The sequence below is a fragment of the Lathamus discolor genome, chromosome 4 (genome assembly GCF_037157495.1).
Source record: "Lathamus discolor isolate bLatDis1 chromosome 4, bLatDis1.hap1, whole genome shotgun sequence".
NCBI classification, from domain to species: domain Eukaryota; kingdom Metazoa; phylum Chordata; class Aves; order Psittaciformes; family Psittacidae; genus Lathamus; species Lathamus discolor.
Window position 1 is genome coordinate 64,501,324 of NC_088887.1, and position 576,716 is coordinate 65,078,039.

Below are 576,716 nucleotides of genomic sequence, written 5' to 3' on the forward strand. Positions count from 1 at the left end.
TGTAAAAGTAGTTAAGACAAAACCAAATGGAACCATCCTTTCCCTTGTTGCTGAGAGAGGACACTTTACATGTTGTATAACATTTTCTTCACAGTCTTTCAAAAACTCAGGCAGGTTTTGGAGCACACAAGAGGATGGATCCAAGTACAACCCTTTCTCCAAAGTCCAAAAAGCCAAGAAAAGAGGGAGATAAGAAAGAGTTAAACTGAAGGGCCAGGAGCAAATGGAGCACAGGGCACTTGAGATACACTGTTGTAGGGGCTTGTATTAAAAGTACTCCTAAGAGGACTCTTCCTGCATTACGAATATCTACTGGAGTTTTGCTATTGATTTAATAAAAGGATTGGATGCTATGATAGTCAGTAACTCAAGCTCCTTTGAGCTAGACTTTGGATATAAATTTTAAACCAGGGATCAGTGGATATATACTGTTTTACACTATATTTCAAGCTGGATTTGTAGCTCCATTCTCTGCAGCATCTTTGTTTGCATGTATTGTTTTGCATTGTAACTTTTTACTTTTGCATATATGTTGTCCTATGCATTGAAATTTCTGTACTTACTGATACAAAATTACTTGCTTTATCAAAGTCTTTCCATAGAGTTTCATTTAGTTTTATTCTTTGATGCATATTCTCTAAACACTATGTATGTCAAATGGTTGGTTTCTTTTTATTGCTGTATTCATTCTAAAACTTTGTCACATTTTGTGAGGTTTTATTATTTGGAGAGGAGAGAGAACTATGGGTGTTAAAGAGCATTAATCTATGATGCTTTTAGATTTGCTATTTGTCGTTCTAAACTTTTACAGTACTATACTTCAGTGTTCTTGCCTATCTCATCAAGTTTCAGAATTTCTCTGCTGAAATCATCCTGCAATCACAAGTGTCAGACAGCTTACTATCCTTACCTTTAGGAGAGGTCTTAGGGTATGTAGGTATTAAATATAAGTTGTGCATACTTACACACATGCTGATGTTCTGTCCAAAATCAAGAAGACAATATGAGCTGACCTTGTATTTTCTCTATCTATCTTTTCAAAACAGTCCAACTATATCAGTGTATCTGTCTTTGGTGTCAAACTGTCAGAGGCAATAACTGAAAAGTCACAGTACAGGTTCCTTAGTCTCAGAAAAAAGGGCACAATTTTGCATATGCTAATAATTAGCGAAGTTTTTAATTAGGAAACCTTAGCATAACCCAGATTTTTATTTAAAGATTTAATTTTGGTGAAAGGAAAATTTGTCTTTTTCTTTTTGCTACTACCCACAACAATCTGAGAGAAGTATGAGTCTCTGAATATTGTTAATTGCATTACAAGGAAAACTGAGTTATTCAGTTCTCCAAGCTTTCTTCCTGCAGTGAACATGCTTCAACACTTTGGAAACTGAACAAACTATTCTCATGCAGTTATTTCTTGCTAGTGTTATTGGCATTGTAGTGCCAATGTGAAAGGAAGAGAAATCTTCCTCTATTCTTTTGATAGCCAATCTCTGGTGCACAGGAAGAATACAAGAGCTATGAAGAAACATGAATACGAGTGGAGGGAGGAGAGAAAGGAAAGAAAGGAAGAGAGGAAGACAGGGGACAATACTTATGTTGGAGGGAACAAAGAAGAGAAGGGGAAAATGACAGGCTGATGGATGGGAGCATTTACATAAAAGGAGAAAAAGTGATGAGAGCTATCAAGAAGAACAAGATGAGGGAAAAATTGCAGAGGGAGAGAGGAAACTGGGAATGACCATAGGTCAATATAATTTCAAAGGATGATTGGTATTTTTTTTTTCTTTCAAGATCTGAAATTAAAATCTGCAAGCTTCTTGGGTCCATATGTATGTCCACGACTGGACACCACATGCATGCCTGTGATGGGAACAGGGGACACAGTACAAGACCAGAATTAACATGTCAAAGCCAGAACTCATGGTATGCCTACAAAGAAGGTTGCCTCTGCAACTTCCATCCTCAGACACTGGACGTGTACCTGCACCAGTCAATCCATATTGAACAGGCAGCTCTTATAGGAGTCCTTTTTTTCTTCCTAATGCAATGTGCAAGTATGAACATTATTAATGACATAATAGAAAGCCCTGCTACACATGTATTAACCTTCTTATGGATGTTGCCAAGATACTATGGATGTCTCTTGTAAAACACTTAGTATTCCAGAGCTTTACAAATAATATTGATTGTATCTTTAACTTCTTTCTAAAATGGGTGATGTTAACTTGATCAATATAAAAGAGACGGAGACAGAGGAGAAATGATGATCTAATATGCCCAATAATTTCAGATGTTTGATTTCAAATGCCACAGGACTGATTTTTCAGGCTATATCACAACTGATGCATTCTGGAGGAGCTTGCAGTGACTTCAGAGACAGCCAGCACAAGAGATTATTGGTCTGTCAAGCATGTATTGTGTATCTCTTGGGAAGTAGGATAACAAGGCAGGGAACCCTTGAGACAAGGTTGTGCCAGTGGCAGAGTTTCCAGGGCAGCGTTTGGCTGCCTGGAGTGTGAAAATTCTCCTTCTCCTCCTTCATCCCTTTACTTCTACCTTTGACAGCTCCGATGATGATGAGTTTCCCTTATTTAGATATTACAGGTGGAGGAGGCAAAGTCTAGTGAAAAGCACAGTACATTAACATGTAATTAAGCAGGCCACTGTAGTTCACATTTGCAAAGTAATTTGAGTAGCTCTTTAAATTCAATTCCAGATGCGTAATTCTGCCTTATCTTGTATCTTATCTTGTAAAGTTAGTTTCCAGCCCTCTCATACTCATCTGGTGACTTGGTTTGCACATGAAAATAAACCAGTAGAAGACCCAAATTATCCAAAACCACTTTACTCCTGATTACCTCAACAAGAGTCAAAATCTTTCCTTTCCAAAGAGGTAATTGGAAACCTGAAAGACACCCAGGAATCCAGATATTTCACACTTGATGAGCAGAGGAGCACTTATCCGGTGTTTTTAAGGAGCACAAATAAATGCATTTCTTATATCACTAGAATTTACAGAATCTGAACAAAAAAAGCCAAGAAGTAGCAGGCATTGAGAATGCCTGAATGATGCAACATCCTTCCTGGCAGCTCCACTGTTAATGGATCAGGCTGCATCCCTCAGAAGTTATCCCAAACCTGATCTGCCACAGCAAGCCCTGCCACCTAGTAAGAGCAGTAGTGACCAGCATATTAAAGCATGTAATTCACTGTCAGACTTACAGGGAGGCACATGAGGGAGTTCTTTACTTAACAGTTGTCCTTTTCAAATAACTAAAGGATACTCAGGCCATTTAGCTACCTAAAAAGTGCATATATATTTCAAGCATGAGCTGAGACTGTAAAAGCCTTGCTTTTGGCATAAACCAGTAGGCTCTCAGCTTGGAGTTTGTTTTTCTTTGCTGTATGAAAATGTTGAATAAAACACTGGAGTAATCTGAGTTGCAGGAACCACTTAGAAGGGCTAACAGGAGAGGTGTTTTAAGCTTTTGTTATTTTAATCATTGTAGATTTTTTTAATATAAAACACATGATCATCACATGACTTCAATTTAATAAAAAAGAATAAACAGGGAATGAATGGTTTTGACCTTATATTTTAAAATGAGGTTTCAAAATTGGTGGCTATTTAATCCATTGGTTCAAACTCAAACTCTAACAAATTTCTAGGTCTAGTATAATACTCCATTCTATTCATTGCCCAACTGGTGCCCATGGTCTTTCACCAGGGTTTAAATTCACACCCCTTACAATCAGTTGCTCTTTTATTACTCTAAATATATGCAACACATCTTTAATCTAGGAAGTTTGTGTTTAGAGGAAGTGTTCAAGATGCTTTTCCAAATATGTGCTTGTAGCACATTTTTCAAAGATACTGCAATGAATTTCCATTTTATTTATGACTTCTTCTTTGGCAGATTACTTGCCTTCATGAATGTAGATGGTTTGCAGATTTGATTAATATTTTAATAGAGTATTGTATCACCTGCAGTGTGTGACTGTGATATATTACTAACCTTCAAAATACATAATAAATTCAAACTGTCATCTGGTTAAAAAGACCAGATCCAGCCTTGCTATTATACTTCCCTATGAGTGCAGATGATTTAAGTTTAGCAGGTAGTCAGGAGGCATGGGTGACGCCTGTTTGAACCATTGACTACCCACTGACAGGCTATTCTCCAAATACCCTTACTGTTTCAGTTTTAAAGATGAACTGTAAAGCCATGTGCTTGCTCAGAGGTAGGATCCCAGTTCTGTCTGTCCTAAAGCAGATCATTACCACTCTCAGAGCAGAACCCACCTTCCCTGCCTTGCACTTAATTCCTACAGCATCTCAGCTGAGCTCCCAAAAGGAATGCAAAGCTTTTTCCAAGATTATTTAGAAATTCTAATTCCTGGAAAAATATCCTCAGGATAGAAGGTGTATATAGGTGTGTGAGAGGCATGTGTGCTTATTTCTCTTTCCAGCAAAGCTAACGCAGTATTCAAAGTATTCCCTTGGTACACAGGGCCTGAATCAAATAGGGATTACACCAAGACCTCTTCCAAGCATTTTCACTGCTTGCTGGCTGAAGGCTTTCATCTTCTTTTTGTCTTTAAAGCTAAGGGTGGAGACAGAAAAAACTAGATTGAGGTATTGGCAGCAGCTAAAGATTTTGTTTTAAACCGATGCATCTTTCTATGCTTTCTCTGCCCCATGGTCTTAATTGCTCTAGGCAAGACTCCTCAGTAACATTAGCGAGTGTGTAAATAGTATCTGTGAAGTCAATGAGCTATTGTTCCAGCAACTACTATTCAATGACAGCAGAAAACATCTCTGCTGGCAGCCTGCACAGATGTCTTAAGATCTTGTGCCTGAACAGAAAGATACGGGAGCCCATCTGGCCTTCTGTGTCTTGACTTTGAAGACACTTTCACAAAATGTTAAACTTGGCAAGACAGAATGAGGGTCATGAGGTCATACCTGGTGCATGGTAACATAGTCTGGACTGGTAGATCTCCCTTCTGCCACTCGCCAGCATCCATGCTGGCTGATTTACCTTCATACTGACTTCTGACTATGTAAATACTGGCTAACCTCTTCCAAGGGTCATCCTGGGACATTTTATTTGTACAGCTTCTGCAGGGTGTGAAATGCCTCTCTTGTTTTTATATTCTTCAAAGGCAGAAAGCAGTTGTCTTCTTTTAATGACCTGAAATTCCTCAACTGCAATGCACCCCTTTCTCACTTTCCACCCACTCCTTTTACGATGTCCCTGTGATCTTCACCTTCCTGCAGCAATATTAGCCACATGTTTTACTCTATTAACCGCAAAGACCAACAGGTCAAATTAATTGTTTGATGGTCAAATATAATGCAGGTCTACTCCAGAAGTTCACAGGGTATCTGGACATTATTTGTGGTACATGATGGACAAAGAAAAATTGAGTTGCTTTCTTAATGGCTCTACCTATACTTACATATTCACTTGAGGCTTAAGCTTGTACTTAAGCCCCAGTAGCCCTGTTATTTTAGTGCTTTGTATACTGGTCCATGTAATGACTTACATCTGGAGCAAGGCAACTGCTCACCAGTCAGCCAAGTGCTCAGAGAGACAAGGAGGTAGACAAGGACATCAACAAATTGTATGGATACAAGAGACGTGCTGCAGAGACACCTCACCTTACACACCTACAGCAGCAGCACACCCTGGTCTGCAAAAACACAAACTCGCCTGTAAAATTATGAATAATTGAAGACTCGGTAAACTTTCTGTTTCCTCCCTCTTGCTAATACCACCTTTGCTTCTATAATGCATCCAGATGATCTTAATTTGTAATTTAGGGGAGACTTAATGACTGTAATTGTTAAGAAAAGTTAATTTAAATGCTTAGGAGAGACAGTGACCCAACATGCTCCATGAACTGCTAAGGTTGGGCACAGAAGAATGTAATCTTAATGTACTGGATTTCTTTCCTTCAGGCAAATAGGGCCAAATGTTCAAAGCTGTTTCTCAAACTACATATACAACATCTGAGGAGCCTTCTGCCTACGTGTAAGAAACCTTATTTGCATGCACAAAGACATAATTTAATTTAAACATATCCATACATTATTTTCACACTAAGAGAGCATACAAAATGATACCCAGATAAGCACTGCAGGAAAATTTCTGTGCTTCTTTTACAAGGATAAAAATACTATTGTACCCTCATTTTTCTGGGATAGTCCTTCAGAATACCCTATGAAATAAGAACTCTGGATTCTACCTCTGAAGCTTGTGATCTGCTGGCTTGATGGAGCCTAGGCTTTCCCTGTAGCAGTGCTGTTAGGCTTAGTTAATGAATAGCATATTTTGAGATTCCTAATGGAAAGCCATTCTTGGAATAGTAGGAATATTACTGCTCTTTTAAATACAGTTACAAATCAGCCCCAGACTGTTCATCTTCTAAAAACCTTAGTCTTTGCTCTTGGGCTTTTGTATCTTCCTGCACATTTTTCTACCCTATGGCATTAGACTAAAGTAGGCATTTCCATCCCCTCCAGGGCACCACACTTCAAATCCTGTTCTCTAAGTAGGTAATAAGACTGGAAGACCACACTCCAGTCTGTGGAGTCTGCTCAGTTTCCACAACCTTGTCAGTGCTCGGGAAGCCTAGAAAAAGGATGATTTAAATTCAGAGTGGGCAAAGGATGGGCATGCAAAGCAGTTTAGGAGAAAACCCTGGTGAAGAAACATTGGTGACTGAGGAGGGGGAAGGAAACTGGGACCGGGAGCTGGGTAACAAGAACGGGAATGGAAGGTGGGAAGAAAGATGGGCACTGGATGAGATATTAGTGGAGAGGGTGTAGGGGAAAGACATCAGATGCAGGTACTCACTGCAGTGAGAGGTGGTGGGGGACTGAAGAGGTGTATGAGTTCGGGAAGCAGTACAGAGGGCTCTGCAGAGTAGTGAGGTGAAATTAGTCATGACCACAGGCAGTGCCAGAAGAGGGAGAACTGAGGTGGCACTGGGAACTGTAATGCTGGCCCAGCATCACTGAAAAGTTCACAGGAGAATGGGTTTTGCTGTGTAGGTTTTATCCACATGTTATAGAGGCAAAAGTGGTGTTCAGAGACATAAAACACCCCCAGAAATCCTAGCTTATAGAGCAAACATTTTGAACTGCCCTTAACATCTCTACTTGATCAGAGTCATACTGTAGTACAAGAAGCTGAAATGTAAACAATCTGGGTATAAGTAGCAAGGATTAATTAGTCATTTTCTCAGAAATGCCTCATCCAAGCAGCACCAGCTGTACCCCTGTTAAACCCACAAAGAAACCTACACTTCATTACCAAAGCTGTGTTTTTTCCATAAGGCTCCCTCAATACCCCCCAGAAGCTCTAAATATCCTCCCCTCACCTCACACCACCAATGCAGCAGGCTCAGCTGCTCTGAGGAAGTTCATGAACCAACAGAGGATTGCCCAAGAAAATGCATTTGCTGAAAGCAAGGCTGATATTGATCTCAGAGCTACCAAAGACCTGGGTTAGGCTGTGTCGCTGTGAAGGTACTCCTAACCCCCAGGGCTGTGCCAGGCAATCAAAAGGGGATGGCAAACCCTACAGTCTAGCAGTATATCAGCTTCTGCATGGTAAGATTCTGACATGCAGGCACAGCCACCTGGCACAGGGACAAGACTTCTCCTGCCTAGGAAATGGCTGACACCTGATGCTTCAGACATGGTCTAAAGAATTATTATGGCATAACATTTCCAAATGCAATGTATTTTCCTCAGTTTTCAGTGCATGATAATGTCTGACATCAGCTGGCCTCTTACCTTCAAATAGGCAGAAAGGACAGCTAGCATAATCGATGGAAACATGCTCACCAGCGGGTCTGTCTTTGCAGAAAACGCACGTTCCTTGTCAATCTCATCATCTCTTGGCCACTATTCCCACCATGTTTTTCAGCATGATGTTACCATAGTCAGCAATTCTTATTTTATTCCCTTATCACACAAAAAGTATAGACTGATAAATTGACAGTCCTGGCTTAAATCCCTGACCCACACAGTCCGATAATTAAAATTGTCTTGGGACCTATCCCAGTAACTAAACCCCCTGGTTCCTTCAGCAGGCACTGGATCAAACTCTTCAGCTAAATAATCCCTCAGGAAAAAAAATCACTCATCAAAACTTAATGACATCTAGAGCAATTTTAGGTCCCACCATGACCCCCTGCCTTCAACTGCCACTTCATAAGGGAGCAAACTTCTATCACAAATCTTGTGTCTTAACTGCCAGGCCCATTCGGATGCCCCAGATATCTAGGGCATGTCAGATGGCAGTATGCACCCGTGGTTAGACAAAGTAAACCCACCACTCTCTCTTTTTTAACTTGTGAACTTCATGTGAATTTAAATATACATAAATCCTGTACGTTTACAATTCCATGGTGAATGCTGCAGGCAAAATCTGCCCCACACATGCAATATTAAGTCACTGTGGCCCATCTGTATTTGTAGAGAAGATGAAAACATCAGTCAGTGTGGACAGGATTTGTATCTAAAGAAATAGAGATATTTCACTGGTAAGTGGTTAAAAGTCAAGTTTCTGTGAAATACCTGCAAATTTGCAGTACTTTAAATTGGTCTTTCCTCTCATTACATGACATTAACTTCCGTTGTAAATGTGCAGGTCTGTAGGTAGATATGTTGCCCTTTTTTGCTTGGTGCTATTTATTTATTCACTCTCCAGAGTCTAATTATAGCTTTGCTATTATATAATGTGTTTGAACTCTTTCCCTGTAGACATAACCTGCAAGATCTGGGGCCATAAAATTTAATCATCTTTGATAATTATGTAATGCCCGCCTGAAAATTAAGTTAGAGCAGCTGCAAAACATGCAAAATAATGAGACTTATCTATATTATTTTCCTGATGAAATCTTGTGCAGACCTTACAATACACTTTATTGACCTTCTCCAGGGTACTATAATAATACATCCTATGTCAGATTTACATCACTGTAATTGAATTTTAGAGAATTTCTGCGATGACTTAAAAATTTAATCTGCTCCCTGGTGCCTTTTCTTTCAATACAATCTAAATCCTTTTTTCATTTCCCCTTTCAATTTTGAAGGTGGGGAGTCCAGGGAGAAGTGTTATCAGTCTTCTTTGGCCTAGAGCCTTTGCTTATGCTAACATTTGCCTCCAGAGACTAAATATGCTTTGTGCAGGATGGGCTCAGGAAGCTTTCTACATATGGCAGGCAAGAGACTGGCACCACTGCAGCCTTCATTTCAGCATTGAAGCCCTAGCACTGCTTATAATATCCAGTTACCTGTCACCAGTTGGACTCCACTGGGCCTTATGTACCTCATTCCAGTGAGGAGACACTGATTGTCATCCTCCCTGAGGATAAGTGGGGTGGTCTTACAAGATTGATCCAGCTTTCCACAGTGGTGGCAACTGGCTCCTGGTATGGCTTAGAGCAGGTACATCTCTATATATTAACTTTAGACATACCTACCGCAATTGGAACATACCAGAAGTTTTGGTCCGGCCTGTAACACACCTTTAGTTTTGGCTTCTATCCAAAGACATGTCTCTATTGACTTTGAAAAAGGTAGTAGTGATGTTGGAACAGTGGCAGTCTGCAAATGGTTGTTGTTGCAGCTCCCTCTCTCTTCATCCCAGGGTACTTATTGATAACTTATTTTGTTAATGAGTACAGACACCAAAAAAATCAAGAGGAAGTAATGATACACTTTTGAGAAAGCCTGCTTCAATAATCCAATTGACCAGAGCTACTGTACTGCAAAAGATGCAGCCAAACCACCTTCTTTCTCCAAGCTAATAACGGCTTTCAATAGCAGCGAGTGAGAGTTCACATTAAGTACACGGTGTTTCCCCTGCTAGGACATCAAGTTAAATAGCTTTCTCTGGACAGTGCTGGGAAATCCCATCTTTCTTTGTGTCTCCAGCTATGCTGGATTTCTCCTTACAACTGTATTTCAGACAAAAAGTCTAAGTGTATTTATAAAATGTGTTTTCCTTATAGGAAGTTGTCTCAGTAGGATATGGAGCAAATGCGTGTTACTGATTACCAGTTTCCTATGCAGCGAAACCTTTTGTAGGCACAAGCTCTTCCTCCTTCCCCGTGTGAAATCTTCCTCAAGGAACAGTGCCACCACCAGGGATGTGGCATTTCCCAGTAGAGCACATGCTATGTGCTTTCAAGATCCGTTAAAATCAATTTTCTTCTGCTATCAAATACCAGACCAAATAACAGACCCATACAGAGCACATGGAGCAAGTTTTCTTAAAGTGGTAGGATGCTGGGCCTTGACTTGCACTGCTGTGGCCTTGTGCAATCATTCCACAGAGTCTATTTTGTACCTGCCCATGTCAAATCAATGTTCGAAGGCCCCATGAATTTCCCTACATGCCCAGGAGCCATTTGGCTGAAAGCAAGTCTGCCCCTTATCTCTCCCCTCTCATGAGCAGTGACAGAACTGTGTAAGCTAGTTAAAATAATTCACAGCTATGCTTAGGTGAAGTAGAGAGTCTTCCTCTTGCTGCCTCCGAGACTTTTCCTTTCTTCTCAAACTTCTGTCAAGACAAATAATAATACTAAAATCTGTCACTTTATGTAAATTTTCTACATGAGACAAAAACACAATGACAATGTTAGGGTGAAAAAGGATTTCTCAGTTAAAAAAAATACTATCCTTGCATTCTTTTGGGCACTTCTGATCTTCTCTAGGTTATTATTCAGCAGCCCTCCTCTTCTCTTTTTTGCTATTAAAATGCAAAACATAGATGCATTTGTCACCTCTGTGTTTGAAGGAAAAGATCCTATAACCTTCTGAGAACACAAGCTATTTTTGTAGTTAAGCAAAGCACAGTTACGTCTAGGCCAGAGTGGGAAGCAGCAGCTAGCAAAGAAAACCAGAAAGGGCATGGCAATTTTATAGCAAATGCAAAAAACACAGGCCAAAAATGCACATGGTATGGCATTATAATTATAAACAATTTTTAAGGAAACGTTGTTTTCACTTCATTCTCATCCTGAAGTTTGTGATATCTGTAAGTATGCTGCAGATGCAGCTGTTGTAACTCCAACTGTATATGCTATGCCTACCTGTATGGCTTAAGTAAATGTTCACTTCATTTGATTGAATCAGGCACTTGGAGTTTCTACTGGTTTTCCACACTGTGGAAAGCACATTTTCGCATGTTCCAGAAATGATGTAAATTCTTCAATCTATAAATACTTCAGCAAGTCTTACACTGAAATTTGCCCACAGAAGAAGTGGTTTTGCCTCTGGTGCTAAAACTGATAAAGAATATAAAATAAATAAATCACTGATGAAGGCTGCATAATCAATCTTCAAACTAGAAATCAAATTAAATAACTATTTGTAAACCAGTTCATTTTACTGTCATATCACAAGTAAAGCAGTAATTATAGCTCTATAATCTATTTTGATTTTCTCAACCTTTTAACCAAGACATATGAAGTTAGATACAGGGCTTCAGTAGTCTAGCTTTTGGTTTTGGCTGGTTTGGGTTTAATTCATCATTTCATACTTTACAGAGGCTAAGGATTCTGGAAGTATAAAATATGGTTTTTTCCACTTCAAATATGCATTTTGTTAAGATGTAGATCTGAAAATGTAGTGGGTTTAGAAATTAAAAGTGAGAGAATAATGTGTTCATGTGGCATAAGGTTTGTATTAAGAAATAGGGCTCAATGCTGGGGATGTGTCATGCATTATGTTACGTTAACCAGCGACAAATTCTGTGGTATATATGCACTGGATCACCTCTAGTAGCTCTCTGTCCTTACACATTATGCACAGCACTGCAGAATGGGCAGAGATGTGGGACAGGAGTGAGGGCAGGCTTTCTGGTTCAATCAGCTGTCCAAAATCCTGATCTAGATGGTGTTGGAGTTAGGAACTGCTCCAGGGAAGAACAGTGAAACCACTCTCAAATCCAGTGTCCTAGCTGATGGGAAAGCTTAATCTTAGTCCAGCTCTCAAACTCATAATTGAGGCCATCATTCTTATTAACAAAATGAAATAAAGAGAAGAGATATGCTGGAAGAAGGCAGCAGTTACATCTTGCAATAATGAGGTGTAAACCAGCTTGGTGGCCCATCAGAACATTTTCTATGGCCCCAGAGAGGAAATATCTGCTTTTGCAAAGTTCACCAGCAGCACACATGATGCACGATGTTTCTGGACCATGCTGAAGTGCAGGATTTGGGCCCATAAATACTATAGGCTTGGTACTTGCTTGTGATCTCATTATCGCTTTCGAGTAGGAAATAGGAAATGGGTTAATTGTTTGGTTTTGTTTTTTTTTTTTTTTGTTTTTTTTTTTTTAATTTTAGTAGAGCTGTGGAAACACACAAATCATATTCTTTAACAGCATCTAAGTTGGTTTTGTGATGCTTGGATAAAATACTGCTTAATGACCTATTTCTGTAAATCGTCGATAGCTTGACTCTAGTAGATTCTGCATAGGATGAAAGAAAAAAATCTCAAGGATTAAGCTCTAAAAGTACATTTTCTCCAAGTTAACATTTTTTGCTTTAATAAATAGCTGTATTACCTAGATTACTGCCTTTCAGCTCCTGCCTATGTAAACCAGTCATAATAATGATTTTGCCTTTCATAATGATTTTCTCCTGAGCATGGTGTTATTAAAAGGCAGATGAAATCCATTACAAGTCTCATTATATTTCCTGTAATGCTAGCATTATATATCAGATATGGAGAGATAGATAGTGGTATAATTTCCTAAGGGCAGCCTTAGTAAGGATTTGCTGGACCTGGGCCTCTCTCCAGAGAGCTTCTGTGCCTGCGAGGCAGTAGCCATACACTAGCACTGCCACTCAGAAGCCAGTTCCTTCTGTGATTAGATTTTTTTTGAACCTTGCAATTTCTGCTCTTACAATATTAATTGGAAAGACATTCATTACAGATAATAAGGTGCAATTAGTTCCCTTCAATAAATCTTCATTGTCTCCCATAAATCTAGTAGATCCGAATCTTCTGAAGCCACTGTTTTTTTAAAAAGAGGCTAATGTGTTTATTAATTTGCTCATTCACTTGTGAATGATAGAATAAGAAGCTAGATGTCCAAATTCTGCATTCTTCAGATGAGGATGTGATTCTTCTCTGCCTGATGAACTTTAAGATTTTTAGAATATCAAGTATGTTAAAAAAGGAGACTGGCAAACTTTTGAACAGGGAAGTGCAGGAATTCCCAGATTTTCATAAAAGGCATAACTTTCATAAGATTTTGTTTTGAACTTTATCCATAACTTTCAATAATTAAGCTTTTTTATTATCTCATCCAACCATAGAAAGATGTCTTGTTCAATTAAATAAATTCCTTGTATGGATGCTAATTTAAACTCCCTTATGAAATGAAATATCCAGCTATGGAAAAAAGGTGGGCCATAGTTTGAATAGTAAAAAAAAAAACGTATTAATGTTGCTAATTCTAGTTCAGGGGATAAGAAAGAATGGATTACTGAAAGAAATAACTTTACAGGAAAGAAGAATTACTATAATTTAAATTGTGAAATATTCTTAATGTCACTAATTCTCCCTCAATTGCTTTTTGTGCAGGTTATCATTAGGATGCCTTCAATCAGTTGTGGTGATAAATGCATGCTGTTTTAATGAGTGGATAAAGCAAGGTTTCTAGTACTGGATGAAACAACAACACTGAAACCTGTATGTAGGTATTACTTTCTAGTTTGGGGACCAAATGGTGTCCTTTATCTTAGATGTTAAGTCCTTGAACATCTGTCAGTCTGAAGTCTCCTGACAAACACAGGTCTCATGCAAACTCTGTGGTGCTTTTCATCAGCAGCATCCTCTGTGTCTGCATTTCCAGACACTGTGCAATCCCACTGTATTTTTATACGTAAGGAATAATCTGAGCACCAATTCCTACCTAACAGGAGATGGAAGAGTCAATTATTTTCTATTGTTTGTATCACAGCAAGTGTGACAGGAATTTATTACTTTTTTTTTTTTTCCCTAAAAGCCAGGGTGGAGAGGGCACTGCAGTTTCCAGGCTCCAGTCCACAATGGGTGGGTGGGTGTTACCTCAGTCTAAAGCGTGTTCCCTTTGTGAGGCTGTGGTCTCAGTAAGTGACAGACATTAAGCACATCTCTGAAAGATGTGTGGCCTCTCTCTAAAAATAAAAGTAAGGAGACCTGCACAAGTTCGTTTCCCTGAAGTCCGGCATCTGAAGGCATCCTCTGGGTCTGAAGGGAGAGGGGCTTCTCAAGGCTCAGCTCCTATGAGCAGTGACAGCTTTCTTGAACTACTCTGAGCTCTCAGGGTTGCTCTTCATCAAAGAGCTCCACGTCCCTCCCAGCCACTTCTCACAGCAAGAGCTGCAAAAAGAAAAGGGGAATTATTGGAGACAGAAGATGTCTGTGATAAGCCAACACCTGCAAGAGGAGCTGATGCTATTCTGCTGCTGATTGCACCACCCTTTCACCTAATATTATTTCCTTCTGGGTGTCCACTGATCACCTGTAAGGCACGAAGAGGAATTCCTTTCTATCTTCTAAATGCACCATTTGTGACCAGCTGTTTCCTACATACATGTTTCTCTGAGGGGACAGGAGAGAGGGCACAGGCAGGTACTCTTGGTGGTGTAATGCTCTCAGGTAAGCCATTAGCAGGTCCATCTACATCAGCCTTTTAATGCATTCCAAGAATGTCATTCTCAAGTAGTGTTCCTGGTATCCCCACTCACTGCAGTGTGGACTGCATCACGGCAGAGCTGCAGGGTGTGTGAATGAGGTTTGGGTTCCTCGAAGGAGATTAAACCAGATGTATCTCAGCTGCACAGCTAACATGCCCCCATGTGGTCCTGGGCATCAGGCTAGCAGTTATACCCCCAAAATTGTGTCATGTCAATGAAAGGTCGTCAGCACCAATGGTTTTGCTCTACAAATCCATGTTTATTAAGTTTGTTACTTGCTAAGGCAAACATAGTGTGTCCAGTTTAGAACACTTCCAGTTAATGAAGTTTGTGATCTGGGGTCAGAAAAGTGTTATCCTGCTGGATGTTTTGGCAGCGAGGCATGGAGCATACTCCTTACTCACAATACAGGCCATGATCTACCTTTAAGCATCCATCAGATAACCTGTGACTGCAGGAACCGGAAATGTGCTCAATTTCTCATAATTTTAACTCTGCTGCGTTAAAGGTATCGTGATTGGTCCTTTCCTACAGGTCTCAAGCTTGCAGCAGGACATTTGTGTGTGCAAGTCATGGGAAATGGCTCTTTGATGGAAGCTTCTGCTGTAGTCAGTGGCAACTGGATTGAGTGATCCAGCAGATCCCCTCCAGCCCTGTGCTCCTCCACCTGTGTGAATGTCAGAGAGGAGTGGAAGGAAAAACCTTTGGTGCCAGGGACATAGATCAAGAACCGATATTGATGCAGGGGGTTGGGCTCCCACTTAATTCAGTCCCCTTTTTCACAAGCTTACTCATATGGTCTTCAGTTACCTTAGAAAGCAGATACTTCTGGCCTAAACACTGCTTTGCTGGCATTGTAAGGAATCTGGTCTTCAGGCACAGGCTGTGTCCATCTCTCATGTGTTCTGGACGTTGACAAGCTTGGAGCTTTGCAATTTCCAGAGTAATTTCTGCGGATTTTGTCTGAGAGTCTGTAACAAAAGTCACTCTGACTCAGTGCTGCTGGGTTGCTACCCAAGCGAAAATGCCTGTCTTCAGCCTCAACAGCGTCGTATGATCAGAAGGAGACTTTATTTTTCACCAGAAAAGATACTTCTAGAATTTAACTGCCCTGACTCAAAATGATGCCCAAAGCAAGTAGCATTTGCTGGTGTTTTGAAATGGCTTTTCCCCCACACTTTTCAAATGTTGGTAAGAAAGTCCTGGTTCCATCACCTGTAATTGCTTCATTTCTGTCTTCCTTTCATAAAAGCCTTATTTCCCCATCAAAGCACAGTTGTATCTTTACACAATAGAACAAAACACATTGATGTTTAACACATTAAGTGACAACATAATGCAGCTAGAAACTTTCTAAGACCTTCTGTAGTTATCTGACTTTGCAGTAAATGCACTAATTCACAAAAATGTATTTTTTCTGTTCCTTTGAAGGATAAAAATTACAGTGCATTACAGATGTTTCTCAAACCGTTTCCAACTATGAAGGACCCAGACAGTTATGGGATGTCCTCATGAGCCACGGCAGTACCCGGCCATGCTCTGAGCATCCCCAGAAGTGCCTGGCTGGCTCAGCAGCCACCCAGTTTGCCCTGTGTGCAGCCCTGCTCAGAGACTGCTGGCTGAGAACAGTGCTGATAACACACCAGTGTTTTTAATTGTTGCTAAGTAGTGCTTACTCTGATCAAGGACTTTTCAGTCTCTCATGCTCTGCCAGTGAGAAGAGGCACGAGAAGCTGGGAGGAAGCAGAGACAGGACACCAGACCCAGAGTAGCCAAAAGGGTGTTCCATACCACAGCACGTCATGCCCAGTATAGAAACTAGGGGGAGTCACCTGGAAGGTCCAGATCACTGCTCGGGTCAGGCTGGGTGTTGACTGGTGGGTGGTGAGCAATAGTATGGTTCATTGCTTGGGTTTTTGTTGGGGGGGGGGGTGTGTGAGTTACTCCTTTCACTTTCTCGTTCTCTCTTCTTTTTATCTTTTTACTTTGTTTCAGCTATTAAGCTGTTCTTATCTCAACCTATGGGTTTTAACTTTTTTCTCCAATTCTCCTCCCCATCCCCCTGGGGGAAGGGGAGTGAGCAAGTGTCTGTGTGGTACCAAGTTGCCTGCTGGGCACGCACAACACAGTCTGACTAGGAACCAGCTCTTCTTATCTAGAGCAGACCATCCCCTCCATTACCTTGTGTGACAAACAGGTCTCTGTTAAAGGTACTACATTTAAATGTAATACAATGGCAGAACATTGTCTTCTTTCCATTTGTTGGTTTGTTTTTGTTTGTTTTTTTTTTCCTAATAAAGCAAAACCCACCCTTGTTTCCACAGTATTTCTCTAGGAAACATTCCTTTGTAAAACCCCTATCTGTTTTGCTTGTATTCTCCTCAGAACTGTGGATATTATACATTTTCCAAATTCCACCGCTTCATTATTTAGCCGGGTATTAACACAGAAACCACAGAAAATAAGAGCAGACTAGGCCTTGTCAGGTGACCTAGTTCATCACTCTGCCAGGCAGGATGACCCGCACTTACGTCATTCCTGGCGGATGTTTGTCTAACCTGCTCTTAAAGGAAACTTTCAGCTTTCTGGGGAACTTGGCCCTCACCATATGGGAGTTTGCTGATAGGGATATAACCCTGCATGCATATAGGCCTGTGTTGTGCTGACAAATGCAATTTCCCCTTCATAGGAGTGACCAGACCCTGAAATCCAGGTGTACATAGGACACCTAAGTCACAGCTCTGTTGCCTGCTGGTTTTTTCACTGATGGTTGTTGCATCCTGTGTTTTCCTGGGTTATGGTGCATCTCAGCCTGTCCATCCCCATCTTTTCAAGGAGGCTTACTAGTGAATAATTGCTTTTGACAAAGTCATAACACTAACCATGCCTCTGACTGTTTTATTTTGGCTATGGAAAGAGATCCCACCTGGGCTGTGCTGTGCTCTTCTCCTCCCTGACAGATGCTCCTCTCCTTTTGTCTGCCATTTTAAACTCTTGGCAAATTTTGCTTTAAGCAGTCAAATAATAAAGCTGCTTCAGCCTCTCCCTGTGATGGAAGTTTTTTCTTATGCAAGGTTTTAAAAAAACCTCACTTCTCTTTTTGAACAGGGTGGTTTATCCTAAAACCTTACTGATCTTCCTTTCAGCAAGCAACAAGACAGCAAAAGCCTCCTACTTGTTTTCTGAGGCACAATGCAGCTGATTTTGATTTAAAAAAATACCAGGGTGAATATATGATGGGTTTTTTCAGACGTTCTATTGCATAATCTTTACGTGCTACTTCGTTTGATATTATGAAAATGCAGGAATAAGCACTGAAAATGTGCTTTTCTCTCAGCCACTCATGTGGCATAGGTCTGCAGTGCTAACGAGGTGGAGGGGCTGATGTGCACGAAACCACCTTGCAAATGGTTTCTACAGATCAGCCCATGGGTTGGTGCTTATAGAGCAGATGCTATTACGGGACAGCTATGGTGAGTTATTTTTGGAGCAAATGCTTATGGTAGGTGACGGCTGTAGTACCTGAGGCAGGTGAGGCCATGCAGGTAGTCTGAAAGGTTAAGGGTGTATTAGGAGGGAAATAGAGAAATACCTGACAGTGGGTGTAAATGTGCGTGTGTCTGTGTGTGTGTTGTGGGGGAAGTCTGTCCCAGAGCCAGCAGCTGCTTCTGCCAGTACCAGGCAGAGTACCAGCTGCTTACAGGGATACACAAGCGTGCTGAATGATGGACCACCTCCTCCATAGCTGGGCATTTATTCAAGCTGCTGAGAGCATATTGTGAAATATGCCCCTTTTTCATTGCTGTGGGAACTAGTTGCATAGGTATCCATAGCATCTTTGGCAGGAGTATACCGCCAAAGGAGTATTAGACAGCGTTGCCCAAGTGTTGATTTAGCCAAAGCAGATTGAACTGCTGCTGGCCTTAATTCCTTAGTTCTCTTTGATTTTTCTTGGCATATGAGTGCCTCTAATACCTTTTCTTTGCTACACTTTTGCCACACAAAATAGCTTAATCTCCCCCTGCTGCCTTTCTGCCCCTCCTCCCCCATCTGTGGAAGCAGAGATCAATGATTCCTTCAGATTTAAAGCTGCCAGCCATCTGAAATTAAACTAGGTAGTAGAAAGACCTGGACTGAACCCCACTCATCATGGCCCACCCTGGAGGTGCTAGACCTCGTTCTTCCTTTGCCAGGAAGTCCAGCTGTTTAGGCCTTTTCTCCTAAGATAGGTGGAAGTTGCTTTGCCAGAGTCCATCAAAAAGGACTGACAGCACAGTGTATTTCAGACGCTTCTGAGGTATTGATGGGAGCAGCAGCCCATGCTGTTATTCAACATTTGTCTGCAACTGAGACTTCATGTTCAGGTGTCTTCTTTGGGAAAAATGCCTTTCTCTTGTGCCCAGTCAACCCTTCAGAGATGTATACTGATTTCTGTGTGAGCATAAACAAGACTGGAAGAGCCGCATGCTCAAATTGTCTCTTTTTTATCCATACCTCTAAAGGTTTGTGCCAGAGCTCCTGAGATCTTGTTTAGCCAATGCCTACACCATCCAGACTCTGCAGTGGTGAAGAATGTGATTGCCCCTTTGCATCTTCCCACATATGCCTGGAGAACATCAGCATCTTTATATATATGTATATATATACACCTGGGCAGTGCAACTTAAAGAGTCACAGCCTTTGATGGGAAACTCTCTTTCTCTCCTCTGTTAGACAGCTGAGGGGACACCTTTATATTCCAAGCTTCGCATTTTAGCATATTATTAACATTTGTTAGCATATTGAAGTCGAAGTAAAAGCAGGAAGCAGCAAAGCCTTATCTCTTTTCCCAGCTCATATTGTCAGAAATATTTATAGTAGTTTGGCCCAGAGTGTTAATATTACAGGGCTTAGCTGATCCATTTGCATAAACAGGCAGCATGAAGTGATTAAATCAGTCTCAGCCCCGCTGTCACAGAGGCCACATTACATTGCCATTCGTACTTTTTTGTTGTGTGGCTTCCTAAAAAAAGCATGTGATGGTGTTGCTCCCGATTATCAGCCTAACTTTTGACCAAACTGTATAATTTTCTAGTAATATTTATTAAACGCTATTACTTGCATACCTATTGTAAACTAGAGTTTGGTAACAAAAAGCGCTATTATGTTCTGCATTAGCTCAGCAGAGGTGAGTTCCCAGCCAAACTTTTTGAGGAAACAGTTTATGATATGGTTTTGCTGGAAGAAAGAAGTTCATCTCTCAAATTTATTGTCTTCTTGCTCCAGCATTTCCTCAGTGTGCAGATTTTTACAACACACAGTAGCACTGGCAAAAGGCAGATGTGGTCTGGAAAGGCAACTTTGTAGAGTCTGTAATTTTATTGATTATGTTCAGTTTTAAATTATGGAGTGGAAAACCTAATGTGCAATACCCTGGACTATATAATTTATGCTCTGCAAAAGAGGTATAAATGCTGCTCTGCTGGGCCACATTAACATTTTTTGCACTAGGGTGAATTATTACAGAAGGGGTAAGACAGTATGAACTGGCCTTCCGGTTATAAGCTGTTATAATTTGGCTTCTCAGGTGGGAAATAAAGAAGGGAAAATTAACATAGTAGAAAGAAACACTTTTTTTGTTTGTTTCTGTAGATGGAAAGCTGGGTACATAGTGAGCATTTCTGCAAATGAAAGAAAATGTGTTTTAATTGTATTCAAGAGCTTTTTGTGTTTCTTTCTGTAAATTATCTAGCAAATAAGTGCTCTGATTGTAATGCTCATGAGGAAGGGAGATCCCAGAGAAGCATATGGAGAGTGAATGCTGATTTGTGAAGGCTTACTAACACAGGAAATGCAGTACAAATGATCACTCTTCTCTATCCAGACAGCATGAATCTCAGAATCACAGAATGGTTTGGGCTGGAAAGGATCTTAAAGATAAGCTAGTTCCAATCCTTTGCCATGGTCAGAGACACCTTCCACTAGACCAGGTTGCTCAAAGCCCTGTCCAACCCGGCCTTGAACATTTCCAGGGATGCCTTCATGTAAACATCGCAGGAAAGAAAATCACCTTGAATGCTGGTACTGAGTACTTGATTAAATTTTCTCCAGGAAATATTTGTGTTAAGCAGAAACTGAATTTTTAAGGTTTTGCTGTTAGTGCCTTTGTGAGCGTAAAGCGCTGACATACACTAAACCCCAGCCTTTCAAATGTATCCTGGATTGTTTTATGGTAAAATATTTGACTATTTCAACATGGGGGGTCACTTGCACCTTAACAGTAATATCTAAATACGTATAAAAACTAATGTAAACTTGTAAAAATAGGCACAGAGCATATAAACAGCAGTGGAAATCTTAATCACCCATTTTGCTGAATCTCAGGATCTTGCACTTGTGTTTCCTATAGAAGCAAAAGCTAAAGATACAAAATCTGAAGTACTTCCTAATGCAATTTCTCTGTACAGAGAGGGATGTGCACCTTTCTTATTTACTGCAGACAGAGATGATTTGGAGCTGCCACCACAAAGCACTTCCTCTTCTCACAGCTCTCCATGAGGCAAGAAGCGGAGGCTGCTCCAAGACTTCACTTCAGGATTATCTTTGGCTCCTTGCCCTCTGCAAAATGTTTAGGCAGCATTTCACTACAGCTGAGGGTGATTTCCTATTCAGGGCTTAAGTGCAAATTAGGGGGTTAGCTATTGATCCACAGGGACTTGCATTGCACTGGTCTCTACTAGGAAAAAAACCCGCCGTCTTTCATGTTACTGGGATTGTTCAAGTCAGCTGAATTAACTATTTCCGCAAGAGAAACTGTATCTTTTCACCATGCGATTCATTTCCTCTGCTATTTTGACAAAGCTTGTTGACTTTTATAACCTCATTTACAAAAGCAGGCAGCAACCACAGCTTTCAGTTAACCTCAGCAAGAGCTACTAAGTGTTCAGCTAGTCTAAAAAGAAATCAGACAATTAAAGCACAGTATGAGGACACTTTATGTTCTTGCCACTGAATTTTGCAAGCAAAGAGAGGTGTCAAGCTGGTTTATCATATTAGGTTGAATTATCATATTCATTATTTCTGAGTAGGTTATTTGCTTCTTTGCTTTAAGGAGCCAATCAGCCTATTAAATTTTGTATGCATCCAGAGAAGCTGATAGAAAATTACTCATTTACTTATTGCACTTATTTCACTATTTCGCTATCAGGACTGCATTTAGAAAAAGTATTTCTTCGGGAAACTTGGCAAACTATCAAGAGGAATTTTTTCTTTCTTTCTTCCCTTCTTTCCTCTCCTCCTAGTTCCACCTGGTGTTCCTATGTGGTATTGTTTTCCCTAGCTACCTTTAACGCTAAAAAATTCTTAAGTTATATATACAGCGCTAAACAGTTATGGGCCCCCTCTTAAGCCAGTTTTCTCTGACTATTGCAGACTTATTTTTTCAGCTCACACTGCTAGAAAACATGAGTTAGTCTGTAGAAGTGCCTAATGCAGGGAACATGATGTGTAAGATCTGCATGAAGAGGATGGAGGCACAAGGTTCCGCAGCAAGGTGAATCATGGCATGAACTAGAAACGTTGCAGCACTTCTAGAACTGGGTATGTCCAACCTGATGGAAGACAGGACGGAATTTATGCTATTTTTCTTTAATTTCACATACTTCATTAAATAATAAGATAGAACTTCTTTATATAATGAATTTTGTCATTTCCACCTCTCTAATATTTGCCTATTGAAAGCACAGTGTTCATGTGCTGAAACTGCTATTACCAGGCACTTACTTACAGTGTACAAGTGCTACAGTTTTTCTAGAGATGAGTAATCTCTGAATTTTAAAGATAAATATATACAGGAGAAGGATGAAAAGCATAAGAAGAAGCTGAATACCATGTGTTTCCTATTCCTCTTTGCAGGCAGTGTGGAAGTAATTATTCCAAATGATGGAGAGGAAGAGCTATAGCTGCAGTGAGTGAAATTTTGGAAGCTCCTCTGTAGGGCATATTTCTCTATGTGCCTTTGGAGACCCGGCTGGCTCCTTCTCTTCCTTGACGTGACATTAAAGAAACCACAAAACTGCTTTTGGTCAGATCAGGTCAGCCAATGCAGGGTGGGAGAACAAAATATTAAGCCATGCCTACTATATTTCCAGGAAATAAGTGCTGTACAAATCCTTTAGCTCCAGATCGGAGGCTGGCTGGTGCTCATTCTAGAAATCAAGTCCTCGCAAGATGCCCAAATGCTGTCTATGAATGAAACATCAAAAGATATCTTCCTATGTAACAGAATATACTATAATCTTGGAGAATGTGCCCTTATTAGAGCAGAACTAACCTCTTTATTTATTGTTCATGAATACATTATAGTGTATATTCTGCAGCAGGTGATCTAGTATGGGAAAAACAAAAACTGTGTATGTCTAATTACAAGAGGCATTGTGAAGATCTTGTAGCAATGTGCTTCCTTAGCTCTGGCAAAATACTGCATTACAGATTAAAACAACACAAACACATTACACTTTGTATAGTGTTTCACTTTTATTGGATGTATGTTGCTAAGAAACAAAATTGAAATGTCTCTTTTGAACCTGAAGCCTCTTGGGAACGTGGTATTGCATATGTAGTAAATGTTTTTCACTTTAGGAAGGATTTAATGGCAGGCCAGGAGAAGCAGGGAGGGTTCATTAGTATTGCATGTTTTCCAATCTACTGCAAATGAACCCAACTATTATGGTAGTAAAAACTATGTAAGGAGTTCCAGCTTCTTCTGGAATGAAGTGTTGACAGCTGCTTGTTTGAATATTAATAAAGTCTATTGAGTTATTCCCTGCCTGTATTGTCTGTAGCTTTAAACTGTGAAGACTTCTCTGCGTATTGCATCTTTATGTTTCTAAGTACATGCCTGTCTGCAGAGATAGTACCCATTTTGTTCCTAGAGATGGTACGCCTCATTATGGAGAAAATTACAACCTTGTGCTCCATTAAACATTTATTTTGGCAGCATTGTTGGTTGCTGTTTTCCCTCTTCGATCTAAAGAAGTAAATGCTGATTGAAAGAACACGTGTTCTCTCTTACATATGGTAATTAATCCTTATTTTTCCAAACTTACTTTTGCAAATAAAAGTCAAAGTTATTCCTGAACCACATGCAAGAAAAGAAAAGCTAATTCTCCTTTTTTAAAAAAGTCAAAAAAGTCAAAAGCATGATACAGAAATGAAGAATTTTAGAGTGCACAGTGTTTTTTCATGTTTTAGCTGCAGATGGCTTGTAACTTGATCATGCACTGACTGATCATGCACTGACTAACTCATAGTGCAGCAGCAGTTTCTGCTGAAAAAGTTGGAGGAAAACACTGATAACATGATGGTTCAGGCCCTGCTGGGGAGGGGAGACCTGGAGTTTTCCCCTGCAGAGGTGAGAACCAACCACCCAGGCACCACCACTGCCCCAGGGACACAAATGCAACTGCTGTGCTTGTACAGCACTGGGCTGATGTGGTCAAGATGGACCTCCAGAAAAAAACAGGGCTCCAGGCAGATCAGTTTCCTTGGCTGGCTGCTGTAATTGAGTAAACCTGACTAGAACTGGGAATATTAACCATCCCCAGCTGAACACAGTCCGGTCCCTATGTGGGCACACAAATCAAGAAATTCAGATGTCAAGTGTAAGTTTACTGGTGACTGGGCCTTTAAGAACAACTGCAACACAAGAAGGCTCAACAGCTAATTTTGAACTCTTAAAAACTCACAATTAGAAACGTATAGATTAACCAAAGGGATCTCTTCTTGTTCCCTGTAACAGATTTCTCGAGAACAACAGGATAGGTGTTGGTGGTAAGACAGTGATTAAACAGTTTGTCCTCTCACAGTAGTGACAAGTAAATCCTAACAGACAAGTAACTGATGCCACTTGATGCTGCAAAGATACTTTATCATTCCCCTCCTTAGCTTGGCAGGGGAGAGAAAATATAACAAAGGGCTCATAGGTCAAGATAAGGATAGGGAGGAATCACTCACCAGTTACCATCACAGGCAAAAATAGACTCCACTCGGGAAAATTAGTTTAATTTATGACCAATCAAATCTGAGTAAGATAATGAGAAGATAAAATAAAATCTTCAAACACCTCTCCCACTCCTCCCTCCTTCCCAGGCACAACTGCACTCCCAAATTCTCTACCTCCTCCCCCCAGCAGCACAAGGGTAGTGGGGTTTGTGGTCAGTTCATCACACGTTGTCTCTGCTGCTCCTTCCTCCTCAGGGGTAGGACTCCTCACGCTCCTCCCCTGCTCCAGTGTGGGGTCCCTTCCATGGGAGACAGTCCTCCATGAACTGCTCCAACATGAGTCCTTCCCACAAGCTGCAATTCTCCATGCACTGCTCCAGAGCGGTCTCTTCCATGGGCTGCAGCCCTTCAAGAACAGACTGCTTCAGCGTGGGTCTCTTCCATGGGTGCAGCCCTTCAGCAACAGACTCACAGCTGTTGGTCACAGCTTCTGCCAGCAGACGTGCTCCACCATGGGACTCCGTGGGCTGCAGGTGGGTATCCACCCCACTGTGGACCTCCATGTGCTGCAGGGGCACAGCCTGCGTCACCATGGTCTGCAGGCGAATCTCTGCTCCAGCACCTGGAGCACCTCCTGACCTCCCTCTGCACTGACATTGGTGTCTGCAGGGCTGTTGCTCTCACATTCTCACTTCTCTCTCTGGCTGCAGTTGCTCCTCCACTGGAACTTTTTTGTCTTCTTAAACATGTTATTCCCAAAAGTGATACCACTGTTGCTGATGGGCTCAGCCTTGGCCAGCAGAAAGTCCAGCTTGGAGCCAGCTGGAATTAGCTCCACTGGACATAGGGGAAGATTCTCACAGAAGCTACCCTGTAGCCATCCCCCCCTACCAAAACCTGGCCACACAAACTGAGTACAGAGACTTTGTCAGATATCCCCAACAATTATGGTAATTTTACATGTGAATTAGTGGGAAGAAATCAGCCACAAGACGATGTGTTTGCCTAACGGATAGAGCTTTAGCATCTAAATTTTTGTGAATTTTAGAACATTTAAAAATTTCAGAGTCCAATTGAATGGATTTCCTATGACTTTCTTATGTGGGGGATCTCAGATACTCTCTCCAGACCTTGATATAAGGGTAGGCTGCCACATATACATTCCCAGGACAGGTAACAGCCAATGTACTTTGGGGGCAGTGCTCCTGCTGGAGCTTCCATAAGGATTTTCAGCCACTGATTATGTAAAATCTGTCTTTTGACAGGAGAGGTTATCCTCCCCATATGTAAGAAAAGCCTTTCTGCAGAGCTATTGCTAGGCTTTACAACAGAGGGGGAGACAGATAGATAGATGATAGATAAATAATAGATAGATAGATAGATAGATAGATAGATAGATAGATAGATAGATAGATAGATAGATCTCAATCAAAAATCTCATCTCCAGCCAAAGGAGCAGACAGAAGATCCCATCATCAAACTTGTCCATGGTCTGAAATCACTTTGGTATTTTTTGCTAGCTATACCAGATAGTTTATGTCCAATAAAAGGAAAAAAAAAAGACAGAGCTGACAAGTTCCCCTACTTCCCTCTGCTTAGTATTAATATCATTCACTTCAGAAGTCCAAGAATGCCTGAATTCTTTGAATCTAAATGTAAATAAATCAAGTAATGTAAGCATAACTGTGTGATCATTTAAACATATAGAGAAAAAGCAACAGTAAAAATGGACTGCTGTGCATTCCACTGCAAGTTTAATTACACTGACATTCTAAAATAATAATGCCTCCCATTCTTATAACGTTTTCTAGGTTTGGAAAGGATCATACAAATAAGAGCTACTCATTGTTATTTAGTAGGCAAGTGTTCCCTAGCTGTGCAAACTGAACAGTTATTGCACTGTAGACCTTTACAAGCAGAGCAAGCATACAAGCATAGATTGAGAATAATTTCGATATAATCATACCTCATTTAATAGAAGACTGCAAAACAGCCATTTTCAAGAGCAGCATGCAAATATACGAAAACAAAGCTGAAGGTGCAACATCCACATGTTTTCCCCAGAAAAATGCCTTTGAAACCAACACAGATATAGCCATGGAGAGCAAAAACCGTCAGTCTCTCCTGTTCTGAATTGAATAGCAAGAAGGATCATGCAGAGAAGAAAAACAGGAAAGGAGAGCAGGCTTTTTTTTTTTGTTTGTTTTGTTTTGTTTTTAATTGAGACACTAAGCAACACCTAGTAAGTTATTATAACTTAAGGACAGTTACACATGAAGTCTTGGAATGCTTCAATATCACTTTACTCTTTGGCAGCAGTATTCTGCTTTTTGGAGTCTCTTCTTGTCTCCAGGTACTCGTCAAAGTTAATGCATCAAGAAGGATTTGTTTCAGCCACCATGAGACTGAAGCCACTTCCACAGCCTGAAACACAAGTTGCTTATCAGCCAGCTCCTCAAACACACCCACCAAAGGATGCGCAACAAAATGTGCAGCTCCATCCCTGTGTGTAAAACAGCACCTCTGCTTAAGAACCGTGTTAATCACATTACTTAATTAATTCCCAAGTAATCACTTCACGCTTATAATCTGCATCTAGATGTTTTGGCAGCTGAGGAAGGGAAATATAAAATCCACATTTCTTTAAAGTAAACCTAAACCTGTTCCGGTTTACTTTTACATCTCTTTCCATTCCTTTCTATGTGTTTTATCTCAGGCTTCTGAGCGTTTAATCTTTTTTTTTTCTGTTTCTAAAATTAATAATCTGAGTATTTAATTTCTGAATATTTAATGTAGTATTTCCCATGGTCTCTCCAGCAAGAAGAGAAAGTATGTATGATGACTTTCTTTTTCCTTCAATTTCCTTCAGGCCTGGCCTAAGTCTCATTTAGGCCCAGGCACAGGGAAGCACACAAACACACACTGAACTCTTAAGTGTGAAAATGCTTCTTCTGACATCAAAGGCTCTTCAAACACTCAGGAGGTGTTTTTACTAGTTGGAGCCCAACTGGCAAATCTCTCCCTCCTTTTTATAGAAGTGGGCTTTTTCTTGTCTCCAGTCCCTTGTGTAGTTTGTGTATAAATCCTCCCCTCTTTTAATCCTTGCCACCCTTCCTTTTCCCTCACCTCTTCTCCTTCTCTTGTGCCCTTTTCCCTGTCCTCCTCTGGTTTCCCATTTCCTCCCTCCTCCTCGGTGTCTCTCAGCTACATCCCCCCTCAAGGGTGGTTTGAGAGCTCCCTCACCTCCTCTCCCTCTGGTTTAGCTTCTGTTTCTTTGCAATGACAACCAGCTCATGTTCAAGAGGGTGTTTACAAATAGTCTACACCAGACTCTCATTGTAAGTACCAGTGATTTCTTCTATTGAATAATAAATGTTTTGCACATCCATACCTTTTTAAAACTGACCTGATACCAAGAGACCCTCTCATCGTCTTTGGATGCTGGTTCTCCAGAGTGTTATTCCTGCTTTGGGAATATGTAAACCAGCAACTCTGGGTGACCCAGTGGCAGGTTGGTTTGGCTGCAAGCCCTGGAGAAACCAGAAGGAAGGAGGGAGGAAAAGCACCCTTCTAATCACTAGAGATACACTGGTGTGTAACAGAACACTTTGGGCTCTTCTGTTTTGACAGCAATATTTAAGTTTTCACCTCTGAAGGAAGGAATCTGAGGTGCTGGAATGATTATGTATTTCCTTACAGATTTTCCAGTATTCCCCTCTCCTTGCTGAAGCGATGCCTTTTATCCTTAAAGGCTCTCCATTACTCTTTTTTCTTAAATTAACAGTTGCAGTCCAGAGAAAGCCCAAGTCCTTGATACTGTATTTCACATTTCTCCTGGCATCAGTATTATTTATAGTTTAAAACTGTTGAGTTTGGTATTTCTTTCTGCAAGGACATAGGTTAGATTACTGGACATTACTCAGCAACAAATACTGATCTCAGCTCTGCATCAGGAGCTTTTCTTTAGCTTTGCACTTACCCCTTCTCTTCTACAGTAACACAACAGCAGCAAGATTCATGGCTTTTTGCACACGGAAATTTAGTCAATTTAAATATACGATGTCTAGATTACCTTTAGCACAACAGGGTCATCTTGCTCTATAGCATCAGAAGTTAACTATAGAGGCCTAATGCTGACAGGAAGATTTTGTACAGCCTTCCTGAGACAGCTCTCAGAAGAAGTCAATTTTGAAAGTGTCACTTGAGAGAGGAATAGGAGAGCTTCTGCAAGCCCTTGGATTGCATTCCTGAAAGCTAAAAGTGCTCTGTTACATCTCAGGCGCAGGTATGGAAGAAAGCTTGGACCATAAATGAAAATTCTCTTTGGCAAGGTGGCGACATATTTCAGTTGTAGTTTCTGGCTTAAGCAGAGCCCTCAATCATGCAAACAGTCAAAAGAGCTAAAAAACCAAAAAGATTTTTCGAAAGAAACATTTGTCTGAAGCATGGGGCTTTGTCTGCAGCTTCTCTGAGAAGTTCCATCCATCTTCCACAGGTACAAGTGGCTGCACCCTATCTTTTTGTATCTCCTGTGCTTACTAGCCACCACGGATGTGTAAGTCCAAAATGCCAGGGTCTCGCCCCTTCCAGCAGGGCCTGAGAAAGAGTTCACCCGGGACGCGGGTACCGGGCGCAGACCGAAAGCACGGGGGCAGGCGCGGGCTGAGCACAGGACAGCCGCTAGGAAGAAGAGGCTCGACCTCCCTTCTGATTTTCACCTTCCCAGCACCGCATGTGTTGGGCACGATACAGTAACGACTAAAGCACCATTAACCGGGGACGCGCTGACGCGCCCGTGAGGATGCACCGGGAGCTCCGTGCTGCGCCCTACCGAGCCCGCCAGGGGGAGCCGCACCGCCAGCGATGGCAGGGCAGGACGCCGGCTCTGCCCCGGCCCAGCTCCCGGCCCGGGACACCGGCGCTGTTCCCCCGAGGGGGAGATTGTGCCCAAGGACACGTTCCAGGCTGGCGGCCGCCGCGACCGCGCGACCACTGCAGAGCCCGACTCGGTCAGGGCTGCGGGGGCTCCCCCCGGTTCCCTCCCGGGTGTCCTCAGCTTCCCCGAGGGGTTCTCCTCCGCTTGTCCCGGCAGCCTGCGCCTGGAGCAGGAGGAGGAGGTGGCAGCCGCGGCGGAGGCAGGCGGGCGGAGATCCCTGCTGAGTCGGGTTACAGGGAGCCATGGAGAGGCGGTGGGGCGGGCGGGGACCGCCTGCGGGGCGGCCGCCGTGCCGCGGGCGCCCCCCCCCCCCCCCCCCCCGGGGCTCCCCGCCCCGCGCGGAGGCGCGGCGGGCAGCTCGCCGGGCCGAGCCGGGCCCCGCCGCAGCCGCTGAGCCTCGCCGCGCCGGGCGGCGGGAGGAGGCGCGGGCGGGCAGGTGCCCTCCTCCCGCACCGCGCCGCTGGCATCGCCGCTGCGCCGCACGGCGGTGGGCAGCGCCGCCCAGGCGGCCCCCGAGGTCACCGCGGTCCGCCGCCGGGGGCAGCCCCGCCGCCGCCTCCTCGCTCACCCCCGCCGCGCCGATGGCCCCCGCCGCGCCGCTGCCGGCCCCCCCCCGCCGCCGGCGGCCGTGGCGGCCCTAGGGGCGTCGGGGCCCTGCGCTGCCCCGCGGAGGGGAGGCGGAGGCGGCGGCGGCGGCGGCGGGGCGGGGGCGGAGGCGGAGGCGAGGGGGCGGCGGAGCGGCGGCGGAGCGGCGGCGGAGCGGGAGCCGGCGGCGGCGATGGACGAGTCGTCGCTGCTGGACCTGCTGGAGTGCTCCGTGTGCCTGGAGCGGCTGGACACCACGGCCAAGGTGCTGCCGTGCCAGCACACCTTCTGCCGCCGCTGCCTGGAGAGCATCGTCAGCTCCCGCCACGAGCTGCGCTGCCCCGAGTGCCGCATCCTGGTGGGCTGCGGCGTGGACGAGCTGCCCGCCAACATCCTCCTCGTCCGCCTCCTGGACGGCATCCGACAGCGGCCCCGCGCCGCCGGGGGCGCCAGCGGCAGCCCCAGCGCAGCGGCCCCCTCGTACCCCCAGCCCGCCGCCGCCGCCGCCGCCCCCAGCGCCGTCGCCGCCGCCGCCGCCTCGGCCGCCGCCAGCCTGCGGGAGCTGGCGGCCGCCAGCCGCAGCGCCCTGCTGGGAAAGGTGGGTGCCGGGACCGGGGGGAGCGGTCGGGCGTGTGTGCGGTCCCCGTTCGCCGGCGGGACGTCCAGCGGGCAGTGCCCCGCGGGGCAGTGCGGTGTGGGCAGTTCCCCGCAGCTGCGGTCGGTAGCTGCGGTTGTGTCCCCCCGTGATGTAAAGATGGGAGGCTCGGGGAGGCTCGGCCAGGGCTGTCCTCAAAGTACTCGGGGTGGCGGGAGGGGCCGGGGGCGCCCCGGGACCCTCCGCGGGGACTCGCACTGGCTGGCTGGTAGCGACCGCACCGACGGGTCCCGGGGCAGCGCGGGGTGAACGGAGCTGGACGTGGCTCCCTGAGTTAAGAACTGCAAAGTGCCTCGAAAGCGCTTTCATTCGGCGTGTCGGCCTCTGCCAGGTGCCTGTCAGGTGCAGGCAGGAGCTGGCTCTCGCCTCCGTGCTGCCTGCGGGGACACTCGGCCGGTCCGGCACCGGCGCTTTCATCTCCCCTCTTATTAATCGCCCCGAGTTCTCCTCTCCCGGGCTCTGCGTGTGTGGTTGCAGCCACAGAGAGTCCTTCTGCCAGCCAGAACTGAGTGGGACTTGAAGCTGAAGTTTCCCCTCCCAAGGGAGCGTAATTTCATTTTTATGTATAAGGTGTGTGATTTATTGAACGCGAGTACTGCAGCATCTGCATTTATTTATTTTAAAACTGCAATCGAGTGCCCGATCTTGCTCCCTTTAAAATCCATAGCAAGGTTTTCATTGACTCAAAGGGGACGAGATCAATTCCTTACAGTGTTTGGAATTATTGTCTAATTTGATATGATACAATTTACTATAGGACCTCTTTAGGAGACTGGAATGGAAGATTGTGAACTTCATATTTGTAATGTCATATATATGATGGATATATTTAATTTGTCTTTGATCTGTCATGAAATCTGCTTGAGCTGTAGTTTCGTGTACAGGCTTTTGATGTTGAAAGGTCAGTGCAGGGATTGCTTGTGAAGTTGTATCCTTATATAAATGTTTCAATTAATTAATTTCCAGGTTTGGTTTTTTTTTTTTTCTGAGAAAAACAGACAGACCTGTACTGGCGTTTTGAAGTTTTGCCTACAGGAAATGATGGCAAATGCCATACATTGTTCCGTAACATTCAGTTTTGGAATCTGAAGTGAAATATGCTCGGCAGTATTTCTGGAGGAGTAGATCCTTTGTTACTGAGCTGTAGTCCTCAATGATCTTCGGGTATTTAATAACAATTTGTTTTGTAATTTAAAGAAGGAAACAGGCAGTGAGATTCTGCCCTCTTCTTCTTTACTTGTTTGTCCTTCAACTAAACTTAGTGTTGCGGCTTTGTTGTAGCAGACAACTCCTGTCATCTTGAGTTTCAGCATTACAAAAATAGAAGTTTGCATTCATTAGGTAGTTTAAAATACAGTATCCTCACAGTCTGGTTTGGCGTCCACATAGTCTTCTGTCACAGGAGGTAGGGTCTGCGTGGAAGGCTTACTACGCCTGCAGGATTTGTGTTGTAGAGGCAGGGTCTTGCCCCCTGACCAAGCTTTTGTGACCATCCAGCAGAAGACAATCTCTGGTTTGCATATCTTTAAATCGTAGTCAAGTTAGGATGTTGCAGGGAGGTGTGCATGTAAGGAAATGCTTGATGGAGAAAGTTACTTGAGAGTAATTTTAGGTGTTTATGCAAATTTTTAGAGAAGTTGAATGTTCATGATTTCACCTTAAATTGGCAGGCTTTTAAGAAGTCACTTCCCTAGCCATTATTGCAGATTATCATATGGTAAATAAAAACACATCACGTTCTATCATTATCTGGCTTTGATTGATTAGCGCTTCGGTGAGCATCTTCAACTCTTTTGTCTGTTTCTGTGTGTGGCGTTACCCATCTGAATTTTATAGGAAGCAAAGTTGCACATGACCTGAGAATCACATTTTGACTTTTATGGTTAACAGCTGCAGGTTTTAACCCTTGCTGGGGCTCATGGGTGATTCTGGGGCAGTGGGTTTGCTAGGGCAGAGTGAGTCTGTAAAACTGTTTGTTTGGCCTTTTGACCAATGACACAATATTTTCCTGGAAATCGATGCAATGTTCTTGATCCTTACAAGGTTCATTACAGTGAAAGAAAGTCTGAACTAATCTGCTTTTGTAAAAGCATCAGGGGAGAATAATCCTCCTTGGAGCTGCTGATACAGCTGATTGCTGAGCTATCCTGGAGACAAGTACAGAACCTCTCTCTGTACTAAACAATAGATGGGGTACAAACCAGCCTAGAATTAGGCTTTTTGAGGCTGATACTGAGGAGCAGAATTGAGTCCCTTTTAGTCTTATGTTGGTCTTTGACAGCTTAGCTCCCTTAAAAGTGATTCTTTATGAGATATATATATTTTAATTTCAGAAATTGCCGTAGATTTGCTGCCTGGGGCTTAAATGCAAATTACATTGTTTTACTAATTAATACCTTTCATTTTAGGTAGTGCGGTATATAAAATGGGGCATACCATCATGGGCTTTTTGGGTGGGAAGGAAACTGCTAATTATGAAATGTAATGGCAGAGAGCCAAGGTCACTTCCATCAGACTTCAGACTTGCCCAGATTCTCAGACCGATATGTTAGAATCACACCAGGGATCTGTTTCTATGAGAATTTTAATTAACCTTCGAAGACGGAGCAGGGCCAGCTTTTGTGTTGCTGTTACACCTGTGTTTTGCTTCTACACCTTATACTTTAGGGAAGTCTTCTTCGTATAGACAGTATTTTGTAAAATCAACAAATGCTGTTTATGACTTTGGCAACACTCTCGGGGTTTTTTATTTCCCTATCTGGTCTTTGGTCCTTCTTTTCCCATAGCTTATGGCAGATTCGGTCTATCCAGGGTGCTGAAGCCCAGTGTGAGAAGGGCTGGGCTGAGGATGAGCTGACACTGCAGCTGGTCCTAAAGTTGTCTGCAGAAATGCTTCCAAAGTACTTTGGTGTTTTAAGTTATCTGGTATGCACCTTCAGTATGAAAGATCTCAAAGTGGTGTTTATCTACTAATACCTGCTTGGAAAATATTTGGGATTCTATGGGTACAGAGTGGTATGTGACTTTTAGTAAGCCAGTTCGTCTCCCAGTGCCTCTATTTCACCCTGTAAAAAAACAAAGCCAATAGTCTTGTTTCTAAATGGTGTAACATATCTTGTGATGTTCGCATTAAAGACGCTATGTATATGCAGAGTATGGTATTAGACATTATAAAAGGGTCTGACTGCTGAAAGAGTACACTGGAAGAAGGGGGGAGAGGAAATCTAGAAACTGCTGGAGCGTCCCCCTCCCAGGGGATAAAGCAGAAGGCTAAGAGTGGTTTATAATGGTAGGCGCATTACCCACAAGGTTATAATTTATTGGCTCCTCTGTTTCCATTACCACTGTCAAACCGCTTGGGGAATTTAGGTTCTGTCAAAGTAAATGGCTCCCTTAGATTGTTGAGGCATTATGGTAAATCTGCCTTCTTTACTGAGTGTGGGGTTTGGGGGTTTTTTGTATTTTTTTTTTTTTTTTTAAGAATTATTGCAGTTTCTCACTGAGAATTTTGGGTTTTTTTCAGTAATTCTCAAGATCTAATAGCCAGTTAAATGCATTCAAGTCTTTAGTAATTTCATCCCAAACCAGGCATATCCCACGCCAGGTGTGGGGCTTCTTGCTTGCTTGCTTGCAATACAAACTGAGAACAACATTTGCATGAAAAAGAAGCAACCTAGAAAAACAAAACATGTCTCTGGTTTTTCCCAGAACAACGAACATGGCCAAAGTGACAGACAGGCATGTGGCACATTACCAGGATGGGGTATAGGTAATGGTAGACAGTAAGATGTGCGCACAAGGAAAATGATATGTCAGCATCCTTGAGTGAAGTGACGGATAGGCTGCGCTCCCCTGTATTGCACTAGATGCTTCTCCGATGTATCAGCTTTGCAGGGCTATTTTGCTGTTTCGGGTGCAAGGCTGCCATTTGCTAGCCCAAGGGAAAGGTTACTACCCTTGGCTTCACATGAGATTGCAAAGCAGAGGGAGCAGCGCTAATTTGTTATCTAGGCTTTTCAGTTGCTCTGTTTGTAGAAATTCCCCAAAAGAGACATTGAGTCATTACTTTTTGTGAGTCTTGCCTCATCCTACACTGGTTACAGTAGGTTAAACATGAAGCAGACCTTGCAGTGATTTTCCGCTGCTGCATTTCCTTTTTGAATACATTGCTTATCAGGTGAAGATGCCACCCTGGGTTCTGCAGGAAGAAGCAGATGAAATCTGGCATTTACAAACATTTATATCCCTCACAAGAAGCAGTGGGTTGTATGGGGGCATGCTCTGTCTTGAGCAGAGGAGACTCTTCATCTTGACTTTTTAATGATCAGGTTTGCACAGATAGGAGTGCCTTTCTTGTCAGCAGCACATGGTATGCATAGGCCCATGGACTTACCTAACTTTTGTTTTTTCTCTCTGACTTAGTTGCTTCTGATACTGCAGTTTGGCTGGCCAGTGCCTGAACTTTGGTGTAAAGCCATCCAAATAGGACTGATGCTCCTCATGTTAAAGTCTCTGATCTTGACGATTTTTTTTTTTGTCTGGCAGATGGCTAAAAATGTGTTTCAGTGCAGGAGATTAACAATCACACCAAAGGGGACTGTGAAAAATGTAGCCAGGAGTATCTAAAATCACAGCAATTACAGCTGTCCTCACAGAATTGAGTGAGCATAGGAGAGGCGATTGCTGAGGGGCTGAGTCAGGGAAATTCATCATTCGATGCTTTTCAGAAAACCTGCCATTTGCACATTTCATGTTCATTGCATTTTCCATAAGTGGAGTAGTTTTGCCCATATTTGGATGATGCTGTTAACTTTTACTTGAAGAAAGAAAAAAAAACATGATGGGCCCGATGTGACCAAAAGGTGCCAGTGCTGACATTGAACTTTTCCTTCTGGATTGGGATGGCCAGCTCAGTCACACCTGGAAGGGTTGTGGGGCTATGGGGAGGACTTTGTGCTGTTAGCCCTAGATCTTTCCTGTTAGTTTGTGTCAGTGTTACATGCCTCTGTTGGGACTCCTCTTGCTGACAAATGTGAATGCTAAGTTTAATCCCTGCACGTCATCCCTCTGAATGATTCATGACAAACGCTGGTAACGCTTAGCATATGACAGTGTTCTGTAGCTGGTTACTCAGAGAGATGGATAGACTTGCTCGGCTCAGCCCTAAGAACCTGTGCACGTTTTAATTCTGGGGGTTTTTACCCACCTCCCCTAAACCTCTGCTGTTTGCTGCTCGGGGAGACAGTGCTACTGTGGTTTTAAGGCACAGAAGGAAGAGAGAGTGTGGTTCTATGCCGAGTGTGGCCATTGACCTCTGGTGAGCTGCATGAACTTTCTGAGCTGTATGTCTCCCCGCTGAAAACCTGCCCCAGTAGCACTCACCCACCCTCATGTGCTTCGTGATCTTCAGAGGGAAGATGCCTTACAAACACAGAGTTATTATTAGGGAGGCTGGGATCTGGGGAGATAAAAAGCACTGGTGGTATACACTGGAGCTAGGACAGTTTATTTTCTGCTGTTGAATAGGGTTTGGCAGAGATGCTGCACTTGATTTGCAGGGATCATCGATGCAGGGATGCAGCAATGAGTGCTGTGTATGGGCTGTAACAGTACACTGTATTCCTTGTTTCTAATCTTATCAGTTCATGTTCAGGCAGACTCCTGGGGCTGGCTGGTTGCCCAACAGGTCAGACTGTTGTTAATGCTGTGTGCCTGTGCTTGCAGGTCAGGGGGAGGCTACGTGTGCTCTTTCTAGACAAAGCTTTGTCCATGTGGTCAATATGCTGCCACATAAAATGCTGCATCAATATTTTATTTATGCCATGGAGGATTTTATGCTCTGGGAAGTTTTTTTCTTGTAGTCTAGAGTTATTTTTTGTTTGCCGTCTCATAATTTTAGGTTAATAATCCTGTTACACTTCCAACTTGCAAAGTCTGTATGGGTATTCCACTGTCGTATTTAGAATGTCCCCTCTAATTTTACTACTCTGTTCAACATTTCATGCTGTTTCTTTTAAGAAGCACTGCTTAGAGTTCAGATAAAAACCATAATTCTCTCTTGCACTTCAGTAACCCACCTGTAATATCTGTAACTATGGGATGCCACTTTCTTCTCAAGTCGTAAGTCGCTCCTCTTTAGAAGCCTTTCCTTAAGCTTCAGAAGGCCACTTGTAACTAATATTTCACTTTGATTAATGTCTTTAAGAATTGCAACATTGTAATTGCTGACCTCTGCTGCGCTGGATTCATTCAGATTTCAGGGAGTACGGATCAAAACTGTTCAGGGCGCATGTGGTTTCAGCTTTCCGGCACTCACTCATCACATATCAAGCTGAATCTTTTTCAATGCAGTCTTGTTAAAATCTGGTATTTTACAACAGGCTTTCCCAGTCTGGGGTAAACTGTCATGGGAAGAACCCAACATTAGTTCTAATAGGACATGAGAGCCTGGACAAAGATAAACTATGGGATTTGAGAAAGCTGCGTGACCTTGGCATTGCCCCAGCTCTCACAACAGCTGTGCTTCTACAGCTGGGGAGGGAGCAACAGGGAGACGCAGTGCCAGCTGAAAGCTACCTGTTTATCCCTAGCCTTGCACCAACCCAAGCTGCTCCTGATTACAGAAGCCTCTTGCTTGGAACAGACCAGTACTTCGGCTGGGAAGTTGCTGTCCTGACCATTATGCAAAAAAAAAAAAAAAAAAAAAAAAAAAAAGAAAATAAAAGCCCCAGCCCCAAACCAAAAAATAAGGGTGAAAAAAGTGAGAAAAATTTCTTTCTAGTGCATCATGCAGATGGGCCTGGGGACAGGTTCTCCCCATTTACCAGGCCCAGATCCTCTTTCTCCTGCCAGTTCAGATTCCTCCTACAGCTTGAGCCGTGCCTTTTCCTGACAGTTCGGGGTGGTGGTGGGGTTGCTGATATGCTGGTTTTACTTGCTTGGCTCTGTTACCGTCTTCCTCAGCAGTAATGCTAAACTCGTTACCTCCGCTTTGCGGGAAGTTTTGCTTATGTTGCTGGAGCGTTGCTGAAAACCTTTAAAATTGTTTGAATAGCTTAACAAAAAACCAAACCCGCAGCGTGTGCCCAACAATTTAATGTGATTGTCTTTGCATGTAATTTGAGCTTCTTTATTTGGTTAGCAAGAACAAACATTAATTTAACGATGCATGTACATGTGATGTCTCTCAGTTCAGAAGGGAAGGACAGATGGAGGGAATATTACTTTTCGTATTAAAAAGACATTCTATTTTCAAAAGTAGAGAGAAAAATATGAAACATCTGGAAATAAGAGCGCTTTCTGCACAGTCTTTTAAGCGTAACTTCTTCCCTTGTCTGCACAGAACTTGCTGTGTGCTAGCCACTGTTAGCTGGAGTCACCTGTGGGCTCAGGCAATGATGCCTGCCCAAAGGAGCTGATGGGGCCTCCTTTGCCCCTCTTCTGAAGGTCATCAGGAGGACCTGGAGCCTGGCATCAGGTTTGGTCCATCACATCTGCAGGCCAGTTATCAAGGGGTTAAATAGCAAAACCTGCGGTCGGGTTTGTCTCACAACTCGTTTCTGGCACTTTCAAAGCGTGGGTTGGCCCCTGCTGAAGTTTGGCTTCTTGTCCTGTTGGAAGCAGTTGGGATTTTTGGTGTGAGCAGTCTGTTTGTGTGTGGTTGAACTGAGGGCAGGGGTTTCTGAGGGACGCACATCCTTACGAACGCTGTAAAAAGCTGTTTCTGCAGCAGGTCTGTGTCTTGTCCCATTTTAGAAACTGGAAGGCTTTGCTGTCCGGTTTACACATAGGTGCCAGAAGGGGGAAGGCTGTGGGATTCACTAATTAATAAAAGAGAGAGATGAGACTGTTTTCTTTCGCCATGGTGATCACATAACTTAGCCTGACTCAGGGATGCTGAGGAATTTTTGTCTGCTCTCAAAGGCAATGCAACAAAGGTACAAAGCCCTTTCCTGCTCTGCAGCATTGAGGCATGTTTTGTTTTGAAGATACCTCAAGGATTTGTGATAGTGAGAAGTTTGTCCCTTGTGTTGGCTGTCATCTGGAATATAATTTATCAGACAAGTGAAACTAATGCTCTATATGGTTAAAGAGTGCCTTTTGCGCACAAAAATGGTATTTATGGGAAGAGGTTGCTTCTTAGTCAGTACTTAGAGTGTCTTTCTGCTGCTGCAGCAACAGGCATGAGTCTGATTATTCAGGCAAGTTGACATTAACTTTTTTTCCAGGTTTTTTAAGAGTCTGATCCAAACCAATGCGAGCTGGCCATTGCTAATTTTAGAACGGTCTGCTGGCATGAGATAACAAATCCCAGTTTTAGTTTAAAGAGAAAATATTTCAACAGAAGGCTGGCAAGATTGTTATCTAAATGCTAATGATCAGTTCTCCTACAGTCACGATTATTTTCAGAGGGAGGACTAGAATAGACACATCATCTGAATAATATTTGATTTTAATATGTATTACTGTCTAATTAAGCTGTTAAAGTCTTTCCCCTTCTGGACAAAAGTTCATTAATTGCTGCAGTTGATATATCATTAGAGGGGTTTAGGTGCAAAATGGGTAGAGGGAAAGAGAGATCTAAAATGTTGATTGTGCAGGTCTGGATGTACTTTGGGTAAAGATACTGCGGTATCTTTACCAAATGAAGGGGACCCTGCTATGTTTGGTGTGCTGCCTCCTGATTGCCTTCTGAGTGACAGCCAAGAAGTCAGCCAAATACAAGCACTATGGTATTTACTTTACTAAACGATCCTTTCAGTAAATATTATTGAACATGTTTATTTGCGGATTAATTTCAGGTTAATTTCAATCAAAAGCTCCTCTGTGAGTTGCTATAAAAAGACATGACTTTATGAATTTACTTTTTGATTTCTAATTTAATTTTGAAACAGCTTTTAGCAGGCTGCTTTTTTCTTGGCTGCCTTCTTACATGTTTTGCAAGGCATTTATTGCAGCTTGTATCAGGTTTGCTGTATTGTCATCTCTATAAGTAAATCAATATGTTTTCCTTTCCAGTAAGAGTAATACTTTTATGATTTTTTAATTATTTTAAAGCAGTAAAGTAGAAGGATTTTGATTGATTGTGTTTAGATTGACTTCCATTAACATTTATTTATCTGTAAATAAGACGCACACACAAATACACGTATGTATGTTTGTGTGTAATATATATATATGTATGTATCTTCAAGGCTAGGTTGCATGGGGTTTTGAACAACCTGGTCTAGTGGAAGGCATGCTTGCCCATGGCAGAGGGTTGGAACTACGTGATCTTTAAGGTCCCTTCCAACCCAAGCTGTTCCATGGTTCTGTGATCTCCCATATCATATAGTTTTTGTCAGAAAAGCCTGCTTCAAGCATTGTTTTTGAGCCCATATCCAATTCAGTAAATTTTGCAGTATTGTCACCGTGGGTTAGGCATGGGTGTATATTGTATCATGGTGCAGTGGCTGGTCCTGCGACATCTCTGCCCATGGTGACCCTCTGGGACAGGGCATGCCTGTTCGAGGGATGATAGGTGTGCACATATGCAGCCTTCTCTTGCATCCCAAAAATACAGATCTGCTTGTCAGATGAGGGAGGAGGGATGTTCAGCAGGGGGTTGGCTGGAGGGGACACGTAGGAATAGGTACCAGCCTGCTGCAAGGTGCCTGTCCCTTGAGGATGTTGCAGCCCATCATAACAGACTCTTCCGTTCCTCATGGCCAAGCCTCCTTGTAATTCTGTGCTAAAATGTCAAGAGATAAGAGACAGAAATAGCACAGGCTTTCCTGGCAGAAGCGTGAGCTGCAGCACGTTGAGTGGGCAGGATTCATCAGTGCTGGGGCTGCTGCTGCTCACCAGTTCTACGGGGGGAGGGCACAGTGCCGTGGAAGAGGCAGGCGTGGACAGCTTCGTCTTCAGTCCAGAGCATCTTGCGTTTCAGCCAAGAGTTTTTGTGTGAAGAGTCTCGTTCTTTTGCATACTTCCTTTCTGAAACAAGCCATAAAAGAGCCCTTAGAGAATACAGTCATACATGCACATCATAAAATACAGTAAAGTAATAGTTGACAGCCATGAGGTGAATATTTTTTTTTGCTTATTCTCTTCTGCTGTGTAGGTAATTGTGGTATTAGATCATAGTGGAAAGCATATGAGTATTTATGTTTCACAGTCGTGCAGCAATGTAAAATCTGAACCAATCATACTTTTTTAATAATGAAAAATTGGTAAATTATATTCTGAAAGGAAAGGGTGGTAGTTTCGATCTATATTGCAGAAAGGAAACTTTATTTTTTCCTAGCTTGAGTTCTTCTGATAAACACAGGACTTCCTTTTATATGCAGTCAGTCTTGCATGTATCTGAGTATGTATTTATATCATTGCTGTTAAAAGTAATTTAGTACATTCTAAAGAAGGGGCTGTGTAGTCTTCAGCATCTATAATAATACTATTCATCCAGGCAGAGGTCATTTTGTGCTTATTAGCAAACAAAAACTCAACAGCCAGAGTTGAATGGCCATCTCCCACTCATCCCAGGTCTCAAAAACAAGCAAGCAAATAGCTAAGGGGAAGATTGGTGTCTTCCTCCCTTTGTCTTGCCAGCAACACACTGAAAGAGGTGCAGAGGTGTAGAGAGCCACAGGGTTTTTGTATTCCAGTTTCTCTGCTTTTAAAGTTTGTTTCATATGAATTTTATGCTGTCAAAATCTCTGTTGCTAAGAATTTGTTTTGCCTATTCTATCCTTCATAAAATAAAATCATCAAACTTGCTGCCTTCTGCAGTGTGTAGAGCTGAGGTGAGCCCTGCCTGCTCTCAAACAAGAGTGGGAAATGGGTTTGGCGCATCAATTCGCTGCGCTTCTCTGGGAGACTCAGGGGAGTTTGTCATGTCCTTTAATGCATCCCTCCTCCCAGATGTTTTGCCCACCTTTAAAAAGTTACTAAAAGTGAGAACCTCTGAGGCAAACTGTTTTGTTATTAGTGATAACACAAGATCCAGGAAAGGATCTGTGTCATTTCTGCAGCACTTTGTCGCTGGATGAAGGCATTCAGCAGGCAGGAGCAGGCAGGAACAGGCAGGAACAGCCCATCTAGGGGGTAGGCTATGGCTCTCCTGTCCTTCTTCCTTCTCCATATGCATCTTTGCTCTTCAGTGGGCCAGGGCGTCTGCCAGTGTCAGGAGTGGAGGCACAGGCACTTGCGGCTATTGAATCATTAGCCTCCTACGTTAACACATCCTTTCTAACCTATGTTGCAGAACCTGGCTTTCAGGCATCATCACTCTTCTGTGTGGTGGGTGCAGAGAAGGGTGAGGGAGATGACCTCCTTCCACATGGATGATGAAATGCTTCCCAAGTCACTGGTGATGCTAGTGGTCAGGGACACTGGGAGAGGGGTGTGCTCAGAGGTAGCTAAGAATGGGATGACGGTACTGTGCTTAATCATACTGAAAGGCAGCACAGGGCTGTGCAGAAGATGGGAGAGGATTATTTTGGATGTTTGGTTTCCTGTGGGAGTAGGGCTTGTGCGATAGCTTAATCTTAAAAATATGAGAGGAGTGTTTAGGGAGAATTTGCCCTGACAGCGTTGTAGGTTGGGAGTGCAGTCAGTAATAAGACTAAAGAAGATATGGAGAGCACACTGAACTCTCTTTTTTGGGTCTCTGTTCCACCCTCTCACAGCTTGGGAACTTCTGCTACACCATGGATGTGGCCAACTGTTGCTGACGAGCACCACCGTGGTGCTGCAGATGAAGTGGGGCTTGTGCTGTGGTGTATTTGTTGTCAAATTAAAACACTTTAAACTAACTCTGCTTTGACCACTCTTAATGTACGCCACCTCCTGTTTGCTAAGCAGCAGCAGTGTCCTGTGGCAGCTGTGTCCTGCCCATGAACACAGGAGGAGGATTCAGAGTGCACCAAGGTGACAATAAAAGGGGCACAGTCTGGGGCAGCAGAGGGTATGTTCCCAGTGGATGATGTTTTTCAACTCTTTCTAGTTCTTAATTTTTCATCAAATGAGATTTAAAAATTCTGGGAGTTATTCCAATTTCTCCAGCCTCTTTAATGTGTTTTGGATTTTTGTTATTCTAGTTAGACTTTATACAAAATAGAAGTTTAAATTCCCTCAGCAATACGAATCATGTAGTGCTTATAGTTTCTGCACTAGGATGCTGCCCTGTCAGAGGGGCCCTTTCCTGTTTGATCACTTGAGAATGAATTCCTCTGGTTATGAAAATTGTGATGAAAGTGGGGCTTTTTTAGGATCTTAGATGTAGAAGAAGCATTTTCATTTAATCCTCTCCATAGCTATCAGAGGGAAACTTTTTATTGGTTCAGGATAAGGGTGAAATGAATCAATTCACATTTAAAAAGAGAGATCATGAGAAACTGGATAGAGTTGTGGTTCCTCAGCTGCTCTGATGCTTTTGATGAACATGTGCTTCTTTGATGAGTCAACTCATGACTTAGAGGTTTTGGATAGTGATGCTGACTCCCTGACTCAGAGTTTCCTTTCCAGTGCTGGTGAAATAAATTGGAGCCAAACACAGAGCAAAGACTGTGGTGAACCTCAAGCTGTCTCATTAGTGTGTAAACCCAGAGCGATGGGCAACGGGCAGATAAAGACCAGAGTGAATGTCAGGCATAATGGTAAAGGTTACTTTTTGGTTTTTTATTGTGTCTCATCCCACCCTGAGAGGGTTTCTTTGGCAGATGAAGTGCTTTAAAAGGTGACTTGATAGCAGCATTTGATTTTTTGAAGTCATGTAGCCCCAAGAAAGTAATTGTATGGGAAGATCCTGACCATCATAGTGTTCAGTATCCTACCTGTTCAGTAGCTTTGTCTGAATGAACTTCAAACAAACACAGTTTTGGGTTTTGTAGCTTTTATTTTTTTCCCCAGTAATTAATGAAGGAAAGAAAGTGAGTAATGTGCTACTTGGCAGATCTGCTCTTTAGGACTGTGACTCAGTTTTGGTGGGAGGTGTGAGAAATCACTAGTGTAGTAAGTAGCAGTATCGTAGCACCTCAGCAGAACTGTTTTTGAGAGTGTTGCTAGAAGGGAATTGTCTCCTTCCTAGGAAGAACTCGAGAAACATCATTCAAATAGCTTTGCTTCATTGACCTGGTGCAAATATTGTTCAGTATAATGGTTTGCGCTGATGGAGTTGCTATATTACTTCACTTTAGGTCTGTCAGGTATGACTATTTTCTTCTCTGCATGCCATGAATAGATTTACCTTTCCCCTCTTTCTTCATGTATTTGCTTTCTTTTCACACACAAGAAGCAAAGAGAAACAATTTTGCCAGTAACAAAAGGTCTTGCACAGAAGCTGCGTCCTGGCCACTGTGTTTCCTGATGGGCTCAAGCCATGGAGGGTTTTTGCTGATTCTCCTTTGGAGTGTGGGGGATGCATTATGTTTTAATCAGGCTTGATGTGAGGTGACAGCTCAGAAACCCTCATGGCTCACTCTGGTCCCATGCTGCCCTGTACCCTTTGCTGCTCACAGCACCTGGGCAGCAGTAGTTCAGCCAGCCCCATTGCCATAGCCCCTGTGACTACTTGACATTTTCTCTCTGCCCCATCACCATCACCCTTTGGCTCCAGAAGCTGAGTGCCTGTGGTACAGAGCTATTTCTGAGCAACCCCAGGTGCTCCCTACCCATTTTTAACTATTGGAGCAGAGGTGAACCGAATAAATGGTCAATGTCCAAATGGAGATGGGTTACATGTGGTGTTCCTCAGGGGTCTGTGTTGGGGCTGGTACTGTTCAGTATTTTTATTAATGGTATAGACAGTGGGACTGAGTGCACCCTCAGCAAATTTGCGGAAGACACCTCAAACTGTGTGTTGTCGTTGATATGCTGGAGGGAAGGGATGCCATCCAGAGGGACCGTGACCACTTTGAGGAGTGAGCTCATGCAAACCTCATGAAGTTCAACTAGGCCGAGTGCAAGGTCCTACTGTGGGGGAACCACCACTATCAGTGCAAACTGGGTTAAAAATGGGCTGAGAGCAGCCTTGTGGAGAAGAACTTGGGGGTACTGGTGGATGAAAATTTGGACATGAATCAGCAATGTGTTCTTGCAGCCCAGAAAGCCAACTGTATCTTCGGCTGCATCAAATGCCCAAGCAGGTCAAGGGAGGTGGTTCTGTGCTCTATGAGACCCCACCTGGAGTACTGTGTCCAGCTCTGGAGTCCCCTGTGCAAGACAAATGTTGACTTGTTAGGCCAGGACCAGAGGAGGGCCACGAAGATACTCCGAGGGCTGGAGCACCTCTCCTATGCAGACATGCTGAGAGAGTTTTGGTTTTTCATCCTGGAGAAAACAAGGCTCTGAGGAGACCTCATGACAGCCTTTTAGTACTTAAATGGCGCTTATATGAAAGATATATACAGATTTTTTTATTTTATCTTTTTACGAGGGCTTATCGTGATAGAACAATGAGTAACTGTTTTAAACTGAAAGAGGGTAGATTTAGATTAGATGTAAGGAAGAAAATCTTCACTGTGAGGGTAGTGAGGCACTGGCACAGGTTGCCCAGAGAAGCTGTGGCTGCCCCATTCCTGGCAGTGTTCAAGGCCAGGCCGGATGGGGCTTGGAGCAACCTGGTCTAGTGGAAGGTGCCCCTGCCCGAGGCGTGTGGGTTGGAATGAGATGATCTTTAACATGCCTTCCAACCCAAACCATTCTGTGATTCTGTCTCTATGACCAGAGAATGGGCACAGAAAATAGGACATCATACATAGCTACAGACAGTGACAAATAAATATTGTTAAATGAATGTTTATATGTTTTGGGAGGTTACAGTAATGCAGATCTCTACTGTTGATTCCTCAATCATCTTGACGCAGTGAAGACACTATAGGGAAAATTGCATTTTTGTCCTGAAGGGTTTCTTTGGGTATAATGTTTCCAAATTGAAAACAGAATTGAACAAATACAGAGGCATTCCCTTCTCTTTATTCCATCACAACTTTGCTGGAGGAATTATTTTGATTTGCAGAAAGGTTTATAGTGGATAAATTGTTTGACATCCACAGCAAGTATAGTCTCATTTTTAATGGGTCGATTACATTTCGCTATAGGGATAGTCTGTTTCTGAACAACGGTAGATTTCTGACCTTATGTTACAGTTTCCAGTTCTTTAATAAACAGGGGTCTCTTTAGTTAATGTTTCTTAACTCCACAGATTGCTTTTTAGAAAATAATAAGTATCAGTGCTGCCTTTGTAGATGAGAAGTTAAAGCACGTCCAAAGTGACCGTTTACCAGCATGGCAGAGCCAAGGAGCAATCGCACGCCTCCAGACTTGAGCACTGTGCTCGAGTTGTGGCACTTGATGTGCCCAGGCTCTTGTCATCTTCCTCATGTTTGGAAGGAGCACAACAGACATTTCACACCCCATTTTCTTCTGGTTTAAGAGCTTTGTTGAGTTTCACCTCCTTCACTGTGTGCTACAGCTCCATTTGGCCTATATCCAAGTTTAGTTACTTCAGTTACTGAAATTGTTTTCCTGTTCTATTTCCTAGTATTAAATTGCTGCAAAATTAACTGGAAAGCTACTATTATGTACCCTGTTTTTTTCTTTTGTCTTCACATTCTGGGTCTTTTTTGTTTGTATGTGTTTATTTTTCCTTTGTTTATTTTTTCTTTTATTGCATCTATGAAGCTTTTATTCTCAATTTTCTTGTCATTTGATGTATGAGAGAAGCCAGATAAAATATTTCACATTTCTGTTTCAAGTTAAAAACCAGTTTTTATGTTGAACAATAATTGTATTACAGGGAAGCCTGATGTGCCCTTAGTGCCATTACAATGTGTTGAATAAAAGGTAATTTAATGGAAACCGCGGAGTATTTGAAAGTTCACTGCATGAAAATTGGATTTTTGCCTTTTATTATTTACATTGCACCTTATTCATATTTAAGGCCACAGGGATTATCATCCTCCTTAATGGCTTGATTTAATAAAGACTTTACATTTCACAGTATAGGATCTATCATGGACTTCAGCCTGTTATCAGGGTTTCAATTAACTAGCTTTAGCTTCAGTTGCCCTATAAATCCTATAAATATATCTAAATAATTAATCTGCTTTCACTGGATGGTGGTGGCTACTTCTAAATACAGCTGCTATATACTTAGCTGCTAAATGGTAAAACTGTATTTATAACTTGGTTTTATTATTATTATTATTTAAAGATTAAATATGCCTATTAAGTTGACTGGCTAGACCAGGACCAGTCTTCAAAGGTAAAACCTCATAGAGGAACTGTAGTTATGGCAGATGACCATTGCAGCTGGGATGTAAGTGCACCTTGAATTTTGGAAGGAGATGTTGGAGACAGGTGGATCAACATACCCCTAATTGGGCTGAAGGGCTTTGCATCCTTTGACTGTGTATTGTGAACCAAGGGCTGGATGTAGCTGATTCCAGGGTGGAGGAGTAGTGATAAATATAGGAGACTCAATAAAGTCCTGTTGCCCTTATTTTTGTTTTTTCCCTTCACGTATGCACCCATGGTAACTGTGGTCAAGGGTGGGTTTTTTTTGAATGACATTTAAATCTCCTTGTTAAGTGCACAAAACAAATAATGATGTTAACATGTTTTGCTGCACCTTTTGAAGTATTGAGAGAGACTGAAATGTGATTTTAAGTGAGCCTGATAAACTGAAAGGTGTGCCTCAAAAATACAGAGATAGTAAATTCTCTCCCCTGCATGCCAAAATATCAATACCCTGAAATGAGGAATCAGCCCTGTGCCAGGCTCTGGGGTCAAATGATGGGTGTTGGTTCAGTGGGAATTACATAGTGTGAACACACAGCCTGCCCAGGCACCCACTAAAAATACCATCACTGTCCCAAAACAGAGCAAAGATGAGTATTAAGTGACCTGCAGACAGCAATGCAGGCAGCAGCGCAGTCATGCCTGCCCCGTGGCGGTGCATCTGGAGGTGCTCAGCAATTCACCCAAGAGCAGCAGGAAGGCATGCAACTTGGCAGCTGCAGAAAGGCACTGTTGATCAGAGAGTCCAAGTCTTTTCCAAGTTATTCCTGCTGGCTCATGTCCTGAGGAGGGAAGATTTGAGACCTTGAGGGACCCACAAAGACCAAGACACCAATCAAATTTAAAATGCTTAAGTTGCAATACTTTGAGCTTTACAAATATTTTTCACCCATCAGTGCATGATTAACTGAGTGTATGAACTCAAATAGAAATGTAACATTTATTAAAGATAGTTCACTTAGCTATTTTGGCATTTGATATGTAAAGATTATGCATTTTCCCAGGAGTTATGTTAATAATTTCAGTATAATTTTAATTTTAAAAGGGGCTTTTCTTTTCTAAAGGGAGGGTTATCTGTGCAGGTGTGCAAGGAAAACTTCAATTAAAATTTCTGTTCTCCATTGTTTCAGGAGTTTAAGATGCACTTTCTCCCCTGTAAGACAAAAAGACTGCTTAAATTTACAGGACTCAAAGGGTTAATGTGTGAAAATGAACACATTTAAGGTTGTATTACTGACAGCTCCATTGTGCTGGCAAAGGAAAAAGACGAAGCACAGCCTCAATTTACTTCTCTTGCTAAATAGCACTTTGTTCTGTATTGTTAGAAGAAATCATTCCAGACCTGGAGAAGATGGAAAACACGGAAATCATGATACTGCCACTGCTGCCCTTAATATTATCTTTTATTTTTTTAACCGTTTCTCACCTGGCCCTCATGAAAGGCTTGAGAAAGAAATCATGTTGTTTTCCTTAGGAAGGTCTGAGGACTTGGAACAGGATCCCCCTTTCTGGTACCTACTACCTACTGCAGCAGATGAGATACGTAGGAGTTCTCCTTATGTACGTCCAATATGGGAAACTGATGCTCTTAGATACATCTGCCGTGGTAAAATAGGACATGTTTTGTGCACAAAATGTTAACCATTTGATTTATCCATGGTATAGGAGATTGTTGTCATTGTTAGAGAACTAAGAATAAACGGGGGGTAGGGGGAAGAAAGCAAGATAAAAGTTTGTGTCAGAGCTTCATCTCTTTCCTGTAGGGTCCTACAAGTTTCCCTGAACACTTGTCCCCATGTATTTGAATGGACAAAAGAGAAACCCTTAAAAAGAAAATAGTCAGTTTCTTTACTCTAGAAATGTAACTTTGGTGTAAATCAATACTTGTCCAGATTGTAAACTCCACCCATGGAGTATGCAATCCTTCACAGAGCCCACAAGAAGGGACGCCAAGGTACTTTCTTGAAACCTGTGGTTAGGACGTTCACTTGTGCCTGCACCGCCCTCTCCTGTTGAAACCCACTCAGGAAAGTCAGGAGGGAATAAATCCCTATGCTGCTGCAGCTCTCTCAGGTTTCCTTTGGTGGGGTTGTCACCTCCCCCTCTGAAAGGCTTAGGATTTGCCACCCAGAAGTCCAGTAGCCCTTAAATATCATGCACCTCAGCAGTAGAGGTCCAAAGGAGCCACATAATTGGAAACTGCTCATCTGCTAACCACCATCTGGCAAAGCAGCTCCCGTAACAAGAAGGAAAGCTAATGAAGAAGAATATAAGTGTTTTGCTTCAAGAGTTGTATTTTCCTTTGAAGATTGATAGCAATTGGCCATCCTATTAAGAAGGGAACATTGCTCTCACTTCAGCTCAGTGCCTCAGAAGGAAACCTTTGTTTTGTTATTTTATTTCATTATAAAACATTGCTGTTTTAACTTTAACCAGTGGTACTGATAGGAAATTGTTTGTCTGCTAAGACAAACAAATTCATCTGTAGCTAATATGAACGGTCTATTGCTCCTTCTGCACAAGGCACGCAGATCTCTCTTTTGGCTGTCTGTGATCAATCTGGGTTTTTTTAGTATTTGCCAGTGGAAAGGCCCTGTCTCATTTCTTTCTTCTGAATCATATTTGGATTGTTTTGTTTCCTACTGAAGTGATTAAAGCCAAGCTGGGCATACACAGACTGTAACTTCTACACATACCTTTGCGAAGCTGAAGTGTGTATTATTAAAATTTCTAAAATCCTCTTCTACTATAAAATTGTTTAATGCAGTAAAGCATTCTAAATGAGTTAAGAATAAATGATAGGGTTGCCTACATTCAATACTTCTTACCAGGTGCTTTTGTATGAAGGATGAGTAGAGGGAGGTGACATGTCCTGGGTTTTCAGCCCAGCCAGGTTGTGTGCTAGGGAACCAGCACTCCTGGGAGCATTGAGGAACATAGACGCTCGGTAGGATGGAAGAAGCCAAAAGGGGCTTTAACAGGGACATGGAAAGAAGTACTGAGAAAGCTCTGGAAAAACAGCTGAACTGCCCCCTGGGCTGCATAGGAGGACCTGGGTCAGAACATGAAGCGTGTGACCCCTTACATTGCTGGTAGGTCACAGAATCACTGACTGGTTGAGGTTGGCAGGGACCTCTGGAGGTCATCTGGTCCAACCGCCTGCTCCAGCAGGGCCACTGGTTCCCCAGGAACGTGAACAGAGATACTGAACAACATATGACAGAGGCCATGCTAGGCCATGGCAGTGAAGACAGTGGCTTCAGAAGTAAGCGGCCCTTAAAATTGTAAACCCATTGCTCTTGCATTGTTAGGAGTTGCACCCCTCTTTGTTAAGCTTTACAGGATGTTTTTGGCTAGTTCTTGATAGGATGTGCTTTTTAATGTTCTTATCTGTGCTATCAGCAACTGGAAGCACAGCTGGAAAGTGCAACCGTTGCTTTAGCCGCTTAGCTATGAGAGTCTTTCTTTTCCTTCAGAATTTGGAAATTGTTACCTGTCCTGAAAATTTATAGCTTGTCTTTGCTTTGGGGCTACTGTGAGTTAATCTGGAGTATTTATAGCTATTATAGTTGTTTGACAAACAGGTTCAGCCAAATAAGAGACATCAGCAGAGCAGATTAACAGCAGGGAGCCCTTTGTTTAACTTGGCAAGGCTTATCACAGGCCATCAAAGAAAGCAGTTACTTTGTCAGTAGTGTTGAATGGATGAATATGGTAAACAAAGAGGTCACAAAGTCTTACAGCCTAGTTTCACTCAGAAGCAGAAGTAAGAAGGGCTTGCCAAACAGCTTTAGGACTCAAATATAGGTGTTTTATGTATTCAAAGCATATGGGGTTCATAACTATTGTTCCCTTCATTAATGGAGAGTTTTCTCAAAATGCGGGAAGGAAACAGGTCTTGAAGGAGCCCAGAAGTGACACACAGCCCATCTGTTTTGCTGAACTGTTTTGCTAAATTAAATCCATTGCTTCCCATGCAGACTTGGTAATAGGATGTTGAAAACAGAGTATTTCAGATGCAATTTTGAAAGCACTTCCCAGCGGTCTATTACAGATGCAGGTATTCTGATGATAATTTCCTGTTCCCAAGTGAGGTACTCACTTAAGGCCCCAATTCAGCAGAGGCTTTAAATGCATACTTGTGTTAATCTCTATTACAGCAGTTTTGCCTGTGGTTAGCTACAGCAGCGTGTTCTCAATTAACATGTGTCTGGTGTGTCCTCTGCAGGAATGAAGGGCTGACTTGAGGTTAGAGGTAATTTTCTCTGAGTAGCTACTGAACTCTGTTTGGGTAGTACCTGTCTGTACCTATTTAGCATGAGGCAATGAGGGCTGCAGTGGCTTGCATCCTCCTATCAGAAATTGTTGAAGAACATGGCTGAAGTCTCCCACTTGGCTGATTCACAAGGGAGGAGCTGAAGGAGTTGGGAAAATGCTTTTTGTCAGCTATTGAATCATAGAATCATAGAATGGTTCAGGTTGGAAGGGACCTTAAAGCTTGTGTTGTTCCAACCCCCCTGCTATGGACAGGGACACCTTCCACTAGTCCAGGTTGCTCAAAGCCCCATCCAGCCTAGCCTTGAACACTGACAGGGATGGGGCAGCCACAGCTTCTCTGGACAACCTGTGCCAGTGCCTCACCATCTTCATAGTGAAGAATTTCTTCCTAATGTCTAACCTAAATCTCCTCTCTTTCAGTTTAAAGCCATTCCCCCTTGTCCTGTCACTAAATGCTCTTGTAAAATGCCCCTTCCAGATTTCTTGTTGTCCCCCTTTAGGTACTGGAAGACTGTGAAAATGTCTCCCTTGAGCCTTCTTTTATCTAGGCTCTCAGTCTCTTGTTGCAGGGAAGCTGAGCATTAAAAACATTACAGGTGTCTTTAGGTATATATGGCCTACTGCCTGAAGTAGTCATAAGAAATGGAGATATGAAGTGAAACTTCTGATTGGAAGGTATAAAGGTTATCGTTAAATATCAACAAGGTGATTTCCCCTACCAGTTTCTCCATCTAGCAAAGTGACTGGATTGCTGAGCCTGCAGAAAAAAAAATGTCAAAGCTGTTCTTTCAGCCATGCATCTTCTTTGCCTTGCTAAACCATCCTGCAATAGTGATTGCTGGAGGTATGTCTTCAAGTCCTAAGTGCTTCAGGTGTGAAAAAATCCTGGCTCCTGATGAGCAGCCGGCGAGTGGAGACAGTGATATATAGGACAATGTAAGTGTTACAGAATTCAGAAGCAAGTATACTCTTCAGTTTGAGTTTTGATGAGTCCTGTGAGCCTTGCAGGACTGGTGAGTCTTGTAAAGCATATGGTTAGCAAATTGTGTGAATTCCAGTCTGAAACAAATGTAAAAATAGAGGAACTGGGTTTAGCACTGTGTTTTTTATTGTCTGCGCTTACGTTAAGGTTGTGTTAGACACAGGAACACTAAAGTTTTACAGCTGGCCAGAGGTGGAGGATGATGAACAGGATTGTTCTGGATGCTCAGGAGAAAGGCAAGATGCAGATGATAGGACTTAAAGGGTCTGCTGTTTTAATAACATAACTAAGATGCAGTCTGGTAGTATCCCCACCATGGGCAGGCACACTTCATTTCTGCACACTTGAGCCTGTCACCGGCTCGGTGTGTGTCCTGGTCCCAGCCACTTGCTATCACGCAGGGACGGTGAAAAGGAAGGAAGGTGATGTTCTCTTGGTGAACCAACCATGTGCAGCATCATCCTAGTGCCCCCATTTCTGGGGAGTGCCTTTTATTGAATTTCATTTCTCGTGTGCAAGCCCAAAACTACTTCTTCACAGCACAAGCCCACACCAGCTGTTCAGACACGCCAACGTTTGCCTGAGCCACTGCTGCCCTGTTTGCAGGTTGCTAATGTGTCTCTCCCTGAGACTGCCTACACTGTACGCGACCCTGTGGTGCTTCCTCCTCTCTGCCCAATTACGGTGTTCACTGCAGCTGCCCTCATTCGCAGACACATTTAGCACACATTAAGCATGCATGCCTTTTGGCCTTCTTGTATGGTATTTTGAGCCAAGTCATGGTCATTTTCAGGAAAAGGTCCCAAACTTAAGCCTTGCTAGAACCAGATGACTTATTCAGAAATTTCCTTGCAGGATGCCCAGTGTGTAGTAATCCAGTGTGTAGAGGCTGCTGCAATCTTGCCAGTGAGTGCCTTCATGCATGTGACACATTGGATGGTCTCACCCCTGCTCCTTCCTCAGGGGTGGCAGGGCCCTGGTCACTTCTGTGCCTCCTGCTAATTCACATGACTCTCGCTCTTAAAAGTTAGGTAAGGCAGTAGAGCCCTCTTGGCCTATGTTTCCCAATGCTATATACATAGATGGGACCATGTGGTCATTGCCTTTAGCCCACTCTTATGGGAGACAACTGCAAAAAGAGGTCATTCTGGAAAGATCCATGAGCCGTCTGCCTCCCATGGTCTGATTCAGTAGAAGCTACAAGTCACTTTGTTTTTAGAAATGTAAGACCAAAACTCAAAGATAACAGAAAGAGCAGGAAGGGCCTTGCTGGTGTTTATAGACCAGCAAAATGTAAAAGAATGCTGCTGGCTTATCCCAAATATCATTCCTCTGCCTGCTCTGTGTGTCTGTAAATATATATGTGAACATATAGGGCTCATACAGTTAAAGTTTTGGAAAATGTAGGAACTCTCTGCCTTATCGTGAAAGTTCAGCCTGAAGTCTGGCTGTTTTATTAGTATGGATACCTGCAGATGCAGGAGGAGGGGGGCTGACTTTGTTTTCAGGTAACGGGACTGCTCTACTGCTGATGGTACTACGCGGTTTGACAAGGGGTAAGGGGGGTTTGAGTTTGTGACAATAACACTACTTTGTAGAGCAGTTGGGATGAGTTGTGGCACCAGAAAATATTTTGATCCTTTTATGTGCTGTTTCAGTGGTGTGTGTATCATTTATGTTGGTAAGTAAATCTCTCTTAGGAAAAGCAAGCTTTAAAAGGAAAAGAAAGTCTCTGTTCATAGCCCCAGACCTAACAGCACTTTGGTTTTTATTATTATTTATATGCAGGAACCATTCTCTAAGAGATCCCGGTCTCTGTCTCTCTCTCACATCTGGCAATGCATTGCTGTCAGGAGTCTGTAGGATATGTGTATATTAAAAAATTAAGTGATGTGTATTGGGCTCTAAGATAAAAACATCACGTTTTACATTTTAGAGGTGTCAACCGAGGGCAAAGCACTAAAAAGAAGGAAGGAAACAAAAATTACAGCAGAGCCGAATAATTTTTATGCCCGATTGTTTCATAGTAGAATGTAGTACAGTGAGTGTGTGTAACTTACCTCTTGTTGACTGCCTTTGCAGAACTGTATCTGAATCATTTCCTGTTAGTGAATAAAATCAAGAGGTTTTCAGGGTTGTTTAGTCTGGGCAACTGGGAGTTGGTGTAGCTAATGTGTTCCAGGAGGTTAACCACTGTGAACTCTCTTGTCTGAGCCATTTCCCCTTTTCGGGGTGGTTTTCTGCCCGTATAGTCGCCTTTCAGGTAGCAAGTTATCAGCTGTCTCGCACGTAATGTGAAAGAGATCAATCTGTGGCAATGTGAAATCTCAAAAACATGTATTGCCTGTCCCTGCTGCAGCTGGGGAGGGGGTAAGGGAGACTGACTTTTCCACAGCAATGATATTTTTTCTCCCAGAATAAAGACATCCATATTTTACGTGCAGTAGTTTTTGAAAACCTCATTTTGTATTCACATAAGATCATGTTAACAGGCAGGGTATTTATCTGTAATGCACATCTTTAACTAGGGGAAAGGTGTTTCCTCTGAGGCATTTTAATGGAAATTTTTATTTACAGACAGAATCCAAAAACAATTAGGAATTTTAGGTGAAGCTGACAACGGGGAGTAATCAGTGCAGACTGCTTCTGACCTGTGTGGTGCTATTGCAGTGGAAAACTGGGCGCAGGCAGTGTGGCTTTGCGCTACAGAGCCATCTGGAACAGGCAATTACACGGTTTGCAATTAGCTCCTGGTGTCAAGATCTTCGGGTCAGAGGGTTTCTTCAACATAGCGGTTTCTGTGGCACCAGTCACTAATCACGCACGGGATGCCTGCAGGCGATTGCTGCTGGCAGTGCTTTCTTCAGCATTTAACCTGGGTGGTTTTGAACAGCAGTTCTTCTTGTACTTTTTTATTAGCTACATTTGTGAGCTTTTCATTGATTCTCCCACACCCCCTCCAGTTCTTTTTTTTTTTTCCCCTTTAACAGTGGCTGATGTATTTGTAATTAATTATTTAGTGGGCATAGTAGGACATAAAAGGGAATATTTTACAACCGATTATATTTTTCTCCTTTGTGTGGCTTTTCTCCCTGCTCTTTTGTGATCTCCCCACAGCTGATCTCATGGATGATGAAAGTAACCACTAATGGGCTTCCACTTGTCTGCAGTTATAGGTGTGCTGCATTTCAGCCCCTGCACAGAGGATAAATTCTCAAGTTCCTTAATGGAAATGTGGAGAGTATTTTTCACATGGAACAGAAGCCTGCTAATGGATAGCAAAAGCCAATTCCATTCTCGGGTTTCAAATTAATTTGTATAAGAGCTCTGGGTTTAATTCAGTTCAGAATGTGCTCTTAATTCAGTAATAGAGGAAGAATGGTGAATATGGTGAATAGTGGAAATCTGATGGCCATTATATTTTTTCGAAAATAAAGGTGTTCTTATTTGTCATACTGTTCACATTAACAGGATGGCTATGAAATGTGGAACTCATTGTAAATGATACCGTATGAACCATTCTGTACACATTTCTGTGGCTTAACACGGTAATCACACTTGAGGCGCATTTTCAAAATGCCACATAAAAAAAAAGCAATATATTTTGTGGAAGGGAGTTTCCATTAGGTTTGCAGTAGACCCCAAATCTGTAGAATTAAGTGAAGGTCGAAGTGTCTTAACAGATCCTTTTATATGTATGTTTAACTAATACTTGACCAGATCGTACTAGCCTGGGGGTCCAAAAGAAGCACTGACTGAATGATTTTATTTCTAAATATTCATACCTTGACAATGGCAGTTTTTAAAACAAAAGTGGAGGCCTTCAGCTTCAGACAGGGGATTCAACGTGGGAAGGGAGCAGGCTGTCCAAAGGGAAGGGAGGAGTGAGAAGAGACCTGGGGGAGCAAGGACTCCAAAGTCACCCGGTGCAGCTGCCTTCTGTTGTTTCTCTTCTCCAGCTTCTGCTTAGGCTGGGAAAAAGAAAATATCAACAGCCTTTCTTCACCTTTGAGAAGCCCTGAATGTTCTATGGTTCCATACAATATGTTCTGTTTTCTCTGGAAGATCTTTGGTCAGAAGTAAGAGAGATGCATCCTCACTCAAAATTGTGTTGTCTTCCGTGCTGTTTCTGAAAGTTGCCATTTGTGGCCTCATTTGGATTCTCTCAAGAAAAACAAATAAGGAGTATTTCAGTTATGTGAAGTGTATTTCTGAGAAAAGGTTAAAAGTGGCCCATTTGAATGACTGAGAAATATACCTAATGATGGTTCTCCAGAGCTATGACAGTGTATCTTCTGCTGGCTGTACCGCTGGCTCTGCTCGCCTGCTTCACAGTGTTTACAGCATACATATGCGCATTATCACTGCCATTTTTTCATGTAATTTAGACCATGAACTCGTGAAAGCCAGGATCCTGATTTTATCTGCAAGGTCCCCTGTTAATAGGCTATTCTGTAGAAAAGCATTGCTAGCAACAATGATGAGGTGTAATGCAGTCTGAAGCTATGCCATTTCCTAGCTGTTCCAGGTCACCCAGTCAGCTTCTCCTTGTCTCAGGTTCTCTGGCTGTGAAGTTAATGTTACTTTACTTTCTCCTCAAGAGGAGATTCTCTGAAGATTCCTTCATGTGTGCAGCTTTCAGCATAGCACTTTTCCATGGTCTTGCTGCTTGTGGATTGGTCTACTGAGAAGTGAAGTACAGGGAAAACTGTAAAAAATAGATGTGTATAAGGTTCAAAGTGAGCTTCCCTGCAGTAGTCTCTCCCTCTGACTCTAGGCAAATTTGCCTTTCAGAAATAGGCTCAAAGAGCAGGGAAATGGCAGACATGGTTTTTCTTTTTATTTATGCAACTGCTGCTTTCCAGAACTCTGTCATAGGATGCAGTGAAGACTTCAGATCTTCACCTCTGTTGCCATGTGTGTTGTCCACAGGCTGTGCTGGATTCCCTGGGGGTAGTTACAGATTCTGGTGTGAAGTTAGACATGTCACTGAAAATACACAGATGAGTACAGTCTCAAGGGAGAAGGCCTGCTTGCTCTGTTTGCAGTGCACTTCAGCAGCCGGAGTTTTGTAGCAAATTGATGATACTTTTGGGTAACGCTAATGGAATTGTCATCATATGAATGCAACACATGGCTGCAGGTGTGCCTGAGGTTAAAGGGATAAGGTGTTTTACAAGCATATATCAACAACATTACATCAGTAGATAGAAAACATGATTTTTCAAATGCTAATTCTTAAGTTTGTAAGGTAAGATTTTATTCTTCCAGCCATGGCATATTGTTTAGTTCCTACAGCCTTAAAAAAGATGAGAGAAGTGGAACTGCACTGAATACTGCCAAGTCTTACGCTTGTTTTTGCACCTTGTTCTCTAGCCCTCTTTTGTTACTCTGATACTTTAACACAGTTTCTGGTAACTTTGGGTCTGGGAATTGGTGGAGCTTGAATTAGAGCTTGAAAGGTGTTTTTTTGCTATCTACTGTAAATGCTCACCACTGCAGTTATGTGTTCACCGTGACATATAAATGACAGAGATGGAGATGGGAAATGATTAAACCCTTATCACATATCAGTATTTATTGCTACTGAAAAGCAAAAGTCAGGGCAGTTTTCTATTGTTAAATTTACCAAAATAGTTGGCACTGTGACAGGTAACTCTTGGGGCATTACCTTCAGCATTTCCCCTGAGTAACACAAACACATCCACCCTGTTTGTGGGTTTTAGTACCTGATTTTCCTGATTTAGTAATGGGAGCAGTGCTTTTAGGGGTATGCTGAATTTATCTTACTGGAGCTAAATCCTCTTGTCACCGAGGGAAAACACACAGTGTTACTAACGCTCAGGGAACCTGGTGTGCTGAAATTAGCTGTACAGGGGAGCTCAGTGCTCAGCATGTTACCAGGCTGTGGTCAGAAACAACAGGCTTCTGTGTATGATTGCCACAAACAGCTGTGTTGTTGGGTGCTGGTGTGCAGCAGTGTTTGGTGGTGCGATCTGGCCGCAGCGCATCTCTGCTCAGCTCCATCATTCCCGTGACCTCTCTCCGTGGGATTGGGCATGCTACAATGAGAGACACTCAGGAAAGAGGCTTCGTATCTCTGGGACCTGGCTTCTGGTTCCTTAGCACTGATGCCTGTTCCTTCCTGCCCAAGCAGTGACTGTGACTTGAGCCATGTACTGGAAACCACTCCTTTCAATTACTTTGCAGCGTTAAACACCTTGGTTTCTGTTTGCTGTCCTGCCAGATCTGGAAGCACCACAGCATGGTTTTGTTCTGTGTCATGGCCTTAGTTAATCCTGAGGTTCAGGTTCAACAAAAAAGCATATATAAGATGTCATTCATTTTAACAGACATTTTAAGCATGGAGGAGGTGTATCAGCAAAGAGATGTGTGACCATTCTTTTTACTGATCAAGGTTAATGAAGCCACGATTTTAATTCCAGGTCAAAGGTGCACAAGGGTTTTTTCATGTTGTCAGTGGAGATTTGTAGCAACTGTGCCACATATGTGAAAGTAACTCTCTGCTATTGGCAGGTTGCATTGTATTTGGTTGGCTATCTGGTCCACTGCTGCTGTGGACCTCGAGCTTTGAAAAGGTTTAATTTAGTGTGCATTGAGGTACCTTCCATTTCCAATGTATTTTTGAAACTTGAAGGAATAAGATATTAGATTCTTAATGAAATGTACATTCAAACTGCTTCAGCAATTACAGACTGGGAATGGAGTGGGTGAGGGATGGCCATGTTAGCAGGAGCAAACAAGGACAAGGTGTTATCTTGGTCCTGGAAACTTGCACTGGTGACTTATAGGGCAGATTGGCCAGGCTTTTGTGCACTGCAGACTGTAGAAATTTACTGAAAAGTTACTCATTACCTTGCAATGTTACATGACAGCTAAAAATCCTTTGAGTAGGTTAGATGGAATTGTGCTGTGGTCTTGCAGGATGCAAGAAGTATGGAAGAATAAAGTAAAGCAAATGAAATTTGTTAAAAATTTTGTGTGTTTAATGTAGAAGGCATTTTTGGTGCAAGGTAGTGTTGTAGCGTTCATCTTTTCAGAGGAAAAGATTATGGTGATCCATTCCTATAGAGAGGATAATGCTGATGTCAACAACATATACATCTGCAAGCACATGTATACTGTGATGCACATTAAATAAGTGAAAGGAATAGTGTGAATACTTCTATTCAGAAGTAGATGCTTTTTTCTTCATCTGTTTTGTTTTCTCTGTAAGCCCCAGTTGGGCTTAGTGTCATAATGTGGTTATCAGTATCACTGTGCTGCCAGCACTAGAAATTAGCCTTGTGGTGTGCTTTAAATAGGACTTAATTCAAGTTTGAGGCAAGCTGTTTGTCTGTGTTTGCTTATGGTGAGAATGTTAAGGATGTTGCATGTTTTTGTTTTCAAATAAATCAAAGCAAATGAAAGAAAGAATCAAGTAAACAATTTATATATCTTTGTTTTCAGAAATCATATTGCAAAGACTACTGTGATTTTTGAATAATGCCAAGTAGGAAGCAAAGTTACAAGCAACTGTAGTTAAACTTATTTTTCTTTTCCAGCTAGAGTAGACTTTATAACAGGAATACCTATGAAATTTATGATACATTCAAGGCTCATTGAAAACTTTTTCTTCAGGTAGAATTAAATGAATCGCAGGAGCAGAGTTTAAATGCACCTCAACTGTCCACCAGCTCCTGTAGGTGAGATGTTACAAGTAATGAGAACAGTTCTTCCAAACAGCTTGGTCTTCTTTAGACTATTGAAAAAGTCTTAGCTTTTCCTACATAGTCTTTATTTCGTGATATCCCCTACTTTGGTGTGCATTTCTTCTCTTCGCCACCCTTGACTTGCATGCCTGGGTTTTCTTTCCCCAGCACACAACGTGCCAGTGCATTCACACTGTTTAGTAGAGATTTCCACTGACAGCCTCCCAGCTGTGCTATGCCAAAGCAGCCTTGACCAGACAGTTTACTTACTGGAAAGACATGGGGAACAGCATGAGGTCTGCAGTTGTGTCTACACTGCTGGGTGTGAGCCCCTGTGGAAGGGGACTTGATGCCAGCCTTGTCTCTCATCCCTGTTCCCACTCAATGGGAAGGCACAAGTGGGAGCATGGTGGGTGGTATAGGAATAGTATGGGGCTCCATGCCTGGCCCATCTGCCTTCCTGTGTCTCGTCTATCTTGAACTGGTGCCACAAGACTGAGTTTTAGCAGACTAAACAGTACGGGATCCTCCTCAGAAGGGCTCTCATCTTTCTTGAGGCAAAGACAGATGGGGTTTGTGATTATCCTGAACACAAGCTAAATTGTATTCAAACTGTCAATGCAGAGAAATGTAAATCTGCAGCTCAGGTAAGTTGAGATATTGTCATTGAGACTAATCAAACAGCACAGCTCAGTGCTACATTAAACAAAACTGTCTTGAGATATTCACCAAATCCACTGGTGTGGAAGCATGTGTTAAAAGAGATGTGCCTCAGAGGCTTGCATGCTGCAAAGGAGAGGCACACGGTCAGCAGCTTATGAGAAATAAAATTGCCAGCTTTACTGCTGCTGTCCTAACTTTCTTATCGGGATGGTAATTTGCTGCGCTCGCACATTGGCATCTGGTGTGAACAGCGACACTGTCAGTGGGAATGAACGGGAGGAAAACTGAGGACCCATGATGTAAGGCACAAGCAGCACAGAAATCCTATCATAAACTACTGCTGTCCTGGAAATAACTGTGTAAAGGCACTGTTATGGCAGTGCATTATATTATTTTGTCAGTGGAAGTTCACAGTATGCGATCATTTGTAGACGTTGGGTCAAGTCCCTGCTCCTATAGCAAGGGCTTGGAAACACTTCCCCTATGTACATCTTCTTGTACTGTTCTGTATGACAGTTACAGAGAGCTAAAATCACACTGCCACAGAACTCTTAAGAGAAGCATCCTCTAGAGGTGTATTTTGAGGTTCAGTAACCAGGGCTTCCCATCAGCTTAAGCTGCAGTGATTTGATATTGCAGTTTTTGTAAGATTTCCTCAGATTTAGTGGAGCATTTCTTGCAAAAAGGACCACAGGAGGTGATCCTGTGGTGGCCACTTAAGGTACTGTCCACATTGAGATCCTTCCCTCCACCTTTAATGCTGCTGGTGTCTCCGCAGGTTTGCCTTGTGATTGACAAAGACCCTGGGAGAGGGTGCCTACAAAAACAACTTCCAAAGGAGTTTGGCTGAGGCTTTCTCCAGGGCTGTGGGGCTGTAAGGCTGGGCCTTCAAGAGTTACTTCTGTGCTGGTGACAGTCAAGAGAAGTCTTTGAGTGCTGGGGACTTGCCACACTGGGACCACACCTCTGTTACTGGTAGTACTGGTCTTCAGCTTTTACATACGCCAACCCTGAGGGGGAAAAGAAAAGAGGAAGCAGCTGTCTTGTCTTCAACTGGAGAGCTATTACAGAGGTGCTGTTGTAATAACAAGCCTGGCATTATGTAGCAAAACAGGAATCACACTTCTCTTTTGCCCCTTACACGTTTCTCAGCCCCTACTGTCTGTTCCTGTGCAGGCTGTCACGCTGTGTGAGCTGTGTCAAGAGATCACCTTTAGGCTCACCACATTAGAGCTCATCTTGAGTCCTTTGCTATGTTATAAATTTCATTTCTATGGGGATCAACTTATTTTTATTTTTTTTCTCCCCTTCTCTGGCATTTTAGAGCGATTTGACAGGAATATTTGTGAGATAAATGTTCCCCCTGCAGATAAGGATAAATGTAGGTGTTTGTAGAAATAACTGAGAGTGAACACTGTAAAACAGTAGGGAAGCAGTAAGGACAGATGTGTTTGGTTTTCCTCAGGGAATTGAAAATAAACTTGATTTGTCTTCTTTAAATCCTTATACTCAGTTGACAAAAAATGTGGCAAGTGATGTTTACTCGTGTAATAGAAGTACCTTAAAAAACAGTTTACATCAGCTAAGGAAATTTGGCAGGTCAGAGATTCATTTGTGTATGTATGTATGTATGTAACTTGGTTTATGGGAGGGTTGATGCTTCACTGTACTCTCCCTGATAGTAACATAATCTGTTTTATTTTCATAGATGAATCCAAAATATATATTTGGCATTCTGTGTGTTCTGCAAAGGACATTTCTCTCTTAATTTAGGTCAGAGATTTTCAAAGGCAAATACAGCAGCTAGGCATCTAATTTTCACTCATATTAATGGAATTTGACTGATTTCTTCTTTCTTGCTTTTTGACATCTTTCATTTCACAGTTTTTATTTCAATTGCACCTATCTAGTAGGAAGACGTAGGCAAAACAGTCTCATGCCTGCCAGCTTTAATGCTTATTGTAGTCCTGGTAGATGGTTGCTTTATCCATTGATTACTGCTGTGGTTCTTTTTTGTTACCTTCCACATTTCTGGCTGCCCAGCTAATAGGGTGAGCAGTATCGAGGACTGGACGTCTCAAACTCCAACAGCCTAGAGCAAACAGCTGCTGGGCACTGGCTGCTGGTCTGATGGGCTCTGGTCACATCATGCTCACTGCATCTTCAGGGTGAGTGGCTCCTGACCTGCAAGGTTAAATCTGACATGTGCAGTGCATGGCAGAACTGCTGCACACATGTGAAGCAGGTATACAGAATCCCAAATACATGGCTGTGGTTTTGAATTTAGGGTAGAACTTAGACCACCTATCACTTAAATCTTCTTTCTAGGATAGATATTTCTTGTAGACATTCATATCTAAAATAGCTACAAAAGCCTATGCTGTACTTAAATGTTTCTTAACCACCCTTTTCCTGCAGAGCTACTATTTTACTCACTATGTTTTTCTCCTTTTTTGGCTATTTTAGTTTAAAAAATAAGTACTGAAAGTGTCCAGATTTTGTTTAGCCATCTTGTCTCTCAGTAGTCTGCTGTGGTGATCTGTGTTATGCCTAGCTTGAGGGAGCATTCATTTGGATGTACAGCTTTGTCAGTTGTGGAGCACATCCTGGGCAGGATGCAAGTGCCTAGCCCCAGGGCCAAGGCAGATGTCTCAATCGCTTTTCAAACCCTTGGACTGAAATTAGTTCATTATTGCCAATGCCCTATTTAGACTGGTTAGAAACAAGCAGTAAAAGAGTAAACTGCTTGAAACTTCATCACAATGAGGGTAAGTGAATTTTTTACAAACATTGGTGTTAGTAATGCATTGTTTAATAGTAATTTTGATGCAGAAGTAGACATTGTATGGCTATAGCTGATATAAGTATTTTTCAGGTCAGGTGGCCAAATCACATGTCCTTTGGCTCATTATGCTGCTGTGGTTTAAGACTGCCCAACTTACATTTGCTGAGAACTACGGTATGGCAATGACCTTGACTGAATTGCTATTTGCAAACCTGGCTTTATTAAATAACAAGGCATGTGCTTCCTTTATACTTTGTGAGTTTCCCCAGTGATGTGTCGTTGTTATTAGCCTGCTATTAATATGTTAGCATATGGGAAAACACAGCGTATTCTCAGTGAGAACCAAAGCTTCCTGTCTTCCTGTCTAGTGAGATACTGTATCCATGTATTTATGGTGCAGTTTTTCAGTAGTTACTCTGTAACAGGCACCTAAAAATCCCTCAGACCAAGTTGTAAATTAGTTCACTGCGAATACTTCTGTGATGCCTTTAAAAGTAATACCAAGATAAACCAAGAAGTCGACAGGAACTGCTGTTTGCCCTTACATTTAGAAAAAAAGGAGAATAGAGGTATTTAAAGGCTGATAAAAATTACATTAAGTATATACAGATACTTCCTGCAGTTGACATTGATTCCTGCTGAGTGTAAGGAGCAGAGTGCAGAGGAGCTGCATGGTTGCATCTTGCTTCCAATGGCCAAGCCCTCTCACTGCAGACCAGCTCTGCCCTGGTGGTTTCTGACACACTGAGCACCACTCACCAGCTCACAAAGGATCTGAGAGAAATTGCTGTTCCTTCCTACTGAAACAAGCTGGGTATATGTTAGCCTTTCTGTGATGGCAGTAGCCTGGCTCGCTTTGCTCTCCTCTTCCATATGGGGGATCAGGATGACTCTGCCCCTGGTGCTGGACCTCCTGTCATCCCCACATCCTTCCCAGCATCTCCACAATGAGTCCGTCCCAGGAAGGCCAGCACTTGCTTCAACTTACATCCACAAAGTGGCAATAATCAACCTGGAGCTGGGTGCTGAGCATGGGCTGCCCTGCCTGCTGCCCTGCCTTGCCTGCCTGCTGCCCTGCCTGCAGCCCCAGGTATGCCTGGGCAGCTCTCCTGGTGTGGTCAAACTTCAAGAAACCTTTTCTGTAAACATAACACAGGGTGCTGCTGGATTCCTTTTCTTGCAGGTGAGATGGAAATGATACAAAATAGCTGTGTTGCATCATATTGCTGTATTCCTGCTTCAAATTCAATGTAAAATAAAGGGCTTACAATGTGGAGGGCTATGACTGCTTATGGAAATCTAGCTAACAAAGTGGTAAGCTGCATTTGCTTACAGTTTTGTTTAGTATACAAATACTCAAAAGTTCAATTTTCTGTGTCCTTAGTCTGAAACCAAGTAATAGGCTAAATCTTATTTGAACAGAAGATGTTGTCTCCAGTTTATTTGTCCATTAAAGTTTACTGATAAATTGATCTTTCTGTAATGGTTTTTATGTAAGGAGTACTCTATAAATCACTATTTTAATAGGACCAAATACAATATTGATGCTAACTTTTTACTCGCAAAACAATGGAACACAATTATCATGATTTATTAATAAACCAAAATAAACCCGGATCTTGTGTACTATCCAAGATATTGCCTATCTTTTGTTTAATCAGATGTAGTAAATATGATTTCATCATAGTTTTATAATAAGGTTTTGGTTTGTATTTCTGAAGTAGCCTTCCCCTTTGGTATATTTAATCAAACCAGCCAATTTAAGGATCAGCTCCTATGCTGCATGTTTTATTTTGCTTTTTGTGCCCAACTATAGAAAATAGCATCACTTTCCTAAGATATATTTGAACAAGAAGTAGCAAGGTGGCTGTGCTTACAGCAGGCTGTGCTGGGCAAGTGAGGGACCCCTTTGCCCATAAGCTTGGCAGGTCCCACCCTCAGTGCTGAATTGGAGGTAAGGATTTCACCCCAGCTGTAAATAAAAAGGAGCAGGACTATTTAAAGGGGTGATGGAGACCCTGGAAGTCCCCATAGCTCTTTTTGACCTGAGGGGTTTCAGTATCACCTTGTTTAATCATGTTTCTTACACACATTTGAACCTTACATATAGAATGTACGTAGTAGCTGAGCCCTAATAAAGGACCACATTCAGTCAATGGGTTTCATTTCTGTCATTTCAATGCTTGTTCTTTAATTTCCAGCTCCACTGTTCAGCTTTACAAATGCTCTGTAGTTATCGCCTTGCTCCCTGAAAGCATCAGAAATTTTCTCATGATTCTTTGTGTTACCCAAAATGTCCCAAAAAGGTCTGTCATCTCTCAGGAACAGGTGTGAGTGTGAAAATCTCATCCACCTGGCTATGTGTGAGCACTTTAATGATAATATTAAGCGGCGCTCCTTTTTTCTGAAATAGCTTCTTTACGTTCCCATTAAAAAAGCTGGTAATAGCTTTTTAAGAAAGCCTGCATAACCAGAGAAAAAAATGTTTCACAATTTCCACCATAACACAATAGCAGTTGAATAAAGCTATTTTCAGCCCTTTATGGGAATTACTTAGGATTTCTGTTTTGTTAAGTGTGATTCAAAAATCCCATTTGCCTTGACTGCATAGCCACCAGTGTTGTACTTTCATCAGCCTAGGCTGGTGTCTTGTGAAGTACATGAATGATGAAGAATGGGGTTTATGCCCACAGCCACAAACAAACATGCACAGAAATAAAAGACTGAAATTTCAGGCACTATTGCTTCTGCATCAAACTGTGTAGCATCCACCATTAACTGAAATTGCTGTTTTTTTCTGAAATTACACTTCTTGGAACACCTTTTCTGAGGCTGTGTAGCTCTCAGCCTCACATTTACAGGTATACCACATCTGTGGAGGGAGGGAGATAAGAACTTACTTACATAGTTAAACCTAAAAGAAGCTGTTACATGCTGGAAGAAGAGATCTGAGGGAAGATGCTGGAAGGGGAATGGGATCCTAAATTTTCCGCCACTCTCATAAATGGATTAAAAAGGTAGTGCTCAGAAGTCATGAAAGCAGATGGCAGAATGTCCAAAGAAAGTAACCAGAGCAGTCAGTGGTGTCTGTAGCTGGTGGCCCTTCCAGTTCCTACCAGCAGCTGTCTCAAATGGACGGTGGTACTGTCAGGGGCACTAACAATGAAAGAGGCTGGCAATACTGCAGGCTGACATAGCCCCCTACCCAGATCCCCTCCACCACACTGTCATCTCAGGTAGCTGAGGGGGTTGCAGGTTTAAGTTGTAGGCTGCTAAAATGCCTAGGAGAAATGAAAAAAAAAAAAAAAGCATAGGTTATCCAGCAGATGTATGCCTGTAGCAAGAGTGCAAATGCATTTCTGTCACTGGAAATTCCTTACAAGTATTTTGTAAAGATATTATTATCATATTATTATTAATATAAATTATATTAGTAATAGAAACATTATTCTTAAATATGTTATTATATATTATTATTCTATTACTGAAGATTTCTCTTTTTTCAAATCACTGGAGAAAGAAGGTAACATTTACCAGCTATGCACAGCTTCTGTTTTAAAGAGCAAAAACACCCCCAAAACTAAATGAAATGTGGGGTCAGGATAGCAAAACTTACTATTTTTATTAAAAAGTTTAGTTTTGACTAAAAAAAAAACCAAAACCAAACAAAAAACCCAGCCTGAAACTATTTGCCAAATTTGACACAAACTCTTGCTGAACGTTTAGCCTACCTGTATGCTTTAGTAGTTTAAAAAACCATTTCGGATTTGTTGCTTTTCATTTTAGATGGAAAGCTTCCTAAAGGGAAAAGTATTTTTTCCTTTGTTGAGGTGCTGTTCCATTCCTCTTGAAAAACAAATTTACCCTACCTCTCATATCCTCAAGATGTCCACCTTGAGTGCTGCTTACATTACTCTCACACTCTTTTGTTTAGTACCTCAAGATGCTACAGTGCCAGCACTGATTATTGCTGGGTTTTGTTTGAAGGTGTGCTCTTTGGAGGATGTAGTCACCATCAGTGTAACCAAACCACATTAGTGCATAAGGTTAATGCACCATAGGTGAGCCCCTGTTATTCTTCATAGCCTGCTTAAAGACCATCTGGTTGCAAGACAGTGCAATCGATGTTTAAAGAGCCTCACTGAGGCAGGCTTTGTTTTTTACATGTTGTACACAAATGTCTTTGTTTTCAAGTTTCAATGCGATGCAGACATTTTGTTATTGTTTTTAAACAATATAATTTAACTGTAATAGTTGTGGACGGGGAGAGGAAATTTGGGCCTTTGATATTTGGGTGCGTTGTGGTTTAACCCCAGCTGACAGCTAAGCCCAGCACAGCCACTTTCTCTCTCTCACCTGATGGAAGGAAAGAATCAGAAGAGCAAAACTGAGAAAATTCATGGGTTGAGATAGAGACAGCTTGATAGGTAGAGCAAAAGTCATTCACGTGAGCAAAGCAAAACAAGGAATTCATTCACCACTTCCCACTGGCAGCAGGTTCAGCCATCTCCAGGACAGCAGGGCTCCACCACACTTAACAGTAACTTGGGAAGACAAACGCCATCACTCCAAACATCCCCCCTTTCCTTCTTCTTCCCCCAGCTATAGACGCTGAGCATGACACCCTATGGTCTGGAATATCCCTCCGGTCAGTTGGGGTCAGCTGTCCCGGCTGTGTCCCCTCCCAACCTCTTGTGCACCCCCAGCCTGCTCACTGGTGGGGTGAGAAGCCCTGACACCGTGCAAGCACTGCTCAGCAATAACTGAAACATCCCTGTGTGACCGACACTGTTTCCAGCACAAATCCAAAACATAGCCCCATACTAGCTACTGTGAAGAAAATTGACTGTCCCAGCTGAAACCAGCATGGGGTGGTTACAGCTTTTAGTGCCATGAGGTAAAACAAATAGTTTGTTTTCTTCAGGCGCTCTGGAAGTGAGTTTGAAGATTTGGATACTGGGGGAGGGTATCTCCTTGCTTTTTTACCTCTGTTTTCAGAGCAAAGTTATTTAATATTTCATTAGTGTTGGACTTTTCATTTCCAAACTCAGCAGCTCTTTAACAGTTTGGCTATCCTGCGAGAACTACCTTTCTGATTTACAGCTGTTTTTTCAGTGGCATTAATACATCAACAGGGCCTAAGAAAGCTATCTGGCAAGGACGAGACGCTATCTTGTTACCTGCTACTCTCGTATTACAAACAGTTTATGATCTGTTGTAGGTCCCTTGAAAACGGAAAGCTTTTGAGAAATGTTGAGATGGCTGTTCCTTTATCTTGTGCCCCTCACACAAATCACCCTCCATAAGATAAAACTGGAGTCTGAGGAATCATAATTTAATCGTTTCTCAAGCTGGCAATCTGCTTCAGCACGTCCTTCATATGGCTCTTACAGGAGCCTACAGACCTTCTCTGAATGACACATTAAAAAACAATAGAGCCAGCAACAGAGCCTCTGGAGCTGCTGCAACTCTGAGGTCAATTAATTGTCACTTAGGATGATATATCTGAGCTTGCCATTAGTTTCTCAGCCTGCAAGGGGCTCAGGCAGGCATGCTTGCCTTGTACATGGCTTAAAGACCATCATGTCCTTGATTTTGAAGCAAAGCTGGAGGGCAGTGTCATGCCATCAGCTTTATAAGCAGAGTTTTTCACTGATTTCAAAGACCTTCATGCTTTTATCCTGGTAGTGAAAGTCCTGTGCATGGAGCTGTTTGAGCAAGCAACAGTTTAGACAGGCAATGGGCTGCTAGCTGTAAACCCAGGATTCCACTGAAGGCTGGGAATTTACTGGCTTTTTTCCTTAGCAAGTGTTTAGAAATTCAGAAGGCAAATGTCTAGCCAAGTCTGACCAACGTAGGTTGTTCTTGGGGATTTCATGATACCGGTGAATGCCTGAAGACGGCTCTTCTTGCATACACAGGGTCATACCTAAATAAACTGAGGGTTTCTTCCCCAAGAAAAAAGAATCCACGTTTATTAGTTCTATAGAGCAAATGGGTGAACCTGCGCTGTTCCATAGCTTCTTTTCCTAGTTTGCTCTGAGTCCTGTCCTGAGATAGCGGCTGCTGCGTATGTACTGTTGTTCATCTGGCAAACCGCCTTTCTGAGTGACCCATCTGGCCCCTCTGAGAAAAGAGATAAGCATGATCTGGGGACCATGAACCCCCAAGGCTGTTGCTACTGGCAGCTGTACTCATGGGGTCTGGCTCCATCCTGCCTGCACTGTGCCATCACTTCTCCTCCCTGTGGCTGCCTGAGCCTGCCCTCTGCCTGGCTCCAGGATGAGCCTCCCTGTGTTTTCTGGTAGAATGCAGTGGGGGGAAAACAGACATTACTGTGATTTTGGAGCCTCCTGTACAGGACTTGGATCTGCGAAGATGGAGTACAGCATCCAGGCAGGAGTGTCTCCCAAAGGCTTATCCATTTTACTGCTAACTGTAGAAGGGGCCCCAAAGAAGAATTAGTTTTGCTTGTCTGTTTAATTTCTGGGTGATGCTGGTCCATTGATGTCTGAGTAACAGTTCTGGCATAGTTTCAGCAGCAACTTTGAGCTTTTCTTCAGAGGGTGTATTTCATTACATCAGCTTTTTAACTGCTGTTTTTTCAATAGTTCTAATATCTTTATATATATATATATATATGTATATAAAATCTCAGAGCTAGAACCCTAAGTTTTATGGAATACAGAAAAATGGAGAAGTATTTAATAGCCATCTGCCTCTTGGAAGTAAATCAGTTATTTTTAGCAGTGTTTTGGAGTAGATGTTGAATATGTAATACAGAAGAAGATTGCAATGGTGATTCACTGAAGTATGACTTACAATAGACATTGTAGAGGAATGTACTGCTCGTTGCCCGTGGCTTTGCGGTGGTGACTGCTGCAGCCTGTGGCAGCCCATGGAGGCTGTCCGGGACCAGCAGGAGCAGATCAGCCATCCCTCGGGGTTGGTTTCCCCTCCTTGCTGCCTCCCCAGAGGCCAGCAGCTCAGCCAGCTCTCCCTGCCACAGAAATATTTCCAGGCTTTGCTTCAAAATGAACACTAACAGTTTGCCCTAGCGCTCTTGTCTCCTTTCTATGCTATGCTCTAGGAACGCGCTTGGTTTCTGGGCAGATGAGGTAGCGGGTGGAGAGGGAAGGAGGAAAGTGTGTTTGCAGCAACTGTTGCTGGTATGGGCTTCAGAGGCAGGTTAGCCTGGGGAGAGCCAGAAAGCAAGAGTATTTGTCTTCTGCTTCACTAGCCAGTGAGTGAGCGGCTCTTGGTGGAGTTCTGCCAGATGCATCTAGCTTTTTCTGCCCCCAGAGGTGCTGGGGCTGATCAGTTACGCTCCTCAAGAAGGAAGGGAAAAACTGGCTTCAAGGAAACAGCCACTAGTCCCTTGTCACCACCTTGTGACACCAGGCAGGAGGTCGTACCTGCGTCCCACAGCCAACACCAGAGAACAGTCTCTGGCTGTGAGATTTGTCCAGGTTGCACAATGGGACTAGCAGCAGATGGTAATGCTGTCAATATTGATGCAAAAGGATTTTTTGAGACATTTGGCAAGAGCTAAGTGCCATTCCAGAAGAGTCTATCAAAATGAAAGATGAGAACCCTTTTGTGTAAAATAAATAAATAAAAAATGTGGTAAACCAGAGCACTTGGAGCTCTTTGTATTATTTTGCAATGTAACACGTATCAAATATTTATCAGATTATTTTCTAAATTCAAGTGGAAGTTGTGAATCCTTCTAATCATCCTGAAAGTGCATGTTTGACAAATAAACACTTCATCCAAAAACTTCACTTGACCATACTGTTAGCACTGTAGTCTGTTTGCAGTGCTAACAAAATCATCCCATTCACTAATCCTGTCACTTGCCTGCTGCCATTTCGCAGTGTGGCAGCTCAGTTTGAGAGGGGAGCGTAAGTGCAGATAATTCAAGTTAAGTCTGCGGCAAAGACACAGCAGCACAAAGCCAAATCCAGGTTAGAGCTGGGCAAAAATTTTACTGTCCCGCTGGCTTGTTATTCTCCAGAAATACAGTTTCAGGGCATGTGAATCTGCTTGCTTAATCATTTTGGCTAAATATGAAACAAAAGTCATAATTTTGCACCGTTTGAAATGTTTCCTTTTGACATTTTCGAAACAAAACCAAGTTAACTTCTTATTTTGAAAATGTCATTCCAAATTTCATTCAATATGAGAAAGAACAGAAGATGTTGTAAACTGAAGCAAAGCTTTTCATTAAACCTCCAAATAAATTACTATAGCTGGAAGACACCCTTCCTTGTTCCCTGGTTGGGTTAGCCTCTTGAAGAGCATGTTGCTCTTCACTGTAGCTATGGTCACTGGGGGGCATCTCATGGCAGTGCGTCGCTGGTGAGGTTGTGCTGCTGCTACAACAACTGCTCCTTACTGGGGTGAACATGTGGGGCAGGGATAGCCTGTGGGCTGCTGGGAAGGATCAAAGAAAACCTAAGCCACTGACTGGACCAGAGCCTGTGTTTTCACCTAGCACATTTAAGCAGAGGGGGCTTCCACTTTCTCCAGGAAACATTCAGTGTTAAGAATGCCTAGAAAACCAGGACAGACCTCTGTAAGTGAGGATGTGGCTCAGATGCTCAAGAGGAGATGGTTTGAAGGGGTTCCACCACAAAAGGTGCCCACAAGAAAAGCCCTGACTTAGAAGTGCCCTCCACTTCCCAGAGCCAGGTTTGGCAGCTGGGAGCTGTAACTGGCGATGTCATCCAGCTTCCTGTGGCTTTTCTTCCTTATGGTATTGTAACCCTGCTGCTGCTGTAGCATTTGAGGTAAGAAACAAACCAGCCCAGCTGTCAGCCACCCAAGTCCTTGGGCACTACTGCCTTTTCCAGGGAGTGGGATCTCTCTGGATGTGATTGTGTCCATTAATGACATTTTTAGAAGCCCATCGTCTTTTACTAATGTTGTTCTTTCTGCAGATGCTTCTCCACACTTTTTGTCACTCAGAAATTTGAGGTGCAAGCAGACATGAGATGGGCAAGCTTTCCTCATGCCACGCCACAGCACGATTCTTGTGGTGTTTGCCCAAACACTATAGTAATTCAAGGAAACGCATGGAAACCGAACTGCATGCAAAGTTTCTCCAGCTGCAGAAACTGCTGCTAGCCACTGACCAGTCTCCCTTTGCTCTCAAGCTGCAAAGCAGGTGCAAGTCCTGTTGCAACTACCCCTGCTGTCCTTTGTGTTGGAAGTAAGGGAATTTTCTAGGGAGCTTAAAAATTTTCCCCCAGTCTGTCTGTTAGGAATAATGGGAATGCCGTGACATTCCCATGGTAACAGCTTTCCCTTGCAAGAAGGAAGTAATATTTTGATGATAACTGCTATACAAGATGGAAACAAAACTGATCCAAATTCTGTGATATTGAAATAAACTTACTAAATTATAGATAAGTCTTCTCTGGGATACATTGCATAGTTATCTCTCCTCCACATATTGTGTCCTTTTATAGATTTTTATAAAAGAAATGAAAAAAAATGGCGTAAGTGGCACAAACAGGAAAAAGAATAATAAATATAACAGTCGATAAAACAGGAAAAGGAATAATAAAACAGTCGATAATTTCCCAACTACAGAAGGACAAGATTTAAGGATTCTGGAAAAGACACCAGAGGTTGATGCAAAGAAATTAAGAGCTGCCCAGCCTTGCTGTAATCCCTAGCTATTGTAAATCTCTTGCAGTTTGAGAAAATAGATGACAGAGTTTCTTCAAAGATAAGAAAAGCTTATCTGAAAACAAGAAACCTAGACAAATCCTGGGCATTGTAGGTGTTTCATTCTTCTGGTACCAATTGAAAAAAAATAACTGATAAAAAAGTGAAAGGAGTCTTATTCTCTGTAGAAATAATGCAGAACTCTTTTCTTACATAATTTGAATAAAAATCATGCAGAGGCTCGTGGAAATATTTGAGAAAGTAATACAGCTGAGGTTATTAATGGTTCCTCACCGTCTTGGCACAAACTTCCTTATTCTTGACTCCATCACTAGGCATATCAAGGATGAGGGGTTCATTAAGAACAGCCAACATGGTTTTATGAGGGGGAAGTCATGTATGACCAACCTTATAGCCTTCTATGAGGAAGTGACTAGGTGGAGGGATGATGGTAGAGCGGTAGATGTAGTTTTTCTTGATTTCAGTAAGGCATTTGATACTGTCTCCCACAGCATCCTCATAGATAAGCTAAGGAAGTGTGGGCTTGACGATCAAGTAGTGAGGTGGATCGAGAACTGGTTGAAAGGAAGAAGGCAGAGAGTTGTGGTCAATGGCGCAGAATCTAGCTGGAGGTCTGTGACTAGTGGAGTTCCTCAGGGGTCGGTGCTGGGACCGGTGCTGTTTAATATTTTCATCAATGACCTGGATGAGGGAACTGAGTGCACCCTCAGCAAGTTCGCTGATGACACAAAACTGGGAGGAGTGGCTGACACACCAGAGGACTGTGCTGCCATTCAGCGAGACCTGGACAGGCTGGAGAGTTGGGCAGGGAGAAACTTGATGAAATTTAACAAGGGCAAGTGTAGAGTCTTGCATCTGGGGAAGAACAACCCCATGTACCAGTACAGGTTGGGGGTTGACCTGCTGGAAAGTAGCGAAGGGGAAAGGGACCTGGGGGTCCTGGTGGATAGGAGGATGACCATGAGCCAGCAATGTGCTCTTGTGGCCAAGAAGGCAAATGGCATCTTAGGGTGCATTAGAAAGGGAGTGGTTAGTAGGTCAAGAGAGGTTCTCCTCCCCCTCTACTCAGCCTTGGTGAGGCCGCATCTGGAATATTGCGTCCAGTTCTGGGCCCCTCTGTTCAAGAAGGACAGGGAATTGCTTGAAGGAGTCCAGCGCAGAGCCACAAAGATGATTAAGGGAGTGGAACATCTCCCTTATGAGGAGAGGCTGAGGGAGCTGGGTCTCTTTAGCTTGGAGAAGAGGAGACTGAAGGGTGACCTCATCAATGTTTACAAATATGTAAAGGGTAGGTGTCAGGATGATGGAGCTAGGCTTTTTTCAGTGATATCCAGTGATAGGACAAGGGGCAATGGGTGTAAACTGGAGCATAGGAAGTTCCACGTTAACATCAGGAAGAACTTCTTTACTGTAAGAGTGACAGAGCACTGGAACAGGTTGCCCAGGGGGGTTGTGGAGTCTCCTACACTGGAGATATTCAAGGCCCGCCTGGACAAGTTCCTGTGTGATGTACTGTAGGTTACCCTGCTCTTGCAGGGGAGTTGGACTAGATGATCTTTTTAGGTCCCTTCCAACCCTTGGGATTCTGTGATTCTGTGATTCTTATTCAGGACTACTGAGCTAGTTTACCAGCCTTAATTCTTCCCTCACAGTTGTGGACATAAGATTATCCACTTTGCAGCTGGACGGACTGAAGACTGACATTGAATTACATTGTGACAGCTCTGGGAGTGTGTAAAGTCGGGCTCACAAAGTTGTGTTGTATTTTGATACAAGTGCCAAAGGGGCTCTGACCATAATATATAAAAAAGGAAGAGATACAGATGTTTTCATCATCAAAATCTTTGCAAGTAAGGAAGTATAAATAACAGAATAGTTATTCGGGGTTGTTTCACCAATGACACCAAGCTGTGTGGTGCGGTCGACACGCTGGAGGGAAGGGATGCCATCCAGAGGGACCTTGGCAGGCTTGAGAGATGGGCCACTGCAAACCTCATGAAGTTCCATGAGGCCAAGTGCAAGGTCCTGCACATATGTCAAGGCAATCCTGGGACTGAGATCTCCAAGGAAAACCTTCTAGCAGCCTTTCAATACCTAAAGAGGGACTACAAGAAATCTGGAGAAAGACTTTTTTACAAGTCCAGAGTCGCTGTGGGACTCCTGATAAGCAGTAAAGAGCAGCACTTACCTAGAAGTATGAAAAAGCATGCTAGGAGTTATTAGCTGGAAAATGCATCTTGAAATACTCAATGTCTGTCTCACTGGCAGATTACATGGAGTCTTTTATCTCCTGGACCCACTGGACTAACATAAAAGAAAACTGGAAACTAAGCCTTAGCCCTGAGGCCAAGTGGCATGGATTGGTTTGTACTCACACTGCTTGTGGTGACCTCTGTCCAGAACAAATTAGGTGCATCCACCCCACGATGTGCTTACCCCTGAATCTCCTCTGGGACCCATATGGTGCTCCAATAGCCCTGAGGGCTTTTATCAGTTTTTCTCTTCAGTTTTTTTCACCATCTGTTGATGGGGTGGTTTTATTTCATGAAGCTGAAAATGTTACACAAGCTGGGGCATGGCATGAAGCTGTAAGACCCAAACTGAGCATACAAAACCCATTGGGATAATGTTAAAAAGTTGTGCAGGATGGAGGCAGCCATACCTGTTGTCTTATCCATACTTTAGGGAGTGCTCTGGGGAATGAGTTATCCCCAGGAGGGTGCTGAGGCACTGGCTCAGAGAGAGCTGGCTGGAGCAAACCAAGCCAGAACCAGACGGAGCAAGAATTAAGTGCTGGAGATGATCAAGGCTCTCCTGTTTGACCACAGTCTAGGTGTAACCAGAAAGAGGGGGAATAGATAGTAATTGAACATATGCAAGAAGGAAAGATGTCTTCAGCAGTTAATTTGCTTTTGTATTCACAGAAGAGGCAAAGAAACGTTCCTCATCTGTGGAGTTTGGGGTCACTCAGTGTTGGGCTGGAAGAGTCTGATATGAACAGGGAGTGATACCCTCCCACCACAGCACCTTGCCAGCCCCTGCCTCGAGCCTCAGAGCGGAGCCCCACCTAGTTTTGTAGGGGAAGAGTGGGGCTGCCATCAGCCAAGGGCTTATTACAGCTGCCAGCTTGAAACCTGTGAAAACACATGTGGGCACGTGCACCTTGGACAGACAGCAAGTAGGTGCAAGAGGGGGCCTTGGAGGTGCGGATGGGAGGCACGGGTCAGCCCATACCACCAGCACGTGCCTCTGCCTCACCCTCTGCCTGCACTTATATGTACTTTGAGAAAGGAATGGCTAGAAAGCTGTTGTGTGCCTGACAGGAATTATCCTGGTGGGCTGCTTCCAGGCAGCATGGAAAACGCCCCTAGGTGGGCAAGTGCTGAGGCCTGCACACAGGCATCTTGCCTTGCTGCCCTCCTGATTGTCACGGGACCTAAGTTAGTCTTCAAGGATAAAGAAGTGCAAGATGTTAGAAATAACATTCCTGATGGAATGCCAGTTACTTGCACATTTCCATGCAGCTCTCAAATTTGCACTTGCTCTGGGTACAATGCAATGCGAAGGTACAATATCCAATAATGTCCATTCTTGTTATTCACATAGAGTGCTGTGAACTTCATGGTAGAGCCAGCAGGAGAGCAAAAAAGCAGAAGAAAAGCAAAAATTTCTTTTATTTTTAAAATAAAAGGAGAATAATGTTGATTTATAGGGATTAATAAATGATGATAAATGTTCTTAAAGCAGATTTCTAGTGGGCAGATGGTAAGAGGCAGTTTTTGTCACTCAGAATGATAGTGGTTAATTGAACACAACAGGAAATAACAGATGCATTCATCAGTTAATTTGCTTTTCTATTCAAAGACAAGAAAAATGATAGTGACTTTAAGTAGGAGTTGTGTCCCTGGTACAATAGGAAAGGACTTACTCTGGAGGCAGCAAGAAGAGGTACTGAAGACATCTCTAAGAGGTGACAAAAAGCAATAACTGGCTACATCTGCTGAAGTTTTCCATTTTTGTTGTTCTGTCATGGAGAGTCAAATCTCTGTTTATGCAAGAGGGTGAAATGTGTTTGTTAATTACGTTTGAGTAAGATAACAAACTGTGATCTCAAAGCCATCTGTAAATGTAAGACCAGGTGGCTGAGCAGCAGAATGAAGATTGCAAATAGAAGATCATAAGAATTTGGGGTGTGAGAACCACTTGTACATCTGGTCTGTTTATGAAAAGATGCAGTAAATGGTTTCTATATTTGTAGGCTTTACCTTGCACACAGTATTCCTGGAGATACCCTTCTGGTCTTTGGCCAGTCTTTTTACTGAGAAAAGAAGACTTTGCAGGCTGTGCCGTGTGTGAATTCTCCCTGAAATGAGCTCTCTTTAGTATAGCCAGCTATGTAATTACCCTGATGTGACCTCTCATGCTTCACCAAAGGTGCCACTTGAGCCCCCTGTGTTTAACATACCTGTCACTCCCTCAGCTGTGGAGGCTGTTAGTGTCACATATGCAGAAGTGCTGCAGGAGATGAGACCTTCACACAATCAGCTGTGAGGCTCACGAGGAAGGATGCTTCATACGTTTCTGGTTTCTTCCTCTGACCTAGATTTTAGGCTCTACCACCCCCTCCCCCTTTGGTTTTGATTTGTTTTAGTTATTCCTGGAAATGTGCTGTGATGATCTGCGTTATGGAGGAATGCTTGTCCTTCCAAATCTGAAGCCAGAACTCATTTTCTGCATTGTGCGTGTCTCTACCCTTCTTTCTGCTTAAAGGCACCAAAACAAACTAATTAACATGAGAATTCGCACACTGTTATTTTTCATAATGCAGAACGAATTTTTTCTGTACCAAATTGTATGGAATGGGAAGAGGTACTTAAGTTAAAAATATTTTGGTTTTCAGAAATGTTTGCTTGCATTTCATATATATATATATACATACATATATATGTGGATATTAAGTGCAGATTCACTGAAAAATCCAAATATCTTCTCTCCAGATATTCCTAGTGGGCAGAAGCCATTTACATACACTTGCAGAACATGCATGTAATTGATATGTAAGTGTTTAAGGCATGAATATGTAAAGTATCAGAATGCACCCAAAATAAATGTGTACATGTTCCGTTTGTGAATACAATGTGCACATCTGTTAAAGAGCTTACCTTCATTAACTGGAGTATGTTACTGCAAACCTTTCCTCAGGGTGATTACTTTCACTGGTAAACAGGTAAAACAATGTAAAATTGGGTTGCAGGTTACTTAGAGCAGATTAAGGTAGAATTTGGTGTCATTTAATGTAACTTCTTGGTTCTGTGAACCAAAAAATGTTCCTCTACAGCATTTCAACACATGCTTTGGAAAATATATCTGCCTACATGAATGCTGAGAGGCAATGATGTCCAGACATAACTTGCAAGAATCTTGCTCTGTGTGTTGCAGGCAACTGCAGAGCTTCTATTATTGCAGCCCCCCTCTGAAATGAGGAGCATTTAAGACTGTATATATATTCATGGTTGATGTTAAATAAACTGTGCTGGAAAGCAGCTTTTAGAGCCATCTCTGGAGATTGGTAGGGAGGAGCTGTAGCTCTGTTGGCAACTTCAGGTTGTTTCTAGTACAGCATTCACTGTACTCTTAACCACAGTAGGAGCTGGTACCACAGGATCATGTACATAGGTTTGCCCTGTGTCAAAAGCAACCAAAAAATTGGAGTTAATTACATCACCACATGAAAGGGTTACAGGAAAAGCATGAAGGTCTCTGATGGAGTAAAACCTGCATTGAGGGGATTTGATTTCAGCCTCATTTTGGAAAGTTTAGGCTTTCCAACATTTGTCATAGTTTCTTGGAATTATATAAGGTATTTTTCCCTTCTGAAATATCTGAATTAATTGATCAACCCGAATTTCAGTTTAATTAAGCTTTTGCCTGGGACTTGTTCTTTGATGTGTGTAAATATATTCCGTATAACAGCAGCTTTTTTTTTCATGCTGATTTTGAAGTCCTTTAAAAGTGAGATGGGGATGCTTCTAATTGAAGCACTGGTTTCTGTATCTCCAAAGTACGGTGCTTCCTAATTATTTAGTACTTCTCTCCAGAGAACTATCAAAGTGACACTGAAATTTCAGAATACAGGCTTTATAAAAAAATGTTGGAAAGCTATTTGCAAGATTTGTTAAGCAATTAGAGCCCTTCAGGGTGATTCCTGAATTGGCCGTTACAGTATATGAAGCACACAATGAAGTTAAATTGTCATTATTAAAAATTAGCAAGTGAAAATGAGTCAGAAGCATCTATGTAGTGTTTCATTGCTGCAGACTCAGAGTCTGAAATGCCTGTCACATCTGCAGCTCATTGTGACCTGAAATGGGAGAGCACCTGGTACATCTGTGAGAACAATGCCTAGTGACTGCTGGGGCAAGTGAACATCGCTTGTGCAGGGTGCCAGTAAGTCTTTGTCCTTGATGTCACGTCCCACATTGGCTCCTGACAGCTGGCACGAGAGGTCAGCATCGCCTTTGTAGCACTTTGTCTTCATCTGCGCTGAAAGCAGTGAGAAGCCTCATTCATTTGGAGGAGGGCATTTTCACGGGTGGCCGGTTGTGTCCCCCGCATGCTGCCTGTGGGACAAGGGTCTTGTTTCTGTGCTCGAGGCCAGGGGCTCCATGGCTGTCTGTGGCAGGGGCACATGCACATGGCCACATAACACCTAGCTTTGGAAGAGGTGAGTGCAGCAGGTGGTCGAGACCCCTTTTCCTGGGGCTTCCTCCCGGTGTCACTGACGTGATGGAGGTGGGAACTTCCACCAATATGGGTATTGCTCTTCATCACATGTGGATGGTGGGGTTTGGGGGGATTCGAGGACCAGAACTCTGTGGAAAGTTCACAAGAACAGAAGGAGGTACGTCTTTCTCATGCAAGCATATATGCTCCTCTCCTCCTGCTTCCAACCCTGGAACATACAAAAATTAGGAAGATCTTGGATTTAGCACCCAGAAAGACCACATTTTCCCCAGCCTTGCTTTCAGGAGTAGAAGAATCATTTTAACAAGCATCTCTAACAAAAACAAAGCAAACCACTCTGTTGGGGTAAGCCAAACACCCAGCACGAGGCACTGAAGCCCAACCAGTTAAAGTCTAGCAAAGCCGTAAGCAACTGAAAGCGGGTGGGAGGCAGCACCCGGCGCCTCTCTTGTGCCAGCTCCTGCAGCCGAGGCGGTGCTTGCAAGACATGTAGCCCTGCTGTGAATGTTTCTGCTTGCCTGGGACACAAAACCCAGACCTCATCTCTCATGTGCCACATTTGAAAGGGCTGTCTACAGGATGTAGGTGTTTGCTTCAACCTGTTGCTCGTCAGAGTAGTTTAGGACCCTGCAGTACGGGTGGATTCAAACTGAGCTCACCTCTGTTCATCCACGTGCATATAAACAGGAAAACAGGGGCCAAGCAGAACAGAAAGACTAACAACCTGGCTTGAGGAGTTCGCCTGGGCATGTTGAGAGGGGTGGAGGTGCAGGGAAGGAGGTGGCTGATGTTTTGCAGGGATGGTGTTGGGCAGAAAGCAAGCGGCCCTGTTTACAGCCACTCACTTCTAGCAAGCACAATGCATGCAGTTACTGAAGTAAGAGATGTCAGTGAACAAATGCATTTGGCAAACTACTTGTGCTTAATCTATGCCGATTTGTGAAGTCTCCAGCGGTTTTCTTTGTCCCTTGGGGAAAAAGGGGGGGGGGGGGGGTGTAGAGAAAAAGTGTCCGGTTGCCATGGCGACAGAGCAAGGCTGAGGAGAGACCAGACTTGTCATATTTTCATCTTTGATGCTCTCTGTAAAATGATGTAAGTAATTACACATGTAGTGATTTGCCATGCGATAGAGCAGCTTCTTTTCAGGTTGCTGCATGTCACACAACATTATGCTGAGTCCCTTTTAGAAAGGGACACAAGCATATTGACGTTTTGGTAGGAATATTGCTGGAGAAATTGCAGCAGTGGGAAGGAAAGAGGGCGTGACAGCAGCCCAGCTCTCCTTTCAGAAACAGAATAAGAATCAATTAACAAGTTGCCAGTGGAAACCTGGCTATAATTATAGCTCTATTATGCTGGCCGTGTTGCTTTCCCATGGAAAATACAATTTTTAATTAACTTGTGGATTTGGCACCGACACCTATGCACTCCCCCTCAGGAACGAAGTTGGTGTTTCCCTGCTTGGGACTGGCTCAATATAACAAGCAAAGGTGCTGGTAGCACCTGCAGACCTGCTGCCCTGAGCAGGATGCTGTGGCCTGGCTCTTCCCAGGCCAGAAGGGGATCAGGTGAAGCTCTTCTCCATGCATTGTATTTTACAGATAAGAATGCAAAACTAAGCACGTTTTCCTTATTGGAGGTGTTATGCTTCCTGAAGGGTACCTGAACCGGCAGATCAGCTGCAGGGGTGGAGGGATGGATGGGTGGGAGAGCCTGTGTTTCTGGTGGAGGTGTGGGGTGGAGGTAGTTCTCTTGAGGTGTCTAGAGGCTGTGTCCTCCATGCAGTCCACCAGACTTTTGTTATATCCTTCAGGAGCTGGGAAGAGGTGAAGTACAAGGTCCAGTCAATGTCCTGAACATGATGGGAAAGAGCTGATTCTGCATCATCAGGGGCAGGGACGGAGGTATGCTCTGCCACCTAGACCTTGCCAAGATGCCCACGTGTTAAGCCCGTTTGTGTTTTTTCTTCTTCCACCTCTTTGCCTGCCACTTTTCTCAAAGGCAATCCTGAATTACTTGAGGGAAATAGGAGTATTTCAGATGTGGCAAGCGTACTGCTTTTAGAATGCAAATGTGCTATAGATACATACACCAGGCTCTGTGTTGCTTTTCTTCTGGCATCATTGCCTTGAGAGTAGTTCAGTTTTTGAGTGTAATGCGAAACTACAGGGGTTTCCCTGCATAAATGCATTTCACTGAGTGTCTTGTTTCTAATGGTGACCTGTGTAGGATGCTCTGGGAAAAAGTCTAAAATGGAGGATGTTTTTAAAGCAGTCTTTCCCAGTGGTATATTCTGGGAGTTTCCCGATCTGGGTGTCATGCATAGTTTGATGTTCAATAGTGGATTTCTCTGTGAGAAACTTTTTAACTTCTCTTTCTGAGCCCACATATATTTTTTGGCCTCTACCACATCCTATAGCAGTCGGATTCACAACTATAATTATGTTTTCTGTGAAATGATAATCCTCTGATTTATTTCAGGGCTGTCGATTGCTAATTTTTCACTAAATGGACCATAGTTTTTGTGAAATAAGAAACTCTGAATACTCAGGAGATAATCAGCTTTTTGCAGTGCATGATTTTACCTACCTCCTTAGTTCTCTTTCTTTATGCTGCCCAGGCTGAGTCTGTTAGTTGTCTTCTCACGTGGAAGGCTCTCCAAGTCCCAGCCTGTCCTCCTTCTCAGCCCTTTTCTTGTTCCACTGTGTCCTGTCATTATTTGGCAGCTCAATAAGCTGAGTTGCTACATAGAAATTAATGGAACTATGCAATTATTTTCAATCATGCAACCCTTAGATTGCATTTAAATCATGTCAGAGGAAGCAGGTTTATCCATGTCAATGCAGTTTGAAACAGTGAGTTAGGAGTTAACAGAAGGATGATAAATGATACTCTAAAAATAGTTGCTGAAACATTTCGTCAATTTTCTTTGTGTGGCCAGTACACTACAATAATGTGACAATCGCAGCAAGCCAATGGGTATAAAAAGACGATGGGTGACTTAGTATGTGATGAATGTTTCTCCACCTGGAGTGCATTGTTTGCTTCATTTAAGATGTTCTCACCATGTGTCTTTGAGTTGTTGGTGGTACTGTATCATCTCTCTGTGGAAGAGATTATACCATTATTAAACAATAACACGAAAGCTGGGCTGTGACCACACAGACAGCTAGGAGGGGATCCCTATATAGTTCAGGTTTTGTGGGTTTTTTTCCCTTTTGTAATAATAATCAGAAAGAAAATAAAATGTCAATCTGCACAATGGTTGTTCTAGGCAGGCAAAAGTTGTACCATGGTTATGGGATTCCCTGAAACACCCACAAGCCCTGAGCCCTGAATGAGCAGTGAGGGTAGTCTGAAGATGCAAATGGCCTCATACACAGGCCTACCCAACCTCCTGGTGCTGGATCGGGTGGGCAGCCAGACCAGCCCGGGAATAAAATACAGTAGGATGAAACAATGCAAATTTGTTTTCCCTTCTTCAGAACATACCTGGAAGAAGTCTTTGCCAGGTGAACCTCAGCTGCACCAGGCCGCAGCGTTTGATTCCAGCAAAGCTTTGAGATTTGCTGTTTACAGACTGGGTGTGCTCTTGGTGGCTTGTTGATTGACCAGGGAAGGAGCAGAGCATGGAATACTTTTGCTGGGACTCCATGTGTGATCACAGGAGATCGCTGAGAGTGTGAAGTGACAATTTCAGGTGTTACTTCTTCTGATTTCATATTAATAGTTGGAGCTGCCCTGAGGGATGCCCCACTTACCTGGGAAGGTAGTCTTGGAATGAAAAAGTGTTGAGTTCTTTATTTTTCATCTTAATATCTGGAAACAGCAAGGAAAACTCACACTTTACAAGCAGCCAACAGCCTATGGACTGCATTTCATAGAATCATAGAATCATAGAATAGTTAGGGTTGGAAAGGACCTCAAGATCATCTAGTTCCAACCCCCCTGCCATGGGCAGGGACACCTCACACTAAACTATTCCACACAAGGCTTCATCCAACCTGGCCTTGAACACTGCCAGGGATGGAGCTTTCACAGCCTCTCTGGGCAACCGATTCCAGTGTCTCACCACCCTAACAGGAAAGAATTTCCTCCTTATATCCAATCTAAACTTCCCCTGTTTAAGTTTTAACCCGTTACCCCTTGTCCTGTCACTACAGTCCCTGATGAAGAGTCCCTCCCCAGCATCCCTATAGGCCCCCTTCAGATACTGGAAGGCTGCTATTAGGTCCCCACACAGCCTTCTCTTCTCCAGGCTGAACAGCCCCAACTTCCTCAGCCTGTCTTCATACGGGAGGTGCTCCAGTCCCCTGATCATCCTCGTGGCCCTCCTCTGGACTTGTTCCAGCAGTTCCATGTCCTTTTTATGTTGAGGACACCAGAACTGCACACAATACTCCAGGTGAGGTCTCACAAGAGCAGAGCAGAGGGGCAGGATCACCTCTTTCTACCTGCTGGTCACACTCCTTTTGATGCAGCCCAGGATACGGTTGGCTTTCTGGGCTGCGAGCGCACACTGAAGCCAGCTCATGTTCATTTTCTCATCGACCAGCACCCCCAAGTCCTTCTCTGCAGGGCTGCTCTGAATCTCTTCTCTGCCCAACCTGTAGCTGTGCCTGGGATTGCTCTGACCCAGGTGTAGGACCTTGCACTTGTCATGGTTGAACCACCTGGCATGCTGTATTTGTGATGCTTTTAGCTGTGCTGATTTTTGCTGTCACAGAAAGCAGAGGTGCTGGCAGAGCCTGGAGGTGATTTGCAAGCAGCAGGGTTCAGATGCCTGGCCTCAGCAGCTCCCCAGGTTTTTCTGAGCCTGGCAAAACTCATGAAAGTGATAGCAGCGTGCTGCTGAAGCTCTGTTTCCTTAAGACATGCCACAGCCCTGATGCTGTTTTGATGGGAACAGAGGATTGTGGTGGATGTAGTGGCTGTGTGGCCAGGAGCAATTGGTTGGTTTTTCATTCACAGCATGAACAGAGATGAAAAACAAAACCCAGAACTGTTCCTGGTTCTGTTCACCCCGTTGGGGTTAATGCAGTGAAACAGAACAAAATAGAGAGCTTTTTCAGCAACTGTTTTCCACCTGATGGAAACACTTCAGTTATTTTAAGTCAAGGAAATCCTGTGTTTCCTCAGCAGCTGTTGCAGTAAAGATGACTGGTCATTTTGCATATACATTTATATTGCTGGAGGCTCTTTTAAATTTCATTACTGAACAGCCCTTTACAAATAACAGATCTTCACCTGGTTAAGTGGCTGGACATTTGACATAATGTTTCCTGAAATCTCACATGAAAAGATATTTGTGTGGGATGGGCATGACTCTTATTACATGGGTAGGAAATTTACTGAAACACCATAAATAGTGAATAGAAATGGCAGCATATGGGCGGTAAGAGAGGTGACTGGGATTACAACAACGTTTGATGTTAGGCACATTTTGGTGGAAGACACAGAGGCAATCTGAAAGTAGACCACACATCGCTACTCTGACAGAAGGTACTGAATGGGGTGATCACAAACACACCAGTAATGCTAAATTGTTTTGCCAGAATACAGAAAAGTGGGATAGGGCCTGGAAAATGGGGGCAATTCATATAAGGGGAATAATATGAAGGAAAAGAAGGAGAAGTGAAGGAAGACAGGAGAAAAGAGGGTGAGAGCTTGGAGAATTTTATAGATAACCTTGTGATTTTGCACTTATAAGTTGCAAAATCTTCTCTCTGGAGGGTGTATGTATATGGCACCAGACTTCTCATTGTCGCACGGGGTTGAAAGGGGCATTTGGCATGAGAGGCACAACACTTGCATCAAACATCAGTGAAGAAACTGGTAGTCTGTTCTGGCTTTAAGGTGTTTTCTGTATTTGCTCTTTAAATTCTGCTGGTTACAAAAAGAAGGGAGGAGTGGACCCTGTCTTTTGGGCAGCATCTCTTTTAAACCGGAATGGTGCTGGCAGAGTTTGTGTACATTTTTGACATTAAATGAGGCCATTAATTTTGAGCTTCTAGTTGGGACCTTTTGTTAAAGTTGAAGCACTCAGTGCTCCAGACCTTGCAGCCACTGGGCTGTACAGTTATGAACAAAGCCTGTGCTTTGCTCTGACCTTCTTCTGAACTTTTGACTCCAGATAACTGAATTTCAGGGCACAACTTGTGCTTGTTATTATGTTTACTGTGGGCCATATGATACCTTTTTGGCTGGCGGTGATTTTCTAAGTTTAAGAGTGTTGTTATTATTCTGCTTTATGTATCTTACTTGAGTGGTTTCTACCCTCCTAATTGACCCTTTTCTGGGGGTTTTGGAGACTGAGCAGGTAGCCTGCCACCTTTGTAATTCCATTTAAGAACAAAAGAGAATCTACTAGTAAAATACATACTAATTATTCAAATAGCTTTATGATTCATCCTGGCTGTCCTCATACGACAGACCTACTTTTCCATGGTTTGGTTTTGTTATTTTTTGACAGTCAACTATAAAAAGTCTCATTTTCTTGTGGTTCCTTGCATGAGGTTTCTGGCTCTTGGTCTGCAATTGACAGTATCAGGCATTACAGTGATGAGGAGTAGGAAAGCTACTTTATTTCAGTGTGTCAGCTTTTTAACTATTCACTGCCTGTTTAGTATTTTAATGAACCTCAATGATAGGATAAATGCCTGTTGGATCATGATACAAGGTGCATGAACTCTGTGTGCAGTAAGGTATGGTATAATTATTTTTCAGTCCTGTTATGAGATGAGTTTTGTACCTTCAATTAGGATACAGAAGAAGCTGTATTACCTTTGTTAACAGCTGGGATTAGAGATTTTGTGGCTGATGTGTTCTCTGGGAAGTCACAGCAACAATCTACCATGGAGAAGAGGGTGGTGAAAAAGGGTATTTCAGGAAACAGGAGAGATGAATCCCAGGAGAGAGGGCAGCTAGTCACTAAAGCTGTGTTTAGCTCACTTTGAATTGTTTTCCCAGTGTTTTCCAGTCTTTAAGGAGAAGGCTGGGTAATATGTCTACCTGGACACATGGATGTATACAAATACCCTGTATTGAAATATGTCAGCCTAATTCTGTTCTTGTGATTCAGTATTTTTAAGGGAAGGGCTAGTGATCTCACTCTGCCTGTCTCCCAACTTTTCTCTCTCGTTTGAAATAACACTTCTCAAATAATACTAATGTCAAAATTGGGACATTCTGTTGCTCACGCATGCATAGTACTGTCAGCTGAACAACATGAAATGCTCTTGTATAACTCTAGCTTTAGATAAATGTATAGGAGTCCCTGGAAAACACTGTACTGTAACAGTGGAGTGCTGTAAAGGGCCATGAAAGTTCTTCAGGACTGTACAAACTGGAGTAGGGACATTGCGTTAAACTGAGGAAAGAGCTGTCTGCAGAGTATGTTATCAGAAAAATATTTGTTCCCAAATATCTAGCCCTCAGACATGGAGATCTGGTATTTTGCTGTGCAGAGAGGTACTTTATATGCAACTTTCTCAAAAATCTGGCTCAGTGTCAAAATAACTTCCTGCTCTTTTGTAGTAGGAGATCAAACAGGTGTAGCACAAGTCTGTGACAACCTCTCAGAGGCTTTTCCCTAAGAAAGGTTTTGCTCCCCAGCGGTTAATAGTTATACTGGGGCAACCTTGGAGGTTCTCATAGCCTTTTCTCTGCTCAAGCAATGCTGGCAGACGGGAGCCCTGTGACCTCTAGTGTAGTTCTGGTTCTAAACAACAACTGGGTGTGCTGCAGAAAGCAGGTTTTTAATATTTCATGTAAGCAGTCAGCTGCTGAAAAACATGCTTCTATTTTCTGTATCCCAAAATAAAAGAGAAGTTGATTTTCTGTCCTCGTTTTTGTTTTCCTTTCCACAGTTGTGGATTTGTGTTTTGTCCACAGGCCAGGTCTGTGTGGTTCTTGGCAGGCTGCTCGGACATTTTTCTACCGAGCTTTTATCAGAGCATCTTAGTCTGAGTTATACATGAAATAATGCAGAAAGGCTCAATAAAGAGAAACCTGTACTGCAGCCTTGCAGTCTTTAATTAGTGTTATGTGCGGGTGCGGGTGAGTGATAGAAGATAGGCAAGCCGCTGATGGAGCATGTTTCATTTTGATGCTGTATTGCTTTTTTGCTCTGTAGTGACATTAATAAATTGATGCAGGCAAGAATTTTAGCTTTCATTACTGCCTGAAACACCTTTACTTTTTGGCTTGCCCCAATTCATTTATGAGGCATCATCATGCTCACGTTAGAAAGAGACTAAGCTGTATGTTGATGCTGAGAATTATTGGATTATTCAATTGCTGTTAATGGTGCTCAAGGAATATAAAATATTCAAGAAATATTCAAGGAAAAATCCCCAGATAACTTAGCTACATAAAGGTTTAGGGATTAATACTGTCCAAACAGAAGGCCAAGGGGTTGAGGGGAAGGGGCAGCCACATGAGTGTACAGCATTGTGGCTGGTGTTACTGGAAGTGATTAACACTCTCCTGGCCCCTCTTGTAAACTGACAGCATGGTTTAACAAAGGAAGGGAAAGTGGTCCATGAAGCTTTCCAGGCTGCAGTCCCCCCAGCTTACAGTGGGTGCTGACTGGTGCAGGGTGGCGGTCCCAGGCAGCCAGGCCTGGGGACCAGGAAAAGTCTCTTACCTGCTATCTTTGTCACCTGCCACCTCTGGGAAGCAGAAGACAAATGGCACATGGCTGAGCCTGATACCTTCGGTGTGCCTCTCTCTAGAAAATTAACCTTTTGTTTTTTCAGCTGAAGTACTTCAGGCAGGAGCTAGTCATGTTCTCCATGCCAAACTGAGCTCTAGGTTACCTGAAGCACAGTATCAAAATTATTTAAATTACCAGTCCTGCATTGGCTACAAGCATGGCATTAGGCTGTTTTGTTCATGTGAAAGTTAGAGTCACTGATTTGAAACACAGTGTTACTAGGGTTAAAGCTCTGCTCATGCTTCAAACTTTGGCCATCTTTCTCCCAGAAAACTGTTTGTTTTATTTTAACCATAGCTGCTTCCTGGTAATAAACATCCTGATTTGGTGAAGAATTTTACATAACAGAGAATTACTTGGATGGTGAAAATTTACCTTCTGTTGTCTGCTAGACCGCACAGAAGTCAATCTACAACTACAGCAAACGAAAGCAAGAATTCATTAATTTTAACGATAATGTTGCTGTTTTACTCCAAGCTTAAGTGAATATAAATGTAACTTATTGGAGAGTCTCTGGTAAAAACCATCTGTGCAGGTTTTTCTAATCACATCTGTCCTTAAGCTAGCTGTGCATTTTAAGAGGAAGAAGAAACAGCAGCAGCCGCCGACCTTCAGCTGACTCCCAGCAGCATTTTCCCTTGCAGCATCAGCAGCAAGGAGCAGCCAGTAGCTCTGCTGTGTTTGTTTGGGATGGTGGTAACACGTCAGACCTTTTTCTTTTCACACTAATATGGCTTGCCATGTTTTGTTATCAATGGGCGGTTTAGCAGGAGGGTTAGGTTTCGGTGCTTTAAGTAGAGAAATTGTGAGATGAGCTAATTCTCTGTAAGGCTAGTTATCCCTCTGCTGTTGTTTGCAGTACTGTGGTTAATAGGGCAACAGTACTCCAAGAAGCTGAGAGAACAAAACAAAACCCCTATTGTCTCTGTAGTGATGAAGATAATTAAAAAAGAACAGGGTTGAAAGGCTCCAGATGATGTAAATCATTATCTCCAGGCTTTTCTTACACCTCAGACCTTTTTCCCCAGATGAAGTCGACAAGTATTTCTGCTCTGTAAATTTGGTTGGCAACTCAGTGATGGGTTTTTTGTTCATTGAGGGGCACAGAACGTTCTTGTCACGGTCACTGATTTTCCAAGAAATCTTAATAATTTGCAGACATCTAGACTCATTTAGATGCACAGAAGGAAAAAGCTGCTTTCATCTTGCTTCTTATTTGTGATGGAGCGATGTTTTTGTTAAAAAAAAGAAAAAAATATAATGCACCCAGGGAACAGATCCTTAGGGAAATCACCAGAAACAGTTGCATGTTGAATTTATAGATCCAAACATGTTATCCTTGGCCCTGCTTGGAATGCTCCAGTGGGTTCTCTACATGAGTATCTCCAAAGATATACCAAACTGATGAAGTTGAAATCATATGGAAAATAGACTGGTGTAATTATTCATTAAAAATTGTTAAAGCTGCTGTGAGCATTGAGTCCCAACTCATGCTAGCAGCTGCAAGATAAAGCAGGAGACACTGCAGTTTTGAGAGATACTAAGTGGTGTTTATTTGACTTAGAATAGCATAAGTCAAAGTTGTTGTCAGCATCTTCCGAAGGATCTTGAGGCAGAACTACTGGTGTTTACTTTTTATTATTACTAAACTTGACCCAGATGGGCAGATATCATTAAACACATTTTTAATGTTGCCCCCACCCCCAGGTACTTCAAAGCCAAGGTTAGAGGCTGCCAGATAGCTGATCATTTCATCTCCCAGCCCACCGCACAGCACAGTGTATTAGAGCGGCACTAATGTTTGCTGCTAAGATTAGTAGCAAGCCATTTTTAATCTTAACTTGCAGTTGGACATGTCCAACCTATGAAGTGTAGGTGATGAGAAGTGATGTTGGATTTAGTGGCTTTCCTCTGCAAGAGTGGAGATTGTCAATTTTGTGGCATTTCAAAACTGTTTCTTCTCTACCGGGAGCAATGACTGAAGGCAGCAACTAAAGTCTACAAAAATGCAAACTGACCTGCAAATACTTGTCAGCAATCAAGCAGTTCCCAGCCTTACAAGTGAGCACAGTAAGGGAGGAGGTAGTCCACTTTCCCTAGGACAAGGATGTATCTTTTACTTGCGAGGATCGAGTCCATCAGGGTTGTTAAATTCTGATGTGAGATGTGACTTTTAAAACCTGCCTTACTAAATCTGCATGTCTGTGGAGAATCTCTGAAGAATGAGTTTTTTTCTAGTTTTCTTTCATACCACTACTATTTTTTTTTTCCAAATGATGGCACAAAATAACATGTTTGAAGCTAATGAGACCTTTTGATGAATGCTTTCTTTTGTCTTCTGTGTGTCCATAACTCCTGAGCTCCTGGCTCTAGCATCTGAGATGCGAGCAGAAGTGCAGAGGGTGTATGTTGACATGCTCGGTTAGCAGAAGTCCTGCCTCTTCAAACTAATAATTACATTAGATACCGGTTTTCATGTTCATTTTGCAAAACCTTGCCATTGTAATCCTACTATCTTGCTTCTTTTCCAAAAAAATCTCAGTGTGGAATGCATGATAAAATTTAATCCTATTACCTATTTAATAGCATCGCTTGAGAACATGGGAATGATTGTCAGTGTGCTGCTAAGACTGAATAGTTTGTCACTAATGTATCAGCTCTTTAGCTCAGTTTCACAACAATCATGACCTTGTAACACTGATTTTGGGGTAGCTTCAAGCTTCACAGCCCAGGCCTCTCCGTACTGAGCTGTGTGTTAATGCAGATATACCCTCCACATGTGTTCTGCACGAGAGTCATCAAGTATTTTCCACAGCAAGCGTGTTTAATTGTCAGCGACTCACACAGTGTCATCCACTAAAACACTGCTGTCAAATATCTATTTCATTTTTGAAGGCTGAATATTAAGCCAGGCTCTTATCATGGCTCATTCACGACACTGGCTCTCATGTGAAGATGCTGGCTGCAGGTAATCCACTTCTGGGTAAGAAATTCCAGACCACGCGGTGCAGGAAAGGTCAAACTCATTTGCAGGGAGTCGTGTTTAACTGTGCAGTGCAGAAGTGAGCTTCATTACTTGTAATTAATCCTCAAGGTTCCTGAATGTCAGTTTACAGAGGCAGCCATGAAGGTAGTCCGCGAAGATAATTAATATTTGTTATTCCTGACTTTGAAAAGGCTCTGGGTAGCAATGCTTATAAGGCCTTTTTACTTGGACAGCCCATGAGGAAATTCCCTGATTAAATCATCAGTACTGTTTTCTCTGCCTTAAACTGTTGTTTTATGGTCATTACTGCCATTTTACAACAGAAGAGCAAACCATATTCTGATACAGTGTCAGGTTTTCACAATTTCAGAGAAAAAGTCCTTTAGGGAAAGGTTAATGCAGTTATCAGGCAGGTTAATGCACTGTAGTTCCCTAAGGGATTTTCATTGATACAGGCAGGAGGGGGTTCATCTGTAGTATTTTTATCTCAAAACTATTGGGCTGCTCGAAGAGATTGAATGAAATCTAAAATTGCATTTTATTGACAGCACAAATTTCTCTTAGAAAATAGAGGCCAAATTCTCCACAGTCGTCATTGTAAAGGTAGAATAGATAATTGTAGCTGAAAGCAGAAGATATTCTCGATTCTCTGAATTTCACCTTGGCTTCAGATTAGATTTTGCCTCCCTATTTGCACGGGGGCCTCTGCGTACAATCTTACCATTCTTTACCTGTATTACATTGTAGACTAGACCGAAAGTAGGTTAAAGAAGAGTGATTTCCTTGCTTTTTAGATCCAATATCAAACTGAAGACATAATCTTATTTTGTGGCTTGATGTTGATGCGAGGCATTTTTCAATTATTTTACGTAAACATGGCAATTTAAAAGATATCATGAAAACTGATTTTGCGCAAATTTACAGTCTCCAAACTGAGAGACTGTTTATTATCTCACACAAAATTTGACCCTCCAGAGTCAAACTTTTTTTCTTATAGAATCATTTCTGCTGTAGGAGAAAACAGTACAGGAAAGGCTTATTTGAATGCTAGAGACATTAGAAAATGTTTCTGGACTAATGTAGATATTCACTGTTTTGTAGCCAGTTCCTGAGGTGCAGATTTTTCTGGGTTTGCATCCCAACCTGCTCTCATTAGAGTGACTCTAAATTACTGTGGAAAGGGGGAAAAGGAGTTAGTGAGTTTTAGGAAAACACTTCTGTTAGTGAAAGGGCTTTTTGAATATGAAATAGCCTGTTTGATACAATGCTGCTGTTTTAATATCATACTGGTTTCTGAGCTAGGGTCAGACTTCATGGCTGTGAATTAGAAAACTTAACTGCCTGGATTTTAGTGCAATCTTTCCTTCAAGTGTTCAGTGATCCAGTGAAAAAATTCAATCTTTTTTATACTTCACTGGTTTGGCCATCATAGGCAATGTTATTAATTATAGGCTCTAAAGTAGCAACTCTCTGACTTGTGTGACCTAGTAGCCACATTGTCTGAAATACTGCATTTACCACCTTCATGGTACAATTAGCATGTTTATAATGAGCCTCCACTCCAATGCTGTAATCCTCATCAGTCTACACACCTGCAGCAGCTTGTGTATCTCAGTGGCAAACACAACTCAGTGGGCTGTATTCTCTGATAATTAGTTCTAAAAATCCACCTCCCTGTAATTCTATCCCAAATGTATCTGTGCTTTGTCATTACCCTTTCTTTATGGATTTACAAACATTAGAGAGTTTATATGCAGAGGTTTTAAGAAACAAGGAATAATAGTTTTGAGCAACAACAAAGGGATAGATGGTGATTTTAATATATGTATTCCTGAAGTCTAGCGAATGGTCTCCACTTGTTTTAAGAAGTAGCATAAATTGAAGGATTTGGTTTTCAAGGCTTGCTGTAAAGTTTGCTTTCAGAGTCATATGTTAGCCCTAGGTTGCAGAGGGTGCAGAGCTGTAATTTCTGAGGGGAAGTCATGCTTGTCAGCTTGCAGTAGTGTCTGGTTAGCCAAAGCGTCAATATACCTTGACACCTAAAAGCTAACAAATGAAAACATCGTGTTGTCACAAGGGACATGGTTGGAAAAGGTGCATTGTGGAAAGTCACTGAAAAGCAAAGGAGAGAGAAGACAAAAGTTTGATATGCGATGTGCTGGGGTACTTATACCCAGTGGTGGCATTCAGGTTTTGGCAGTCCTTGTTACAGGATGGGCTGTCTTGAAATGAATTCAGCATTACCCAAGCAACGTGTAGCAGGTGCGGGCTGAGCATTTTGGATGAAGAGCCACAGCTGAACTTCTGGGGTCCCTCTGTGTGTTCTCACGTGCTGCTGGCTCTCTTCTGTGCCATGGTGGTATGCTGCTGTGCCCTCTGTGCCAGCGGGCGCTAGTCAGACCCACAGGGATGGCTGGTCTGGTACCACTCACCACCAGTCTTCCTCCTCCCATTCTCCCACTTCTGAGAAGTTGTTTTTGCTGGGTTTGGGGCAGTGGTGTAAAATATGAATTTCCTACCTGATTTTTTTTCCACTTAAGGATTTAGAGGCATAGTGTCTGAACTTTGTTCTGCCTCAGAGGCTTAAACATGTCTGTTCTTGCACTGCCAGGCATCTGCTAGGCATGTGGTCCGGATCATCCCACTACATGTTGCCCTCACTGCTTTTTCTCCTTTTTCTGCCACCACTGGGGTTCATCCAGCTGCACAAGGGTGCAAAACTAAAGGGAAACGAAGTGTATTTCATGTTGGGTTGGTTTTCAGCTGGATTAGTTCCCTCATCCAGTTCACAACATCCAAATATTCATGCTGGTAGGAGGAGGGAGACATGAGAGGGAAATACAGCTGCAGGTGGTGGGGAAGCCCAGAGCATCCTCTTCAGCAGGAGCACTGGTTTACACTGGCTTTACGCACCTCTATCCCAGCATGTTAGGTAAAACTGTCTCAGGAGGTAGGTTTGTTATTAAGACATTACACTGAGAACTGGGGTGACGAAGCAGAGGTTGGATGAAGCCTTGTGTGGGATGGTTTAGTGTGAGGTGTCCCTGCCCATGGCAGGGGGGTTGGAACTAGATGATCTTGAGGTCCTTTCCAACCCTAACTATTCTATGATTCTACGAGTTGCAGCCACCCACAGAAGGCTGGCACCATCCTAGCCCACCTTGCCAAGCATTGCTAGACACGACCTGTCTTCCAAAACTTATTGGAGCAGCAGGAAATGTGAATAAACTTTTATTCTCAAGGTTTTTTAAAAGAAGCTCTGCTAGGGAGAAATTTTTATGAATAAAGTCCTGTCACTTTTCAAATTCTTATTAGAATTTTTCAAATTCATAATGAAAAGAAAATCTGCAATTTCCTCTAATAAAAATTCTATATATACTTAATACTAGGTTATTATTCATGCTTTTATGTTCTTATACTGCGTGAATTACACTTTACTACGTATGTGTCACCTTTTATAAGAAAACCTGCTTTTTCTTACATTTTTGTGAAATAATGCACAGTAGTTCTTGAGTTTTAAAGTTCCCAGTGGACCTTGAGTATTTAAAAGATGAGATTGCTGTCAGCTTCCAAACCTCTTCCTTTTTATTTGAACAAAGTTTTGGCATCCTAATGTCTGAGCTCAGGTATAGGAGCGCATTACAAATTTCATACAAACCCTATGTTAGCATATATTTGGTATGTAACTAATAATATTTCTCTGGCTAAATAATATGTAAATGGTGTTGCTTCCAAAGCACAGACTTTTGGGGGAGTTCCTTAATGAACAGTTACAGAGTTCTTGGGGTTTGTTATTCTATTCCAGTCAAAAGGTGCAGGACTTTCTGGTTTAGCATCAGGGATGCTATGCACATAGGTGGTAGGCCTGAAATGTGTGCCTGGACCTAGCACTCTGAGATGTGGGGTCCCCCTCAACGCACTCGTCAGTTTTGACTGAGTGCTGGCCCCATCCCTGGTAGATGACCTCCTGGGGTGCATGGGGACAGTGGAAGCCTCACTGAGACCCCACTGTCTACTGAAATGAGGACAGGTTTACCTGGTGACTGGTGGGGCAAGGAGCTGGGATGAGCTCGTGAACCAACTTGGTGAATGCAGATGGAGGGGAAGGGGGACCCCGAGGGAAAGGACCCTGTCGGCCACCTCCTCTTGCTTCAAATGGATGGTATCTTTTTGCAAGTTCTACAATCTGTGTGTGTGCCATCTCCTCAAGGCTTTATGTACGTACATATCTTAAGGCCAGACTAGCAGCACAGAAACTCTCTAACTTATTATTTCCTCGGGCAGTGGCACGTTAATGTGAAGTGCATACGTGGAAACTTGGAAGGCTCCAGACCTGCCTGATGCCTGGCAGTCAAGTTAAGTGAGCATGAAGTCATTACCACAGGGCTGTATTTGTTCGGACTCACAGTATAATGGAACACTGTTGCTGTGAGTATAATGTTAATGGATGTAAAGAGGTCGTTGGCTTGCAAGTGCTTACTGGCGTGGCATTTTTGGATGTGTACAGTGCCACGTGCAAGAAGGCCCTGTTCCCCAGACCAGGGCAGTTAGTTAGTTAGTACCAAAGGCAGCAGAAATGGCCTTGCTCTCGCTGAGCTGTTTTCCTGGAGAATCTCTTTTTTACCCGTACCCACCCTGACAGTTTTTCATTAGGCCTGGTGGCTTTTTGCAGTGCTCTGCTTCAGATATATCCTGCCCTTTTTCATAGGTGTGTTTGAACCGGACCTTCTGCTGTGAATACACTTTTCTAATGTGCTTAAAAATAACGTCATCAAAATGTAAAGTCTTCATGAAGTTTTGTGTCACCACTTGCTCTAGGAGCAGCCTTGTTGGAAGGAGAGCCTATGAAGGGTTTTCCAAAGGTCTGAGAAGTACTCAGTGGATGTTTTCTTCATTAAAGAAAAAGACTTGTCATACCTGTGTGACTTGGCCTGAAAACTCCAGATTTATTTGGTTCTGTTGGTCTTGGCTGCTGTGCACGTTTTCTGCTAATCTTGGAGAATTAATGAATTAACTGCAGTTACTTATTAAAGCAGCTACTAAGCTCTAATGCTGCAGAGAGCCTTGCAGCCGTGGTGCTGGCCTCAGTGTGTGGGAAGCCAAGGGGAGCTGGTGTTGACATTACAGGTTATGGGGCATGGGGAGGTCAGCGAGGACTGTTTCCCAATATCCCTCACTGTTTCCTCACCACCACCACCTGCTTTTTCATCATCATTCCTCTGGCTACTGCCCCACTCTGCTCCTCACCTTACCTTGCACCTGGAGAAGGGGGCTGTGCACCCAAAAGTGTGCATGCTTTTTATCCAGAGGCACTAGTAAACATTAATGCACCTCCCCACGAATCCTGCCTGTCCCATATCCTTAGACAGTCATGGCTGCAACAGAGGTGCTACTACTCAAAAAAATAATAAGTACTTAATCCTGATGAGATTTCCCAGCAGCGACAGAAGGCTCGGCGTGGTGGGGACCTGAGGGAGCAGCTGGGGAGTCCTCCCCTATGCATTATTTATCTCTGCTGCACCCTTCAAAGTCTTATCATAGGGTGCATGCTTTTTCTTAGGAAGTAGATCTTCCAGCGTGATGGCTCAGTCATCATTGCCTCTTCAATAAAGCCCCGAAGAAGTTTTTTATGCCTGTAAAACAGAAGAGGTTGTGGATTTTTTTTAATTTTAAAGTCAGTCGTTTTCACATCTAACAGATACGAGCCTGTGCATTGGTGCAACCCCTCGTTTTTATTGAAAACAGCAAAGCAAACCAGAAACTCTTTTACAGAGGAAAAGGTCTGGGGTCTGGATATGTTAAATACAGCTTTTTAATGTTGAATTCTGATTTTCAGTCTCAATTTAGACTTACCGTTAGATACTTCTGTGTCTTTTCCAGTTAGGTTAAAGCACATTTTATGACTAGAAACCACTGTTTTCTGTAGCAACCTGAATGTTGCTAATGAGCCACCTCTGTGCTCTCTTGAGTAAATCAGAAAGTCTTTTAGTATTGTTTCATTTCCTTGCTCTCAGATAAATTTTGTAGCATTTTCTTGAATCCAGTCCTGCTCCACTCTACCAGTATGTCTCCCTGATGGACAGGCAGTTGTTGGGAAGGGGCACTGTGCTTCCCAACAGCTTTACCTCTGCTGAAGATCCTCATCCTTTTTCACTTAGTCTTTGCAGGTACACCTGAGTTTTTTCAGCTGTCAGAGTGGGTTTAATGTAATTCAGAAGAACCCTCCTTATCAGATGACTCAAGATGGCTTACGCAATTGACACATCCACAGTTGTGTTTATCCCCCTCCCTCCAATTTTTGTCCTTCTCCAGCTGTTACCAAAAATTGATTGATGTTTTCTTGCAGATCACTGATGAAGCTTCAGAGCAGTTTTGTGTCAGAAACCAGGTCCCTATAGGATCTCTAAAAAAAGCTATTGTCAGATGATGAATCCCATTTATGATTAGAAGGGTTTCATTTGTGTGTGAAACTCACTGTCAGCTCCATTTGAATAGATGTAGCATTGGTTGCATTCATTTTGTGTAAATGCTTTTTAAAAAGTCAGGGTTGCTAGCTGCGTGTGTCTAGGTGCCATACAGAGATCTGTCCTGGCACTGTAGATGGTTTCTACCAGTCAGACACATGGTTCTGTCAGAAAACAGCAGCAAGTTTGCTTGATCAGACCTATTTCTTGTAAAACCATGTTGATTGGAGTTAATTATGCTATCATCTTTCCATTAAGAGTCTAGCCTAGACCGCTGTGTTTAGAAATTAAGGGGAACCTATTTAATTTGTTTTACATAATACTTAGGATCCTGAGTCCAGCTTGCAGTTTATAATATATAGGAAATGCTATTTATTTGTTTCCCACAAGCTTTCATCTGTAAATTCAGAAGTATTTGGAATGATGAACTGTGATTTACCGGACAAGCCATTCCTGAGTGTCTGCCTTTTCTTTATTTCTTAATTCATTCCTCAGAAAAAGATAAATGACCTGACATGTTATGGGTTTTAAAAGGGTGTTTGTGTGTGTTCTTTCTCCTTAGTTCTCTCTTCTGTCTTCTCTCTACTAGAGAGCTTGACAGACTGTTTTAGCATTACTGATTGCAATAACACACCAAACAAAATTCATCCATGAAACACAACTATAGCGCTGATTTCAAAAGCTTTAACAAAAGACGTCCCATCTGGAGCATCTAAAGCTCTCATATGGTTTGTTTTAGAGTGTCAAAATTGAAACACTCCATTCAGAGAACCAAGAAGTAAAATTGGTTTTGATGTATGATGTACTCAACAGTTGTTTTCCAACACACTTGTTTGTACTTTTTTTTTGTTAGTGTTATAATTCATAAACAATCGAGGATGCCATTCCATTCTTTACCATTTCCATTTTGTTACCTTATTTATGCTGTATGAATGAAAACAAAATTTACATGGTGATAAGGAGCTCTGCTCCAGACCATTTTATTTTATTGAGACATTTATTATTTCCATTTCTTTGTCTAGTTACATAGTTACCAATGGCATATTCTGTTTAACAGACTAATAAAGTGCATTTCTGTGTCAGTTTTCATCCATTGATTTGGAAGTACTTTCCTGACATTCCCTACTGGTAAAGGAGGCGTTGTTATTCTGATCCTAGCAAAGGCAAAAATTAGCCATAGATATGATGGATATGGGACTCAGCAGCAGAGGGAAGTCGTTCATTGCCCTTACTTTTACCTCACTATCCAAGTTCTGTGATCTAGTCAGAGCACTACAGAAAGTCTTTTATTCATGTGCAGAGGAGAAAAGCTGAAGAAACAAAATCATTGCCAGCTACCAGATCCAGGGCTTCTAAAGGCTTCAGTCTCATCAGAAAGTTGTTGTACGTGGTGCACTGAACTCACTGGGACCCTTGCAAGCCAAGAGGTCGCACAGTCCAGCTGTTAGATCAGACTTGAGACCCCTCCTCATTCATGCCCAGCAATTTGGGATTTTCACATCAAGCAGCCTGCAGACATTGTTATTGGCATCTGCTGGAGATTAGAGGATGGGTGAGGACCTGGCGAGAATGGACCTCTTCTGTGTCATGAGACAACTTACATCACCCTCATGTCAGCTAATTTGTTTACTTATTTTTTTCTAGCACAGCAAATATTTAGACAGTTGACATTTCTGTAGCTTTATTAAGTCCACTGCCATGTATTTCAACCTGAAGGAGTAACTCCTTGGACAAAAAGAATCAAGGATATTGCAGCAGGTTGAATTGGTGGTTTTGTGACTTGACAGTAGAACACAATAAAAAGAACAAGTCTTTATTTGAACTGTCCCAAGTTTGTACGCACAGAGCTTGAAGAACAGAGGATTTGACAAAGAAAGCTGTGGGTGCATTAAGGTGGTGGCCACCCTTCTACCCCTGAGTTTGAGTGGACTGCTTTGGTAAACAGGCTGCGCAGGAACAAGCATATCAGGGGCAGTCAGTGACGTTTAGCAGAGAAGACTGACAGCTCAAATTCTGATGACAGCAAAGTACCTGAATAATGAAGAAATTAAATAGCTGCACATTTTCACTGAACTTAAGGTAGCAAAGTGCTCCACCAGCCTGGGACTTGAATGCTGTGATTTAGCTCTCTCAGAGCAGTGAAACGAAACTGATGGCAGTGTGGTGCTTTGTGCCTGGGATGAAGCCTGACTTTTGGGAAGGTCACTTGGTCATTCAAAAGAACCTTAAAGCTATTTTTTTTGAGTGCTGTATGCTCACAATGAGTTTCTGTCAAAGCTTCTGGCTTAAGATGGAGGACTGGGGAGGATGTGTTTGGGCAGCATGTCTCATGCCAGCACTAATAAAGTTAAGTGACAGCGAGGCACCAGCATTTTCTTACAGCCAGTGCTGCTGAGACTCAGTCTCTGTGCAGAGTTTCTCCCTCGTTTCTTAACATGACCCAGAAACAGAGGGAAGAGACTTGTGATGTGAGAAACGTAGCTCTGGTATGAGTGGGAGCAGCACTCATTTCAGCTGTACAGAAGTATTTCTGCCAGCTCTACTTCTTCCCTTGCTGAGCTCTACGGTTTTGTTTTGCTTAGCACATGGCTGCATGCCCTCTTGCAAAGCCTGTCTCCCTGAGGAAGTGTTCTCCTTGGTGATGCTTGCTGGAAGCATTTTGCGGTACCTTAGGGACACCGTTGGGTTTTCGTATGGTGGTATGCACAAATAGCACAGAAAAGTAGGAAGGATTTTATGTGAACTGACTAGTTTGCTTGTCCTGTTTCTCCTTTGCTTCTGCAAAAGAGGGAAACAGCGAGTATGGTGACACGAGTTTCTGTGTAGGTTACTTCCTCTCATTCAAAAATAAAGAGACCATGAGGTAGATTTGTGTCAATAGAAAATCTTCCTGAGCAGATCTCATTTTTAAATATTAAGAGCACAGAAAAATAATGATTCCTCTTAAAATAGTATGACTAGTCCATGATTCCAGGCAGAATTTCAAGGTATTTCATCTTGGACAATACTGATGGAGGTATTCCCAAAAGAGTAATGCAGTGTCATCTGCATTGCTGTCTGTCTTAGTGGATACTCTGAAGAGAAGATCATTTTAGTGTTAAGGATAGTTTCTCCCACTTACTAACATGGTGTTTTTCAAAGTTATTTCAGCGTTTTTTGTGTTTTCTGCAAATACAGTGATTTTTTTTAATACCAGTATTGATGAAGAAGCTGTTAATACTCTTTACATAGTGATGATTCTCTTCTTCCTCCCTCTCTTTCACCAGGAAGAGTTTTAAATGCAGACTTTCATGTGATTTTAAATGGTGGGTGATTTCAAACTGATACCTTTTCATCTGGATATCAATGAATCGATAGCACTAATTATTTTATACCACCTGGCATAGAAAACAAATTGAGGGGAAAGAAGGCCAGCGATTAGAGAGGAATGCCTTGACCTTTATTCCCAGCTTAAATTAAAAAGTATGAGAAATACTCCCTAAACTGCCAAACCCATCTGTGGATAAGTGGTGGCTGTGGTAGTTAAGCTGTCATTCATGAAAACTGAGGAAAGGCATCTGGGAGAAAGAAGAGCATTTCCATGACAACACAGGGTTCAATGCTAGCACTATATAATAGTGAAAAAAAGTCTCTTTCAAGACACCTTGCTGAGTCTCCGGACTGAGCTCCTCTTCTCTTTAGGATGTTGAGCAGGGCATGTATGGGAGGAGTTAGGAGGAAACATTTAAGTAGGTGGAAATGCACTACAACATCAGTACCTTGCCTTTTTGGGTAACTATTAGTACTGGAGGATCAGGAACTTCTGTCAAGTGATTTACTGTCTGATATGGGTTTATCTGTTCCAAAATTTACCCCTCTGCAGAGCACATTAAATGCTTGCTTTACAGAGCTGATGTGACATTTGTGTCCCACAATTTTTAAGTTCTCAGATTATGGACTATCTGCAAAATGAGCACTGTTTTTAGAAATAAGCAGTTCTCAGCCATACTTGTATAGTGATTTTGAAGGTACTACAGACATGTACTTTGGGAAGTAACACTGAAATACACAAGGAAGTCAGACTCCACACAGTACAAAGTAATCTGCTGCGTGTTGTCCATCCTGTGTTATTCCAGCCATCAGCTGTATGGGAACAGTTCTTTTAAATGAATAATGACAATAGCCTGACCTATGAAGTATGATTTCATTTTCCTCTGACAAAGTTAATTAACAGGATGGGAAGTTTGGGGCATTTACATGTTTTGCAGTACCGGTAAGCATAAAGCCAAGATACTGCTATTACTAATCAAGGCAAAAGTATTTTCCTGCCAATGTTTTTGCATGCTGTTGTCCCCAGAGCGAAGGGTTAGAGAGAGAGATCAGTTTTAGACCTTGATGAACATCTCTCATTTCCTCACTGATTATGGGAGAGGTAGTGAGAATTAGCAATTTCAGACTTTGAAATGACTGATATGTGTGTGGGCAGACTTGCCCTATGTGCAAGGTACCTTGTTCCTTCACAGCTATCCCAGGCTCTGTCTGTAGAAACCTTTTCCCTGAAGCTGTTATCCTACTATTACTGCTGTTTGACCTTCACGACAGTGTTAGCAAGACAAAGCCTGTTAATCTGGGTCAAATACACCAGAGAACTGCTCATTTGTAACACATTTAATCATCATCAAACCATTTCCATATTTGGACAACCGAATAGTAAAAATGTTGTCAGTTGCCAAATTTTTTCACAGCCATTTGTTTTAGTCCCCTTTTTCTCAAGGAAAGATTTCCTGGAGGTTGAAGGGTGATTTTACTTTTGCAGGCAGTTACGGGGCCATGCAGGCCACTCTCTTCCCTTTCTGCCTGTCAGGTGGCTGCCACAACTGTCCCTGTCCTCCACTTTCTCTTCCTCTTTTTCTTTCCTCTCCCCCTTTTTCTTTTCTCTCCTTTCTTGTTTTCAATTCTTCCTCTTTCCTATCTGCTACTTTATTTCAATAGTCTGGGGTAACTAGCCAGGACCAGCAACGTGACTGTAATACAAAGGCAAATTAGAAGCAGCGCTTTCAGCTTTCTGATAGTGGAGTTTGCCAGGTCTCACTGAGACAGATAAGGCTGTATTAACTGTCTTTAATGACATTTGCCAAATACTGCTTTGCAAGAGAGAAATGTGCCCAAGGAGAAGCGGAAATTTCTTTCTTAGGGATTCTTTTTCCCTTTGTGCTCTGCCTTAAACAAATTTCGAAAACAACTTAAGGTCGTCTACAACTCTTCATTTTTCCCCAAGAGGAGTGTAGTACCCTTAAACACTATTTCAGCTGTGATAACTGGATATATAGGTATTCTCCTTTAAAAACAGTGACATTAAAAAGAAGATATTGAGGATTTCTAACTTGTGCGTTTAAAGAACCTAATTCTTTTATGTGGCATTCATTTGTTAATGTTGTAAAGGTTGTGTGTGTGTGCGTATTGCTTGTTTTGAAGGAAAAAGCAAGGAGAACTGGGTATAAAATCCCAACTGCAATTAATAGTGCACTTATTCATTCTTTAGTTCTCTGACCAAGAGCAAGCAATTGGGGAAAAAAATTGGTTTAAATCAACCCAAAGCAATTCTTTCTTGCCCAGAAAGAAAGAAAGAAAAAAAAAAAAAGCCGTGCATCTTGTTCCAGTGGTTTTTCTTTCTCTGTGTCACATTTCATCTTCAAGCTCTGCAATAAAAGCAAATGAGATAAAAGCCCAGGTTAGAAAACCAAAGAGGAAGGGTGAGCCCATTGCCTTTTTACTCAGTTGTAGATAATTATACCACTAACCCAAGATGTAAGAGGCTCAATTCCCTTTACTGCCTGGGGGGACTTGAACCGATTTCCAGGAACAGTTCCTATAAATGTGAATGGGAGCGGCTGATCCCAGAATACCTTTTTTGCTTTGCCAATGGTGTTCCCACTTCACACAGCTTACTTAAATATTCATTAAATGAGGAAAAAAAGCTAGTGTTCTGCAGTGGAGCCGGATCTAGATCAGTGCCTAAGGAGCTCGTGGTCCTCAGTTCATCAGCCCGCTGCTAAGCAGCCATCACTATCACACAGGGGCTACAGGATTGCCCAGACCCTGAGCTGTTCCACTTTGGGGACCGGAGGCAATACACTTCCTTGTGCCTGCAGACTTCTCTGTTTCCTATGAGATAGTTCAGGATCTGTAATGCATGACCACATTATTACTGTCAAGGATGCTGTGAGGGCGGTGGCTGTGTATTCATTCACCCAGCTTCCTGATGAGAGGGGCAGGTATGCTGTGGTTGTGTGCTTCAGGCTCAGCAGATGGAGGAGGCTGAAGTCAGGTCCCTGCCTAGCCTAGGCTCATGTTGCCGTGGGGACTTCAGCTGTGCTATGGCAGGTCCCAACTATGTCCCCACTCAGAGGTATGAAATTGGGTGTCACAGCTGAGAGGCCCAGCTGTTGTGCAGGAATTACATTTCATTCTCTGCCCTTTTCCCACAATATTTCAGGAATTTATATCTTTGGTTTCTTCATTTTTATTAAATATACCTAGACATCAAAGCATTCTGGAAACGGTGCTGTGAAAACCTGGGGAGTTTTGTCATTTCCCTTTAAGTCACCCCGAAACTGCATTTCCTAGTAAATTTCTGCATGTGTCCCAACTCTAATGAACTGGTTAGTATTGCAACAGTGATCGAGGGCTTTAAAACACTCTGGGTAGGAGACATCTCCCCCATCTTTATCAACACGTTATGTTGTCCAAGTCTAACCTTATCTTTCCATTGCTCTTAATAACTGCTTGTCTGCTTTTCCCATAAATACTTAAACCTTTCCATCTATGCAATCCCTTTAACATGGGGAAAACAAAAAAAAAAAAAACAACCCAACTGTGAAAGACAGAATCTTATTACCTTGTATGTCCTCCATGTGAGTGAGAGCTGCGAATCGTTATTGCTGGCCTCTCCTTCTGGAGAGGTGGTCACTTCTGGCTCCTGGGACTGCAACTCTATATGGGTACCTCATTTCGCCTTATCGTTGTCCCCATCTCTCTACGTTTGCCTACTACTTTATTTGACACATTTTAATCTTGCTTCTGTCCCTAAGCAAGGGAAAGTAGCTAAAAGGAACTTAACTCCTCCTTTGGAGTTGGAGATGTTATGCCAGTAAAAATAGTTTGTAATGTTTTCTTTTATATGTACTTAACACACAGAGTTGCTTTGTAGCTTTGTGTTTATATGAGATTTGTAATCCCTCTAGAAAAAGACAATGGTTGCTATCTCATTTATAGATAAAGCGCATGCAAGGTTTGTAAACATTTTAACTAAGATAAATAAGCCAAAATAAAATATTTACATGCAAATACTACAAGGATGTTTTTGTTTTTTATAATGCTATCAGTTTTATCTACACGTCCAGGGAGTTTGTCCTCTGATTTGTCATCGCTATCTTGGTGGTATTGAAAAAAAAAACGCTATTAAAAAGTAATAGGGGAAAAAAAAGGCATTCCTTAAATATACAACTTTTTCTTTCTGTCCCTTTGAAACCAATAGAAACAAAGACTTGGTACCAAAGCAAAAATGTTGTTTACTGCAATCCAAACTATATACAATGATATCTTTAAAAAGAGTTTGATAATGGAATCAAGTCAGATGAGTGAAAAATAAATGCACCACTGATAATTGTAATTATCGGTTCTGCTCAGTGAATGAAAACATTTTAGTTTTAACAGTCAGTCTTCTCTAAGTGAACTGCATTTAAAGTAAAATCTGTCAAAATCAGAGTTAAGGCCTTCAGAAACTTTAAGCCGATGGAGCTAACTACAGATTTGACCCTGCATATCTGATGAGATATACAGCCCCGTTTTTCACAAGTGCGTATGTTAGACATCCGCATAGTGTAAATCACGTTTTGTACTAAAATTTATTTGCTGGAAGAATGGATTTTCATAAATACAACTCTGGTGTATAAAAGCAGTTCCTGTGCTGCTTTTCCATCAAACTGCTCGCTTCTCAAAGCCTGGCTCTTAGACAGGAGAAGACCTTTATGCTCAGTATTTGGTTTGACATTGAAGGGTGACACTGAGACAAACCTGAATGTGTTGCACCTGAAAGAATTTCGCTCACTAAGAAATGAGATAAGCCCTATTGCCTTCCTCACAACTTGGCTACAAGTGGAAAACTCTGTAGAAAAAAACCTAGAAGTTAATGTTCTAACAGTTTTGTGATCATTGCCCTCCTCTTTGCTATCGATGTTGTATAAGACTCATTTCAGAGGGTTCCATTCACAGACAGCATGTGAGCACCACTTTGCGTGGAGACTGCCGTGGAAATTCACTCTGGAGGTTAAAAAGCTGGGGATAGCCATCAAGAAGTATGAAGATCATGAAGATGAAAAAAAGCCTTTGCTGCTTTTTGCAAATACAGATGTTAACAAATGCTCTCTGAAATGTTGCTGCTTAACAGCAGATCAAATCAGAGGTAAACTTACACATGGCCAACCTCAGCTCCTCTCCTGCCCCTCAGCTCTCCGGAGTGGATCCTCTACCCTGGCCTAGAGGGAGTTTAAACACATCAGAGCTTTGATGAGTCCTCAATACATAGTCAGTACTCTAACTGTGCTCAGCAACCGGCAGTACATTTTCATTAGAAGGAATTTTCTTAGCTGGAAGTGTGACGCTTTGATAGATTCACCTAATCGATTTCTCACTTTTAAATGAAAAGCCTGCAGGCTATGTTCTTAATTCTTTCACGCTTTGTATAAATGCTGCCAGTTGTCAAAAAATAAAAAGGGATATAAAATGCTAACATCTTGATTAGCATTTTTCACTTGCCCATCTCTAGTTGTGCAAGTGGCAGAGGAGCTGAGGAGGGGAGAGCTGGGCTTGATATGACCAGCTCCTGGAGCACCTTGTCACCATTGTGCTTGAATTCCTTCCACTGAGCCCAAGCAGGGTTTTGCTCTTTAGTACAGCTTAGGCTTCTGTCCAATCAGTCCAGATTGGCAAATTTCAGTCCAGATGGTTATGATGGATATGGTACCCTCTCTTTTAATCTTGACTAAAGAAATTTTGACAAAGGCCTGTGAATTAAGTGGGCCATGAGTAGCAATGACTGCATGAATTTCACATTTTTGCCTAGTCCATCTGCCAGGCTGAAAAAAGGGAAGGCAGGCAAACCATTTCAGTATAAATTAGGGTGTCTGAATTGCACAAATCCAATTAGTTAACAGGCAGGACATTTCTCTGCTATTATTACTATTTTAAAAAAATCGCTTTGGCAAGATGTATGTTGAGTAGTAAATCTTTCCTTTTCAGGCTTGCCATCCATTTGGAACCTTGTCCCACATTTACATGGAAATTTTACTCCCCTTGAACACAAAGCTTTCGTTCTCAGTGTGCAGCCTGCATTAATTGTCAGTAATGTGGACAGAAATATATTCCATGGCATTATATCATCAGAACTAAATGGAATTAATAGCCTGACCTGTTGTTATAAGAAGTTTGGCACCGTGTGTTTTATCTGTCAGCAAGATGACTATTTATATTGGTTTTGGATGACTGACATAATAGACTGAAGTATAATTACTTATCTGAATGCACACAATTAAAACTGTTTTCTGGGAGGACTCTGCTCTGGAAGCACACTTTGGTGGACACTTTGTTTGCCAGAATGGAGAGAACAGTGCAGTGTGATGCATGAGATGCCGCAGTGCATCTCCAGCCGCTGAATGTGACCCTTTCTCAGGGACAACTGCTTTTGTAATAACAGGTTGTGCTTTCTTTTAGCACTGCCATGCCAGTCCTCCCTGTTTCCTCACAAGGAGCTGGCTTGCAACCTTCTGAAGTCAGTGAAGCTCCCGTGGCTTTGAGCCATGTGGCAGAGGCCCATATCCTTCCCTCTTTACTGTCTCCTCTCCTGCAGAATCCTCTGTGGTTGCTAGTCTCATCCCCAGATAGGTTTTGGCTCTTGGTTCCCAGCAGTTGGGACTGGGGTCAACTGCTGTTGACCTCCACTTTTCTCCTTCTTACCTTTTTATTTAACTTCTTTCATAGAGGTGTAAGTGCTAAAGGAAGGCAAGAGCCCACAGAGTATCTTTCACTCATGCTGGTGTCTTCAGGCACAATCTGTGTATGTAACCTCCTCTGTGGAGGCATTCTGAATCCAGGTTTCATCAGAAGATTTCAACCTGCCTCTGCATGACATGGGAAAAAAACAGTAATGCATTCCGGTATTTATGCGGAATGTGTATTAATGGATATGAAATAATAAGCTAGAAGTACTTCAGCTGCACACTGATCATTAGGAAAATGAAAATGGAGGAGCATTTTACATTCTTTGTTCATTAGTAGTATTGCAGCTGAAAGGCTGAAGTGCCAAATAGATTTCACTTTGGAAGTTCATTTTCACACTTTGTGAAAACTGAGGTCACATTAATAAAGCTTAAAGCTGGATATAAATAAATATAAGTGGATATATATATGGATATAAGCAAATAGAACAAATAACAAATTTTCTGCAAGTCTTCAGAAAGTCCAGTGTCCCAGTGTCCATACTGAAGCTTATTTACCATAGATGGGCTTTTTAAATAGAGTGCATTAATTTGACTGCTTAAAGTTTTTTGAATCCCCTCCTATCAAATGCTTTAAGAAAGTAACAACTTAAAAATATCTGCATTCAAAATACGTTATATCTGGGCAACCCCTTAGCTGAGCTGTTGGCTTTGAATAGCTGAATCCTCTGATTTGACAAAATGTGAAGATTATCTAAGAGACATTGTTTTTAGTTTTGGAGAGAAAAATACTGAGCCTTCATTGTCTTTTTCATTCCTCAGTCATGCACAAAAATAAAGACATATGGGTATTAAGTAGTCTTTTAATCTGCCATCCATTAACATACAGCTTTTTCAAATTAAATTGGAGATCGATAAGAAACTTAATTTTAAGGACATTTCTTGACCATATCAATCTGTTTGAGCTAGTTGGTATCTTAATGGACATGAATGCAGGCACTTGGAAAAGCTGAAACAAGAATAACTTGCTGAAGTAGTTGGTTATTTTTAACACACACATGCAGTGGTTGCGGTTGTTTTTTATTGCTATGGGAATAGTAGACAACTCTAACAACAGCAAAAGATTAAAATTAAACATGTTTGTTAAAAAAAGAAGGTTGTTTTGAAAATAAAATTAGGAGATGGCAGAGACTAACTATATATTTCCTGTAGAGCAGTTCTTCTTAAGTTACTTAATGCAGTCCTGCTTCTGAGAATGTAACTTGTATATGAAGTTATTACATTTGTTGAACACACACGATTATCTACAGAACCTTTTTGAATTAGGGCTGATAAAATTTCTAAACATATAATTATTTGTTCTTGATACTACATGCTGCCTTTCACACATGATTTCTAGCAATAATGTAGTCTTTAATATGTTTAAAAACCCATGCTTGGAAAAGCAAATGCGGATATGCAAGAGTAGGTTTTTGGAAGGATTTACACACAAGCCAAGGTGTGTTCTCAAACCGTGACATCTCTGTTCTTACAGGAGAGCCATCTCCAATACATAAATACTGCCAGATGTGTGGGTTTTCAAGTCTGCCCGTACAGAAGCGTTCAGGCAGGTGAGGCAGTGACTTGGGGATGCTCAGCACTATGGACCAGCAGCAACATCTGTATAAGCTAAATGCCTCCATTTTAGACAGTGTTTGCTGCTCTCTCTCCACCAGCCCTGAACATGAGAGGCTCTTCAGGAGCAGACTGGCCACATCCACACCACGTAGCCCTGAATCTCCTCTGAGTCCCGTGTGGTCTTTGCTGGCCCTATGACACAATTATTGTGCATCTTTTCAGTTTCAGGTTTCTGGAAGCACCAGAGTGGTGTTTTGGTAACATGAAATGGAGCACCTGTGTTCAATGCCATGAGACCGTGACAGGAGAGCACATGTAGCATTTGAGGACACTCACAATGATGTGCTGATATAACATTAGAGGAGGAATGCTGTAAGGAGGACACAGACAAATCTGGGACAGTCTTTGCCACGCCAACTTTAATGAATGCAGCTAAAGGACCATGTCCAGAGACTGTCTTGATCTTGAGGAGGCCAAAACAGAGCAGGAAGTGGGCAAACAGCAAAGGGGGGGTCAGCCGTCAAGAGTCAGTGCTTGCCTTACTTCCTGGCCTGCTTTTATTTAAAAATATAGCCAAGTGGTGCTGAATCACAGCAAAGCAAACATACAGAAGATCCGCTCACTGCAGAGAAAGCAGTGGGAGAGTGCAAGGACAGAGGATAATTGATATCTGATATGCTCAGGTAGTGGAAAGGTTGGAGTAAATGAGTGACGGGTTAGTTTAATTTAGGTTTCTTTTATCCATGTGTCTGGTCAAAATTTCTGAGCTAACCAGGCTATTTCTTTTACTTTTCTCTCTGGTCAAAATGATCTCTAATCTAAGGAAACACATGATTGACAGTTGGGCATTGCTTTCCAGTCTTTTGTTGCAAGTTAAATGTGTGCGCTTAATGAAAAAGGCAGAAAAATTGCCTTCAAGGCAATTTTTATGAAAAATTGGGATTTTGGCCAAAGCATTTGTGTGGAAAGCATCTGCTTGCACAGTAAAATGAAGATAGAAATACCAGAAAATTGGAGTCTGTTGCTCTGAAGCCGTTGCATGGTGCTTCAGAGCAGCAGTAGTTTGAGTGCATGTCCCCAGCCCCTTGGTGAGGTGTATTCCCGGTGGGTCTGTGTTTCCCGAAAGGTGGCATAACTCTGCCATGATGTGCAGGTTTACAATTCTCTCAGGGACAGGCTAAGTTTTACAATCAGGTGGCAACAATGACATGAAGTGTATTTCAGTGCTTTCAGTCCTCAAGTTCAACTCAGCTCACAAGTTTTAGTGACTTTAACCCCCCGAGGTGTACAGTCCAATAGCACAGCCTGTTAGACTTGGCTAACGAGACTTGGCTCCATCTACCTTGGGACTTCTTGCCAGCATAACTTTGTTGAGCTGAGCCATGGCAAGATATGATTTGTGGCTGGCAGGGCTTTGCCAGCAGCCACACTGCCAAAGCTGCTGTTGGAGGAAACTCACCTGGCACAAAGGCATTCCATGCTGACCACATCCCAGGGAGAAGCTCATTAATTTGGTAGAGTGGCACCTTCTGCGCCCAGCTTTTCACCTGCTGCTGCAGAGAATGTTCTGCGGTACCTAATTTATCACATCAAATCACGGGCTGTGGTTGCCTCCTTCATCACACTCCCTTCCAAGGCAGCTGTAATAGACATCACCAGCACTGGGTAGTGCAAGACCAAAAGATATTTGGGATGGAGGCAGGAACCTTCAAAACAACTTGGTTGCTGTAATTTGCAGTCTGATCATGCCTTTTTCGCTCAGCAGTATCCCTGACAGGTCCCATACACTGCGTACAGCTGGCCGTGTTGGTCCTGTGCCAAATGAGAATTTCCTGGTGTGAAAAGAATCCTCAGTTGTCTATTTTGAATCCTTTCTGGGCTTCCAGAACAGCACAAATCATGTTTAACTGGGTTGTAGAGCTAACAGTGAATACCTCGAAGTAAACCCATAAATCAGAAGGTGAAAACTGGGTGTTATTGTCCACAAAATACAAAATGGAGTGTCTTATGTTCCCCAAATTACTTTTTTATTGAGCCATATTGCAATGATGATGACTATTTCTGAATGGGGTGCTAACATATATTTTTTTCCTAAGGCACCTAACAGTCATGCTTCTCTAAGTCTCACAGTGGAAGAGCAGAAACAGGCGAGAGCATCTTCTGCATCACTGTAAATGCAGGCAAGCATCATTTGCTGGAGTGGAATTAATCCGCTCTGTACTTATGCCAGTTCAACCCTAGTCATGGACTGGCCTATTATCTGTAATAAAGGCTGCTATGTAATAGCTTGTGGAGAAGTAGAATAGAGGAGCACATATTCTAATAGTAGGAATTTTGCTTGGTGGACAAAACCTCAAATTAGAAAAACAAGGCTGACAAAAGGCTTTGATCATGTCTTTCTAAAGCCTCCCTAGCACCTGTGCTGGACAGAAAAGGGAAACTGGTTTGCAGGCACAGTTTTCCAGTGACAGGAGAAGTCCAGAGGTACTTCAATGCTAGGTTTTGCTCTTCCATCATATTCTGGTAACATCCCAGAGCAAAGGTGCCAATATCCTAAACAGATAAAGCTGCATTGCTAACTGCAGGTTGGTGGCTTGGCAAGTCTCATCCTGGCTGCCAGATGCCCTAATGAAACTAACTGGAGGTTCATTGGCAATGTGGAGAGTCCTCTGATCAGAGAGGTTTTGCCGTTGAAAGTTGACTTTAAAGTGGCAAAACTGCTGCAGGCTGTATTTGGATAGATCTTAGGCTGTATTAAGTGCTTTTTGGTTGAGTATACTGTGTGAATGCTCCTGTCTTGTCCTTGCTTCATGATCCTGTCACTGGAAGAAGTCCAGCTTTACAAAGGAAGGATGTGCTGCCAGCCAACATTGCCAGTGCAGCCTCTCTCTCTCAGGCTCTGTTGCACGGGATTCTGTGGCACACCTGCTAATGGGCCATAAAACATAACAGCAGCAAGCCCAGACACCCCTGAGTTTAGATACTTTGGATACAAAAGGGCATTTTTGGGTTGTTCAATATTAAAAGAGTGAGTGTCAGCCCAGCTGCACTGCAGCCCTCCTCCTTGTTAAGCACTGCACAAAGTACTTCATGACCTGCATCAGAATACCTGGACTCATGCCATCCAGGTGCATACTGTGATATTCTCTAATCCAGTTTGGTCCATCTGACCAAACTGACTTAAATGATGTATATGCTGTCATCGCCATCATACAGATCAGCAAGGGAAAAGCAGAACGTTTTCCCCCAGACCCGCAGTGCTGCATAATGACCATTGCTGGCTGATAGGGTCGTCATTACACTGATGTAACAGTGTGGTTAAAAGTGACAACATATTTGACTATTCTGAGAAAATGGTTAAGGGGATCGGAAGACCATGTAGGATTATCGTGCTCACATCTGTGTCCATAACATCATTTGGATTGGAAGGGACTTTAGAGATCATCCGGTTCCAAGCCACCTTCCGCAGGCAGGGACACCTTCCACTAGACCAGCTTTCTCAAAGCCCCATCCAACCTGGCCTTGCATACTTCCAGGGATGGGGCATTCTCTCACCCACCTCCTATGATCAACATGTTCTTCCTGTTTGGGTGCCCATCAGTGTCCACAGCTGCAGCTCTCCCACATCTCTCTGAAGGGTATTGTATTCTCCTGGCCTGGACTGTGAGCCTTGGTCTCCCAAGCTCCTGTGTGGGCCCTGTTTCCACACTGCAACGCCGGACTTACTTTGGCACAGCCAATGTCATGCTTCATAGAAAGCTGAATGGTTTGGACAGAACTGGTTTGGAAAATTGCTGGCAGGGGATTATGTCTAGGACCCTTCTTTCAGACCTGAGAGACTAATACTGAAATGCCTGAGTTGAATTGGGAAGAGCAAGCAGCTGTGCCTGGCTATTTCTGCTCTGACTGAACACCCTAACTACTGAGCTGTTGTGGAAAACACTGAATCCCTCAGTTTTGCTTTAGAACAGTGTAGGCAAAAAGGTGGATATTGCCTGTTTTCACAGAGGCAGAGTATTCCTAATAGCACTGCACTGATCTTACTGCAAGCAAAGGCAGGAACATTTGTTTCCAAATTGGCTCCAGCACTCAGATCCCTGACGATTTTAAACATACCTAACTATGTGTAAACAAAATTTGCCTAAACATAATCCCTCCTTTATCATCCTGACTTCATCTACACAGGTAGCTTTAGTGGTGTGACTTTTCTCTTGGCTATGGCAGTAAAAATGTTACCTGTGGACTTGGACAGAGAAATGTCTTGAAACGTGTTGATCATCACGCAATAGTTAGGCCATCTGCAGCATTTTTTCCCTTGTGTATGTGAGTGTGTGCATGCAGCACATTTGAGATCATGAAAATAAAGAATATGAGAAAGTATCCAGAGGCATCAGACAATAGGTGACCATATGCATGAGCTGCAACATTTCTCACACCAATCTCATGACATGGATTTCCTTGCTTCAGTCCATTCTCCCAATACATTTTCTGTGCTGAGTGGATAATGTTTCCAGCTGGTGACAGGAGGGTATTTTTTCATCATGAACCAATATGCATTTAGTTTCAGGCCACCTTATGTTTTTACAAGATACCGTTTTCCCTTTCAGAAGTCTATTTGAGAGTGAAATTGAATAAGGATGTTTTAATAGTACATGAAGTATGTGGGTGGCTTTGCTTGCTGTGTTTTAGGAGATGCAGCACCTTCAATTTAACAGACAATGCTACGCTTCAGTAGACCATTATATTACTCCACTATTCCTAACATAGCAGTCATATCGAAATTGTATTGCTACATTATACAAGTATGGTTAATTAAACCCAGATAGCAGCACAAGTTCATACAGTATCTGTGTTTGGGCAGAGGAGAAGCAATGAGTTAGGCAAAAAAATACATATTTTAGAGAAAAAGAAAATGAAAAAGAGAGGAAGGGAATGGGGACAGTTAGAGCACCGATGACAGGAAAGCAGCTGGATGGTGGCCACTGGTGCTGCATCCTGACCCGTGCTCCGCACACTGTAGCCACGTTGAGTAATTACAGGATCCGTTAATTTTTTGCAACGTTATTACAGGAAAAGCCATACCTTACCTCATGGAATTAAAGAGGGACAGTACAAATGAAGCATAACTGGCAGTTTTCAAGATAAATGTTCAGAAAAGGTTTACTTAATGTCTCTGAAGTGCTAGTCATAATAGGCCTGTGGGTTTAACATGTCTCGAGTAAAAAATATGCATGTTCTCTGCACTATCCTTCCTTCCTGCCCCAGCTGGCTTTGAAAGCACTGTCGAAAACAATCAAGTACAAATAGTTGTGCTTGAAAGAAAAGTTGATATTCAGACTGTGACTGTGTGGGACTACAAAAAGTACTTGTTGGGTCTCTGATCATATTCCAGGGAGGCATGAGAAACCACAGCAATATTACCTCTTGCTGTTGAGCAGGGTACTCTTGAACACATGAAGGGTAAAGCTGTGTGGGAGTCTTATGCAGACCTTTGGAGAAAATCAGAGACTCAGTATGTCATTTAATGTGGAGTTGCCTGCTGTCAATCACTGTGCTGTTATCATTTCAGTTTTCTTTTTATTTGGGTCATTTAAGTCTAGTCCTGAGCTTCAAGGAATAATTGGTGCTTTTAAGTGGTAGCTAAAAAGACCACTTTTCTTTGCACTCTTTTTATTGGTGCCTCTTGACCATAAACCTATAAGGGAAAGTTCACTCTGTCACCAGTCTGTCCTTTAATACCCCATTCATAGCAGTGGCTTATTTCTATTGAAAACCGATCAAAAGAAATCCCAAAGGCACAGATGATTTCTGAGAGGGAAAAAAGCGTTAGAATACCAAACGGATTGATGAAAGGACTAATGCTGGCTAAATTATAAAAATTAGTGAGCTTAGCTGTGATGCCAGCAGTTAGCATTAAAGTGCATTTATTCATGGCAGGCACTGCTATGTTAAACCTAGGTGTGGGCTTCCACTTACTGCAAAAGGCTTGTCATTGTTTACGTAAATATAGCATTAATCCTTGAACTTACGTCTTCAGAGTGTTAGTTTAATATAGGTTGAACTCATACACTGAAGAGGTGAGTTTATGAACATATTGCTCCACGAACTGCTTGTTTTGCTCCAGAGTGATTGCTGGGCATCAGCTGGAATCAGGTGTATCTCTGCAAGGAGAAAGCTGTGAAAGTGGGATCCGTCATGACTTCACCGTGGGCCTTGCTGCTCTCTGTCATCTGCGGTGCCAGGTCCCCTCATCCAGGCAGTCTGGATTGAGGTGCCTCTTGGTAGGTTGTGTTGTATGTGTGTGATAAAAAAGATCTGGGAAGAAACTCATTTTTCAGAAAGGAGACTGCATTCTGGGACCTGGCTTCCTCAAAGGCAGACCATAAGATGGGCAATTTTCAATGTCTGCTTTTGGGTTTTATGTGTAAAATGGCAAAATGGGAAGTTAATGAGAAGCTTCATCAAAATGGCCAAAACTACGCATGGCATGTTGAGGAGACTCATGGGATAATTTTGCCTGTTACCAGAAACATCGCTGCCTTCAATTGACTGTTTTTTGTTTAATCATCAGTTACCTTCCAGGGGAGGATTCATTAGCATATGTTTTCTCACTGGCTTTTTTCTTTGCCTTCTGTTACGGTTCTTGGGAGTCATGTAAACGGCTGATTTAGATCTGATTTTTAATTATCTTTAAAATGTGAATACAAGACTACCTTCCTTTTCATGCAGCACTCCTCACCATGTTGATGGTGACTTTAACCACTAACAGGTTAATATCTTTCTTTTGATAGTAATTGAAGATATTTTTACTAGGTGGAGTAAGGAATTCACTAGCAACTTTGCTTGTTGAAAAGGCTTCTGAATCATAGAATCATAGAATAGTTCAGGTTGGAAAGGACCTTCAGATCATCAAGTTCCAACCCCCCTGCCTTGGGCAGGGACACCTCACACTAAACCATGTCACGCAAGGCCCTGTCCAACCTGGCTTTCAACACCGCCAGGGATGAATAAATTAAGAAACTTCACGTACACACATGTATATATACACAGTACATAAACAAAATAAGGTTATTCCATAATAATGTTATCAACTTTTACAAAAAATGCACCAAAACCTGGGTTATTCAATAGGTGTCTGTATTTTGTCAAAGAAGGTACTATTTAAATGTAAGTTTTGTAATAAATCCTTCCTGCTCTCTTTAATTCCACCCAGAGTACAGTAACCGCAGGTGTAAATATCCTGAATTCTGGAGTGAGTGCCTTACAGTTCACACTCAGATCTCAACTTATCTGACAGCGATATGGTTCAAGTGCTGATCTGAATTTAATTCTAATTGATTAAATTTTTAAATAAATCTTTAAAAATCTTTAAAAATATATAAATCTTTATATTTATATTTATGTTTATAAAGATATATAAATCGTTTAAAAATATATCTTACATTGTTTATATTGGAGAAACATTTTTATACTCTTCAGCTTCACTTTCCCCTCCTCCCCTCATATTTCTTTTCTTTTCCTTTTCTTCAGGATCAAAAAATTTAAATGTATAGCTGTCTGTAGTATATTTCTTTATATACTTGTCCAGTGTGCTTTTCACTAGGCTGTAATGATTGGTGAACTACTTGAAATCAAGCTGTCAGCAGTTCTGTCTTGCTACCCACAAGTCCTGAAGTTGTTTTTATTCCCTCTGTGAAAACAGCTATGTCAGCAGAGAGTACAAAAAGAATCAAATTATACTTCATCTTATTACAAAACCACCTGGAAGTCAGTGGAAACATCCCACTCCTCTTTGCCTTCCAGGTCTTTGATCCACTTGAAAAGCCTCTTTCACTGTCAAGGAGGGCTTACCTCCCTTTGCTAACTCAGCACTGCAAGGAAGTATATTTAAACTGAAGGTTAGTCTTGAAGATGCCCAACTGAGTTTTTCCCCCGTGTTTCATCTTCTTCCCAGTTCTTGATTTGGTGGTTCTAGGCACAATCCCAGTACTGCCAACTCCAAGTATCAAGAATCTAAGAGACAGCCTTTTTTTCTCTTCCTTCTCTCTAGGAAAAACTGCAAGATTTACTTTAATCACAGGGGCCAGCAAGCAACTAGAGAATCTTTAGGGAAAAGCTAAGATTTTCATGTTATTCCATCACTGGATCTCAGAAAGTTCCCACAACTGGGAGGATTGGCACCACTGCTATCTCTAACGGATCGCGTTTCTTGTGGGACTTCAGGGCTTGGGCTGATAAGAGCCCATCCCTGTCAGCTCATTAACTTCACTGTCAGAGTGGCTGCAGGCAGCATCTGACCCAATTCCTTCCTTTCCTGCTTGGTCTCTCTGGGACACCTGCCTCCTGGGGCAATTGGGAATGGTGGGAATGAAACACAGTGGGAAGCATTACAGGTTTATTCACTGGCCTGCAGGATCCACCCTACTATGAAGACTCTCTTGCTCATATACAAGGAGGCACGTGAACACACACGTGCATGTTAAGCCTGCATCGCTGTGACCAGACAACCTCCTTTCAGAGCTCTTGCTTGTCTGTTTAATATTTGATGGCTATTTGGAAGGCAGCAGAGAGGAGAGTTATGTAATTCCTATTAGAAGTTAGGGTTTCATAAAGCGTTAAGCCTCGTTTCTCATTTTGAGAAATAAAATGCATTTCACATTCCTTTGCATCCAGTGCTAGCCTTTGATGTCTGTACATGGCCCTCACTGCAGCTAAAGTACCTTGTGGCATGTACTTCACAGCTGTGTAAAAAAGCCAGCGTGTTCTTCTCCCTGCCAGTTATGGAGGTGCCGAATGATGTCAGTTTGAGGTTGAAAGTGCTTTTCTGCTCTACGACCAAACAGCTGTGCTCTGAAAGCTTATTACTGCCTTTTCTCCAAACCTAGTTGCAAGGAGATTACTCTGTTCCCATTTCTTCTCCTGCCTTCCTCGTAAACTTAACACCTCCCTGCTTGCATGCTCTTACTGCAGTGCAACAGAGGGATTAAACAGAGTTCATCTTCTCTTTTTGCCTTGATGCTTTACTGCATTTGAAAATAATATAGGATTGTGATAAATTGTACCCTGAAGGAACCAGGAGCTTAAAAGGAGACTCTGAGTTTTAAGACAAAATTGAAGTGTCCAAAGCAGCAGGGAAAAAGAAGATAATTTGAAAGATTGTAACTCCCTTCACTTCTGCGAAGCTGAGATTCTCTCCTGGACCCATCCCTCTCCGTCATCTATGTTCTTAAAGAAAATCTCTGGCTACTGTTATGCTCTCTGTTACTACAACACTACATTCAGTACTGTAACCTTTACAGGGTGGGAAAAATAGCTAGCATGACCTTCAGTCTTGGGTATCCTTCTTCCTTTATCTTTTAGAAATACTTCCCCAAATACAGTCTTTATTTTAGCTTTTTATTTCATGTGGTGTTGAAGCCAGGCCTGTGATTTCATGGGGTTTTTTTTAAGTTGGTAGATTGAACGTCAGGTGATGAAGGCTCTACTTTATCCTGTAAACCAAACTGCCTTTATTAATCCCCAGGGCTTATCATGAGGCTTCAGACTTTTTTCTTCTTCCTTCCTAAAAGTGAGTGTCGTGGTTGAGAGAAGGAGCTAATTGATAGTGGAAAACACCTGGTTTTCCACTGGCACTTGGAGGAAGGGGTTTCTCGGGGGGAGAGGGCAACTCAGTCGCCCTCCCTGTGCAATGCTTTGTGGTTCCTGTGATGTGGCTGCCTGCATGAACTGAGACAATCCATTCATTCCTTATAGGCCACCAAGCAGCCATTACATACGCTAATGGCTTTCAGTCATTACTGATGTAGGCTGAAGTTGAACCCTTTATGGGCTTTGTGTCTGGGGATAATAGATAAGCGTGGCAACCAGTTTCCAGCTTACCAAATTGAACTATTTTGCTTTATCAGCATGTGCTTGCTTTTTGCAGGTCTGCTCCAGAGTGGTTGCTGGGCATCAAGAAAATATATCCTTTTTAAGATATCCTGATAACTGTCATCAATATTGCAAATGACTTTACATGATATGCACTAGGGAGGTTTATTTCCTTGTTTGGACTTGGGGAAAGATGGAATTTTGCAAAATAGAAAGGCTATATTATTTTAAGGTGTGACTGTATTAGGTATCAGGTGTCCTTAATTTTAAGTTTTAATAAGCTTGAACTAATCAAAACTCAGATTATTTTGTTCATAAGAAAAATACTTCTGCAGCTTCTGTTTTCAGGTGCCAAATTCCAAACATCTCAAACAGACTGATTTTTAGAGGCTTCTTATTACCTAACCTTTGAAAATAAGCATTGAGTTATCCTAAAATGGAGGCTTTTTAAAACCATATTTGACACATACCTGAATGTGCTTAAAAAATAAAGCTGTCTTTTGAGAAGGGCAGGAGTTGATTTATGCTTCCCCATGTTCTTTGGAAAAGAAACTATATGTGAGATAATTAATTTCTACTCTCTACAGCTAAGAAAGTTTTTCACAACAGAAACCCATTTATTTCTAAGAGTATATCACAATACTGTTCTTTTTGCAAATAGAATAGGTGATTTTTTTATGACATACAAGGGCACACACAGGTCTTTGTGAAGGTAGAGTCATATGCAAGTGAGTTGTGATACAGGATTTGGTGCCACAGAGGGCAAACCCATGAAACTTGCTATGGGATCTAGTTGAAACTGTGTATTTAGCAGCATTGAAATAGGGGTTGGAAGTTTATGAGAAAGTTTGCAAGATCGATCCAGAATTCTTGTAATATCTGCGTGTTGTGGTTTAAACTCAACGGGCAACTAAGTACCACGCAGCTGCTTGATCCCTTCCACCCCCCCCCCGACACACACACACAAATGACATAGGGAGGAGAATCAGAAAAAAAAGTCAAGCCCATAGCTCAGGATAAGAACAGTTTCATAATTAAAATAAAGTACAAAATATTTCTAATACTAGTAATAATAATAATAATGAAAGGGAAATAAAATGAGAGATAAACAAACAAAAACCCCAAACCAACGCTGATGCACAGTGCAACTGATCACCACTCACCGATCAATACCCAGCCCAACCTGAGCAGTGATCGGTCTCTTCCAGGTGACTCCCCCCAGTTTCTATACTATGCATGACGTGCTGTGGTATGGAATACCCCTTTGGCTAGTTTACGTCAGGTGTCCTGTCTCTGCTTCCTCCCAGCTTCCTGTGCCCCTCCTCACTGGCAGAGCATGAGAGACTGAAAAGTCCTTGATCAGAGTAAGCATTACTTAGCAACAACTAAAACACCGGTATGTTATCAGCACTGTTCTCAGACTAAAGCCAAAACACAGCACTGCACCAGCTGTTAGGAAGAAAATTAACTCTACCTCAGCCAAAACCAGGACACTGCCAAAAAAAGATCTGCAATTCTTGTTGGAATAGGCATCCTGAGACTCAAGGAATATAATAATAAACTAGTTATTACAAGAACTGAAGTTTTTCAAATTGTAGTAATATATTTTGCATGGTTTGCAGAATATATTAGTATGTGGCATAAAAAAATATGAATCAGCTACATGAAGTAGATTCCTATGCAGTGTCTGATAATATTAGGTAGAATCTGTTTTGTAAGTTACTTTAAATACCTTCAGCATCAGAAAAATAAAGCTCAGCTCCTGTGAGTGCATATTATGAGCTGCAGTCATGAGAACATTCAAGCCAACAAACAAGCTAGGCCCAGCAACTCCTCTTTCTCTAAAGATTTTAGAACTCTATTAAAGATTATAAGATTATATGCCACCTTTAGGTGGTATTTGGTGTACATATTGACAATGTATGCAGCTGCTGAATATGCATTCAAGTCATGTAGGCAATAAAACAAAAATCACATTGACTTTAGTATTTTGTAATCTCTGAGAGCTGGTGATGTCTGGGCATAGAAACTTGGAAGGAAACCCCATCTGGGATCCCTTCCCCCTCTGAATAAGTAAAATTGGATATAAATATTCATAGGATATAACAAGCAGTGGCTTGTAAAAAGCAGGTAAATGTCAGAAGACTGAAATACTGGAAGAAAATAAAAAATACAGATGTGGCAAAAGCTCTTAGTGAAAAACAAGTGACTGTTAACACAAGAGGCTATGATGTGTCCTGAAGTGACTTGAGAATGTCTGAAGAAGCAAGAGAGGAAAAGGTTGTTGCAGAATATTACAGGGTTTGGGTTTTTTTTCTGGAGAAACTGAAAATTGTGTCCATTCCTTTCAATTCTATCTGAAAGTCTAATAGAAGATATTATCTCTCAATATAAGCCTTGTCTTTCATAGAAAGATCTACATGCCTCTGTGACAAGAAATCCATTAAGCAGATCTAATTAGACATCCATGCCAGAATGTCCCCCGAATTAATGAAATGCATTCTAGTCAAAAGGAAATCTCAGAGGAGCACCTAAACGGGAATAATGCTCACTAAGTTATCTTTGGTTTCCTCCCTTCCCTCTCATAATGAAAATGTTCAGGCAGCCAGAATTAATAACAGTGTGAATGGCAAATAACAAGTCCCAGAATGCAGGAAGTAAAATCAAGTTGGACTTGTGGCCCTTTGACAAAGTAACCGAAGGAGTCAAATTGAACATGTCAGACAAAATGATTGAAGCCTAATGCTGCCTGGTACATCCTTCCTATTTGCATATAGCTCTCTATTTTTTTATTTCTAGTTTCTTAGTATTCAAGGTTATAGCATGTCAAACATAACTAATGTAGCAATTTAATCAGGGATTGCATTGTGTCTCATCTGAGAATGAGTTTAAGATCCATCCCCCTGTACTTGGCAGTGGTGAGGCTGCACCTCAGATACTGTGTTTACTGTGTTTAGTTCTGGGCACCTCACTGCAAGAAAGACATTGAGGTGCTGGAACGGGTCCAAAGAGCAATGAAGGATCTGGAGAACAAGTCCTGTGAGGGGCAGCTGAGGGATTTAGGGTTGTTCAACCTGCAGAAGAGGAGGCTCAGGGGAGGCCCTATTGCTCTTGATAGCTACATGAGTGGAGGCAGCAACAAGGTGGGTATCAGTCACTCCCCCAAGTAACAAGGACAAGAGGAAATGGCCTCAAGTTGTGCCAGGGGAAGTTTAGATTGGATATTAGGAAAAGTGTTCTCACTGAAAGGCATTGACAAGCTCTGGAAAAGGCTGCCCAGGAAAGTGGTGGATTCACCACCCCTGGAACTATTTAAAAAATATTTAGATATGCTTAGGGGCATGGTTAAGTGGTGGGCTTGCATTGTTAAGGTCGATGACTGGGCTTAATGACCTTAAAGATCTTTTCCAACCTAACTGGTTCTATGATTCTATGAAGAATAGTGTGATAAGGAATAGAAAAGGCATGAGGCAGTCTCCCCTCCCTTTCATGCACACACAAAGCACCTCCACATTAGGGTCCCTGCAGCTAGGGACAGTCCAAGCCCCAGGACCTGCCGTCACGTCTTGAGCCAGAACTTCCTCTTCCCATCTTCAGTGGGTTCCCATACAGGGACAAAGATGGATTTGCCTTGTTTACCTTCACTTGTCTACTCCACTGCAGTGGGCTGTTCTAGAGCTCGGTTTGGATGTGTGAGCCCTAGGGACCTGAAGGGGGAGAACCTACTGCCCCAAGTGACCAAGTGCTGCAGGTGGCATCCTCTGCCTGGACATGTGGATGGTTTTCAAGGCTGGCCTCCAGGTGAGGAGTACTCACAGCTTTGCATTGCTCTGTTCAGTTGTTTGGCTACAGCCAGCACCATGCTGTGTACAATCGTGGACATTTATTTGACACCTCCTGTTTTAAGTTTCCTGCCCTTGGCGAGAGCAGAGTTTCCATCAGATACTCTAACAACACAGAACACAATTTCTATTGCCTTGGTTATCTTTTAATTCCTGTGAAAAGCAGACACATCTGCTCTAGCATCAGTAAATAAGCTGCACATTTTCTTGGCCTTATTCTCGCATAATATTTATCCTAGGTAAGGCCTGGTTGCTGATTATTCTGGCCCTGATCCTTCCTTCCTCATTTGTGTTCAAACATGCTGCCAATGTAGCTTTACTCAGCACACAGAAAAGAAGCAGTCTCAGGCCTTCTCTAGCTTTTCCACTACTTTTGACTGACAGCTTAAATTAAAATCCTATACTTTGCTGACTTTCATTAAAAAAGTAATAACAATTACTGATTGGGTGGAGGGGAGGAGAAAAAAGTATCAGCCTCCAAACCTGAACTTTCCGGTGCTTCGAGCAAGAAGTTGTGACATACACGGCATAAATAGCATCACCCCTTCTTCATATCTGTAGCTGATGCAGCAGAGATTACAGCACAGACAAAACTACACCATAGCATGCCGGCTGCCCTGTTGTTCCGGGTTTGTACTGCCTCTGGCAACTAGGAGTAAGATGTCTTTTGGATGAGCAAAATAGCTAAGCCTGAGGAATGTTAGTCTTTAGGGACTCATGCCATTTAATTTTATTTTATTAAAATTAATAAGGGAGGAGAGAGGGACAAAGACCATACTTTGCAGTTTTCTACATTACTCTGTGTAATGTGCTTGTGTGCGCGCACATGTGTATCTGGGTGTGTGCTTTTTCTGTGCACTTCTCAACCACATTTGGTGCTGGCTTTCCGTGATGCCTCACAAGCCTTCAGAGGCAGCTAGATAAAAGACCATGCAGCAGGAACTGTCTCTAGCCAAGGTCTTTTCTTTGAGAAAATTATTTAGCTGCCTAAAATATTCAAAAAGGACAAAATCGCTTCATGCTATCAAAAATAATCTATCAAGTAAATTGCTTAGCATGCGCTATTGGTTGCAATGTGCGAGGCTGCATATACATTTCTTTTGTTAAACCAGGGGATTAATTTAGGCTTGGCACGTAATGAATCAAGGAGATTTATAAATAATTGCCTTGGAGATAAGTCACAAAAAAGATCTTACATCTGCTTCTTTGTTAGTGCTTCTGGAGTGCAGTCATTTTAGGAAAGACTGAAACTGGCTGATGTAGATAATATTTTCTCTCTTTCTAGTGATCTTGTGCTGGGCAGTTGTGGTGCTTCTGAGCAGTGCATGCAGGAATTAGGAACTGCATGCACTCTTCTTGTCTGAGGGATGTCCAGTCCCTACAATTCAGAGTTACCGCTGAATTGTTGGAAACTGTGGATCTGGTTTTGAAGGGGAACTCAGTCCTCATGTTAGAGGATAATGCTTTCAATAATGTCTCTCCCCAGCCCCAGCACCGGATAGCAGACATCCTCCAAGCCTGGCTCCTGAGCACAGTAAATGCACCTACTGCAAATTTTCAGTGTCTAATAGATGTATTTTTCACATCCAGCTGGGAGACGTGCAGGCTAACAGGCACACAGGCTGGTCCTGCATCTCGCCAGAGTGAAGGGAGTGAAGCTGGAGCAAAACCCCAGCTGGAGGGTGCAGAAGTGGCCGTAAATGCACCAGATTCTGTGCTCTCCTCCTGGGTGTGTTTTGACCTCTCTGCAGAACGGCTCTCGTAAATCCCGAACAGCAGCCTGAGAGCCGGGAGGGACCTGCTGACATGAAATCTGTCTAAATCTGCCATTTGGAGATGTGGGAAGGACAACAGTAAAACCACCAGCATAATAAAGCCACCAGAAACTGCTAATGTTTCTTCAGTGCAGCCTCTGCTTCCAGATGAGCCTAAGCTGTTCTCCTTTCTATTTTTATTTAATTATCTTTTCTTGGTTCTCAGTGTTTCCAGAGATTACTTTGTCCTTTTTTCATAAGCCATCAATTCATGCTGTGATCTGAGACACTGAGGGAACGGAGGATCTGATGCCAAAATGTTAACAGATTTAAGGTATCAAGAGGCAAGTCACAGGAAATAACTCATTTGTTCAGGCATTCAGAGCAAATATTTATAAATTTCTTCAGAGATAATTCCCACTTCCCAAAGCCAAAAAGCAAAAGACAGCTTTTCTGAATGTATCGAGACTTGTATGGATAACTAAGAATAGGCCGCAGAACAGGAAAGGAAGAGGCAATCTGCGTTGAATTTGTACAAGTTCTACCTTAGAAAGTAAGTAAAGTAGGATGTGCTATGTCCAGGAAAAAGGACCTGGATTATGAATACTCTGTGAAAAAGAAAAAAAAGGGGGCCTTTCCTGACTAGCTACATTTACCCGAAAGTGAATGAAATGTCAGAATCAGGAAATGGAAAGCTGAATACTTTGGAAATAGTCTTCATCATAGTTCTCTTAGGAAACACTGGTTACTAGGCCTAATTGAAAAATATTTGCTTGGCTGGAAAGGTGTGATAAGAAAAAGAAATGTTTAAGTGAAAAACTGGAAATCAATGTACTCTTTTTTTCCATAAAAAGTTAAAATTTCCGTGAGGTCAAATCTAATTGCTATATTTTGTCAAAATAATTTTAAACAAGGTGTTCAAACTTTTTATTGGTGCAGCTACATTTAGTTAATTAATTAGATTATTTGCTGGTTTGAACAGATGCAAGTCAGAGCAGAACCATTCATACTCTGTCTTCTTAAACATATGCCACCGTTGCTGGGAAGAATGCATGAGCGACTGTCATATTCATCTGTATGCAATTGGGAGTGAACTTCAAGCACTTTTACACCAAAATAGCAAAAATGGAAACCTAACCAACTTACTTTTGTGCAAAAGTCGTTTATGGGCATTCTCAATTTGGAATAAAAGTGTGCGGAACTGAGAAAAGCCTCAGTGAATTTATACGAAATCCAGCACACAGCTCATGCGCTATTTGTGAATGCACTAAGAGAATCAGAAGTTGCAGAAAAGGGATGTTTTCAGCTCCCATCCACTCCATTGGTGTCCCGCTATTGCTGACTGGTTTGAACTGTGATGGGCTGGTGAGGTGTATCTCGTACAGTGAGAGAAGGACCCACTGGTGGGATGTGGGCTGTCCTTGGACCCCCATCACTAGTGTACCCTACCTCCTCTTGGCTCATGCTATTAGGCAAGTGCCAGCATAATAGAGCCTTGCATAGAACATGGTTCTATGCAATGGACACATAGAGACACATCAGTGCAAAGGACATCATGAATGAAGGAAGCTGAAAGACTTGTACATGAGGTTAAGATACTGATTTATCTAGGTCATCATAGGTCTATCTACTAACTTGCAGATTTTACTTGAGGAGTTTATTTATTTTGGCTTAGCTGGATCCTGGAAAAAAACCCAAACGTCAACACCATCACAAAGCCACCATTCTCCCTGATGATACTGCACAATAATAAACCCTGCTTCAAAATTGCATTAAATTTGCTCTAAAACCTATCTGGAATAAATATGGTTAAATCAATGCAAGTATTGATGAAGTATTATTCTCTTACAGTTGACAGCATTTGGGCTAATTTCTCATACATTTCCAGCTTGTTTTTCCTTAGCATTTCTGGATTAGCAAAGGGACACTCATTGCCAGATGGAAACCAGGTAGATCTCACACTCACTACTAATGGGCTGCAGGGGTCTTCATGTGCAGCTTATGCTGAGGTACTTTAAATTCAGCCTGCTGAATGTAAGCTTAGTATAAAGCCTTAATGTGATTTTGAGTATTGCTGGAATGCACTTTTGGCATGAACTACAGTAGTTATTTTAGCAGTGCAGAGGGACATGAAATGATAGTTTAGGGCAGAAAAAAACAATGAGGTTATAATACGCTGTTGAAACTGCTGAGAAATAGAGGTAGGCAGAGTATGACTGTTTACACTGAAATCTGGCCAGGCAACCAGACAAATTGAGTGGCATCTCTTGAGTAGAGGCAGTGGTTGACATGGTTTGGTTCTCTAGGCAGAGCTATACAGTGACCCTAGGCTGTGCTGTGGGTTTGCTGCTGACTCAGAAGCAGAGATGCCAGGTGTGGGATTGCCAACAGCACTTTGGGCAGCACCTTTGCTTTCATTTCAATGTTTCCCGTTCAAAGACTGCACCACCTCAATGTGCTTATGTTCTCAGATGTGATACAGTCACGGTCCAATGTAGTATGGCTTCAGGCAGTGAAAGCCATAACTGCTTTGCCTGTGAAGTGGAAAGTATGTATAATGCATATGGTATCAGTGACTAGTGTTTTATTCATTAAAGGCATCCTGGTTTTGTACCATTATGTCCTCAGCAGACCAGGCAGAACATATGCTTTGAATTGTGATCCAGAGGTTTAGTATACATTTCAGAAGGTCTGATGTCATCTTCAACTGCAACAGGGCATTAAAATATTTTACAATTGATGCACAGATGAATACCCATGTGTATGAAAATAATTCATACCCTAATTTAGGGGCAATTGTACTCTACTCAGACTCTAATTAAGGGTACAATACAGGACACACCAAGTGTCAGATGTCATGAACTGGCAGAGATTTTGCTTGTCAAGTTGCTGGTCCTGGAAAAACTTCATGGTGTTTCCCATTGCCTTCCAACTGGTTCTGCTGTCAGTGGCACTACTGTGTACAATATCAGGCTCACATACATCAAAAAGCCCAGACTTCATGGGTCTCGATTTTCTAACCTTTCTGCAAGCCTCAGTCTGCAATATAAGCAAATAAAATAGAGATGGGAGGCTGGAAACCAAACAGAACACAAATGAAATGGCCCTGCTGCCCAAAACTCTTGTTTGCTCTCTCTTACTGATGCAAGCATTTCTATCTTGCCTATGATGATTGTGAAAACAAACAAATTGCTTGAGGTTTTTCTGTAAATTTTAGTGCAACTTTCCTCATGGTTTCCTTTTGTGTTCCAACCATATCTGATCTCTTGAAGTACAGGCTATCTTTTTATTTAACTCTTTTTATTTTTTCTCCAAGCTTTGCTGGCCATATTTGTATAGCGTGTCACTAGGCATACGTAAAATTGTATTTCATATGATTCTTGAATATATGAGTATTAAATGACTACTCTGTATTTAAGCACTGTAAATATTATTGTAATCACATAGTCGTGCCTGGTTCAGATCCCAGTCTTTTATGTCTGACCTGTGAAGCTGCTCCCTTGAGAAGCGCAGCCCATTTTGGTGGGACAAGTCCTGGTAGCAGAGCCAAATGCTGCTGCCTCTGATTCAGAGGTTGCAAATCACCTTTTCACACCCCAGCTGAGTCCCAAGGAGTATTGCTCCTGGGAGAACTCAGCATGATGACTCTGTACATACAGGGAGAAAAGTTCTGTGGACTGTTTCTCCAGGTGCTGTTGATTTCATTCTGGGGAGAAAGGGCTTGAAGTGGGAACGTTGTGTATTCACGTGATTCCTTTTTGTACTGACCAAAGTTGTCGCTTACTGCAATCTGCTTCACAACCAATCTTAAACATTGTTCCCAACACCTGGGCATTTGAAGCAAACCTTTTCCTGACAGATCAGAAGGGTAAAAAAACATAAATGAAATTGCATCTGTTTACTTTTAGTATGTCTTTAAGGCAGAGTGCCTCAAGTGGCACAGCAGGCTGTGGGAGGTCTCCTTCATTGGTTTAATTAACATTGCTTTGCTTGATTAAAACTGCTGAGCTCTGTGTTCCACCTAAACTGAAATAAACTACCCTTAAAACAAAATGCCCATTTGCAAAGAGGAATTAACATGAATTTTAAAGTTATGAAAATCTGTGTCAAGTTTAAATGTTAGAACTTGACCATATAACAAAAGTCTGATGTTAGCTTTACGAATGAGGGACTTGCCTGTCTCTCTACCAGTATTTAAGAATATTCTTGTTTCTTCTGGTTCTTATTTACAACTTCCCTGATTCTCTTTTCCCCTCCTCTCTCCTGCCAGTGCTCTTCTGGCTTCTCACGGGTGCTAGTGGCCTTTTTTCTCCCCACCCACTTGTTCTAGTCACCATTCCAGCTCTTAGTGGCTGAACAATGTCTCTTGGACATCATCTTTACATCCCCTCCTTAGAGGACAAAGTATATTTTTTCCCTTTACAATCCTAAAAAAGTATAGAGGGATTTATGTGATGAACTTCTGCCAAACAATTGCTTTCAGAGCACCATTAGTGAGGGCCCCTGCTTTCAGCTTTTTAACATATGACCTCAGCACATTGAAATGACCTTTTCAGATGTTGGAAAACTCAACAAGATGTGAAAAGAAGTCAAAGTGAAAGCCCAGGAGTGTGTCATAACAACACTTAACAACTGGCCTCATTGCAGAACTCCTCAGGAAAAGCACATTAAGACTGGAACACCACACATACTCAGCATTTTATATTCTTAGGTTACCTTAGTACTGAGATGTTATTAACGCACCAAATCACTGGTTGTGTCTGAACAGGATCACAAGAACTGCCTGTTAGAAAAGTGTACAACTAAAATAGCTCTCTTTGGGAGGAAGCTGACCAGTCTATTTTGGGAAAATACTGTAATTCAAAGGAGGTGAACATCAACTGAGCATTTTCTCTGGTATTTGGTAGCTGCTAACCTTTATGAGGGGGCAGCCCACCTAATTTGTTTCACAGAGGCCCCATTCATACAGCCAGAGGAGAGGAATAAGCACTTTCCAGAAGGCAGTTTGATTTCAGGCTCTTCTCAAGAGAAAATCCATCTATCACTCTTCATTGACGAAATACAGAGGCAAGGGTGGCTGCGCATCTAATCTGTGGGACTCAAGTAGGTTTCTAAAGTCAGGAGGGATGACTCTAAGCCCATATGCATAGCCATACCTATATGCCTCCTGGCTTTTTCCCTTTTGACTGCTGAATTTATACAAATCCAGGCACATATTACAATGACATATCTATGCTAATCTGTGTAAATCTTCAGGTAATAAACTAACTGAAGTGTCATTTATTCTCCAGCAATTCTAAATGAACTAGTCATAGTCTCCCAGAGTGATACAGCTGGAGAATGGTTAAATACTTCCTAAAGTATAGACAGGGATGTGGCAGTGTCTGTGCTAAGGAGAGCTCACCCAGGAAAGACAGGAATTGTAGGCTGCTTTTGGGGCAAAGAGGCAGGAAAGCCTGTCCAGTGTCTTGCCAAGCATCTGTAATTTGTGTTTTATTCTTTGTTCAGTTGTCTCTATGGGATGGGGCTCACTGTTTCCCATCCAACTGGCAAGGCAAGGCTCTTGTAAGCTTCTTGAAAACATCTGTATGTTTGTGCAGCAAGGTACCAGTGCCTTTTTGGTCAGACCCAGAGTCTGTAGCTGACTTTTCATAAGTCAAGTTTGAACTGACTTTTCATGATAAGACATGAAATTTCCAGTACATGAAGGCAAGCTAATCATCAGAGTGAAGGAGAACGTACATGATATTAGAAGCTTGGATCCCACCACCGTGCAGCTTAGGACAGCCAGATGCTTTTGAGGTCCTCAGGAGAGGAATGTGTGAAAAGGAAAAATTGGAAATTAAAGAAATGTGATCGGATGATGGGAGCAAACCAGAAAACATGCAACCGAGCTATAAATATGAACACCTTTTCAGATACCCACTAAAAAAAGTATGGGAGAAACTTCCCCTGGCAGAGCAGAAGAAAGAGGCACTGGAGAGATACTTAAAGGGTTACAGCTTGTGGAGCGAGAAAGCAGTCTGCTGCTACAAGGCTCTTCAGTCATCCTAAAATTCAGCTATCACCAGCAATGCTATGTTTAGTTAAATGAAAAGAGAATTCAGCAAGAAATCTGTCAGCTGTCTCCCTAGCATAAAAACATGAAATGAAACTGTAAGGCTGGCAAGTTTCCACCAGTGGTTATCAACAATAGAGAAAATTATTTGGGCAAATGTAGAATTATGCAGATTGTAGAAGATGTCAGGCAAGGACATGGAGAAAAACCAGTGTGATTTTCTTAGATATCATATCAAGCAAATGAGTGAAAAAATACAGAAAGTAGGAGACACAGGGTTTGGATAGTTGGCTGCAACACTGAGGTGAAACTGGAAGTTGAGTTCTATGGAAAATTATATGTCACTTCCCACCCAGATCAAAGAGTCCTGTACATACAAAGCAGGAGGAAAAGGGGGTAGTTTTCACTCTTGGAAACTAGATACTGCATCAAGGGAGATATAAAACTGAAAACAAAAGAGGGAGCAGTAGAGTTCAAACTTCGATTTTTTTACAAACAAATAGAGTCAATGTGGTATAGAATGTCAGATAAAATGATAATCTTAGTCCTTGGAAACTGTTAGTAGTTCAGACGAGCCATAGGAATGCAACATTATCCCAGAAGAAAAGGTACAGTTATGGTATAAATGCCATTTCTAAAATCTGATAGGTTAGTTCCTAGCACTGAAATATTCAGATCATTGACTTTAATCTTGTTTATGAAAGACAGAGAGGGCGAGAAAGGTGGTAAAAGACTAGGGAGAGTCTATGCAGTCTGCATAAAGCCAGTGCTGCATGCTGTATGAATATGGGATATTCATACAAATTCAATATGCATGTTGTATGAATATGGGATATTCATACAATTTCAATATCCCAGAACTTTGGGATCTTGAAAGTGTGTGGATCAATATTAATCAGGAAAGCCTTGGTAAAGAGTATGGTGGTCCTCAGGCTGCTCACCACATTAAATCAAAGAGCAAAATCTGTTAGGTGCTGCTTGGATTTCTGTCTGTGATGGTTGGAAGGAAGAATGGCAGTGATGCAGGGCATCACAGTGGGAGACATGCTGCCTCATGAAGACAGTGCTAACAAGTTATTAAACTTTGAATAAAAGATATATAAGAATATCTTACTTCAGGAACTGATTTCTACCCTAGTGGCTGGTGGAGAATTTGATCACAGCCTGATTACCTTCAATGTGGGCACACAGGTACATGGCATAAAAGAACAAGTAATATATATGCTTTATTCCTCAGAGGGGTCAATACACAAAGCTAAGGAAAACTAGTAGTAAAATAAACTGTGAGAATATTTTTTGCTATAAAAATGCAGTTTTAAAAGGGGATTTTATTGGATGAGCAGATATAGATTGTCTTACAGAGTGGGACACTATCAGCTGAAAGCTGTTTCAAGATTATGAGGAAGGCAGCAATTAGAAATCAAGAAGCATTATTATAGCAATATGGGAAAAAAAAGAGTAAGAGATGGTAATCAATATAAGTTAGAAGTTACGAAGTGTAGAAAATTGATGAAGGAAGCTAAAGACATCAGGGAAAAATCAATGGTTAGCAGAGCTTGGGACAGTAAAGATTATTTAAGTATCTTGGAAAGAAAAGATATCCTAGCAACAGTATCAGGCATTACTTGGTGGAGATGACAAAGTTGTTAATGGTGCAGAAAAGAGTAACCATCAATAAACATTTCTGTTCTGTCTGTTTTCTGGGAAAAAAAGCAAGGCTATGTGTATGAATCAGGTATGAATCGTGTATGAATGATGGTGGTAAAGTACTTTCCAGCTCAGTGGTGACAAAAGAGAGCATTATGCGTCTGCTAGGTTAGGGTAGACTTACAGAACATGGCTTGCTAAACTGATCCACTCAGGAATCATTAGTAATGCCTTCTAATAAAAAGAAACTGTGTAAATGAAGGCAGTAAGCAGAGGCCTTACCTTCCTATGTGGACAGGGTTCTAGGATGTTATGATATTTTAGAGGTTCTAAGGGGCTTATAGTTAGTAGACTGCAAGACACTCAGGAAAGGATCAACTCGCAGACTCTATATCAATTTTTATGCTTATTGTGTTTGTATCTTCTTGAAGGTCCTATTGTATTGAAAAATCGACAGTAACTGTAAGTGAGGACCAGACTTAAGAAACACAGCCATTGACAGCCTTACCTTGGCTGAATTATACAAGTAGAGCTGGAAATGGATTTGACTCTGGATATGGGGGACTTACGCATGGCCACATTAATATAGTTAAGGGACCAGATTATACTGAGAAGTTATGTGAAGAGTAAGACGGCAAAAAGATTTGAGATGGCATTTTCAGAAGGGCTCAGCTTTTGTCTTACTTTGCTACCATTTGATTTTCATAGGAACAGCCATTTCAACAGTGAATATATTTCAGAATGCTTCCAAACACCTGCTCAGAACCAATGCTCTTGTTTTGAAAACACTCAGGGAACTGAAGCAGTGGTAACGGAGATGAAAACTATGGGCAAGAATCCCGTTTCAGTGACAAATCGCTTCAACTTTCTGCTTATCATCTGTACTTCACCACAGAGATATTGATGCCATAGCACAGAATGAAATTCTCTGTCCTGGTCATGAAGGTGGCACGAAAACCTGAACAGAATTTGTTGTGTTTTGTATTAAATAATGTCAGGACAAAAATAAAAACCTGCTAATGGCTGAGGTAATTTAACAGCTAGGAATATTTATAGTTTCTGTCCCTCCTGGGGCTTCCCTGTTAGAAGAATTATTTTGTGAGAAGAAAATTGGTCATTAGCTGGGTCTCTTCATAGACTGCAGCAAATCGTGCAGGGCCAGTGCTGGCAACCCAGCTCCTCCTTCTTTCTGATGCTGCCTTGCAAGCACCAAAACCTTGGGGCTTTCTCTTCTGGATCTGTCTGTTCCCAGCAGGCCATTATTTCAGAAGGACACTGTATATTGAATGTCTGCTTTCCTGGGGCTTGCGCTGTTGCTAGCTTCACCCTTTTGAACTCAGGTTGACCCTTGAGCTCTGGAGTCAAGACACCATGACAGTAAGATTTGTTTTAACATCTTGCAATTTGATTTTTTTGTAATGGTCTTCTGGTTTGGAGTCATTAGGGTACAATTACATCATGTTCTGAAGCTCTGATGTTTAGTCACTGCTTCTAGAAATTAATTTATATAGTATTTTCCGTAATTAGTGTTTTTTACATTTAAAGTAGGTATTTAAAGTGGTTACGTCAGGTAGCTCTCATTAACCTGATATCCCGCATTATAAATGCATCTAGCCTGAATTGTTGGGGTGTGTTTTTCATAACTTGGCTTCATAGAATCAAAGAATCATAGAATGGTTTGGTTTGGGAGTGACCTTTGAAGGTCATCTAGTCCAACCTTCCTGCAATGAACAGGGACATCTTGAACTAGATCAAATTGCTTAGAACCACATCCAGACATTTCTCATATAAATCCATGTTCTGCCAATACGCAGAAGGATTTTCTGAGCAATATTCAATTGTAATGCCATTTACATGCAATTGCTAAAGTAATTATCAAAAGAATCGCCACCCTTAACACATTCAGAGGCTCATGTGAATGAACACATTCAGAGGCTACTCTGAATGAGTAGCTTTCGAATTGTACAGATGGGTGGGCTAGAAGAGTATTTCACATGTTGACATTGTTATTTCAGCAATTCCCCTCCACATGTGATTTCTCTTTATGCGTTTTCAAGGCATTTTATTTCTTTTAACAGTGGGTATTGTCTTGACGAGTCTCAAGCTCTCAGGAATGGATAGAGTTTCACATGGAGCTCTCTCATTTGCGCTTCATGCAGTGATAGTAATGAGGGCAGTCATGAAATGTCAGTGTAGCAGCTGTGGATGACTCTTAGGAGACATGGACAGGCACGTGCCATTCCTCTGCACCACCCACCAGCGCAAATGTTTCTCTGCACCTGCAGAGAAAATGGACACAGAGCTGGTATCTGTGAACTGAAATATGACAAGCATTACCTGTTGACTGACAAGTCAGAACGACTCTGCTTTTACTCCTGCTAATTTCATACCCATGCAATTACAGTTAGACGTGAATTATAAATCTTTTGTGGTGTTTTTTCTTTCTTTAATATTATATGATATTGTGAACTCCACTAAAAGGTGATTTAATGGCTGGAATTCAAACATGTGGAAAATTAACTGAGCTTGAGAAAGGCACTAGAGCTCTGCCAGTGCATTATCTGGCAAGTGTATTTTAAAACTGGTAAATCACCCGTATCATCAGCAGAGACAGAATAGGGATTCAGACTAAATTAGGAACTAACATTTTAGATCTGATTCATACTTAGACAAATGAGTAAGGAGAATAGCTTCTGTAATAATCATCAGAATTTTGCTACCTGCCAATTAGTCCTGAAAGAGATCATTCTGATTTCTACAGCTCATCCTGTTTGGCACTCTACCCGTAATGTATGTAAAGTGCAGAACATAGAATGATTTGAATTTTCTCAGCAAATTATACATCTGTTTAATAAAAGGAAAACCTGCATGTCAGTGTACTTTCCTAAAAGGAAATTCAAACACCATAAAAACTTTTAGAGTATGCCATGCTTACATGACACAGGGTATTTGTTTACTAGTAGGAGACAGCACTTGGATGACGTCTTTCCTTATGCCTACATTTTAGTTATTTTTCTTGCTTTGTTTTAAGGAGTAGTCATTGCATTGGTTGAGAGACAAGAAAATTTCCTTGCAGAGCACTGGATCCAATACAATGTTATCCAGAATTCCGAGTATGCTCTGTGTTAAAGTAACAACAGACAAGAAGAAATAACAGTTAGACACAAATAATACACAATAATAGTACTGAAAATAACAGAAAACATGTAAAATGTATCTTATTGCTTAGTAACACTTTTTTATTTGAGTTTCCCACAAACTAAAATTCCTCTCTAAATGATGTATTAGGAGGATTTTTATTTACAAAAGAACAGATTTGTTTCTTGTCTTTGGCACCCGGACAATTTTCTCTGTTTTTTCTTCTAGTAAATGGAAATGTGCCCAGATGCACTCTCAGTGAGAAAGTAGTAGGTAACATAGTCAAATTTTTGACTTATGTGTACTGCAGTTGAGCTGGGTGGTACTATTCTGCTTTACTCCAAGATTTAACTCACAGGAACATCTAAAGAGAAAGCAGCAGGGAAAAAGAAAACAGCAATAATCATCACTTAGTGGCAAAACTGTTCTTGAGTGATGGTGGAGAAAATGACGATAACTGGGAATATGGCACCTCCTTGCCCAGTTCTGGCATGGTGGTGTTTCTTCTCCCCTGGCTTGATGAAGGAATGGAAGAGATGCTAACTGTTGGCAAACACTGACGTGGGCTGCCACACCATGGGCACAAGAGCACTGTGAAGGCTGCCAGGAAGGTGCAAAAACATTTTGCTGTGATTTGGTGCATGCAGGCAGGGCAGGAGGTAGGCAGGCTGGCCCACGCAGGGAGCAGCAGCAGCAGTGGCTGGCACCCTTGGGAAACTGTGTGCTTGCTTCTGCTCTCCCCCATGAAGACAGTGGTGGTGGGGAAGTTTATTGAGATTTCTTGCTCAGGTTTTGGTAGGGAAGGAAAGAGGGCTGGTCAGCAGACACGTCGGGAACATAATGGGTACAGGACAGGCAAAGTGACTTTTAATGACAACAGAGTTCATTGCACAGCTTCTAAATTCATTGTGAAAGGTGACTAAGAAAAATGAACAGTAGCTGTGTGAACGCCTACTCCTCAAACAGTAACTAGAGATGGAGCACAGTAAGCTTGATAGCTGCAGATTGTGCTGAGCTTCAAAATGGACCTGCTACAGGGTCTGAGGCATTTGGACTCAGATATGCAGAAATAAATGCAGATTTCCTTGTCTGAATGCTTCTGATGTTCATGATGGACCCAGGGACAGAAGCTGCAGGAGATCAGCATTTCCATGGTGACGCTCACTTGACCATGATATCATGGTGACTGCTTCTTCATGAGGATTTGGGGATGGTGCACAGAGCTTGCACAGTACAGCAGCACATATGCAGCCAGTGTTTCTCAGTTAAGGTCTATGAGAGATTCGGAGCTTGTGCTGGCTGCCAGGGTCAGACTCATTTTAAAACCAGACATCTACAGTGGGCAAATATTCCCTATAGTCACTTGCTAGTGGTAGAACCTACAGAGGTCTGTAGTCCTCCTGGTTTGAGACACCTCTCACAAAATAAGATTAATTACCTTGTTGAACTGCCTGTTTCTTTCCATTGCCTAGAGAGGCAGCCCCTGCATTGCCATAAAAGCCAGATGCCTACTTTTCAGGGGTGGATGAGATACGTCTGGTCTTTAGAGCCTGAATGATGCTGAAAGGTCACCTAGTATGATGAGGCCACAGCTGCTGCAAATGTGAAGTTGAGTGATTTTAAGGGCTCATTGAATCCCATTGTCACTCTTGAAATAAAACCTAGAGGCTGAGTTCCTAGGGCTTAGAATAGGGGTTTATAAAGAAGCTGTTATAAATTGGAAGAAAGCATAATTAACCAGGTTCTGGGTATTTCTGTTGCTATTACACTGGCTCTTTACTTGTCAGTAAAAAGTATTTAAAGTGCTGAGTAGACTTCCTTGTATTAAAACCATTTCACAGAATATCATATTCTGGATATGAAAAAATAGCCACTGAGTATAGGATGGAGTAAAGTGTCTCTGAGGAAAACAAAAAGGTTAGTTTGCTGTCAGACTGAGGGTGAATGAGACACCACCGCTCCCCACAGCCTGCAGAATGCTTTGGGTTGAGTGAAACATTTTTGTTTGACATGAAATTAAAGGTTTTATTTTGGTTTCCAACCAATTCAAATATTCTAAGAAATAACGGAAATTTGTATGAGGAAGTAACTTCAAATGAGAAAATCAAAACCTTTCATTTTCAAAACGTCAAAATGAAGACTTTCCATTTTTCACTGATTTCTTTTGTCTGAAGCTAACAATTCAGCAAATGTGATACAAATTCATGAAATATTTATGTGATGATGAGTCTTCATTATATTCCAACAAATGGCTTACAGTTAAAAGCTGTGCCCAGCTTAAGCATTGTATCATGTTCTCCAGCCAGCCCTTTAACAACACCAGATTCTTCTCTCTTAGATATTCTCAAACATGAATAGAGTCTGTGACAGACACTAATATAAATGACAAATGTGTATCTTTCTTCATAAAAATATAGAGTTGCTGTTAAATTGTAGAGGAAGATATCTTAACTCCTTGCAAAAGACTTAAATTACAAAAATGGGTGATATAAATAGTTGAAATGATGAGACACATGACATAAAACTTTATCCATTTACTGATAAATGAGTATTTAAAAAATGTGCTCCTGCAAGTATTCCTTTACAGCATTTCGTGCAGTGTTTCACTGTTTCACTGTGGATGTCCTTTGATTAGGTTCTGCTTTGCCAGAGTTCTTCCATGGCTTCACCAAAGGTGCTGGGTTAACCCTAAGCACATAAATTACAGATATATATGCATGACTTGCTGTTGATTTGCATGATTATTGCAGTGAAGATAGGCCTGGCATAAGGCAAGACAACAAGCTATTGATAAGGGACACTTTGGTCTCTCTGGACAGTGTCTTGATTTATGCTATAAATAATCAGGGTAGGGTTTTATGTTGGAGCCTTTATGTGGGAGCTAAATGGGATGACCTAACCTTTAAAACAAGCCCTGTGCTCCAGTTCAGGGGGATGTACTGTGTTCAATGTCACAGCAAACATGAAAGAGGCTCTAAGGGATAGCGACAGTGATGCAGGACACCCTTGCTGCTGTCAGTTTTTAATTGGGGACCCTCCTCATGTTTCTTTTTGCTGATAGGTTTCGACTTTTTTGTGAAGCATTTTCAGAAAATGATTGGGAGAATTTACACACATCTGAAATTTGTAAGCAGCAAAGAATATTTGCAGGAGGGGAGAAGAGGCACTGTTAACATAGCACATGCTAAGTTCGTTTATATGTGTGTACTTGCATACAGAAGGAGGGAGGATTATGTGTTCGTAGCATAGGTGAAGTAATTAAGTGGAAACTTTAGGTTATGTTTGGGGGGCAGATTTAATACCTAATGCAGTTAAAGAAGTGGAACCTACAGAAAGTCCACAACAGCATTAAAGTAATTGGGGCGCCTTTTCTCTTCACTAAAATGATTATAAAAGGAGGCAGTCTGTGCCAAATCCAACATGTTCTTCATGAGTGTAACCTTGCTTGCTTCGGGGGGCTGGTTGAACGGGTCCCTTTGTACATGTCCGCTGGATCATTTCTGTGTAGTGAGGGGTAAAACTCCGTGCGAAGCATGTGCTTCTGTGGTTTCTGTGAGATTGCATTGCAGCCCTGGCCTTGTTTTCTTGCTTTAAATTCAGGCTGGTTTAATACTGTGGGAATTCTGGCTTCACAGTTTTGAAAACGAGCGCAATAGAGGAAACATCTATGACTCTCAATGCATATTGTTCTTGGGCTTTACAACAGGTGGCATCAAAATGCAGTCAGATTTCACTCGTCCGTAATTGGAGTGAGATAAAAGCAGGGCACGGAGGTAAGTCCTCAGTGGCTGGTGGGTTGAGGGGAGGGATGGCAGGGCATGGAAAGCAGATTCATGGAGCAAAGCCTTCTGGACCTGCCACGCTTCTCAGGCCTCCTATGGACTGATGAGACCTCTCAAATGTAAATGCAAACAACAGTCTTTCCCATCTCACACCTTGCTATTGAGTGCAAATTGAGTCTTATATGAGGGTGGCTAAACTGAACTGTTAACAGCTGCATTAAAGTCTTTGGGGTCTGTATCACATCTCTGCAAGACAGGCATACAAATGCTCTGCTCACAAATGGAATTAAAGCACATGCAGCTGGTAATCTTCAAGGTTTCATTTTGGTGTCTTGCTTTCTCTTTTTCCTTTTTTCCACACAAAAGTAAAGCTATCATCAGCTGGGGTAGCAGGTCATAGGTGTTCATTTTAATGGAGGAGGAGGGTGATAAAGACATGTTTTATTCACAGTCAGAGAATGTTTTTGCATGGCATGAATGGGGACTGGAGCTCATTTAGCCTTTGTCTGGAGCCTCTCAGAGCTGTGCTTTACAGAAGAACATGTTAGAATTTATGAAAGTTTCATTACTAGATTTGTCAGGCAACATCTGTCTGTTGCAAAGAACACAAACCTGTTTAAATTCTGGAGATTAAAAGGCATGTCTCCTTACTCTTTAATGTCAGACCTTTGTGTCTGTTCCCTGCCCAAGGCAACGAAACCAGATCTTGCTTCTGCTGAAATTAGGTGTGAATTTCCTGCTGATGCAGGGGAAACAGGGCCGAGGTCTCCTGCGTAGAGATATACTGCCCGATGCAAGGTCTCCATGCAGAGCTCTCTACCGTAAGTGTGCAGAACCCTGATTTTCTTGCATCTTCTCACACTGCCAGGGAGATACTGCCTGCTGCAATACTGTAAAAACTGCAGCAACTTGAGGTCCCAGTCCTGTGGCAGGTGTCCCCTGCTTCCTTGGCTTTGGGGACACATCACAGACTGACCTCAGAGTATCCATTCTCAGGTGTCAACCTGACAAGAAGGCTTGGGATGGCAATCAGAGGGGCCAGAACAGCAGAAGAGTTCAAGGCTTTGCTCCAGTGCTCAAACCTTGGCTCTCAAAATCCAAGGCAAAGTGTGCCCAACTGTCAGGAAGGTCATTAGGATGCCCCAGAAGTGACGTGGCATGAGGGGGAGAAAACTGGAAGACAGGACACGCCAAGACTGAGGAACAGGACAAAGACACAAATTTCCCAGTTCCTCATATGTCTAGTTCCAGAGGATTGAAAATTTCTGTCATGGTCCCCATGTACTTACGCCTCTCTCTGTGAGACATGTGGTATAGGATCCACAAAGCATTTGAGGACCTCCTGCTAGAGAACTTTCTATGGGCAGGTAAGGTTAAGTCCATATTAGATTTCTAGATTTTTCTGAAGATGGCATTTGACCTAAATGTATTGCCTCCATTGAGGCTTTGCAGGGTGTTTGCGCTGTGCTGCGACACTGCCTGCAGCAGCCATGCTCTGCAGCCTGAGCCCACTAGCAAAACCAGGTCTAAGGACACCTGCACGCCAGTGAACCCTAACACAAGCACTGGGTTTGTATGACCAGTCCATGAGTCAAATTTGCTTGTGCAAATCAGGAAGCTTTAGGGGAAGTTTAGATTGGATGTAAGGAGGAAGTTCTTTACTGTAAGGGTGGTGAGGCTGGAATGGGTTGCCCAAGGAAGTTGTGAATGCTCCATCCCTGGTGGTGTTCAAGGCCAGGTTGGACAGAGCCTTGAGTGGCATGGTGGGAGGTTTCCCTGCCCATGGCAGGGGGGTTGGAACTTGATGATCTTCTGTGATTCTATGATCTTAAGGTCCTTTCCATCCCTAACTATCCTATGATTCTATGATATAAGTGAAAGCAAGCTTTATTTAAAAACATTTAGGTTAGTTGTGGCTAGACCACTTAGGGAAGCCTGTGGCTTGTCCACACTTATGTTAAGTCAGGCTTAAAATCACATTAGTTAAAACAAGTTAGCTAACATATTTGCAGATGGAAACACTTTTCCTATTCTAATGTGGCTAGAGGAAACAGTTTCATGGTTGCAGTAGCGAATAATGCCTTGCATTTATTTGCCTATGTTGCTTATTAGAATAAGAGTAAGCACCTGATAACTGGCTTATCACATCCCTCTGAGGTACTGGAGCTTATAACAGACCTTCCTGCCATGATAATAAGCTCAAAAACCAGTGCAACAAAACAAAAGCGAAAGAAGAAAAAGGATAGTCCTTGAATTGCTCGACTGTGTGGCTGATTGTGCTCCTGTGTACAAAAGGACTGCAGAAAGGGAAGACTGCCCATTGAGAAGGCAGGGACCATCTCCTTTGGCAGCAGCACAGATGTAGCTTGGCTTTTAGCAGACATGAAACGGCCCAAGTGCACAAGGTCTGGTCCTGGTCCCCTTGCCTAGGCCAGGAGGCCGACCCTAGGAAGGACCTGCTGCATCTGCTATGGTTGCCATTTTCATGGTGTGTTTTGAGATAACTGTTTTCAAGGCAGATTATTCAGGTGATCAGTGCAGCTCAGCAGTGCTCCACAGCCGGGAGGGGCAGCAAATGGTGGTGTGAAGGGGCAGTGGTGGTTGTGGGTTGGCAGAATGAGCTGAATCCAGTGCTGCCTCCAGAGGTGTCCCTTTTTCTGTCTCACTTTATAGTAAACAGTAGAGGCATTAGAGAAGTTACATTGTCTAAATCAAGAAATTACTAGCTCTTCCAATCAATTAAGCAAAGCATGTGTTAAACGACCTGTCTGGGGAATTACATTGCCTTTCTTTTCTAAAGGAGTTGGTATATCTCTGGCACAGAAACCAAAAATGGCCTATCAATATCAAGTGAAAAAGTATTGGGAAGCTGCAAGCCAATAAGCATATGTAAGAACTCTCACCAGTTTTAATTACCTCTGCGCAATACTGGTGAGATATTTGACAGAATGCATTTGGAGAAGCTTTTGAATTTTACCAAGTTGCTTCTAATCCTTAATGCACTGACTAACCAGGCACAATGGCACCATTTTCTCTAGTCTGATTTACGCAGTATTTCATGTGCACACAGAAAATCTTACTTCCCAGAAAGTAGTGAGATCTTTTCTTGCTATCATCTCACTTATACCATCGCTTGCTTGCCCTTTGCGCTCAGTAATATCTTAGTATGTTTATTTCTCTTTTTTATCTCTTCTCAACTGATTGATTTGTGTGTTGATAGCAAACGGTTCTCATTTTCAGGTTCTTTGAATATGAATATGACATTTTACGCAGATTATATGTGGGGAAACAGCTGTGGCTTCAGGAGGCTAAGATGGCTTTAAAAAACATGTACAGGAAGTAAAAATGTATTTCATATTTACTCATGCCTACAACATTCAAACCTTGAAAACTATACCACTACATGCACAGAGCCAACATTCAGGTTGACTGCTTCCAAGCTGGGTATTTGCTGGAGCAAAACAGGCTTGTGGTTGAATGAGGCTTTGGCTTTGGCTACCCATGTCTTCTCAGGGTCTCTGTCCCTCCAGCCAAGGTGTTACAGGGATTTAGAATGGGACTTGGAGAATCCCAAGCCTTTCTGTAACGAGGAAGGCTGGCCAAGGGCTATGGCAGCACTGGGTGCTGCACTGCTGGTATTGAGGCTCTTTGGCTGATGTATGCAGCAAGACTTTCAAGATCCAGCAGCACTTTTGGGGACTCAGCAGGGCATTGCTAACCAGCTCTACTGTTATATCGAAATCTAAGTTAAACTGAGCTCTGCCTGAAGGTACTATCCTAATTGCAGACACAGATTGTACGATTGGAAGATGCCATAGTGACCACTTCACCTTTTATATGAGGCAGGGCCAGAAAACCTCCTTATAAACCATTCATAATTATTTTTTTTATTTGTTAAAAATAGTTTACGACATCTCCATAGCTCAGGGCAGTTGTGTGCCCATCTGTTCTGCCTGCTGTAAGTTGTCAGTTCTGGATTTGGCACTGTGGAATAAAACTGGCATGCGACAAAGAGGAAGCAGGACCTACATTGATTGACAGAATATTTTCTCAGTGGGAAAGTGCAGCAAACTCGGGCATAAAAAGGGATAATCCGTAAGATATTTATCTCCAGGGATCTAAATTGTATTAGGAAGTATACAAACAAAGATCTGGTTTCTCGCTAGACGCCATGGGGTCTACACATTCTTGTGCTATCCTTTAAGATAGATTGTTGCTAAAGGAATGAAGAAGAGAAAAAGTCTTTGTTAATAAATTCCTTGGGAATTCACTGTAATGCTGTTTTGAGCCCTCGCATGCATTCCCAGAAGCATCATGTATCACATTACCACTATGTGTAGTTGTGAAAATGTGGAATTGAATCACAGTTTGTCCAAGATAATTTTTTTAGGCTGTTGTGACTCTACTTGTGAACCTGTATGTACTGGAAGATGCACAGTCCTTACCCAGGAGGAGTTTTTTGTTTTCCCTCTGGTCCTTAGCTAGGGAAAGAAATAGGGAAGGTGGGGAGGAAACCTTTGGGATGACAAAGCAGATGGTCCGAAGCTATAAGGAAGTTTAATGGCTTAGTGTTTTAGTGGGCTTCTGGAAGTTGTAATGCCTGTATGTGGTAAAACAGATGGTGGCACTGTAAAAGTGACTTTTGTGCCTGCAGACCTTGGGATTTGGCATTTTTGCCTCCAGAATACATTGATGAACTTGCTGTGGACTTACCAAGGTCATAAAGAAAATTATTCAGGCTGGTAAATGGTGTTGTTATTGTTTGTGTTGATACTGCCATGGCTCCTGGAAAGCGCACTGGATTGCCGTTAAATTTCACTGCGGCACAATAAATTTCCTAAGGCTGCGGGGCATTTTCTGCACCATCACAAAAAGTGGAAATGTATAAACTAAAAATATTGTGCCCATTTGATATCATTGAGAGGTCATACCCAGTGAGTGCACTCTGAGCTAACACAGATGGCTCATTGCTCTCCTCATCTTTGTAGACTGAGAAAAGAAGCTCTTTCAAACACCCACTGTCTCATTGTCTCTCCCCTCCTTCCCTCTCACCCAACTTAATTTCTGCTGGAGTGTTTCATCGCCATCACTGCGAGTGCACTGGGAGCTCAGCACTACCAGTCCTGCTTAAAACTGAATCAAAAATAGCTTGTGAGGGCTTTGGAGAGTGGAGACAATAGGCCTCTGTCCTACGTGATAAAAGGGATTCAATGGGGAGGATGAGTAGAAAGTGGTGATGCCCAGACTTGTCTTGGTCTTACCCTTTTTTGTGGTCATCTGCTTCTGGTCACCCTTTGGGGTTTTTTAACAGGACTCTGGGATTTTATTTGGTGTTTCAGTTGACTGTTAGACCCTTATTTGCTCCCCTGGACTCAGTCTTTCTCACACTGAATGTTCATTCCTTGTCCTCTTTCATACAGCTGTCTGCTGGTCATGTTGTCTAGGCTGGCAGCTTTTTCCCATAGGATCAGGACACCAAACTTGGTGTTCCTCCTTTCTTTCTTCTGGATCATCTCAGAGCACTTCTTGTTCAAGATCTCCTGGTGCTCAAGAACTAATGAGACCTGCTCCTAGGCAGGGTACAGGGCTTTGCAGCACCACCGGCATGGATGGCTATCACCAAGAGTGCCACAGCTCTCCAGCTGAGCCTTCTGCCGTATGCTGCTGCCCACTTTTGGGTTGCAGTTACAAGGCACAGCTGATGAGCCATCTGGGAAACTCATCCAAAGCAAAGCCAGCAGTTTTCCACTGGTTTGGGAGCTTGAATCGCTTCAGTACTAAGATGGGTACAGATGGAGAGAGGGTTAAAGAAGAGGTAGAGCAGAGAAGGAGGAAGGGACTGTACCTGGCCACAACAGTCAGACATTAGGTCACCTTAACTGCACCCAGTGGGTGCAGTTTGGAATGTGGCTGCTGGTGTTGACTGTTCCTTTGGGGGTTTTGTAGGTCTGACATCTGCCTGTGTGACTTCTGTTGGTGCAGTGTCTGTCTTCCCCAGGGAGTTTTGCACTTAAACAGCTCTGTAGTGATTTGCTTTTAGCATTGAGCAGTCCATAAATTTATCTGTCTTTAATCAGTGGGCCATAAAAGTTGAATGTCCTTGCTGATTATTTTCACTTGATCAGCAAACCTAGATATCACTCACTACAGCCGTATTGATGCACATGGATGGACTTGTGCTTCAACTGACACCTTTCAGATGACCTCAGAGCATGATTTATTATGCATTCTTTTCCCTACCTTTGTCAGAGTCAAGCAGCAGGTAAAATAATAGGTAAATGAAAGAAACCTCTACCCTAATCAACCTACAGCCAAGAGCACTAATTTGGTGTTAGTGAAATGGTGGTGACGGGGTGGGATTCACTTTGTGTAGTATGAGAGGGGGATATCTGAAGTACACAGAAGTGGTCAGGCATGACGGCTGCTGCCTACTCAGCCCATCCAAAGAGCACATTTTTGTTCCTGAAGCTCTCAGAAGCTGTTCCTTCCAGGTGGAGCAAACAGCCTGCTCAAAGGCAGGCTTTCCCACCCTCACACCCACTAGCATTGGGGAGACTTTGTTTTTTTAAAGGTCCAGGAATTAACTTCTAGGAGTGAAAATACCCATATTCATACATAAAAAGAAATGACCTGAATTTGTGCCCAAGTTTAATCAGAACCAAAACCGTATTTCTAAAGTAAACTGCCTGTTCAGCAGAGGAGGAAATACCATAATGTCCTAGTATTCACTTACTCATGACATTCTAGCTCAGCTTTGTATGCTGAAAAAATTCTAAGTGTTTGACATAGGCTTAAATAAACATTTACCCTTTTGGCATTCCATCCAAGTAGAGCCCAAGGCAGCGTTTGGGACTTACCCATTCATAACTGTGAGAGGAATGTGGGACCTTCCCTCAGAGTCATTCCAGCTTGATCAGCTGCAGTTCGTAGTGTTGGGGTGGGGGGGAGGAAGGGCATTTTTCTTCAGCTTGCTTTCAGTTTTTTCCCCTCCCAAAATGTTCTTGCCATTCTTGCATCCCTGCCCCTCACCCCCATTTTTAAAGTTTAGTAATGTGAAAACCAAACTAAAGCCTCAGCTAGTCATGGGCTTGTGCTTGAGCTTCTCTGCCGTAGCCCAAAGTGCAGCTTGGTCCCACTCATTCCAAATTCCTGAAGTATGAGTATTTCATCTTGAGCTACGTGCGTGTATACGCGCAAGTCGTATTTTGCCAAGAGGAAGGGAAATTTCCCTCAACGCCTTATAGCTGAGTCTCTCAAACTAAACCTCTGTAATTTATAAATTAGAAATGTTGGAGATCTGGAGGAATAGAGTGCTAGGAGTACAGTGCTCCAGGGAAAATAGCGTGGCTTTATTGTGAGCTCTTGCTGCACATTTAAGGACAAAGTTGGGGAAAGAAAGAGGTTGCACGAAGTGACAGAATTATCAAGGAACGTTGTATTACCTACAAAGGAAATACTGCTGAGGATATTTGGGTTCTTTCCTAACATTTGTTGATGCTTTCAGACTTTAATGCAGTTGTGATTCATTTCTGGAAACAGATCCCCTATGTTTCTCACAGTTGTTCACGTTTCTTTTTCTTTCTCACAGTTGTCCTAATTTCTTTAATGTTTTAAGGCAACTCCCCCATTTATTTTGGGGGTAGGTTTTACCTTCTTAAAATACCTACTCACATGCATACTTGTACAGAGAGTGTGCTTCAGCTGATTTTATTCCAAAAGGATCAGATCCCTATTCTTTGCAAATTTTTAAAGGTCTTTGCTTCTGCTAAGAAGTTTGAAAACATAAAGGACTGGAGTCAACTTCGTTAACAGACATAAATGCGAGCATGGTCTGTCTGTGAGCCTTAGAATAGAGAAAGGTTAGAGAAAATGATCTGCTGGAGTATAAACTTCCCTTGGGTAAAAAACTGTGTTTTAAACATAAAACAACGGGCTAACATCTTTAAAGTGAGTGACTAAAATCCAGTTCACTTCACGTAGCTCCTATAATATACAAATAAATTGCCTGAGCATCAGTATTAGAAGCAGAACAGAAAAAGCTTTATTTTAAAAAATCTCTAAAAAGGACTTTAACACTGTATTATTGAGCACTGGCAGATAAAAACCTGAAACTTGAACACTGGGAAATGAAATTAAGCTTTAAATAGTGTTTATTTCAGAAATAAGGTAGTGTTCAGATTCCTTCAGAAAGGATAAAATACATTTTTACATTGAAAAAGGGGGTGCAGAAGCCTTATATTCATTTTTACTTCCACAGTGCACTAGATGAGTTCAATTTTCAGCTTTCTGAGGTCAACTCTTTCCACTATTCTCTCATTTCACTTCTAATTGTGAAAAAGACAGACCAAATTCCTTGTTTTCTACTCATTGCATTTTCTTCTCAGGTTGTGCTTTCCTACTAACCCAGGTGCACCCATCTACTTTTCTATGTTGGATTAATCTTTCCCACAGCCTATGATGGAGGGAGGTGCTGTCTCAGCTAATAAGCAAATAGCTCCATGAGCTTTCCGATGGATGCCTGTCTCTTGGTTGATTGACTTTTAACTGAATTATGCTGCAGCTGCAATGTGCATTCATCTCTTAGTAGGCACCAGAGAATCCACTTTTCAGCCAAAGTTTTTCTCCCATGAGGATGCTCTGTTGTTTAATAACACATAGTTAAACTGAAGCTTTTCTTCTGTCCAAGAGCTCAAGACTGCTACTCTCTTTTCCTTCCCCTTTCCAGCTCCCCTCACTGGTGTGAATTCACCACTGTCTCTTTCGCATGACCATTGTGTTACCTCAGGTTTGGCTGGAAGTTGCCAGCAGGCTAGAAGTCCCTATGGCAGGTGGAGCTGCAGGCACATTGTAGCATCAAGCCTTAGAAAACCAGGCTAAAAACTGAAGAAACAATTCAGAAGTATTGGGAACAGTTCATGTTTGGATTTTTCTTCCTGAGAGTGGATGCTTAAGGGGAGATGAGTACCCAGCAGGAGAGTCTGAAGGCACAAAGAGCTCTGTGTCCTTGTCCTGCGCAATCCAAGGCAGATGCTCACCCCTGCAGCTCTTGCAGGACTCTGCCTTGAACATGCAGCTCTTGCAGGAATAGGCCTTCAGCACCAGCATGGTTAATCTCAGCCATCAGTCCTAAAGGTGTTTTGCGATGAAGTACTAAATATACTCACCAGAGCAGAAAAAGAGTCTTCATCCTGACTGTGGTAGCACTGAGAAAGGAGCAATGTGGATTCCTGCTCCGGTTAGCATGTGCTTTATAGGAAGTGGCACTCTTCCAATAAATAAGCAAATAAATAAATAGCATCCACCCTCTGTATGCTCACAGCTATCCAGAGACAGAAGAGATGTGAACTTGGGTCATCTGCTTCTCAAATGCATGCTCTTCTATGGAAAGACTCAACTGTCTGGCACTTTTAATTCTGGAAGAGGTGCCCCAATCGTCTTCTGAACATGGCCTTTTGCTTAAGAGTGGCCCAAATAAAATTAAAGTAAGTCTTTGACTCTAAAATGGTACAGGAGTTGCTGGAAATTCTCCACAGTCTCACATTCAGAGAAGAACGTATTTTTTTATGCACTTAATGCAGACAAGCCAAAAGGTTTTAGCTCCTTGGTTGTGTTGTGTTTTCTTCTTTTTAAAATCCTTCTGGACCAAGTTCTTACGCAGGTGTTTGATACCATTTCAGGACATGTTTTTCCCTGCTGTTTTGAGTAGAAAGACATTTTTAAATGTTAGCGTTAATGGCATTCTAGTTTTATAACGGTGTATGGTTAATGCATTGATGAAGCTGCCCTGGATTTCAGAGGTGTTTTGCACAGGACTGTTGAAAAAGAGAAATAGGCACTTCCTTTGAGAGGGTGGGTGAATAAAAACTGAATGTGGTATTGCAGCAAATATGCAGTTACTGGACATGTACGTTATCAGTTGCTGTCCTAACAGTACACTTCATTTTCAGCGTGCTTGTCTGAAGGACTGCTGAATTCAGAAAGGGTTTTTTAACATCTGCATTGCTCTGGCAGAACTGCTCCTAAGCTATAAACTGGAATAATACCTTTGAGATCAACAAGCTGCTTTGGATTTACAGGCAGGTAACTGAGATAAAAGTCTGGCCCAAAAACTCAGTCCCTCAGGACTTTCCAAACCAGATAGTAACCATGCACTGAACTACTTTAGCAAGTGGGAAGCCATTGACTGTGCTTAAGGTTTCGAGCTGAGGGGTGAATGAGGACTTGTGTATCTTCTTTTAGGACTCTTTCCGCTGCCATTTAACTGTCTGTTTTTACATGCTTAGGTATTTGTGAGTGAGACCATGACAGTGGTTGGTTGGTTTACTGACCAAAGGGTGTAGGACAAAATGACACTTTATAAATGCCAATACAATTAAAAATTGTTTAGACTACCATGATGAAACTGCTGCTGGAAGGGCTGCTAGCTTTTTTAATTATATATTTTTAAAAAGGCATTTTAAATGACCAGTGCCTCATAATTTTCCCCGCTAGTGTGTAATTTAAATAATATAAAGGAATTAAATTCCTCTGAGGTTACAGACAGGCAAGGGTTTGAAATATTGCCTGGAGATAGGTTGGCCTTTCCTATTAACAGGACTCATTTTTATGCAGGGAATTGCCACATTCAAACAGACAGCCTTTCACTTTAACATTCCTTTTTGTTCTTCAGTCTCTGAGTGACAACATCGTGAAAGAGCAGTGTGTGGCAGATGATTAAAAAGGACAAATATTCCAGGCAAATTCCTGAATTGCCTCCTGAGCCGCACTGATGATTGCTTGAGCCCTCTCCGTGGCTGCAGAGATGATTCAATAAGTTCTAATTGAAACAAATATGTGAGAAGAAAAATATGCTTTGTTGATTCTCTGTACTCAGAGCTATATCCAAAACCTGGTTTCCTCTGGGTGTCTGTGTACATAAATGCTTAGCTGATAGTGACTTAGAAGAGGTGTTTCCTCATGCTGTTAGGAATTAGCAGGACCTGGCAGGCTGGCAACAGAGAGGATCCATTAAGATACATTGATCTAACGTGTGTTTCATTATCTAGATCACATTTTGAATGGCCATTACAAAGTAATTCTGTATGCTCTGTGCATTATGTATAACAAAGAATAGCTACTAGTAGTATTCATTAAGCTGCAACTGAATTTCTTCTTTGTGAAAGCAGTTAAGAACACCTTTTAATAAAACATTTCCCCTAAAAATGTGGAAGAAATCTGAAGGGAAAGAGAAGATCTGTACAAGAAGGCACTATGTTGCTTTCATCTGTGGGTGCTGCTTTTCTCAGTTTTTTCTTGCTCAAAAAATAACATTCCTCAAAATTTCAGTGGGATCAGTCCTGAAGCAAAGTATTGTGGTGAAAGGCACCTGACAGTTGAAAACAGGAATTCAGAGGTCCCAGCATGAAGCTTTATCAGGTCTGTTATGTCCATATTCCATCCTGTTTTCCTACTACAGAAGGCATCAGGAAGCTGACCTGTTGTGTAGGTGGGGGTATATTGCCCTGTTTTGACCACTGAAATAATCTGTCCTTGAAAGCAAAACTCACAAGAGATGAGAACAGCTGTTTTTCAGATGGTGCAAGCCCTGTGCCTCAATCACTGTTGGTTTCTGAAGGCTCCTATACCCTACTCTTTGCACTGTGGAGCAATATGGATTATTAGATCTGCAAGATACTAACTGCAATACGAGAAAGAGCGATAAACCTGATTTGGAGGTATATCAAAGTCAACCTTGATATTGCTTCTCGTTTCTCTGCACTGGACATGCGCACAGTCCTTTGGGATTTCCCAAGTGATGGTTGGCAGCCAGAGAGATGCAGTAAAAGTCTCTCTCACATTAGTGCTGACCCAGCAGGAATATTCAGGTGGCACGGCATGCCCTGGTAGGGATGTTTCTTCTGCAGGACAGCTGCATTTGGATGGTGCCATGTTGAGGCTCTATAGGCTTTTATCCTTACTTTTACGGGAAAATGCTTTAACACACTGGCGTAACAGTAATTTTATGTAGGCACTTAAATTAAAAAGGCACAGGTACCCTGAAGCCTTTTGCAAATATTTGAGGCACCTTGGATATAATTTGAAAATTCCCCCATCAAAAGTGGCACTCAAGATAATGGAAGCGTGGGAATGACCTTTGTAATAACTCAACAAACTGGAAAAATAGAAGGTTAAAGCTCCTGTCTTGCCAGCAGCTTACCTTTATCTCCACAAATAAGCTATTTATAAAATGCTACAGAAAGGGTAAATTGTGTGACACGTATTTAACTTCCTCTGTCTTCAGTATATCTTACCAGATGCCCTGTAGCTTCAAATAGATGTTTGGGTTTTTTTCAGATTAAGCACTTCCTAAAAGTAATGGTCCTTGATAGCAAAACTGGAGAATGATTTGCTGCTTGATTAGAGACCAAGTCCATGAAAATAACCCTTTTGATTGATGTACTGTGTTACAGTGAGTGATCCTTTCCTGCCTGGTCTTTGCATGACTTGATTAGGCAAACAGCAATGACTGTGGATGGACTATGACAGTCCAATGAATGGCGCATCCAGTAGAATAAATCATAGCCCAAAAGCATGAGTTCTGCTAAAACACCTAGTTGACTAGTTTGGTATTTTCTATCTTTCTTATATTTTCTTTGCTTTAATTATCTTGCCTGAAAACCCATATTATTTTGTAATAATTTATAAGTAGGAAATGTTGATGTGGTAATTCTTGGGTTATGTAAGTAAGTCCTCAATTTCAGCCTTGGGAGATTTCTGGTATCTTCCGGGCTTGCAGGATATGGCCATTCGTTGGTGGCATTCTAATTAAATGAAGCGTTCAGCCCTTGAGAATTAAAAATATGGGCATTTTAAGTAAATCACTTTATTGTACTCTGACTTACTTCAAACTTCAGATGAGTGGACCTCAAAGGGTCAGGCTGGATGTACATCTAGTAGTTCAGCAACCAACACATCATTCCTAAGGCTGCCAAAATCAGCTGGAAATATTGTGAGATTAAGCTTTCCTTTGTGAAATTTACATCATTTCACTTCTTTACCTTACAGGAAGCAAGTATGCACTGGGGGAAAGGGAAAGGAAGTCTTTCTTCCACTATTTCTAAAACTCAGCATGAGTTCTGATCTACAAGTGGCTGAAGGGGTCTTTATTTTCCTTATTCTTTCTGAAGCATCCTTATTTAGACCTTTTAAATTTCTGGCTCTCAATAAATCCCAGTGAACTTGCTGAAAGCCAGGACTACAGGACTTGGAAACACCAGTCCAAGCCAAGGTTCTTAGCATCTCCAGGCTTTTTCCAGCAGAGCCAGGACTCGGCAGTGGCCAGTTGTTAGATGCTGATTGAAATAGACAAGTGTCTGTGAAAAAAAACAGAGAAAAAAAGACCTCTGTGCTTCAGTTGGTAAATGCTGAAATGGAATACTTTCCTTTTTGGAATGAGGATATCATCTTCTGTGACCTGAAGTGCTCTGACACAAATCCCTTCCATGTTTCCCATACACCAAATGCACTTTCTTTCCTCTCCACCCCAACTTTGCTCAGCTCCATTAAACAATTCTGTATAAACTGCCACATTCACTCAATTCTTGTTTATCTCAGCTGGGCTTTTTAATCGGGTCATATTTTTGGAAGGACGCAGGGCTTCTCAAAAGCACCGGTCACCTGGATTGAGTGATTCCTTGGCTGCTGTCTAGGGAGCAGGATTGTGAATTCATTTTCATGCTGTCAGCACACAATGTGTTTGATAACCTAACCTGTGACAATTTCAGGAGCCTAATAAATGGTGCTTCAGTTTTATTTACTGATATTTCACTCAAATATGAACGGAATCTGACCATGGAAATATTAAATTAGCTCTATCATGCCCTTCTCTGTCAGAAGGAGGTGAATTATGAACAATAAATAAGTGCTGAATGAAAGACACTCAGAGCACTTTGCGCTATGTCTGGGTTATTAGAAGTGAAGCAATTCCACTTCATCTGTCCTGTCCAGGTTCTCCAGGTTCCTGAGATCCTATTAAGGGAAAATTGGGCTTCAGCATGTTGGAATGAATGACGCACAAAAGAGGATGTTTTTAAGAAACAGTCACTGAATTTTCAAAGCTCAAGTACCCTCTTTTAGTGCCTTGAGACACAAGAGGCAGATAAATATACGTTATTTAAAAGATGTAGGTAAAACTAAGATACCATATTGGCAAAACTGGAAGACATAGGATCTAAATTAAATGGAACAGCCTTGTTGAGGAAGAAACAGGCCATGAGGAGAAGGGGCTGATAAAAAAGCACTGCTTTGGGTGGACTGGAGTTAATGGAATGATGCAATGCTTTCAAGCAACTGAGGGACAACCAAGGAAGAGGGCTGTGTGTTTATTTGTTTGGGGCCTTTGGGCAGAGAGGCTACTTCGCCGGAGGGGATGGAAAAACACATGGGAGGCGGATGTGAAGTCATCTGAACAGACATTATTACAGCACTTCTACTGTTGCCTAGGCAGGAGGTGCTTCAGGAATTGCTGTCCTCCCCAGCCTGAAAAAGCTGTGCCTCTCACTTCAGGAAAAATCAGCTTGGCTTTCCCTGAAGTGATTAAATCTCCATGGATCTTCAGAAGGGCTCAGGTTTCTTGTCTCCATTTGTCAAAGGTGGTCAGATGAGCACTTGTTTGATCTGCTCTGGTTCTGCTATTCCCGCCCATGTCTACACCTTATGGCCGTAGGGTAATTATAGCTTTTCACAGGGCAGCATAGATGGTGAGGAAAGAGTGCTGAACTGATGCACACATTATGTGGGGTGTTGGGATGGCTGAATGAGTGCTGGCAAGGAAAAGGCTGGACTCTTTGCAGGGTGACCCCAGCCAATTCATGAGGGTCTCTTGTTCATGAGGCGCTGCTGTTTCTTGGACTGGAGGCTCATGCACCCCCCTTTAACAGTGGTCTAAATCTATTTCACCTGTGTCTAGTACAGGTTAGCAGATGTGAAAGAGTGTAAGTTTTGTGAATGGAAAGTACTAGCATATAGCGGACCCAAACTGCTTCTTTTTAAGCCACATGATCGTTGGGGAAGGAAGAGTTTTAGTAGTCTCCTTCAGATGTATGACAAGGCTGCAGCGGGGCTGGGGAGGCATGGCACTTTGTTCTGTCAAGTTTCCCAAGGCAGAGGTAAATGCTAAGCATCATCTTTGTCTGGTCTCTGTGTGCTTGTCTGCGTGGGTATTATCCTTTGGACCACAAGTGTGTGCTTCAAGTGTCTCAACTGTGCTTTGGCTCTGCCACGGGGTGGTCCTGGGGCACACAAATTTGATTCTCTTCAGAGGAAGCTGAGTGGGAACATGCAGTCCGGTACACATCATGCACCCAAACTGGTAATGCACATTTAGTTCATGGCTGCAGAATGAAGCCTCCTCCGAGGTACAGCTCACAAAGCACCTACACATGGTCCTTAGGTCCTCACCACTAGCAATTCCACTCTACCAATCCTCTTCTGTGGCTCCACACCAGGCACTGATGCAGGCAGAGCCTTTTTTTTCCAAAGTGTCCCTGTGAGCTTTGGGAGCAGGCAGTAGAGTTAACTACGTCTTGTTTTTCTTCGGGATAAAAGTTGGTTCCTTACAGCTTCTTGTAATGTCAGGGGATGATAAACCCAGGAATGGGGAAGTTGATCTACATTTTTAAAAACCCTTTGGGTTTTTCATTGTTTTTTTTTATCCCCCAAAATATATGCATGCAGCATTGAAACTACAAAGTAGAAGTGATGGGTGCATAGCCTTTGTTACTCTTCAAAAGCCTAAGTTACTTAATTCTTCTTAAAATATAAATAGAAGTAATAAATTTTACACTAGCTGATGAAGATTATCTTCTTTTCTGTCCAAGTCAAGAACATAAATGTTAATTACATTCATGTATATTTCCTGCTATGACGTTAGGTGAGGGCAGAATAAGAAGGACTTCTCCACCGTAAAGAGAATTTTCAGCCCGTGATTAACGTAAATCAGGAATTCAAATCTGTGTGGCTCCCGAGTGAACCAATTATAACATCACAGAGCCATGGTTCACTCTGTCTTTCCAAAGTTGGAGGGAGGGTCTTCTGACTTTTGAGTGGAAATGCAAAAAACCCAGTGTAGTTGTATGGGTTAAGGCACAGCTTTTAAGAGAGGGCTGAGCAAGGAAGATTAGCTTTTTGGACAGCCAATGAACTAATTCTTGTCATCCTTACACTGAAAAGGACACCTCACTTACTCACTAAAGCTCCCTTTAAATGTGTTGGCCCACTTGCGTGAATGAAGACAGCCAAGTGAACCCTGCTGTGATTAGCAGGTTGCCAGCTCTTCCTGTTTGCAGGGAGTGCCTAGCACTCTGGAGGTCTGCTTATTGTTTTGATCTTGCCCACCACTCTCTAACTTCTGGGATATGGTACAAAGTACTGGCTTTCTAAGCAAAGTGTACTCTCAAGTATTTTAAATTCAACTGTGATGGAAATGGATCAGTGAGAAGTTCATCACCTTGAGGAGACTTTTATGAGGTTAAACCTCAAATTGATTGAAAATATGTAGTAAATGTTTCCTTAAATGTAGAGAGATCCATTGCAGCGTAAATGAAAACAACATTTAAAAACCTTCAGTCAAATTTCAGAATTAGGACAGCGTTTGCTGTATCCCAAAATTAATGCTGTGTGGATGTAAGAAATAACTTTGAAACTGAAATAGAGCCAAGTCTGGCTCTGGAGTAATTTTATTCCACAGCGAGCTATATATCTCCCAGTTACTGGAAAACAAATGTGTCATGCTTACCCTCTTTTATGTTATGGGGTAGCTGACCACCAGGAGGAACCCAGGAAATATTTCCAAATCTGGAAGCACTGAATGATGTGGAAATAATTACTCAAGTAAAAAGAAGGCTTGGATTGCTTTCAAAATATTAGCATAATCTTTCTCAAAACCACAGCGACAACCAGAAAAACCAGGAACGAGGAAAATTTGGATCCTTCATATCAACAGACAGCCAAAACCCTCAAAGCACATTGGCTACCCTGAAAGCATATTTATTCAGCTTTCAGCAGACAATTAGCAGGAATGAGACTTAACAGGTCAAAGATCCTCCAAGTAGGATCTGCCAGGAGAAGCTGGAATTCGATGTGAAACTGGAATTAAAGGAAGTATGCTTGGTTTAGTATGCTATGTGGTTTTGAACCATTCAAAGGTTCCTGCTTCTAGGTATCTTGAAATATTTCACATGTTCAGTCCTAAAACATTTGCTATTCTATTTTTTTCTCTCATGAGAAGTCAGATGGATAAAAAGGAGAAGATGGTTTCATATGAGTGTATTGGTTTTATGCACAAGTGTATTCAGTAGATTAAATTTTGGAGTGGATGTGATAACTCCATACCCTTTTTGGTTTCGACTTGTAACGTTATCTTCAGAAAAACAAGATAATTTTATTCCCTGGGAAAATGGCTCTTCTTTACTATTATCATAAACTGGCACAAACAACGTTTCCAGGAAAAGAACAAGGACTTTAATTTTTTTCCTTTGCCTGCAGAGCTCTCCTTCCTCCAGTTATTGTTTGTATTTTTTCTGCTGCTTTTGTGTATCTGTGGTTTTTTTAGTTCGCTGCTGCTTGTGGGATGCGCTGTGCCTGTGGTAGTGCGGGACTGGCAGGACAGGGGGATCACCCACCGCAGGCAGAGTGGGAGCTGGCCTATTGACTTCCTTGCTCCTATCATACCCTTTTGGCTTGTGTATCACAATGTCAGGGAACATGAGAGATGTGACCCACCAAATCTCCATAGAGAAGTAGCGACTACTAATACTTATTGATGCCTGTTTTATTATATAATGCCTACGGTGCATCAGGTTAAATGCAAAAATTAATTTTAGAAGATGAAATAAACTGGTCAAATCAGAATTTTAAAGAGTTGTTGGTGAAGGTATTGTTTGATGTAGTTATCTTAACTATTTTTCAAAGTCATATGTAATTTGGGGTATATAAAGTGTTTGTTTCAGTTTCACGCTGTTGTTGTCCACTTTGTCTGCGTATCAACATCAGAATTTGTTCCTGCTTGGATCTCATAGCTCTACCTTTTTGTCACTGCTGCTGGTCTTGTGTTTAGGAAGAAGTGGCAATCTGCACTACAGCTAGCCCAGCTTTGTAGTCAGCATTGTTAAAAAGGGCCAAAGCCTCTCCATGCCATGTGCAGCAACTCACAAGCCCCTGGCTAAGCATCAGCATGTTCCCTCATGTGGACTCTTTTGAGAGACCTTGTAATGGACATTTCCAACCAGAAAGTTACAAGGTGCATCTGTAGTGCTTCCCAGAAGGCAGAGCCATGCTCACAAGAGAGCCTTCATGCTTGAGTTTCTTGTGAGAGGCACAGGCAAGCTGCTTTCTTCTCAAAGCAAGGATATGTGGCTCTGAAATTGACAGTTTTATCATCTCAACAGAGCCAGCTGCCTAACAGATATGAATAATGTGAAGTAGAAATGAGAAGACCAAGGTAAACAAACATAACAGAGCAAAGAAATGTGTTTCCTATGTGAAAATGTAGAGCATGCTATGGATAATACAGCTAAGAAAGGTCTGTCACAAGATTCATAGTCCCAGGGCGTATTTCATTCATGTGAATGGTGCTTACACAGCAGATTATTTGAGCTGTTTTTACCTTCACAGCATTGCCAGAGAAATATTTTCATTCCCTAAAATGGGTCTTAAACAATAGCCCGATCATATTGCATGTACAGGGCGCCCCGCTCCGGGGTCTGCAGTGTTTCTTGGGTTTCTTCCTTGCATATGTATTTGTTATCACAGCAGACGACAGGGTCTGTAATGCAATAGGTACATGGCCTCGTTCCATGTACAGACAGAATTTTTTGAATTTGGACATTTTTCCATTTCACCTTCCTGGTGGTACAACAGCTGCTGATGAATAGTAAAACAGGGCACTTAGTATTTGGAAGCAGGAGCCAGGTACATTTCTTCACTCGGTAGGAGAGCTCCTCTTAATTTCAAGGAAATCTAGAGCCAAGCTTGATGATTTTAGGCCACTTTTATAGCATGAAGAGGCTGGTGCTGCTCACCTGAAAAGCACCACTGATAGGAGGTGCTGATCTGTAAACCACAAACCTTGCCCTCAGTGTTCCCACTGGGAAAAGCTGAAACCCTGCAAATGCCAGTATTAAGTACTCCTCCATTCACTAGAAATTAATAGCAGTTTTTGCTTGCAGCTGTTGTACTTTATATGTTCCTTTATTAAAAAGAAAAAAAAGGCAGAAAATTTAGATCAGAGGGGACGTCTAAAATTTAAAGTCATGTTACTTCAAAAACAGATTACAGCAGTGCCGCAGTTACAATTTCCTTGTGTCTTCCAATGTGCCTTCTTTTGAATCTATTCTAACCTTCTTCCCATGTAAGGTTTCTCTTCGCCCGCCTTCTTTTGCCATTTAATTTAATAAGTCAGCACATCAAATGTGCCATGTAAATTGAAACATGCAGGAGTGTCATATATGATGAGAAGTGATGGGGATTAGCACGTGAGAAGGAAATTCCTTAACTAAATACTTGCCTCTCACACAATACTTGGTGTGTTTTGAAAAATCAGAGTATGCTTTTTCTGTCAGTAAAGAGAATCTTTTGGACTGGAAATAAGAATTGTTTATTTCTTGGGATGAGGCTTATTAACAGTTATAAATAGTAAACAGCAATATTTATCTCCCAGGTGGTTGTAATTTCTTGATTAGAACATCAGATGAGTAGCTGGGGGGGTTCAACTATTTCTGTGAAATGAATAGTTTTTTACAATGAATGCATACACTAGAAGGTAGTTTGTTTTTCAGCAAAGTATGCCTTCTCTTTTGTAGGTAGGAAAGTCACCAGGTGGGGTTTCACCACTGAAGTTCTACATAGTCAACTTTTATATACTCACATCCCTGAAACATATTAAAACATTTCTGATTTGTTAAAATACGTTTGTATTTTTAAATACATTTGCAACACCAGAAGCGATTAAAGAGGGAGTTTGCCACTGGCTTCTGCTTGTCCCTGTTGGGGAGGAATGGCCAATGGACGTACCAATGGATTTTCCTCTTCACCAGAGCGGGACCAGGAGGAGGCTTCGATGGCCTCCAGGAGCTAAGTCTTTTGGGAAGGCTGAAAACCTGGACACTTCTGGTGGATTTTTGAGACTTGGCGCAGACAGGGGCGAGCATTCGTGTGTGGTTTGCACAGTAATAGTTTGCACAATCAATCTCCTCATTTATTAATCTTTTCAGATGTTTCTGAGCAAAGCTGTTTCTAAGTGGATAAGGAGGCATGGGGGCTTGTCGTGTGCACAAATCACATAATCTTAGCAAACTATTGTCCTTCCTTGAGGTTTCAGCTGACGCATTAACCCCAGGGCTGGGTGGGCTGAGAACAGGCAGGTTAGGCCAGGCTGGCTCCGCTAGCCCCCACTAGCTCTTTAGCACCAGACTGGCCACATCCAGTCCTGTGGACATGCCCCAAAAGGCCACAAGCAGCAAATTATCTGAAGCAGTCACTTCAGTGACCAACCAGTTATAAAAGGTAGAGTAAAACAGTCTTTCTTCACTGGGATGACAATATAGGGAAATGATGGGAGGGCTCAAAAGGAGTTGTCCTATGTGCACATTCCCTTTTAAATAAAACCTGTGTTCAATGGCACTCCCATGGTTCATAAACAAAACACAGCAGTAAAGATTTATGGCCAAATTTTGCAAACATTATTAAAAAAATATTGCTAGGTGTATATATACACAGAATTCTGAAAAGGAAATCTATTTTTATTAAAGTTTGGGATTTGAAAGGGGGAAAGACTGCCAATAATTTTTTAAAAGTCTGATTTATAAATGAAGTGCTAATGAATAATTCCACAAATGGTGCTTCATATAGTAAAGCATGGAGGCAGATTTTCACTGCTGCTGGTACAAAAATAAATCTGAGTGAGTAAATCTGCTGCGTGTTGCCAGTTTTTTATCATTCTTGGATGTAGAAATATAATCTTGTGCAATATTTAAAGAATGCAAAAATTGCAGAAGAAGGCCAGTGCCTCACTGGCAGCAAAAGACGTTACAGGCACAGGCTGGGAGGAGAGTGTGTTTTCTGGCTTGGTGCTTTCCCAGTTGTAGGCATATCCTTGATGGTACCAGTCCCTTAGTCCAAGGCAGAGTCTCGCAGGGTATGCAATGTCTACACTCTGTTGCTGGCGAACCTTACTGGCATCCAGGATTAGCAGGGCATAGGAAAACTGTACCTATTCCCTTTTCCAACCCTGTGGAAGAGCTACTGTTTGCGCAAGTGTGTGTCCCTCTGGCTCGGCTCCCAGAGGACTGAGAGATGCCCAGCATGTATGGTAGTGGTGTATGGGCAGTGCTGCTGATGTCTGCCGCAGGGATCCCAGCGCTGGATGGATGCACCTTCCTGACACACAGAGGGGCCAGCGGGTATCTCCTATTAATGCCAATTAGAGCTGTGCAGTGTTTGTTGGGTGAGTGGTTTATTGCCATTGGTTAGATTGTTAGCTTAATGAGATTAGACAAGATCTAATGAAAGAAGACAAGCACGTAACGAGTTGTAGTAGTAGTTCAACTGCTCTGCACTGCGATTGTCTGGTACTGCGGCATGGCAAGCTCTAATAGCTTGTTCACCGTCATACCGTCCCGTTCCCAAAGGTGCCTCACTGGAAGGCTGTCATATTGTCAGCACTGGTATTTTCCCTTGTACTGAGCTGGCAACGGGTTGTCAGTCCAATTTAACTGGCTGTCCTACATGTGCATGTTCAAATGATGGTATCCTTCTAATAAACATTGAACTGCACAGCTTGTGACTGATTCCTGACAAATTGGTCAGCATCACCTCGCTATCAAACTTATCCAACTCAGCTGCCTCCCGGGGCTGCTTAGCCAGAGAAGGGTTAGCAGCAAACTGACAACTGCCCATCAAGCAGCTAACAGTGGGAAAAACTGAATGAAAGCCTGCGTGGCTAATGATGGTAGAAATGCTTGCTGGGTGGAAAAGTCAGAAGCCTGCAGCCAAGACGAGGGGTCAGTCAGGTAGTCAAGAAACAGCAAAGACCTCCTGCATAACTGGGCATTGGTGACCACCTTATGCAGAATGAGAACAAAAACCTGCTCATCTTCGGCATCTCTGACGCGCTTTCCTGATCATCTCCAAGGCTTGGTTTCTTCAAACATTTTAAAAAGAGGAAAGGTGAAGCTGCAACTATAGAGGTTGGGAACAATGTAGTAGCCATCAGAAATCTACAGCAGGTTATCCTGAGTTACAGCGTTTTTAGGGAGTACCTCTAAGGTTTGGTGTCAAAGGTGCTTCTGACGTATGACGTGGGGTTGATAGAATTCATAATAAATTAAACTTAAATTCAGAAAGGGAGTTTTAAGATCATTATTAGAATGTTATTTTTTCAGGAGTAAAAATCATTATTGTGTTGGGCCAGCCAAAGAATTGTACTTCTTTTGGACCTTTATGAAAAGAGACTGGGGAACTGATAGGTGTCCCATGTGCTTAAAATCACCTCAGGGAACTACATTAAAATAGAGATAAGGTATTTCAGGAAGGCAGAGTTTTTTCTGCCCTGCCAAGGGGTCAGTACAGCTTAATTAAGCTGAGTTTCTCATTTCTCAAACCACGGTGTATCTGGCTGTCTCATGCTCTCCCCTCCACAGATGTCATATGTGTCATGTACACTAAATTTATGTCAACATTTGCCATCTCATTGAGTGCCTCCATCCTTTTTCCGGGTGATAGGCAATTGTTATTTGCTGCCTCATTTTAACCAGTCATTCCCATTAGCACTAATAACCTCAGGGTGTGGGGAAGCTTTCATTTTGCATAAACATTGTGTTGACCTTCCGCAGTGAATTTCCCTATCAAGGAAAGACTCTTTGCAGAAGATGTTATACTGCCATAAGGACTTATGTTGAGGAAGGGGAAACAGGATGTGAATCATCTTGGAATTCACGCTGTACAAAGTCTTTTCTTCTTCTCCTTTTTAATGTACAATCCTTTTTTTTTTTTTTTCCCCAATGGTATTTTTTCTGGAATACTTTTTGCAGAACAGAAGACTGGAACTCTTCAAAGCCACAGTGCCAAGCATCTCCTCTCCTTCCTATTTCAAAATAAATCATTCTCCTGGTGGTAATGAGTAATACAGAAAAATGCAGGCAGCGAAGATTTTGCCGGGGAGAGAGAGATTTGCAGTGCTGTGCTTTGGCTTCTATGCAAAGTTCTATTTAATGACACTGCCACAGAAGGAGTATTATATTATCTGTCCCACTGCTCAAGCCTTCAGTTTCGCCATTGTATAAGCACACTACTTTTTTTTACATTTATAAGCAGTGAGCAATTCCAGAGAAATTCCTGTTCCAGCTACAAAACTCAACAGACCCCAACTGTGTCATTACCTCACCCTGTTGGGGCAAGTCCCGCTGCTGCAGCTGCAGAGGGTCTCTGCCAGCTGCCCTCCCCAGGAGCCTGCAGCCAGTGCCACCACACCATACACAGCCAGCAGGGCAAGAAGGGGCTGTTGTTCCCTCCTGCAGCAAAATCAGGATCACAGGGGTGACAGCAGGGCTGTGGCCACTCTTTGGCATCTGTAGAAGCCCCAGGGGGAAGAGGATCCTTGTGCCATGGGGTCATGGCTGGTCCTTGCCTCTCAGAGGGCACATAGGGAACCTGGACCCATTAAGCTGGCACTACAGCAGCAGTAGTGAAGCAACCGGAGGTGTCCTCCCACAGCACTGCTGCACCAGCCAGGTCCTACCCAAGGCAGTTTTCTGATCCCTAGTGTTTGAGGGTTTTTTTCCTCCCATATTTTTCCTGGCTTTGGAGGGAAAGTTAGGAGATTCCTTCTTCTGTCAGCTTAGCTAGGGTGTTTCTGGCATTCAGAGATAGCATAAATAGGGGTTGTGCCATTGAACTCTAGTCTAGCAGAACAAAACGAATTTTACCTTTTTGTCTGAATAACATGTTTCTGAAGATTTCTGTCTCCCAGGAGTTGCTTGAAAAAGATGGCTTTAATTTGGATAGAATACATGAATTAATAATACTCATAATTACCCTACAACCTCGTGTAGGTAGAGGGACCCCATGCCTGTCCCACCAGTATGCTTGACCTTAGTCTGAGGGACAGATGGGACAGTTTAACTGCATTCCCATCAGTTTCTTCTTGATGGGAAAACCAAGATTCATCATGCTTTACTTCCAGCATCTGCCAAGAACACAAGGAGAGCACATTGGCTGAATTCCTCTCTTGGCACAGCCATTCATTCACAAAGATTGGTGTAAACCTGGGCTGAACTACAGCCAGGAGCAGAGATGGAAGTGCCCATATCCTGTTACCAACTTCTTGAGCTGTTTAATCCCTTCAGCTGAAAGCTGACCTGTAGCAGATGCCATTTCATCAGTTTCTGAGAGCCAGAGACGTCCAGGCATGGTATATTCAACACAGAGGGCCAGTTTTTCAGCTGGTGCGAGTTGCCCCAGCTCTAATGACACCATCAGCATTACACCGATTCATGCCATAAATAGGATTAGGCCGTAATTATTTTAATTGGCTATGGCTCATATTTCGCATAACACAGAGGCAGATTTTTGAGTCAAGAGGCCTTTTGTTAGCATGTTCCTGAATATCTCGGCATCTGATGTGCCAAAAGTAAAATGGCTCTTGACTCTCATTTCCTCTGGGCTGCCTTTTCACCAGCAGCTTAGGCTTGATTTACACCCCTGTCAGTGGATAATGAGGCACATCTACCTGGGGATTTCAGGGCATCATTGCTTTTGTAGGCAGTTGCCAACTTTGTTGCTGGTCAAGCATCTGTTGACGGCTGGACACGTGCTTTTCTTGAGGCTCTGGCACAGCTGTAGGATGCTTTCTATGCTGCCTTATTGCCAATACCCAGGAGAAGATGCTAGCCTGAGTGGCCTCCCAGCCCCCGCATCCTTAGCTGTATATTCAGATTCCTCCTGCCATTATCTTGTCGAGCTTTTTAGCAGGAGGTGAATGCTCCTTAATGTTCTAAGAAATGGAGACACCATCCTTAAAATCCAGCAGGAGGAAGGAAAGCTTTGTTCATGAGGAAAGTGGTGTTTATATTAGTGGTCTTCCAATTAGCAACAAGCAATTAGGGTTTTAACTTGATTTTTGCAATCCTTCATTTGGGGTTTGGGGCTCATTCTCCCTGTAGGAGAACTGGAAAACCTGTCTTGCTTTGGCATTTCAGTGGCGTTTTCTGGCACATCAAGGATTTATGGTTGGCTTGATGAAGCTAAAGCTGGCACAGCTTTTCTGCAAGCGGAGGATTTGAGCAGACAGGTTTATACAACTCCAAAGAACTGCATCAGACTGGAGCAGAACTTGATTTAAAGGAAATCTGGGGAAGGTGGAGTGTTATGAGAGAAGAGAGAAAAATACATATAAAATACACTCAAGCACTAGATTAGATGCCTTCCTCACTTAGCTGCTTGTTCACACTCTTGGAGTCTCTGGCATGCCCTAAATAGAAGGCAGGCATTCTAAATCAAAGCAAATGTTTTCTCTGTCATTTCTGACACGACTCAATGTTTCCATAGATGGGCTGGCAAATCAGGTACTCTCTAACTGTGTTTCTCACCACGGATCTGTACTCAAAGTTACTTCTAGCACCAAGCTTGCCCAGGCTTCAGAGACACAGTGTTGCCAAAAGGTGAGGATGGTGTAGGGGGGAGTGGGGCCCTGTGTCCTGCCCAGCTTGCTGCGAGATGAAACACACACTCACATCCACCTTCCCTTGACAGCTCCAATGTTGTCACTGTCCAGACGTTCAGTGAAAACTGGAGCAGTGCCATAACATCATTTCCAATGAAAAAGAGAGCTCTTTAATTGTTGGCTCCATGTCCCAGCTCATGGTGAACATAAGCTTACTGGTGTTTGTTTATGAGTAACATCACGCTCTACCATGGCTTCTCTTCAATTAAGTCTTTTTCATACACATTCTTCTTGGTCATGGCAGGAAGAGTTTTCTGGGTTTCTGTGATTCACAGCAAGTGAACTTTATCTTTTTAGTCGTAAAATTCCCAAATGATCAGGCATAAGTGCCTCGCTCCTGCCACTATCCTCCTCAAGAGGCTTGTGTGCCAAAAAAAGACTTGGAGTTGGCTGACAAGTCATTTCCTGATTTGCAGCCGCTCCAGATTTACTCAGCTACCAGCCACCCCCATGATGAGCGTCGTTCCCGTTGGAATGAGAGCAGGCTTACTGCTGGTTTTTTTCTTCTCTGCTATGGATTTAAGCCTGCCAGGTGCTGAACCTTAATTCCTGCAGAAGCTATCAATGAATTCTGACTTTTGTCGTACGACTGGGCAATGATGTGACATCTGGATCTCCTATATGCTGGAAGTGTTAACCCCTTTTGAACTGTAATCTGTAGCAGATGGCTATAGCCCATGAATAAGGTTTGTTTCTACTCCAGTATATCAAGGAAAGGATCCAGTATGCTTTCTTTCCCTTACCTAAATTATGTGGACACCAAAGTCCCAAGAAGCGATGAAGAGCACCTGTGTTCCTTAAAACTCTTTAAGGAAGAAGCTATTGCCTGTGTTCCTTAAAAATCTAAATCTCCTCATGCACATCAGCATTTAACCCCAAAGTTTCCAAGGTGCAGGAGCACAGACAAGCCGTCCACATGTGTGGATGCCACTGTAATGCCAAGAAAAGGCAAAGCCTGCCTTTCTTTTCCCAAATCCTGGGATGGGACTACTCCTTAGATGTGTTCAGAGCTCACAGATTTTTTACACAGAGGCTCAGGGGAAGTTGACAGGCTTGTTAAAAGTAGTATAGCAATTATATACCCATCCTGGAGATGATCTGCTGGACTGGTGGATGTGCCACCAGTTTAGAGGGCATCCCTAAAAGCTTGCACATGCCTCCAGTGGAAGCCGGGGCACAGTCAGCTCAACTGGGGTCAAAAGAAGATCATGTGGAAGTAGCCTTAGGATGTGACTACTTTTGCCATGTTGGTTGCAGAAGCATTCTGCTTGTTTAAAGGCAACTCAAGCATGAACTGCTTAGCTAACATGAGGTAGTAGCAGTGTTAGTGGTACTTGCAATGGCCAGCATGCTTGTTCTACGGAGTTTCATAATCATGCAAGAGTTTCAGTTCTCGTTTTAACAAGACTTTGTAAACATTGTGTTTGCAGGGAAAAGCCTTTAAGATGCAAACTCTGTAGAGTTGCCTGCCAATAGGCAAGCAAAAATAACTATTATGTAATTATTTTTTAAATCCCCATATTCTTTTCAGCCTGCATTGTGTTTTATTATAGCTTGGATGCAGCAAGTGCTGAAAAAAAGGATGCACAGCTGACTGAAGTAACCTTGAATTACATGCTGAGTTTGATAGTAGGGACACAAGTCCTGCCTATGTATGTGCAGATCCAGATCGTACCTGAGCTGCTGTGCACTGGCCTGTGTCAGTACTAAAACAGACACACTGAAAAACCTGCATAGTTCTCCTGATCTCCGGCAGAATTGCACAAAGGAGGAGTTTGGTGTAGTGATGTTAGGGAGGCTGCATTGTGTCAGCCATTTGAGCAATTGGCCCCTGGTCTTATCCTTAGCACATACTTAACACATCTTGCCAAATTATGCGGTTGCTTAGTAATGTGAACAAATATCCCCTGGAGATTCAATAACCAAACTCATTATCACTTGTCATGTAGGCCAGGAACTGAATCCAGATCTCCAGGAGTGAATGACTGGTGCGTTAACCTAGTCTCCTACTGCTAAAATAGCAGAATGAATATGTGCAAAGTCAGCTCCATGCAGTGGGTAAAAATATGCCCTTAGTAAAAACACAGAGAAGCTCTATTAAATATTATTCTCATTACATAGGTTCTATTATCTGAAATAAGCAGGGGGGAATTTAGCATTTGTTAATGTTTTGAAGAGAGACATAGATGAAGACTGACTTTTTTATTATTATTTATTTTTGATCTTGCAAACTGAGCAATATAGCTGCTCTGGTTAAATGTTGCAGAGGAAGAGGCTGTTGCCTGTGTCATCTTCTGCACTTCAGGAGGCCACTAAATCCCTCTGAAACAGGATCTCATTCCAGTGTCACTTATGGATGCTGTTAGGTGGGTCTACAGCACCTACCACAGCTGTGTGCAGAGGTACCTAACCTTGCTCCAGACAGGCTGCTTTGCTACAGCATGGCCACACTATTGGGGCTCCGTGCAACAGTGCTGACACCTCCCCAGGATCCGAGCTTGTATTCCGGGTAGAAATGTGCTGTACTGCAGGGCCATACCAGCTCCTTTGGGACTAGCTAGATGGTGCTGCGTTTTGCATACTTTACGATACAAATTTTTGCAAAATACTTTACTTCATCTCCCTCTCTTCAGCAGGTTCCTTCTGGTTCATCAGGAAAATGCAGAGAGTCAGCCAGTTTGCTTAACAATGATTTTGGCAGTGAATCCAATATTTGTAGATCTGCGTACTGAATACATATGCTGTTGGCTATAAAGATACCACATTTTTCACTCATAAGCAATCCCAGCTGCATATATGGTTTTGGGACTTTATTTTATTCTGGAGTAAATTTGAGACCAGCTGCTCAGCATACAAATGCAAATTGGTTTAATTCATGTAGATAATGTATGCATATCAGACATTGAGAGTGTGTGTGCGCTCATAATGATAGGAGTTCAGAGATGTGGAGATTGATAATTTGCCTGAACAAGGTCAATACTGGCAAACATAGACAGGAACAACTCAAGCTGCTGTTGCCCTTTAATGTAAAATCTGCTCAAGGGCAAAATGGGCTAGATGCTAAGGCACATAAAAAACTACAAGGTGCGTTGTGACAGCCAGCATGGCTTCACTAAGGGGAAATCCTGCCTGACCAATTTGGTGGCCTTCTATGATGGGGCTACGGAACTGATGGACAGGGGTAGATCAGTTGATGTCATCTACCTGGACTTGTGCAAAGCGTTTGACATTGTCCCACACGACATCCTTGTCTCTAAATTGGAGAGATATCAATTTGATGGATGGACCACTCGGTGGATGAAGAGCTAGCTGGATGGCCACACGCAAAGAGTTGTGGTCAAAGGCTCAATGTCCATCTGGAGACCAGTAACGAGTGATGTCCCTCAGGGATCAGTGTTGGGACCGGTCTTGTTCAACATCTTCATCGCTGACATGGACAGTGGGATTGAGTGCGCCCTCAGCAAGTTTGCTGATGACACCAAGCTGTGTGGTTCGGTTGATACGCTGGAGGGAAGGGATGCCATCCAGAGGGACCTTGACACGCTTGTGAGGTGGGCTGATGCCAGCCTCATGAAGTTCAACCATGCCAAGTGCAAGGTCCTACACCTGGGTCGGAGCAATCCCAGGCACAGCTACAGACTGGGCAAAGAAGAGATTCAGAGCAGCCCTGCAGAGAAGGACTTGGGGGTGCTGGTCGATGAGAAAATGAACAAGAGCCATCTTCAGTGTGCGCTCGCAGCCCAGAAAGCCAACTGTATCCTGGGCTGCATCAAAAGGAGCGGGACCAGCAGGTCGAAGGAGGTGATCCTGCCCCTCTACTCTGCTCTTGTGAGACCTCACCTGGAGTATTGTGTGCAGTTCTGGTGTCCTCAACATAAAAAGGACATGGAACTGTTGGAACAAGTCCAGAGGAGGGCCACGAGGATGATCAGGGGACTGGAGCACCTCCCGTATGAAGACAGGCTGAGGAAGTTGGGGCTGTTCAGCCTGGAGAAGAGAAGGCTGCATGGAGACCTCATAGCTGCCTTACAGTGTCTGAAGGGGGCCTATAGGGATGCTGGGGAGGGACTCTTCATTAGGGACTGTAGTGACAGGACAAGTGGTAATGGGCTAAAACTTAAACAGGGGAAGTTTAGATTGGATATAAGGAAGAAGTTCTTTACTGTGAGGGTGGTGAGGCACTGGAATGGGTTGCCCAGGGAGGTTGTGAATGCTCCATCCCTGGGGGTGTTCAAGTCCAGGCTGGACAGAGCCTTGGATGACATGGTTTAGTGTGAGGTGTCCCTGCCCATGGCAGGAATGTTGGAACTAGATGATCTTAATGTCCTTTCCAACCCTAACTATTCTATGATTCTACGTCCCTTAAACAGCATTTCCTGTTGCTTCCTCTGGACATCATTGACACAGACTAATGGTTTTCTAGAGTTCAGTCTACAGGATCTTACCACTGTCAATCAGCACTTTTCATCTTCTATGGAATTGCCCTGTCTGAAAGCAAATTTGCAAAGTTTCTTGCATCTTTTTGTGTTAAAACACCCCAAAACTGTTATAATTGAGACCAAATTAAGGGGATGATGTCTCCTCAGTGCAGTGTTTTGGTACTGGGTTCAATTTTCCCCTGGTTTTGTTCTATGGAGAAATTTGTATTTTCAGCTATTGAACACGTATTTTCTCGTTTCCCACCTGTGTGAGAAGACATTGATCGAGTTGCTACAGGATCTCACTAACTGAATGGTCCTCCTATCTAGGCATTTTTACAGTTATCAGCTTCTTGCAGGGGTAATGGCATGTTTAGTGCTCTAGAAGTACAAACCATTAGGTATTTGCTACACTGATAAGCCCAAAGGCATTTTAAAGCTACTGTGACACTGCATCATGCTTACGTTGCCTCGTCTCACACTGCAGGACTTTTGTATTTTGCATGAAAAAGCTTCAGTGGGAGGTTGGCATTCTTGCAAGGATTTGGGTTTTGACCACAGCTAGAGCCAGAACACAGGTCTGCTTGGTATGTCTTTGCCGTGTGCTCTGGCTTGCATCAGTCTTCAGACCTGTGGTCGGAAAGAAGTTTTTTCTTCCACTGGGGTTGCAAAGTCCCTTGTTGGTGTGTTTCTGAATTTCTCTCAGTACCGATCCTCTCATGTGGTGAGCAAACCCTCTTGCCAGGCTTTGCTGAGGTCCCTTCCTTCATTAGGGGGAGGATGTTGGTAATGCTTCTGCTCTCTCCTGCTGTCTTCATTTACTGTGTGAAAGTTCCAGGTTCTGGCAATTCTTGCTTAGAGCTAACTTCATGAGAGGGTTTGGGAGGTGCTTTGTTGCCTGTAGTAAGCTGGCAACATCATAGAAAAAATGTTTAAGAACCTGAGAAATATATCTATTGCAACATTATTTGACTAGATTCAGCAGTCATGAACATCCACAGGTCTCAAAGGGGTCTTTGTCCATCACTTACTGACTTTTCTTATACTTGTCCAGATTCTGAATTTACTCACACCTGCTTTATTCCAGACTGTACCTCCGAGCAATTGCAGTTGAATTATTGTTGTGCTGTGATGGACTTAAGCATAATTTCTGAGCACAAACATACTCTTTCAAGTTCTGACTCCATAGGAACATTCAGACTAGGATGTGGATCATTCCTTAGTTGAGATTCTGGCTGGCAGTGGGATAAAGAAAGCATTGGCATCACACGGAAATTAAATTCCCTTCTTTTGAAATTCAGCACAGTAATTCCCATCTGCTCAAGCGAGGGATCCAGCACTCATTCTCAGACTTGGAGCTATCACTTACCGTCATACTGAAGTTGTGGTTTTAGGGTAGTTATAGAGCCCGTCTGGGAGCTGCTGCTGAAAAAGGATGTTCTGGCTCCCATCTAAGCCCTTCCATAGGGTGTGTGGCTCCATTCTCTTCCTTGTGCAGTGCATGGTGCTCATCCCATAGCCTGAGGAGTCAGCTCAGGGAGCTAAATCCACAGACACATTAGAATCATAGAATAGTTAGGGTTGGAAAGGACCTTAAGATCATCTAGTTCCAACATTCCTGCCATGGGCAGGGACACCTCACACTAAACCATGTCATCCAAGGCTCTGTCCAACCTGGACTTGAACACCCCCAGTGATGGAGCATTCACAACCTCCCTGGGCAACCCATTCCAGTGCCTCACCACCCTCACAAGAAAGAATTTCTTCCTTATATCCAATCTAAACTTCCCCTGTTTAAGTTTTAACCCATTACCCCTTGTCCTATCACTGTAGTCCCTAATGAAGAGTCCCTCCCCAGCATCCCTATAGGCCCCCTTCAGATACTGGAAGGCTGCTATGAGGTCTCCATGCAGCCTTCTCTTCTCCAGGCTGAACAGCCCCAACTTCCTCAGCCTGTCTTCATACGGGAGGTGCTCCAGTCCCCTGATCATCCTCGTGGCCCTCCTCTGGACTTGTTCCAGCAGTTCCATGTCCTTTTTATGTTGAGGACACCAGAACTGCATACAATACTCCAGGTGAGGTCTCACAAGAGCAGAGTAGAGGGGCAGGATCACCTCCTTCGACCTGCTGGTCCCGCTCCTTTTGATGCAGCCCAGGAAACGGTTGGCTTTCTGGACAGCAAGCGCACACTGCTGGCTCATGTTAAGTTTCTCATCAACCAATAACCCCAGGTCCTCTGCAGGGCAAACCAGTAAAGATTGCCTGAAGATGGGCTCACCCCTATCATAAAACCCCAGCCTTGGCCAGTTCTTTCTCAAGCTCTTTCTCCTAGGTCCCATTGCTGAGGGTGTCAAGGGGGTTGGTTGCAGCTTTCTCTGGCAGCTTCACAAAGGGGAATCTCAAAGAGGGACCATTTGACCACAGAGCACTTGCTGCTATTCCACAAAATGTACTTACAAACCTTTAGTCTTCAGAGGTATGCTGAGGTCACATGACACATGTAACTATGAATAGCTTTTTGGAGGCAGTATGATGGAATAATTAGCTATAATGAGCAGGGAAACAAAGCTTAATTGGTTTTTATGTCAAGGAAATACAGGATGTAGTCTTTTCCGGGGTACATTTATGTTTTTCCTGAGCAATACTTACCCACATACTTTACCCATGTTTTGCAAGTGCCTCACTGCCATACCAGAATCCATTGTCCTGAAATGGTCCCCTGAGCTTGTCTCCCAGTAAGAAGAGTTAGGGCAGGCTGGGTGCCTGTAGAGTTATCCTGCTGAAGGAGGGGGGAGGTGAAGCCAGCAGGCTGAATTACCTTCTAGGGAAGTGTTGAGGATGACAGTATATCTTACTTCTGCCCCTCTCGGGCCAAAGTCTCTTCTTCCTTTTGAGATGTATGCCCCAATCCTTTCAGGAAGTGTCTAAAATCTGTCTTTGACAAGCAAAATGCTTTCAGTTCTATAACATGGCCAGAAAAGAAGCCAGTGCTCCTATGTCAAACAATAGCCCAGTGATTATAGCATTAGCCCAGGGTAGAGGCACAGGAGTTCAGTTCTGTTCTGGAGGGATTTGAAACCATATAGTAGATGAATAAGTAATAAAAATGTATACACCAGCACTATTTTGCTTTGTTGTTTAGTCTTTTTCTATTGTTAATATGCAGTGTATCTAATTGTAAGTCATTTCTTTATCAGCAGTGAGAACTATTTCAGTAAAAAATGTTTATTTCACCAAGTTAGTTGCCTTCTTAAACCTGAAAAATGCCCAAGCATCCCATTATTATTGGTTTGAATTATTTATAGCCTGTAGCATTTTACAAGGCATTCAAAAAGCAAATGCATCCCATACTTTAAATATTACTAGGTGGTAAAAGATGCATGCATTGCAGTATAGGATTGCTATCATAGCATTTCCCCTGGTGTCACTTGCCACTGAACTTGACTGTGCTGCCACAACAGTGACAATCAGGAGTACTGTCATTATGGTCAGTGGGGGAGCTCTTGATTTGTTTACATTCATGCAAGCAAAGCCAGAAGCAGGCCTTGGAAAATGTTAAGGTCATTGCATCTAGTGAGATGTAGCTGCAGATTTCAAAATGACTGCACGGCTTTGCAAGATAGTGTTTATGAGCTGGCTTTATATTAATAGCAAATACATGTGAAATATTTTCCTCTTTGAGGTTTACAGCCCCATGTTTTCTAACAGAAAAGCAGGTGTATTGGCTTTGTTGTGAAGCTTTGTTGGTGTCAAATGCAGGTGGTGATGATTCAGATGTGTAACTACCTGCAGCAAGATTTCAGTGCTGGTTGCATCCCCTGCCCATTTGGGTCCTGAGACTTCTGAAGGTAAAGCTGAGCAACATCTTAAAAATTGTGTCTGAACTCAGGCAGTTTTGCTTAGGAATCAAGTATTTACCACCAGGACACAGAGACACCAGAAAGCTGGGAGGGAAGCGGTAGGTAGGGAAGGGTAGGTGTAGTGCTGAGACTCATCTACCTGTGCCCTTTCCTCCCAAATCTCTGCGCATCAGCCGTCCCCAGATGAAGCCATCTCTGGCTATGCCTGGACCACAAGTGGAAGGAAAGGTGTGCACGTGGCATTGAGTACACCGAGCTGCTCCCACGTGCCCTGCCTGACCCATGCTGGCAGGCTGGTGAGCACCAAGGTCATATCCTACAGCACGGGGCATGCAGGGCTGTGGCTCCCAAAAAGTCTGGAGCTGAGCACACACGCCTGTGACTTTGACCGTGTTCTGTGGAAACACATGCATAGGTAATAGAGGAATATGTCAAATATGTCGATAGTACATCAGGGTGTGATTGAAAGTGTGACAAGTCTTTGATGCTCTTTACCTTGGAGAAGAGTCAAGTCTTCAAAAGAAGTGAGTTGGCTATAGCAGCGAAGACCTTGACACCCAGATAGCAGGGCTGCTGCTTCATCACTCACACACATCCTTGCGGATTATACTGGGGGTTTCATAGCTGCTTGGTTTTTTGAGGATTTTTTTTGTTTGCCTTTCCCCCCCCCCACCCTTGTACTTCATTAGCACCAGTGCTTAACACTGGGTACTACATAATCCAGAAATCCAAACACTTAGGTCGTTAATATCAATATCTCTGCCAGAGGGCTAGTTACATCTCAAGCCTTTTTTTTTTTCTCCTTTCCTAAAGACATTTTTCACCCAGATCAATGGCTGGTGATTATCCAGTCTAAATCAGGATCCTATTATGTGAGGTAGAAGAGATTCTTTTGACTGCTGCTGAAATGTATGTAATAATAATAGCCACAGAGAGGAGTGAAATGTAGCACAAGCATCCTGTGTGTGTCCCTTTAATTAGAAACCATGCAGAGTTTGAAATCCGAGGTGCTTCCAAACATGCGTAGCGTTCATTTTAATCATCCCTCAGAGTGCGGGAGGAAGCATCAATTAAATTCAGCCTGAGAGGAACTCCTGGGAGTGGGTGCAGGAAATGAATTTTGTTTTAATAGTATTATGATGATGATGAAGATGATGGTGATGCACAGGGACAGCACTTTGAAAGCATTAACCTGAAAAGACACCCAGGAGCCCCGTAATATGTCAGCAAGCAGCCAAAGTGCCAAAAGATCCTTAAGGCATAACTGTGACCCATATTCTGTAGAAAATCAACTTTCCTCTCCCCAAAGGGGATTCAAGAGAATGACATGAAAGCGTAATTTGCATTATGAAGCCTTGTATCTTCCTTGATGTTTTCCTTGTCTGCTCCAACTGCCGTTGCTTCCTAACATCAAACCACGCAGAGCTTTGCCCCAGCTGAGGGAGAAGCTGAACTGCTCCTAATGGGAGGCCGGCACTCAGTGAAGGGGACCTTTCCCACCATGGAGGAGACGAGGACTCGTGGCGTCAGGGATGCTCTTTGACCTTTATGGCACAGGGAGGCTGCCTCTGACCGCCCGGCACTTGTCAAAGCCAGGGCTGATTAAAGCCCTTCTGGCAGTCAGCTGGCTAACGTGCAGGAAGGTGCCAGTCTGTCCTGTCAGCAGGACTGAGGCTTGAAAACGATTTCTAATCATCTTTGTGAAGAAAGCGCCTGTCAGTAAATTGTAGCTAATGAGGCGTTTTGGGGCGAGGGAGCTGGACGGGAGGACAAAGCGGAGGCAAGGTGCAGGGAGGGAAGGAGTCTGCAGTCCTGCCAAGGAAAGGGCAGGGGTCCCGAGTAAAAAGGTCATTTTGGTGGGGGGGGGGAATAACAACTACAGAGCACTTTGGATAAACAGAGCTGGAACGCTGTGATTTATAAAGCATGGATTTTTAATTTTGCATGGATACCAGATATTTTAATATTCCCAGTTGTGGCAAATGAGGGGGGAACAATCTCAAAATTCCTGGCAAGTAGGTTATCACGTTCATTTCTTTAGACAAGAGCGTGGAGACCCCCAGTGTGTCCTCACTTGAGAAGGTCCCCAACAGTGAAGGGATGAGGAGTCTGCTCACACAGCACAGATGTGGATGAGCTAACTCCTTTCACGCTGACATTTTGAGCCAAGAATATTTCAGCGTTAGCATCTCCTAATGCTGGCTATAAAGCTTGTCCCAGTGCAAAAGAAACCTCTGCAATTTCCATGTAACTATGAGAAAAGAGCCACAGCCGCTTTTGTGTAACAGGATTTGTGTGGGCTGTTGGTAAGGGCACGCTGCTGATAAATAAGGTTCAGTTGTAAATATTCTTTAGTGACATGGGAATTTATCCACCTATTGAAGTTTACAACTGAGCTACCAAGGAAACACGTTATTTAGCTCCACTGTGTATGCAGCCCACGGTGCATTTATCAAATGCCTGTCAGTTCAGGATGGCACAGTTCAGGTAATATAGTACTTACGAAACTGTTAATGCCATCTCAGGATGTTCTCATAGTGTATGTTTTTTAAAGCTGCCTTATGAAAACTTTGGACAAGGGGAAAACAGGGGATATTTGCTGTTTCATAGTGCAGGACTCTGCTCTGTGGTCACATGCAGTGAGTACGACACAACAGAAGGAGGTGCTGCCTAGGCACCACGTTATTTATCATTAAGCGTATAGTAAAAAAGCAGTGCAAGCAAATCGACCATTATCTTTTGCAGAAGTGTTAGGATTTTAATAGGGATTTCATATATTCCCCTTCATCAGAAGTAAGAATTTAGGCTGCCTTCTCATCCTTCACCCATTTGCCCATCTCAGTTTACAAGCCACCCTGCCACCATCACTGCTAGTCAGGTTCTTTGGTTGGGCACTTTTTAATCTCATTCCAACATCAGAGGTTCTTCACGGTCATTTTTCTTCTACTGCCTGTCCCATACTCCCTGGAAACCATCCCTGTTTTACCCTTCAAACCCTGCAATACTCTGACACCCTCAGAGACCCTTCAGCTCCTCAGCAAGTGCAGGTTTCCATATGAAGGAGTGATCCCAACATGGTCCTTGAACACCCCTATGTCACCTCAGAAGGGTAAATAAAAAAATTCCCTCATTTTTTGTATTTTTCTGGGTTGTTTTGCTTGGGTGCTGGAGCCTGTGAGCTGAGGCGGTCAGTGTCTGGTGTTGTTTCAGCCGCCAGTTGTCTTTATTCTCAATGATTGAAATGATAGAGAAGCTTTCGCACAGCCTTTAAGTTAATATTTGTGTGAAGAAGAGAGGAGAAAGATTCTCCTGGTGTGCATTTATTTCTTTCAAAAAAGTCTCTTCTCCACTGCTAGCAATGCCGGCAAGATTCTCCGGAGTGGGGCTCCCTCTGTTGAGCTCTGGGAGCTTCGCCAGATGGTAAATACAGCCGACCGCTCCATTTCTGGGTCAGCTTCATCTCTAGACCCTTCCTCTGCCACTCTCCTCTCCCTGTGGTCCACCTGAGAGAGAAAAATGGCAGTAGAAAAGTCGTGGCAAAGCTGGGTCTGGGAGCTGTGACCTGCCTGGTGTTTGCCAGGAGGAAACCCAGCTCTGATGAGTTGTAGTAGGTCTGGACCATAAAGTTCTTTCTGGGGTGGAGGTGGGAGAGGATTTCTGCTAAGGGAACTCTTGAGTCACAAGGCAAGGAGCCAAGAAGAAAGACGTGGAAAAGCTGGAAAGCAGACAGAAGGTATTGGGTTGGGCACCACTGGAAAATGTAGGCTGTTCCATGCTTTGTCAGCTTCTACCAGGAAAGATGAAATGAGGCGGTTACAGTGGAGATTCATTTTATGCAATGCTTTTTAGTATTTTCCCCAAAATGTACTTTTTTCTTGCCGTGACCTACAGCATAAAGTATTGTGTAAAATTCCAGGGCTGTAAATGCTGCTGAGGTGAAGGAGCCTGAGAAAACAAAAGGCTTTCAAAACTGCACGGTGGGCTGACTTTTTACTTGTTTCTTTTACCAAAAATAAAGAGAGCAAGGACTGGGTTCTGGCAGGCAGCTGGGAAAACCAAGTTGTGGTCCTGACCGAAGCGGTGTTGTCTGGGGAGTAATCAGTGAGAGATTTAATGTTTATTTAAAGGATTTAAGACACACTTTGAATGGAGAACACAAGGAAACCTTAAATATATAGCTGCCGTCGTGCCTTGAATATAAGATTTTGTTTTGTGTTTCTCCATAGCCTTGAGGGAGCTCCTCTTTGTTTTATAGCATGCCTCTATTTGTGGCTCTTGACAGGCTAAATGTAGCCAACTTTGCCTTCCCCCTTGAACTGCTCAAGCAGCATCCTGAAGCCCTTACTCGGGATGTCTTCGGTGCCCCTTGCCTTTGCAAGGCAGGCAGTTGAGGCATATTTTGTCTGGTGGTTTCTGGAGAAGCCACGTTGCATTCTTGGATTAGAGGTCCTCTCAGCTATTGGTTGGGACTTGTTGTAGGCCAGCTTCTGCTCTGAAATGTCTGTGTATAGCTGCTGGGCCTTTCACCAGGACCCCTGAACGAGATTGTAAGGGTAAGATTTAGCCATTAGGATCCAGTGGCTGTTTCTGCTTGAAAAGTGAAGGACAGACAGATTCTCAGAGCATACCTAGGTTTTGTAAAGCTATGGCCAGCACATGAGAGATCAATAGCTATTTTCCTTGGTGAAGGCTGCCAGCCATTCAGTTCTGTTTCAGATGAGATTACTTGTAAAATAAAGCTCTCTATTGTGTAGACATTTTTCTACACATCCACACCGCTTCATCAAGATTAACTGGATTAAAGCAGTATAACTGAAATCAGAATTTGATCTACAATGCCAGCAGTGTGTTGACATTACCACTTATTAAAGAGCTGAGGGTCTGGAAGCTTTCGGGTTTTGCAGAACATGAGGGGCTTTTTGCTGACACGGTTAAACAGCTGGCTGGTGTTACCCATGGATTCTCTGGGCAGCGATAACTGTTAATTCACTGCTAGAAATCCAACCTGACCCTGAAAGTCATGTGTTGTTTAATAGGAGTGCATGTAGTTTGAGAATTCTTCACTTTAAATGACGTGTTGCTAGGAAAAAGAGATCTTTGAATGTGTAAATATTGATAGATACTGAGTGACGGGCTGAAGCAGCGTGAGATGTGCAGAAAGTGTGAAGCTATTTTAGCAGTGATTACGAGATCGGATGAGCTCAGCATGGGATGATCTGATGATCTTACATTCAAGTTTTTAAACTTCCTAAGGGAAACAGTGTTGGACTGTAAAACTGAGCTCTTATTCTGATAAAGCAAAGAATCCCAAACATACTTATGTGACAAACTTTGTAGTGGAAAGCCTGCTGTTTCTTTCTCAGTTGTGCTGCAAGCACTAACTGCATTTGCCAAGGGAATGTTTGAAACATTCTTTAATCTTGGTGTGTACAAAGACAGACCTTATAAGGTAAAATGCAATTTTGCCATATAAACTACAAAATAACATCAAGAGACGCTCTTCTCTTTAAAGAGCAGTTTGTGCACCCGCATCTGAAGAGGATTAACAGCATCCTTTCCTCTTCTGGGGTGGTGAACATTGTTGTTTCCTGTTCTTTGGGGAGCAATGCAGTCGACTAGAATGATGCCGTACCTGCTCACCTTTGTTTTGTCTCTGTCTGCTGAGAGATTCCCATAGCATCTTATTGCAAGAGATCAATTCTGGAAATGGCATACAGTGTCCTGAGCTGTCTGGGCACTTCCTCTCCATGTATAAAAAGGACCACCTCTTGGGAACACATAGAGGTATTCCCGAGACTTCCTAGCACCTCGAAACAGTTTCAGAGAAGTGTTTCACACAAGTAGTAGTAGCTGTGCACAGGTCAAGCGAGTGTTGTCTGCACGTGTCCTCAGATATAACAAGGGACTGAAGCCCTCTGCAGCACCATCAGCCAGGATCAGGGCCTAACCATTATGTCCAAGTCCCTAGTTAAATAAGACAGTAGAGCTTCAGTTAAGAATTTTTATTTTCATTGTGATTAATTACTACTTGCATGACACTACAAATAAGCATGACACTTTCCAGGGTATGTAAAGGATTATGTTCAATTTTCATTCTTCATGGTGCCATTTTTATTGTTGGCGTGACTACTTTTATTCTCAAAGTTAATTTCAGAAAGGTTGTATCTGCGAACTGTGATTTTTCAGGCTTTTAACTGGTGGTTCTCACAGAGCGGACTAATAGCACATTGCTGGTTTTTGTCTTTGCTGCTTTGTGCAGAATTAGATTCTCTTTGATTAATTTTCCTATTATTAGCTTTCTATGAAAGCAAATGCTGCAGTGTCACCATCATGATCTGTTGGGCCAGGTGACCTGGGGGCAATAGTGCTTCTGAATGGCCGTATGGAAGACAAACCATCTTACATGGAAGACAAACCACTTTTTAAGAGTTTTTGCTGTGAGGTATAATGGTGATTTATGATCTGTCAGCCTGAAAGTTCCTCTTGAGAACAGAAGCTGCTAAATCTCCTCAGGACACAGATCTTATGGTGGTATACATTTGTAAAACTGCACTGGCTAAAGCTTGCCCAGCCCCTTGTTTCTTGAGCTCATTGCACGTGCAAGTGCTCTCTCTTGCTTCCTAGGGATGACTAAGAAGAGATGTATTTTAAGCACTGCTGTTAATTTAAGCTGAGTTGCTCTTGAAAGATGTTGAACCGAGAGTGACTGTAGCGAATTGGATGGCAAGGAGCAAGGGGACAGTCACAGCCGCTGCTGCTCGTCATGTTATGTCCCTTACCAAGCCTACCTTACCATGACTGGGCTGCCTGTTGTGCTTACCACTGACTACTCTGAACATCACATTGCCTTCCACTTTTCCATCCCACAGGGATACAAGCAGTGGTTTCACACTGAGGATTTAAGTTGCTCTCAGCTGATTTTCATGTGTGCTTTTGATGACCGAGATCCTGGTGCTAGTGATGGGAAGCAGCCCATCTCCTCCTCAGCAGTCCTGCTGATGGATGCTCTTCCAGGCAACCTCTGTCCTTTCCAACACAGCTGCTGTGATTTCTGTGAAGCTGTTATGGATGGCAAGAAACCATATGCTGAAGTGTTGCCCAGCCTGCTCGTGGGGAAATGCCTACTACTTGGAAGATGTAAATGCAGTTCCATGTGTTGCCACTGAATCCTTGCTTGTGTAGACTGGGAGATTCAGAGTAATGTGTGATTCTTCAGAGTAATGAAGCCAAAAATTAACAATATGTGTTTTAATTATTATTTATGCTATAGGAATAGTTTGTGTATAATCATGGTTTACAGCTGAGATGTGCATGCTTTTCATTATGTTTTCCTTTCTGTGTCATTTCTTCTTTATTGACTTTTGATTTGCTTTGGATGTTTACACTTGATAGTACTTCATGGAGGAGATAAGTGTGTATTCGCTCATTCAGAGGAACAGACTCTTCAGATACGTATTTGGAGAGTGGGGGATATGGAGATGTTGGAGAAATTTGAAGAACTGCAACAAGCAACTTGCCAGTGTATTTTGCTAAAATCACTGAAGTAGTCTAAAACAACCCCATAAATTACTCTGCCTAGTAGTGCTCTTACCAGGCTGCTCCAGCAGTGTGTTCTGAGGCTGTTTGACTTTGTCCATTCCTGCTTCACCTCTGGCTCTGACTATGAACAAGACCCCTGAAGTGGAAGGAAGGAGTTTAACCCCTGAAACAGGGGTCAGTGGAGGGTACCTTCTCACAGGGAATCCCCCCAGCGCAGGGGAAGCCCTTGCAACAAAGAAGCTGAGGTTTCCCTTCTCTACACAGCTTGAGCTTCGCGAGGCAAGAGCTTCAGCAAGGGAAATTACCCTTCAGCATTAACATGGCTTTCACACGGCAGAAAACCAATCTTTTGCTCTGCTATTACAGAGACAAGTTGTAGTTGGAGCCTCAGGAGGTTTCTTGGGTTTCAAGAGTCTGAACATAAGCTTGGTTTGATAGAAGGGTTGATAGATAGAAGGCTTTTCTGTCTGGGTTTAGTAGCTGCAGGCCTCGCCCCGATGTGTTTTATTTATTTCTTATATAAGGGAATGTATTGATGTCAAGGAATAGACTTGGACTTTTCTCTTGTGTGCTTGTGAGCCAGCAAATCCGGCCAGATTGTGATGATTTTGCACGTGAGATTTTCATGCTGTCTTGGGTGAACACCGTCCATAGCTCATACAGACACAAACTGAAGGCATAGTTATCTTAGACATCCAGGCTCTGTGAGCTCTCTCAGAAAAAATAGGTTCCTTGGGGAAGCTTTTCTTTTCCTTTCCCAAATAGTGTAAAGTAGGAAAAGCATGGGTTTTAGGTACCCAGACTGTACGTTGAACAAGCATCAGGCCCTTTTCTAAGTAGTGACTTCCTTCAAGTATCACATGCAGAAGCTGGCTTTGGCCCATGTTGGAGCTTGAGTTGCTTTCAAACATACTGGGAAAATGCCTCTTTTCCATAACTTTTGAAAACTTGAGGCCTACTATACCTGTACAGTTCACTCTCTACAAAGCTTTCTACTGGGAGAATTTATTGGAAACAAGTATGTTTGGGCTGGGCTTTCTTCCCCTCCTTTTATTTTTCAGGATATGTAATGAAAAATTCGCCAGCTTTGCCACTTAATTGCTTCATGGCTGTTGTTTGTCAGTTTGCCAGCAGGTTTCTGCTTAACTACTGCCATTTGACATTGCTGAAACACAAATGCAGAATGATTGAGTTGCCAACATGTTACTGAGTCTTTTGCAAGGGGAGTTTCAGCATATTAACGCTTCAGGCTTTTATGTCGGTATTGATTGCTGAAATCAGAAAGAAACCTTTGGCAGTATTCAGCATTGTGCCAACACACATTTGCTGGCAAGAAAAAGAAACTGGCCATTGCCATTGACTGTGACTTCATCCCTTCCTTCCTTCCTTTATTTCTTACATTCTTTATTTCTGTACACACCCACGTGGAGTTTTGGAATCTAATACACATCACAGCCGAATTCCAGTTAACCTAACAATAAATCAACAGGGAAAATCGATTTCTTGATACAGTCAGATGTGGAGGCTGTTTAATTTTGCAGCCGCCTGCATTATGTCCGACCAGATTTCATGACAGCTGGGGAGGGAGGTGATGGCAGCATCCCTCAGAGCAGGAGCTCAGGTCAAGAGCTGGCTTGGAGGGTGGTATTGGGGTTGTGGTCTCTGCTGAGCTCCTGTTGGGGCAGTCATACTGCCCTGGGTTTGGTCCTGAGTGCAAGGTGGCCATTGTGGAGCTGGTCACCACGGGGTGAGGAGGAGAACGATGCTGCTGGGGCCAGGCTGGAAAGGAAGTTTTGCTCCTGGTGCACAGCATTGCCGAAGACTCCGGGATGGGGCCTAAGGCTGAGAAGGGGCTTTGGCTGAGGAGCAGGGGATGAATTGGATGGCAGGGGGTGGTGTGGTGGCTCAGAGGTGCTGCAGTGGTGCCCCGGCAGAGGACGGGTGAGGAGGGTTTGCTTTGCTGAAGCAGGGAGCAAAAGGAAGGTGTAAGCACTCCTGCAGTTACTGGAGAGACATCTCTATGAGCTTATCACTGCAACCCACCAAAACCATTGCCTGCCTCTGCTTTTCTTTAGCCTGATCTCTTAGGTGACACTTTGCAGCCTGTTTTAGATTAGAAGATTTTGTAAGGACATCCTGGGCATGCTGAAGATGATGATGTCTGGTTGAAATGCCGTTATGTGGAAGAAATTGCTGAGGGGAAGTAGGATAGTGCATGGGGCAGAGATTTTGAACAGAAAATGGAAAGCGCATGTTCCCCAGAAGGGCTTGGGTTTTTCATGAGAGTTGAGATCAGTCCTGAGTGATTCCTTTCCCTCTGAATTGGGGAGTCAAGTGAAGAAAAAGGGGGCGATTAGGCCAGAATTGCTCTGCACAAATATTTGGCAAAAAGGGAAATAATCACGGGATCATAAGAAGATTTCTAAGAATTACTTAACTTTATGGGGAGTAACGTTGCAGCTAACAAAAAGCAGCAGTGATCATTTTTCTTGCATTACTTAATGTTCCCTCCCTTCAGGTGCAGTTAGGAAGATTTTTCTGAATCTGATTTGCTTCTTACTTATGGATTAACCAAAAGCAAGAACAATGTTTAGAAACTTTCCCAAATGTGCTTCTTAGAGACCGGGATTCATTAATATACTCTGACCACTGAAAGTCCACTGAAAGCTGGACCTTTTGGCCAGAAAACATCAGCAAGGAAACTTCAAGAGTGTATTTTGTGAGATTTTTGTAATTGTGATGAAGAGTTTCTCTCTTTGGTTGATTGGAATAGATATTTAGAGCTTTAGAATGCAAAAAGTACCTTCATTTGTAAAAGGTTAGAGGACTCTGTTCTTTACCTCTGCCTCGACCACAGTAAATGCAAGCTTTACGTGGAATGGTTGTATGAAAATGTGTACTTCTGGCCTTACAGAAAGGCTGGGAAATGCCTCAATTACAGCGGATTTTCAATAGGAAGGTGTCTTTTCCTCTAAACAGCATGTTAATTTTTAAAAATGCTTCTACAGACTTTTTAGTTGAAAAGCTGTGGCTCAGAATCAGAAAAGCTGAGGCTGATAATTGAAACACTTCATTTTGGAAGCACCTTCCCACTGGCAGTTATAGTTTTGACACCTTGTGCTCAGATCTTCTCTGTGTAGGACAGCCCCCAGTAACTAAGCCCATTAAAGAGAATAGGAACACAAACACCGAAACTGCAGATTCCCTGGGGTGCCACATTAGGGTCTCCAAATAAAGCAATGCAAGATTTCAAATGAAAATTTGTGTCCTGCAGCTAGTCTGCATTTTCATCAGGTGCTAGTATAAAGAGGCACCTGAGCCACCTTCTAGCCAGCTCAATTAATTAGTAATAAAAGCCCAGCATGTGTTGCCTAAGAATTCCATTGATGATGTGTGAGACTGAATAAAATACCGTTTCTTTTTCTGTAGCTCTGGGGCTGTTGACTCTTTACACAGTAAAATGAGACTTGGGAAGAGAAAGTGGTTAAAAAGTAACGAAAGTGGTCTGACCTTGAACTGCTACAGAGATCTTGGGAATAGTAAGGCCTGGTCCAGGGTAAGTGATACAGAGCCTGCTTGCCAGGCATGTGCCTGGATCAGCAGTGGTTCAGTGCGCACCTGGCAGAAGTCTTACTCCGAGTTTGATAAATTGTCTTCTCTCAGCATGAGTTAAAGTAATTAATCTTTTATTTCTAAATTACTACAAGTCTTTCAGCTTTTTCCTTTTTTTTTCTTTCTAGTTTCAAATAGGTAGCGCAATAATGCAATCTATGCCTTACCGAAGGAGACTGTTTCATCTTTAAAATACCAGGCAGAGGAGCAAAGCTTTGGTGTCAAGGGAAATAACCATCCTGGCAGAGAGAAAAATGTCAGTAGGATGCTGCCACTGGTTTGGCAGAGACTCTTTGGGGCATGCTTTGTTAGTTGGCTGTTGATTTTCTGTTTTGCCTTTATGCTTCTCTTTGTTATGTGTGAAGGTGCTTCCAAAAGAGTGGTCTTTATCTGGGTACCTTCCTTCAGCCAAATCCAAAAGAATACAGAGGAAAAAAGGAACTGTAAATTGGTATGAGAAAACCAAGAGCTGGGGGCACATCTGAATGAAATTAAATCCCCATCCAGACAACACAGCTCTATAGAGCTGTGCCTGTTCGACTGCCTCCTTCACTCTGTGGCGTAGACAAGATCTCTTGCACATGCTTTCCAAGGCCTGCACAGCTACTAAAGCCATTCCTAATAAAATGAGTGAGTTAATGCGTGTGTGTAGGTGCACGCAAGAAACTAACTTTTGGAGCAGCATGGTATCTGCCTGCCGCAGTGACTGTCAGGCACCCTGAGACAGCCAGAGGCCACGGCCTGGTGCTTCTCCTCCTGGTGAAAGATGCAGGTGTAAGAACATAAACCCTGCCCTAACAGAGTGGGTCAATTTAGTGCACCCATTGGGGTCAGAAAATGCCCTGCTTGTTGCTTTATCAACTAGTATAGAAAGTCATCCCAGCGTCTCATTTTCTGGCTGGGGAGGGGAAATTGAGTGTTTCTGTTGGGCCACTCCACTGTCTCCCTCTGGAAAGCATCCAAGTGCTATTCTTTTGCAGAGGAATGTCATCCAGAAATACAGATATAAGAAACACAGGGGGAATATCAGGGTGTTTTATTAAACATAGCCTTACTTTTTCATTGTCCCTGTAGGGCACCCCACTGACAGCCAGTGTATGGAGCAGGGAACAAACTACTCAGAGGCGTATATATGCCACAGAAAACTCTGTCATTTTTAGAAATACACCTCTGAAAAAAATGCTCTTAGGAAAGGTTGACTTTGCAGAACCCCTTTAACATCTCCTGTGGTATGTGCTGATGCATATTTGTGATGACGCTTGGAAGCTGACTCTTAGCTCCAGCTAAATAACATAAAAAATGGCATAATATAATGCAATGATGCACCTGTTCTTCCCCATTAGGGAATAAATTGCTATTACAGGACCAAAGCAGCAGGCAGCTGTGTCCAGCACAGTTAACCCTGCTCTGTAGGATTCTACAAGAAGAAGGGGAACAAATACCCACAGACGGCCGCATAAACTGTTTCTTCCACCAAGAAATTGTCCATGCGATTGATAATCTTTCACCAGGCCAGGGTGAAATCTGGGAAGAAGTCTTCACAGTCAAGTCGTTTCCCTCAAATAGATTTCTCTTTTCTATTACACCAAACATTAACTTTTTAGGGTTTTTGCTCTTGTGCTGTGATTTTATTTTTTCTTAAGTTTGTTTCTTTCCTTTAATGAGAGTGAAAGCCTCAGAGCTCTTTTTAGTTCTAAAAGAAGGATTTGAAGCATTCTGCCTATTCCGATTTTCCACAGGGACATTAATACATAAGCAACAAAGAATATTATAACTGTTTACAGTAGCCCTCAGCGAGCAGCATGAGACTTGGGGACTTTTTGAAAGAGTATTTGGTTACAGCATCAAAAGCTGGACTAAAAGCTTCAAACTCAGAAGTGTTTGGAGTTGCTCAATGACAATGAAAAATTTTCAATTTGCCAATTTTTACAAGCACAGGAATCTTCAAGCTTGTTTTGTCTTCTCTTCTGAGCCTCAGAAACAAAAGCAACCCTGAACGTCGAAATGTCTAATATTTTACCTTTACACATGTTAAGTTTTTACTTGTTTAAACATGTAGTTCCGCTTACATAGGGTATTTTGCAAATTATCAGATGCTGCTTCATGGTGTAAGAGGTACCATGAGTTTCAGCTGAGCTTCAAGAGAACTGCAGTGCCTGCACTGATGTTAACACGCTTAGCTTCTCAATCTTGCCATCACAGGCATCCTAGTTTTCCTGTGAGATCCAGGGTGTAGTATTATGTAGCAGTCATCTCTAGTCATTGGGGTAATGTGGTCATGGATCAGAAAGTGGCTTTAAGAACGCAATTGGTGCTGGCTCAAGCTTTCTTAAAGATGTTGCTCATTTTGTTTCCGCAGAGTGTTTCTCAGCTTCCCTATGGCAAAGCTCTCTACACATATGAAGGAAAAGAGCCTGGTGACCTCAAGTTTAACAAGGGGGACATCATTATACTGCGGCGGAAGGTGGACGAGAACTGGTACCATGGGGAGCTCAATGGGAATCATGGCTTCTTCCCTGCCAGCTACATCCAGTGTATCAAGCCCCTCCCCCAAGCTCCACCTCAGGGCAAAGCACTTTACGACTTTGAAATAAAGGATAAAGATCAAGACAAGGATTGCCTGACCTTCACCAAGGTAGGGGATTTTTTTGGTATTGTTTTTTTGTTAAAGTTTAGAAAGGTGCTTCTATAGGGACTGATGGAGCAGTGTCTGAGTCTGGAGCACAGTGGTGCTGGGACCACGGGGACATCTGCCTGGCTGCCCTGGGCACCTCTGACCAGAGACCCCCTGTGCTCCGTTTAGTTCTTCCAACCTGTTTCTTGTATGAGAAAACTAAAGTTCCTGAGCTCAGGGACAGGGCTGACATCCTTTATGAAGTGGGATGTCCCCTCACTTAATGTGCTGAAGGACATTGACTTCTCCAGAGCTTGCTTGGTGGCCTTGCAATGTCCCACGCACCAGCTGTGCTGTGGGACTACATGGTCATAAATCTTCCTAACAGGGCAAGCCCCATATTAGCATCTTTGGGAGATTGCTCCTATTTTGTCTAAAGGAGAAGCCAGCAAGATAGCTTGTGCCATATACATCAAGATCGGTACAAACCCAATGAAACTAAACAAGTAGAACTGGCTACACAGTTTCTGAGAACATTTTCTTTCCAGAAAGCACACATTTCATCTGCATTGAAACGTTATATAACAACTCAATTTAAAAAAAAAAAAAATCTAATGGAAATGTGTCTTTTAATGCTCCTTGTTGAATCAGATACCGCAGTGTTTTAAAATGCCATTCAGCTTCAAAATACATATTGCATCATACCATCTACCAATTAGCAGTTGAAATATGCTATTATAATATGTCACAGTTATTTCCTATTTTAAGGATGTGAAGATACTGGAAAACAGACATTAAAAACCAGTATTTGGTTTTTTAAAAAACAAAATGTTTAATAAATTCCAGTTGGAATGAGAGAAAAACGAGGTACTATGATTTCCTTTGGATTTAAAATGTCACGTTTACCCTTTTTCCCCCACCTCCCCACCTGCTTTTTGTCTTCCTCTCCCCTTCCTAGAATTCATGTTGACCTTAGATGGGCTTCATGGCTATCAAGAAGCCCACAGTAAAACACAGCGTATCCCTTGATGTTAATTTATGGCACTGAATGCCATGGAGAACCTGTTCATTGTCATTTTCTGTTTTATTTCAGCTGTCTGTGGTTGTTATAGCATCACATAAAGTAATAACAATTATGCTCAAAATGAATATGAAATAGGTGATAAAAATATCCTTCACCAGGATTTTACTGACCTCCTCTTTTGAGGCTGCTTATTATAGCTGAATGAATTACTTGCAGCATATAATTTTCTCACCAAATGTAACATCTTTTTCACTCACACAACGTTGCTCTGCAGAACGCAATTTCCTAGAATGTATACTTTCTCATATTTATTTAACAAAAGACTTGTAAGCACTTTTGAGCCATAGCAAGCAAAACGTTTGATAGCAAACACTGCAAACCCTGTGACTACCCAGCCTCCCCTGGAGCTGTGAATCTCTGAAAGAAAGTGGGCTGCTTAGTGAGAAGTAGCAGCCATGCACTTACAGAAAGCTGGCCAGAAGTTACCTCTGAGATCCTATCAGTGAATATATATTTGCTGGCTTGTTGTTCTCCTCACTGCTTGCCCAGAGGTACAATGATGACTTATCTGAGAGTAATCTTCCTTGTCTGCTTAAGGTATTCATTGCTTGTGCAGTCTAAGAAACTTAATGGCTATGGCAGGCAGTGTGGACTTTTTTGTTAAAACAGATCCTTTCCTAGACACTTCTGTATTTGATTTATTTGGTGCAGTATATTAGTACACCTCCTTCATAATAACTGATTTTGTACGATGATAGTTCTCATTTTCGTGGCTGTCTAATGCCATTCTCACATGGAGCATTTCTTTCTGCTATGTAGCTCTACTCTCAATCCTCGATTTTCCTTTTCTTCACCCCTTGTTACTGTCTGCATCCTTTTATCCCTGATGACTGTGTTTTCCCTGAGGGGGTTTGGTTTCTCCTCTACCGCTATTTTCTTCTTTAGCTCCTTCCAGTGCACGCACTGTCACCTTGTAACTGGTTTTATGTCTTCCCTATTGTTCTCTCTGACAGTGAATAATCTATTTTTCATCTTGGGACTTTACCGTCATGTTTTCATCAGTTTTCTCAGTGCTAATTTTAGCTGTCACCTGCACTGATGAAGGTTCCTGTTTAGCCCAGATTTTAGATCATCTGCTCATGCAGTCAGTTCCTCTGCACAGAGTCATGAGCCCTGCATTGCTGTAGATGTGATTTGTCACTTGGAACAATAGTAATCATTTGAATATCTGAAAATGCTGCACCTGATTGCAATTTCATTTACTCTATTTATTCTCTCCTCAGGTAGAGGGGGTTGCATCAGCATAACTTTTATACAAACTAGTGTAACCTATTTGCGTCCTCCTGCAACTGATTTTACTCTATCAGACACTTGTAATTGGATTTTACTTATATAATAAAGAAGACTTTTCCTCTGAAAAGAAACTACAAGAAGGGAAGTTGAACATAGGGACTCTATCATGATGTTTTGTTGCTTTTTTGGTAGACTTTGCTTTTTCCCATCCCCTTTCTTATGATGCAGCCAGAATATGTCAGGGCAGTAAAAGAAAGCAAATGAAGGTTATTTGGGGTTTACTCTTGCTAGGTTGTTTTTTGATCTTTTTTTCCAAGTTAAAATGCCCTGTTGTCCCAGAGGTGGATTGCAAGGAAATGAAGTCTGCTTTACACTCATCTTCATGAGCAGGGGTGCAGAGGGCTTCTGCCACTTACCCGTTTTCATCTCCTGGAGACACAGCACTCTCCAGATAAAGGCCAAAGATAAATCAAATTTAATACTTTTGTATGTGTAAGTATCAAACCAGGAGGGACAGGGAAACCTCTATCTTGAGTAGCCAGCCCAACAAAAAAAAAGCTCATATCTGTCATTCTGCTGTGGACTGTTCCCCCTACCTCCTCCTCTTAAATAAACCATCTGTACAGGCAGAGGGTCCCACCACTGTTCCCTCCTCTGCAGTGGCTACAAGGAGATAAAACATATCAGATCTGTGACTTAACGTATTTTCCTTCAGTGTTCAGCACTGATCAGGCAAACCGGGCAGTTAGCAGTTGTTTTGCTTTCTGTAACAACTGACTCCAGCCTTGTGTCACCTTTGCAGCAGTTTAACTCCAGTAGCTTCAGAAGCATTACTCCTGGTGTTTGCCTGCATGGTTGCAGTCAGCATGTGGCCTCCAGAGTCTCATTGCATGCCCTTGGGATAGACTAATTTAACTCAGCTTTCTAATGTCTCCTTCTTATGTGGTACCACAGTATGTAACTGGGCTCCTGCTGTCTCTGCTTTAAAAATAATCAATCATTCTTTGGGCTATGCAATGTCTGGTACAAACTGTGTGCAAGAGGACTCTGCTCTCAGCTATAGCAGTGCAGATCTCGAGTAATGACATTGTTTGTGTAGTTACTCCAGCCTTAGACTGAGTCCAGATTCAGCTCACAGTTTTGTTTTGGTGTTTGACCACCCTTCGCATCACTTCATGTAGTAGGTGAGTCTCAAACTTGTCAAGGTAGCATCAACTGTTTGCCACGCTTTATTACTCATCACATTGTTAATAACATCATCTATTTTGTCAATTTTCCAACACTTCCATTCTCAGCCCACAGCGGTGTTTGACAAGCGTTGTGCTAGTCTTGGAGCCATCACATGCAATACTGGTTCCTGGCTGCGGAGCAGCATCCTAGTCCCTTAGGACTCAATTCCAACAGCATTTGCTGTTTACAGAGGGACCGTCCAGGCAGTAACCGGCAACTGGGATTGTCACGCCAGCTGGCAAGCGTTGTAGTTGGGCACACTGAGCACCGCGCAGTGCTATCCTGCCATCTCTGAGATCTCCCCAGTGTTCTAGATGAAGTTGTTATCTCTGCTGAATAGCAGGCACATCTGCGTTGTACTGCTTCCTTAATGGCCATTAATGACTAGAGTAAAAATCAGGTTGTGAATCATGACTGTTATTGGGCACAATTTTGTGCTGTTTTCTCAGCACAAGGGTTCATTTCTCCATCAATCAGATTGCTTTTTAAGTGATTTATCTTTGACTTCCTTTCTGATAATGGTTATAAACTGGAACTGCAGGTCCCACCTGCCTGTCGCAAGGCTGCCCAGTCCTGATGAATAGTGAAAGACTTGAGCAAGTACGAGAGAGCAAATAATTAGAGACTTTAGTAACAGGCATAAAAAGAGCATGAGGCATCTTTATCAAACTTCAGTGGATACCATTGGCTTTTGAAGTGAGATTTGAGGTTTGGATTCCTTTGTGCTGCCTGGAAATCAATTTAGTACATGTGAAATAGTGAAGATCAGAAAGTTGAAGTAGTGTGCCAAGAGATCTTTGTCTCTTTACTATTCATGATCCTTTTGGGAACCTTTCTAGGAATTTATAAGTAGCATGGCTATCCAACTAATTTAAGGTACTAAAATAGTTCATGCTGAAGCTTTCACCAGCACTGTTTATAGAATGATGTTGTAGGTTGTAAATTCAAAGAAACTTCCTATTAATAAAGAATTTCAGAAGATGTTTTGGGATTTGCTGTAATTCCTGGAGATTTTCAACACCCTTCTGCAAGCGAATTCTGTAATGGAAAGCGTTCTCAAGGATTTGCACTTTGCTCTCCCACAGAGATACACATTTTGAATGTCAGCATATCTCAAGACGTGCAGCTATCTGACTTTCTCATATAAGACCACATTCCACAACCATACTTGGCAGAGCTGAACTAAGATCGGCATATGGAAATGCTTCCAGATTTCATAGGTCCATAGAAGGTAAAATTGGATGGGATCTTCAAAGGTTACTCATTCCCTGCCCCATCCTCAAGTAGTATCAGTGTGGGATAAACCTTTCTGCAGGTGTCTGTCCAGCCTGCTCTAGGGATGGGATTGCATGGTGCCTTTAATAAAATCTAGTTGAGTGCTTCTGGGGTTTTACAGTTAAGTTTTTTCTTACTTTCTTAGGTGTGTGTGTATATATGCAAATATGTATATACACATATACATTTATATACGCATATGTTTGCACACACACACATAGAATTATGTATGTGTACATGAGCATATAGTGAAAATGCAGACCAATCACATTTTGTTTTTAAAAAGTCTTTTAAAATAACTGAACAAATAGAGAATGTAGGAACGCTCATAGCAGGTTCTTGAAGTGATGCAGTCTTTTATTTTCTTCATTTACCCCCTTTACCTAGATTCTAAACTTGTGATAATCATTCTTTTGTAAGAGCATGTGGAAACTTCTCAGAGATGTAATACTGTCAGCTCTTTACACAGTTCAAATATGGTCTGTGGAGACAGGGCTTTGGAAAGGAATGCTATCTGTTTCTTCAGGAAATTAAATGCACAAATTCTTTTTGCATCCTTCCAGCTGCAATAAATAGCTGAAGGGCTCAGTCTGTGGCTGTTTCGCTGAGCTTTTCCCCCAATGGCTCATTCAGACGAATAATTTAAAGGAAACATTTAAACTATTTTGAAGCACAAGTGTTCAAAATGCACATGTTCAAAACCTGCGAAGTACATCACATCACATCCCTGTTCTGGTCATTTTCTGGCAACATAAATCCACAGTCTGAACATGCTGGAGCAGGAATTTGTGGGGTTTTTTTCCCTGTGTGAGCAGTATCTACAAAAAATGCCCAGTTCCCCTCGCCTGGCTAGTTAACATGGATAGCTTGTTACATGGAGAGTGATAGACCATATGTAGCTCTTATTTTCCTAGAGTGAGTGGTAGAAATAAAGTGAGGACAGCAGGGAATTCTGTCTCAGCTTTCTGGAGGAAGGCATTTTCTGCACAGGAACAGAGGAAGATTGGATGCCAAGAGAAAATGAATGGCACCTCTGCAAACTTCACTTAGCAGCTTCTCTCCTCCTGCTCCTTTCCCTTGGCCATAAGAGATCTGAGCATCTGGGCAGTGCCCTGCAGAGAGGGCTGCCTTCTGTAGGAGGCGGTGCTGACTCAAGGGCATGTTTAGTATGGCAGCCCCAGCAGACAGATGTGTGATAGCAGAAATCCATGGACAAGTTGAGTGGCTCAAACAAGGAAAACCCACAGTTTGGGTCTAGTCACCTGAGCTTTTGCAATGACTGGTATGTTCTAGGTTTTAACTCTATAAAGAGAAACTTTGAGCAGTATGAGTCGTACTTGCGCTTTGCTTAATCTCCTGTTTTATAATCACAATAAAATTCATTGTCAGTGAAATGCCATTGGGCTAGAAAACAAACTTGTATCTAAACTGAAGCTGACCCAACAGCTGAATGTGACTCGTTTATATGGTTATCCTTGGCTTTTGGCCTAATACTTTTTTTTTAAAAAAGGAAAACTGACTTGCAGTACACCAGCAGTGTAGGCTCATTATTGTGCTATACTTTGTGCTTCTTGCTGGAAGTGTCTCCAGGACTGCCTGTGCTCTACTGCTACTTCCCTTTGAGTTGCCTTCCGGAGCAGCCAAGCACCACAGTGGGTTCTTGGATGCAGAGGGGCAGCTTCAAGCTAGAGAGTTTTCAGCATTGGATTAGAGGCCAAAACGTTATCCATGCAATGAAGCCAGGAGCTGCATATTCCCATGTGCTGTGCCTAGGCCCTTGGAGTTACTGATGGACAGCATAAGCTGCACCAGTCTGCAGGGTGCGATGCTGGGCCAGGGATGCTGCTGGCCCAGGATTCAGGCAGCATTTTTACCTGGCTTATGGCCTCCTCTGTGTGCTCCCTCCCTAAGCTGTTAAGTGGGTAACTAAAAACTAGCATCTTTCTACTGAAAAAAAAGAAGAAAAAAGATTGTTTATTTTGTGTATCTCTGATTTTAGGATGAAATTCTGACGGTCATCAGGAGGGTAGATGACAACTGGGCAGAAGGAATGCTGGGTGACAAGATTGGCATTTTCCCTATCCTCTATGTTGAGGTAAGTTCATAAGAGGAGGTTGTGGGTCCTGGTTTTGGTGTCTTGTGTGGGTTTTTTGTACTCACGAGGGCAGGATAATCTCGAAAATTCTTAAATGAGAAGGACAAATTACAAGAGAATAACTGGAAAGGGGATTTCTTGGTTGCTGTCCCCTCAGGCACTGTGAGGATACACTTGATTAACGTGGCCAGCACAATATAAGCCCTGACCTACTGCTGAAGGCTCCCCACGTAGCATTTCAGGTGTAATGTACACAAACATAAGGAAAATAGGGGAGGATGATTGCAGTTGCGATATCTTGCACACATCTGAGGAGAGGTGGGTGCTGCTGGCAGGTGGGAAGCAGCAGTGCAGCACAGTTCTGGGCCACCAACATAAGCAGGATGTGGACCTGTTCGGGTGAGTCCAGAGGAGGCCATGAAAATGCTCCAAGGGCTGGAGCACCTCTCCTATGGAGACAGGCTGAGAGAGTGAAATTGTCCAGCCTGAAGAAGAGAAGGCCCAGGGGAGACCTTCTAGCAGCCTTCCAGTACCCAAAGGGGGCCTGCAAGGAAGCTGGAGAGGAACCTTTCATAAGAGCATGCAGTGACAGGAGAAGAGGGAATGGCTTTAAGCTGAAAGAGGGTAGATTTAGATTAGCTATTAGGAAAAAATTCTTTACTATGAGGGTGATGGGACCTTGGAACAAGTTGCCCAGAGAAGCTGTGGCTGCCTCATCCCTGGCAGTGTTCAGCGCCAAGTTGGACGGGGCTTTGAGCAACCTGGTCTGGTGGAAGGTGTCCCTGCCCATAGCAGGGGGGTTGGAACTAGATGATTTTAATGTCCTTTCCAATGCTAACTATTCTATGATTCCCTGTGTGCTGGACCCATCTTTGTCCTAAGTACTTTCCCAAGATCATTTCCACAGGAGGCTTATTTCAGAGTAAATACTAGGACCTCATGTCCTCCGAGGAGACCCATTGTGCTACCTCTTCTCACTGCTGTGCAAACCTTCTGCTAGTGCCCTTCCCGCTGGATGCACCTTGGGAGAAGAGCCACAGCCAGCTATGCTGGCCCGTGGTGGCCCTGCTGGAGCGGCTCTGTTGTCTATGTGACAGATAATACCTTTGAGGAGTTTCCTCCTTCATGGGTGAACCGGGGGTACAGAGAACAGACGGGCACCACATGCATTTGTATTTTCTTCAGGGTGTCCCACTCTGCACCCAGTACTTAGAGCAGTGCTCTGCTCCCAGGCACTGGCTTGCGCTGCTCTCTGGAGTGAAGTATCTCTTGTGCCCACAGCAGAGCCCACACTACTATGTATGATTCTGATGCCTGCCTCCAAAATTACTTCTCCAGATTTCTTAGTTAATGATTTGAGACAAAACAGAGATAATTAGTGCCTGACTACCTAATTATTAACTCCGACAATGACCAATTTGGAATAAACCATCATTAATATACGTTGCGTTCCCATGGTTGACAAGAACAATAATATTAAAACCAGAATGTGTAGGAGCCATTATTGGGAAACCAGCTGCCTCGTATAAGTTAATGACTAGTTTTCTTCTATTCTGAATGCATAAGACATTTCCAGTCTGTTGTGATTAAATGAGAAATCTGGGTTTCTCCCAGATTTCATCCTTTTTCCTTTCTCTTTCTTGTCCTGGGGGAGTGCAGTATTACTGAACTTTGCTGCAAAGAGAGTGAATTGGGCACCTCTGTGTGCTCAGACATCACTGCACCCCACCACCTTTCCCCAGGTCTAGTTTTGGCCTGTAAGTACTTCCACTGCCTATGCACCGTACAGCATCCTGATCCCTCTCCTACACCTAGTCTCCTTAACTACTTCTCTCACCGGGTGAAGGGCTCGAAGCCTCAGGAGAGCAGTCTGTTGGGAACATGGGCAATGATGTCTCACTTAAGTTGTCCTAGCACTAGCATGTCCTGGGCAGCCATAGAGGAGCAGGAGGTAGCACTGTGCAATATCAGAACAGCAATGCTGGAAGTTTCTAGAGATGCAAACAGCCAGGTAGCCAGCACCAGGGGAGAAAAATGCAACAGGAATGAATGTGTGTGTGCATATGTATTCATTCAGAGACACACACATATATAAAATAAATTCAGCTATATACACTTATGCACGTATTTGTATATGTACACGCGCACATATATTTTATCTGTATAAATTTGAAATGTGGAGGCTTGAAAGGCCTTTTCAAATGAGATGCCTAGGTGACATGGGCATGAGAGTCATGCCATGGTTTGTAAAAGCAAAGGAAAATGATCCTCCAGACAGCAAATATCAGCCAGCTATTTTGTCCATGTCCTGGTGGATGGAAGCCTTATTCTGAATATGAGATGAGCTTATGAAACTGTTGGAGTTATACAATTACTCAGCTGTTTCCATCTTCAGATGTTACTTTCTAATAAAAAGTAAGTGGAATCAGCAGGCCAAATCCCAAAGAAGTTTCGAAAATCTTAACAGCAATGTTTATAAAAAAAAAGCCCATTAGACAAGTGGTACTTGAATCTAAAACCACTCCTTGAGTCTGTCCAAGCCCATTAAGTGGTTTTCAAGATCTTGGCAAAACATGCAGATTAAGCAAAGCTTAACTCTCACAGTAGCCTTCCACTTGTGTGAGCAGATCTGCCAAAGTGCGTAGGATTTCACATGGCATTCAAAGCCCTGCTCTCTGGACGGAATGAATTCCAGCCTGGATCCCATCTCTAATGGCAGGCTCCAATGTTCCCAGCTGCCACCACAGTCCAGACAAGAGTTCTTACCATTGCTATGGGAGTGAGAGCACTAGAAAATAAACCAGTCACTTCAAGGATCTTAGAGCTAAGCATGCCAGAGCTACAAACAGGGGATGTAATTCTTGTTGGCCCTCTTTTAGTGAGACTTCGTCCTGGCGATGTGCTGCCATATCCCTCACACGGATGCTTGCAAGAAAAGCTTTTGCAAGTGCTTTGTTATAAAGCATTTGCATACATAAACTGCAGTGGGGTGGTAAGGAGGGGTGCACCACAACAGCAAATACCTCGTCGGGACCCCAGCACATGGGCTTGTCAGCTGGCCCATTAAAAGCCTGCAGCCTAATCTCCTTCATCTTCTTTCCACCCAGTGCTTACTGAATTTGAGAGTGGTAAGGGAATCCTGGGAGGGCAACTTTTAGAGCACAAAACCGCTTGCTGAAGACATCAAAATTTATCTGCTCCCTGCAGTGTTTTAAAAAGTCTATGTGTGGTTAGGAAACATTATGTGTGGTTATCCATACAGCCATATACATGCGACGTGGCATGGATTTTATGTTTTATTCCCTACAAGTGTCCAGCAAGGGTGCTTGCGTGCCTGTTGCGTCTGACAGCTCTCTGCAGAGAGGCTTTTACCTGCCTCCATAGTGTTATCTCTTCCCAACCTCAGAGAAGCTACAATTGTATAAGGAATAAATATTTGCAGCTCACTATGGTGACTTTTACCGAATGAGTCACATGCAATATGTGCTGTCATGAAGAGTTTGCACTATTTTTTTTCCTTATGTTGTTGCTGTCCTTCGTCTGCAGTAGAAGTCATTTGGGCTGATAATTTATGTTTTAATTTGTCTGCAGAAAAACACAACATAATCAAATTGATTCTCAAGGTGCCTTCTGTCCTGAAATAAACATCTTATTAGTAATCTGTATGGTTTGAAGTCATATTCTTGCTGGGAGGAGTTTTAGACCTGCAGGAATTCAAAGTCCTAACTACATTTCTTTTATTTTACTGGCTTCAAGCTAGGTTCTTCATCCTTAATAACTGCTGTTATTATCTCTGTTTGGAGGTTGTAAGTAAGTGTTGTGCCTCTATGCGTAAAATTGAGAATAATGAAGAATAAAGTGTGTCCTAATAGGTTTGAGTGTCTGGGTATGAAATTTGAGGGCAATGGAGTGCTGAGTATTTGGAGGGTCACATCCTGCTCAGATGGGCAGGAACTGGAAACTCAAAAAGTTCAGCTGTTAGACAAAAAGCCGCCGGTGCAAGGAAGTATTGACTGAGATCAAGAAGCCTTAAGAGTCCATGGTAGAGCAAGGCAATTATGTTGAGCGCTACTGTGACTGTAATATCAGCAAATTACAATTGATGAAGTGCCGGCCCATTGTTTTAATGTTTTATGGCAGCAGGGACACTGAAAGCTGTGATTAAGTAGTATTAGAAGTTTTAAAATTCTTTTTACAGAGCAGTGAAGCACAGTAATGAGGGTCTTCTCCTGTTCTTCACAGTCAAAAAGAGAAAAAGGTGGAAAAGAGGTCTAGGAGAAGAAGGGAGGAGGAGAATGGGTGGAGATGATGGTTTCAGTGCCCTGCAGCACAGACCTACAGGACTCCCCAGAGACCCAGGGGAATGGAGCTCTCACAAGTCAGTATTTAAAAAGAGTTCAGCCAAAAGTAAAATAAAATCAAATAAAATCCAAAGCCAAATACACTTCTTAAAGAAAACAACGATTTTTCATTCCAAAATTAGCTTTGCAGAGCAGAGCACCACATTTAACGATTTTGTGCTGTACCACTGGAGCTACCAATCATCTTAAAACAGCTTAACCCATAGAGGGGACCCTGCACACATCTACCAGGATCCCAGCTGTGGTCACTGAATTGTGTCACTGGGACCCATCTTCCCAGCAGAATTTGTTCTTAGATGTATAACTATGTACTTTGCTGAGAGTAACCTCTAGTTAGCCTGCAGATAAATGCAAGTGGTTGAGAGCTTAATTAACGTGTGTTTCTGTATGTGTGTGTCCAGATTTGGAGGCTTTCAGGAGGAGATGCAGGGAGCCACTCTGAAGAGAGCAAAGCCTTTCCCATAACCCAGCCTATAGACCTACTTGATTATTCAGCATTTTCCTAGTGGTGTGGCCCCCAATCTGGCATTGAGTCTGGATGGCACGTTTTATACTTTTGTCTTTATATGCAGATTCCATCTTAGCCATTTCCCAATACCCTTCTGTCCCCAGTGGAAGTCGTCACTGTTATATTCTTGAAAACTGAGATGTGTAAGGGTAGGCATTTCTAGTTCTCATATGTGTTTTGACCATTTTCAACAACATCAACAAATAGTTTTTGACCTGTCCACTTCTTGTCCACGTTTTCTCTCTCCTCAATCTGTTTGGTTCCTTTCTTCAGCTGCAGGATACATGGGTCGCTATGGGACTTTCATAATGAATTCAGCCTTGATGTCTGACCCGTCATTTACATGTGTGTAGTCTCTGTGGCAGCGTACTCTGTGCTTTTCAGAGTATCTTCTATGAAATCCTTCCAAAAAAAGGGGGCATTAGACATTCATTAGACAGTAACGTACGTTTGGTACCCTGTCCAAAAAGAACATGCAGTCTTTGTTTTTAAGGCCTGACAAAATGGTTCATTTTAGCTTTGCTAGTATCACTTAATGCTAATAAAAACTGAGGCTTTTGAACAGTAGGTAGAAGGAAACTAATGTAGATTATTTTAGAACAGCTGATTTACTAAATCTCAGAGGAGAAAATCCATCCCAGTACTAAGTAGTTGTACCACTAGTAAGTTAAGAATTATACCTGTTAACATCAGAATTGATTTTTTCTGTTCTGTCTCCTTTTGTGCATCAGATGAAAATGGAATAAGAACTTTGTAAAGCTGACAATGACGTAAGCTGTAAGAGGTGTTCAACTAATTTCTTTTGAAAAGCTTTATTGATAGGCATTTCAAATTCTGTAATTACATTGTTCTAAAACTTTTATTCCTGCACCTTCATGTTTCTAAAAAGTTGGTTATACTTGTTTTCCTCTTTCATACAATATCTTAGAATATTACAAGATACTCTTTGGTGTCAGATTTCTACATGAACAGAGTACAAAATACAGTTCCCATGTTTCACAGTAGAACTAAAGCATGCAGAATTTGTATTGTAGGCTACAAGAGGGACTACAAGGGGGACCTCAGTACAGTGTTATCCTATACACATAGTACTACTTCCACATCAATCTAGGAATAAAACATACTGATTTAAAACACTGTTACACATATATAAAGTAAAATAATTTAAAGTGCTTATAATAATTGTCACATCAGTCAGAAGAGAAAAGATTGAACATACAATATATAATAGCATAAAATTATATATATGTGTATTATACATACATATTATTTTAAATCTATGGCACATCTTTTCTGCATAGCAGCTCAATTTCTTATTTTCCCTTTTGCTTGTATGAATAAAGAACCAGTTGGTCTTTGATTAAATTTGCTACGTAAAATGTAAATTAGCATGACTTAAGACATTTTTTATTACTTTTTTTAATTTTGAATAATTTATTTTTACGTTTTCCAAGTAATTTCTAACATCCTTCATAAGGTGATCACTCATACAGATTCTGTAAGACTTTTCTTCATCTTTAGGACACAAAAACAAGCTGCATTTTCATCTTTTGACTTAAATGCCAGGTTTCCCCTACACTAGATTAGCTGAGCTACTCAGCTCTCTAGACCTTTTCTAATCACTTGCTCCCTTCAGGCTATATCTGGACAAGCCAATGCAGGATTGCTTTCTGGTTTCTGCGCCGGGGAGCACGTTCCTCCAAAGTTCATCTCAGGTGGGCACCGCGGAGTGCATACCGAGACAGGTGGGAGTGCTGTCGCATTTGAGTCATCCTCCAGCCCAGACAGTCATGAGATCTGTGGTGAGTTGTGGTGAGACCCAGCACATAAATTTAGACATAGCCGTAGGTTGTGAAAGCTTGCCTTTTGGGAATTGACAGCTTTAGTTACAGGTCTCCTGCCTGCATTCACATGAATGAACATTATAAATTAATCATAATTAATTTATTCAGATTTATATGTTATGACCAATCTTTCTATTAATCAAAATCAAATCCAAACTATTGTCACTTCTTATTGTTTCAGGGACTGTTGAACCAGAAATTTTCTAGCTGTCGCATTCAGGAATGTCTTTCCTGCCCAGCCCCCATTATGAGTAACATCTAAATTTCCTAGATTTTATTTTGTAAAAATAGCTTTCTAGGGAAATCTGTAGAAGGTTTCCAGCCCAACCAACTTAAGCCCACAATCTTGACAAATAAGCCAGTTTCCTGAGTGATTGAAAAGCATATATAATTCTTGTATCTATATGGGGCAGTTTTGAAGCCATGCCTCCTAGGTGCCAAAAATTGAAGTGCAAGTGAGGTACCTAACTAAGATGGACTGACTTCTGCCCTTGATCTGATAACACGACTTTGATCTCTAGCCACAGTGCACTCAAGGATTTACAGCACTTCTCCTGCAAAACCCTGCTTGCCATCCTTCACAGTGCAAGCTGACTGGGGTCTTGCCTGCTCTGTTCTGCATGTGCTGCCACTTCCCTGTGGCATCAGCGCGAAGCACTACCCACCAGCCCTTCCCTTTCCCTCCAACTTTCCTGAGTTATGCTTGTGATTGAATACATGTCTTCTGGTCCTGGGTTCAATTCTGTCTCATTTCTGTTATTTCTAAGCTGAGTTTTGGTTCCCGCCTCAAAGTTTATGCTCTCCTGTCATGGTCCTGGGGTTGGTTTTGTTACAAAAAAAAAGCACTAGTGATGACTCCCCCGATTTCCCTGGACAGAGAGAACTAAATGTCTTCACAAACTAACTGCTGCAACTTGGTAGATACTTTTCATCCATTTTAATGCTTTCTTTCTCTTTACTGTCCTTTCATCCTTCTTTCCACTCTCTCTTTTAAACTTCTAAATTTTCTCGTGGATGGTATGTGAAGAAACATTCACTGAAGTGCAGTCATACTGATGAGTCACACCAAGAAGCAGCAGTTCTGACTCCAGTACCACTTTTGAACTGGGAAATACTCTTATCCTTCATAAGACCTTGCAGGTCTCTATGTACTGTTTATCTGACCAGCAGTAGATGTATCTTTACATTTGAGCTAACTGGACTGCCCCTTAGCATCAAGAGAGATAACCAGGTGCTCATAGGGAGATAAATAGGCCTTGCTGCTTAATAGAAACATCTAAAACGTGTCAGATGAGCCTATATGTAGAAGAGCCTGTTTCTCTTCATCATTTGGGCAGGGGAGGCAGGGCTGCCAGCTCCAGCCTAAAGGAGGGGGAGCTATTCCTTGTCTTCTGCAGTTGCTTGGGCTGTGAGTCTGTGCTCTGCATGGTGTGAAAGGGAAAGGTTCACAATGCACATTGCCCATAAACCCTTCCATTTCACCAGCAAAGAGTCTACATTCAAGTGAGTTCTTCAATGCTATAGGCAATATGTATCAATTTCCAACAGTTCCTGTCTGTCATACACCAATCAGTGTTGGTTCTGATTTTGCTAAGGAACCTTAACACTTCTGTCTCTTTAAGAAGCAACAAGGTGCCCTGAATGAGTAAGCTTTTGGTAGTGCCTAGACATATGTGCAGCAAATCTTGGGAAGGCTTGGGTGCACTCTACTACCCATTATTTCCTTATTCTTCTCCTGAGATAGGTGAGGCTTGACATGGGTGTTGAAGAAGTCTCTTCAACACACAAAAAAGTAGATGTTCATGTGGTCCCGTAATGTTTCAAGTGGAAAAATACCTCAGGCTAAGCATCAGTCCTCTTGGCCCTTAGGTCTTTTCCAACCTAGTTGTTTCTGTGATTCTGTGATTCTATGATGGGACCGACTAAATAAATAGCACATTATTTAAGCTTTTGCCTGTGCAACAAATGTTTTGGACTTCCCAGTGGTGCTCAGCAGCCTCATAACACACAACCATTGGATTGAAATGTTTCCACAGCAGCACAGGTTTCTGAGGACTAGAAATTAGCATTCCCCATTGAGTGTACCTGCTATCCTGGGACAGCTCTAGAGCGCATCATCAGTAATCCAGTCTCTCTAGAGGAGGGATGAGAACAGGGCTTTTGTCTTTTCCGGCCATTTATCATCTCTGACAGCTTCTAAAGATTGCTTCAGCGCTGATGAATTCCTGGGATCTTTTTCCTTTTGAAAAGAAAGTGTCTTTCAGTCTCACTTACCTAGAGATAATGCATGAATGTATTTTAAGAAGTTGTATGTCAACAAATACATGATTTGTCTAGCAGTTAATTAAAAAGAAAATCCTAAAGGATCTAATTATTTGTCACACAGGCATTCTTCATTTTGTTTCCTAGTGTTCTTGTTAGTGCATGTTGCACATCTTAATCAGCTTCCTCCTTGGGGAGCTTTCCTGGTGCCTTAAAACTCTCAGTGTGGATATCTTCAATCCAAATGTGTCAGCCGTGACACTGGTGCTGGGACTGCCAAAGAAATGTGGGTCCAATATTAAAATCCCAGCCAGTTAAAGGACATGGAGAAGGTGGAAGCACACGTTATCCTTTGGTGTGCCTGTGGTGGGTAATGTGACCTTCATCAGAGGGACAGGGTGGACAGCTGATGTCAGTGACACCATAATTGATTTACCAGGCAGTGCCTGTTAGAGCCTCCTCTGATATCTGTTTTCAGAAGATAGCACGTTACATACATATTATTCTCCGATGGTGAAGAGCCACAAAAAATGGTCAAGCTTGACCCTTTAAGCTTTCAAAGAGGAGTAGTTTTGTGATAGGATGAAGCTATGAATTGTTTTACTTCTTTCCTTACTTCTCACTGTGGCAGATCCTGGAATGGTCAAACTGTCCTTATTGTAGGGACAGCGAGACCCAGGAGTGCATGTGTATGATGAACACATGTTTCAAACAACAAAAATAACATATGAAGTTGATTTTTATCCTAAAAATATCATTAGCTATGCCAAAACCAGATGTTTGAGTTCAGTCTCAAATCCTCTAACGCTCTGTTAGGTGTTAAAGCTGAACATTGAGAAAACCAAGTTCAAAAGACAAAAGGAGGAATCAGTACAAACAAATTCAAAACAAAAATCAGAAACAGGGGGAATAGTTGGAGTTAATTTGAGGATCTCCATCTTTTCCAGATTTTCTGTAGAACAAACAGGATTCTCAAAGGCTCACCCCTTTGTGTTTAGTCTACCCATGTAGAAGAAATTACATAGGAGTCCTCGGTTCTGCTTACTTTGCTCCTTTACAAAGTAGACCATCCATTGTTTATTTTACGTTCTGCTGTCCATTTTTGGGTGTGATACTGGTGTTATTTTAATCTGACAAAAACAAGGGCTTCTGCCAAAGGGATTGTCCTCCTTTTGCCTCATCTGTGACAACACTTTGCTTGGGGCTGCGTGCAGATATGGATCAGGGAACTCACCCTGTTGAAAGCTACTCCTTTAAGTTGTCATTGTTTTTTTACTTTCCAGTCTTATCTGTTCCATCATCCCATTTACTGCACAGCCACATGAACATCCATGCTGATACAGGGTGGAAAGTGGGAGGATGGGAAAGGAGGACATGTGGCATCTCACACTCACTGCAGGAAAACATGACTGGGGCAATAACCCTCACCCACAGATACTCTGCAGGCAGTGCTGCTGTTGAACTGTGCTTTAAAGCCATCATGCCAAAATGGTGAGGAATGTGGGGCTTTGTACAAGCAACCTCCTCTACCTCCTGGTTGTCCCTCAATTTATCGAATTACTTTATTAAGTTATAACTTTATGACAAAGCAGCACTAGGTACTCCATAAACAAATTTGATAATATTAGCTTCGGTTTAAGTAAGGCTGGAGGGAGTGTCCTGCTCTAAATCTGACTTTGAAGTCTTCTGATCTGTTTAGACACAATTGAATCAAATTGACAGGAAATTTCATGAGAGAGGTTTCCATAATAGAATTTTTCTGTAACAGAATTTTTCTGGAAACCTTGGGACAAAGCAGGAGAGGCGCCAGAGCATTCAGGCAGTGATGGTGTACTCATGCTGGAGATACTCTCCTCTTACACTGAGGGGGAGGGCATTGAGAAAAGAAGCAGCTCTGCCTTGTGTTACTGATTCGATAAGAAAGCAACCGTGCTGAAGGAGGGATAGCACTCCCTGCTGGCCTTGCTTTTAGTGGGGGAAGTAAAGCTCAGTAGCATGTTTCTTGTCATCTCGTTGATCCCTTTTCTGTGATCTTCTTCTACCTCAGCAGCAGAATAAGGGATTTACAGGCATGTCTTCCTCTTTTGTCCCTTTTCTTTTCCTAGTGCAAGAAAAACTGTGTGTATTCACTTTCACAGCAAAAATAATGGCCTCAGCATCTTCTCTCCTTGCTCCAGTCTTGTGGATAGAGGGGCTTGCCTGTTCCCAGCCAAAGACTTTTATTCCCACAGGTGCATTGCTCAGAAGGGGAAAGTGTGGCTATATTGATTTGATGGGTGCCTGTTTTTTCTGTCCCTTAATGTGTGAATTACTGGGGTGGAAGGAGGGCTTAAACCACGACAATACATCATTCTTAGCAGTCCCCCAGGCTGTGACAACGTCTGAGAGATCTTGGTACTGGCACTAAGCTTCTCTGCCCCACAGCAGCTCTGGGGCTGTTATGGTTTAACCTTGGCTGGTTACTGCCCGGGGTCATGCTCTGTCTCAAGCCCAAGGTTTTGTCATATGGGGGTCCCTTAGGATACAAAAGCACTCTAAAAGGCTGAGTTTAAGGTCATAGCAAAGGCAGCTCCACACCACTCCAGAGACATATATGTCTGCTTTTGCATAGAGCAACTCTCACTCAAGTCATACCTGAGGTTTCAGTGCAGTACGCAGTGATAGGTTAGTTAAGTGTGTGACTGTTCCTGTCTGCTTACTGGTTAAAGAGGGATCAGTGTACTCTCATGGAAAGTAATAAAGACATTGCCAATGGGAACCACACCCTCATGCCTGGCTCCATTCATCATGTGGGTGGCAGCCCTACCTGGTCTTTAGCCAACCTGGTTGCTGGGCATTCACAAAGATCAGACTCTCATCATCTCGTATCTTCATTCTGGCTACATCCTTTTTGCATCCTTAGAAAATGTAGTCCTGCTTTGTTCATGACCATCCAGAGTACTCATCTGCTGTCCTTTCTTTCTGTCTGAAGCCCTTTTCTGTCCTGTAGGGCCCATACAACTTTCCCTTACTTGCAAAACTTTAATTACTTATTACTCCCCCTACCAGTGGTCTTCTCTTCACTACTGAAAGATCAATCCCTGTCTTTGATCAGCCAGTAATGCCAATCATCTTGTCAGTTTTTTCAAATTTCCATTTTCCTTCATAGTGGTCTTCACTATTGTGATGAATTCTTCAAAAGCATTGGGACATCTGCATCAGCACTGCTCCTCCAGAATCCTCTCGAAAACTGTTCTTGGCTGTGATGCCTACAAAAGATTTATGGGGTACAAAACCCTCTGACCATCTTGCTGATAAGACTGCCTCATTGTGTATTTTGTCTGTATCTATATATTGTCTCTTGTCCTCATCTTAAATTGTACTTTCTTTGGGCCAAGAGATGTCTTGTTGCTCTGTGTTTACATAATGCTTCTCACAACGGAGTTCTGACGTGCAGTGGGAATTCTTCAGTATTTAATGGTAAAAATAGCATAAGTGTTATTAACAAATGTCTCTGCACTGCATGGCACAGTGTGGTCATAGTCTGCAAAAATTCTGTTTCCTCAGGACAACCTGTCTCTCTGTCTACAGAATGTAGGTGCAATCCAGGGCAGTCCATTGTCAGAAAGGAATGTGTTAGGGAAGTTTTTGAGCTTGAGCAATTCCAGAAACAGGGTAAAAAAAAAAAAAAAAAAAAGCCAAACCAAAAGTGTTCTGCACTTTCAGAAAGATTTCCTACTGTGCAGACTTTTTGCTAGCCCATTAATTTTGCCATCTCAGAACTCAAACAGCATGGCCTAGAGCAGTGGTTTTCCAAATTCCTTCCAGTTGTAGCATACTAACATAAACAGCATTTGCATATGGATGTCATAAAAGTGACAAATGCCGGCAATCATCGTACTTTATTGCAGTAATGTGACACATGTGCCTGAGCATCCTAAAAGATCTACTCAAAGCTTATTGACACTGAAGAAATGGTACACCTCCTATATAGCAGTGACACTCGCTGCAGACCAGGCTTTGACAGACATCAGAGCACAAATCCTGCTTTAGGTGACTGTACAGGAGGGAAGTGTGCTAGTTGCTTCACTGCATGACTCAACCGCACTGGGTACGTGTCCTTTACCCTAAACCAGAAATCAAACTCAGGAAGTTGAACAAATAACATTTTCTAGTTTGATAGCCAGAAAGTTCAGTGAACTCCTTGACTGCAGCTGTTGGCAAGTCAGTGGAGAGACATCTGACTCTGACCTTGGACTTGTACCCAATCGTACTTTAACGTCTCAGATTCTCCAAAGAAGGCTGCAAATCGTTCCTGTAGGCGAGGGGTAGCCAGTCGTGCCATGAGTGCGAGGCTGAATGCTGCCATTTTCAGTCAAGAATTTGAGGAGTCGAGGGAATTTGTCACAGTTCAGCGTTGTCAGATTTTTCTTCCGCAACATGATGGGGGAGGGTTGCAAGCCTAATCACATCGTCATATAGCACAGAAGACATGTTTTCATATCTTAACAGACTGGCTTTCAGAGACTGTGTGTGATTATGCCACTGCCACTGCTACCTAATGCTGTCCCAGTCTGTTGTCCCCCTTTTAATAAGTATGACAGAAGTATAAAGGTCTCCAAGGTAAGACAACCTCCTGTAAGAATTGTTTAAAAATAACTGCTTACTGTATAGGTGAAGAAGGATGCAAAGTTGTGCTCCCACTGATGAAAAATAGACCCGTGTTGTTGTACCAGGTATCAGCACATCTGTATAGAAAGGAGGCACTTTAAATATGCAGTTAATTTAAAGCAGAGATTACACCATAATAAACAAGATAGTGCAAGTACAAGGTGCAGACTCAGGCTCTCAACTCCTTTTTTTCAACTGTGTACCTAGGTAAGAATGGTGGTCTCCTTGTCATACAGACAATCTGTGTATCCTGGTGTGCTGCTGCCTATCTCACACATGTGTAGTTCATCTTCCATTTCAGAGAAATATCTCAGAACTGTCCCTCTAGGGAGTCATCAGACGCTTGGATGAAACAGCAGTACATCATGTCCTGACTCATATTTTCACCCTAACAGGCAAATAGTGAGCCCAAGGCCTGGACACAGTGCTCCGATGATGCAGCCGCTTTTGTGACATCCTTTGATGTTGACTGCTTTCAGTGAAATGTAGTGTGATCCTAGAGCTCGTGCTGCAACTCTCCACCACAACCAGCAACCCCGCTTTGTAGCCAGCTGTAGCAGGAGCTACACAGACACAGAATCTAACTATACAGCCCCATGGGACATTATTCTATTGCAAATACTCTGTATCACATCCAGAAATCCTTCTCTGTCTTGTATTTGGGAAGCAGGAGCCAGAAGACTATGTAGTAAAAAACATCTGTCCTAAATATAGTACACACAGGGCAAAAGCTGTTTATCACAACCCTGTAGTGCTAATGTCTGCTTGAAGTGTGTATACCTTGGCTCCTTTTACAAGCAATTGAACCAAAACATTTTCTTGGCATTTGCTTTCATTCTTCATTTCACTGCTTTATCAGAAATAAGGAAAGCAGTACATTTATTTGTGTGCGATTCCCCACAGGTAATCTTTAGTTGCAGCACATAAAACTTGATTTTCCCCAATTGCACAAGATTTCTTATTCTACACAAAGTTGTAAATCACCACGACAAAGATTCCTTACTTACTCAGTGTAGACCAAGCCTTGCAGTATTTGAAAAACAACTTCGGCTTTCCCATGGGCTCGTTTTGCTGCAATTCCAAGAGCTTCCAAGACCTTCCCAGGTTTACCCAACTTCATGCTTTCTGCACTGGCAATATGAGGTACATGTCGGACTTATTATCCACCAGAATAATTCTGTTGTCAGATTCAGAAAGGACTTCAGCAGACATATATATTTTGTTTCTTTCATGGAATCATAGCGTCATAGTGTTGTTGCTATTGGAAGGGACCATAAAATCATCTAGTTCCAACCCCCCTGCTATGGGCAGGGACACCTTCCACCAGACCAGGTTGCTCAAAGCCCCGTCCAACTTGGCGCTGAACACTGCCAGGGATGAGGCAGCCACAGCTTCTCTGGGCAACTTGTTCCAAGGTCCCATCACCCTCATAGTAAAGAATTTTTTCCTAATATCTAATCTAAATCTACCCTCTTTCAGCTTAAAGCCATTCCCTCTTCTCCTGTCACTGCATGCTCTTATGAAAGGCTCCTCTCCGGCTTCCTTGCAGGCCCCCTTTGGGTACTGGAAGGCTGCTAGAAGGTCTCCCCTGGGCCTTCTCTTCTTCAGCCTGGACAATTTCACTCTCTCAGCCTGTCTCCGTGGGAGAAGTGCTCCAGCCCTTGGAGCATTTTCGTGGCCTCCTCTGGACTCACCCAAACAGGTCCACACCCTGATTAAGTTGGTGGCCCAGAACTGTGCGCGGTACTCCAGGTGGGATCTGATGAGAGCAGAGCAGAGGTGGAGAATCACCTCCCTTGACCTGCTGGCCACAATTCTTTTGATGCAGCCCAGCATATGGTGGGCTTTCTGCGCTGTAAGTGCACACTGCCAGGTCATGTTGAGCTTATCATCATCAAACACCCCCAAGTCCTTCTCCTCAGGGCTGCTGTCAGTCCAGTCTCTGTCCAGCCTTTAGTTGTGCTTGGGATTGCCCTGACCCAGGTGTAGGACCTTGCACTTGTCGTGGTTGAACTTCATAAGGTTGGCATCAGCCCACCTCACAAGCGTGTCAAGGTCCCTCTAGATGGCATTCCTTCCCTCCAGCGTATCGACTGAACCACACAGCTTGGTGTCATCGGCAAACTTGCTAAAGGTGCACTCAATCCCACTGTTCATGTTGCCAAGAAAGATGTTAAACAGTGCTGGTGCCAATACCAACCCCTGAGGAGTGCCATTCATCACTGGTCTCCATTTAGACATCAAGCCTTTGACCACAAGTCTTTGAGTACAACTATCCAGCCAATTCCTTATCCACTGAGTGGTCCATCCATGAAATGCATGCTTCTCAATGTCATGCAGGTCAATATCAAATGCCTTGCACAATCATACTAAATTGGAAAATTTGTTTTACTTAAAAAAAGACGTTGTATTCTTGCATCCTGCACACAACCCTGAACATTATAAAAACAGTATTTTCAAGAACATTATTTGCAGGATGAAATCTCAGAGAATGAGCAGAAGAGCACAATGTCACGTCTGGTAGCATGTGTTCACTGTGCAGCTATCAAGAGGACAAGGGTCCACACAACAGAGTAAATGATATTGCCTGGTTCACAATCCCATTTATAATTACTCAGGGTCACACTTTTTGCGATAAAAAAAAAGAAGCTATTTGCTATAAGAGTCCCAGGTTTGGTGCCTGCCTTGGCTCTGAAGAGATTCTGTGCCGTAATTGGTGGTATTTGATCTGTCAATTTTCAGTTAATTCAGTATTTTATGGGTACTGTTGATCACCCAAGTGAACAATAGCACCAGGACCCTTGTGGAACATTGGGGAAGAGGCAGAAAGTTTCAGAAAACTCTAAAAAAAGGAGGGTTGGCTCTTTTTAAGGAACATTGACACTGCAGGTATTGCTTACAGATCCCTTTCGACCTACACAGCTCTGCTCCAGGAACTGCAGTATCTTTCCTAGCCCATGCTGAAGTTTTGAGGTCCAAGTGGCTCAAAATGAAAGTTTCTGCAAGTGAAGGGATTTCCAGGTTTCAACACAAAGCTGCTCCAGAGATATTGCCCTTCCTTGCAGTAGCTGGCAGCAATGGTAAAAGTAAGGCATGCAGACTACATTTGAACTGCTTCTGAAAGCCTCTTGAGTCCATCTTGGTCTCCTGTCCAGGCTGCTGCCCAGCATAAGGCTGCTGCCCAGCATAAGGCTGCTCACACTTCTACCAGCACCAGGATCTTCATCATTGTGCAGGTGGGCACCTGGACTCAGAGGGAGAGTTGCAAAGGTTTTCAATTTAACAAGAGTGAAGGAGACTCAGCATAGGCAGAAAGCTAGTGGCTTTCTCCTAAGAAAGTGGTAATGCTGTTTCACGTCTCCCATGCTGTTCTTCCACACAGGGACCTTCAGTCACTTCACTCAGGCCGAACTCCCAAACCATTGTAGCCTTGGTCATTTCTGTTTCTTAGCTGAGAAACATCATCTGAGAAGTGTATCCTGATGGACATCTTGTCAAAATCAGCATGTTCCTGGAAAGTACTGAAGTTCCAATGAGTTTGGGTTTTTAGTGAAAAGGAGTTTGTCAGTAAAATCCTCACAGGCTCCAACAGGGACTCCTCTGGTACTGAAATTGGTGCCAGATGGTGCCTTCCACCGTTGAAGGCAGCTGGAGTTTTGCCACTGACTTCAAAGGATTTAGGATCAAGCCCATGAATTCATGACTGCACTTTTTATTTAGCTTTCTGAATAATTTATAAGTAAAAATAGGTTGGATTCTCCCATTCTTTCTGATGTTGAGTAAAGCTGTATTTGGTTACATTTTTGCTTTCAAAGGAGCTTTGGTAGAGTCATGAGCATCTCATTATGAAAAAGGGTGTCCATAGAGGACAGATAGGAAGAAAAGAGAAGGAAATTCCTTAGGCATATTGAAGGCACACAGCAGATCTGAGATTCAGAGATGACAGATCAGAGTAAGATACTCCTTATACTTTTAGATGAAGGCTACATACCTAGAATTGTTTCAGGGAGTGGAAAGAGATGCGGAAGGCATACTTCTTTTTGGTGAATTCTTATATTTTTAGTGTCATTGCATTTAGTTTTATTGTCTTTCTTCTCAGTGATTTGGACATTAGTTTCTATAAAGTTACTCACAGCACTTTGCTCCTAAGCAGACTTTGCAGCAGCCTGCACATTTTTCTGGGATTCACCAAGCCATGTGTTTGTTCTCCATCCCTGAGAACCATTTTCCGTCTTCAAACTGTTTGGAAAAAAGGGACAGAAAAGAAAAAAAGAAAAATTCCCAGTTCACCACCCAGGGCTTAGTGTTTACTTCTGCTGCACGCATCATTTATTTTCATTCTGCAAGATCATGATGACACGCTCGTCCAAGCACATGCTGTTCTAATATGCAACATTCCTTCGGCTTCTCAGTGTGTTAGAAGTGACATTGCTGCTAGATGAGAAAGATCTTGTAAGACAGGGGAATAGATTGCTAAGTACTACTGCCTTTCAGGGAATCATGTTGTAGACAAAAACAATTGGCTTGCTTTTCCCAGACATAATTGTGTACATGTATGACCCTTATTAGAAAGGCTGTCTTCTGTATGGTTTTAGGAGCTTCCTTCCCTGAGAACATGTTAACATATCCAACAGACTTTTGGAAAAGAGAATGAGACACATCTCAGCCTATAACTAGAGGAAGAGGACACCTGAAGTTTGAGATGTGCCCTAGCAAAGTATTTCTGCAGCTATTGCTCCGTCTGCATGTGTTCAAACAAGCGCATGTACTGCGCTTCTTGTATTTTCTGGGTGCATGGAATAATTCTGCTCTCAATCAGTGTGGGGTTTCAGAAATCTATCTTCTATGATGGATAAACCACTTGCAGAAAATCAGTTCCACATTTGCTTGTCCTTCCCTGGCAATAAATTAGAAAAGGCAATAGCGGATTGTTAGAAATTAACACAAAAACATTAAATAGTGCTTTGGTTTAGCTGTATTTTCTCTTGAACTGTGCCTTACTAAGGATTCTTCATTAGAAGATGGTGCCTAAATGAATACTTGAGATAGATAGGATTTTGTAACTTCTATCCAATGAATTTAAACTGTCCATGGAGAACTTTGGAGGCTTTCACTAAACATTTTTGAATCTGAATTTAGAAAACATATAAAAGATGAAAATTTCAGATGCATTCAATATGACTTGTTTGAAGAACCTCTTGCTTAACATTTTCTTCTAATATGCCATTAGTAAGCCCTTGGAACTGCTGTGCATCCACTGTACTAACTTACCCAATGTACATGTAAAGTATTAGGTAAAGTATTAGGTACTTTCACCTAACGGCCATTTGAGTCAAGGGATGTTTTGCTACTTGGCTGCAGTAGAAGAAAGGTGGTTTCCTGCATTTTCCAGGAGGGATAATGGTAAGGAAAAGCTGCTTTAGCTTTCTGAAATGCTGCTTTTGGGGGATGAAAGTGCTTTCACAGATGCAGTCCTCCCAGGGACCAAGCAGAGACAGGAGACTCTTGTGTAGTTATGCCCTCACTTACTTAATAACTTCACTGTGCTTCAGAACATAAGTTATAATACTAGTGAAACTAATTTAATGAGGGCATAAGAACTTAATATTTCCTGAAAGTAACTACTCTGAAGTGAAAATGCAGTAATAAATTCAGCCTGTTTATTTTAATCACAAAATCAGCTATGGAACTCCAAATTGCCAAAGTTTCTGCAAGGCATAAAATTCAGATAGGCATGGGCTTCTCAATATTTATGAACTGTGAAGTATAAAAATTAGCAGTCCCTAGGTGAAAATATTTTCAGTTTTTCAAGGGGACATAGTGAAGAAGTTTTATTAATAATTTTAATTTTCATTTCCCTCTGCTCAGTAGCTCCTTTCCAAAACCTTGAGCAGGACAATTTTTTTAACAATTTGTTCTTTTTCATTAGGTATGAATTGATTTGCGGGGGTTTGTAACTTTTTGCTTTTAAAAAGGCCTGAAGTAACATATTTAAAAGGACATGGAACTGTTGGAACAAGTCCAGAGGAGGGCCACGAGGATGATCAGGGGACTGGAGCACCTCCCGTATGAAGACAGGCTGAGGAAGTTGGGGCTGTTCAGCCTGGAGAAGAGAAGGCTGCGTGGGGACCTCATAGCAGCCTTCCAGTACCTGAAGGGGGCCTGTAGGGATGCTGGGGAGGGACTCTTCCTCAGGGACTGTAGTGACAGGACAAGGGGTAATGGGTTAAAACTTAAACAGGGGAAGTTTCGATTGGATATAAGGAGGAAATTCTTTCCTGTTAGGGTGGTGAGGCACTGGAATGGGTTGCCCAGGGAGGTTGTGAGTGCTCCATCCCTGGCGGTGTTCAAGGCCAGGTTGGATGAAGCCTTGGATGACATGGTTTAGTGTGAGGTGCCCCTGCCCATGGCAGGGGGGTTGGAATTAGATGATCTTGAGGTCCTTTCCAACCCTAACTATTCTATGACTCTATATTTCTGATCTTACACCTGCATTTGAGAAGCACTATCCTTTAGCTAATACTTTCCATAGAGACAGAAAAAAAAGCATATGCAGCAACTGAAGCATTGTTTTCCTGGAAGTCTTAATAAACTGTCCTTTCTGGTTCAAATTGGCTCCAGTTTAACAAAATGCTGAAGCACATGTGCAACTGCAATCCTTCTTTATTCAGAATAAAATGGCATTTTAGTTCCATTAGTGACACTTTGGCCTGCATAGTGTCAAATATGCACTGAAGTATGTTGCTCAACCAGACACAGAGTGTGGTCCTCTCTTTGGTAGGTCAGATACCAGTAAGAAACTAATCCCTTACCCAGACCTAAATGTCTAGAAAGCTAAGAGTATTCAATAGCAGAATAAGACTTACTGTCCTCTCTTTTACAGAATACAGCATTGTCGGTGAACTGCAATAACCCAGGAGCTACTGTGTTGCATCAAGGTGTCCCTGGGAGCTCTAAACTGAGCTAGAACAATTTGCCACTACCATGGATTAGTAAATGCAGTGACATATTTGTCAAGGGGGATGCAGTAAAGGTTAATTATTTAAACCTGACCTAAATTTCCCATGCTCCTATCTTGTTCTATAATAACAACAATAAGTTCTGCAGTAATGATTTGTCATATGGACTAAAACTAGAATTAATTATGACCCACACTGGACAAGAAGTAGCTTTTTCCTCATTCTTCATCCCAGCTGTGGGCATGTAAGTAGATGCATAACGCTGCCCATTGAAACTATAACTCGTTAAATCACATTGGTATATAAAGGGCATATTAAATCCTACCTAAGTGACTAAGGGGGTAGTCAGTGCAGATGACAGTTTCTCTCCTGTATCCCCTCATCCTTAACAAAGAAATATGTTGAAGCTGTTTACAAGTAGTCCCTTTTAAACCCACATGTATCGTGAACTGTGTTGTATATGTGTGTATATGTGTACTGTGTATATGTGTGAGTGTATGTTAGTACGTACAACAGAGACAGAAGGAGAAAGTCACCATAATGCATTCTGCAGAAAAAATAAGGTTTATCAAGAGATTAATAAAAAGAAAAAAAAACTGGCAGCAGAAGAGTCCTGAGTGAGGTAGCTTAATGTTTGTGCCTTTGTCACACATATGGTAAAGTCTCAAGTACAATATCTAAAATAGTCATATCTAAAAGCCAGAAGAAGAAAAAACCTCTGCCTTATTTCATATTGCACAGGCTGTCTGGCTGGAGGCCAAAGACATGACAACTTGCATTGTAGCAGGGAGACAAGTGTGGATCCCTGATCAAGGTCAGCAAATTTTTAATGAACAGAGCTTGATTACTGCTCCCTTTGCGGTAAAAGGTTGTTTGAAGGTGAACAAGGCTCTGTGCACAGAGGTATTCCACACACACCCTTCTTCCCTTTCAAAACTAGACAAGCTGGAGCTGACCCCAGTACAGTTCCTTGCATCTGGAGAATGCCTCCCTGAGAAGCAGGCACAGTAGCTCTGTAACTAAGGCTGGTGCATCCTTATCTCTGCATGCATCACCTGCAGTCAGCAGTGACTGAGACCCTGTGAACAGTTTTACTGTACCATTTCATCACATCTCTTGAACAGTAGGGTCCCTCAGCTGTTACAAGGCTTGCCCTCACAAGGTTTTGCTTTCCCAGAACCAGGATTACAGGGCTGCTGAGAATGTTTGGCTGCTTTGTCGTTCAGATCCAAGCTTTGTCCCTCTAAATCGCTTACTGGCTTTTCTAGGACATGGCCTTGTTACGGAATGGATTTGGGGTAAAATCAGTCCCTCTGCAGTCTCAAGGGCATTTTAAGATTCGGGCTTAGTGGGCCCAGAATTTCAAACTTAGGTTCTTCCTAGAGGATGGATCAAAAATGGGCAAGAAAGTTGATTTCTGGTATTAGAGTTTGTCATAAAAGCTACAGCATTCCAGAAATGTCAAATTCCTGAGACTGACTGTGGGTCAGAACTTTCCATTAAGCTTCTCCTCTGGAAGCAGATCTGCCTGAAGATCAGATGACAGACACAAGAAACCAATGTTTGTTTACATACTCAGAGTTTAAAATAAGAGATTTGCAGCAGTCGTGATTATGTTTTCAAAAGGCTTTCTAAAAGTTCTCTGTGAAGAGGCAGCACCGTTTGCTTTTACGCCCTAGTAAGCAGAACCTTTTCTCTGGTATCCATAGCCTATTTGGGAAGTACTTTCCAGCATCTGTGGGCAAAGCTGTTTAAAAACATTTCTCTACAAAAATAAAGTTATGAAGCTATAAAGCATTTTTTATCTTGGCAGACCAAATATTTTTTTTTCCAGTATTTCAGGAAAACTTTGACATTCCCAGAAGTTCATTAGCTTGACTATTTTGGGGTGGGGTTTTCTTTTTGCCTTTAATCTTCTACTGAGAATGACTTCGTTTATATCAATACATGGCTATTGTTTTATCAGCCCATATTTAGATACTAGCTCTCTTAATTGACCTTTTTAATGAGGTTTGCTTTGAACAAAAATGTAACAAATTTTGTTGTTTTGAAAAGAACAGCTTTGGTGTTACATTAGATCCCAGCCAGTGGGATTTATATTCTAATTCTTATAATCAGAGTGTTGATACCAAGAGCTGGAGCACTTCATTGTCCATACAGAGCATTGTTGTAAACTCAGGAAGTTCTGAATCCTTTATTTTAACTCTGTGTTTAACAACTTCAAATAGTTAAAATATGGGGTTTTTTTCCTGCTGTTGATTAGCTAAATATTTCCTCACGCTCTGATGTAGAAAATAATCATGCATATTTGATGTCTTTCTCTTTTTCTCCTTATATTTCAAATAATTCAGCTAGACAATCTCCATCAATTGGGTAAGCAGAGCTGTAACACCTACTTAAGGGAGGGGAGCCATCTGGTTTCCTTGCAACTTGGAGCCTGCTGGCAAATATTGGGTTGTACCAATTTAGAGAATGATGAAGTGGGAAATAATGGACATTCTTTAAGAGTCTGAAATGGGATCAGCTGTTATTGGCAAAAATTGGCAGGTGCAGTGCACTATGCTGGCTGTAAGCATGGTCTCTAGTTGGAAAGTGCAGCTGGGAAAATGCCCTCCTAATTGAATGGTTACAGGACTCCCAGCAGCTCTGACAGTAGTAGAGCATCATTAATTGGAGGCTCTTGGTTGCCTTGGTGGAAGCTGTCACAGAATGCAGGACCTTGCAAGTTGATGTTTACTTTCTAAGTGTTAGTGTGTTTATTGCCTGTTACTCAGAATGAGTCCTTGTGGAATCAGAAGTGCTTTCAAACTTACAAGGACTGCCATAAGGCTAGCAATATCTAGTTCTTCTTTATATTTACAGCACTGTGACTCCCAGCAGTGGCTGGGAGTCATAAAAACTACTCAATTATACTTTTGTTTAACTGCACACTTCTATTGCTATCTTACCCATCCCTCTCTTTTTCCCTTTTATTTTCACCTGTATTAGGTTCCTACATTGGCTTGGCTTGGAGCAGCAACTATTCCTTTTTTTATCTAGACTCTGAGAAGACCTTAGCCTCGACTGAGTTTCTTGGATGCTGCTGTAACTCATACAGGGGTTACAGAAACAAATATAGCCTAGTTTTGCTCCAGAATAGTATTACATGCCCTTCTGGTTTATATGGGTCTCAGAATAGCAGTGTATGCAAAAGCACGTGTACATTAGCCATGGCTCCCTTTTTCATATGTTGTTTTTATTCATTAAATGCAAACATATTGCAGTGCATCCTAGTTTAATATAAAAGTCTGCTGTGGCATTTTCCCTCAGCTGTTAGAACCCCTTGAGGGAAGATCTGTTGGCAATGAGTGCTGCAGAAAGCACTGCTGACTCCGGAGCACTCTTCATGCATCATCAGTGATTGTAGCACCCCTATGCGCCTAGAATCTCTCCAACTATGTAAGGCATAGCTTTTCTGTATTAGTTATGGTGGCTAGGAGGCAAGAGGCTTCAGCAGTAGGGTTGTCCCACCCAGCACGCCTTTAGCGTTTATAGGCATGAGGTTATCTTTGAGTATGGATTGAATGAGGAACAGCAGGTTGAAAACTGGCCTGAAGGTCCTGGTGCTCTGCTGTCTCCATCAGGTGTAGGCCAAGTTTTAAACTCTTTGGGAGGACTGATGAGACCAATTTTTCAAGTTGGACCCTGAGCAAGTCTTTCGGTGGCCATCATGCCCTTCCCCAGTTGGGTTCCTAGAGCTGGAAAAAAATGCCTTCAATTTGTATCTGTGTTTGAATAACCTGTGTCAGGTGGGAGGCAGGGAAATAAAACAGAGGATTTGGAAGCTGTACTCCTAGATCAAAACCCTGTGTGGCAAACTTCAAGCATAGGGCTATAATGGACCTGGGAATAATGCGACATTGATGAAGGGGCTCTTGCCTCCTTCCCCCAGCTCCACCTCTGCAGCCTGGGACAAGCTATTTTGGGGAATGCCATATTTTTAAATGTCACAGCTTGATGCACACCAATTTGTGGTGTCTGGTTCTAGCTTAACTCTCATGAATGTTTATTCTGCCCCTCTTGATTTTTCTGGCATTAAAAAGTGAACAGAAATAACTCGCCCAGCTTCAGAAAATTAAATAGATTGAGCATCATCCTGGAGCTGGACAATAACCCTTGGTTTGGGACAGGTTTTGGGAAACAAAACGTGCTAGCGTGCCCACTGGGGACCTGGATGGCTTAGTGAAAGATGGTGGACAGGGGATGAAACCAGGCCGGGTTTGGGACCTGTCCCAAGCACCTGTTTTGCCAGGGAAGATCCACCCTGCAGCAAGCCCTGCAGGCATGTATAGCACCCCAAACCCTGCTCTGCCCCATGTGGAAGCCACCACATTTTAGTGCTCAGCATGATCCTCTTGCTGGGGTTGCAGCTGGGGCTGGGGTAGGCCACCAGGAAAGGATCATGGTGCTTTAGGGAGGAAGGCCCAGGCAGGTCCAGCATGTTCTGTCGGAAAGCTGTCGACATCCCACTTCCTTTCTTTTCTTAGTCTTTTTTTATCTTCCCCTTTCCTCCGCTCCTAGCTGAATGAATCCGCCAAGCAGCTCATCGAGATGGATAAGACATGCTCAGCAGCTGCCTCTGGCTGCGATGTGCTGCTGACGGCGGAGCCAGCAGCAGTGGCAGCAGCATCAGCAGTGGGCCTGGCACCATGCTCCACGCTGACCGGTGCTGGAGCAGCTGGGGCAGCCCAGAGGCAGGCAGAGGGCAAGAAGAACACCAAGAAGCGCCACTCCTTCACCGCCCTTAGCATGACGCACAAGTCCTCGCAGGCTACCAGCAACCGGCACTCCATGGAGATCAGCGCCCCTGTCCTCATCAGCTCCAGTGACCCACGGGCAGCAGCCAGGATTGGGGACCTGACCCACCTCTCCTCCAGCGCCCCAGCCCAGGTAAGGTTGGGGTGGAGGTGGGGTTTTGGTGCCCTTAGTGGACGGCATGCTGTTGCCTCGCCTCTTTCAATGGGACTGGTCTGTGCACGAGGCAGCTGCACAGTGGTATTGTCCTGATGTGACAGTACTTGGCACCTGCCATTCCTGTCCTTGTGTTAATCAGTGGGCAAGCAGGAGGAGCCAGAGAATAAAGCCAAATTTGGTTCGCAATAATCTAACACATTTAAAAAATAAAGAAGTAATCCTGCATTTGTTTGAGGTAATGCAGCTTATGTTGAATCACTTTCTGTTGTAGGAAGGAAGCATTTTGAGTGACTCTGTTACCCTGCAGGGTAACAGTGTCAGCATGGAATTCACACACTGGGAATAAAGAAGATTTTTTGAGTATTTCCTTACAGATCATTGGAAGATAAGCAAATGTGCTGTACTTTTACAAGTGTTGTACCCAGTGAGTAGCTGCTGTGCAGAAACAGCTAAGGAAGTTTTAAACTATCACACGTGCTGAGGGTGCAGCCCTTTCATCTTTCCCCCTCTTGAAGGAGAGGACAGTGGAGGAACCTCCTGAACATCCTCACAGGTCCCAAAAAAAAAGAGCTTCTGAGAGGCTGCTTCTGGGTGGCCTGCAGAAATGGGAGCCAAACACAGGGATGCTCTGAGACACCTTGTAAATCACAGAATCACAGAATCCCAAGGGTTGGAAGGGACCTAAAAAGATCATCTAGTCCAACCCCCCTGCAAGAGCAGGGTAACCTACAGTACATCACACAGGAACTTGTCCAGGCGGGCCTTGAATATCTCCAGTGTAGGAGACTCCACAACCCCCCTGGGCAACCTGTTCCAGTGCTCTGTCACTCTTACAGTAAAGAAGTTCTTCCTGATGTTAACGTGGAACTTCCTATGTTCCAGTTTACACCCATTGCCCCTTGTCCTATCACTGGATATCACTGAAAAAAGCCTAGCTCCATCATCCTGACACCTACCCTTCACATATTTGTAAACATTGATGAGGTCACCCCTCAGTCTCCTCTTTTGCAAGCTAAAGAGACCCAGCTCCCTCAGCCTCTCCTCATAAGGGAGATGTTCCACTCCCTTAATCATCTTTGTGGCTCTGCGCTGGACTCCTTCAAGCAATTCCCTGTCCTTCTTGAACAGAGGGGCCCAGAACTGGACGCAATATTCCAGATGCGGCCTCACCAAGGCTGAGTAGAGGGGGAGGAGAACCTCTCTTGACCTACTAACCACTCCCTTTCTAATGCACCCTAAGATGCCATTTGCCTTCTTGGCCACAAGAGCACATTGCTGGCTCATGGTCATCCTCCTATCCACCAGGACCCCCAGGTCCCTTTCCCCTTCACTACTTTCCAGCAGGTCACCCCCCAACCTGTACTGGTACATGGGGTTGTTCTTCCCCAGATGCAAGACTCTACACTTGCCCTTGTTAAATTTCATCAAGTTTCTCCCCGCCCAACTCTCCAGCCTGTCCAGGTCTCGCTGAATGGCAGCACAGTCCTCTGGTGTGTCAGCCACTCCTCCCAGTTTTGTGTCATCAGCAAACTTGCTGAGGGTGCACTCAGTTCCCTCATCCAGGTCATTGATGAAAATATTAAACAGCACCGGTCCCAGCACCGACCCCTGAGGAACTCCACTAGTCACAGACCTCCAGCTAGATTCTGCGCCATTGACCACAACTCTCTGCCTTCTTCCTTTCAACCAGTTCTCGATCCACCTCACTACTTGATCGTCAAGCCCACACTTCCTCAGCTTATCTATGAGGATGCTGTGGGAGACAGTATCAAATGCCTTACTGAAATCAAGAAAAACTACATCTACCGCTCTACCATCATCCCTCCACCTAGTCACTTCCTCATAGAAGGCTATAAGGTTGGTCATACATGACTTCCCCCTCATAAAACCATGTTGGCTGTTCTTAATGACCCCCTCATCCTTGATATGCCTAGTGATGGAGTCAAGAATAAGTTGTTCCATCATCTTTCCAGGGATGGAGGTAAGGCTGACCGGTCTATAATTACCCGGGTCCTCCTTCTTGCCCTTCTTATAGATTGGTGTGACCTTTGCCATCCGCCAATCCTCAGGCACCTCGCCCATTTCCCACGACTTACCAAAGATGATGGAAAGTGGCCTAGCAATGACCTCCGCCAGCTCCCTCAGCACCCGTGGGTGCATTCCATCCGGACCCATCGATTTACAGATGTCCAGTTTGCATAGCTGATCCCTAACCCAATCCTCATCTACCAAAGCAAACTCCTCCTTTGTCCTGACTCCTTCTGGGGCTATAGAGATCCGGGGCCCTCGGGGAGAGTCTGCAGGAGTAAAGACAGAGGCAAAGAAGGCATTCAGCACCTCTGCCTTCTTTATATCCTCTGTCTCCAGGGTACCCACTTCGTTCAGCAGTGGGCCTATATTGCCTCTTGTTTTAGTTTTATTTGCTATGTATTTGAAGAAGCCCTTTCTATTGTCTTTAACCCGACTAGCAAGATTGAGTTCCAAGGAGGCCTTAGCTGTCCTAATTGCCTCCCTACATCCTCTAACAACTGTCCTATATTCCTCCCAAGCGGCCAACCCCTCCTTCCATAATCCATAGATTCTCCTTTTCCACTTGAGTTTGCCCAGCAGCTCCTTGTTTAACCACGCCGGTCTCCTAGATCCCTTACTTGACTTCCTACTCATTGGGACGCTCCGATCCTGAGCTTGGAAGAAGCGGTCCTTGAATGCTAACCAACTATCTTGAGCCCCTTTACCGCCTAGTACACTTTCCCATGAGACTTCCCTTAGCAGTTGACTGAAGAGGCCAAAGTTGGCCCTTCGGAAATCCAGAACTGTGGCTTTGCTAGGTATTCTATTCCTCCCACACAGGATCCTAAACTCCACCATCTCATGGTCACTGCAGCCAAGGCTGCCATTGACCGTCACCACTTCGACCAAACCCTCCTTGTTGGCGAGTACTAAATCTAGCAGCGCTGCTCCCCTAGTTGGTACGTCCACCATTTGCATTAAGAAATTATCATCAATGCACTCGAGGAACCTCCTAGACTGTGAATGACTGGCTGTGTGAGTCTTCCAGCAAATATCGGGGTAATTAAAGTCCCCCACGACGACTAAGGCATGTAGTCGCGAGGCTACTTCCAGTTGCCTGTAGAAAGCCTCATCAACTCCTTCGTCCTGATCAGGAGGTCTGTAATAGACCCCCACAACTGTATCACCCGTGCCAGTCAGCCCCTTGATTCGTACCCACAGACATTCCACTTGCTCCTCATCCGACCCCGGACAGAACTCAATACATTCTAGTTGCTCTCTCACGTAAAGAGCAACTCCACCACCTCGCTTTGCCGACCTATCTTTCCTAAAAAGGACATAGCCATCCATGACCACATTCCAGTCATGTGAACTGTCCCACCATGTCTCTGTAATCGCCACTAGATCATAACCTTTAGCCCGCACACAGACTTCTAACTCCTCCTGTTTATTCCCCATGCTGCGTGCATTGGTGTACAGGCATTTCAGGGAGCCAGTCCTAGTACCCTTTTTCCCCTGCGGGACAGGGTCTAAAAAGCTATCCTTTCCCACAAGTGAAACAAGAGATTGATCGTCCTCCTTAGCCCGCCATCCTTCAATCCCTAGCATGTTCCTCTTGGGCTTGTCCCCAACAGGCCCAGTTAAATCCCCTCCCCCCTTCATAACTAGTTTAAAGCCCTGTCAATAAGCCCTGCTAACTCCTGCCCCAAAACCCTTTTTTTTCTCTGGGACTGGTGTATCCCGCCTGTCACCAGCAAACCAGGTGTCCCATACAGCAGCCCGTGACTGAAAATGCTCACTGCTTCTGTGGATAAGGGAATCCAAGTGGCAGTTTGCAGTCTGAAGGTGTACAAAAGAATGGAGAATAATAATAGTAATACTCCCAAACCTTTTCTGACTCGGTCTTCCTGCTCAGTCATCTACACCCTTAGTGTGCAGAAACCTAGTCACAAGTTCCCTCTACAGACCAGCTGTAGAGGTCTACACTGCTTTCTGGAACTGAAATAACCTAAGCATGGCAGGGTATTCCCACCCATCATTGTGTTCAGTTCTGAGCCCCTCACTGCAAGAAAGACATTGAGGTGCTGGAGTGGGTCCAGAAAAGGGCAACAAAGCTGGTGAAGGGTCTGGAGCGCAAGTGTGATGGGGAGTGGCTGTGGGAACTGGGGTTGTTTAGTTTGGAGAAGAGAAGGCTCAGGGAGGACCTTATCACTTTCTACAACTACCTGCAGGGAGATTGTAGTGAAGTGGGGGTTGGTCTCCTCCCAGGCAACAAGCGATATCCAGGGGAGGTTTAGGTGGGATATTAGGAAAAAAATCTTCACCAAAAGGTTGATCAGGCATTGGAACAGGCTGCCCAGGGAAGTGGTAGAATCACCGTCCCTGGAAGTGGTCAAAAACCATGTAGATGAGGCCTCAGTGACGTGGTTTGGTGGTGGCCTTGGCAGTCCTGGGATAAAGGTTGGACTCAATGATCTTAAAGGTCTTTTCAACCTGGCCGATTCTATGATTCCATGATTTCTCTTCTGAAGGAAGCCACCCTTGCCCTTTTCCTCTCCCTGGCCATGCCTTCCTGCTCTTCACACCCATGTCCCCATACAGGGACAAATGTGGATTGCTTCCCTCCCCTGTGGCAGCCTGGAGCAGGAAGTAATCCACATTACAGCCTACACTGGTATGTGTGTAGACATCTAGGAGAGGGCAGTGCAGGAAGGGAGACAAACATCAAACTGCAGGGACTACATTGGGCAAGAATGCTTGCTTGTATCCATTTGCAGAGCTGGTGGGTCTTCCCTTTGGGAGACAGCTGTGTCCCAATGCCGCCCAGGACATGAGCCCAATGCCCCTGCAGCACAGGTACTCTAGGACACCAGGGGAAGCAGTGTTCCTCTGTGCATGCCAATGTGAGCCACAGGGCCAGCTGAAACAGCGTGCTAAAGGGGACATTGCCATGGTGGAGCAGCAGCTCCTACCTCAGCTGCTCACCTCCCTCTATTGCCCATCTACATGTAGAAGCCAGAGACATAGCTCTGTCCAGCTGTAATTTAGCCTTTTCCAGGCAGGGCCTCTGTGCTGTGAGGCTTTCCCTCTCCTTTCAGCCCTCAGCAGGGCACACAAAGCAGCATATGTGCCAAGATGTCCTGGGACATCTGTGAAGCAGCACAAGCACTAGACACGAGTGAGGGTCCCAAGCTTGTCAAGCTAAATGACACACAGGTTTTTGGCACTCAGAGTGACACATTTGGACTTTACAGAGATGTGACAGACTGTGGCTTTTCTGTTCTTATGCTAGTCAAAGGAAACACCATGTGCACCCTTGGCTAGAGTCATGTGAAAACTCATTCTAAGCTAGTAAACTGCAAAAATTAGACGATAAAGCAGAAAGTGCTTTGACTATTCTCCCCCGTTTTAACAGAACAACTGGTATGCAAAACCTCACTTGTTCACAGACCATTGTGGCATTTGGGCAGAAGTGGTAGGGGACAAGAGGGGCTCCATGTTCCCTGGAACAAATCGTGTTTATTGAAATACAGCCCACAGGAAGGTTGGTTGGGTCCTTTGCACTGAGTGGGAAGACACGTAATTGGTGTCCCCGTCCCCCAACAAAGTTTAAAGCTGCCTTGACCAGCCCGTCAAGTCTCCTATCAAAGCAGCTCTTCCCCTTGTCAAACCAGCTCCACCAGCCTCCAGTAGACTTGGCCTCCCGAACCAAGGAGCTGCCGCCTCCTGGGCAAGTGCTGTTGAGGACTTGAGGCTCCCTCAGTGGTTCTCACTGCTCAGAATTGAGGCTCCTGAACACTGTGTTTTCCCTCTCTCTGGTTTTGAAGGCGTCCTCTCTGGAGCTGCTCACCTCGGCAAATTGACCTGCTTTTAGCTTTCTTAGGTTTACAAAGAGTCCTGAATTTGCCTCTTACCAAATACACAGTAAAATTGTGCAGCCTTATTATATAACTATTAATCCCATGATAATAGGGGTTATGTTTTATTTAAAAATGTCAGAAATTCAGTTCCTTTTCTGCCAGCTGCTAAGACCTGACATGGCTCTGAAACAATTAATGATGCTGTGGCCTTAGACAGAAAATAAGTTCAGCACTTTTCTTTTATTCACATAGCTGAACAACAGGCAACACAGCATAAACAATGGGCCCCTGAGCATTTACATCAAGGCTTTCAGGGCAGTGAGAATCTTGACTTCAGACCATTTAATTTTGTGTTTGGCAGTTTTAAGGTAAATGTCCTGCACATCTTGTTCAGTGTTTGATGTCTTGACTATCTGCAGACTGATTCTATTTCTGCTTCAGAAGTGCTCAGGGGAGTGCTGGGAGCATGAGCAGGTTGGTAGGAAGGCTGTGCATGTAGCTACCAAACTTACCGGTGAGCTCTGCTGCAGGAAGATGTCTCACTTTTTCTTTCCTTGCTTAAAGAAGAACCTCTCTGCCCTGCAAGTCATCATCACAGCACTTGAGTAGTTCTCTCTATAATCTTCTCAGGCCCCAGCTAGTTTGTAACAGCAAATTCAGCCAAAGCATATTTCTTATAGAGGAAGCAACAAATTTACACTTTCAGTGGTGACTGCCTGGCAAATTTATGCCTTTCCCTTCAATATTAGAATCTAAATTTGATTTATTGTGTCTTTAGATCACATCCTTGAAAATTCCAGACACTTTATCAGTGTTTATTTAACAGATTTCTTCATAAAGAGAAATAAAGATATTTTGTTCAGTTTAGTAGGTATGAGCTTCTCTGGTACATATCAGGATTGGTATTTAGCTTGCCAGGGTGGGGGGGTGTGGGGTGTCTACATTTTTTAAGTGTTTGACACAGTTTTCCTATAGCCTCTCTTTTGAACAAGCAGAATTCAGTTACAGGAGTTCTTGAATGGCATCCAGTCTCCTACCTCAGGCAACTGGCTGGTGCCCAGTGAAACAAGCATCCATTTTCCTTGTAGACTTGAGGCTCCTATGTCAAGGGCACCTGCTTTGTCCCTGCTGATGTGAGAAGAAAAGGAGACACCAAGGACTTCTTCCTGTAGGAACTTAAAATTTAGGTGCAAATTTTGCATGTTTCAGTAAATGTAAAATATATTCCACCCCTTAGAAGTGATTTCATGCATAGTACTGTATTCCTGTGGCTTTTGTCAATTTTTTGTGAATTGAAACCAGACTTTCATGCCAAACTCACATGGTTTTTGTTTTTATGTAGTTCTTTAACTATTATAAGCCTCCTGCTTCTCCAGGAGGGCACAAATTTATGCATATTGAGCATTATCTGGAATATTGCGTCCAGTTCTGGGCCCCTCTGTTCAAGAAGGACAGGGAATTGCTTGAAGGAGTCCAGCGCAGAGCCACAAAGATGATTAAGGGAGTGGAACATCTCCCTTATGAGGAGAGGCTGAGGGAGCTGGGTCTCTTTAGCTTGCAAAAGAGGAGACTGAGGGGTGACCTCATCAATGTTTACAAATATGTGAAGGGTAGGTGTCAGGATGATGGAGCTAGGCTTTTTTCAGTGATATCCAGTGATAGGACAAGGGGCAATGGGTGTAAACTGGAACATAGGAAGTTCCACGTTAACATCAGGAAGAACTTCTTTACTGTAAGAGTGACAGAGCACTGGAACAGGTTGCCCAGGGGGGTTGTGGAGTCTCCTACACTGGAGATATTCAAGGCCCGCCTGGACAAGTTCCTGTGTGATGTACTGTAGGTTACCCTGCTCTTGCAGGGGGGTTGGACTAGATGATCTTTTTAGGTCCCTTCCAACCCTTGGGATTCTGTGATTCTGTGATTCTGTGACATGCAGACCAGAGTATGAAATCACATGTTTTGAAAGCATTTCTTCATATCATTAATTTAATAATTGAACACTACAAACCTTCTGTAACATATTCATTTTCTTTAAGTAGAACTAACTCAGCTGTTTCCCAAAAGCCAAGGTGCATTTTGAAATGAGTCGTGGTCAGAAAACCATATTCATTGACTGCAAACCCAGGGATGCTCAGAGGCAGAAGAATCAACTTCCAGCCACCTCAGCTGCATAAAATAGTGACTGGAAGACTACAGTAGCAAGGATAGAAATCATTTCTTTTCAAAGAGGCAATGCTGGGATCTTAATTTTGCTTCAAGCTAAATTTACTTCTTGTATGCTTTTTGTTGCATGCTGAGTATCACTCATTAAATGTAAGATCTCCATCTAAAAGGTAATAGTGACTGTCCATCATGCCAAATATCCTATCATGCTGGCAAAATACATTTTTATTGAAAATCTAAGTAGTGCTGCAGTCCTGTGATGGAGCAAAAGCTGAATTCAATTACAGGTGCAGAGGAGTGGTTCGTAACTGAGACTCCCCAGGGAGCGGGGAAGGTCCCCCTGGACAGTAATCATGCCTAAGCCTCAGATGGCTTGTGTTGCTTCCATTTCCATCCCTTATGAATTATTCTACCCTGCTATTTGGAAAGGTCATAGGTCAGTACTGCTCCAGATCCCCTGGTTTTTTGACAGAAAACGCATCTCATGAATAATGAAGCATGGCTTTGTGCGCACCAGGATAACAGCTGAGTGAGGAAGAAAGGAACATCTATGTGTGTTTTGAAAGACTCATCACCATGCACAAGAAGTCCATTTGTATCTGTGAGTGGTAGTACAGGCTCCTAACCAGAGGCCACATGTTCAGGAAAAGCTGAGAATAATGTCTTGCACAGTTCCAGTTCCAAAGAGTGACAGTATTTGAAATGAAAAATGTTCCTTGAAGTGTCTTGCTATATAAATCATATGGAAGTGTGACTCCTTATCGGTTATTTAGAAGTGCTGAATTTTAGCTGAGAAAACGTAATAGCAGAATTCTGGTTGAGCCTTGACTGATAACCTAAATGTGCTGACCATGAGAAGCATACAGATTATACATAAAATTCAGACACTAAAAATGAACCTTGAATTTTCAAGTGCACAACAGGCTCTGAGATATGAAGGGAAATACAGGTATTTTTCAGTTTTGGCCTGGAGTCCAAATTCTATCCAACTTGCTTTTGGCTGTGAATGACAACTGGCTGGACATTCGTTACTGCAAGTGAGACGCCTGAAACAAAGGGCAGCTATTTCATGAAGCTGAACCACTCAAAATGGCAAAAGAGAAGTAATATTAGTCCAACCCGTGTTTCTGTCATTTAGATCAAAATATGTCATGAAAGCAGCATACCAGAATTTGCTAAAATGTAGCCTTAACTACTTCATGGTCTTTGTATATTCCCAATTCTATTCAGAAGTATTTAGAACTGGTTCCAAACATGGCCTATTTGTTGTATCTCTATTTTAAATAATTTTATAAATAGAACTATTTTGGGGGGTTTTGTAGGTAGGAAGGAGTTAAATTTTTTCAAGCAGAGAGTTTAGGGCAGGCATGTAAGCTGTATTTTTGCTTTCCTTTTGCTACCAATAGGTCTTTGAATATACTCTGTATATTGGGATATCTTACATTGTTTGTCAAAAATGTTGCAAATAGGCACATGCGCTGACTCAATCTATTGACCGATTACATAAGCTACCAAGAATCCAGGTCAAAGCAAAATCGCCTTTCAGAAGTTACTGGTTTAGAGACAGTGCCTTCTCTTTATCCTATAATTTCCCTTGTCACAAAATCATTTTGAAAGGTTTTTCAAGAACCACAAAACCTTTTTTTTTATAGGATCTAGGAAGAGAGAATGTTGTGCTATAGAAGGGCTATTCAACTGGGCATGAAATCCCGTTGCCTGCAAAACAAAAGCAAAATATTTTTTTCCAGATGCTCCTCAGGGTAGTAACCCAAAAACATTTTGCCACTGAAATCATTTTTCCACAGGGCTAATCCTGAGGCTTTATGCTACCTGCCAGTCAACTACTGATTTGGAAGCCTCAAGAGCAAACAAGGCAATCTCTTGGTATTTGCACTATACCTGTCCATCCGGCACACGCTATGTGTACAAGCATGACACCTGAACAGAAACTACTACAGAGTGTATTTTACCTTTTTTGTTTGTTTGGTGTTTTCATTCATTTGTTTACCTACTGTCTCCCTGGAGGGGGACTTCCTACAGGAAGCATTGCACAGGATTCCGATGAATTCACTGTGCAGTTATCAAAAGGATAATTAGGAATGTGGGATTAAATTAACATCTTTTAGAGGTCAAGCTTTTGCTTTAAGCTTTTCTGTCTGTCTGCATTTGATTTTTCATGTTCTTTGATCCCAGAATTGCAAGAAACTATTTACTATAAAACCATTTAAAACCTCATGGTGAAGAGCTAGACACTGGTGCTTAGTGCTGAAAGGGTTAGTCTGAGAGAAACAAGGCTGAATAAAATATAATTCTCATGATGCTCATCCGCATGATGCTTAATTAGTCCTCATTTGGGGGAACTAAGAAGCTGCAAACCAGAATAATCAGTGCTTTTATGGATGGTAATGTCGAACATTTGGAAGATGACAAAAAATATTTGGTTTGATTTTTTTTATTCTAACTTGCAGCCATCCTTAGATTGCAGGATACTGTAAACAGAAGCTCAGGAAATAGAGTTACATGATTTCTTCAGCTCTCTGTATAGCTGCATGGGCTATTCGCAGAAGACAGGATCTAGAGCTTTTTGGCCTACTGTGAACCAAAAAATAATCAGGGCCAACAAGCTACTAGAACAGGCTAGCATAATATTCTGCCTCACCTTCACCCACAGCCACAGATACTTACAGGTTGCAAAAACCCCTCAGTAAATGCTAAATCATATAAATTTAGCTCCATTTTTCTCAGGAAGGAACTGGGTATTTATGCAGCTATTTATGCAGCTGCAGCTGTCATCATGCACATTTGTTTCTTACACACATACCATTATGGAAGAAAAAGTCTTCCTCTAGAATTGGTAAGTCTGTTTCAGCTCCCGCTTTGGTAATTAGCATTTGATGAGGCTACTTGTTCTTGCGTGTAACACTTTTCATCAATACTTGGTGGCACTACCACGCATTAAGTGCTAATACATTATTTCTAGGAACATTAAGGCTTGGAGTGATTGCCACAGTCATTGTTTTATGGAGTCAGCAAATTAGGGAAACAAATCACAGGAATCTTAAAGACCCTTAGCCTATTTTTTGTGATATCTCCAGAGGATGGTATGTCAACCTATGTGAGTCGAATGTTTGAGCGTTTTTCCCTTATTTTAAAGTAATATTAAAGAGAAATTTAAACTAAGCTGTAAATATGCATCCAAGACATTAAAAGAAATTTTCCTGTGAATTAATGAATGTGATAAGTGCCCTGTGGTGAGACAGTGCTGGATTTGCTTTGAAGTCAAAACTGAGATTTCTGGTTGGTGATTTTCTGGATGATAAGAACATTCGTCTGATAGCAGCAGCAATTATTTTTCTGTGAAGGCAGCTGCACCCTGCAATGTCATTGTACTTTGTCCCTAGTTTTATCACTGTCTTCACGACTGCTATTCTTTTCCAAGACTTAGTCCAATGTTTTTGCAAGGCACTTCACTAATCCTTACAGGCACCATGTCTTTTCGAATTAAACCACAAATGTGGCTTTAAAGTACTGGTGAAAATCTAAAGTAAATCTACAAGGAAGATTGAAAGATAGTTTATTCTTGAAGTCCAGACTACTAATTTTTTATGCTTTCACAGAGGTGTGGATGGGAAGAGAAAAAGGGTATGAATTTGAGATGAAGTTTCAGCCCTGATGAGTGGTTATCACCTTTAATTTCCTAGTCTCTGTGGGCTTGTCAGTAATGTTTTGCCAGGTTAGTTGCTTTTAAATATATGTCAGAGCTGACACAAGAGGCAGCAACATCTCAGCAGTGTATTATTTACCCAAAAGTATATGCTATAAACTGTAATATAAATATATCGTTACATATACATTAAAGTGCAATTTGTTTTGATGTTCCTGTAATTCTCTTACAAATAATACTTATCAGTTGGAGGAGGAATGAGATCCGTATTAGACACCTTGTGGTGACCTCTGAAGAAGTTGGACTGTTTGTTCTTTGTTCTGAGAATCAGAATTTCTTAGGAAATTCTGGCTCTCAGGCTGGACAGTTACCTGCAAAGTTCGTTTTTGTCAGCTAGCTTTGGCTGTCCTGAATGGTGCTTGGGGCTGTGACTTACTTAAGCATCTAGAAATGGTGCTGGAAATGCTGCACGGGGACCAAAAGCAGAGATGCTTTGCTCTGCTGCTAATTTGCTCCAAAGGACCATGCTGCTTGGCTAGTTTAGCCAAGCCCCAAGATGCCTTTATGCAGAGCCTTTCTTCATTCTTGGCTCTCACATGAAGTCTTCTTATAACAGCCAACATGGAGACAGGGAGGAAGAAACAGGCAATTTTTAGGGAGACCTCAAGGTGTGAGTTATGAGTTTCTATGAGTCATTAGCATAAGTGTTAGGGAACAGGGGGAAGTCGTGTTTCAGCGATCATAAGGAGGCTGTTTTCTTTATGTACGGAAGGCAGAAAGTCCTTTTCTATTACTAGGCAGCCCATGGGCACATAATCACCTATTACACCAGAGTAGCTGGTGATAAAACCAGATGGCACAGCAGGAGCTGGGTGTGAGATATCTATCATGCAGAATAATTGTGTCTGTGTATATAGTCCACAAGTTTTACTCAAGATTTACCCTTCTGCAGTACAGGTGAGATTGTTGTGCTATTAACGGGCACAAAGAAGCAGGAATTAGAGCAGAAGTATCCAGAGGTGGTCTTCATCATGCCTTCATGCAGCTGCTTTTCCCTGCTGGCTGGCAGCTGGGGTTGTATTGTCCCTTGGGAGAGAAAAATTGTTGCTGTTGAGCTGAAAACATTGGCAGTGGTAAGTGGTACTCAGAGAATGCCAGATTAGAGTGGGAGCATGAAGCAGTCAGATTTGGCTGTTTAGTGGCCTAAGTAAATGGGATGAGAGTTGGCAGTGTCTAATTCAGAAAACCGCAGCCACCGTTAGAGTAAACAGCTTCCTAATCAGGAGGTATACTACAGTGTGATTACCCAGCAGGTCATGTCTGGAAACTCAATGGCCAAATGTTTAAAGGCATTAGGGGCTCGTAAAGATAGAGCGGGTCACCAAATGGCATTTTCAGAAGTGACTCTTATTACTTAGATTGCAATAAAATCCATGGGAATCAGACAGTGAAGTACTTCTTAATGGCTCCTTGAGAAAACTTTTTAAAGTGCCTGGTTTTATGACTAGATGCCCTCGTGCTTCTTAAAAACCTGACTGCCAGAGATGTCCCCTCCCAGATAAGTCTTAGCAATGGTGAATAGCAGAGGTGGAAGAAGGATTAAGACACAAATGCTGCAGTGTTCGAGCCCTCTCTGTGTAAAACCTGAACACGGCTGTATTCACACGCCTGGTGCCACAGGAAGGTGGATAACACAGGGACGTGCCATCAGAAAGTTCTGTGGCACACAGACCTCCCAAAAGGTATCAAAGCAGAGAACAAAAAAATCTGAGCGTTGTCTTGGATTCCCATTACCCTGAGCAGATGAAGAGGAGAGGGGGACACGTTTAGTGCCTTGTTCCTTAGATCACAACAGCAAATGTAAAACCTGGCTCCAGGGCTAAATAAAGAAGGAAAAACAAACTAAGCCCTGCTGCCAGCTGTGGTGGAGAAAGGCCTGCTGTGTTGTCCAGGAGAATTATTACTGTTACTGGGGAAACCCATATGAAATTATGGGAATGGGAAGTGGAAAGGTAAACTTCCAACAAAGGTAACCAAAAATGCGAAGAAATAGGAGATTATTATTAAAAAAAAAAAAAAAATCAGTCTTTTCAAAATTTTATTTCAAATATTATCTTGCGAAATAATCTATCAGTATTGTATCTTATAGTATGAGCCAATCATTAATACATAAGAGAGAGAAGAGAACAGGACCTTAAAAGGGGAGGCTTAGAAGGCCTTCACCATGTCAGGGTGTATAGTTTAAATGCAAAGCTGGTGAACGTTCAGATGCAATCAGGCAGCCACCAAGAGACTTCATCAAGGAGCACAGAGGTGGGTGACCCTGAAGAGCAGAACAGTTGTGTGAAAGTAAATGGCACAATGTGAACAGAGGAGCTGAATTCAACGCAGAGGAAGGCCAGCAGGTCCTGTGGAGTAAAACCTGATGATGAAAAGAGGTGTCATAGGCACACTGGCAAGTACACCATCGTGTCAAAGCCTGCAGGGGAGAGCAGCTAAAGAAAAACTGGAGCACAATCAGGAAGCGGGCACTGATTTAGAGCTTGGATGCATATGATGTGCAAAGTGGCAAAAATGAATGGTTTGTAGGGTTCAGGCTGGCACCAGATGTAGCAGTATCACAGTAAAAGGCCACAGGTGAAGGGAGGACATACAGGACTATGGAGATTTCTTTGGGATTATTCAAGGAAAAAAAAAAAAATCGTCATCTAGCAACATTGAATGAAAATTGCATGATTTCTTAATCCCTAGGACTGTATGTTAGTACAAATGTAATAGCACATAGAAAGTGCTTGGGCTTATGCTTCCAGTAATGCAGAAGACACATAAGCCACCACTGTCAGTACGAACAGGCCTTTCCAGTTGCACCCTGAGGCTGTTCACTCAGCTCTGTTTATTTGTGAGGTAAAACCAAAGGGGTTTGTCCTACCAGGGAAGGGTGGGAACCGATCTGTTTTCTTGGAGGCAAGTTCTCTAGCTCAGAGCAGGCATACGCTGGTGGCACAACATGAAGAAGTTTGAACGAGACTTGCTTCTTGGATGAGGCAGCTGCCAGGTCTTTCTGCCCAGCATCTTCCACAGTTCCTAACCCCATTAACAAGCTCAAAATAACAAATGAGGAATCATTCTGCAGCTATGCCTACATTTTTTAGTGGGTTGGGTTTTTTTCTGTAAGTTGATATTATCTCACTGATGTGACAGGCAGGATTAATAAAGCCTTAGTCACAGAACTGGAAAGAACGCTTACTTTTACACACAGGACTAAGAGCTGCCTGGAACCTTCCTTGTTTGAGCAAGCAGCCAGAAAGTAAGGGGAAATAATGAGAAAAAGGAGATGTACTTGTCACTACAACTTAGTGATTGAGCATACATGTCGGTGAGAGAGCAGACAGCTTGCTGCTTGTTGCCAAAAGCCATGGAATCACAGAGTAGTGTCTTCATATTTTGCTGCATGATTTCCTAGTGATATGGTATTAATATACAGCAAAGCAATATAGCTTAGCAATAGACTGACAAGACATGACACTAATAATTACGTGGGCTTTTTTGGAATTGGGTGACCTTGAAAACCGTTAAGTAGCAATGTGTGTCTTGGGTTTTTTTCAGTGTCTTGGTTTAATTCAGTGCCATTTGTAAGTGCAAAAAATGTCCCCGTGTTTCTGTTCCCAAAGTAAATCAATATTCACTGTTTGTTAGATAACATTTGGAAATGGAAAGCTGCACTAGAGGTCTGCAAACTGCTCAGAGTTTTTGCTGTATGTGACAGGCACTGAGCCTACAGTTTGTGCATGAACTTCAGATCCTACTTTGTAGAGCCATTCTGCATATGGATGTGCATGCAGCATTTGGTTAGACTTACTAAAAAAGCCTTTTGCTCAAGTAAACCATTACTTATCCCATCAGCCCAGTTTTGACCTGTCTTCACAGCAAGATCTGTTGTTACAGGCCTTGGCATTACTTCAGAAGTTTCCAGTCAGTATTAATTTCTGACATAGATGAATGAGGACTTTGGTGAGACAACTCAAAAGAGTTTGTCCTACATGCTTTCACAGAGCATTAAGCTTTGAAGAGTGAATGATTACGTTTAGAATTGCCTTTCAACATTAATGGCTGAAAAAGATCTGTCCAGTTCTGTATATGAGAGTAAGGATTTATTTGCTGTGGTAAAAATGGACTCCTACTTTCTCTGTCCAGAGGTACTCCTGTTTCGGCTAGTGTTGCCACCTTTTTCTTAAGGTGAAGAACATTTCTGATGATAAAACCAATATACATAAATGAGACTGCATTTTGGAAATTGATAGTATCTTCTTCTCCAGACATCCATAATCATTAACCGAAATACTACAAATTTAAAAACAAGCTTTTGAGGGAAAAAGGTTACTTTTATCAAAGAAGGTACTGCTGCAGAGATACACATGTTGAGCTGATATTACAAAGTAGTCAAGTAGTTTTGTGTTCTAAAACTTTTAAGATCTTCACACAAAGTACAACTACATTTCTCTGACAGGTAAATGAAAATGCTAATATACCTTGTGCCAGAAACGTGGTTTTGGAATGTGTAAGACTAAAAGATGTCTTTTATAATGTAGTAAAAAAGTCTAGGAATTGATAAAAATATGATTTTTTTTTTCTTCTGTGCTTTTCCTCTGTGCCTTCCCCTCACAGCATTTTAGGAAATGATGAGCTTCATCTTAATCTTTGTATGTTCTTCTTTGTGTATTTTCAGGATTCCTCTTTGATTGGAACAGCCACAGTGGCTGCTCCCAGGACAAGTGCAATAATTGGAGATCAGGGAACATCGCCGAAGGTCCAGCTCCCCCTCAATATGTAAGCAGCTCATCTCAGTCACTGCGGACCCTTTGTTTCCAGTTGTGTGCACATGTGTTTGAAATCTGAAAGCCTGAATGTCAGCTCTGGAACATTCTGAGAAGAGGGAGATCACAAGTTCGTACATGACCCAGCCTCTGCTGAAATTGAAAAATGAGTAAAGAAAGGCAAAACTTTGTCCTTTCTCTGCGAGCCCTTTTAGACTCCTGGTATATTTATTACAGCTGTATGAATCACTGTGAAGTAAATTGAATGCCTCTCAGCTAGAAAAGATCTTCCTTCATTTAAAGCTTTTAAAAGAGGTGTAGTCCCATGCAATCAAACACCTGATCCATTAATCATTAACCAGAAAAAATGACCCAATTGCTTTTTTTTTTTCAGTGCCATAAACAAAGGTAATGAACGAACTTCATGTCATGGGCATATAGGCTTATTGAATAGTGTGTGCATAACAGAAGGTTGACTAGATACAGACTTCATTATAGTAAATCTCTTCTAGCCTGGTTGGTTCATCTGGTACCTGTCTAGTTAAACTACTGAACCCTCTCTTCTCACCACATATACCTTGTGAAAGCAGTAGAACTACATAGACACACGTATGCACACCAGTATTTTAGGGATTTACGATATGGCTAAAACAAGGTCTGAATTCACAAAATCCCAAAATAACATAGCAAATCTGCTTTAAGGAGGATACAGGAGTTTGAACAGAACCAAAATGATTTTTTTCTTGGCTACTAAGGTGAGATCTTCATCCCTGAGGGGTACCACACATCACTGACTGCCCTTCAGAGGGGTCTATCATCATCTTGTGGTCACTCTGTGCAGTCTGTGTGGCACATAATGGGGTACAAATTTATTTCGAGTCTTGCTCAGGCTAGGAACAAGTAACTGGCTGTATTTCCACTATTTAGTTGCTGAATCAGAACATTTTCCAGCTCTTTGGCAATGCCCCTGCCTTTGTGCCTCAGCAAGCCTCCCATTCTCCCTCCACGCTTTTCCCTTGTGAAGCAGCCTTGTAATCCAGTCTATCATTTTGCATTTGCAAGCCAAGTTCCTGTCAAAGAGGAAGAGTTATCTGAAAGCTGTAGCAGAAATGGGGAGGTACACCCCTAGACAGAGCCTAGGGGCTTCTGCATTATAAGTAGAGTCACATGCAGCTCCACAAGGCCAAGAACATGAGCCACCTTCTCACTTAGGCCTTTACTTAGGGATCTTTTAATAAGCATTTCGGCTTCTTCTAGGTCCTGCTCCCTAACCCTTAGCCTCACTGTTTCATGTAGCCCAGAATAACTTGCTATTGCATTTTGCAAGATTTTGGATTGTTTTAACACTTTCTTCTCGGTTGTAGAGAGTTTGTTGGTGAAGTTTCACACCTAAAATCTAGAGAACGGTGAAACACGTCCAGGTCCAAAGGCCTTGGTTTAAGGCAAAATTAGTCTCAGCAAATGGGACCACTAGACTAAAACCACTTTCTGGGTAGGGAAGCTGCCTGCGCTCAAATTTTCAACTGTGTATGAGAGCAGGTGTCCCACCAACTCTTCCACAGCCCCCTCTCTCTCTGCACATGGGGCATATGCCTGTCCCCACAGTAGGCAGTAGACCCAGGCTGTGCCTATCACAGGGTTTGGAGAAGCCCCTACTTGTTGTAGACTAATAGAGGAAACACCAGGGACAGGCATCTTCCCACTGATCATCTCCATTGTCCCAGTGTCATGCTATGTCATCATCACATACAAGTTTTCAGCAGTTTAGAGATACAGAGTTTGGTTAGTTTTGGCATGGGCTGTTGTACACCTTCTTTAAGTCTTTGCAAGGACTTTGGTACTCTCTCCAGAAGATGTTTAGGTGCATTGTGATATTGGATATTCAGGTTTAATTCAGGAGGATGAGTTGGGGGAATTTTCAGGGAAGAACAAAAAGGAATTAGTAGGAAACCTGGAGATAGCTGCAATAGCTACGATTCTCTTAATGTAATTTTCCTTGCACCTTCTTCCAGCATCTCAAGCTGTAAATTACAGTATTACATTTAGCACCTTTGGAAAAGGGCTAAGTGAGTCTATCTATCTGAAATGCTCTGTCCTTGACCATCACTTTACCAATAGCCTTGTGTAAGCACCAGCTTAAAAAGGGGTAGTCAAAGCCACACTTTCTGCTCCCTCGAGTGAGTGCAGTCTGGCACTTTCCATTATGTCCTAGCAGAGTGCAGTGCTGAAGGATTAGCACTGAAGCCTACAACCTTATTTCACATCAGGATGATGCATTTTAATATTCTTCAGTTCATATGTAGCCTCATGATTTTCATCAGGTGAACAGCTACAGACTTGCTCAGGACCACCTGATTGCATAGGCTGAACAAAGGATGTGCAGGATGGTATCTCCCATCTGTGGACTAATGAAATACAGTTTCTGATTAGGTCCTTGCACCCCATGCATGTGGTAAACAGAGCCTAAGCATGCCCCAAGGAGCTGTTACCAAATATTTCATATTCTGCTCATTACTGCTGTTTATTTACTACTTTCCAAACAAAAATAAGGAAATCTACCAGTACATAAAGGAGCAGAATCAGAAAAACTAACAGGATTTATTCCTCAATTATGTTTCCTGGAGAGTAAAAGTAAAAAAACATGTACAGTTTTTATTGGCTGCAAGTCTACAATCACAATGGCTATTTATTTCCTCTGGTTTGCTGCTGTAAGGTGGGCAGCAAGCCTCTTCTCACCCACTCCCCCAAGCCTAAGAGCATTCTGCCACACTTTGTAGTGTAAATGCACTTTCTGTAGGTGTTTCCCCATTGTCCTAATCTCCCTGCACTGCCTGTAAAGCACAAATAAAATAAAAAAATCAAGAAGGCACAATCTTGATCAAGAATTACCAGAAATCCCTTTTTGCATTTGTAGAAAGGTGACAGCACACACACACACACACAAAGATATTTGCAAAGAAAGCGTGGCTCTATGCGTGCGTTCTTGTTATCCTATCCTGACTTTTCATCATTCCCCGAAGTGCAAGCAATCATTCTTAATTTTCAACAAGGATCTCTCTAAACAAAGAGAATATCTTTAGGGACTTTAAGTTGTAGTGGTTTCACAACATTAGACACATCCCTGAAGTAGTAACGGAAGAACAAAAGAGAGATAAAAAGAAAGATTCTAAACAAAGGGAATAAATAAACCTGTAATTAAATAAATAAAAATTTCCACATATTGGGTCCTCTATTAAAGATTTATCAGAATACTTCCATGTAATGCATCCAAAACCAGATTCTACCATAAGAATCCCTTTGCAGGGATTCTGTCAATTTTCGACTTACCCACATAATGCAGAAATTATTATACTATATCAGAACAAGTTGGTGTGTTGTTTCTAAAACTGCCCAGCATAAACAGCATCAAGAAAGCTGCAAGAAATGCTGCCTTAAATGTTTTTGAAGTAGCTTACCCACAAGAAAAGTTTCTTCTGGAAATCCACAGTAGAAGTGGCTCCCACCCTGAAGCATATGAATATATACTTTATCCAAATGTTAGGCTCTGCAAAGCCTTCCTACTCAAGTCCTGGTTAACCTGACTGTGTCTGTAATTGCCTTATCCTTCTGAAATGCCTGCTAAGTCTTTCAGTGCTGCTTTATGGCAGTGTTCTGCTTTGGTTGTGCCCTGAGTGAGTTGTCCTATGAATTTTTAAATTACTCCTTCCCTTTAGTCTGATTAGTTATTCCCTTATTGTCTTAGCATCCAGTTGATCTTGTATCTGCTGTTACTTGATTGGTATGCTGTAATGATGTTTCTTTTTAACCACCATTTCTGAGCAGTGTCTCTACTGACTTTCTGCTCTGTGGGGCTGCAGTCGAACTGGGACAGGCAGTGTCATCAGCTGTGTGCTTTCTTCTTGTGTGACCTCTCCCCACAGCTACCTAGCCCTGTACGCCTACAAGCCTCAGAAGAACGACGAGCTGGAGCTCCGCAAAGGTGAGATGTACCGGGTCATTGAGAAGTGCCAGGATGGCTGGTTCAAGGGGACGTCTCTGAGGAGCGGAATGTCCGGTGTCTTCCCAGGCAACTATGTGACACCTGTGTCAAGGTGAGAACCACTGGCCAAGGTGTTTATGCCTGATCTGAGCTGAGAAGGATTCTGCATCCGGAGGTTGCTGAAAACAATGTAGCTCTGCTTTTAAATTGCATTCCCCATCCAGAAATTTTCTGCTGGCATTGCAGCCTTGGGTAATGAAACTTACTTCTTCTAGCATTGGGATTATCCATGTTCTCAGAAGACTTCACCAGCCGTGGTGGATTATGACGTTTACAACCTCTGACTTTACACAGTCTGATAAGCACAGGTTTTGCTATTGTAGAGAATCTTTTGGCCAATGATTTTTTTATTGTTATAAAGCTCATGGGCATGTAACAGGGATAAACAAAATAAGAAATCCTTGTGTCTTGCTTTTCAATAGCTCCTCATGTAGGTTTTGTTTTTCTCAAATCAAAGATCTTGAATTGTTTAGATCTGGATTAATGTTTGAGCTGTTAAAATTCAGAAATGGTAGGAGAGTTCAGTAACTTGTCTGATTTTAGCTAACTGTCTCAGTTGCAGAAGATGAGAAAAGGAAAGAATAGCATGTGTGGGGAGGAATGCCATTTGTCAGAGTTGGGTATTGTACAACACCAAATCAAAGGTTATTTCTGATATACAGCCCACTCTGAAATAGTCTGCAAGCTGAGGATAAAGTTCATCAGTATGTCACAGACTGTTTTGCCCTACATGCTCCTTGCAGCTGAATGTTGCCATGTGTGTGCCCGTATCTGTTTTAGAGCAACCGTGGGTTTGCAAACCGAACTCACTCCGCATATGCTCTCAGTCCCTCCTCCCACATGCACCCAGTCTCCGCCATCTTTTCCAGGGAAAGGTGCCCCACAACTCAGACAGTGTTGATCTTGAAAAATTGATCCAGGTTTGTTCCATTTTCAGTTTATGTCAAGTCTGTAATGTGTGGAATGAGCAAGACCAAAAGTTAAGAGCAGATTAGAAGATGATAACTAAGCCAGCTGACACCCCTAATGTTGCCTCTCATTTAAAAGAGAAAACAAACCCAACACATTAATTCATGGGTTCTTCACTGTTCATCACTTAAATGTATTTACCTGACTTTATAGAGCCCCTTGGCTGCCTTCACTCCTTGCCTCTTCAGCCCTTAATTAGTAAAGAAGTTTGTGCTGAAGGGTTGGTGATCTGAATCAGCAAGAGTTTATTAAATGCAGCATGTCGCAGCTAGAACAAGACAGAGAAGTGCTAAAGGGCAAAAGTGCTTTCCACAACACCAGAAAGCAGCTTTATGATTATATTTATGATCCTGTGAGCTAATTAAGCTCCTGTGTAAATCACTGTCAGTGAGAGCAGCAAGGAAAATCTGATAGCAACAAAATCTCCTATTTGCTGCATTTTCGAATTTCTTTGTTCCCCTTTGACAACAAAGCAGAGGATTAGATTCATACCTGGTTTTCTGCCACTCCACACAAAACCCAAGGAGAAGAAGTTGCCTATGAATCTAATAACACAGAACTAGATTTATAAGCTGCCAAAACACGTGTGTGAACAGAGTGTGGTGGAGAAAGGACAAAATCCTTTAGATGGACAGAGAGGCACAAGGCAGCAGAGAAAAATTGCCACATCCAACATCTGTCCAGCTCCGTGGAAGCCACAGATTGTTTCTCTACCTGTCAGTGTGCATGTTTGCCAGTTTCTCTACCTGTCGGTGTGCATGTTTGCCAGAACACAACGCCCAGTGGACTATTAGGTGTGCTTTTCTGGCAAACTCAACTTAGTGCAGATGGCCAAGTCAGCTCCAGCTAAACCTTGCTGCTACCCTGCCAGCTCTTCACAGCAGATGACAGACAGTCAAGATTTCCATCTGGTGGGATTCCCAGCATTTTCCTACCTGGAGGCTGATCAAAAAAATTATGGAAAAAAAAAAAGAAAAGATTCATTTAGCAAAACATAATCCAGGCAAACCTTGTACCATGCGATTGTCTAGTCAATGACACCACAGTGTTGGTTTTCCTTCTGTGATTTTGAGGGGAGAAGGGATTGCATAGAGAGGATGATTATCTTTTTCTCTTTTGGACCATACCTTTGTTTTGGTCTCTTTCCATCAGAATTTCAGTCTTTTGGCTCTTTCCCTTCCACTCTTTTCTTAGGGTTACTTCTTCTGTGTTTCATGTCCTCTAAATGAGACCAGATTGTTCAGCATATTCCTTCTTTCTGCTCTTCTCCTCTCTGTATTCCCACACAACAATTTTGGGGCCATGGAAATTCACACAATCCCACACCCCACAGGTTGGTCTTCTACCTTTTCTTTTATGCTCTCCTCTCTTGCTAACACTGTCTCATTTCCATTTTCTCCACCACACTTTGTTCTGTATCATATCGCCTCTGCTGTCCTTTCCTGGAGTTGGATTTTGGCACATGGAGCAGCCCAGGAGGGCAGAACAGCACCAAATGATCCCTCTGTTTCATGGCATCTACTGCTGGGGAAAGAAATTATTCAGGAACCTGAGTGAGAAACTCAGAGAAAGAGCTGCTGGGCAACAACTGAGGTTGCCCACTGGTATCCTTCTGTCTTCCCCAGCATCCTTCTGCCCTGGTCAAAGAGTTTCTAGCTCAGTGGTAAGAGGACCAAGACCTGCTCTAGGCTGAACTCATTGCATAGGAAGTCTTCCCAGCCACCCAGATGAAATACAAACTATGCATACAGTTTAAGTGAGCAGTGAAAGAGGGGTTGATTATCATTTGGATTTCCATTTCGGTAAGATCAGCTGCATTCCCTTCCCTTTTGCATTTCCTTAGCACCTTTAAACTGGACATGGTTATATCAATAGGGTAAGTGTTTGGTCAAGACAAGCCCTTCCAAGTCTGCTGCTTTTCAGTCCTCTTCAACAGCCACACACAGATTTGGTGTTATCCATCTTCTTTTCTCTCTGTGGGGTTGTATGCAGGTTTGGTCTTAAGAAAAGGTGTCTGCATCTGTTTTAATTATCACTCCATTACTGCTTGTAAAATAGCCTCTGGCACATGAAAGAGCATTTTGGACATATCCGTTTCTTCTGAACTTAGATTTGTGGTTTCACTAGAAACTGTGCAGACAGCAATGTAGCTTAAGAAAAAATGTGATGAGAAAAATTATCTTTTCCATTTTTACCCTGCACATCTTCCCATAGGATAAGGGGCTAAAAATGTCTTCCAGTATGCTTACAACTGTGTCCTATAAAGATAAATTTATATCTGTGTCTCAGTTTGCTTTAACACCTGAGAGGGTGTCATGTTGAACCCCTACATAACTGAGGATGCTTATCAGCATTGTGGCTGGGCATCTGTGTCTCTGCAGCACACTTATGCTGTGCCTTGTCTCCATGCAGGGTGCCAGTGGGAGCTGGGCAGCCCAGGAACAGCGGAGCTGGGGGAGCTCCAGCAACAAAAGGAGCCCCAGGAGCCATCCACCCCATTGGGGCTGGTCACACCAATGCTGCCACGGCTGTCAGACCGGTTGTTCCTATCACTGCGCCTCAGACACATCCCCAGCTACAGGCGGCTTCTCCACAGCTGAATAACTGCTTGAGGTATTCAGCTCAGCAGCCAGCCAGCCAGACCCGCAACGCCATGCAGATGGGTATGTGCACAGTGCCTCTTGCCCTGTGTTGGCAGGATTGATGTCGTACCCCTTGAGCGCAAGCCTTTCAAGTCTGCCCGTCCCTGACGTTTTCTTTCTCGTTTTAGTCACAGCTCAGTCAATGTGGAATAAAGTATGTTTTATTTGCTTGTAATATTTATGGGTTTCTATTGATCTCTGGGAACCACGTTGTGTTTATCAGATTGTTCTGTTGCTACAGCTGAAATAGATTATAATGTTTACAAATATTTATACAATTTATCTGAGTGGAGGCAAGCACCCTCCATACTGAGGAGATTAACAGTTCTGAGTCCGATTGGCTGGCTGGTGGAAAAATATTGCCCTTATTGCAGGGCAAGTAATTCAAGACTTAAAATTAGGAAGCATTTCTCTGGGCTTCAGTGATGAAAGGTATTTATTAAGCAGAATGGGACCCAGTGTTAGCGATAAAGCAAAAGATCTGAAAAATACTTCCACCTTTTTGAAATAAGAATAAGATTTTCTCACACCAGGGGGCCTCTGCTCTTTCTCGGTTCCCTTTCTGATGTACAGCACAGTTTTCTAGAGTACAATTTATTCCTTTTTCACTGATGTTAAGCTCTGTTGTTGAATAAAGTAAAAGTAAATCCTGCAGTGGAACTTTATAGCAAAATTTAAACCATTTTGTTTATGATATTTTATAGGGATGTGAGCAATTGTGTTTACAAAGGCAGATCAGTAAGGACTGTGACTTGCTGAAAACTGAGGTCGTAGATTTAAAACAGAGCAGGCACAAATGAGAAATACACTGCAGTGTAAGTCATGGATTCAAAACTTTTAAAACCAGAAGGCACCATTGCGACCATCTAATCTCACTTCCTAGGCAGTCCAGACCAAAAGCAAGGAAACGTGATCAAATACATGTGAACCTGAATCTTGGATGGTGCAGACTCCTCTGCTCAACAGACACCTGAGGTGTCAACTGAAGTGACAGATCATTTCACTCCATGCACTTGCCATGCCCCACACCTTCCTTCCATGGTGCTGCTGTGTTACACTTCCAGCAGCTTCCCTGATTTTAGATTGCTCCTCCAGGTCACTCTGACGTCTTAAAGTGCCAAGGACTTGGCAGGCAGAGTGATCCAGGGACCATGGAGCTGCTCCAAAACCTCCTAAGCAGGGAGTTCTCCTGCCCTTCCAGAAGTTTTATAAGATTGCTTTAATTAAATAAATTTTTGCCAGGGTAACTAAAGGAAATTTTTCATTATTATCAGTATTATTATCATCCATAATGGATGTCATCACCAGTATCCTGTGGACCAGAGCCCCTCAGAGGTCTCTTTAGTCCTGCAGGGCAGGACAATGCATGCTTACTTTTGGAAAGCTTTCCAAGAGAGGCAAGCTGGCACAGTATTCAAATCATGATTTTGTTGGCTTGCAATATACATGAGTAACAAATCAATTTTGCACAAGGCCACTAATATAGGAATACACCCAAAATGAAATATGAGTGGTGTAGAACAAAAATAGCCTTCAGTGAGCATTGCTAATTAATAGCATGTTTGATGCAGCACAGTCCAGAAGCAGAGAACCCAGAGCAAAGGCATACATTGTAACAGCAAGCAGATGATATTACAGAATAAAATGAGAGAGCTCTACTCAGAGCTGATTTATCTCAGGCCATTTATTTTACTGTTTCTAATGTTTTCTGTTTCCTTTGTGTCTGGAAACACCAAGTCCTTTATGAAAGGAGTCAGATTATCAAATCAGTGTTCTGCATCCAGGTACATGCGGTAAAATTCCATGATTGTGCTTTTCCTCTAAACTTAGAATAGCCGTCGCTCCCTACAACCAGCAGTTCAAAACCTTGATGCTGCAAGCTTAGCCATCCTGGAAAATAAGATTTCTGGCAACAGTGGTTGCTCATCACACAGGTTACAAATAGGAAAATCAGAAGAAAGGAATCACTTCAAGATTACCAGTGGTGCCTTGTCTGGCTCTCTGGGAAGGAATTACACATTCCAGTATATGTTTTTGGTAAGCCAGGGAGGGAGAAATGGTAGCTAATACTAAGAATAATCTTGAAGACGTCTGTAAGAACAACTTCTAGGCTCTTCCTTGTGCTACACAGTAAAATCACATCAAATTCAAGACTGGTTAATGATAGTTTGGTTGATTTGCTATGAGCAATTTTAATAAAAAGAGATGTTATAGAGTCAAGGAGTTACTGTGAGGAAGAATCGTGTAAGCTTTTGAGGGGCTAATATGATGATCACTGGCCCATCATGTTCCATATTACCTCAGATAATAAGGCATAAGGCTGGGGGTTGAAATTTCCTCCTGGCAGGAGTGCTCAGCTGGTGCAGTGAGTATGATTAATGGCACTCCTTATCATTTCAGTCCGTGGTAATGGGTGCTGCTGTTAACCGTAGAAATGGAAAGTAGTGGTTTAAGTTGTTCTATCCTTGTTTAGTTACAGGTTGAGTGAACTCCAGCTGGTTTTGCATAAAAATGCATCCTTTGGGTGAATTTGTAAGAAAACCACAGATCAGAGTGGGTCAGAAATTTTCCAGAAAAATTCTTCTTTGTCAAATAAATGAGTCGTTTTACTCAAAGGTTTTTGTCAGGAATGGATGTAGTTCAGCCAGACTTCAGCCATTGGTGCTGTCCTGGCTCAGGTTGCAAAGGGAATAGACAGCTGTCCAGAGCTGTTCTCTATAAAGAGAAGCACAGTGACTGGATTCTATGTTTTAACATCCCAGGTGAATGCCTTGACCAGAATAGAGATTACTGTAGTGTCAGTGAGTAGGTTGTGCTCAGTAAAATGTTCCAAGGTTCAGATTTTGCACTGAGACAGAACTAAACCAGATTATAAAATCTTAAAATCATTTGTAAAATGGGCATTTTCCAGCCAGCCCTACTACTGAATCATTTAAGTGAGGGAATGTCTGAGTGTGGACTTGGCTTTTGATCTGTATTTACTTGAAGTGTGGCAGCATGTAGGTTACACCTGAGCAATCAAACAACCTGGAACTCAAAGACATTGTCATTGTGGAAATGGACATGAAGCTTTGTCACACTTTTTGCAAGATGAGGCATACAACAAGCTCCCAAACCTCTAGAGAGCTGACCTCAGCAATGTGTTGTGGTCACCGTTAAACAGACAAGTGCTAGTTCCTTGTTCCTAGGGCTTGTAGGCAGGGTTTCCTCAGCAAGAGTAAAAGGCGCTGTGTGGTCCCATGGGGGCTTTACTGGCAGAGACAAGGCTGATCTCAGAAATCCTGCAGTGGGTTTCTGCTTAATTTATCTTCTGCAGCGCAGTGATGTGCTGTTGATCTTTTTGTTAGGGTTGAAACAAGAGACCTTCCTTTGTAATTGCTGTCTGGAAAGGCTTGGATCATCAGGGCTAACCCTTTAGGTCCCATCTTGCATTGTTCCAAAACCTATCATGTTAGATGGGGGTCCTGGAGGTTCAGAAAATAGCTCACCTGGAACAAGATATAAGGTATTTTTAAAAACACAGTAGGCTTTTACTTGTTGCCAGGTGTGGGCAGGGGTGGTGGAGATGTTACACAGTCACATCATGGAGGGCAAGCTATTTTGGTGACTGCAGACATGCTTTTCGCAGCCAGAGGGGGATTTCTAGGATTTAGCTAAAAAAATACTTGAAGAATAAGATATGCTGCGGCAGGGGTACGAGCTAAGCTCTCCATCAGGCCCAGGAACCTTGTGGCAGTGACAGCCACTGAAGGTCCAGGTCTGGCAGTGCATAGCAGTGCAAGTTGGCTGGTAGTGTTGATCTGCTGGAGGATAGGAAGGCTCTGCAGAGGGATCCGGACAGGCTGGATCGACGGGCTGCGGCCAGTGGTATGAGGTTCAACAAGGCAAAGTGCCAGGTCCTGCATTTGTGCCATAGCAACCCCACACAATGCTCCAGGCTTGGGGAAGAGTGGCTGGAAAGCTGCTTGGCAGAAAAGGACCTGGGCGTGCTGATTGACAGAGCTGAACATGAGCCGGCTTGTGCCCAGGCAGCCAAGAAGGCCAGTGGTATCCTGGGCTGTATCAGAAACAGTGTGGCCAGCAGGGCCAGGGCAGTGATTGAATTCTGTGTTTAGTTCTGGGCCTCTCATTACAAGAAAGACATTGAGGTGCAGGAGTGGGTCCAGAGAAGGGTAGCAAGGCTGATGAAAAGTCTGGAGCACAAGTGTGATGAGGAAGGGCTGAGGGAACTGGTGGTCTTTAACCTGGAGAAGAAACAGTGCAGGGGGGATCTTATCGCTCTCTACAGCTACCAGAAAGGAGGTTGTAGTGAGGTGGGTGTTGGTCTCTTCTCCCAGGTAACAAGTCATAGGACAAAAGGTAACGGCCTCAAGGTGCACCAGGGGAAGTTTAGATTGGATATTAGGAAAAATGTCTTCACTGAAAGGTTATCAGGCACTGGAAGTGTTCAAAAAAGTGTAGAGACAATGCCTTTAGTGACATGGACTTGGCAGTCCTGGGGTAACACAGTTGGACTTCATGTTCTTAAAGGTCTTTTCAACCTAGCTGATCCTATGATTCTATGGGGGACTTAACCATGCTCTGTCCTCCCTCTGCAGCTCATCCCCCGGCGCCAGCCCCGGAGCGACCCACTGCCACAGTCTCGCCCCTGCGGACGCCCAGCTCGCCCTCCCGCCTGCCAGCAGCATCCATCCGGCCGCACCCTGCCGTCTCCCCACAGCACGGCCACCAGCCACCCGCCCCAGGGGCCCGGCCCCTCATCCCCCTCACCTCCGCCGCTGCCGCCATCACCCCACCCAATGTCAGCGCAGCTCACCTCAATGGTGAGGCAGGCAGCGGGCCCCTGGGTTGCCCTGGAACCCCTGGCCCCGCCAGCAAGGCTGAGGAGAGGAAGAATGAGAAGGTAAGGGCTGTGCCCTGCGCTTCCATCACCTTTCCCTGCCATGGGCTGTTGAGGAGGTACCCTGCAGCTATCCAAGAGCACGGAAGCTGGTTTTCATCAGCTGCCAGCTTGGGCATCCTCATTTAACATTATTTTCACATTTCATCCTTCTCCCTCACCATCTCCAATGCTGCTGTCACAGTACCCACTCACAGTGGGAAACAAGGTTGAGCCACTAATGGACTGAATTTGTGTGTTTCTTCCAACAGTTGGCACCCAGATCTCCGCATTTACAGTGGTGCAGAAAGATATGATAATGGGCTCTTGGTCATCAAAACTAGATGGCCAAGTCAGATACCATCTGCCTCACTACATGGGAGAAGCTGATGGTAGTAGGAGCCCCAGGGCGGGTGCCACAGGCAGAGTAAAACACTGGCTCATGAGTGTCAGGAGCTATTTTACTGCACCAGAAGCATCTCAGTTTCTTGCAGAAACCTTCATTGCAGTGGCACAACCAAATGGGGAGAACAGAGTTAAATATGGCTTGACATAGGTATGACACACTGTAGGTTCAAGCTCTTAGGAGCCTGCAAAGCGACCAATAGCTGAGTGCCTGTCCCTTATGCACCTTGCTGAGGAAAGCCAGCATGGTGAGCTGCTTTAAGTGTCCAGCCTTTCAGGTTCCCGGAAAATACTTTGCTTTTGTCAAGCGTTTACATTGTGTTAGCAGTTCCCATTGTCAATGGTGAAGATTATCTCCATACTGCTTAGCAGAGCTCATTGATACAAACCTTCTGCTGGAAGCAAGATCCTGGTTTGTATCTAAGTAGGAGAAAGAGATGTGGGGGCCTGCTTTTCCTTTGAACCTGCAGAATAATCCTTTCCATACATTCCCCATGCTTTTCCATAGTGACAGGCACATACGGGGTGAACATTTACTTTGTAATGCTGAGGTTGCAGGTCTCACGTGCTGTCAGGGTTACAGATAGCTCCTGTTTCATAAGATGAGGAATACAAGTTTTAAAATCCTTTCATTAATCCTGCCTTGAATTTTCTCTGAGTACCTTTTGGTGAAAGAAGGGTACACAGCTTCTGCCCTGGATGTAAAATTTAGGTACTTGTTTACAAAGAATGACTTCCAAGTGCCCATCAAGAACTGCATGCTGTGCGAACAGAACAATACCTGCTGCTTCTGCAAGCCCAAGGAAGTGTATGGCATTTGGCAGAATGTATTTAATCTGCGTGTTACCCGAGAGCTTTGCGTGATGGCATATTTAATACTTCCTAAACCGTATGTTATTCTATAGGTATTCTATTCTATATTTTAATTTATATGGGGCTACACACTGAAATTTCCTAGGCAAAATTACATCAAGTCCCTTACTAAGATACTGGTTAGCCTTTTCCAAGCTGTTACAGCTTTAAGTTACTGAATATGGATGCAGGGAGGTAAAGTTATGGTGGTTTTGAGCTCCATGGATGAAAGGGAGAAGCAAATAATATACTACATCATTGCAATGAGGGTTGCCAAAGACCACTTCAGTACCTGGGAAGTATCAGAGAGAACTGACAATAAAAATTTTCATCTCTGACTGGATGGGGTGGTACATAACAGCCCTGTGTTGAACAATGTATTTCTGAATCTTCTGCATGTCATATTTCATTTTCATTTTAGAAAGATCTGAGTTAACGATGCTTCCTTTCCTTTTAGTAGTGACTGATGCTTGGCCAGTTAAGTTGCATTCCAATTCTTTGCATAAACCCAAATATTTCTTTGAAACAGTTGAGTGCTTGGATAATGCTGGACTAAAAGCCATATAACTAGTCAAAAAGGAATCTGTGAGTCAGAACTGGAGCGATATCTGGAACCACTCTTGAGATTTCCAAACTGGAGGCTGGTTGGGCAGATTTTTTGGTAAATAGGGAATAGTCATAACACTCAGGAAGAATAGCTATGGAGAGAGGCAATATCTGTTATCAGTACACTTGATAGGAAAAAACAGACAGGTCTGAGGAGCGCAAAACAGAAGCAGGGATGTAACTAGCAAACAGCCAGATAAGCAAAGATCAGAAGCAATTTATCTGAGTTCAGTTTCATTATATTAATCAGTCAGGTACTTTGAGATGAAAGGAACAGAGGGGATGTTACTAAGAGGAGTGGTAATAAGGTCTTCAGCTCTACTGAGCACAGGATAGAAGAAATGCCCAGGTAATTATCTCCTGAGAAACTGAGATTAGCAAGTCGTATTGAGGTAATTTGCAATGTGTCGTGAAATTAGCATTCTCCTTGGAATCAACCATTTTTGGTGTCCCATCCAATTACTAATTTTCATCCCAGTTTAATCTTTCTAGTTTCTTTTGTAGAATTCCCTTGAGGATGAAGGCTGAATGATCAGAGACAGAATGGCTGTTTTGGGAAACATTCTCTTGTTATTGACCACATTTTTCTCTCACACATTAATTGTCAGTGTGAGTTCACTATGGTACAGAGGGCACATGGTATGCAGGAAGAAGTAGTTTGCATTTGGGGAGGGACATGCTGAGGATCTCATGCTGAAGACATTTCTTTTGAGGGCTATGGAGCTAAATTGCAATTTTTGCATTTATTGCTCTTGTTATAGTCAGATACATCGGTCCTTGGGAAATTTGCTTCAGATGATAAGTTTAGCAAGGTTCATTGGCTGCTTGAAGGCTGGGCTGGGAGGTAGTGGGAAAATGTATTTTAAGATATAATCTTCTACCAATTTATGTTTTGTGATTTCCTACCTAGATTCTAGTCAAGGATAGCAAATGTGACATCAAGGGGCAGCTTGTCTAGTGAGTCAGTATATGGTATTTGGGTTGCTTATTCCAAGATAGAATTGCTGAGTATACTGGTGAGGTTGTCACTGTCAGTGCTTTCCTCTGTGCATACATTTATATGCCAGTATTGAGGGGTCCAGTATATTACAGTATGCTGGTAGTGTGCAGCAGTCAGATTTCTCTAAAATAAAGAGACTCTGGTTCCAATTTTTACTCATTTCCTTGTGGTTTAAAGGCAAGTGGCAGAAATAATCCTAAGGGTGATGGTTTTCTGCTCAGCAGGAATGGTTTTCTTTCTCATCTTCTATTAATATAGCAAATAAATCCTTAGGCCTATTTTTTTAAGTTTTTTGCTTCAGCTTATTTCGTAAAGGTCTTCATCCAGGCTTCCAATCCTGCAGGTGGATCTTGGCACTTACATTCATCTAGGCACCATAATATTAGTGTCTTACTGTCATACTCCTGCTGACTTAATCAGGAGGTAAAATATGGCCTCCAAGCCGGACTTCACTTGTCAGTATGCACCTAATCCCAGAGGATCCTATCTGCAACTGGGCTTGTGCTCCACCTCTCAGCTCCTTGAAAGCCTCCTGTCCACTTAGGGAGCAGTTTCAAAGCTTTTCTCCTTTGCCAGCTGCTGGTGGTAGCTGCTGGAAGATGAGCAATAGCTAGTCCACTGTGCAACAGTGCTTGAAAAGTGCTCAGGCAGCAGAGAGGCTTAGAAGTAGAGCACTTGGAAATCAAAGCTGTTTCACTGCTATAAAATGCAGTACAAAGTAGCAGGAAAGGCAGCTCACACAGAGGTAGCACAGACACTGCAGAAATAACAAGTCATAGGCTGAATAAAGGCAAGGGAGCATGGCAGAAGCCAAAGAGGTAACAGTGGTCAGGGCAGTGCAGAAGAGAGAAAAGATTTAACAGCTGCTAAGAGATAGAACAGGGGGCACTGGAGGAGGCATGCCAGTGGAGAGGGTGGAGGTGAAGAGCGCTGTGTAAAACCTGTGGGGAGGGGTCCTGGAAAAGGAAAGTTAGGATATAGGGGCTGAAATCTATCTAAAGACAGCACTTAAAGAAAGCAAGGTGAAAAGGAGATTCTTTCTTCTTTTTCTCAAATATTTTATGTGTGAGGCCAATTTTTCTTTTCCAAGAAGGAGGTTTCCTTCCCAGAAGGAAAATAATATTTCTCCCCCAACGTCTTTCTGTTCCAGGTTAGGAGTGTCCCATAGACATCACAGAGACAGGAGGGAGGTAAAGCAAAGCAAATGGGGAATACTGCGTTTTCTTTAAGGGTGTGTGGTGGGTTAGTATCAGGGGTCCTTTGAGTTCTTGCTTTATTGTTTGCTAATAATACCTGCATCTGAAACTCAAGAGAATTAAATCCCAAATCTTCTGAACATCTGAAAGAAAGGGATGGAGATCCCAGCTGTGGAATGAAAGCAAAACCCTGTGGTTTGGGGTCTTTTAAACGGGGACCGTGCTTTTTCAGTCATGATGAACACTGCCCATGTTCAACTGGTTGATTACATCTGAGTGCTTGTAATTATGGCATGACTACTGCTTTGACCTCAGTCAATTTTTGCTATAATAGCTTCTGCTGTATGTAATCTGGGATGATGCTTAATACCTCTGATAAAACCACTTGTTTGAATTAATTAATGCATTTCTCATTAAATGTGCTCTTCATTACGTTAATCAAATCAAGCAAATCATGCAGGGTGGCTTGACCACTGTAATTAAACTTTCTTTAAAATCCACTCATTTGGCTTTTGATGAGGATTTTGATTAAACTCTTCCAAAATGTCTGGCCCAATAACTGCTAAAGAGGAACATAAGAGCTTGCATTAGTGAGCAAGCCATTAATTCAGCACTGAGTTACACCAATTCCTTACTGTTTTACCCAGCCAGACTATGTAGAAATATCTGAGAATTGGCAATATAAAATTAAATGTTTCTTACAAGTGTGCTGAGACAACAAATCTGTTTGCAACTTTAAATTCAGTGACTGTGTCCCGGAATATATGGAGGATCTGGATAAGCAAGTCACAATAAATGGGAAAACACATTGAACCATTGTTTACTGATGTTAAGATGACAAGAGATGCATCTTCAGAAAAAAACTTTGAACATGCACCAACAGTTTTGCATGTGAAGACTAGATCTGTAAACATCTGTTTGTTCTCACCAGTGTCACTCACTGTCAAATATCGGTCCTTCTGCTCAGAATAACTGCATTCCACAAATGATACAGTATGTTTGGCATAATCCTGGTGTAAGTAATACATTACAAAATAGAACAAGCCAAGGCCTGTTTTCTGGCCCTGCAAGTGTCCCTGCATGACTTGCATCCACACCTTATTCTTAAACTTTATTATCCACTCAAAATAGAATGCCTGAATCCAGACTGCTCACTGGGAATAGTCCTGGTATGTGGTGTGGCCTAAATCATGCCCATAAGTTATCCTGGGAAAGTGCTAGTTGATATATGCCAAATTCACAGTGGTTAATGAATGTGGACCAGGGTTTGATATCTAAATCCAGGCCTTGCTTTATGTGCCAGCATAGACATGACCAGAGGCACTTTCCTCTTCACTGCTTCCCCTTCCTGCCAGTGCCTTCCTCTGCCTTCCCCTAATTTGCAGCCCAGTGTCCAGTCCCATCAGGCCACATCTTTCAGTGCATACCAGATGCCTGCATATTTAGTCGCCCACCCTGGCTTTTATATAGGATTGGAGACTAGGTCAAAAGCCCTTTGAAAATTTGACTATGTAAACTCTGAGATGCTTTTTGACCTTAGTTTACATTACAGGTGTCTGTTTAAGCTATCAGTGGTAAAACTGAAACTGCCTGAAGGACCTGATGCTACACAGTAGTGCACCTCCAGTTTTCAGTTACGAAGTGCTAGTCTCTGCATTGTAACTTCTCATATTAACTTGTCCCTGAGTAAAAAGAGTTTGTCACCACTTCATATCCACTAAAGAAATTTAATTCCTTATCCAGGAAATGGATGATCAGTCTGAAAAGTGAAATGTTGAGCACTTACAAGGACTTTATAGGCATAAAATGACATGACAAAAATTGTGGTCAGTCTGGGACAAGTAAAGGAAGCTAAGGACAGAGTTGATGAAAGTAGATTTTTCAGATACAAAGTCAATATGACTGACCCTGAATTTTTTGGAAGATGAGTTCAGTCTTCCTAGCAGATATTAAGTGATTTAATGTTTTTCACTTTATAACCAATTCGTCTAAGAAAGCCCCCTAAGTTGTACAGGTATGAAATGAAATGCAATGATAAAAACTAAATGACTAAATGAAAGCAGCACATGACATAACAATGAATAAATTGCACAACAGCAGAAGAGCATGGTTTGAATTCTTAGAATAAGCGTATCAAAATATAGAAGCATTAAGATAAAGTAACATCAGAACAGTAACGTAAAGGTTTGCATCAAAAAGATAAAGTTCTGTGCCACTAATTTGCTTGGTTACTTTGTCAGACATCTGAGTTGATCCTGGAGCCACCAACACCAACATTTTGTCGATCATTTTCAAAGTCAGATTTGACTTTTCAGTTTAATATGTGTTCCAGTTTGTTCTTCAGTAAGGATGCTTCAATCTGGAATACTTTAGTTCAGCTCTCTCCAGACTTGTGCACAGAATACATACTGTTAATCCATTTCCTCTCAACAAAGGCGACAGGGCTGTCTTCATCACAAATGAACCACCGCTTCCCATGCTCCAGAAAGTGAATCTTGGCTCTGTGACCAGCAAGTGATTCACCAGAAACTTGGACAGGGAATAGAAATCTCTTTTTCTGGTCATGCGAATTCAGGCCACAAAGGTCTGTTTTAGGGAAGAGAAAATCGTGCTTAAAATCTCACCAGCACCTTCTCCTTCATCGTTAGAGTTTAATTTGAAAGGACAAAAACCTGGCAACTTGCTGATGAATATTTTAAGGCTGGCAAATAAGCCAGCCAAAAGCATGAGCCCCAGCTGTCAAAACACAGAAAACTTCAGCTTTACAATAAAACAGATTTCTGTTATTTCTAACTGGCTAGGATTCTTTTGCTTAGATCAAGGGCAATAAGTCATTGATCAAAATTTCTTTTTCTTCTTTGCATTTTTTGATGTTAGGAAATGCTTTCAAACTCCCCACAGATATTTCAAGCATTGACTTTGCTGCCAAGCAGTCTCCGAAAGCTATTCCTCTTCTCTCTACTCTCCCCCCGCCTCTGCTTATCTGCTTCATAGTGCTGTCACAGGATTTCTCAAGTGTCCGCAGTGGTTTTCTCTAATCTGTTTCGAGTAGTTCTATGCTGCATTCTGTGGTCATAAGGGGAAGCAGATCCAGGGGAAGAGAAGATGGGGAGTGCTTTAGCTTCAAGACGAAATTCAGTTTATCTACTAACTGAGATGAAGCTATTTGGATGCCAAGGCACAGCGTTCTGACACCTGTAGAGACCTAATTTTATAACAGAGGACCCATGGGCTTTCGCTAAATCTTCAGTGCTGCTTGGGTAGGAAAGTAGAACTGACAAAAGAAAGAGCATGCAAGGGAGTGATGGAAGCAGAAGGCTGGAGGCGTGTGTGTGCACGAGTGCCTGTGCATGTCTGTATGTGAGCATCCCGACACTAGTGTTCCCATGGCATTCCCCTGCCTGCAGAAGGAATCATGCAAGACCAGATGGCTGGATGGGACCAGGAGACTGGATGAGACTAGGCTGTGGGAGGGATGGCAAGCGCCTCTTTGGATTAGGCGGGTGAAATGTAACCATTCTTGTGGTATCAATGGGAAACATTGACACATTCCAGCTGTTGAGGGATCACAGGGGCCAGTCCCCATCCCAGACTGCACAACTCAGCAGCTGAGCATCCCATCACAGCTTCTGCCCTATCCCTGCCCTGTTCCTGAAGAACATGGTTTGATCCCTCATTCCCTCATAACATCAAGCTCCAAATTCCCATGCACAGGTTAAAAAAACAAATAGTCCAAATGTAGTGCCTGTCCCTGTCCTCTTTCTGCTTTGGAGCAGTAACACACAGTGGGGCTTCCACTGCCCTACCACTCCCAGGAATGAAGACACAAAACCATTCCGGTGGAAAAACACAGTAAGAAGCTGGATATCTTAAAAACAATGAAACAACTTAAAACATGTGAGAGTTGGTTGCATCATGGCCTCCCATGTGTCCAGGACTCATTTGCTTTCCCCAGTGGTTTTCCAACTATGCATTCACAAACCAGTAAGTGTTAAGCCACCAAGTAGCAACAGAGATTTTTCACTGAGACACAGGCATCTCAAGTGATAATGCAGTTGTTTTATGGAGACAAAGTTTAAACTTTCCTGTGAAAATTGGATATAATCAACTTTTCCATGGCTATGTTTCTTTTTTCGGTCACACAGGTACTGGTATTTTTCCTTGCTTTTCTCTATAGTTATTCATAATAAATGGGTTAAAATCTCTAGCATCAACACAAAAGTACTTCAGTAAGCTCTGTTGGAAGAATTACATAAACTAAATGAAATTGCAGTTTCTGACAAACATCAGTACCGTAGGAACAAGCTGTTAGAAGAGACAACAGATATCTGTGGCATGTTCCTGTTTTTATCATGTAACTCGAAGGCATAACCAAGTTATAGCAAAGGGATATTTATCTTATTTTGTATATTTTTGTTTATATTTCATTTTGCAGTAACAGCAGAAAGATTCACAAGCCCTCAGCTTTTCTCTTGCCAAACGGTAAAGCCACTTTATAATCAGTCTGGGTTGTTATTTGTTTGACTGAATGTCTCAAGCATCTAGTAATTCCCTTCAGACCAAGTCAAGACATGGAGTCAATGATGGTCTCCGAATGACTGAAAAAAGAAAGTGCTCTTATTATGCCCTCTGGAGAGCACATCAGTCTCAGGAATTCAGAAAGTACATCATGCAAAAGTTGTTTTTCAGACACTGCATCTGCAGGTGGCCTGTAATGAATTAATAAAGGGTGTCAAGCAGTCAACCTTTTAGAAGACAGTTCATTATAAAGGCAGAACTCAACCTGTTGCTTTGCTTTTTTTGCATATAGTTTGTTTGGTTCATAGTCGCTGATATGTTTCTGTAAGTTAAGACTACAGAAGCTAAATCTTCAGTCAACAGCTCACTGCATTCAGCATGCTAACAGCAGACTGGCATTGGGCTTCGTCACCAGATGCCATAGGGAGAGAAGTCATAATTTAATGTGAGCCCATGGCCAACTTATTTTGCAGTAAAGTTGATTTCCTGTACTGTAGTTTTAGTCCCAATTCATGGTCAGCTCAGAATCGAAATATTTCAAAATGGAACTAGCTCCTATTTTGGATGACTTCAGAGATGTCTATTCCCTTCATAATTTAAGTTTTGAGACAAAAAAAGGGGGAGGTTTGGGCAGCCAGATCCTATCAACACGGTGGTGCCTGCTGTGGCAAGGGAAATGCATAAGCTAGGCTTTGATCATGACTTGAAAGAGAGAACTGATTTTCCGACTTTTTAAAGCCCAGTTCTTAGCCTTTCTTCACAGTTAATACTATCTAGGCCTCTGACTACACTTTCAGCTCTCCTCTGGGCAGCCCTCAACTTGCTGGTGTCTTAAAGAGCAGTGGCCCAGACTGAAGTTTTGCTGAGACCTTGTTAGTGCCAATTACAAAGGAATAAGCACTTTCCATGGTTTATATATTAAATGTTTGTTAATATGTTTCCAGATAAATTTCAGCTTTTTCACAGCAGCATCTTGACTCACAACCAGTTTGTGGTCCACTGTATTTTCTGCATCCCTTTCTGCACAGCTGCTTGTTGGGCGGTCACTCCTCATTCTGCATCTCTGCATTTGATTTCTCCTTCCTAACTGTAGCAAGTCATGCTTGTCTCTGCAGATTTCACCATGGTGATTTGGGATCATTTGACCATTTTATGAAAATTATTCAGAATTCTTACCCTGTTTATCATTTTGTCGTAGGTTAACCCTGGCAGGCATCTTAGCCTCACACAGCCATTCACTCACTCCCTGACACAGTTGGAAGGGGGAGAGAATCAGAAGGGTAAAATGAGAAAACTCATAGATTAAAATAAAGACCTTTTCACAAGTAAAGCATTTCATTCACCATTTCCCATCAGCAGGCAGGTGTTCAGCAATTTCCAGGACAACAGAGCTCCACCACATGTAACAGTTACTTGAGAAGACAAATGCCATCAGGCTGAATGTCCCCCCTTTCTCCTTCTTTCCCCACCCTTTGTTGCTGAGCATGATGTCATGTGGTCTGGTATATCCCTCTGGTCAGCTGGGGTCAGTTGTCCTGAATGTGTCCCTTCTGAACTTCTTGTGCACCCCCAGACTACTCACTGAAGGGGTAGCATGAAAAACAACACAGGCCTTGATGCTGTGCAAGCACTGCTCAGCAATAACTAAAATGGGATGTGCTATTACTGTTGTGTGCTCACAAATCCAAAACAGAGCACCGTACAAGCTACAACAAAGCTATTTAACTCTATCCCAGCTAAAATCAGTGCAACTTTCACCTACTTGTAGACTGCATCAGCTCAGTGCCCACTGCAGATTTTAAAAGTGCCCTCTCTAGCTCACCTACCAAGTAATTAATGAAAAGATTGACTATCACTGGCACTGAGACAAGCCCTGTCGGCATCTACCTGAAATGTCCTCTTGGTTTGGCAGAAAGTCATTAACTGGAAAATCCTGCAAAGCAGCTGGTAGCATCTGGTTATCTGCAGTTTGAGTTCTTGCACGTCTGCTGCTGATAGAAAAAGAGGGATAGTGCAAGACTGGAAGGGACCCCTCAAACGCACACTGCTCTTCTAGTAGGAAGAAGTTGAAAGAACAAATTTCTGCAAGACATTCATCATATTGCCTGCTCTGTTGTGGGAAGATTGTCAGATACCGCAAAGTAATCACAGTACAGGAGCTTGAATAGAAGTCATGATTGCTTAACAAATGGACTACTAATTCTGTTATCTTTATAGGCAGAGACGTTCCAATCAGCCATGATCAAATCGAAGATGAGAGAATTCTAAGTCAATGTTTACCTACACTGTTTTGCTAAAAAGAAAATAAGAAAGGCTGTCAGTCTGTACAGACCATCAGTCAATCAACCACTGCTGTCAAGGCAAAATCTTCTTGCACTGTTATCTGACTTGTGTAAAGGGTTTTTCATCTTCATATATGGTAGGCAGGCTTGGAGATGGACTATTATGACAAAGCTGTAATTTCTGCTCCGATGCAGTAATGGTTTTAACTTTATAAAGTTTCTGCTGTTTTCAGATGTGAGGTGTATGTGACCAACATCTTCACATGGGCATTCCGAACCTGTTTGTTAAAATAGACCATTTCTTGCTGTTAGTTGGCAGGATCCACCTTTTGTTTCAGGTCATACTGGTCTCTTCTGCATCAGTCAACTATCTGGCAGAGTAAAGAGGAATACACTGTACATGTGTTGTCACTGCTAACTATTTCTGCAATAGTTGCATGTGCAAACACCAACCAGATGTCACTGCTATTATGACAATAAAATGCATGCTCCAGACAAGGAATAAATCCGTGTCCAGAGAGGTCTTGAGATTACAGATATGACTATGTGTGTAACCCATGTGAGATGCTGCTCACTGCCTGCACCACTAAAACTATACTACTACCAATTTTGATATAAAGCATGTCATTGGACATCTTGGACATTTTTGATATAAAGTTTGTCCTTGTATATTTGTCCTTGGACAAATCAGCATAAACCTGACATTCGAGCTAACATGTTTTGTCTCACAGTTGGGGTAGGATGAGGAAATAAGGAATACTGGCTTAGGTGGCACACTTGACAAGTAGTAATTAGTTAAATCAGTGCAACTCAATTGCATTTCATTGTATGGTCATACCTGCAGGTGAAAAATAAGTGGATAAAACAGACAAAGGAAGGGAAGGTAGAATGGAAGGAGAGGATTGCAATGTAAAACCAGGCTTAGTACAAATGGAAAAAAGCCATGTTACTGACTCCCCTTCCCTACTTATACCCTAGTTGTTCCCTTTGGTTAGCTCTATTTTTCATGTATGATCCTTCTTGCTCAGCTCTTTAATCTAAAAAAGGGGCATTTCATGCTTCCTAAAGACCTGACCTTTTAGTATAAAGGTATTGGGAGGCTTTTTAGCAAATGGTCTTTGATAGCTCCATTTTTATTTTTTAAGTAACAAAAAGACTAAACAAGGAAAAAAGATGAAATCCAATTTCTGCTGAAAAGAGCCTTTTGCTATTACAAAGCTTACTAGTTATTGCCACATAAGTGTTGTGACATTTTCAAAGCAACAGTACCTTGGTCACTTTATCAAAGAAATTGTTGTTTATATTCCTCTGACACTGGCAGCCACTTACTTTGCAATCCTTTAAAACAACTCTGAGATTCTTTCTACATTTCTTAGAGAGCAGACATGATCAATTGGTTCCTATAAAAGAAAAGGACTTCAGCCACTTCTGTATATCCCAGAGTAATTCACAGGGCATTGCTTGGAAATGTAGGACTGAAAATGCCTTTAGCACAGCTGATGAGAGGTTGCAGAAACCTCTACTGCTTTGCCTGCAAAGCTTATGCACTGTAGTAATTGATCACATCCCAATTCAGAGTGCACCAGACACCAGCTCTGTCGCTGTGTGGTGCTGCTGGGTGCCGTGAGGCCTGCAATGCCCATGGATACAGAGCACTTGGGACTCCCTGCACTCCCATGGATGCTGAGAGGTTTAGCTTACCCTTATTCCCAGAAAAACTACCAGCTAAAGCACATTGGCATTTATCTTTTTGATGCTAATAAAGTATCACTTGCCTTGTTTGAGACACTCTGTCATAAGGGCAGGAAGTAACAGGAGCAAGACCTGGGTTTTTTAATGCATGAAATACATTAGGAATCCTATTCTGGGTGCTCTGATTTGATGCTCAGGAGCTGCCAAAACTGGAGGGCTGCCTTCAGAGAGCAAAATTCTCATGCTTGCGGCTTTGAAGGTGCCAAGGACTTGCTTCTAAAATACCAGACCACCTGAGAACCATCAGGGCCCCTCTCATTCCCATCACTCCCCCAGTCCCGACTGCCCCAGCAGCAGTGCGAAGCCCAGATGATTTTCAGATATCTGTTGCCTGAGCAAGAGGAGTTTCTGCTTTCGCCACCTCTTGGCCCCAGTCCATGTGGATGTGACACGTTCTGTCAGTCTCAGCTGACTCCTCTGTCTCTAGCTAAATGCATCTTTTACAAGCTGATGAATTGTTTGTAGGAATTATTTCACTGTAATGTATTCCAGTGTCTAGTAAACGCAAATCCTGGCAATTTTTCATCGTCCACAAGGAACCCTTTTTCTCTTCCATGGGGAACTGATTTTGAGAGAAGAATATACCTCCTGTGATGTCTAAATTTTCCACAAGCAATCTTCTCTCTGAGTGCAGACCAGCCAAATACCATTTAGTTTTTTGGAAGCGCTGAAATTACAGCCTGAGGTGGCACAGCTGCTGGAACAATATCAACCAAGCGGGAATAGATAGATCAGCAACAAGGGACAAGATGACCTCCACTAATCCAAGCCTTATACCTACATGGTTCTGTTTTCCATAAAAATACAAGTCTCACTTGCCTGCCATTTAATAAGATTACCAAGCAAGACCAAGCCATTTAACTGTTTGTTTCTGAAATAAAATCCATCCCTTATGAATGGGGAGAGCCAGAGATAACTATGTGTAAGAACAGAGTATGTCAAAGCACATCCTGATGTCTGTCATTGATTCTCTTGCATTCACATGTTCAGTAAGTGAATTTGGCTTGGCTTTCTGCAAAATGTGAGTGTTGCTCCCAGTGCTCCCCAGGACCAATAAATCTTTTTCACTTCCTTATGAAAGACAAGGAGCTGACTAACCAGTCAGTTTAAATCTTATTTAGAAAGACTAATTCTAAGCAGTTTGTCTATGTATTTATACATCTTTTTCTCGTTTCAGAATCCTGTGCTGTCAGTGAAGATGTGACAGATTCTACTCTAGTTTGAGTAAATGAACCTAAAGTTTCAGAAGGGTGCTCATACTCCATCCAGCTGTTTTGCTTATATTCTCTGGAAAGTACAGTTAGTTTACCAGAGTCGCCTAAATCATCTAGACATACTTGTTTTATATTAAAACAAAGGTTTAACATTTGCTGGGCTTTAGTTTAGGCTAGGTCTTTCAGACACAGTGTAATCTTCTGTAGGAGACCTCCATGGTAGCTCCAAGGATGTCCTTGGTACAGACAAAAGCAGTGCAGTGCCAGGTTAGGAAGCAGGTGGGGCTCTGGGAAGTAACAGACCCCTGCCAACTCTATCACCTGTACTGTTGTGGCTCGTTGATGCAGAGTAAGCACTGCAGCCTTTGGTCTATGATGTTTTGCACAACAGAGATGGGAGCTGAGGAATCCAAACGGCAGTTGCATAGCTGTGGAAGTGCTCTGGGGTTGCAGTTCCCAACCTTTTGTGCCTCTTCCTTGGCTGACACTGCATCCTGCCGGCTGCCTTTTGCCCTCTCTCAGACCTCTGCAGCTGAGGAAATCTCTGAACAGCTGATTTCCCAAAGCTGGGAGGGCACAGGGGAAGGCTCATTCCTGGCTTTGTCCTATTTCCTATGCTCTTGCAAATAGCTAATTTTTTTTTATCATAGCAATAATTCTCACTGGTTTTATGATCTCTTTGTAGCAAGATGGAGTCATCCTGTGTATGCTGTAACTGCCACTTCATTTACATGTTGGGACTTCCTGAAGCAGAGGTTGGATCCATACCATTAGTTCAATAGCCCTTGTTATAGCTGTTCTCCATTAATTTGTCTAATCCACTTTGAACCAGTTCATACTTTTGGCTTCCATGATATTGTGTGCAGTAAGTCTCCATTTAATTATGTGTTGTGAGAAAAAGTGCTTCCTATTTTTTAGTTTTGACGGTATGCCTGATAATCTCATTAGTTTCCCCCTAATTCCTGTATTGTGGAAAATAATTTATCTGTTCCCAAGATACTTTCTCTGTCCAGGTAGGGAGTTTGTAGACTACTATCATATTCCCTGTCAGTTGTCTGCTTGCCAAGTGGGCACCTCCAATGTACAGTTGTTCCATACCTTTCAGGGACCTCTCTGCCCTTCTCTGTGCTGTGTGTAGTTGTGCAACATCGTATTCCAGCTGCAGTGGCCAGAAGAGTACACAGCATTCAGGACAGTAGAGCTTCCCACAGCAGTGTTTTCTGCAGATGTTTTTTACCTCTTTCACTAGACCTTTCCTAACAATTCCCAGTCTTCTCTTTTGCCTTTTTCACATTGCTGAGCATGAGATTTTAGGAGTGACTCCTTCTCTGTGTGAAAATAGTCAGTTCAATAGTAGCATGGGAATACTTTGGATTTGTATTCCTAGAACACCTTCTGCATTCATTTTTTGGCCAATTTCACAATGAACATTAACTTTTGCTGAGTATGGAGGTTTATTTACATTTAAGGCTCTTGCTTTCTACTGGAATTCATAATTGCTATTTAAGGTGAAGGTAGAATTAAGTGCCTAGAAAGTGGGAGTCACAAAATCTGACAAGCAGAACTGATGTCTGAGTGTCACGGTTTAACCCAGCAGGCAGCTAAACACCACACAGCCATTTGCTCACTCGCCCCTGCCCAGGGTGATGGGGGAGAGAATCAAAAAAAAAAAAGAAAGGGAAAATTCATGGGTTGAAATAAAAACAGTTCAATAGGCTAGAAAAGGAAGGGGGAAAAATATTAATGATAGTAATAGAATTAGAATATACAAAACAAGTGATGAACAGTGCAAGTGCTAACCACCTGCCAACCGGTGCCCAGCCAATTCCCAAGCAGTGGCCCTAGCTAACTTTGCCCATAGGATTCGCATACTGAGCATAATGCCATATGGAATATCCATCCCTTCAGCCAGTTGGGGTCAGCTGTCTTGGCTGTGTCTCCTTCCAACGTCTTGTGCCCCCAGCCTGCTTGCTGGCGGGGCAGTATGGGAATCTGAAGAGTCCTTGACTTAGTATAAACATTATGTAGCAACAACTAAAAACATCAGTGTGTTATCAACATTATGCTCATCACAAATCCAAAACACAGAACTGTACCAGCTACTAGGAAGAAAATTAACTCCATCCCAGCTGAAACCATGGCACTAAGCCAGAAGAAGATACTGGTAAGGGAAGGGTGGCTTGGATCTTTTTCCCTCTCTGAGTAGGTTACCTGCTTCCACTTATGATTCACAGCTCTGCAGGGTGTCAAGGTTTCCTTCCAGAAATAAAGGATGAGGATTTCTTATACAATTGAGCAGGAACTCTTATTCATGCTTGTGCATCCCACAGTTGAAGCGCTCGCATGAAACTCCTTTACTGAGTTTTCTCCTGAAATGAGAAGGGTTCTCATTCCACAGGGCATGTCTTTATGCTTTACACCTCTCTGTATGGGCTGTGTAGGGGTCAGAAAATTGGAGCAGAGAAGAAGAGATCTCAATGCTTTGTGCTGAAGTTCCCTTACTTGTTGTAGGATAATTAAATATCCAGTGGATTTCCGAGTGAAGAAGGGAGCTGAAATGTCAACTATGCGCAAGCATATCATGCCTACTCCCTTCATTTGTGTCCCCAGAGAGGTTGCTCATACTTCAAAGAAAGAGATAGGCTAAAATCAGGACTAAAACACCTCTATCTAAGCTTAGTTCTAGAGACAGTGGCTGCTTCGAAGTAGTGGAAATGTTGCCACAGGCTTCATAAGAACCATAGTTTCATCATGTTCTTTGATGTTGTCCTTGCATTTCACTTTATCAGTACACAATTTTGAATTACTTCATCACAGCAGTAGTTTTCAATTCCCTGGTGCTCTGTTTCAGCTGTTCCCACTAAAAAATATCACTGAAAACTGTTACTGGGGCATGGAGTAATTTGCATATCTTAACAACTTTCCATCCTTTGCATAACCATCACCTATTCCCTACATACCACACTAGGAAAGCAATGAAATACAAAACTATCCATCCATCAGCTTCTTCCTCCATCAGACACAGAAAAAAGACAGTATCAGTGTAGCAGATAATCAGTCATTCATTCACTGTTAATCGTGTTAGTGTTCCTTTTACCTTTTGCCTGTTACAAATTCAGCAGCCTCCAGGAAGCTAAATGATAGCTAAGACTCGTCTTCCTCTTCTTTTTCCCCCTTTGAGCTAGCCTTTAACTTTGTTCCAGTATTTGAAAGATCTGCTATTCCTTCTAAATTGAATAGTCAAATATATTTTTAGATTCCCTCTTTATCTCTTTTAGTAGTCTCTAGATCCTTGCTTCCACCCCAGTTCAACAAAAGCACATGATGAAGTGCCTATGTACTTTTCTGTACTGGGACCTGAACACTATTTCTTCTCAGTTTTGTTTTAAAAACATCTAAAATTCCCAATCAGGTCTAGCTGCAAGATATTTTACTTATTTTCTCATGACTTTAATGCTAGTTATCTTCAAATTAATGACCATAAGTCTAATATATTTGTGCACGTACACATGCATGTTACTGTCACTGGGATTTAAAAGCTAATGATATTATGATCCTAAAATCCTTTCTTTTCCTTGTCATGTAAATTTTATACTGAGATTATAATAACAGACTTCTGGCTAGAAGCAGTTGTCTCCATTAAAAACTAAATCTTTGGAAAGTATTTCCATACAATATGTGATACAAAGCTAGTTTTTCCCTAAAATCAGAAGTAATTGTGTAGTAAGTAATTACTGTTGTCTTGTTTAGTATGTCATCTACGCCTCATGAGAAATAGTGGCAAACTATAAATACATATCCAAAGACATCCCAGACCTAAAGCTTTGCTTTGAGATGATGCTGGTTTGTTTTTTTGTGCTTTATGAATAATTACCAAAATCTCAAGTCAAGTAATGTTACAGATTTTTAAAACCCAGATAGATTTTTTCCTAAGAGATGTGATCCAGAATACCACCTACTCCTTCAATGCACGCATCAGTCAGTGGGAGCCAAGTTAGAATCAGAATAAAAACGTACTGCTCTCCAGACATGAACTTAAATGTACTGAAACCAGTACTGACCAAGCTAAACAAGCAGTAAAAGTGGTGATTTGGGGGTACTGACTGACAGATGAGTTCCACGTTTGTTCTCTAGGGCTCAGTGCAGCATTTAAACAGTTTTGTCTCTCTTCATTTTCAAATGAAACCTTTTTTCTCCCTCTGGCTCTCTTATCTGTTGATATAACTGGTGTTGCATGAGAAACTACCTCATTTCAATGGCTAGAGACAGCTGTTGTAAGGTTTCCTCATCTATTTAATGAGCCTAGATAGGTAGGAAATTAAGTATTAGGAATTGCAGATGAGTAAAACTAAAACAGAGTTTTCTGTTTATTAGGGTTGTGTAAAAAAAAAAAAAAAAAAGGAATAAGATATGTATTAATATAGCCAGTACATATAATTGGAATTGATATTTGGATTATGGCATGATTATTACTTTGCAGACAGGGGACTCCGTTATCACTCAGTCATCAGCAAAGTAGCTGCATCTCATCTCTGTGCTCATCTCATCTCTGAAGCTGAAAGAAGAGCTAGTTATTATCTTCAAGTGGGGTTATTAATGAGGGGAAAAATCATCCCCAATTACTGTGAAGCAAAATATTTCAACATTTACATATCTGAGACTTTAATTTTCATCTAGTCCTTCATGAGTTTTTAAGCTCAGACTGTATTCACTTTTCCAGACATTCCCACCATGATGTAAAGAGGGGAACTTGCACCTGTCCAAGTGCTGGCTTCACCAGGTGTATGTTCCAGGGTCACAGAAATGATGCCCAGCCCATCCTTGTGATGCCAGAGGCTGATTTCCACTGAGATTCTTTTGTGCTACACCATAGCATAAAACACACCATAGGAGCAGAGTCTCAAGCATAGGCTTTGCTAGAGAAGTAAGGAACTCTGACCTGCCTATTCTGTCTGTGTTCAGTCTTTTTCCTTTTTCCTTTTTTTTTCTTAAGTAGAAACAGCGTGGACTTGATTTGAAAGATCTGATTTCACTCTTTTGCCTCTTTGGGTTTTGGGGGTTTTTTTGTTGACAAGGTATTGATCCTTTGAAATTAATGGTTTCAAAGTTTTGACTCCGAACTTCCTAGAATAAAACCTGAGCAACACAAAGGTAATGATTTAAATTCAGTTAAACATGTGGGCAGTAACCAGGAGACGGGAGAAGTGCTGTCCATACTGTGGATGCATCCATCAACACAGATGCAAATGTCTGACCTTGGCAGGTTCAGGAGGCAGGGATGTCAAACATATTTTGCAGTCAGTTGGAAATGTAGCTACTAAACAAAGAAAACTCAATAACTACACAGATGTTTCAATAGATTACAGATTTCCTAGAAAACAATAAAACAGCTGTCTGTGAATGGAAAAAGTAAACCATCTATTTTTTTTTTTTTTTTTTTTTACTCAAAATCTTAATTCCTGAAAGTCATCAGGTATGTCTTCTGTAAACTTAACCTCTTTTCAAAACCCACAGAGTCTGCAACCAATTGGAGTAGATTTCTTTTACAGCATTTATGCCCATTAATGCTTCATTGATTTACAGTGAAACTGCTGAAGAAAAGACTGTCTTGGACAGCCATATAAATATTAATTTCTTGTGAAGGATGGCTGCTATTACACTAAATATTAAATGAATTCATAATACTTGGACATTTGCAATAAATCACTACTGGGACTGCATACTAACATCCCATTCCAAATCTTTTCTTTCTTTCTTTTTTTTTTTTTTTTTTTAATATAAAAGCCATGGAAAAGAATAGTTGCTCCCAAAGAAATGTATAGCTTTGTAACACTGGAGTCATTAACAAATTCCAGCTGCACAAGAAGGAGTTTTAACTTAGTCCCATTTTACAGATGAGGGGTAGGAGGCACAAAGGGGTTTAGGTTGAACTGCTCATCACAGGAGGTTCAAACCCAATCTGTTTCTCCTGAGAGACATCACAGTAAATTATCAGCTCCTGGCAGCCCTTGTATTTCTTGAAGTACTCTGAGCAGCATCAGCAGAGGATGTGGCAATGTGATACCAGAAGGCTGAGAGCATTTGCCAGATTCAAAGGGAGAAAGAGCTGGATGTAATGTCTAATCTTCAGGCACCCTAAGTGTTTAGTATCAGTCACCTCTAAATATCTTGCCCAATGCTACAGTGACTCCTCAGATTTTGACTAGCAAGACTAGGCTTATCAATGGAAGTAAGTCTCTTTCCCTCTTTAGAGAACACAGCTCTTAGTCTCGCAAGTTTAGTAAAATGCTCAGTGCACTCAGGGAGGCTATAAATCAATCCTTTATTTTTCCTTTTGTTAAAGTAGAATAAAGGGTACATCAGCAAGTTCATTATAGCTCCCTGATATCTGAGGGATAGTAGCTTGAACGTAGAAGTTTATGCCAAGGTTAACCATGTAGAGTGGAAGCCATTCTTGTAAACAAAATTAAACCACTGTCAGGCTCATCTGCTTTTCAATGTGCAGGTGAGTGTGAATATATGCATTTCCTTCTTTCCAGAGATTTTTGCTTCTGTGCCTTAAATGGTCTAAGTCACACAAGGTTTTTCTAATGAAAATTTGCCAAGGTATTTAAATTGGAAGCAAAAATTAGGAAAGCTGCTACCACAGAGGAATATTAATTGTTCATTATACAGGGCTTTAGTTCACATAGTTACTTTGCATGTGCAAAGCTGCCAATTAAAGAGGCTCAAAGTGCTCACTGCTGCACAATAGCCGTTTCTCCAGAGCCCCACAATGGCTATTGTATTCTGTCAGTGACCTTTAGACACCTTCAAATGCATATTGACACAGTATGCTGGGATCATTAGAGCTATTGTTTCATTGCTCCACGGGGAAAGGAGAGTTTAGCAATTTTGTGAAGAGCTTTAAAATTTGATATAATGATGTCAGCAGAGATATTTCTTAATTAGAGTGAGAGAAATGCTCAAGTATTTTTCTGGTGCTTCAGGTGAGTTCCAGCATGCACACCTACCACAATTCCCACAACAGTCCCTTCCCATCGGAGAAAGAAGATGCTTGTCAAGGGCATTTGGTCTGCTTCTCTATTGTTTCCAAGGGAATTTAGCTAGTACTTTTTGACCTGATGGTGCCATATGGCCAGCCTCCCTTAGCTTCCATGGATTCTGCCTCGATGAACATCTTGGCAGGATGAATCCTTTCATCCTGTGACAAACACCCTTTTAAACAAAGCATATAGCTGGAACTGGTGGTATGCAGGAGACTGGAACCTGGAAGTGTAATTCTGACTGTACTCTTAAAAAATCACTGGACGTTGTCTCTCTGAAAACAACCGTGCTTCATTTTAGCTCTTCTGTCTCTAAATATCTAAGGTATTTCTCTTTCCTTACCAGTTTGTGACAGATAAAAAGTGCAGACAAGAACTTTGGAAGCAGAGATATCAGATACTCCAAGCACATTTACCGTAGTAAATCCAAAGCCTCTTCTAAAGGCTTATATATATTTTATTGTAGCCCTCCTATTCTTTAAAGCTGCTTTGAGAAATTACTTCAGCAGTCAGCACATAAAAGAGCATCATTTTAAACCCTACATGGGACATTTTGTCTACAGAGAATAAATACATTACTGGCTTGTATTTCCAAAGAGTGTTCCTGATTGAAGATAGAGAGATAGTTTCTGTTCCATAAGTATTGCAGTTGCTGCGTTCATTCCTATCCCCTGGGATCCTATTATAGAACAAATTATCAAACACAGCTAAACTTCACAGCCCTGAGTCTCTGAATATAGTCTTGGGTAATGGCTTGCACTTCTGACAGAAGAGGAAGACATTGAACAGGCCTCCTGCAAAACTTCTTGTGTCATTAAAGAAAACAAAGAAAAATAATGGAAAATTTACTGCTCAGCGTTGCTGGTTGCAACTCCAGCCTAGCGCTGTGCAGCGTGTACCAGAGGATGGCCAGTTTCTGCACACAATCCCTCTGCCCAAAAAGCTTGCTAGCTTGGAGGACATAGTATTTGGTATTTGTGTGTGCTTGAGGCAAATGTGCAGCAGGATTTCTCACACTGAATAAAGCCTACAAGGTCAGATGTGTGCCTTAGTGACGCAGACTGAATTACACCTTTTTTTTTCACATTAACTGAAAGAGTGCTGTTACCTTGTTTTCATTCTTCAGTGTCAGAAACCCTTTTAGAACTCTGAAACCTCCCATGCACTGTCACTGTGATTGTCAATTGTGAATTCTTAGTCTGTCTTCAAACATCAAAGTGATACCTTTACCTTAACACATGAGGAGAAGTGACTTCTGGGATGGAGACACAAGTAAGTACAGCTGTGTGATGCAGGATGAGAAAGGAACACATGGAAAGAGCTATTAAACCACTGTCTTGTGCCTCCGTTCTCCCTACGGTAAATCTGCATCACGTAATAAATGAGGCAGTAACGATGGGTGCTTCTCTTGCAGTAGGCTGGGATCTGAAATCTCTCCTGAGACCCTTGTGCTTCCCAGGGGAAGTTTTTAGCCATAGAGCCTGATTTCTACTTTTGGAAAGTTTCTCTCTTGAGGGACAGGATTCTCCTAGAATTGCGAGAGCAACACTTCAACTGCCAGCTTCTCTGCATGGAAAGTTTGTACTCCCTATGTGCTTTTGCTGTCCCACTGTAACTGCGCTATTGCTTTAAAATAACACATGATCACTGCCTAGGTAAATTTGAAAATTGAGATAATCTTTGCAGTATGTTAGGCCCTTACTCTGCTGAATGAGTTGAAGCCCTGTTGGATAGGGAGGGATTTGCATAGGAACTTTGTTACCAAAAGCTCAAGTTCTGCCTGGATCCACTTCTAGTCATGGGAGTTTTCAGAGGTTTTCTGCTGCACACACTGAGATTTTCCAAAAGAAAACCAGAGTCTGCATGTCTGCTCACTGCCCATATTTCATTTGGTTCCTTTGCAGAAGGAAAAGAAGAGCGGGCTGCTGAAACTTCTAGCAGGAGCATCAACAAAAAAGAAGTCACGCTCCCCACCGTCTGTGTCCCCCACACACGACCCCCAGGCAGCCATCGAAGGAGTCCTACAAGGGGCAGTGGGACCTGAGCTCTCCTCCCTCTCCAGCCACGGCAGGGCTGGCTCATGCCCTATCGAGAGTGAAATGCAGGGAGCCATGGGGCTGGAGCCTCTGCACAGGAAAACAGGATCCTTGGATTTGAATTTTTCCATCCCTTCTCCTGCCAGGCAACCCCTCTCTTCCATGGCAGCTATTCGGCCAGAGCCCAAGCCCTTGCCCCGGGAAAGGTAAGCTGTGTATCTCCTAAGATCACACGCATCCTCAAGGAGCTTTTGGAGAAGGGCTGCAAGTTTAACTTGCTTAAGGGTTGTTGCAGAATGATTTAAAAAGTGGTGAGCAGCACCTGTTCATGACACCATACGGCCCTGGTTTAAATCTGGAGGACAGCAGTGCCTTCTCAGCCCAAGGGTGCAAATGCTGTTGGCAAAGGCCGCTTTTTAAGTGGTATCCCTATGTTTTAATAAACTTACGGAGCTGTCATGTGGTGCTTCCTGCCCGAGGGCAACAAGGGTAATGTGTTTGCTCATCAAGGCCCTCTCTGGCCTGTTCTGCAATACCAAAGACTTTTTCAAATTCTCGTTGTTTAGGATACTGCCATCTTCAGTGACCTGTTATTAAAAATGTAGCTTGTTTCTAGAGGGGAATGCACCAGTGATTCTGGAGTTTATTGCAGCAGCCTGCTCCTCACCTTGATACCCAAAAAGAATAGAGTAGGAACATCAAAATACAAAAGCAGGTGGAGGGAGAGATAACTGACTAGGGACAGGAGTACAGAAAAGGGCTAGGTCTCCATGTGCAGTCAGAATTGGCTTCAGGCAAATATTTTCTACAAGACTGCACTTTGAGGAGTGGGAAGGGAACAGATAATGCACTTATACAACGCTATTGAAATGCTTTCCACTCAAAAAGTGATTGAGAAGAGCATGGTTTTTATGAAAGCATCAAACAGTTTTCAAAAAGAAGTCTAGGGAACTCTCTGCAGTTGACATTTCAAATTATTTTGGCACAATAGTAAAGTTCCAGAAGTTTGCATCTGAGTGTATGAAAGAGGCTGAAAGCAATGGACTGAGCAAGCCATCTGACTCTGAATCCGTCTGGGGTCATGGAGCAGAGGATGCAGGGCATAACGAGGGATACTAAAGGACTGTTCATACCTTACACAGTGTTTTACTGAATGCAGGTTGAAATTTGGTTGGGAAAGTAACAATGACACTGTAACATATTTAAACTTTTCTAAGGCTGGTTATTATCTGGTTTATTACCATAGAATGTCTTCCTGAATAAACTGTACACAACAGATATAGCAGATACTAAGTGAATTGAAAAGCGATTCACTGGCATCAAATCTGACTCTAGATCAGATATCATTAGAAAAAAATTGTGTATGTGTGCAGTGTAGTTCTGCAAGAGCTGGGTGTTGTACCTGCACTGTCCGACATACAGTCTTCGCTGCTGCAGAACAGAGGTCTGAAGTGGGAGGTAGGTGATGAAAATTGCAGACTCCTTGGTATAGAGTTAATTCAGACCACTGGTAAGGAGAACATAGAGTAACAGCTTATTTCGGAAGAGCCATATCTGAGGCAAAGTGGAGTGGCCTCCCAGAAACAAAAGAACAATGGAAGATTTAAAACAATATACTTGCAGTGAGTGATAAAGGGAGCTCTGGTACATCTGGTAAAGAGCAGGCTTAGAAATGGCTTGGTAGCAGTCTGTAAGAGACTGCAGACAGGACAGACATGGAAATATTTTTACTCTAGGCTGGGCATTTTGTCTAAAAGAGATGCTGTTGTTCATGTGCTGAAGTACATACAGACAGCAGAAGTAAATACAGACAAGTCCTTCAGCATTGTAATGAAGGCAGTGAGAGGAGACTATCACAGTAGTCTCTTGTCCTTAAAATCCATGAAAAAGCAATTTAGTAAAAGAAGTGAAAAACCAATCCCTGTTTAGGTGCACTTAATTTGGTCTACATCAGTTTAGATTAACGCTATAAGAAAAGCTAAATCAATATAAACCAGATTTGGCACCAGTATAACTAAATCAGTGGAATGCTGCACCTTTAGTTAAATGTAGCCATGAAAAGCAGCTGGGAAGAACATCCCCTCATGTCTCCAGAACTGGCTGTTGTAATGCTGCTCTCAAAGCTTTACTGTGGAGAAGCCAGACACATTATTTAATATGCCATGGCTAGTCCATACCCTACACATTTCTCAGTCCGCCTCATGATGGTCCGGATAGTGAAACCTTTAATTGACAATCTTAAGTGGCAGAATAGAACCAGAGGGACATGGGCTAGCTGTGTCTGCTCAGCCAGGCTGGAATCAGGAGTAAATAGATTTAGACTGCAAAACCTAAGTAAATATTTCCAATGGCAGTATATGGTGGTAAGGAACTTACTCTGATTTTAAGCATTTTAAATCATGAGTCTTAAATCTGAAAATAAGCTATAATTGAGGTAACCCTAATTATACACAGCAGGCAAGATTTTCTAATTGATTTATGAATTAACTTCCATATCGTTGGTGTATCTGCATTCCTTAACTGATCATATGGGTTTTTTCATGCCCATAATGGGAAATATTAATTACCTTCATGCACTAGGAAGGATAATGCTTAGTTCTGGAATAATCTGAGCAGATACATTAGACACTTGTCTCCTAGAAATTCATCCCACATCCATCTGTGCTCATTAAATCATCAAATTGCTCAGAAGTACCAAATTATATTTTTTTTTAAAAAGAAATTACGGTTTTCAAACCACTTGTTCTTTTCACATCTGGCAATGGAGGAACTCGCATTCAACGTCACCCAGCTCCGTATTTTGCTTGTTTGCATTTTGGTGCATTTCATCCGCACAGTAGGAGCAATTCTCTGAGAAAGAAAAGGGAGGAGAGGGGAAAAAAAAAGGTTAAATAAACAGATTCAGATGCTTTCAGGATGAAACTTTAAAAAAGCTGTAAAGCATTTCAGTGCACTTAGCTGTACTTGGCTTTCTGTCTCCCAACGCCCATCTGCGCGCACAGAGACAGAGCACTGAAAGGTTGGAAGAAGCAGCACATTCCTTAATATTTACGGCATTCAAAATGAGGCTCATGCAGGCAGCAGAGCACCGCTACTTCGCACAGAGGTTGGCTCGCAGCCCCAGCACTTGCCACATCCAGGCTACCGGTCAAACCCGAGCGGTCATGCCACTAACCATATCAGAGGTGCATTAAAAGGCTCTGATTGCTCCCAGCTTGATGCTCACAATTTAAGCAGAGAATTGCCTATTCCACTGCCTGACTGTGCGGCCTTTCATGGGAGTTGCAGCCAGTCAGACAGGTAGGTAAAGCAAGCTTTGCCCTCTGCTAATCTTTATGCTCTCATTCATTTTTTTGAGCACAGGGAGAATGAAGAAGACAATTATTTCATCTTCTCCTACTTGATATTCCAAAACCTGGTTACGGATGGCTGGGTTAGAAAGGAAATTGCTCCTAACTCTCCTGCTATTTGGCCTTGATATTTAACTGGTCTGCTGGGATAGTTAGTGCCCATCTGCCTTCTGGGTGTAGTTTCCCACTATCAGTTTATAAAACCACCTTCCTTCAGCTGCTCTCTGCCATAAAGCATCCAGCAGTCTGAGCAGCAGAGCTGAGAAATTTCCCAGGTGGTGTCCTTGTCACGTTGTGTTGCAGTGATTGACTGTCAGGTGAACACTCCATCACAGTGCCTGTGCCCCACACACTCTTCCACCTACAGCTCTATCCAGTTTCTGCTGGTGCGGGAAACAGGGCCAGTATAGGATTGCACTGTGGTGAGGCAAGACCCGAGCCAGAGACATGCCCACATCCCCCCTGACACTGACGGTTCACGTGGGACAGCGGTGTGCTGTCTGCCTAGCAGCACCAAAGCAAAATACTTTCCTTGCCACCGCCTTCCAGAAAATATGACTGTACATTAAGCAAAACAGGAGAGTTGAGTGTGCATGTGTGTGTGCATGAGTCATGTTCCCCTCGCTGCCTGGCACTGTTCCCAGATGCAAACCTGAGTAAAACATGTCACGCATTGTTGACTCTTTTATAGTAACTGGCACTAATTCTGCCACGTTATATTCTGATAAAGCAGTTGTATCTAGACTTACTGTCACGACTGGCACATCTGTGCCATGTTTCTATGGCTTTCGTGGAATTTTTCCATCAAGTTGTGCATAGGGAGAGTGCTGCAGAGTAAGATGGGAGCAGTGAGTTTGACCTTTAAAAATAGACGCCTCCATGTTTCTGTGTGCCCTTTCTACGTATCACTGCCACATTAGAAATTGAGCTCCTAATTCAAGGAAGCATTCAAGCATGTGCTTAACACTCATTGACTTCAATTTTGCTGCACACGTGTGTCTTTTTTGCCAAAAGGGAAAGCAAATGAAAGGGTTTTAGTTTCCTGGAAAGCGTTACTAGGGAAATGACCCCAGGAATGAGTTCTGACTGAACAGTGGCATGTATGCGCATGGTAAAGTGTTTTTCTGACTTAGGATACCTGCCTTAGGACTGAGAAACTAGAATTAGGCATCTCAGAAACTGAATCCCACAATATTTCCAGCAGAAGGGTAAAAGATCCAACTGAGATTTGTTATGCTAAGACTGCTAATTCAGACACCATAATATGGTGAAGTGAGTTCTGGCTTGTAGCATGCAGAGGCACTTTGCAGGTCTCTGCAATCTGCCAGTAAAAGGATGGAGAAACAGAGCTCCACTGATAAAGCAAGAGCTTAACTGGGCTAGATGCTTCATTGTCTGCAATTATCTGTCCCCACACAAAACTAGCTGTGTATCCCTCACACACAAGGGACCTGTTGGAGTCACAAGATTGGACTCCTGAAACCTGTCCTCAGTTCATGATACTTCAACAAACAGGAACTTGCATAAGTACCCAAATTCAAGAACTATAACTGGGAGCAAATTGGAGGTTAGCACTGCAGACTTAATTTACCTTATCGTATGTTCATTTTCTGAAGCTTCTCTTCTCCATCAGTGTCCTGGTTGCACATGTTTACTCAGTGAACAGATAATCAGTGTTTTGTGGGGGCTTTTTCTTCCTCCGTGTCCAGGCCTGAGCCCAGCCCCTAATTACTGATCTGTTTTGATCAATAGTGTTCACTGCCTGTCTGTGCACAGTGACAGAGAGCCTGCATGAGCAATCCGGACCAGACAACTGACTCCTATGCAGCTAGGGTGCATGAGATGAGTCTTACTCTCTGGAAAGCATGGCACAAGGCTTTGCAGCTGGAGGAGGCAGAGAGCCACTTCCCCCACACCTGCACTGCTCAGTGAGTTTCATGGTGTTCACCTGCTAGAGATCTTCCAACCACTGCAGAAGATTGGGGGGCTTTGGCGACCACATGTTTCTTCCATGTCAGAGCCCTGACTCACATTCATAGTAGGACATCTTGTGCACTAAATGAGGCAGGAATCCTATGGGAAAAATAGTGTGCAGTCATAAATTAAAGTTTATATTGCACGGAAGCAAAAGTGAAATCATGGACAATTTTAGTTGCCTGTTTCTTCATCTCAGATGCATGGGTGTGGAACAGCCCTGTTCTGTTAAGAGATTCTTTATACATGTACATACATGACATTTTAAATCCTTTTGCTTTCTTAAAGGAAATAACATCAGAACTTCCATCATGTAACATCTATTTGAGGTTAAGTGTCTTAGCTGCACCTTCCAGATGTCAGCAGCAGTAGCAAAGGGAGAGCTGGATGAGAGAGGTGCTCCTTTTGACTGTGAGGAGAAGTGCTGTGAAGACAGAGGAGAGTGGGATTCCCAGGCCTTTGCTGACAGCAGAGGGACAGTGATGATGGACACATTCCCAGCTCTCAGTTAGAGAATTGCTGCCAGGGTCCCCATCCCATCCTCGGCCCCAGTACCAGCCTCTCCTCATGCAGTCTCCTGTTCCATGGGAGAGTCCCCTTGGGGATGAAGTGCCCAACTCAAGGATGCCACAGCAGCCAGTAGTGGGGAAGTCCAACATCAAGTCTGTGCCCAGAGAATAAAACGTGATGGGACCACACTGCTGGGAAAGGAAGAGAAATGCAACCTCTGAGGTCCTGCAGAGCTAGAGCATCTTGGAGCACGTATCAGCAGAGATTTTACCTTCAGTGCTCATACAAGCCTCTGCTTTGGGGTCATTTGAATGTTTTTAGCTTGGCTGAGAGCAGGTGATTTTCTGAAGGAACACCATCTTTGACATAACAGTGAGGCTACAGGATAGGTCTTTGCTCCCAGGTCTGGGGACCCAAGAGCAGTGTGTGGAAGCCTTCACCTGGCTCCTGCTGGTGCTGCAAAACCCCTCACGCTATCCCTGGAGGTGATGAGACCATTTGGGTTGAATGAGGGACCCTCTGCCTGGCACAGCCAACTGCTGTGGAGAGGTTGGGCCCAAGTGGTTAACGTTTGTCAGAATTACAGCTACCCAAGAGTATGGTTTACAACAGAAAATACCAAACACTGTTAAGAATAGGCAGAGGTGGCCGCCTCTGTTACCCGGCTAACTAGCATTTTAAACATTTGGTAATTTGGAGGCATAATGTGACACTGAGAAAATTGAGAAGGCTCTGGGATGCATCTAAAATGACAGGAAGCAGACAGGTGTAAGAAAACCTACAATTTTATAGTAGCTTCTCAAAGAGAGGACAAAAAGAGAAACGAAAAGGGGAGGTATGAATAGAAGTACAGAGGACTGCCTTTTTGGGAGTGAGGGAGGATGTCTGGGAGAGAAGATCTTTTCTGCCAAAAAAATATGGCTAATGTATATATTTGCAGTTCAGTTCAAAGGATAAACTAGGCTGAGATGCCACCTGGAGGTCTGGACGGGTGGCACAAGAGTCTCCTGGCGCTGCTGCCCGCTGCAGCCCTCACCAGCCTGCCTCTCCCCGGCCCAACTTCAAAAGCCTCTCAAGGGAAAGAGCACAGCATCTTTTCCATCTCTTACAGAGGATTTTGTAACTGATTTGCAAGGTCTTTCATATCTGAGATTTTGTTACCATGTCAAAAGCACTTTGGTGCTATTCTGTGAGGCACCATAGTTAATTAAATTTAAGTTAATTAAATTTAATTTGGGGTTCCTTAAATGGGAAAAAGTACTTCATTTGGTAATGCAGTGACTGAGATTCATTTTTCTAAATCTGGAAGAAGATGATGTGTAGAAGCCCATTTATGATGATGGGCACATTCCTGTTGAGTGTGGTCACCTCACCCCTTACGCAAACCATTTAGGGACTAGCAGCTCGTCACTCCTCTGATGTAGCCTGTCTTTAAAAAGATGGCTCTGGCTTAAGGTACGACGTGAGGTGGTGGCAGTCCCAACTGTATCTTTAGGATGAACCTGTCCAAGATACCACCTTTTTCTGCGTCTTTTTCCCTATCTGCCAAAAGGGTCCATGAATACCTCTGCACCACTTAGGTAATGCTGAGGTCCAACCTTCCTCTTTCTCAAAGCGTTTTGAGACCCTTGTACAGAGCTCTGATGCACTGTGATTGTCCATAGAGTTGTGAGATCTGAAACTTGGCATCATCTTAGCTAAAATTGTTCCACTCTGATAATTTAATTAATCAACACTGCAGCAGAGTGTTTGAAATAATGTGTGCATTCATTTGCATAATGGCTGTAATTGGCAAAGCTTCATAATATAAGTGTAGCAGTTCCACAGATGATAACAGATGATAACATGATAGACCATTTTCCTGCAGACAGCCAGCAGCACACATTTCAACCTCTGTTATTTGCTTTTCCGCAGAGGAAGAAAGTGACAGCTAGATTTATTGACCAAGGGACACAGAAGACTGGCAGATTTTTGATGGCACTTGAACACATATATTTCCTACATGACTCTGTTGCTGTGTCAAGATTAAAAGGCTGTAGCCAGATTTTAGAGCAGAACCCCCACTCCAAATGGATTTTAATGCTTTTCCAAGTAACGGGATGTTTGGCCATGGAGATATCCGAACACAGAGCCAAAGCTGGTATTTTCACTGTTGTGCCGAAGTGGAGTCCCTGGTTTCAGAACTGCAGTCACTACCTGAGCAACATTTGCAAAGAAAATTAATGACTGCCACTGGAGAGCCCCTTGCCTACCATCTCGTTGGGAATGGCCTCAGGGAGTGCTCCAGAGCCTTCAGGGCATGTTGAAGTTAGTCCTTAAGGACAGGATATTATTTTAACGAAATACTCACATTGTAACAAACATGACTGAGGCATCGGCGGCCATGCAGTGGCTGTGGAAATATTAATCCTCAGGAGATGGGCTTTAGGTAATCAGTTGGCATATTTTACCTATCTCACTATATTCATTGCTTTGCAATTAACAAAACTGTTAACCAAATGCCAGATGACTGCAAAAGTACATGTGCTGAAGGAAAAAAAAAAAAAACAGTGCAGTGGAAATATATTCCCTTCTCTGCACTCAAGTGCATTGATATAAAAGGGCCTGGTCTGTGCTCTTAGGAGGATGCCTGCTGATAAGCCTGAGTGCCGAATAGCTGTATCAGGATGAGACCTGTCATTACTTCATTGAAATGAAGTGACACTTGAAAACTAAGTTCCCAGAGAGCTCTGTGAATGGTTCAAGACAGGGGCTCCCTATTGGTTTGGAGAGTGCTTCAAAAGTCATTTGATACCTCTCCATTTTAGATTCCTCTCCAGGTTTGAGGGACCCAAAGTACATTCTCAAAAAAGCATAATAAGAAGAAAAATGTGAACTGCTTTAGCTAACCTCTGCTATATCACAGGTAGGTGGTGAAAGCACTGCAAACCCCATTCTTCATCATCAGTGGACAAGGGAAGAGCTACAGATCCCATCTGTCTGGATGTCTGTCTTTGATGCAGTCCCACACACCATCCTTCTCTCTATATTGGAGAGATAGGGATTTGATGGGCGGACTGCTTAGTGGATGAGGAATTGGTTGGGTGGTCTTACCAAGACAGCAGTGGTCAGAAACCGTTCTGTGAATCTGTGATTCTATGATTTTTGGATGGAGCAGATGCAGAACTGAATGAGACATGTCATAACAGAGGTAGATGCAGTGCTAGGGAGAAAGCAGCCGGGTCCCTGGCACAGGCTCATCACACAGGTGGGAGCAAGGACCACTGCAAGTAGTCCAGCCATTTGACAATACCTTCCTGCTTTCATGGTCTGGCTCCAAAGTACACCTTGGCCAAGTCTCCAGTCAAGCTGGCCAGAAACTTCCCTGTCATGTGCAGTTTTGTAGGAAATGTAGCTGCACCAGATGCAATTGGTGTGGAAAAAATGTAACTTACTGATGTTTCCAATAGTGGTTTTCCCCAAGATCTGGTGGTTCTGGTTCCTGCCTGCTCCCATCATGTGCAGGCTCGACCACTGGGTGACCAGGTCTTTGCATTTTTGTCTCCAAAGGTACCGTGTTGTGGTTCCGTACCCACCACAGAGCGAGGCTGAGATCGAACTGAAGGAAGGTGACATTGTGTTTGTGCACAAGAAACGGGAGGACGGCTGGTACAAAGGGACGTTGCAGAGGAACGGCAGGACGGGCCTCTTCCCCGGGAGCTTTGTCGAGAGCTTCTGAGGACAGCTCGCTGCTCTCTCAACTGGAGGAGCTTTCAGGGGAAACTGCATAGCACAAGAAGAGACAGCAAAGAGAAACTGGACTGATAACCACTGCCATTTTTATTTCCAAAGACTCCCCCCAGGCCCTTCAGTCTACAGCTCTGGAGTCACAGTGCCCCATTGTGCTCCTGAGACCACGTGCAGTGCATACAGTGGTATGTTGAAGTAGTGCCTTCCACCTGGAATCACAGACTGAAAGGATGCCCATCTGGACTGTACGTAACCTAAACTCCGGCTGTTAACCCTTTGTGTAAATTATAGAGAAGATATCTTTAAAAAAAAATAAGAGGAAAGTTGTTATATTGCTGTAACTTATTTGTCAGAGCTGCAGTGTTCTTATTACTGGCCTATGCAAGATGGATTCGAGAGTTCAAGGAGGTGTGCTAGGAAGCTCTTAAACTGGGATTTAATTTTTTCTGAGGGAAAATGAGGGAGGGGAGGATGGAGAAAACCCCAGCTAAAGATCAGTGCATCATTGTGCAAGAAAGAATGAGGAGTCCAAAACTTTAATGTCATGCTTTCTATATACCTCAAAGATATGCTGCGCAAGTTTGTCAGTGAGTGTGTTAGTGCTCAGAGTTCCAGTCCATCCGTTGTCCTGGTGCTGCTGCCAGGAAGGTCCTGGAGGAAGTACGGCTCCACCATTAAACTGTGGTTATTTGAGCAGAATCCCTTTTGCCTGTCTTCTGCCCTTATTATATGCAGCATGGATTTTTGTCTTCAGTATCACTTTCCATTGCTTTTTTTGTATGACGTACCTTTTTACTGTAAGAACTGCTCTACTTTATATATATTCCTACTAGATCAGACATTTCCTCTTTTTCATACATCTGGTGCTATTTTTTTTAATTGTTCAAGATTTCGGTTGATTAAACAGAGAGGCTGCAAAAAGATTTGCATTCAACATACGAAATTAGAAACGTACCTGAAGATCAAGATCAGACTGCTTGTTCATGCTTCGTAGAGGAGAAGACAAAAAGCTGCTTGGTCACTGATAAATATACCTGGGGGAGAGCGCCTGTGCAACATGCACATGCTCGCTCTCTCCTATGCATATAGAGTGGCTGAAGACCCAATTTGAAGCACAGCATTCTGTCTGGAGAGCGATGATTACTCCAGAATTGGAAGTAATTCCCAGAGGAGTCATTTTAATTGACTTTTTCATGGCAATAAGAAGAACACTGCAGGTTCTAGTACACACAGGGACCGTGGAGTTTACCTGTGTTGTTGCATGACGGAGGAGGGAGCTGATCTGCAATGGCTGTAATTAGTGTTATCAAAATGTGATTTCTTACTGTAGAAATGTACAGTTTAGGAGACTGTTCCATTTCTTACTGTGGTGAAGCTACAATACAAACCATATCAGGCAATATAAGCTTCCATCTACCAGGGACTTAAAGGTGCAATAAATGTGAAGTGAGTTTAGCCAGTTATTCCCATGAAGCAGAATGAGAAAAAAAAATCCATAATGAGATTGTGTGAGCATTTAAAAAGACGTCGGCTCTTGAGGAATGAAACATGATGAAAGGCTTTTCATAGCTGCATCCATACCTTGCTTTGCCAGCGGCTGGCTGTGCGCCACATGTGGTGGTCATTTAAAAGTGTGTCAGGGGCACTGTAACCTGGAGATGATCTTATTAAAAGGAAGAGGCCCAGTGGGTGAACATCGTTATTGCATTACCAGCATTTCATATGTGAAGGTGTAAGTTTTGTTTTCATTCAAGCCGTGTATACTAGTGCATATCAAATCCCATGTAAGTGAGCGTTCCTACTTAAGTTCAGCTCCGTGACTTTGTTCTCTGTAAAATAAGTTTCTTTTTGCTGTCACATGTAACAAACCGATTCCAGAAACACAGTCCATGGCCAAGTATAGCACCTTCAAACAGGGAGGCATCATTTTCAGGGTGTTTCTTTTTATACTTAACGTTGCCGCATTTGTTCATAATATTCCAGATTATAATGAGTCAGCCACTAAAAGTTTAGTTACTGTTGAAAGGAAATTGCCTGTTTCTAACCAACAAGAGACTGAAGAAACATCTTTCGGAAAGACGTGCTTGACTATAGAGCCATATCAGTTCCACTTACTTGGTCCAGATCAGGACTGGCATCGCTGCACCTCAAATGCTAAACTGCACAGTTAGCAAGTCAGCAACGCTGAAATGCCTGTTAAAGATTCCAGTAAAAATTCTGGGTTAGGTCTGTCAGATATGAGGAGATTTTTTCTGACAGCTTACACTGGTTAAAACTCTCTTAAAATTCTGTTCCATGGGTGTATTTACTCCCCTCAGAGAAATGAAACAGGATGATGGCTTGCTTGCTGCCTATTGTGTTTAGCCAGACCTAAAACAATTCCAGATTTCCACCTTTTCATGCTTAACTCTAACAGGACAAAATTTGGAGTGTGAGAAGATGAAGGAAAGCACATAGATGTCATGTCATGAAATCAGTGCTTCGAAACATATTTTGCAGAAAGGATGATGGGTTTTTTTAACCGATGACAGCCCTTCTAGTCATACCTCCTGCAAGGAAAAATATTGGGGGTGTAGGGGTGTTCTATTTTGATAACAGATGTTTCTGGCCCCTGTTTATTGCTTATCATCACAGTTTGGGTTACTGAGTAATCTTCTTGGACAAATCACTTCCGTGCCAGGCGCACAAGTGCAGAACTTAATACAGCGCAGTGATACGGAAACATGACCCAGTGCTATTCAGGAAGTCCTGGCCTGAGAGAGGTCCAACTCATACTGTGGTCTAATTTTTATCTGTCATACCAGGGAAAGGGGGTTGAGGGGGCATCTGCATCTCCTACAACAGGGCGGGGAAGAGAAAAGACTCCTTCTGGTGGCCTCAGTTTGTAAAATGCCAGGTTTGCTCTCCTAGAAATGGGTTCAAGTAATTGAACTATTCCTTTGAACTTTGCACAGCTCAGAAAATGTTTTTGTTACACATGAATGTTAACGTGATTTAGGAAATGTTGGCGGATATGAGTACAAATGAACTACAATGACTGTGTTTCTGATTCTTTAAATAAAATAAACAGTAAGGCAACTTGACTGAGGTTTCTCTCTCTATTAGACCACAAAGTGAACAAGCAATGTAAGTGGCTCTGAGGTTTGCAAAAAAACACAGGAAGACAAACCTTCTGCAAATCCTGCTTTTTTTGAGCAGACCCTACATCTCCTTTGCTTTCAGTGGTAAATCCCACATAAATAAAGGCCAGGTAAAGGTAAGAGCTGCGTGAGCAGAAATCAGAATCTCTTTCTGGATCTTCCTTTGGCAGATGTGGGATTCTTCAAAATCTTGAGAAGTTAACAACTTGCCTGTGGAGGAAAGCTGTGGAGGTCCAGAGAAAGAGAGTAGGGACAAGCTGGGGAGAAGGACTATGGCGGCAGAGGGGCTGGAAGCGGATGTATCAGCAGAAGCCTTTGCAAGGAAAGCAGCAGCTTCTAATCCTGCTAGGAGGTTTTGGGCATGCTCTAAGGTCACCTGGTGGGTTAAGCAGGTTTGTGGGTAAAGGAAGACCCTTTAAAGCATGGTGCCAGCAGGGTCATTGTGTCCCCCAGACTACATACAGCCAAGGAACTGGGAAAGAGGGAAAGAGTAGGTTGTAGCCCGGGCATCCAAACACCCCCCTAAGCCAGGTGAGGGGTGTAAGCACATTTGTGCATGTGGCCTGAGCTTCCTCTTCATCAGCATGGTGCGGAGCTTCTGCAGGGGAAGCATGCACTGCCTCTGGACGTGTTTCCCTTGATTCAGCTGGAGATGCCTTTGAGGAAGAAGCCCCTGCATGTGGTGATTCATCGCCCCATTCAGGAGCATGTAGGGCAGGGAGGAGCCACACTCAGCTTGCTCACCAGGGCATGATTGCCATGGGCAGCCACCCCTCCAGTGAGGTGATGCGAGTTTCTCTTCACCTCAGCTGGATCCAGAGCCAAGATTCTGAAACATGGGAACTGGAAGAATTTGAACATGGACAGGCAACATCTCTTGGCCTTGCTGGCTGACCGGCCTGACAAGCAATATGTGGTACAAAACCTGCATGGACAGCCTGACACCCATTTCCAAGCTGGTCTGGAGAGCGGTCCCCTCCATGCTTCACAGGGTCCTGCTCCTCTCCAGCCAGCGCTGCCAGTACATGCTGTGCACCTCACCCAGCCACAACACCTCACCACACCACCTCACACCATGCTTTGCTCTGTCTCCATCGCCTGATAGGAACCCCAGTCGTGTTTCAATAGTAAAATAATCATCATAAAATTGTTACACAGCACGACTATTCCTAAAGGCTCGTGGAGAGCAGAACCACCTGGACAACATCTGCAGGGCTTTCCTGCAGCCAAAAGCTCTTCCTGACATCAGCGGCTCCTTATAACATGGTGAACCTGGCAGCTACACAGCTAAGCTCGCTGGTGCCAAACCAAACAAATGAGCTGTACCAGCAGGGAAGCCAGGAGGTGATACAGTCTGGAGAAGGCCATGTCTTCCCATCCCAGCCTTTCATGTAGCAAAAATAACTCTCCCAGTGGCTGCAGATGTATTTCACACCCCTGGGGTGTGGGTGTCTCCCCTCCCTTCAGGAAACAACTTGGTTTTTCTCAGCCACCGAGCAGCACCTCCTGCCCCACACAGTGCCGCAGAGGGGTCATGAGCCAGGCCACCAAGGGGCTTGCACCAGGGGGTCCTCTCACCCCTACCCCTCCCAGCAGCACACATTAATAGGTACAGCTCAGTTGCAGGTGAGCCCACCCTTGCATGGCTCTTTTCTTTACTCCTACCCCATGGAAACATCAGCAGCCCCAGGTAAAGACAGCCAGCATCCTACTGGCTTGGCAAGGGAGTCACTGACAGCTGTTTCCAACACAAATGGCTCTTTCACACCAGCTAAGATGTGACATGGTGTTTTTGCAAAGGCAGAAGAAACGGTCTTGCATGCAGGATTATGAGCTTTGCAACCGCCTGTGTGCACACGTGTGCCTGTGTAAAAACCCGTGAGCAAGGAGTGCTGCCGGGGCACAGGGCTGCCCTGGTGGTAACCTGCCCACCCTCCCAGAGAGGGCACTGGAAACAGGGGCTGGCTTTTTAGTTAAGGGTGAGTGTCCTCAGGGGAAATGCCATGCCTGGGGAAACCACAGGCTTGGTTGGTGCCCTCAGTGCTGCACCCCAGCAAAAGATGGGGGTGAGCAATGGGGGAGCTGCCTTTGGCACCAAGGTTGCTGTCACCCATGTGCTCTCTTTGAGGAGCACAGCAGTGATGGGGAGCACAGCTAAATGATGGGGCAGAGGAAAACTGAAGCTGTTAAGACAGGAGGGAAGACAGGAGTGTCTTTAATTTACTGCCAGAGAAAGAAAAAGTGCTAAATTTGCATTTCCCATCTACACAAGAGCTTGGTAAGGTTGGTGTCAGTCATGTTGGTGCCTGCAACCCCCCAGCAGGCCCCAGGAGGGCAGTTTTGGGGTGTGCATGGCAGTGGTGGAGGGCAGTCCCATCGCCAGGAAGACATGTCCTGTGCCATCATGCCGCCTGGCCAAGCAGGACCACAAGAAGTGTTTGGTGGCCAGTGTCCCCAAGGAGGGCACAGACATGGCCCAGGACACTATGGAGACAAGGAAGTGGCCAGGCAGCACATCTCTACCTGCTGAGTGAGCTCTGCTGCTGAAGGATGCTGGCAGCTGAAGCCCGACACATCCCCACAGCCATACCCGAGCCACGTGCTGGGGACCTTGCTCCACATCACCGCTGCCTCCATGATGCTCTCGGGGCTGGCTCTTGTGTGTGATGCTGCACAGCCAAGCGGTCTGTGCGCTGTGCCCCCTCACAATCTTTCCTTTCTGCCCAGCAATAGCAGAAAGGAATTCACTTTCTCACGGGTATGTCAAATTTGCCCTCTGGCTGCCCACTAGAAAATCAGCCTAGCAGACAAGGGGACAATTTGTTAAGGTTTTCCCCCTTCCATCCCCAGATAATTGCCTGGGATCTGTGTTAATGGAAACATAAATTGACTGCCACTCTGCTAAATGACAATCAGGTTTTGTCTGACAGAGCTGGGAAGTATCTTATCCTGAACATTGGCACCGAACAATCTAAATGCAAATTACACAATGTTTGGGGGTGAGGAGGCTGTTTATCTTCAGATGAGGTTATATGATAATGCAGAGTGGGGGGAGAATTGCCTTTCGGATCCTAAAGGCTATCAAAATGTGTGATGGTTAAAGTGTAGGGCCAGTGTTTACATATTAAAAAATGGACCAGACTCAGTTATTTGGTGTGGGTTTTCTTTTAACAAATCACTTTTCTAAACAAGATGCAGCGCAGCGGCATTTCAGACATATTTCAGCAATTCTCGGGTTAGCGTGGAAAATGACAGAGCAGCCACCATTTTAATCCTATTATGTCTATTGCTCCCAGCTTGTTCTCCTCTGTTGAAACACACTGTGATGCCTCAGAGAACCAGAAAAACATTTGCTGCGCTCCTGGCCTGTTTCTGTTGTTAGATTAGCAGGTCTGTGCACAGCAGCACTGCCCAGGCACCTCCAACGCTCTTGCATTACGGGAATAGTTACAGGATACGGCTAAACTATGAAATGCAACCAGCATGATCGGCTTCCCGAGAGGTCACCACGTGCTGGGGGGGGTCACCTCTCATGCTGGCTGCCCCACGCTGGACATACAGCAGCTTTTGTGCCACTTGGCTGGCTGTAAAGAAAGCTACTGCAGAAATCAGAGCCTTCAAACCTGCTCAGCACATCGCTCTTGCACCTTGCCATGGTGCCGAGCTCTGGGGTACTGGGACACTGCACCATGGGGGCAGTGCAGCAGGGCTGGCGTAAGAGCTGCTCAATTATGTGGACCATGCGGCATATTCCACACGGGAAGGCAACAGTTTTCTTTAGTCTTGCCCTGGAGGGAAGAGGTGTCTGTGGCAGCCTGCGAGGTTCAACAACTCGAAGCTTTCAGCGGCTCGCAGAGCTGGTCCCCCTGAAGTTTTTCCACCGAAGGTTTGTAACCTAATCTTCTCGCAGCTTGATTTAGGCTTATGCGTTTCTCCATAAATTAGGAACAGGTTTGAGTTTATTCCAACAGTTTTGCTCATCCGGGAGGCAAAGGAAGGAAAGGATTAATGTGTTATTTTTATTTTCTGTTTTAAATATGTCTCATGCAGAAAAATGCGCATGAATCTCTGCAAGGCAGCAAAAAGAGCAACAGATCTGTAGAAACGGCACAAGTTGTGTGTGCATGAATTTTTGGGCCCTCAGACCATTTGGTGTAGAATAGCCAAATAACTCACACAAATCTAAGACAGAAGGACATTTGAAAGCAAACAAATACAAGGGGGTAACCCGGACTTTTAGGAAGGGAAATCAATGAGCAGCCATTGTAGCCCCATCCAGGAGGGCTCTGCCCTCTGTTCAGGGGCAGCTGGGAGTTTGGCTTCACCCACCAGCTCTGCTACTGTGGCTGAGACCCTCAGAGACCAGCCAGGGCATCCTTTGCAAGGGACTCATCGCACCATGGGAGATGAAGGACGAAGGATTAAAGGACAGTTTTGCAAATTCGGCCATTGACTTGCTGTTGTTAGGAGACACAGTGGGTGATTTTCAATAGGCTTTGACGATGTGGTTGCTGAGCTGCAGTTGTGAGCAGATGAGATGAGGAGAGCCAGCATCTAGTGCTTCTGCCAGCAGCAAGCTGCACCCGTCAATGCAGTTGGCTGCACAAGCTGAACACAATGGATATGGCCTTCGCTACTGTGATAAATACATACACAGGCACATAAACCACGCACACACATACGTGTATACATACACACATACACCTATACATATCACCATCCCTTCTTTAGTACTAGCCCCTGAAAGAGCCAGGCATTCTTGCTGAGTTCTTACAGTGCTGCAGCACACTGAGCCACTTTGATTGATGCTACTTAGGCTGGTCCAGGGCTACCTGCACTTGTGATAGAGGGGGTTGCACTGCAAAAGTCTCAGATGTCAGCTGTAAAGCAACACCAGAAACTTGAAGGAAGCAGCCCGAAGGTCTGAACTGCAAATGACTCCCTTGTCTGAAGGCCATGACCCTTCTGGCAGCTTCTGGATTTCTTCTGGTGACCTCGCACCAGTTTGGAGTTGCAGCAATAGGGTTCATTCAAGAAATGATCCAATGCTCCAACTTTCTATTAGTGACGGAGGGCTCTTGAACACGCACTTTCAAAGGAAGACGAAGCAGAAAATGAAGTCCACCTTCCTTCAGCTCTGCAGTTCTCACAGAAGAGCCTTCATTAAACAGGGCAGCATTCATTCAGATTTAAAGGGAGAAAAATGCATTCTTGAGCATTTCTCATAGCTTAACATGAACAGCCATTGCAGTATTGCACCTCCATCCACTTACTCTGAGCAGAGGACAGGAAAGCTCTCTGGAAATACATATCAAGTTAATGCTATTTTTTGCTCAAGACAATTTGTTGAAAGTGCTGCTTCACTTTGTCTAAATAAATATTAGCAGAGAGAGAGAGAGAACATGAGAAGCTAAGGGAGGGGATCAGGGGTGGGGAGTATCAAGTCACCAGCTGCTGCTCCAGTGGGTGTTTGGTTATTTATACAAAGCAGAGAGAGACGTCAAGTGCCTGAAGCATCTTCCAGTCTCTACATCCCCCATCCCAGGGGTCTGCTACTGCTCTGGGAGGGAGGGCAGCAGCAGCTCAGGAGGTTGTCCCAGGAACATGGAGAATCTCATCACCACCTCAGTAGTGGCTGGATCCTGAAGCAATGCCACCTTAGACATTGGCAGCCTCTCCCACCACCCCTGCAGCACTGGCAGGCAGTGCCTGAGGTTCAGCCAGGACCACATCTTGGAAAGGGACACCCACCCAGTACTTCATTAGTCATAAACCACTCTTGTTAAATGATTATAAAGTGATTTATTTTGTCACTGGCCTTATCTTGCTTTCTAAAGCTTAGTTTCTAAATGATATTAGTTTTTGCACTTTCATTAATCTCCTCGGCTTGGTAGACTAAATTATCCTGTTTGAGGACAGATTTTATTTCTTCACAGTGAGACAAATTCAGGGGATTATTTTGGCTTTTCCTCCCAAATTTGCCTTTATTAAAACAGTGGAAGCGTACACGTGCACATCCCTGTAATCCGAATATGGGGGAATTTTAATTCCTGAGCTCCCCGCTAATTTGTGTACTGAAGCCTTCCTACCACATCCCAGATGTTAATAACATTGGAAATGAGCTGCACTGAGAACGCAGGCATGAGAAATACAACCACAATGAGGGACTGTCCCTCGTATCAATAAAATCTGCCGCATTTCTCCGGGCAGTGTGTGAAATATAGCGGGCACGTAATCCGCCCGGCAATAAAAGGCTGCCACATGACTCTCCGGCACCCAGGGAGCCATCATTTTCAATTAGGAAAAAAAGCCTCTGGCATGTGACAGCGACGGCAGAAGAACTGAGCGCAGTTAAGGCAAAATTTAGTTTCATTACGGCTCGACGCAGATTAGAGTTTTTCTCTGTTTTCGCACCGCATTCCGCTGTCATTGCACAGGAGGCAACGTGGCAGCGTGAGCTCTGCTACTGGCTCAAGCACAACTGTAAGTGAATTGAGAAGACCCTGAAATAATGGCTTTTAAGAGGAGTGCAGCACAAAAGGCCTCTGTAGCAAGTCTGAAACTACCAACCTCACTGAGCAGAGTGCTGTAATTTAAACATTAATCGGTTTCTGTGGTGCTGGATAGCAATGCCAGTGGTCATCTGCAGATGTAAAACCTGTCCCTTTTCTATTTAGATGGCTTTGGGGTTCGTTTTTAGCTCCTTTTAGCTATTGTCTTTTACTGGGCCAAACTGTGATAATATGAATTTAAAAATCCACACTTGGTGCCCGCTCTTTTCACCTCTACTGACAACATTAGGTGCTCATATGATGCAGTCAAGAAGTGAAGGAAGGCACAGTGCCAGGTCTGCCTCTGATTTAATAAAATTACAGCAAATCCAATACATTACTCACAATGCATCTCTCTAACATCTCACTTAAATCTCCATTGTATCCTAATAACTCAGTGTAACTCAGTTTTTACCTTGGGTTTTTAGAAGTTAATCTTCTACAATATTGACCTGCGTTTATTAAAGTACATCTCATATTTTTGACCAAATACATTTTGTGACCTAGTCCTGGACAGGTTTGTGGGGTTTTTTTAAGTGTCGAATTTATTTCTTTTCCTTCTTTTTTACTTTTCTCAAATGTTTATAAACCGTTTTCAATCCAGGGAAAGAGATGAGAGCTCAGATCAGTCCCTCCACTGCCATGCCTGGCCGTGGCACCACCCTGATGATGCTAAGGCCACCCCGTGCTTTTCCCTCTCCATGGGATTGCTACAGGCTGGGCAGGAGCTGGGGCACACAGAGGGAAGCAGATCAGCTGCTGAGGCTGTTCCAGCATCCAGGAGATGCTCAGCAAGAGCACAGCTCCAGCCCAAGGACAACACAGCTGTCACAGACGAAGCACTGGCTGCAACGGGACCACAAGCCCATGTGGCAAAGCTGAATGAGAGGAAGGCAAAAGCAAAAGTGCAGAACCAGGACACAGCAGGACCCCCCAGCAAATGAATAATCATGGGCTTGTTTGGTGATGCAGACTTTTGGCAGGGCTGTGAATCTGGTGGAGTGGTGCTCTCTGCACTGCACCACTGTCGGCACCTTGCCTTCTGCAGTCTACAACAAGGGCTAACATCACTTGCATCCAGAGCTTTTATCCCTCCTCACCTGTGTAACCAGAGAACAAAACCAGTGCTGTGGTGGCTCTCCAGGACCATTTCTACTTTCCCCTCACTGCAGCACCTTGGGGCTGGGGTCCTTCACAAACAGAGGTTGGACCAAGCAATCCATGCAACCAAGACTTGTGGGTTATTTCATCTTCTTTTGCTGTGGCTGCTCTTGGCCAGCAGCACCGAGTCCTTCCTTAAACCTCTTGAGACAGCCCCAGCCAGCAACAGAAAGGCTGCAGCGAAGCTGTGAGAGGTGGGGGAATAGGAAGGAAAAGAGAAGCAAACCACAGAGCAGAGCAAGAATTCCAGGCAGAGAAAGCGGAAATGGGTGGCCCCAGTGGTATGAGGTGGGACATTCCCATCCCTCCCTCGGGACACTCATCAGAATGGCTGCCTGACCATGCTGGCAGAGAAATCTCCCCAGTACTTACACCCAGGGGAGCAGAGGCATAACACAGATGTTGGCTGCTCAGCTCTTCTCCCTCTTGGGAATGCTCCCAGTCAACCCCAGCCCATTTCTGTCCTCCATCCCTTGTGGTCCCTGAAGCTAAATAAGTATCTGCTCTCTAACCCTCTAACACCATGGGACCCGTGAAGCTGTACAGACACAAAGCAGACAAGCACGTCCATGAGCAACCAGCATGTCCATCAGCAACAAGCACAAAAAGAGCTCTTGGCTGCTAATATATTTACCCAGCCCTTGTGAAAATAAAAGGGTAGAATAACACACTAACTGCTGTGATTTGCCATTTGGAGAATTGGAGTGCATCCAGCAAGATGTGCTTTACCTCTGAAGTAAAGAGCCTCAGCATGGACATGTAACTGCCCACAGCCCTGGCTCCCAGTACCTACTCAATTTTTCTGCAAGCATAAAGTAAGCCCTATTCCTGAGACAGTAATTAGCATGCGTCTCCCATGTCTTACTAAATGATAAAATTCAAGTCTTTGATAGCTGCTCGTATTAGGCCCAGAAATGTTATTTTCCAGCACTCGCAGCTGAGCTGGTTGTGCCATGCTCATTGACGGGAGCACAAGGCACGACCTCACACCCTTGGCTGTGAGGCAAGGCACCCCACTGACTTGTCGCTGCCTCATTTCTTCAGGGTGTACAGCAGAAGAGCAGTCTAGTCGGGAGCACATGTCTTGGCAGATACCTGAGTTGATGTCAAGCTGATGTCTTCTTATTAGTCTTTATAGAAAATGGCATTTGGAGCCAGTATGGAGCTGGGAGGTGTTACAACCACAAGTGAGGACAGAGAAATAACAAAACAGGAGCTGAAAAGTTTACAAATCCTGTAAAGAGAAAAAGAATACCCACGAAGTTTAACTTGGAGAAGATGCAAACTAGTATACCTAAGGAAAATAATCAAACCCACAGATATTTCATGAAGGAGGCATTTGGAAAGCAAGAGCTAAAATCAGTCTGCAAGCAAGAGATGAAGAATGAACATGTGCATGTGTGCGAGGAAGCGAACAGGAGCCTGGAAGAGCACAGCTCTTCTCAGCAAGAACTACACAGCACTAAAAGCATGGGGTCACATTGCAGTTTTAAGGACATTGAGATCCATGTTTAATTTCTGCACATTTAATGCTGCAATAACATTACCTGGGAGGAAGGATGCAGAACTCTCTCCCAGCCCCGGGGCTAAGAGCCACAAGAGCTTGGTGGCTGCCCCCCGGCTCAGGGCCCAGTGCAGGGGGCTACAGCCAGCTCCATCACAGCCAGGAGCCCCCAGGGAGGTGCCCCCAGCACTGCAGAGGTTCCTCACTCCTGCTGCCTTCCTTGGGTGTGATGGCACATGGTCACGTACTGCAGAGGTGACAGGCTGTGCACTAACGCACAAAAGAGTGGTGATCTGATAACCCAAAGAACAAACCCTTCCAAGCAGTGATCAACGAACTCTCATATTCAAGCCTTCAAAAGGATGACAAACATTACCTGTTGTACATGCTTCATTTGCGCTACATGAACCAAAAGCTTGCAGTTAACCAGCTTTGCCCCCATCCTGCATTCCCAGAGAAGAGTCACATCCAGGATGCCTGCCTTGCTGCCACGGACTCCCTGGCAGGCTGCAGACACAAAGGCAAGGGGATCAGACCCCTGCGACCTACAAATGAAATTATGGAGAAGGACAAAAAGAGAAAGCAAGCTAGTGCTGGGCATCGGCCCTGCATGGGAGCCAGCAGACAAAGAGACAGAACTGGAGATCATTTTTACTCTTTGCCAAGAGGCTCAGTTTTCATTCACAAATTAAGGAAAATGATGGAAAATCCCCAAATTATGGAAAATTAGCCCAAAGATAGTAGCCCCTCCCCTGCTACCACCAGCTGAGCATTTGGGGCATTTAACTGAACAGCAAAGAGCTAGTGACAGTCCTCATCTCTTCCTGGGTGAAGACAGGCCTGCCCCATGAGGCTCTGAGGATGATTCTCCAGCCAGCACACCAGGCTGAGGCTCAGTCATCCTCCTGCCTTCCCACCCTGCCAGAGTCAGACCACTCGGTGTGAGTGGTGTCCCTTGCTGCCTAGCCCAGTGAGGCAGTAAGGGCTGTTACTTGGATGCTGTCTGTCCCAGAGCATCATTAGGATGCCTGAGGCATTAGTACAGGAGCCCAGAACAAATCCGCTCCAGCAGCCTGAAGGATGAACCTCACATAGCAGATGAGTGTTGAGACCACACTGACCCACTCGTGCTAAGAACAAAATGTTTCATTGTGCCCAGAGGAGCAATTTGTGCAGAACGAAACAAAATTACATGTTTTATTTCATTGGGTTTTGTTCAGAAAGGAGAAAAAATGGCTTTCTCTTCAGGGACTTGTAGGAAACTGTCATTTAGGAGCTGAGACTCAAGTACTCCCTTTGTCTCCAACAGAAAGAGAAAATAACCCTCACACCACTGCTGGTTATCAGCTGTGAAGGACTTTTGTCTGCTGTTGTCTCTACTATTTGCTGCAACAGTACTGCTCCTATCCTATTCCACCTCCTTATGAGAACCTTAAGAGTCACCCTCCAACCCTACAAGAGGTCATGTCAGAAATCCAAGAAGGGATTTCTTTCTTCTAAGAAGGGAGTTTTCTGTTGTCTTACCTGCTTACTTCTGCACCTTTAATCTCTACTTTGAACTACTTCCAAACCCATCCCGAGACGCTGCTATGGAGCATCACATCAGGAAGCTGCAAGCATCCGCATGTTGCCTGATGAAGCCAATGTGCCTTCCAGCTCCAGTGTCAACACACCACGGCAGGGACATCAGCTGTGCAGTTTTTGCTTTGAAGGATGTTTTTTGGGATGTAAACCACTGAGTATATTACCAAACAGCATTCTTTTGGACCTAGGTAATGCTCATTTTCAGCTTTCAGGCTGAGACCCTTCACCAGATGATTTAGTGAGCGGCTAACATGAAAGAGGAAGGATATGCTGTTATGTCTAGAATTAAAAGAAAATAAAATGTGCACAGTGAGAAAATATGCTGTTACCCTGGTCTGAACCAAACGAGTCTCCCACATTTGACAACTAAGACAAGACAGAAAAACCTCAGGAGTCTTCCTTTGCAACATCTGAGCTTTAAAATATACTGTATGAAACTCCCCACCTTGGGAAGATCAGGACTGACACTACTACCATGCCATGCCCACCGCAGCAGCTCTCCTCTCTGCCCCCCAGGTAACTCACCCCAAAGACCTTGTCCCTGCCAGCCTGCCTTTCACATCTCACACTGCTGAATCCACCCTGCAACTGTATTCTCACGGACTTCAGACTGCCCAAGGGTTTTCCACCCTGGCTGCTTCTGGGGAGTAAAATCCTGCTGATGCTTTAATTTTGGCTCTATCAAGTGAGGCTTTCACAGCTCTCCTTTGCCCGAGGGTTTGTTTCTATGCTTAAACATAATTTCTGGCTCATAGCGGGACACAGCTCCAGGAGCTACAGCCTCTCCAGGATGGTCGTTTAGCACCCCTCACTGGCAGCCCCCGTAAATTAGTCTACTAAAAGGGGCTTTAAAAATACAGGGAGAAGAAATAAACCCAAAAGGCATGAAACAGAAGAACCAGAGAAACCCAGACAACAACAACAGTATCCCTTTCCCTCTTAATTTCCAAGGAATCACATTTCCAAGACAACTGTAATATTTTTTTAAAACCGTTTCTGCTGCAAACAGCTCTGGTGCTTCAAAACACAGAAGTCCCTGGTCCCACATCTATTTTTTCTGAGCATCTGCATCAAAACAATCTATTTGAAGAATGTTTTTAGCCACTTTAAGCCATTAACCAGGTTTCAGCTATTGAAGGTGCGCAGATTAAGGATGACACCAGAAATACACACCCAGGGGACATCTCAGTCTGTTTCTCTTTCATTTGGCATAGTTACAAGTTACATAGTTAGAAGAGGAGGGATAATTTTGCTGCCTTTCTGTTTAAAACTTGACTGGATACTGTCCAGGGTAAAATTAACTTCATCTGAAAGCACACACATCTATAAATTCATCTGCAGTTTTGAATGAGCTACTTGCCATTTTTAGTACTTTTAAACTTCATTTCACACCAAACAGGAAATTACTTCTCTTTTCCCAACCAGTCAAACTCCCCAGTGAACCCACAGCCTCCCAGGCTGTGCAAGGCAGGTTCCAAAAGCTGAAGTTAACACTTGTGCATGGAGGTTTTGTCTCTCTGTTAGAGGGCAGTGAATTTATTGCTTCAGGTGTTGTGCCCTGAGATACGACATTTATACGACCGTGTCTTATAAAAAATTTAAAGCTGCAAATCATTTTTTAAAAGCACATAGGATTGTATAGGGTTTTTTAAACACCCTATCCAGGAAAATTTCCGAACATGGCTTTTAGCAATGAGCATACTGCATTGTAATTCCTTTATTTGCATGCTTCTAGTGAGAGCAGCATCAGCCAACCGTTTGTAGCCATTGCTAATTCAGAGCTTGCAATACAGTATTTTTACTTGCTGATCCAATGAGCTCTGCCAATATACAAACTCCACGGTATCATCCAGTAAAATTCTCAAGGATCAGTCCTGACCTCACAGCCAAAGCACCATTCCAAACATACTGCTGGCATGCCAGTCCTTATTGGGGAAATCTGCTGTTCCATCTACCATAATTACATTGAACTTACCAGGAATACTATCAGCAGTGCCCTCAGGTCATTATGATCTCTAGTTTCTGTGATCGCATTTTCAATGACAAGATTCATAAACCGAGGCATTTCAAACCCCACCAGAACATCAGGATAATATCTTGGACACCAAGATAAACACCATGCTGCCTCTTAAGTAGGATTTTTCCCATTTTCTTCAAAAATCATTGAAACAGAGTATCAGTGTTGCTGGTAACCTTTAAACTTCAGCTCACGGAACTGCAGCAAACCAAAGAGTCTTGGTACATTTCGTGTTTGTCCTAAAGCTTTTTCCAGGTAGAAAATCCCGGCTAGACAGAGATTAGTTTGGCACATATTTATGAGGGAATTGAAACGGCTTTGAGCCTTTCCTCCCTGCCCTGCCTACCCGCAGTGCCTTGGGGTAGCCATGCCGCTGTCACAGGATGCTGTCAGTCAGATGGCTTCTTGGTCTCCTTCTCTTCAGTCACCTAAATATGAATTAAGTCTTTGTCTCCATGCTCTGGTTTAGCAGTTTGCACCTAGATACTGTCCACTTGGTTAGAAACTGGCTCAGCCTCCATCAAAGCCTTACCAGTGAGGTCAGGGATGAACCTGAGGTCAGATCAACGCAGGAGGTTACAAAGGGCTCCCTGGCAAGCACCAGTTTCCAGGGCCAGAGCGCAGCCTTCCGGCAAAGGGAGGTTTCAGACGGAGTTTGGTAAAAGGTTTCCTTTTCATTTCCTCCTGATGAGCCTCCCAACAGCCACATGTAAACACCTGCCCTGCCAGAGAGCACCATCGCTCAGCAACCAGAGAAAGCCCTGCCTCATGAGACACTATGGGAAATGCATTCACAAATAAACTCAGTGTGAAGAGTTTTAAACCCAGCCCCTTCTCTGCCTCACTTGGAGCAGAAATGAGCTTTCTCACCTTCCAATCAATGATCTTGTCCATCAGGCTAGAGAATTTCTGAGGCAGGTCTTCCTCACCTCCTGTTGAACTAGCTTCATTTGGTACCTACCGCATCCATACTGGAGCAATGAGTAAAATCTGACATGAACTTATAGAATCATAGAATAGTTAGGGTTGGAAAGGACCTTAAGATCATCTAGTTCCAACCCCTCTGCCATGGGCAGGGACACCTCACACTAAACCATGTCACCCAAGGCTCCATCCAACCTGGCCTTGAACACTGCCAGGGATGGAGCATTCAAAACATCCTTGGGCAACCCATTCCAGTGCCTCACCACCCTAACAGGAAAGAATTTCCTCCTTATATCTAATCTAAACTTCCCCTGTTTAAGTTTTAACCTGTTACCCCTTGTCCTGTCACTACAGTCCCCAATGAATAGTCCATCCCCAGCATCCCTGTAGCCCCCTTTCAGATACTTAAACTGGCTCATTTTTTTTCTTTCAGAATCCATGCATACTTTACTATCTAAATAAAGCTGAAAAATATCAGCAAGTTGGACTCACTACTCAGGAAAAATTACATATCTGTAGGAAGTCTCTCCTCTGATGAGGACACTTCAGGACCACACTATAGACCATGTTGCTTCAGGAACCTCAGTATGGTTCTGGAGACACTAAACATGTACAAGTACCTCTCTATAAACCTAAGTGACTGGGGAAATTAGAAGCAACATCATAAGGCATTTGAATTCTGGATTGAGGGAGACAAAGGCCTCATGCAAACCTAACCCAAAGCAGTCAGAATTCAGACTGCATCACTCTCCTCCTTATGTAGATCATCCTCCCACAAAAGCTCCTCTGATTTATTTATCAGCCAAAACAACAGCAGGCTTGAGAACTATGTACAAGTCTGGGAAGCACAGACCTGTGTTTTGTATCAGCAAAGGATGTCAGCCCAAGTACCTAGTCCATCACAGATTTCCTGTGGGACTGTAACTATGTATTAGAAGCTGTGATGTGCTTATTTTCATGGCTCATTACCACTGAGTGGGTGCAAATGAAAATAAATCTAATTATGCTTCAAAATCTGAGCCCGACCCCCTGTGGGTGTCATCTTCCAACTTCTTAATATCTTCTGTGAGAATAAATACGTTAGAGACTGAGATGCAGTCACTGCCCCTGGAAGCGTTCAAAAACTGCATAGATGAGGCCCTTAGCAACACGGTTTAGTGTGGGCTTGGCAGTCCTGGGGTAATGGTTGGACTTGATGGTCTTAAAGGTCTTTTCCAACCTAGCTGATTCCATGATTCTATAAAACAGCCCTGGTGTTTTGTATTCCTCTGCACAGTCCATCAGTATTGTTTGCTGTGTTTCTAGATGGCACCTAATAAGAAATTTTCACTGCAGCTTGCAAGTCAAATGAGCCTTTAATGGCATGACAGGAAGCTAACAAACATTAGAGGAAAGGTTGTGACAGATTTCTGTGCGTCTCATCTCTCTGGCTGCTTGCACACGTGTCAGACAGCTCAGCTGGTTCTATGAAAATGCACTGGGATCACCACATTCCCCCAGCAGGCTAAAAGGGCCAAGTATCTTCACACTGCATGAGGGGGAATGGAACTTCATCTCTGGCATTCCCAAAACTAACCAAATAACCACCCTCTCAGCAACACAGCTGTAAGGAGAAGCTGTGAAAAATCTAGTCCCAAAAGGCTGTGTAAACACCAGCACCCTCTTATCCTCTTTCCAAACACGTTGCCTATTTTTCCTCTAGAGAGGTGATGGCTACCAGGGTCTCCACCTTTTCTAAGCTTCTGGTGAAAGAGTTAACATCTTCCCGAGGAGGAAGGGCTAGCTCCAAGTTTCCCCCCTCTGAGAATGGAAGCATAAAATATTACAGACACCGAGAACTCTGCCTCTCAGCCTCTTCTCAGCAGGAAGGATCAGCCCCTCCAAAAGTAGGCACACTAAAGGGGTAGTAAAGATTTCCTACTCCCAGCACAAGGGCATGCAGAAACAGCCAGCAGGCATCGAGGCCAACGGTCAAGAACTAAAGCAGTTCTTTGAATCAACCAGGGATTGCACAGCCTGGGGACCACTCTCAGCTCTCTGTGGCAGTTGTGAGTGACCTATACATCCACACAGATATACCTAGACAGGTGGGAGTGAGATACATCTCTCTGTGTACATTTATTAAAAACTTATGGATTTTTATATATGAATAGGGACATATCCAAATCCTACACACTTAAATGTGAAAATCAGGTGAAGGCAAATCTCTGTTGGAAGGTAGAAATTAATTCTGAAACCATTAGTTCAGTGGGTTCCTTGTTTATGAACAGTACACTAATGAACTGTGATACAAAAGTGACGAGATGATTAGTTACAGATTGCAAGTACGGGTACCCCCAAAATAAAGAGATACTTCAAGATCTGATGCCAAAAGACATTTGTGCAGTTCCATAATGCTCTTTTTCAGCAAGTTTAAGGCTCACACGATGATCACCCAGAAACCACCTTGACACATCTTGATAGTATTTCCCAACCAAGAAAACCAGGCTATTTTCTCGCACATTTCTGGGAAGTCGTCTTTTTTTTTTTTTTAGTATTAGAATAAGATGCAATTGTATTCTTAACTTTTCAAATTATAAAGACTGATTTCAGCATTTTAATAACAAACCACATGAGCTCAGAGCTCTCATTGCACTTATTTTTATCCGGCCTCCTGCGCTTACAGCTTCATTTCTGCAGAGAACAGGTTAATACACTCTGCTGGGGGGGAAATAAATAAACAAACAAGCTGTTCATGCTGACTGAGTTACAGAATTACAGAATAGCTGAGGCTGGAAGAGGACTCTGGAGATCCCCTATTCCAGCTCCCTGACAAAAGCAGGTTCAACTCCAGCGGGGCGCTCAGAGCCAGTGACACAGTGGCTCAGCGCCGTAGTCCTCTCCCCATGGCGAAAGCCACGTTACTCGAGCGCACCCTAGTGAAAGTCCTGTAAAAGCCTTTTTTCTGCTTTAAAGTCCTGCAAATACCTATTTCTAGCTATCGGTGTTTCGCTGCCTTGATGCTAGGGTCTGGATTGTGAAAAATACACCCAGTAAAGCAAACAAGAAGAGGCAGATGCCTCAGAACTTTACAAAAATCCAGTTAGGCAATTTACCTGCCTGTGAATTACACTAAATTGCTTTTTGCAGTGAGACACTGACCGTGAATTGCACAGGTCTTCACAAAGGTCCTGCAACCCTTTTCAGTTTTTCTTTTGAGTATTTTCCTTTCTACATAGAGATTGTGTTGTTGCTGTTGAGGTTCATATTTCTGTCAGTTAAAATCATAGAATCAATCACAGATTGAGCACAGTTGGCTTTTTTGGCTGCCAGGGCACACTGCTAATTCATATTCAACTTGAAATCAATCCAGACCGCTGGGTCGCTTTCTGCAGGACTGCTTTAGAGCCGCTTGTCCTCTAGTTTGTACTCATAACCAAGATTCCCCCTTTCCCTGGTGCAGAATGCAGCACTTGCTCTTGCTAAATTTCATACCATTGGTGACCGCTCAGCTCTCCAGCCCATCCAGATCTGCCTGTGAGGCCTCCCTGCCTTACAGGGAGTCCACAGCTCCTCCTAACTTAGTATCATCAGCAAACTTACTTCATGTACATTCGATTCCTGCATCCAGATAATTTATAAAAACATTAGAGAGCACTTGCCCTAAAACTGGGACCTGGGGAACCTTGCTGGGGAGCGGCTGCCAGCCTGATGTAACCCCATGTTACTCTTTGAGCCCAATCTGTCAGCCAATTGCTCACCCAGCATATGATGGACTTGTCTAGCTGTGCACTGGACAATTTGTGCAGAAGGATACTGTGAAAGATAGTAATGGGACTTCGCTTAAAAGAAGTAATTTTGTTGAAGTCTACTGGTTTCCCTTGGTCAGCCACATGTGTGACCTTGTCATAAAAGGAAATCAGGTTAGTTTAAAGGAGGACTTTCCCCTTACAAATCCCTGCTGGCTAGGGCCTCCTTTCTTCCCCTTCTTGAAAACTAGGAGAACATTTGCCACCTTCGAGGTGACTGGCACCTCTCCAGACTCCCAAGACCACTGGAAAATAATGGACAGAAGTCTCACAGTAACATCGGCCAGTTCTTCCAGCACCCTGGGATAGATCCCATCAGGACCCACAGATTTATGTGCATTGAGCTGGAGCAGCAAGTCTCAAACAAGTTCAGGGTCCCCTCAGAGTCTTTCATCCCCCCGGTCACTGAATTCAAAACAGGTCTCCAGGGGTCCCAGGGCCCATCACTGGTGTTGAAGACAGAGGTAACCAAGGCATTAAAAGCCTCTGCTTTGTCTGTGACCTTATCTGTGAGGTTTTTGACCTCATCAAGCAATGGATCAATATTACCTTTATCTTCCTTTTGCTGTTAACATAATTTAAAAAGCCCTTTTTGTTGTCCTTCACAGTGCTGGCCAACTTGAGCTCTAATTGAGCTAAGGTCACACTAATTTTCTCCCTGCAGTTGCAAACAGTATCTCTAGTTTTCCTGTGTCGCCTGTCCTTCTTTCTGATGTCCATACATCCTTAGCTTTTGAAGTCCAGTACATTCTCTATCTAATTTCACAATGCAAATCTAAATCTGTTTCTGACACCAAATACGTAGGTAATGCTATACTGTTAGCAGCAGGAGATTTAAGATAAAACCACTTATGCATCCTGACTGTGTCTTCTCATAGCAAAGTAATTTTAAAGACAGAGTTAAGAATAAATACACAAAATATTTATAGAAAGTATCCTAAGGAAAGGATCTAAGACAGTAAATGCTTCAGACTTGTAATGGGCATAAATAATCTCACAGTAGCCACTTGCAGAAGGTACCATAATAATAAAGAGACCTCAATAAATAGTCCTGAAACTATCTAATCTGCCAGATAAACCTCTCTGAAATGTTCAATTAAAATGCACATGGCTAAAATAAACTATAGTAAGACATACACATTTTTATTTACTACCACTATCAATTCTCCACTTTCAGGAGATATTGCTAGTTGTGCTTTTATAATTCTTTGAACTGCATCTGACTGTGATGTGCACTTCTGCACTTATATGATACCTTATCTTTAGGCAAACTTAAAACAACTGTGGGATTTCCCATACTTACAGATGGCTCCCCACTGCTTTAATGAATAGTGAAAAAAGAAAAACCCACCAGCTCTCTCATTTTGTGCTATAACTGAACAAACTCCCTTCAATTGTCACCTGTTCCAGAGACCTGCACAGACACCTGAACCAGTCTTGTTTTGCTGCCGAATCCTGCAGGGCCAACACGTGCAACTGAACATAAACCCATTCTGACCAAGACATCTGGTATTTGTATGGTACTATTCATGGTTCCCAGCTGTCAAAGCACAGCACATCCTCTACTACTGGCTAGGAACGGAGCTATCTAGGTCAAACAGTACTTAACCATCTCAGGCTTTGCCCTCAGCAAAGTAGCCACAGTACAGACAGCTAAATCTGTCTTTTGATGCAGTTTTGTAATGCTCATGAAGAGCTATGCTTGAGCTAATTAACATCAGCGCCTGGGATAACCCACACCAGGGGTAACTGAGTGCTGACAGTACACATCACTCAATTGCAATTACATTCTGCTCAAGATCACATGATAACCCTTCCAAACCTACTGCTCAGTTAAAAAATATATATTATTTTTTGTTATCCATTTGACTGTTACCTCCTTTAAGGAGGGCATATCCCTTGTTTCTAAACAAACAGATGCAAATGGCCCAGTCAAGAGTACAAAGCCAAACTAAAAATAGCCTTTTATCAAGCTGTATTTCGCTCAGGAAGGGACAATCATCAGTTACGGGGCTTGGCCCTGCCCCACTTTCTTCTCTTGAAAGAAGCACCAGTTATTTGCTGGTTGAGTGTACAGGCTAAATGAGTAATATCTCTTAACCTTTCAATCCTATGTTAGAGCCTGCTGTGCCTGTGAAGCTAATCGAATTAGCAGTTTGACCCTTTCCTGGTCACTGAAGGGTTTACATATCTTAGCATCTATTCCCTCCCATTGCTACAGAATTGAAGGAAAACAATCGTATATGATATGCATCACTGTAAAAAAGAAGTAATATAGCAGGTGAGGTCAGTCACTGGAACAGGCTTCCAGGGCAGCAGTCACCACACCAAGCCTGTCAGGTTTCAAGGACTGTTTGGATGACGCTGTTGGTCCAAATCAATAAGACTTAAGACATTTAGAACACAAGCAAAACATTTCTATTTTTCAGATGAATGTGAAATCTTACTCCTTGTTTTTAGTAACATGGGAGGGAAAGGAAGTAGAGCAACAGAAACACTGAAGCAAAAGCCATATATTTTATTTCTATCAAGTTAGTATTTAATGCTTCAAAAGCTGCACAAAACAACTTCAGAGAACTCCACCTTTGCACTTCCCCATGAGTTATCATGGCTACTGAGAGAATAAAAAACATTTTAAACTTGTTTTAACCTGAAGCTCTTGTAGTAGTTTTTGTAAAGTTAGCCTCTGCTGTAACTGAACACCACAGTCACAAGCATCAAAAAGTTATAGGTACTTTCCATATTAAGTTAGTAGTGTCAGATAAAATATCATGCAGCAGTGCAGCACTGAAAATAGCTGAATACATTTTGATTAGAAAGATTATACCTGAAATGTGGGACAGTGCTTGTACATAGAAGCCTACAAATAAAACATGTCAGCAAAATCAGTAAATGACTGAATTATATCAGCATTTGTACTAGGTAATATTTAGTTGACTAATATACCAGACCATATGAAAATAACTCTTTAGAAAAGTTAGAGCGGATGCACTCACTGAATATTCTACTACAGCTTTCATATTATGAATGGAACTGTTTATGGCAGGGACATTTTCTTTGCTACAATGCACTTAAAATGACAGTAAGTTGACCACATGTATGTAAGACAAGGGCATATCAAGGCAGACTTGTAACAGGAAGTCCCTGATGGGGATGTGTACAGATGTGTACAGATCATACTTCAAAATTCTTCTTATGCAGCAACAAATGATACCTTCCAAATCCTTTAGTAAGAAACTGCAACTTCTACACCAAACACTGTGAATCATTGCTTCTCAAGAGAAATTATCAATATTGCTTCTTCTATCATCAGTATTATGTAAAGCTGGAAATGAAAAACAAAAGCAAGCATATAAACTGTAACATACTCTGAAGAAATAAAACTAAAACAGAGAAAGCAAATCTAAACATTTTCCGTAGTTGAGAGTTACTCATGATAGTGCAGATAATGACTTCTACTACCAACAATTCCACTTCTACTACCAACAATTCCACTTTCATATGTAAAACCAGGAAAAAGAGTTTAGGAACAGGAACTCAGTAACATTACTTGAAATGCAATAAATTTTGTCAAAAAACACAAGCAGGCTGCTAGCATACACCCAAAAACGCACACCCATCCAACTTCTGAAGTTTTTCATAGTGTAGCAGTTACGAATAATTTCTGTACCAAAAGATCTGCTTTCAACTGCAGCAAGATACTAATCAACAAAATGTTATCTGCAGTAGAGTTGTAGCTTTTCGGAAAGAAAATTAGTCAAGTGGTTTCTAGGTTTGGAGGAGAAAAACAATTTAATGTATGAATATTTAATCGCTGTTTATATATTAAAAAATTGGGCGTGTTATTCAGGAGACTTATTTTGAGCACATTTCTGATATTTTGCAATTTATTTGAGGCTTTTGTTTGGGAGTAAAGAAAGAAAGGAAGTAAAATGTTTATCAATCAGGTCATATTCTGCACTCAGTGAAATTTTACAGCCGATTTCATCAATCTTTCTCAAAAATCTGTCCTAGGAAGACATACACGATATTATGAGACAGCAGCAGTCAGACTGCTTCATAAAAATAACATATCCTACATTCAAAGCCTCAGTGCTGCAATCAGAGTTGTCATTTCTGGAATCCCCTGGGTGAATTTCTCTCCCTCTCTAACTTCTCCCACTCCCTCTCGCTCTGTTGGTGAACAGTCGTGATTTCTTCATCCCTGATATCAAAGCACAGCAATTCAAGTCGAAAACCTTGGTTCCTTCAAGGAAAAAAAGAAAGGATGCTCCTAAAATATACAGTAATCACTCTAAAACTAAATGCACCATGAGGGTAATCTACACACTTCTGTCTTCTTATCACAGAACAGGAGCATGTTCACATGTTTTCTGAAAGATTACAGATATTTGTGTTATAAAAGTGGTATGTGAAGAAGTTTTTCTTGCTGCCTCTGATGACTAGCATCAGCACTTACTTTTTGTGGTCCTCGCCCTTGTTCAAACTGACAGCAAGGGTAGAGACAGATGCTTCTGACTGGAGTAGCTCAGCATTAGCTTTCTTCTCAAGAAATGCAGCTATTTCATCTTCTAGAACTTTTTTCTTTTTCTCTAATTTCAGATGCACTTCTTCAAGAATTTGCATTTGTTGTTCATGTTTAGCCAGTTGCTGTTTAAAGCACAAAAGAAATATTTCCAACTGGTAACACAAGGTGGTGATATCACAACACAAAACCCATCTGCAATAAAACAGTAAAACCTACCTCAACTTGCGTTAAAACTCATTTAAAATCTGCAGTTCTTTCCCAAAACTGGTAAGACTGAAACCAACCGTCCAGAAAAATAACCAGTCACATCAGACTGTTCTCACAGAAGCCAGACTACAGACACAAAGTACAGATGGAAACCTGATTTTCAGCCTGCGGAGCCTAACAACATCCTTTATTCCTCCTGAGTTGCCTGCCCTCATAAGAAATAATTAAGACTATAAATGTAACAGTAGGCCTGTTTTACACCGTACAGCTGTCAGATTTTATAAATATGTGTATGTATGTATAATATTCATCTATTTACTTCATTACAACAGTTAACTAGATGCATTTATAAAACCAGATATACCAACAAAAACATTCAGGGTAGAAACAGTAAGCTCCTAAGCAACTGTATGTCTCAGGAGTGGTAACGCTGCACAAGTTTCTTCTGAATAAAGCATGAGAAAGCAATCTGAAGTACAACAGAAATTCCCGGTTTTCTTTAGTTTTCAGATACACATACACACTTCTCAAATAATCAGCAACGAGAGTCTATGACAAATGTTGCTTAGCAGTGACTGCGTGATCGCTTTCCCACATCAGGAACTGGGAAAACTAACAGCCATAATTCAATTGCAGTATGCGGAGCTCACAAGCCACCCGATACAAATCATAGAAGGAAAACATCAAAGGGTACATGGCCAAGTGTTTTTCCAATTGGATAGCCTCATACTGAGAAGGACTGAACCTGATTTTTTTTCTCTGCAAGTACCTGACTTAACAGATTTAGAAAACAAAGTATTTAGCCTTCTCATATAAAACATGCACCTAAACACCTTGCAAAAACTGCTGCCTCTTTGCTGGGAGACTGAGGTACAGAACTTCAATAAGTCTACACAAATTTCCAATTTCAATTACACTAGTGTTTGAATATAAATATGCATGACCATGATAGAATCTGGCAGAAAGTAGATGAGAAGATCCTGTTTCACCAGTCCAGCTTGACAAGACTAAATCTTCAACAACATATTCAACAAATGTTCCACATCTCCAAATATTCTTAAGGCAGCTGGGTATAGATGAGATTTTAAAACCAAAACAAGACCAACGAAATCAAGCCACCTGAATTTCAAACCTCTCAACATGAGGGTTGAACTTATACTTAATAACTAAACCTGGAGGTCATACAAGCACATATGCCCCACTACCTCAGGATGAAAAACAATCTATGGGATTTTTTTCCTGAAATTATGTTTTTCACAGAGCAACCTGTGCATGAAAAGCACTTACAATGCTGCTATGGCATACAGATGTTTCTCAGCATACCACTAGAGAACACAAAGAAACATGCAACCATTATATCTATCACCCTTTTACTTCACCAAATCACCTCCTACCTATTGACTTGTCCCAGCTTTCCAGCAAAGCCTTTAGACTATAAGCTCCCTCCTTCCAAAAAAATCCAAAGACTTCCACTTATAGAATCATTTAGGTTGCAAAAAACCCTTAAGATCATCAAGTCCAGCTGTTAACCTACCACTGACAAGTCCACCACTGAAACATGACCCTAAGTGCCAGATCTAGATGTCTTTAAAATACCTGCAGGGATCGTGACTTCACCTTCCCTGGGCAGCCTTTTCCAATGCCTGACAATCCTTTCAGTGAAGTTTTTCCTAATATCTAATCTAAACCTCCCCTGGCACAACCTGAGGCTGTTTCCTCTTGTCATCTCACTTGTTACCTGGGAAAAGAGACCAACACACATCTCACTAAAGCCTGCTTTCAGGTAGTTGTAGAGAGTGATAAGGTCTCCCCTGAGCCTCCTTTTTTTCAGGCTAAACAAACTCAGGTCCCTCAGCTGCTCCCCAGAAGACTTGGTCTCTTGTCTGCCGTGTCTAATCAATCTGATAATCTAATCAATCTAATTAGTCAATCTGCTTTTGATTACTTACATTACATTACTGCCCCCAAAATATCAGGAAATTATGCTAAAAAGTTAACTCTTTCAAATCTCAGCAAACGAACTTAAGTCAGACAGGCATGCCTACCTGTTGCTCTTCTGCTTTAAACATTGCTACTTTCTCCTTCTTTCTCTGCACATACTGTTGTCTTAGCTCCTTCTCTTCTCTTTGCAGTTCAAGGTAAAACTCAGACCACTCTGCTTCATAGACTTCCTGTGGACTAAAGTCCAAAAATGTAAGCAAGTCTCCAGTACGCTGCTTTAGTCAATGTGGAATGCCACCAATCTGGAACACTGTTTAAAGAATTAATGTTCATCTGAAATATTAATTTCTACAGCTTGCCACATAAAAATTCATAAACAACCCTAAACAGAAGGAAGCATCTTACCTTTCTGTGTCTATGTCACCACTGCTATCAACACAGTGCTGGCAGGAAAAGTTCTGCTTTTCAGGGAAAAATGAATGGAGCTTGTGCACAGACGTGTCTCACACACCAAAGAGCACACTACCTTTGAAAAGCATACCTGGCTTAATGATACAAGTTTTTCCAACCAAATACATACCATAAACTTCTCTAAGTCACAAGATTCCAGAGAGACAGAATTGGTGGATCAGAGCTGTGCTAATAGCTATTACAAAACCAAAAGGAATGAATCTAACCATGGGTAAAGTTCCAGCTCTTTATTCCGGGGCTATTCTTTTACACCATTCATAGTTTCTGACAGCTCCTGAGTGCTGACTGGTCAGCCATCCTCAGCTATCTTGAGTTACTGTCCTTTGCCACTGTCCTGGGTTGAGCAGCAGCAGTCATTTTTCTCCTTCTTAGGAGCTAGTGCAGTGCTGTGTTTTGATCTTTTGGCCTTGGAACAGTGGTGATAACGCCGATGTTTTTCAGTTGCTGCTCGAATGTTTGGTCTGGCCAAGGACTTTCTGAGCCTCATGCTCTGCCAGGGAGGAGGGGAGGCCGGGAGGAAGCAGAGACAGGACACCTGACCCAAACTAGCCAAAGAGGTATTCCATACCACAGCACGTCATGCCCAGGATGTAACTTGGAGTGACCCGGAAGGGTTGGGACTTCAGGGTTGGAGGAGGTATCGGTCGTGCTTGGCTGGGGGGAGTGGGGTGAGTTATTGGTCGGCTGGTGTTGAGGTGTTGTATTCTTTCCTCTTGTTATTTCCTTTATCATTATTATTATTGGTGGTAGCAGTAGTGATTTGTGTTATACCTTAGTTACTAAACTGTTCTTATCTCAACCCGTGGGAGTTGCATTCTTTTTGATTCTCCTCTCCGTCCCTCCAGGAGCAGGGGGAGGGCAAGAAGTGGGGGGAGTGAGTGGACGAGGTTTGTGGTTGGGTTTAAACCACGACAGCCACGTATCTCATGCCTTCCACTATGAGGTAAAATAAATATATATGTCTACCAAATATTTAAATTTGGTTTAGATTTTTAATAAACATAAAAACTGGTACAAAAGTGTGTAAGTCTAATCTTTTTCTGTTTCTATTAAAACAGAACGGAAAGACTTACAAGAAAGTACATCTAAAAACTTAATAATTTAGAGCATAAGTATTCTTAAACAGCTTTCTAAAACGATGACTGACCAGTTTCCCAATCCTAAAATTTCTTATTTGTATTCCAAATATAACCCAAAGAGAGAGAAAAATCATCTTGAAATTGCACATAACAGATGTAATGTTTGTAACTCCTCAAGGTCAGAGCACTTTTCCAGTTCCATCTTATTTGAGCAATACATTGCAATAAAACACATTCAGAACAACAATCTTTGGGGGCTTGTTTTTTTAGGGTAGGGGGATTTATCAGCTGTGAAGCAACTTAGGTCATCCTGAAATTGCATCTACCATATGAAACAGGTGCATGGTTTTCATACAGGTATATTAATCCACACTATAAGTTTAGACAGCATATGTAATAACAATAAAGCTACAACACAGGTTTTTCTAGTGCTAGCAATCTCACTGTACACACTTTTGGGCCCTGTGTCAGTTCTACTAGCTAACATGCTGACTTTAGGTGCAATTAAAGCCACTAGAACAAGTGCTAGACTAAACTAACACGTCGCAATCGCACCTTCATTTCACCATGCAGACACTTTTAGACTCGACCTCCGCTAGTTTACCAAGTAAAAGCAATTTGGTCTTGAAATTAGTAAAAGATTAACTTTGAAGACATTGAATTTATGAAACAACCAAATTATATGTTTCAGGAAGAGGAGAAATAAAAATGTAATTTTTAAATGCCCCCTCCCCCTGGACTGAATTGTTCTGGAAATTGTTCTGGAAACCACAAAGACAAAATTAAAACAGTGTTCCATCTTCTGTGTCTGGCACATCAGCAGCATAACGATTCAAACAGCCGTTGGTTTTAGGAGGTTTGGGGAGGAGAGGAAAATAATTCACCAGATCTTAAGCCAATCCTTTCAACATTACTGCCTCCACTGCTCACATTAAAACACTTTTCAGTTTACCTGAAGACTCTTTTCACTACTTCTCATATAGCACATTATGAAAATCAAATTCACATGTTCTTTCATTAGGGTTGGACCTCTAGGATTTTATACTTGTACAAAACCCTTTGCAAAATTAAGATGACAATTATTTAAATAATATAGTCTTATTGAGGTTTTGGAAGAAGGGAAGGAATTGTGAAGAAAGTCTATACCTTACTAATGCATTACATACCTCATAAAAGCACTATTGCCTACCTTTCTACAGAAGCATAGTTGTAACACACAGTTTTTCTCTCTGGATAGGACATAGAACATGGAAGGCTAAATATAAAGATGCAAAACAAACACGTTACATTCATAAATAAAGATTCTGACTGAAGCAAATTCATCACTCAATGGAACAGAATGTGTATGTGCTACAAACAGCACAGGTATTTAGATAATATTTTACAGTTTGTTCAATTAAATTTTAAAAAGCTTTCGAATTTGAGACCCACACTTGTAACTTTTTGTATAACATTTGACTATCAATTAAGCTATATCAGAAAAACTAAAAAATTCAAAAGTTAACTAGTAGCAGGTATTTTTAGCATGGTCCCTTGACTCAGGGAACTACATACGTTAATACTAAGCAACACTAAGGATGTGATAGATCTAAATAATTACCATTTTCCCAGTGAAGACATGGAAAAAACGCGTTTTGATTGCGGTTTAGTCTTACCATAAGGAGGTCAAAATATTTAGCTCTAATGCGAAGGTCTCCAGTTGGTCAGATGAATCCCATTCCTGAGAGACTACTTAAGAAAGAAGACTAATAGCCTTTGAGATATTAGTTTTCCTTTCTTAGAAAAAGCAACTAGAGTCATATCAACCTTCTTCTACACATAACCTTATTCACACTACTCAATCCTTCCTGGTTTTCTCTCATCATTCTCAAAATAGATCGAAAAATAAACATGTTTTTGTTCAAGAACTGCAAGGTCTGAATACCCCAGTTTCAGGTTAAAAACAGATTGATCACATACTGAAAAACTGAAATGTTTGTGTTACAATCATGTTTAACCATAACTATGGTGAAGAACCAATTGTGATTATGAGCACAGAAAACCAACTAAACAAGAAAATTAGTAACATCAGAGAATCCAAATATGCAAGCACACAGCCTGAATATCAACCTTTGGCTTTTTCCAGCAGGCTCTTGCTTATTAGTTTTCTTTCAAAACAAGAACGTCCCCTTAAGCAACAACACGTCTTAGATTGGAAAACGGACTTAAAAAATGTCCAACTTCAAAACAGTAGAAATCTCCCCTTGCAAACATCTAAGGTTACTAGGTGTGTATGTATTCAGAAGTTTGTTTATCTGGAAGCAGTCCTCATGTCTAGATTACTGTTTTCATCTACCCCAATTTTTCTATGATGGACACCTCAGCAATTATCTCTTACTGAGATTAACCTCATTCATATTCCTAATGGACATAACAGAACCATAAAAAAGGCAGCACTAGACCATCCACACAAAAAAGGGTCTATCTTTATTTTTCAACAACACAGAAATGCAAATCCCCATTTTAAGTACTAAAAAATTCTAATAAAACCACTTCCTGGGTTTTACATCCAACAGATACCACATAAAACGCACGAAGCATCCTCCCAAATACTCTGCTATCCATCAACCATTACATAAATTTTGCCATAACAGGCTTTCCAAGTCCAGACTGGCTGCTTTTCATGGCTTGGAATCCAGGTTATACCTATATGACTAGCCTTAGAAGGTATTTCATTTATTCCCCGAAGCACCATATGGTGGATTCTTTAAAGCAGTTTACCACATGTTATACTTTAATCTGATATGGCATATACGTGACTGAAATTCTCATGACCTTTTGGAACAAACCCCTGAGTTTTGCATATTTGCAAGGAATAAGATTAAGTAAATTCCCAATTAGCCATTAATTTAAGTCATTCTAATTGTTCCTACCCAATTCAAATAATGGTTTGATAAAATACCAGTATAAACCAGGTGTCCTGAAAGCAGCAGAATTAACAGCCCAAATTCCTATACATGACTTTATGTTCAGTGATTGTAATACCCAAAGTCCTGCCTACATCCTTACACCTTTTTAACCATGTAACTAGTGCCCCTTCATACTTCCTAAATATTTTTTACTCATTGTGCGTACTTTCACGGATCTTTCCCACACAGTAGCCTTAGCTACTTCCAAATCACCCATGACCTTCTCATCCTACTGCAGTACTGCCAAGTTCCCAGGAGTTTCAAAAGACGGTACTTGATTCAGATGTAGTGATTTACTGACAACAAATGCACACTGGCTGGCCAACAGCTGGTAGGAACAGAGGTCTTCTGCTTTTCCTGCAAGTGAGAACACTAACCACGTAATCCCCTGGAAGCATCCAACCCTTCACAGAAGTTTGAAAATGGAGAGGTGGTTCGTAAGTTATTAGGGACAGACTAATAGACTGCACAGGTAAACTTAATACTCCCTGCAAGTATGGTTAATTAAAATGTTAACTCTTAGATCGCAGTTGCAAATAAATAAATTTAAAAGTCATTATGATGCAAATTCACAAAAAATGTGGAAGTAGAGAACAGGTATTTTTGAAGTTGTGTACACTTTCAGTAGTGTATATAAGAGCGTCACTTCAGACTGCTATCTTTATTTTCCCTCCTCGCACCTAGTAATAAAAATGCAAATACATTTTTCTGTTGTATGATGAAACCATCTCTTTCCAGGTCTCCTACATAAACATAAACCTTACCAACATGTTTTTTCACACATAAGAGTGAAAGCCTTTGATGATGATGATGATGGCTTGACTTCGCCAACGAAGATTTGGGAAGGGCTTTACCCACGCTGATGACTAAAAAGGCCAAAGCCTTTACAGATCTGCTTACAACTTATCTATCGCACAAGGTAACTAAAAACCCAAGAATTACTGGATTTGCTTTGCAGTGGTGTACAGTTTTGGATGAATAAACTAGTGCTGTACTTTTAAATACAGAAGAGTGGTACAGGAACTTCACAGGCAGCTTTTTTCACCCAGGACAACGTGTCATGAAAAGGCAGGACATGTTAGCTGCTCAAGTGTCAATGTTCAAATGCTACAAACGCTACTGCAGTAAAATCAGCAGAGTACTGAAGTCAGAAATTTTCTAAATTTACATAAAAAAACCTCAGTTGAAATTACCAAATTTAGTATTTAGAAAGCTACATCACAGGCACAAAATATGACTTCTCAACATGCATTTTGACCATTATTTATACAAGTGCCTTGAAATTTTATTCATCAGTTCATTCATACTGCTATGCTATATTAACTATACTTCAAAACTGCGGATCTTAGAATTCTTGTGTACATATTGTAAACATCTTTAAGGACAAAGAGGACAACAACTTAATAACACATTTTTGCCTAGAAAAATAGGATAGTCCCTATTCTGAAAGATATTGAAATTCACAGGCAGCGCTGAACTTCCACTATGGAAGGAGATGGTTTCTACCACGCTATTGAGGAGGACACTTTTTATCATTCCCTTAGTAGCTCCATAAAGCACCTTATGGGTAGGGCTACATTAGTCTGCCAATTACACTACATACAAATTCTCTAAATTCTCTTCCCTTTTTATGGTATCGTAAACTATCTCTTCCCAAAAGACAAAAGGCCTTGTCTTTCAGCCCTCAGTGCCACTCACTATGCCACATAACTTCAAGACAACCACCTATCCTAGATCCAGTCCCACTTTTAAATATGGGAAAAGCCTATGGTCAGTTTCAGTTGGTTTTAAACCTCATTCACCTTTGGTTCTCTATTTATGAGATAGATGTTTCTTGTTAAGTCAAGATAAACGTCAAGAGACCACTGTGATTCATGGTAGCTCAAGATCATCTAAAATGAACTAATCTTTAAATGCACCTTGACATTAAGGCTTGAGAAAGAAGTGTCCATATCCAGCATCTTCCTTGGCCACATTAATCTTATTTTTATTTGAACAATATATAAATTAGACATAATTAAAGTGGAAGAAATGCTGTAACTGTGAGTTACAGTAACTCTACTGCCTTAGAACTTTTGTGCAAAGTAGAGGTGAAAGCAAAGAATTTAACCCACTAAAAACAACTATTTGGAGGGAAGCCATTTAAAAGTTTGGTTTGTTGTGGGTTTTTTTTACCAGAACAGAATTGGTAAAGACAGTCTGATGACTAGGTAGAATAGGAAGTGAACAAACCAGCTGGTTCAAAGCACTAGAAATTGTTCTTAATGCAGTCTTATTTTATTTTCGTGTCTGGTTTAAGTCAGTATTTCCCAGCATGACTATGCAATAATAGCACTTTGATAAATTGTGAAGACTTGAACAAGTCCTGAAGCATCAGTTCTTCCCCATTAGGATTCTAACAACTTATAAAATACAGTCCCATGCATAAAAAAACCAAAGGAAGTTGGAAGAGTGAGAGATGTGAGATGACAGAATTGGAAATAAAATATTAAATAAACTAGATATAGAAATTGTAAATATTTCCTGCAAAATGTATCTTTACTACATGAAACAACCAAGTGTCTCTAACCCTCTGCTTTACTTTCCTCTATTAACTTCCGATAGTCTAGCAAGAGGTTTCTTAACATGCAAAGGCTAGACATTGGTCATTCTGGCAGACAATACGAGAAGTCAACAGTGTAACCAATGATTTTGTAAGAGTTTTTGCTCAGTTCCTTCTGAGTTTTGATTAAAACCAAACCATTGTTCAGAATCAGACATTAAGATAGATAGAAAATAAAACAGCATGCTGCTATATAATGAAAATAGTCTAAAATGCATAAAGTGCATGTACCTGAAGAAAATTTACGTTGTCTAGGACAAAAAATGAAATTCCCAGGTTTATTATAAAAGAGAAAGATTGCAGAAATACAACCAGCTTGTATGCCTTTAAAAGCAATGTTCATATACCCCACATACTTCTTCACAAAGATAACTGAATGAACATCAACATACTTGCTCTGACTTAAAAAACCACAAAACAAAACAACAATCAAAGAGGCACCAACTATTTTTTTTTCCCCTCTTATGAAAACTATTCTATGTCTGCTCTGTATTGGGTTGATACAGTCAAATGTGAAGTGAATAGATGCTGAAAGCAAGTGCTGCACATGCAGTCCTTTACCTGACTGGCTCGTTCCCTGGACCTGTGTCTCTGAAGCCCATCTCTTCCAGTCTGCACCGTCTGTACAACTCATAATGTCGTGCATGAGTCTGCTCTCTTAAGTCTTCCATATTTGTGCAAATAAGCATCTCACGAAGCTTTACAAAGTCACAGTGATTCTCATTTTCCACTAATAGGTTAAAAGAGGAAGATTTTATTACTATGCATAACTAGCAAAATTGTCAAAATATATTTTTTTCATCATTCATTTATTTTGTTTACTAATTATAATTCCACAAAAAGGTATCTTGTTATTTCCTATACATCTCATAATTCCTTGTAATTTCAGATATACACATTGAAGCACCAACTAAGTACTGGTGAACATATTCCAACACACCCTGATTTCCTGTTTGAGTTGAATAATGATAAATATCTCCTTTTTTTTCCCCTCTTCTCTACTGACAGTCATGAAACTTTGAAATTTGGTAGTACTAGAGGCCCTCTACCATATTAACCTACCCCAAAATTACATACACTATCTCACAGCTTGATTCCAATGATAGCATCATTGCTGATGGAACTACCAGTACTAATTGCTAAACTCCTTCAACTGTTGATCCAAAATACAATCAATATGGCATCAGCGGATAATATGAGCCCCTTTAAGTACTGGTGAATTTTATACTGCAACAATAACAATCTTGTAAAAATACCTTTGAGAATTCATTTACCTTGTACAATGCCCCAAGGGTACTGACGAACTCTCACCATTTTTTTTCCAATTTGCACCTTTTCGTCACTTCCTACTACCGCAAATGGCATGTGCCCCTGCAAGAGTCACACCAATACAGTCTTATCTCTCAGCATTCTTAGGTCAGAACTGAAAACCAAACACTTCAGAAATAAACTGGAGAGAAAAAACACCATTTCAGGAAAAGCCAACAGGCAGTTTCAAACTTTGAGGAGATCTAGTCAAACTACTACAATAACAAAACCAAGAGCGGTTGACAGACCAGATGAGACCTCATAGCAGCCTTCCAGTATCTGAAGGGGGCCTATAGGGATGCTGGGGAAGGACTCTTTGTTAGGGACTGCAGTGATAGGACAAGGGGTAAGGGGTTAAAACTTAAACAAGGGAAGTTTAGATTGGATATAAAGAAGAAGTTCTTTACTGTGACGGTGGTGAGGCACTGGAATGGGTTGCCCAAGGATGTTCTGAATGCTCCATCCCTGGCGGTGTTCAAGGCCAGACTGAACAGAGCCTTGGGTGACATGGTTTAGTGTGAGGTGTCCCTGCCCATGGCAGGGGGTTGGAACTTAAGGTCCTTTCCAACCCTAACTATTCTATGATTCTATGACTCTATGAGCGCACTGCCCATTCAGAGGAATGTCGACAAGCTGGAGAAATAGGCAAACAGGAACCTCATGAGGTTCAAAGGAGAGGTTCATGAGGTTCAATGCCAAGTCATCCACATCAAAGGCAAATAACCCCATGCTCCAGCAAATGCTGGGATATAACTGGAAAGTCACTTTGTAGACAAAGACATAGGGCTGCCGGTAGACAACAGGTTGGACCTGATGCAGCAGGTCTGCCCCAGTAGCAAAGGCAGTAGATGACATCCTGAGCTGCATTAGAAATCATATCAGCAGTAAACAGAAAGCCACTCCAGAACACATCCCTCTGATTTGCATTCAGCCGGAGTCCACATCCCCAGTAACAGTAATGAGAAAACCACAGGTTTGAACCAGAGGTATGGTGACTGATGTGGGCTCAGCCAAATGGCCAGAAATACAAATAGAGGGTGGGTATCTACATGCTAACCCACAACAACTGACCAAATTTTAAAAATAAATAAATAAACCATCACCTAGCAAATAAATCACTAGCAGCGCATGACAGCATGAAAGGGGTAACAGACCACCACCTTTCCTCACAGCAGAAAGACCTGTTACCGAATGACAGCCTCCACATTCGCACTCCCTGGCAGAAGTGACAGAGGTTGGGACTGCAGAACCATACGCTCCAGCATACCAGCTTCCCCTCCATACTTTCAAACACCCTACACGCAAACATTATGTTCATGTGCATCTACAAACATATGCACGTAAACAGCAAATACAGAGTGCTCAAAGCAAAGACATCTAGCTTCACAAGCTTAGTTGAAGCTGGCAGATACTCCTGGGAGGACCTGAAAGGACAATAGTAAGAAGACAGAAGTATATCTGATTTCTTTAATCCCCATAGAAAATCTGTCCTAATTTCAAATAAAGTACTAAATAAAAGGAAAAAGCAGATGTAAGACTTGGTACGATAATGACCAGAGAAAACTGGAGAAACAAAGCTCTTGAATATCTTTCCTAAGAGATGCAAGGTAGTATTTGTTGAGGAAAAGAGCAAAGCCAATCTGCCCATCTATGTTAGCAATTAAATATTAATTATATAGAAATTAGAAGTATTTATGAGTTAGAACCTCTTTTCTGTTGCCGAGCCAGAAAAGAAAAAGCCTCCTAAAACAAATGGTATCAACAGCAGAGCAACAGGAAGATTTGGGAGTAGGAGAGAAAAAGAGAACAAAACAAAACAGATGAGCTTTTTAGGAAGAGAGAAAAACAAACAAACTTGTTACATATAAACCTCTAAGCCTCAAGGTAATGGTGAAAAGACAGGCATGAATCAGCATTAGAGAGTGATGCTGTAGTACTAAAATATCACCGTTTTTGTCATTTACTTACATTCATGATGGAATTCATTTTAGAAACGGTTTCATCATCAGTTGGAAACTGGTATATCTGGATGCGATTACTAACTAATTCAGACATTATTTTTTTCTTGAAATTCTGTAGCTCGCTTTTAGTAATGCTGTCTGCTTTGCCTATAACTGGTATAATGTTCACCTATTAATGATACAAATTATATGAAATGCGTAAGACTTCAGTTTTGAGGTGACATCCTTTATAAATTAAATTGTTTAGTGATGAGCTTTTCAAAACTTTCCTGCAGTCCAAACTCTTCCATCAGTTGTTATCAAAGCTTCACAAACCATGAAAAATACATTCACTGGCATCATTTAACAAAATAACAACAGATTATTTAATATACTTGCTTAAAATTAATTGATTCTGAGAAAAGAATGAGGAAGAAGGTCCCATACACTTTAGCGCTTGGAACAGCAACTCCTACTTATTAACTAAATGACATTAGGTTTCTTTATCTCTGCTAATAAAATAGCTTGTTTTAGTTTAAGGGTACATGGTTCAGGTGTTAAATTAAAGTTGACAGCAGAAATACAAAACGAAAAGGAACCTGGCTACCAAAGCCTGCCTACCCTTGAGCTGCTTCCTTGGGGTCCTTTCAGCTACAGCAACATCTTCACCTCACCACTACAGCAGATCATTTCTTAAGTATATGCTATGAGCAGATGAATGGCAAAGACTGAAGCATCTTGCTTACCAGTCTTCGCATTAGTTATTCAGAACTCGTAATTCAGTTCTACTAAGGTAAACTGCCCTATTTCCTAAACCAATTATGACAGTAACTTAGTAGATGCCAAATTTTTCTTAAAAATACTATCACCACTCCCAAAATACGCATTTCTCAGAGCTAGATACAAAGATTTAATGTCGGTGTCCAGATATTTGGGGAGAAAATACAAATAAGTCTTCCACACTTCTCAAGATGAGAATTCTACAGACTTCAGTGATCACCGATGCAAAAAGGAGGAGGAGGGGAGAGGGAGAAGGAAGAAAAAAAAGGAGAGGAGAGGAGAGGAGAGGAGAGGAGAGGAGAGGAGAGGAGAGGAGAGGAGAGGAGAGGAGAGGAGAGGAGAGGAAGGGAAGGGAAGGGAAGGGAAGGGAAGGGAAGGGAAGGGAAGGGAAGGGAAGGGAAGGGAAGGGAAGGGAAGGGAAGGGAAGGGAAGGGAAGGGAAGGGAAGGGAAGGGAAGGGAAGGGAAGGGAAGGGAAGGGAAGGGAAGGGAAGGGAAGGGAAGGGAAGGGAAGGGAAGGGAAGGGAAGGGAAGGGAAGGGAAGGGAAGGGAAGGGAAGGGAAGGGAAGGGAAGGGAAGGGAAGGGAAGGGAAGGGAAGGGAAGGGAAGGGAAGGGAAGGGAAGGGAGAGAAGAGAAAGAGAGGAGAGGAGAGGAGAGGAGAGGAGAGGAGAGGAGAGGAGAGGAGAGGAGAGGAGAGGAGAGGAGAGGAGAGGAGAGGAGAGGAGAGGAGAGGAGAGGAGAGGAGAGGAGAGGAAAGGAAAGGAAAGGAAAGGAAAGGAAAGGAAAGGAAAGGAAAGGAAAGGAAAGGAAAGGAAAGGAAAGGAAAGGAAAGGAAAGGAAAGGAAAGGAAAGGAAAGGAAAGGAAAGGAAAGGAAAGGAAAGGAAAGGAAAGGAAAGGAAAAAGAAAATAGAAACCCACACACTTCTTTTTTTTCTTTTATTCTGAATATTCTGTCTGAATGGAAATGCCTGGGCATGGAATCTCAGAATGGATTCAAAATGGATGTTTTTGAAATAAGTCTTGTGTCTTTATCAAAACCTCCAGATGAGAAAAAAAAAACAAAAAACAAAAAGGCATTCCAACTCCAAAGTATGACTGCTAAGATTATCTGATGATAGTCACATAAGGGTAGCATACGCAACCGAAGCACATATGGGGTAATGTCTAAACACAAGTAAAATGCTAGATTTTTTTCTTTTAATAACATAGGTGATTTTGGATTGTATAAACAATCTATTGCAGCTTGGAGTAATTCACGGCTTCGATCAGATTAGCTGAGGGATATCTATTTAGGATTTCTATCCTATGGATTTAAAAATGGATGGAATACAGTCTTCCAAATTAAATTAACCTTTATGCTGATTTTCAACATGGAAGTCTTTCAAGCACTCCTTAATCGGGAAAGAATTTCTTAGATAACGAAGAGTAGAGAAAGACTACTGAAGAGTCCAGTAACAAAAGAAAAGCAGAATCACCAGAAACTGATTACAACTATCAACATTGGTGCTAAATCACAACCACTGCATTAAAATTCAAATGCTATACTGGCTTTGGATAAGCAACAAAAAAGTTATCTTTGTTTAAGCTGTTAAACAAAATTAATTTCTGCTTGCAGCATCTAAGGTTTACTTGAAAAGTAGTATCCTAGTCCTTTCATCCAATAATAACATCAACGGGAAGCACACATTTGAACTAACAAGAGATATAAACCATATTTATTTGTGTCACATATAGACGTGCCTCAAGTCCCAGTGCTCCCTCCTATGCCTACTACTCACTCAGAAACCAACTGACTCCCTTCCAGACCCTTCCCCAGCTACAACCAACTTTCAATAGCTACAAAATTGAATTTTGCTACAAAGTTATAGACCATTAATACAGAATCACTTTAAAGCCCCCCCAAAATGTCTACATTTAAATAAAAAATACAATCTTGTCCTTCCCCTTGCCTGTAGCTGATCATTGCCAGGTATAACTAAAATCTGTGCCGCTGTCCAAGGAGACAGATTACTTTTCAGCTTGATCAGTTCCCTAACGAAGCAAAAATCTTTAGCTTTCCATTTCAATCAGTTCCCTCATCCAGGGAACTGGCTGCCCGAAAATCTTAAGCATGCACAGTGGGAAGAGGCAGCTGAGCCTGCCTCACTGAATAGCAATGTAGATTGAGCGTATAAAATCACCAGGATAATTTTTATCCCTGTGCATTATATCTCTGTTTGCTAGCACCAAACTCAGAGCTCTCATCATCCTTCTGACAGAAATGTAGTGGTGATTCCCCCCCAGTTAGAAAACATGCTATTATTCTAAATTAAGATTTTCACGTAACACTTTAATGTCAAAACATCTATTGCCCTTTTATGCTATAGATAAGGAAAAAAATACATGTACTTGAAATTAATATTGGTTGCTATCTTGCAGGATATTTACATGTATCTCTGAATCAATAAAAAATTTCAAATTATTCTTTCTGAAGAAAAAAAAAAAACATCAAATTTAAGCCTCACAAGGCACATCCATATCATTCCCTGTCTTAACAGCAATCTATATATAATTCTGCAATAATTACTTAAAAACACAGATGTGTCAGTTGAAAAATCACTAGTTCCCAACAAGAAAACATACAGAGGATTCCCTTAATCTGTGAATGAAACCTGGCTGACCTGTAGTGATTCAATCCTAAGCAAAACTACAGGACTTTCCAATGTGTAAAAGCTAGAGGACAAATTCTTAGCTAGTCATCCAATCTATAAACAATAGAGAAAAAGTAACTGCCCAAAGATAGGTCTGTGTTTTTCCTTCCAGGATTATTGAGTATAGGATGACCCTATCCTATTCCAAGAATCCTCTTTACCTCTGAGCTGTTTAATCCGGTCTTGTTTTGTACCAAGCAGACCATAACAAAGCTAACAGCGTACACTGTGGTGTATTTAGGAAGAAACTAAAGACAGCTTTTGATAGACTTATACACTTGATGCATGCATGTTCCTTTACCACCTTCTCTTTATAGAATCCTGTACTCAGCATATGTGACCAGGACTTACACACCCTGGAAAATCCTGAGTTCTGAATTGCCTCTAGGAGAATAGAGTAGTAAAAGCATCACAAACTTGTTTCACAATGGGACAGAAACCAAACTACAGCTAAAGTATATACTTTTTCATCTACTTCTATTCTGCAGTAAAATCAGAAAGTAGAATCCATTGCAAAGGGATAAAACAACAGTTACATGCTGTTCATGTTCTATGTCCTCTCTGAACCAAAGCGGAAACACAAATATTTAGAGTCATAGAACCATACAATCATAGAACAGTTAGGGTTGGAAAGGACCTTAAGATCACCTAGTTCCAGGCCCCCTGACATGGGCAGGGACACCTCACACTAAACCATGTCACAAAAGGCTTCATCCAACCTGGCCATGAACACTGCCAGGGATGAAGCATTCACAACCTCCCTGGGCAACCCATTCCAGTGCCTCAACACCCTTACAGTAAAAAACTTCTTCCTTAAATCCAACCTAAACCTCCCCTGTTTAAGTTTTAACCCGTTACCCCTTGTCCTATCACTACAGTCCCTAATCAGGGACTAATGATCAGGGGACTGGAGCACCTCCCGTATGAAGACAGGCTGAGAAAGTTGGGGCTGTTCAGCCTGGAGAAGAGAAGGCTGCGTGGAGACCTCATAGCAGCCTTCCAGTACCTGAAGGGGGCCTATAGGGGTGCTGGGGAGGGACTCTTCGTCAGGGACTGTAGTGACAGGACAAGGGGTAACGGGTTCAAACTTAAACAGGGGAAATTTAGATTGGATATAAGGAGGAAATTCTTTCCTGTTAGGGTGGTGAGACAATGGAATGGGTTGCCCAGGGAGGCTGTGAGTGCTCCATCCCTGGCGGTGTTCAAGGCCAGGTTGGATGAAGCCTTGTGTGGGATGGTTTAGTGTGAGGTATCCCTGCCCATGGCAGGGGGGTTGGAACTAGATGATCTTGAGGTCCTTTCCAACCCTAACTATTCTATGATTCTATGTTGTGTGCGACAGTGTCGAACACTTTGCACAAGTCCAGGTAGATGATATCAACTGCTCTACCCCTGTCCATCAGTTCTGTAGCCCCATCATAGAAGGCCACCAAATTGGTCAGGCAGGATTTCCCCTTAGTGAAGCCATGCTGGCTGTCACCAAGCCCCTTGTTGTTTTTCATGTACCTTAGCATGCCATCCAGGAGAATGTGCTCCAAGATTTTGCCAGGCATAGAGGTGAGACTGACTGGTCTGTAATTCCCCGGGTCTTCCATTTTCCCCTTCTTGAAAATGGGGGTTATATTTCCCTTTTTCCAGTCGTCGGGAACTTCACCTGACTGCCATGATTTTTCAAATACGATGGCCAGTGGCTTAGCAACTTCATTCGCCAGCTCCTTCAGGACCCGCGGATGGATTCCATCAGGTCCCATGGACTTGTGCACATTCGGGTTCTTAAGATGGTCCCAAACCAGATCCTCTCCTACAGTGGGCCCAAGGTCTTCATTCTCACAGTCCCCGCATCTGCCTTCCAAGACTTAGGTGATGTGGTCAGAGCCTTTGCCAGTGAAGACTGAGGCAAAAATCTCATTAAGAACCTCAGCCTTCTCCAAATCCAGGGTAGCCAGTTCTCCCCATATCTTTCAGGGAGGGCTCATGTTGCCCCTAGGCTGTCTTTTATTTGCAATATAACTATGGAATCCCTTCCTGTTATCTTTAACATCCCTAGCCAAGTTTAATTCTAACTGGGCCTTAGCTTTCCTAACCTGGTCCCTAGCTTCCTAGACAACATCCCTGTATTCTTCCCAGGCCACCTGTCCTTGCTTCCATCTTTTATAAGCCTCTTTTTTCCCCTCTAAGTTTCCTCAGCAGCTCCTTATCCATCCAAGGAGGTCTCCTGGCCCTCCTGCTGCACTTCCTTCTAGTTGGGATGCAGCACTCCTGAGCTTGCAGTAGGTGGTCCTTGAATATCAGCCAACAGTCATGGGCCCCCCTGCCCTCTTTGTAGGGCTATATCCCATGGAACCTTACTAAGCAGGTTCCTAAAGAGGCCAAAGTCTGCTCTCTTGAAGTCCAGGGCAGTGAGCTTGCTACATGCTCTTCTCATTGTCCTGAGGATGTCGAACTCGACCATCTCATGATCGCTGCATCCAAGGTTGCCCTTCCCTGTTGGTGAGCAAGAGGTCAAGCATGGCACCTCTCCTTGTCGGCTCCTCTATTACTTGCAGAAGGAAGTTGTCTTCCACACAATCGAGGAACCTCCTGGATTGCATCTGAGCCGAGCTCCAAATGAAGCTGGTTCATTGGCTGGAGCGGCTGGAATATATCTACATTGCTCCAAGCAACTGACTGGGTGTGATGGGATGGAATGATGCCCCCCTCCCTCAACACGTCTAGTTTAAACCACCCTTAACCAGTCTGGCAAGCCTCCTACCAAAGCAGGAGAGCAAGTGGCTAGAAACTAAAATTCCCCAAAGCAGAATTAAGCTCATTTTATCCTGATGGGAAAATATTTATCAGGATGCTGGGACTCATGGATCTATTTCCTTTTTCTTTTGGAAGAAACACTGTTTTAAAGGTAGCTCAGTTTATGAGAGCACAACCTAGACGCCAAGTATTTCTGTGGTTTAACACAACCTCCAACTTCAAAACTCTGAGAAGAACAATATGTTCCATGAGACTGTCCCATATTCTAGTACCAAGGCTCTTTAGCTCTCTGCGTATTACAGGATATTTTCACAAACATTTTTATCTGGCATAAGGAAAGCAGTGACCCTGTCTCTCCTAACTTTGTCCCACCATACTTCTCCCCATACTTGCTCTGTGCTATTGAAAAAGTTCAAAATGCAAAATGCATTCACAAAGAACATTACAAAATCCCAAATGTGCTCATCAATCACAGATATGGAACAGACAGCTGATCTGATCCTTGTTATCTTGAAGAAACATCTCACGAACAAGCAAAAGCAGGAAGAAATGTGCCTTTAGGAGAAACGCTAATAAAACACAAAGGAAAGGGCTAGAGGAACAACAAATAAATTTAAGTGATCAAATTTTTCAAAATTTCAACAAATTAAACCCAAATTACAAAAGGTTTCTTAAAATGGGCTAAACATTTAGCTTCATCCAGCCCATTACAGGAAAAAAGATAAGAATTTAGAAAGTGCAAGTAATCATATTAGAAACTGCTATTTTAAAGCTTTCAAACCAAATCAAGATGCAACATTTAAAACACTAATGCAGCCTATCTTAGAAAAAGCCATGCTGGCAGGGTGTTCTGCTCATGGCATTTGCCTCTTTGGTTATCTGCAACAAAGATCTTCACAGTGCTGCAAAGCTTTTTATATGCCAACTTTCCAGCAGTCCCAAAACTCAATAGCGAACTAGAAACAAGCTTAACTAGAAATATTACAGTGCTGATGGAGGGTACCCTGCCCAATCACAATAAGACACATGTTAATAGCTTGTTAAAGGTAAAGTTGGCATGGGTTTATTCTGTTTTTATACCTCGTAGTGCTTCTTTTTTCAGCATCTTGCCAGATGTCTCTCTCCTTTTTCTTTGTAAACAGGTGATGAGCTGCAAGCTACTTCCAGAACTTAAGGTATACTTTAAGTTCAGAATGCTAGTATTAAAAACATCCCAAAACCAAACATGCAGATATTGAACTGAAAGGTGGTAGAAAGCCTAAAAGCTGCAAGATGCTTCAGAAAGCAAGACAAATTTCTAGAACTCTGTTTCAAAGTCTTACCTTGCTGTCTAGGCTTCTCATGGTTAATAAATCTAAGGGTTTCAGGGAATGGCCTGTAGGTGAAATGAAATAGAGGCAAACATGGATGCGAGAATCATGGTAGTTAGATAAAGAACGTTTAATTTTCAGTTCTTCCTGGAGATAGGCTTCAAATTGTGCATCTATATAATCCACTATTGGCTGATAGCTGTAAGAAATAAAATTGAGTAACCAGTGATTAGCTAGTCCTGAACAGAGCCAAATTAAGAAAGGAATTCCTCTTGTACCATTTTGTGGATTTTTGCTTTACCTGTCAAAAGGCTGCTCAGGTATCTACAGCACAAAGTTAAATGTACAGAGTGATCTTGATTTCTGAAATGCTATTCAAAAAAGAATGGTGCATCTAATACAGATAAAATATTTCCTAGCTCCTGTTAGTGAACAAAAGCTACATGAATTTAGTTATGACTATAACCAATTTTCCCAAGTGATGTTTTATAAATTTTTGCAATCAAGCTGTGCAACTGCAGACTCTTAGATACAAGGAAGATACAAAAAACTCTTAGATACAGTACAAGAAAAGAAAGAATACGTGATTACCAGTGCCAAGTAATAGGACCTCCTTTACCTTCTGAAGCACTGTACAAGAGAGAACTCTTAAACAATAGACAAAAATTGAAAAGGAGGAATGCAAGAGAACAATGTAAATCTGATTTGCAATAAGTACAGTTTAAGCATACTTTATCCTATCTGAAAAGAGATTATAATCTGCTTTCTAAAAGAAAGTGTTGCTAGATGTAAAGGCAGTGTGCCCTTACATTCCTGCTACTACACAAAGTTTAGAAACCAGATCAAATTCTATTAAAATTCCAAAGCAGTTGTTACACACAAAATTGAAAGGACTAAAAGGCAGTTCCTACACCAGCCAGCAAACCCTCTAATATCTATTCTAATACTTGCATCTCATTCATCCAAGTCACAAGCAGTAACTGTTTTCCAGTCATATCATAAGCCACTGTTCTCATGACAATGTTAATGTGACTCTCTAACCTTCAATTATAACTACTACCATTTAGGCACCCATATATCACAAAGAATTGCTGAAATGCTTTACAATCAAGATAAAAGAAACAAAGTCTGCTGAGAGACAATCCAGTATTTTAAAATCTTCAATTCGTAAAAGCAGACTCAAAGAAGTTCTGAAAGACACTAGTGTGGTAGCTCTACATCTTCTGATCAAACTGCCCGACATGAAAAACAAAGGCCTTCAGAAATCCATTTGATGTTCATTCCAGTTTATGGTCTTCAATATGTTCCAATCAAATGTTTAACTCCCCTATATATCTAATTTATATAATCTACAGTAACCTGTTTGCTTGTTCAAAAAGTCTCTCACTGACCTTCTCCCTGCTTTCCTCCACTCCAAAACAAAGTCACTATTGCATGTATTTTTGACATACTTTTATAAAAGATCATATCATAAAGAAAGGGGCAGAGTTCATCTGCTCTCTCAAATAATCTCCCAGATGAGAAGAAGAACATGCTTACGTTGGTACACGAATAGTTAACCAAATATTTGGAGTATATGCAAGTATTAACTACAAAGTCCAAAGAAAAATCAACTGCAATTGAAGACCAAAACTTCTGCATATCACAGCAATGACAGGGCACTTACCTATCTTCTTTGTTTATTTGGTCACCAAATCCCACTGTATTTACAATGGTCAGCTTCAAAAGAATATTACGTTCCTGCAGTTCATAAGTCTGGGCTCTAAGTTCTACTTTTGGCAGAAAATGCGTTGACACAGGGTCATCAAAACTGGTGTTAAACAAGCTGTTTATCAGGGTTGACTTCCCACTTCCAGTTTCCCCTAGAGTTAAATAAAAGGGTTAGGGAAGACATTTTGCACATCAAATAAATACCTTCTGAGCATAGAAAGTGTTATCACAGGAACTCAACAAATTTACACAAAAAAATTGCCAACTGATTTCTCTGAGCAAAATGACTGTCTGCATTCCTTCTTCCTAAGGAGCACTAAGTATCTTCTACTTAATTTTTTCATCCTACAGATAAAAGAGTTACCCGCTAATAAGCAATAAACAGAACAGTCTCTTGACACTTGTGTTTCTTTAAAAGTGTGAACTACCTTCCTACAGATTTTAAAAGCCAAGTAACTAGCTGTGAAACCATGGGGTTCAACACAGGGGTTTTATGAATAAGGATAAAAATACTAGAGCAAACATTTGATAAGTATAGAAATACTTCAGTAAGATCACCTTGGAATTTCTGGAGGTTTTGATCTGAAGCTCTTCGTTACAGTAAAAGTAGTGTAATTTACTCAAAAGAATCCAAGAAGCTGCCCATAAATCAGTAAATACATTTTGCAGCATATTTGGTCTTCATGTTGTTTATGAAAACGTTAAATAGAAAAAGGATGGATACAAATAAGCAAAACTGGGGGAAAGCACGGAATTATAGTTCATGTTTAACATTAAAGACAGAGTTTAGCATTGCAACTGGGTTTAAATTTCAGTCACTTCCTAAGGATGGGTATGCTACTAAAGCCTTGAAACACCCAGACAGTACTTACCAACACAAAGGATGTTGAAGCAGAAGCCCCGCCTGATGGATTTTTTAACCAGTTGATCTGGTAAAGTACTAAAACCAACATGACCAGACAAGGACAAAGCTCGATAGTCATCATTCTGCTACAGAAAAATCATATAAAAATGTCAGTGAAGTTAATTGCAGAGCAATTAGCAAGGGCCTATGTTTTTCCTTCTGGAATTTTCCAAGGGTATCACAAGTCTTTCCCTCAGTGCCAGCACCTAATGCAGCTTCACTCTGCTACATACAGACTGATAAATACACAGAGAAATTAAGTCCACAAACTGATCACATGCAGCTTGCATCTTACTGCTTCTCAAAGAAATAACACATCATCCAGCTGAAAAACAAGTTACTGCCATATCACTAGTTTAGAAATATAGAGATAACTCAAAAAATAAGAAATGCAAATCATGCTGAAAGCAATTAAGTCACCATACTAGCCAGTCTGTTCAAATTAGCATCCGTTGGATGGAGCAGCTAAATTATGCTTGAAGGCAGCATCTCATCCAACTTTTTTCATGGAATAACTCAAAGCTTGTCATCTGAATGCTACAAGAGCTGTAATATTCCTGGGACTACTTCCTGTTTCTCACTGCTTTCTCAGAATTCATACTCCTTTCAAAGAGGCACACAATACAGACAGCTTGAGGTGGTCCAAACCACATCATTCCTTCCCTCACCCTCCTTTTCAAGGGTTGGTAGCATAGGTTTCATGGAACCGCACTGGGATTTCTGCAAATTCATTTAATCAAGTATACTGCTTGATATCAAGTTGTTTTGCCAATTAAAAGGAATCACAGAATCCCAAGGGTTGGAAGGGACCTCAAAAGATCATCTAGTCCAACCCCCCTGCAAGAGCAGGGTAACCTACAGTACATCACACAGGAACTTGTCCAGGCGGGCCTTGAATATCTCCAGTGTAGGAGACTCCACAACCCCCCTGGGCAACCTGTTCCAGTGCTCTGTCACTCTTACAGTAAAGAAGTTCTTCCTGATGTTAACGTGGAACTTCCTATGTTCCAGTTTACACCCATTGCCCCTTGTCCTATCACTGGAATATGCAAAGAAAAATCACTGACTGAGACAAAAGTCACATTTAAAAACTGGGGTGTTAATTTCAGAAACAAACTAAAAAATATATAGTTAGCTTTAAAATTTGCAACCTATTTCAGACTAAAACTGCTCAAAATTGGACGACTTCACAGCAAAAGCTGGGTCTCAGACTACACGCGTCTCTCTGCCCAAGCCTCCTGCAGCATGAGACTTGCAGTCCATTCAAAGAACTAGCTTGCCACTCAGCTTGGAGAGACTGAGATTTGCTCTCCAAAGCTTGAAGGAAAAAAGTAATCAATGCTCGTGCGCTTAGGCAGGAGGTGAGGATCGTGCCAGGCCCAGACAGCTACACAGAGGCCCTCCAAAGGATGCATGAGCATCAGCCATGAGGGCAGATAACAACATGTTGACATGTCCACAGGTGCTCCAAATGTGATTTTTGGAGCCCTGAGTTTCCACTATCACCAACAGGTGTGGACATTAGTTAAACTGGAAAATATATTTTAATCTTCCAAAACAAACTGCATTACTCTCTTACAATACATTACTTTCTTAATAACCAACGTTACATTTAACCCAGCAAATATCAATGTTGCTCTTGCCTCATAACACAGGAGGTAAGTAGGAAACTAAACAGATTTTGGAAGCAAGTAGAAAAATACTTTCCGTTTTTGGGTAGTCAGAATCTAAAATGTAGATGTGTGGTGTAGGCATGCATACCATTGACATGTCTTGATGTAGATATGTGCATGAAGGAAAGACAGGGAGCAGATGGGATGAGTAGAGGGAACAGAAAGGAAAGCTTGGCAAAATAACAACAGAAAAGTACAGAATATATAGGAGGATGAGGCAGAAAAAATAGAAAGAGAAGTGCATGAAGATGCAGAGTAAGAAAGGAGATAGATTAAAAATCACATGGAATTAATATGTCAGTCTATTCAATAAAATAAAAATCAAAACACCAAAGTCACGTATGGAACAAAGCATTTCCCAAAAAGGGTGTGTAGGGAAAAAAAGTATTGGCCAAAAGATGATGCTGTGAAAACTCATCTGACAATTTCACTCAAGAGTTATCAGATCATTTATTCAGTCTGACAGAAACAGCAGACAACTTTTAGGAATTAGTCCAAACATCACAAGCCAAGGATTCTTCCTTTATCTCTTCCAAATCACTTCTTCCATAGCATTCTGGTGCACCAACTATTGTCTAGCCCACTCCAACACACAATACAGCTGAAGTTGCTGCAAACCACAGGCTGCCATAAGATTTCCTTCATACATGCACGCATGGAGAGACCTCAGAAAGAACCTTTGGAAAACAAAAGCTGACATTTTTGTCCTATGTTTCTGTCTGAAGAAATCTGAGGAAGGGCAGAATCTCCCTGAATGCCCTGAACTCACCAAGGATGGGCAGAGGAAAAAGTGGTGGGCTCGTCAGTAGAGAATGGGGACACACTGTGAAGGCTGCTACTGAAAGATAACTTCTGGACTGTATTATGAGGTATTTAGGAACAAACAAACAAGCCGAGATATTTTGTTGGTTTGCCAGTTGTGAAGAGGTGACTTCACAAACAGCAACATATTCACTTGTAAATGCCACTAGGGCCTCTCTTCACCAGCAGGCACTTCAGTACCTTGAAAATCTAGCACAGTTAGTACCTGTTCCTCCATTGCTGCCTACGGATTGATGCAGCAGGAGGCAGCAGGTGGGGAATTGGTACCTGACAGTAGAAAAGAAACCCGGTCTTCACAGCTAGTGCTCTGTGTGCCGGGCAAAGGATAACAACAGTGCTGGTCTGTTCAGCTACTGCTACGCAGGAGGAGAAAGTGATCAGCTCTGTGGTCTGCACTAGGTCTCTCTCAACCTGTATGTTTCATGGAAGGAAAATCAAATAAACAGAAATCTGGTGCAGCCCTCTAAGACGACCTTGACACTGAAAAATCCTCACACTGGTATCAGTACCGGTATCACATCTGCATTCACTTTTGGAAGATCAGCACCCCTTTGGCTGTGGGGGCCCAGCTGTGCCTGCTGCAACTTTAGCACTGAATTTCCTGAAGAGCACCAAGTCAGTCGTCTTCCTTGGCTGCGTCAGACCCTTCTTGTTGATGCTCCTTGTCCAAATGAGAAAGTCTTAGATGAGACAGTGGTGGTTGCTATTAGAAGCTCTCCTTGACTGCAGCTCCCTCCTTTTCAGTTAACCAGTGACAAGTACTGTATGCAGCTGCATGGTGGCAGCGGCTGCCAATACTTTCCCGGAAGTCAAGTTTCCAAAACTCAGAAGTACTAAACACCTGCACCTCAGGCTTTGTGCAGCCCAATCGCCAGCAGATTTGCAGAAGCAGCTTGGGCTGCATTCCGGGGGTGATTTTACATTTCTCTTGAAAAAACAACTGAAAACAAAACCTTTTCCAGAATACGGTGGAAAACACTTTAATAATTACACTGCATGTGTTAAACTAGCAAATATTACGTGATGTCAGTATAAATATATTTTACGTCATTACGTTTACGTAATTTACATTTATAAACCTAACACAAAATCACCCTCCTCCACTACAGAATTATGTTATACATCCTATTTTCACAGTATTCTTTGTAAAGTTTGCCATGCACATGCTTCCCTCTCTTCCCTTACCAATTCTACCTGCTCAGAGGACCCTCAACCCCACTGTCACTCACTTTTGCTGATTTACTGCATCCCGCCACACTCTTTACACAAACATTAACCAGCAAAATCATTCTGTATTGTTTCTCATACTCTAGCCTTAAGCTGGTTTTTTTTTTTAACTTTCTGCATTTTTTCCGCTTCCCATGAGAACCAGCCTGTGAAGTACTGGCTCTCATCCTCACTGTATATACATAGTATGTGCAAAGACAGCTTATATGAAGTTACGCACTGCACTACATTACACTGCAACTGCAAAGGATTCATATAGGCCTTAAAGAGACCCTGTGTGAACTGGAGCTCCCTGCATGGGAGCCCTGACAGAAAGCAAGCACTGCTCAGCAGCCAAGTGGCAAGCAAGCAGGGGAACATGAATGAAGCCCTTTCACTCAGCCTAAGGTTGACCAGACAGACAGACCGGTGTGGTCAGGCTCGCTCTGTGATGGCTCTAACAGTTGCCCTATAAGTAACTGCTTCAGAAGTCCCTCTTCCTTCTCCCCATTCCACGCCGCTTCATCAAGAACCAGAGAAAGACACTGCCCCGGATGAAAATCCCCCGAGAAAACTTCAAAAGAGTTAACGGTTGTTTCCCATTTTTCCAGTTCATGGGGCAGCTTCACACACAGCTCCACCGGCACAGCTGGGGTGGAACAGCACAGTGGCACGGATGAGCCAAGAACCACCACAGACAGGTACTTTACCTACCTTCCCGCTACCAGAAAAGGCAAAAGCAAGTAACTACATACACAGCCAAGGTGCAGATTTTTTCCCAAATTCCACACACTCCATGCTGTTTCCAGAACCCTTCTGCACTTCGCATGGCTGAGATGTGACACACGGGCAGAAAACTCAAGTCATAAACGAATCGATTTATTTCATGTTTAGAAAGGGAACTAACGCACCAGCACTAACGCATAGACAAAATCAATGTCTTCAAAGCACTGAACTGACAGTTACGCCGTTATGCATAAGGAAAGCATTCCTTCAATAGCCAAGGTTCAACTTAGGACTCGAAACAGCCAATACGCTACGGGAGCCCCAAGAAGGGCGACAGCTTAAGTTACTTTAACAGCACGGGTGTCAAAAGCCAGCATCCCCGGGAGCCCAGCGGCAGGCGGAGGCTGGACTGCGCCCGCTGACCCCCGCCCCGGCCGGCTCAGAGGGCAGGTCGGTGCAAGCGGCACCTCCACCCCTCTGCGCGGTGTAACCGCCGCTCCCCTTCCCCTTGCGCTGCGGACCCGTCCCCTGCGCCGCTCCGGGCGACACCCCCAACCGGGCACCGCCGACGCAGCGACTGCGGTTATAACGGCCGCGGGAGCAGCCCGCCCTCCGCTCCTGCCTCCCGCACCGCGGACGGCACCTACCGGCAGCGGGCAGGTAGGGAGCCCGGCCATGGCCCCACGAGGTGAGGCACGGAGGAACCGAGGGAAGGACCCGCACGGGCCGCTCGCCCACCGGGGGCCGAGGCCGCCAGCCCGGTGCGCGGCGGGGCCCCGGGCAGAGGCGGGGCCGCAGCGGCCCCACGAGGCGAGGGGCGGGCGGTAGCTGTGCTGCGGTCGTTGGGGTGGGCCCCTCCTCCCCGCCGGAGGGTGGCGCGGCGCCGCCGCGGCCGTGATTGCTGGGGCATGCCGCCGCCGCCGCCGCCGGTGCCGCCGCCAGGAGGAGGGGCCTGGGCGGCAGCGGCTCAGCCGCGCCCGCGGCAGCCGGAGAAGCGGCGGCGCGACGCGATGGGGCAGCGGCGGTGATGGCGGAGCTGCGGCAGGAGTCGGTGGTGCGGTTCCTGGCGGAGCGGGGCGGGCGGGCGCGCAACGCGGAGCTGCTGGAGCATTTCCGGGACTGGCTCAGCCCCACCGAGCCCGGCCGCCGCGCCGCCGCCCGCCAGCGCTTCAAGGAGCTGGTCAACGCCGTGGCCACCGTGCGACAGGAGCCCGGCACTGGCGTCAAGTACGTGCACCTCCGCCGACGGTACTGCGCCGCGGAGCCCCCCGCCGCTGCCCTGACCCCCGGGGAGAAGGAGGCGGCGGCGGCGGCGGCGGTGGGGGACAGCGCGGAGCGGCCGCTCCTGCCGCCCTCCCCGCAGGCGGGCGCTGAGGAGGCGCCGCCGCCGCCAGGCGAGGATGCTGGCAGCCGCTCTCAGCCCTCGGGGCGGCGGGGCGAAGCTCCCCGGCCGAGCCCGGCGGCGGCTGGAGGCCAACGGAAGGGTTCGCGGCGGGGGCCGCCGCCCGGGCGAGGCAGAGGAGGAGGCGGCGGCGAGGAGACCGCGGTAGCAGCGGGCCCGGGGCGGCCTCCGCCAGCGGAGGAGCCTGGGGCGGCGGAGGGCCCCGTCGGGACAGCGGCGCAGAGCGGTGGCCGCCGGAGCCTGCGGGAGGCGGCGCGGGGCGGTTCTCCCCAGCTGAAGCGCGGAGCCCTCACCGCGGGGGGCCGCAGCCGCGGCGGCGACTCGGACAGCGCCTCGGTGGCCTCGTCGTCCGCCGAGGAGGAGGGGAGCACCACCGGCGCCGTGGCCCTGGACCCCCTGGAGCACGCTTGGATGCTGTCTGCCTCGGACGGGCGGTGGGAGAGCCTGGAGGGGCTGCTAAGCTGCGAGCCGGCGCTGCTCTGCAAGCGGGACTTCATCACCGGCTTCACGGTGCTGCACTGGGCCGCCAAGCACGGGCGGCAGGAGCTGCTGGCCACGCTGGTCAACTTCGCGCAGCGGCACCAGCTGCCTGTGGACATCAACGCCCGCACCAGCGGCGGGCACACCGCGCTGCACATAGCCGCCATGCACGGCCACGCCGAAGTGGTGAAGCTCCTGGTAGGAGCCTACGACGCCGATGTCGACATCCGCGACTACAGCGGACGCAAGGCCGCCCAGTACCTGCACCAGGGCACCTCGGGGGATATGCGGAGCCTCGTGGGTGCCCTGGAGGAGGAGGAGGAAGAGGAAGGGGCCACTGGCAATGGGAGCGGGCGCTGGCGGCTCTCTAAGGTGTTGCCCTCCAATCTCATGAGCTACCGCCTCTCCCACCACCACCACCATCACAGCACTGGGGAGGAAGCTGAGGGCACCGAAGGGGCAGCGGTGCCAGGCAAGGGCAAGGAGATGACCAGGAAAGCCTCTGGCAGCGGGCGGATGAAGCCTCGGCTTAACAAGATCCGCTTCAGGACTCAGATCATCCACAACACTCCCTCCTTTCGCGGTGACACTGAGGAGGAAGAGCACGAGGAGAAATCCCTGAAAGCATCGTTCAAGCTCAGGCCGAAATCCAATGTCTTTGGATAAGGCTGAGGAGCAGGAGGTCTGGGAGGTGGGCACATGGACCAAAAGGTGTAGCACAGAAGGTGAGGCAGGTACTAGTGGGTGCTAATCTACACTGATAGACTTGGCAGATGGGGTTTGAGTATCTTGCTTTGACTCCCAGTTCGGTGAGGTCAGTGATCCCAGTGTGTCAGCAGGGGCTCTGGTGGCTTACAGCTCCCGAGAGCAGCCGCTAAGTCTGGGCTGTTGGTGCTGAAATGAGAGGCTGGCTGTGGGTGTACTGGGAAACACTGGGGTGTTTAAAAGCTCTGCTCCTTTTTATCTAAAAGCAGCCTTCAGGGTTGGAAACCCGTGTTAGTGCATCTGCTAGGATTAGTGAGTTGAGTGAGGGAGAGAAAAGTACAAATGCTCTACTCTTATATTATCAACTGGTACTATAAAATACTTACAAACATCTTGCTATGTCAGAAGAACACCTCAGTTATATGCAAATGTATTTCAAGTTTCTCTTTGACAGCAATACCACCTTGCACATTGTGGAGTACCCTAAATGAGATGGTAGATAGTGGTTTCTTGTCAGAATCCAAGCTTCAATCCGTCAAAGACTTACGCTTGTGTTGACTTTATGCATTGAAAATTGCCTCATTTGACATCGTAAATATATTTTTCTAAAAAATAGTCCATTGCACTGCAAGCAATGAATAAAGTTAACCACATGCAGAAGTCTCTGCTGTCTGAGGTACTACTGAGCTTGCTTACCTTACCGCTGTTAGAATGCTAATACAAGACAATGGAAGCAAAGAGTCTTTTTATATATTTGGTATCTTACGTTTTGTCTTAGGCAGAGCAATTTTATTTTAATCACTGTGAATTCTCAAGTGCCAGACCTAGTGCAGTCCCAGTTATTAAGTCTGGTCAGTTCTTGTTAATGTTGTTTGTGTAGCTCACTGCATTTAAAATCAGAAAATTTGTTGCAAATGTGTTGTGTGTGCTACCTGTGAAAATCATTCTCCTTTAGAAAAGAGCACAGACACCATTGCATGAAATCTTCATGGAACACTAATACGGTCCTGTAATGTAATAGCTACAGGTTCACTAGTGACTTCTGTGCCAATCCCTTCAGCTGACTCCGTGCAGAGATGGAGAAAAAAAATCAAAAGAGAAAGGAAAAAAAAGAGGTATGTGAATTCACACATAGGGTGAATGATTAGAACTCTGAAGCTATCCCTGTTTATCATCCTGAGTGAAAGCAGTCTAATGACATGTTCCAGGCAAATGATGGCAATGGTGTTTGAGTTCTTTTAAACCTGTATTTCCTGAGAAGTGATAACCAAGTCTTTGAACTCTTGTTTAACAACCTGGTGAGTCTTAATCTGATTGACAAGCCTATCCGACTGCTAAAGCTTTCAGAAACCTTGAATCTTGTTTCTCTGCTTTAAAGGTAGCAATACCAGTGAAATCTAGGAGGCAGACTTGTATCCAGGTTCAGCTTTCCTTAAGAATGAAGTATTGAGCTGACCCTGGATCCTGAATGCTGCTCACAGTAGCAGCTCATCGGAGCTTAGCTATTAAGGTACCACGAGTTTCAATGTAATATTTGGCAAAGCATGTTTCAAGTTGGTTTCCTCAGAATGCCTGTGCATGTCTGACTAGTAGCTAACCAAAAGCAGATAGGCTTTGACATGTTAAAATCCAGATCTGAGGCACTGATTAAATGCATGTCACAAGCTCTAGAACACCTCACAGGGAAACTGCTGCTGGTTGTTGAGCACTTTGAAGGTAACAGCTGTCTAGCTGTTGCTGGTGGCTTACATTTCTTGTAGCGACAGGGGAAGGAAGTGATAGCGATTCATTGGTGTCAGACTTCCCATGCAGATAAATCACCAATTCCTGCTCTTTATGTCAAAACCTAATGAATGGCAGGATTTGCATAGGCTTGCAAGAGACACTTTGCTATTTCTGGGAAAAGTTATGTGAGGAAAAAAAAATTAGTCTCGGCATAAAGTGCTAATCAGTAACTTTCGTGCAGAAACACTAGGAATTATACAGAGGTTCAGCTTTAGTTTACAGGTTATAAACTATATTATTATAGATTTCACGTGCCTTCAGTTTGGGGTGGTTGCCACAGATACGATGGGTAAAATCAGTCTTGCAAAGCACTTTGTCTTTACATCTGTAGGACAGGACCAGAAATGTTCCCTCAGCCCTTCCCGATGAAGCTGTAAACAATATGGGGTGTCTGAAAGGGAGTTAATAATCCTACAGATTACACCGTAGAGCTAGTTCTTTTGTAACAAATGAGATAATTAAATGCCTAAGTCTTAAACTTCCTTCGCTCTGGAAGATAAATAGAACTGTTACATATTAGACTTCTGTAGAAAGGAGGTTTCCTGAGTGGACACTTGCAACACGAGCTCTCTTCAGCATGGGCACTTCTGAATTGAGCGTATATTCCATACAACTACCATTGTCCAAATCTTATTAAGCTAACTTTCTGCTTTGAGAGTTCTTTCATATGAGCTGTTGAGCAAAGTGTTAATCTCATCACATGCAAATAGCAAAGAATTGCACAAAAATATTGAGTCTTAGGTAGCTGTTGGGCTCTGGGAAAATAGTTTAAAGGTTTCAATGCTTTCGGATTTGGAATACAGCACGCTTTGAATTTTAAAAGGCTAACTGGAACATAGTTTTATCTTGCATAACACAGTGGTACTTCAGTAGTTGCTAAGGGAACTTGGGAAACGGTAAGAAGATGCCTCATTTATAAATATTTGAAGTATCAAAGTGAAACTGTTGGTCTACTGATATTGTTGAGTTGTCAGTTCACAAAATTTCACCATAACGGTCCAGAGGTCTTTGGAGGGGGGGGGGAGTGTGAACAGAGCAAACATCTCTTCTGGTGTTTGTGATATATTGACAAATGGCTAGATAACCACTAATGTCTGTCTGTGCTACAGGACTGAAGCACTTTGGTTTCACATTATGACTTGTCACATTCCACATGGTTACTTTTTATAACATGAGCTAAAACTTAAGGGGTTTTGGACACAGGAAAGGCTTGATGCCCTGTGTTTCAGAATATTTACAGTCCAAAGGTACGTTTGAGTCAAATATTTTGGATACATTGCCTAGAAAGATGTGAATTTGAAATAAAGTTGTATGGTACAGAGAACTGGAGCACTTAGTGTTGTCTTTTAATGGTACGCCTGAAGTTACTGAATGTGTTCATTCCCTTTTTATGATGGTGTGTAAGGCAGCAAGACTGTAATGTAAACATTTAATATCTTTTATTGTATCTTATGTTTAAAATATTTTAGAGGCCTAAAAGCCTGCCAGTTTTTATTAATACAACTTTTTATGGGTTTCTTCCTGAATGGATATGAGTTAACGAGCTGTAAGCTTTAGTTTTACTGAAATAAAAAGAGCCCATTAATTGTTTATGCTTGAATTGCCTTCTGTATGCTACATGCTTAGGTGCTGCTTGCATATTGGCTGTTAGAATTACGTACCATTTTGTGGTTGGGGTTTTTTTATCATGAAGATGTCTGATATCATCTAACACTCAAAGAGTAAGACGCATAAAAAATGCAGTTGTTTGCAAGACAGTAACATTTTTCTGTGGCAGTTACTCTCTAATAGCTCATGTCAAAGTAAATGAAGACAACAACTTTTTTTCTTCTAGAGAAGTATGTCTAAATAAGGGCCTGGGAGAGTGGCATTGCTTAACTTAAAATAGTGTCCTGACCTTATGCCTATGCAGCTAAATATCTCTGACTCTGGGAAGACTATTACTAGTTTTGATCACTGTGTAAAGGTCAATACCTCATTAAAAAAGGTTTAGGATTAAGGCTTTTTGTAATGTGTCTTAGCTACAGCTGGCAGCTTCTCTAAAGGGAAGTTTCATTTCATCACCAAGCTAGACTGTGGGATTTTGGTATATCTAAAAATTCTCTGAAGCTGTTGACTTACCAAAATATGTGTTAAAACTAGTAAACCTCATGGTGCCAGTAACTCCTCTGAGAGACATCCGGATTTGTGCTTAGACTGAGAAAAAGGCTCAGCTGTTACCATGCTGGTGGATCAGGATGCACCCAGCTCCAAACTAAGCAACCCCAAATCAGCAGTCTGGGGACACGACTGAAAGGAGAAGCGGGGGGGAAGCATTCTTGGAAGCTTAGGGGAGAGTGGGCGCCTGTGGGAAGCAGCTGAGGTTACGGGTGAGGTGGAGGACCCAGTAGGAGAGCAGCCTATGTGAGCCTTGCTGATCATGCAATCACTTGACTAGTTGTTTAGAAAATTGTATCTGAAATATATCCCTTCTCCTACAAACTAACAGTTCAACGAGATGTCTTGCAGAGAGCTCTAATATAAATTAATGTCTGATGCTAAGTACTGTATTTGTTCCCTGACCAACATTTCTTAGTGTAGCTAGTACTGTTTGCAAAAGCACAACCCTACAGCTGTTGTAGCAGTGTCCTGATACATCAGGATGACCCCACTTAACTTTAGGCTTCTCACTTGGAGAGAAGCCCTTCTTCATTGCATTACTAAATTATTTTTTCCATTGACTAGAAAGGAGGGGTAAAGGCATACAGCCCTGACTTCATGTGCTTTGAGTTATATGGAACACATATGAACCTGAAGGCAACAGATTAAACTTCAGAGAGTTCATCCAGAAAGAAGTAGTTTAATCATGCATTCTGGTTCCTTGTTGGCATTGAATTTGAAAAAACCAAAAGAGGTACATATGGTCATTTTTTAGCATGTCCTCAACTGCGTGTGGGGAGAAAGAATAAGTCTGAAATTACTGTTAGGATTTGGGAGAGCTCTTCAGTTTGTGTTAAGCTGTGAACAGTTTGATAGAAAAGAGTGGAACATAGGATTTCAAATTACCAGTTTTGTTATAATGAAACATCATTTTTGCAGCTGTTCCAGAATTTATCTTGTATCACATTTCAGTTTAATTAATACTGATGTGTCGTAATATACATGTATTACTGGAAAAGCTGAGCCAAGCTGCCATGTTTTGTTCGTTCGTTTTAACGGAGCTGTTACAGGGGAGGTATTTTGTCTTCCGTCATAAAACCTGACGAAAACTTACTCTGAGATTTTTACAAGGAGTCAAGCTGCTAGTGGCATGTGGGAGAATTACTTTAAAGGCAGGTAGTACTCAAGTCAAGTGCAAAAGCATTGTGTTCTTTCAGCAAGATTAGTCATGCCAAATGAACCACTGTGGTTTATGTGCGCTTACCCTTCTGTATAGACAACCATAAACTATCTCCTCCCCTGGATTTCTGGGAAGCATAAGAAGACTTTAGCAAGTCATACTGATCTATTTGAATGTGTCCTTATTGGATTAAAAGGCATTTTGAAAACCTGTGGTAGGGCTGTCAAGAGGTGCCAGTGGAGGTCAAAAGATATCTGTGTCCATGCATGCCTCTGCACTGATTCAGGTAAATCACTGAAGCTTACTGCTGTCAATCTAAAGCAGACAGCCTACAGAATGTATCCTTGCATCTCTCCTTGTACATGCAGAGAGACTTTGGAAACTTAATCTTAAATGCTTCTAACCACCAGAATAATTCAGTCGCTTGGCCTGTACCCAGAACTAGCCCTAGCTTTAATTGAAACACTGAACAATTCATCAGTATTTTAACCCTGAAGGAAGAGGCCTTTCACTCTCTCTAGGTGGCTGTTGAGCTCTACCAGTTATTTCACTTTGCGGTTCCTTAGACTGCCTGAGAAACTGGTAGTAGAGCTGGTATAAGTTAAGAGATACCTCTTTTGAAGCTGGTTGGGATGATGGTTCTTTGGGTGGGGTGGTTGGTTTTTCTGGTGGTGTGGGTTTTTTTGTTATGGGATGTTAAAATTAAGATAAAGGATGTCTGTAGTATTTGTTGGGGCACAGAAATCCCTTGTAACAGTTCATGCTAAATAGGTACTGTCCCTTTTACTGCTTTAAATACAGAAAGACAAAATTGACTGTGCAGGCTATGGAGATGTCGTCTGTCACTGGACATAAGCTTGCAGGACATAAAGCCTCAAAGTACGGAAAAAGTGTTTGTAACTCTTGAATATATAAGGACATTTATTTGCTATTTCTCTTTGATGTTACTTGTCACATAGTATCTCGCTATAGGTATATCTTTCAGGAAGTAACTCTGTGACAGTTTGGGAGAGTCTATTTAAAGGGTGCAGCTGGGTCCTTCTGGTTCAGCAGCCTCCTGCAGCAGCGCCCTTAGCTCCTGACAACGCACTTGTCCTCTGCCTCTTGAAACTTCCCTTTCTGTCACAAATGGGTTGGGTGGAATGGACTGCAGGTGTGGTACCTCCCATCCCATGTAGCCTGCAGCTGCACACTATGGGCTGTAGCACTGGTAAATCTGAAGCCTTTTGAAGCTGATGGCACTTTCAAACTTCCCTTGATGTGGATAGGAGGAGAGACGCTGCATCGCTTCATCCACTTGTAACATTCATACAGGTGTTACACTTTCATGTGTGAATAAATGGCATGAAATGAAATATGGATGAAACTGGAGTGTTGATCAGACTTTCACACTGAAGTAGTGCCAAGCAGCTCATAAACAAGATATGGCTAATTACAGTATGTTGATAATCTTTAGCCACTGGGAGACATCAGTTGGATCAACACTGAACAGCGGCTACAGGGAACTACTGCAGAGGGGTTGCAGCAAAATTACCATCTCTGTTCTTAGGATATATCATTTGTTAAGGATGATTTTTCATTGTGTAGGAGTTGCAAAATGAGTTAACTGCATTGTGGGTAATCACTTGCAGTACAGTATCCCAAAAAGTTTATTTTTAAGGGCTGTATATAGCAGGTCACTGACAGCTGTCAGGGTGATAGGAATTATTAGGCTTTTGGGTTTTAACCTGGAATTATCTCATCTTCTAAAGTTTGTTTCTAGCTCCTGCAGCAGTCTCAGCTTTCTTTTAGCAAAATTTTGGTTTCTGGGACAACTAAAGGCATCTTCAGAAGAAAGTCCATCTGAAAACACTGATGCTCTTGTCCACAAAGATCCCGAGTCTTCCATATCTTAAAACAAAACCATTCCTGAAATTCATTATAAAAATGAAAACCAGCAAAACCCAGGTAAGTTGTGTTTGAGCTGGAATATGTGCACCTTCAGTAACAGCATCACTCTGCAGTGCCCCCATCCATAAAGTGCTGGGCAGTTCTTGAACTTGTGCATGCAAGAGAAATGTGGTAGTAGCCTTTCTCCAGTGCTTACATCTGTCGGACTTGAACATGATGAGAACCCAAACCTTTTTCCTGATTTGGAGTAAATTCTTCTGAAGTAGTGTTTGCAAACAGGCAGGTACAGATAAACAGGGCCTTCTGTTGGATGCACTGAGGGACTGTGCTCGTTTTCTCTCTGAAACACCAGTTGTATGCAGAATAGCACTCATTTTTTACACTGTAACAAAGTTCAAGATTTAACTTTTCAGAACAGGTGAAAGCTCAGAGAATTCTAAATTGAAATAGATTTTCTTCTAGACTGGAGCACCCTGGCTGAAAGCAAAGCAATCAGTTTTCCACTAGGTAACAAAGACATGCTATGCAAATGTCTGGAAGCTTGTGTTTGGCAAAGTGCAGGAGTGTGGTTCTGTGCATCTTTATTCATCCCTTCTGCGCCTACCCTCTTGTTTCCTGGCTGCTTCCGTGCCCCCTTTTTAATTCTAGTTTTTAGTAGCTTGAATCGTACAAATATTGGTTAATAGATCTGTAAAACTCAGAAAAGGGGGATGCTTCAAATAAAGAAATCTCTTTGTTAAGAATTAAATGGAAAAACTAAACATAAGCTTTTGTCTTCTGCTTTAAACTTCGAGAGTGGGAAGAACAAAAGTTGTGTTGATGATAAAGGTCTCCAAATATAGCATTCTAATTATAACATAGACAAGAAACCTTAAAGTTGGTGGGAAAATTTAGAAAAAGACAATAGTTTCTCCTCCATAATTTCAGTATTGTGTGCCTTAAAGACAGCCCTGTGAATAGTAGACCACTTTGTATAAGAAGCATGAAGCATAGTTCACAGGACTTCCATTGATTATTCCATTAGCCATGTCAAAACTAGTACCTTTTACAGTGGATCCTAAATGGGAGTTCTGGCTAACCTGAATGCCACCTCATTGTCCTTTGCCAATGAGTCCCTTTTGATGCCCATGTAGATGAATCCAAACTCTGGAAACCTTTGCCTCACATCCTATTAAAAGTAGGAGATTGTTACTTACGGATGACTAATAATTTTTAAAACTCACTTCCCTACACACCCTTCAAATTCAATGTGTTATGCAAAGAGAAGGGAAAAAAATAGTAACCCATCTCAAACATGCCAGCACACACACTGACTAAGAATAACAGGGCAACAGCTCTTTTTTTGATCACTGAATGATTTTTAGTGTTCCCCACTCCACACTAGTGCTCTTTCGGTGTCCCTTTCTGGTGCCTGCTTTAGCTCTCTCTGACCTGTTACTTTAGTGGGTCAGTGATGAAGAATTACCTGCTCTGAGAATATTGGTTTTTCCCAGTGGTCTTTGTAGGAAGGAATTGTTACTGTAAGCTACAGAGCTGTTGTTGCCGGTGTGACTTTTTATGGTCCTTTACCACCTTGTGAAGATTTTGCCTGCTCTTGTGACTTGAGATTGAATAAAACAACAGGGAGGTGAAACTGAGGAAGTAGAATTTGATCATTGGGAGTGAAGGAAGTGTATTAGGCTTCAAAACTTCTGGTGATGACATTGCTACTGGTTGTACGCTGGTGTTGTGAAATCGCAGCCGGTATCCCATAATATCAGGTGGTGCTCAAATACAGGAAAAGATGTAGCTCCACACCCACTGTCCCTAGAATCTTTGTAGCCTGCTCAAACAGTGGCATCCAGGCAGGGATTATATATGCAAAATAGATCAAATGTATACATACATATGCAAAAGAGAAAAGGCATACCACTTTTGGCTAGGTGTTTTCTTACTTTTCTCTCACTCCTTGCTATGACCCTTCTGGGAGCCATTTAAAAATCTTCCAGAAAAATAGCATTAAAGGGGTATTATTAGCCTAAATATAAATAAAATATTTATTAATTAATAAATAATAACAAATCTTCAAACTTAGACTCTTAAAACCTAGTTTAAATACACAATTGATTTCAGGTTAAACTGATTTAATATTCCTAGGAGGGGACTTAAGCCCAGACTAGTCGATGAATATCGACTGCAAGACTGGCTACAGGGCTTCAGCTGACAACTTACATTTAGGTCTTGGGTTTGATAGCTGACTACCACGATGACAAATGCTACAGAAAATCTTCTTTGTGCATTCCTGCACTTTTTACAGATGAATTGCAGAAAATGTTTAAAAATTGACATTTTGAATTTAGTCTGATTTTGCAGTGTCATTTTAACTATGCACCAGTTAATAGTCTCAGTAACCCTGTTGCTCCCTTTAATCTGCTTTCTGGTTTGGGGAAAGTGAGAACAAAAATGAAAGTGGTGATTGCTGTCGTAGAGGATCCTCAGTTTCCTAATGCTTCATCGTAACAGCAGTGTTACCCTACCTACGTAGAGCATCTCTAGATTCTCTACAGACACTACTAAATTGCTTCCAATCCACACAAAACAATGGGAAATGCTGCTGTAAAATGTACCCCCAAAATTATAAGCCTGAGGAAATAAGAGGCGTAAAAATGCTGAGTTGTCCAAGCTAACACAGGAAGGCTGCGAATAAGTAAGAAATATAATGTACTATACCTGAAAAAAAGGATCTGTTCAGCCTAATTTTCATTAAATATTTAATCCTACAATTTTAAAAATGGAATTTTTGTGGGATTCAAATATTTGCTAATTTTAGAGGTTTTGAATAACATCTTTAAATAGTTGTGGTTTCTTCACTGCCATGAATGATAGATAACTTCGCGTTTGTTAGTTGTTTCCCTTTTATTTCTCCACCCTGTGGCTTAAAATGACAATGTGGCAATTCATAAATGAGTGGGTGACATTAAATGTCACTGTTAATCCTAGCTGGTATTGATGTAAAAGGTCTAATTTGTGTTTGGTGGCTAAATCCTGCATCTAACAGAAAGCACGTATTAGTTCTCTTGTTGGACTAATTTTTTCTTTAATGGCACAGTGATGATATATCCGATTGTGCACAGAAGCAGAAAAGACAGCTGATGGAATTACAGTGTAAATTACAAATTGCAGCCATGGTTGTGCAGGGAGATAATAATAAGATTTTAGGGTTGTTTTCTTTTTGGCTGAAAAATTGCTCTGTATTACACTAATTTATGTACATTTCTTCTACTTCACTCCAGGGCTATGATTAACTTGAAATTACTTACGATTACCCTTAGCCACACTTTCTTCATGTCAATTGCAGGGATAGATTTGGTGCCGGCGTGTGTCTGCCAACTTGTATTTTATCAGCAGCAGTATTAGCATCTTGACTGAGAAGAATGTATAGGGCTAATATCGTCATCAAAAAGTTAAATGCCTGTATAAGTTACTCTTTTTAATCTTTTTATAGTCAAAGGAGTGAACAAGGACTTTCTGAGAATAAGTACTTTTAAGTCAACATAAATTTTTATGGCAATTACTCAATAGAGAGCCAGAGTTCTCCATTTGCACACCACAGACCATCTCACAGCAAATTCTGGCATTGCAGGCCAGTTGTTCATCCACAGAATATGGAATAACTTCAAGAAAGTACTCCATCCAACCTTTGTTTCTTTCATTATGTTCTGATAATTACAAATTGAGCCAGATAAAACTCCAGAAGAGCCATAGTAATGTACAAGCCCTGTACCATCGTGTGAATAACCAGCTGCCTCTTCATGGACTACTGCAGAATACTCCATGCCTCAAAGCTTAAGAACTGCTACTCCAGGATAAAAAGTACCTTACTTGATTTGGGAACACTAAGAAACTCAAGAATAAAGTTTGATGTTTTGGGATCCTGACCAGCAGCAAAGCTCTGAAGTAGCGAACCAGCACCTGGAGGTGCTTGACCTTATCGTGAGGTTTGATGTTATACCTATGCAGGCCTACCTGGGCTTCCACAGGAAAGACATGGATTATCCCTTTTCCATCCCCATCCTACTCCCAAATATATGCCCCCACAGCCTCTTACACAGGACTGGCCAATTGTCAAGGGTCAGGCCCATGAGCCTGCTAACCCAGCTGAAAGCTGAAGCTGCCAATGCCTTTGAAATGAGTTCAAGACTGGCTGAGGACTTTGGTGCTTGGGGAGTTTAGTTCCACCTCCAGGTCAAGAGCAGCCTAATGGGGATTTTCTGAAAGCATCTTTGGGTGGGAAATATTTAGAAACCAAAAGCCACAAAGGGAAATGGCTCATTCTTGTTTTCTCCAAATGCACTGAGAAGATCACATGTGAGGATACGGAATCTCTTCTTTGACGGTGATTGATCTTGTATGGCTTGCTCAACTAAAATAATTTTCTGTTTTTACTCTGCAGTCATTCTCATCAGATCTCTTTTCAAATCTATTTCTTTTGTCCTCTTCTCCTAGGAATTCTATGGATTTGTTTCCTCACCTCATGTTATGGTGTAACCTGTTAGGCACTCTATACGAATAGGTATTGACGTTCACAGTGGAGAGCTTCCAGGGGCAGAGGAACATAACACTTTGCAGCACAGAAGACTGGTCATCTGCAGCATCCTTTGCAAACTATTCAGCAGCCATTAATGGGAAAGAAAAAAGGAAAAAGGAGCACTGACTGAAAAGCAGAAACCTAACCCCTCCCTAGTTTTTGATCTGAGTGCTATATCCAGCTCTGGTTCTCCCAAGCATGGATTGTCAAAGAATGGGAGCTGAAGCTCAGAACACATCAAGCTAACCTCTGCTCATACAAGGTCTGAAAGAAACAAGGGTCCAAAAGCAAGCAGTGAAAATTGCAATAAACAAGTCCCCCTTAACAATTTTTTTTCTGGTTCTGACCAAAAGAACAATGAAACCAGAAGTAGTTAGAAGTTTAAGAGAACAATGAAAGAACTAAGTAAAGATATTTAAAAAGCTCCCTTTTAAATCACTGGGATAAACTCTAGCACGACAGGCTCCTGCTTACCAGAAAATGAATAACAGTAACCTTCAGTCAGAGCTCCTTATCCTGCCCAGGTTTGTACATTGTTGTAGCCCCAAAATGCTGGTTTGAATTTAAGAACTTAAATCTTTTTTCTTTTCTTTAAATCACCATGGAAAACATCCCATTCTTCAGCATTTCTGTGTGTGCAACACTTCTTCCATATTTGTTTTCTTTTGTTCTTTTCCAATGAATTTGGTACTTAGAAAGGGTCAGAGATGGAGCTAGTACTGCTCAAGAAGACCCTGTCATCTGCACTTAGATAGTTTATATCAAACTTTTCCCAGCTGGACATGGGGATTTCCTCAGGCTATTTAATGAAGAATATGTAGATAATATCCTAGAAGACCCGAATTAATCTTTTCTACAGAATCTAGACCTCCCATATACATCTGCAGTTTTAAGCTGTTCTCTTTAAAAGCTTTGCTTAGACTCCGGAAAGTCCCTTTCCATGCAAATACTTCAGCATTTCAGTTATACTGCAGTTTAGCAGCAGCGACTGTCAAGTTGGAACAGCAGCATAGGAGGCAGTAACTGCAGCTGGCATTGTAGTGTTTTGAGGAACAGGCTGTGTACCCGATACCGACTCAAAAAGAGCAACGTTCAACATAGGAAAAAAATGCATTATGCCAGCAGTAGCCCACACTGCCATGGCTGCATCTGAATGAGACTTTCAATTGTCTTCATTGTATTTCTCTGTCATTTTGAGTTTTTGCAGAAGGGACAAGCCCTGGGTATTTGAGGCTGGTTTGTTGACATGATGAGAAACACTGACACTGAAAATTCAACAGGAACTGGGGAGAAAAAGACAAACTTTGAGTAATTCTCAGTCCAAAGGCATAGCTTTCTCTAACACTGTTTAGAGTATGCCTGCCAATTACTCAAAGCCTACACTTTCTGCTGTAAGGGATACATGCTCTGTGCTCCCAAACAAACCGGTTTTCCCTCTATACTTGGAGGAAAAGATGATGCAGCATTATGAATCCTGCAGAAAAATCAGACTCATATAGCCAGGGAACAGGCTTCTTTGAGTTACACAACTATACCGCACAGTTAATGTACCTAAGCTCCCAGGTGCTGCAATATGACAGTTCTGCCAGCCTATGGGCTCCTTGCCACTGAACAAGGAGATACCAGTCTTCTGCCAGCCCCGTTCACATTGGTTGAAAGCCTTTGACATCTTCTGAGCACTGGCTGTGGAGCTCATCTGGTGCTCATAGAATCATAGAATCATAGAATAGTTAGGGTTGGAAAGGACCTCAAGATCATCTAGTTCCAACCCCCCTGCCATGGGCAGGGACACCTCACACTAAACCATCCCACACAAGGCTTCATCCAACCTGGCCTTGAACACTGCCAGGGATGGAGCACTCACAACCTCCCTGGGCAACCCATTCCAGTGCCTCACCACCCTAACAGGAAAGAATTTCCTCCTTATATCCAATCTAAACTTCCCCTGTTTAAGTTTTAACCCGTTACCCCTTGTCCTGTTACTACAGTCCCTGACGAAGAGTCCCTCCCCAGCATCCCTATAGGCCCCCTTCAGGTACTGGAAGGCTGCTATGAGGTCTCCACGCAGCCTTCTCTTCTCCAGGCTGAACAGCCCCAACTTCCTCAGCCTGTCTTCATACGGGAGGTGCTCCAGTCCCCTGATCATCCTCGTGGCCCTCCTCTGGACTTGTTCCAGCAGTTCCATGTCCTTTTTATGTTGAGGACACCAGAACTGCACACAGTCCTTGCTGTGCTGGCCAAAAATAATCCTGCCAAAAATAAGCAAAAGAAAAAGGTGAGCAGTTTCTGCAGGGTGAGAATTTGCTCACCAGTTCTAGTCTGAGGGTTCAAGATGGTTCAAGAGAAAGGACAAAGCAGCAGTCAAGGCTGGAGGGACTAGGTTATGAACTATGGAGAACGGCTGGACTGTCCCTTCTGCTGGTGGCAGAGTATCTCTCATATGTTTTTGGCAGAAATATTCCTCCCACCCCTGTACTGGCCGCAGCAAATAGCTGTTTGATAATGGTCTTGCAAAGACAGCAAATTTGGCTTCTAGCATCAAGAAGGAGAAGAAAGCTGAAGCATGGATTGAAAATCCAACACAAAGTGGTCTGAACATTAGGGGTGAAATTGAAGGGTGAGCAACAGAGCTGCACTTGAGCTGCAGCACAAGGCAGGAGTCACATTTTCACAGGAGAATTACTCAGAGCCCCGCAGTCATAGTGGAGAGAGACCAATACTTCAAGAGCTGACCCAGAGAAAGGGGGGCTGCCACCCTCTGGAACTTGCCCTGAATCTGGGCTGCATCTCAGATGCCACTCACAAAAAAGGGCTCACAAAAAATCAGTGTTCTAATGGCTATTCCTTAAATCCATATATACAGAAAATCTAAATGGGTTACACTGTCACTAAGAATTTCTGCTTACTTTAACACCCATATGGAGGTCTCTCGCTCCCCATATCAGAGTCATTCCAGAACAAGAGGTTTTAGTTTTCTTCCATCGGCTCAAGGCACCTCCATCTGTGCACAGCACAGGCTGGGAGCCCCAGCCAGATTTGTTTTCTCTAAGAGTCCTGCCAGCAAACCAGGACTGGGGCCCCTCAGGACACTCACCAGAGGAGATGGGCAGTGGGATCTGCAATCACTGTCTCATGACTACTTGCATCCCCCTCCTGCTCTCTCATCTTCCTACCTGGAAAGAAACTTTCATGTGCAAATGTGGGCATTCTTTCTTGAAGAAGTTTCAGTAATGATGCAGCGTTCTGTGAATTGATGCAGGGGTTTAATTGTTCAGAAAACTAAACAAAACCTTTTTTCTTATTGAATTACTTGTTTCGCTTCTGCTTTTTTCAATATTAAATGCAGTTCTTTTCAACTTTCCGGTTTGGTATTTCCTTGAAATTTACTTTCTAGCAAGTTAAATATGACAGCGCTCAAAGCAGAAAGAATAATGCACTTTAGGTCAAACCAAATATTTAATTTGTCCTGAAATCATTTTTCTCTAACCTTTCCATTTCACCAGCTGCTTCCAGGTAACTTGAATAACCAGGACCTGCTTTCAGAGAAGATTTTTTCATCACTGGTAATTTTATGCAGAGATTCTTAACTTTCCGATAAAAGAAATGGAAATATTTGAGCTGCTTCATCTCACTAATGAGCTGAATGCCAGCAGGCAGAAGATACTGTTTGTGATAAGTTCTACAGAAATGGCAGTTCCAGCATGTTATCTACAGCTGAGCCTGAAAGTAAAAGGACATGAGAAGAGATGAGGCATCTTTAGACATGCATTCACTTGAGAACTGGCTTCAAAGCATTTTTGCTGTCAGTTGAAGAGCACTTCGAATTTGTTGTCCAGAAATCCTCAGGATATTAATTTTAGACATTCAGACTCTTGGCATTCCGTGCGCATTCGGTGGTTTGCTTATTTGTCTTTTTCCATGAACTCAGTTCTTGTCACTAAGCAAGTCTGACACCCCAGGGCAAACCCCTCTAGCTATTAAAACAAAAGCCCTGATAATCAGAGACCACACTGATATCTTCCTCATATGGCTCCCTTCTCCCATAAAGTGCCTTCCTGTAGACCCCACCTCAAGCAGGCTCTGTTCCCTGCTACTTTAAGGGGCCATTATTTTGTGCAGAGGAGCATGTAGAACATAAGCTGTGGATGTCAGGGTGTATACTGTAGGCACTGGGGCTCCTCATTTGAGAGATCAGGCACAGCACTTACTCTGGAAGACAGCACACTTTTAAGAAGAAAAAGAATATTATGATGAGAAAGGCACTGGTATAAAACCACTTTGCTGATACCTATTATATCTAAATATTCAATCTGAAAGAAGAAGAAAGGGATCGCTAGCTGAAAGGGTTTTACATCTGGAAGTGATTCTGAAAGCCAGCACATATGCCACAGGCGTAAAAAGAAGCTAAAAAAAAAAATGTAGACAGATGGTCAGTCACCAAATTAGGTGCAATCAGAATATGGAAAAATAATTAATCATATTTCCTCTTAGCAGCTTTTCATGTAGATACTGGACTTGGCAAGCTGTTGATCTGCTCTGAGGAGTGCTTACAATAGAGCTGGGAGGTCTGAGCACTGCCAGACTCGGCAGAACTTACATTCTGCTGCAGGCTTAGTCCTACCAGCCACTGTTCCTGAGGTGCTGAGTGCTTTGGCCTCACTTGGTTGTTTGCATTCCCCTTCGGTGCCCATGACTTCACAGTGCAGTAAATCCAGCATTAGGGCTCCTAGGTCAAAATTGCTGCAGCCACACAATGTAAAGTGCTGACATACGCTGAACTTCTGATGCTGAGTCACGTTTTCACAGCTAATTTGTTGTACCGGCAAGGTTGGAGGCTTTTTTTATAAGAGATCTAGTATCATCTGTTTGTGCCACTTGAACTTCACCCTGGATCACCCATCATCTGCTACAGCCTACAGCCAGCCTAGAGGCAGCACAAATCCCAAATCACCCTCTTCCTGACCCCGTGGTGTTGGGACCATGTGCCATTGCCTGAGCCACATGATCTTTGGCCCAACGTGTTCAACGCCAGATTATGACACCACGTTTCCTGCTGCATGTGCTTACCTCAAGACTGAGTGCCTTTCAGTGACAAATGTTCTCTCCTGGTTCTTCATTTCAGTTCCCTGAAAGGTTTTGGAGCAAACCAATCCATCCTAACAGCAGGAGGAAGGGAATGTAGTAACCAAAGCAGGATGTGGGGCTACTGGAACTGAACTGGGGAAAGCCTTCCTCACCATTTCCCCTCCCTTTGGCCTTACTTTAATATCTTCGCTATCCTAGACTGCCACGCAACTTCACTCAAGTCAGAGACCCTGTGAAACCTACCTTGCGGTGGCTCTTACAGCCTGTCCTGGCTAAACTGCCCTGCCTTACTGAAGGATGGAGCTGGCGACTCCAGGGTTTGGCAGCTGTACACAAGCCACAGGTAATTTGGGTGCAATTAGACAAGACAGCTTACCTGCTCCAACAGCTCCTTGTTTTCAGAGGAGAGACCTGCCCCTTGCTTTCCCAATCCCTGTTCTTCCCTGACATAAAATCCCTTCCTTACTGGCTATCCTTCGCTTTAGCCAACGGACCCAGTTCCCTGCTACAGACACAGCAGTGATACACTTTGTAGAGTTAGCTTTCTGCTATCTATCTTAATGAGGTAACTCAGCTCAGAGAAGGATCAGCGAAGCACCAGTATCTGGCCAAACAACGTGGCAGTAGCAAATACTAGAGAAACTGGGAAAGAAGGGAGCAGTGGGACTGGCGCAGCAGCATCTTCCTCAATATATTTAGCCTGAGCTGCCTAACCACACTTCCACCATGCTCCACCAGCAGCACGACTTCCTAACATCACTGTCAGAAGTACCAGGGGCTCTCACGCTATGTGGTAAATATGGGCTAGCTATTAATCTGCTCTGATGAGCGCTTATGACAGAACTGGGAGGTCTAACCCAGGATGTAACCCTGCATCTTGTGAAAGGCGAAAGGAGCACAAGTTTGTGACCATTTGTCTGTGCTTGTCCTCATCCTGGGACCTGTGCCACAGGCAAAGGAGCCATGTTAAGTTTTGAACTAGAGTGTTTTTCCAAGGGGCAGGATAGAAATTTTCAATGCTCTCCAACTGCTCAAGACGTTGCTTCTTTCTGCCAGTGGGGCCCTGGATAGAGCAGACCATTATGGTCCCTATCTCTTTGTCCACCCCTTGTCCAAAGCTGTCTATCTCACTGGAAATGCAGGGAGGAGAGATTTCTTCCTGCCAGGTTGTGACACTTCAAGTGTATATGTAAGTAATTGACTTCCTTGCTTTCAGAGATGTAATTTCCATGGTGATGCAGGAGCCTGTACCGTAGATCTACAGCCACATGCCAGGAGACAGCTTTTTGTCAGGTTATTTCTGGCTCTTCAGTTTCCACAAATGAGCTGGAGAATCTGGCAGCCACTTCGATACCCAGGCAAAAAGGAAAATAGCACAACTGCCCTTCGGAACTACAGCAATCCCTTAGGCACTACCAAGTTTCCCAGAGGTGCTTTGGCAGGGTTTTATCCTTCTTTAGAGCACCCTCAGCTTGAGTGCAGGGGCCATTGCCTCCAGGGTGACCATGACACTGCTGCACAAGCTGGGTTTGAGCTGGGCATGGGGCCCACAGGCTCTTACACCGCCACACCGCCACCACCAAGGGCTGAGTGCCACAGCTGATCCCTCACCAACCTGTGGGGATCACTTTGAATGAAAGTGTGCCCCCCTGCCCCCTTTCCCTGTGCGAGGAAGCTGGCTTGAGGGGTAGCTGCCCTCCTCCCTGGTCTTCACCCAGAAGAGCAGCTGGGGAGGTATCTATCTCCCCAAAGGTTCCTCCAAGGTTCGTTGATATTTTACTAACATTTTTTGCAAACCTTTGGCAGATCCCTGCCTTCTTTTTCCTCTTTGCCAAGAGGAAAACACTTTGCCAAGTGTTTTCCTCTTTTCCAAGTGTTTTCCTCTTTGGTTACAGTCACGCCAATGCCCTATAATCTCTGGTGCCAGGTGAACGTTTACCTCATGGCCGTGAAATGGCAAAAGTGACTAATGCAGACATTAAGAAAGACCAAAGCCTTGAACTCATTTCGGAGGGTACCCACCCCAATGAGGAGCTACCTTTACTGAAGCAGGCCATACCCTATGCAACCAGGCAGGCCATGGGGCTCCCTGTAGCTCCTTCCATCTACAGCTTCAGAAGATAACCACCCAACGCCTGGTGCTGCGGGACACAGCTCAGCGGTAGAGTCTATCTGCTCCAGCCCAGCCTCCTGCTGATGGGCCAGGCACCTTCGATAGCGCACGTTCTCCTAGGTCATGTAACAAGGTAGGTCCCAGCCTGGCAAATTGCTTTTGAAGGTCCCAAAAGAGAGCTAGGAGAGCTTATCAAAACCACTTTCTACTTGGAATAAGGCACTTCGATTTACTTGAGTACTGCTCTCCTTGATATACTGCATGCAGTGCGAAGTCTCCCCTCAGATAAAAATAGACTAAAAAGGCAGAAAGTGCTTGAAGTGGTCCTAATCATCAGGATGAAAGCCAGGAGAAACAGGTTGTCCCCTGTCTACTATTAACTTAATTAAGGAGAAGTTTTACCCTGATCTGCTTGGGTTTCAGTTCCCCCACCCGGCAAACTTTACAGCTGTATCTCCTTTGCTTCAGGGATGTCACTGCAGGGTGGCAGGGACACTTTGGTCCTATGCCAAGAATACAGCACAGGCTTATTGATCTCAACAGCATCGCATGAACAGTTTGAGTAGTGAAGACCTAAGTCTTGGAGCTAGGCTTGATACCTCTGCGACATTTTGTCATCCTGAGAGTGCAAAATTAAATTATAGAATTCTGAGATATTTTGTTGCTTTTTCCAAGGACTTGACACCAGCCTTCCAGCTCAACCAATCCCTCCTTTTTTGGTTAAAGCAGGAGAAGCGATAAGAAAGAATAACAGCCGGCAGCAGTTAACCAGGCACCTCTGCTAAATACCCCCAGACTTGTGCATAGAGAAGTGCTGCATAGGCATATACCAGTTCCTGCAGGTCTGCTTGCCACTCTTTTACTCATCCACTCCTAGCACTTTATACGGGTGAATTTTAGTGCACATAAAAGCAGTGATTTTGGCTAATTCACCGTTTGCAAAACATGTTGGCATCGGCACAAGAAGGGTACCTGGGAAGGGCTGCGAGCAGCTTTGCCAGCTTTCTGTCAACACAGGAGGACCACAGAAAAGGTAGTGCTGCTTTTACCAAACATCTTGCACAGACATGTTCACACAGCAAACATGGCAAGAAAGCTGAATCACCCCTTGAAACAATTCCCCGCAGCTGAAGCATTACAGCTGGTCAACAGAGCAGCATGTAGGGGCTCAACCGCTTGAGCTTCATGTTCACAAATACCTTAACTTGGGTCTGGGTATGGCCCTTTATACCCACAAGCGGGGTGAAATGGGGAAAACAGCAGAAACTTGTGGACTTTTTAAATCAAAAACCTCAGAGCCCTCTGCAGAGGAACTCTTTAAGCAGAGCCAACCAAAACACAGCCAGAAAACATCCAGCTCCCATCAGCGCGTGTCACAGGGAGGTGAGGCTTCCTGTTCTGGTTGAACTTCAGTTGCCATCTGCCACTTTTGCTCCTCCATCCTCTTCTCCATCTGGGACCATCGGAGCAGACACCCCCCTTGGAGCAGCATAGGCAGCAGGGAGGACATGTGAGGGACAGAGCTCAGTGCTCCAGACTTTGCTGCTGGAAGCTTTTCCTCCTGCTCCAAGGTGTCCTGAAGTCCCCATCTGCTCCAGGCTGAACAGAACAGGGAATTACAAGTGAAACAGTTCCTGAAGGATACAGCTGAACGTGACTGCGGCACCTTTCACCTATTTGGCTGCCTGAGTCTTTGTGATGGGTCCATGGCACAAACTCAAACCTGTCTCAGAGCTGCTCCAAGAAATACCAGGAGGTTTTGTCTATCTGTGGAAAGGGAACATCAGCTGGACGCTGGGAGTTTTGCAAATGGATAGCTGGCCTCTTAAACAGAGATGGAACCACTCACCTTGTTGTCAAATGGAGCCTGGGGAAAGAAAATGATTGCATTTATCCCTACCTGTGGGCACACAGCAAATGGAAAAGTCATCTAACCCCCTGGAGAAGTTTTAATAAAGTAACTGATGGTGAAGGTTTAGAAGCTTGCTGTTTTCTGTCTTTTTCTTTCTTCTGTCTTCTGCTGCTGTGGCTGCCCGACTCCAAGGAAAAGGTGTCTGGTTGGTGCTGACACTGACTGCTGTTTACTGCCAAGAAGAGGTGGTTGCCATCACACAAAGGGAAAGCTGAAATCTTACTGCTGGCAGTAAACACTTGGAGGAAGGAATTATTTTACCGCACATGATGAATGGGAAAATGAGAAGGAAGTTGCCTCCCTCAGCTCTGGAGCTGAATTCCTAAGCAAACTGGCATGCAGGCATTTCTGGCCTGTGACTGAGTCACTTTAGAAGTCACAGATTTGCTGGTACATGCCCATAGCAAACACCCACAATCTGATGGTAACTACTGGCCCATGTATCAAACAGTAGGTGAGGACCTACTCAATCCATCTGTGTCGTACTGAGATCGCTGGCTAGTTAAAAATGGAAGCTCAACCCCAGATCTGCATGATAATGTCAGATGAGGATATTGCTGGCATTAGTTTGAGTTCCTTTCAGCATCCCATCCCTTCCAGATGGGAATTATTTGTACTTGGATATGCACAGTCTTTAATTAGCATGCTCAGCGGTTCATAGATGAAAAGCTGTACACGAGGCGAAAATAGTAACAATTATTATTCCTATGGTGATATTTTCCATTACTGTTTAAAAATATGAATAATATGCTAAGTATGGGTACTTATTACTTCCTCTGTGTAACTCTTCATTATTTTAATTCTTTGCAATATTGTTCTGAATTACTTTTTTACTTCTTTTGTTTCAATTCCTTGGTAGCCTCATCATGAGCTACCCCCTGTAGGGCTGTGATCACACAGAAAAGGAGATAGCCACTGCCCCAGACTGACAGCAGTACAAAGAGATGAGATAGTGATCAAGTGCTGAGGCAGAACTAGTCAGAAGGATCTTAAAGAGGGGTTGTAAGGAGAATCAGGTCACTCTGATAATGCCTGCGGGGAATGGCTTTCTGAGTGAAAAGGGAGAAGTCTCAGTGCTCCTCTTCAAGGTGCTTCACAAGCAGAGCCACACAGGCAGGGGCTACAGCCACCCTGGCTTGTTTATCACACCTGTTGCTGCTGCAAAGGGTCACATTTGCAATGCAGAAGAGACACATATGCCTCGTGAGATGCTGTTTAGTTACCATTTGCGTACAAAAAAAATCATAGAAACTGAGAGGTGTTTGTTGTTTCCAGTGCTCCTCAGCATCTGTAGTCAGAGGATCACAGAAGATCATTTGTGCAGCAGCGCCACAAAGATTGGCTTTTACACCCACAAAAAAGGGCCAAAGTCTGAATGTTTGTCTCTTACCACAACTTAGAATCATAGAATCATAGAATAGTTAGGGCTGGAAAGGACCTAGGACCATCTAGTTCCAACCCCCTGACATGGGCAGGGACACCTCACACTAAACCATCCCACACAAGCCTTCATCCAACCTGGCCTTGAACACCGCCAGGGATGGAGCACTCACAACCTCCCTGGGCAACCCATTCCAGTGCCTCACCACCCTAACAGGAAAGAATTTCCTCCTTATATCCAATCTAAACTTCCCCTGTGCAAGTTTTAACCCATTACCCCTTGTCCTGTCACTACAGTCCCTGACGAAGAGTCCCTCCCCAGCATCCCTATAGGCCCCCTTCAGGTACTGGAAGGCTGCTATGAGGTCCCCACGCAGCCTTCTCTTCTCCAGGCTGAACAGCCCCAACTTCCTCAGCCTGTCTTCATACGGGAGGTGCTCCAGTCCCCTGATCATCCTCGTGGCCCTCCTCTGGACTTGTTCCAGCAGTTCCATGTCCTTTTGATGTTGAGGACACCAGAACTGCACACAATACTCCAGGTGAGGTCTCAGGAGAGCAGAGTAGAGGGGCAGGATCACCTCCTTCGACCTGCTGGTCACGCTCCTTTTGATGCAGCCCAGGATACGGTTGGCTTTCTGGGCTGCGAGTGCACACTGAAGCCGGCTCATGTTCATTTTCTCATCGACCAGCACCCCCAAGTCCTTCTCTGCAGGGCCGCTCTGAATCTCTTCTTTGCCCAGTCTGTAGCTGTGCCTGGGATTGCTCCGACCCAGGTGTAGGACCTTGCACTTCTTTTATTGTTGTTTGCTTGTACAGGTGAGGAACTGTATGGACAACTGTTACAAATACCATTCTGCAGCCTTTTCCTAGATAACCTTTCCATGTTTCATGGAGCCGATCACAGGCTGGGGAACACCGATTTTACCTATCCTTGTGCCTGGAAGTGGGGTCAACTGTATTTCAAATACCGGTTAAGATGTTACGCATACAAGCCTGAGCAGCTAGCAGCCAGCCTGGTCTTGTGCCAACAGTGACAGAGCAAGGACAAAGGGAAGAGCAGGAGGATGATGAGTTCTGACAAAGTCTGCTTAATCAAACTACAGCCCAATGGCTACAAAGCTCCACAAGCAAGTGGCATGGCAACAGGCCAAGACAGATGTCTTTGCAGGAGACAGCCTTTGCACACAGAAAGGTGTTCATGCAGCGATCATTCAAACTGATCCCGGTCCCTGTAGTTTTCTGTTCTGTGTAACTGTGCAGCAGGGAACTAAATCTCAGGTTATTTACTGCTTTGTATTAAAAAGAACAGGATTAAGGTTACAAAAGTTAGGAGGTACTATTTCAAAACAAGTCACTAGTGGTGCAAGAAGGAAATGTAATGAAACATATTAGAGGCGTCACATGTTTTCTTAAAAGATTGATGCGTTTTGGCCATGTTTTCTGTGTGAAGAAAATGCTGAGGCATCAACACTCCTTTATTTTGCTAATTTTTACATTGTGTACGTCCTGCATTGAAAACACTGATTCCTTCTAAAGAACATTATATTCTTTCCATAGTATATCCTGTGACTCAGACATGGAAAAGCTGTTGCTAAACCCTGCTGTCTATGCTGCCTGCCACTGTACAGGAAATGAATAACCCTCAGAGGCAGAACAAACACCCTTAGAAAGGAAAAATGCCCCTCCTTTCCTAAGGATGGAAAGTTCGGTAACAAACTAACAGTATTTAACAGACTTAGCTTATTCATAAGAAAAGGAAAAAAGGGACATCCCAAGAGAAATACAACTAACATTAAGGGCTTTTTGAAAGTCAGGCTGGCATGCCAGACTACTTTGGCATTAGGCAGATGAAGTGAAGGTGACATAAGGTAACTCCAACATTTCAAAGCTACAACACTACTCATATATTACAGTAACTAACCAGACCCCAAAATAAAACATTCCTCTCCCTCTTTAGGAGGTTTATACCTTTTCAGAGATTCCAGCACTGACAAAGACAAAACCCCAACCCTTCCAGTGAAGGTGAAGACCTTTGATGAGTAGTAGTGGCTTGCTACCCACAGCTGGAGAACACAGCTGACAGTTGAATTCCTAAGGGTGTGTCTTCCTTGTAGGCACACACAACTATGATGCCATTAGCAAAGGTACTTTAATCAGCAGCTTTTAGCTGCTTTTAAATAACCCTGTTTGTTTTAGTGTAACACCATCCTACCAACAAGCTGTTAGGCCAAGTGACTGTTTTGTCTACCCATCTCACCCTGTGCTCTGTGCTTTCAAGTCTCTCTTCCGTGTCTCTTTGTCAGTTCAGCACCTCTTAGTTTCTCACCCTCGTCTGTCTTCTAGACACGGGCTAAGAATGTAGTAAATGCTGCAGGAAAACAGGATGTGTAGCAGGTCATTACCGATAGAATAATAACTCAGGATTTTTTGGTGGGATAAGAATTACAACCAAATCCCACTTGTCCTACATTGTACACCTGGTTAACAGCAAAGGGCATAGAATAACACGTTAAACATTTTATTTGCTTGTATATAACACATATCAGTCTTCTTCAGGCATGTTTCTGGAACAGATTTGGCTGCAATGCCAATGCACTAGAGAAGACACATTTTGGAGGGAAGGGAGTCTTTGAGTAAAGTGAATAAAGACAGACAAAGTAGGTTTGAGAATTCAGACACACAGCTGATGAGCCTGCTCGGTGGTAGGTAAAGAGGCTGGGGGTGAGGAGCTTGGCAGGAGCCTGGGCACTGCTGAAGATCAAAGCACAGTATTTCCCTTGATGCAGGTCAGCATAAGGCCTTGCCATCTGGCCCTAAGCTGTTGTCAATGAACAGCTGAGCCACGTTTGAATATGGACTTAACTGGAACGCTGCTACTAGGGCTAAACCATCAAACTGTATTTCTTGCTGGAATGAATGCTAACCCTCACTGGCTGCACAAAACAGACTTTTTTCTTCCTGAGGAAAAATCCAACACTTTCCACACTCTGATCCTAACCTTTAAGATTGACACCTCCTGAGAGAGGAGTCATCAAGCAGATGACACATTTGAGTAGTGCTTCACTTCCTTAGGCAATGTGCTTGCAGAGATAGATGGGCCCGGTGAAACCACGTAGAAGAGGCTATTTTGTATAAGAAAAGCTAATGACGTATCGCAGTGGCAAGGAACAGTGTTGCAGACGTAATAAAAAATATGGTGCATCCTGCAAAAATAATTCTGAGTCCCTGAAATAGAGCACCAGGATGTACTGCCAGTAATTCATGTAACCCACCACATTTGTTAACAGGCAAGATGACAGAGAAACTACACACATGCATAGAGTCTTTCATCAGTCACAATGCTATAAGCACGGGCAGGTTACATGTGGGTGAGAGAGAATGATGCTGGGGTGGGTGGAATCAAATGAAAATGCAGAGATGCTTCAAAAAGTAGATCTCCTTTCATGTCTTTGGAGAAATAGAAGATTTATTTCTGAATATAGAGAGGTGGATGCATCTTGCTCAAGTACATCCTTCTGAGAGCTCGATGATCTGATCCAAAAATGATTGCCTAGGCTTCCTCTATGGAGGTGGGTGTCTGAAAGAAGACAGATTTAACGTCTTCCGGAGATGCCTACATGCGGCTCTCGTTCCTCCACAGAATGAGTCCAGGCCCTGGGCTGGGAAGATGCAGCTAGTGTTCAGATGGCCATACTCAGATAATGCATCCCACAAAGGACGATTAATTGCTGTGGCACGTGCAGTGCTCAGAGATGAGCACCATATCCCAGCTTCTTTTCTTTAAGGCAAACAGTCCTATGACTGCAAGATATTCATTAAGAGCTCTCCAGGAGCAGGATCTGTTGGGACCTGGGACCTCTCCAGGGAGAGAGTGGCATCCGGCTAATCACCTCTGTGAGGTGCCAGCTCCCATTGAGTTCAAGGATCACGCATTTCAACATACACGCTTTGAGTGGCTGACCCAACCACAAACATCTGCTCTGGGAGGTAAACAGAGGGCAGGCTTCTTGGGGCAGCACAGGGCAAACCTTCATCTGTGGAAAAGCGATGGGAGACACCATGTGAGAAAGACTCATGGGGATCATGCTCTCCACATCTCTGCCATCAGCCTGGGCTTTTCTGCTCTCTCAGTGGAATGAATCACTATAGCAGCTTGATGAAGCAGCAAGCCGTGAACACATTTCCTTGTGTTATCTAAGGGTGATACACTGAGGATGTGGTTAATCAGGGAATCATCCTCACCCTGGCAGACTTTCTCAAATGGAAACAGGCTTTGAGGTTGGCTGACTCCTAGGGTGAAGCTGCTGAGCTGATGGCCACAGAAGCATTTAAATGTACGTACTCCCCTGCAGGTCACCTGTTAAGCAGCAATAGCCACAAATATGCAAAAAATGTAAAAAATGCCAAAGATAAAAAATCCAAGCCTGGTGGGGGTTTTTCAAATTTCCTTTTATGAGGGTTTGGAGACTCTGTGCTGTTAACTCCGTGCGATTCAGCCACGGGCTTTGGGCAGGGGGGAAGGGTGTTTCTTTTCATGTCAGCTGTGGCAGACCAGGCACTGCAGAATTACACCGAAGTACTGTTTTTCACGTTAAAAACTATGTAAAGGTTGAAATGTCACCATCCTTGGGACGAAAGAATTGCAGTTTGACACGAAATGGGCTTTCTCCTATTTCCAGGTTACTGATGTCTGAAAAAATATGTTGCATATGCTCAGGAAAGACACGCCAGTACCTTTTACCTTTATTTCCTGAAAACACAGTCTGGCTTAGAGCTGAGTAGGCTCTTCTCTATAAATGCGATTTCTTTACTCTCTCAAGCATCCAAGGCACAGGCAGAAGAACGGAGCCTTCCTCACCTGTGTTTTCAGTCCCCAAACGAACATGAGAATGAACCCTTCCCACCAAACTTACCTTGGGTTTCTCTCTTTGATTTGAGAAAGTGTCAAATAATGCCAAGTGGTCCCAAATGCTGGGTCTGTAACATCTCAAGTAGGACACATGAAATAAACAACATGAACAACACGGACACTTCTGACACTGGCCTTAACTCCTGGGGCGATGATGCCACCTTTGTGGCTTGCATAAGCAGTCAAATGGGTGTTGATATAAGCCACATAGAGAGCCTTCTGAGAAAATAATTCTCTCCTCTGAACAAGACCTGAGATGCTCAATAAATAGGGCTGGAGACCCCACAGGGAAAAACCAGATTATTGCAGAGCTGGCAGTGAGTGCTACCCACGCAAGGATTGTTTGCTCTCCACTTGCACTGAAAGACAGTCCTGCAGAAAAAAGTGTTATGTGTAAGACATGTTTGCCACCCAGCTCCGATTATATTTCCCTCCTCCACCAAACTACCCTGGCCAGAAAGACACAAGACTTACCCCTGGCATGTGACCATGCTACAGCTAGACTGGTGTGTTTGCCCCTCAAGAAGCAAAAAAGGAGTTTGGGAGAACTCAGATGGATTTTGGCCTAAAATCCAAAATACTGGACTGGGAAGTCAAGATCAAGTTTTGAAAGCGCTGAAGTACCGTGGCTTTGGTAGTTTTAGCTATGGTCTTAGGGAGCGTCAACCTCATTTACAGCACTGCTCTGGTGTGACCCCTTCCCTGTTCCTGCCTTTTCTGCAGCATGACTGTCCCAGTGCTGATCTATGGGAGTGCTGGTTAACAGAGAACCAGGCACCTTACATAAATGAAACTCCCCTGCTGACATACCCCCGTCTAACAGCAGTGGTAAATCCCTGCTGCCTCAAGTGCCTACCACTGCAGTGGGGAAGGAGACTACATTTATGAGTGAAGATATATAAGGGCTTCTCCCAGCCAAACCAAACCAAACCAAACCAAACCAAACCAAACCAAACCAAACCAAGGAAACAACAACAAAGAGAACCAACACATTAAAGCAACAATACTATATAGTTATAATTGTGCTGCAGTGGCTGGAATGCAACATGAAGATCTATCTAAAATCTACCTGGGAGTTGTATTGTAAAAGAAAATTGTCAACATACACCTGGTTGAAATACGAGTAAATACATCATTTTCTTTACCTCCATAATAAATGTTGCCCTGCTCTATTTGGATGGCATGTAATACATTTTTGTTAAGACATAGTTGTGCCTCATTTTTTTAATATCCAACCAATGAGAAAAAGCTTTCTGGTTTATTAATGACCTTTAATTCCAGTAAGTTTGTTGCTTGAGTAAACGCAGGAGAAGAAAACGACAGGATCCACAATAATATGGATCATTCACATGGCCAAGGGAGCACATGTCTCCCCCCTGGGTAAGCTGAATTCTACCTGAATTTTCCTTCCCTGTGGCCATCAGCTCACGTAAGTGCATGCCAGCCTATTGGCATGGAGCCCTTTCAGGAAAAAAATCACCATTGCTTTCAACAATGCCTGTGCAGAAATGAACACCAGCAAATGGTCTCACTCACCGCCCAGTGCTGCAGCTTCTTAACTCCCCAAAGCAGCGATAGGCTGTTTGCATCTCTTTTGAATACAGTTGTAAAGACTGAAGCATCTTCAATGTGTTAATTGGTTTTTGGTTGTCGGGGCTTTTTATTTTAATGTGTTTTATTTAAACTGCCTGTGGTGCCTGTGGCAATGGGCTCGAATGATTGCAGAGGTGTGCAGAGGAACCACTGTCCTGGCTGAAAACCAGGCAACTTAGGTCCTCTCTGGCTGCTGGATTGCAAGTTATCAGGGTATTAAAAGCCCAGCTACGCAGCTGGAAGAGTCCCCCCCTGCAGCACGGCAGTGGGGGGGGAAGAGCAGGAAGGGAAGAAAATAGCTGGACTAGATGCAAGTGTTCCTGCCAGAGCAGGATGGGCAGGAACAAAGACTGTATCACCAAGGCAGGAGTCGTTCTGCATCAATGCCAATGAATGAAGGAGTAGTTTTCCCATTTCTTCTTATACATAGCCAAAATCTCTCAGGAACTCATTTAAGATTTTATCCCCGAACCTACAAAATATGATCATTGGTGACTTCATGGCATTTCCAGCATTGGGAAAATGACACCAAAAAGGGGTTTTTTTTGAAAGTCAGTGTTATTAAACCAGCATTTGAACTTCAGGCAGAAAAGTAATTTAAATGCAAACACTGTTTCCTTGGCAAATCCTACTCAGAAATCTTTTCTTAGTATAAGCTAAAAATAAATGTTAAATCCTCTCCTCTTTAGAGCAAAGTCATTTTAGAAGCTGCTATTGTACAGACTGCATCCAAACAGCACTTAAAATATGGCAGAAGCTTTATTATGTATCTATCTGTTAGCTTAACTTCATATTAAAGTGAAAAGACATCCAAGGGTCACAGAGCAGCCGGTGTTATTTCTAGTCACAGGAGGAAGCTTTCTTGTCTGCTGAAGTTCTCCCTCCTCTTTCTTGAGCAAGATCACCTGTGGGCAAACCAGTGCCTGAAGAGTCACCATTAAAACCAATGGCAGCTTGTTCCTGTCCTCACTGTGAATCATATCAAACCCTGACACCCCACTTTCGTTGCCAATAGCACGTTCGGGTGGTAGCACAAACCCATGTGGGTTCATCGATTACCTGTCAAGGAACAAATTCTGTAATCGGTTAACCCAACTTTACAAGACAGAAGCCCTAGGAGTGTCCTGAAAGAGTTTCAGTTTGAGTCAAAGTTACTCCTTCGACCCAGAGCTCATGCAGGGTATCTTTTGGTTTAGTGCTGTGCATGTTTGGAGAGGTGGGGTTTTTCTAACCGCAACAGCTTGCTATGAGACAAAAAAACAGGTTGAAGGAAGACTTGCTTTTAAATGTGTCAATAAAAGCATTCACATTTGTTCCAGTAAATTTAGCATCCAAACCAAAGCTCTAATCCTGTATTTTTTTCTATGGTGAACTCATGGTCCCTATTTTGAATTTAAAAAATTCAAATTCCTCTCCTCTTCTTTCCTCTCCTGTTCTCTCCTCTCCTATGTTTTTACCACTCTCATTAGAGTGGAATGTGAATGCCTTCTACCCATGCATTAAATGATACCTCTAGGAGCTCTCATATCTGGTTTGCTGTTTTCCCTTATCATCTCCCCAGGGCAAGATGGGTATCTGCAATGTTTTGGTAGAGCCTTTTTTTGGATATACATGCTGCTCTGTGTTTATATTAGATTAGACAGGTTGGAGAAGTACACTTGATACTCACCGTGGATGACAACACACTCGTGCAATTCCAAATGTCAGCTTAGTTGTTTGCTTCATTTATTTCAGCACTTGTTTTTCACATTATTTATGGCTTCAACCCCCTTGCCCCAACACAAGCTGCTTCATACTTCTCTTCCATAGTTCTGTACAAACTGCTTTTGTAATGATTTATTAACAATTGCAGTGCATTCCTGTGCCGATCAATCACAAGTCAGTGTCCCCCTTGCAATTTTGGGTGGGTTTTTTTTTGTTGAAAATGACTTTTTAACATAGTTATTGCTCCAATCTGACTTACACTACCCGCATGCAAACAGTTGCATCAGCACAACCTAGAGACAGAGTTAGCAGCTGGGCTGGGGGACGAAGTGGGAAATTCTTCAGCTGCTTTCAGTGCCAAAGGAAACACATTGTGTACCTCCACCACCAGCACATGGTGACCAAGCTTTTTTTCAAAAGAAAAACAAAGAAAATAGAAAAAAGGAACAAACAAAACCCGGCGATGCAAGAGATGTGTCATAGGCGGTAGTGCGTGGTAGAGAACAGCTCCCCTGAGTCTGGTCCTGTGGTGAGGTTTCTGCATGATGAGTCTCTTGCATAAGCTTCTGTTTCTGCAGAACATTTGCTGCACTGGGGCATGTGGCAAAGAACATGTTTCCTGCACCTGGTCATTTGGTGCGACATGAAACAGGGACACCATTCCCTGTGTTGTACTGTTCCCTGTTGGCAATTGTATGCTCAAAGTCCATGCCCTTAATTCCCAGATCTGAATGGAAAGCAGAGGGGAAAACCTCATGTTCCTGGTGAACAGCATGATGCCCAATTTCTTGTCCCATGAGCTCTTTCTAAAAGCTCACTCATAGATTGCCATAAGAAACGTCCTGTGAACGCTGGCACAGTGGTGGACATTGCAGAACTGTCTCAGCCAGACCAGGCCAGCCAGCCCATGCAGCTACTCTGGCGCGGACTGCTTGTTTGTTACACCAAATTTATGCAGATGAGCTGTGCTGATATAAGCACTTTAACAAGAGTGTGGTTTCCCCCATGCGTGGGGGCTGCTCTGCTTTGACTTCAACTTCTCTAATTGCACTGATGCGAGAACCATGTACAGGCGAGTCCTAAGATCCTCAAATCCCAGCGACTTGGTTTTGACTCGCAGCCATGCTGAAAAAAGGCAAGACTGTGCTTGTTTAGACAGCAGATGAAAGTTGTCATACTAGAAATACCATTATGGCAAGATTAGCAGTGTGTGGAACTTGCAATAATTAGTTACCATACCAGCACATAAATACAGACAAATTGCTGACAAAAAGCTTTTACATATTTGCTGCAAATAAAAGTAAAGATGATTTCAAAACAAGGAGGAGGTGTGACAGTTTTTGTTTGACCTATGACACATCCCATGGGATGAATATTTTTTTCCTCAGGAGGATTATGATAAAATTCCCATGCTGGGTCGCTCTGGCTGTTTTATTAGAATTTATTAGCCAAACATCTGCAGCATATCAAACTTCAATGTATACAGATTAAATCAGTTCTGGAAAAGATACCAGCACTCTCCTGCAAAGCACTAAAAAGCAAGCGTTCTTTATGAGCTTGGCAAAAAAGCACAAAGTATTGAATTAATTCTTGTAATTTAGGGAAGGGGTGTGTGTATTGTTTTTGTCAAAGAATTGAGAACAAGGTTGATCTGACGAACAACAAATGCTCTCGGTAAAGAGCACAAGGACGGTCCCAGACCCTGCTCAGGGCGGGTATTCATGGTGGGCATGGAGGGTACTTTGTTGTGCACGCCACAGCTTTACCCCAGCGCTGTGAGAATAAGCTACCCAAGGCAGCATGTTTGAAGCACGCAGCCCTGTCCCTCGTGCCTTGTGGCTGGCCCAGGAGCGTGGCCCCGTGCACCAATGCTGGCCTGCAGAGCATCTGTTCCTCTCTCCCGCTGACAAACTTCACTTTAGATTGAAGCCAAAGGACACCAGAGGCCGCATTTCCTCCTTTGTTGTTCCTGCATAAATATTTCCTAAACCAGTAACTTGAAAAGTATTTCAGCCTCAACTAGCTGATTTGGCAGACATCCTGAGAGGTGTACGTACATGAGGCCGCCGTGGAGGGGCACGAGTGGAATCAAAACACAGCTGGCAAAAGTATGGCACATAACAAACAACGCTTCTGTGAGGACAAGAAAACCGGATGGCAGGTGGGAACTCCAGCACCATGACCACATATGTAATGCTCTTGCAGCTGACTACGCTGCCCATGAAAAGTCTCAGATGGGATGGGCCTTTCGCCGCAACCCGTGGCTGTGCTCAGTGCCTTGCATGTGCGTGCAGCAGGTATGCTTTGCATGGATCTTCTACAGCCTGAAGACCGTCATCAGTGAGACAGGCTTCCTGCGAAGTTGCATGAGTTTCCAAATGACACACCCCACAAAGACTATCTGTCATGTCTCCACAAGATGTACAGATGTTTTCTAGATGGCTACAACCTTCCAAGGTAGAGTCCCTGCATTCCCAAAGGCACACAGGGCTGCACACAACCACAAGTATAAATCATATGTTCATTTTTTATAGCTATTTTAAAAGGAAACAGACTTTAGAATTACTTTCAATGAAGCAGTAGGTTTGCAGAGTTTGAGCACCATGCGGTAAATGCAGCTGGTACGAACATTATGTTATAAAGATGCTGTAATTTTCATCAGTTTGCCATTATCCACTCTGGCTGTAAGGAGTTAAATCAGAGTGAGGTAACTGGAGTGAAAAAAGCAGGAATGCCTATGATGGCAAGGCAAGGTGGAGTTCAGCTGACACCACAAGCCCATTGCAAAACAGTAGGAGAGCTGTGGGTGCAGAATGGCCTGGTGAGGGAGAACCCAGATCTGGAGCTAGGATAGAAAAGGCCACCAAAACCCCAAACGTGCTGGCCTGCCAAAGAAGCCATGCAGATGGTGTGCATGTGTAAGGGGAATTTTCAGCACTGCTTGTGTTGACTCTCTGGGAGAAACACCCATAATAAAGGGTGACTCTGAACTCGACAGTGAGAGCAACCGAATCAAAAGTTATCTTGCCAAAGCCTCACAGAAGAGACTTAGTTAAGGAAATGCATGCATGGGCTTGACTCCATTCATCCCCAGTTCTGCACTCCATGTCTCTTTGGATGAGTAAACAGTGCTTACAATGAACTTTGTGTTTGGATCACTTTGGCTGGCAGTCATATCCTCTCCTTCCTTACACATTTGGGTTGGTTATTGGCTGGATGCCTGTGTCCCTTTTGCAGGTGGAAGAGGGAGGGCAGAGTTTCAGGGAGGAAGGAGCATCCCCAAGGCCTGCCCAAAGAGTGCCCAAGCTGGCTCCTGCTGGTACCTGACACTCTCCACCAAATGATGGAGCAACCTGGACAACAGGCTCAGGCCAGACAACTAAAGCGGAACAAGATGTCATTTGCTCTCGGTATCAGCCAGACTCCCTGAAGAGAGCAGTTGATGGGTGCCCAGAAGAGGTGGGCCTGTTGGACTGACAGCCCTGGTAACGGGTGTGGAGGAGAGGCAGGAAAGTGCCCCAAAGGCACAAATCTACCCTCAAAGAGAAGCACTTGTGAAGAGCGGTGCTGTCCCTGCACAAACTTTCTTCTAGTGCCTCAGCTGGTTTAAGGAGAAATAAGTGACTGTTTGAAATACACATTAAATCATAAGTGAGTGAATATGGGGTTGGGTTTTTGATTGTTGGGGTTTTTTTCTGACCAGAATATTTTGCCGTGGTTTTGCATACACAAATAAATGCTACCCAAACCTTGTGTAAATTGGTGTTGCCTGCAGTGGATAAATTCATGCTTGTCATCATTGTTTAAATGCCCATGCCACTATAATCAAATATGTACAATGATTCATAGAATCATAGAATAGTTAGGGTTGGAAAGGACCTCAAGATCATCTAGTTCCAACCCCCCTGCCATGGGCAGGGATGCCTCACACTAAACCATCCCACACAAGGCTCCATCCAACCTGGCCTTGAACACTGCCAGGGATGGAGCACTCACAACCTCCCTGGGCAACCCATTCCAGTGCCTCACCACCCTAACAGGAAAGAGCTTCTTCCTTATACCCAATCTAAACTTCCCCTGTTTAAGTTTTAACCCGTTACCCCTTGTCCTGTCACTACAGTCCCTAAGGAAGAGTCCCTCCCCAGCATCCTTACAGGCCCCCTTTAGATACTGGAAGGCTGCTATGAGGTCTCCATGCAGCCTTCTCCAGGCTGAACAGCCCCAACTTCCTCAGCCTATCTTCATACAGGAGGTGCTCCAGCCCCCTGATCATCCTCGTGGCCCTCCTCTGGACTTGTTCCAACAGTTCCATGTCCTTTTTATGCTGAGGACACTGGAACTCTACACAATACTCCAAGGGAGGAGTATTCATGTTAACTCAGATTGGTGAAATTAAGAAAGCATCATAGTTTCCAAACACAGATTAGAGAGGCAGATGTGGATTTTCAAAAAAAAGTATTGCAATGTGGCAGGGAAAGCGTACAAGTAGAATAATAAACCCAACTAATACAAAGAAATGCAAGATTTATGATTCTTAAAAGATTCTTGTGATTCTTCCTTGACAGAATCAATGCAATCAAACTGCTCACTGGTGCCTTTCCTTGGACCCAGCTCAGCTACCCGAAACAAAACCTGGCTATGTGTGAGCAGGTTGGCCTAGAGACACATGGAGTAATTTACTCAGAGCTCGGACCTAGGAGGAGTTTACTTGAGGATGGGCTGAACACTGCTCTCTATGCTTGCATGGCTTATTACAGTTGAATAGCATGACTACACTCTGCATGACGACAGGATCTAGGGGCTTTGAGCAACCTGGTCTAGTGGAAGGTGTCCCCGCCCAAGGCAGGGGGTTTGGAACCAGATAATCTTTAAGGTCCCTTCCAACCCAAACCATTCTATGATTCTAGGCATGTAGTGCAGCACGAATGAACAGGGAAAGTGTTTTGAACTTCTCCTCCACCAGAGATCCACATTCCAGAGAACCGGTTTATCATAAGGACCCACTAATGTGTCAGCCTGACCGCTCCAGCCCACACCTCTCGCATACTCAATGCCTTGTATGCCACTGGTGACTCAGGGCAGGTGGCAGAGATAATACTATCAACCTCAACTGTTAATGTCAGAAATCATGTCCCACCAAAAATAATCTGAAAATACAAGGACATATGACTCAGTTGGCCTTCAGAGTTTTGAACTCCTCATGCATCACGTACGATGGCAAAACCAACAACTCTAACTGTATTTCTGTGACATTTGAGAACCGCCAGACACATTAACAATTGCATTTGGAGACCAGCAATTTTGCTCTGCTCCACCCAAGAAACTGGAACAGCACTATTTGCAGTCATGATTATTCTTAGCTAAGTTGCCATGGAACAAAGCCTGGTTAATCCTAATGGACTGATTCAGGAACAATCTCTCTTTCTAATCTTATTGCCTAATTCTTCATTTCCATTAGGCTAGGATTTATCCAAGATGTAAGAGCAGCAAGATTTTCAAGGAGTCATCATTTCACTATGTTGAGAGGAACAGTACGGCCCTCTTACTAAGAATAATAAAGGATGTTTTTGTTTCTCTTTGAAGGATGCAGAGCGAAGAATTTTTCCTTCCAGAAGCAGATGAAATCTCCTTTGAATTTTCCTTGAATTCACAGGATCCAGTACACATGAACTCACATGTTCCTTTCAGCCTTGGAGATTACAAACATTCAGTCAGTGACACCTTCTCATTTGCCAGCCAAATGAATGTTTTGGAGAATGCATATACAGTAAGACAGATGGGCTGTTAAAGGAAATTATTGGGTTTTGTTTCCCCGATGTCAGCTTCACAGCACCTTGCCTCTATCACCTGAGCACTAGTCTGACATCTTCTATCTACCAATAGCAATACATAACATCAATTTCAAACACCCCATAACCCCCCCGGAAACTAGTCAAGGACTGGAATGCAGGAAGCCCAGCAGTACAGCAGGAGCCTGTGACAAACAGCCCCATGCCACAAGCAAGTTCATGGGATAAAAGCTCATGCTATGCTCACTCACTCAGTTCCTCCACATTGTGTCATACAAGTTTATTGTGAGACTCTCACAACAGCTAACTCATATATCGTGGCATAGCTCTTAAGAGCAAGATGTATGCACATGCATGTGTATATGTGCCTAAGCACCATGGGGAGAGGTGAACTCTTCCTGTTTTCTTTTGAGAATTAATACTGCAGGAATTAAATCTTGGTCAGGTAGTGGAAAGGATCCTGGGGAAAAGAATGCCGTTCATGTTTGCAATCTGTCTCATACAGAAATGCATACACAAAGACCTCCTTGAATAAATCCCTACAAAAATTCATGCAAGTTTCCTGCACACAGAGCTAAGCTTGCAGTGACTAAAGCCACAGCAGTATTTCCTTTCAAAGAAATAACATCATAAGGTCACTGCAGACACCACCACTCAGTTGCCTGCTAGGGATTATGTGGAACAATGTAATTTAAAGTATCTCCTCACTGGAATAAATTTGAGAAAGATATCAAAGCCAGTGCTGATAACAGAGGTATTCTAAGAGACTGTTTTGATGAAACAGATGGTAACTGTAATTAATTTTGGCATTTTCTCCCATAAACCACGTAGTTTTTACCTCAATCAGCTGGCCTTTTTTTTTTTTTAATTAAACAAACCCACTTGCATCTATCTAATCAGCAACCAGTTTATATCCAAATAATAAACCAGCCAGTTTTAAGCAATCTGGACAGGCTATAGCCTAGGCTAACAGCCATCAAAAACTTCAGTGCCTGCTTTCTCCTTGCTGGGTGTCTCCAGCACAGGCAGCCCTGGTGCAGCCTGGTCTGCAAGACCCAGCTCCCTTGCACCCAGGGAGCCCTCCACTATGCTGGAATCATATCTGTTGGTATAAATTAAGTGTAAAGAATTCATGCTGCAGCTGCTGCAAAACAGTGTAAACTAGGCTGTGCAAGCCAGCAGTTTGATTTTCTGTGTTATTTATCAGCAAAACTGGAATCTTCACTCCAGCTACTCGGACATAAACATGCCGACAAAACCCGAATAGATAAGCTATTCCAGTTCTGTTGTAAATGCGTATGTATTTGAATCCTTCCTTGCTGCTGCAAAAACACAATGAATGCTATGCCAGCAGTCCCGCCTAAGATCATTTATCACAGTTGTCAGTTTGTCTTGCAGCAGGAAATAATTACTCAAAAGTAGCATTTTCTTCCAAGTAATGTGACCGCGTCTGGGGACCGTTTTTAACACAATTAAAACATCCCTGCAGCTTTACCTATGTTTCTTTAGGGGGAAGTTAAATTTCAATGGATTTCTCACCAAAAGGTTTGAAAGATCGAATCATGAGTCTTCCAACTTCTTTCACTTTAGTGTGCATGCATGTGCATTACAGAGGTTTGAAAGTGAGGGAAATGAGGACATCTGATTGTTTTTTACTATAAATGAAGCAGGAAGGTTCCCATGGCCAAGGCACTACATTTGTGTTTGCCCCTACACCCAATGACATTACAAACACATCAAGGCCAAGTCGGTCCTTTGGCTTAACCAGTTTCATTGCTGCCTGGAGTAATGAGTGTAGTGAGAAAAAATGCTGGAGCCAGCCCAGACCACAGCAAGTCAATGTAAAATAATGAAGGACAGAAGTTTCAGGGTTTGTTTGTCTTTCGTATCTGTAAACAGCTATTGCCTCAGTAAGTCAAATAGTGCACGACTTCACACTGGCAAAATTCCTAAGGATTTCAAGGGCAAAACTGACTGCAGATGAGCAGGCTGCATCTAAAGGCAGTGTCTTGAAGCACAGTCACTGTCTTGCTGCCCATCAGTAGCCAAGAAAGCACTGTCAGTACTGGAAGTGGAAACACCCTAAACCACGGTAGGTCAGGCCAGCAGTACCACCGCCTTGCAGGCAGATTTCCTACAGCAGTCAACCACATCTGGATTTGTATTTTCAGATTTCCCGCTTGGAGGCAGCCCCCTCTCTGCTCAGGCCTGAGGAAGCTTAACCTGGCTCTAAATTTGGCCTCTCTCATGCATCTTTTCCACCTCACTGGTTCCCTCCAGAGCATCTCTGGGTGACTGTGGAACACGCACTGCCCTCCCCTGTGCAGCTTTTCTTTTTGGGTGAGAAGCTGTGCCAGGGTCTTTTGCAGAAGCAGTGGGGGCCAGCTGCAAATGTTGTGCATGAGGACTTGAGGGGCCTGCTTGTGGCCCTGCTTTACCCTCTCAGCTTCTGGCTATCAACAGGTCTGAGATTTTAAACCCTCTCATAGTCAGAGGCTGCATCTCTGCTGTGTACACCAGCTGCTGCAGACTGTATGCAAATCCTCTTTGCACTTGCAGAGCTTACGCCCAGCACAGGTCCCCTGCATAGGCTGGCGTTAGGTGGTTTTGAGTGCAGCCCATCTCCTCAATACCACCATGAGAAAGGCAGGCTTTCTCTGTAATTCCCTTAGCACTTTTTTCTGATCAAGATGAGAGAAACGGAGATCTAGGGAACAAAAGAGTGATTATTTTTTGTACATTAAATATTTTAAACATCCTTGTAAATAATGCACATGCTATGGGAATGGGATAACTGCACAGTAGGGGGGGTGTCAAAGAAAAGAAACAAGTGCTTTAAATAGAGGACTCCAGATATCTAGGAAATCAGTCTTAGGAGGGCCAAAACTAATTCATCATAATAAGGAGAAAAGCCCGGAGCCATCTGTGAACCTATCATTGATGTATTACTATTCCATATGTGTATTTAACATGTTTTAAAACCATGCCGTAAGAAGGATCTACCAATAAATTGCTCTGTAGCTCCCTCTAATGGATAACCTTAACAAAACTGGGTTCAGGCGAGCAGCAACAGTAACGAGATTAAAACAGCACTTGGTGTAACATGAAATCAGGATTTTCGTGGTGGAACAGTTGTCATGTGCACAAAACCACAACGCTGCTATCATTCCCCACCCATTTGCTGGTTTATTTTTATCTCGGTAGGTACTACAACTCTTCTTAAAAGAGCTTAAAGGAATAGTGAACTAAGTCGAAACACAGATGGCCCCATGGCCCCAGTGGGGTGGAAGAAGTGCATAAGCCAGAAAGGCTGCAGGAAGCCGCAGGGCAGCAGCTGCTCTGCATCCTGCATCCCACATCCCATGGGAGGCCGCACCATCCAGGCATGGGCTGTACCCAGAAACACAAGCCCTGCATGAGGCATACCACCATCTAGAGAGCCTAACCATGCTTTAGCATCCTTCTGTTAGCATAAGAGCAAAGCTTTAGCTCTAACAAGGTTTGCAGCCTAGTGGGTGGTGGGCACCTTCCATACTCCCTGCCTGGCTTCCCGGCACAAAGCCAGGCAGCTGGTGTTCTTCTGAACAGGCAGATGAACTCAACCTGCGTCCAAATTTCTTTGCAGCTACAGCAGAGGTACTGCCTACGTAAGAAATGTGTTTCTAAACCCACAGCAAATTAAAGGAACCTCATAACAAGGAGACTAAAAAATGACTGATGTGATAATAGTAATGCACAAGCAGCAAATACTAGAGTACAGGATCATTTTAAATATGACTGCATCCACACTGAATTAAGAGTTAAACAATTCATTACGAAAGCCTGTATACCACGATTCAAAGAGAAGCCAGAATTCCTATACAGATTAACATGTACACCAAAGCTTTCCAACGTGAGTGTGGATTTTCACACTAATCTTTTCTAACACTTTGCACTCCTACAGCTGTTCAGTTTCCAGTTCTGAAAATTGTTTTAGCTCTGAGATCCTCAGGAAATCAGACATGAGAGAAAGCTGAAACAAAACAATCTCTTACATATGAACAAGTGATACCAGTAAAAGCCACATTTTATTTGCACGCATATTCTGATTTCTGTCCAACGCATATTTATCTCACATGCATCATACCAGGACCATTTAGTTTGCTTAAGGGTTTATTTGTGTTGACTACAACCTGCAGTTAGTCATAACAATGCTCGGGATATTTTAGAAGTTAATATCCCATATTGCCAATTATTTCTAATGCTGACTGAAACCAAGAGGCTATTTAAGAAGCAGAGGAAGAATAATGGACAGTAGGCTTGGTACAGAGGAAAACAGTATCTCATAGTCCTGAGGTTGGGTTTAATCCCTCCAGAAATTATTAATTTATAGAGCAGAATATTTGAACTTTAAGGAACAGCATTTAGCATTCTAATACACATTGATTTGCCCCACAGGATGTCACAGGCAACTCAGGTCTTAGAAACTCATGCGGCTGTATGCATTGTGTTTGCATGGCAAGGTGTGTGTGTGGAGAGCCTAAAGGGGGGGCTCCTATTAAAAGTTGCTAGAAGCTTCCCCTGTCTGATGGAGCCAATGCCAGCCAGCTCCAAAACAGAACCACCACTGGATGGCTGTGGCCATAAGTGATAGTGACAGCACCTCTGGGATAACATACTTCAGAAAGGGGAAAAGTTGCCACACAATAGCAACTTCAGCAGAGAAAGGAGTGACAACATATGAGATAAACAGCCCTGCAGACACCAAGGTCAGCAAAGAAGGTCCTTCCATTGCATCTTCTCCATGAAAGGACTAAAAGCTCCACCCTTCCAAGCACACAGAGAAGAGATTCCTCTTCAAGGATGGGGATTGTATAAAAGGATGTGCCATTTTCACTGACATCTTGCCTGAAAGTTTATGCTTAGAAGCATGCTCTAAATCACACATATAATCTATTAAAGTAACATTCTTAAAAATTTCAGAGAATCTTAAAATTGATTATTGTATTATACCTAAGTATATAATAAGGATATAATGCAATGTCAGGAAACTATTTCACTATGCTGACTTCCATGAATACGTATTATTTGCTATTGCAGGAAATAATGTTTTCAACTACCTGGGAAGCAGAGAAAACTAATCTTCACAGCCTCCTGTGCTGTCGTGAGTAAATTACTTCTCCTGGATTTTCGTTAAATTCACTCTTTCTACACTGAACTGCAGTCCCAGGAAAAAGTAGCAAGTCTCAGAGTGCATTCAAGTTATTTACATCGACACGGGAGGAAGTTACCTCCTTCTTGAATCCCTTTTCAAAAAATAATGTTGAAAAACTAAATACGTATTTTATAGATGTTGTATAGCTTCATATGTTGATATTTATATATTACATCATATATATTTTATATCTAATTTTTCATTGTTAATTATGCACAGGATGCTTATGTTTGTGATCTTTAGAGATAACTGATCAACATCCATGTGGCAACCCTGGTTGGGTAATACCATCACTTAAAAAGCAATTTTTTTAACTTCTCTTTTGACCAAGAAATCCCTAAGAAATTGGGGGAGGGGGGAAAGGCGGGGGGAGCGAAGGTGGTGTTGGTCGGTTGTGATTTTTTCTTTAAATACAGGTTAAACTAAGTCATGAAAACCTACAGGAAAGAAAATGCAAAGTATTATATTGTGCAAGCTTCATATAATTCCGTATTTTAAAAGCACACAATCACTCTTCTGAAGTCTACTACAAAGCACATACAGAAAGGTTAGAATTCCAGTGGAACCCCACCTACACCTTCCATCTATTTGCTTTTCAGTTTCACACTTTCCCAAATTTCACATTATTCAAGTTTTAAATTGATTTATCTAGCTCTGATACTTCCCTGACCAGTATTTCTCATTCCCCATGGAAAGTAAGCAACAAAAATATTCTCAAATATGCTTTATATATATATATATATATATATGCTTATATATGGCTACATATACTTCAGAAAAACAATTATTTGACCAAAACTTACTTAAATGAAAGTTTCTTCGGGACAGGTGGTAACAGCAGTATGGTAGGACACAGTTCAACTTCTTCCTCTCCTCCTTTTAAAAACACGAAAATATGAGCATAGCAACTTATGTAAGTAAGACAAGAGTAAGCTGATGTACATCACTAAATAGTCAGGATTAAAAAAAAGCCTTCAAAGTACAAAACTATGAATCTACAGGCAAACCTTCAATAATTATATTTTTGACAAGATTTTCTGCTTCTAAAATGTCATGAGATTAAGAAAACAATATATTAATATACAGAAAGGAAACAAATTTTAAGTATTAGCCTGAGGAGAATACAACTTTCCTTGTGCTGCTTCCACTTAAAATCTGTACTCCTGCTGAATTAGAAAGTACTTATAGTTTTTGAACAGTTAATATGCAAGTAGTACAAAGGCAAACATACTAAGTAACAGTGCACAAGTTCCTGTTTTCCATGTTTTCCTTCATTTACATCCAAAGTGTTTTTCTGAAGCAGACAGAACATACAGACTAACCTTTCTTTCACAGGCTGATGGCTGGCAAGCTGAATTATTCAGAGCAGAACGCCAGGATAATTTTGCATCGCCTGCTGTCAAAGATACTTAAAAGGCAGTATGTTCAACATGAAAGGTTTTGTTCTTGATTTCGTAAAAACCAAAAATGGCCCACGCCAGGTTGGGTTTCTTTTTATTGTTAAAACATTAAAGCATAACATTTCACCAAATACAAGAAATTTAGGGGGTTCTGACATTACAAACATCTGAATCATCAAGAGAAAGTTTTGAGCTATACATAGTCTGACGTTAATCCATCAATTTAAGGTATATTAGTACATGCTTAAAACATGGCCAAAATACAGAATCACAAACTAAGTACCTTGATGCTTCTAAATCTGAGACAAGTAAGTCAGAGAATTGAGTGCAATAAATTTCCAACAAAACTTACACTCAATTACAACCTCAGAGGAGAATTATTCCAGAAGGATTGATGGGCTCTCATGCCTGGCTCATTCACATTCAGTTTGGTAAGAATTTCAATCTTGACAATCTGATTAAAAACGTTTTGAAAAATACAACATTTAACAAATGTGAAAAAACAAGTTCAGTCTTCACAGGAATATATGGATTGCTTGCCACTCCAGTCCTTAATTGCCTGTATGTTTTACAAATCTTTACAAAACTAATTTGTATCCATTTTGGTTTCAAAAACATAGTACATCTGAAAAATAAAATATGACTCTACTGATGGGTAATACAAAGACATGAACACGTATTTAAAATTACTTTCCGAAGTAAATCATTTCAGTAATACAGCTATAAGACAAGTTAAACATAGTACAATAAACCATGCATCTTCTGACTTGTCAGAACGGCTAAACTACTCAGTTAACATATAGCAACACTTTTGAACACTTCTGTAAATTCAGCACAATTTCCCTTCTAGCACAAGGGAGAAAAAAAAAAGATTAAATTTGTTCTTCAAGAGGTTCAAGGCTGTCCAAGTGTTTTTTAGGTGTATCATCACTATGACGGCTTTGGCAATGGGTTAAATGTTTCTTAAAGCCTCGGGGAAAATTAGATTCAAAATTGCAACGTGGACACTTCAACAAACTTTGACCATGAGCAGCAACATGGTTTTTGAGGAGAGACTCCAAGAGAAAAGCTTTGCCACATATTTTACATTTGTAGGGGCTTTGAACATTATGCTTGTTAACTAAGTGGTGCAAGACGGCACCTTTTTTCATTGCACGACAGCAACAAATCTTGCAATAATACTTTCCCTTGCCACGCTTCATGTATTTTGCTATTTCTTCCTCAGAGATGAAAGCCTCTTTCTCTTCAGTAAACTGCAGCACACACTGTGGCTGCATGGGAGGAGTTGCATCTATTTTGCTCTCTTTGCCATAATCAGATGGCTCCATATCATACTGCTCTTGGTCACTGTTGGATTCTTGCTCCTTTATCTCCATGGAGTCCATCTCTGCTTTTCCACACTCACTGCTATTTAGCTCAGAATCTGAGTTCTCCTGGTTTTCCTTCTTGGGCTTCTTTTTGGGACAAGAATATAACATGTCTTCTGGAGATTCTTTGGCTAATATTGATTGTTCGTCCTGTGAGAACAAATCATCCAGTGGTTTCTGATCATCTAAACTGTGAGAAAGAAAGTCACTCTCACCAGACTCACTAGGTGTCTGGGACTCGGAGGAAAAACCCGAAGCAGATTTCTGAGGCTCGGAGAACAGGATGCTCTTCTGGATTTCAGAAGGTACAGTAGTTTCAGCGTGTCTCTGGACATCAGAGGATAAAACAGCAGCAGGCTTCTGCATCTCAGAAAATACAGCATGCTTTTGAACATCAGGGGAAACAGCAGATTTCTGGGAGTCAGTAAAAACAGCTTGTTTGGGGGTCTCAGGAGAAACGGAAGGAGTAGGTTTCTGGCTCTCAGTAAAGAGGCCATGTTTCTGAATTTCAGGAGAAACAGATTTCTGAGACTCTGGGAAGGAAGTAGGCTCCTGAACTTCAGAGGCAATGGGAGTGAGTTTCTGGGCTTCTGAGAACAGGGTGTGCTTTTGGACTTCAGAAGAAGCAAGAGCTAATTTCTGGGTTTCAGAACATAAGGCATGTTTTTGGCCTTCAGTAGAAACAGCAGAAGTAGGCACCTGATTCTGGGGCTCAGAAAAGACAGCACGTTTCTGGACATCAGTAGAAACAGTAGGATTAGATTTACGAGACTCTGGGAACAGAGCTCTTTTCCGAGGTTCTGGGAAATGAGCCCGTTTCTGAACCTCAGATGAAGCAGCAGAGGTGGATTTCTGAGTTTCAGAAAAATACATAGATTTCCGGGACTCAGAGAGTTTCCAAGATTCAGGAGATACCGAAGCACCAGGCTTACGGACCTCAGGAAAGAAAGAAGACTTCCAAGAGTCAGAGGAAACAGTGTGACTAGACTTCCGAAGCTCGGGAGAAACAGGGGGAGAATGCTTCCATGTGTCAGGGGACACAACAGGTTTCCAGCCTTCAGGGTAAACGGATGAGATGGGTTTCCATGGCTCAGAAGAAACAAGAGTAGACTTCTGGGATTCGGAAAAGGACGTAGATTTCCAGGAGTCAGAAACAAGCCTTCTAGGTTCTGGTGACACAACTGGGCCCGGCCTTCGGGACTCAGGAGCAGACCTCCGGGATTCTACAGACGCTGACATGGCAGACTTTGGAGCCCAGGGAGAAACCGCGGAAGACTTCTGCACCTCGTGAGGTGTTGACCTCCAGGGCTCAGGGGAAACAGTTGGACCAGGTCTCCATGACTCCGGTGAAACCGCCGGAGCAGGCCTCCTGGTTTCAGGAGAAGCAGCAGAAGCAGGCCTACGCATTTGAGAAGGATGTCTCCTGGGCTCAGGAGACCCAGCTGGGGCATACCGTCGTGGTTCAGGGGATACTGCTGGAGTAGGTTTCTTTGGCTCTGGTGACACAGCTGGGGAGTATCTGCGGGGCTCTGGAGACACGGCAGGAGAATGGCGACGGGGCTCTGGTGATACAGCGGGGGAATGCCGACGGGGCTCTGGAGATATTGCTGGGGAATGACGACGAGGCTCTGGAGACACAGCTGGGGAATGACGACGAGGCTCTGGAGACACAGCCGGGGCAGGCTTCTGTGGGTCAGGAGACACTGCAGGAGATAGCTTCTGTGGATCTGGGGACACTGCAGGAGATGGCTTCTGTGGGTCAGGGGACACTGCAGGAGATGGCTTCTCTGAGTCTGGGGATACGGCTGAGGCTGACTTCTCTGGATCTGGAGATGTGGCCTCGGCTGACTTTTCTGGGTCTGGGGACACGGCCTGGGCTGACTTCTCTGGCTCCGAGGAAGTTGCCTGAGCTGACTTCTGCGGCTCTGGAGACACTGACGATTTCTGAAGCTTGGGGGAAACAACAGGTTCAGATTTGGGTTGTTCGGGAGAAGGGGCAGGTTTGCGTGACTCAGGGGAAAGGGTAGGTTTCTGTGCCTCCACTGTGACACTTTTTTTGGAGGCATCTGCATCTCCTTCTACCTGTTCTTTCCGTTCCTTATTCCACTTCTCAGGTGCTGCATGCTGTGCTGTGATGTGATAATATACATTGCAATACATCTTACTGGTAAAGAAGCATTTGTGGCAGTGAAACAATTTTGCACTTTTTTGATAAAATATAAGTTTACCCAAACCAGCAGCATCCATTTCATCACAATACTCTGGGTGTATGGTACCCATATGAATCTGTATGCTTTCATAGTCTGTTCCTTTGAAGCTGCAGTGATCACACTCTAAGCGCTCTGCGGTTTTACGCAGTACCTGCAACACGTCCATTTTTCAATGGTCAGTAACAGTTCTCACAGCACTGCAGCTTTTAAAGAGGAAGCTTCAGTTCCTGCCATAAAGGAAAGAAAAAATAAGTCTGTATAATTAGCTGTCAATGTTAATTTAAATTCTTCATCATTCATAAATAAGTGCATGTGCTTTTCCCCCCACACGCCGTTTTAGCAAGTGTAACTTCTGCACAGATACCACTTCACCAAGAAACCCAAAATACAGGTGTCTTCAACTTCTGCAAGTCATTTTACATCAGTAAAACCTGAAAAACAAAGTTTATATTTAACAGTAGGCCTTCCTAGCTATGTAAAAAAAATATGCAAGCAAACAATAAAAAAGAGCCCAGGTGATGAAGAGGGAAGTTTATGTTGCATTCAATAAACGTGACTTGCTTTCTCACTTGTCTTTACTTCCCAGACTCGGTTGATTTACATTACACATGTAAACTAAAAACAAAAGGTACTGTGAAACAGTGCCACTGACATAAAGCAGTTTCAAAACTGCTTCTTTACCATAAAATTTCAAAACAAATCAGCTGGTTTTAACAAAGACAAAAAATAATTTCAAGAAGAAAACAGCAGCCAGAAGCCTAGGCCCTGTTTTCATCTGTTGAGCACTGTTTTCCTTTCCCTAATTACATGAAAACCAAAAGCTGCTGCTCACAAATAATTTTTCCATCATGAAAAAAATTTTTTCCATTCCACTATTTCATCTGCTGCCCTAATAACAACAAAAATGCTGTTTAAAAAGCAGCCAGGATGTCTTTGTTTTCCAGTCGGTGCAGTTGACAGCCCTTTGCATTCACAACATCCTTTGCCTCACCCCAAAGAGAAAGATGGGAAATTTCTCAAAATTACTGTTTTGGCAAGACTTAAAAACCATCAACCAACCAACCAACTAACCCAAAAAAACTCCAAACCAAACAAGACCAAAGCAAACAAACAAAACACAACCTCCCCAAACAAGAAACAGAAATGCAGCATCTGAAATGCAAGTAATTTTTAATGATCTGGCTAGATTCCACTATTTCCAACAGAATTTACCCAGATTAGCTACTACAATAAGCAAAATCCAAGGCTAATCAAATGCTGCAAGTCATTTTCATGTAAATGTGGGAGGGATCTCTATGGTGAAAAGAAACATTTGGATATTTAGGTGAAATGCACAGGCTTTTTTCTTGTAGGTTCAAATTAAACAGATGTTGCATTATTATCATGCTAAGCTATGAACCAAATTTCAGGGGTCTTGTAAGACACAGTGTTTCCCAGCACTATTAGCAGTCATACAAAAGACACCCCAAAATGTCCCACGGCACATTCAAGGGAGACCACAAAACACTTCCCAACACCTTATAACAAACTTCACACTCCTGAAAAAGATCCAAACAAAACAGAAAGATCATAATAGTTTTCAGTGTCTGTATCTCTAAAATAGCAAACAACTTGTCAATAAAAAAACAATGAAGCAAGCCACATCTTAATAGTCCAAAAGACCTAAAAGTCTTTATGAATAAAGATTTATTTTTTTGTTGTGGGATTTGGGGTGATGGGAAGAAACAAAGATTTCCATTTGAAAGCCAGAAATTCTGAACTGATCATACAAGACAGAGAAAGTGATTCCTTTTTTTACGAAACTATAGCAGAACCTCATTAGGACAGTAAGGACACACTGCACTGATCGCATTTTCAGAACCAAAAGCGAATTTTCTCCTTCCAAAATTGGTGGTAATTCTAAATTGCCCATTTTCTTTTGTCTAGAAAACCAAAAAAGGTTTATCCAAAGTTAGTTTATCATTGTTTACAACAAAGTTTACCAGACAATCTTTTCCACCCTCCTCCTCATTTCCCTCCTCCTTACACATCACCTAACTGTTACCCTTCTGCAGATTTCTCTCATTCACTCTTCTCAACTACACTTCACCCTACCTCCCATCCTTTCCTTTTATTCAATTCTATCTTATTTTACAACGGAAATTTCCGTTTTCTTTCCAAATGCAGTGGTGAGAAAAGGTCCTGGCTCCCTTTCATAAATTGTCCAAGTTGCTGCTAAGCAGGTTTGACCAGGAGGTTATTCTGCAACTGGAGAAGTTACAGGCACTTCCTCATTTTCATCTCCAGACATCCAAAGGTTGACATTCAAGCCTTTGGCATAAGAAATAACGTGAAGGAGCACCAGCTGGCAGTCACTGATGAAACTGTCTCTTCTGCTGAAATCTCTTCACAATTGAGGCATACTGCTAAGCAAGACGACTCTTTGGTATTGCAGCACCTTAGGCCACCTCACTGCATTCCCCTTTCTTCATGCGTGTCTACAACCTATGCACAAAGGTTCCTACAACCTGCTCTCTACTCTCTCCACAGAAATGCTGCAGATCCTGTCTCCTGCACTGTAGTTCTTGCCATAATCTCTTCCACCACAGGAAGAACAGACAGAGAGCAGGGGAAAAGGAAAAAAAAAAAAAAAGGTGAAAAAAGGAGAGGGGAAAACTGGGCAAAAGGGAGGGAAGGGGGGGGGAAGGGGGAAGAGAAAAAGTGGGGAAAAGGGGGGACTAAGTGGAAGAAAGTAGAGAAAAGTAGAAAAAAGTGGAAAAAAGTGCAGTCAAACCACATCAGCAATCTCTGTTGAGCTCCCATTAGACTAAACAATAGGAGTGGCCTAAGCTGAGGCACATAGCAGACAAACCTCTCCTGATTATCTTCCCAGCCAGCACACACAGCCACTTCAGAGCCCGTTCTTGGATTGGGCATCCCATCATCAATGAGGATCCCACTACAGACGAAGTCCCTCTGAAGCCTCCCAGTGGCAGAAAAGAAATGCGCAGGAGATACTGCGTGTAAGAAAGAATCCACCCAGGGGATGGCACAGCACTGACTCTGGCAGCTGACAAGACGTCTCCACTTCTAACCTCTATTCCAACATCATAGTTGGACATCTACTCATCATTTCAGGTTATTTCTAATATACACATTCTACACTCAGTGCTGCACCATTTAACAGATCCCTGCATTTTTCCTCTAAAGAGGATAGGCTGCGACTGTCATAAGGCAGTGCCAGCAAGAAGCATGGAAGGGCACAAACATCTCGACTGCCTGTGAACACAGAAAACCCATCAATGATGTCAGCACAGCTGGGAAAGCCCTCAAGAAGAAAGCCGTCTATTTTCTCTGATGCCCTACAACCACTCTGGATTCCCTCTATCAGTCACTGTGCAGGAAGAACGGCTGTTCATGTTCATCAGCCTTGGAATTCTCTTGCCCGCAAACAGTTCAGCCATATACTCTATCAGTGAAGAGGGTCAATGGGGAAGTTTGCTGCCAGCACAAGAAAGCCAGATACAGATGCATCGCTGCCTCTACTACCAGGAGCAGATCCAAACTACTGCTGCGTTTAAGTGAAAGGAAAAATTGCATTTTTTTGCGGTACCAAGAAAAAGTAAATGGCAGCCTAGTGGCAACACGATGCTCCTCTTGAAGCTATATCCCTGTGTTGTGACTGACAAGCAGCACAAGTTTAGCTTCCAGAGGAAGCTGCACACAAACATCCCACAGTGCAGCAGAGCATACACTTCACAACGCCAACAGCAGGTAAGGGAGTCACTTCCAACACAACCACCCACAGCACGTATGGGAGTCACTTCCAAGACACCACCCACAAGAAGGGCAGCGCTGCACTCCTGCTAATCCAGCAGCATCCACAGGCATCTGGCCACATCCTCACAACTGAACTCCCTGCTACCAGCCATCTACTTGGGCTAAGTTGCATCAGCAACAATCTGATGGAACTGAACCACGTTTCTAAAATCACACACCTAAAAAAAGCACAAGTACCCTGACCTGACCAGCTGCTGAAACAGTGAGATATGCGGTGAAAACACGCGAGACAACGGATCCAGGCAGCAAATGTGGTTCCATGTTTCCAGGAAAGGATCAAGTCAAAGGAGAGTTGCAAAGTGACAGAACATGATGCACATGCAAAAGACTTTAGAAACACAAAGGGATAGAACTGTTGCTATTCTGCAAGGTTTCCACCTCTGCTAAGAGAATGACAAGTCTTGCACACCAACAGTAGCTCTTACTACAAGATCTGACACCAGTCCGAACTGCAGAGCAGTATCAACGTACCTATAACAGAGTTGGGGCAGGAAAAATTAATTCTTTATGGTCCTGACAGGGCTTTCTAATTGCAAATTTCCAATTCCACACAGACAGCTTCCAAAAATGGCCCCAGAAACCTTATTTCTGCAGTGCTGAACCTAAGGTGCCACTGGACACACCATAGCACACAATCTGTTCAGGAATTGTGACACGTTGCGTATCTTGATGGCACTTGGGTGACATGGTTTAGTGTGAGGTGTCCCTGCCCACAGCAGGGGGGTTGGAACTAGATGATATTAAGGTCCTTTCCAACCCTAACTATTCCATGATTCTACAAATAATTCTGTTTACATTCTCCTGAAAGCAAGCGTTGTTCAAGGGGAGATTATGGAAGAGTAAAGTGATGTCCCAGGTCTCTATATTCCTCACCTACAACTCAGGACAAGTCAAGCTGCCAGTTACTCCTCTTACTTCCAAGAGTGCTGAGCCAGTATCAACAGCTCCTCTCGGCACAGTCACGCATCAAACCCTCCTGACAAGCGCACCACCTACTACTGCTCCCCCAGCCCATCCCGAAGCTCCAGCAAGTGAGTGCAGGTGACACGAACGAGCCTCCACCAGTTCGCAAGTGGCTCCAAAATGCCACTGTCACCTCGCTTCGTCCATCCCTAACGACGTGAGGCTGCGACCCAGTGACATGCTCAGAGCCTTCAGGTCTGCACCCGCTTCCCGGGCGGCGCAGCGGCTCTGTCCTGAGTGATGAGGACGCTCCCGTCGAGACTCGGCGCGGACACAGGTCCTGCCGCGGCGTCTGGCAGCGCCTCCCCACCGGAGCGGGACAGCGCCGCTCGGTCTGCGCCTCGCTGGCTCCTCGCTTCGCGGCCGCTGCTGCCGCTTTCTCGCTGGGGGAGCGAGTGCTGAGGGCCGGGCTTCCCCCGGGCACCGGCTTCGGCCCTGCCCGGCCCTCTCGGGGCCTCTCCCCCGCCACCCATCCCCTCCGCCGGCTGCTCTGCCTCGACACCCCCCATCTCTGCTCCCCGTGAGCGGAGCCGCCGCTCCCGCCCCGACGGCTTTAAGCCCCCGCGCCGGCACCACTCGCCGCCGCCTGCGCCACACCGCCACGCTCCCCGCCGACCCGGCCACCCGCCCTCCCGGCGCGACGCCGCGGCGGGGGCTGGGCAAGGGGAAGGCCCAGGCGCGTTGCCCAGGGGGAGGGGTGCGGGCCGGGCCGCGGCCGCGGGCGGGAGCGCCGTGCTTGTGCGGGGCGCGATCGCGGCCCCCCCTCCCGCACTCACCGCTGAGGCACCTCCCGGGCGGCAGCGGGCGCGGGCAGGGGCTGGGCGCACCCGCCAATGGCGGCGGCGGCAGCGCTCGCGGGCTCGGGCCGCGCGAGGGGCGGGAGGGGGAGGAGGGGGCGGGGCTCCGGGCGGAGGCGCGCGGCCGAGTCGCGCCCGCTCCCCGGCTGCCCGGGCCCGCGCGCCGCCAACCGGAAGCGCCGTCGCTCGTTCGGCCCCGCCCCTGCCGGGCCCGTGGCGGGGGTAGTGAGGCGCCCGTTGAGAGGGCCGCCCGCCCGCCGGGTCACGTGACGCGGCTGTCGCGCCGGTTCGTCGCGCTGCGCCCGACCCGCTACGGGGCGCTCTCCGCGCAGCCGGCAGGGGGCGCTGCCGCACCGCGCTGTCCCAGGGCCGCCTGCTCTCCCGCCCCGCCGGGGGCTGCCTGTGCCCGTCCGGTGCCCGTCCTGTGCCGTGTGCGGGTGCACCCGGCAGGCCCAGCGGGGCGATCCTGCCCCTCTCCTCCTGTCCCGTGAGAGCCCACCTGCAGCACTGCCTCCAGCCCGGGGCCCTCAGCGCAGCGGGGACCTGGACCTGTTGGACTGAGTCCAGAGGCCACGAAGATGCTCCGGGGGCTGAAGCGCCTCTCTAAGGAGGGGGGCTGAGAGCTGAGCTGCTTCAGGCTGAAGAGAAGGCTCTGGGGAGGCCTCAGAGCAGCCTCCAGTGCCTGAAGGGGCTACAAGAAATCTGGAGAGGGGCTTTTTACAAGGGCCTGTTGTGGACAAGGGGAGATGGCTTTTAGCTGGGAGAGGGGAGATTCAGGTTAGACACTGGGAAAAAAATGTTTACTGTGAGGGTGGTGAGACACTTTTCTTCCCTTTTCTCTCTTTCCTCTTGCTTGGTTCTTTTTTTTTCCTTCTCTTTCTTCATAATTCCTTTTTCCTTTTTTCTTTCATTTTTCTTTCTTCCTTCTCCTTTCTTCTCATTTCCTTCTCCTTTTCACCTTTCCTGCCCTTCTTGTCCCTTTTCTGCCACTTTTATCCCACTTTTCTCACTTTTTACACTTTTTTGACCATTTTCACTTTTTATACCTTTTCCCATTTTCTCACTTTTCCCATGCTTTTCACTTTTTTCCACTTTTCCCGCTTTTTTCACTTTTTTCCACTTTCACCACTTTCTCACTTTTTGCACTTTTTCAACTTTTTTCCACTTTTCCACTTTTTCTCATTTTCCACCTTTTTCACTTTTTCCACTTCTTTCCACTTTTTACGCATTCTCACTTCTGCCACTTCTTTCACTTTCTCGTTTTTTCCACTTTCACACTTTCTCCACTTTTTACCACTTTCTTCCTCTTTTCCACTTTCCACTTTCTGCCACTTTTTTCTACTTTTTTCCTCTTTTTTCACTTTTTGCACTTTTCCCACTTTTTTCCACTTTTTGTACCTTCTCATTTTTCCTACCTTTTCAACATTTTCCTACTTTCTCACTTTCTCCACTTTCTTCCACTTTGTTCCTCTTGTTCCCCCTTTTCCATCTCACTTTTCCCACTTCCTCTTTTCCGCTTTTCCCACTTTTTCCACTTTTTTCCACTTTTTTTTCACCCTTTGCCTTTTGCCTATTCACTTTTGCCTTTTTTCCATTTGTGTTTTGCCTTTTGCCTTTAGTCTATAGGCTTCTTCCTTTTTCCTTTTACTTTTTGCCTTTGAGACAAGGGGGGCACAAAATTACAAAATGGAATATATAAACCTTTAGAATCAGTTGTAAGTAATGTTAAGTTTGATGGCTTTGTAACAGTAGCAATGGAAAATTACTGAGGTGCAGGATGCACAGAAAAAAAAATAGAGTGCCGCTAGCGAACACGCTGAGCATTCTTGTACAGGGTAAATCATTATAGTTGGCATAGTTTTAACAAATACAGTCTAGAAGAACAGGACACAGGGATAAGGAGTATCTGCGAACGGCAGGTGCCCAGGATGGGCCACAGTTAAACTAACTGATAAGTAGGAGGACAGGAGGATTATTATGTCCTTGGTGCTAATGAACCAATTAAACTGGTATGAGCATCTACTGCGTGCGCTTCAAAGGCTGCCAGAAGTGATGAAGATTGTTGGAAGAAGTAAATGGCCCTCCGAGACCACCACCACAATTCTGTATGCATGCGGGGAACTTTCTGGAAAATTATGTAATCCGTACGTAGCCTCATGAATATGTATGTATGCCCAGGGACTATATAAGGATGGCTTGTGCAGCAATAGGGGAGACACACGTTAGGAGGAGCTATCCCCCGTGTCTCCTGGCGCCGCAATAAAGAATACCTGCTTGTCAGCTTGAAAACTTTGTTGGCAAGTTTGTTCCTGGAGTTTTCCCTGAATCGCCTTTAGCCATTTCCCTTTTGCCTTTTCCCTTTATCCTTCTGCCTTTTGCCTTCTACCTTATCCTTTGCCTTTTGCTATTAGCATTTTACATTCTGCCTTTCGCCTTTTCCCCTTCCCCTTTGCCTTTAGTCTTCAGCCTTTATCCATTTTCGTTTAGCCTTTAGCCTGCTGCCTTTTCCATTTGCATTTTGCCTTATGCCTTTTTGACTTTTGACTTTAGCCATTTGTGTTTAGGCTTTTACCTTTTCCCTTTCAAGTTTTGTCTTCTGCTTTTTTGCTTTTCCATTTTGCCTTTCGCCTTTTACATGTAGCCTTTTACCCTTTGCATGTTGACCTTTGCCTTTTGCCCTTTGCCTTTTCTCTTTAGCCTTTTGCCTATTGACCTTTCCTCTTTGAATTTTACATTTTCCCCTTTACCTTTTGATTTTTCCCTTTAGCTTTTTGTCTTGAACCATTTGCAGTTTGCTTTTTCCCTTTTGCCTTTTGGCTTTAGATTTGTCCCTTTAGCATTTTTGCCTTTTGCCATTTGCCTTTACCCATTTTCCTTTTGCTTTTTCTATCTGCCTTCAGATTTTTCCTCTTGCCTTTTGCCATTTGCCTTTTGCCTTTAACCATTTGCCTTTAGCCTTTAGCATTTTGTGTTTTCCTTTTAGACTTTACTGCCTTTTGCTTGTTTCCTTTTGTCTGTAACTATTTGCTTTTGCCTTTATCCTTCTGCCTTTTGCCTTTATCCTTCTGCCTTTAAAGACTTTTGCCTGTAGCATTTATCCTTCTTCCTTTTGCCTTTGGCCTGTTGCCTGTTTCCTTTTTGTCTTCTTGCCTTCTGCCTTTCGCCTTTGTCTTTTGACTTTAGACTATTGCCTTTAGACATTTGACTTTTATCTTTTGCATTTATCCTTCTTCCTATTGCCATTTTCACTTTGCTTTTTGCCAATTTCCTTTTGCTTCTATCTTTTGCTTATTTCCTGTTACATTCTCTCTTGTGCTTTTTGCCTTTAGACTTTTGCCTGTTGCATTTATCCTTCCTTTTGCCTTTTGCCTATTTCTTATTTGCCTTCTACTTTCTGCATTGTGCCTTTGCCTTTTGACTTTAGACTCTTTCCTTCCGCCTTGTCTTTTGCCTGTTGCATTTATCCTTCTTCCGTTTGCCTTTTACTTTTTGCCGTTTGCATTCTGCCTTCTGCCTTTTCCCTTTACCTTTTGACTTTAGAGTTTTGCCTTTAGACATTTGACTTTTGCCTTTTGCCATTTGCCTGTTTCCTTTTTGGCTTCTACCTTCTGCCGTGTACCTTTGCCTTTTGTCTTTTCCCTTTTGCATTTATCCTTCTTCCTTTTGCCTGTTTCCTTTTTACCTTTTGCCTTCTGCCTTTTGACTTTAGAATTTTATTTTTTGCCTTTCACTTTTTGCACTTATCCTGCTTGCTTTTCCCTTTTCCTGATTTCTCTTCTGCCTTCTGCCCCTTGCCCTTTGCCTTTAGAGTTTTGCCTTGTACCTTTTGCCTTTTGACATTTGACCTTTGCCTTTTGCTTTTCTACTTCTTCTTCCTGCCTTTTGTTTTTAGACTTTTTGCCTGTTGCATTTATCCTTCTTCCTTCTGCCTTTTGCCTTTTTCTTGCTTCCTTTTTGCTTTTTGCCATTTTCATTCTGCCTTCTGCCTTTGCCTTTTGAATTTAGCCTTTTGCCTTCTAGTTTTTGCCTTTTGTCTTTTGCCTGTTGCATTTACTCTTCTTCCTTTTGCCTTTTACCTTTTGCCTGTTTCCTACCTACTTTTGCCTTCTGCCTTCTACCTTTTGCTTTTTTACTTTAGACTATTGCATTTTGCCTTTTGCCTTTTGCACTTATCCTTCTTCCTTTTGCCTCTTTCCTTTTTCCCTTTTGCCCTTGCCTTTTGACTTTAGACTTTTGCCTTTAGACATTTGATATTTGCCTTTTCCCTTTTGCACCTATCCTTCTTCCTTTTGCCTGTTTCCTTTTTGCCTTTTGCCTTCTGCCTCTTGCATTTTGCCTTTAGAGCATTGCCTTTAGAGTTTTCCCTTCTACCTTTTGCCTTTTGATATTTGACTTTTCTGTTTTGCCTGTTGCATATCTTTTTCTTTGTGCCTTTTCCCTTTAAACTATTGCATATTCCTATTTCCCTTTTGCCTTTTCCTTTGTCTTTTTCCTGTTACCTTTTACCTTTTCTCTACAGCCTTTTGCCTTTTTCATTTGCCTTTTCCATTTATCTTTCTTCCTTTTGCTTTTTACTTCCTGCCTGTTTCGTTTTTGCCTGTTTCCTTTTTGCCTTTTGCCTTCTGCCTTCTGCCTTTAGACTTTTGTCTTTTGCCTTTTGCATGTATCCTTCTTGCTTTTGTCTTTTGCCTATTTCTCTTCTGCCTTCTGCCTCTTGCATTTTGCCTTTAGAATTTTGCCTTCTACTGTCTACATTTTGACCTTTGACTTTTCCCTTTTGCCTTTTGCATTTCTACTTCTTTTTTCTGCCTTCTGCCTTTAGACTTTTGCCTGTTGCATTTATCCTTCTTCCTTTTACCTTCTGCCGGTTTCCTTTTTACTTTTGATTCTGCCTTTTGACTTCTGCCTTCAGCCTTTTCCTGTTTCCTTCTTACCTTTTGCCTTTTCCCTTATGCCTTCTCCCATTTCCCTTCTGCCTTTTCCCATTTGTCTTTTGCCTGCTGCATCTATCCTTCTTCCTTCTGCCTTTTGCCTTCTCCCTTTTGCACATATCCTTCTTCCTTTTGCCTTTTACCTTTTGCCTGTTTCCTTTTCACCTTTTCCCTTTGACTTCTGCCTTCAGCCTTTTGCCTTTAGTCTTTATCCTTTTGCCTTTGTCCTTCTGCCCTTTGTCTTTTGCATATCTACTTCTTTCTTCCTTTTGCCTTTACACTCTTGCCTGTAGCATTTATCCTTCTTCCTTTAGCCTTTGGCCTGTTGCCTGTTTCCTTTTTGTCTTCTGCCTTTTGCCTCTGTCTTTTGACCTTAGACTTTTGCCTTTAGACATTTGGTTTTTGCCTTTTGCATTTATCCTTCTTCTGGTTGCCTTTTACCTTTCACCTTTTGCTCTGCCTTTTCCCATTTGTCTTTTGCCTGCTGCATCTATCCTTCTGCCTTCTGCCTTTTTCCCTTTTGCACTTATCCTTCTTCCTTTTGCCTTTTTACCTTTTCTCTGTTTCCTTTTTACCTTTTGCCTTTTGACTTCTGCCTTCAGCCTTTTACCTGTTGTCTTTATCCATTTGCCTTTATCCTTCTGCCACTTGCCTTTTGCTTTTTGACTTGCTACTTTTTCATTGTGCCTTTTGCACTTGTCCTTCTTCCTTTTGCCTGTTTCCTTTTTGCCTTTTGCCTTGTACTTCTGGATTTTGCTTTGTCTTTTATCTGTTGCATTTATCCTTCTTCCTTTTGCCTGTTTATTTGACCTTTTCTCTTTAACCTTTTGCCTTTTGCATTTAATCTTCATATTGCCTTTTACTTTTTGTCTGTTTCCTTTTTGCCTTTTGCCTTCTGCCTTTTGCCTTTAGACTTTTGTCTTTTGCCTTTTGCTTTTTGCACGTATCCTTCTTGATTTTGCCTTTTGCCTATTTCTCTTCAGCCTTCTGCCTCTTGCCTTTAGAATTTTCCATTCTACTTTCTACCTTTTGACCTTTGACTTTTATCTTTTGCCTTTTGCATTTCTCCTTCTTTATGCCTTCTGCCTTTAGGCTTTTGCCTGTTGCATTTATCCTTCTTCCTTCTGCCTTGTACCTTTTGCCTGTTTCCTTTTTACCTTTTGACTTTTGACTTCTGCCTTTTCCCATTTGTCTTTTGCCTGCTGCATCTCTCTTTCTTCCTTCTGCCTTTTTCCTTCTCCCTTTTGCACATATCCTTCTTCCTTTTGCCATTTACATTTTCCCTTTGACTTCTGCCTTCAGCCTTTTGCCTTTAGTCTTTAACCTTTTGCCTTTGTCCTTCTGCCTTTTGTCTTTTGTATTTCTACTTCTTTCTTCCTTTTGCCATTTACACTTTTGCCTGTAGCATTTATCCTTCTTCCTTTTGCCTTTTAGCTTTTACTTGTTTCCTTTTTGTCTTCTGCCTTGTGCCTTTAGCTTTGCCTTTTGACTTTACAATTTTACCTTTAGATATTTGACTTTTGCCTTTTGCATTTATCCTTCTTCTTATACGTTTTGCCTTTTGCCTTCTGCCTCTTGCCTTTTGACTTTATACTTTTTCATTCTCCCTTTTGCACTTATCCTTCTTCCTTTTGCCTTTTGGCTATTTATTTCTTTTTTTCCTTCTGCCTTCTTCTGCTTTTGGCTCCATTTTGTTGTTTTCTTCTCCTTACCTTCTGTATTCTGCCTTTGCCTTTAGATTTCTGGCTTTAGCCAGTTCCATTTAGTTTTGCATGTTCCCATTTGTGTTTTGCCTTTCTGCTTGTTGCCATTTCCTTTTGGCATTTGCCTTCAAACTTTTTCCTTTTTCATTCTTCCTTTTGCCCTCCTCTTTTTTTCCTTTATCATTTTTCCTTTTGCCTTCTCTTGGACAGTAATCCAAAATAGCCCCTTGGGGGCAGCACCAGCCTGACCCAGGGGAAATTCCTTCCTGACCCCAGCGCTGGCAATTGCCCATTCCCTGAGCATGGGAGTAAGAGCTGCCTCGCCCCACAGCTTGCTCGCACCTCCCACCAGATGCCCAATCCCTCTTCTCCTTCCCTCAGCTGTGTCCCCTCACAGCATCCTCATCCAGGGATGAGGACAGTGAGCTTGGCACTGCCCCTCAAGAAGGCTTCCCCTTGACCTTGCAAGTGCTGCCCAGCTGAAAAGGATTTCCCTTTGTGAGCTGAGCTCTGACCATGGCCCCACTAGCAGCTGGCCTGGCACCTGAGAACCTCCAGCAACCCTGTCCAGGCTCCTGCCCTCCTCTGTCATCCCCCTGCTCCTGGGCCAGCTCTGCCCTGTGGCTGAGCCTCACCCTCTTTTATCTTCTTCCAGGGCATTGTGACATGGGGGTGATGGGGCAGTCCCTGAACCCAGGAGGCCCCAGGGACTGCTGCTGCCCTCGGTGGCCTTGCACCAGGCACAGCTCTTGGGTACCCCTGGTGTGTCCTCTGCCACCAGGCTCTCAAGCACAAACCCAGTGCTGTTGCTCTTCTCTCAGGCTGTGGCAGAAACCAACCCTGCAGCTCAGAGGCCACCCCATTACTTGTCCTCTGTTGGTATCTCAGTCTGATAATCTGACAGCACTTCTTAATGTCGGGATCCAGAGATTTCAGAGAACATCCCCACAGCTGAACTAACGGGATGTGCTCGCTTCCAGCATTAGCTACTTGTGTATCCGATTTTCCTTTTCTGAATGGGACAGGGAATGTGTCCTCATATACTCCCTATGGTGGACATCAGTGTTTTTCAGCTGGTAGGACCCCGCAAAGAAAGCCTGTAGTATTTTCCATTAAAATGTGTGTATACCTCTGTGTGTGTGTACGCACGCATGCACATAGGTGAGAGCGTAACACAGTGGAGGTCTGCAAGAACAAGCTGCTGCGTGCCTACCTCCATGAGCCTGGGGCTGGGCAGTGAGAGCAGGAAGCCTGTGCACAAACACATGCAAAGTATGTCATGCCTTTAAAGAATATTCTTTTAAAAAACAACCAACCTATGGATGGAAAAATGTCTCTGCTGCGGAAAGTCGGGATGTTACCTCTCAGGTGTGGGAGAATGGATGCTGGTGCCTGCAGAGTAAAAGATTGTCCAAGGAACGCCTTCACTGGCATAGCCAAGCCACCAGGCAGCAGTCTCCTTGGAGGTGGCTCAGGATGCAGCCGTGGCACAGATGCTCACTAGTGCACTCTCTGCATCTACATCCCAAAGGCCTGAATATTCCTTCCATGTGGATGCAGAAGGCAAAGGCCAGGCTCTCTGTCCCTGGTGCAGGAGGATGGCTTCACGGGAAAGCAAGAACAAGTGAATGGGCTGCAGGAATCCCAGTCAGCGAGAGCATGGCAGCGTGACTGGCTGGATACGGATATTTAAACCTTGACAGTTTTTACCGAGCTGGGGTCTGACACCCACCTTCTAGTAACCAGAAGCGATAGAAACTAAGAAGCCCCAAATGTGAAATTACTACTAACCAAGCTGCGTTTTGTTAACTACCTGTGATGCCACCAAGAGGTACCCATCACCTTGCACTCAGGGGAAGGTGGGGGAGCAGCCTGAAAGTCTGAAAGCCAGAAAGTACCAAGCTGGTGCAAAAATCACTGCTTCTGTGTGTCCAGTGGGTCCCTCTCACAGGTTAAAGCCCTCCTGCAGCCTCCCCTGTGCATCCCAATGGGTGCGAAATACCTGCTTGTGAGCAGACTCTCACCCAGTTAAGGCTCTGTCACTGAGTGAGAGGAAAGCCTGCCCCATGCTAACACCACCCGCCTCAGCCAGGCCACCAAGACAACACCCTTTCTCTGCAGTCAGGATGAACTTGGCTTTAGATGGAGCTCAACCCAAATGATTCTCTAGCAGCAGCTCTACTTAAGCTTGAAGTCATTTGAGCTGGCAGCTCACTAGCTTGATATTCAAGTTCTCAACTGTATTTTTATCTGCTTCTGAAGAATAGAGTAGCATAGGACCATACTTAATTGTTCTAGAGTAATAAATGGAAACATTGCAGATGATCACGCCTCCAAATCATAGTTAAAATCTTTTTGCTTTTATTCTATTTAATACTTAACATCTGGGAAAATTCAACCAATAATTTTTCAGTCTGGAACAATTTGATGTGCCAAATAAAATAATGTTCAGAGAGGATGTAAAAATAAATTAATATCTTACTATTTAACTTCAACGAACAAAGCAGGTCTCACTTTCAGACAACTGAATCATTTTCAGCCATGAAAGATAAATGAACATCTGCCCTCCCATTAAACACGATGCTATCATTGAAACCAATAGGGAGATACACATGGAGACATTATATATATATACATATATATATATATATATATACACAGACACATATGTGCCTGCATCAGAGGGCAGGATTTGGCCTAGATCTTACAAAATGGTAGTTTGCAGTTGACTTTCATGTGTGTTTATGTCTTTAAGAAATAGAACTGCAGAACATTCATGTATCATACATGTTCAAATCCTGCAACTGCAGCTGGTATGAAACATCAGCATATAAAAAGTCATCACTGTACAACCACTTTTTTGAAAAGTCAGTGTCAAAAACATAAAACCCAGTTGATTTATTAAAACCAGATACACTGTTTAAGTGCTGAGGTGTGCATTAGCTTTCTGCTGTTGTAAGCAAAAGAATCTATTAACACGCAGAAGGTGAAAGTGGCTCAGAAAATGACAAACTCTCTAACAAGTTACTTGAAGCTTTACTAACACTGTACCTGACACTAGTTAACTGAACACCAACGTAAACACACCGAGGTACAGATACTAATGGACACCCCTCACAGCTGTACAAGCCGTGGGCCCCATCCTGCAAACACCCTTGGCTCCAGAGCTTCCTCCCAAGGCTGGTCCCACTGCAGCACCCAGCAGCAGCCCCGGCTTCTGCCAGCATTTGTAGGATGGGGTCCTCTAACCCTCACATCACGCACCAAACACATTTAAAGTGCCTCAGATTTCAAACTGATGAAAATCAGCCCTTCATCTCTTTAGGCTTGAAAAGGTGAAATAGCTTCTGAAAAATCTTATATAAATACTTCTCAAAAACTATTAGGGGTTTTCAAAGTAAATCCAATAAAATATTGAACTGCTTTTAAATTAGGCAAATAGTGTTTGCACTGCTTTTTGTAAAAAAGTAACAATATTCCTCTGCAGTCAGTTAAACGTTTCAAGTCACTCTTCCATTTACTTTACAGAAAGTAAGAGGCAGAACTATGCTGATTTTGTTGATGGAATCATCTGTGGAGTTCTGGAAGAGCCCCATGGGGTTTTTGTGTAGTGACACTGAATCTTAAGCTCATCCCTTTTCACAAGTCTTTCCTCCAGTTTGTTTTATTCTGGTTCTTCGCTCTTCTCAGAACCCCGTCCAGCTGAATTATCTGCCTCATACCTTTTATCAAGAGTGTCTTCAAAAGGTCTCCCACCGCAGTCATAGGTTTTACTTGTACATCCCGTATGTGTTCGAATGCGAGCTCCTGGCTGGTATAACTGCATGGCTGGGCGATCCTGGAAGAAAGGAGACATGGTTAACACTCTGAGAAACCTCTGAAGGATACATATGTGGGATTTTAAGTGATGAACGGTTGTGAAGAAAGCAGACGTTGTGTTAAATCACTTGACATTTCCTAAGACCCAGGAAAAAAATGGAGTGTAATGAAAATTGACTGAGTCTTTAATATCTGTCTTGTTTATAACACTATTCTTGGGAGCCAGGCATTTTGAATAAGTGAAGAAAGCTGTAAAATTTAAAAGATCCTGTGATACATGATCCTGCCCCTCTGCTCTCATGAGACCTCACTTGGAGTATTGTGTGCAGTTCTGGTGCCCTCAACATAAGAAGGACATGGAGCTGTTGGAGCAAATCCAGAGGAGGGCCACGAGGATGATCAGGGGACTGGAGCACCTCCCATATAAAGACAGGCTGAGAAAGTTGGGGCTGTTCAGCCTGGAGAAGAGAAGGCTGCGTGGAGACCTCATAGCAGCCTTCCAGTACCTGAAGGGGGCCTATAAGGATGCTGGAGAGGGACTCTTCGTTAGGGACTGTAGTGACAGGACAAGGGGTAACGGGTTAAAACTTAAACAGGGGAAGTTTAGATTGGATATAAAGAAGTTCTTTACTGCAAGGGGGGTGAGGCACTGGAATGGGTTGCCCAGGGAGGTTGTGAATGCTCCATCCCTGGCAGCGTTCAAAGCCAGGTTGGACAGAACCTTGGGCAACATGGTCTAGGGTGAGGCATCCCTGCCAATGGCAGGGGGTTGGAACTTGACGATCTTAAGGTCCTTTCCAACGCAAACCATTCTATGATTCTATGATTTGACATAAACAAGGAGAAACAGTGCTGACAATTATCAAACACAGTATTACGGGTGAAACTCTGAAAAATATTGCTACCTTCACTAACATCAAGAACAATAGCCTGTACACTTGCAACTCTGCAAATGAATGACAAATACAAGCATTAAAAAAAAAAAAAAAAAGGCAAACCAGAAGGGTTTAGCAGGTAACAACTGGAAAATTATCCTATACTATACTTCACCAGAGTATATTTTATTCGTGAAATTTCAATACTAAAACACACTGTTTAGAAACTCTGCTAAAGGAGTCTTTTCCTAAATAAGAGTGTTTACTCTCACCAGTTTTTTAATGCTATTAAGTAACCCATTCACCAAAACCTGAGCTTTCAAACAGCGTATTTTAACATGGTGGCAGAGCACTGAAATTGTCCTATATCAAACCATACTAATTTTCAGTTGGCTTCATAATTTGAAGTCATTCTAGTCTGTTGTTCTTTCATTTTCTTATTCCCAATATGCATTTTCCCTTTTTCTTTCCTTTTCCTTCACCTTTGCCTTTTTTCCTCCACTTTGTTTCTCCATCTCTTTAGACCAGATAACAAGGTTCATTATTGGGCCATACAACCAGATTATTCTAGGTAGTACTCTGTAGTACAGTATGAAATGTCTCACATCCACCTTTCTGCATCACAAACAGCTGCATAAAGCTGGATCCTCTTGACAAGTAGTGCCCACTGAAAGTTTATGGTAAAGGGTCCGAATGATTTTTCATATCACAGTACCTTGTAGTTTGCATGAAAGCTAGCACAACTCAAGAATTTGTGCATTCACACACTCTCTACACAATTAGCTATTCATTTGAGTCCTTAGAGTTCCTTTACCAAGCAATGCCTGGCCAATCCATAATTCCCTTACGAGCTGGGTAATTGAAGTAAATTTTTAAGACTAGCATGCCACTCTTTTTAAATTTCATTACAGATCAGAAGTATGACTCTTTTTAATATGCTTGTAAAATACAAGGCTTCCAAGAATAGCATTCTAAAAATGCTAGGGTTGAAAGGAAGATAGAAAGTCTTTCCTATATATTGTAAGTATGAATGAGCGACCTGTAACTGTATTTTAGCTGCTGTTGTCCTCTGATAACAACAGAAAGAAGTCTGTATTTGAGTGAAAATGAAAGAAAGAATTGTTTCTTTTGAAAAAGCATCTTCATGCTGAATTTGAAAAGTAAAACCTGTGATCTTGAAGCACATTTAACTAATGAAAGATTATCCTAAATGAATAAAAGAACCTTATTTCTTATGCGCTCCTTTGTGGATGCCATGTCATCACACTTGTCCTCTTTACCCAGTTTGTCTACTGCCTCCACAGTGAAGCTGTAGCTGTAGTTCCCTTTCTTTCCTCTGTCTTGATTGTATCCTTTCCCCCATTTCAGCTCTTCTTCATTCCTTCTCACAAACTTGTCAAACTCATAGTGAGCTCTATGCTTTCTGCCATCATCCAACCGATACCTTTGTCTCTCAGGTTCTTTTTCTCGAAATCTTCTCTCCAAATCTCTTTGCTCTTTGTCACTGTCATTTTGTGACCTATGAGTATGCATAAAAAGAGAGAAAATCCAAGCAATTAACAGAAAAAACCCCAAACCTTCAGAAGATTATAATACAAAGCCTTCGTTGGACTTCAACAATGTTTAGATCAATTGTATGGAAAGGCTGTTTTCTTCTCATTAGAAAGGGGTTAGGTGCAACTTTCCTGAATTCATGTATGTCCAGCCCTAGATGATGCATTCAGTTCAAAATAGCAGACAAAGCTTTACAAGCAAAATTAGATGGTTGTGCAACTGTTGTGGAACGCCCATTCTTCAACTTCTATCCTTTCTAGCAATCCCATCAATAGTTCCCCAATGCTCTGCACATAAACACATGCTTTATGATTAGCTCTCGTGGCCTGTTCTTGAGGCGACTCATGTATGAGTAAACCCTTGAATGGGAACATTCAGGGCCTGAAGGAACATATATCAACTTGTTAAGTTTTATGTCTCTATTTAACAGAAATTATTCACCAACCTTACAACCTGCAGAAGGCATTTGTGAAAGTAATAGTTATGTTCCAGGATTTTGTTTATTATGTCTCCAAGTAATTTAGCCTACCTTTGCATATTTCATTTAGGCAAAAGACCATTACCTTACCACAATGTAATAGTTAATTTCTGCTATGTTGCAATGTGTTTATATTATCAAGATTATTAGTCTGCAACATTGTGCTGCCTGTCTGATACAGTTCTCAGCTCTCTCATTCACTTCATTGTTCCTGTTCAGCAAGCAGGTGCTTCTCTCATACAGCCAAACTGCAAATAATGAAGAAAGATTACAGAGTAGATTGAACTTTAAAAGGAGCACAGACACAGGCAGTTTCTTTTTATACATAATATAAGGATAAATATTTAAAATTGAAACAGGAAAGTTGCTTTTGACAGTGTGCTCATGTTTTGGGAATCAGCAGACAGAATCAGGGAGAGTGGTGATTTTCTAACGGTGCAGTGATCAAATAGCAACATGCTTCCCATTTAGAATGGTTTCAGATCAATAACATTGTATCTGTTTGTACCACTTTTTTTAAAAAAAACAAACCACTGTGAAAATTGTCAGCCTCTGCCATGAACTTGGGCATTGTTGGGGCCACCAAGACTGGGGCCCCATCTCAGCAAAATCTGGAGGTCAGCAACAAAATCTGAATGACAGGTAAGTTATTCAGCATCTCAGAAGTCTGTGCTTGTGTCAGCGTAACACATTCACCAAGTGGAAGCAATATCCCAGCTGTCACAGACATGTGAATCAACCACAGTTAGAGAGATACTGTACCTGTAGCACATATATATATACATATACAAAAAATACTATGTCAGCTCTCAAGGGATATGTGGCTGTAAGTTGTTTTGTTTCAAGTTTAATACGTTATTCTAGACACTAACTCCAAGTCCTAGCAAGGCTCAGAGCATAACTTTCCAAAAAGCCAGGATAACACATTTCAATGTGTTGCTGTAGCATTGTCTGGTACCTGTCTCTTCCCCTGCCTGTTACTGTGGGTGAGGAAGGAATGGATGCACCTGGAGGTGGGCAGGTGACAGGGATACAAACTCCAGTTCAACAGTGGTTAAAGTACCTTTCTAAAATTGAGTCATAGCAAAGAGGCAGGCAAGAGAGAAAACAGTGAGGTAAGCAACTACAAAGTAGAGACACAAGAGAAAGTTACACAGCCAGAGAAAGAGAAAGCAGAAATTAATGGAAGTAAAGGGAATGGAAGCATATTTTTGTTTGGTAGTTTCAAATCCCTCTGTGACCATGTACATTCACATACCTACTGAGGTTTTAATCTGTGGTAGAAAAATATTGTTACTGAGCTTTAAGATATGGTTTCAAACAGGTAATTCAGTCTTCTGAACACAGAGCTGGAAGTTAGTTTATTAGTGATTTCTGAGTCAGTGACAAAATAGTTTCAATTTTAATTCTTGAGCCAGCTGAAATAGCTCATAGTTTGCAACCTAATTACATCCACTAATAATCATGATGAAATGAGCACTTGGAAATGACAAGGTAGCACTTACTGTACCTGCACAGTCAAAAGGATACTGGTTTGCACCTGGAAAAGTAAGGCATCTTAGCTAATTTAGTCTGACATCAGTAACGGAAGGAAGGCCTTACCTGAGCTCCTGATGGGGAACAGGTGAAATAACAATGAAACTCTGAATTCATTTCATGCAGAAATCCTTCCAATCTGAGATTTCAAAAAATTTCACAAATAACAAATTGCATCCACTAATACTGCCATCAGGTCAGCAAGTTGTTACTAAAAACCTTTTACAAAAAAGGACAGTGAGAGATTTGGTCACACACAGAATGAAACCAGTTCTTTGCTGACAAAACACCAGTCAGTTCATCAGTTATATCCTCTTGAAGCCTTGAGATGAAAGCATTTAGGATATAAATTGAAGCCTAAAAGAGAAATATTACTTACTTTTCCTTAAGGTCTTTTAGTGAACCCTCCAAAGACTTGGATCTTATACTCCCAGATCCAGGTGATTTTTCCCATTTGTTTTCCTCAATGTCAGCTTCTTCACCTTTTTCTCTGTGCTTTTCACTGGCCAGTTCATCTCCTTTTTCAGGCTTCTTGAGAAGCTAAGGGATATTTATTTACATTATAATGTAAAATTACTCTCCTCTGTTGTAGCAGACATTTTAAGAATGTATTAAATATACTGGTGGCATATTAAAATTAAAAATATCTTACTTAAATGATAGGAATGTATTTTACAAGGTTTTATTTATTTATGAAATTTAAAGTTATTTAAAAATGGCAGTTTACTTTTGCTGAGGAATGAAAGTCATTACCAGGCATTGAACCGCACACTTTTAAATATGCTGAGAGTACTGCAGAAAGCACTTATCTACTCTCTCCTGATTTTTATATATATAAAGACACTAATATGGTCTTTGATTTCTTAGAAATCGGATAATAGAGCTCAATGTTATTGCCAATTAAATAAGAAGTAGAACTTCTACCATACTACAAAGATATCAGGATTAATACTTCACTCCTCGAAATACTATATATAAAATGTGTGTCACATGAACTACTTTGAATAGACTGGCATACAGAAGTATGTCCTTAATATAAATACACCTTGACAGCAATACACACTGAGGAAAATATGGCATTAGCAGAAAAGACTGCATTATATTTTCACCTTGGAGATAAAGATTTTCAAGAAGCCTCTTCATTTCCTGACAAATAACCCACACAGTGATTGAGCATGTCTAGCATTACAGGAGTAATCTTTATAGAAGGACCATATCTCTTAACATAGCAAGAATAAGCAGAGCTTCTCATGAACCTTTTCATTTCACCAGTTTTTCTGAAATGAGCACAGGTTATTCTTCTCCGGTATTTAAAACTTCTCTAATGTTTCTCTCAGGTAACATTTTCCTCTTCTGTCAGAGACAGAGCTAGCTTTCAAGGTTACCACAGACATATAAATACTGGGGGGTTTTGGACAATCACTTTGAGGAATACATTTGAAGGAGTAAGTCTCTTTCTTCTGAACTTCTACGGTGGTTTCTTATGCCCAGATATGAAAAAGCTCTAATTTGGCTTCAGAACTACTTTTATACGTTCAGGTGAAAGAAACTGTTATCCAGAAGAAAAAAGAAATAGGTCTGTGGCTTCTCAACACAAGATCTGGAGTGAGTCTGTGTGTCCTTGCATTAAGCTACAGCCTCTTACACCAATTTTCCTCTTCAAAACAGCTTATAAAGCTTTTCCAATACCACAAAATTTAGTTCAGATTAATAGGTTGTATCTATGTCATCTTATACAAATAAGGTTTTAAATATCCAGAGTTAATAGCACAAAATACACCCGCCTAAGTGAAACCATTAAAACCACATCCATTCACATTATTATTAAGGCAGTGCAGCCTGAAATTAGCAAGACTTTGTTATAACTTGGTTAAACCATGCTATTGAAATACGTAAATTCAGAGCATAAACACTAAAAACTCTCTGCAGATATGGCTAGTTGAAGATTTACATGACATGAAGTATTAAAGCCATATTTGCAATAAACTTCCTACGTGCTGGCACAGAACAATTTGGTTATGCCAGGTTATGTCAGCATAGAACGCAGCAGTGTTGTATAAAGATATCTGAGTTACCCGCCATGACTGCATCAGCACTTTATAGGCTGGTACCTAAGTAACTGATAGTTACTTAGTAACTGATAGTACTGGTAACTGATACTCACTTCCACTTTCAAACATGTCACTTAGTCAAAGTCTTATGTTACTTTCCCTTCCAGTAAGAATTGGTCTGGTATCTCCACACTATACTGTAGCGCACTAAATTAAACAGTGAGATGGCAAATGAAGTTCTGGATAATTTCAACAGAAGAACATTATATTTTCACTAAGGTACCTTGATCCTTATTTCTTTTTCAGAGATTTTCTTCTGCTTCTCCACTTCTTTTCTTTTACGTCTTTCTTCTTCTCTGCGCTTCCTTTTCTCTTCCTCCCGTAGACGTTTCTTCTCCAGTTCTCTCCGCCTTCGTTCTTCTCTTTTCTCTTCTCGTATTCTCTGAAGAGTTCAAAATGATTAACTTTGAATTGTCCAACAGAAAACCATGTGAAACATAAATGTTGAACTTCAGGCAAAAGTCTGAACGTACCTGCTTTTCTAATTTTCTATTTTTAATATATTCCAAAAGGGGTGTTGTTCTTCTAGCTAAAACACAAAAAATTTGTGATATAGTGTTCAACTCCTAAAATACGTACTCATTACTTTAGTACTAACCCCTTTTTTATTAGCTTGACCTGCAAGGGAGCTAATTAATAAACCTATTTGGTTTACGTATTTTTGACGGCATTCCTATCATTCTGCTTTAGAAACACTTTGTTGCTTTTTTGCTCTTAGGGTTAGAAGCAACAGAGATAAGTTGCATCATTATTTAATGTTTAAGTAAAACTCATATCTTTTAAGTTCAAGACAATGTTTTTTTTTTCCTCTTGCTCATCAAACAGTTATTTCACCAAAAAGCAAATAAATGTGTTCAGAATCTGTTCCTACCATTTACTTTTGTACATCGAAACCCAGCTATATTGCTGTTCATATGCAGCCCATGTAATCTCACACAGCATTTTTCAATCCCAGGTTTCAAAGTACATTATGAAGGAAGCATTTTCACTCTCATACAACATTTCCACTGAACTACCATTTAGCATTCACCTTTCCATGGGAAAACAGGATGAATAAGAGAGAAATGGTTTGTTCCAGTAACACAGCAAAGTATCAGCAGATTCAATAAACTCTGGCTTCCCAAATAGCAGATCAAATGCCTCATCTGCTGGATCACACAGCTAGTCTTATGTTACAGAGCTGTCTCCACACTCTGAAATCTAGCCTAAGTCACCTGCCTGAACCATCCCCAAATGCTACAAATACTCAGAGAACATCAACAAATTCTGTATCATGTAGAGCATTCACGATTTACAGCTGTTGCTAGCCGCAACAAATTTTGTCAGTCTTAGATGTCCCAGGACAGTTACAAAAAATGCTTACTACTAGAAGTTGCTCTACAGTTATGCATAGGATTCTTCCTCAGACCTGAAGAAAATTTCACAACTGAAATGCATGGCAGGACTTGGAAGAAAAAAAAATAAAAGAAAAAAGGAAGAAATAATAATAATAAAAAAAGTTTCAATAGATTTGAAATGGCATAGCTAAAATCTAGACACACTTCATCCCAAAACATCTGTTTTTCTCTTGAAAGTGCGAATATTCTGAGAGCAACCCATTCACTAATGATAAAACCTTGTTACACATTTATGAATGAAAAGGTTTGAAATGACTCAGTATTTATTTTTAGCAAGTATCAATGGTCAAAAGCAACAACCAAAACCTTCCCTACCAGGCCCTCAAGACCTGCATCTCTGCTTCTCTCTCTCCAGCTCCATCAAGTTCTCCTGTTTGAGCAGTGTCTGCTTCTGGGCACTTTTGCATGATGAAAGTGATCAGAAATTGTAATTGGAGGGCCTGGGGAAAGGATAAGCTGCACTGGGAGTCCTGAACTTGACCCTAGCCATGACTAAGGCTGTGGTGCAAAAGGTTTACTCAGAAGTTACAACTGTAAGTTCAAGGGAGAGAGGCAGTGTGATAAGTACTGTCAGAAGAGGAGGGCAAAAAAGAATGTTTCTCATACCTGACTCTTACCCATCTTATTTATGAGCCTTACTGCAAATAAAACTCTAACAGGTTTAACAGGTCTTTCTTAAAATATTTAAGAAATTTTAAAATAAAATAAATTACAAAATGAAGACCTCTGTCAGCAGTGACTTTTATACTTAATCCTGCTCTCTACAAACAAGCCAGAAAAATAAGCTTATTTTCATCTTGTTACAGAGAAAATCTGCTGTATCTCTGACATGCAAAAACTGATGAGCTAATGTATCTGACATGATGCATGAAACATGTTGGTTTGCAGTAACACTACCTGGAAAAATCTTAAGAATGTGAGGCCCAATTCTGCCAACAAAGTCTTGGGCACATCTTTCGTTGACTTCAGTAGGAGTTAACACCTTTACAACCAGACATACAACTAATCCTTCCCATAATTCTGCCATAAACTTGCTATCCACTGAAGCTTTATATTGCTAGCAATAGCCATAGTTTTGAATAGCAGAAAAAATAAAACAACTAATTTGATATCCCGTGATTAAACAGAAACAAAAAACTAATACTCCTAATGTAAAGCTGCCTTCAGCCAATATTCTTACTCAGAAATCTACAACTCTCATGACTAATCATTTTTGCTGATATTTTTAAGTTTATAAATCTTTCTTGTAACTGCATACTTTCTGTGAATTGTAAACTTCTTGGAAACTTTTGACTGCTTTTACTCTGATGTCAAATACTAGGGAAGATTTAGAGCAAATAAAAATTGCTGGGGAACTTCCCTATCTAGAATTGCAACAAACAAGTTCTACTGATAACAGGATTATTTAAATGTCCACACTTCTTACATTTAAATTTCCTCTAAATTTAGTTTCAAAACTCTCCAGGCAACTTTCAAACAACAGCAACAAGTGCTGAGAGGAAACAGCATCAAGTTATGGTACAGGAGGTTTAGACTGGATACTGGGAAAAATTTCTTCACCAAAAGGGCTGTTGAGCACTGAAACTTGCTGCCCAGGGATGGTGGAGTCACCATTCCTGGAGGCAGTTAAAAGATGCTTTATGCGGCACTTCGGGTCATGTTTTAGTGGTTGACTTGACAGTGCGAGGTTAATGGTTGCACTCAATGATCTTAAGGGTCTTTTCCAACCTAAGTGATTCTATGATTCTATTTTTATGATTCTAATCAAAAGAGGTGGCTACTTTTACACTGTAAAAACAATAATATCGAAGGTTGATTTTTCTTCCTATTCAATTGTCATGCCTAGGGAAAGGCTAAGTGTTCTGCACGTTGTCACTTAGAGATATAGCACATCACTATTCCATGTCATCCCGAAAGCTTCATAATAGCACTGACGATTTCAGTGTTGCTCTTACTAAAGATTCCCCCCAACACTGTGAAACTCATGCTGCATGCATACAGAAAACAAGGTGTTGCCTTACTTTCAAAGCTTTTGCAGAATCTTGACCATGAGAACAGAGAGGTCTTTCCATCTTTCTCAATAAAAGCAGCTAGTACCAAGGATCAATTGTTAAATAATCAGCTATTTTAGCCTTTAATAATAAATCTTCCACCTTTTAATACGTCTGAAAACATTCAGAATTATTAAGAACCTATTTCTGAAGCTACTGTGCATGCGAAACTTCCAGTAAAGTCAAATGATTCCATGCATAGAGACTTAATAGGTGGGGTGTTTCCTGCCACAAGTTGGCTAGATAACAAAAATTTAACTGCGATAGTCCCAGTCTGTTAGACCGAACAGGTCAGCTCTTGCAGTTATATAATAAAGATATAAAAATAAGATACTTGATATTCTCAATAGTAAGAAAAATCAAGAAAACAGACCAATGAGTTCCCTTGTTTTGGCCTCAATCTCTCCCAAAAGAATCTCAGGATTGGCACAGATTTTCTCTTCATCAGCACAATAACTCTCTAAAAATTTCCTATATTCTGGATCTGTGAAGAAAAATTTTTTGATTAATACTTTGCAGTGCATCACAGAAATGGAATCCACTTTCCACTGGACACCAAGAAAATATGTTTACCGTCTTCAATGCTCCCGGCTTTAGCATCTTTCTTCTTCAGCTTCTTTTTTGAAATCTTCTGAAATGGAGCAAATTCAACCACTGCAGGATACTCCAAACCTTAAAGGAGATCAGTGCTTAATTTTGTGAGAGGCAGACACTTTCCCCACATTCAAGTAAGATTTCAAAAGTCTTGAAACTTATGTTGAGCAGTCTAACTTGAAATCAAAGGTGACTGCTTCTACAATCCCATCCAAACTTCTAATAAAATTATTTTAGATTCAAACCAAAATACATTTGTATTTTAATTATATATAGCAACATTGAATAGTTTTGGACATGCTAACAAAAACTGTCAAAATGATGATGACTACTGCTGCACAATAAATTTCTTGCATTACCATTTATAATTCCTTTTTAATTCTTCATTGATTAGAAAAACTTACATAAAATCTCAGCCTCACAAGTGGTAAATATTGCTGGGAAATGAATCTGAAAGGATTGAGTTGCTTCTGTAAGGTTTTGTTGCCAAAAAGCTTAAAAAGTAAATAAATGCTGGGTGATAAGCAATAATAAAACATACCACCTTCTTTCAGAACCATAACTGTAAAACTCAACATGTAAAATTGTGTGAAACTTCTTTTCTTACTGTTTATGATGGACTACACAACTTCTTGACAGTGTTTACTGGCATGGATTCTGCTTTTAATTCTGCCTTAAACACTGGATTCTTCTTTAGACTGGAGTCAGAACTGTGTCTAACTTTTGAATTTTGCCTGGTTTCCACTTGCAGCAGGTCCAGGATTATACTTTGTTCAAGTCCACTGAAAACCAGGCTTAAATCTGTCAGAACATTTGTTAACCTTATTGAACCTGGTAATCCTTGTTTTAATTTTAGCCTCATAAATGCAGTACTGACAGAAGCCTCACCAGAGGGCATATTTAATCAAAACCTGTGATCTTTATTTGCACAATCAATCATGCCAAATTGGCCAGCTGTGTCCATGCTCAGTTTTGTAATATACAGAATATCCTGGATTCAGTAAAGCATAACACTGAAGAACATGCTTAATTTGGGAAAAGTGAAGTCTTGGCAGAATCATAAAAATAGTTTCTTTCTAATTTGTTTATCTAAACCACACAGAATTTGAAATCTGGGAATCACACACTGTGTGTACAGAGTAGACAATGTCTACAAAAAACCCCACGTGCTTACTTCTGTTTTATACAATCCATGCATTTTTTTACAGAAGGTATGCGTGAAGGAGGCAAGGAACTGCTAAAGGGAAAATGCCATTTCTTGGCTATGGCAGTTTCATGCTACTGTCAAGAGACCTGGATTTATCCATATCTACATTACAGTTTTTCCTTACTACTGGTCAAACTTTCGCAGACTGAATGGCCTAAAGATAGCCACCAATTTTGTTGCTCTTGTTCTTGGAACTCCAATCTAGATCCCTGCAAATGCGCTAAATCATCAGGCTGTACATATCTCAAAGTGGGCAACCAAAATTATGAAGTCAAGTTTTCATCTTGCATTTTCAAAATGGGAATACGTGGCACAACTTTATCCCACAGAAATACACTGCACATGTAATGATTCATGCTTGCAATGTGTTCAGTTACTGTTGTGATGTATTGTGAAGTTTACATAAGGATTGTAGTAAGATGCTGACAGCATATTGTTGGTATAAGAATGCAGATAAAGCATGCACACCACACAGACAAGCAAGACTGCATGGACAAATACATTTTGCACTTCATCATTGTTCAAGTGCTAGATTTTAATACATGTTTAGGTAATTAGCTGTGTATCGAGGAAAAAAGATGTAACTAGCAAAAAGGAAGCAAATGAATGCTCTAAAATAGTGTATGTATATACGCACTGAACATCTTATAAATAGTCCAACCTTTATTATCAATGAAGACATAGCCATCAAAGCGATCTCTAAAAAGAAGGATGTCCTCAGGATTTCTAAAGTTAATGTATGCTCTTGAGTAGAGATGAGGATAAAGGCTGTAACAAGAAACAATTTTATTTTCTGTTATTTACTATTCTGTTCAGAACTACTAACAAAGTAGAATTAGAAGGATCACACTGCAATTCTCATCTTGAGAAACAGCTACCTTAAACATGCATACTGAAGTCTTTACACATACAAATCTAATTTTATATATATATATATATAAAACAAAAAGTAACTGAACAACTGGGTTCCCAGATGCAACTGTGAGATTTATTCTGAACTGAAACAAATACTTGTAGTTTACTTTGTCTCCCTGAATTGCAGAGCATACGCTTCCATTGTGCAGGATCAAAGCTTTAAGTCTCATATATAATGATTTAAGAAACAGGAATAACAGCAGTCCTTTTGGAGAACTTCTTGATCATGCTAAGGAAGTCTTTTGTCACTGAAACAGGAGAAAGCAAGTAAAAGCTCCTAGTGAAAGGGCAGTTGCCATGCTGCCACTGTATTTAAAGAAATTTCCACCTTTAAGAAAGATTAAATAACCCAGTAACTGGCAAAATAATCCACTGAATTACATACAAATAAATAAACTCAATCTGACATACACCTCTATCAATAGATATGCAATGTCTAGATGTGACAAGCAATTACTGTGAAAATCCAAAGCATTTCTAGCAAAGGAACAGGTACGTACCTCAACAAATTCTGATTCTTCAGGAATTTATTGGCAGAGACCTCACTCTAAGGGTAAACGTTTAATGTGCCTAATAAAAACCTCAGGGTCGGCACACCATCAACCACAGTGAAACTGAGTTCAGGTAATTAAATGAATTATCACCCATCAGCTAAGTTATTGTGAATCATGGCATGTACACGTTTTAAACCCTAGCAACTGTGATACAGCGAAGTTTGGCTTGAACTATCTTCAGTGAATTCTGTGATGACTTTGTATTATGCAAGGCTTTTGAACACACCTCAAAACATGACTCTAACACCCTATGCTCATAATACTATTATGAACATGGCCAGTCTTCAGATAAACTGAAGACCAGCAGCAGGAGACAATAAACACACATAGTTGCAACTGCATTTCAATTACATTGCTATTTCAGAGGAGATTTTCAATTTTATGTTTGATATTGTAGCCAGGAGGAATGCTTAAAAAAAAAAAAACCCAAAAAACCTAAGCTTTTTTTTTTTTTCATGTAGATGTAATTTTCATTTAGCTGCAAATACCAGCTATGGAGTGTTTCTACAGCATGCAGAGGATAAGACTTCTAAGGAAGAGCTATTTCATCCATATATACTCTTTATATTTTTATATTCTAGGATGGAAATAGCATAATAGTGTAAGCAGGTACCCACAAAAATGACTGCTAGGGCATGGCTGGGGCTATGCTCCTGACACAACAGACACTACAGGCATGGCATGCTCCCTCATCCACCACAGCCTACGCTAGTGCCACACAGCTATGGGCCACCTGAAAGCACGCTTTGACAGCTTGACTAAGCGAGCATAGATGCACATGGCTGTATTTTGTCATGGAGTTCTGCAAACTGTTCAGAATTCTCTGTGATCAGATGTGCAAATCTCCAGTCTGCATACACAACACAAGGTATCTCAAGAGCAGCTGCAGAGTTACCACCAAGATGCAAAGCAAATAAAAGTTGGTTCTCATATGAGTCCAAGTTAGCTGTCAGGGTGCTCAGGGTATTAAAGCCTGATCACTGAGTGTTTCAGACCCCTGTCTTAGACTTCTGACCCAGCAGTGTGAAGTGTGCCTAAAAAAAAATGCATAAAAGTCACTCTTGAAATGGGAAACTACTAAATCTAGCAGATTGAATGCTTGGCACTGGCTTGCATATTAAATACTGTCTCTTATTCCACGTTTCAGACATCTGACTTCCAAGTGCTGCTCCCCTCTCTGGATTTCACCTATCCACTGAGAACTCACCAGTGTGACTACACAGCAAAGAATGCATGGGGCTTCACAGGGCCACAGGCACTCTGTGGCTGATACCCTCTCCTACAAAGAAACACTCCTGCTCTACTCATGTACTTTGTGTACAGCAGTTACTGGATAAAACACAGCTTTTGCTCTTCAGAAGTTTGCCTTCCAGCTGAATCCCACATAAGGGCCGCTGGGCTCTGTGTGTTTCCTCCTTTTTTCAAGGAGCACAGATTTCATTCAGGATTTGAATGTGGTTTGAGGTCGTGCAGTTATAATCAGGCAGCTGGCTTTATTTTGCTACGTTTGCTGCCTATAATGCTGCTTTCCATTCATATCATGGTTTGGACAGATGCACTGCACACGATGTTGGTATCTCTGGGGTATCACTTAGAGCAATCTAATGGCAATAACACAGATGGGTCTGACTGTACACACTTCTCCAGCACAACACAGTTTCTTTGGTTTTTCCTGTACATTAAAGGGTATTCAATCTTTTAGGCTACACAGGTTTCCATAATGCTATTATCTCTTTAAGCCCTTATTTTTTATAATAATTTTAGTAACAAACACATTCTAATAGTTTGCTTCTACAAAATAAGTTTTAACACAACTGTGTAAAAAGCTTGGTATACACAAAAGCCATTTTAAATGGGTATCTATAATATAAATAGCAACATGTAAACTATAAAAACAGCCATCACATCTTAGTAAAAATACTTATCTATTTATCAGTTGTGGTGTATATAAACATATACACGTATAGATCTCCATGTGTAAATTTTGAAGTGTTAAATAAACTCCATCCATTTTTATATTACATAGTAAGTTCTGATCAAATGAGTAACTCATCATCCACATTGTCATGCCAAGCTAAAATCCACTGGCCTTCATGCTTGTCTCTCACCTGTGGTCACTCACACAGCTGATGGAACTGGCACAATTTTAAATTAGTCTTTCCTTTTTAAAAGTGAGCACAATTTGCCCAGCAAAGCAGCATCAGTTGCAATGACAGACTGTCACTAATTCCATCCAGAACATAGTAGTGGTGGCTCCCTTGAAGATCTAAAAATGCTGCCCCTTCAGAGCCGCAGGTCCCGGGTGCCATCCTACAGTGTTAATGCTATTTGCCTACAATAACTTCTTCCCAAAGTTTTGCTCAGGGTTACGGAAGGAGTGCTGTCTGCAAGAAGCTTTATCACTGTGATACGTGGCATGGCATTAACTATTTGACTGGCCTTCATGTAAACAAAGCTCCTGTTCAAATCCCTTTACTTTTACAACCTCACAACACTATTAATGAGTCCTAGCACTCAGCATCAGCACCAGTACCAAGGGATGACCAAAATCCTGCAGGGCGAGAACTCAATCGCTTGACTCAAGTTTTAAAAGACACAGAAATATTTATATGCAGACAAAAAAAAAAAAAAAGAGTATCTGGGGAAAAAAAAAAAAAAAGTTAATATTTGGAGTCTGAGAACAAGATAGACTGTCAGGAAGGCACAATCTTTATTATCAGCTATGGATAGCGTGTCTATCCAACAATCACCCCTAAAGGTCATAGAATCAGTGTTTATTTGCACTTTCATGTCAATATACAAGAGAGAATAAATGTAATGCAATGAATCAGATGGATCTAAAAGAATGAACAAAACACAATGCAAGTCGCTTTCTGTATTGATTTTACTGAAATAGATGTAACTGAGAAAGTGTGATACATTAATGACATTACTTAATCAAATTAAACCTTAAAAAAACATAGCTTGCCTCTAATAATACATTGTAAACTTAAAGATAACCTCTAAACTGCAAAACCAGATAAACTGGAGCTGATATACATGTCTTTTTTGGTTTGTTCTCTAGGTGAAATGACCTTGGAAATAAGCATGTAGGAACAATTATACTCAAGAACTCTCTAGTTCTCTTTCCAGCAGCAACTAGTAGAGGATGCTTACAAGTAGCTTGTTAAAAAGGAGAAACTGTACACTGACACTTCACCTAGTATAGCATTTCAGTTACTTGCAGTCTATGGACTTCATAATATAGAACTTTTTCCTTGTGTTCAATCAGTTTTCATAGGTAAGTGCCTAACTGCTCCTGAACCATTTTCAACCTCCATGATTTCTGGCATCAACTTCTGACAAGGGGCTGCAGGGTTTAACAAGGTGTTCTGCAAAAAAACCCAACCCAACAAGCAAATAAAAACAACACAAAAACCAAAACACAACCAAACATCAAAACAAAAACCAAGTCAGTATTCCTCAGAAATCTGAAGGAGCTATTAGAAAATTCTGTCATCCGGAGTTTCACATGATAGGCTTACACTGAGACAGTACAGCAAGTTTGTCTGCTCCCACATCAAAACATTTGCAGGCCCCTTTCTCTTTCCAACAAATAGATCCTCTTCACTGAGTAGCTTCTCCAAATCATTCTCTTACTTGTTAATATGAAATTTGCTTTTAATCGTCTCTTGTTTTCATTATCACTGCATTCCCTGGATTGGTTGCCACTATGCACACAGTACACGATCTAGAAAAAAGCTCATCAGTGAAAACCAGAGGACACTGTAGAGAGAACGTCCACCTTGTACTGTAGGTCTTCCTGTCAGCTGAAATGGTGTGAAAATACATCCAGAGAGTCTTCTGAAATTCTGTGAACAACAGCTTACTGCAACACAGTGCTTTATACTCAGAAAAGAGTTCTCCGATGGATAAGAGAAGACTAAGACTCAGTGGATTAATCTTGTCTCTAACTTACAATTTCTAAAAGTTGACTTTATATTCTTGAGTGTATGAACATGTAAAGAGTTAAATCATAAACAGATGCACATGGGTATGTGTCAGCATTCAAACAAAGGGGGCAAGGTGATCCTGGGCCAGTCAAAGAACAAGTAACCAGTCAAGCCAATACTCTGCAGAACTGCAGCTAAATGCCTATTGAAACTGTGTAATTTGATGAAAGTTGCAGCCACACAAACCTTGACAGATGAACCCATTCTGAAAAAACACACCTTTTGTATGAAAGTGTAATTTTTAAGAAGCAAGATGAAGAAAAAAATAACATGAAGCAGTTCATGCTGAGAAGTTCAAACTTATATGAAAACACTTTTTTTCTACAACATTTTAATTTTTGAAGGCAGAAGAGAAATGAATCCAAAACTCAGGAGAGAGAGAGAACATTCTTCTGCCAGATCATTATTTTATTACAGGGCTCACACACAAGACTAAAGGAAACTGAAAATCCAAGTAACACATATATCAGATTCCATTGTTAAAAAAAAATTAAACATGTATATTCTTTGTTTGCTTGAAGTCAGGTAGTAAAACCATATAAGAAATACAGCTTTATTTTCTCCAGACTTTATACTTTTAATCACCAAGATCTGCTTTTCAAGGCAAATGAATTTTTTTTATTGTTTTCATGTCCTCATCCCTCTACCAGAATAAACTACTGTGTAATACAAGCAATCTAACAAACTTTTTTATACGTACATACATTCTGCCCCTAGCTGAGGGGGAAACACACTGAGGACAGACATGCTCTTCTTCAGAGATTTTTTTGCTTTGCCTTTGCTTTGCCTTTGATATTTTCCCCATATGAAATGAACAGCTGGGACAGAAGCGTTAAAGAGACTCATTTAGAAGTACAGATGACAAACTTCAGAAGAAAAATGCGAGTAACTACAAAGACTTTCAATCATACTAAATGCTTCTCTTTCTAATGGCATATCCTTTGTGATTTTACCTGGAAATCTGAAGCACCAACTATTTTGTTGCTGTGCATTGGTGTAAAATAACCGCCATAAAGATTAGCTAAATAAGACATATGTTTCTTTCTGACTGTGGAACTGACTTTGACATATTATCTAGTCAGACTTAACCACCTAATAACATAGTGGTGGCAAGAAGTGGTGGCACCTTGTCAAACAAAATCAACCCAGGAACTAGACTGTTCTAAGCAAAATTGGTCACAAGTAAATCCCTACACAGGAAAGGCTATCTGCTCTGGGTGGGGTCACCCCTACCTTTAGAAGCTGGCTAGCAATAAACACCCAAGATCCCCCTGTCACCAATAGAAAGAATCTGGTGCCAGTGGAGGGCGATACAGCGCACGCTAAGGCTAAGACGGGCAAGAAGGATCAGTTTTCCAGAACACATGCAGATGTAGCATACAGGGTATTTTGTTTATTTCAATGGTTAATTTCCTTCTCTTCTGGAAATTGTTTTGTTTGAAAGGGAATTGTATTTTACTATGGTGATACTGAATAAATTATATAAATATAGCAGCAATTTTATTTTAGTTCTGCGTGAGATAAAAATGAATAAAACTGAATTGTTTGAAAAACACATAAATACACAAACATGTAAGCAAACAAAGAAATTAAGCTCAAGTGGCATTCACTAAAAGAATTCCGTGATGTCTGCCCTAATTTGATTCTTTCTCACACCCGATAAAACAGCCAGTTGCATTTTACCAATGAAGGTTCAAAGAAACGTCAGGGTTTCAAACCAAATTATGCCCTGTTCCTATACAGAAATATTCTGGTTTAAAAATCACCAGTGTAAAAGAAAAGGGCAGGAAGTATGTCTCTGCATATGTAGCCAGCTTTTCAGAAATATTTTAAGTAACCTAACAGAAATAACAAAAAGGGAAAACCAGGTGATTTGGTATGTCCAAAATAACTTAATTTAGCTTTAAGCACCTGAAAACCTACATAAACAGCTCATCCTCACCTGGGATCAGCAGTGCAAAATTCAAAATAATCATGGGCAGGGAGAGGATGTAGCTGTTCCTCCAGCTGCTCCTTAGTTAGACAAGGAGGAAGGCGTCGAATAACTACCTGCACATACAAAAGAAAAAGGAGATTTATCTTCGATCTAAATACTGTAGAAAGAGACTGAACAAATCATGTGATTCCTCCTTAAAAGCTGTTCCCTGAATAGTGATTTACCTTCTTGGACTTGCTGACAGGTGGAACAATTTCCCTATCTCAGTTTCTGCTAAGGCTGTAAAACTGTAGGGTAACTAAACTATTCTGATGAAGAGCTTGAGAATCATTGTAATTTAGCCAGTAACAAAATATTTTAACAGATGACCAAAAAAAAGAAATACATACTGACAACACAGCATCAGTATACAATATATAGTATCTCTCAAACCAACTTTTAAGTCCTTTATTACAACACTAGCTTTGTGTATTAGGTTTATGTGTCCATGTTCTGGCAGCAGGGGCTCCAGGGTTGTCTTTGTGAGGAGAAACTGGGGCTAGCCCGTGCTGGATACAGAAGGTTTCAGTGGACCTGCCGCAGAGCACACCTCAGCCCCTCAGCCAGGACAGTGGCATCTCTGGGAAAAAGTATTCTAGATGGGACAGAAAAGGCTGCACAGCAGCAGAGGAGTAAGGGGGAAAAGCACAAGAAATGGCCTTGCAGACATCAAAGTAAACGAGGGAGGGGAGGAGGTGCTCCAGGTGCCCTGAAATTACCATGGTGAGGACCCCCTGCAGCCCATGGAGGTCCACAGTAGAGCAGATATACACTTCCAGCCTGTGGAGAACCCCATGCCAGAGCAGGTGGACATGCCCTGAAGGGAGTTTCAGCCTGTGAGAGCCCATGCAAGAGCAGGTTTTCTGGCAGGACCTGCAGCCCACAGAGAGGAACCCAAGCTGAAGAAGGCTTATCCTGAAAGACTGCAGCCTATGGAGAAGACACTTGCTGCAGCAGCTCATGAATAACTGCAGTGGGTGGGATGGACCCCCACTGGAGCAGTTCATGAAGGACTGTATCCCATGGCAGGGGCCTCACACTGGAGCAGGGAATGGGTGTGAGAAGGAAGGGGCAGCAGAAAGGAGCTGTTATGTTCTGCCTACAACCCTCATTTCCCACCCTCCTGCACTGCCTGGGGGCAGGGGAGAGAAAGCCTGGGAAGGAAGAGGCCAGAAGGTGTTTTAACCTTTGATTTCTTTTCTTTTACTTAGCAATAAAATACATTTTCTTCAAGTTACATCTGTTATGCCCGTGACAACACTTTGTAAATGATCTCCCTGCTTCTACCTTAACCCATGTGTTTTCCTAATCTTATTGTCTTCCCCTGTCCTGCTGAGGAAGGAGTGAAGGAGCAGCTGGATAGGGATCTGACAGGCATCCAGTCAACCCACCGCATTCAGGTAAAACGGCCAGTAACAAAGGCCAGCAAACTAAATTAAAACCTTTGGGACACAATGATGGCAGCACAGAAATCAGTAAAATGGCCATCAAGCTTCAGGCAATCTATTTCATTTCTTAGCAATACCTGGATTTAACTCAACTTTTAAGTTATAGTGATTTTCAGTTTTTCAATCTAGAAAACGAGAACAAATCTCATCTCGTACTACTCTATGTAACGCATTCTTTGAAAAATGCTAGAATCAAGCAAAGGAAGGAGAAGTGCTCTGGTCCATGCAGGCGCTGCTTTGCCACAGCAAGCGCCAATCTGAAGCACTAAAGGCGACAAGGAACGCTGCCGGGGATCGCGAACACCTGAGGTAACGGACACCCTCATTCTTCAGACGAGCCAACATCCGTTTAAACACCCGAATCTCCTGACATTAAGCCTCGCTCCGTCGAACGGGGCCTGCCTCCGCTCCGTGCTCCCCACTGCGCACCTCCTCTGCTCCTGCCGCATCTCCCACCGCGGACGCTCCGCTCCCGCCTCCCCGCCCTGGGTGCGAGCCCCGGCACCGCCCCCCCTGCCCGGCCCTGCCCTGCCGTCCCCGGTCCCGCCGCCCGCCCGGAGCTGCGCTCGCGCCCCCTCACTTTGCTCAGAGCCGTTTTTTTCTCATCCCGCTGTTTAACCGGCGCCGGGTGAAGGGGAGGCGGCGGCGGCGGCAGCGGGGAGGGCGGGGAAGGTGGCGCTGGCGGCGGTAGCTGGCTTGGCGGAGCCTCTGTGTCGCGACGCGGAGACTCCCGCCGCAGCGGGATGTCCATGGGCCACCTCTCACGGCCGCCACCCCTCATGAACCCCGGCCCGGGCTCCCGCTCCGACCGCATGCAGACCCCGCTACCGCCCGCAGCCAAGCGGAAACCTCGCGAGAACTGCCGGCTAGCAGAGGGGAATCTCGCGAGGCCTCGCTGGGGGGCGAGCGGGGCTCAGCTGCCCCACCCGGTCGGCGGTCGAGGCTGTGAGGGGGGCATGCGGCCGCCATTGGTGTGTTCATCCACACCCTCCCTGTCGCCGGCGAAAGGCGCTTTCAGGGACCCCACTGTGCCCGTGGGGAGGAAAGGACAAATAAATTCGTCCATTTCTCTCTTGTCATGGAGATCTGAGCTGTCATACCATCAGGTCATAACTGGAGAGTGCCGGAAGAAATAGTAAATTTTATCAATCTTTTAAACTATTTTGTCAATTACAATTGAACTATCAAAGGTAAAAGGAAACAGTCTAAGGCTTATATTCATGACTGATGTAAGACAAAAGACCCAGCGTCCAGCAGCAAGCTTTTGCTGTTACTTTATCCATCTGATAGCCTTCTTGGTTACAGTCGTTCAGGATCCATAAGGACAGATGCAAAAGTAGCCGCAGAACGGATCCTTTAAAGGATGAGACTTGCCTAATCAGTAGCTGTTAAGGCACTCTTTACAGAGTTTTATGAAATACGAGCTCACTCCTCTAATAGAGATAACAGGGTTTTATTGAGGGACAAAGTCAATAAAGCAAAAGCAACAGTGCTGGGCACGTGACCATAGCCAGAGGCGCACTGATTAGCATTTGTTACAGGTTTATATACTTTCACTATTGCATTAGCCATATTTATACTCATAATGCTCGCGTATAGGCGGGGAATATTATAACAAGCTGCAGGAACTTACTATCATAAGTCTCCTCTTGGCGTCTGCACACCGCTATCCAGTGATCATGGGCAGGGGTCTTGAGAATGAAGTAAGCAGTCTTCCTCATGCTGGTAGGGGTCTTCAGGATGAAATCAGCAGTCTTCCCCACGGTGTACTTTTCAACTTTGGTACAGTTGGATGCCTCAGTGATCACAGAACTAGCTGAAACCAGCCATATCTGTAATTCTTCTGGTAGCTGGCAAAGATTTGGAACAGTGTGACCTTCCTGCAAAATTTATTGCAAGCAAAACAGGACGGGCAGACAAGGAGTATCCAAAGCTAGCAGATGTTTGGGAGGCACAGTCTCCAATCTAACTGATAAATAGAAGGATGGTGTGAAATAACTCAGTTACGTTTAGTGGGGCCACTAAATCCTGTTATCTCACCACAGACTTACAACACAAACATTGTTCTTTATCTTCGACCTAAATTAAGCTAAAAGTACTTTAACCCTATGTTTTCCAGGCACTAGCTTACCTCAATTCTTGTCCTCAAGTCGTCGCCCCCCCCCCCCCCCCCCTTTTCTTTTACCTTTACAAATTCTTTTGCTATGTGACTCCATTTTGCTCAAGAGTTCTGGCCATTTTCAACTTGTTGTCTAATCTTGTGTCTTTAGTGAGCTTTGTTTCTGTTATTGCGAACTCATACAGTTATATCCACATAGCAACACCTATGATTTGCAAAAGCCAATACATGTATGTGTTTATCACAGTTTCAACTGGCCGGAGTCTTTTAGGGTAACCAGGAAAAGTCTTCAGTTTACTTCAAACGTAAGAAACCACCTGAACCACACACAAACTACCAGATACCAAAAACCAAGGAAACCCCTCACTGTGACCTTCTCAGTGACCTCCACACGGAAAGAGACAAAGTGCTGGCCAGGAGGTGCATACGCCTTCTGAATGATTAATTTTTCCCCATACTCTGCTTGGATAAAGACTTTTCCACTTTCGACTGACAGCTCACCCCCTGTTTTTCAGGGGAATGTGCAACTTCAGTGAGTGTTTTAGAATTAGGAAGTTAAATATTTTCATTCACCTTAACTTTCTAATGGCTAAGAAAATACAGGATTGGTACTGAATTCTGCACTGGACACATGCTCCAATCCTTATGTTCCAATGTGTGGAATGGTAATGAGCATCCATAATTTCTTCTGTGAAGCCACAGAACAGTTCCCGCTGTCACTGGGACAGAACCAGATTTCTCTACAATAGCATGTTGGTGCTCATAGGAGAGTGAGTGGAGCTCCTGCACCCCACCCAATTTCATTGCCGTTAAAACACAGGCTTATCCCCTGGCTTTTCCTCACTCACTACTCGTTAACTGTGAAGTGCAGGTGGCTCTAGAACTTGAACATATTCAGTAATGCATGGGCAGGTGGAAAACAGCCAATATTCTGGATACAATGTACACAGCCTACATCAATACAATGAAGTGTCCCTAATCCAGATGGGGATTCGTAAGAGCACTATCAGGAAGAGTCAAAGAATGAAGACATAGTCACAGCAAATAAGTCTGTCAGCACAGCAAGCAAATAAGATGGCAAAAACAGGAAAAAGAGAAATTAGTATTTTGATTCACTAGCAGGTATCTCAGATTGGCTAATGAGATTCCTTGGATAAATGAAGGCCTTCCCACCTAGCAATTTCTTCTAGTGGTCTCTACTAACCTTAGGATTCAGAACCTGGCCACTGAGAACTCAAGGAGCCATGAGACAGATGTAGCAGGATGAAAAGTCGTAGTTTGTATTCTGCAGCTTACGCAAGGCACTATAAAAAAAAAAAAAAAAGAAAAAAATCACTCCGAAGTTTACAGTTTCAGACCATCCTTTGATATCTACTTCATGGCAAAAGCAAAAGTAAACATTGTGTTAAAGTTAAAAGGACCATTCATCAAGAAAGATGGACTGCTGGAAAGTAAGAATGACAGCAAGGATTCAATACAGGTAACTTGTCTTCATCCCTTGTCTCAGTTACATAAAGTGCCATAAAAAGGTATAGGGAATCTTCCATGATCCGCACTAGTATGTCAGGGTTTTTTATACCTTGCCCCAATAAAGTGGATTAAAATTTTATTACAATAACCAAACATTCATGTCATGCTAAAAGTGTAACTGAAAATACATATATATGAAAATACACAAATACACTGTGATACAGTGTAGAAATTACATTTTAGACCAATGATTTTACTTTGATGACTAAAATAATTTTTGTATTTCATGAAAAATCGTTGACTACAGAAAAACTACTAGTTCTTGAGTTCTGAAGTACTTCATACTGAAGCCTGGCCTGCTTCACTTCAGGAAATCTAAACATTAAATGCCGATACTTAACTGGAAGTCACAGAAGAAAATGTTATGACAGCTTGTAGCATTAAGTTTTTAATTATAAGCCCCACAGTCACATAGGTGGAAACAGCAACAAAGGAAATTTACACAGAATACATTCAACATTCATGCTAAGGCAGCAGACAGACCGGTCCTGTTTAGTAGATAGACAAGTCACTGCTGCTGTTTCAGAGGTGTATGTTTTACTTCTTCATTTTTTCAGTGAACCAATGACTTTAAAAATACCACACTTTAGAGGCCTGTAAAAAGAGTGTATGTGTATTACTCAGTTAATCCTTTGACACTGACAAAACAACTGTGTGAAGAGAGGCAGCATGGTCCCTATGGTAGTACACTGTGGCTTACACCTTTCTTATGACACTAATTGTAAGACCAATTGATCTTAATGTTTACACCACTCATGTCTGTGGTGTAGTCAGCTTCCCCAAAAAAGTTTTCAAGTGATCTTTCAGTTATACAATAGGTAAAAAATTGAAATTAATAACTGGGAGAATGTATAACAAAGTACATGCTTTGTCACCAGTTTAATATGCCAAATTAAGAGTGAAATGATGGAAACCCATTGAAATTGCTCGTTAAATGAATACATATTTATGAAGTAGCATGTATAAAACCTCATGGAATTCTGTTTATTTACTGAGAAGGCATTCCACACAGACAGAATGAAAACTCAGAAGCCACAATACTACTATATTAGACTGGCTATTCAATTTAACAACACTGTGAACAGTTCCATGTGAAGTACTATTTTTAAGCCTTCACAGTCTTACTGATGTCAGACAGATCAGTAAACATTTTAAGAAAAAAAAAAAAAGTTAATTTATTTTTTACTTCATCTTGTATGATTAATTTTATAGAAACAGTCCACCACCTATACTTTTTAATCATCGTTAAGGCAAGCATTATTTCTCTGGTTTTAAGTACAGAGTAGTTGAATTCGTAGAAAAATAGTAAATTCTTAAAAGTAGAACACCATAACAAAAACGCTAAAACAAACGTATTATACTTCAACAAAATGAGCTCTCTATTGGCATTTATGGTCATGTGCTATGGTCTGACATTGATGTTTCTAGCATCATGTCACTTTCATTCATTTCAATCTCAAATGTTTCTTCCAGTGGGCGGCTGGTATCTGTACTTTTTCTTTGATGTGATGTCTCTAGTGTTACTATGCCACTTTCATCCAGAGTTTGTCTTTCTATGTCGAATTCTCTGAAATCCCAGGGAGGTGAAATTATGTTCTTTAATGTCTTCATTGTGTGTACATCAAAGTCGTAACATCTTAATTTGTCTTTGATCTCTGTTCCTAGGAAAACAGTCAAACCATTAGTTTATTCTAAATGAGCATTACCAAAAATGTATGCCAAAGAAGCTATCATCCAGAAACTACTGATTTTCTGCTTTCAGACCAACAGGGAGCTCTCACTGCTTAATGACTGAAGTTGATAGAGCTGTTCTGAAGAAATCCAGCAGCCCCCTTTCTGAAAAAAGCACAATGTAAGAGGTACAACTCTGATTCAGATTTCTGTTATGAGAAGTAATTGCCAATTTGCTTCCCCATCCTCTAAGAGGCTTTTTTTGCTGACTTAAGTTGCACACAGCATGGTTTGAATTAACACGTATCACATCTGCACAGTTCATCCAGATGTGTTAACTGACTATATATTGATAATATTGAGGAGAAACATACACTTCCAATTGTGCAAAAAATCTGCAGGAAAAGCAATAGATCACACAGATGGCTTTTACTGGCTTCAGCCACATCAACATGCTGGACAGTACATCAACTGCATTCATTACAGATAAATCACTAAGTTCAGTGAAGCACAAGTAGTTTTTTGGGGGGAGAGAAAGCTTTCAAAAAATATTTCCAACTGTGGCAATACGACATATTACTGTTAGGAAGTGCTTTTTTTTTTTTCTTCCCACATGTAAAGCTGTGTTTTTGGAGGCAGAATAATTTATCCCGTCTCCACAAAGCAGAGTTTTGACACAATGAAAATGTCTTGCCCATATCTCTTTACAGCAGTGTTAGCATTAGTGCTCCAATTTTTAACTCCAAATTTTTATTTCACCAACCCCCCCTTTAGTTTCTAAGCTGCCACAAATCAGTATTTCCTATAAAAGAAACCCATCGCCACCTTCCATGGCAAAGTGCTTCTTTTCTTTATTCTGTTAAGAATTTACTGTCATAGTGCTTACAAAAAAACAGCAGTCAGCTGCAATTGCTGGTAAGTTTTGACTCAATTAGCCATTAAAACCCCAACCAACTAACCAACAAAAAAACCCCAAACAAACAAAAACATACTCTACTTTGTAAGTTAACTAGGTAATGGTAGACAGTCTTTCTTGACTAAAAATACGAGTCCTCTCAAAGGACTTGATGACTTTAAAAGTCACATAAGTGAGACTTACCAATGTAGGCTTCAGAATCACCAATATACATTTCTATGCAATGTCCAAGCATTGTGACTGAAAATGTGTCATCTCTCCTAAGACCAAGGGCCTATTAAAAACACAGTTGAAAGTATTCAGTACCAAATAACACCATTTACATCTTCAGTCCACAATGGTGTTAAGTTTGTTGTCTTGTTGCTCAACAATGCTATCACAGCAGTGTCTTCATTGTACAAGCAAAACATTGCACAAAGAAAGTAATATTATTCTGTGAACTGTCTGCAGCAGTAATCAAGCAAAGCACAAAAACAAAACCAGAAACAAATATAGAATCATAGAATCACAGAATGGTCTGGCTTAGAAAGAACCTTAAAGATCATCTAGTTCAAACCCCCTGCCATGGGCAGGGATACCTTCCACTACACCAAGTTGCTCAAAGCCCTGTCCAGCCTGGCCTTAAACAATTCCATATCCCTGGAAGTGTTCAAGACAAGGTATATATGTGTGTACAGAGAGAGAATAATTTACAAACCATGAAGCATAACATATATTGCACTTTAAAATATCTACTTTAAGGCATAGGTTGGAAGTATTTTAAGTTATTTCAGCTGCATGAGAAGTTTATGCACATAAAACGTATATGACAATTACAATATTCAGTTGATTTGTAACAAAGAACGATCCAAGTACTAAGTTTTCCAAAATGGCCAGCTTTTACTTCATCAATAGAAAACTTCGGATGATTTTTAGAAAAAGTAAGTAACAGAATCTGTCACCAGCACTTTAATTTAAACCCTCTACATACCGTATGAAAATAGTCGATGGCACTCTCAAAATTGCCCATTAGACTGTGTATGTAGCCAATGGCAGAGTAAGTAGAAGCGTTTTGAGGAATTAACACTAGAGCCTGGCGATGGTATTCCAGTGCTTCTTCGTATTTCCTGTTAGGGTTCAATACAGAAGATCTGTTAACAAGCTGCTGGGTGAAAGGTGTCCTTCTAGTACTGTACTGGTATTTTCCTTATCTCACTGGCACATGGCCCTGCAAGAACTTCAAAATCATTGCTTCATACTCTGAACATAACAGAATGCACTAAAGACTTGTGGATATTGACAATTTTCTTCCTCAATATAATTGAGAAATCATTGTTCCCTTATGCAGCAAAACAGCTGCCTACAGCCAGGCCCCATTTGGAGATGATGTTAGGAATCTGATATGGTAAGTTGCTTTAGAGGTTTAATGCAGCTCACTGTAACATTAGCTTTCCTTCTGTAGCTTTCATTTTCCTCCCCCAGGGAGCAGACAAGCAATACAAGACTAAATCAGTTATTCTGCAAAGTGAGAGAAGCTCTCTGGGCAGAAATTTCACAACCTTTGTGCTGCATGCACTGGTACTTTGTCACTTCTATTTTGCTACTCTCTATCAGAAGAAAGGTTTACACATACTCACATTCATTCTTCCCAATACCAGCTACCCTTTCTTTGAAAATTATCCATTAATGAGACTGCTTATTGCATTTGTTATTTTATAAAACAAGCATTAAATGTACATTATGGCATTACTCTGAGAAACTGACACATTTGACAGACACATCCTACTCGTTAAAGGTAGCAATTGTCTATTCAGAAGAAATTTTAATGTCTATAGTTAGACTAAAATTATGCAAACAGCAACACATGAAGTTGTCAGACAGCATTAAGTAACAATTGAGGCAGAAAAATTATGCAACTCTTTGCTTGCAGCACAAACCTTTCACATTATTTGAATGTTATTTACCTGTCCAATTAACTACCACTGTATTTTAATATACTGCTTTCGAATTTCAACCACAGAATACTAGTGAGTAGACATATATCCAGTATGTTTTTTCACATAACAATATCATATATTACAAATACTAATAAATTAGTTACTAAAGAATTTTTTAAGTTCTCAAAGCACATGTACAGCTGCCTGAATTCTGAATTTGCTTGCAATATGCTTTACAATGATGTAGAAATATATTAGGTTGGGTTTCTCAACCTGAACAAATAACACAATGCAAGTTGTCCTAATTGTGATGTAAGCAGTTACCAACTTATTGTGAAAATTAAAAACAAAACAAAAAAAACCCCCAAAAAATCCCCAAAAAAACAAATGAAAGGAATAATAACTGAAACAAGTATTTGAAAAAAACCCAAAACCCTTGCAATTATACTCATGAATAGATTCCAGCAGCACTGCCTTTTGTTTGATCTTGGCAGAAGAGGTAACTATTATACATCCGTATTTCATAATGAAAATGAAGACTAATTGGCAACTCAAACACAAAGCAATTACTACCAAAACATAAGTACAGCTTGTATCTACCATAATCACATTCTCATTAGGAGATTTGAAACAAAAATTACAGTATGTACCAATTTGACAAAACCATGACACTAAGAAGAAAGATGTGGTACTGATTAAATAAAACACTGGCTAAGATCAGATAAAGGTAATTAAGGAGGAAACAGTTCTCTATGTTAAAACTGTTACATCTTGTGCATGCACTTTGCACTTTCCTTTCCTCTTCATTAAATGGAAATATGAAACAGTTCTGTCCTCACAAGTCACACAGTAATACTTTGTTGCTGCGTTTATGTCACTGAGTCTTCTGCTTCAATAAAACCCCCACAAGCACTGATCCAAGCAATTAATCAGCACAAACCCCATTTTCTTTAATTAAATCACTGGACATACTCAAGTGTGTCAGGCCTGGTACAGCAGCCAGTTAGAATTCACACCCATATAAGCATCTAAAAGCTCTATCAAGTAATAACCAATAGTTAAGGAAAGAATTTTACATTAAGTACTTTAAGTTGCATGTAGTAAACGGGATATAAGGGGCAATTAACATATTTATCTTCAGAAGGTGATTTAGGGAATTTTGTTCCTAGAGAGTACTTCCACTCTGCTGTCACGTGGTATGGAATCTTGATACAAATAAGAAGCAGGCCTAGAGAAAACATTTCTGCAGTATTTGAGCTAAATGAAGCTTTAGTACTCTCTGCTTACTTGAGTTTTCTGCAGACATGTCCTAAGTTGTTCAGTAGAGGCTCCCACTTATCCACTGTCACCTGCAAAATAACATAGCAATTCAAGTTACTGCAGCCTCCCAGACTGTAACTGAATGTTATGCTGGATTTATTTTTATTTCATATAGAAACATATTTTTTGCCTTTTCCTGTAGCACTAAAGTGTCATAGTTCTCATCTAAAACCCCAACATACTCCATTACAAATAAATGGTCCAACTTTTAAAGTCAAATTTATATTTTATTGCTTCTATCCTAAAATAAGCATAGCATATTTTGTCACAAGATACTACAAAATTTCCCAGTTTTACACATTCAGGATTGTGAATGTTATTAGGAAAAATACCTCATTTCCGATAGCTTTGATTTTTTCCAGTGCATCAAGAAACCACTTTTCTGCAGTTTTCCAGCTAAGAATTGAGGGGTGGAGGAAAGAAAAGTAAATTAGTGAAGAGTTTTCATTGCTGGCATAAGAAAACTGTATTACAAGAACAGTTCCTTAACATCATTTTGTCGTATGAGTGAAATTAGATGTAAAAAATAATTTATGCTTGAATAGACTGTGCATGTGCTCTAAGTGCTGACAAGTCAAAGTTAAAACTGAGACTGTTCACCAAATACATCTTACATCACTTAGGGTTTTTTTTTCCAGAATATTTCAGGAGATTTGGACTCTTCCTAAATGACAAAACATTTTGCTGTACAAAATTTTATAGCATGTGTCTGCATTGCACACTGGTGTGTGCAGACAGGTGACAGATGCCTTTTCAAGGCATGCAACTACACAATGAAAGGCACACACAAGATAATAATCATAGAATGGGTTGGAAAGGACCTTAAGATCATCTAGTTCCAACCCCCCCGCCATGGGCAGGGACACCTCACACTAGACCAGGCTGCTCAAAGCCCTGTCCAACCTGGATGTGAACACTGCCAGGGATGGGGCAGCCACAGCTTCTCTGGGCAACCTGTGCCAGTGCCTCACCACCCTCACAGTAAAGGACTTCTTCCTAATATCTAATCTAAATCTATCCTCTGTTAAAGCCATTCCCCTTGTCCTGTCACTATGTACCCCTGTAAAAAGTCCCTCTCCAGATTTCTTGTAGGCCTCTTTAGGTATCGGAAGTTACTAGGTACTGGTACTCAATCTCTGCATGTTCCTCAAGCATTAAATTCTTTCGTCATTAAAACTTAAACAACAAATAACAACGTAGAAATCAAAGGTTTAGGGTAAATACCATCTAAACTAGAACCAAAAGAAACTATAGTTCAATGTAAGTACTTTAGCAGATATGTTGGCACACTACACTTCAGGGTAATCCGTATTTAAGATTGTATTAAATAGTATTTTGCGGGCTTACTCTCCATTTTGAAATGCAACCACTCCAACTTCATGCATAACAAAAGGATCTTCAGGTGCAATACTTAAAGCTTGGCTGAAAAACCTTTCAGCTAACTTTGAGTTGTTGGTCAAACCATATTCCAGTCCAATATAGAGCATTGGCAAATGACACCTAAAAAAAATAAAAATCAAAACCAAAACAAAAAAACAAACCACAATAAAACAAACATCCACTTATCAGGAATGGCATCACAAGCTATAAAGAAATGCTGTGTTTGCTTATCTTTATGTACATCCAAGTAAAAGCTGTTTTAAGTGGACTGTTAACCTAAGGTGCAATTCAAAAAACTTTACATCTTTGTTAGTTATTAACTCTGACGAAAAATTTGAACTCCAATACGTAATTGTAACCTGCATCTAGAATCACGTTTTCTCAATACTTAGGTTAGTTCTGAGCATTTTTTCCTAGTTTCCCTCATATATTTAATTTACAAATAGAATATGAAAGAAGTAGTAACTAAAGGGATTACATTTACCATTAACTACAACGAAAACCAGTAGTTTTATATGCAGCATGCCCATGATTAGTCTGCAACTCATTTTACAACCTTCTCCACAGCATGAAACTGCTGTTAAAGATATTAATATACAGCAGTTTATGACCTGGTACGACAAACATGATTCACAAATTTCAGAGAGCTTTCAGGCAGAACACAAGCTGCCTGAATATAAAGCTTTACTTTAGAACTTATAAAAATCACAACAGTAATCACAAATAATGCAGTTAAATGCAGACAAGGAAATTATTTGGGGTTTTTTTCTTCCTTTGTTCTCTACCAGATAACTGTTGCAAATGTATTCCTACTGTTTAAAGGGATATAGATGAATATTCTACACTATTTACAGATTAATTTTTGTATTCCTAAATATGACATTTTTTACATACCCTTTCATAAGCTGTGCAGCTGTGAAGTATGCAGCCATTGCTTGGTCATGCTCGCTCTCAACCGCAAATGAATGTCCATAAGCTATCCATGCAGGCCCGTAGGTTCGCTCAAGTGTAGTAGCTTTGCTAACAACAAGAGCAAGTCACAAGCAAACACATCTGAAATTAAACTTCATCTGCTTCAGGTAACTACTTACATAGCAATGATAGGCCACGTAGTTAGGTATCTATTAAAATAATCCATTATGACCAGTGGCAAACAAAGTTAATTTTAAAAGTTCAAACTACTTAGCACTTGAAAGTATCAAGTATCTTCAAGAATTCGCTGTATTATTTCTGTTGCTGTTCATAGACAGCAGGAATTATTTGATAGTACCGAACATAATAATATAATAGGTGAATTAGCAAGTTACAAAAAGCATTTCTAGCTATACATTTCAAAATAAACATATTCTATCACATAGATGTAAATATATAAATATCAAATCAGAAGACCTACAAGGAAAGCGTTGGACTGACTGACCAACTAGCCCAAGGCTGCTTGTGCAGAGAAGGAATGACAGCCAAATGTCAGAATTTTCTAATTCTTCCCTTTAAGACCTGAAGCTGGGAGACCACCTGAGTATCCTTAAGCTAAAAACTGAGACTTTATTACCCAGCTGTAGTTAGCTTGGCAGCATGAGCAAATGCAGGGACTACACCTGCCCATAACAGGAATGTGGCTGCCAAAAGAGATTCCACGTAAGTATGTCATTTTAAAAGACAGATGAGATCTAAATTACTGTAACAAGAAAAGGGTATCAACAGAGGGACTATTTTAGTAGTAATCAATTTATTGAGGTTACCATTTATTTTACGAGTTTTCAATCAATGGTGAACCTTAAATATTTATTTAGCAAGTGAGCAACAGATTCGCTAAGGAAAAACAGAAAAAAAAAATTTACCTGAGATATCTTCTGGCGTGTTCATTTTTGTGGCCAACCATGAGGTAGTAGCATCCTACTGCAAACCATGACACCTGTGCATTAAAATCAAAATAGAATATTAGTAGACATATCACACTGATTTTAGTGAAATATCGCCATAAGTGACACAAAACAGAGAAACAGAATATAATAAGAAAACTTAGAAACTTTTCACTGAAATCACAGCCAGCTCTTTGAATTATTTATTACAGACAAGCTAAAACTGTTGGCATGTGCATCTCTAACCAGGTTTGTTCAGCCTCATGAAGAGAGCCCTAAGTGGAAAGCTTACTGCTGTCTTCAATTATCTAATGGTAGGGAACACAGACAGCAGAGGCAGACTCTCCTCTGAGGTGCAGTGATAGAATATGAGGCAATGCGTACAAGTTGCAAAACTGAGAATTCAGAGTGAGTAAAAGGAAAATAATTTTCAATGTGAAGGTGATTAAACAGTGGAAAAGGTTGCCCAGGGAGCCACAGACATTTACAGAATTCTGTGGCATTTGTTATATATTATTCAGAGTGAGTACTTCACATTGAGTATGTTTTACATGTACTTTGTTTTAAAGAACGAACCTTGGTATAAGAAAATTTCAATGCACAGAAAATAAAAGGAGTAAACCCTTTTTACTAGCTCCACCCACAAACAGATTTTGAATTTTGTTGCTCAGACTGACTGTTGCATTACAACTTTTATCCGCTTTCACCTATAAAAAAGCTACCTGGCAGCAAAGGCTTAGAACAACTTACAGGATTATTTGGGTACAAATCCACCAGTTTGTGAGAAAGATAGAAAAGCTCTACATAATGGGAAGAAAAGAGAAAAGGAAATTAAAATGTGCTAAAACATTAAGATATTCCAAGCCCTTTAGCTTTGTATGTAAAATCTCTAGACCATTTAATGTTATTAATACAAAAGTGAACAAAAGTGTTTTCTGTTGCATGGTAATGCTTCAAGCTGCTTCAGTTAACTAAAACCAAATAAACCAACCGCATTAAGTCTTTACAGCACATACATAAGCAGCTATACATCCCACCCCTTTAAGAATTCCACAACAGCTTAGGTCATGTGTATATATAAAAATAAATGCATGCAGTATTACTATTGAATATATCTCGTCAAGACAAAACAGTATTGAAGTTCCTACATTCAAAAGGTATAACATACTGGCTAGATCAATTTCAAAGTAGAATCCTGTATATTAATATGCTGAATATAGGACAAAAGCAAATAAGTTGTTATATTGTTTGGAATAATTCTCCATGAATACTTTTCTAATTAAAATAATAACTCTAGTTATTACAATAACTTACTACAGATTTTTGTATTAACAGCAGAAGCAATCAGATACAGGATTACAATTCTGGTGCCTATGCAATTTCATAAGAAACAGCATTATGGGACAGTCTTACTTTAGTCCCTGGGAAGGTTATAGAGTGAATCCTCCCAGGGGCTACCACAAGACAAATGAAGCACACAACTGGGAAAAGCCAGCGCAGATCAACAGAAGCAATCGTGCTTGACAAACGTGACAGCCTTCTATGACAAAGTAACCTGCTCAGTTGATGCACAGCAAGTGGTGGACATTGTCTACCTGGATTTCTCCAAGGCTTTCGATGCAGTTCCCCACAGCCTCTGCCTAGAAGCTGTTATGTGTCACAGTCTTGACAAGGAGTCTGTGTGGGAGGTGAGGAACTGACTCATCTGCTGCAACCAGAGGGCGGTGGTAAATAGCTCCTTTTCAAACTACTAACTAGTGGGGTTCTCCAGGGATCGGTATTGGGCCCAAAACTGTTCAGTGTCTTCACTGAACTGCATGATGGGATCAATCATACCCTGATGAAGTTTGCCAATGATACCAAACTGAGTGGGGAAGTGGACGCTTCGGAAGGGAGAGTCATCCTGCAGGAAGACTTGCATAGGCTGGAAAAGCGGGCTAACAAGAACCTTATGAAGTTCAACAAGAATAAATGTAACATCTTGTACCTACGTAAACACAATCCAGGAGTGCAGCACAGGCTGGGATCTACCCAGCTAGCAAGAAGCTCTGTGAAAGGGACCTCAGTGTTCTGGTGGACAGCAAGCTCAATATTAATGAACAGTGTGTTCCTGCTGCAAAGAAAGCCAATGGGAAGCTGGGTTCCATCAACAAGGGCTTCATCAGCAGAGATAAAGATGTCATTGTCCCAGCCAGCGCTTGTCAGGCCACACCTGGAATACTGTGTTCAGTTTTGGTCCCCACTATGCAAAAAAAGATGCGGACAAGCTGGAGAGGGTCCAGAGAAAGGCTAAAAACATGACCAAAGGCTGAGAGAACTGCGTTTTTTTACAGTGGGAACAATCGGCCATCGGAATAATCCCCCAGGAAAGTGGTAGATTTCCCAACACTGGACGCTTTTGAGATTTGTCTGGACAGGGTGGTGGGACGTCTTGTCTACACTGTGCTCTTGCCGAGAAAGGCTGAACCCGATGATCATTGGGGTCCCTTCCAACCTGGCATTCTATGATTCTATGATAAAATTTCCATTTCTTCAGAGTACAGTGCTCTTAAATTGATGAGCTTGTCATGGAGTACTTTGCATAAATTCTTGGCTTCAGAAAAAATCAAACATGAAAACTGGCTTACAAAATACCAACTTATTTACAAGATGATTCTCAAGGCAGACTTGGAAGAAAAAAAATCAGTACTGGCCACATTTTCAGATGTAGTTAACTGTAACTGAAAAGTACATTTGCCAAACATTGAGAAGTACTAGTACACCTAATGACCTATTTGTGTACATACAATGTACCATCCTTTGAAATATTGTAAATCATATGAGCTCCTTTACTCTATTTTCCAATTGGTTTTAAAGACATTCAAGCTCCTCACATGATTTGGATGATTTTATGCATTCTGAAGTGAGAAAAAGCTATGCCAGCTGCAAGTAAGCTACTCTTGTAATTCCAACAAAGGCGCTGCATGATTATTAACTTCTTTGAACTAAAAAGAGGCCTTCAGAACAAGAATCTAGAATTTTTTCTAATATGGAATAGGCATATCTAACTAAGCATACACACTGATAAAAAGGTCCTTCTAGTTTAAATTAATATATTTTATTGTTGAGAAGAAAAAGTACACCTAGGTACTTTATAAAGATCACCGCAAACCAGAAATCAAACATCAAAAATTCTCTGTTGCTCACAGAAGCTGTGGCTGCTCCATCCCTGGCAGTGTTCAAAGCTAGGCTGGACGGGGCTTTGAGCAACCTGGTCTAGTGGAAGGTGTCCCTCCCCATGGCAGGGGGCTGGGTCCCTTCCAATCCAAACCATTCTACGATAGGAAGCAGTGTAGCTCACTAATTGTCTGGCTACATAGCCCAGTCGTTAAACGACAGCAACGCTCAATTAAAGGCTCTGCACTACTGCTCCCCTCAACCAGCTCTGAAAGTCCTTTCTTTTCCAGGTACTCCTGTTCTCCTGAAACTGCAGGAAGGAGTTAAAATACATGCAATTTTTAAAATGGTATCTAAGGGGGTTTCTTGCAATCCTTAATTATTTTTTAAAATTGAAGAATTACAATCTTCTTTTGACCCATATTAAATGTTATGTTTCTTACCATTTGCTTTGTTAAGCTCCACAAGTGTCCCTATATGCACAGGTAAACAATTTGCATGGAAAGGATCTTTTTCCATTACTCTAAAAAAAACCCAAACAAATGAACAAAAACAAATTAAAAAATCTGCAATGCACATTTCCAAAATTTTAATGTGTTATAAGCAAACTGCTTTTATAGTATGTAATTTTCCAGTTAACTACCACTTCAGACACTGCGAAACCATTTGCGACTAGAAAGTAACTATTAACAGCATAATAAAAGCTATCTTAAGACCAGGAAAATAACTATTAATATAGCTTAACAAAAGAGAGTAACAGAATTCTCTGGCAAGCTGAATATACAATCAGAAAACCAGAATACGATGCACATTTGTTTGCAGGTCACTTCAAATTTAACCAGCAAATAGTGATAAACAACAGTTCTGTTCATCTTTTCCATGCATTTGACAGAAACTTTCAAGCAGTAGTCCTCAACTTTCTGAGCTTAACATTAAGCAGTATGCCTTAGGAAATGTATTTTAGCTCAGTTCTAATTTTTTATTTCCTGTGGCATTTAGAAATGGAAGACAGGCTCACAGACAAGACTGTATGCAGGACATGGCATGTAGGCATGTGCCCTTCCTGTAAGCATTTGGTGAACTAAGCAGAAAAAAACGGATGTCTTGAACTCTCAAAGAATCTCTTAAATCAGAGGTAGAACATCATGACTCTATTCTCTGAGAAGTACACCCTGGAATAGTTAAAAGTTTAGTTGACATTTTTAAATAGTTCAAAGTACTTCAAATGAAAAGTATAAAAGAACATATGAACAAGTATATTAAAACTTCCTTGAAGGGAGTCTGAAACTTTGAAGTTATATGGATTTCTCAAGACTCTCATTTCCAAGCTCTGGCTTCTGGGATAGCCTTCTCGAGGAGATACTTACTCTTGCCACTTTCTGCTAGATAGGATGTGGCATTTAAGTTTCAGAAACAAAGATGCAATAGTATAATTTTATTTACTTAATTGGAGTAATTTATTTCAACAGGATCACGATTTTACTCTGATGCTTAAATCCACCCTAGCAGTCATCATTGCCTACAGCCTTCCCAAAAATCTTGCCTGTACTGGTCTCCTTGGGATATTCTACATAGTCATGACTTGTTTCAACTAAGAAAAAGGTGTACTATTAAAAACAAAAGCAACCCAAACCCCTTCTATTTTACTACACTAATATTCTGAGACTATGCATTACATAAACAAAAATACAGTTTTCTTTAAAAGGTAGTTGCCAGCCCAGCAGGAAAAATAGCTCCACAACCATATGCTCAGATTTACAGTAGTTGAGAAGCAATCCATGTTGTTGTTCTCACCCATCTGGCAACTAAGCAGCAGTGTACACCTGGACTACTTAACAACTGAGACACAAAACTTGGCATATTAAATTGAACTTTTTTATTAAAATTAACTATTTTATTAAAATTATCACTTTTAATCAGCCAAAGAAATTGTGCTTCCTAACTAACCAACTGATCCAAACCTGTTCACTCTCAAGGCCAAAGAAGAAGCAGGTAGAGAGTACACAGAACTGAAGGAACATGAGTAAGGATAGATGAAGTGAAGCACACTGCTGACTCACTGGAGTTTTAGTTTGGATACTGTTACATACCACAAAAACAATTATGTGTCTTGCCACACACAAACTATACATTTTAACTACCTGAAACTTTCTTTCAAATTGCAATGTATATCAGTGCACTGAACAACAATATTCACTGTAAATCCAGGCCTAACTATTATATTTTACCATATGAGAAAAAAACCCTTGAAGTTGCTTTGTATACTTACACTGAAGTAAGCTTGTAACACATTTTGAAGTCACAGTTATAATAATGTCTTTCAGCTAAGGATACTACCACATCCAGGTTTTCCTGAAGACCATCTACTGATTCAGGAATCAGTGTTTCACTGGGTTTATTATACTGAAAGACAAAAGAAACAACATGTGAAACAACCACCAATCTAAAAATCATAAGGTATATAAGTACTAATATTCGTAGTTCTAGAAGAATATTTGAGAAGTATTAAGCTTCTTAAAATTCTTAGTTTTAAACTGAAAGTCCATAAAACATACATTGTGCAAAATGCTTCTTTATAATGTACTTGAAAGCTCATTTAGAACATGAAAGATGCTTGCCAGTGTCAGTAGTGTAAGTGTAGGCTGTAGAAATGAATACTGAGCAATTTACAGCTGACTCTCAGTGCTCTCATTATCTTTGGAAAAAGGTAGTCTTGAATAATGTTGGTATATCCTAGCATTTTCAGGTATCTGACACATTGACTACATTATTGATATTCTTTTTCCTCACTTAGAAGTTTTTCAAGAAATAAAGCTAAAAATCAGAATTTCAAGTGGTCACCACACCAGAAAGTAAGTACACTAAACTGTTATACTACCCCCATAAAGTGACATCTACTGCGTCATAAATTTTGAAGTAACCAAAACTACAAAGCCCTTATTTATTCCAATGTTTACAATAAACTGAATCCTAGAAAATTTACACCTGAAGTCAAGACTTCCAATCAACTCTCCAGCTTTTCAGTCAGTTTGGAGTTTACCTTTTTCAATTTATTTTCAAATAAAAAGTGAAGCAATTCTTGTTCTTCTTCTGTACACTGTCTACTAAGAGGTAGAGACTCAAGAAGCTCTTTTTCTATGGGAATTAAAAAAGACATTTAAGTGAACATATTACAGAAAAAATTGCAAGATCCAACATTTTAAGGACTTAGGAAATGCAAAAAATTTTGATGCTCATCCTGAATCAAGAAAGATTACAGTACAGATACATTAAACCACATAATGCTAGTAATTATGGAAATAAATTATTTAATTCTTAGTTTTTCCTTCTACACTTTTATGTTAAATTTAATTAAGATGGCTCTAACACACCACTATTTTCAATTTACTCTACATGTCAAATTTTATCACTTGGAATGCTATATTAACCACTGCCTCCTACAACTAAGCAAACACCAGTAGGGTTTTGTGATTTCAAAGCCTCTGAAACTGAGAACACAGGAAGAATGTTTAGGCTGAGCAGAGAGCATAGCAGCTTCCAGAGCTAACAAACAGGACAGCTGGGTTACTTTGTTTCTTTAAATTTTTAGCGCTGCAAGACTGGAAAATACAGTTCAAATGTAAATTTGAGTGGCTTATAATTTTAATTCATTTAATAAATTTTCTATTAATTTTACTGAATATTCTATGCATTCTAAAGCCTGTTCCTTATAGTATTGCTTTAATTTTTATCCAGGAAAATGTCATATTGAGAAATCAGCTAAATTTTACTTGTATTTGAAAAATACTGCTATCCAGACCTTCTTGTGCCGTCAGCATATGGTGCGATGTTAAAAGATCAAATGCTTCAAAGCAGTAAACATCAAGCTTCAAGGCCTCTTTGTAGCTGTATGTTGCTAGGGTTCTGTTATCCAAAGCGTCATAGATCTTCCCTCGCAAAAGGCATATAGAGCTCTTGATCTGGTGGAAAAGCAGGGCTGGAGGTCAAAGACTGAATCAATGTTTGTAATTTGGTTTTGAGCACAAATCAAATGGGCTCCCTGAAAACTCAAAAGCATTTTATGTATGGCAGAAACTGGTTTTCTAGTGCTGTCTGTAAATAAAATATTGTCCTTATCATTTCAGAAAAGTCAAATGAATGCTCTGTCACGTTATCTACTGCCAAACAAATACATGCTTGAAATAAATAGGAGGATAGATATTTTCTACTTCTGGCATCCAGCTCTCTGATATTGAATTGTAAGCTAATTAGAATAAATTCTCTTCATACTCAGTATAGGGAAATAGTCACTTCCAAAGGTGATTCACTTTGTTGACTGTGAAACCACGTATTTGACGCAAGAATGACTGCAGTACAGATGAGTAAGGCCAAATGGACTCAATTACTTTGAGCAGAAAAATATATCCTTCTTTTCAATCCAAGACATAGATGCTCTAAGAAATAAAAGTAGTGAAAGATCATTACTACCATAGTTAAGTTTGTGCTATGATGTCTAATAATTATGATCTTTCAAAACTCCCTAGATGAGTGTTCAATTCAGTTAGCAGACCACAGAAGTGACTTGGAGAAAGTTAACACATCAGGTATCTGTATCATTAGACTACCTAGACAGACCAGCTCCTTCAGGAACTCACACATCAGAAACAGGATAGCTGCATTAATGACTAATCAGCCCCAGGGGGCTGCTGAAGTAATATTGTTACCAGCTCAGAGAGCAGTCATTCCTACTCTGGAGTCAGTGTCTGTGCAGACTAATCAAATAAAGATTGAAAAAGCCACAGTCCTAAAGAGATCTAAAATTTCTTGTAGCAGCACCCACTTGAGCAGTTTTCTCCTTTGGCAAACCAAACCCATCCTCACATTAGTGAACTACATTATCACAAGCATTTGTGAAGGTAAGGGCTGATGAAGCTGGGTTTTTTGGCTGGGTTATTTTGCAGTCAAAACAGATTCCCAGATTAGTTCAATAATCAGCCACCCAAACACCTGGGCCAGAGTACCAAGAATGAAAAGCCAAAACTGAAGACTTCTTCCTGCAGCTGTAGCTTAAATGTTCACATTAAGGTGCACCACAATAACTGTTTAATCCACTTCTCCCTTCAGCCCATTAATACCAGCACTCAAAAATCAGTTCACATGGATGATTTAACCCATTTTGCTACTTCAGTCTTACAGCTAAAAGGGCATCTGTCAATCACCTTCACTATAGTTTCAGCTAATAAACTTCAGTTCATAACTCCAAAGACTCTTCACATACTCTTCAGCCTGTACATGGTACCAATCCCTTTTAACTGTGTGCCTATGGAGAATTTTTTCATCAAGCTTCAAAAACCTCAACTTCATGTCTTGTAATTTTCAAGCGCAATCAAAAAATGTCCCACTGAGAACAACACTTGTGTGATTAAGGAAATATTTAATTAAAAATAACTGGAGGAGAAGAAAATTTGCTTTATCGCTCAGAACCTGCAGCCCAGTTGAAAGAAACCTTAGTTTACATTATCAAGTGTGAAACTGCAGCATACCGCTTAAAGACTCTTAAAACCACTGCTAGATCATGAACTTCCTGCAAAGCGTCTGCAAATAATTTAGGGGAAATTGTTGAAAAGCACTCTTCATCTCTGCAAACCAAGCTTTTTACATATGGGCAAGCTACCACATGACTTCTGGCTGAAAAGAGAACAATACAGCATTTTTAAAAAATATGTTACCCAAAAAAGAAAGCTCAAACAGAGTTTCAGATTCATGCAGCTGTAAAATCACTTTCTGACTTCATGCATTTTGTTTCTCAGTGATTTGTTTAAAACTGTCACTTACAGAGGACTGTGACATCTCCCAGTCTGTGGTAGAGTCTCTCAATCCACTTTCATCCTTCAAATACTTTTCAAAAAGCCGTTTGTTGATTGGCTCTTCCATATCAAGAATATCCAGGGCCTGTTGATGTTCTTTTGCAGCATACTAGCCAAACACGTGCATGGAAAAAAACAAGGTTGGGATTTGAAACACCTGTACATAAAGCACCAATAGTCACAGTGTCACATTTCAAAGACACAGATGATAACAACCAGTGCTCATCAGCAGTTTTTTCATGCATGCATATTCTTATTTGGACGTGTCATTTCACAACTGCAGTCAACTATTTTACTAGTCATTTATAATACACAGAAAGTAATAAAATCAACATTAAAATTAACACCTACATTCTGCATTCTGCAACTACAGAAGCAGACAGACTTCTAAAAATAGTTTATACAATCACCTTATTCTACAAGCAGCACATTGTTCTATTTAAAATATCCATATTTAATCTACAATTCAAGACATAACACAAAAATGGTTCATGGTCTTTCCCCACAAAATATTAGGGGAGTATTTTCTTTCCTGGAAAAAAAGTCAGTTGGATTTTTTCAGAACAGTACTACAATGGGCAGTTTAGTGACCATACTGAAGGTCTAAGAATGAAATTCTGTCACAAAATTTAAACCTGCTATTCCAATGAACACAGATATCTACGTTGCCTGTCAGGTACCTAATCTTCCCAAGATGCATCTTTTATTTAGCTAGATTTGTTTCCAGTAGTGGTTAAAATGTGTACTCACATGACACCTAGCTGCAAGGTAGCGACACGCTTCATATAACTGAAAGAGAAGTTTTATATGTATTAGTTATAAAGAACGTGTTTACTTACACTGCTAAATTCCATTCTGCTCTCTCCTTTTTCAGTTTTATGGCTTCTTCATCCCTTTCACCTCCAAAAATATTTCCTGATCAAAACAACTAAGTCTGTAACACTTACTATTAAACTCTCAAAGGTCACTTCCTTCAGTCTTGCCTTCACCACTCATGAGCAGAGCTGAAACACAATTTAAACAACTACACCTGAAGTGACACTCCACCTTCTTATACCTGCTGCAGTTACATCCTTGGACCCCATCTCTTTCCTTTGACCCAGTCTGGGGACAACAGTTTCAATCTGGCCAATTGAACACTGGGCTGTACTTGTTTTTAAATTACTCTTCCCATAAATATTCTCTGATAGTGAATAAGTCACTGTACTTAGCAAAAGAGGTTTAAAAGTGGAATAAGAGTAATACGTCGTTGACTGAAATAGCTTACCTTATCCAGCTTACGCGATCGAAGGGCATGTGCTGCCCTATGATACTGAGCTGTCAGGTAAAGACATTGGGCCAACCAGTAGATATCTTGTGGCTCCTCTAAAATAAAAGAACAAATTATAAATCTTTAAACATACAGAATATTCACTTTTGCTTCGTTGGCGTCCTGCGTTCAGCAGCAGCAGTAATTTTTCTCCTTTATAGCTGGTGCAGCACTCTGTTTTGACTTTTGGCCTGGGAACAGAGCTGATAACATCGATGCTTTAGTCTGACCAAGGGCTTTCTGAGCCTCATGCTCTGCCAGGGAGGAGGGAAAGCCGGGAGGAAGCAGAGACAGGACACCTGACCCAAGCTAGCCAAAGAGGTATTCCATACCACAGCACGTCATGCCCAGGGAGGTAACGGAGAGTTACCCGGAAGGGCGAAGGCACTGCAAGGTTGGAATAGGCATCGGTGGGTGCTCAGTCAGGTGGGGTTGGGCGAGTTATTGGTCGGCTGGTGCTGAGGTGTTGTATTCTCTTCCCTTGTTATTTCCTTTATCATTATTATTATTGGTGGTAGCAGTAGTGGTTTGTGTTATACCTTAGTTACTGGGCTGTTCTTATCTCAACCCATGGGAGTTGCATTCTTTTGGATTCTCCTCTCTGTCCCTCCAAGAGTAGGGGGAGGGCAAGAAAAAGGGGGGGGAGTGAGAGAGAGACTGTGTGATTTATGGCTGACTGGGTTTAAACCATGACAACTAGGAAAGTATTTGTCCCCTATTCTAGCATCCTATTGAGTTACAAAGTTTGGGGTTTTTTTTGGGGTGTGTGTGTGTGTATATATATATATGTCTGTATGGACACTGTATAATATCTATCAGTGAGAGATTAAAATGAAAAAGTAATTAGATTTTAACTTTAAAGAAATGGGATAGTGAGTGTACTGGACAGTGAATACAAAGAACCTCATACTAGAGGTTTGTCATGGGAAGGAGACAACAGTGATACAGATGTAAAAAAAAGCAGCAGTTGTGGGTTAGCCTGCCCTTGGACACAGGGCAATAAAAACCAACCCAGAATTGTCTCTCAAAAATATCAGTAAGAACTTAACAACAACAAAATTGAAAGCATTAGACTTTTGCAGCTTGAAGTTATGATTGCAGAAGCACAGCTTAGTACTCTCTTTCTTTAATGGCAACTAAAGCTTTTGTGGAATTGAGCACCTAAAATCACTTAAAGAACTATAAATGCACCAGTAGGCAGTAGGCAGACATAGGCTACTGTCATCAACTCACTCTGTAAACCTGCATTCTATTTGTCATCCAGAGCAACAGTCAATCCTGTAGGAAACCACCATTGTCACTTGTAGTTCTGGGGATTTTTTGTTTGTTTCTTAAGGCAGGCAAACCTTAAGGTTTGACCAAACATTAATGTTAACACAAAAGTTCAAAAGGGAAGGAAGACTGGCCCTGTTCTATTGGGAAAAATGGCATTCCAAGGATCACAGAAAAACACTCACACAGAAAAGACTCAAAACTTCAACATTTAGCCAAACAGCTTTAAAAAAAAACACCAGAAAAGAACACTCTCAGAAAGAAGTTAATCAAAATCAATGTAAAAAGCAACTACTTACCATGAGACAGTGAAGCTACTTTGTCTGCCCAAAACAGGGCACTTTGATACTGCTGCTGTAAAAGCATGATAGAAATAATTAGTATTTATTTGGGGTTAGCTTTCCTGGATTCTACTGAAATACACTGTATAAAATTCACATTTATGTTATGCATGTAGTCTCTAATGAACTGCAATTCACATTTGAGATCTTCGGAAGTTAAAAAAATAATTTAAGGTGGGATTGTTTATTTTAAATAAAATGCAGATACCTTTGGCCAAAAGGTATGTGCTGCATACGTATGGCAACAGATCGTAAGTATGGCAACAATCTGCAATCACTGAAAAAGTAGCAAGAATCTTCCCCTTCGAGATAAAATAAATGGCACATTGTTTAAAAAAAGAGAATACTATATGTAAAAAAGGACACATAAATTATTCAAGGAAACTTCAGCAGCACCATCTCTAATTAAGATATATTCATTCGCCAGTCAAGATGCTTTCACATCACACAAATCATAGTTCCTGTATGAATTTCCCCTTACTCTTGGATACACAATTTCACTGGGAACTCTGCAGTTCAGGAGAAGTGGGTGAAACAGAGAAGACTGATGGCTACTGGAGATCCTACAGAAGCAGAGTTTGCAGGTATATCCCACTAACTCAGCTAAGGTTGCCATCCAATTCGGGGTGCTAGGCAAAACCTCATAGAATTGGCCGGATTAATTCTCTGAGAAGATTGGCAAGGGGCTTCTGTTGTTCTTTTTTATCCCTTTTATGGGGCATAAGGTGCTCCCCAGGAGCTGCTGGACATTTAACAGATACCTTGCAACTGCAAGGACCTGCAACAATAGAAAAGCCTCGATCACTTCTGCTCTTTCTTCACAACATTACAGTTGTGGAGTTTGCTTACAATCTTAGAGACTTTTTATGCTTTTGGAGTAGCAGTTTGGCAGCCTTTCCAAAACGCACAGTGATGGTATGCCAGTACTCACAAAACATTATGCTCCATGACCTAAGTGGTCTCTTTTATCCTGTGTTCCTACATTCCCTAGTGATGCAAATTAAGAGCAAATTTGCCAAGAGAATAGTTTAATCTGCACTCCCCCCCCAAAAAGAAGAAATCCACAAAAATCCCCAAACAAACTGAGGTTTGAATACCCCTGTCACGGCAAGAGAACAGCACAGTCCAGGCCTACAAGGCACTATATGACTTCTGTTGAGTAGTTTTACAGTACTGTAAATGGACTATATTTACATCACATAAAGCAGCAGTCCCATGTTCCTCCTGATGCCCCTTCCCCAGAACTGCACAAGTGCCTATACAGCTGCCTCACACAGCAGCTTGCTGAAGCAGCTTAATGCAAACGAATACAGAAAACAGAACAGTAAAATACACCAAATTCACTTAGGTCCCCAATCAATCTTTCTGTCAGACTTGCTGGCCACGCACACAGATGTCTGTGCTAACTGAAGAGAAGGATTTCTCTCACTAGAGATAATAGTACCAAGTCTCTGAACTAGAAACAGAGCAGCGTAGCTTCATGCTATACCTAATCTAATTTATTAATGCGTATTTCCGGTTGTGTTTTTGTTTGTTTGCCCCGCAGCAACATAAATGCTGAATCCATCAGAAAATGAAAACAAGCCTGCCCTTCTAATAGCAGTCTGCAGCTTCGCAGGGCACCTCCACGTACGATGGATAGCTATAATGGCCAGGTGAGCATGGCCGAACCTGCACAGCCCGCGAGGGAGGGATCCCGCAAAGCGGCCCTACAGCCTTCATAGCGGGTTTTCCTCTTCCTGCGAACGAGGAAGTTGCCTTGGACCACACACACGCACCCCCGCTGGAATATGCCGCCCGCTCCAGCCCCCAGCCGCTCCCGGCCCCGTTCCCTCCCTGCCAGGGGCATTACTTCAAACTTACCCCCCCTCCGCGGCTACAGAGCCAGCATCTTGCTTATCCCTCCCCGCGGGCGCCTCGGGGAACGCCGGCGGGCCAGCCACCCCTTCCCCAGCATCTCCTGCTCGCCTCACCTGGTCGATGTACTGCCGCACCCGCTTCCTCAGCCGCTCCAGGTTCATCCTCCCGCAGGCGCTGGGGGAAGCCGAGCTGGGGCAGCCCAGCCGCCGAGCCCGCCGCACCGCAAGCCGCCCTGCCTCCCGCCTGGCGAGGCGTCCTGCCCGCCGGTACCACGCTCAAACCCGCCCCCCGTCCTTCCCTTCCTTTTTCCCTTCGCTCCCTCCCAGAAACAGCGCCCTGAGCGCATCGTTCCGGCAGCGCGCCCCTTCCCCCACCGCCACCCCCGAAACTTCACTCCGAGACGTTTCTCTGCAGCCCACCCCACGGTGAAGTTCTTATGGGGCCCTTCACCGCAGTTCTGAGGAGAAGGGTTGTCTCTTTGTCTCTACAAGTGCCCCTATAGACCGCCCTGCCGTGAGACTTCCCCCTTCACCTACTGTGGCCTTGAGGTGGAAATACTCCCTCGAGACTTTGCAGCGATGGCAGATGGCGTGTCAGGAGGTTTTCTATGAGTCTTTCACTGTCCAGTCATTTTTGGTATCCCACAAGTTAGGGAATCATTATCCACTAGGATACTGCTGGAAAAAATGCCAGCTTTTACTACCGAGAAACAGATGATGTGAGCCATTAAAATGCCTGATTTGAAATAGTTTGGATGTTGGACGATACATCTTGGAGCAGGTATGCCTGTTACAGGAATAGCAATTGTGTTTGGTGGAGAAGGAAAAGCTGTGTCAGAGTCACAGTGTGGATAAGCCCAGCAATATGGCAACTGGTTGCGACCGACTGTTGGTTTAGAATCCCTTTGAAATCGGTACAGTTAACAGCATAGGTATTTGTCAGTTTGTGGATCTTTCCGTGTACAATGAAAGATGTTTGAATGGGAGTCTGATACCATTTAGAAACTGCTGAGTGGTGGAGCCCACAATCTGCTTCTAAGTGGCATGTTTCTCTCTTAGACCAGGTGTAATGATAACTCACTTAGCTCAGTGGCTTCTATTCAGCATTAGACATCAGGGCAACAAACTGCAGGAACTCAGAGAGAATGAGATGAATTTAAATATCATAAAATCATAGAACAGTTTGGGCTGGAAGAGACCTCCAAAGATCATAAAGTGCAACACCCCTGCAGTGAGCAGGGACATCTTCAACTAGATCACGTTGCCCAGAACCACCACCAGGCTGCCCTTGAATGTCTCCAGGGATGGTATATCCATCACATCTCTGGGCAACCTCTGCTGGTATTTTGCCACCTTCACTGTAAAATATGTCTTCCTTACATCTATTCTGAACCTACCCTCCTTTAGTTTAAATATCGCAGTAGTGGGCTGAGTTTGAAACATTACGAAATGAACAAAAAGTGAAATAAAATATAGAAATTCAGAGTTTATGCTAATGTATAAGGTAAAAGTCTAGGCTGGGGAAGAAAAAAAAGATGCACAGGAAGTGTGGGGGTTGGAAGAGAAAAAAACTCTCTTGCTGGGGATGGGTGATGGTTAAGAGCAGCCATAGTCCCAGGGAGCTGGTCTGAAGTGTAGAGAGGATCTGTGATCTGCAGGATCTTGGAGAGGCCCAGGGAATGCTCTATGAAGGTGAGAAAACAGAAATACACATAGAATATGTTTTTACTTAAGTAACATCTGTCTAGTTCTTACGTTGTCAAAGCCGAGTTGCTCTGTAACATCTGTGTGTAATGTGCTGCTCTCTTGTGTCCATTTCTGGGGCTGGAGCGGTAAGAAATGGTTGCTTGAGCTTTGCTGGGAGGCTGTAGCAGTCCTACTCCAGTGGCTTTGCTCAGGTGGGCTCTACTCCTGTTTTTGCAATGCGAAGATGCTCCGACATCACTGCTCATGAAGTAGCTGGTCATGCAAACAGAGTGTCCTTTTTGGATAGATGCTAAAGTTTTGCTTCTTCAGTGGGAGTCATGTAAGCATGTGGGCAAATAGATAGGGCTGACACCTGGTGCAGTGAACAGCAAGATCTTTGTGAACTGGCGGGTGAGGCTTAAAAAATCTTTCAGGTGTGAACAGGGGAAAAATTGAGTTCTAAGTAGTTTCAAGTAATACAAAAGTTTCTCTTTCAAATGAAAAACCAGTAATGAGCAAAACTACTCTAATGATTGAGTAGTGTTGATACACCTACTGCTTTGCTAATAGTAACAGGTGAGAAGATATGAAGGGATGGTTAAAAAAACCTGCTTTACGAACCTGCACTTCAGTGTCTTAAATCTTGAGAGGAAGGGGAGGGCTCCACAGTCATATTAAAACTGCCTCACTTTGTGGAAGTTTCTGGGTTTTTTAATCTGCATTGAGGGCCTTCTTTCTTTCTTTTGTTCTAAAAATACTTACAGGTACATTCTGCTGGTGCTAGCATATAGCTTCCTCCTGCTGCTTTTAAATAGCTGTTTCCGAGTTAGCTTGATATTTGCACATGTATCATGCTCATAGTATGGTTTGGGTTGGACAGGACCTTGAAGATCATCTTGTTCCAAACCCCTGCCACAGGCAGGGACACCTTGCACTAAACCAGGTTGCCCAAAGCCCCATCCTAGAATCATTTGGAAGGGACCTTAAAGATCATCTAGTTCCACCCAACAAGCTGGGGCTTGGCAAGTCATCTCTGGGGGCACATCCAGAAGAAACCAGCCTTTTTGGGATCTGCTGCTTGCAGAACACTCTTCTTCCTGTGGTTATCTGGATGATATAAACCTATTGCTGTTTGGGTCTCTTTTTTTTTTCTAAAATAAAGAATATTGGAATTTATATTTTTTTTCTGCAGCGGTTTTTGATTCTTTGCAATGGTGAGGAGCGAGTCCTGTTGATCATATAGATTAACAAAGATCACATTTGGCTTTGGTTTTTCCAAGAGCTTAATTGTGAAGAGTGGTCTCTTTCATGCTGATTTCTCTTTCCTACATGATGTATTCATCCATTATGGCTGTCGGAGGTGCTAAGGTTGTACTTGAGGATGTTTAATCCTTCTTGCTCAGAAGCCAACAAAGAGAATCTTGCTTTAAGGAAATGATGAAAAGAATTTTTTCTTTCACCTTTTGCTGCTCACAATAAAATGTAAAGCCTTCAGGATAAATTTTAATACTGAGAAGTAAATAAATATTTGCACCACAAAAGGCAACTTCTATTACAAAGCTACTGACTACAATTACGCTCCTCTTTATGGAAGTTAAAAGAAATCGTGTGAGTATGGGTAAAAGCAAGAGAGCCCTAAGAGCTATTTTCTGCTTCATTAAGATTTTATTTTTAATCTTATATCCCTTCGATTTCTTCTGAGAAGCACTTGAATGCATTATGTTGGCCAGTATGCAAAGTAATATTCCTCTTCTTTTCTTGTATGTAGCCATAGTCCAAAAATAATAAAGGTGGTGCTCCAGGCTAGATGTACTGGGGGGCAGATGAGATGCTCTTGGCTTGCTTTGCTTTGCCATCAGTCTGAATTTTGCCATTTAATTGGAAGCTTCTGTTGTTAGTGGAGCAAAACAATTCAGCTGACCAAACATAGGTGTCTGCATCAGGGGGAGCTGACTGGCTTTCTGGACACCACTGGTTGTGTTAATTAGATTTCTATTGACTAGAATGAGAGCTTAAGCACCTATCTCACGTTTCCAAGCACAAAATATATGTGTCTTACTAGAGCCTACCCTAGGACCAAACTTAATTTCTCCACATGTAGGGGTGTAGCTAAATTTGAGTATTATCTCAGTTGCTGTAGAGTATCTAACACGTACATGGGACTAATGTGCTGAAGAGCTTTGCCCTCCCGGTCTGGTGTTGGGAAGCCAGATGAGTTCACAGCATTATCTAAACTGAGACTAGATGCCCATGTTTAGGAAGGTGTGTCCTGTCCCGTGTGTCTGCATGTGAGCGGAGCATTAGGGTCCCAAAGCAGCCTGTAAAGTCCTTATGGTAGTGGGACTTAATGGCCTGAACTTTTTGAAATGTTTTCCCCCTCTACCCTTCCACTTCCCAGAACTGAAACCTGTGGAGGGGTAGCTCAGGTGTGTATGTTTTCATGCTCAGGGCTGCAGCAGAGCTGTCTGCAACCAAAAGCTTATTTTGCATGCCGTAACAGTAGCGCTTGCTGTTTGACACAGCACAGGTATGGGAGCAGAAGGTGATCATGTAGTTGAATGCAGAGGGAAGAGAGAAAGCAGACCAAAATGTGCTTGTGAACCATAAGTAATGCAACATGCACATGCTCCAATATTTTAAGAACTTTGGGGCTTGGGGCATAGTTTTGATTAGTCTGATATTTTATTTGAAGTAAAAAACTTGATGTTTACTTGAAATGTGCATGCTGTGTATTATAGGAATGTGCCTGCTTGGTTGAGTTTGCTTTCTGGATTTTGGGACAGTGAAGTAGTGAGTAATGTGAAAACTTTGCGTGTTGACTGTGAGACTTAGTGTGTATTGCACGAACTGTAGCTTGAGCAGATGTGTAACTTGTTACTCATCTCCCTTAACTGTGAAGTGGACTGCTCACTGCTGCAGTTCATCACCAGCATGGACAAGCAAATGATGGGTTATCTGGTTAGCTAACGTGAAACCCAGTTTGTTGGCATTTCTTCTTTAAGGAATATGGACTTTGGTTATTCTGTTATGCAATGTATAAAACAACCGTATACAGAAAACAACTTTACTTTTCTCAGGTCACTGTACCAGACAGATGCAGCCTTCTTAAACTAAGAAATTATACCTTGGCGCTTGTATCCTTCAGTTCCATAGAGAAATGGAATCAATGGCTGCATTAGATGCAACGTATGTGAAACAGAAAATAGCTAAGATGAATGTAAGTATGTATGCTTAAACTTTTGATTTCCTTGAAAGGCAGTTTTGTAGCATCTTTGGAATGAGTTTTTGGTGTGTTTTTTTTCCCTCCCCATGTTTATTGTTGTCACTATCGTTACCATCTAAAGGCTTTTTTAACTCCTGTCATTGCTGTTGCTCTGAAGCTAATTGGTTTTCAAAGGCATGATGGTAACAGTATATGCAGATTCTATTTTCTTGCATGTTTTTGTTGTTCTGCTGAAATGGATGAGAATTTCATTTCAGAGGATGAGAACAGTATCTTTGACTAGTCATCCCCTCTCCTGAGATGCTGAGCTTAATCCCTTGAATCTATTGCCAGGACTTTTATTTATTTAGCTTCCAAAATTTAAAGCTGCTTTAATCCCTTTGCAGTCCTTTTGCTGAACCTTGTGTACTGAACCATGCATCAGCATGCATTGCATGCATCAGAGCAGCACGTCACCATTTACTGGAACTCTTTAGTAACAAATGGCAAATAGACAAAAACTTATGTTACCTCAATATTCGATAGCAACAACTGTTCTTGCAGGTGTGCTTGGTATTTTGCATAATCACGTTTGCATTTTGACAGATTTGTGCTCATGGTGTGAATCCCCTCTTTGTTTCGCATCCCTAGACACTTGTGTTGTGTAGTCATGAGAACTGAGCATGCTTGTGACTGACCGTAGAGTCTGTGATTTGTTTGGAGGAGGCCTATGTACTCCCATTTTAAGATAGCTCTGGCTACTGCAGAAGTTTATAACCTGAGGTTCCAAACTGGTTTTGTTTTCTTAGTTTTAGTGCAAACTTTCAGATTTAAAAATGCTCTGATGTGACATAGTTATGCACATCTCTGAGTAAATATTGTGGTCACTGGTGCCCAGTGACAGGACCAGAGGCGACGTGCACAACCTGAAACACAGGGGGCTCCATCTGAACATCAGGAAATGGTTTTTCACTGTGAAGGTGACCAAGCACAGGGTGCCCAGGGAGGTTGTGGAGTTTCCATCCTTGGGGGTATTCTACAGCTCTCTGGATATGGTCCTGGGCAGCCAGCTCTCTCTGGGTGGTCCTGCTTGAGCAGGGGGTTGGTCCAGAGGATCACTAGAGGTACCTGCCTGCCTCGACCTGTGATTCTGTGAAATACTATGTTTGGTCAGAGACACTGATTCTCACTGAGCTTAAATAAGATCACGTCTTCCTTGTACAACAATCAGAAATGCTTTTGACTCAGGAGCGGCTGTTCCTATTTTTATCAAGGCAATTAGTTGTGACAGCAGAACCTGACAGTCCTCAGCACATGTATGGGGAAGGAAGCCCAGTGAATCCGAAGGCCGCTTTACAATTGACTATATCAAATAATATATAAAATTCCTTTTCAGGAAGAGAAGCCTAACAGAATATGAGCTAAATCTGCCAGTAAATACTACATGAGCAAAATAAGTGGCTGGAGGGATGCTGCTTGTACTTTGGAAAACTGAAAACTTGGAAATTGATCTTTAGTATCAGTGGAAAATGACACTGGGAGATTAAGGGTTTTCAGGAGTTATCTGCAGAGTTAAAACACTTTCCTTTTTCACACAAGCCATTGCTGCATATTCTCTTTTTCCTTTTCCTTTTTTTTTTTTCCCCTTTTCCTCTCCTGCTCCAGTTTCTAGATATGTCTCAGTCTCTCCCTTTATGGTGGTCCTACATAGTTCTCATCACAAATAGCTAGCCAGCCTTAACATCCTTGAAATCCCCAGACATAGACCCTAGCTATTGCCAAAACAGATAGATAGATTGCCATGACATATTGCACTATGTAAAAAATGAGAACATGCGAATAATAAGAACAAATATTAATCCTGTTTGTAACTATACACTCGACTGCAAAAAGAAGAGAATTCCTTAGTGAGATGTTTTTAAAATAAGTCAACAAATTTGTTATCTGTGGCTCCATAATAGGTACCAGTGGAAGTTTTTTTTTATTTTTTTTTCTTTTTTTCCATTATTTATTTTTGATAAACGGTGAAATAATCCTCCAGTCCTCAGCCAGACATTGGGTACTTGGTCTTTACAATACTAAGGCTAAAGAGAAGTGGCTAACCAGTGCACAGTAACATAGTGCTGCTCTCTCAGCTGGATTTTTGTGGACCCTTGTGAGGCTGTGATGGATACACTTGACCTCCAGCCGTAGTTCAGGCTAAGGAGCAACAGGCCTCACAACCCATGGTGAACCTGCAAGCTGGGAAGCCCCTGGCTCACGTACAAGGGAATGAAGGTGCTCATGCCCTGTGGTGAACCTGCAACTTGGAAAGCCCCTGGCTCATGCACAAGGGAGTGAAGGTGCCTTGGAAAAACATTTCAAAAGGTGGTTTCAAAGCCCAGAAATGTAAGATAACTGAAGTACAGAGCAAGATACCAGTGCTAAAATGAAGACATGTATCTTGTCTATACTTCACTCTATAAATACCACCATCAGGATGGGCCCAGTTTGAGCTCTGCCAGAGTTGCGGCTGGATTGCACACCAGGCAACTCTCCCCTTGAGCAGGGATGCCTCTCAAGGCTTGAGGTTCCTTACCTGAGACTAAGAGATCCTTCCTTACCCAAGGTGGAAATATCCCTTACTCATGACAGATACTTGGTAAGTGACTGATAGCATGCTGAATTAGTATTAATGAAACCTCACCGCTCTAAGTAGCTACTAAATATTATAAAAATTATATAAATAAACATTATATAAATTATTATATAAACACTATAGAATATATGATATAATGTATAACAATATATTATACTTTATAATATCTATTATGTATAATTATATAATATATATATGTAATTCTATTATAATTATATATCTAAATATTATATAAATTATATACAAATATTATCAATATTATTGTTATAAACTTGGTATAGATAATTCCAGTAGGCATAATCTGTTGTCCAAATTTAAGACTAAGATTGGACCTAGCTGCACCTAGACTCCGTAAGTTTAGAAAGCAAGAGGTCCACTCTGAACTTCATAACTCAATGGGAGGGTCCTCCTTACTCTGTTTCTTCCGTTCGACATAAGCCATTGACCAAGTCTGAGACTAAGATTGGATCCAGCTGTGCCTAGGGTCCATAAGGAATTTAGAAAGCAAGGGGTCTGCTCACACTTTTGTGCCTTCAGTCTCTGTGTGAATTATTCCAACCCTATTCTATTTTCCTTTGTATGTCTAATCCATGCGGTAGTTAATAAGGTGAACCTTGCCGTCAAAGTAACCAAACCTTGTTCAAATACTGCTAAACTTTGTGAAATTCCATCAAATTATTAAACTCTGCCACATTAGTATTTTACCTAAATAAAAGATGTTGCTGCTTCTCTCTTTTGACTGAGGTGCATTCTGCTCATCTGCGACAGTGGCTGAGCATTGATATGGTCCTGAAGTATAAAGGCAGGTTCATTTTAGTCTGGTTTGTCTTCCTTGCCTAACATCCAAGCAAAAGCAAAGCTGCTGCCGAGCAACACTAGGGGTCACTGTTAAACATGATTATAATGAGTCTTGGGGCAGTTTATTTGCAAACTGAACCTGTATCACTCATATCGATACACTGACCATTCCAAGACATGACCGTGGTTTATTTCTCTGGCTTTTTAATTTCATCTGGAAGTACGATAAACAAATGGATACCAAGATTTAATTAAGGGGGCACAGTGTGGAGTGATCTTACACGTAGTTTTAGTCTTTTTGTGATGAGCAAACTGACATAAATGCTCTGTCTCAGTCTAGATTCATGGAACCAAACAGAAACCGCTCCACAGTATCTGACATGTCACAGGATCATATTAGTCAGCAGGGGCTGAGGATGCCCCTTTCACAGAATCACAGAATCCCAAGGGTTGGAAGGGACCTCAAAAGATCATCTAGTCCAACCCCCCTGCAAGAGCAGGGTAACCTACAGTGCATCACACAGGAACTTGTCCAGGCGGGCCTTGAATATCTCCAGTGTAGGAGACTCCACAACCCCCCTGGGCAGCCTGTTCCAGTGCTCTGTCACTCTTACAGTAAAGAAGTTCTTCCTGATGTTAACGTGGAACTTCCTATGCTCCAGTTTACACCCATTGCCCCTTGTCCTATCACTGGATATCACTGAAAAAAGCCTAGCTCCATCATCCTGACACCTACCCTTTACATATTTGTAAACATTGATGAGGTCACCCCTCAGTCTCCTCTTCTCCAAGCTAAAGAGACCCAGCTCCCTCAGCCTCTCCTCATAAGGGAGATGTTCCACTCCCTTAATCATCTTTGTGGCTCTGCGCTGGACTCCTTCAAGCAATTCCCTGTCCTTCTTGAACAGAGGGGCCCAGAACTGGACGCAATATTCCAGATGCGGCCTCACCAAGGCTGAGTAGAGGGGGAGGAGAACCTCTCTTGACCTACTAACCACTCCCTTTCTAATGCACCCTAAGATGCCATTTGCCTTCTTGGCCACAAGAGCACATTGCTGGCTCATGGTCATCCTCCTATCCACCAGGACCCCCAGGTCCCTTTCCCCTTCGCTACTTTCCAGCAGGTCAACCCCCAACCTGTACTGGTACATGGGGTTGTTCTTCCCCAGATGCAAGACTCTACACTTGCCCTTGTTAAATTTCATCAAGTTTCTCCCCGCCCAACTCTCCAGCCTGTCCAGGTCTCGCTGAATGGCAGCACAGTCCTCTGGTGTGTCAGCCACTCCTCCCAGTTTTGTGTCATCAGCAAACTTGCTGAGGGTGCACTCAGTTCCCTCATCCAGGTCATTGATGAAAATATTAAACAGCACCGGTCCCAGCACCGACCCCTGAGGAACTCCACTAGTCACAGACCTCCAGCTAGATTCTGCGCCATTGACCACAACTCTCTGCCTTCTTCCCTTCAACCAGCTCTTGATCCACCTCACTACCTGATACCCTTTGCAGAACTGCTAGCCTTTAGCTCCTGTTCAGCATGGCTAAGCAGACAGAGGCCTATTCCTTGGGTATTTTATCATAGCATCATAGAATCATAGAATAGTTAGGGTTGGAAAGGACCTTAAGTTCCAACCCCCTGCCATGGGCAGGGACACCTCTCACTAAACCATCCCACCCAAGGCTCTGTCCAACCTGGCCTTGAACACTGCCAGGGATGGAGCACTCACAACCTCCCTGGGCAACCCATTCCAGTGCCTCACCACCCTCACAGTAAAGAACTTCTTCCTTATATCCAATCTAAACTTCCCCTGTTTAAGTTTTAACCCGTTACCCCTTGTCCTGTCACTACAGTCCCTAATGAAAAGTCCCTCTACCGCATCCCTATAGCCCCCCTTCAGATATTTTATTTTAAAGAGTAATTAATGAAGTCTGCACACATATTTTAAGTTTGAAAATAATATCCCCTTGTTTTTTAGATTAATGAGAGTTGCATCAGCCTCAGGTCGTTGTCCTGAGTTGCATTGGAAATTCGAAAGCTTTGTGTAGCCTTTGCTATTTTCAACTTGTTCAGTGTGTGAAGCTGCAGGCACTGGCTTGTACTATGAGGGCACACCTCTTTGGGCTGTATGTCTTTCCTCAGCAATATCATATCAAGTGATCAAGATGTACTGCAGGGCAAGGCTGCAACTCTAGAAAGTGTTTCTTCTAGCATAGGCCCTTTTTGTTTGTGCATTGGAGGAAGGGAAGGAAAAGAATTGGTGGGAATCACAGCCTTTGTGGCTTTACAGTGCAACCCGCTCTCTTCTGTTCCAGAACCACAGGTCTGGAGTAGGTGACTTGCTTGTACCACTGTGATTCAGAGGTCAGCTGAATTAGTTTTATGCATGAGACTTGACAGGTCTGCTTACAGTACGCAGGAGTATGTGGCTGCTGCACTTGTCAGGCAAGTGGCTTCTAATGTTCAGTTCCTATTCAGCACTGGGGAGAATCAAAGAATGGCATCTTGTATAAATGCCAATATGGGAAGATTCAGGTGGTCCTGGCATTTTGCAGCCTTGAGAGCTGAAATGTTGACTGATTTGTTTGGGAGTATTTTTTCCTGATTTTAGAGATCTTCAAACTGAAAATTAAGTAAACAGGGGGAAAAAAGAAGCCTTGCCCCAAAGTGTGCACAGCCTATGATTGTTAGGGAAGCTGAAACTGTGGCAAACTAGTTTTAGCAAGGTTTTGCTGTCATGCCTCTATTTTGTTTGCTGGTCGAGGTTGTGAGGCCACACAGTTCTTATCATCTGTCTGTCAGCTTGGATGTATTAGTTTTTAAAAGCTATGTCTAATCAATGGAGTTATTTTAGGGAATGCTTTAGGCATCAGTGGGCAGAACTGTAATGGTTCGGGCATTCGAGACTGGAAGTGAGAGGTCATCACAGCTTCAACCACTGCACAATTGTCTGCAGAGCAAAAACCTGGTTTTGGTGAACAGTTTATAGGACCTGTAACTCATCTGTGCTCAGAATTTTGTGTGGTAACACTGTGGATTACTTATCTTCAGACAGGAAGGAAACAACATTTGGGAGATATAAACATGACAAGGAAGAGGGAGAAATACACTGAGCTCTCACTATAGATAGGAGAGAGAAGTAAGAATTGCCCAGGGACCTTCTGGAGTGAACGTATGTGTGATGAATTTGGTCCTAAAAATGCTGCTAGACTGTAATCCCCTGGCAATTTAATTCACTGCGCTCACAGAACCTGGGGATACTTGCTCACTGCTTTTAGAAAACAGGGTAGTAACATTATGGCAGCGGTGGTGACTGGCTGCCTTTACCACAGGAATGATTTAGGTTGTTTTATTAGAGTCTGCCTATGAGCTGCTGAAGAAAATGTCAGCCTGCTTCGCTACTCATCTTGATAATAAACGAGCTTGTACCACAGGCAGAATTTTTCCTGGGCTATGAATAAGCACCATGTTCTTGTACAGCATATTCTTTCAAAGCAGGTCTCTTGATCATTGTGTTAACACACTTTTAAAATGGTTTCATTTTATTTGTGCCTGTGGTATTTCTCAGTTTATCCTGGCTCCCAATACTTGCAAGGAGCTATGAATGTGTGTATACGTACCTGTTCATCCCTCTACCAAAATAAATCAATAAAGGCAAGAGAGACCCTGAGCTGCATTCCTCAGTATATTAACCTAGACCGGCCTGCCTGTCCTTCAAAGGCCAGAGAGGTAAATCCTGTCTGGATCTTCTGGGTTGCGCCTTGCTACAGCTCAATAAATTTCACAGAAAAGTAGCAAATTCCATAGAATAATCTGCCTTGCTAATACACATCTCACCAAAAAATATGGCAGGAACTGGAATGTTGCTTGTCGAGTTCAGGCTTAATATCTCATTTGTTCCCATTTGGTTCCTTAGTAGATTCTGTGCTTGCCCCGGGCAATAGCAACATGTTTCTTCGTGATGAAATGTGATCAGTTATTTGTATGCTAGCTGTAAGAATGTAAGTGGCATTTCTGTTGGCTTGGCATGAGTCTTATGAAGTACTTTTTTTCCACCCGCTGGCTTGATTGTTCCAGCCTCTAGATTAATGTGCTCTTTCAGTAGCACAGCAAACCGGCCTCGGTGACTGTTACATATGTTATGATTTTTGCTAACTGACTCACCTTTGGCATGCGTTATGCCTCCCGTTGGTTCTGACAAAGCCAACACCTGTTGACTTCTTGATTGAACACCATTCAGCTGTCCTCATGGTTCATACAGATCTTCATATCTACCTGGACCTTGATCAAAACCTGCTTGGAGACCTTATAGACCCCAAAGGTTGTGGCTGGAAGGAGGACGCGTGCAGCCGAGGAATGGCTTGCAGAAAGTTCCCAGGTTCTGTCTCTCATCACCAGCTTTCTCTGGTTTATCAGATTTCATTTTTCAGGTGATGCGGGGAATCGAATTGTGTGTGCAAATGGCCAGTAAGGAATTCCCCTGGAGGAGGAAAGCTCCCAGCTGCCACAGAGCCAGTTTCTGCATGCTATTCTGTTTCCACTCCTCCTGCCTGCCAGCAGCTGATAGGAAGGGAGTGAGGCTGAGAAAATGGGATCTGACTGAGCTTCATGTGGACCAATGGACCAAATTCCAAGTTACTTTTGCCTGCACTGGAATTATCACAATCTGACCCAAAGGTGTGGGAGGCAGGACCTGCTCAGATATGCTCCATTTTCCTGTGCTCATTGTTAGGAGGGAGACCCTGACCCACAGCACCTCTGGCAGTGTTTTCTTCCAGCATCTTGGGCTTCCAGGACACAGACGTAGCTGACAGCTTGCTTATGCTCTTGTTCAACAGTGCAGTAGGAACTTGTGAGGCTTATTGCACTTTTGATGTTGATTGTGGATGGGAATTAGGCCTTATGCATGTTCAAGCTTACTGCTCAAGGACATACATTTGCTCTGAGTAAGCATGGTAAGTCCAAGTGTCCAAAATGTGTCAGTTACCATGGGTGAGTAGAGTCTGATGGGCCTGGGATAACAGTTTTGTTGTGCATATAGAACAGGGCTGCTCTGCACAAGAATTGCAGGTGATGGTCACTGCATGTGTGCAGTTGTGGTGGCTTAATCTCCAAAGCAGCAGGGTGAGAGATGAAAGGAGTAAAGTTGGGGGCAGCTTTTTCTATCTTCCTGTCTTAACAGCCTGTGCTCTCTTCTGAATGAGCTCATTCTGGTGTCTGGGCTTTCAGTCTTAATGGACCCAGTTAAGCTGAGTTTGGCCTTCTGGAAACTGGGGATTTGAAAACCACTTCCTAGAACATCACGTTTGCCACAGTCAAATTAACATGGTCACTCTCTGCAAGAAAGTCACAAGTAGCTGGTCTTTAAGAGCACTGTGCATTTCACTTCTGTGGGATAAAATTTCCTCATTGGAAGCTTTGAAAGAACATATTTCTGTGGTGTAAAGAGAAAACTGTCTTTTTCTCCATATATAAAGATACACTTAATATCTTTATCGATAATCTGATGAGGGGATTGAGTGCACCCTCGGTATGTTTGCAGACAACATTATGTTGGGTGGTAATGTGCTTGAGGGTAGGAAAGTTTACAGAGAGATCTAGATAGGCTGGATCCATTGGCCAAGGCCAATTGTATGAGGTCCAACAAAGCAAAGTGCCGCATCATACATTTGGGTCACAACAATCCCGTGCAATGCTCCAGGCTTGGGGAAAAGTGACTGGAAAGCTACTTGCCTGAAAAGGACCTGAGGGTGCTGGTTAACAGCCAGCTGAACATGAGCCAGCTTGTGCCCAGAAATAAGTTTATTTCTTTAATTGCATAATTGAGTGAAATTGTATCTGAGTAAGATACATATCTCTATCTCTGTGTCTGGCTATGTATATGTTGACTCGACCATTCATGGTTTAGAAGTTTCATCTTAAAAGTTTAACCCAAAATATGCTTGGGAGCAGTGATTTGGATAAAGCCTTATCCAGGCCATTCAGGTTGAAGAATAAATTCTAGAGCTGAAAAGTTGGGACATGACAGGTACTCAGATGTGTGGACTCTCTACAAGCTTTTGTTTAGATTAATTAATATGCAAGATATGCTAGGTATGTTTAGATGAATTAATTGCCTCCTCTAATTGTTAATCAGACGTGTGCCAGTATGTTTGCTTGAGTTTATTTTGTGCAGCTGCTGCAAGCCTGTGCCAGATGGCAACCTAGCTCTTCCAGCGTGAAAAAAAGAACTGAAAGAACTAGGAAGGTCTTGGATATCCATGTAAGGCCTGATCCTGTAGGCAGTGGGAGTTTTGTATATGAAGGGCTTGTAAAGTCAAGTCCTTTGCATGCTTTAACCTAATACAATTAGCCTAACTTTTGATTTTAGTGGCTTGAGCTGTTTGCCTTTATAAGTGTGGTCAGATGAACAACATTTTTAAAATGGGGGCAAACATCTTAATTAAAATTCGATTATCTAATTAAGATAGAGAACCATATTTAGACAGCCAGCAAAAGAAGGCTTGATTTTTTTGGTTTGCTTTCCCTCTGAAAATGCTGGGTGCCTTTGAACGCCGGATATTGTATTTGGGCAACTGCTTTTAAACTTACAAATCTGAGATATTTTTCTCCCCAGCTTTCAGGTGGGTTTGGCACGTAGGCCATGTCTGTTATAGTGAGAATGTTCATAGCACAGAACATGCAGACCAAGTATGTTGAACTCTAATGTCTAACTCTGGTAGAGGAGCTAATATAGGATGCAAAATATTCTTCTTATAATAGGACTGAATTACATGGAAGATTTGAAAAAGAAGCGTATGCATTTACAAATTCAGTAGCAGAGAGTGTTTTTCATTTTGAGAAATGCTAAGCATAAAAATAAAATTGTGTTTACAGTGTAGTAATTAGTTGCATCAGGATAATATATGATGGAAAAAATGTGCCAGTGTGCATCTATGTGCCAGCCTCGGTCCTGTTCTCAGAAAGGTCAGAGGATAGAAGTATTATGCCCTGTCAGGCAGCCAACACCATTTTATAGCTGTTATCAGTTGCTCTCAGCATAGAGGAAATGGGCTCTTGCTTCAGCTCACAAAATCAGAGCCTGAAGCGAGTTGTGCAAAACATTCAGGTCGGATCTCTAACGTATTTGAAATCAATCTTGATTCAAGTCCAGACTAGCTCCACGCATTTGCACCCGTTTGCTGGAATTTTGCCTGATGTTTTCCGGCAAAGGTGATTACGAATCTTTCCCAGCGATTATGAATCTTCCCCCCCCCCCCCATATCTGAAGATTTGTAAACTTTTGCAGGTTTTCATGATTAGCACTGATGTGATCTGTATTTTACACTTTTTTAGCTGATGCTGTCAAGGGTTTGCAAATGTCCCTTGATTTTTCACAGTTGAGGTAAGGCTCACTTCAGCTGATGTTCTAATATAATCTGATAGGCAGAGAGCTGCCTCCATGTTTATCTGCACCAACAATGAATGTGAACCAGTCAGATGGTCTGTACTTTTATCCTGTGTCTGCCAACCTCTGTGTCTTTTCATGGTTCTTAATCTTATCAGTCACGTTTGTCTACCCTAGGATGAATCTGGGATATTGAAATGCTTTAGCTAATGGCTGCTAATATGTTCTAGAAGTGTGAAATAGGATATAGTACTACAAAACACAGTTAAGAAGTCTAAGCTTTAGCTCAGATCAGTTAACTAAAGCTAACTAACTCAGAATAGCAGCAGAGATGAAGTAATATGGATTTTAACTTTGCAGAAGAAGCTTGCATTCAAGGCTGCCCAAACGTGCTTAGCAAAAAGGAGGTGAAGCTGCTGCAAAAGACACAAAGTAGAAAAAAGCTGCAGGGACTCATTCGAGTGGGTAACCAGTATTTCCTGAGGATTTATACCCTCTTTGCTTGTCTTTTGTAGGGCGTTTTCACAGATGTAAGTAAGTGCATCCAAGCTACAGCTGCACCCCTTTTGCTGTGTAGCAGCTGGCCAAAAATCCAAAGTGTGTTGTCCTCTGGAAGATGTGAGCCATGCCTGGGTAAGACCACGCTTTCTTGCACTGTAATCTGTTAGGATATGTTCTAATTCATGATAAGCTTCAAGCTAAGGAGTCTAGACGTGAAATGAAGCTTGTGCTATGTTGACTGTTAAAAGAGGCCATCCAGGTTTGCTTTGCATGCTTCTGTTGCATAGAAGCCTGGCAGAGACAGGGAGACCAAATTAAACTAATTATCAATACCATGCTGCTCAGCAAATGCTTCTGTTTCTGATGGCGATAGCACAGTGGCAGGAGCAATTCAAAGGCTGCAGTCCCCGCAACAAAGCGCTGGCACCGCACAAACAATACAGCAAGCGGATGCATGAAGGACAACTGGGGGGTGGGAAAGGCAGAGGCAAGAAGTGATTGTCTGTCTCCTGATAATGGGACCAATTTTCACTGCAGCTATGCCAGCTGAGCTCCAGGGACACACCAGGGAATCCAGCTCAATGGGCTTTAATTTGGGCGAATGTGTATCGATTACATATGGCAGGCACGATTCCACATGCCTTCCAAATCACAGCACTGTACTTAAACCCTGATACACAGATAATGCAGATGCGAGATAATCAAAGCAACCTTTGTCCTACGGAAAACTGAAGCTCTTGAGGGCAGAGTTTAATCAATGTATTATTGGAATGAAAATTCCAGCCTTTCTGTAGTGATTGTATTACTAGGTGCCATATTTAATTCATGAAGAAAACACCGAGTTTTAAAATTGAAATGAGACTCAAAATGTGCTGGTTGATGCAGAATGTAAAATTAATTTTCTGTTGGTCATGGGCATCAAAGAAACAGATAGGAAAGAGCAAAAAAATCTTTCTTGTCTGTTTCTGGGTTCCTTTTATCAGGTTCTTGACGGTCTCAAAAACGTTACAGGGAAACACTGCAGAAAGGTAGCCATGATTCACCCTCACAAGTTGCATCTCTGTTTTTACCGAATCAGTTTTTTCTTCTATTCCTTTAACAATGTATGTAAATCTCAAGCTTCTGTAGGCTGAAGAAAGATTTCAGCATTATTTAAATCTATATTTAGAAGAAAGTTATTACTTCCCTATGATTTTGGTAATACTACCTCATTTTTGTTATTTTTTTTTTTTGGTTTTCAGACAGGTGAATTGCTAGGAGGTGGTAATGTATCACTTCTACATAAATACATAATGGCAGTAATCATTACCCTTGTGTATTTTCCTACAGCTTTGGCAAGATTTGCTCTAACTAAAAAAAAAGATAAAGAATCTGCTGATTCAAAACAAAATACCACAGTGCAATAAATCTGGGTTATATTTGGCTAATAAGGAAGCAGAGGATGATGCCGGATGTGGAGGTGACCAGGATGTTCCATTCCAGCTTTCCTTCCTCATTTAACTTTTCTTTGGCTGCTGCAGCTAGAAATGATGCATGAGGGCTGGAACAACAGCAGCAGGGAAGTTTTTCATTACCTGCCCCTCTGACACAGGAGCGCAGCAATCACCACACCTCCATCTTCCTTCCTGTTGGCTCCTTCTTTCCCACCCTGGGGATATTCTTTCTCCTGATGTCCTATATCTTCCCATGTGTATGGTTTTGTAAATACTGTTTGCAAAGTCCCAGTAGAAGTTTGCTTGTAGAGCTGTAACAGTACTTCAGGACGACAAATTATGAGTGTCTTCCTGTAACCCAACAAACTCTAATGCTTCCACACACTGTGGTTCATATGTTTGTTCAGATGCTGGCTTTTCATCTGCAGAAAAGCAAAAGAATGACTGGACCTCTTGTTGGCAAGGAAGTTACAGCCACACATGATATTTTGAGCACCAACCTCTCACTGACTTGTGAACCTGAAGCTCGAACTCTGTGGTCATTTGTGCACAGACTGAAGTAAATGTGCTTGAATTTGCAGAAGTAGCTGGGAACAGTTGAATTTATATTATATTTAAGAGTAGAGTTCAGATCTTTCTTGTACATGAACTGCTTTACATGGTGAGCTATCTGGCTTATCTACCTATCTGAACGGTGAGTTTGGAGTCGAGTGCAAATATGACCATCTGACTAATGTGACAGTAGCCTTTATGCCAGAGACCTTTGTATCTGTGGTGGAGGTACCATTTCCATCCTTCACAGGATGTATGGAGGGATAAAACCATTTTAATACCAATGCAACAAATCAATAGGGTAAACCACGGATCTAAAGAAACCACCATGCTGTACTCTGCCCTGGTAATCTCCAGTCGTTGCTGCATGCTGCTGCTGCTTTCTTTGTACTTCTTTTGTGCTGATTTAGTTTTCAAACACATCCACGTTAAGAGTGTTAATACACATGCTACATCCCTTCTTAAATAAACCTTCCCATTTATTTTTAGAAACACATTTAAAACATAAAGCAATTAAACTGACATCAGTGAGGGTAGCAAGGAGAGTCAAACATGAGTGTTGGGAAGGAACAGATCTTCACAGTTAAATTTTATTACAGCTTTTGTGGTATCTCGCTGTTTTGGGTTCTTTTAATTCAAGTTCCTGCTGGGCAGTCAAGTGAAAACCCTTCAAAAGAAGGTTTCTTAACTTCTTAAGAGCACAGGAAAACTTGAAAACGTGAAACCTGCACGTCCTGTAACTACAAAGCAAGTAAAAAATCACAATTCAGGTTTCAGTTTCATGACTTTTAATGCAATAATACAAGTGCAACATTTCTGGGAGGCACTTTTTTTCAACTGCAGGCAGTACAGTTTCAACTTATCCTTGCTAAAACTCAGGGCCTCGAAATCCAGGTGAATAATTTTCTCCTGAAATTATAAAAGCTACGTGCTAAAAAAATTTTAAAGTCAGGAATATTTAAGTAATATTCCTTTTATTGTGGTAAATAGAAAGAAATAATAAAATGAATACGCTCATACTTGGTGTTTGTCCAGTTAAAAGGGGGGTGGTGGTGAATACCACATTAGTCACTCCTAACTTGGACAAACCCTGATTGTGTCTATATTCATAATTTTTCCATGGTAACCAACATGGATTATTGAGTTGTGACATTTTGCTGTGCTCCATGTGTTTCTACTGACCCTTACGAGAGTTTTGGTGTTAAATACTGCCAGGCAGTGAGTAACCATTTTTCCACTTTACTGGAGGAACATGTGGCTTTACTACTTTCTTGCATTAGCTATGGCCTTAATCTTAAATTCATCTTCAATGAACTGATTCAACTCATTGAACCACATGAAAACTATTCTCCTTTCTGAAGAAGAAAAAAGTTTTCCTTTGTGACTTCTGTCCTGGAGCTGACCTTGCTCAGGATTTATAGAGACCAATAGAATGGAAAAGGGGCACAAGGAGTGGGCAGAAAGGGGAGAGTGACCTCTTGCTTCCTATGGCAGTGAGCTGGTAGTTAAGCACAGCATAGCCATCTTTAAAACCTCATCATGAGTTTTCTTTTCATGGCATCACAGACTGGTTTGGGTTGGAAGGGACCTTAAAGCTCATCCAGCTCCAACCCCCTGCCATGGGCAGGGACACCTTCCACTAGACCAGGTTGCTCAAAGCCCTGTCCAACTTGGCCTTGAACACTGCCAGGGAGGAGCAGCCAAAAGTTCTCTGGGTTTGGCATGGTTTCTTAGTGTATAGTGGTTATATCCACAGCAATTGCAGTAAAGCTAAGGCTGCTAGCCTGGACTTACAATAGTGAAAATGGAAGCAGAATTTGACCCTCCGATTAACATTTCCTGTAACTCTTGACACTTTTTTATCCTTTAGTTCTCTCTTGTTTCAGGTATTTAGCTTGTAATCATACCAGCGTTTCAGTAGCAAAGTGTTTTAATTTTGGAGCCAGGGATTTGGAATAACACTTCTATTTAATTATAAAGCAAGAAGCATTTGGTCAAACATTTTAGGTTATCATCATCCCATTCTCTTAAAGAAGAAAGGGAAACAAAAATCTTGTTTGGTTCAGTGATGTAACTTGTTAGAGGACAGAGTGCCCCAATGATCCAGTCTGGAACCACATGAAGTGGGGGCTTCAGGAGTTTTTGTCTTAAACTGTAACGACATGGGACATTTTAATTAAGAAACAGAATTGCTATTAAAGCCAAGGTGGCATCTTCCTTCTGATAGTAAGGGAAGTTTTAATTCATGAAATCACTGTCTTTTTCACTCGTGTTTAAAGAGTGCATAATCTTTCTTTTAGAAATAAGCTACTGCTGAAGCAAACAGTTGATGTATGCTTGCTCAGTGTGATTGCTGTAACAGGTGTGCACACCAAGGCTGAGTTTGTCTATCCTGGCACTGTCCCATCACTGCTGGTGGCTTGAGATAACCTCCATGCAGCCATGGAGCCCTGTGGCTGACCACTGCACAGGGGTCACCTCCTCTATGCTGGGTCTGGGCATACTCAGTGCTCTCTAGGATGCATATTGCCAGTCCCACTAGGCAAATGGGAATCCTTCCTTTCTAGCGTGGTGGGTTTGGGGATGTTGTTTGGGAAGCTGTAAATTTTCTGAATCAAGGAGTTCACAGTTATATGCACAGTTCCTGAAGTACTGGAGGGTTGGAAGTTATGGTAGCTGTTACTTCTGTTCTCAGTTCAGTACTGTGAAGACCTGTTCTTGTATTTTAGGGTTATTGTGCTTCAGGAAATGTGTTTTCATCATCAACACTTCAAACATTATTCACTAAACCATACTGTAAATGAGAAAGGAGAAAATGTCTTAGAAAGCATTTCTAAGTGCCAGGAAGTAAATAGTTATTGCTGGGGTGTCCGCTTGGAAAGCTGGCAGCCTCCAAAATGATTACAGATGAAATTCTACTTTAGGTAAAGCATGAACTGATACTGGTTTGATGCTTGGTTTTGATTGATACTTCTGAGAGAACTGCTGCTACCCCGCTTGGCTATGCTAAGATCAGTTTGTGATTTTAATACGTACTTTCTGTTGAAGAAGTGTAATTAAAAAATAAGAAATGGAGAATACGTGTTTCAGAAGAGAAGTGCCTGTCCCCTAAGCTGTAGATCAATGATGGTCTAAAAGAGTGGTAGATTATACCATGCTGAGCCGGTGGAACATGTGGTGCTGTTTTGCCTTGCTTAAAGCTCCTAAATCCCATTAAAAGGGAAGCTAGAAACAAATTTGATGTATTTTCAGTATTTTCACTCTGTGAATGCAATTACTGCAACTGACACAAAAGCTGCAGAAAGTCTCAATTAAAGAAGGAAGTGTTGCTGTGGTGGGAGGACGTTGGTCCACCAAGCACTCCCCCTTGTTTGCAGCAAGTGGCTCAGGGGCTTCAGAGAGCTTCTGAAGACTTTCCAAACCCTTCACTCTGAAGTATTTACTGTCAGCCAACTGGGCCCTCACTGGAGAGACCTTGGATACTGAGATGAAAATTGTCACATGGGATATAGCCCAAATCTAAATTAGATCAATTAGTTATGCTACGGTTGCTTGCTTACAGTCCTTTCCCCAGTTAGGCTCCTTCTTTGCTAGCTGTTATAAACTCAAAGCAGTTTTGTTGGTAATTATGAAGGAAATGGCTTTTAATGCCATTTTGCTTCATGTTTTTTTCACTATACTGAAGACACAGTGTCTTTAATATCTACTCTCTTACAGACTATATAAACCCCTAATACCCTAAACTATGTGAATCCTTCCACCTGATTCTCCCAGGCACCCCAGCTCATTCTGAACTTCTGCTTTCAATTTTTAGCTGTGTAGTTGAAAACGTTGCCAAAAAGATCACCAACCTCACAAATTCCCATCTTTCCTGAAGCTGGAAGTTGTAATCCACGTAGGAACAACAGTATTTTAACTTAAACTACGGAAATCAAAGTGTGCTGATGCACAGGGTCACAATCACAAAATGGGCTCTCAAACGCCTGTTCTGCTGGTCCACCACGCCAGGAAAGGAGTGACTTTCAGAATAAAGGCAATGCAGAGGGCTGAGGACAGTGAAATTTCCAAATGCTGTCATTATCCAGAGCCAGTGAGAGCTTTTTGCTGCTTTCACAGGAGACTCCTGGAACAGTGCTATTTCTGGAACTCTTGTCTTGTTCTAGTTGTTCCTTCCCTTTCCATGGTGGACATTATCTCTTTCTTTTTCCTTCATCTTACTTCTCACATCTTCTTGTTTTAGTTGCTTTTCTCTTTTTCTGTCTTGTTCAGGTGTTTGGTTTTTAAATTGTTCTTCCTGTAGAAAAGAAAAATCAGTATAGATGTACATAAAATAAAGAACCTGTCACTGCCTTGATTTGCTAACCTTCTGTGATCTATTTTCAGGATTATTCCCTCGGCACTAAAGCTCAGTTAGAAAAGAAAGGTGACAAATGTTTGCTGGTGATGCTACTGCCATCCCTTTCCAGAACAAACAAAGAGAATTTTCCCTTTCTTTCATTCATTAGAACTGCCCGAGCCAACAGAGTCAGAGCAATTTTCATTGGTCAGGCCAGCGGGTAGGCTGGTTCAGATAAATTGTTTCTTCAGTTGATTTAACAACATGTAAAACTTACCTTTATATAAAAAGTTTCTCACTTTCTCCTGCTGTTATAGCATATCGGTGACCAGTAAAAAGATTTAAATTGCAACAGAGGGAAAGCAGAAGAATGCTTGATGAGAAGAAGCACGACCTGTCCTTTATTAAATGCTGACATGGACTGGTGTCAGGTGAACTGTAAAAGCGCAGAGGGATCACCCAGTAGCACAAGTTATTGCAAGGGGGTTGGAACTAGATGATGTTAAGTTCCTTCCTAGCCCTAACTATTCTATGATTCTATGATTTTGCCAAATACTTCCCCTGTTCCTAATTTCAGCTGTAACTTTACTGGATTTCCTCCATTCACCTGAAGAAATCTGTGGCAGGTATCTACACCAGACTTGCTTATTTGTCTTTTAAAGGTCCTTCAAAATGGCTTAACCATTTCTGAAATGGGGACTGGGAAAAGGTGTTTCCTAGTGCCTACTTCTTACAGATGTTCTAGTACCTATCAATCACAGAGCACAGACTTAACAGTTGATACAGGAAAAGTTGCAGAACATGTTTTCTTTGCCATAATTCTGGAGTTAGAACTGGGACCAGAGACTTGGAACAAGGATAGTCCTAGGATAAAAGAAATGCCACTTATGCGTCCTCCAAAGACTTGGACAGATTTGTATGAGCTACACCCTTCAAAATCTTTTTACATATGTTCATAAACTACAGGCTTAAAAAAGATTTATTTCAGTGGCCTTAGGCTAGAGGTAATGGGTAAAGTAGTGAATATAGTGAATATATCTATAGTGAATATGAACCACGTCCAAATATATTGACACAGACTCGTATGACAGAGGACAGTCCTCCCAAATCAAGACACACAGGAAATCTTGCTAACACCTCATGTAGCTATTTTGTTGTTGTTTTCTTTACCTCTGTTATTAACAAAACCAAGAATGGCATAGAATGACCAGTATAGGTTTTAGAGCCCTCCGTGCATGTGCCCATTTGATCACCTTAAATGTTGCTGCAGTGTTTGGTTGTTTCTCTCAGGGAACTGTTAAGCCATTGCTTCTTTTTTAAAGCTCATTTTTAGATTTATTTCTTGGAGCACCATCTCTCCGTGGTGGATAGTCTGACTGTACAAACGCCAGCACTTGCAAATCACCTAATGAAGGCTAAAGAGCGCTCTGGGATTCATTTGGTAAGAGTGGCTGTATAAATGAACGGCTGTTAATTGTGCAGCTGGCTGACACGTGCAGTTAATCTCAAGTGCAAAAGCACAGAGAAATGTGCTCTGTGAGCAGTTCCGATCCAGAAATACCCGGGAAGGAAAGAACAGAAGCTCAGGGCTACCTTTCGGCTCTGTGATTTATACCGCCCATGAGGATATCTTGCAATGTTGGCCATGTGTTTTTCAGCTCGTTGCCAATCCTCATGCCATCGCTGAACTCGATACTGAGGCTGGGACTTTGTAATTCTATCCAGAATGGCACAATTCTCCTGGTTCACTCTCTGCAGCTCCAGCCTTCATTTTTCTCCATTTCAACTAAAAGGGAAAACCACATAAGCAGAATCAAACTTCTCCAAGCTTGTTCCTGTTCCCACACCCGGTAACCTAGAATGTGAAATGTCTGTCAGTCCTGTGTCAGGGGAAAATTTGCGCAAGGTTTTATATCTCTTCTATGGAGACTTGCTCCTCCGTGATCATCATTAACTGGGCCTTGCAGCCCAGTCCTTTTGTCTTAAGAGGATAGTCTCTGCCATCCAGAGGGACCTCGACACGCTTGTGAGGTGGGCTGATGCCAACCTTATGAAGTTCAACCACGACAAGTGCAAGGTCCTACACCTGGGTCAGAGCAATCCCAGGCACAGCTACAGGTTGGGCAAAGAAGAGATTCAGAGCGGCCCTGCAGAGAAGGACTTGGGGGTGTTGGTCGATGAGAAAATGAACATGAGCCGGCTTCAGTGTGCGCTCGCAGCCCAGAAAGCCAACCGTATCCTGGGCTGCATCAAAAGGAACATGACCAGCAGGTCGAAGGAGCTGATCCTGCCCCTCTACTGTGCTCTCGTGAGACCTCACCTGGAGTATTGTGTGCAGTTCTGGTGTCCTCAATATAAAAAGGACATGGAACTGCTGGAACAAGTCCAGAGGAGGGCCACGAGGATGATCAGGGGACTGGAGCACCTCCTGTATGAAGACGGGCTGAGAAAGTTGGGGCTGTTCAGCCTGGAGAAGAGAAGGCTGCGTGGGGACCTCATAGCAGCCTTCCAGTATCTAAAGGGGGCCTGTAGGGATGCTGGGAAGGGACTCTTCGTCAGGGACTGTAGTGACAGGACAAGTGGTAAGGGTTTAAAACTTAAACAGGGGAAGTTTAGATTGGATAGAAGGAAGAAGTTCTTTCCTGTGAGGGTGGTGAGGCACTGGAATGGGTTGCCCAGAGAGGCTGTGAAAGCTCCATCCCTGGCAGTGTCCAAGGCCAGGTTGGATGAAGCCTTGTGTGGGATGGTTTAGTGTGAGGTGTCCCTGCCCATGGTGGGGGGTTAGAACTGGATGATCTTAAGGTCCTTTCCAACCCTAACTATTCTATGATTCTGTGATTCTGTCTTTGTTCAGTATCTTCCAAATGCAGCCGTGCTTACAGGGAGGTTGGATACATTTTGTAGGAGGAAAAACACTACTTTTATCTTGGATTAATGCCAACCCTCCAATCTTGGAATTGCTGTAGTGCAGTACTGAGGTGAGGGCATGGCCATTGTCTGAGATGCTTAACAGTCAATTTCAGTTACTTTGATTTATATGTTTATTTTGTGTACAAACCTGATGTGCCGAGTTGGAAAGCATGAAGATAACGTATTGCCTCAAACATCTTGGAAACTTCCTGTGATTTCTTAGACTGTAATTTCTCAGGCAGCTGAGCTGATCTTGTAGCACTCTCCTGCCACCGAAAAAGGGAAGGACTTGCTCTTTTCCTTCCCCTGCTCATCTCCCCAGTGCTCCCAGCTGTGTGGTCTTCTATGACCTTGCACCAGCCCTGGAATTCATCACTTTGCAGAAAGTGGCAGAAAAAGTATCCAGGTTGTTTTTGGGGAGGGTTTGGGTTAGTTTTCTGCTGCTGTCTCGAGTTTAATTAGCTAATGGAGAGGTTTGATGAAAACCAGAGTTGATCCAAAGAAAACAACAAGATTTGGCCACTTGAATCAGGAAGGTAGAGAGGGAATGAAAGGGAGGTGGATGCACTGCTCCTTCCATATCTTTTGAAATCACACCTTGAGCAGTGGAGTTAACTGATGCTTGTTGATGCCTACACTGATCTGGGTATTATTCACTAATGACAAGCCATAAGTTCTGTGATGTGGTTTTGCCTGATGTGGATATGACCAACTCTGTTTCAGATAATTTCTGTCTTCCCAAGGAGGAATGTCAGGATATTCGAGACAGTGATGTGTACTGAGTTCTACCTAGGTCACTTGCTCCTGAGCTGCATTTTGCTGTCTGGAGGCACTTTAGGGCTTGATGAGCAGTCTTGTCTGTCATGAAGTAGTCTGTCTGGAAATGAATCACAGGAGATAACAACTGCCACCACAGTTACACAAACCATTCTCTTCAAAAGCCTGTCCCTGTGGTTGACTGATTTGCTGTGCCCTATTCAGGGTGTGAATTTCCTCCTGAATCAAAAATATGTAAGGTGATTCTCTACGGTGATAAATCCTCAAGGCCTATTTTGCTTGGTCTCCTTTGAGCAGTAAATTTTATCTTCACTTCTGCCTGCTTCCTGCTCCACTTTTCTTTTCCATTTTAATTCTATTTTTTGCTCTGTTTTTATTTCATCTCTAAGCTTTGCATCTCCCTCTTTCTGGTGGTGTCTGTAGGAACAGCTGGCAAAGTCAGCAGCAATGACTCACTTAGCAGGAACAACAGCTTTACTGAGACATAATAGGTTTGCTTCATTTATTTCCTTAAAGTAGGGCAATGTTCTCCCTCTCTATTTTTTTTTTCATTCCCACAGTTATTAAACTTAAAAACTAATTTAAAGCCATCTTCTCTTCAACAGAGGGTAGGAGGAAAATAACCCAGCATTGGATTTCATGTGACAGGGCAAGCAAATGGCTTTCTGAAGTGCTGATTATACCTTAGCCTGCCTTTTAAAATACATGTCCTCACAGAGCAGTTTATCCTTAGCTATGTTTGTCACTGGGAAGGTAATTTGATAACTAGATACAAATAGTGCTGGTGCTGCTGCCTTATAGTCATTTTTGTTATCAGTTTGTCCCTTTGTTCTCATGATGCAGGACATCTTCTCCAGCAGAAAACACTTGTCTCTTTTGATGACAGAAAGTCAGTCTTCCTCCAACTTTGTGTACAGAAGGGATAAAGAAAAGCTTTTTTTCTTTACGAGGCCATAGCAAACAGCAGTAATGTACCATGAATACCTAACAGGGTGTTCAAAATTGCTGTCCCCTTCTCTACACTGGATGTAACAGACACTGGTCAGGTAAAGCTCTGTGCTAGTGTTGAGAGAACCCTTTGTGTCACCATTTTATTGCTGACACAGGGAGAGAAAGGCCTTTGCAATGCTGCACATTTGACCCTGTAACACTCTCCTGCAACCACAGCAGCAGCCTTCACGATTAGCAAATGCACTTCATCAGTGTAAGCAGAACTTCTATAAATATTTGTTGATGTGTTTTCCAGGATCATCATTATCACTTGTGTCTCTAGCAGCCCTCAAAGACTCTTGTCAAAATCTAGGACTGTGATGGACAGTGTACAAACACATGATGGGACCTATCCAGACTCCTCTGAAGTCAGTGGGGCAATTTCCATTATCTTTGGTGGGCTCTGGATCAAATGGTAATTTTTCCATTGACTTCAGTGAGGTTTGGATTAGGTCCAGTTGCAGGCCATTTTTGTCCTGGAGCGATTGCAAGCTAGTGTAAGAAGAGAAGCAACAACTGGGTGTAATGAACAAATGGAGAGAGGTGTAAAAGGCAGTATAAGCCAGTTCTGTTCATTGTTAGCATGATTTTAAGCCTCTTTAAGGTTGATTTTAAAATGGAAGATATTAATAATCTCAGTTTCTGAAGTTAACTGCATCAAAAGGGGGGTGAAAACTGAAAGAGTTCACTGGAGGAAGGAGAATCCCCTTGAATATCCTGGGGGCATTGTCTGATTTGTAAAAAATGTTACCATATTGTTTTTCAAACAACACAAATCCATTATAAAAGTGGTTTTGAGGGACTGGGCAGGAATGGGGAAGAGGTGAGGGGAAAAACTTATTTTCCAGGTTATCTGAGTCCCAAGAATGCCTTCTCCAGCAGGGCTGAGCTGGAGGTAACCAGAGAGAGGCTGGATGGAGGAAAGCAGGGAAGGCACACTTTTCATAGCTGACTTCAACATCTCATTCCCAGAAGCCTCTCAGAACAGAATCACTGAAGAAATAGTCTTGTTTTGAGCATACTAATTCACTCTTCTCCTTTCTCCACCTTTTTCCCCAATATTTGATTCTAGGCATTCCAAAGACATTGCAAGTCCTGTATAAAATGAACAGGAAATCCTGCTCATCCTACTCTGGTAGTTTGGAGTGGTTAATGTTAGAGTAACAGGTTTTTGTAGAGAATCCAGTGCATCTGCCTCATTACCTCGGGTTTATAATCAAAGCAGGTCAGATGCTGGTCACAGTGTAGTACAAAGGTACCTGAAACTGATGTGTTAAGTAATCCCATCAGGCTCTGAATAACCTCAAGGAGAATGGTTGTAAGGAAGAGCTAGTTAGTAGAAGATTGCAACATCAGACTTTCTTTCTCTCTCTCCTTCATTTTTTCCTTCCTTCTTTCTTTTCTTCTTTCCCTCCTTCTTTCCTTCCTTCTTTCTCTTCCTTTCTTCCTCTCTTCTTTCTGCGTCTCTTTCTTTCTCTTTCCCTCTTTCCCTCTGTAGCAGTATGGGAAGGAGAAGGATGAGAAACTAGGACTGGGATCACAGTCTCACTTCTCCTCTAGTTCAAACGAATGTGCCTGAGAGTAGTGGGCTCCTGCTGGTGTTTCTTTTTTGTTAACCTCTGTGTGTGTGTGGGGGGGTTATGCAATGTTTCATTTCCAGAGGAACTTTGTCAATGTAATTTTTGCAGAAATAGGAAAAAATTAACAAGCGCAATTGAAACCACGTCCCAGTGTAGCATATGATTGTATGCACACAGGAGAAACGAATTGTTTTGCTAATGAAGTGATTTTAAGTTGCCTGGGGATTATTATGTTGCACAGTGAGATGATAAACAATTTTAAGGAAATGAATTCTGAGTCCTTACATGGGCTACACTCCCATTGCCTGAGGGGTACTGCTTCGGAGATTAAGCCTTTGACGGGGCTGAGCTGCACGTATTTTCTACTGTGCTCATGTTTGGGCTTTTTTAATTGTTGTTGTTGTTTCCTTCTAGTGAGCAGAGTTAATCAGGTAACAATTTATTTTCCACTCTCATCTCCTAATAAAATTTGCCTCTTGGGAGCAGTAAGATTTTGAAGGATAACTGCCAGTCAAGGCTACCCATTGTTATTTCTTGTGCTTTGAATATGTTAACATCCTATTATTCAGTTCATTGCTCTGTGTGTATCTTGATGATTGTGCTATTATTATTATTTGTGATGTTTTTTTCATGGTTGTGCGGAAGTACCCTTTAGGAGGCGATTTGAACACCTTAGCACTTGTTAATCTGAAGCAATCTGATTTCATCAATAAGCATAAAGATAAAATATGTTATTTAATGCTGCTGGGAGTCTGCTATTCATGGATCCTGGTAGTCCTGTTGCAACAATCAGTGCACTGAGGGGAAAAAAAGGACCTGAAATTGTGACCATCTGGTCGCATCTTTGTTTTCTTTGAGAGGAGATGAGAAGGTAAGCGTGCTAGTGCTCAGTGAAAAACCAATACTGTACCTTCATCTTTCCCTAACTTCAGATGATGGTGGCTGTATATTGCAGGGGCACTTGTGTCCATTAATGGTTTTGCTGTCTGGATCTGCAACACAAATGAAATGTTTATCCCCTTTTTATTGGAAAAACCCTTACATATCATTACGGGAAATCTTTAAATTCTTGTGATCTGTTTTGTTAGCCAGCAGTAGCATTATTAAACATATGATTCACTGTATCAGCAAAGCCAGACTTGCCCAGAAGAAGAGTAGTGGAAAATGAAAATGTTAAAGGCAATTGTTCTAAAGTCTGCTTGAGATTCAAAGTGCTCTTATTGTTGAAGAAATGTAAAAACACATACAGTCCATTTACAGCAGTGTTGGAAGTTATGATATAGGAAAGACTGTTTAAGGTAAGTCAGGCAGTTTTTATTAGGCATCCAACAGGAATAAAAAGACTAGTGTAAGAAAGCCTTAGGTACTCTTAAGCTGTGACAGGTTTTCCAAAGGGATGCACATTGAGGATGCTGCCAGAAAAAGATAAGAATGCTGGAAAAGGACTTCTTGTGTTGAAAGCATTCCGAGGCCTCTTCTTATTAGCACTTTAGAATGATCATCAAAAGCAAATTGTCAATCTAATTACTCTGAGTTGACAGTGCAGTGGCACAACAATATTTATCCCCACCTTGGCCTAAATAGCCATGCAATATACGAGGAAGAAGAATGATCTGTGAGATGTCTTGCACTGAATATATCCCGTGGAAGAAAAGCCGGTAATGGAGACTGGAGCGAGACAGGCTTTAGAAGGGAGACCACTGTCTCTGAGCCTGGAGCTTGAAGGGAGTGAGAGCAGATCAGTTAAAACAATGATACTGTGATCATTTTTTTTCCCCCAAAATAGAGGTGATAAACATTCTCCCTCTGTCATACCTCAGATTTGAACTGTTCCATCTCAGGCAGACCCAGGCTATTTAGAACCATTTTTCAGTGATATATAAAGATATGCTTGCAATTTAAAAACCAAGAGGATGCCAAGAGCAGCAGGTACAGCACCAACACAAGACCCTCACAGAAGGACATGACCAAAGCAGTGCCTGAGTACAGCAGGAGTTTTCCACATCTTTCTGTAGCAGTTATGCGATGAGCCAAGGACCAGGCTTGGAGACTTGATGGAAGACCTGTCATAAATACTACCAGGACAGGTTCATTGCTTTTATAACAGGTTGCTTGCTTTTTATATCCCTGCCCCTCTACTCTGCTCTTGTGAGACCTCACCTGGAGTATTGTGTGCAGTTCTGGTGTCCTCAACATAAAAAGGACATGGAACTGCTGGAACAAGTCCAGAGGAGGGCCACGAATATGATCAGGGGACTGGAGCACCTCCCGTATGAAGACAGGCTGAGAAAATTGGGTGATTTTGGCTTCCTCTTGCTGCTACCTCCTCTGCTTCTTCAGGTGCTTTAAATTATTATGCTATTAAGTTATTTTAAAACTAACTTTAAGAAGAGATGCAATTTGTAAAAGAGAGCTGTTAGTGCATCAGTCAGTAGAAACCAGCAGTGGGAAGAATGTGATATTTATGCAAACTCTGATACAAGTTTATAGGTATGCAAACTGTATCAAAAGTAAAAAAACAAAAGGTGGGTTTTGAAACAGGATTTCTTCTATGGAATTTATATCAATATAATTTCATTTTCTGGAAAGTGTTGTAATTAATTTCTGTCTTGTCCTTACATGCACAACTGTAAAATGTAAAACCTGGTATTTTTTAACCCACCCTAATCTCTGTTGTGGCACTTTCCAGAGTCATGGTGATTTTAGAGCTTTTTTATACTTTATTTTATGCAGAATGTTGCAGAGAGGAGATATAAATCTGTTTTTTCACCCTGTTCCTTTCTTCCTTTAAGAAAATAACAAAATTATTTAGACTGGAAGCATTTGCTGTTGTGTACATAAAAACATGCTGGCAGCTTTTGTACTTTGCATCGTGGAGAAAATCATAATGTATCCCTAAACTTTGCCATCTTTATAATGGTCCTCTCCAAGAAGTGTACCTTTCGTTATTACTTTTTTTAATGTTACCTTTTTTCTTCCTTGCTCCTTATTTTCCCCCTTTCACTCTTGCTCTGGTTTATTTTTTTGTGAGCTCCGTCAATAGAAAGCCTGCACCTCACCAAGCAGAAGCCCGTATATTTTCTCAGAGCAATCCCTGTCTCTCTTGGCAGAGCAAAAGCCTGTGCCGCAGGGGGCTGTGTTGAGGACAGCCTGCTGCCTTCAGGTGCCCCAGCCCAGGGGCACTGCTCCTCTGGTTGCTGGCATTCACCGCAGCGAGCCTGAGTTCATGCCAGCGAAGGCATGCTGGAACTTCTGGGCAACTAGCGTGGGAATTCAGGAGCACGCCAGCATGTCAACACAGGGACACTGAAAACGCTGCTCTTTGGCCATTGGAGACCTTGTTAGTCACTGCTTGATCTGGGTATGAACCCTGTAATAAGGAACAAAATGCTGTACCTCCTAAGCCGTCTTTTGCCCAGCATGATAGCTGCTCTTTCTCTTTGCTCGCACTCAGAAATTCACACTCATGTTTAACCCAAGAGCAGCCGAGTTGTGGGAAATATTTTGTTCTCTATAAATACATTTCTCCACTATATATCTTGATGATATCTAACCTCTGTTCTTGGCTTCTGAATGCCTTCATGCATATATGAAGTGCTCTGTTTGCTGAACAAAGGGGAGTTCTGTATGCACAGTGGATGCCCAGAGTATTTCAGCTACACTAATATAATTTCCCTGCTTTAAAAGAGCCACTGTTTAAATATCCATGCCTATATACACTAGTAACCCTCTTGAGATGAATTCAGACAGAAGGAAATGTATTTATTTATTTATTTATTTCAATATTGTCAATTTGGTTAGGAAAATATGTCAAATTCAATTCTCTACTTCATCTTTAACTATTTTCCACCTGCAAGTCGAATTATAGGAACAATGGAAGGAAGGAAGGAAGGAAGATATTTTTATACAGTTAATGAAACAGACCCGGTCTGGAAATAATGAAGAACTATTTCTTCGTATTTAAGCTAATTATATTGTGATACAATCTTCCTAAGGTAGCAATACAGTTGAATCACTGCTGATGGTAGTCACTGTTTTCAAGAGGGAGCAGTACTGCATTATTACTGATTTGGAGCCAGTGACTAACTGAATCTATTTTACTTCTAAATTTGGTGAACATCATTAAGGTAACTCTAATGGACACAAAAGCTATGCCTGTATTTGCTGATTATTCTTAAAACACGTCTCTTGTACCTGGCTGCTGATCAGCAGCTTTCACAACAGTATTAAGAGTGAGTAAAGTGCTGCTGTAGGTTTTTTGGGGTAAGGTTATTCTTTCATAAAGGCCTCCGCTCTTTATCAAACATCTGTACCTACTCTTTTCTTGTGCTCTTCATGCTTTGCTTTGTCCCATTTTAGCTGAAGATGTTTGTTGCCACATGGTGCATCTTGCACAAAATAAAGCACCTCTGAATATGGGCTTTTAGGGGGGAAAAGAAAAAGAGGAAAAAAAGTATGAGTAATACCAGTCTGAGCCTTTCCTATAGCAAAGCCCCGGAGACTTGTGGTATGTTTGCAGCTGGTCACGTGGGGGTTGTCATGGCATCGCTGCTCAGAAAAAAGAATGAATAGCTGGTGGTAGCATTTCAAACAATACATTTAACGAGTAGCAAACAGGAACTGGATGTTATAGCACAGCATTCCAAAAAGTATTTTATTCATATATAAATTTGATTACCAGTTATACTTCACTGGCCAGATCTACCTCCCACTGGTGAAGGAAAGACAGTGGTATAAGTTATTAGTCAGATTAGATATAAGGAAGAAATTCTTTACTATGAGAGTGGTGAGGCACAGGTTGCCCAGAGAAGCTGTGGCTGCCCCATCCCTGGCAGTGTTCAAGGCCAGGTTGGATGGGGCTTGGAGCAACCTGGTCTAGTGGAAGGTGTCCCTGACCATGGCAGGGGGGTTGGAACTGGATGATCTTTAAGGTCCATTCCAACCCAAACCATTCTATGATTCTATGAGCAATGCTTTACACACTGCCATAAATACACAAAGAACTGTATAATGGGCTATATTTGCCAAGCCTTGAATTGAACAGTATGCCTCAGTAATGCTCTGAGCAAACCACAGTGGGAGGTGTCATCTTTTGCACTGCAGTAACTTGTTTCAAAGAGGTTTTTTTCATCGATAAATATGCACTTTTCAAAAGCCACAGCAAATGTGTTCATAGTGAAACAGTTCTGGTTTTTAACAGCCTTTTCACCTTGCTTTGTCTGCATGCCATCTGATTGCTAACAATTACAGAAAGCTCAGACAGATTTCCAAAAGCCAACTGTTTACGAAGCTGACCACTGGTTCTCACTCAGGGCCACCTTGGCTTGCTTTCTTTGTAGGCAATATTTAGCAAGGAGATGCATGGGCAAACATGTTTTCTCAGGCCCACCTAAAAATGGAAAAGGTGCTTCTGTTCATTTAAGTGCGGCTTGGCCTCCTCCAAAGTTGGGCTTTAGGTGGCATAGTTCATTGGATGTTTCTGTCCCCATGGTGTGGAGCACCCTGAAGCTGGGTCTGGCAGTCTGCTGAAAAGCACTGCTTTTGGCTCATGCATTTTCATGGTAAGGTCTGTAGTTCCTAAGGAGAAGACTTGAATTACAGCTTGCAGCTGTCATGGGTCTTTTAAAATAGGTAGGGTAATACATACTGTATAGAAGCACTGGGAAGTAAGGCGGGATCCTTTGGCTGACAGTACCAAAATTCACTAGCTAGAAAGGGTCTGTACGAGGATGTACCAGGGGATATTCCATTTTAGCACAAGGCTCTTTGTCTAGGTTGTTATACAGCATCTCCTGTGGGTGTAGGAGAACAGCAACACACTGTCACATCTACCCAACACAGAATCAGAGCCACTGCACTCTTGAATTCTTATCTTGGTTAACTTTTGCATTTCAGTAGCGACGTGCAGTTGGATACAGGGGTTGTGATTTTTATTCTAGTTGCTGTGAAATGGCACTTACTTAAACAACAAAAGCAGATAAATTTAAAACCTTGATACATGCTAACTCTGAACTGTAAGGCAAGTACTCTGCTTTTCAGACAAATGATGGAAGAAATTGGAAAGTGTCTCTTCGGCTGCTTGGGTTCTTACTGTTTTCCTGTTAATGTAACAGGAAGATGTGGAAAATGTCAGTAAACATAAAAAAGAGCCAAAATGCATTTCTTCAAATATATGTAAAATCTAACTAGGCACATAATACAATTATATTTTGCTCCTGAACAAATAGAAATGCTTGTCCCTCATTTGCTTGGCAGCGTCTTGGCCTCAGTCTTTTAAATGCTACATGTGTGATGATGTGTTATGGACAGATCCAAAGGGCCCTGTTTTCGTTATGATTTCTTTGATTTTGATGAAGTCCTGAAAATATAAGGAAAACATAGCCTCTTACATTGAAGGAAACATGGCCAAACTGCTTCTCAATTGAAGTATGTGACAGAAAGGAAGCGGCTTTCAACTTCCTCTGTGGTTGCCTGTTCTCTCTCTACCCTTAGAAACTGTGGACCAGGTATACATTCATTCTCAGCTGGGTTTTGGGTGGGTTTTTGTCTTTTCTGTGGTTTTTTGTTTTGTTTTGTGGTAAGGAAAGCAGAACTCAACAGTTTCAAAATTGGCTGTCTTTGCGTTGAGCTACCTAAGGTCCAGCAGGTCCTTTCTGATAGAAGATGGTGCTGGAAGACAGGAAGAGCAGGTCCTACCTCTCCTAATTTCAAGACTAAGCTTACAGCTACAACAGGGGCTCTTTAGAGTGGCATTTCGCTGCTTAGTCAGAGCAGTCTTGTGAAGTATCCTTAACAAGTTAGAGGACTGGACCTACTACCTCTGCAAGATAAAGCAGATATTGGGACATTGACACGCTTGTAAGGTGGGCTGATGCCAACCTTATGAAGTTCAACCATGACAAGTGCAAGGTCCTACACCTGGGTCGGAGCAATCCCAGGCACAGCTACAGGTTGGGCAGAGAAGAGATTCAGAGCAGCCCTGCAGAGAAGGACTTGGGGGTGTTGGTTGATGACAAAATGAACATGAGCCAGCTTCAGTGTGCGCTCGCAGCCCAGAAAGCCAACCGTATCCTGGGCTGCATCAAAAGGAGCGTGACCAGCAGGTTGAGGGAGGTGATCCTGCCCCTCTCTCTACTCTGCTCTCGTGAGACCTCACCTGGAGTATTGTGTGCAGTTCTGGTGTCCTCAACATAAAAAGGACATGGAACTGCTGGAACAAGTCCAGAGGAGGGCCACGAGGATGATCAGGGGACTGGAGCACCTCCCATATGAAGACAGGCTGAGGAAGTTGGGGCTGTTCAGCCTGGAGAAGAGAAGGCTGCGTGGAGACCTCATAGCAGCCTTCCAGTACCTGAAGAGGGGCTATAGGGATGCTGGGGTGGGACTCTTCATCATAGACTGTAGTGACAGGACAAGGGGTAATGGGTTAAAACTGAAACAGGGGAAGCTTCGATTAGATATAAGGAAGAAATTCTTTCCTGTTAGGGTGGTGAGGCACTGGAATGGGTTGCCCAGGGAGGTTGTGAGTGCTCTATCCCTGGCGGTGTTCAAGGCCAGGTTGGATGAAGCCTTGTGTGGGATGGTTTAGTGTGAGGTGTCCCTGCCCATGGCAGGGGTGTTAGAACTAGATGATCTTGAGGTCCTTTCCAACCCTAACTATTCTATGATTCTATATTCATGAAGCTTTTATTCTGTATACAATTTATGAAGCGATGGCCACGGAAATTTCCATGTTACGTGCAGAAAGACTTGCATATAATTTCTTGATAGCAAAAGGTATTACCTGCTGATAAAGAAATGAGAAATAAGTAGATAATGAACATCAGATGATTTTGCAAAAAAATGCGTTTTCCACTATACATACACTTACCAATGTATACATGTCTACATTCAGTTTTCACATAAAGCAAAGAGAATTGTGTTTTCTGCAGCATAAAAACAAGGTTGTTAATAGTAAATACCAAGCTACTTTTCTAATACGGCAGTCTTGGGGTGTGCAGAGCTTCTTTTCTGAGATCTTAGCACCCTATGGCTCATGTAGATTTCTGGGTATGTTTTTCAGTCTCTTTTTGCTTTTGGTCTGATTTTTAAGAAAACCTGTATATATAATATATAGGGCTGGAAGCTCTGTGGGTGGTATCACCGATAGGAATTTGAATCTTGGGTTACTTCCCCCTTGAACTATGTTGCAAGGTTAGTGAGTTGCTGCCCTTTCCTCTCCTACTGTCTGCCAGAAGAGCTTGGGATGGCTTAGGAGCTGCCAGCTACAGCAGCTGCTTGTGCTTACAGCCCTATTACGGGGTGAGTCAAAGAATATGTTGCTTCTCCCACTGCACACCTAATATAGATCAATGTCTTTGGAGGTACTGTTGCTCACTGTGACCAGAAGTACCTTTTCCATGGTTTGCTTCTGCTGAGAACTTTATATATATATAGTAAGAAAATATAAGAGGCTGGGTGTATGTGTCCTAAAGCTTTAAGGGTTCTCTGTACGTGTGACAAGGAAAGAAAGTCCTCTTTTTTGTTGACAACTTTCCTGGTTATTTTAAAGTTATGGCAATTTCTCACTTTATTTTATGAAGTGTTTTTCTCTGACTGACTTTGAGCGCATGCACAGGCTGAACTGCAGGACTGGAGTCGATCGTGGGTGTGTTTGAGGATCAGGCCCAGTCTCCCATCGTTCACTGCCTGTCCCTGCATGGGCAATTGGAGATGCTGTGAGAAGCCAATTTTGTTTTGGTCAGTTCGGTATGATACATGATAGGATCCAATGCTGTGACTTTGACCCTGCAAGCACACACCCTTATCATATAACTCACCAGCAAACCAACCACCCCACTGAGTAGCTGAAGAGTCCATCTGCAGTCAGGGGGATAAAAAAAGCAACTGGAAAACCTGCTGGGGTGAGTGGGACCGGCTCGCCCTGTGCATGCAGCATACCTAGCTGCTTCCAGCTAAGGGCTGCCTGCATTCAGGCAGGCTCTGGCTTTGTGCATACGTGTGCAGTGGAGCAAACTCTTCCCAGTGTGGCATGAGTGCTTGCTGCGCTGAGTGGTGCAAAGGGAAGGGGACGTGAGGGCTATGGCTCCCACTGCAATACAAAAGCAGATTTACCAGATGCTTCCTTTAGACTTGACCCTTTTTGGAATCTTTGAGTGGGAATTAGTTTTTGGCTGAGGAAAAAAAAAAGGTTGTTTCCCACTTATTGTCTGAGAAATTGAGGGAAGGGAAAGGGGGTGGGAAGAGAGGAAGAGGAAGGGAAAACATTGCCATAATTATAAGGAGTTTTATTTATCTATACATCTATCTACATACACAATTTAAAATCTTTTGGACAATGTTTGGTGAGATCCAGGATTTCCTTGATCTACAGCAAAAAAGCCAAGTAGATTAGTGCTGATAACTGATTTTCCTCAGTGGTTTTAACGTGGGAGGAGGGTACAGAGGGAGAGGACTCTTGGACGATTGACTGAGCTTCTGCATTGAGGTCTGTTTGCTCGTGCAGCACTCCTTAGCTTTTTGAGGAAGGCTGGTCTTACAGTGTGGGTGCTAGGGAGTGTGTACACAGAGGAGAGGTCAGGGCCCAGTCCCCCACCTTTGCCTGAGGAGGGGAGCCCTTTCAAGGTAACCCCAGAAGGTCCTGTAACTGCTGAAAAGCCTGTCTGTAGCCAGAGGCCAGCATGTCCTGGCACAGAGGGCTGGATGAATCGGCCCAGGAGGCCCATCCACTCCAAGGTGAGCATCTGCATTCAGCTATGTGTTCTCCTGGACACAAGGATCACTGCAGCAATGGCTGCAGCAAAGATGATAAGCTGTCTGCTGTGTGCAGGCTGGGGGTGTTGCTGAGTCTTTGTCTGGCAGTGTTCTACTTTGTGAGTTTTTCCCTTGTCTGGCTTTATGAGAGCAAACCTCTGCCTACTTGTCAGCATGAGGCATAGCTAAATTTGTGGCTGGAATGCGGGCAATTTGCCAGTGCAGACAAGGTCTACATTGCTGGGAGAGAGGTGGTAACCTCCTAAGAGCAGCACAGAGGAGAAAACTTGGAGGGGCCTGAAGCGTAGCAACCTCCTAAAAGCTGAAAAAGCACAGTGAAGCAGTAAAGGGTTTTGGCTGAGAGCAGATGCCAAGAGAAGCATTGTTTTGTGTGTTTGTAGGTGGATGCATGGTGGTGCACGTGTGTTATGGGAATGGACTGTGCTATTGCTCATGTGAATGCTGTACACTGCAGTAGGACGCACGTGCCTCTGTGTGCACACCTCAGGCAGGCCTGGCCCTTTCACTGTGTAGGAGGCATGTGATAGCAGGTGCCAATATTAATTCTTACTAATGTGCTGCTTAGTGTTTTAGGTTTGTTACATTGCTTTCAGGGCTTACATTAATTCTTACTGCTATAAATATCTGATTGCTTTATAATGGCTAAAACAAGTTAGTGGAGAAAATGAGGAATCAGTTACAGTTTTATTAGGTCCTTGGATGTGTATTTTTCTCTTTCTTTCTCTACTCCATCCCACAGACCTGGATAACCTTCAAAAATCATTTATATCCCATCTTCATTTTTGACTCTCCTCCTTTAAAAGGTACTCAGAGAAAGGCACTGTTTTTCTGAGTGCAAGCACTATCTAAACATAAACCCTCTGTTGTTCTAAACCTGTTGGGCACACAGAAGTCATCCGCTTAAGGGTATGGGTATGATTTTGGGGAGAAAAAAGGTCTGAAGCACTAATCTAGCTGTACCTGTCTCTTTCTCCCCACTGGCTTGGGGATACCTCCCAAAGGCAAAATTACACCAGCGCAATTAGTCCTGTCATGGGCCAGTCAGACACAAGAAGCCATCACACTGACAAGTACTGCTAGTCTTACCTGTGCATCCTGCTTTTATTCAGCCTGTTCCACACAAGCAAGAGAGGAAGGCGAGTCTTGCACTACTGCCTTTGGATTTACCCTCTGGCTTACTTGGATTACTTACTTTGGTTTGCTGGCACAGAGGCAGCAAGTTGCAAGGTTCTCTGGCGCTCTGAGAAATACCTCATCCAAACCCTCTCTCTTCTTTTTGAGTGAGAGCAGATGTCTTGGACAGGCAGGTTTTGTTCTCCTTGAGGGTTTTATGGGCCATCATGAAGCCAGAATGATCAGGCTCTTCAAATGAGGTTCAAATACAGTGCTAGACTATACTGTGTAGAGGAAGAGCTCCTTTATGAAGATGGCATGTGGGGACCTGCAATTGTGCCATTTCCAGTGGGCTGTCAGAACCGCATGGAAATAACCCCATGTGCCAGTTAAACTTTCCTAGTGCACTGGGTGCATGACGAATAAGTTCCTGTGTACAAGAAGCATATTTTGCTTTTTGACATTTCTGCCTGTTCGATGAGTGACCAGACCTTCCATCTGTGGAACTTAGTTGAGATATCACAGCTATTTCCAGCAGGTGGCAGATGATAATCACACTAGTCTCCAAATCTGGGTACAAAGGATGTGTTTTCCCGACTGTTTATTCAGATATTGACTTAAATATACACATTATATAGTAGCTATAAATGTGTTTCCAACAGCAATAAAATAAGATTGCATAATTGGAGCCGATTAGTAGTTACCCATGATAATATGTAATTAAATACTTGGGAATCAAGTGTGGTATGATTTAAAAAAAAAAAAATCAGCTTTGATTTTATTTTTTTATCTCTCAGATCAGAGAAATTGCTTCTATTCCAAAAACCTCCAAATAACCATCTGGCTAATTGTGTTTCATGGTATAAGATTATATTTGCTCATGTACTGTGATGGGAGAGAGCTCCTTCATGCAGTAATGCCTGGATAATCAAAAAAACCCCACATGCTTTAAGGAATTACATGCTAAAACTATCATGCCAAATTGTGCACATTGCCTTTTCTAGGTAGCGTCTCACTGGCAGATTAGCTCTGCCCAAGTGGTACTACTGATGGAGGGAGGGTTTGTTTCAGATTAGCAGTCCCTAGTAAGCACCACATTTAGTTCCTTTTGCTCTCATCAGTCGTTACTCAAACAAACACATGAGTAATGCCAGTGGGTTCAATGGGAGCTATTCACCATGCAGAGAGAGGGTGGCATTCGCAAGCTTACCCGCCAGCACTGGCTTCAGTGGGATTTTTGAGCAAATGGAAGACCACAGGACCTGACCCATAATAAACGCGTGACGACATGGAAAAGTCTCATCAGTTTATAGCTGCATGTGGGATAGCTGTGTCACTCACAGCACTGGATGTGGATGAACTATTCCCAAAGCTTCCCAAAGTCAATGTAAACTTTATGGCATCTGTCATATACATCTTGCTTATAGCACAAATCTGGGACATATCTCAGAGGCAGAAAAGTGTTTGGTTTATGGGTGGTTTTGGGTAAATGTTGGTAGCATAATCCTAGTGGCTTCCCTCTGGGGGACTGCACACCCCCATCTGGGGGGGTTATGAAAGAGAAGACGGGGTAAGAGCTCTCCTTGCAGTCTCATCAGAAGAGATACTATTGGTGCTGCTAAACTGAGGGGGGTTGAGGCTTTGCCTTGGAGCTGGAGAGCAAGGATGGAGCCCTGTGTTGTCAAATTGATTCTCATAAGGAACAGAGAAGACTGCAGATGAGCTGGTGGCATAAAAGCAAAGCAGATATGAGGATGATTATGGCTGCCAATATGCAGTTACTTGTGAAATACGGGTGTTTATATGCTTGCTTGCATAACCACGTATTTATTGTAAACAGCAGTACCCAGTATTTAAAAAAAAGTAAAAAGTCCCACTGCTGCTCCATTTTTCTTTCTCAAGATTATTTGCTGTTTTCACTTAGTTACAGCGCTTCCACAGAAGCCTGATGTGGGAGAGATGAGGATGGATGGATACTTATTAAACTGCAGTAAAATTCACCACATTTCGTTCTTGCACATAATCACTGGTTTTGTTTTGGGTTTGTTTTTCTTTTTTTTCCATGTAAGATCTTAATGCAGTTTTATTACATTATAATCTTTTATGGGAGGATAAAGGGATTTGTTCCTTAATAGGAAAGCAAAGTTTATAGGCTCAAGTAAAGCAGATAGGACCCAGAACACAATGCATCTACGAGTTTAGCCTGAAGGTATTTCATGTTGGTAAACTTCATCGGAATCTTGAATGTTCTGTGCTTGCTGCTGAAATGACTTGGATTTTAACAAAGTTACATGATTTAGGAGGACGCTAGGTGGGCAGATTTTTAGAAGCGATGAACAAGAATTAAGAGAGCAAAGTGTTCTTTTTTTTTTTTTAATAAAGATTAAAAAAACATACAACAAGAAAATTAATTGTATTGTCTCAGCTATTGTAACAACCAGTTCTCACTGGCCGCTTTTTCCTGTAATTAAAGCCATTTTTCTTTTCCCCATTCTGGCCTCTTCCTGGCCCAGAGTTCCAGTGACAACCGGCAAAAAATGTGAGATGTTCTGAAAAGGCAAGCAGTAAGAAAGTAGACATGCTTTTCTGCCTCTACTCTGGGGTCACAGTGGAGATCTTTGCTTTCTTTCAGTGTAGTAACTGCAGAGCAATCCCCAGTTTTCCTGTTTCTGATGCACAGATCTATTTTTATCCAGTGTGTGAGTGCACTGTACATGTATATTATACTGGTACATGCACACGGAGTTCAGCAACAGCCATCTCAGTAGTGTCCACTCTTTCCCATGTTTCTTCTTCAATTAAACTTCAATTAAATTTTTGTGAAATCTGTGCTTTCTTGTCACTGTTGCTGACATTTTGCTAATTAAAACCTTCTTCTTGTCATCATTCTCTTTCTTTCCTTCTCTCATGTAATATAATGGCCAAAGTGTTTTCCTGCCAGACTCATCATACAAGCAATTTCATTAGTTCGCTCATTCCTCTGTAGCTACATCAGATGCAAGCTCTTAGCCTTCGGAGACACAAGGTAATCACAGACTCATTCTTCAATTTCCTACTCACACAGATTATTTCTGCCATACCTCACTGCATGGAGGCTGGGGAAAGAACTGCAGCCTTTTCCTGGCTAGTTGTGGTTCTAGGACTCCAGGGCAGCCACTCCCCCACCTCTCCTTTTTCTGTATTACTGTGAAAGGTATCACTGCATGGGCTGAATTTACCACTTCACATAACTGAAGACATCTTTGCTTCTCCACTCACTTTGCCAGGGAAAAATATTTACTGGGTCACCAAGGTCAGAGCAATGATATCATGCAGCATCTCTATGTGGATAGAAGCTGCCTTTAAGGCTTGTATAAATATTATTAGTTGAAATTATCTATGTCTTCCTAAAACTCAATCACAGTATCTTGCCCAGTCATCAGATCATAGTCTTGCTTTGTGTCACAGTGATATTTCCTTAGATTTGTCTTAACTAAGTTGTTCCTTCACATGAACATAGGTAGCAGCTTCATGCTACCCAGGGGATAATAGGTTCATATTTTGTTAGTTTCTTGCATAATGCAAAAGGAGATTAGAAAGCTTCTTATATTCTGTTTCCTCCCGAGAGAAAGCTATCATGTAGATCAAGAGAGGAAATTATTTCCTTGCTTGGCACAAATGAGTCACAGAAAATGACCTTCTTTGTAGTCTAATTTAGACCCAAGAATCCTCTGAAGAGCTGATAATATAAACCCATATGGCTTGGATGAAGAAAGTTGGAAAAGATATTGTCATTAACAGACTCATCCGCATCTTAAAAAGCAGCATTTTACTTTGCCTAGATTTTTTGATCAGACTGCTAGCAGCTGCAACCCTCATGTTGCCTGCACGTGTTATCTATAGTACACACACACCCATGTGATACGCTGCTACTGAGGTTTAGTTTCAACAATAGAGATATTGAAAAAGCAATGCACAGTTCTGTGGCTGTTTCTTATAATGCATTTAACATCTTTAAAATACATATTCATGTGAGTTTTGAAACATTGCTTTCATTTACATTCTTGGACTGCATGGCATGTCGATTTGGAGACAGATGTTTATTAGAGAGGAAGCAAAAAGCTATTAGCCTTATGTCAAGAAAACAAGAGGCAACAGAAAATAAACTGGCACATTGATACATGAAAGCACTGTCAAAGAGCTTCAGCAGAGCAGGGCTGGTGGGAAACCAGCAGCGTAGCTGGGAAGCAGAGCGAGCTGCAAGTAACTGTTTGCAGATTCTCCTGTGAGGAAGACTGGTTTATTCCATGGCAAAGGGTGTAAGAAGGTGCCAGCTTTTTTTTTCCCCTTTCTTTCTTTTTTCCTTGCTATAAGGGTTCTTGGGTCTGTTTTGTTTTGAATTACTAGGTCTGGGTTTGGTTGGTTAGTTTTTTTCCTGTTTTGGGGTTTTGTTCTTAACATTGGTCTGTTCTGATTGTTGCTAATCTCAGTTCCGTAGCTATCTTGGTAGTTTCTTTTATGCTTAAATACAGAAGTTGGTGATACTTAAGTACATTTTAAAGGAAAGGCTGGGTTTATGGTTGAATTTTGCCACAGCCTTCCTGGACATATCCATGCTCTTGGTAAAGCTAGGCCATCCTGAAAAACAGTGGAAGTGTGGTGGTGTGTAAGCATGTACTCCTAAAGCTGCCCAGCACGCCAGCGTGCCTCAGTCTCACCTTTGGACTGGGATTCTTTCTGCTCAGGTTGCTTATGATCCTGGGCAAAGGAATTTAAAGCATCACAGCTCTTGGGTCTCTTGTTTTTCATAATATACAAGTGGGAATCATGACAGTGTACTTTTTGTTTCCAACCAACAAATATGGTACACCACACACCCTCATGAGCAGCCATACTAGCACAGGGAGAGGCTGCAAGTGATAACTGAGGTTAGGACGTGAGGGGTGACCATCACCTTAGATAACAGCATGAATTTGTGCTAGTTCGAAGAAAACTAAATTTAAGAGTGGTGGGCTCTGACTGCAAACTTGGGTGCACAAAAAGGGATGGGGAATTCATGCACAGTCTCATTTTGTGAACATACAACAACTAGGTTATAGGTAGATACCTTGTTTCGTTCCATGTGCGTAAAGGAAATAGAAGTGCCATGGCTGTGTGAAAAGAACACAACTGCAGATTGGGAAGCACAGTCTGTGCATCTGCTGAGAGTAACTCTTACAGCTGCAAATGCCGGGAAGCAAAGTGATAAATTGATTTTGTTTTTTAATTAATATGTTGGGGTCAACTTTCTGCAGATGAGAAAAGCTTCAGAGGGGGAAATGAGGTCAACTGAAGTCTTTACGTACCAAAGGCAAACACAGGAAACAGAGAGAAGTACAATATTTTATCCGAGATGTTTATATTTAGAGCATGGAAGCAGGTTTCTCCCTGTTGCTGTTGGGGAAGATTTATCAGTTCCCAGCATCAGTGTGTAGAAGTTTCTTTGGTTTCTGAATCACAGGTACAAAGATAACATGTTTTAAAAAAGATTTGTGAGCTCATTTGAGGTCAACTTATAGGGATCCCAACAATAGTATCCATTGTCCTTTGCTTATAGCTAAACTTTATCCACTTGCTTATGGCTGTTGCTTCTGCCTGTGTACCGTATTGTGTATGACAATTGTTTGCCATTCTTCTTCAGTGCCGTGACTCAGTGGGCCTGTATTTATTTTGTGCAAGTAAGTTCAAGGTGTGTTGTGTGGCGAAGGAGCACAAGCAACAGCCGTTGTATATTCCTTTTGTATCTGTGAGCACGTACAGAGTTTCAAAAGAGGGACAGGGAGCACTGAAGGTATCACAGGGGATGCAAACGACCAGCGGGCAGAGGGGCTGAAGTATTGCAGTGAGCTGGGAGCATTATGGAGAAGAGATGACACACGGTAGGTCCAACGGGGATAATGCAATGAGGTTACAGAGGACACTGGGCATATTGTAGTGAGGAGAATGGAGTTATGGCATGGATGCTGGTAAATGGAAGCCTGTGCTTTACAAGATCCCTTCAGAGTCTTATGCTACAGAAGTACTTTTATCAAATTACCTATGTCACTTGGCTACGCAGACAAGAAGAACACAGTAATGCAGCTCCTTAAGATAACTCACTGATTCCTTTTTTGGCTGTGACCTTCCCAGTTTCCTTCAGATTTAGGCCCATGCCTGTGTTGGAAAGCCCAGATGCCCCAGGCTTTCCTGACTTCCCAAGTATCTCTTTCCCGAGTTTTCATTTGCTCTTATATATTTCAATGTCTCACTTTTTTTCTTAAATAAAGGGAGTTTGTTTTGTGTTGTACCTGCCACGACTCAAGAAATGATGGACTGCCAGCTGTATTCCTTTGGCTAGCCTGGATAACTTTTTGCCTACAGACTTCATGCTGCATGTGACTTAGTATTTGCCTTGCCATTTCTTGCTGTCCTTTAATACTTGCTTCTTAATATATGTATAGCTTGTTCTTGGTGTGCCTCTTACTTCAGAAATTATAGCTGAAGCGGGAAAGCATTGGAATGTAGGGTTTTTTTTCACTTTTTTTTTTCTTTCTTATTTTCTTTTCAGCTGCAGGCTTGAGAAGGGACATTTTGTTGTGCTTCTCGGCCATGGTGGACTGTGATGTGCCTGGGCTGGTCTGCATAGGGATGGTCCAAGCCCCTCGGGGGGGTTGTGACTGTCTGCACCAAAGGTAATTTGATTTTTTGCTGTATGAAGTAATCTGTAGGCTCCTACTGAACTTTGTGTTCTGCTTCTGCCAGACCTCCAGGGAAGGAGTATTTCAATTACTGACTTTACAAGACCCAAAGCTTGGCACTGAACGCTGACACAGGTCCTATTTCTTGCTGTTTAACTTATAATCATGCTGCTCTCCCCATGCCATCAGGTAGAGCAAGCTTTGCCGCTGATCTAATGGAGCCAGGAGACAGACTGGCCTGCTCCCAGCGCCCAGACGGGTTTGCTTATTTACCACGGGACTTCTTTTCCCACTAATGAATGGGTTTCATCCTGGGGCATCGCAAGTGCCCTTTCTTTACGGCTCTGTGTGAAACAGGACTTGAGCCTCCCCCCTTCCCTGCCTGCCTTTCGCCAAGACGCGCAGGCCCCGCGCCGGCTGAGGGGGCGGCCCAGGCGCGGCGCGGCGCGCGCTCCACAGCTGGGCGGCGGGGGGGGGGGGGGCGCGGCGCGAGGCGCGCTCCAGCTGTTGCAAAGCACCGCAGCCCCCCCCCCCCCCCCGCCTCATCTCCCTGGCACCCCGCTCCCCCTCCCACCACCGCTGGCGGGCAGCGGACCAATGAGCGCCGCGGCCGGCTGCCCCGCTGGCCAATGAGGAGGTGGCGGCGGGGCGAGGGCGGGAGCTGCCAGCGTGAGGGGGGAGAGCCGGGTGCTGTGGCTCGCTTCGCTCTGCCGCTCGGTCGCGGCAGCCGGATCGCGGCGCGTTCGGAGCCCTCCGCTCGCCCGCCCGCCCGCCCTTTCGCCTTCCCTTCGCGGCGGAGCCCCTCGTCTGTCTCCTCCTTCCCGGCCCAGCCTGTGCATCTCCGCGGCGGCGGGGTTCGAGCGCTGCCGATCGCCAGGCGCGGCGGCACCACCACCACCACCACCACCATGGCGGTGGAGGAAGAGGGGCTGCGGGTCTTCCAAAGCGTCAGAATTAAAATAGGTGAGGGCGAGGGGTGTGGGCGCCCGGCAGCGCCCGGAGCCCCCTGTGGAGCGGGCCGCGCTGGGCAGCGCCGGTGCAGCGGGGCACCCGCGGCAGGACGCTCTGTTGCGCTGCCCCGAGCTGCGCGTCCCGCCGGGGCAGCGGCTGGGGGTGGCGGAGGCCGGGCGGTGCCCGCGGGGTCGGCGGTGCGGGGCTGGTTCCTGTGAGGCTGCCGGGTGCTGCGGTGACAGGCCGGCAGCGCGTCCGGAGGGCGAGCGGCGCCGGCGGGAGTCCGGGCGGCGCAGGGTATGAGGGGGATTTCGAGATTTTTTTGATTTTTTTGATTTTTTTTTTCCCCTTTTAGTCGCTAAGCAACGCGCTAAAAGTTTGGAGGCGGTCACCGAGTCTCAGTACTTTATGTCACTGGCAGAGCTGGTGCGAAACCGGCCAAAAAGCGGCTGTGGGAAGGAGCGTGTGCCTCAGCCCCTTCCCTCAGCGAGCGGGACGCGCTGAGGCTGCTGCTTCACGGCTTCCTCCGACTCGCGTTGCTGTTGATTGAGTTCCAAACCACATCATTAGAAAGTAAGCGACAGATGTCGCCGTGCAGATTAAACTCTCCCTGGTAGAGCTCAGAGCGTGCCGGCTGGGAAGGAAAATCCCTCGTTTCCGTAACAGAGGCAAACGCAGAGTAAGCGGAGGGAGCGGTTTGCCTCCCTTCGATGAGGCATGGTGGCCGGGAGCTTAAGGGGAAGTAGAGAAGTTTAGCGCTGGACTCGCAGTGATGGGTACTGAGGGAGTTGTTGGGCTGATAGCTTCCTATTAACTCAGAGATCTTGAAAGATCTCTTCTCTTGCATGTCCGTGCATGTGAAAGCAGATTTGCAACCACCAGTTGTCATGTTAGATAAAACTGAGAGTTGAGTTTGCTAGGAAATCTTATTATTTGGGTAGTGGCATTAGCATTTCAATGAGACCATTACTAGGATCGTTTCCTTCCTGACTGCTAGCAGGTGGTTTAGTGACAGTAGATTTTAAGAAGTAAAATTTCATAACATAATGTAAAAAAAAAAATGTATGTTGATTCTGTATTCTTTTATACATGCAGAAAATAGATTTAGTAAGACTATGAAGTATCGCCACACTTCGTTTTTGTGTCTTTTCAAAGAGGAGAGGGGGGGAAAAACAAAGAAGTCTTTCCGCAAAGGAGCGATTCAGACAGCATGCAGGTGATGCTATTGCAAGTTGTTTCTATCTGGCGATTTTCAGTGAAAGGAGTAAGAGCACATCTCACATGATGGAGGATGACGACTCTTGGGTATTTTTTACAACAAACAGTGATGTTATTATACCCAAATGACTGATGTCACTGGAGTGTGGGAATTTCTTTGAGTGGTAGAGGAGATCAAAGATATTAAATGGCGGTAAAAGACTTGAGATTAATCCCATTAAATCATGGATTGAAGTTAATCCTGCTGCTGGCTTCAGTTATCAGAGCCCTCATCAGAACTAAGCATTTGATTAACATGCAGTACTACAGCCAGGATTCCCGTTGCCTTTTAGCGGTAGGAAAAGTTTTAGTAGGTAGGAAAAGCTGCGTGCCTCACTGCTACACCGCTGCTTCATTTCTGCCTTCTAAGCAGAAGGCCTTTACTCAATGAACTGCAAGAATGATGCCAGGCGCCTTCTGGAGCGCTGCAGTACCCAGGTTTTCTGCTGTACCTCGGCAGAGGGCGGTAACAAGTATGCACAAAAGCGAGTGCTTTCCTTCTGTTCACTAGAAAGTGTCTGAAGGCAGAGCCATCAGCTTTTGTGGCAGGAGCGTGAGTTTCTGACATTTGCTTTTGAAAGTTAAATACATTTCTGCAGCTGACTGTCTTTCATGGACTTGGTCAGACAATTGGAAGTGGCAGGATTGCTCTGATGGGTTGAGGGAGTAGTTCTAATCTTACAAACCCTGTAAAGCAATCCTAATCTTGACAAAATTATATAGTGAATCTTGTAGGCTCCCTGCAAAAAATCCTGTGAGTGAATTTGAAAGGAGGTAATGGACATTGACAAAAAAAAAAAAGGTAGTGTCCCTCCGGTTATTTCCAAGAGTAAATTAGCTGTTCCCATTTGTTAGTATATTGTAGGTTTCTCTGTTTTCTAGTGACAGGACGCTGAATCTTTTTGTGGGTTAAGTGATAAGTTATTTGAGGACAAAGGGATAGGTCATTTCCCATCTTGATTTGCTTGTATTTTTCATGCTTGAGAAGTGATCAGTCCTGTTCTTTAGGAACTTGCTTCATGGCCAAGCTCTGATTGATCTCTGACTTTCAGATATTCTGTGCCTGATCTGGCAAGATGTCTTCTTCCCTGTAGTACCTTTGCTGGCAAATCATGAATGGGGGCACTGCTATACAAGTATGCCTCAGTGTAAGTCTGACAAAATGTAAGACTGATGCTCTGAAGAATCAGTGCAAACACACTGAGATCAGCGTGGGACACCCGTGGTGGTGTGCCTTTCTTAGTAGAGAGGCTGATGCAGTTTGGAGATTTCAAGCTGTGCAAAACATGTATAGCCTAGAGATGTTTGAATGCCTTAATGTGAAGTATTGCATGGCTGGGTCTTGTCCTGTACTTCCAAGAAGCTTCAGGTAAATGAAGTCATTTTCTCCTGCTGGTATAAGTTGTTCAGTTGGGAACTGATGGGTTGCATAGAGCCACATCTAGCTAGATGAGTAATTGTATTGCAGACCTAAATGCTTCCCCGTTTGGAGTAGTGTTGTTCTAGTCATGTATGGATTTGGCTTGAGGCATCTCTTTCATATGTTGAAAATGTGAACCCTTGAGCTTTTTAGGAACCTGTTTCCCTCATACGGCTGCAATGCCAATAATGTGCCATTTCCAGAAGGTGTTTCATTGAGATCCTGAAGTTGTGGAGCAATTATATGAACTCTGCCATTGTGGGTAGTAGTGTTAAGAGGAATTGTTACTGTGCTACCTCTTGTCCAGTTTCTGGTTTCTTTTGTGGTTTGTTGAATTGAAAGAACTCAATGTCTGGCTACTTCCGTTCATGTCTGTTGCAAGGAAGGAACATACAGTAAAAAGAAAAAAAGTAGTATCTGTGCTAATGAATGCACTGTTGAAATGTCTATTTGAAATTGGTTTATTTTGGCTTCCCATAACTGCAACTGTTGTCCTCTTGTCTTTTTTCCTTAACTGAAAATTATTTTTACCGGAATCCCTTGTACATAAACAAAACAATGTGTCATGTAAGACTAAACAAACACTTCCTATAAGATTGCTACTTTGAGGAAGTGTGCACTGCTGATATTTCCATGACTCAGTGTTTCAAAACCTGAAAGGAAACAACATAAGGCTCTATGGCTGATGATTGGCTGGAAAAACTACAAAGAGTCCTTCTGCTTGACAACATGACTTGTGTTGTACTGTTAATAATGTTTAATAAATATACAGTACTTAATTGCTACTTCTTTTCTCCTTAAATGGCATCAACTATTAAGGTTTCAGCTGAGAAAAGAAAAGCTCATATTCAGCACTTCTGCTGTGGAAGGCTGTATAGTGGTTAGCAGAGAACTTTCTGCTAGATTTTACTTTGTGAAATTATTTATACTTGAAAAATATAGAGGAACAGCTTATCTGTTAATTTTCACTGTGAAGTAACAAGCTTTCCAGGTCCCTGAAAGTTAGTGCTCCTTTATTTAGCTCTGAAATTGTATTTTTTCTAGATGTAGCAGTGCTTGCTATACAGGTTAAACTGTCTCAGTTTTGAAATAATAATTGGAACAGGAGGATGCTGAATGTCAAGAGGCTACTGGGGCCATAATATAACAAGGAGGACCCTTTGCTCATTGTTCTGATGACTTCAGAAATCATAATGGTCCACTGTGAGGGCTTGTTGCAATTCAAGACATGAATAAATTTCTAAAACTCTTTTATCATCTTTAGAAAGGGCCAGGTATTGACTTTTTCTGGTTACAGGTGCTGAGGTCAGAGTCTGAAATGTGGGTCTTGTGGCAGCATAGTGTCCCTTTGATGCTAAATGTGATCAGAAGCATGAAGCTGTGAAATTTTTGTGATGAAGGTTGAGTACTACCTGATGTGGGCTGGTGCTCCACTTGCAGCTCACCTTGTTCAAAAGGTAAACCCACCATTTTCTTAGAATTCAAAGCCCTGTTTTACACTGTGATGATCCAGTTTACTAGATGGAGGATTGTTGGTCTGTAGCCTGTGCTGTCTTTCTGACTCCTCATTTTCTGTACCTTCTTTACTGATTTGTACAGAGCTATGTTGTTTAGGACATTGCAAAAGCAATTGAACTTTTTTTTTGGTAAACTGAGAGTCTTGGGTGAAGCCAGGCAGAGTATTTGCTTAAGTGCTAGTATACTAGTGTTTACGCAGGTTGACTGACAAGAGAAGGTATTTACTGCCCTTCAGCCATTAAACTTGACATGGAATAAATGTTTGAGAGATGCATTTCTGTAAGGTTAAGAGGGAACTACCTTGTCTCTGACAAACTTAAGGCCTCTCCTAAATCTAATAATCCTAAGGTTGATCAGGGAAATCCATTTTGCTTTGAGAAGATGTTCCTTTCAGTGCTATCTGTTGGGATTTAGTGCCTCATCTTAAGTGGTAACTTGTAAAAGTAAGTATGACTAAATATGCTCCCTGCATAATAGTGTAAAAGGATTTATCCCCATTTAAGTGGGGCATAAGGTTGTTGAATAGATATTTTTAAAATAAGGTATTTTCCCAGGTACCTATACATACAAACCAGAAAATTAGTATTTAGGAAATATGAAATATTTCTTATAAAGATAACTGAGTTTTCTAGTGCTTCAAAGTTAGTGGACCAACAAGTAAAGAAGGGGAGAGAAATTATTTGTATCTCACCCTGAATATAGTCTCAAAATCATTTCTACACCTTAAAAATTTGGCAAATACAGCTTAAACTGATGTTGTGTAGGTAAAATGAAGTAGCGACTTACGTTGTTATGGATTGACTGCAAAGCTGTTTGAGGCTAGAGTCTGAGAGGCTGTGGAGGGTGCAGAATAGATTATATAGATCTTTCACCACTGGTTCAATATTTTATATTGTGCTAAATTTGGTGGTGGTTGTGTTCTGACTGACTTGTGTTCAGTGTGCTGAATGGAAAAGATGTGAGACCAGTGCTGTTTCTAGAGGAGGAATACTGTGACTGTTCATGCAGCATCAGGAACAGCTGTAGCTGGGGAAAAAATAGAGACCAAAGCATAGTTAATGCAAGTAAGAGAAGAAAATGAAGGTAGCAGTGAAAAAATGCTTCAGTGAACTTAGTTTGAAGACATAGAAGATGCTCGTGTTTGGGGCTGCCAGCCTGACATCGAATTATCCGTAACATAATGTAAAAAATTGTTCATATATGAGAGTGGAAGCCAATGTGACTTGGTGTTTAGATTGTGTAGAGGTAAATTCAGAGAAGTGAAGCCATTAAACAGATTGCTCAAAGCCTCTGATGTCAGGAAACAAACTCTGTAGGCTTTTTTGTGCTCTTTTGGAATTAGTACATTTGAAAAAAGTGTTCTCTAATCTCTCTCATGAGAACGAATAGTGTTTTCTTGTCTTCTCATTGCGGTGATTATGTGCTGGTCAAAGTACCAAATGCTCTTATATGACGACATTATGTAAGTGCTGGATAACTTAGTTCTGGAGTTTCCCAGAAAATTCGTTGCGCCGAATTACTCTTCAGACTGGTTAGTGGGTTGTTTTGTGTGGTGTGTGGTTTTTGGTGTTTGGTTTTTTTTTTGGTTTGTTTTTTTTTTTAACTTATTATTGGTAGAAAACAGTTTTCAGTCTTCTATTTTTGAAATTACTGGTTTGGGTAGATCTGAATATTAGCTTCTCTTCCTGTGTTCTTGTGTCTCTGTTCTGCCTGGTGCTGTTCTCCATGTTTCACACAAGGCTTTGTGATTCTGTTCTTGCAGATTAAGTCCAAGGCGCTGTGTGGTATGTTAACCCAAATTAGTAGCCTGCTGATGCTGAAAAGGCAGGTCTTGCTTTTCCCTTTCCTACTCATCTTGCTCTCAGCTATGAAATGCTCTTTCCCTTCTCCACCCCACACACCTGCTGTAGACTGATGCTTTTCTGCTAACAAAAAAAATCCAGTTCAATTTGCAAAGTAGGCCCAAAGAATGCAACTTATTTTTCTTGTCAGGGTTAGTTTTCTTCTATTTGAGTGAGTGGAATCAAGTGAATGTCAGAGCTGTCTCTGGACAAGTGTTGGGAACTTGACTGGGTGTGTGAGTGTGGGAAATCAGATGGAGGAGACAGCAGGTGCATCCCCTGCTTTCATTTCTGTATCCTGGCAGTGTCACGAGACTGATTGAATCTTTCTATACTCTTCAGACTGCTCCCCTTCCATAGTACATGTTTTCTTGATGATGCTGTATTTTTTAGCTTCCGATATCACCAGCTTGGCCAGCTGCTCTGGAGAACAAATGTTAAAACTCAAGTGAGACCGCTAGGAGGATTATGGCAGACTGAGTTACCTGTATCTCTGATCTTCCTTCTGCCTGAGGGATACTTGCATCTCACACTCAGTTCAGGAGCCTTAGCTGCTCCTGAAAGTGTAGGTGTTTTAGTTGGTATTAACTGATTAATACTTACACACTGGTCTTCTAAAGCTGAGGTACCTAATGTCGTTTATGCTTAAACAGAATCCTCTCATTCCCCCTTCTTTGTATCACAGCAAGATTTCTACTTATGCAGATACGCTGTCAAGCATTGTTAGGTATGAAGCCATTTATTGCACTGGTGCTTCCACTGAAGGGTGCTACTTACAGCAAGATCAGCAAATAGAATTAAAAAAAAAACCCATCTAAAATACCTTTAATAGTGTTATATCAGGTTAAAATTCTTAGAGCAGATAAACAGTACAGACTGCAAATAGACGTTCAGGTGTTCCTCTATCCTTTCTTAGTCTCTGACTGATGAAGGGCTGACTGATCTTCATTACAGGAGTGTAAATTGTGAATAATTCTGTTGAAGCCAATAGTTACACTTCTTAATTAAGTCTTTGAGTAGCTCATGTAGCAGTTTTTCTCTTGAAGGAGGTGGAGGAAAGGATGAGGCAAAATCCAGTTGGTGTTGTCAAGGAATACTTAATACCTCTCATGTTGTGACAACTCTTTCTGCAGACTGTTGTGTTTGGAGAATACATGTTATGGTTTCCCCTTGTGAGAGCAAGAAACCTACAATAAAGACAGAGGGTTGTAGTTTTTGCTGAATACTGTAGAAGATGTAAATATCTGACTTTTATATTACTCATGATTTCAGACCAACATATGTTCAGTCAAACATGTAGAAGAAAAATAAATGTTTGTGTGTGCCAGTGGACTATTACTGTGTCTGTGCATCAAGTCACCGAAGGCTTATATTAATGGTTAAAACAGGTACTAGTATGTCTTAATGTTGTGTTTTTAAACCTCCTAGTACCAGAGGTTTATCTACTTTGTGGTTGAGTCAAGGAGAAGCTTGGGAGATGCTTATAGTTAATAACAGGCTGTATTTTATTAAACTGAAAAGCTGATCATAGACTTGAACATTCTGAACAGCTCTCTGATTTTAGCAACATTTATTAAACCTTATGAAGTGTGTGTTCTTTAGCAGTGCCCATTTGATTTTTTCAGCATGGTGGTCTGGTGACTGAATTTAGGATCCAACTAAAAGCTTTGTTTGGGAATAAAAACTAAACAAGACTAACTTTCTTCCTCCCTCATCCTAACCACTACCAAGGGAAAGCAACTTCCCTGAAACTTCACGTTGTTTTCCTCCTATAGTAGACTTTCTGGGTGACAGTTTTGCAAAATGAGATGTGAAGCTTCAAAATTATGAAGAACTGTATTTTTTCCCCTTATTTTGTTTTTTGAAATTTGTCATGGATCACTGCCAAATGTGAAATGATGTAAATATTCAGTGGAAAGGTTGAGGGCTTTGAGGTTTGGGGTTTTCTTTTTCCCTTTTCTGTGTGTAAGGGGTGAAACATGGTGTATCTGTATTTCTGGGACCTGAGGAAAGCACGCAAATGTTGAAGACTTACAGCTTGGTTGGTTTGCCCAACTTCGGAGAGTTCTGCTCTTACGTTTTCATTCCAGACCTCAGAAATCTTATCTTTTTTCTGCCTGACTAGAGACTTATGCATTTGCCTTTTGTCACCTCTCAGGGAGCACTGAGGCAAAATAAAGATCCCTTCGTTAGCCCAGTAGCCCAACAGTGGAATTTTACTGTTCCCTACCTGCTGGGTTTTGCAACTGTATGGCCATTAACTCAAATGGATTAGTGTGATGTGATAGTAAGAGGGAGAATGTTACACTTATGAATGGCTGGTAGACTTGAGCAGGTAGCATTTGATGCAGTGTTTAATTTGCATAAATATAAATGTGCTTTAGTTTTGTAAGCTGGTAGTAGGCAGATGAACATTAGATGAAGCATCTCAATTCTGTCACTTGCAAGAAATTCTTGAAAAGCCTTGAAGCTGGGAAAAGTATTTCTGCAATAATGGGAAGAGGGGAAATTTTCTATTAATGCAGGTCTGTGTTCCCTAAGATGCATACTTAAGCTTTCTTTTCATGTTTTACAGTGACCTTAGGAGGAAATACACTTGTCTGTTTGTCACTCTACTTCTAACGAATTTTAGCAGATTTCAAAATCCATTTAAAATAAGTTTGTGTTGAAAGGCCTAAGTTGTGTTTCAGAAAAGAAATGTAAAACTGGGCATCATGGGGAGCAGAAGGATGTTTGAACTTGAGAAGGAGTTCTGTTTCCAGGATATTTAACCTAGAGTGGTTAATTTTATAATTTATAGCTGTAGGAATGAAGTTTTTGAGTGACTGATGACTTGACTTTTAGCAATTTGCAGATTTAAGTTCCCATTCAATTCCGGTTACACAGAAGGCATGTAGTATGAATCAGCTTTACTGTTTTTGATTTTTCTTGCTTTCAAGTTTCATTCCGCTTTAATGTTCCAAGTACTGAAAAATTGACAACTTGAAATACTTTATTTACAGTTGTGCTTCTGTTATGGCTGCTTATACAGAGTTCTTAATTCCAAAAAAGCAGATGCACTGATGGCTGAGTTGTAAACTCCTTAAAAAAGGGAGAGAGGGGAAGAAGTTTATTTTTACTACTGTTTTCAATTTCTTCTAAAAATATTTCTGTTTACAAATTGTTTACAGCTACTTACTTTTTGTTCAAAAACTCTAGAAGAAAACAGTTAGTGGTAGGCTTTTACAAGGCTTTAGTTGATTCTTGCTTGTATTTCCCAGCTGGTGTTAGAGTACATCTGGAATCTATGAAATTCCTTTCTTTGTTCCTCATTTCCTGTTCCATTCAGTACTACAGTGTGGCATTCTGAAAGCTCTTTCTCTTGGTATTTTCTTCTAAGATGCATGTTTTAAAGCATTTAGTGAGTTGTTAAAGGTGATTATAAGTTCCTTGCGCTTAACAGCGTAATTGGACTGTATCATGCAACTTCTCAGATGTTCTGTTTTGGTATTTCAATGAGAAATAGTTTTGTTGATTTTTCTGGCAGTCATTCAGCTTGTAGAATTGTAGGAAGGAGGGTGGTAGAAAGAGAAGAAAAATCTGGTAGATAGTACAAAAGCTCCCTTTCTTAGCCTCGCTCTCTCCCTCCCTCCTCCCCCTGCCCAGGAACAATCACCAGTTTGTAATGGAAAATTAGATCTATTTTGCAGGAGACACAGGGTGTGACATCCTACAGTTGCTTTTAGATTCTGGTTTGGAAAGCTGGTTGCTGCTACAGAACACGTGAACACAACCTTGGAAAACCGAGCTCTGACAGTACGACATGATGTGAGAGTTGTGTGTCTAAACCAAAAACAAATCTATCCCCTCCAAACCAGCAGTGTTTAAGTTAGATTTACTGGTTGGGACTGCATTGTTGCAGGTCCCTAGTAGTCACTAAAAAAGAGAGGGGTTCCTGGGGTCTAACAGAATTGCTCTTACTTATTGCAAGGCTGTATTTTGGGTTTTTTCCTAAGAACAAAACTTTTGAAGAAATTGTGGTTTTATGAATACTTATGTATCTGGGTGGCTTGCCCAAGCTTTCCAGAAAGAATGGAAGTTCTTTGTCATCCAGTGGCTGGCTCTTCAGTTGTTGTCATTTGCCAGCTATGAGTGTTGTTTCCGAGATTGTAACTTTGCTCTCTACGTGCTCTCTATAATCATGAAAGATCTGTAGTGGTACAATACATGTTGAAAAGCTTCTTCACAAAGCACCTGCTATTGAGATGAGGCTTTGCATCACAAGCATTGTTTCTTCTGTTTGTAAACGCACTAGCAATTTTTGAATTGCAGAGTATCTCTGAAAAAGCAGTGTTTGCTCTCATGGAGAACTTAATATTAGGGAAATACTTATTTTTTTCTGCCTCCGAATGCAGTTCAGCAGAGAGAAGCAGGGAATGCTGCTGTGGGACCTGCCACTGCTCTACAGGTCAGACTTTCAGATCTGCTGATTCCAGTTACTTATCTTTTTACTTTTTTTTTCAGATGTCCCTAACTGTATAATTGATTACATTAAAGGGATTGTACATATGGGTAATTGCACATTATATTTATTCAGTGCATTATAAGGAAATCAGGGGTAGTGCTGTTTGTTTCTATAAGGTATGCAAAAATAATGGCAGAACTGTGAAACTCCTGAAATTTTTGCATCACTTGTTGCAAATCAGCAGTTGTATGAAATCTGTCTTTCAGCAGATCATGTGGCTGCAGTATAAGTCACATTTTGTAGAGTAGATATTTGATGTTTGGGACCTTGGCTTATGTTGCGTAATACTCAAATGTCAAGCTGTTACGGTACTTGAAGAAGCACGTTTCTGCTCTGTTAGCATCTCTTGCCCCAAGTGTAAGGTAGGAGGTGATCAGCACCACTCTTCTTTCTGTAAACATTAGTCTTACCCTGTGTTTGTGTATTTTTCTAGGTAGTTAATTTTTCTGCATGCTGTCAGCCAGCAGCCCTTGGATGATTCTGCTTGATTTGCCACTAACAGTGTAGGGTACTCTAAGACAGGAGCTCCAGGTAGTTGCTGCAGAATAGGCTTAGGCTATCAGTGCTTCTGAACTGACAGTGGAGGAAGGAAGTCATGGTTGGTGGTCATAAATCCACCCATGACTAAAGCTAGGGGAACTGCTTATGCCTCTTCCCTCTTGTATTAGAATAAAGATCCAGCCTCTCTAATCTCTGGGGTGATGCCTGCAGTGGACTTGAGGAGACTGGTGTTGCATGTTGGGATTGGAAGGAGCTAGGTTTCAGAGCAGAGTGGGTGGTATACTTATTCTCTCGCTATTCCCCTCTGGCTTTTTATTTTTTAGGCCTACTAAGCAAAATTGCCTGAGAGTAAAAAAAAAAAAAAAAAAAAAAGAAAGCTAATTCTTATTCAGACCAATGCTCCTGACTGTCTGTTTTTGAGTGGTGAGGCAGAAGTTTTTGACAAGGAATAAAAAGTGCCTGGGGGAATTTAGGATCTTGCAATAGAGCAAAATAGCTTCAGCAAAAGTGAAGCTGTAACAGGCTGATAATTAGCTTGTTTTGACACCTGCTTCTGTGACAGTGTGCCTGAAAGTTGTGGGTTTGAAAGTAAAAAAAAATCATCGACTGAATTACTTTTAAAATCAGCTCCAGAATTAAATGTAACCATTCTCTCTAATAGTCTAGCAGGAAGTGTTGTCATTATTAGAATTTCCTCATAACACCTGCAAATTTTTGGTATGTTGATGCCTTGGTAATGGGAATTTGTAATGTAGTCCTGTGGCTAACTTGTACTTGATGCTCTTGAATATGGGCATTACTTTCTTGTGCAAAGTGAATCTCAGGAACTGAAAGCATACGTTTCTCTGAGTCTTTGAAATCTTACTCTGGTATAGTTGTACCATGTCAAACTCCATGGGTTTTTTCTGTATGGTGGTGGTTTGATTTTGGCAATAACTGGAAGTACCAAATGCTTGTAAGAAGGGGTCCCTACTTCAGCAGTACCATGCACACTGCGTCGGCAACTGCGTAGAAGCAAACACGGTGCTTAACAGACCATGCAGAGTGTCAGAATGAAATGGTATCATGCATTGCTATCTTATCAAAGAAGGGCTTAGAACCAAGAAAGAGCTTGCTTGTCTGTGAATTAATGTTGGGCTGCAGGTAGTCCAAAACTACTCCTGTACTGTGTGGGGTTAACTAGGTGCTTAAGAATGTGATCTGAAAAGCCCACTACTTGTGAGGTGACTTGTCTGGAGAAAATACTGGCAATGGGGCTGGGTCTGATCCCTTCTTGTTCTCTGGAGCTCCAACATGTGAGATGGGGACAGAAGCTTCCACCTACTCCCTTCAGAGTGTAGAGTCAGTCACAAGGCAGGAACTTGTAGCTATGCTTTAAAAGTAGGAATTTGTGCTTTTGGAGGAGGTGGCAGTGGTGGTGATATATTGGTGCCTTTGTTATATACTGGGTGTAAAGTATTTGGTAGCCTTGTGTCTCATTATGAGAATGGTAATGTATTTTGCAGGTACATATAGAATCATAGAATCATAAAATAGTTAGGGTTGGCAAGGACCTCAAGATCATCTAGTTCCAATCCCCCTGCCATGGACAGGGACACCTCACACTAAACCATCCCACACAAGGCTTCATCCAACCTGGCCTTGAACACCGCCAGGGATGGAGCACTCACAACCTCCCTGGGCAACCGATTCCAGTGTCTCACCACCCTAACAGGAAAGAATTTCCTCCTTATATCCAATTTAAACTTCCCCTGTTTAAGTTTTAACCCATTACCCCTTGTCCTGTCACTACAGTCCCTGACGAAGAGTCCCTCCCCAGCATCCCTATAGGTCCCCTTCAGATACTGGAAGGCTGTTATTAGGTCCCCACGCTGCCTTCTCTTCTCCAGGCTGAACAGCCCCAACTTCCTCAGCCTCTCTTCATATGGGAGGTGCTCCAGCCCCCTGATCATCCTCGTGGCCCTCCTCTGGACTTGTTCCAGCAGTTCCATGTCCTTTTTATGTTGAGGACATCAGAACTGTGTGTCAGGCTGTGGGAGATGGAGCTGGGGATATTTGTTTTGGAGCAGGTTGGGCTTGGACAAAAGCAGTGCACAATGGAGCATATTGATCTAGTATAGGTGTTGTGCACTTACTTGACTGGCCCAGGTTGCCTGGAGAAGTTGTAGCTCCCCTACTCTTGGCAGTGTTCAAGGCCGGATTGTATGGGGCCTTGCCAGGAACAACCTGGTCTAGTGGAGTGTCCCTGCCCATGGCAGGGGGCAGAAACTGGATGGTCTGTAAGGTCACTTCAAATCGAAACCATCTGTGATTCTATGGTTCTTTTTGTTATTGTTTTGGACATGGATGCACATTTCATTTTTTTGGTGTCTGACTATTTCCCTGCAAAGTTAGAATTTGTATAATGAGTGAAGCTGGGCATTGCAGGGAGAGAAGAGTGTCTTAGGGTGAACATGTCTAGAAAACTACAAGTGGGGTGAGTGCAGCTCACCTGTTGCAGACATCCATTCTTTTTGTGTAGCCCTTGCCAAGATGCTTGTTTTTTCTCTGTCCCCTATGGTACACCTGAAGCAGGTGTGCTGCTGTGGGGAGCCTTCAGAGCTGCAGGGGGAGCAGGGTGTTGGGAAGGATGAGCAATGGCCCAGCCAGTGCCTGCTATTTTTATTTTTTTTTTTGCCTTGTTTGCTGAATGATGGCTTTCTTTGGAGAACCATGAGATTAACACTAAAATAGGCCAGCACAGGATGAAGGTGACGACAATAAAGCTTCAAAATGTCATTTTTGAGCCAGTGGGTTGGCTTTATTTTAATCAACATTTTAAATGTTGTTGGTTGGTGGTTTTTTTGCTCCCCCCCTTTTTTTTCCCCTCTCTCTTTTTCTTTTATTTTTTTCTCTCTTTTTTTTTTTTTTTTTTTTAAACAGACATTAAAGTACAATTCTTGGTCCATAATAGTTTATTTTCAAGAGTATGCGTGAGTATTTCTTTGGGAAGTGGAGCATTTACTCAGCTTTTGATGGGCAGTAATGTGAATTCTGTTGCAGGGCTGTGATTCAGAGCTAGAAAGGGAAGGAGGTTCAAGTTTTGTAAATTAAAACTAACTCAAGAGGATGCTGCTGTAGTCTCCTGTGGTATTAGTGGTGCCTCTGAAAGGTCTTTAATTATGCCCAGGCTTCAGAATCATATTGGCAGTTACAGCTTAGCTGTAGACTATGTAATCATGTTGCTATTGGTTTGTACTCTTGTAATAATTCACAGTGGATAGTTCAGCCCCAGCGCTTCAAGACAGTAAGTTTGACCTGGCCCACTTAGTTCATTTTACAGTCTCCTCAGGTGTATTTTTCTTTTCAGTTCATTACTTGCCTAATTAACCTTACTGATAAATGAGCTGTTATACTAATTATTTGAAAGACAGCCTGATTTCACTGAAATGCATAGCTGCTGTTCTGCCTGTAGGACAGTGTGCATACTTGTCTCACTGTGACGTTATAGTGTCAGACATACGTCTGCATTCACGTTCCTGCCAGGGGAACATGAATCTATCTAGGTGATTTGTGTTGGCTACTCCTGCGTCAAATAAGCACCAGTGAGCTTTCAGAATCAAATCCTTGAAACGGAGGGTTACCATCATGAGGGTTGTCCATTGGTCTGATCCCTTTGTGGACATAAAATTCCTCATGCTACCAGACTATATACTTGCCTATAAAAGGAAAGCAGTGTGCTGCTTCCTTTCCATGGGATGGGTGGTACTTGTGTAACAAGCAGTTATTCTGTTCCTGTAGTGGAATATGTGGCTTCCTGCATATATGTTCAGTTCAAAACCTGCCCCAGCACTGTTGATGGGCTTTCATTGCCTTCCTTACCCTATGATGGAATTCTTTATCTTCTGTCCTTTTCCAAGGCAGAGCTGACACTCTGAAGTGGGTAGAAAGTGGTATCTACTAGCCTAATTTTTTTGGTCTAATTCTAGATTTTTCTGGAAGGCACTTTTGTAGAAGTGGCAAGGATCTCAGTGCCCAGTGTGCTATTCAGATCTGTTACTCCACTGTGGCAGTTGTCTTTCTTGCTGCTTACTTCATTCACGATGTGCCTTCCTCCTGCTGAGACATACAGGGCAGGTGCTTCACAAGCAACTCTCCCAGCTGTATATAGAGATGGAATAGGTTGCTTTACATAAGCAGTGCCCAGAATGGTGGGAGCCCTGCTAGGGGAAGGGACAGGGGAGGACAAGCAGTGTTCTGTTTCTCTGCCCAGCCAAGTCTTGTTTCCTTCCTTTCAAGATGCTGTTCTTGTCAATCTGCGCTTTGAGTCAAATACCTTCTGTGTCCTCCTGGACACAGTATTGCGCTTGCAGTGAATGTCCTGCCTGGCATATCCAGTCCTAGGGAAATGAAATGTGATACCAGAGCAAATAGCTCTCACAAGGGTCAGAAAAGATGCTGATTTCTATTTTCTGGGGATTTAGGGAACTTTGTTTTAATTGAGTTCCCATTCTAAAGGCAAGGGATGCTTAATACGTAAGCTGGACATCTGCAGGACATGCTGATTTTTCCTGGCTCAGTTGTTTTAGCTAAAACACTCGAGGGGAGCAGAAGGAGTTTAGCAGAAAAGAGTTTAGGTGACTGTTTGGGTCTAGAGAATAGAAACTAAGGAGGAAGATGCTATTAAGAAACTGGCATTAAATTGTTGATTTCCCTTTTCTTCCCACTGTGTACCCGTCGTTCTCCTGCTGCTCCCCAGCAGAACTTGTCCAAACTCTTCCTGTTCTTCTGCAGGGTTTGACACCAGTTTTTGACTTTCTGTAAGCTGGCAGTAATAGAAGTTTTAGCATTGTGTGACTGCATAAAGGTCCCAGGCCTGGTGTAGAGCATTATTTTGTTCAAGCAGCTTCTGCTCTAGTTGCTTGAAGACTAAACAATGTAGAAAAGTCAGCTGTAGCCTTAAAAATCCCATTTTGTATTCTAGCTGCTTACCTTTCTGAAGAGCTGCTAGTCACTTATGTTTTAGATGTAACCTTTTGCTTAGCTTTCTGTAGCCCTGTTTGGTATAGCAATAATTACTTAAATACCCCAGTGGTCCTTGAGACCTTAGTAAGAGAAGTCCCAGTGCCCTGCTGGTGTGTGTGGGTTGGTAATATTTAGAGCAGAACTGAATAAACAAGAGATAAACGTAGTGTGGCTCTGTTAAGCCGTGAATCCATCCTATCACACTTGTTGGGGAGCACAAAGTGCATTAGTTGGTAAAGAGAAGCAAGCTGGAAGCTGAGTGTGACAGCAAAGCAGGCAGGGTGGCGGTCTTGCCAGTGAAGTGGGGGGTTCTATGGTAGCCAAACAAGAGTAGAGCAGGTCCATTATGTTATCCAGGGTCAACCAAGAGCCTGATGGTCACCAGACAGGTCTGTCATGATGGGTATGTCTAAGGTAACACCAGGAGATTAAGTCAGTGGTTCAGGGTCAAGATCTCTAAGGCAAACAGCCAGGCACAGATAAACCTGCTACATAGCTCTGGTAAGGACCAAGGGCAAGTGTCTGAGCTGGAATACAGCTCTGAGGTGGAGAAAGGTGCCCAGTGAGGCTTGCTCTGGTGCTTTTCCCCCCAGCTCTCTTCCCAGCAGCCTGGTCCAAGCTTATACAACAGCACCATGGCTCAGCTGGGCTTGAGGCAAGACATTCAAGCCCATGAGCGGTGGGGGAGAGGCTGAGCTCATGGCCCTGCACCACTGGTGTTCTGGTAAGATCTTGTCTGGACTAGCCTTTATCTCATAAAATCTTCTGCAGTTCCTGATCCTGGGGTAGGCATGGTGGGAATCCTAAATGCTGAAAAGAGGAAGCACACATGCAGTAACAGAAAATAGGGCTGCATGTTTTGTAACATTAACTGTGGCAATAAAATGCATCCTGTGTGCTAGGGGAGCCAGCCCCTGTCATTCACTATGACCAACATTGGAAGGTGCGTATTTCCACAGCTCTTTGTGGATAAGGACAAGTGTGTGGGAGGCACTAGGTATTAGGTAGCTATTGCTGCACTATGGAACAGTTATTGCTAATTGGACTGGGGATGAAAGGAAAGTAGATTCTCTTGAAGCCTCTTTAACCTTCTGCAGCTGTGTTTTGTCTCTGTATTCATCCGTGTATTTTGGCTAATATCTTGCTCTCATTCTGTGACAGTTTTTAGTGATTTATTGTTCTTCCTTCTTTCTGTGGTTTGAAAACCATGACTGATTTTTGTGAAGTTTCTTGTGCACGTTCTTACTTTTCTCCAGGCTGTGGCAAGCTTTACCTTACGTCATGTCAGCACTATTGTATTGATTAGAAGAAGAGAACTATTAGTGTAATGTTCCTTTGTTTCCTGTCTCTTTCACCCTTCCCCAGAAGCATTTTTTTTTTTTAGACTTCTCTGTGCTATTTCTGTGGGAGCTGTACTGAAGGAGTTTTTGCAATGGAGGGTTGTGTAAAAATTAGCTGATGAGCTCAACCAGTGGCTCTCCCTGCAGACCTGGACTCGAGATGAAAGGGTTTGGTTTGCGATTGAGTTTCCTGCAGCTTTGAAAGATGATGATGTGTCTTGTAACAGCAATACTTCCAATGTGCTTTTCCACAGAAGGGAGAGTAATGACTGGTGTTTTGTAGATAAGACATGTGGTGCCTCAGTCGTCTTCTTTAATTCTCTCTGGTTGAAAGAGCTAGAAAAAGTTATGTGTTAAATCTTTTTTCAGAAAGATGAAGGATAACTCATTCAAAATATTTTGAATTGTAGTCTGAAATGTGTTTCATGGAGGATTCACTTTAGAAAATACTAGAGAATACTCTTAAATGCATCGGAGTCTTTTTCTACATTGTCAAATTGCTCAGAGATTTTTATCTTCACTTAAGATGCCCATGAATCTTAGAATCACAGAATGGTTTGTGTTGGAAGGGACCTTAAAGATCATCTATTTCTAACCCCCCTGCCATGGGCAGAGGCACCTTCCCACTAGACCAGGCTGCTCAAAGCCCCATCCAACCTGGCCTTGAACACTGCCAGGGATGGGGCAGCTGCAACATCTCTGGGCAACCTGTGTCAGTGCCTCACCACTCTTATGGTGAAGCATTTCTTCCTACTGCCTAATCCAAGTCTGCCCTCTTCCAGTTTAATGCCTTTTTCCCTTGTCCTGTTGCATGCCCCCAAAAATGTCCCTCCCCTGTTCTTTGTTAGGACCCTTTCAGGTATTGAAAGGCTGTTACAAGGTCTCTCCAGAGCCTTCTCTTCTCCAGGCTGAACAGCCCTGGCTCTCAGCCTGTCTTCATAGCAGAGGTGCTCCAGCCCTTGGACCATCACGAAGCTTGTACCGTTTGAGATTAGTAGTGCCTTGTTGCAGGACAGCAAGCATTCCAGTATGTTTAAAGTTACCTTGCTTGTGTAAGAGTAGGGAGATGGCATGCAATCTCGTTAAGCAAAGATGTAAGGAGACAGCAGTTGCAGAGTGATGGGGGAGGAAAATTCTTCACAACTGTCATGTAAAGAAAGTTGGAGAGGATCTTCCTAAACCAAGAAGCAGAGAGAGCTCACAAGAGGTGTAGAACAGGTATGGAGCGTTCCTTTATAGCATTGCTTTACCATTAGTCCTGGTGTTTTATGTGAGTGGTGTTGGTTCTGGCACTGTCTAGGTTAGAGTACTTCTTTGAACTGAAGGGTACAGCAGGGAGGTGGAAGTGCAAAGAAGTTGAAAGGGCAGCTTATCTGGTTAAGTGTCTTTTTCCTCCCTGCTGGGAAGACCACAGAGCTGTACTATCTATTCAGTAGACATCTTCCGCTGGGTGTGAGCTGTTGGTAGTTTGCACCTCTTAATGATAACAACTGAGAAAACTTTATTTTAGATAACCAGCAGATATAAGTAGTTGTCATAAAGCATTTTTAATGGGGATCTGTCAGGGTGAGGAAGGAAGCTTCTTAAATGGGTATCCTTCTCGTTCCTGCAAGTACACGGTAACTGGTTAAAGTTCAGTGATGCAATTGGATTCCTTTGCAGATTTATTTTAGCTGGTTATTTTGCAGTTATCAACTGTATATATACCTCATCTCTTCCTTTTTGAATGTAAGCTTGACTGACAACATTTATTATCTCTCACTGCCAAAGAGAACAAGGCAGGGCCTGTGTTTAAGATTAGAAATACAGCTTCTAATCTGCAAGACAAATTTTTGATATATGCCTTTACATCTACTTTGCCTTTATAAAAGGGAGCAAACTAATGGAAGAGGTACCATTTAAACAATTTTGGGTGTGGGTCTGCTAATGGAGAATGGCACTTTCAAAACCACTTAACTTGAATTTTATGGTTCTCAAGAGAATAAAGATTTGTGGGTTGTTTTTCCTCTGCAATATGGACATCTGTCAACTTTGGTTAGCCATGCCAGTGAGAGTTACACAACTTAGTTGGAATGGTAGACTGTGCTGGGGAGAGGATATCCCATGAATTTGAGAATGAAGCTTGTAGATGATAAATGCCAAGGCGAGAGTTAATTTAATACCTACTTTCCATAAATAGAGGAAGTTGATTCATAGAGTCACAGCTAGAGAGTACATGAGCATGTCTGAGACTTCACTGTCTTGCTTGAGATCAGAAATACACTGAATAACATGGAGGTCAAGTTGCAAAGTCCAGTCTTCTTCTATCCTTAGAATGGGGGTCAGAAAGACAAAATGGCATGGAAGGAAACATTTTTTTTCTGTAATTGTTCTCTTCACTGTTTGGGTTCTTAACACTCCAAACCATGTCACTATTCCAAACACTTCAGATGTACTTATGATCTAGTTAAAGATCAGCGTTGTGTGATACTTGATTATGCTTGTGGGAGAAAATCTATTCTGTCAGTTGGATAAAGCTGTATCAAAACCCTGCAGAACAAGCACTGTCAGAAATGAAATCAAAGTTTTTTAAATGTCAGCTGAACAGAGCTTCAAATTTAGAATTTATTTGAAAGTTGCATAGGGTTTTCATATAACTCCATGTACATGGTTGTACAATATAAAATATATATAATGTATTATAATTGCATAATTATGGCAATGTATATTATACAGGTAATGACAATATTATGTGTAGTGTATTTTGTTATGATACGCTATATGTTTGTTATATATTATTACAGAGAGCAGTATTTTAGTGTGTATATATACTTTACTGACCACAAGCTCTGTAATTTTGAGGCACGTTGGCTACAAATTACTACAATTAAACATTATAGGTCAAAGAATCACAGGGGACCGTATCTTGTGTTATGCTGTCAATGATATGGTTGAGTTTATCCAGAGGTGAGTTTAGGACTATCTCTGTTTCTAAATGTGCTAGTCATCTGGCACAACTTATGTGTGTGGTTTGGGTTTTGGTTAGGGTTTTCTTGGGTGGTGGTGGTGGGAATAGACACACAGATGTAGAATGTAAATTCTCTTTTGGACTGGTTTTGCTGTTGCTGTAAAGCTGATGTCTAACTGCTCTAGTTATTTAATTTCTAGTTATTTAGGTGGTGGAGGCTTGTACCTGGCATGTTAATTGAACAGGAGAGCAGAAGTGGAAGTATTTCTTTGCGGATCTTCAGTGGAGTTTGAATTGGCAGAGACTACTTCATTAGTTTTTTAAATAAATACATTGTTCTGCTGTAAAAAAAGATGCACGTTCTAAGTTCTTCGCTATATGGAGCAGAGCAATCACATCCAGGTGGAGTCTGCCCAGAAAAGTGGTGAGATATAAGATTGTTTTCACTACTGTAAATATGAGTCTGTTAGACTAGATCCTGAAACCTAGGCTGGTAGCTCAGCGGTCTGCTACATATCACATTTCAGCTCTAAGCGTATTAGAAAAAAAGATAAACTCTTCACTTACCTAAACTTCATGTTTCCTTAAAGTAGGTGGTCAGAAGCATAGCTTTCATTCCTGTTCAGCCATTTTCCTTCTGCTCTAAATTGGTCCTGTAGAAGGAGCAACCCACTGAGTATTCATTGCTGGCTGTCCAAAAATACTGCTGTTTTGGTAGGAATTCTTGGAAACTTTTGAACAGTTGTTTGACCATGCAGTAGCTCAAGAATACATGGTCTCCCATGTTTAAACCTGTGTTTAAAATGGTGCAGTGATGTATTTATAGTTTCTTAAATTCTACTCTTAAGTGCATGGAATGTGCATGACATGCAGTAGATAGGCTGCAGTTGATGCCAGACCAACATAAATAACATCCCCTCATTATGTTCAAGAGATAATTAGTATGACTTTAAATATTTCTCTTGCTGTTTTCCACCCCTGTGAATCTTGATTGAAGTTGCTAATGAATATTAAAAAGAATACATTACCACACCTGTAATTGCACTATCTTGTTGCTGTCAGGCTTTATAGGTGTTTAAGAGGAGATAAACTGTGCTCCGAATGTTTTTGTAGGGAACCTACAGCAACAAACAGCTCTGTGATGTAGTATTTTATGCAACCTGCAGTTTTTCTGTGCAATTTGATGTATTCTTTGTTCTGCCCTTGTTTTCAATATGTTAATTATGCTATGTTCTACTAGCAAAATAACATTTGGCATGGATTTCTTTTTTTTTTTTTTGACTATCCCATTTGGAGATGCACGAGTGGAAGACATCCTGTACAAGTGTCATGTTTTAGAGTTAATTTTTAAAAATTATCTAGCTCTTGTTATGTTGCCATCTGTTTTCCTCTCACTTGAAGAGGAAGCAGCTGTTGTGAATAATCTCAAGACAGTATTTTTAATAAAGTCTGCCTACCTTCAGCTTGTGTGTGGATCAGGGTGAATAAATGTGCCATTTAGGAAGGGAAATGTGGTTTTACGGTAGGAACTGTAATGAGCTTGTTTCATAATGCAGTGATTCTGGTATGTCTCCTCCATAGCTGGGTTTGAACATAGCTGGGGATGTCTGTGTTAATGGGCACACTTTGCTTGCTCAAACTGTAATGTCTTGCAGAGAGGCTGCTCTCTGCTGCTTCTGCCCTCCATGTGCACTGGTTGGCAGGCAGCTGGGCAGTTGACTGAACCTGGTGATCTAATGTGGACACTAACTCATGGCCTCACCATGCCAGACTTCAGTTCTGCCACTCAAGTGGAGTTGATAACTATATTTGACCTCAGGGAAAGCATTGGAGATGGAGAGCCAGTGATACAACCTTTTCAGTTGACAGCATGCAGTTGTACAGAATTAGATGCAACATGTACACTGGGAAACTTACGGGAATATAATTTTGTAGAAAATACTTAACTCTCATCTAGAGAATGAATGTTATTGACAGTGAGCAGGACATGGATGCGCTTTATGTGTCCAGTTGGGTTCTTGATTGTGTTTTAGTCTTCACTTTGGTAAGGAGTGCAGGACCTCGTGAAGGAAATTATGTACAATATAAGCTTCAATCACAGTGGTGATTCAGGTGATTCAGCTGAATTAAAGGGAAGGATAAATGAAAGCAGACAAGTTGACTGTCAAAGAATGCCTTGAAAAAAGTTAAAATTAGTTTATTTGAGCTCAAACATTGCAGAATGGACAAAGTTTAGTATTGTTGTACACAGGCTGGCTTTCTTCACTGCTTTTTGTCTAAATCATAGTGAGATATCTTGTTAGGTCTCAAACTTTGCTGGACGAAAGTTACTTGAAGTAAGAGGCCTCAGTGGTAAAATGAGTGGAAGAGACTAACTGGCAGTGGCAGTCAGGGAGTGCAGAGTTGAAGAAAGAATGATGACTGATTGAACTGGATTTTTCATTAAGTAGCATGGCTTCTTTTTGTCAGAGGCTTTGCTTCTTTTGAGCAAGTCTTTAGATGATGGCATTCTAGAACAACAATAGTGAGAGTAGCCTTGGAAAGTGAGCCTGTAGTCTGCATTCTTGTAAGGCTGGAGCCTCGAATTTTCCAAGAACATGCATCCCATAAACATGTTTGAAATACATGTCTAACACCATGCAGTTGCACAAGTTCTGTGCTGTTTGCTCTCATGCTGCCCCATCTCTTGCAACAAGACAAACGTATGCTTAAAAACTGCTTCTTAACTTTTTTTGTCTTTTGGAGGACAGTGAGTGTGTTGGAATTCAAGAAAGTAAGAGACACTAACTTGCAATTCATTTAATATTAAAAATTATATATAATACTTGCCTTTGAGCTTTTCTACCAATTTTATGCTATTAGTGTTTGTTGTCTTTCTCTGGAAGAATAGCCTAAATGTGCTAAGAACATACTACAGCAGAAACCTGTTTTAGATCTGGCTTTCAAAGGAGAGAAACTCTGATTAATGACTGCAGAAACTCTCGGGGAAATAAGCAAGTAACAGTGACCCAGAATGTTGTCACTTAAATAGCTGTTTCTTTTAAAAAGTGATATTTTAGCTTAGCTTTGTGGGCAATATCATTGGTTGAATAACAAACTTCGTTTGTTTTCCCACTCGCAGGTGTATCCACTGCTTCACTTCTGAATTTGCAATGGGAGTACTTTGATTTCAAGACTAAGTTAGAGCTGGAGATAAGAAACAAACTTTGTGTTGCAGAAGCCCCCAGTAGGCAAATATTTCAAAAGATATGCAAAAGTCGGAACAGATGCTTCACTGTACTGAATATTTTTAACATTCATATTCACAAATGGTTCATCTTCTGGGAAGGCAATGTCTTTCTTCAAATCTCATGAATCAATAGCTGGCAGCAGGGTAGTGGTTATGGCGTGGTTATTTGGGATGTAATGGTGCCAGATTATGGAGAGGTGAATTTACACCTTGGTGGGAACTCTTCTAAGGCTTGTGTCTCTGTACTCTGCACTTCTGTTCAGTGTGCCTGCCTTCTGGCTTCCTCTGCCCCTCTCTTTTGGTACAGTGTACCTGAAGCTGCTTCCCATGAAGAGTGTCTTTCCTATCAAAGTAATTTCTGTTATGCAGCATTTTTGCCAGATTGTTTTGCAGCTGTTACAGTACATTTTTCATGACCAAATTGGTGTTCTTTCCACAATAAAGCCTCTGGGAGCCATTTTTTTCTCTCTCCTTACGTACATTACAGTACTGCTGGCAGTATACCCTACAAACAATAAGGTATTTCCTGTCATGTTTACTAGGAGCCATTTTTCTGACTTAGCTTTTTGTTAAAAGGTTGAAAGGACCAGGTGCTTTGTCTTCTACTTTGTGCTGGTAAATCCTGCTTTGTGTTTCACTCTCCCCAACTTGTGCTGTTAAATAAGTAGGCAAGAGGCTCCCAACACCATGAGGATGTTGATCTTGCTGTACAAGAGAGTCTTTTGGTGCAAGGTGTGTTTGTCAGGCTGGATTGGCTTTGCTGGTCTCTTTGTGGCTAGCTTTCAAATGCAGTTTCTGAAATGTCTCATGCATTAGGAAATACTGTAATGCAATATTCCAATGTGGTCTTTTCAGTTAAAGGTTGGACTTGATGATCTTAAAGGTCTTTCCCAACCTGGCTGATTGTGTGATTCATCTGAGGGATCTGAAGTCACATTTTGAATGTGAAGTACTAGAGAAAGAGGTAGGGCAACTGTGAAAGTTAGCTGCCTGGCTTATTATGCACAGTCACAGATGGCGTCTGCAACAGAACTGGGATGGAATCCAGATCTTCAACCAAAAGAGCTAGCTTCTTGCATGGGATTACAAACTTCTTGCACAGAATAGCTCTGCTGTGTGGTAGGGCTTTACAGAAACAAATAGACCATTTTTGAAACTATATGAGATGAGTAAGGAGTTAACCAAAGCTGAATGGCTTTCCATTCTTGGGTGACCTTTTTAAAGAAGCATTGGTCTTTTTTTTTTTTTTTGGTAGCCAGATGTCTGGTGTATTCATCCCCATCCCCCCAGCATTAAAAGTAATGACTACAGCATGCACGTGGACTTGAGTAACTTGGGTTCTACCCCAAAAGGTAAAAATAGGCATCTTTTGATCCAGTAAATAGCCTTTGGATAGGCATGTCTATTTACATGCTTTAGGTTTTGCAGCTGCTTTTTGTAAATGTCAGTGAGGAACTTTCTTACAGTCTGGAAAGTGTGTGATGTAATCCAGAAATCAACTTAATTTTACACATGATTATCAGAAGTGTTCCCTGACTGTTCTTTTGTAAGCCATGAATTTGCACAGGAGTTTCAGGAGCTTCAGGAGCCAAGTTGAAGACAAGAGGACATTGCACAGCTATAGCTTGGCCTATAGATACTTACACTGGCTGCATGTGATATCATAGCTTCACTTGACCCTCTGAAGAAATAAGAAGGGACTTCTTGCTTTTTATGTTTAAATTTGTGATTAAACTAGTACATGGTATATCTGCAAGAAAAACATGTGTATTATATAATTTCTGTTGGACTCTGCATAGTTGAGCCCAAAACTGTAAGCTGACATATGCGTGGGTAAGTTATCATTCTTTGCCTGCTTGATGTGATCTGTAAACTGCTGAGGACAGGGTTGACCCAGGTTTTGTGTATTTTGGGCTTTTGATGACTAAATAATTGCAGCATGTAATTGTGGATTTGAAGCTGTGAGTTTAAATTTACGTAGCTGTGTTGCACTTGTTGGTCATTGGGCTGAGGAATAAGCTTGGTTGTAATGCTGGCTCTGTGTGTGTCGTTAAAGCAAACCATGGTCACTCAGGCTTAAGACTGTGAAGTCAGACCTTGGTTTGGTTTGGAAAGTTTTCAGTATAAGACTTTAAAGATTAACACCATATTTTTATATATTTTGTATTGCATTCTTTGGGAATGCTGTGCCTTTGTACTTCCATCCTGTCAAGTATCTTTCAACCTGCCCTTCCCTTTTTAAAGCTTGATCCTCCCTTTTCATATATGAATGTTTGTGTAGGCTTAAGCATTTCAAGAAAGAGAATGTCTTCTATGTTGGTACAGCTCTCACTACAGTTAGACCTCAGCTACTGAAAGCAAGTCCGAGCAGGTTTGTGCTTGGTTAGACAGGTTTGTGGAACTGAATGTGCTTTAAAACATAACGCTTTGCGAATGTATTCCAGAGCAGTTGCCAGTTGTCCCTCTTGCTTATGTTTTTGAATTCTCACACTTCTGCATAGGTAAATAAATTCTGCTTTGTCACTAGTAGTAAGTATGCAAACTACCAAGCATTTCCAGAATGCTTTACAGGCAGTATGTCTTGCTCACCCCCTTTTCTGCAGCTGATATGACTAAACTGTAAACTGAAACTAGAAGAATAAAAGAAAACTGACATTGACGGAGTTTCATTATATTAACGTTATGCATAGTTTGGAAAAGGAAAGTAGGTCACTTTCCATTTTTAATACCCAGCTTTATACTTCGCATAAAAGCCTAACAGCTGGATTACAGACATTTCATGGAAAGTTATACATTTCCCTGTAAATACAGATTTTAATCATAGGAGCATTTATATAAATTACAAGAGAAGACTCCATTTTGGCTTAGATGCCTCTTCAAAATCTCAGTTGCTTATACCAGTGATGTGTTTTAGATGCCCACAGCTACACTAACTTCTGAACTCTGTGGTTTTGACCACTGCTTATAAATAAATGACTGTGCTCAGCTTCTTGCTTCTTTTTCTGTGGTGTTACAGAATGGTTAGGATTGGAAAGGACATTAAGATCAGCTAGTTCCAACCCCCAACCCCTGTTGTGCTGGTGTTATCTATGCTCAGTTCTGAGAAGTAGAAGATGTTTTGGGTTCTTTTTTCTCTTCCTGTAGTTACTGAAGTTGGATAATCTAACATTTGGTTCTCATCACGTTGCCTGCACAATGAGTCATTCCTTCTTGGTTAGGTTTGTTCCTCAGGCCAAGATTCATGTGATGTTCCGCCACTCAGGGCGATCACATTAGTCACTGTTTGAATCTTGTTTAAAAACTAAATGGCACTGCAGGTTGATGCCTTGCTTACTAGTTATGTGCTTCCCAACGCCCTTCCACTTGCTGTTTTGAGTTCAGTAGCATCATTATATTGAAAAATGTTTTATAGTCATGGTAACTGGTATATTATTGGAGTCCAACTGAAATGAGCATATTAAATTCAAAACTCTGGGTACTAGCAGGTGAATTTAAAGTAGTTCGGTGTGCTGAGGTACATCTTGATTAAACTTGGGCTTTTTAGCTTGTGCCGCTAAAAACAAAACCTACATTATTACAATTTTAGTAGTAGCTTGATCTTTGTGAAACAAGTTTAAAAAACCAGTGGTAATAACAGAAGTCATTAACAGAGATGGTCTCTTATCATGATGCTTGAATCAGACCTGAAGTATTAGTGGCAGAAACTCTCCTTGCAGAGTTATCTCTACCTGGAAATGTTCAGTGGAGTTGAGATCTGATGGAGGTTTCAAACAACATTTGGACAGTGGCAGAGTTCCCAGTTCCTCTTGTGCAATATGTTATTCTGAAAGCTCTTGAAGTTCTTTATCTTGGTATTAGAAGACTTTAGGGGTCTTGTTCATTGTGAGAAATAGCAGTCTAAAAGTCCAGCCTTACAGAAAATGTGAGCTGTCTAGATCAGCAGTAGGGAAAGTATGTGCTGCATGGTTGTGAACGCTTAAGCTGGACTCTGATGTTAGCAGGCTAGGCTCTCTATGTGGTCAATGGACAGCAAGGGGAGCCGATTCAAATTATGACTTAGAAAACCAATTATCTTTGTTCCTCAAAGCCTCTTATGCAGGAGTCTATGTGAACAGTAGATGCAAATGCAGGTACCTAAATCGTGCAGAATGTTGAATTCTATGAATATCCCTGGGAGCAATGTCTGGTTTGTGCCTTGAGAGCGAGTCAGGCTTATGATAGGGTGGAGGATTGCAAGTTGCTGAAATAAATGGTTATAAACCATGTCATGGTTCATAGATGAAAGCTTGGGTAGAAGGAAAGATGTATTAATGTTCCACATTAAACTTTGATTCTGGCTCTTTTGAATAGCATTATTTTCCATCTTGAAAGTTAACAGCATTTTGGTGGGAAAATGTTCATGAAGTAGGTGAAGGTGCAGACCAGTGGGATAGAAAATGAGATTACTTGTAGGAAGTTCAAATAGTGAGGGTTTTCTTTGTGAAGCTTTTTGTGGTGGTCTTGTTCTGCCTTCAATTTTAAGCCGATCCTTACAGATACCAGGCACTCGAAACTGTTCAAAGTATTAGTTCAGGTTGTTAGTTTTCCTTTCATTCTGTGTGAGACTGATGCATGTAGTGTCTAAAGAGACGTATTAAAAATTCAACTTTGGATGAACTCTCTGGGTGTGGATGAGCAGCTCACAGGGAATGAATGCCCAGCTTCCAAAAGTCATTGGCAGTTTTGAAGAATGCTCAGCATCTGGGTGATCACCTACAATCAAAATTTATTTTTGAATCTTGCTCCCATTTCTATAAGAATAACCACTGAAGAAACAGACCTGTGTTACTTTGGGGTTTGTTGGCTTCTACTGCATTGGCCTCCTCTGGAAGGCAGCAGACCCTGTATTTTGCAGTTACTTCTTTGATACAGAGAGGAGTATGTTGGGTTAAAGCTTCAGCTGAAGTGAATTGGCTTCTGTGCAGTGAGGTGGAGACCTGACCCTGTGGCCTCAGGCCAAGCGAGAAGAAGTGAATGCTTAGGTATTCCTTCCTACATGTGAACAACATTTACTTTAAAGATTCTTCCCCTGGCCACCACTGTGCAGGAGACTGGGAACTTGGGTAGGGGATTTCTTGTTTGTGTTTTACAGTTTTGCTTAGCAGTGGTCAGTCAGTCCCACAGAGAGCCCTAGATTTGTGGGTAGAACTTGACAGCTCATATTTAAAAATAACCTGGTACATTGTCAGTTTGCAACTGGGAAACTCTCAAAGACTTAAGTGTAAGGCTGTTCATATGCATGTATATTAGACTTGCATGAACTTTAGCACTGTGAAGAATGGGCACTGTTGGGAAGGGGGAAACACTATTGATTACTATTACACTGTAACCATAAACAAAGAGTTTAGTAATAATTTTTAATTTGTATGAAACTGAAAGAAACAATTTTAACATTTTAATTTCTGTTTTTTCCTCTCGCTCCAGAATGAAATGGCCTATTTGGACCCAAAATTTTCTTCACTTCTGCAGTACTTCTTTATTTTTCGTGTGACATATACTAGCTAACTGTTCCTTTGTTATTCTGTGTCAACAGGTCTGAAAGTATTTTAGATGTTCTTAAAACTTCTCTCACTAAACACTGTTTCTAGTCCTCAGTGTATTCTTCTAACATCATCATCTCCTCTTTATCCTTGTGAAGAAGTCTTTGGTTGCCTTTGGTCTCAGCATAAGTGCCTTGAGAGGATGGAAACATAGCTTGTCCAATATAGCTCAGCTTGCTAGTCGAGGAGTCTGACTGCTGTTGACTCTGTTAAAGGACCACTTTAACAATAGAGGGTGTTGAACAAGCCCAAATCAGAAGGGGGGACTGAATATGTTTAAACTGCTTGTCTAAATAAATAAATAAATAAATAAATAAAGTCTATATAGTCATAAGAATGCTAAATTTGAATCTGAAAATATTGAGAGGTTAGCTGAATTTTTTGTACTGTTCTTACAAGGTGGGATGGTGCATATTTTGTTTTTAGAGAGACCTTTTAGCTGCTTTTGCTTTAGTAAGAAAAGGTACTTTCATGAAGTCATACCAAAATATACCCTAAAAAAGATATATTACTTGAAATATACTTAATATTTGAGTGGGGAAAACACTTCTGTATTTTCTTTGTAAAAATGAAGAAACTGAGCAGATAGCTAGAATTACATAGAATTGCCTACCCTTTGGTGATAAATTATTGCCTGAATTGATGTCAGTATACTTTATGTTCATGCCATCCAGGCAGAAGGACCTGTAGCATGTCTCTACTGATCCCCATTAGGCCTGTGGGTCTGTGGAACTGTGCTGGTGGGCTTTCAGAGTGGCCAAGTGGGGGTGACAGCTGAGCATATCAGAGCATTCAGAAGTCTGCAGTGAGCAAACACAGCAATGGTAGCTGACACTGTCCTCTCCTCCCCATACCTAGGTCAGTTTGTCTTCAACTTTATTTTCTAATAGAAAATTTTATTTCAGCATTGAGTCAGGAATCCCGTGCTGATAGGTTAAAAAAAAAAAAAAAAGAAAAGAAAAGGGAGAATTCTTTAGTAAACCCACTGACATGGGCAAATTGAATATTCAGGATCTTGAATCTTTAGGATCCCAGTCCAGTTTTGTCCGTGTGTGGATGTTCTGAAACTAGCTGTTAGTGAGGAAACTGTGTGGTGCAGTAGTTAAGGTAGTCTGGGCTTCAGAGCACAGGCATACTGTCATCTTTCTTTCCTCAAAGAAATCAGTAGGTCTGTAGATCAGTTGCAGTGTGTCCTTTCTCATCTGCAGAGTTTTAATTGCACAGCACTGCAAACTGGCAAGTAAGCACTTTGTTAGTCAAGCTCAAATACTTCAAAGCATCTTAAAATGTCATGAGGAGAGATGCTGGTTTTTTACTTAATTAGAGTGCAACTAGCAACAACAAATTAGCAGCATCTATGTAAAATCTTGTTCATTGTCAGCATACATCCATGCAATACAGGCTACTCAACAGGGAGATAAATCTGTCTTCGAGATAATTTAAAATGCTTTAGAAGTCCACCAGCATGGAAGAGTCCCCTGTAGATCATACAAGGCAACAATCTTCGGAATGACCAAGTGGGATTTATTTTTGTTTCACTCTGCTGGAAAAAGTGCTGTGTAAATGAAGACCCAGTAGCTAAAGCAGAACAAATATTGTGAGTGATTTTAGTAATGTCCTAATCTGAGCCTTCTGTTCCAAACAGAGGTGTGTTCACAACATAGCATTCATCAGCCACCGAAGAAACTTGACAATTTTCCTTAAATTGTTTTGATTCCAAAAGTATCTATAAGTACATGTCTGAGACCTGGTTATGATCATTCTTTTCTTAAAATAAAGGATTTCCTATGGCATTGTTCCTTAGTGTATACGATGCTCTTTGTGTATGAAGGAACACGTGAGGAATATGTGGACTAATAAAATATCAAGACCATGTCAAGTTTAACATAGTTATAGTCTTGCCTGTTACTAGCTCTAAGGGAAGCTGCTGATTCCTTACTGCAAGTTTGGAGGAGACTAAGTTTGGATCTTTATATGGAAGAATGGATTTGATCATCTTGTAGGAAAGCACCTATTTTCACTAGTTTTGAAGAAAGGTTAAAGCAAAGCAAGTTGGGCAGATTTCAAAACCTCTTTCTCTCCCTTATGATGATTAATTTCATAATAGGAAGGGTGTTCTAGATATGGAGGAAGACACTGCTCAGTTAATTCCTAAATCTGAGGTGGTTTCAAGACTGCCTTGAACTGCTGCATTCTGAGTCACCCTGTTTCTCAATAGCTGGGGTTGAGTTTAGTTTTGAACACTGTGGGGCCACAGGGCCAGCATGAACTTGATCCTGTGAGCTCTGGTCAGTGAAGATATTTCTAAATAAGCAATTCTAAAGCAAGAGCAATAGTGGATAGCAGAATCATTAGAGGAAACAGTCACTGGTTTTTGACATTGCCGGTAAAGCTTCATCTCTTCAGCAATCACTCCTTTTGTTACTAGTTTGTAATCTAAGCAAAACACAGCCTTTGGCAGATTTGTATTTTTCAGATTATTGAAAAGTTCTTCATGTCATTTGTTGTGGTAAGTAATAAATGCTGTGGAGGAGAGAAGGCAACATGTCTTTTTTGTTACTGGCGAGTTGTTTGGTTTTTTTCCTACAGCTATGGCTTTTTGCTATACACTAAAAAAGAAATTGCATGTACATAGATAGAAACTTGGCTTTTTTTTTTTGTTTTGTTTTTTATTTAACCTGGGGTTTGTTTTTGTGTGTGAATAATATAAATAAAGGCAGGTAAAAGGAGAGAATTATTTTCACACTGACTTCTTTTTGCTTATGCTGATGTTTTCGAGCATTACTTTTGTTCTTTAGCAGTGATTAAGCTCCTATGAGGAGCTTAACTACCTTAAAAAGAGAAACTACTTTAAATTATCCTAAAGCACAAAAACTCTCAAAAGGGAGTGGTTGGATTTTGGTCACGTTTTGTTTGATGTTGTAAATCATTTGCTTGTATTTCCTGTCTAATACTGTTCTTCTAAAAATAGCTGGAACTGCTCGCTGTTTGCCCATGGTGGAATAGCCTGTTTAAAGTTACTTCCTCCCAGCTCCTCTGGCCCTCCTGCAGCCTGAATCCTCTCCCTCATGGCCTCCCGCAACAGATGTTCACTGGCTTGAGCTTTGCTGAGAGAAGGTCTTCTATAGCTTTAGGAAGCAGATTTTTCTAAACCAAGGAACAACCGAAGATGAGACCACCCCCCCCACACACACCTCAAACAACAACTAAAAAACTGCAAATAACCTCCACAAGCCACCAGTCTAAACAGAGGTCAGAATTCAGAGGTACAGAACAGCCTATAGCCAGTCCCTACATTACTGAAACTGGTAGGGAAAACCTCAGGGACCTCTATCAAACATGAGATGTGCCTTCTTGCAAATGTCATCTTCAGAGTACAAACTGGATTGAAAAATAGTAAATGGGGAGCTGAGTCTAACATTGTATCAACACAGCTAGAGGCAGTTTGGTTAATTCACCAGTTTTTCTGCATAAATACGAGAGAGTCACATCAAAGACACTTGGAATGCTAACCCCAGAGTGCCACAGGAAAGCTGAATTTGAATGAAAGCTCCTTGAGAACACCTTTTTCCTGGCAGTATCCTACTTGAAAATGATCTCTTCAAAGTATTCTTTTACACAAAATAGCTTCAGTCTTGTTAAAAAGCAGCTGGACTGTACGTTTTTTTTATTTGGTGGGATTAAATTACCATCCTAAGGGAATCTTCAGAGAAACCCGATTCCTGCTGTTAGACCATGATATTGGCAAGCAGCATGCAACCAGTTACATTAATGACTTGTGGAGAATTATGCTTCTCCTCTTGTACAAACTAAAATCTTAATTTTACAAGCAGCTCTCATGGAACTTGCTGGAGAGACCTCTTTCCTGTCAGCCCTGGGATTTGATTAACAGCCAGTGTGCTGGGAGCACTTAAGTACTTGAGGTCACGACAGTATCTTTCGAGCCTCCTCAGTGTTTGTTGCCTCTTAAAAGAGAAGTAAGGCTGTCAGCCTGCAGCTTCTCATTGTTCTCCAGTGGAAACATCCTCAGCCGCTTCTGTTAGGCCCAGAACAGTACAGGCAAGGTATTTGGACAGTTTATTAGACCTTCAGGGCTGCAAAAGGAGAACTGGCATGTCTGAATACACACGTATAGGAAAGAAGGAATTTGGCTAGTAGTCATTCTGAGTGATAGGTCCTAGGCTGTGCAGCATGCAGGCTATAGCTGATTAAGTTTAGCTGTTGTTACAGCTGATAGAAGGGCCTGCTGCTTGTTGTCTCAGAACAGGTTTGAGATCACAGGAAGATGTATATGAAGGTTTCTGAGTGGTATGGAATAAGTTTAATCATGTGAGGGGAAAGGGAAGTAGTGTGGTAGTATGCCATGCGCACCGATGAAGTGGATTGTTCAGAAGAGACCTTGGTGGATGCCAAGTGTTCCTGTCCCTAGGCTGTAAAGGGAGTAAAACTCCACTAGAAGAACTAGGTCTAAGTAGATACAAGTTATTTTTTTGCACAGAGGTTATCAGCTGGTGGTGGTCTTCAGTTTAATGCCAAGGGATTTGGGGTTGATGCTGCCCCTAAGCCAGGGGTGTCCATATGATGCTTATGTGTAAGAAGTTGTAGTTAACATAGTGTGCTTTGTTTCCCTTTTAGTTGCTTGCTGAGGCAGCACTAGCTGTGGTATCAGGTTGTTCTGGGGTTGTTGCTAAGGCCCAGGTGGTCAGTATTGTTTTGTTGAGGAAGTGTTTTTCCTGAGTCTTCCAATGTGATGATCGTTTCACGTGGAAAGAGGCTGGCAGACAAGGACTTAGATTAAGAACAGGTCATCTAAAAATCTCATTTTCCAGATCAGCCAAATCTGTTCACAGATGGCTGTTTTTGACCTGGTTTAGAAATCTAATGCAATCTGTCTCTCAGTGAGAGCAAAGTGTGCATGTGTGTATGCACACATAAATACCTATGGTTAAAGCAAAGAGAGATTGTTGGGCAAATAGTGTTTCTAGTCCCATCTGTTTTAAGAGGGCTTTTTTTTTTGATGCATCAATTGTCTTTATTCAGATATTTACAGATTCCATGTGTTTTTCTTATTTTCAGGCTACGTGACATATATACATAGGTGGAAGAGAGAGAACATTTTTGACACTTGGCATATATTGCTTAAAAGGTGTTACTTGTTTTTAGGTTACTACAAAAGTACACAGGAATATTATGCTACTTGCATAACCCCATGGTTTCACATTGGGTACACTGGTTCTTGGAACCTTTCGTTTTTATAGCTTTTTCATATTTGGAAAGCCAAAAATGAACTGAAGCTTTCTTCTTCTGAGAGGTACACACAGTGTATCTACAGATAGGAATTATATACAAATGTAACTGTATATCCACATACTCTGTTTTCAAACATTGTGTTAATTTCACATAATTATCACACTGGCCGTGTAGTAACAAAACTGTTTTCTGATGTGAATAGAAGTTTAACAACAATGACCTGATGACCATTTTAATATTAAAAGAGATTATTTTCTCTGTATATCCCCCTTGAGGTATTGTAGTCATACCCCTCCCTTAACCCCACGTCACCCCCAGAAAGCACACCTTACAAGAAAATTAACTGCTTTCTAAGCCTCCAACATTAATGCAGCTGTTTCAGCTCAGTTTGAATTCATGCATAGGCACAAAAGTTAATACGCTTCTAGGTATTTCTGCATGTTTTAATCAACGTTGAGTGTTATTATATTTCTGTTTGATTATAACCTTGCGGGCGTCTTCACATTTTACATATATGCTGGGTTTTGTGTATGAGGAGCTTTTTACGTATAAATTGTGATAGAGAGTTGGAGGTCTGTACAAATATTTTTCTTCTCTGTTTTTCCTTGACCTATGGATGTTGGGGGAATAATGTTTTCAGAAGAAAGAAAACTTGAAAGGAGTGCTTGAGAGAATTTTTTTCTTTGTTTTTTTTCTGATTCCAGCATCTCTAATTGGTATAGAGAGCTTGAGGGAGAACAGAAGCTTTTCATTCTTGACAGACATTGCTGCTCTGTTCTTGACGTGCTTGCCTATGGGCTTCTCTGGAGCATGTTTTCCTGAATATGGTAGAAACAATGTGGATTGTTGTTGGTTTGGATATGTTGCCCTTTTCAGATTTTAGGTATTTTGTTTCTGTACTCAAGTCTTTCTCAGCATACTCCCTGAAGTCAAATCCTGTGGCATTGAGAGCTCGGCTGCTTTTATTTGGTTTATTAGAGGTAATTTTTTGTTCGCTTGTTTGTATTCTGGAATAGTTTGGGAAATGATTCTCCCATGACATCTTGATAAAATCAAATATGCTGCTGCTAGAAGACAGCAAGCTGGATTTGTTGATACATTACTAAGCCTTCATGCACTCGTATCAGCGGATGTGTGGTGGTGACCCAATACTTAGAAGCACTTAGAAGCACGGGAGCAACAAATCCTCTTCCGAAAGGTGGAAATAATGCCTGGCTGTTGTGCATTCTCTGCTTTTAAGAAAGCTGTATCTGGGGAAGCGTGTCAAAAGCAAAGGTAATGCGATGCCAAGTATCTAAATTCAATTAAAAGCACTAGATGCGTCAAAATATTGAAGTGGCAAAACCTGAAGGAAATGTATACATGTCCATATTCGTTTATTCTTAGAAACATCTTCAAAGGTTTTCTTGTTTTCACCACTTATGCTCCCAAGCATCTAAGCAGTGCTCTTCTCTGCCTTATATGCCGGTGAGCCCTTTTTTCCTGCTTCCCTTTTATTGCCAGTATCTTAGCAAGGCAGGAATGTATAACATTGGAAAGAACAAGGAAGATGAAAGTGGTTCTAAGTTTTTCCTTCCTCTTTATCCAGCCTGTTGCATTTGCTGTGGCTAGCTCAAGCTATCTGTTTACCATGGTAGTCCATTTTTAAACTGTAGTAATGTAGTATTTGCAGGGAGAAGATAGCAAGCCAGTGAGGTTTTCAGAATTGTATGGTCTATTTTTGAAGACTTGCCCAAAATAGCTAATGATAACTTTTCCATAGCTGAAATCAGCTTTTCTAGGTTTAAGTACTCAGTACTAAGTTGAGTGATTTAACACCGTTAAGTTCGGACCCATGTATGTTAGAAGTGCAGGGACAGAAAGAAAAGCTATTGCCAGCTTGAACTGATTATTCTGCCACTATGGCTCCAAATGGAAGTCTTTTGCACAAAATCAAAGTGCTTGTATATTTAAAATTGTCAAGGTCGTAGACATCTTAGTAAACATTCTGTTTCTTCTTAGCGGTGAAGTGGAAAACTGAAGGTGAGTGTGTTGACCTTTTGGCTGCAAACCTTTCCCAAATTCTCTAGCATGGAGGCACTTCACAAATAGGAAGGGGATGGGGGTGGGAAGTGCAAAGCTGCCTCTTGAAAATACAGTTGATGAAGATGCCTCTTTTATGCAGCTAGGCTAAATGATAAAATCTAGCCCAAATTAAATGATCTCATAGCTCTGGTTCTTGAGAATATGGAAAGGACGCATAACTGTATCAAGTATTTTGGGCTTTCTTTTTTCATTACAATAGTAGCAGAACAAAAAAATCCTGAGCGAATTGTTCAACTTCATTGTAGATGGCAAAACGGTGCCACAGAGGGAGCGTTTTTGTCTTGGAGGAATCTAAAGAGCAACCGAAACTCTAACAGAGCACATTTGTTGACATAAAATGTCTGGCTAGAGAGCAGAGTCTTTAGCTATGCTTGAAAGCTTGACAAATTTTTCTTTCTCAACTGCTCAGTGCTGGAGGAATCTAAACAGCCATTGGCTGCTGCCAGTGTTAGGAAAAAACCCCATGTTTTTTATTTTTCATAAGCTCCTACTTGAGTCAGTAACATGATTAATATGTTGGGTTGGTCAGTTAATCCCTTGTTCTAGTCTCAGGGGTTTTGCAGGGCCTTTTTCCAGTTTGAAGGAAGATATTACTGTAATATGCCTTCTCCCTCTATTTTCCCTGTGTGCCTCACTTTCCAGTATTATGATGGTGAGCTTTAATTTGCTGTATGGGCTGCAGGCAGTCATTTTCTTGGAAACCTGAATGGTGTCTTCCTAGACACTGCACTGAAGTTTTAATACTGTGGGCTTTCCTACTCTTTTTAACAAAGAGAACTGAGTTTTCAAAATACAGTTTTTACAGTGTGCTCTGACATGACTAAGTATCAACTTTAAGCGCTTAACTGAATATTCTGCACATCAGAAAACTGGAAATCAAGATCACAGAATCCAGAATTGGGTTCGTGTGTGTGTGCATGTTGAAGTAGGAAGTGGAATTGTGCAGAAAAAGAGAAACTGCATAGATTTTTGGTTTAATTTTGAGCTTGAAAAGTTCTGTCCCGTTCCCTTGGAAGAACCGTGAGAATGGTGTGCCACCCCCAGAGGAAGACTTCCTTATCATTCTGGTATTGAAACTCTTCCTGTTGACATGCATGCTCTCTGTCTCTGGGGACCTTTACTCGGTTATCCAAAAAAGAGGCTGGCTTCATGTGATTTTAATGTGAAAATAGATAAGAGAAATTTGGATGCTTGGGACTTGGAGAGAGGATACAAACTCTGCAACTTCAATCTACATGAGGCCAGTCTACATGAGACTACGTTTGATTTGCAACTCACTTGGAGTAACAAGAGTAAAAGTAAGGTTTACTATGGCAGAATAGACCTCAGTGCAGTCCGAGCAAGCTGTCAGTAATCCTCAGTACATATTTGGTAGTTGCAGTTAAACTATTGCTAAGGCTTCAGCTTAGTTTAAAGCCGCACTGGGCATGCCAACAGATGTTCCAGTCACACCTCCCAGTTACAGCAGAGACAGCTTCTTTTTTATATACAATGTCTCACAACTCTGAAGGAAGTGGGAAGAATGCTATAGAGTTGCATCAGCTGAGCTGAGAGCAAACTTTATTTAGAAGTACTCTGAAATAAGGTGTTACTGTCTGAAAGAGTGTTTTCATGTCCTTTTTCAATGCCTCCTTATATGTTCTGTGATTAGGTTTAGAGAACATATACATGTATGATCACCCATATATATATATACATATACAGGGCATTTGTGAAGAAGTGTGAACATGTGGCATTTCCAAGGGCATGTCATGTGCAGTTAAGCAAAAGTGTGCAAACAGTGTGCCAGAAAGAGATCACAGGCAGGAAGCCATGGAGTCCTGTGTCACTTTGTTTTTCCTTTAAAGCTGAGGATGCAGGTTAGCTTAATCTTTCCTTGCTGTAGTTCTTCAGCATTTACATGCACATACATCAGAGTTCTGTTGAACAAATCTGTAGAAAGGAAAAAGTATGTCTTTACTGAAGACAGTCTTGAAAGAAGCAAGATGATTCTGTTAATAGTATGGAGCTATTTGGGAGCTGGAGACTGGAAAAGCATGTGTCTAGTACAATGCACTTAAGCTGAGCTGCAGACATCTGATAAAGAGTTATATTTGTTACTGTCATTTAGAGGTCTCCATTGGCAAAAAAACCTGTGTTCTCTTGGTCTATGCATTTTTAGTTTTAGTTTTATTCCTTGTATTTTTACCAGGAGAGAATGATCTAGTTCCCATGGTATGTGCTAGTAATCTCTGGGAACTGGAAGAGTTGAGGTAAATAAGAGTACGTGCATTGTAGACTTACACTTCGTCATTCTTTGAGAGTTCTGAGTTTTGTCTTTAGAGTTAAATCAGTCATCCACACAGTGCTTATATGCTTTAGCAAAGCCATGATGAGCATTACCGGGTTTCCTGTCTGTGAGTTTTGATTTTATCAGTCTGCCAAGGAAATTTAGTGCTCAGCTTTGGTTATTAATGGATAGGTAGAGGGAAAAGCTGTGGGCTTATTCTTGTTTAATGCTTGTGCTCTTGTGTTTTATAGTCTCTTGGTTACCCTTATTTCCTCAATCCTGTCTTTTGCTTCTTTTTCTTCTATAAGTCTACAAGTCTATAAGATACATACATGTTTCTCACAGTTTTGAAACAAATGCTTATTATGAGGAATATTCATGGCTTGCATGGTACCTTAGTAGTGCAAGTATCTTAGGCAGCTTCCCAAATGCTAATTGCCTCATCACAGTGCTTTTGAAGTCCAGTGTGTGATGTGAGGCTGTTGGCTGTAACTGAAGAGACTGTTTTCCATCTCCACATCCATGGAGAGTGGTGGAGCTGGGGTCAGTTCTCATTTGCTGTGTTCTGGTGATGCCTTTAGCATAAAATCAGTGGGCTGTACTGGAAAGCTTTATTACCACCATGTTGTATTGTGTTCCTGATATCTTACAGGATGTTGTATGGTGTTTCTGGTATCTTTCGGGAGGACTGATCAAAACATAAACACAAATTTGAAAGGAAGCAGTGTGCACTCAAATACATGTGAATAAATCCGACACAATGATCTGCTGAGTTGTTGCTGGCTACTGCTGAGCTCTAAATGTGGCGACGGTCAGGAGCTGCTGCCTTGGAAAGAGAGTTCTGCTGTGAAGTTTATAATAGAGACTTCACTTTTGGGAGGAAAAAGACAACGCAATTCAGCAATGTTACTGGCACTGCATTAGTTGACAGATGACTAATTTATGGATAACATTTTAATATGTAATCCTGTTTTTTTTTTGCCTTTCTTGTCTTTAGGTGAAGCCAAAAATCTTCCTACATATCCGGGGCCAAACAAGATGAGGGATTGCTATTGTACAGTAAACCTGGACCAGGAGGAGGTTTTCAGGACCAAAATAGTGGAGAAGTCATTATGGTAATGAATACTTATATACATGTTCTGTTAACTGTTATTCTCTGCTATGTTTGTTTAATGTTCCAAAGATACTTTCTTAAGGGGAGGAGGGAGGATGAGTATGATCCTTTTTCCAGTTTTAAGAACACCAGTGGTAGAACTATTCATGTCATGATTCCTTTCTGTATACATGGGAAAAAGTCTTCTCCAAGGCAAGTCATATTAACTGTTTTCCTAAGAATGTATGGCCAGTGCTCCTTTCTTTCTGAAACTTTTGTTTTGAACTTCCCTAAGCTTTTCAGATCTCAATTTAGAAGGGAGCACTGAACTCCATTTCATGTCTATGCTTAGTATTTTGCATTGATTTAGCTACCCTAAAGGGTGAAGTTAGGAATTCTTGTGTCGTCCCCCCCCCCATCATGAGGCTGCAACTGAAAGGAGAGGTTTGAACATCAGATGCCTGTCTGATTATCTTGGAAACTTCCTGTGAGATTGTAGAAGCCAAATGTAGAATGAACAAGAAGCATGCAGCAAAACTTGCAATGCTTTCTCCTGGAAATCCCCAAACATCAGAAAATAAAGGGAACAAAGCTGGGCATATATGTATACTCTGGCAAGCTAGGCTTTTTTTAGAATTGAGGGGAAAGTAGCAGCAAGGAACAGTCAAGTTTCTAACTTTTATCTTAAGATACGAAATGGGGAAAGACAGTTGAGTAATACAGTTAGGAATTTGCTATTTGTCTTGTTATTGCAAGTAATTTACTTTGGGAAGTAGCTCTAGACCTCACTCCCAACCTCTCAGAAGTACCTAATCCATTTAAGAATGTGAGTCTCAGTAGCTTGAAGTGGGGTTTATTCCCTTAAGTTACGTTAATTGTTCTCTCACCAAATTTTTTGTTGTCTACATCTTCATTTCTCATCTTATATTCTGATACGGTATATTGGGGTCCATAATGGAGGCTTCTGTTTCTTGAGGCATTTAAATTGGCTAAACATATTGTGCTTTTGAATGGTGATGTGGATGCTTTCCTGCTTGTAGTATACTGTATGTTTTACAGTAACTGACATGCAGTGTCCCTAAGCAAGTTGTCCCTGAACCAGCTGTTTCCCTATGAGTAACTTTGTAACTTGTTTCAGTTCTTTCCTGGGTCAAATAGCTGTAGCCCTCCTGCTCACAATTAGAAGTTGCACAGTTTTTTTCTGCATGATCATTAGTGTTTTGGAGGGAAACGGAAGCTGGGGAGTAAGGATGTATGAGAATAGTTGGAGTAATTTTCTTGTACTAATCCATGTATTTTTCTATGGAGAAAATAAACTCTTAGTAGTAGGAATAAGCTACAAGTCTAATTCCTTTAGTCAGAAAGATTCCACCTGTCTTTGGATACCATTATAAAGCAGAAGAGGTACACTGAGGCTGTGCAGAACTGGAAGGTTTCTGGTTTCTTGCAGAACTACATTGTTTTTGTTAAATTCAGGTGAATTCAGGGGAGAGCAACACAATGATCAGAGGTCTGGAAAACAACCACTGAGGAAAGGTTACAATCTTGGAATTATTTAGGCTAGAAAAGAGAGATGAGAGTAGATATAACTGTGTAAATAAACTAAAGAAAAAAACAACCAAAAAAGAGAAACACCACACCCTCCCCTCCCCCCCAAAAAGAAAACAAACTTCAGAGGGAGAGAATTCCTCTGTATGTCCAGTACAGATATTGCAAGTAATAATAAACTTAAATTGCAGTGGGGAAGGAACTTTAGGTTGAAATTTATTGTGAAGAAAAATCTTCCTGTTGTTAAAGAAACTCCAGTGGTAGTTTGCCTTCTCCATCTGTAATCTTCTATTTGCAAAGTACTATTTTGAAAAACTTGCTTCTTCACAGCCCCTGAATATCCACTTACAGACAATGATATCAAATGAGTTTTACATTTACCTGTATAGGTTTTTCCTCTGCCCTTGTTTTTCTGTTTCATAGAAGAAAAGCAGACAAAAATCACAAATACATGAATGGTAAAACTGGGATGTCTTCCCAATCTGTGACTAAGAATTGCTTTTATTTAGTGAGGCACCCACACACAGCTACTTAATCTTTTATGACTGTGTTTACATCTATTAGAACAAGTGCATAGACTTCCAGAGGAAGATGTTTTTCACATGATTTCAGACTGTAATGCGATCGCCTGTTGTTTTTCGTAAGACTGAGATGAACATACAGCTGAGGAGCCAGTCATGCTGTTACATTCTTTAATGCTTGTTTGTAGATTGATTGAACCCATTGACTGAATTATTGGGCAGGCGATGCTTATGTGCCCTAAGGCCCACGTAATGTGTATGTAGCAGAGAAATACCTGCTTTCATGTATGGTGCTGCTTTGCCAGGCACTTCCCAATGTAATAGCAAAGCACATGTTGGGTCGCTTTTTCTGGGGTATCACTGCTGCATTAGGCGACTTCAGATGGGAGGAGGGATGTGAAACTGGGCCAGCACATGACAAAAATAATCGAATCCTGTCTGAACATCTGTGTGGCTGGTACTCAAGTGGGTGACACAGCCTTTGACTAGAGTTTGAAGGGGAGAGCCCTGGCTCCACTCTGTTGTTCAAGGCTATTTTCTATTTCTGATCACTTCGTGGCTGACACAGGGCTGGTTTGCTCTAAAGTAAGCTTTAAGAATTGCCTGTATTTTCACTCATACTGGTAACTCCCCATCTTCCAGTAACCTCAAAAAATGACTGTCATCTAGTCTATGAAAAATAAGATGCTTTGTGCGAATGTCTGAATTGAAAGATGTTCCATATGCAGCCCTAGCAGTACTGACTCTGAAGTGATATCTTCTCATTCCGATTTTCCTGGGGAAGCCTATCTTTTCCAACATATCTTCATAAACGACTTTTTCATCTGCATGAAAAGGCTTAAATTTACAGTCATGCTGAAAACATCATCTTGTGTATTTGGGAATTCAAGGAGTGCTTGCTTCCTTTCCCCTCCCCTCCCCCTCTTTTTGCTCAGTTGAGCTTCGTTAAGCTTCTACATAGCACTGCAGAAATGTATGCTTTTCCAGGCAAGCCTTCTCCTGATGTAAAGTTTAAACAGAACTGCTAAATGAGAAAAAAGAAGGAGTTACCTCTCCTTCCCAGAGGAACTTGGATGAATGTGCATTTCTGACTTGCTTGGGATATCTGTGGCAGAGCCTTCAGACTCTGACTCATGATCTCCTGTGTTTTGTACTGGGACAGTGTTAAGAAGTTGCCTCCCTGAGCTCTGTCCTAAACTTCTGCAACAGATTTTTATTTTATTGGGCTGTGGTAGAGGCACGAGGAGACAGCTGAGAACAGTAACCTCTTAAATCAACAAAGCATGAATCATTCAGAACTCTTAAGAGCTGAACCAGCACATCCTATTGCACAGTCCAGTGCCCCTACCACTGTTCTGAAGAGAATCTCTGTGAGCCTGATGCCCTGTATCTAAGTTTGCATCTCAAAAACTGAGAGCAGCCAGCATGGCAAACCTTAACTTCTCTGTTCAGCAGTCAGGTGGGACTCATAAATTACAGTCAGGAACTTCAATAATTCCTGCCATCCTACCTCCATTGGCTTCTGTTAAACTGGATGGTGGCACTGCTGCCTTGTGCTAGAAGGTTTTGAGGGCTGCTGTGAGGCTAACTTGGTAGTGTCTAATTGAAACAAATCAAGGGTTACAACATGGGCAGGCCTTTCTATGAAACCACAGAGCAGTGTGAAAGTACTGTTTATGTGGGGCAGTTGGGGTCATCCGACTTCTCTGGGGATCTTTGGACAAGCACAGGGAACGCTTGGGTTGGTCAGAGCAAGTTCTCCAGGTTCCCGGGAAGAGAATCTTGAACTCCTCAAGCAGCACTGTTTTCATAAACTCCTTGGCACAAGCTTTTAGTAAATTCTAAGAAGGTCACATGCAAGTCATAAGATATGAGGGAGAGGTCAGTTAGAGCCAGGATTTAACACGCTCCTCTGTTTTGAGTTTGTTGTTCAATATTTATATTACCATCATCTGCAGAGGCACTGGATAGGATTGGATCCACTCCATATAACCTAGCAGAGAGGTACATGAAGGGACTCATTTATTTTACATCCTAAGGAATGTGTGAGAATTTACTGTTCTTTTAAATGCAGAGATCTATAACTTTTCTCGAATTCCTAGCTGCCAGTAGGAAGCTTGACAAGAATTTTGCCAATTAATTTCCTCTGCTGAACCAACTACTTGGCTTCCCCCATGAGTAATTTCAAACTTGGAAACACCCAATGGTTTGGGTTGGAAGGGACCTTGAATATGTAGTTCCAACCCCCTGCCATAGGCAGGGACACCTTCCACTGGGCCAGGTTGCTCAATGCCCCGTCCAGCCTGGCCTTGAACACTGCCAGGGATGGGGCAGCCACAGCTTCTCTGGGCAACCTGTGCCATTGCCTCACTGCCCTCACAGTAAAGAGCTTCTTCCTAATGCCTAATCTAAATCTACCCTCCTTCAGTTTAAGACCATTCCCCCTTGTCCTGTCACTACACGCCCTTGTATAAATTCCTTCTCAAGATTCCTTGCAGGCCACTTTAGGTACTGGAAGCTGTTCTGAGATCTCCCCAGAGCCGTCTCTTCTCCAGGCTGAACAAACTCAGCTATCTCAGCCTGTTTCTGTAGGAGAGGTGCTCCAGCCTCTGATCATCTTCATGGCCTCCTCTGCACTCCACCAGGTCCACATCCTTCTTATGTTGGGGGCCCCAGAGCTTGATGCAGTACTCCAGGTGGGGTGTGACTAGAGCAGAGTAGAGGGGCAGGATCACCTCCTTCAACCTGCTGGCCATGCTCCTGGTCGTGCAGCCCAGCACATGGTTGGCTTTCTGGGCTACAAACACACACTGCCTGCTCATGTTATGCTTCTCAGCAACCAGCACTCGCTCAAGTCTTTCTCCTCATGGCTGCTTTCAGTCCAGTCTCTGTTCAGCCTTTATTGCTTGGGATTGCTCCAACCCATGTGCAGGACTTTGAACGTGGCTGTGTTGAACTGCAGGATTCACCATCCAGGACTTGGTCCTAGCTGCAAATATTCCCTGAGGATAAACTTTCTCCACTCATTGGCATTAAGACTGACTTTGCCTTTGCTGGTTGCATCAAATGTTTCCATTCACTTAAAGGGCAGTGTCAGCTGCAACAGGAAATCAAGGCAGCTTCTCAAATCATAGGTGAAGAATGGAAGGCATGTGATATCTCTAAATTTGTTTCAAGGATATGAATAAAGGCAAAAACCGTTGTATGCTAAGAATCAAATGGCTGACACTGTGTGCTTTAGAGAGGTGAGTCAAGCGTCTTGAGTCTGTGATTATTTAGTTCTCCACTATTTCACTGAGGAATTTTTCACATGCTAAACATAGTGATCAAAGCCTGAATGAAACAGCAAATGAAGCCAGAGGCACTTTCCCCACCCCCAGTCTTCTTTTTGCTAGTCTCCAGTGAAGGTAACAGTGAGAACTACAAGTCTGCAGTATGCTTGTGAGTGTATGGTGAAATGTACTATAAAATCATAGTTAAGACTGTGTTGTTTTTAACAAGAGGTTGCTGTGTCTTTGCTCTGGATCAGGTAACATGCTCAATCAGTAGCTCTCAGAACTTTTTCTAAGTAATTCCACTGCCATATTTAATGTTGTTTTTTTAAATTCTAGACTGCTTAAACCCCTATTTTCTTATGTCTGGAGTTCATGACTGCATAGCTAAACTTCTCTTATGTTCTGATAACATCTTGGATGCAGACCACTTCTCAAAATTTAAACACAGAGTTGTTTCCCTTAGTTGGGCCATTGCCAAAATTAGCTGTTGTATCTGAGCTAGTTCCATTAGCTACTTCCATATTCTTATATTGCTAGCTTCCTTCCTTGAAATAACAGCTTTCCTGAGCCTGGATGCCTTAAGTAAAGAGGCCTTGAGCTGGATGCTGTAGCATGGTTTGCAGCTTCTTTCCTGCTTGCTCCCAGCTTACTCCTCAGTGTGCTGTCTGCCCCAGGGCCTGCCATCTTCTGCACTCTACTGCATCTAACTGTGGCTTGAATTCCTAATGTCAGTAGACTTTCAGTCAGAAAAACCCCAAGCCTTTAAGGAACAGGGATAAGAATGGGTATGAATACAACTTCAGCCTGGTCAGGGATGTTATTGGAGGCAAGGACTGCTGTATGGTTGTGTAGGGAAGTAATACATCTGGGAAGGGCACAAGGAAGGGAAGCAAAACTTAGTGGAAGGTGGAGAATGCAATAAGCCTTGAGACCTAAGGCAGGGTTTATGAATGAGAGCATTCATCCACATGAAGAGCCACCCATATGAGAAACAATTGATGGTGGTGTAGGCTGCTTTGACTAATTAGAAAAAAAAAAATGAAAGTAGATGCAGCTGTAATGTGACTTCTGTTGTTTGTGTGTGTCGTCTTACAGAATATTTTGGGAGGCGACTAGGGGCCAAATGGCTGCAGCTACAGGTCGTCATAATCCCTGTAAGCCTCATTGAGCCATACCAGCAACTGTCAAGTGAGGATGATAACTATAGCTTGAGTGTCTGTCTCTCCCCTCTGAGCATGGGGTTGAGAAAATGCACACTGCTTTATTTTTTTCTCTGTGTAGTAGGGGTGGTTGTGGCTATAACACAGCACTGTCCATCTGTGTGTTTCTGCACAGGGACACAAGGAAAAATCTGCCTTTGTCTCAGTGGATGTCTGGGAGGCTTAACAGTGGCCATAATTGGTATGTTTGGATTTAGATGTTGCCTTCTGGCTGTATACTTCCTGCTGCGTGTCCTCTGCCAGATCTGTGCTTCAAATATGATACTAGGTATTTTTAATAAATTATGTAAGGAAGCTACCATGACATCTGCCAACTTGCCTGTTGTCTCGTAGCTCTGTGTCTAGTAGGAGACTGAAGTGCATTCAGATTTCTATTTGGCTTGCTGTATCTGCTTTGAATAAACCTTCTCTACCCCACTCCCTTTACATACACTGCAAAGCACAGTATAAAACGTATTAGCTAAGTAGTAGGAAAAACTTAGTAGTAGAAACAAGCAAGTGTACTCCTTTGTATAGACTGATTTTGCTTCCCACTCACATGGTGATGTGAACTCTGGTCTTTAAGTTCATGCAGCAGGATGAATCCAGTATTTCTAAACATTTTAAAATAGTCAGAGGATGTGGAGTTGTCTGTGGCATGTTAATAGTCCTTACTTTCAATCACAAAAGCAGTTTAAAAAAAGAAAAAGCTGTACACAAAGAATTCTGGTTTGAGGGGTTTCATTATTATTCATCATGCAACTCTTGCACTTCATCCACTGAAGTACTGGTGCCAAAACAAAGACAAAACTGCTTTAGCAAATCCTAAGTATTGAGAAACAAGCACGAGCTTTTGCAACACAGCCTGAAACTAAAGAAATGTTTCTACACTGAGACTTGTTTTATGAAGTCTCTTTCTCTCTGTTAATATTATTTGTGATGATTTCATTAGATATGTGAAGGTATGAAATTTAAATTGCAAGCATGTCTCTGGAGTTTTGTAAAACATCTAAAAGTGAACAATTTTTGAACTTTTTATATGGGAAGAAGTTCCCGTTCATTGTGTTTGAAATGAGGATTCTCTTCCTTATTTGCTTTCATTCCGCTTGATCTACACAGTAATTTGTTTCTCTTCTCCTTCCCCGTCTCCTCCTGAAAATACCCATTGCTAAAGCACACATTAGAGGAGGTTCAAAAATAGATACCTTGAAATGGGAAGGGCTCTAAGCTGGATAGCCGAGAGTGAAACAGTACCTAGAGGGAACTTTTTGGGTTTAATTCCTCTGTATTCCTGCTCCTGTGAGCATTCAGAGCAAGCAAGATTTAGGGTTTTTTTTGAGCGTATGCCTGAAGATTCAAATCCATTGCACCATTCTTTATGCTTTTACTTGACTTTTTTTTGGAGGGGGGGATGAGGGATTGTATGTCTCTTCTGTGGCAAGAGCTGTGGGAGCATCCTAGGGGAAGTGTCCTGAGGAGGGGTCAATTAGTGTATGTGTTGGTGGTAGGGGCTGGATAAAAGCTGTGCAGTAAGAGCCCTGTGCTTCCTGAGAAAAGGATTACCTCTACTGCTGAGGTAGAGCTTCCCTCATTCAGAGCATAGCAAGGTGGTAGGTGTCTACTGGAAAAGAGATAAGAAAAGGATGTGAAGTGACAGTACATGGAGTAGAAGGCTACAGAGTCAAACCCTTCTGTGTCTGAAAGCTTAGAGCAAGGTTTTTAAAATTGATACAGTTCTTTCTTTGCAGTTTCTAATCCTGTTGGGAGAACAAGGGACAGTGACTTAGAACAAGCCCCATTTAATAACTAAGAGTAGTTGATGCCTGCTCATCGGAATGTGATAGCAAAACTAAAAAGTTAGTAAAACTGTTCTAAACTTAGTAGTCTACTGAAGAAGCTGGGTTTGAAAATGCCTTTATATTGAGCTTAGAAGGAGCTGAATTGCATTTACAGTGGAGGCCCACTGTCTCTGTCCTTGCAAGATATTGCCCTCAGCAGTTATGTCCTGTCATTTGTTTTAAGTCGAAAAGGAACTAAAATAATGACACTGGTCTTATCCATTCCCTTCCATTGTGCAGGTTGCAAGGTTGGGGAGGGTGGGCCTCATTATTTTTCCTTCTCTTTGAATGATTAAAATGTCTCGGAATCCACAAGGAAAGCTGAACTCAAAATCTGGAAGTTGAATCTGAACTCACTTGGTTCTGAAAGATTCCCGACTTTTCAGAAGGTCTAATTCTAATATTTGTTTTGGAGGATCTTGTCAGACTCCTGAGGGCTCTGTAGGCAGATGCTGCTGCTTTTTATTAATTGCTATGTCAAAATAAAAGTACTCACCAGAGCCAAATCAAACTAATTCTGGCTTTTGGGAGAGAGGGGGCACTGAGGGAGGAATTTAGCGGTTCTTTTGGAAAAAACTGTTCTGCAGCCCTGGAGCTCATGCTCAAGAGAAGTTAGCTTGGGAAATAAATCATGGGGTTTGACTGCTGCGACCTCTTGCTCTTCAGGTCTGGGTGGGAGACAAAGTGAGTACTGTTCTCAAAAGATACATGGAGAAAAAAGCACACATTGAAGTGGAAGCTGGAAGCTTTTGTGTGGTAACTTTTGATTCTTTCAGAAGGAAGATACTGTTTCTACAAAGCAACACAGGATTGGGGGGAGGGGGTATCAGGTTTATCTCCATCTGTATCTTTACAGTTAGAGCTTTGCTGGCTAATTATCCAGTGTAGAGTGAGTGCGCTTCTGTTGGAAATCTGCTTGCTTATATTAATTAAGAGTGCAGCGCACCTCAGGGGTGTTACCTGAGTGATGAGAGGTTGTGAATCTACAAAGGTTACAAGATCTTGGAGGGGGAAAGCCAAGAGCAGAACAAAACTTGTGGTGACCGTGGCTGCAAATAATGCATCCTGTGAAGAGTGCCTGCCAGCGGGCGCTGCTCAGGCTGACAAGCCTTGTGAGAAAAGTAATGCCCAGATGTGGTCCCTACATGGCTAAGTCACCCACCACATCATTTCTTCTGTTAATCAGTCTCTTTCTTGTACCATGTGTTGGACTAGATGGTGCTTCTTGTCCACTCTGCTTTTCTGAATCTCATGTTTGTTTTGCTGTGGGTGTGGTCTTAGTTATCTTCTGCCCTGACCCCCTCCACCAATAACAGACATTAACAGGACACTTGCCAAAGGCCCCAGTTGTTGTCTCTTCTCTGCTCTCTTCTCCAGAATCAGCTAAGCTGAATTCAAGTATGCTCAGTGCAAGTCTCACTTGTATTTACATTGCCTTTAGACTTCCAGTACACTGAAGCTTCCCTTAAATTATTGACAGAGGATTAGGTGTATCATCTACAGTTCATTAAGTGTCGTTTCATGATAGTGAGTAAATTAATCTGTCACATTGTTCCAGCAGAAAGGACAATTTTATGGCTGAGCAGAGTATTAGGCCTCAGAACGCTGCAAGTGTTTTGCATGTGTAATGCGCTAGATATCTGGGCTATGTTTATGCATTCGTGTAGCCCCCTTGGGTTAAGCTTGTGTGTGAAAACTTGCACCAAGTGATGTGTGCAGAATGAGGCCTTCGGGGCAGCCAGCAGAAACGTGGCTGCTGGGACAGTCAGATAGTTCCTAGTTTGGTAGAAGCTGTTTGTACCGCAGAATGCTCATATTTTGTGCCTGAAGTGGTGGCTGCTGAATTCCTGATTCCAAATAAAAGAGGACATAACTGAGAGTACTGTTGGGGGTAGTTGGGACAGTCAGACCAGCTTCCATTTCCAGCTGTTAGATTTGCTGCCCTGCCTTCACAGTAGGAAGGACTGAGTAGGGCTCATGCTGGTTGCCATAGCTTACAGCTGAATGTATTTATTTCAAGGAATGGGAAAATGTTTCCAGTGGTGGAAGTTTAACCTGTGGGTATGCTTTGGGCTTTGTTGTTTATCCAATACGTATTCTTGCATATGGCTGTTGGACTAGTGACTTGAATAATATTCTTACTGCATACTGGGTGATGTCTCTAGCTTCATAAAATTAATGTGGCATATTCCCTTCAAACACAGAGTGCTTAGCTAATTTGCATTGCCTGTGTGTTTTGAGTGAGACTTGTCAGCTAGCTCTTGAGGGAATGTGGCAATTCTGGGGGAGTGTATTTTTACTGTAGGCAGAAATACAAGCAAAAGTGCATGGTGATGTAAAATATTCTGAAAGAAGCCAAGGCAATGATGTCTCCTGACAAAATGCTGGAAAAAAAAATAAAGATAATGCAAAGAAATATTAATATTTTTTGATATCTAATTTTCTGACATAAAAAGCCTTTACTAATGGTTAAAGCTACAGCACAGTTCTGTCTCCCATTTTTGTGCTTAGCCAAGACAGTAAGGAGTTCTGTGTTTAAAAAGGAAGAAAAAAACCCTGCTGGCTTTTGGCCTGTTGGAATTAGATTTATTTTTAAGTCTATATCTGCAGTGCTTGCTGTATTTGTTCATATGACTCAGACTACATCCACTCATTTAGATCTACTGAGGCATGAGTGACTAGGATTGAAGTGTGTGTAAAATGGTAGACCTGTCAATGAATAAATAATGTTGATACATGCTTATAGTTCTTAGGAGTAAATCCTTTCCCATATAATTGGATAGAGAGAAACTGAAAGGGTTGCTATTAGGTGTCTGAGATTTTCTTTTTCTCCATTTAAATTGATAAGATCCAAAGAAAGCCCCTGAAGTCTCTGAAGAGCTTTTCATGCTGAGATAGTATTTATTTTTTTTAAATCTGGTCTTACTGTAACGGAACTTATTCTATACAATTCCAGAATGCAAAAATAGACAGATATGCAGCGCTATCAGGTAGCAAGCATCATGCCAGCTCTAAGGCGTAGTTACCATCAGTTGACTGAATCTGAGTTTAAATAAGAAACATTGCAGGGGATGGGGAAAGAGGAAATGGCTGTAGGCATTTTATTTTAAATAAACCATATCCTTTTAAATAAATATTTAACTATATATGCCATGAACCATGCTGTACTTTGCTCATCCAGTTCATGGGTATGCTTTAGTGATCTTTGTCATAATGGTCTATTGTAAGCATAGTGTGACAGCAGGGGCCTCTCACCACCTTTCAGGGCACTTTATCTTAACAAATAAGATACAGTCTTATTTGGTCTCTGCCTTCTTTATTTTGAGACATTTATTTTCCAAATAAAAAGAAGTTATCTATTGAGTTTTTTTGCACATGAAGAAATCTTGTTATGTGGGTGTTTAGGATAGTTAAGAGTCAGTGTGCTTGAAGGCACACATTCATGGGTGGGAAAGACCATCAGAGCCTGAAGTGATGCTCTGGGTGTGAAGTATGAACACACTGGCTCCTCCAGGATACCAACACTAATTTCTTTTTTTTGTGTGTGTTTATGTGTATGTTGTTTTTTGTTTACCCAGCCCCTTCTATGGAGAAGACTTTTACTGTGAAATTCCTCGGACCTTTCGCCATCTGTCATTTTATATTTTTGACAGAGATGTTTTTCGAAGGGATTCCATCATAGGTATGTGCTCATAAATTCTTACTTTCTTTACAGCTTGTTTCTCTTGGATTTTAACTGTTAGATCATATGTAGTCTTATGAGTTGGGAGCTCGATAGGACTGACAGTGACAGTTGCACGTACTGTTCAGGATCGTCCTTTTTTGTCAAGTGACAAAAATGCCTGCAGTATTACATATTAAAAAAGTCTGTCAGGTAAATGCTGTCTGTTTTGATAGTAAATGCAGATTGCAGTTTAACTGAAATAGGCAATAAAGCATTGTTTAAATGCTGGCAGCATCATGTTACTGGATTTGTTGTTTTTTTTCTCTAAATGCAAGGTCTTTAGTCTTCCAGGCCTCATTACTCTTGCCTGTATGGCTACCCTATGACTACCTTAATGACATGCAGAATAATACCTACTGGTCATAGGTGCCCACAATACAATGATGACAGGATTTTATAGAGCATATCAGAGCAAGCTATTGCCTACAGACTAGCTCTGTAAGACTTCCAGTGTCTTGGTGTGGGCAAGACCTCTGCTTTTCCACATGTTATTTGCTATGCATTTCACCTGCAGCAAATTGCATGACACTCCATTTATCTCTTCAGGGATAAAAGTCTTGTAAAAGCCTAGTTGTTATTGAGCAGAACAGTTTCCACTTTAAGTAATTTTAACTGTTGGATTTTTTTCAGCTGTTCGTCTCTTTTGAAGCAAGTCATGTATGACTACCATTTTACTAATTACAGTAGAACATGACTATAGCTGTCAGTGAGGTGTGTATGTTTTGACAGAGCTTCTAGCGAGGGAGTTGTCTGATGCTGAGCAAGAAATGCTGAGCAAGAGTTTGTATAATACTGTAAAACACACTGTTAAAGCACATGGGGTGGTGGTGCAGATCTCTTTGTATGTATCTTTGCATTTGTTATACAGTCACTAGCTTTTTCTTTAATTATTCATTAATTATTTTGTGTTTTACATAAAGCTAGAAAACTGGGTCGTCACTCCCCTAACTGAGCTCATGTGTGTACAAGATCTGGCATCCTGGGGAGGAGGGCATCAGTTTCTGATTTTTCAGTGAGCTTTTGGAAAGCTTTTTGGTCTCTCTAATCTCTATAGTTTCCCCTGGTAACGTGAAAGTAATACTGCCTTTCTGATGAGTTTCTCGTGGTTTAAATTGCCTCATCTGATGTCCTGTGTGACACCAGTTTTCTGCAGCTGCAGTGACCTATGAACAGGCCATGGACTGGGATTTTTCTTGCTCAGGGCTTTACTCCCTCTCTTTGAACAAGGGTCTTCAAACACTTAACACAAGCCAGATCCATGAAATTGCAGTTGGAGAAGTGCAAATTGCTTGCTTTTCTCCATGTGTCCAAAGTTCCTGTTTTAATAATCAAGCTCTGACATTGGAGGGGAATTCTTCAGGAGCTGCAGGAGTAATCTCACCTTAAAGGTCCTGGGAACAGTTTGCGAAAAGAAGGACTTGGAGAAAAGATACGAAGACTTTTGGATGCTGAAATTATTGATCAGGTTTCTGTTTTTCGCTACCTTTTCAAGAAGAGACAATGTTGATTTTTTTTTTTAATTTTTTTTTTTTTTTGGTATGCACTGTGGAATCCGTAGGTAAGCAGACTGGTGTGTTTCTATACTGATGTAGCACTAAAAGTCAAGATTCCAGTGTCACCTGTCTACGCTGAGATTTTACAGTACATATTAGCTGTTGTAGGCTGAGTTTTCCCCTCTTCCACTCTCTCTTCCCCTCCCTCCTTATCACAGGCATATTTTGAAAAGCATTTCAAAGAATTGGAAGTATGATAAATAGCAATGGAGAGAAGAAAAAAATCCAGCATTACTGTTACATTGATACTAACTCTGTAAGTTCTGCTTGTAATAGGAAAATGTTCTGGAAAGAGAACAGTGCTCTGGAGCAACTGCATGTGGTTATTTTCAGTAGTTCCTATTGACAGGAGTCAGCAGCAGCAAAGCTGAACAGTGAAGGTTTTTTTGAGAAAGGAAACTTTTTCATCGGAACAAAGTCTAATATTTAAAAAGAATTGCTGCTGTATGTGTATCTTCAGCTTAGTCTTAAGAGACCTTTTCTTGCAGGGGCTTGAGTAAGGGAGGTTTGGAAGAGGTCCCTATTAAGAGAGTTTGGTCAGAGTAGTGCTAGAATAAGCAATTTTCCGCTGAACCGCTGAATTCTGCAAATAGAGGCCCTTTGTTTGCATTACAGAGATATCTTATTATGTTATGTCATTATGAGACACTTCTGCTGAAGAAAATGTGTTTACCCATATTTGTCCAGCAACAAACTTTCTCAGACAAGGGTGTTGGGGGTTGTGTCTTCAATCCAGGGAGACTAATTTTAAGTTCAGATGTTACTGAGCTTGTGAATTTGCCCGTGTTTCCTGTGTGATCTGGTGTGTTTAACACATCTGTTTGCGTTGTTTGTCTGGCTGGGTTTGTGCGGGTTTTGAGACAGAGGGCAGTGCCTGTGTGTCGGTATGGTGAGAATTTGGCAAGTGGCTGTTTTTTGGTTGGACTAGCAGAGTTCCTTTTTAGTCACTACTTGTCAGGACTTTCTCTCGGTGTTTTAATATTGATTTCCAGGGTGACTGGAGCTCAGAGCAGGCATGTTTTTGTTTACTCAAATATGAAGCACAAGTTTGTGATGGTAAATTCTTTAACGTTGGAACTGTGGCTCAGTGTGTGACAGATGAGAATACTCAAGCCACCAAAAGCGGAAGGAGTGGGGGCGAGAAAAAGCAAAACAAGAACCCCCTGAAACCTCTGACAGAAACTTCCGAGGAGAACCAAACAAACTCAGAAACTGGACACATGTGCGGCAGATACGTTTTGTAACACTGTAGTGTTTTGGCATACAGGATGGGAGGATTGTGCAGATAAAGATATCTTTGAGTTTGCATGTTTGTTTATTATGTTTGCATTTTCCTCATTATAATTTGCTAAGTCACCTAGGATTCTGTTCGCTTGAACAATGTGTCTTGGAAGAATCTAGGATGCTGGTTGAAAAGCAAATACAATGAAGACAAAGCAGAGCTCGGTGGATCCGAAATGTGATATGTCTTTTTTACTGGATAAAACGTAGCAAATAACACAGTTAGTGAGCAAGTAAACTAAAGTTTTCTAATTGGTATCGTGTGTCTTGACTCCTACTGGCTAGAGTTTATGTACTAATTTATATAGTGTGTTGAACTGCTTTGAGTGGGAAAAAAAAGATCTGTTGGTTTGTTTCCAAACGATCAAATAGAAGTAGTAGGCTAATTTGGTGGAACATGTGTCTGTATAATACTTAGGATAGCTCTTTCCATCTAGTTGATACAATGTTAAAAACACTGTTAACTTGAACAACTGTCAGTTGGTACCCCTCCAGCTGTAATGGGAAATAAGGAATCTCTGGCTGTATGCAGTAGAAGGAATATTAGGATAGTAGTGCTGCTAAGGCCAAATATAAATAAATGCTCTTTAATGATTAATTTTTGATACTTAGTTTTTAGTTTTTCAGAAATGTTGAATGAGGCAAGCTGTGCCAATACAGTGGGACAGAAGGCATTTCTCTCCTTTAATACTTGAGCTAGATGTACTGAAGAAAACCATCTCCATGATATGCCCTGAGCTGGTATTCTCCTAAGAGCCTAGTGGACAGCTCAGGCTGCCAGGCTGTGACCTTGAACATACAGATCAGTTAAAAAAGCAGAAAATGTACCACACCAAATCATGTAACACTGCGTTGGTGGAATAGTTAATATCAGATGCCATCAGGAAACATGTACACAATTATTTATCCTCTACTTAATTCACAAATCAGGTTTGCTTGTTTGTTTGTTTTCACCCCAGTACCTAATTTGTTTGGGTAACAAGATGCATGTAATTGACATGCTAACATCTGTGTTAAGCAGAAATCTGATCGTGCACCCCCTGTGAGGCTCCGAGGGGAAAAAGTAAATCCACTGTATCAAATCTTGGTCCCCCATAATGCACTGGGGAATAGAATCATAGAATCATAGAATAGTTAGGGTTGGAAAGGACCTCAAGATCATCTAGTTCCAACCCCCCTGCCATGGGCAGGGACACCTCACACTAAACCATGCCACCCAAGGCTTCATCCAACCTGGCCTTGAGCACTGCTAGGGATGGAGCACTCACAACCCCCCTAGGCAACCGATTCCAGTGCCTCACTCACCCTAACAGGAAAGAATTTCCTCCTTATATCCAAGTACCTGGGAGAGGCTGGTAATGGAGAGAATTAAGGAGGCAGTTGTTCAGTGCAGGTAGCATGCTCAGGGCCTTGGTGCCTACTGTAAGGCAGGCATCTGTGACTGCAAAGCTAGGTTTTAGGACTGCTTTCCCATTGCAACCAGCCAACCATAGGTGGCTATCCCACCTTTCTCAAATATATGGGCATTTTAAGGGCCCAGAGAGCAGCTGGCAGAGAATTAGTACCAGAGGTGTGGTTGGGTAGGTGGTGTGTTTCAGGTTGATTTTTTTCTTTTTTTTTAAACAGGGAGAGTAGAAATTGCTCTGTAAGCTGGGTGAGCTCTTCAGGATTGTGGCCAGCAAAACTACCCTGATATAGTCCATGCAATGCTGCAGCTTGCTGCTTTTAAGGATAGAAGCTATGTCTTATCCACAGCCTATATTTCTCTGTCTTATTATCCAAGATAAATACCACAAAGGGAAAAACTGGGTTTCATAAGTGATATTTGCATGAGTTATTAAAAAAACAAACAAAACTGGGGTCATGAGTATAGTACACCTTAGTACTCTATGTAGGATACACCACTGCTGTGTAGTGTTCTGCCATTATCTCCACCACTTCTTACCCATGGTAGCAGATGGTGTAGTAGTGCTTGTGCTTCATGGTGCACTGCACAGGAGCCGGGAGGGAGCCATTCTGCTGCTTCCAAGGCTCTGAAGCCTCATGTTACCCCTAATTCTCATCCTTATTTTTCTAATCCTCAAGTAGGGAGATTGCTTGTTTCAGTCTTCTTCCATGTTATGGGAGAGCTGAATGAATTTGTGCTCACAGACAAGGCAGGCATCTGGCCCTTCTTGTCTTGCAAAGTTTCTGTACTTTTATTTGATGACAAATAACTTTTCATACAGGTAATTATTAGATTCCAGGTAGTCTGGATTAGCTGCAGTGCTTCTTGGTTGGAGATTGCAGGGTAATTAAAGTTTACAAGGCTTTCAAAGCCTAAAATGTTGATTAAAATCAATTCTGATTTGTCTTTAGTCTTTCCAGCTATTAAAAGTGACTTTCCTTGTGCACTTTCATATCACTTATTTTTAATAAATTCACTGATACAGCGTGTCTTTGCACTTAATATACCAGCATGAAGCAACTTCTGAACTAGCTTCCGGGTCCTCTTACTGCCTGATACTGTAGCACATAGAAAGCAAAGTAGTCAGCTCAGAGCTGAGATGGTTAAATTAATTAGGCATTTGGGACCTTTTAACATGTGACTCAGACTTCACTCTTTGCTATATAAATTAACTGTGCTGCAGTCCATGTTACTGGAGGATGTTGTATTAAACATACTATATTATATTGCTTCAGCTCACTTGGCAGCAATATGCAAAATTCTGTGGTTTTCACTGTGCCAGTATTCCAAGATAAAGACAGCCTACAGAGAAGATACAGGAGCTCCTGAAACACTGTTTTTAGGATCCTGTAAAGTAACTGTTGGTTCATTCTTAAGGTAGAGCCTTGTGCCCTTTTAAAATAACAAACTCCTGTCCTATTGCTAGTTTGACTTCTTGTTTTTTGTAAAGGAATATATCTTCTGGTAATCTGTCATGTGACAAATACTCACATATCTCAGCTGTGAGGTAAACAGCCTACAAACTGGCAAATGAGTATTAAAAGGTGAGATGTAATCCTAAAACTAGTGTCTAATCCTTTTGTCACCAACAGGTAATCCAGACAGAAGGTAGTCATGACTGGATGGAGAATGCTTCAGCCAAATTATCAACTCTGTTAGTCTTTGTGTGGAAGTGTTAGACCCTGAATTAACAAGCCCAGGCATGTGTAGGGACAAGCTAATGCACTGCACTGACTTGGCAGAGAAGAGCTTCTGGAGCTCCATTGGGGAATGGGCACCGAGGGTGCAGTGCTTCCACAAGCACTTCCCAAGCAGAGAAGCCAGAAATCTCTACCTATCACTGTTGCATATTTCTTCCTCTGTGCCCATATTACTCACCTTCTGCTATATTCTGTCTTTGTTGATGTGCAGAAACCATAAAACAAGTCAGCTGAAATTATCTGTGTGTTGAAATGCCAACACCACCCACACATGGCCCCTGAAACTTACTGCTTCTTCCCTTCTCCTCCCCCAGAATAATTGTTTTCATTGTTCTGTGTTTTTTAGTTTGGATCCATTTCCTCAACAGTTCCAGTACAACCTCCTGCAAGGACAGGGGTGCATGAGTGGGGAAAGTGGGAGGCTCTTAAATCAGTTTGCACCAGGGATCGTAAGTGGAATTTGCACCCTGACAACCATCCAGGCCCTAGGTAGTAATTTCATTCATCCAGGAGCTTACCAGTAGGTTGTTGATAGATTGGTCTTTTTTCCCTAAAGAGAGATTCACGGAAGAAGGGGGTCAGGTGTGGCGTGTCCCATCTTTGTTTTGAACACAGGGCTTAGGATTTAAATGTGCCAATGAAGATATGTTCAGTCTGACCTGGGGGGACATAGGGAAATGGCTGCCATATGGGTGAACAACATGCAGGAGTCTGTAGGGTTTCCCTACCCTGCCCCAACCCGAGGTCCTGGTGAATGTTAAGACTTCAGAAAGAAATTAGTTCCAATGAGAAGAATGCTTTTACCTCATCGTTGCTGAGAATCCAACTTTTAAAAATGTAACTGAAGTTTTGAAATTACACCTTACACTGTTCAGCATGCCCTGCTGTCTTCTGCCTCCTCCCAGGGTGTCTAAAAGCTTACACAGACCTGGACTCTGCAGCCTAGGGCAGCTCTGAGGAAACCCGCAGGAGTGGCTGGGTGCCTCAGGTGCAAGTTTTAGAGTCTTTCTTCACTGCCTGGCTGCTGCCCAAGTCTTGAGAAAGAGCAGGGACAATGGGCTCGAGTTTGGAGCATGCTGAAGAACCACAAAGAGGAAAACATCCTGTAAGTGAGTGGTGGTAAACGTTTCTGACCTCTTGTATCACGTTTATCATCTAGGAGAATTACAGGCCCTTATTGTGTAGTGTCAGGTCAAATGACAGGTGCCAACAGCTTGTGATTATTGACCTAGGTTTAACCTGCTTCTAGTGAGGCTAGAAGTTGCTTGAGCCAGGTCAGACATAGGCAGAGCAGTGATGGCATAGATGAGGGCAGGACCTGATTGGGCTCAGCACCTGCACTGCGGTGCACAGGCCTGGTGAGGAGGAGGAGTGTGGGTTGGGTGAGCAATGGACATAGTGCAGGTGTAGAGTTATAAATAGAAATTGTGCAGGCTGTTCCTGTATGCAGGGATTGTTTATAGGGCAGACCAAGCAATCTGCCCTATCAGTAATATACCTTTGTGTATGTTTAGACTAACCAAAGTATAGGCCCTTTTGTACATACGCACGCACCTTTCCCCCGCATAGTAGATGTTTTCCCTTTGTGGATCGTTTGGTATACAGTGAAAAACCTTGGATTCTAGCCAGCCAGGTCAATAAGTTTCACTCATTAATAAGACTTGCTTGTGTCCAGAGCAAACAGTGCTATTCAAACAGTTTCCTAATCAAAACAATTGTACCATCATGTTATTAACCCTCTTAAAGCTCGAGGTATGTACCAAAACACTTTGCGCTGCAATTATGTACCGACTGTGCGGTCAAATCCACCTGGGTTATCCTGCCATCCTTGATGCAGAGAGCAGTGGAACTCCTTGCTGAAAGAGAGGACAGTGATAACACACCACTTATGCTATGCACAGGTGCAGATGTTGGTGAAATCGTCCTTGAGGTTTACACAAGGATGTTCTCTGCATGGGAGTGACTGTGAATGAGGCTGATTATGGGTGACAGTGTTTGGGAAGTGCATGCTACACTGCAGTTGGGTGGAGGATTTCTGCAAGAGATTAAAGTAGCATTTACCCTCATACAGTGAGGGTAGCAAGCAGTGAAAGTAAACAATTTCAAGTGAGGTCCAAGCAGTTACTGGAAGGTCATGCGTTCAGATGTATTCCTCTCTCAAAATGTTTTAGAGAAACTAGGTTGCCTGCAAACTGCTGTGGTTGAAGAATAAAAGTAGAAGCTTTGAAAATACACAGAGCATCATCTCACAGATTCTCAGCAGCGTAACTTGAATGTTGTTCCGACACAGTTCAGATGCCTTACTCTTTTTGCCATATTATTTAGGAGATTAGTGTAATTTAATTATTGCTTGTCTAAGAAGTTTCAAGTTACTTGCTCTGCATATCCAGTAAAGAGCCTGGTAATGAATCTGCCTCATTAATCTCTAGTGTAATGCTTGCCAAGAGATGGATCTCATAATCTCTATAAAGGACAGGCAGAGGGAGGAGAGTGCTGATGGCAGAATGAGCAAGATTTAGGTGTAATGGGTCAGCAGCTCTGTGGAAGCTAGAGCAGAAACCCTAATGGGTACTGTGCAGGGCAGTTGTGGAAGAGTGGCAGAGTAGTTTAGAAACTGGGACTGGAAACCTGGAAACTGTCACCAGAAGCAGCTCAAGAGTGACGGAAGAATGCAGCAGTAGCTGTAGCAGGGTATGCAGAGTGCCTTGGTAAACAGCTAAAGGAAAAGGCCAAAATGTATGGGAATGCTGAGGTGTAATAACTAACTGCTGTGACTTTCATAAGCTTTGGGGTAATGTATTGCTGACCTCTGGTCAAAATGCGTGGATTTGGGAAGCCTTGGAAATCTCTCTCCCACTAAGACTGTCCATTGGTGTATTTTATCTAGCAGGATCTGGTTAAAGAAACTGTGTGTCTGCAGCAAAGCAGTGATTGCAAACTGTGAGCACCTCACTCTAGCAGAGGAAGTCTGCTACCAAACGACATCGCCAAAACCCGGCTTTCTTGAGCCTCATGAACATCTCTGACTGTCCTGGATTGTTTCATTTTGAATATGCTGCTTTGCTCAGTGCCTGGGGAACCACCCAGCCCAAAGCTGCTCTCTGAGCTGCTTTCACGTGCTTCTCAGGCATGCCATGCTCTGCTTCGTATATACAAAGACAGACACTTGGAAAGTTTCATTACCCTTCAGAGAGTGCTTTACATAATGAAAATGAGAGACTAAGCAAGATAAAAGTTCCAGCTTTGTATATATATTATCCCTTGGCATGCATGTAGTTCACAGCATGGAACTGGCTACTGTTGCCGTAACTACCAAACCACCTAATTTGGTAGGGGTTAGAGGGGGTTAAAAATATAGGGAGGGTTTGAAGCTCTAGTGTGTGTTTTTTGGTTTGTTTCCCCCCCTCCTCAAGAGCTACTTGTGTGAGTCTGTGTTGCAGAATGCAAACTCTGCAAGGTTTGAGAGAGGGAGACAGGTCAACAGGGCCTCAAAATGCAGATCTGGCAATCTGCTGTGAAATGACATCTCTAGTTGCTGCCCGTCTACAAAACTTTATAGTGATAATCCTCATCCTAAAATATTGTTAGCAGTAACCCTATGCATGGAACTTTCTTTTGGGATTGTTACAGACATCTGCCTGAAAAATGTCTCTCCAACGATTTCTGAGCCTTTTCTCCCACAAGTTTGTCATGTCAAAGAAATTTTAATGATATTTTTGCTATAAGCATACTTACAGGCTTATCCATAGAGCCCGGTGCTTCAAGTCTGTTAGAGTACAATGCTAGGAATTTTAAAGTCTTTCACAGTACAAAGTGGAAAAAGCTGCTCATCAGAAAGAATTATGTGTTGTGTAAAGAAAGGCTTCCTTGCTCTGAAGCCTTTCTTGACTAGGACAGTCCTTAAATCATTGTTTTAAAAATTGTTTTTGATGGAAATGTACTTTGGGGGAGCTATAGAGCATGTTTTAAACTGTGCTTCTGGTTTGTTTTATTTCCAGGAAAGGTAGCTATACAGAAAGAAGATCTGCAGAAGTATCATAACAGAGACACCTGGTTTCAACTCCAGCATGTTGATGCTGATTCAGAAGTACAGGTGAGATTATTTTGGCAAGGGATTTTTGTCACAGGGCAATGGCAGCTTTGTGGGCTCCATGGCTCTAGGACAGATGTGTTGATTACCTACAAAAAAGGAAGCACTTCTTATTAGTATGGTTTAGGTTTCGGTGATATTTGCAACCTGTGTACGTGTAAGGTGAATTACAAGTGTGAATCACAATCAAAGTGGCCAGGATTCTGCCTACGGAATAATTAAAACTATGTGAACTATCAGGGTCACTGATACAAGGAGGAGTATGGTTATCTTGAGTATCAGATAACTTCAAAACCCTATAAATAACTGTTAATTTCTCAGGGAGTGAAGCCAGCTTGAAAATAATATCTGCAGGTACTGTTCTAAATAATTATGTAGGCAGGTTGTCACAGGAACGGCAACAAGTACATCTCAGATGAAAAACCCACTCCTCACCAGATTTCTAGGCCCTGCTCCAAACCATGGGAATGCTGATAATTATATCACTTTAGCTCCATTTAGGGTTTGGTACTTTACGGAGTTTGGTACATGATGAGACTTCTCTTTTTTTGTACTTAACCTCTTTTGAAGCAGGTTCTATTTTCTATTACAGTATTAGGTCTTGTGAAACAAGAGCAAAGCAATGTAGCAGGATATCAAGTCAATATAAATCAGTTACTTTTTTCAGTTCTTGTAAGTAGTTATTACAGGTCACTTTGGAACCACAGTATTTGCTTAGAAAGAAGGCCACAAACATGAATGTCTGACCTGTGCAATAGTCCCCAGTAAGTGCAAGGGGAAATGCTGCTTGGATACTTCTGTATTGTAGGGTTGGACACAATGTCTTGGGTTTTCAGTCTGCACGCAAGTCTGCACATACCATGTCAAAGCATGACACTTAAAATGCATACTCATTCCAGCATGTAGTGTGATGGTCTGTAGTGAAACATGCTGTATGTGAAAATACATTCAAGGTTAGGTTTTCTGTTTATTTGGAGAGACAAATAATACACTGCTGTGCATGTGAAGCAGAGAAAACCTCATGACAGCTTGTTCAGTCTGTAACATTCTCTTGTAAAATATTGATCCTCTTTAATGCCATATTTCAATGACAGTGTTGATGGAAAGGCTTTTAACAGCCTTTTAAGTTTGACGTCTGTCTGTTTTACTGTGGTTTCCCTTTCTTCTTACCCCAAAGCCTCTTATGATACTGACTTGAAAACAATAGATTTAGTGTTTACTTCCTGCAGGATATGAAAACTTTCCTTTTGTAATTTATCAGTAAAAAGAGGCCAGTGTTTGGATAAGTTTCTGCATTGCTTATTTTGTTACAATATTTACAGAGTGAACTTGTAAAAGCATTTTAGACCAAGGTGCTTTCTAGGACAGCACTGATTGATAATCTCTATCTGTGAACTCATAGCAGAAAGGTTTACAGGTAGCTCTAGCTTTTGGAGGGATGAGGAGCACAGTATTTGCTGGAAAGCATGTTCTCTGTCTGCAGTTGTTTGTACAGTTTATCACTTCCGCTGTTTGTATCTTCACAAGAGTCCAACTGTTAAAAGCTGTTTCTGGGCTCCGTGATAAGCATTTATTACAACTAGTGTAAATATGGACAACACTGATGATTTTATCCATTTACTTCAATGTTCCACAGTCTTTATGTTAAGTAGTCTGCAAGAGAGCTTTGTTTTCCTTGATAGCAGGAGAAGACTTGGAGATGTTTTGTGAGAATTCTTATGCAAGTGAAGATAGCCAAATGAGGGAGTATTTTTGTGTTTGTTTCTCTTTACATTCATGGTATCTCAGTTATCTCTTTTTCTAAACACTTTTTCTTTTATAAGAGGAAGAAAAAAAGTGTGTTAATGATAATTGTTTACACAATATTAGTCATTTTTCTCCAATTTTAAGGAAAATAAGAACTTTAGTTAACTTGCAGCGAATCATACAAATACTAGTAGTCAAAAAGCAATTTTCATGTGCCAGCTATCAGTTTTATCATTCTAGCTGTTGTCCCCATTAGTCACATAATCTAGTGGATTAAACATTGAGCCATGTGCCAGGGAACTCCAGCACCTTACTTCTGGTTTTGTAGGTCAGTGGCCTTAATACTATTTTCCACATTGTAGAGCGCTTCATGGCTATTTAGTTATGCATCACAGCACCATATTGAGGTAAATCACTGTCAGTCCAAAGCATTGAATACAGTGAGAATAAGTGTCAGGAAAAAAAGTGACTTGCTTGAGGTTGCAAAAATCAGTGTGAGAAATTAAATAAACACTATCAGAGAGACCAGATTTCTAATTCTTTCTAATTCATTAGGCCATGATACGAAAGCAACTGGGGGACAGTGATAAGCCTGTATTGGACTTTACTGTGTGCAAAGCCTGAAATGATCTAGTTTTCAAGAAGACCGACCATCCCAGTCAGAAACAGGAAAACTGTAAAATTAATGGATTGTTGAAATATTAGTGATCTTGGGTGCTGTGGTTCTCAGATGCTCAGTTCTGGAACCCATTTGGCTTCATTTTTCAGAACAGAAGGAATGACTTGAAATGATGGGTAATAACATTTGTGATTTAAGAACTGGTGTTTTGAGCTGTCTGGTATGTAATGAGTAGAATTCACAGTTTTGTTCTTGACATAGTTTGGACCTCACTTGTGTGAGTTCCAGAAATGGTTTTCAAATGTCACTACTGTTTTCTCCCTTCATGCATAGAGAGGGAATAGTATGTGATGTGGAGATTCCTCTTATTTTGTGAGTACAAAACGATAAACCAAACAAATAGAATTCCAATGTTAATGGAATATGAGTGGATTTCTTAATATTTTTATGCTGTTTTCTCAAATTTTATTCTGAAACTATAGCTTGTATTCTGATGCTGTAGAAAATAAATAAGCCTACATTAAAAAAAAAAAACCAAAGCAATCAAAATCTAAGTGGCACTGTTGTTTAACTCCATCAGATGTAGTTGCCAAGGTGTTTAGCTTGAGGCCTTGCATTCAGTTTTATGTTTTTCCAATGTTGCTAATTCTTAATGTCTTATAAAGAAGTTCCGTATTGTCAGGAGTGCAAGGTGAGATTATGATTTGATCAGCTTCATTATAGACAAAGGATGCTGTTGACAGCAAGACTATGTTAATTGTCAGCCCTCATAGATATAAGCAGTATTGTCAGATGCTTTAATGCCACATCCATTCATTGCTTGACAGCAAGGTGTACCATTGCTTATCTTGAAGAAAGTCTAGACAATGTCCTCTTTCTGAGAGCTGCTAAGAGGTAGGTATTCTCCCCACCACTGATGCTGTTCAGTATGGTGCACAGTCCCACATGAAGCAGTATAGGCGCTGCATAGCTGCTCAGCCCACACAAGCAGACTGGGCATTTCTCACCTACATGACCTTTGTGGCTTTGGTTCATCATTTGGTCTAGCAAATGAGCTTATTGAGAGAATAACACCATAATCAGGCACACCTGAATTTCGCTTCTGAGTGAGTGCATGTCAGTAGACATCAGCAGCACACAGTGCTGTGTCATTCAGCAATGGGCTGTAATTGCTCCTTGAGGTTGACAGGCATTTATTCTGTTGGTACATCAATACCCCCCACATCTTACTGGCTTGTTTTGCTCTCACTAGGTTGAAAATAACATAATGCATAGTTTGCTGTGGTTGCATCAGTGTATACCCCTAATGCTGTTTAGGTATAGCCTGGGCGATGAAACAACAGTTGTGCTAAGAATCATGAAGTTTGAGGTGCTCTATGGAGAGCAAATTATGAAACTCCAGCAAAATTTGTTTGGTACAGTTATTTCTGAATATTTAATTTTAAAATATAGTAAAACATGTTAAATGTTATCAGGAAGATTTATTATACAGAGCGCAGAATTAAACTTGACAGCGTTGTTAAATGCATAATTCATGGCTTAACTTTTCAGACTGGAGAACTTGTTCTTAAAATATGAAGGTGTAGCCAGGTGGGTTTGTGCAGATTCATATGAAGGAATTTTAAGTTCGCGTCTTCTAATGGAGCTGCCTATTCCTTAGTGGGACATTACCACACCCAGAGCTAAATATCCAGTACAAGTGCCCAAACATTTCAGCAGGAAGTAAAAGAGGAATTGAACCATTTAACTTTTGTGTTGAAATAAGATTATGAACAATCAGGCAGCCTCAACTGGAGAAGGGGAGGGACTAGCAACAGAAGTCATACCTGTGTAAGCTGCTTGAAGTCAGTAAAAGCATGGTGTTGCACACTTCTTATGGGATATGTCTCTCTTCTACTAGCCATTTGTCTTTCAGGACCTTCTATATTCTCATTCACATGCTTTTTGAGGACTGGAAGTGAAAATTGCCATGCTGCTGTGTGTACATCTCTCTTGATCCGTGAATGTTTGCCTTTCCTTCACATGCATAAGTTTACTCAACAGTAACTGATTCACATATTTGCCTGGGGCTGTAGATGACAGATGTTCTCAGTGGTCCATGTGTTCTCAGTGGAATTTAAGCCCAAGTGCACGTGATGTTTAAAAGGCCTTTGCTGTTTTTGAGTAGTTCCCCCTAAATTTTTTTATTCACAGTAGCTTCAGGCCTGCATAGCTCAAGTCTGTTCTATGAAGTCTGAGCTTTGCAACCCAAATGCCCTTTATGTGCACGTGATTAATCAATGAAGTGGTTAAAGATCCAGAGATACTCTGATTAATATCAAAATACACCAGCACACTCTAAAGCATGTAGTCTGTATATGCCAAAGCGGGGGAGAGCTGCAAGGAGAGTTAGATCATTCTGACACGTTTTCCTGTGCAGGCTCTTGCTTTAAAAGTTCTCCTTTTCAAGTGTGCTTTGAGTTACTTCCTCCACAGCACTGACAAATGTGAAATGGTCATGTTCTGTTACAGCTGAGTTCTCAGTATTAAATGAGAGTGCTTTTCCAAAGCCAGTCATGCTCAAGGTCTTATGTAAAACTCATTGTTAGGAACATAAAAAAACTGACATAAAAACTTGAAAATTGCTCATTTCCCCTTCCTCCTCATTAGAACTTTGATGTGTCTGAAACATATCTATTTGGCTATCAATTTTAGGACAAAAAAAAAAGGCATGTAAAGGGCAGATAACCAACACTGAGGAGGCAAATTGTCTCGCATTTTAACCTCCTGTACTCAAAGCTTTGTGCGAAAGATTTACTGATGTTAAGAAATATTTTTCTTCAGACACCAAAAGTCCTTCCTCCTCTTTCCACCACATTAGCATTTTGCCCATACAGGCCTTTGACTGTTGTTGATTAATGTGCCTGTTCTTGAGTATGGACTGATATGAGTGTCAGGGGTGGACTATACATCATTAGTGGAAAACGTTGCTTACGCATATATTTGGAGAGTACACATAAAATTCTGTCGTTGTACTGGGAATCACTTGCTCTGAAATGCTGATGGTTTATTAGCTAGAAGGCACTAGTGGCTGTCCAAGGCACTCTGCAGTGCTCAAAATAAACCTCTCCTCTTTTGTCAGGACCTTCCCAATGAATGCAGAATCTGTATCCCGAGCGTCAGGCTTCATGAATGATATCCTGGCCTTGCCAGGGTGGGAGTTTTGCCATGACTTCAGCAGAGCCAAGGTTTTACCACAGGCTTTTGAATTAGCTCTTCTCCATTCAGTCCTGTGTGACAGAGAATTTATATCCCAGATCTACAGATGAATCTGGAAGTGTTATCTGTTATTTTCTTTTGCCCTATCATCATAATGTCGTGGAAGTTGCCACAGTCTCTCTGATACTTGCCTGCTTGCTTCCTGTTCTGTATAAATCAATGTTTTTTGTATGTGTAGAGCAAATTCCAGTGTTGAACTGCACTGGCTCTGATGGTAATTGTTACTTAATAATATGGCTTTGAAGAGAAAATAGGTTGAGCAAATTGTGTTTAGGAGCAACTGTGTAGGACTGTTTCACTCCAGTGATTAACAGAATTATCTAGTTCGTTGAACAGTTAAGAGCATTGCATGCTCACTCTCCAACACATTAACTATCTTTGTACAGGTATTTAAATACTTCAAGCATAAAGGTTTGTCACTGGTGCATATTGTAAAACCTATGGTAAGCATGAGTATATGCAAATTGTAAAAAAAGAAGCAGCTGCTTCCAGGTTTGGTATCAACTTTCCATCACACACAGGAAATAAATGGGTGTTGCCCTCTATTTTATGAACTGTGGCTTTCAGGTTTCTCTCTTCTAGTTGTTTTGAAGAGATAAAATCTCCTTTTTGATAGGGTGGGAAGATTCTCAAGGCTATATGCCTACTGGCAAAATAATTTCAGACAACTGAATCATGCGCCAGCAACAATAAATAATGTTGGTGATAAACAAAAAGGCCAGTTATTCACCAAATCCTGCTTTGTGGCAGGACTTCCTCCCTATGTGAGTATAAGAATGCAGTATTCAGACTTCTCAGCCCAAAGGTCTAAGACAGTCTATCTGGTTTTGGTCTGTTACTTCTCAAAAGTTTGTCTGTAACATGGCATGTTGTAAGGAGCAGCTACTGCTGAATAATAAATTTACATTATTTCAAAATAACATACCTGGATTCTGTATCTGTAGAACACAATTTGTCAGGGGAAATGACAGCCAGGTGGCTTTCATTCAGAGTATCTACATATTAAATTGCATCAAAGTAGTTTGAGAGGAAAACATGAGTAATTGCAAGGAATTTGACCATATGGAGGTATTCTTCCCTTAGAGAAACAGGAAGGCTAACATTGTGCCATTTGAAGATGTTTGCCAGTTACTGAGCAATTCTGACACGCTTGCACAGACGGAGACCAAGCAGACATCAGTTCTGCTTTCCCTAGCATTTGTGAATCCATGAAGTGTTCATTAGAGCTTTCCTCAGCGATAGACTGGATTTTGTTCCAGATTCTTGTGTTCCATGCTGTGGTCCAGCAGGCAGGCTGTGATCTGGAGCATGATCCTTAGACCTTTCCCAGCCGCCTGCTGCCCTCTGTTAAAGGAAGGAGCAGCTGTTACAGCAGCAAATGCAGACAACAAACAAACTCTTCCTCCTGCTCTCAAACCTGCTATTAGGCTGTGACCTCAAGTGAGGCTGCTGATAATGCTGCAGGGCTGGATTTACCTAAAGCAGTAGCTGCACTATTGGTCTTTCCTCTCCCAACTCCCTCATGGACAGCATTTAGTGAGCGCTTAGAGTTTGGGTCAGTTTTATTGTTTGCTTTTAAGCTTTATCAGTGCCAGAAAGTGACATCTCAGAAAGCTGCCTAAGAGGGTTTCAGAGTAGACTGGATCTCTCTAATTTTCTATATTCTGAAATAAAATTTGGAAATAAGCAATAGCCTGGAATGGTCTGTGCAGTGCTGAGTTCTTCCAATGCTCCTTTCTCCAAACAATTTGCAGCAAAGTAAACCAACATACCAGGGGTATTATGATCCTAAGTTTAAGATTCCAAAACAATGAGGTGCTGGCATTAGTCATGGGCTGTGGTTCATGTCACCTGCTTAGCCTAGTCCTCTACTACAACCCACCCCTGTTGCATCTCTTCCCTCCTCCATCTCCAGGAGCTGGGGTGAGACTGCCTGCAATCACTCTGTAGCAGCAGCAGGATGAGCAAAAAGCTGAAGGTGGGTCCCAGTCTCTCTTTCCACACTCCTGAGTAGTGAGCAGAGTTGAGCTGAGCTGCTGGGATAAGGGTACCCATGTGGGATAAATGTTTGGAAAGCTGCCATGCAGGTGCACTCCCACTTTGGCGGGGAAATTCCCTAGCAAACTTGGGTAGGTGAGTGAGAAGTAGAATTACAACAAAACCCTCTTGTCCAGAAGGTTTAATAGGGGACATACACCTCTTTTAGGCATTTTTGCTTCTATTGTTCTTTTGTAGAAGAAAGAGTGCTACGTGTGCCCTGCATATGAAGATAATTGACTTAATATTTAATATTCAAGCAAGTGAACAGTAAATACTTGTTCTTTTTCTGTGTTTTTTAAAAGTGAAAGATTTCTAAGAACTTTCACAGTAACAAAAAGGATGGAGATGTGGTTGACACTTCCTTAAAGATATGATTTAAGAGATTTGGGTAGATTTGGCTCCTGTCTTTTGAACTTAGCCAGACTGTCAGTCTTCTGTGCATTTACTAGACTCTCAGATAGAGACGCAGATGTTCCTAGTGTTTGTCATTGTTTTTCATAAATCTCTCCCTGAAAAACCAGTTCACATCTGTTTTGCGTTAGATCAGATGTTGCATCTGAATCTACAGTCACTGGATCATGTGGCGTGTGTCAGACTCCAGGCCAAAACGTGTGCAGAAATCGCTCCCAGTGGTGTCCTGGAAACTCTGCAAACACGGCCTCTGAGGCCCACACTTGTGCAAGATGCTAAACGTGCTTCATGCCAGGATGGCAGAACTTTGTCATAAGAATAGCTTTAGGATAATCTGTGGTTGTGTGTTTTCTTTTTTTCTTCAACATACTGTGTTTAAATTAAGCCACAAATTGCAACTGTTGGAAACATGATACAGGTAGGTAGCATTTGTATACTTTTACTTGCTTTACAACTGCTTTCTGATGTTTCAATCCACAGTAACTCACAGCTGTGTTCCAAGGAGAAATGAGGTGGTTGGAGACAGGCTTTTCCTGTATCTGTAAAAACAGGACTTTTGAGTCTGCTTTTTCTTCTCTTTGCAAGCTTACGATCAGTGTGTTTTTCAGATAACTGTGCATGTAGTTCTCCCAGATAACCTGTTTAAGAATGTTAACAAGACTGGGACTTGATTTTACTACTTTTTAGTAAAGGGGATAAACAAGCATAGTATAGTTTGGGGTTGGTTTTGGTTTTTAACACAGTAAGGCCCTTTTAAAGTTTTGTTACTGATTTCCTTTTGAATGCTACTTCCCTACAAAAAAAAAGTCAGTCTATTGATGGCTTCTTTCATCAAGAACTGAAAAATGGAAGCTGGCTGGCCCCATTATGTGATGTTAGATGTGATTAGGAAGGACGTACGACCTATGAACCCACCCATCCATATCAGTCAGCGTTTATGAAAAAGGAAGCGTTCAGCAGTTGAGTTGGCACTCCTTCAGCTTGTTCCTTGAAAAAGCCCTACCCTTCCAAATGTGAAAGGTATGTTAATGAGCATGGCTGCTTCTAGGAACATCCTGGAATATTTTTAATGAAAATGTTTTTAATAATTAATGCATTCTACTTCAGAATTGACAAACCTCCAGCTGCTTCTCTGAGGTTTTTCACTGTGCTCCATTTAAAAAAGCTTTATGACTTTATGGCCTGGGACTGATCCTAGACTCAGTCACTGGCTCTGCAGCAGGGATTCTGTCTGGGGAGTACCAAGCCACGGTGTTTCAGCTGTAAAACAGGAGCAAAACGTTTTTTTTTTATCCTGCTGCATTATCAGATCTTGCCTTCTTGTAAATGCGTAACTGAGTGCACCTGGTACAACTGGAAGCTCTTGCTATTATCACATTAGTTCTGTTAATAATAAAAATATGAATTTCTTATATTCTGTTAATAATAAAAATAGGAATTTACTATGTCAGTAAATACAATATTGGTGACTCCCTGTTTCTGGGGTACATTTAATCCAGTATAGGTTGAGCTATATTGCTTAGGTTAACTCTTGATTTTATGATACAGATTTATTTAGTTTTCTCTCTTCCCTGGATTATCTGGTATTTTGTAAACCCAATTAATGCCCTTGCTCAGGAGTAAATTTATTCAGAGAATCTGCATGTTTTGCCTAACGGTATAATCGATTTGGGAAAAAGCATTCTGTTTATGTAGGAGTTACATTTCCTGTGAATTAAGCCTGCAAGTATGTTGCTGTAGCCTTACTTTAATGTATTTATGCATTTGAGTTTTTAGCTGGAAGTAAGGAGGTGCTTTGGGAACAGTCATAGGGCTGCTGATCCCAGTGATCCCGTGACCTCTGTTTTGCTGTCTGAAGCTTTGAGATGCTTTTTGAGCAGCTGACCGTTTTCAAAGGCTTCACAAGAGAAAAATGAGAGTCAGTCCAAAAGAGGCAGCATTGTGTTTTTGTGCTTAATGTAGCTAGGAAAACGTGTGGAGCACTGCTGACTTCAAAAGGCTTTTTGCAGTTTAATTTCAAAAATAGGGAGCTTTCATCTTACTCAGTCTGTGTGAGACTGAGCAAATGGGCACTGTAAGTAAGTTTGCATTCAGCAAACTAAGTGCGTGGAAGCATTCTTATTTGCTGAGAGAGGTTAGTCTTGCCTTTAAAACCAGCAGAAATAGTTCTATAAAAACAGTATCTTACCTTCTTGTTATTTTTCTGCAACAGGGTATTTCCTCTAGAGTTTATGAGTCTCTGTTTCTGTCTTGTAATTTCTTCACAACTTGTATTTGTTTTGATTCCTCTAGTAAAGGTGATATGAAGGATACCAACAGATACAGCAGCAGTGTTTTTTTACAGGCTCATACTATAAATTTGTTTTCCAGAGACTTGTGGTTTAGTTCCTGTGGTAAAATATGTGACCAGTGGAAGAGAGAGCAGTGAAGACTAAAGGAAAACATAGTAAAACTAAAGCCAGAAAACCATCCTGCTTAACCAGAGTTCTTAGCTGGCTGTGGGCTTAGCCCTTGTTACGCATGAGTACATAGGCACTGCAGCGGAACTGAGTGTTGAAGAGGTGGGTCTAGAAGTGGCTCTATGCATTTGTGCAGATAAATCCTGCACTTATTCTTGATGACAGGCTTCAGTTTGGAAGAAAATGACAGATGTTGACGTTTGCGTGCACTGACGGGCAAAGGAGGATACATGTCTTGCTGAAACAGACATGAATCAGAAGTCTGACAGACAAATGCAACATGTTTGAGTTTTGCCTTGTTTTTATTGTTTCGTTTAAAAGGATGCAAAAGACACTTGGCAGGAAACATCTTTTTAAACTCCCACACACATTTGAGTCCTTCCCTGTTCAAAATGCCAGGTAGCTGCTGCGATGCCTCTGTACCATGGGCTCTTATACAGCTTGGAGAGATTGTCTGTCTTGTCTTCTGTGATGATGAGCACCAGTATCATCTGCCACATGTACTTGAAAGGCCTGTGTTCCAGCCCTTGGACAGGAAAAACTGCTGCTGAGTCAGAATACTAAAGGTGTAAGTAGGTGATGGAAGTTTTGAGGAGTGAAAGGGTGAAGTGCAGGAAAGCACAAAGCACTCATTCAAGATAGTACAGGAAGAATGCTATCGAGACAAAGGAGTATACAAGGAAGGGAAGAGAATGACTTTAGCAGTAAGAAACAGAAGCTCTAAAAGGTTTCTTCAGGACAAGTATTCAGGCACTGACTTCAGAGTTTGTTTATACTGCTAAAAGTAAGAGGACCAGGCAATGACCTTGAACTGAACTTTTGTGCGTCCATGCTACTTAATTGTTACTGCACTCCTTGCTCTGCTTTGGACTGGTTTCTCCAGCTTTTGTCCAGACAAGTACACTGTAGAGGAAGTAGATCTTAGCAACTTGAGGCCAGGGTTGCTCTTCACTCTCCCCTGTTATGCAGGACAGACATCCTTATAGAGCAGGAGTCAGTAACTAGTCAGAAGAGACAGAGAAGTCTCTGGCAAGAGTTTTGTTCATGTGCAAAAAAGAGGAAAGGTTAAATCTGGAAGATCTTGTGAAAGGGGTGGCAGCCCATTTTTGTATGAGTTAAGGTAGACCTGAGTCAAAGATCATACCCACATTAGAGCTCTGACTAACTAGCAGGGTGGATTTTAGTATCCTTTGGTAAAAAGGGTGGAGGGGAGAAGTTATGAAAGTCAATGTTGCAGTTTTGGCCACAATGATTTGCAGAAGATGATTGGGCAGTGCCAGCAAGTCAGAATAGGTCAATAACAAAACATACTTAGCAATTACTTTACATACAGCTAAGAGTGGTGCTGAGTTTTTGTCAGTGGAATGGATGTTCATGTTTTGAAATGTAATAGAGTTAATAAGAGTTAATAATCATGATTGCCTTTATTTTCTTAGCATATTTGAGCACAACATCTCAGCCCAAGTCATAAGAAAGTTAATGTGATGGTAAGGAGTTGCAGGCTGTGCAATAATAGATGCTATGAATGCTAGCAACATTGTCGTATTTTTTTTTTCAGTTGTCCAATATAATTTTACTGATACACAGTTTATATAATTTCAGAATTTTTGGTTTTCTCATGTTTAAAACATGTAGGTGTTCATTTAGAACACACTGGTGTGATATCTTTTCAATGACTGTATTGCAGATCCTTGCTTAATATTTAAACTGTTTAATGTAGATAAAGCTCCAACCAAACGTTTTTGTGTCAGACTACAGACCCCCCATATCAATTTGTAAAACATGGAGATCAAATAACAGTGGGAATTATGCACTGAAATTTTAGTGAAATGGCAACTAATCTGAATTCTGTGGCAGTTATAGCTATACAGCTATTACTTAATCATTAAACTCCTCCTGGAATTACTTGCATTAACCATCTTGCTTTGTTTGAAGTTGGAATGATGTGGCTGGCTATGCAGAAACCTAACTTTTCATGTGGTCTTTTGGTGTGTTTCAGGGGAAGGTTCACCTTGAGCTGAGACTGAGTGAAGTCATAACAGACACTGGTGTCGTCTGCCATAAGCTTGCAACACGGTAGGATTGAAATGCAACTGCAGAGTTACAAGAAACACACTAATTTCAGATAGTGTGCAGTGCTTCATTTAAAAATGGTTGGAGGAATCAAAATATTGTTTGGATATTCAATGTTCTTAATCAGAGATATCCTTAGGAATTTATAGGTTGTGAGATTTTTAAATTTTCTCTTCTCTCCACATAATCTATATACGTTTATTCCTTAAATGTTAATAAATCACTTACCCAGTTTTGTCACGGCATAGATACTAAAAAGATACCAGAGGGTATTATTAATGTCTTTCTGATTTGCATTAAGGACTTTACCAGCTAAGCAGATTTGTGGCACAACTTGTGTGGTGAGAGTGTTACAGAGATGACTTAACACACAGGAGTCTGCCATCAGTTATTAAAGCAGTCTCAAAATCAGTCATCCAATCTCACTCAAACAGACACCTAGAAGCCACAGGACTCAGATGGGAGTTAAGATTTTGCCTTCCTCTGAGGAGGAGTCTGAAAGGCCATTGCTCTCTGACTATACCAGAGCCTTTCAGGTAGCTACTGAAGGGGCAGTGGCAGAACTGGTTGGCTTCTGTCAGGAATCTGATTTGTATTCTCTGTCTGGCACAAGAGCCGTCAAAATTGGAGTGTTGGCATCATAAACTTCTACCTATTTGGCAGTTGTGTCAATAGAGAATAGTACTCTGCTAGGGAAGTTCTGACCAGTCCTGTTTTCAGACCAGTATTTGACATCATTTTGCGACTGCCTTTGCTATGGTTTTGTTAATAAGCTGTCATGGTAGTCCTCGTATCTAGGACATGTTAGCAAATGCAGGGGTGCCATGTGGTTGATCTACATCCTTCTAGGTACACTGTTGATATGAGGATGTGCTGAGGTACGTGATCTTGAATTGCATGCCTGTGTGTATACCCTCTAGCCATCTGGGCCCTGCCAGAGCTCTGTGAGTAGATGCATTTGAAATCTTTCTCTCCTCAGTCTGCTGTGATGAGGCAGAGTGAATAGCAGGGATAGTTTGGTGCAAGTTGCTGTGTAGGCTCTGAGCTCCAGTGAACTTATTAACCAGGGCACAATACCACTGTGTCGTAGTTTAAACCAATCCACACAGGTTGTCCACTCACCCCCCCGACCCTCCAAAAGAACTGTCGTAGTTTAAACCAATCCACACAGGTTGTCCACTCACCCCCCCGACCCTCCCCACTCCCAGAGGGATGGGGAGGAAAATCAGGAGAATGTAACTCCCACGGGTTGAGATAAGAACAGCCCAGTAACTAAGGTATAACACAAATCACTGCTGCTACCACCAATGATAATATTGATAAGAGAAAATAACAAGAGAATACGATACCACCGCCGAACGAGTTCGACCCCCCCGAAGAGCGAGAGCCTGCCCCTTCCGGGTAACTTCCAGTTCCCCCTCTGGGCATGACATGCTGTGGTATGGAATACCTCTTTGGCTAGTTTGGGTCAGGTGTCCTGTCTCTGCTTCCTCCCGGCCTCCCTCATCCCCAGCAGAGCATGAGACTCACAGAGTCCTTGGCCAGAATAAACATTACTTAGCAACAATTAAAAACAATCGGTATTATCAGCTCTCTGCCCAGGCTGGAAGTCAAAACACAGAGCTTGCACCAGTTACTAAGAAGGAGCAAAACGGCTCCTGGTAAACCCAGGACACACTGGAACACAGCTGTAGCTTTTTCAGAACAGGGGTTTCTATGTCAGTATAGCTGTGCACCACCTGGAGGGCCCAGACTTACTTTAATTGCTGTGTGAAGACTTTCACTGTGTCATTTTCCATTGTGCAATTTGAATGTGACCAGGTGATGATGATCACACATGTTCTGTAAAACCAGGGTTCAAACCTGCATCTGCAGAGTTGGCTGGCTTCTTTGGTTGAAGTGTTATTTGTATTGCTATAGGTCATAGGGCCTTGCAGTTGAGGGGGAAACAGAAGGTGGGAAAAGGCAGTTTCTTGTCTTTCTACCCTGCTTGTGTCTCTGCTGTGTGAGAGGGAGCACAGAGGACAGCTTATTACTAAACTTGGCCTGTCCTCAGAGCAGGCCTGGAGGGTACTGTGTTTAGTGATGGAAAAGGAGCACAGCTGTCCTGAGTACCAGATATATTCTGGAATCATGTAGTGCACTCCTTAGTGTTGTGATACAGCCACAAAGGCCTCTGTCCATGTCCTTTGAACCCTAATTGTGAGTTAAGACCCTGTGATGTCTGGGACTCTGCAAACATAGATGAACTGGAACATCCTTCCACTCTCACCATAGTCTGTTTTGAATAGTTAGGTGTTATACTGAGGGATCTTCAGAAGTGTTTACCTCTTTTTGTTCTGAAACAGCATGCCATGCCACAGCCAGCTTTCTTTTAAAGTTTTGCCTCAGTTAAATGAGACCTGGTAACATTATAGTACCAACAGATTTTTTCGTTGGGATTCCTGAAATGCTAGAAATAAGTGTCTGAAAAGGTTCTTCCTCACATGTAACACATGCAGCTCCTTGCTTCATGAAAAGCAGTAAGGCCTTGATTTGAAGACTATTTCATTCACCTTCTTCAATGCAGAGAAAATAGTTAGCTTGCGAAGCATTCTGTAACCTTGATTTGCAAGATACTGTTCAGTAAGTATAATGTATTCTCTGAGATGCCTAGAAAAATCTTGAGGTTTTAGCCACTGAATCATAATATTCAGAGTTTATCTTGATTTAAATCTAGCCCTTGGCTCTTAGAACTTGAAAATCACAGGACAAGGAAGCTTTTGTCTGCTGAAGCCATCTTTTCCCAATGTCGTCTTCTTTTCTGTAGTGGACATGGTCACTCTAGCTCTAGCTAGCTTCCACATCTCTTGGTTATTTGAGTGTAGGTGAGAACAGAGCTTAGCAGTTTTGATTAAAGTATTGGGAAATAAAAATATTTCTAGAGTATGTAGTTATATTGGTGCAGGTTTTTGTGGCAATGTGTCTTACAAGTGAGAAAGAAAAGGGGAATGATGAAGAAAAAGAAAGGGGAATGATTACATTTGGGGGGTGGTGTGCGATAAAAGCACTTTAGAATGAAGTCCAACATTTTCTTCATGCCACACTGTTTACTTTAGGAAGATATACAGCAAACTTCAGCTCTTAATGTTTTTCCACTATCTGAAATCTTATTCAGGTTTGTTCATAGTTTGGTTCTAGTGCTTAGGTATGTAAGAAAAGAGTGTGATAATTAAGCAATGCTCAATTGCATGTCTGTGCAGCCAGGATTTGCCAGTGGAAAGTGCACCAAAGGTAGGGGAGACAGAACTTCTGTTATATGTAGTTCATGAGTGAAAAGCCAGGGACTGTGTATTAGGGAAGTGCAGCTTCCAGCCGAGTTTTGTGATGATAACTGATTTTCTTGTGGATAGCTTGTGAATTTATTGCAGTGAGCAAGTAAGATGAGGCTGTAAAACCATGAGCAAGAACCTAGAATCTCTTCATCTTAAAACCAGACTCTTCTGATGAATCCAATACTTGTCTTGTGAACTTCCTTGAATTCCTTTTTTTAAGTTAAGAAAAAAAAAAATGGAGCTCTTAGTGACAAAGATAAACACTACCCTGCAAGTAGCCTCATAGATACAGCTAGTTGAAGAATTCAGGTTTGCAGGGAGAACAAAAGCTGCTTCTAGCAGGCAGCTCTTTAAAAATACTTTTGAGACATATGCTTTTTTAAGCCCCAGAATAGTGTTTGTTTTCAAAGATACAGATGCAGGCTGAGTGAAGATTAGGCCTAAGTAGGAAATTTTTTTACCTATCCATAAAAGAAATATTTTTCTTAAGAGCTTACCCACAGGTCTTCATCAGCAAGCGTGTTCACATTCCTGCCACCTCCGCATTCCAGAAAGCCTCGAAAGCAGCTGGGCCCTTGCTGAGCCAGCATGAAGTCCCATGGAGCACACCCTGAATAGCCAGCTGCACAGGTGGAGGGGAAAATTTATCTGAATGGAAGGGCAAATTGAAATTGTTAAGTGCTGAGCTCTTGAGCATTAAGTAGCAGATTACTTTAAAATGCAAAAGATGTGTGAGCTTCCTTAGCCTCTGCAGAGGAAGCAAAAATAATCAAAGCTGTTACCTAGTAGCTTCTCCTTAGGAAGCGTTCAATACTTTCATTTAGCCCTAAACCACTTAGCTGTTGTGCTTCATCGGAGCCCTTCAGAGGCCCTAATCTCTGCCAGCTGCTACAGCACAATCTCCTGGACCAAATCTCTGCAAAAGATATTATAAGGAGAAGCATTAGTGGATTTAAAAGTTACATTGAGAGTACAGATGCAGGCACCATGCATCTTGTGTCCCCAAGCAGCTCCTGCTGTCATCCTTTGGTAAGGACCACAGCTCTCACTTTGGCACACTCCTGGGAGCACTTGGTTACTTGTGGGCTCCTTCTGTGAAACTGATAAGAAATCTGACAGTCCTAGTGACTGGCTTGGACACAGTTGTTAGCTGGGTCTCTGTAAGTCTCTCACATCCCTGTTACAGATCTCAGGATGCAGGCTTTTGATGTGTATGTTCACATCATACAAAGAGAGCAGACCTACAGCCTGCTGAGCACAAACCTTTGACCATGTGCTTGGCTCATAAAAGACAACAATGGATGGACTTTGGCCTGATACATATATATATATATATATACTGCATTTGTACGAACTACTGTTGTGCCATGTAGTGAGTTATCTTGAGCACTAGGAAAAAGACAGTAGGTTCTGTCGTCCTCTCTCTCTGTCTTTCACTCACAAAGTATCTCATGTTGTCTTCCTCTGTGCTCTTTACAGCCACAGCCTCCCTGGCCCTGTGCACAGTCAGCTGCTGTTTGTGGCTACCAGCACCTGCCATCACCTTCCACTGGCTGTAAAGTGAAGGCCCAGTCTTGTTTGTCAAGTGGTTTGTCACCTGACAGAAATCTGTCCATGCTTTTATGAACATTAAGGTACTAAGGCCATGGAAAAAAGTGGTCAAGGCTTTCCCATGCTTCCAGCTGGTCATGTCCATACCTACCCCTTTGTGCTGACACATAGCTCCTGTATTTTTGTTTTTTTCACCTCCTGGTTTTTAAGCTGAATCAGGCCTTAATCCTGTGCATCCTAGAAACTGCACTGTTCTTTTTCTGTAATGCAGAGGAAGGAAAATGAGCAGCATGGACCATGTTGAATTGTTAGAACTAAGTCGTGAACGGAGTGTGTGTACCTGCATTCCTTGAATATGTTTGAAAAACAGTCTCATGTGGTTCTCCCTAAATCTTTCCTGAGACACCACTTTATGTATACAGATATCCTTCCTTTACAACAGAAGCACTCAGAAAGGAGATCTAGGCCTTTTGTAAACCTTTCCCTGCAATCATTAGAGCAGATTCTGTGCAGCACATCTGTGTTCAGCATGGAAAGGTGGTTCCCCAGAGACTTAAGGCTTCTGGGCTGGTGCAGACACAACTTTCACTCATATCACAGGGCAACATAGGCTAGGATCAGCAGATACATGGATGTGTATTTAGTTAAAAAAAGAGGAGGGCTCCTGCAGATAGCTTTGTAGAAATCCATAGGCTTCCCTGTGGTTAAGCCACCAGAGGCAGCATTTAGAAGCAGTGTTCTGTATTTAGCAGGATGACATCTGACTTCTAGCATGCCTGATGAAACAGGCCACTGAACTCCTGTTGAAAGTCAGCATGAGCTGGGAGCCTGGCTCCCTGATCTTCCTTTGAGAATTCCAGCATGTGTATGTAATTAGTCACATTTAAAGGTCTGTACTTATTCAGTGTCCCCAGCTGCTCCTTCAAGTGTTGTCTTATGTCTTGTCTCTTAGGTTTAAAAAAGCTTGGGAACATCTGCTTTTGGATAGTTTTCCCCTCCCCCTGTTCCTTTTATTATCCACACCCCCCCCCAGCCCCGGCCCCAGTAAACCTATATAGCTAAATAATAACATATGTGGTTTAGAAGCCACTGCTGTCTGTCATATGTAGTAGCACAGTTTTCCAGTAAGCAATTAGTGAGTCTACAAATACGTTAGCAATGCTGAAATTTTATTTGATAAATGAAGCATTTGTAGCTCTGGTGTGGAAGATGTAGCCACTCTGCATTAATATATGAATTAAACTTAAATGCCATGCAGCTCTCTAAAGAGCTCTACATGATGTGATCTGACCATGTGGAATACAGTAAAATGCACTGTTTGCAGGAGCAAGCAGGAAAGGAAACAATAAGTAGATATGACATCCCTAAGATAAACACTTCAGGGGTCATTAAGACAAGGGTGACTGAGCTGTGGGCATTTAAGAGCTTTAAAAGCCCTTCTGAAGAGGAAGAGGGAGGTAAGGAGGAAGGTGTCATTTGTCAAGTGTGGTTAAAGTAGAAGGTCTCTGCCTAGGGGTAGGAATGCTGGGACTCACTGATGGTTCTCCAGCCTTCTGTCCCATGAGAACAGAAGACAGAGCATGCAGTGAGCAGCATCTGACCTTCCCGTCCAGTTCCTCATGTTAGAGATTTGAATTTCCTTGTCCATGAGCTTTGCTGGAAAGTGGCCTGGGCAGCACATTGCTTGCAGGTTGGCAACCATTGCTGTGGGAATCGCCGGGAGACGAGCTCATCCGATGATGACCGACAAGTCTCCTTTATTGCTAAGCAGATGGATACTTATATACCTTGCTTGCATGTTTATAGTTTGGTTACAGAGAGATCATTGGCTTACAGCTTTTACATGTTACAAGATCATTGGTTTATAGCTTCTACATGTTACAAGATCATTGGTTTGTAGCTTCTACATTTTTTGCAGCTACACCGTGCACCCCCCCACCATCCTCCTTCTCATGCACTTATCACTTAGTGGCCTTGGCTGTGATTGGTCATAGTATGTTGCTGTTTGCCGGTGTCCTTCATTTCCTCATTATCTGGTGTGAGAGGTTTGCACCATGCTCTACACAGATGTCTTGTTTCAGCTCGTTGATGGGAGTGTGACCTTTTGACCTTTTTCGACAAGCCAATCCTCCACACATTGCCCTAAATCAGTATGACTTTCTGTAACTGTTTAAAATTCTCTCACGCAATGACATTTCTAGGGTTAAGGTACATGGTGCTCCATTTTGACAATTTCAGAGGGTCAGCAACTGTGTTTTGCTGCACACAGCTTCTGAAGGTCAAAGCCACATCTATCAAGTCTAGTCACAAGGGCTGAGAAAATGGCTGTTCCTGCTTGTGGATCAGCAGTCTGCATCCTAATCTAAGAGTAAGAGGAAAGCTGGAGAAGTGAAGGCTCCAGGGAGACCTTAGAGCAGCCTTCTAGTACCTAAAGTGGGCTTACAGGGACTTTTTACAAGGGCATGTAGTGACAGGACAAGGGGGAATGGCTTTAAATGGAAACAGGGTAGAGTTAGGTTAGATATTAGGAAGAAATTCTTCACTGTGAGGGTGGTGAGGCACTGGCACAGGTTGCCCAGAGAAGCTGTGGCTGCCCCATCCCTGGCAGTGCTCAGGGCCAGGTTGGACAGGGCTTTGAGCAACCTGGTCTAGAGGAAAGTGTCCCTGACCGTGGCAGGGGGTTGGAACTAGGTGATCTTTAAGGTCCCTTCCAACCCAAACCATTCTATGATCCCATCTTGTCTCCTGAAGGTTTGCTGTTGTCACCTATGATTGCATTTGGAGACACCTTGAAAACCTACAGGAATGCAGCTAGTCCTTCAATTATGGAATATATTTAAATGCTTTTGTGTAAAATTAAAACACACAGGCATCATATTGGAGTCATCTGAGAATTTTCCTTTACTGACTTGTTTCCTGCTTTTCTCATTTATGTTAGAGCTAGTTTACTTTCCTGTAAATAACTATGTTCACCAGATCCCAGGAATAGGTAAAGAAACTGTCTAAAGGGTTGAATTAAGGAGAGAACTTGGAAACGCATGGTTGTATTGTATCTGTGGTGCTGAAGACCAAATTTTGTTGGCTTTCTGTCATGGTTCTATCTCTGATGCTGGTCAGAGTGGGAAGCAGGAGCGCAGGAAGGGTGGCCTGCGACGTTTTAAATAATGCATTTCTGGACTGTTTTGTGAGGTTTTGTTTTTGTGGGTTTTTTGTTTATTTGTTTGTTTGTTTTTTTGTTTTTTTTCCCTGAGTTCCATTTTAATGCAGGAGACAGTGGGACCCATTTGCTTGATGTAATTTCTATAATCTCTCATAGTATTCCAGTTTTCTTTAATAGATCATGGCGCTGTTGGGTGGACTCCGGTTACTTAATAGTGGTATTGAGCAGGATTTGCTCCTCATTTGAGTGCGGTGTGCCATACTGCACTTTCCTTTTCCAAATTAGAGGAGGGTGTTCTGTAAAAGAGTCATCAGGAGCCAGGAGGTGCTCATGGAGAGAGTGTGCTGATGTCGTGGTTCAAACCGAGCCACACAGCTCGTTCACTCACTCCCCCCACCTTTTCTCCCTCTTTCTTTCCTCCACCCCACCCCTCTCCCCTCTCTCGGAGGGATGGGGAGGAGAATCGAGAGCATGTAACTCCCACGGGTTAAGAACAGCCCAGTAACTAAGGTATAACACAAATCACTGCTGCTGCCACCAATAATAATAATGATAAAGGAAATGAGAATACAGTACTACCGCTGAACAAGTTTGACACACACACACACACACCCCCCCCCAAAGAGAGCCCGTGCCCTTGTGGGTAACTGCCAGTTACCTCCCTGGGCATGACATGCTGTGGTATGGAATACCTCTTTGGCCAGCTTGGGTCAGGTGTCCTGTCTCTGCTTCCTCCCGGCCTCCCCTCGTCCCTGGCAGAGCATGAGACTCACAAAGTCCTTCATCAGAGTAAACATTACTTAGCAACAACTGAAAACATCGGTGTTATCAGTGCTGTTCCGAGGCTGAAAGTC

The 576,716-nt window shown here is 42.2% G+C and overlaps 7 protein-coding genes across 26 annotated transcripts in view; 3 read left to right on the plus strand and 4 right to left on the minus strand.

The window, feature by feature from the left end:
- The first annotated feature begins 30,356 nt into the window (after positions 1–30,356).
- Positions 30,357–284,707, plus strand: SH3RF3 (SH3 domain containing ring finger 3). The gene is made up of 10 exons (XM_065677840.1): positions 30,357–30,818; positions 187,406–187,681; positions 194,482–194,577; positions 219,722–220,090; positions 236,538–236,638; positions 240,546–240,716; positions 244,046–244,296; positions 248,874–249,178; positions 271,930–272,267; positions 281,445–284,707. Exons 1-10 carry the CDS (start codon positions 30,414–30,416, stop codon positions 281,611–281,613), a joined length of 2,481 nt encoding a protein of 826 aa, XP_065533912.1. The 5' UTR covers positions 30,357–30,413; the 3' UTR covers positions 281,614–284,707.
- SEPTIN10 (septin 10) lies at positions 274,837–334,675 on the minus strand. 8 transcript variants are annotated; one of them, XM_065677846.1, is made up of 11 exons: positions 334,531–334,675; positions 329,425–329,542; positions 328,509–328,704; positions 326,855–327,041; positions 319,346–319,507; positions 317,344–317,440; positions 316,631–316,799; positions 311,709–311,774; positions 309,074–309,206; positions 306,753–306,943; positions 304,792–305,618 (listed from the first exon to the last, which is right to left on the minus strand). In XM_065677846.1, the coding sequence occupies exons 1-11, from the start codon at positions 334,558–334,560 to the stop codon at positions 305,609–305,611; spliced, it is 1,359 nt and encodes a 452-aa protein (XP_065533918.1). In that variant the 5' UTR covers positions 334,561–334,675; the 3' UTR covers positions 304,792–305,608. The 8 variants fall into 8 exon arrangements, with proteins under 8 accessions (XP_065533921.1, XP_065533918.1, XP_065533915.1 ...); XM_065677843.1 differs by lacking the exon at positions 304,792–305,618 and adding an exon at positions 306,311–306,539; XM_065677844.1 differs by lacking the exon at positions 304,792–305,618 and adding an exon at positions 306,450–306,666.
- A 121-nt stretch (positions 334,676–334,796) lies between these two features.
- Positions 334,797–336,717, plus strand: SOWAHC (sosondowah ankyrin repeat domain family member C). Its single transcript, XM_065677842.1, has one exon. The coding sequence runs from the start codon at positions 334,911–334,913 to the stop codon at positions 336,429–336,431; it is 1,521 nt and encodes a 506-aa protein (XP_065533914.1). The 5' UTR covers positions 334,797–334,910; the 3' UTR covers positions 336,432–336,717.
- Positions 336,718–365,763: 29,046 nt separating this feature from the next.
- On the minus strand, positions 365,764–388,320 carry CHAMP1 (chromosome alignment maintaining phosphoprotein 1). 6 transcript variants are annotated; one of them, XM_065677838.1, is made up of 5 exons: positions 388,246–388,320; positions 382,560–382,914; positions 379,033–382,427; positions 378,514–378,586; positions 365,764–367,852 (listed from the first exon to the last, which is right to left on the minus strand). In XM_065677838.1, the coding sequence occupies exons 2-3, from the start codon at positions 382,851–382,853 to the stop codon at positions 379,983–379,985; spliced, it is 2,739 nt and encodes a 912-aa protein (XP_065533910.1). In that variant the 5' UTR covers positions 382,854–382,914; positions 388,246–388,320; the 3' UTR covers positions 365,764–367,852; positions 378,514–378,586; positions 379,033–379,982. The 6 variants fall into 6 exon arrangements, with proteins under 6 accessions (XP_065533910.1, XP_065533908.1, XP_065533909.1 ...); XM_065677836.1 differs by having other exon boundaries at positions 365,764–366,082; positions 366,693–367,852; positions 379,033–382,914; XM_065677837.1 differs by having other exon boundaries at positions 365,764–365,928; positions 379,033–382,914.
- Positions 388,321–397,238: 8,918 nt separating this feature from the next.
- Positions 397,239–421,568, minus strand: UPF3A (UPF3A regulator of nonsense mediated mRNA decay). 6 transcript variants are annotated; one of them, XM_065677856.1, is made up of 10 exons: positions 421,040–421,126; positions 417,926–418,032; positions 411,184–411,290; positions 409,295–409,393; positions 409,095–409,205; positions 405,747–405,802; positions 405,497–405,655; positions 403,542–403,702; positions 400,819–401,113; positions 397,239–398,738 (listed from the first exon to the last, which is right to left on the minus strand). In XM_065677856.1, exons 1-10 carry the CDS (start codon positions 421,043–421,045, stop codon positions 398,565–398,567), a joined length of 1,275 nt encoding a protein of 424 aa, XP_065533928.1. In that variant the 5' UTR covers positions 421,046–421,126; the 3' UTR covers positions 397,239–398,564. The 6 variants fall into 6 exon arrangements, with proteins under 6 accessions (XP_065533928.1, XP_065533927.1, XP_065533931.1 ...); XM_065677855.1 differs by lacking the exon at positions 421,040–421,126 and adding an exon at positions 419,987–420,265 and having other exon boundaries at positions 401,039–401,113; XM_065677859.1 differs by lacking the exon at positions 421,040–421,126 and adding an exon at positions 419,987–420,257.
- A 1,847-nt stretch (positions 421,569–423,415) lies between these two features.
- On the minus strand, positions 423,416–446,189 carry CDC16 (cell division cycle 16). Of its 2 annotated transcripts, XM_065677852.1 has the most exons (18): positions 446,015–446,189; positions 444,000–444,054; positions 442,387–442,484; positions 441,870–441,908; positions 441,088–441,228; positions 439,073–439,232; positions 438,314–438,408; positions 437,543–437,676; positions 435,717–435,796; positions 432,868–432,917; positions 432,097–432,170; positions 431,153–431,278; positions 430,226–430,378; positions 429,211–429,274; positions 428,846–428,907; positions 426,613–426,748; positions 425,826–425,916; positions 423,416–424,716 (listed from the first exon to the last, which is right to left on the minus strand). In XM_065677852.1, exons 1-18 carry the CDS (start codon positions 446,060–446,062, stop codon positions 424,451–424,453), a joined length of 1,872 nt encoding a protein of 623 aa, XP_065533924.1. In that variant the 5' UTR covers positions 446,063–446,189; the 3' UTR covers positions 423,416–424,450. The 2 variants fall into 2 exon arrangements, with proteins under 2 accessions (XP_065533924.1, XP_065533925.1); XM_065677853.1 differs by lacking the exon at positions 446,015–446,189 and having other exon boundaries at positions 442,387–442,482; positions 444,000–444,038.
- A 1,312-nt stretch (positions 446,190–447,501) lies between these two features.
- RASA3 (RAS p21 protein activator 3) overlaps positions 447,502–576,716 on the plus strand; it is a 178,008-nt gene continuing 48,793 nt past the window's right edge. Inside the window, exons 1-8 of one of the 2 annotated variants that reach the window (XM_065677862.1) lie at positions 447,502–447,592; positions 450,664–450,803; positions 462,122–462,239; positions 492,138–492,261; positions 532,960–533,077; positions 545,015–545,118; positions 555,140–555,234; positions 567,764–567,840. In XM_065677862.1, the coding sequence (XP_065533934.1) occupies positions 533,001–533,077; positions 545,015–545,118; positions 555,140–555,234; positions 567,764–567,840 (353 nt within the window). In that variant the 5' untranslated portion in view covers positions 447,502–447,592; positions 450,664–450,803; positions 462,122–462,239; positions 492,138–492,261; positions 532,960–533,000. Of the gene's footprint in view, positions 447,593–450,663; positions 450,804–462,121; positions 462,240–492,137; positions 492,262–492,946; positions 493,231–532,959; positions 533,078–545,014; positions 545,119–555,139; positions 555,235–567,763; positions 567,841–576,716 lie in introns of those variants that run through there. The other variant, XM_065677861.1, reaches the window with a different exon arrangement.

What these genes read in the sequence shown, in the direction of transcription:
- SH3RF3 (XM_065677840.1), top strand. Translation starts at nt 30,414, where the DNA reads ATGGACGAGTCGTCGCTGCTGGACCTGCTGGAGTGCTCCGTGTGCCTG. An exon ending in GTCCAGCTCCCCCTCAATAT is followed by an intron (nt 236,639 to 240,545) that starts GTAAGCAGCTCA and finishes CTCTCCCCACAG; the next exon opens with CTACCTAGCCCTGTACGCCT. An exon ending in AAGCCCTTGCCCCGGGAAAG is followed by an intron (nt 272,268 to 281,444) that starts GTAAGCTGTGTA and finishes TTGTCTCCAAAG; the next exon opens with GTACCGTGTTGTGGTTCCGT.
- SEPTIN10 (XM_065677843.1), bottom strand. Translation starts at nt 334,560, where the DNA reads ATGGCCGGGCTCCCTACCTGCCCGCTGCCG. An exon ending in AACTATGCTTCTGTAGAAAG is followed by an intron (nt 309,207 to 311,708) that starts GTAGGCAATAGT and finishes TTTGGACTTTAG; the next exon opens with TCCACAGGAAGTCTATGAAG. An exon ending in AAGGGCGAGGACCACAAAAA is followed by an intron (nt 306,540 to 306,752) that starts GTAAGTGCTGAT and finishes TTTTCCTTGAAG; the next exon opens with GAACCAAGGTTTTCGACTTG.
- SOWAHC (XM_065677842.1), top strand. Translation starts at nt 334,911, where the DNA reads ATGGCGGAGCTGCGGCAGGAGTCGGTGGTGCGGTTCCTGGCGGAGCGG.
- CHAMP1 (XM_065677837.1), bottom strand. Translation starts at nt 382,853, where the DNA reads ATGGACGTGTTGCAGGTACTGCGTAAAACCGCAGAGCGCTTAGAGTGT.
- UPF3A (XM_065677859.1), bottom strand. Translation starts at nt 420,220, where the DNA reads ATGCGGTCGGAGCGGGAGCCCGGGCCGGGGTTCATGAGGGGTGGCGGC. An exon ending in TTTTGCACTGCTGATCCCAG is followed by an intron (nt 411,291 to 417,925) that starts GTGAGGATGAGC and finishes TTCTTGTTACAG; the next exon opens with CCTTTATCCTCATCTCTACT. An exon ending in AGCCGGGAGCATTGAAGACG is followed by an intron (nt 409,206 to 409,294) that starts GTAAACATATTT and finishes TTTTCTTCACAG; the next exon opens with ATCCAGAATATAGGAAATTT.
- CDC16 (XM_065677852.1), bottom strand. Translation starts at nt 446,062, where the DNA reads ATGAACCTGGAGCGGCTGAGGAAGCGGGTGCGGCAGTACATCGACCAG. An exon ending in TGCGGCAGTACATCGACCAG is followed by an intron (nt 444,055 to 446,014) that starts GTGAGGCGAGCA and finishes ATGCTTTTACAG; the next exon opens with CAGCAGTATCAAAGTGCCCT. An exon ending in CACGCCAGAAGATATCTCAG is followed by an intron (nt 431,279 to 432,096) that starts GTAAATTTTTTT and finishes TCTTGTTGTTAG; the next exon opens with CAAAGCTACTACACTTGAGC.